The following is a 501,272-nucleotide window of genomic DNA, read 5'->3' on the forward strand; positions in this document are numbered from 1 at the left end:
ATTTGAAATGTATATTTTAAAATCCAGATTTCTGGTACATTTGGCAGCTCTGACAATGCTGGACCCTGGTCTCCTACATGGCAGCTGTGAGCCAGAAAGGGTTGATGCCCTGTACACATTTGAACTGTGACCCCCATTCAGGGAAAACTCACTTAGTTTACAGCTGTGGAAACTAAGGCCCAGAAGGGACTCAGGCCCTGTGCAGAGTACACAGCCCACTATGGCGAGCACTGATTTTAGATCCTGGCAGCCTGGCCTTGCAGAGCAGAGCTTTCTGCACTGCCAGTCATAAGAGTAAAAAGCCTCTTCTCCCATCTATAAAGCATCAGTGATAATTACCACTCCTCTCAGAGCTGTGTCAGGATAAAGTAGCCCCTGGCCCGGGCCTCAGTAATGATTCTTTTAAATCTGTACAAATCCTACATCTTGCCCGGAAAGTGTTGCTGGCAGCACCACATGCTTTCTCTGCCACCTTTCAGAAATGATTATTTTTCACACACTTGCCATTGCTCAGTGCTGAAGGTTTGTTGCAGTCTCATTCCCACAGCTTCACTGCCCAGCTGCAAGCAGATTTGCTCAAGGCTCTACCTCCCACCAGGCTGTGCTCCTGTGTGTGGTGGGGCGTGATCTGAAGGAAGTTCAAAGCCCTGGCCCTGGGCATTAGATCCAAACTAAAAGACCAGGAATAAATCATTCTGCTTCCCTGTGCCTCTGTTTACCCAGTTGTCAAATAGGGGTTTGTTCATTCATTCAGTAAGTATTTACTGAGCCCAACCATGTATTGAGCTTGCTACTGAGAAAGCACCATGATTATATGAGAGACTCAAGTTCCCCACCATCAGGGATCTGTATCAGATACTCAGGTTCCCTATCTGGTAGAGGAGAGAGACCAAAGACATGTGAGCTAATAAATGACCTGTGCTTGAATGAAACAAGGAGAGTCCTTAATGAAAGAATAACAGCTTTAGACGGGTGGTCAGGGAGGTCCTCACTGAAGACATGCCACTTGAGCTGAACCTAAAATAATAATGAGAAGGAGCAGACATGCCAACATGAGGGTGAAGTTCGTTTCAGACAGGGCATGGCAGGTCTAAAGACCCCACGTGGGAGCATACTTGGAGTGTTTGAGGAATAGCAAAAGGCTGGTGTGGCTGGAATGGAATGAGGGAGGGGTGGGTGGGCCAGTTCCTATTGTAGGCTGAGGCGAGCAATGTGGATTTTATTCTGCATGGAATGGGGAGCCTTTTTTTTTGAGATGGAGTTTCACTCTTGTTGCCCAGGCTGGAGTGTAGTGGCACAATCTCGGCTCACTGCACCCTCCACCTCCCAGGTTCAAGTGATTCACCTGTTTCAGCCCCTGAGTAGCTGGGATTACAGGCATGTGCCACTACACCCAGCTAATTTTTTGTATTTTTAATAGAGACAGGGTTTCACCATGTTGGCCAGGCTGGTCTCAAACTCCTGACCTCAGGTGATCCGCCTGCCTCAGCCTCCCGAAGTGCTGAGATTACAGGTGTGAGCCACCTCACCCGGCCTGGAATGGGGAGCCTTTGAAAAGCTTTAGAAAAGGGGAGAAGCAGTCCAGTTTGAGCTTTTAAAAACTGTCAGGGTTCCAAGAGTGATTGTGGGTAAGATGGGCCATAGAGAAAACAGGGAGGCAAAAGACCAGGCCTGTGGGGGCAAGGAGAAGCTGGACTCTGTTAGCTGTGTTTTTGTGGTAGAGGGGTGAGGCTTTGCAGATGGAGGAGGGTGGAAGGAGGGGATAACTGAGTGCTCAGGGCCCCTCTCTGGGAGAGCAAGGCTGATGTGGAGGAGGAGAGGATTCAGATTCATTCTGGACACTCTCAGCTTGAATGGCCTTGGCACTCCCTGGCAGAGCTGCCTAGTGCACTGGGACTCTCGAGATAGTAGGTGATACTCCCTCCTAACTGCTGTCAGTGTCTGTACACTGTAAAATCCTCTGCCCATGGGCCAGTCTGGAGGGACTTCATGAGAAATGGGATGTTATGGCAGGAAGAAGGTGCCTCTGTTCCCATTGCTGCTGAGAGCAGCCCCAGGAAGCTGACAGTCCTGAGAGGAGGCAGCCTTCCTTGGATCTCCTTGCCTCAATCCCTATCCTCCCTCCACCAGCTAAGGTACCTAAGTTAGACGTTTCGCCAAACCGTGCCCCTCTCAGCATCTGTCTTCCCATGCTTTGGGCTGTCCTGCCCTGTTCCTTTGCTCACAGAGGATCCCTTCACCAGAAAGCTCTGTATTTCCTTGCCACTCAGTGACTCTGGCCAAACATCTAGACGCAGGCAACCTCAGTGTCTTCCAGAAAGGCCCCCAGATTGCCTCCCAGGAGGCAATCACTTTCTCCTTAATCCAGAAACCGTGGTAACAAATTGGCATGGGCCCACCCCAAGATCCAAAAGTACCTCGTGCCTGTCAGCTCTTTGGCTCCTCCCCGGAGCACATTGAGTATCGCATCCTGTTTTTAGGGGTAAAACAACTGCCATGTAAAAGGTAGTTAGTGCAGCAGAGGGGCCATCAGGTAGTGGTCAGCCTTCAGGCACCCTGGTTTCAGGCTGCAGCCTGAGCACTGCCTAGCTGGGAGGTGAGTGGAGGCAAATCTCCACCTCTCTGTAAAATGGGGCATTTACATTTGGGAAATGGGAACCTCCCTCATACTGGTTTTGAGGATTCAGTCAGCTAAAGGATAGCTAAAGTAGATTCTCATTATTCACTGTAGGTCACAGAGTCATAGTGAATGCTAAACCATTGCTCTTCTGGGCAATACAGGGTCACTGCAAGCCTGTGGTCGTAACGTTTCTACCAACCAACCAGTCAGTCCGTAACCTTGTGTTATGTGTATCTCTGTTGAAAGTTTTTTTCTTTTTTTCTTTTTTTTTTTTTTTTTTTGAGACAGGGTCTCTTATTGCCTAGGCTAGAGTGTGCAGTGGTGCAATCTTGGCTCACTGTACCCTCTGCCTCCCAGGTTCAAGTGATTCTCCCACCTCAGCCTCCCAAATAGCTGGGACTACAGGCATCGACCACCATATCCAGCTAATTTTTGTATTTTCAGTAGAGACAGGGTTTTGCTACATTGGCCAGGCTGGTCTCCTGACCTCAAGTGATCCGCCCGCCTCAGCCTCCCAAAGTGCTGGGATGACAGGCGTGAGCCACCGCGCCCGGCCGAGAGATTCTTTACTTAATATACTGTTGATTCATTAACATTGAACTCATGACTAGCAGCACTATGACTCATGCATGGATGAAGCGTACCTAACACTTTTCTCCATAAGGGACATCACAGCCTTGTTGCACTGAGAACACTGGGCAGTGCTTCAGCACTATGTGGGGGCCATTCTAAACAGTGAAGTCACCAACAGAAAGCCCACAAATGGGAAAAGTATAGCACTAAATAGACCTGCGGAAGGATACTTGTTTACAGTATGAGAGCTGCAGTGAGAAGGTGGAGTGTCACCTTGTTCCACCTCAGCTGGGGATGTGTGCAGCGGGCACACGTCTGCGAGCCCCTTAAGTGTTGGTTTTGCAATTAAATTCAAGTGAGTAGGTAATTTTGCGCATATAGAATTAGTAAGTAGGATCAGCTGTATAGGAAGCACTGCTCAGGCCTGGCCATGGTCAGCACTCAGTAAGCTCAGCTGTTAGCATCAGAATCATTACCGATGGGAGTGCATCCTGGCTTCTGGACCAGGCACAAGGACAGAGCTAGCTCCCTGAGCTTTGTGGCTTTGTCTTCACCAGCCTGACACCTTTTTAACTTCTTGGCTTCTGTGGATGTTGGGGTCTGAGGTAGATGCGGATCCTGGAGGCCCTGAATGCCCCCACTGAAGGGTTGGTTTGTTCCAAGTCTACAAACTGTTGAATGGTTTCAAACAGTGACATGATTGGATTCCTCAAATGGCTGGGGTGGAAGGAGGGACAGGAGGTCGGAAGGCCAGAGGGCATCTGTGGTAGTCTCAGGGAAGCTGGCTCCAGATCAGGGGGAGAAGATAAGGATGGGAGGGGCCTGGCTGTGAGGGGCGGAGGAGGATCTCCAGAAGGACTTGGGGAGGATGCTGCTGTGAGAGGGGCTACCAGTCCCTCTTGCTGGAGTTTGAAAGTAAAGTTTGATGTTGCTAATTCTTTTTTTTTTTTTGAGATGGAGTCTTGCTCTGTCACCCAGGCTGGAGTGCAGTGGCGCAATCCTAGCTCACTGCAACCTTCGCCTCCTGGGTTCAAGCAATTCTCTTGCCTCAGCCTCCCTAGTAGCTGGAATTACAGGTCTGCACCACCATGCCTGACTGTTTTTTGTATTTTTAGTAGAGACGGGGTTACCCCATGTTGGCCAGGCTGGTCTCGACTTCCTGACCTCAGATGATCCACCCACCTCGGCCTTTCCAGACGCTGGGATTACAGGCATGAGCCCGTGCCCGGCCAGTGTTGCTAATTCTTAAGGCACAGTGAGGGAGGTGGCTCTCAGACTGAAACAGTGGGAAAGGAGAGGGTCACATGGACTGTCAACAGAGAAGTGACTTTGAGAAGGCAATCTGTCCCTGATCTGACCTAGCTGCTTGGAATTCTCTTCCCAGCTGCTTCTGCCTTGGGCTGAAGAAACAGAGGAAAGGAGGGAGGGATTTGAGGCTGGGTGGGTGGGAGTCTTTGAGCTCTGTTTTTATCGTAGCACACAGATGAGTTGCCCAATTTAGCTGTGTGGTTTGACAAGTTACTTGCTGGCTGGGAGAGGGAGTGGGATCTTACCAGCCCTCAGCCCTCCCACTAATGAGCCTTTTCCCTAGCTTGGCAGTACCAGCAAAGGGAGTTAAGGAAGTCTGCCTGTCTCTGGGGTCAGCTTCATCCATTCATGGGGGCCTTGAGCCTGGCCCCACTGCCTTCGCTGTAAAGCCTGAGCCATGGCTTCCAGGTTGTCTGTGGCCCCATGGCATCTGTTCCTCTTGAGGAGTTCAGACCACCTCTTCTTTGCCCCCTCATCACCTGGGAGCCAGCAGGCATGAGGCGTGTGTTAGGCCTCAGGACCAAGTTCAGCCTGGCCTCCAAAGACACATGCAGGGGACTAGCTTCTTGGGGTTGCTATGTCCTCCACATCCCTCAGGAAATGGAGTCACAGCCACTCCTGAGTATTTGGCCATCTTATAACCTTTACAATAAAAAACAAAATGCAGGCCGGGCACGGTGGCTCACGCCTGTAATCCCAGCACTTTGGGAGGCCAAGGCGGGTGGATCACGAGGTCAGAAGTTCAAGACCAGCCTGACCAATATGGTGAAACCCTGTCTCTACTAAAAAATACAAAAATTAGCCAGGCGTGATGGTGCACGCCTGTAATCCCAGCTACTCAGGAGGCTGAAGCAGGAGAATTGCTTAAACCTGGGAGGTGGAGGGTGCAGTGAGCCGAGATCGCGCCACTGTGCTCCAGCCTGGGTAACAGAACAAGACTCCGTCTCAAAAAAAAAATGCAGAAACAAATTCATTCTGACCTGGTAAATACAGTTTGGAGGATAAAATCTTGGAGTAGAAGACAGAAATAATGAGATAAGGAAGCTTCTCTAGAAAAAGCAGAAGACTTAGGTGCTGGGAGGCAGAGAGGCTGGACTAGATATCTGGGGCTGGGAGCAGGCTGCATAGAGGATGCATCGTACAACTGGCTTGTGTCTGGGCTGTGGCATGAGCGACCTGCATGGCTGAGAGGGGGTTGGGAGAGGCAAGCATGCAGCCCACGGGGATGGGTGGTTTCGTGTGCTGTGGTTTAGGGGTTGGCAGGATGACAGGAAGCATGGAGGACAGGGGAAGGGGGCTCCAGCAGAAACCGATGCCCATGTAAAGGCTTGGACACACGGAGGTGTGCTGTGTTTGGGAATGGTGCACTGTGCATTTGGTTGTCTGAAGCTGGAAGGGGGTGGTATGCTTAGGGGGTGGGAGGGGCATGAGATGAAGCTGCCGAGATGGATGGGCAGGGACCAAGCAGAAAGGGCTCAGGTTTGGGAGGGGCCCTAGAACCTTGGATACTAAAGTGTTGGGAGCCTTTGCTGTATGGCCAAATAATCTGGGTTTTTTGCAACTAAGAGTTTTTGCAGTGATAATGAGGTTTATTTTCTCTTTCAACAAATTATTGAGAGCCTTTGTGCTTGAGGCATAACCCCAGTCCTAGCATGTGGCATGATTTGGCAGGACAGAGTTCCCTCAATTGCCCCAGGCCTGTAGCTGTCAGGTGACTCCTCCAAGCCCATGGACTGATGTGGTCAGTGCTCTGATGGAGATTCCCAGGTGGAAAAAGAGAGGGCAGTCAGGGGAGGCTCTCAGAGGAAGAAATTCTGAAACTTGTGAGTAGCTGAGGGAAGCCTTCCAGGCAGAAGAATAGTATGTGTGAAGGCCCCAGCAGGGGAGGAAGTGGCCGGGGTGAGGTATTGGAAGAGGTGGGGGCGAGGTATTTCCTCACTATATTTCCTGCATTCACACACTTGAAATGAGAGCTCTCCTGTACAAGGTTAGGTCCCATCTCCCTGCTCCAGGGGGGTAATACTCAGAGCAGAGGGGTGCCTGCCCCCCAGGGAGCCCCTGAAGCCCCCAAATCTTGTATGCTAGTCAACACCACTTATCTTACTGTGGCCTCAGGAGACATAGGGGATCCAAGATAAGCTCACTTTCCTCTTATCGAATCAGGCCTGGACTTGCTTTCTGGCTGGGTCACCTTTCCCTCTGATAACTGGCTGCCTAGGCCAGAGCTCAGGGCTTCTGAGGGTGCTTAGTAGAACTGTGGGCCTAGCAGCTCTGAGAGTGAGGCTGGAGGGTTAATCCTTTGTCCAGACCCTGGCTGTGGGCAGTCCTGTTGTCTTCCATTGGGAAGAAGGTGTGCCTCTTCCCCACCAGACCCCCGTGAATGCTGCATGCACACTCTTCATGGACAGTGTCATCCCTACCCCACAGATGGGAACAAGGACTCTGGTGTCGCACAGCCTAAGCTAGGCTTAATGCCCAGTTCTTGCTCCCCCATACTAACTGCTGCCCTCCTAAGGGAGATATATACCCCTTTAAACATTTTGAGCAAATTGAGGTTGGCTTCAGTTTTCTGATCTAGGGCAAAAAAACCCATTTGTTTGGGACTTTAGGCCAAACAAATCCATTCCTTTCCTGAAATCCTCAATGAGTTAGTCTTTTCTCTGCTGGGCACTGGTGGCCGTAGATTTCAAGAACTGCTCTAAATGAACGTCCAGGTCTTAGGGGAAATTGTTCCTGGGCCAGTCAGAGAACCAGCCCAGACTCCCTGCCAGTGGCTGGGGAGCAGTAGAAATTTGGCTTGCCCCCGTCCCCACCCTGTCCACAGGCCCAGTTGCCTCTGTACCAGAAATGAGGAGTCATGCCAAGCCTAGGCCTGGCCCAGCCTTAGCTTCTGCAATGCAACCTACGTAATCATGCCCTTTTTACAAGGAGGAAACTGGGGCCATACAACAGGTCAGTGACAGAGCTGGGACCTGAACTCAGGCTAGTCTGGTTCCACACTGCCCCCTGGCTTCTGGACCCTTATCACCACCAAAATGATTCAAATTAGAGAATTTCAGGCATCCGTGGAGAGGGCATTCACAGAGGGGATCTTCCCTGCAGTCACAGTGATGGGAGGCTCCACACCTGTCCTTGAGGGAGAGGATGAATGGGACAGTGCTTTGAGTTTGTCAAGGGCTGTGTGAAGACAGTATGCTGTGACCCAGTGAGAATCCCTCCCACCCTGGCTTCTGGAACAGATGAGAGTACTGAGAAGTCCAGAGGGCAAGCAGGAGCCTGGAAGCCAGGCCTCAGCCTCAGTCAAGGCCCTTTCTACTCCCACAGTCAGATTTTGGTTTGGTGTACCCCTGCAGACTGGTCCCAGGGCCCAGCAGGATGCTGTAGGGGTATGGTGATGAGTGAAGGCGCCAAACACCTGCAGCCCAGCCCAGCGAGGAGGGGCCCAAGGCCTGGAGAGCAGAGTGAGGTGGCTGTGCCATGGAGCAGATGCGGCTGCTGCTTACTCCTGCAATCTGAGCAAGTTGTCCAACCTTCCTGAGCTTCACGCCCCACCTGCAAAGTGGGCATAATCATGATCTCTACCTCACAGGCACTGAGGCTTACATTACAAAGCCGCAAAGCTGCTGAGCACAGCTTAGTAAATGACCCAGCTTTTGGCCTGCAGCCTGTGCCTTGTGGCCAGCTGAACGCAGGCGCTCCTCTTCGCTGAGCAGGCCTGTCCCCCCTCTCGCAGGATGTTGTGTTAGAGGGCCATACTCCTTTTGACCTGAGCCCTACCTCCTGCCTCCCTGCTGCCTTTCTTCTGGCCCAGAGAGGTGGCTGTCCTTCTGCCTGCACACTGCTGTTTGGTTGGTAACCAGAGATGCAGGTGTCTGTCTGGGGGATCCCTGAGTTTTCTCAAGGCCTGAGCAGGACTGGGACATTTCGAACAGATGAGTAGGAAGTGAGTGCTCTTGGCTTGGAACTCAGAGCACTTTGTCCGCCTCTGGACTAGGTTGGGCACAAGGCACAGCATCCAGTTCCCTGGGCTTAACATCGTGGCATGTGTTACTTTCAAAGAACTCACTGCAGAGCTGTTTCTCTGCGGATGAGGGCTCCTGGCTTTCCTGGAATCCAGTACAAGGCCTTGGTTCCATAGATGTCTATTGGATGAACAGATGGATTATTTTAAATTAAATTTGTAGGCCGGGCGCCGTGGCTCAAGCCTGTAATCCCAGCACTTTGGGAGGCCGAGACGGGCGGATCATGAGATCAGGAGAGCGAGACCATCCTGGCTAACACGGTGAAACCCCGTCTCTACTAAAAAATACAAAAAACTAGCCGGGCGAGGTGGCGAGCGCCTGTAGTCCCAGCTACTCAGGAGGCTGAGGCAGGAGAATGGCATAAACCCAGGAGGCGGAGCTTGCAGTAAGCTGAGATCTGGTCACTGCACTCCAGCCTGGGTGGCAGAACGAGACTCCATCTCAAAAAAAAAAATTAAATTTTTAATTTTTAGACAATTGTAGATTCACATGCAGTTGTAAAAATAATACAAAGGGGTTCTTCGTACCCTTTACTCAATTTCCCTCAATAGTAAGATCTTGCAAAACTGTAATACATTCTCACATCCAGAATGTCAACAGATATAATCCACCCACCTTATTCAGATTTCCCCAGTTCCACTTGTGTTCACTTGTGTGTGTGTTAGTGCTGTGCAATTTTATCACATGCATGCATTCATGTAACCATCCCCACACTCGATACAGAACTATTCTATCACTTCATACAAGGGTCCCTCTTGTTACCCTTTTATAGCCACACCTACTTCCCTCCTGCCCTCCCCTTCACCCTCTCCCTAGTGACCTCCTCTGCCCTAGCCCCTGGCAACTACTAATCTGTTCTCGATAATTAGGTCACTTCAAGAATGTTATAGGCCAGGCACAGTGGCTCACACCTATAATCCCAGCATTTTGGGAGACTGAGGCAGGAGGATCCCTTGAGTCCAGGAATTTGAGACTAACCTGGGCAACATAGTGAGACCCCATCTCTACCAAAACTTTTTTTTTTTTGAGACGTAGTTTCGCTCTTATTGCCTAGGCTGGAGTACAATGGCATGATCTCGGCTCACTGCAACTTCTGCCTCAGTCTCCCGAGTAGCTGGGATTACAGGTGTGCACCACCATGCCTAGCTGCATGTTTAGTTTTATAAGAAAATGCCAATGTGTTTTCCATGACAGTAGTATCACTGTTTCTCCACATTCTCAATAACATTTGATGTTGTCACTTTTTAGCCATTCTGATAGGTTATGTGATAGTATCTCATAGTGGCAGATGGGTGGTTTCTGCAGTCCTCTGTCCACAGCTCCTATGATACTGGGCCTTGTTTTTTGAGTTTCTTCTGGGTTGTCACCATCACCGTGATTGTAGCCCCTTGACGGCAGGGCTTATCTGGCTCGTGGGCCCAGACCAGGGTAGGGGCTTGTTTCAGTTCTCACAGGGCAACAGGCAGCTGGAGTTAAGGTGCTGAGAAAGGCACTAGATCCAACCTCACTCTCCTAGCAGGTAGCTACTGTTGGAAAAGCAGTTTCTATTGCCAACAGAGTTCATCGTCTGAGAAGCAAGCAGTGGGCCTTTGGTGTTTTGGGCCCCTGCTGTGGGTCAGCCCCTGGCTGGAATCGGGGTGAGATTCAGAGATGGCTCAGGTTCCTACCCATGGCAGGGCCTGGCTCTGGGAATCTCAGTGGGGAACAGGGAGGCAGACCAGTGTACAGGGTTTCCCATAAGGAGGAAGAGGTGGGGCAGGAATGGCAAGATAGGGGAGGGGGTTAGCTGGACCCTGAAGGATGTGTGTGTGTGTGTGTGTGTGTGTGTGTGTGTGTGTGTGTGTGTGTGTTTTTTGAGATGGAGTTTCGCTCTTGTTCCCCAGGCTAGAGTGCAATGATGCAACCTCGGCTCACTGCAACCTTCACCTCCTGGGTTCGAGCAGTTCTCCTGCCTCAGCCTTCCGAGTAGCTGGAATTACAGGCATGTGCCACCACGCCCAGCTAATTTTCTATATTTAGTAGAGACGGGGTTTCTCCCTGCTGGTCAGGCTGGTCTCAAACTCCTGACCTCAGGTGATCTGCCCGCTTCGACCTCCCAAAGTGCTGGGATTACAGGCATGAGGCACCGTGCCCGGCCGAATGTGTTCATTTTTGACCGGATGGAGAGGGGCATCCAAGCAGAGGGAATAAGGGAGAGGGAAGGTGGTGTGGAAGGAAAAGACCAGGGGAGCACTGAGTCTCTCAGTGACCTTGAAGATAGCAAGGTTAACCATTCCTTAGCTGTTTTGACATCTCAGTTGTCACCACCTCCCCACGACACGGGTCAGGGTCTGTCAGAGCCTTGTGGCCCCACGCACTTCACCTAGCACATGCCCCTGCTGGATAATAAGGTTTGTGTGTGACTGACGTGGGGGATATCTTTGGCCAGTGGTGGCATCCCCTCAAGACTTTCTCTCGAATGAGGGTGGGTAGGGCCTGTGTGTGTCTGTCTTGGTCGTTGCTATCTTGACCCTCATTCTCCCTGCTCCAGAAATCCTTGTGGACAGAATGGCTAAGGCCAGAGCTAGGGCCAAGTCAGGCAGGGCTTCTGCACTGGAAGGGGCTTGAGAGGGTTGGGGGCTTCACCATCTCACCTCTCCCCCGCCCTTCTCTCATCCATCTGCAGGTTCATCATGCCTAGTGGCGTATAAGAAGACCCCGCCACCGGTCCCTCCACGCACCACTTCAAAGCCGTTCATCTCAGTCACAGTCCAGAGCAGTACTGAGTCTGCCCAGGACACCTACCTGGACAGCCAGGACCACAAGAGTGAGGTGACTAGCCAGTCGGGCCTGAGCAACTCATCAGACAGCCTGGACAGCAGTACCCGACCGCCCAGCGTGACACGCGGTGGAGTCGCCCCAGCCCCTGAAGCCCCAGAGCCACCCCCAAAACATGCATCTCTGAAAAGTGAACAAGGGACGCTGACCAGCTCTGAGTCCCACCCCGAGGCCGCCCCCAAAAGGAAACTGTCATCAATAGGAATACAAGTAGGGGCTCCTTTTGCACTGTGTGTCCTCAGCCCACTCCGTGCACCTGCCTGCGTGTAATTACATCTGGTGGAGGCCCACTAGGTCTCCTGGGAAAAGGTGGTTTGTCTCTCTATTTTGGGGGATCAGCCCCAAGTGGGCAAACCGAATTCCACCCATAGCCACGCCTCACTGGTGTCTGCCCACACGTGCCGCTGGTCAGCAGCCGCGGGCATGTGTTTCTGCTTCTCCAGTGGGTTGTCCCAGTGAATGTAGTTACACTCAGCCAGCCATCTCCTGTCCACTGTTTGTCCACTGTCTGTCTGTCCACTCCACCCTTTGCCCTGCCAGCTGGCCCGTGGGAGGCGGGACTGGCCTAACAGTTCTCTAATCCAAGGTCAGCTCGGGTGCGGAGGCCATAGCCCCGCTTGGCGGCAGGAGCAGCATGGAGCATAGACGCTGATGGGCCAGGGGCCCAGGACCCAGGGCCCTTGAGCCATGGGGGTTGCTCGAGGGGAACTTTGCCCAGAGCCCTCTCGGGCCTTGGGGACAGGTAGGTGGCTTGAGGGACCAGGCTCATGTCATTGAGAAAGGTGATACCGGTCTCAATGCCTCCCTCCATGGGATAGGGTCCAGGCGATGATTCCTCCAGGGCTAGGTGGCCAAAGTCAGCAGGCCCTCCATAGCCGTGGCACACCGCAGGGCAGGTGTGCCAGCTTCCCCTCCACTGCTTCATTGCACTCCTGCATGCACCCGATATCAATAATCTGTCTTGTTTGCTGAGCTGGGGAAACTTGGGCCTTGCCTCGTAGTTTTTAAGAGTTTGTCTAAATCCAGATTGAGTGGACTCTCCCTGCCCTGGCTGGACCTGCAGACCAAACTAGGGCACATTCAGAGCTGTGAGGAAGGGGCAGCTACAGTGGGTGAGGGTGAGCAGGGAGACAGGCCCCCTCCAAGCCCAGGGGGTGAGTCAGGGAGGACGAGGCGTTGTGTGTTGTGGCACAGGCTGCAGGGGACTCCTCCAGCCACCCCTGAGCAATTGGATGTGGCCCAGCTGATAACAAAGCACTGAAATGCAGGAGCGTGGGACACAAACTGGAGCTTGAATGGAACAGAGAAGGCTTACTGAGCAATTTCTTGCAGTTGCCTGGACTTGTTTCCTCCAAGAGGCAGCTCTAGGCTTCTGCTTCCCCACATACAAACAGGGAGAGAGTTGGCCAGGAGACTCTGCTGTCTGTTTTCTGGGCTTCTTAGGTGTCCAGACCCTGCCCTGCAGGTGGGATTCTCAGAAACACAGAGAGTAGCCTGATCTTTGACCCTTGGTCCTGACCACCCATATCTTTGGGCAGCCCCACCCTCTTTTTGGCCAAACCAGATGCTTTTATCTTCCCGGAAAGCCTAAGAGTTAGGACTACCCTTGATTCCTTTCACCCAGAAAATGGCACTGGGATAAGGACTCTCTTAGGCCTGTCCTGGGCATCCTTTCCCTGGATTCACCCCAGCCCCATTCTTGCTCTCACTGCAGCTCCTTGGAGATCCAGTGATGCTGCATTCCTTGAGCCGGCTTTTGCCGAGGGGAAATGTGGCTGCATCCCTGTCCCAGAAAGCTTCCCTGGCCCCTACTTCTCTCCACAAGGCCAAGAGACTGAAGAGTCCCCAGTTTCTGAGGATTCCCTGAACCCTTTGGTGCCTCATGCCCTAGGCTGAGTGTGGGTTCTCCCTCATTCTTGAGTGATGATAGGAAGGCTGGCCTGGCTGCCCTGTGGCCCAGCACCTTTGTCCCGGAGAAGAAAGGCAGGCGCGGGGCATCACTGTTGTCCTGTTCCTTCCACTTCACAGGAGTGGAGGGAGTGACAGCTTTCCACTTGGCCCTGACCCCAGTCCTTCCTGCTGCTCCGCAGGGCTACCCAGTGCTAAAGGTAACCTCAGCCAAGTATGAATAATGCCCAGGGACTTCAGTGGCTCCTGTCTGGGTGGCAGTTTCTGAATCTAGAACTGCTGTCCAGGGTTTGCCCTTAGTGCAGGCACCTCTGGCCTGCCCTCCAGGCTTCCACCACAGGGTTTGGGGAGTGATCTTTGCCTCAAGACAGCCGCCAGCTTCAACTACACCAGATAACGGCTGTGGCTTTGTGTGTGTGTGTGTTTTCTTTCTCTTTCGTCGTCCTTTTTTTTTCTCTCTGATGCGTGTGAAGGAGAGGACTAGAAGGAACGGTTCCCACCTCTCGGAGGACAACGGACCCAAAGCGATCGATGTGATGGCACCCTCCTCAGAGTAGGGAAAGCCAGTCATCTCCACCCCATCCCACCTCCCATCCACCTGCCCGCCCGCCTCCACGCGAATGAGCAGTGCCCGGCTTAACCTGGTCCGGCCTTGGGCCCACGTGCAGTGTCCGCATGCCTCGTGTCTGTCTGTCCACACGTCCGTTTGCGTCGTCCCACTAATGTGAATTTCAGCAGCAAGTGTGGTGTTTGTTTTTTATTTTTGTCTTTGTCTCCGTGCCGTTGCTGTCGTTGTCCTTCAATAAGGTTGACTGCATTCAGCCAGTGCCAAAAGAGGAGCCCAGTCCCGCTACCAAATTCCAGTCCATCGGGGTTCAGGTAGAGGACGACTGGCGGTAAGTCGGACAGAGGTGGCGGCTGCTTCTCCCCTCTCCTCTCCCTCCCTCCGCTCTCACCTCTCCTGCTCTCCCTAACCCACTTCTCCTTGCTGGATTTCTAATAACCAAGCTGGGTTTGGGTTGCGGGTGGTGGCCCAGGCATGGGAGGCTGGGCAGGGGCGGGCGGGTGGACAGATGAGCACTTGCTCTGTGAGACCAGTCACCCACGGGGGCCACGGCTGGGCCGGGACATGGCCTCAGCTGCCCTGATGCTGGTGGTCTTCCTGGCCCCACTGCAGTAAACAGGCAACCTTATGACCTTGTCCTCGTGTGTGTGTGCGTGTGGGCTTGGGCGGGATGGGGCAAGGGCTGAGCCAAGAATGAGATGGGGGCTGTGGGACCCGCTTCAGGCGCATGGTGAGCAGATGATGCATCCGTTTCTCTGTCTCCCGTGTGTCCGGGTCAAGGCGGCCTCTGGTCTCTGGCCCTCTTGGTGACTCACTCCTTCCTGTCCCCACCCCATCCACCCCCTACCCACAGAAGCAGCGTCCCCTCTCACAGTATGTCCTCCCGACGGGACACAGACTCGGATACCCAGGATGCCAATGACTCAAGCTGTAAGTCATCTGAGAGGAGCCTCCCGGACTGTACCCCTCACCCCAACTCCATCAGCATCGATGCCGGTCCCCGGCAGGCCCCCAAGATTGCCCAGATCAAGCGCAACCTCTCCTATGGAGACAACAGCGACCCTGCCCTAGAGGCGTCCTCGCTGCCCCCACCCGACCCCTGGCTTGAGACCTCCTCCAGCTCCCCAGCAGAGCCAGCACAGCCAGGGGCCTGCCGCCGAGACGGCTACTGGTTCCTAAAGCTACTGCAGGCAGAAACGGAGCGACTAGAAGGCTGGTGCTGCCAGATGGACAAGGAGACCAAAGAGAACAACCTCTCTGAAGAAGGTGGGTGCCACACGGATGGTCCTTGGGCAAGGGTAGAAGGTGTTCACAGCTGGTTCTCCAGCTGGTGGCCGGCAGCTTCCGAACTTCTGAGGGGGGAGGGTCTCTTAGGTTCTCTTCTTGGGCTAGTTTTTGAGCTCCTCCTTACTTTCTTCGCATTCTTCCGTCCATCCACCTATTGAACCAAACCTCTTTTCAGAAAGGGTTGCTGGTGATAGCTGCTTGTTGTGCAGGCTGTGAGGTCACCCACACCTGAGTTTGAATCCTAGCTCCTCCCTTAGTAGTGAAGTAACCTTGGTCAGGTTACTCTGAGCCCCCATTTCCTCATCTGTAAAATGGATTTAATCCTCTGCTCACTATGTGAGCATGTTGTAAGGGTTGAATGTGGTCGTGCATGTAAAGGGCCTGACACAGAGAAAAGTGGGAGCCTAATTATGACTTCAAGAACTTCCTTTTTTTTTTTTTGAAATGGAGTCTCGCTCTTGTCACCCAGGCTGGAGTGCAGTGCCACGATCTCAGCTCACTGCAACCTCTGCCTCCCAAGTTCAAGCAGTTCTTCTGCCTCAGCCTCCTTAGTAGCTGGGACTACAGGCACGTGCCACCACACCTGGCTGACTTGTATTTTTAGTAGAGACGGGGTTTCACCATGTTGGCCAGGCTGGTCTTGAACTCTTGATCTCAGGTGATCCACCCGCTTCTGCCTCCCAGAGTGCTGGGATTACAGGCGTGAGCCACCACACTCAGCCAACAGCTTCTTCCTGAGTGCTTCCTGTGTGCCAAGTACCAGGGATCCAACTGGGTCTCAACAGGGCGTGAAGAAGTTATGCTTTTATTTCCCACTTATGTTTCTACCTATATCATGCCAATTTCCAGAAATTCCTTTGAGAAGTTAGTTCAAGAAAGTGCTAGACATGTGTAGGGAACCTAGATTCAAAGGTGGTTGAAGGGGGATTGGGTGGTGGAAGGGAGGTCCTGGGCAGCTTCAGGCTGTTGACCTGCACCCACCTGGTTCACCCGAGGTTCTGGTTCCCATTGAGCTACTCCTCCACACTCAGGAAGGACAGGTCTTCAGAGTGTCCAAATGGTGTTGACCCACATCCCATACATGATGGAGGGGCCCTGAGGACAGCAGCCTTTGATGATGCAGAAGGCTCATCAGAGTCATTGTTTTCACTGTCCTCTAGGCCAATTCCCAGCTTTGATGTCACACCCACTAGTGCAGGGGAAGTGTTGTGAGGAAAGTACCTAGTAACTTTTTACAAGAAAATTATTTTAAAAAATCAAAACAGAGACAGGGATCAGAGAGCATTAAAAGTCTTCTAAGAGAAGGCCGGGCGCATTAGCTCACGCCTGTAATCCCAGCACTTTGGGAGGCTGAGGCAGGCGGATCACGAGGTCAGGAGGTCGGAGACCATCCTGGCTAACATGTGAAACCCCATCTCGACTAAAAATACAAAAAATTAACCGGGCGTGGTGGCGGGTGCCTGTAGTCCCAGCTACTTGGGAGGCTGAGGCAGGAGAATGGCGTGAACCCGAGTGGCAGAGTTTGCAGTGAGCCTAGATCGGACCACTGCACTCCAGCCTGGGCCACAGAGCGAGACTCTATCTCAAAAAAAAAAAAAAAAAAGTCTTCTAAGAGAAAATATCCAGCCCACCACCCTACCTTTAGTTTTTACTAGCTATATATTCTGGTATTTGCCTTCATGTATGTTTTTTAAAATGTGACTGATTACCTTATATTTCCTCTTTAAAATTAATCATTTCTATTAATTTCCTGTTACCATAGGCATAGATGAGTGTTTAGCTCTCACACAACCTCTATCTCCCTTTCCCCCACCCTCTGTATACATCACACTTTATGGTTAAATAGTAATCAGTGTTTCTGTTTACTGAGTGTGTAAAATTGTTTATTGCAGAACTTAACAGTATATTATTATTGCATTTTCTTCTTTTTACATTTTGTTTTTCCTAAAACAGTTTGTCCTGTTGCCACATTTTAAAAATACGCTCCATTTGCTAAATTAAAAAAAAATTTTAAGAGACATGGCCTCACTGTGTCATCCAGGTTGGAAGTACAGTGGCATAAGCATAGCTCACTGCAGCCTCAAACTCCTGGGCCGAAGTAATCCTCTCGCCTCAGCTTCCTGAGTAGCAAGGGTCTACCACAGAGTGCCACCATGCTCAGCTAATTTTTTAAATTTTTTTATAGGGACAAGGTCTCCCTGTGTTGCCTAGGCTGGTCTCAAACTCCTGGGCTCAGGTCATCCTCCTGGGTTGGCCTCCCACAGTGCTGGGATTATAGGCATGAGCCACTGCAGCCAGCCTACAAAACTTTTTTTTGTTTGTTTTTTGAGATGGAGTCTTGCTCTGTCGCCCAGGCTGGAGTGCAGTGGCATGATCTCTGCTCACTGCAAGCTCCACCCACTGGGTTCACGCCATTCTCTTGCCTCAGCCTCCTGAGTAGCGGGGCCTACAGGCACCCGCCACCGCGCCTGGCTAATTTTTTGTATTTTTAGTAGAGACAGGGTTTCACTGTGTTAGCCAGGATGGTCTCGATCTCCTGACCTTGTGATCCGCCCACCTCGGCCTCCCAAAGTGCTGGGATTACAGGCGTGAGCCACCGCGCCTGGCTAAAACTTTTTTTTTTTTAAAAGAAAAATTAGCTGGTCATGGTGGCACATGCCTGCAGTCCTCGCTAGTCTGGAGGCTAAGGCAGGAGGAACACTTGAGTCCGGGAGTTTGAGGCTGTGGTGAGCTATGATTGAGCCCTGCATTCCAGCCTGGGCAACAGAATGAGATCTTGTCTCAAAAAAAAAAAAAAAAGGTGCCGGGCATGGTGGCTCATGCCTGTAATCCCAGTGCTTTGAGAGGCTAAGGTGGGCAGATCACTTGAGCCCAGGAGTTTAAGAACAGCCTGGGAAGCATAGTGAGACCTTATATCTACAGAACATTTTTTAAAACTTAGCCAGGTGTGGTGGTGGCCACCTGCAGTCCCGGCTACTCAAGAGGCTGAGGTAGGAGGATTGCTTGAGCCCTGGAGGTTGAGGCTACAGTGAGCTGTGGCACCACTGCACTCCAGCTTGGGTGACAGAACGTGACCCTGTCTAAAAAAATAATAATATATTTATACGTAAATACAATTTGTATATTTCTATGCAAATATAAAAATGATATGAAGTTAAAAATAATTTTCCCTCAGAATCTTAAAGACTCCATCTTTTTTTATTATTTTTTTGAGACAGAGTCTCGCTCTGTTGCCCAGGCTGGAGTGCAGTAGCGTGATCTCGGCTCACTGCAACCTCCACCTCCTGGGTTCAAGTGATTCTCCTGCCTCAGCCTCCCGAGTAGCTGGGATTACAGGTGTGCACCACCATGCCTGGCTAATTTTTTGTATTTTTAGTAGAGATGGGGTTTCACCATGTTGGCCAGGCTGGTCTCGAACTCCTGACCTCAGATAATCCGCCTGGCTCAGCCTCCCAGAATGCTGAGATTACAGCTGTGAGCCACTGTGCCTGGCCACCTTGTATTAATTTTTAAAAGTAATTTTCTCACTTCTATTTGTTCTGTTGTCTGGCTCTGGAATTTCTGTCAGTCAGTTGCTGTACCTGCTGGGTGGATCCTCAGGCTCTCACCTTTTCTTCCTCATGTCTTTTTGTTGGACTTTCTGGAAGGTTTTCTTTTTCTTTTCTCTTTTTCTTCTGCCCTATAATGGCTTTACTGAGATATAATTCACATACCTCGGCCGGGCGCGGTGGCTCAAGCCTGTAATCCCAGTACTTTGGGAGGCCGAGATGGGCGGATCACGAGGTCAGGAGATCGAGACCATCCTGGCTAACACGGTGAAACCCCGTCTCTACTACAAAATACAAAAAAACTAGCCGGGCGAGGTGGCAGGCGCCTGTAGTCCCAGCTACTCGGGAGGCTGAGGCAGGAGAATGGCGTGAACCCGGCAGGCGGAGCTTGCAGTGAGCTGAGATCTGGCCACTGCACTCCAGCCTGGGCGACAGAGCAAGACTCCATCTCAAAAAAAAAAAAAAAAAATTCACATACCTCAAAATTCACCCTTTTAAAGTACACATTTAATAAACTCACAATGGCACTTAGTGTACTCACAGTGTGGTGCAACCATCACTACTGTTTAAGAACATGTTCATCGCCCCAAAAAGATGCTCTCTACTCATTAGGAGCCGCTCCTGCAGCCTTAGGCAATCTCTAATCTTTCTGTCTCTGTGGATTTGCCTATTCTGGACATTTTATATAAACAGAATAATACCATATATGGCCTTTTGTGTCTGGCTTTCACTTGGCATGTTGAGATTCATCCATGTTGTAGCATATGTAGTATTTCATTCTTTTTTGTTGCTGAATAATATTTCATTTCACACTACATTTTATTTGGCCATTCTTCTGTTGATGGACATTTGGGTTGTTTGTACTTTTTGGCTATTATGAATAATACTGCTAGAATATTCATGTACAAGTTTTTGTATGGATGTATATTCATTTCTTTTGGAGTAGAAATGCTAGGTCAAACTTCTATTTTTGTTTTCCTTTTTTGTTGTAAAACAACATATAAAATTTACCTTTTAACTGTTTTTAAGTGTGCAATTTAGTGGCATTAATTACATTCACAATATTGCTACCATCACAACCATCTATTTCCAAAACTTTTTCATCTGAAACATAAAATCTGCCCCTTAAACAGTAATTCCCCACTATCCTCTCTGGCTAGCCCCTGGTATCCTCTACTTGCTGTGTCTACAAATTTGCCTTGTCCTTTTGTGTTTAGCATGTTTTCAAGGTTCATCCATGTTATAGCATGTATCAGAACTTCCTTTTTGTGGCTGAGTAATATTCCATTATGTGTACAGTATATACCACATTTTGTTCATCTATTGCTGGGCACTTGGATTGTTTCCACCTTTTGGCTATTGTGAGTAATGCAGCTGTGAAGATGGGCATGTTTGAGTCCCTGTTTTTAATTCTTTGGGGAGTGCAATTGCTAAGTTATCTGGTAACTCTATGTTTAACTTTTTGAGGAACTGCTGAACTGTTTTCCATGGAAGCTATACCATTTTATATTCCTACCAGCAAAGCCCGAAGGTTCCAGTTTCTCCACATCTTCACGAAAACTTGTCTTCTGTCTTTTAAAAAAATTATAGCCATCCTAACGGCTATGAAGTAGATGAAGTAGTATCTCATTATGATTTTGATTTGTATTTCCCTTATGACATTGAGCATCTTTTCATGTGTCTGTTGGTCATTTGTATGTTTTCTTGGAAGAAGTGGCCAAGGCCTTTACCCATTTTTTAATTGGGTGATTTGTCTTTTTGTTATTGAGTTGTAAGTCCTTTATATATTCTGGGTGCTGGACCCTCATCATATATATGATTTGCAGATATTTTCTCCCATTCTTTTCACTTTCTTCCTGGTGACTTTTGATGCACAAAGGTTCTTTTTTTTTTTTTTGAGACAGAGTCTTGCTTTGTTGCCCAGACTGGAGTGCAGTGACGCCGTCTCGGCTAACTGCAGCTTCCACCTGCTGGATTCAGGCAATTCTGCCTCAGCCTCCTGAGTAGCTGGGATTACATGTACGTGCCACCATGCCTGGCTAATTTTTTGTATTATTAGTAGAGACGGGGTTTCACCATGCTGGCCAGGCTGGTCTCGAACTCCTGACCTCATGATCTGCCTGCCTTGGCCTCCCAAACTGCTGGGATTACAGGTGTGAGCCACCACGCCTGGCCGACGCACAAAGTTTCTTAGTTTTGATGAAATCCATTTTTTCCTTTTGTTGCTTGTCTCTCCACGTTTTTTTAAAAATTATGAGCATATATTAATATAAATTTAAGATAAACAGTTGAGGCACTGAGAAGCTGACTGGCAGTTTTGTGTGGGCAGAGCTTGTTTTAAGTAGGCTTTCTATGGAACCCATCTTAGAATAGTGGTTTTAGGCTGGGCGTGGTGGCTCAAGCCTGTAATCCCAGCACCCCAGCACTTTTCGAGGCCGAGGCGAGAGTATCTCTTGAGCCCAGTAGTTCAAGACCAGCCTGTTCAACATAGCAAGACCCCCATCTCTACCAAAAATATAAAAATTAGCCAGGCATGATGGCATGTGCCTGTTGTTCCAGCTATTCGGGAGGCTGACAAGCAGGGAGGATTGCTTGAGCCCAGGAGGTCGAGGCTGCAGTGAGCCAAGATTGGGCCACTACATTCCACCCTGGGTGACAGAGTGAGACCCTGTCTCAAAAGGAAAAAATCATAAGGAAGAGAAAATATATTTACTGTTCATTAAGTAGAAGCGCATCGTCATAAAGGTCTTCATCCTTGTCTTCACACTGAGTACACTGAGGAAGAGGAATGGGGAAGAGGAGGAATGTTGGTCCTGCTGTCTCAGGGGTGGCAGATGGGAAGAAAATTGATACATAAGTAGATTTGTGCAGCTCAAACCTGTGTTGTTCAAGGGTCACCTGTATTTCAGCATATATTCAATATAAAATTATTGCAATATTTTATATTCCTTTTCATAGTAGGTCTTTAAAATTTAGTGTATATTTTACTCTTACAGCACATCTTAATTCAGACAAACTACATTTCAGGTGCTTACTGACCACATGTGGTTAGTAGCTGCTGTATTGAATAGCACAGATTGAGACAGTAAGCCTGGGGCAGGGTGCACAGATTGCTTCATGCCAATAGGATGATTCTGTGGGTTTGATTCCCTTTAACTTTCCTTTACTATATTAATTATAGTTATTTCTAGAGCAAGAAGATGTTTACCTGCAAAGGAAATTATGTCATGCCAAACAATATTGGTATTACCTTCCTGTCTACCTGGGAGGGAAGGGGTCTTTCGTGATGTTTCTGGATAACCACACCACAACTCTTGCAGCTGAACACTCTAGAGGGAGCCCTTTCCATAGCCCTGTAGCACTTACTGCAGCTTACAGACAGATGGAGTCACATAGCTCATGTCCCTTATCTAAAATACGTATTCTGACTGCTCAGGGAACCCAGCAGTGCCCACCCACCCAGATGGCTGCCTGTCTTGATTGGATTTTGCATTGCCCTCTTGTCTAAACCTGAAGAACTTTAAACTTGACAATGTTCTTTTCAGACAATTTCTTTTTCTGAATTGTGGTTAAATATATGTATCATGAAAATTACCATTTCAACCAAGTGTACAGTCTGTGGCATTAATTAAATTCACATTGTTGTACAACCATCACCACCGTCCATCTCTAGAACTTGTTTTGTCTTCCCCAACTGAAATTCTGTGCCCATTAAACACTGACTCCCCATTCCCTCCTACCCCCCAGCCACTGGCAGCCACCACTCTACTTTGTCTCTGTGAGTTTGACTATTCTAGCTACTTCATGTAAGTGGAACCATGCAGCATTTGTTCTTTTGTGACTGGCATATTTCACTTTGCATAATGTCTTCAAGGTTCATCCATAGCATGTGTCACAATTCTCTCCCTTGTTAAGGCTGAGTAATATTCCATTGTATGTAGAGACCATATTTTATGTATCTATTAATTTGCCAATAGATGGGTGGATTGCATCTACCTTTTGGCTGTTGTGAATAATGTTTCCTGTCTCTTAAGAATGATATTCTTTATTAAAACAACAAGGCTCTCTGATTAAATTCTGTACATCCACTCAAGGTCCTGACTTGTGACCACAAGTTAATTTTTTGGTATTTTGTTTGTTTGTTATGTTTTTGTGAGACAGAGTCTCACTCTGTTGCCCAGACTGGAATGCAGTGGCGCGACTTCTTCGGCTCACCACAACCTCCGCCTCCTGGGTTCAAGTGATTCTCGTGCCTCAGCCTCCTGAGTAGCTGGGATTACAGGCACGTGCCAACACGCCCAGCTAATTTTTGTATTTTTAGTAGAGACGGGGTTTCACCATGTTGGCCAGGCTGGTCTCGAACTCCTGACCTCAAGTGATCTGCCCGCCTCGCCTTCCCAAAATGCTGGGATTACAGGTGTGAGCCACCACGCCCAGCCATGGCCACAAGTTTTAAGGTCACCCCTCTTACGTCTGTGAGGAACTCCACCAAGGAGATACCATTCGTAGCTGGGCCTCAGAGAGGATCTGCAGGCTCGGGGAGAGGAAAGGCATTCCAGATGGAGGGAGCAAAGGCACAGAAGCACGAAGGGCATAACAAGTCACCCCAAACCTAATGGCATGAAACCACCATTTTATTATGGTCATGGATTCTGTTATGTCAGCAGTTCAGAAGGAGCATGGCAGGAACATGTTGTTTCTTCTCCATAAAGCCTGGGGCTTCAGATGGGAAGGCTCAAGGGCTGGGGGTGACATGACACCTGAGGGATGGAATTACCTAAAGGTAGTTAAGGTGTGTGCCTGGCACTTAGACAAGGATGACTCAAAGGCCAGGACAGCCAGCCACAGCCCCTGTGTATGTCCCTCCACCTGCCTTTGCTCCCTCGCAGCATGACAGCCTTCCCGTGGTGGCTCCAGACCCAAGTATGTGTTGAACACTGAGGCTGCATCACCTTTTCTGACCTAGCTCTGGAAGTCACCTGGTAACTCCTTCACTGTATTTGATTGTGCTACAAGCAAGTCACAAGCCCAAGGCAGGGCTTCAGGTTGAAGGAGGGGAGTATTAGACCCTACCTATGATACTTCACAGGGAAGTATCAAGGTTCTAGAAGAGGAAGAGGGACAGGAGAGACTGTTGGGGCCTTCAGAAAACTGTTAAGCTGCAGTTAAAAGAACAATTTTATTTTGAACGCTATGTCTTGAACACTCTTGTCTACTTTGATACATAGAGATCTAGTTCATTTCTGTTAAATTCATACACATATACTACATTCTCTTTGACCATTTTCCTAATGGTGTTTCGGGGTGTTTTTTTTGTTTGTTTGTTTGTTTTTGAGACGGAGTTTAGCTCTTGTTACCCAGTCTGGAGTGCAATGGTGTGATCTAGGCTCACCGCAACCTCCCCCTCCCAGGTTCAAGCGATTCTCCTGCCTTAGCCTCCCAAGTAGCTGGAATTACAGACATGTGCCACCACACCCGGCTAATTTTTTGTATTTTTAGTAGAGATGGGGTTTCTCCATGTTGGTCAGGCTGGTCTCGAACTCCCAGCCTCCGGTGATCCGCCTGCCTGGGCCTCCCAAAGTGCTGGGATTACAGGCGTGAGCCACTGCGCCCAGGCCGTTTTGGTGTTTTCAGCGTTTCATCAACACTGGTGCGTATCTTTCTACCACGACATGGGAGAATTTCTCTGGAGTACTTATCTTGGACAGAATCACTGGATGGGAGGAAACACATATTTTAATAAATTCTGCCTGATTGCTCTCCAAAGAGGTTATATCAGTTTATCCTTACACCAAGTGTTTGAAAATTGCCATTTCCCTAGTATACTTACTGATAGTTGATCTTGTTGGACTTTAAATCACTTACTTGATAAGTGGAAAATTAAAACCAGTTGATATATTTCACATTTACTTGGTTACTAGAGAAGCTGTGCATATTTATATTGGCCATTCAAACTTTACTCCTGTGAATTACTTGTATACGCTATTCATTTTTCTGTTGGATTCTCAGTATTTTTCAAATCCTCTGGGCATGGTGGCTCATGCCTTTAATCCCAGCACTTCGGGAGGCTGATGTGGGAGGATTCCTTGAGTTCAGGAGTTCAAAACTAGCCTGGGCAACATAGCGAGACCTCATGTCTACTACAAATGAAAATTAAAAAATAAAAAAAATTGGCCAGGCACGGTGGCTCACGCTTAAAATCCCAGCACTTTGGGAGGCCGAGGCGGGTGGATCACCTGAGGTCAGGAGTTCAAGACCAGCCTGGCCAACACAGCGAAAATACAAAAATTAGCTGGGTGTGGTGGCAGGCACCTGTAATCCCAGCTGGCTGAGGCAAGAGAATCGCTTACACCCGGGAAGCAGAGGTTGCACTGAGCCAAGCGTATCACTGTACTCCAGCCTGGGTGACAAAGCTAGACTCCATCTCAAAAAAATAAATAATAAAAATAAATAAAAAATTAACTGAGCACTGTGGTGCACACCTGTAGTCCCAGTTACTCAGGAGACTAAGGTTAGAGGATTGCTTGAGTGCAGGAGAGTAAGGCTGTAGTGAGGTATGATTGTGCCAATGCACTCCAGCCTGGGCAACAGAGTGAGACCCTGTCTTTAAAAAAAAGTACTTTAAAAATCAATTTGTAGTTCTTTATATATATGGATAATTACACTATGCCTATTATAATATGACCAATATTTTCTGCCACATTATTGCTTGTCTTTTTTTTTTTGAGACAGAGTTTTGCTCTTGTTGCCCAGGCTGGAGTGCAATGGCGCGATCTTGGATCACCGCAACCTCTGCCTCCCAGGTTCAAGCGCTTCTCGTCTCAGCCTCCCAAGCAGTTGGGATTACAGGCATGCGCCACCACGCCCCGCTAATTTTGTATTTTTAGTAGAGATGGGGTTTCTCCATGTTGGTCAGGCTGGTCTCAAACTCGTGACCTCAAGTGATCCACCTGCCTCAGCCTCCCAAAGTGCTGAGATTACAGGCGTGAGCCACCACTCGCTGCCTGAAGTCTCTTTCTTTCCCCAGTGTTTAGTGATGCTGGCCAGTCATTATCTGTCAGATTCCATACTTATGCAGGGGTGTGTTTCTGGGCTCTGTTCTGTTCCTCTTTTGGCTGTTTCTGTGTTAATACAACTATTTTCATTTATTTGTTTATTTAATTTTTTTTGTTTGTTTGAGAGTCTCGCTCTGGCACCCCATCTGAAGTACAGTGGCATGATCTCGGCTTACTGCAACCTCTGCCTCCCAGGTTCAAGTGATTCTCCTGCCTCAGTCTCCCAAGTAGCTGGGACTACAGGTGCATGCAACTGCACCCCGCTAATTTTTTGTAATTTTAGTAGAAATGAGGTTTCGCCATGTTGGCCAGGCTGGTCTGAAACTCCTGACCTCAGCTGACCCACCTGCCTCGGCCTCCCAAAGTGCTGGGATTATAGGTGTGAGCCATTGCGCCCAGCTGACACCTGGCTAATTTTTTTATTTCTAGTAGAGATGGGGTTTCACCATGTTGGCCAGGCTGGTTTGGAATTCCTGACCTCAAGTGATCTGCCTGCCTCAGCTTCCCAAAGTGCTGGGATTACAGGAGTGAGCCACTGTGCCCAGCTGTGTTAATATAACTTTTAATTACCATGGCTTTATAGCATGCCTTGATATCTCATGGGGTGAATGCTCCTTTATCCTTTTTGTGCAAAAAGAAAAACTATTCTTGTATATTCATTCTTCCAATATAAATTATATAATTTGTATATCAAGTTCCTCAGAAAAATTCTGTTGGGATGAAAACTGGAAGTAAAGTGAGCTTATAGATTAATAGGGGAAGAATTGATAACTGTAAAACATTGAATCTTCTCAACTATAAATCAACTTTATCACTCCATTTATTCAAGAATCCTATCATATCCTTCTACCTAAGTTTGAGTAATTTCCCTATGAAGGTCTTTCATATTTTAATTTTCATTTAATTTAGTTTTTTGAGAAAAGGTCTCGCTCTGTCACCCAGGCTGGAGCACAATGGCATGATCTTGGCTTATTGCAGCCTCAGCCTCCTGGGCTCCGGTGATCCTCCTGCCTCAACCTTCCAAATAGCTGAGGCTACAGGTGTGTGCCACCATGCCCAGCTAACTTTGAGATTTTTTTGTAGAGATAGGGTCTCAGTATGTTGTCCAGGCTGGTCTTGAACTTCTGGGCTCAAGCAGTCCTCCTGCTTTAGCCTCCCAAAGTGCTGGGATTTCATGCATGAGCCACTGCATCTGGTCTCCTGCATATTTTTATTAGATTTATTCCTTGGTACTTTTTAGTAGTTTTTGTTGAGTTTTGTGAAATTGATCGTTTAAAAAATATTTGCGGCCAGGCGCAGTGGCTCAGGCCTGTAATCCCAGCACTTTGGAAGGCCGAGGCAGGCAGATCATTTGAGGTCAGGAGTTCGAGACCAGCCTGGCCAACATGGTGAGATCCCATCTCTACTAAAAATACAAAAATTAGCTGGGTGTCATGGCAGGCACCTTAATCCCAGCTACTTGGGAGGCTGAGGCAGGAGAATCACTTGAACCCAGGAGGTGGAGGTTGTGGTGAGCTGAGATCATGCCACCACATTCCAGCCTGGGCGACAGGGAGACCCTATCTCAAAAAAAAAAAGGAAAAAAAAAATTGCTTACTCTAATTAGTCACAGCTAGTAGGTAGAAATGTGTGATCCTTGTATGTTTATCTTGTGTCGGGCAACCAAGAGAATCCAACATGGTTCTCTTGGGTTTGCATCATAAATGATTATATTGTTTGCTAAGAACGCCAATTTTGTCTGTCTGTTCTTATTGATATCTTGTCCAACTGTATGGCAAGGTGCTTCAGGACAGTGTGGAATAATAGGTCCCTATCTCTACCTTGGTCCTGAACGTCATTCACTCAGTAAATATTTATTGAGTACCTGCCATATATGCCAGGTACTGTTGTAGCTTCTGGGGATGTAGCAGTGAACAAAACAAAATCTCTCCCCTCATGGGAAGAGATACAAATAACCAAATGTGGTAAGCAGTAACCAGGTAAGCAGTAACAAATAACCAGGAAGGGCAAGAGCAGTATAGTGTCTGCTGCACAGGCAGGGGCGGTGTTGCTGTTGCATTGAGGGTGGTCAGGGAGGGCATCCCTGGTCAGGTGACCTGTGAGCAGAAACCTGGAGAGAGGGAGGGAGGAAGTCTGTAGAGATCTGGGGAGAAGAGAACTTTCCAGGCAGAGGGAGCAGCACCTGACTTATGGACAAGTGCTTGACATGCTCAAGGCTGAGGGAAGCCACCAGCAGGCTGAAGCCATAAGCCAGAGGAGAGGGATGGGAGACGAAGTCAGAGTGGGAGTCAGAGTGGGGGCATCCCAGATCACAGGGGATCTCAGAAGCCCCTTTTTTTTTTTTTTTTTTTTTTTTTTTGAGATGGAGTCTCACGCTTTCACCCAGGCTGGAGTGCATTGGCACAGTTTTGACTGACCGTAACCTCCAAGTGCCAGGCCCAAGCAATCCTCCCACCTCAGCCTCCCAAGTAGCTGGGACCACAGGCCTGCCACCACACCTAGCTGGGAGTTTCACCACGATGCCCAGGCTGCTCTTGAACTCCTGAGCTCAAGTGATCCGCCCATCAGAGGCCATTATTAAAGGCTTGGTTTTACTCCAAGAAGAGCTCATCAGAGAGTTCTGAGTGCTGCAACTTGACATACTTTTTTAAAGGATTAATCTGGCTTCTCTATTCAGATGAGAACCTCCATGTACCTTTCATTGGCACACAAGTGGAAGCTGGGAGATGCATTAGGAGGATTTAACAATCTGGGTGAGAGAGACTTTAATGGAGGAATCAGATTGTGGATATGTTTTGAAGATAGAACAGGATCTCTTGACAGATTAGATATGGGGTAAGAGTAAGGGAGCCAAACATGGCTTGGAGTCTGAGCGAGGAAAAGGATGGCGTTGCCACTGAAATGGGGAAAACTATAGGAGGTGTCGATCTGGGGGAAAGTGAGGAGTTTGGAACATGTTAAATTTGATATGCTTTGTTAGACATCAGAATAGAGAAGTCAAGCAGGCAGTTGGATATATTAGTCTGAGGATAGGTCCAGTTTGAAGAGTCTATTTGGAAGTCACTAGAGTATAGATTAAGTGAATGAGATGAGAATGCCTAATATGTAGAGAAGACAAGCAGTCTAAGGACTGAGCCCAGAGACATGAACACTTAGCGGTGGGAAGGGAGGAATAAACAGCAAGATCAAAGGAAGAGCAATTGGAAGCCACCTGAACAATGTTCTCAAGGAGAGAACGTTGTCAGAGGCAGCTGATGGGCTCACCAAGCCAGATCTAGAAAGGCAGAGGTCATTAGATACAAAAAGGGCCATTTTGGTGGAATGGTGATGGCGGAAGCATGGGTAAGGCAGCCTGATAGGAGGAGGATTAAGAGAAGAGAAAACAGGAGAGTAATTGGAGACCACTTGCATGGATTTTCCTGCACAAGGAAGCAGAGAAAGGGAGGGATGTAGGGTCAAAGGAGAGAGCTGGTTTGTTGTTGTTGTTGTTTTGAGATAGGGTCTCAGTCTGTCACCCAGGCTGAAGTACAGTGGTGCGATCATGGCTCACTGCAGCCTTGAACTCCTGGACTCCACTGATCCTCCCACCCCAGCCTCCCAAGTAGCTGGGAACACAGGGGTGCACCACCACACCTGCCTAATTAAAAAATTTTTTTTTGTAGAGATGCAGTCTCGCTTTGCTGCCTAGGCTGATCTCAAACTCCTGGGCTTAAACAGTCCCCCAGTCTCGGCCTCCTAAAGTGTTAGGATTATAGGCATGAGCCACCATGCCTGGCCTTGTTTTGTTTTTTTAATGGAGCAATATAAGCATGTTTATATGTTGTTGAGAATGACCTTGTCAGAGAAAGGGAGCTTATGCTGGAGAGAAGGGGCAACTGTTGGGGTTATCCTTAGGTAAGAAGGAATCGAATTAGTGCCCAAGTAGAGAACAGATAGCTTCTCCACAGGGACAGGAGGAAGGCCATGTCTGAGGTGAGGTGAGGTGAGGCAGGCGGGAGCAGACTCAACACCTCAGGGCGAGGAGGTGGGGAGGACGCATAGGACGTCTCTGGAGAGCAGATTTGAAACTGGCGTCCAGGAGAGAGGAGGTTCACCAGTCACTCCAAGGCCCACTGAGATTAGATGTGAAGGCAGAACTGGAATGGGGAAGGGGTGTGTTCATCCAAAAGATGAGCTTGAGTTTACTGTTTAACATTCATTGTATGATGTCTATATCACACCACTTTCTATAAAATGGTTTGTCCATTTCTCCTTAAAATTCTGTCAATTTAAAAAAAAAAAAAAAAAAAAAAAAAAAAAATTCTGTCAATTTTTGCTTTATATATTTTTGAAGATACTGGATGGAACAAGTTTAGAATTGTAATATTCCTGGCAGATGTTCACTGATCCATTCTGTTTTTCAGAATCTATGTTTGTGTTTGCCTGAGAGTCATCTTATATGTATTATGACTATTGCAGTAGCAGCCTTCCTTTGATTAGTGTTTGTTTGGTATATCTCTTTCCATCCATTTACTTTTAACCTTTCACTGTCCTTATTAATCATGTCTCTTGTAGTCAGCATATACCTGGGTTTTATGTTTTATCTGGTTTCCTGGTTTTTATTTTAGAAATAGGTAATGTCCATTTTTATGAAGTGATTTTTATATATTTAGGTTTATTCTTACCATGTTATTTTGGGGGATTTGTACTTTTTAAATGTATTTTATTTATTTAAATAGAGACGGGCTGTCACTATGTTGCCCAGGCTGGTCTCAAACTTCTAGCCTTAAGCAATCCTCCCACCTGGGCCTCCCAAAGTGTTGGGATTACAGGTGTGAGCCACTGCGCCCAGCCTCCTTTTCTGAGGTGTCTTTTTTCCTCTTTCTTCCCTTTTTTTGGATTAACTCCTCTCCCTACTCCTCTTACAAACCCTACTAGTTTTGAGGTTATATTAATTGGGATTACGTTTGCCTACAAATAACACTAAAACATTTCTAAAAAGTGATTTAAACAAGACTGTTTATTTCATTCTCAAGAATGTCTGAGATGGTGATGGTGGAGCCACAGGCTTTTTTTTCCCTTGCGGTTTGATGCCATTAATTGGCTTTCATTGATAAGATCTCATCTGTCAGAGTGCTGCTGGATCCCAGCATCCTAAGTGCATTCCAGCCAGCAAAAGGAACCAATAGCAAAGGAGAACAAGCTGGCCCACCCACTGCTTCTGCTTCCACCCCTTTGGCCAGAATTTAGACATATAACTATGCATATCTTGCTGCAGGGGAGTCTAGGAAATGTTTGATTCTAGGCTATGTGCCCAGATAAAAATAAAAGGTCCACACAGATCACTTGTTTTCAGAAGCCTATGCTGTGCTTAGTAGACAGTGTGCACATTATAGAGAGCTGGCATAATGCTAACAACAGAAATCCGTATTCCAATCCTGATCCTAGTATAACTTGTAGGATTCTAGTACCTTGCATGCCATACCTCAGAGTTTTAATTTGACTGTACTGGCTGGGCATGGTGGCTCATGCCTGTAATCCCAGCACTTTGGGAGCCAAGGCGGAATGCCTGAGCTCAGGAGTTCGAGACCAGCCTGGGCAACGTGGTGAAACTCCATCTTTACTAAAATACAAAAAGTTAGCTGGGCGTGGCAGCGTGCGCCTGTAATCCCAGCTACTTGGAAGGCTAAGACAGGAGAATCGCTTGAACCTGGGAGGCAGAGGTTGCAGTGAGCCCAGATTGCGCCATTGCATTCCAGTCTGGGCAGCAGAGCTAGATTCCGTCTCAGGGAAAAAAAAAAAAAAAAAATTTGACAGTACTTTGTCCTGAGAAATTCACACTATGCCTAAAGGCTTGCTGTGTTTTCATTTCCTCTGAATAAAGTTGCTATTAGATATAAAGGAAAAAAAATCAAAAGTTCTGTGTATGGCTGGGTGCGGTGGCTTATGCCTATAGTCCCAACATTGTGGGAGGCTGAGGCAGGTGGATCACTGGATCCCAAAAGTTCGAGACCAGCCTGGTCAACACAGTGAACCCCCACGAAACACCATGTAAAACACCCCACGTGAAACAACATGCCTGGCTAATTTTGTATTTTGTATCTCTATAAAAAATACAAAAAAGTTATTCAGGCATGGTGGCGTGCGCTTGTAGTCCCCGCTCTTCAGGAGGCTAAGGTGGGAGTATTGCTTGAGCCTGGAGGTGGAGGTTGCAGTAAGCCAAGACTGTGCCACTGCACTCCAGCCTGGGCAACAGAGCAAGACCTTGTCTCAAAAATAAAAAGGTTCTATTTCTGAGGGGGAAGTAGAAAACAAATACTGAGGACGGCTAGCCTATCTGCCCCAGAAATCACTATTTGTATGCTTTCTACCCTTTAAAATTTTTATAATTTTTATTTTTTCCGATATAATCAATGTTGAAAGAAAAAAGGCTGGGTGTGGTGGTTCACACCTATAATCCCAGCACTTTGGGAAACTGAAAGCAGGAGGATTGCTTGAGGCCAGGAGTTCGTGACCAGCCTGGGCAACCTAAGGAGACCCCTATCTCTGAAAAATATATATATATTTTTTGAGACAGGGTCTCCCTTTGTCACCCAGTCTGGACGTGAACGCTGCTCACTGAAGCCTCAACCCCCTGTGTTCAAACAATGCTCCTGCCTTAGCCTCCCCAGTAACTGGGACGACAGACACACACCACCATACCCAGCTGTTTTTTTAATTTTCTGTAGACATGGGATTTCACCATATTGCTCAGGCTGGTCTCAAACTACTGGGCTCAAGTGATCCACCCGCCTCAGCCTTCCAAAGTTGCTGAGATTACAGGAGTGATCCGGTAGTGAGCCCTTCCTGGAAGTATTTAAATTTCATTTCCGATTGTTCATTGTTAGTGTAATAGAAATACAGTTGATTTTTGTATACTGATTTTGTATCTTGCAACCTTACTGCACTTATTTATTAGGTCTAATATTTCTTGTGGGCCAGGCTCGGTAGCTCACACCTGTAATCCCAGAACTTTGGGAGGCCAAGGTGGGTGGATCACGAGGTCAGGAGTTCAACCTGGCCAACATGGTGAAACCCCGTCTCTACTAAAAATACAAAAATTAGCTGGGCGTGGTGGCAGGCACCTGTAATCCCAGCTACTCAGGAGGCTAAGGCAGAAAATTGCTTGAACCCACGAGGCGGAGGTTGTAGTGAACCAAGATCACACCACTGTACTCCAGCCTGGGCAACAGAGTGAGACCCTGTCTCAAAATATATATATATTCATTTATATATATATTTATATATTTCTTGTGGATTCCTTAGGATTTTATTACAAGATGATGTCATCTGAGAATACAGATGATTTTACTTTGTTCTTTCCAATATGTATTGCTTTTATTTGGTATTTTGTCTAATGGCCCTGGCTTCAGGATAATGTTGAATAGAAGTGTAAGGACAAACATCCTTCTTTTTCTTATTCCTGCTCTTAGGGGGAAATAATTTGGTCTTTCACCATTAAGTAGGATGCCAGCTGTAGATTATTATGAACGTATTTTAACTATGTCTCATGGTTCACATATACAAGGGTTTTCTAAGGTATGTACTGGGATTGGAAATGCTTGTTATAGGATGTTTGTTCAGATTTATGAGAAATGCCAAATTGTTCTCCAAAATGATTATACCAAATACTACTCACTTCAGCACTGTGTGAAGGGACTGAATGTTCTATGTCTTTGATCACTCTTAGTCTATACTCTCCTGGTTAGAATTATTGAATGAAATAATCTTTTTTTACTATCCACTTAGTCGTATGTTTTTTCTTTCTTTCTTTTTTTTTTTTTTTTTTGAGACGGAGTCTTGCTCTGTGCCCCAGGCTGGAGTGCAGTGGCGCGATCTCGGCTCACTGCAAGCTCCACCCCACCCGGGTTCACGCCATTCTCCTGCCTCAGCCTCCTGAGTAGCTGGGACTACAGGTGCCCGCCACCTCGCCCGGCTAATTTTCATGTATTTTTAGTAGAGACGGGGTTTCACCGTGTTAGCCAGGATGGTCTCGATCTCCTGACCTCATGATCCGCCCGTCTCGGCCTCCCAAAGTGCTGGGATTACAGGCTTGAGCCACCGCGCCCGGCCTGTGTTTTTTCTTTTTTAATGTAAAATGTGGTGAATTTTATTAATAGATTTTGCTCCTTTCTTGCTTTCTTTTTGGATTAATCAAGTGTTTCCACTTTTCTCATGTGAACTTATGAAATTCTTTTAGTAGTCACTCTAGAGATGAGAACCTGCATCCTTGTCTTTGTAGACTAATTCAAACTAGTACTTTTATCACTTCCCAGATCAGGAAAGACGACCTTTGAACACTTTCATTCCCTTCGTTTCCCTTCATGACTTTTGCACTATTGCTGTACTATTTAAGATCTACATATATTCTAAATGCTGCAAGTCTTTTTTTTTTTTTTTTTTTTTTTGGGCCAGTCCTCACTCCTCGCCCAGGCTGGAGTGCAGTGGCGGATCTCCGCTTCCACTGCAAGCTCCAGCCCCTTCCTGGAGTTCACGCCATTCTCCTCAGCCTCCGAGGTAGCTGGGACTACAGAGCATCCCACAGCCTCCGCCTGGCTAGTTTTGTATTTTTAAGTGAGGCCAGGGGTTTCGCACTGGGTTATGGGGATGGTCTCGATCTCACAACCCTCGTGATCCAGCCTGTCTGGGCCTCCCAAGTGCTGGGATTACAGAAGCAGAGCCACACAGCACCCGGCCAGCAAGTCTGTTTATTTTATACAATCAATTTGCTTAATCTTTACCATGCATTTACCCATTTTATTTTTCCTTCTTTGTATATTTGTGTGCTTCTACCTACAATTGCTTTCATTCTGTCTAAAGAACTCCCTTTAGTATTATCTAATGCTATTTTATTTTATTTTATTTATTTATTTATTTATTTATTTATTTATTTATTTATTTTTTGAGACAGCTTTGCTCTGTTGCCCAGGCTGGAGTGCAGTGGCACAATCTCAGCTCACTGTAACCTCCACCTCCCAGGTTCATGCAATTCTCATGCCTCAGCCCTCCCGAGTAGCTGGGATTACAGGTGCCTTCACCATGCCTGGCTAGTTTTTGTATTTTAAGTAGAGATGGGGTTTCATCATGTTGGCCAGGCTGGTCTTGAACTCCTGGTGGCCTCAAGTGATCTGCCCACCTCGGCCTCCCAAAGTGCTGGGATTACAGGCGTGAAGCACCACGCCCAGCCTTTTCTTTCTTTTTTTAAGACACAGGATCTCGTTCTGTCTCCTAGGCTCCAGTGCAGTAGCGCAATCATACCTCACCACAGCCTCAATCTCCTAGGCTAAAGCAATCCTCCCACCTCAGCCTCCTGAGTAGCTAAACTACAGGCACACACCACCACACCTGATTTAACTGTTTTTTTTGTAGAGACGGGGTCTTGTGGCTGGGCACAGACCCTCTAGTTGGGCACTAATTCGATTCCTTCTCACCTAAGGACAACCCCAACAGTTGCCCCTTTTCTCTCCAGCATAATAAGCTCCCTTTCTCTAACAAAGTCATTCTCAACAACATATAAACATGCTTATATTGCTCTATTAAAAAAACCAAGTCAGGCGCAGTAGCTCATGCTTGTAATCCTACCACTTTGGGAGGCCAAGATGGGGGGACTGTTTAAACCCAGGAGTTTGAGACCAGCCAAGGCAACAAAGTGAGACTGGGTCTCTGCAAAAAAAATTTTTTTAAATAGCTGGGTGTGGTGGTGTACCCCTGTGATCTCAGACTCCTTGGCCGTAGGCGATCTTCCCACCTCAGCCTCTCAAAGTGCTGAGATTAGACCGTGCCAGGCCTAAATGTGTCTTTGATTGTCTTCTAATTTCCAGCCTTTTTATTGAAAAGTAAGCTGTCAGTCTTACTGCTGCTCTTCTGAAGATTAATTTTATCCCCTCTATCTGCTTTTAAGATTTTCTCCTTGTGTTTTAGTTGTACAAGTTTTACTATGAGATCTAGGTATGATCTTCCTTTTATTTTTCCTGCTTGATATTCACAGGGCTTCTTGAATCTTGAACTATAATATCTTTCATGAATTTCAGAGAAGTCCTGGCCATTCCTTACTCAAATTTCTGCTCCATTATATTTATTCTCTAATTGTGGACTCTAGTTACACATATGTTTGACCGACTGTCTTGTCTCTTTATTGTTTTGTTTATTTTTTACCTTTAGGCCTCAGTCTGGATATTTCCTACCAGATTATTTTATAGTTCAGCTATGACTAATCTGTTAAACCCATCTGTTGGCCGGGTGTGGTGGCTAAGCCTGTAATCCCAGCACTTTGGGAGGCTGAGGCAGGCAGATCCTGAGGTCAGGAGTTCGAGACCAGCCTGGCCAACAGGGTGAAACCCCGTCTCTACTAAAAATACAAAAATTAACCAGGCGTGGTGGTGGCCACTTGTAATCCTGTACTCAGGAGGCTGAGACATGTGGATCACCTGAGGTCAGGAGTTCGAGACCAGCCTGGCCAACGGTGAAGCCCCGTCTCTACTAAAAATACAAAAATTAGCCAGGCGTGGTGGCGGCCACCTGTAATCCCACCTACTCGGAGGGCTGAGGCAGAAGAATTGCTTGAACCTGGGATGCAGAGGTTATAGTGAGCTGAGAAAGTACCACTGCACTGCAGCCTGGGCAACAGAACAAGACTCCATCTCAAAAAAAAAAAAAGAATAATTTTTAAAAACCACCTGTTACATTCTTAACTTCAGTAATATACTTCTTCTAGACTTTTTGTTCGATACTTTTTTTTTTGTTCGATACTTTTTTGATAAATTCTGGTTCTCTGCTGATCTTCATCTGTTTTCTTGTATATGTATTTATTTACAGTTATTTTAAAGCCCTTGTCCAGTAACTCTGTAGGTCTCTGTAGGTCCAGACCCTGTAGGTCTCTTTCTTTTTTTATTTTTTCTCTTTTGGTGTATAATTACTTCATCATATCTCCTGGTGTGCCTGTTAATTTTTATTCAGTGTCAGAAGTTACATTTGAAAACTAGAGGTAATTTGAGGCTCAGGATGATTTTCTGCCCTTTGAGAACTTTCGCTTCTTACAGGTAATTAGTGTATGGTGAGATCAGTTTAATCAGAATGGTATTGAGGTGATTCAGAGCTGGGTGCTTGTGACAGCTCATCTATTTCTAGTTGGCAGCGTTCACATGTCAGGGGGTCACAGTGGTAGCCAGTGGTGTTTTCCAAGCCCCTCCTTCATGGCAGACTGAGCTGCAGTTTCCCTCTGTCTCATACCTCAAGACTACTGGAAGCTTTGCTCAGCCTAATGTACTTTCCAGGTGCTGTCTGCCTCGATAGCCCTGAATTCCAGATTTTGTCTCTGTTCCCATGAAATTGCCACAAGCTCTGCTCAGCTTCTTATAAATTGGGAGATGCCTTATGGGCCCCCAGCTCACAGATGATACATAATATCAGACTTGACTATATCTTATTTCTCATTGGGATCTTGACCTCTCAAATTCTGGTTGTGCTGGTAGTTTCTTTTTCTTTTCTTTTCTTTTTTTTTTTTGAGACAGTCTCGCTCTGTCACCCAGGCTGGAGTGCAGTGGCACAATCTTGGCTCACTGCGGCCTCCGCCTCCTGGATTCAAGCAGTTCTCCTGCCTCAGCCTCCCGAGTAGCTGGGACTGCAGGCGCCCACCACCATGCCTGGTTAATTTTTGTATTTTTAGTAGAGACAGGGTTTCAATGTGTTGGCCATGTTGGTCTCGAGCTCCTGACCTCAGGTGATCCGCCCACCTCAGCCTCCCGAAGCGCTGGCATTACAGGTGTGAGCCACCGTGCCCGGCCTGGTAGTTTCTTAATGTTTTGAAAATGAGGTTTGTTGTTACTGATTTTTTTTTAATTTGTTGGTGGTGGGAGAGGTCAGCTTGTCTGACACTCACTGGTTTGTCTTAGCCAGAATCAGAAGTGATCACAATTGTCAATGTTGAATCAGTCTTGCATTCCCATAATAAACCCAGCTGAATTTATGATATATTATCATTTTAGTACACTGCCAAGTTTGGTTTATTTTGTGATTTAATAATTTTGACTTTGTTCACGAGACATTGGCTTGTAATCTTTCGTTTCTATCCTTGTCCTGTTGTAGTATTAAGGTTCTCTAGCTTCATAAAATCAGTGTGGGACGTTTCCTCTTCTCATAGTCTCTGAAGGAACTTAACAGGATTTTGTCACGCGCAGTGGCCCACACCTGTAATCCCAGCACTTTGGGAGGCCGAGGTGGACAGATCACCTGAGGTCAGGAGTTCAAGACTAGCCTGGCCAACATGGTGAAACCCCATTTCTACAAAAATACAAAAATTAGCTGGGCATGATGGCGGGTGCTTGTAATCCCAGCTACTCTCAGGAGGCTGAGACGGCAGAATTGCTTGAACCCGGGAGGCAGAGGTTGCAGTGAGCTGAGATCTTGCCACTTCACTCCAGCCTGGGTGACACAACACGACTCGGTCTCAAAAAAAAAAAAAAAGAAAGGAAAAACAGGATTTTATTTCCTGGTTTGGTATAACTCTCGTTTTGAGTATCTTTTCTAGTATAGCTATATCACATGATCCTTTTTTCCGTCCTAATCATTATTTGCATCTGTCTTCTTTTTATCTTGATCAGTCTGACAGGGTTTAATTTTATTAACCCTCTATTATTTTGATTAATTTCTCATCCCTTTGGGTTAATTGTATTATTCCCTTACTAATGTCTTAAATTGGAAGCTAATTTATTTTTTCAGCCTGTCCAAATTTTATATAAGCTTTCAGCCTGTGCATTTCTCTTTACTACTTTAGCTGTATTTGACAAGATCTGCAACTTCCACTGTTATTTCTTTGACTACTGGGTTATTTAGACGTGTAAGTCTTTGTTTTATATTGGAGTTTATTAATGTTTTCATTACTGGTTTCTAGCCTATTTATATTAATGTCAAAAAACATGATCTGGTGGCTCATGCCCGCAATCCTAGCACTTTCGAAGGCTGAGGCAGGAGGATCAGTTCAGCCTAGAAGTTCAGGACCAGCCTGGGAAACACAGTGGGACCTCTTCTCTATTAAAAAAAAAAAAAAATTAGGCCAGGCACGGTGGCTCACACCTATAATCCCAACACTTTGGGAGGCCAAGGCAGGCGGATCACCAGGTCAGGAGTTCGAGACTAGCCTTGCCAACATAGTGAAATCCCGTCTCTACTAAAAATACAAAAATTAGCCGAGTGTGGTGGCGCATGCCTGTAGTCTCAGCTACTTGACTTAGGAGGCTGAGGCAGGAGAATCACTTGAACCCAGGAGGCAGAGGTTGCAGCAAGCCGAGATCGCTCCACTGCACACCAGCACGGGCAACAGTGCGAGACTCTGTCTCAAAAAAAAAAAAAAAAAATTAGCTGGGCATGGTGGCGCATACCTGTCCTAGCTACACGGGAAGCTAAGGCAGGAAGATTGCTCACGTGCAGAAGGTCAAGGCTGCAGTGAGCTATGATGGCACCGCTGCACTCCAGCCTGGGTGACAAGACGGAGACCCTATCTCAAAAACAAAACACATGATCTGCATGATACCCAGTTCTTTGAAATTTATTGTATATTTTATGGCCAAGACTGGTCATTTTTAGCAAATGTTCCATGTGTGAGAAGTACATTTTATATGGGGTTTAGAGTTTTCTCTGTGCATGTGTGTGCGTGCGTGCGTGTGTGTACACACAGATGTTTCTTAGTTGGGGTCTGTTCATCTATTGACAGACACTTGGGTTGTTTCCACCTTGTGGTTACTGTGAATCAAACTGCTATAAACATTGGCGTACAAATATCTGTTTAAGTCTGTTTTCAATTCTTTTGGGTTTATACCCAGAAGTGGAATTGGTTGATCATGTGGCAGATCTATGTCTCGCTTTCTGAGGAACCACTTAGCTATTTTTCACAGCAGCTGCATCATTTTATATTCCCACCAGTAATGCACAGGGTTCCAGTTTCTCCACATCTTTGCAACACTTGCTTCCACTTTTCTTGATAGCTTTTGGGTTTTTTTTTTTTTTTTTTTTGGAGACAGGGTTTCACTCTTGCCCAGGCTGTAGTACAATAGTGCCATCATAGCTCACTACAGCCTTGACCTTCTGGGCTCAAGCAATTCTCCCACCTCAGCCTCCTGTGTAGCTGGGACTACAGGTGTGCGCCACCATGCCCAGTTTTTTGTTTGTTTTTTGGTTTTTTTTTTTTTTGGTAGAGAAGAGGTCTCACTGTGTTGCCCAGTCTGGTCCTGAACTCCCAGGCTCAAGTGATACTCCACCTTGGCCTCCTAAAGTTCTGGGGATTACAGGCAGGAGCCTTGATAGCTATCTTAATGGGTATGAAGTATTATGGTTTTGATGTGCAGTTCCCTGATGACTAATGCTGTTGAGATGTTGAGCATATTTACTGAACATCTGTCTATCATTGGAGAGATGTCCTTGTATATTTGAAAACTGGGTTGTTTATCTTTTTGTTGTTCAGTTGTAGGGAATTCTTATATACATATATTCTTGATATTAAACCCTTATCAGATACATGATTTGCAGATATTTTCTTCCATTCTGTGGGTTGTCTTCATTTCTTCATACTGTCTTTTTTTCTGTGAGACAGAGTCTCGCTGTGTTACCCAGGCTGGAGTGCAGTGGCACAATCTCAGCTCACTGCAACCTCCACCTCCCAGGTTGAAGTGATTCTCCTGCCTCAGCACCCCCGAGTAGCTGGGACTAATAGGCATGAGTCACCAGCCCAGCTAATGTTTGTATTGTTAGTAGAGACAGGGTTTCACCATGTTGGCCAGGCTGGTCTCGAACTCCTGACCTCAAGTGATCCACCCGCCTCAGTCTCTAAAAGGGCTGGGATTACAAGTGTGAGCCACTGCGCCCAGCTTTTTTCTTCATAGTGTCCTTCAATCCATAAAAAGTTTTCCATTTTAATGAAGTCCAGTTTTTCTGCTTTTTTTTCCTTCCTTCCTTTGCTTATGCTTTTGGTGTCTTAAGAAACCATTGCAGCCGGGCGCGGTGGCTCACGCCTGTAATCCCAGCACTTTGGGAGGCCGAGGCGGGCGGATCACAAGGTCAGGAGATCGAGACCACGGTGAAACCCCGTCTCTACTAAAAATACAAAAAATTAGCCGGGCGCGGTTGTGGGCGCCTGTAGTCCCAGCTACTCGGGAGGCTGAGGCAGGAGAATGGCGTGAACCCGGGAGGCGGAGCTTGCAGTGAGCCGAGATCGCGCCACTGCACTCCAGCCTGGGCGACAGAGCGAGACTCTGTCTCAAAAAAAAAAAAAAAAAAAAAGAAACCATTGCAAAATCCAAAGTCATGAAGATTTGGTCTTATGCTTTCCTCTGAGAGTTTGTTTGTTTGAGACGGAGTCTCGCTCCATCACCCAAGCCAGAGTGCAGTAGTGCAATCTCGGCTCACTACAACCTCTGCCTCCCAGGTTCAAGCGATTCTCCTGCCTCAGACTCCCAATGCTGGGATTACAGGTGCCCGTCAACAAGCCCGGCTAATTTTTGTATTTTTAGTAGAGATGGGGTTTCGCCATGTTGACCAGGCTAGTCTCGAACTCCTAACCTCAGGTGATCCGCCTGCCATTTATCAAAGTGACCTCTCCCCATCACATTCTTTTTTTTTTTTTTTTTTTTAGACAGAGTCTTACTCTGTTGCAGTAGTGCAATCTTAGCTCACTGCAACCTCCACCACCTGGGTTCAAGTGATCCTCCTGCCTCAGCCTCCCCAGTAGCTGGGATTACAAGCATGTACAACTACACCCAGCTAATTTTTGCATTTTTAGTAGAGACAGGGTTTTGCCATGTTGGCCAGGCTGGTCTTGAACTCCTTACCTCAAGTGACCCACCTGCCTCAGCTTCCCAAAGTGCTAGGATTGCAGGCATGAGCCACTGTGCCTGGCATTTTTTTTTTTTTCTAACCTTCCACACTACACCAATGTATCCACATTCTTTTTCGTTTTTTTATTTTCTTGAGACAGGGTCTTGGCACAATCATAGCTCTCTGCCACCTCAAACTCCCAGTCTCGTGGGGTCCTCCTGCCTCAGCCTTCCAAGTAGCTGGTTCTACCCCTGCACGACCTGGCTATTTTAAAAAATATTTTTTAAGACATGAGGGTCTAGCTTTATTGCCCAGGCTTGCCTCCAATTCTTGGGCTTAAGCAGTCCTCCCTCTTTGACCTCCCAAAGTGTTGGGATGACAGGCATGGGCCACTGCACTCACCCCACATTCTTTTTGGGTTTTTTTTTTTTTTTTTTTAGATGGAGTTTTGTGCTTTTGTTGCCCAGGCTGGAGCACGGTGGCACGATCTTGGCTCACTGCAACCTCTGCTTCCCAGGTTCAAGCAATTCTGCCTCAGCCTCCCAAGTAGCTGGGATTACAGGTGACTACCACCACACTCGGCTAGTATTTGTATTTTTAGTAGAGATGAGATTTCACCATGTTGGCCAGGCTGGTCTCAAACTCGTGACCTCAGATGACCTGCCCACCTCGGCCTCCCAAAGTGCTGGGATTCCACATTCATTCTTGAATAATACTTTCTCTAATGTAGAAATGTAAATTATACCTTTATCTGAATACTTTGAATATATTGTTTTACTGTTTTCATCCATTATGGTTGAGAGTTTGCTGTTAAACTCATTCCTTTGGCAGCAATTTTTCCTCGCCCTTTATTTTTTAAAATAAAAATTAATATGTAGGCCAGGCGCTGTGGCTCACACCTGTAATTCCAGTCCTTTTGGAGGCCAAAGCAGGAGGATCACTTGAGCCCAGGAGTTTAAGACAGACCTGGCTAACATAGTGAGATTTCATTCCTATAAGAAATACAAAAAAATTAGGCCAGGCACTCGTGTGGCTCACACCTGTAATCCCAGGACTTTGGGAGGCCGAGGCAGGCAGATCACCTGAGGTCAGGAGTTTGAGACCAGCCTGGTCAACATGGTGAAATGCCATTTCTACTAAAAACACAAAAATTAGCTGGATGTGGTGGCACATGCCAGTAATCCCAGCTACTCGGGAGGCTGAGGCAGCAGAATCATTTGAACCCGGGAGGCAGAGGTTGCGTGAGCCAAGATGGTGCCACTGCACTCTAGCCTGGGCGACAGAGTAAGATTCCGTCTCAAAAAGAAAAAAAAAAAAATAGCTGGGTCTGATGGCATGTGCATCTATAGTCCCAGTTACTTGGGAGCCCAGGAGGTTGAGGTGGCAGTGAGCTATGATGGCACCACTGTACCCCAGCCTGGACAACAGAGCAAGAGATTTTCTCAAATAAAAAATTTAAAAAGTTAATATTTGCATTATAGGAAACTGAGAAACACAAGAAGAACAAAGTCATCCACAATCACAGCTGTTTACAGTTTGACATGTTCTTCTAGGTCCTGTATGTATTTAGACACAACATCCAGTTTTATGGGATTGAGATCATACTTTCCTCCCTCTTTCACTGCCTTTTAAGAGCTTTCTTTGTATTACTGTAAGTAAGTATGGATTTTGCTTAGGATTCATTTGACTTCCTGGCTCTGAGGGCTGGAGCAATTTCTGGGGGAAAAAAAAAAAAAAATTTTTTTTTTTTTTCTGAGACAGTCTCACTCTGTCACCCAGGCAGGAGTGCAGTGGCACCATCTCGGCTCACTGGAACCTCTGCCTTCCAGATTCAAATGATTTTCCTGCCTCAGCCTCCTGAGTAGCTGGGATTATAGTCATGTGCCACCACACCTGGCTATTTTTTGTATTTTTAACAGAGACAGAGTTTTACCATGTTGTCCAGGTTGCTCTTGAACTCCTGGCCTCGAGTATCTGCCTGCCTTGGCCTTTGCCTTTCAAAGTGCTGGGATTACAGGCCTGAGCCTCCACATTGATAACCATGATCCCTCTGATTTCTCCCATCTCTCTGTCCCCTTTTAGAACTCTGATAGATGCATGTTCTTTCTCTTCCATGTCTCTGAATCTCTTTTTAGTAGTTTGTCTTTTTAAATACTTAGTCCTTACTTCTGTTTGTAAAAAGATAAGGTACCGGCCGGGCGCGGTGGCTCAAGCCTGTAATCCCAGCACTTTGGGAGGCTGAGACGGGCGGATCACGAGGTCAGGAGATCGAGACCATCCTGGCTAACACGGTGAAACCCCGTCTCTACTAAAAAATACAAAAAACTAGCCGGGCAAGGTGGCGGGCGCCTGTAGTCCCAGCTACTCGGGAGGCTGAGGCAGGAGAATGGTGTGAACCTGGGAGGCGGAGCTTGTAGTGAGCTGAGATCTGGCCACTGCACTCCAGCCTGGGCGACAGAGCGAAACTCCGTCTCAAAAAAAAAAGATAAGGTACCCAGGTACGATCTTATAATTTTTTAGGAAAGACTCCCTTTTATTCCCACACTTTAAACTAAGCCAGGCACAGGTCCCCACTGTCTACCCTGGGGGGCTCATTTTATTCCCCCCAGCTTAACTATTCGTTTAAAATAAATGTTTTGTTCTGTTCATGGGGCAGCTGAAGCACTTTGTACCTGGAGCCCTTTCAGCCCTCCTCTCCCTGTAGGGCTCTGCTACTCAGGACAAGTCCTCAGCAGGGTTGAACCTCTGTGCGACCTCCAGTGTGGCCTTGTTTCTATGATGGCCTGATTTTCCTCCTGCTCTAGTTCCAGAGCCCCTGTTTTATCTCCTTCCATTGTCTTACTATCTCTGCTTTGACTTATTTATGGATAAATGTTACAATTTTCATCTATTCCCTGGCAACAATTTCTGGTAAGTATTCATGTGCCATTTGCTGATCCTGTAATATCTTTAACTCCTGTGTCAGTTCCCTTTTAATTAGTAATTTCTTAATGAGGCGAATTCTTCCTTGATGAGCTCTTGTAAGTAGATCATTGTGAGATCGGGGCCAGGACTGTGTCCCAGGCCAGCAGGAATCATATGTGGGAATAGGGTGGGAATGGGTGCCTGGGAGAGTTCTATCAGGCTTTTCTTTTTTTTTTTTGAGACGGAGTCTCGCTCTGTCACCCAGGCTGGAGTGCAGTGGCCGGATCTCAGCTCACTGCAAGCTCCGCCTCCCAGGTTCACGCCATTCTCCTGCCTCAGCCTCCTGAGTAGCTGGGACTACAGGCGCCTGCCACCTCGCCCGGCTAAGTTTTTGTATCTTTATGCCAGCACCTTTTTTGTGTCTGGTGGGGGCAAGGTCTCACTTTGTCACTCAGGCTGGAGTGCAATGCTGTCATCACAGCTCACTGCAGCCTCAATCTACCTGGTTCCAGTGATCCTCCCAAGTAGCTGGGGCTACAGGCACATGCTACCATGTCTGGCTAATTTTTGTATTTTCTCTAGAGATGGGCTTTTACCACGTGGCCTAGGCCTTTCAAAGTGCCCGGCTATGCCAGTACTTTGATTTTTTGAGGCAGGGGGCCTCACTCTGTCACCCAGGCTGGAGTACAGTGGCATGGTCCAAGCTCACCACAGCCTCTGCCTCCCAGGTGGCTGGGACCACAGATGCGCCCCAGCGCGCCCAGCTAATTTTTTCTGTTTTTGTCGGGGACCTCCTGCCTCCCTAAGTACTGGGATTACAGGCATGAGCCACTATGCCTGGCTGATGCCAGCACTTTAAAACTGGAAGTCACAAGACAAGATCAACCTTGTATTCCTGGGTTAAATACTTATCAATTAGGATGTTTATTTTTTTACAATTCTTCTGATAGATCCTATTTGTTTATACTTTAAGACTCCCACATTTATGTTAGTGAAAGTGGTCCATTCTTGGCATGTCTTATCTGCTGTCAGAGTTCCTAAAACAAGTTGCATCATTTTCCATGTTTAATCTCTGGAACAGAATATATAAAAAAGGGATTTCCTGTTTCTTGAAAGTTTTTAATACCTCAGCTGTAAAACTTAGACCTAGTTCCTTTTCTGAGAAGAGTTCTGCTTCAGTTTCTTAAAAATATTTGAGTCTAATCAAATTTTTTCTTTTTCTTTTTTTTTTTTTTTTAAAGACTGAGTCTCGCTCTGTCACCCAGGCTGGAGTGCAGTGGCACGATCTCGGCTCACTGTAACCTCCGCCCCCTGGGTTCAAATGATTCTCCTGCCTCAGCCTCCTGAGTAGCTGGGATTACAGGCACCTGCCATTATGCCCAGCTAATTTTTGTGTATTTGTAGAGACAGGGTTCCATCATGCTGCCCAGGCTGGTCTTTAACTCCCGACCTCAGGTGATCCGCCTCAGTCTCCCAAAGTGCTGGGATTACAAGCGTGAGCCACTGTACCCGGCCTCTATTTCTTAAGACCTTCTTATGTTTTTCTGGAAAATGTTTTACATTTATACTCAGTTTTCATATTTGTTGCCATAAAATATCCTCAGGAAATGGGATGGGGTTCACTTTATATTTGTGTTTTTCTCAATGAGAATGGACTAATGTGTAGGTAAAATGAAGACCACCACCATCATGAAATAATGAGTTCTACCCTAAGGGAGTGCAGGGGGAGATCAAAAGCATGATGCCGTCCCCACAAATGCTGTGCTGTGCTAAATCAGTCTTCCCACCCTCTGCTTCTCAGTCTTAGGAAAAGTCCTCAGTGCAGTGGGCAGTGCCCAGCTACTGATGTCCCAGAAATTCCAGCAGTTCCGGGGCCTCTGTGAGCAAAACTTGGTGAGTGTGATTCTTCTTCCTCCACAGCAGGGCTTCCAGCCTTTGGCTGCCCACTACACTCTGCCAGCCCCGCGAAGCCTCTGTGCCCTCCTCTGTAACACAAACAGTGCGGCCAGTGGCAATGTGTGTCAGTGTCTACGCAAGAAAGGGGGCAAGAGCGCATGCCTGTAATCCCAGCTACTTGGGAGGCTGAGGCAGGAGAATCGCTTGAACCCGGGAGGTGGAGGTTGTGGTGAGCTGAGATCGCGCCACTGCACTCCAGCCTGGGCAATGAGCAAAAACTCCATCTCAAAGATTATATATATATATGTATATTTTTTCTGTAAGAAGACATTCAAGGTAAGAACTAAAATACCACTGCTGGGATTGGTGGCTTGGCTTTCTCCTTCCCTCTTACCTGTTAGGAGGGCTGGCCCTGCTGGGGTCAAAAGCAAAGTCCTGGGCTGTTCTGCCTGTGGGAATCTGTGTGCTCCCAGCGGGACGCAGTGGAGAGTGTTTGTCTCCAAGACCTGCAGAGACCTGGGGGTTGCATTGTCATGGAACAGAGTGACACGAGGGAGACAACATGGATTCCGTGATCTTCCCCACCTGGGAGTGAATGGGGCAATCGGTGTCACTCACACCATGGCCAAAAACTTGTATTTCTTCCTTGCAAAACAACTGTCTGCTTGGCATACATTAGGGACAGGAGTGCTTTCCTCACCACAGCCCTATAGGCTGTCCCCAAGGATCTCCACCACTAAGGCTGGTGCTGACCAGAACTGGCTTAGATTCATTCATACAGATACTGACCTGGACAGTAGGCCTCAAGAGCCCCCTCGGGTGCTGGTGGGGCCAGAGGAAACATGCTTCAGCAGGGTGCGGGGCAGGGGAAGCAGAGACGGGGTCGGGGGAGCAGGACAAGCCTCTGCTGAGCCCGCCCCACTGATCCCCATCTGGCCCACAGAACCCTGATGCCAACCCACGCCCCACAGCCCAGGACCTGGCAGGGTTCTGGGACCTGCTACAGCTGTCCATCGAGGACATCAGCATGAAGTTCGATGAACTCTACCACCTCAAGGCCAACAGCTGGCAGCTGGTGGAGACCCCCGAGAAGAGGAAGGTGAGCATGGAGCAGTGCGGAGGGGAAGTCCAGGGACAAATTCCTGGTCGGCAATAACGCTGCCCACATCGGTCAGTGCTGCTTGGCTCCCTTCTCCGTGTGTCGTCTTTGAGCTGGGGGCTCACGTCCATCACTGCGTGGGGTCCATGCTTGGCACTTGTCTAGCATGCCGCTTGCTCCGTATAGTTGAGGCTGCCCCTGAAGCATGTGTCCTGCCCTGCATGTCCAGAAAAGGGGGTCCTGGGAGAGGCACGCCCACAGCCTCAATCACGTTATAACAGAGGAGGTAGCAAAGTGGTCCCTTGTCCTGGGGCCCTGCTGCTAGTCCTGGGGTCTGGAGCCAGTTCTGTGACCTCGTGGTAGCCAGCCTCTTCCCCGAGGCCTCCTTCTGCAAACCAACAGAACCAGTGACCCCTATTGAACCATGGCCCTGTCTGCTCCCCTAGAATAGCCTGTAATAAAATGGGACCCGAAGCCCTAAATTTAAGTCTCTGACTGTACTCGGGCTAGCTCCTGCCCGAGTCTCAAGCTCCTGGTGGTTCAACATGAGGGTGGACACGGGGATCTGCCCATCCTGCTGCTCAAGCACCTTCGGAGTCTAGGCTTGCTTTCCGTTCCTGTGCCTTGTGCTCTTCCCACTGTCATCGCTTCTCGTGGCTTCCTGATTCCAAGTGTGTGTTGCTTGTGCCCGATGCGGGGAAGCTGGGGTGGAGACTCCAGCTGCCAGCATATGGTGGGGGTAGCGCCACACAAAATGTGGCACCTTTATTTTATTTTTGTTCCCTCCTCACTGTCTCACTAAAGGAAGAGAAGAAACCACCCCCTCCGGTCCCGAAGAAGCCAGCCAAATCCAAGCCGGCAGTGAGCCGCGACAAGGCCTCAGACGCCAGCGACAAGCAGCGCCAGGAGGCCCGCAAGAGACTCCTGGCGGCGAAGCGGGCAGCTTCTGTGCGGCAGAACTCAGCCACCGAGAGCGCAGACAGCATCGAGATTTATGTCCCGGAGGCCCAGACCAGGCTCTGAGACCGTGCAGGAGGAAAGAAATGATTTTAAATCATTAAAACCACAAAAACTAAGTGCGAATGGAACAGAGTTTTCTCAACCTTTGCTATGATTATTCTGTTTAGAGACCCTGAGCCAACTTTCAAATTGACGCATACAAGGGCTCACATTTGGCTTTTTTGGGTCCCTCCCAGCTTTAGGTTATGAAAATTTTACTCACAAAAAAATCAACAAAAATCACGAAACTAGAAAACTTTTTTTCCTCTTGCTGGCCGTGGTGGACTAGATAGATGGACGTCGGCAACTCCCGGCCCAGCCTCCAGACTGCGGTCTTTTTACTCCTTCTATCTGACGAGAACTCACACTAGCTTGTTTACAAGATGACGACAGTCCAAGGGCAGCCTTGGGCACCTGCCATGTTCCCTCCTCCTTTCCCCGGCTACCCCCTGCTCTGACCTTGGATTTTCATTCTTATGTTTTTCTCTTTTCCCTTCAGAGCTCACACAGTGGTCACCATTGTGGCAAGCAGCTTTCTGGGTCTCAGCCCTCTCTGCGGTTTGAGGGCCCAGAGGACAGAGAGATGGACACGCGTCCCCTCCCTCCCCCGCCAAGTGCTCACACACAACCTCACACGCGCGCACACACACGCAGATGGAGGCGCCTCACTGGGAGGTGCCCCGCCAGCCCTGGGCAGTGTCAGGCAGGACTCACCACTGAGCAGATGAGGGAGGTTTTAGTCTTGGAGGGGGAAATGAGACGAAGCCACAGTTATCACACTCCAGACTCCCGCCTTTTTATTCTCTCCAGCCCCTTCTTCCTTCAGCAAAATCTAGGACTCAGAGTGGCTTCCAAGGGGCTGTCTGTCCTCAGCCGCGCCTGTGTCTGGTGCCCGAGGGGCGGGCGGCGGTGTCTGTATGTATGTGTACATATGCACATAGACCTTAGAGTGTATATTTAACAAACGCCCATCTGCTCACCCATGCCCACCCAGCGCCGCCGCCGCTGGCTCTCGGGGCACCTGGCAGGAGGCGGGTGTGTGAATAGCATATATTTTTACATGTACTATATCTAGGTGTGTGTACAAGTGTGTGTAAAAATACATACCTTGTGTGTAAGCAGCCCTCTTTTATTTTTGGTCTCCACCCCCTCCCCCCTACTCCCAAGGGCCCATCTGCCCACCCTCTGAGTTTTCTTTTTTTTTTTAACCCCAATTATCCTCCTCTCTCTCCTGCCCCCCAATCCCACTCCCAGGGTGTCACGAGCCCTGAGCTGCAATGGCCTGGGCCTGCAGGGCAGGGTGGGGGAGGGCAGGGGCTCAGCCCCGAAGCCAGCTCAGTACCCGAGGGGCTGCTCTACGCTGTGTATGCGCCTCTCTGGCATCCGAGACATCCTCTTGGCTGGCGCTTGCTGCAGGGGGGACTCCCCCAGGTGAACCAAGGGCCTGCTCCGGGGCCCATTTCCAGCTTGGCCGCCGTCTGTGACCTTGGGCAAGTCACTTGACCTCTGTGTGCCTCAACTTCCTCCTCTGTAAAACGGGGACAGTCCCTGCCCCTCCCTACCTCACAGGCATGTTGTGAGAATAAATGAGGTAACGTGTACCAAGGGCTTGTGGCATTATTGCAGGGGGATGAGCAGAGTGGGCCCAGGAAACTGAGCCAGACCCCCCCCAAAAGGCAAGCTCTGTGGAGACAGCCTGATGCGAGTGCCAGCCAGGATGCCAGCTGTCACATGCCAGCTCTGTGATCTGGGGCAGGAAGATGGGGCTGACAGTCCCCTCTCCCGAAAATGAGTGTGCACTTACCAGCTTCCTGTTTGAAATAAACCCTTGAAAGATAGACGCTATCACAGAAGCAAGGATAGGCTGATAAAGACCACCCTAGAGGACAGTTTACACTCCCCACAGATCCACAGTCTGCACATTCTCCAGGGCGGGGTACTCAGTATCCCCCTGCCTTGCAGCTGCTGCCACTCTGTCGGGTGCAAGCCCTGAGTGCATCTCCAGAGCACCTCTACAGGCCCAGTGCTGGGGCAGAGCTCACTCTGGTGAGGGAGACATACTGAACGTGACAGACAAGGTCAAGTCAATGACAGGTGGTGAAAAACAAGACGCAGCAGAATGAGGCTGCAGGACCCCGCAGGGCGACTGCCAAACCCAACCTGGGCAGGAGTGTTCTGGTAGAGACTGGAAGGATGAGTGGGTAGCCAGCTTTGGGGGAGGGAACGGCACGCAGTCCACACAGAAGCAGGAGGTGCCGAGCCCTGGTGGTAGGAACATGCCTTTTTTTTTTTTTTTTTTTTTGGGGCAGTCTTTGTCACCCAGGCTGGAGCACAGTGGTGCAATCTTGGTTCACTGCAACCCCCGCCTCCTGGGTTTCCAGGGTTCAAGCAATTCTCCTGCCTCAGCCTCCTGAGTAGCTGGGATTACAGGCGCCTGCCATCATGCCTGGCTAATTTTTGTATTTTTCGTAGAGATGGGGTTTCACCCTGTTGGCCAGGCTGGTCTTGAACTCCTGACCTCAGAATCAGCCCCCATTGGCCTCCCAAAGTGCTGGGATTACAGGCGTGAGCCACCGCACCCGGCCGGAACATGCCTTTTAGGAAGTTCTCTGGCCAGGCTCTGGAGCCACAGATTCCTGGTCTCCTCCCTTGGCCCAACGTAGCCAAGAAGCTCATGACCTCAGGCCCAGTGGATGAACAGACCCTGCCTTCCCAGCAGCTTTGTTCAGGCTGCCCGGCCCTCCCCAGAGAGGTCCCTGGGAGCCCATCCCAACTGTGGCCAGACCCCAATACACCTGTTAGTGGTGACGGAGCATCTGGTGACCACAGGTGGCTCAGATTAACTCCGGGGCTGGCACCTTCCCAGACCTACCTCTACCCTGAGACCCAGCTGGCGGTGACTTGAAGGGTAAGTGAAGAGGTTTCCGGTTGCATCAGGCATTGAAGCAGAAGCTCAGGGGTGCAGCCAGCAGCCGGCTCTCCCGGATGGGCCATGGGGACTGGGTATGGACCCTAAGCCTTTCAGAGCCTGCTTCTCCTGTGGCAGGGGAAGGGACTTGAGGGTTAGATTAGGGTCTCAGGAGGGATCCTGCACTCTCTATTAAGCACAAGATGGGGTAGGGGTGTCTGATGTACAGAATCTGGACCCCCATACCCAGCCCTCCTGGCACAGCAGAGAAGATGCCCCCTCCATTGAATGAACAGTATAATAATGAACACATATCCGGCGGCCAGAATCACCAATTACCGGTATTTCGCTCATATGGGCATTATCCCTCTCGGATACATACACACCGTTTTCCCCGCGAGCCATCTGAGAGTCAGTGGCATACACTGATATTTCACCGCAAAACACATCACGCAGCTCCCAGGCACAAGGACGTGCCTGCACAACCACAACACCATCACCGCCCTCCAACTTAAGAAAGGATGTTCCAGGGAGCCCCTCCTTTACCCAGGAGAGCACTCAGTGCACATATTAATATGGCCTAAAGCACAGTCCATACGCCAGGTGCCCTCACAACCTTGTCCCTTACACCTTTTCCCTTTTATCCATCCAGGATCCCATTAAGGATCAGTCACTGCTTTCAGTTACCATGTCTGTCTGGTTTTTTTTCTTTCTTTTTTAGACAGGGTCTCACTCTGCCGCCCAGGCCGAAGTGCAGTGAGTGGTGTGATCATGGCTCACTGCAGCCTCAACCAACTGGGCTCAATCAATCCTCCTGCCTCAGCTTCCCAAGTAGCTGGGACCACAGGTACATGCCACCATGCCCAGCTAATTTTAAAATTTTTTGTAGAGATGGAGTCTCAGTTTGTTGCCCAGGCTGGTCTCAAACTCCTGGGCTCAAGTGATTCTCCCGCCTTGGCCTCCCAAAGTGCTGGGATCACAGGTGTGAGCCAACGTGCCAGGCCACCATGTCCTTCTAGTCTTTCTAGTCTCTTTACAAATCAAAATTTCCCTACTTTGTTGGTTTTGTTTTTCGAGATGTTGATGGTGTTTTATTTATTTTTTTTTCATGGGTTTTTTTGGTTTATTTTTTTTGTTTTGAGACCGTCTCGCTGCGACACCCAGGCTGGAGTGTAGTGGCGTGATCTTGGCTCACAGCAACCTCTACCTCCTGGGTTCAAATGATTCTCCTGCCTCTGCCTCCCAAGTAGCTGGGATTACAGACATGAGCCACCTCGCCTGGCTAATTTTTGTATTTTTAGTAGAGACGGGGTTTCACCATATCGGCCAGGCTGGTTTCAAACTCCTGATCTCACGTGCTCCGCCCGCCTCAGCCTCCTGAAGTGCTGGGATTACAGGCGTGAGCCACCGCGCCAGGCTGAAATGTTGGTGTTTTTGAAGTATCCAAGCACACTCTATAGAATGGTGCACCATCTGGGTTTATGTTTTCTCATGGCCAGATTCAGATTAAATGGTTTTCACAAAAGTATGACTTAGATGATGTCCCATGTCCTTGTACCTTGTTCCATCAGGGACGCATTTGTCACTTCAGGGAAAGGCTGACAGCAACTTCCCAGAGATGCTGGGAATGAGTCCTCAGCTTGTGTTTCCAAAGCCTAGTCCTTGAGGAAACAGGCGACCAGGACAGGGACAGACAGGAAGTGCCCTCCTAAAGGCTGCAGGATATGACCACAGAAGTGGCAGAGGGGACAGGAGACTGTCAGCCACCTGTAGGTCCCTGAGAACCCTACACGGCCCAGGTTTCCCTTGTAGAACCCCAAGCTCCCCAGGGCTGCATGTTTCCATAGTCAGCACAGAGAAGGCTCAGCTACCACCGGGAACAGCACTGGGCCTTATAGACAGGACAGTAGGACAAAGCCACTGTCACCAGGAGCCTGATGGCCAAGTACCACGCGGAGCCTGCATGGGCAAATGCTGTGGAGGACAGACCCACTGAGATGAGATTTCTAGCACCAGCAGTGGAATGGGCTTTACGACAGAAATTCTAACAGTCTCCTGCCCATCTGAATCTGTGGCTGATCTGAAAGCTGGTGTGGTCTCTGCTACCGCCCCTGCCTACCATATGGTGGCCACGGGAATTTTTCTTTCTTTTTTTTTTTTTGAGACAAAGAGTCTCGCTCTCTTGCCCAGGCCGGAGTGCAGTGGCGTGATCTTGGCCCACTGCAAGCTCCGCTTCCTGGGTTCACGCCATTCTCCTGCCTCAGCCTCCCGAGTAGCTGGGACTACAGGCGCCCGCCACCACGCCCGGCTAATTTCCTTTCTTTTTTTTTTTTTTTTTTTGTATTTTTAGTAGAGACCGTGTTTCATCGTGTTAGCCAGGATGGTCTCGATCTCCTGACCTCGTGATCTGCCCACCTCAGCCTCCCCAAGTGCTGGGATTACAGGTGTGAGCCACCACACTCAGCCAAGGGGAATTTTCAAAATGCTGACTGGCTGCATCACCCTCTGCTTAAAACCCCTAAACCCAGGCAGAGGTTGCAGTGAGCTGAGATCCCACCACTGCATTCCAGTCTGGGCAACAGAGTGAAACTAGGTCTCAAAAGAAAAGAACCATTTGGCAACCATCATATTGTAATAATGGAATCATCCATGGATGTTAAAAGTACTGGTGGCTGGATGTGGTGGCTGACGCTTGTAATCCCAGCACTTTGGGAGGCCAAGGTAGGTGGATCACCTGAGGTCAGGAGTTCAAGACCAGCCTGGCCAACATGGTGAAACCCCATCTCTACTAAAAGTACAAAAATTAGCTGGGAGTGGTGGAATGCACCTGTAATCCCAGCTACATGGGAGGCTGAGGGAGAAGGGTTGCACTGGGATCGCCAATGAACTGTACTCCAGCTGGGCAACAAAGTGAGACTCTGTCTCAAAAAAAAAAAAAAGTATTGGTTGAAATTTTTATGAGGAACAGAATATTCACAGTCCCAAAGGAGCACACCACAAATTACTTATTTTCCAATGTTCATGGATTGGAAGACTTAGTATTGGTAAGATGGCAATGCTCCCCCAAATTAATCTACAGGTTTGACACAATCCTTATCAAAATCCCAGCTCCCTTTTCTGCAGAAATTGAGATGCTGACCCTAAAATTCATATGGAAATGTAAAATTTACTACAAAACTAATGTAATCAAGGCTGGGCACAGTGGCTCATGTCTATAATCCCAACACTTTTGGAGGCTGGGACAGGAGGGTCACTTGAGCCCAAGAGTTTCAGACCAGCTTAGGCAACACAGTGAGATTCCATCTGTATAAAAAATACAAAAATTAACCAGGTGTGGTGACATATGCCTATAATTCCAGCTCCTCAGGAGGCTGAGACAGAAGGATCCCTTGAGCCCAGGAGGTTGAGACTACAGTGAGCTGTGATCACACCACTGTAGTCCAGACTGGGTGACAGAGAAAGACCCTGTCTCAAAAAATAAATAAATAATCAAGATTATGTAGTACTGGCATAAGGGTAGACATATATATCAATGAAACAGAATTAAGAGTCTAAAATAAACCCATACATTAATGGACAACTGACTTTAGACAACAGTGCCAAGGTATTCAATGGGGAAAGAAGTATCAACAAATGGTGCTAGTGTATAACTGGATATCCAAATGCAAAAAAGAGGAAGCTGGACCCTTACTTGGCAACATATACAAAATTAACTCAATGTGGGTTAAAGACCTGAAAACTCCACCCTGGCTAACACAGTGAAACCCCATCTCTACTAAAAATACAAAAAATTAGCTGGGTGTGGTGGCAGGCGCCTGTAGTCCCAGCTACTCGGGAAGCTGAGGCAGAATGACGTGAACCCGGGAGGCAGAGCTTGCAGTGAGCCGAGATCGCGCCACTGCACTCTAGCCTGGGCAACAAAGCAAGATTGCGTCTCAAAAAAAAAAAAAAAAAACTGAAAGCTAAAACTATCAAACTCTTAAAACAGAAGTGGGCCAGGCGCAGTGGCGCACGCCTGTAATCCCAGCACTTTGGGAGGCCAAGGTGGGCAGATCACGAGGTCAGGAGATCAAGACCATCCTGGCTAACACAGTGAAACACTCTCTCTACTAAAAATGCAAAAAATTAGCTGGCTGTGGTGGCGGGCACCTGTAGTTGCAGCTACTCGGGAGGCTGAAGCAGGAGAATAGCATGAACCTGGAAGGCGGAGCTTGCAGTGAGCCGAGATCAGGCCACTGCATTCCAGCCTGGGTGACACAGTGAAACTCCATCTCAAAAAAAAAAAAAAAAGACCTGAAAGCTAAAACTATCAAACTCTTAAAAGAAAACAGAAGTGGCCGGGCGCGGTGGCTCAAGCCTGTAATCCCAGCACTTTGGGAGGCCGAGACGGGTGGATCACGAGGTCAGGAGATTGAGACCATCCTGGCTAGCACGGTGAAACCCCGTCTCTACTAAAAAATACAAAAAACTAGCCGGGCAAGGTGGCGGGCGCCTGTAGTCCCAGCTACTCAGGAGGCTGAGGCAGGAGAATGGCGTGAACCTGGGAGGGGGGGGCTGGCAGTGAGCTGAGACCCGGCCACTCCACCCCAGCCGGGGGAACAGAGGGAGAGGCTAAAAAAAAAAAAAAAAAGAAAACAGAAGTGTAAACATTTATAACCTTGGATTAGGCAATGATTTCTTGGGTATGACACCAAAGCACAAACAACCAAAGAAAACACAGATAAACTAAACTTCAAGGTTAAAAACACTTGTGCTTCAGCGGGGTACGGTGGTTCACGCCTGTAATCCCAGCACTTTGGGAGGCTGAAGCCAGTGAATCACGAGGTCAGGAGTTCAAGACCAGCCTGACCAAGATAGTGAAAGCCTGTCTCTACTAAAAATACAAAAATTAGCCAAGTCCCAGCTACTCGGGAGGCTGAGGCAGAAGAATCACTTGAACCTAGGTGGCAGAGGTTGTGGTGAGCCGAGATCGCACCACTGCCCTGCAGCCTGGGTGACAGACCAAGACTCTGTCTCCAAAAAAAAAAAAAAAAAAACTTGTGTTTCAAAGAACACTATGAAGAAAGTGAAAGGATAACCCATATAATATGAGAAAATATTTCCAACTCATGTATCTGATAAGGGTACAATAGCCGGGATATATAAAGAATTTCTATAGCTCAAAATCAAAAGACAAATTTTTAAATAGGTAAAGGATCTAAATCGACACTTTTTTTTTTTTTTTTTTTGAGACAGAGTCTCACTCTGTTGCCCAAGCTAGAGTGCAGTGGCAAGATCTTGGCTCACTGCAAACTCCGCCTCCCGAGTTCAAGCGATTCTTGTGCCTCAGCCTCCCGAGTAGCTGAGACTACAGGCACCCACCACCACCCCCAGCTAACTTTTGTAATTTTAGTAGAGACAGGGTTTTGCGCCATGTTTGCCAGGCTGGTCTCAAACTCCTGACCTCAGGTGATCTGCCCGCCTCAGCCTCCCAAAGTGCTGGGACTACAGGCGTGAGCCACCACGGCCAGCCTAAACAGACACTTCTCTGAAGAAGACACACAAATCTCCAATGATAAGCATGTGAAAAATGCTCAACATCTTCAGTCACTAGACAAATGCAAATCAAAACCACAATGAGATACCACTTCACACCTGATAGGATGACTAGAATTAAAAAGACAAGCAGGGCCCGGTAGCTGTAGTCCCAGCTACCTGGCAGGCTGAGGTGGAAGGATTGCCAAGCCCAGGAGTTCAAGTCCAGCCTGGGGTAACGTAGTGAGACCCTGGCTCTAATACAAAGACAGACGAGTATTAGTGAAGAAGTAGAGAAACTGGAACCATACACTGCCAGTGGGAATTCAAAATGGTACAACATTGTGCAAAATAGTTTGGAAGTTCCTTAAAAGGTTAAACATAGAGGCGTTACCATAAGACCCAGCAGTTCCACTCTTATATACCTGAGAAAGTGAAAACGTATATCCACACATAAACTTGCAGATTAATGTTCACGGCACCATATTCATAATGGGCAAAAAGTAGAAACAACCCAAATGTCTATTAACTGACAAATGCAAAAGCAAAATGTAGCATATAGCCATACAACAGAATACTATTTGGCAATGAAAAAGACTGAGGTACTGGGACATTCTACAACACGGATGAACCCTGAAAACATTATGCTAAGTGAAAGAAGCCAGACATTGTATGACTGCATTTGTTTGAGTTTCTAGAGGAAACAAGCTGGCCAGGTGCGGTGGTTCACGCCTGTAATTCCAGCACTCTGGGAGGCTGAGGCAGGCAGATCACTTGAGGTCAGGATTTCGAGACCAGCCTGGACAACATGGTGAAAACCCATCTCAACTAAAAATACAAAAATTAGCTGGGTGTGGTAGCGGGTGCCTGTAATCCCAGCTACTAGGGCGGCTGAGGCAGGAGAATCACTTGAACTCAAGAGGCGGAGGTTGCAGTGAGCCCCGTGCACTCCTATCTGGGTGACAGGGCAAGACTCCATCTCAAAACACAAAAACAGGTTTCTACAGTAAACAAGCTGATAGAGAGGGAAAGTAGATCCATAGTCTCCAGGGGCTGGGATGAGAGGAGAATGAGAAATGGCTGCTAACAGGTACAGAGTTTCTTTGGGCGATTACTTACTAAAATGTTCTGGAATTACACAGTAGTGCTGATTACATAGCTTTGTAGATACACTAAATCCATTGAACTGTACATTTCATAGGTGAATTCTATGGTTTATAAAAGATAAAAATTTAGGATTTTCTTTAAAATACAGAAAACCTGTAGAACAAGAAAAATATTTGCAAATCATATCAAGGGATTAATATCCAAAATATATTTTTAAAACACCTAGAATCTTAAAAAACAAAACAAAACAAACAAAAAAACAGCTCTTTTACATAGGCAAAGTTTTTTTTTTTTTTTTGAGACCGAGTCTCACTCTGTCCACCAGGCTGGAGTGCAGCGACACGATCTCGGCTCACTGCAACCTCTCTGCCTCCCGGGTTCAAGTGAGTCTCCTGCCTGAGCCTCCCGAGTAGGTGGGATTACAGGCATGTACAACCACACCTGGCTAATTTTGGTACTTTTTATAGAGAATGGGGTTTCACCATGCTAGCCAGGCTGGTCTCAAATTCCTGGTATCAAGTGATCCGCCCACCTAGGCCTCCCAAAGTGCTGGGATTACAGGCAAGAGCAACCACACCAAGCCCCTTGTACACTGTTGATGGGAATTGAAAATGGTACAGCCACTACAGAAAACAGTTATTGCAGTTCCTTGGGATGTTAAAAATAGAACCACCATTTGATCCAGCAATTCCATTTCTGGGCATATACCCAAAAGAATTGAAAACAGAGACTTATATGTTCACAATGTCAGGTTAAAAAAGCAACAGCAGGAACTTGAAGAGACCCACGTTCACAGAAGCATTATTCAGAATCGCCAAAAAGTGGAAGCAACCAGTGTCCATCCATGATGAATGGATAAACAAAATATGCATACAATGGAGTATTATTCAGCCTTAAAAAGGACGAGAGCCTGGGCAAGACATGGCAAGACCCCATTTCTACAAAAAGAATTTTTAAAAAATTAGCCGGGCCAAGCGCAGTGGCTCAGGCCTATAATCCTAGCACTTTGGGAGGTCCAGGTGGGAGGACTGCTGGAGGCTAGAGGTTTGAGACCGGGCTGGGCAACACAGGGAGACCCTGTTTCTACAAAAGTAGAAAACTTAGCTGGGTGTACTGGCGCATGCCTGCAGCCCTAGCTACTTGAGGGGGTCGAGGCAGGGGAACTGCTTGAGCCCAGGAGGTCAAGGCTGCAGTGAGCTATAATTGTGCCACTGCATGCCACCCAGGACAACAGAGTGAGGCCCTATCTCAACCCCCCACCCCCAAAAAGAAATTCTGATATATGCTAAACATGGATGAACCTGGAGCTTGAGAACATTATGCTGGGTGAAATAAGCCAGTGACAAAAGGTCAAATGCTATATGATCCCACTTATATGAGACTCCAATGAGTAGAGAAACTCACAGAAAACAGAGATGAGTGATGGCTGCCAGGGCCGGGAGAAGGGGGCAAGGTGGAGTTAGTGTTTAACTGGCAGGGAGTTTCGGCTGGGGAAGATGAAAGCGCTCTGGAGATGGATGGTGGTGATGGTTACACAACAAAGTGACTGCACTTAATGCCACCAAACTGTACACTTAAAAACACTGAAAACGGTAATTTTATGTTATGTATATTTTACCACAATCAAAAAATAAAATTTAAAACAGGGATACTAAAGAAACATGATGACAAATGATCTTACTTTGGCTCTTGGACCAGAAAAAATTCCTCTAAAGGACACTATTGCGATAACCAGCACGACCTGAATATGGACTGTGAATTAGATCATTAAATCAATGTGAAAACTGTCCTGACTTTTATCATTGTACTAGGCTTATTTAAGAGAATCTCCTTTTTAGGAAGTACTCACTGAAACACGTAGAGATAACAGGACATATGTATGGAAGAAACTCTCAAATGGTTGGGGGTGGGAATAAATAAATATAAATGTATGTATATGTATTATATATATGTATATGTATATGGAAAGCAAGAAGAAAATATGATAAAACCCAATGGTAACAAATGGAGAATCCAGATGAAGGTATACAGGGTTCTTTGCACAGTTCTTGTAACTTTATCTTAAGTCTGAAATCATTTCAAAATAAAGTTTTTTAAAATTAATTTGTCCAAAGTAGAGTTTCTTATCCCTAAACTGCTCCACACAGCAAACCCATCTTAGAAAACGGCAGCTCTATCTTTCTGGTCGCTCAGATCAAAACTCTCAGGGTCCACCCTGACCCTTCTCTTTCACACCCATTCCAATCCACCCGCATATCCTCCCGGCTGCACCTCGGAAACAGTTTCTGCACTCGTCCCTCGGCCTCCCCGCTAGTCCGGATCACCTTGATCCTTGCTGGGTCGCTCCTCACAGGTCCCCTGCTCCGGGACTCGGCCACCGCTGCGCTATATTCAACACATCACCCAAAAGGATTCCGTCAAAACCCAAGCCAGGTCGTCACTCCTTGCTCAGAACCCTCCGACACCCCACGTGGCCTATAGGGAGCCACCGAGGGGTCCCTGCTCCTTCTCAGCCCCTCCGGCTCCCGCTCCCATCCTCCTGGCCTCCTGCTGCTGGCGACCCTGAGCCCAGGAGCCCTCACCCCCGCACCTCCTGTCTGCCCAATGTCACTGCCCACAGCACCCTGCAGAACAGCCCACGCGCCCCCCAGGTCCCCACTCCTTCGAGGCCCTAGGCCGCTGAGCTACTTGTTCATGGTATTTCCCTCCACGAAACCAGTGCTTCCCGAGTGGGTCCTTCGGTCCCGCTCTGGTGGGCGGCCGCTGATGTGGACAGAGCGAGTCATCAGGCATCGGGGTCCCTGGGGACTCCCTCACCCACCGTCTCTGCCCTCCCCCCGCCGAGAGCCGTTCCCACGGCTGTGCTCCCACGGCTCCCACAGCCCACACAAGCGGGAGGCCTCTGGGGAAGCGGCGCTGGACGTTCCGCTTGCCTCGCTGGAAGGGAAGGGGCAGCCCAGAGCGAACCCCCACTCCCCTACTCCCATTGCCTGCTCACCCCATCACCTCCCCTCCCTACAAGGCCCTCTGTGCAGCCAGGGCTGGCACAGCAAGGAAGGGGGGCTCACCCTAGAGCGCCCCCGCCTGCCAGCCCGTGGGCCGAGGCCAAATAAGGCCGGACGGCAGCGGAGGGCCCCTCCACCCCGCCCCGCGGCCCCGCCCCGTGCACATTCTTCTGCCTTGTAAGGCCCGGCTGCCACGCCCCGCCCCCGCCTAGAGTCCCGACCCGACGGCCGGCCCAGTTCCACGCACCCAGCGAGCCCGAGCGCCTTCTCCGCACCAGGTGGGAGCCGGGGCCCAGGGGTCTTGAGAATGGGCCTGATTGCCCAGGGCTGGAGATGAAAGGTGGCCCGGGCCCAACCCGGCTGTCACGGGAGACAGAGGCGGGCCCCACGGACTGGGATGTGGTAGGGTCTATTGGGCACAGATCGCGGGGTGAGCTGGGGCAGCGAGTTTGTTAGGGGCCGACAGGGACTCTGGCCAGGGGCGGGGCAGCAGGAAGACTGCTCTGGCCTCTGGGAAGCAGTGGTCCTGCAGCAAGGGAAGGCCGTCGTCCAGTCCCTGCCCCTTTGCTGAGGAGCTGGAGACGCCAAGCCCAGAGCTGCGGGGGGGCCGGGAAGCCTGGGTGCAAGGCTGCCGGGGAGGGGGGTTGCCGTCGCCAGTACCCCAGACCCAGTAAAGGCATGTGTGTCACAGATGGAGAAACAGCCCTGTGGGACTCCATGCCCCCACAGCATCCGTGTCCCCTCCCCATCTCCCATCTCCACACCCTGGGCCAGGAGAGAGGGACGGAGACCAGGGCACAGCCAGTGATGTATGCAGGGACCCAGGCTTCCCCTCTCTGGGTCATCTCGCCTGTGGGTGGGGAAGGTCTGCCGAGGGCCCTGATGGACTCACCTCTAGGGGGCAGGACGAGGACTCGGGCCTGGGAGAACCCCATACCTGCTCTTCCCAACCCTCCAGCTGCTCTAAGGAGGAGCCTCAGATGAGGTGCACTTGAGAGGCAGGCATCTGGCCTGCCCAGCCCCAGGGGCTGGAGGTCATGGGGGCACTGCCCTATGCTGGCTTCAGCCTGGCCTTTTCTGTTATGCTGGGAATCTGGACACCAGGATGGGGGACATGGTATATAGTCACAGCCAGGCCAAGCATCATTGCTGATCCCTGGGGTCTAGGGCCCCTGAATGGGGAAGCGATGGCCCCAAAACTAAAGGCCCCACCCATGCCTGCCCCTCACCCCTCCACCAGCTCTAGAAGGTGCCTCTGGACACACAGAGCCCTTTCCTGCTCCGCTGCCCCAGGCCCACCTGAGGACCAGTGCTCCGTTTTGTTCAAGCCTCGAGGGTACCAGGAGCCAAGTTTGCTCCCCACAGACCCAAACCTAGCCCAGGAATCCTGGCTTCCAGGTGGCCCCTCCCCCTCTCATGGGCACTCCATTCCCCTTCTGGGGCCTGTTTTTCTAGCTGCACCATGGGGGGCACCCCTGCCTCTGCCCACCACTTCCCACGATTGCTGGGGTGGACATGGCGGCCTTGTGCAAGCTCGTAACCACAGTGCCCCCAGTCACACCATGGCAGAGAGTGCAGACCGGGTGGCCATGAAGGCAGACGGGCCCAGCTGGGCTCAGACCCAGCTGTGGATGGCCTGGCCATGCCTGCCCTGGAGCTTCATGGAGTGTGGTAGGGACAGTGATGGCCATCACAGCCTCTGTTGGGCACAGTGCACTGCCCCTCTGCATGCAGCCTTCTGTGGGCGCCAGGAGTCAAAGTTCCCGAGAACACTAGACTCAGGCAAGGAATAGGCCCCTCCAAACCATGGGAGAGGAGGGGGCCGGCATCTGGGTACAATGGCACTCCCATCCAGGTCATGGGCGAGAAGGACTTCTGTCTACCTTCCTGAACCATGCAAGAAACACTGAGGGTTGGGTGTGTTGGTCCCTGGGACACAGGCAGCTACTGTCTCATGACTACAGGCAGTGATGGCCCTGGGGACCAGCTGGGGCTGGCCAGGATCCCGGTCCAGGGTTGATGATCTCAAAGGCCAAGGACCGAGAATGACTGGAACAGAGTCATGGGAGGAAGGCCTGGAAACAGCTCAAGTTGCAACCACACAGCCTAGGGTGAACAACAGGCAGAGCAGGGTTCCTGGAGGCCCTGGGCCCGGGGGTTCGGGCAGAGGAAAGAGGGGCCACAGTCCTGGAACTTTAGCCAGGCCCACTGCCCCAGCCGAGGGAAAGAGGCACTGGCTCTTCAGGAACATATCCCCACAAGCTGTGACAAGCATTCAGGGAAAGAGTCCCAGGCCTGGCCTCAGTTTTCCCATCTGTACAGTGGAAGCAGCAAACTGGCCGTAGTTGCCTTCATATAGTCATTCGTCAAACAAGCATCTGTTAGCCCCACTATGGCCTGGGATTGGCGTAAACTGGGGGGGGATCTATGCTGGCCCACAAGGGAGGGAGATCTTTAACTGTTTACTGTGGAAGCAAGCGTGCAGGGAACAGCTCCCCAGGAGGTGGGGGTCTCAAGAACTGGGCTGGAGAAGAAAGAGCACAGGGGAGGAGGGACCACAGAGGAAAGCCTGGAGTGTCCAGTGAACCACAGAGGTCCAGAGGGCAGGATTGTGGGTCACAAGCGGGACTCACACAGGGCCTTGAATGCCAGGATGAGGGACCCAGACTTGCTCTGAGGGACGGCAGGAACCTTCGAGGGCTTCAGAGTGACAGGTGTAGGTCGGCGTCTGTACGGGACAGAAGAGGCCGGCTGGAGGCTAAGAAGCCAGGTCTAAGCAAGGGTGAAGAAGCTGGGGTTCTCAGCCCAAGCAAGCCTCACTCCCTGATAAGCACTGGGGAGTGAGAACAAGCAGTGGGACCCAGGATCAGGCTATGACCACTCCCCACTGCGGGGCTGGTCGAGCTCCCTGAGGTGGGCAGGCAGGGGTTTGACTGCCCAGAGCCTCCTAGAACGTCAGGCGGGCAGTGGAGGGATGGAGTGGGAGGGTAAGGAACGGCAGGAATGCAGGACTGCTGATCCAGCTCCTTCCTGCTGGCCCAGGGAGCCTGGATGGCAGCCCAGGAGAGCCCTCACTGACTCCCACGAGTGGACCCACCTTGTCACATAGAAAGAGAGACGGACAGTGTAAATGCTATTAAGGATTAAAGGAGATAAAGCATGGTAACGGTTGGCACCAAGCCCAATCCTAAGTGTTTTACCCAAACAGTCACAGCCAAAATAGCTGACTCCATGCCCGGCACTGTTCCAGGAACTCTCCGGCACTGGGTCAGTTAATCCCTACTGCTGGGCACTCCTCATGTCCCAAGTCCCAGATGAAGACTCTCAGGCTCAGAGAGGCAGAGGAAGTTGTTCAGAATCGCACAGCCCACACTTGTCTGCTTTTGTGAAGAACTGGCTGGTGGGAGCCCCAAATCCGTGGGTAGCCTTGAATGCCAGGCCCAAGTGCTAAAAGCCGGTCTGGAGGAGGCAGGAAGTTTCCCTGGCCCAGAGTCATAGGGCCACCCGACCCCCACCCCTTCCTGCAGGGAAGCCCCACCCACCAGAAGCCAAGATGTCCAGCAAGCGGGCCAAAGCCAAGACCACCAAGAAGCGGCCACAGCGGGCCACATCCAATGTCTTCGCAATGTTTGACCAGTCCCAGATCCAGGAGTTTAAGGAGGCTTTCAACATGATTGACCAGAACCGTGATGGCTTCATTGACAAGGAGGACCTGCACGACATGCTGGCCTCGCTGGGTGAGCTGGGACAGGGACGGGGTGAGATGGATGGGGCCAGGCAGGCTCTGCCAGTCATTTACAGGGCCCCTCCTGTGTAGTGAGACGCGTGGTGTCCACCTTAGACAATAGTTGCCATTACTTAGTCCGTTCAACAGGGAAACTGAAGCACAAAGCAGGTCCATCACTGTGTCTGAACGTAGAGAGGCTGACCCCACAGTGGGCCTGTCTTAGGCAGATTTGTGCACTGGGCTGCCAGGTATCATTTCATTGAAAGAAAGGGGTCAGCTGGCCAGGCGCGGTGGCTCACACCTGTAATGCCAGCACTTTGGGAGGCCGAGGCAGGCAGATCACGAGGTCAGAAGATCGAGATCATCCTGGCTAACATGGTGAAACCCCGTCTCTACTGAAAATACAAAAATTAGCCAGGCGTGGTGGTGGGTGCCAGCTACTCTGGAGGCTGAGGCAGGAGAATGGCGTGAACCCGGGAGGCGGAGCCTGCAGTGAGCCAAGATCGCGCCACTGCACTCCAGCCTGGGCGACAGAGCAAGACTCCCGTCTCAAAAAAAAAAAAAAGAAAGAAAGGGGTCAGCATCTAAATGAAAGAGCGAACTGCAGGCTGTCCACTGCACAGATGGGGAAACTGAGGCCTAGAGGGGAGGCCAGACCAGCTCCCCTCCTTCAGAGGTCACCCATCCCAGGCTCTCATAGCCTCGCTGGTCCCAGTGACTTCCTCAAGATCAGGACCTTAGAACTAAGGGTACAAAAATCAAGTTCAATTCTCTACTGCAGATGGGGAAATACAGGCCCAGAGGCAAGGCCTCCAGAGACCATGCCCCAACCCACAGGCCTGCCCCGACATCCCTCCCAAAGTGCTGGCCACAGCCAGCCACTCTCAGCCCAGTTCTCGCGCACCCCTCATGCTGGGTGACAGCATCCAGACCAGACACTGCCTGGGGGAGGGAGAGTCCAGGACCAGAGGACACAGCCCCGTGACAGTCAAGCCTCGAGCTTTGGGGCCAGAGAGTCAGTCCCTGGTACAGCCCTGTGCACATTCCTCTTCCTGTGAAATAAGGCCATGGCCCTGATGTTTACCCACGAGGCATTGAGCAGGAGAACCAGGCAACCCTGAGTGGGAGAACTGACAGCACACTGCCCCTCGCCCTGAGGACCAAACCTCTCCCAGCTTCAGGCCAGGCTCGCTTGAAGACTCCCTCTCCCAGGAGGTCACCTGGCAGGAAGTAAACTCCAGGGTTCTTTTTTTTTTTTTTTTTTTTTTTCCTGAGACGAAGTCTCACTCTGTTGTCCAGGCTGGAGTGCAATGGCACCATCTCGGCTCACTGCAACCTCCGCCTCACGGGTTCAAGAGATTCTCCTGCCTCAGCCTCCCCAGTAGTTGGGTTTTACAGGCAGGCGCCTGCCACCACGCCCAGCTAATTTTTGTACTTTTAGTAGAGACAGGGTTTCGCCATGTTGGCCAGGCTGGTCTCAAACTCCTGAGCTCACCCGTCTCAGCCTCCCTAACTACTGGGATTACAGGCGTCAGCCACCATGCCTCGCCAACTCCAGGGTTCTTATCTGGGGCCTTCCCAGCTTCATGGAAGGACTGAAGCCTGGTGAGAGAAGGGGCTGGGCTTAAGTACCCCACAGGAGTCCTGGTGTCACAGCTCCTCTTGGGCCTCAGCTGCCCTGGCCATCCCAGGGGGACACAGCGGGGTGTGTGAGACTCAGGGACATGAAAATTTCCTATTTCCAAGGCCACACCCTGCACCCAGGCCCCTGAACTCCTGAGACTTCATGACAGCCCTGGGTGTCTACCCAAAAAAACATGCATTGTGTCTGTAGCTTGTATCAGTGGGTCTGCAGATGAGCCACACCCTCATCTTCAAGTTAAAAACAAGAGCAGCAAATATAATCATCATCATCATCATAATAAGCCCTGCAGGTATTATCTTAAATCTCAAAGCAATCCTGTTGAACAGATGCAATTATCATTCCTTCTTTACAAACAAGGAAACTGAGGCTCAGAGAGGTTAAGTAATTTACCCAAGGTCACACAGCTACCAAGTAGTGGGGCTGCAATAGAAACCTAGCAGTTGATTCCAGAGTCCATAGGCCTGTGCCAGTCATTGTTATGAGCCTTTTGCAACTACTGTCTTATTGTCTTCACAATTCCTCTAAGAGATGGGGGAAACCAAGGTGCACAGCTGGGATCCAAACCCAGGCCTGTCTGACAGCAAAGCACTATGTCTGGACTTAGGAGTTAGGCTGCCTGGGTTCAAATGCCAGGTCTACTCAAGTCTCCTCCTTACTTGCTGTCTGACCCTGGACAAGTTGCCTGGTCTCTCTGTGCCTCAGCTTCCGTACCTGTGAAGTGGGTAAGAATGCTGATTTCACAGGGTGGTGAAAGTTAAATGCAATAAGGCACGTGGGCCACCAACCACAGTAAGCAGTCTGCAGAGGGTTGTTTTTATTATACTTTAGTGAGCACTGCCGACTGCTGACATCCAGGCCACAGGAGGAAACTGGTGGAAGCAGCCAGGGACTCCAGACGCCCACTGCTGTGGCTGCCCTAACGCCATGCTTTCCAGTTCACAAAACCCACTACCTCCCGTCTCACACAGAACCGTGAAGGGCAGGGGTGGGGGACGGGGGTGGAAGTTGCCCCAGCTGGGGACAGAGGGCCCAGGACCACAGGCTAGAACACCCCACCTGCCACAGGGAAGAACCCCACAGACGAATACCTGGAGGGCATGATGAGCGAGGCCCCGGGGCCCATCAACTTCACCATGTTCCTCACCATGTTTGGGGAGAAGCTGAACGGCACAGACCCCGAGGATGTGATTCGCAACGCTTTTGCCTGCTTCGACGAGGAAGCCTCAGGTCTGTGGCGCCCCTACCACCACCCTGCATGCAAGTGGGGCCAGGGCCGGCCCAGGCATTCAGTGCCTCTGCCCCTAAGGGCCAGAACAGACATCACCCATCTCCCAGGTTCTGTTACCAGAACTATAAAAGCCAGGCCACCTCCTTATTGTACCCGCAAAGGCTAGGCCAGAACAGCCCATGCCCCAAGGCTCCTGCCTTCTTGATCTCCCCCACTGGCCCAATGCACATTCTCCATCTGCTTTAGACCTTTCCGGAAATCAAACCATTTCATGCCTTTCTTGCCAAGAAGGTATAGAAACTGGCTCCCATCCTCAGATCTCCTAACGGACGTTTTGTCCCTCAGCTCATTTTTCCCAGGGACATGTCAGGGTAATGATGGCCATAGTAACATTGCTTGGGCCCGCACGGGCCTGACTCCCTTCACAGTCCCTCACCAGAATGGCAACATGTTCATCCCAGTTTTCTAGATTAAACAGGCACACGGAAGCTAAGGGCCTTGACTAAAGGCACACAGCTAGGGAGAATGCGAATCAGCATTTCAACTCAGGCAGCGGAACTCCAGAGTTCATGCTTAAAACAGGGCATACCCAGGGCCCCCTGTGTTCACAGCCTCAAGTTCCCCAAGTGACACCTTGGAGGCAGTCCCACTGCACAACTCCTCCCCACAGGACCCAGGCACCCCTTCACGTGGGATCCGACACCCCTTCACGTGCATCCCCACACCCCTCCTGCCTCGTCCTCATTCCTCAGACTGACCAGAGACTAAGATGGTATCTTCCCAGCCCCTCTAGGTCTGCAAGAGCTGCCAGGGGGCTGAGGGATGGGGCTGCTGTGTGTGTCTCAGCCCGAGTTCCTGCTCTCACCCACCCTGCCCCTGCCCCCAGGTTTCATCCATGAGGACCACCTCCGGGAGCTGCTCACCACCATGGGTGACCGCTTCACAGACGAGGAAGTGGATGAGATGTACCGGGAGGCGCCCATTGATAAGAAAGGAAACTTCAACTACGTGGAGTTCACCCGCATCCTCAAACATGGCGCCAAGGATAAAGACGACTAGGCCACCCCAGCCCCCCGACACTCCAGCCCCCGCCAGTCACCCCTCCCCGCACACACTCGTCCATACCAGCTCCCTGCCCATGACCTTTGCTCAGGGATCCCCCCTTTGAGGGATTAGGGTCCCAGCTCCCAGTGGAAGAAACAGGCCAGGAAAACTGTATGCCGAGCTGAGGCAGGTATTCCCATGGTGACCCCAGAGCCCTGGGCTGGAGTCTCTGACACCTCCAAGGAAAGACCACCTTCTGGGGACATGGGCTGGAGGGCAAGACCTAGAGGCACCGAGGGAAGACCCCATTCCCGGCCTGCTCCCCGAGGAGGAAAGAGCTCTGTGTGCCCCCAAGGAGGAAGAGGCCTTGGGTCCTGGGATCCTACACCCCTTCACGTGCATCCCCACACAAATGCAAGCTCACCAAGGTCCCCTCTCAGTCCCCTCCTCTACACCCTGACCAGCCACTGCCGCACACCCACCCAGAGCGCGCCACCTGCCACGAGAGTGTGCTCAGGAGTTGCGGGCAGCATGGACATCTGTCCCAGAGGAGGCAGAATCTCCAATAGAGGGCTGAGCACTGCTTCTGGTCTGTGTGTCTGTGGTTGGGGTGAAATAAGGGGACCCCGGACCTGAAATCCTCTCCCACCTTCTCCTGCCATCCCCAGTTACTGCCCTGCTCCTCCCACCCTGGCCCAGGGAAGGACTGGGTGTCCTCCAGCCATATGGGCCCTGAAGCCCCTAGGGACCAGAGTCCCTAGTAAGTGGGCTCTATGTTCAGCTGAGACCAGCAGGGGCAGGGGATGGAGGGAATGGGCCTGTTGGCCTTCTCGGGGCTTGTGGGAAAGGGAGGACCACGGGAATCACCACAGCTAATCCTGTTGAGGGTTCCAGGCCTCTTGCGGGGCAGAGGTCAGGCCACACAGCCCTCAGGACTAGAGCTCCGGTTCCAGAAGAACATGGAGCCTCCAGGAACAGCAATGAGGCAGGCATCCCAGCAGCTCAGGGTTGGTGGTGGGAACGAGGGGTTTCCCAGCCCCAGGCAGCCGGAGGGCGAGTTCAGCCCCAGGACCAGCAGCGCGGCGGCCACAGCTTTCCATGCCCCTGTGTACGTAGGGTGGGCACGGCCGGGACCGCTGCTACTAGTGGATGATGGGGACACTGATGGCAGTGCCTGGGGCCTAAGAGGGGCAGAAAGAGCACTGAATGACTGAGCAGAGAATCCAGAGGGGCAGGGACTGCCTGGGTCACCCAAAGGGCCTGGGGCAGAGTGAAGGCCGGACCCACCCCACCTGACCCGGGTGAGTGGACCCAGCTTGGTCCTGAGGCCTTCTTCAGAAGTCACCCAGCGCAGGCAGCTGAAGCACTCAGCAAAGGGGGACCTGGGCACCAGGGGACCCTGTGCCTGACCAGGAGGCCCTAACCTCCTGCAGGCCTCAACGCCAGGCCCTCCTCAGAGCCCGGCTAAAACTCCTCATCCTGGCTCCAAACGGAGCCCCAAAAGCCCCCGGTATCAACTCTAGAAGGGGCGAGACCCGAACAAGCTCCAAACCAGGCCCAAATAGTATCCCACACTCGGTCCCAACCACGTTCTCACCCCTGGCCACAGGCTGCAGTCCTCCAGCTACACACACGGCCCTGGGCGACCCTCAGCCTAGCCACCTATTCGATGCTGCCAGACCCAAGGGTGTGGGAGGGGGGTCTCAGGGTGTCCCAGGGTACAGACCACACATGCCCGACACCAGGGTCATAAGGTCCTCTCAGCAGAGCCACTGCAGCACCAAAGGCATTTCTGGAAGGAGGCAAGGACGTGTCATCTAGATGTCAAGCCCCAGTATGCAATTCTGTCACAGCCCACCCCACCTCCACCCTGAGACAGAAGAGCTTCGCATACAGGCGGGAAGAGGTCAGGACCAGTCCAGCCTCACTGGCTTCAGAACTGGCCTGGGGGCTACTGTGACCCACAGGAAGGGAAGAGGAAAGCACTCTGGGCAGGGCAGGGCAGGGCAGGGCCTGCAGCACCCGCAGGCCAGCAGTAAAAGACCCCCAGAACTTTCCAAGTCTAGCACAAAACCCAGAAGCCACAAAGGAAAAGACTGGCAGATTTAAATGCATGAAGTCAAAATTATTTTTATAGGGCTAAAGAAACCATAAGCAAAGTGAAAAGCCAAATGCATACTGGGAGGAAATATCTGCAGCATATTTAACTAAACAAGAGTTAACACTAATCTGTATAAAGCTTCAATAATTCAATCAGAAAAACACAACGCGGTAGGAAAAAAATGGTAACGTGAAAAGGAATCTCAGAAGAAATGCATACACTTCTTTTTTTTTTTTTTTTTTTTTTGAAACAGAGTCTCGCTCTTTCTCCCAGGCTGGAGTGCAGTGGCACAATCTTGGCTCACTGCAACCTCCGCCTCCCAGGTTCAAGCGATCCTCCTGCCTCAACCTCCTGAGTTGCTGAGACTACAGGTACACACCACCACGCCCAGCTAATTTTTGTATTTTTAGTAGAGACGGGATTTCACCACGTTTGCCAGGATGGTCTCGATCTCTTGACCTTGTGATCCGCCCGCCTCAGCCTCCCAAAGTGCTGGGATTACAGGGGTGGGCCACCGTGCCCGGCCAAAATACGTACGCTTAATAAGAACATTTTAAATACTCACCAAATACTTTTTTAAGTGCTCAACATCATTGTAAAACTGTAAATTTTTCTATTTCTTCCTAGTATTTGTCTAGCTTTTTGAGACTGGGTCTCTCTTGCTCAGGCTGGAGTGCAGTGGTGTGATCATAGTTCCTGCAGCCTAGAACTCCTGGGCTCAAGCAATTCTCCCACCTGAGCCTCCTGAGCAGCTGGTACTATAGACCTGTGCCACCACACCTGACTAATTTTTTTTTTTTTTTTTTAGAGATGGGGTCTTGCTATGTTGCCCAGGCTGGTGTCAAACTCCTGGGCTCAAGCAATCCTCCCACCTTGGCCTCCCAAAGCGGTGAGATTACAAGTGTGAGCCACCACGCCTGGCCTTAATTGTTAAATGTTTGTGTTTTTTCTTTTTTGAGACAGAGTTTCACTCTTGTTGCCCATGATGGAGTGCAATGGCATGATCTCAGCTCACGGCAAGCTCCACCTCCCAGGTTCAAGCAATTATCCTGCCTCAGCCTCCCAAGTAGCTGGGATTACAGACACCCACCACCACACCTGCATAATTTTTTGTATTTTTAGTAGAGACGGGGTTTCACTATGTTGGCCAGGCTGGTCTCAAACTCCTGACATCAGGTGATCTACCTGCCTTGGCCTCCCAAAGTGCTGGGATTATAGGCATGTGCCACCACACCTAGCCAATTTTTAAATTTTTGTTAGAGATGGGGTCTCACTTTGTTGCCCGGGCTGGCCTCAAACTCTTGGCCTCAAGTGATCCTCCTGAGTAGCTAAGACTACAAGCGCATACCACCACACCTGACAGGTTCCTATTTTATTCCTCCAAAGGCTAGAACTTTTAAAACATTAGAAATTCCATTTATTTTCTAAAAATTTTTGTGTTTCCTTATCTTTCTGGCAGCCTCATTAGACCCTATAAAAGAATCAAAATGAATCTTAAATTTTTTTTTTTTTTTGAGACGGAGTTTCACTCTGTCACCCAGAATGGAGTGCAGTGGCATGATCTCAGCTCACTGCAACCTCCCCGCCTCCCAAGTTCAAGTGATTCTCCTGCCTCAGCCTCCTAAGTAGCTGGGATTACAGGCACGCACCACCATGCTCAGCTAATTTTGTATTTTTAGTAGAGCTGGGGTTTCACCATGTTGGTCAGGCTGGCCTTGAACTCCTGGCCTCAGGTGATCCACCCACCTCGGCCTCCCAAAGTGCTAGGATTACAGGTGTGAGCCCCAGCGACTGGCCTAGATCTTAAAATTTAAGAGACATTATAATTTAATTTGATATACTATGGTGGTAGAAGACTATTTCAAACTCTTATAAACACAGAGATTTGAAGCTTCAGTTCTACAATCTCATTCATATACCAAGTTAAACCAAAAAAACACAAAAACTCACTGATCCACATCTCAATGGGCTTTCTCCTTTCAATGTTTCCTTAAGTGACATGAGATCACAAGCATACAAAATAATGACCAAAAAAAATCTAACAAATCAGGTTTCCTGTCATCTCTCTCTAGATAAAAAACAGACCGCCACCATCCTGATAAACAAAGAGATCATAAAACCATTGTTGCCAGCTATGAGAAACAGCTTGGTCAAGAGCCAAACACAAAACAGAGAATCAGGCCAGCCATGGTGGCTCACGCCTGTAATCCCAGCATTTTGGGAGGCCGAGGCAGGTGGATCACATGAGGTCAGGAGTTCGAGAGTAGCCTGGCCAACATGGTGAAACCTCATCTCCACTAAACATGCAAAAATTAGCCAGGTGTGGTGGTGCACACCTGTAGTCCCAGCTACTCAGGAGGCTGAGGCAGGAGAATCACTTGAACCCAGGAGGTGGAGGTGGCAGTGAGCTGAGATCACGCCACTGCACTCCAGCCTGGGCAACAGAGTGAGACTCCTTTTCAAAAAAGGAAAAGAGGCTGGGGTGGGAGGATCGCTGAAAACCAGAAGTTCAAGGCTATACTGAGCTATGATCGCGCCACTGCACACCAGCCTGGGTGACAGAGGGAGACTCTGTCTCTTAAAATATATAAATAAATAAATAAACAAAAAAGGAAAGATAGACAGGTGGGGGAAAACACCAGAGTCTATGAAAGTATTTTGTTGTTGTTGTTCTTTTTTGAGATGAAGTCTCGCTCTGTCACCCAGGCTGGAGTGCAGTGGGGCGATCTTGGTTCACTGCAATCTCCACCTCCTGGGTTCAAGGGATTCTCCTGCCTCAGCCTCCAGACTAGCTGGGATTACAGGCACACACCACCATGTCCAGCTAACTTTTATATTTTTAGTAGAGTCTGGGTTTCACCATGTTGGCCAGGCTGGTCTCGAACTCCTGACCTCAGGTGATCCACCCACCTTGGCCTCCCAAAGTGCTGAGATTACAGGTGTGAGCCACCATGCCCAGCCTTACTGTATTGTTTTTTGGTGGTATTGTTATTTTTATTGTTTTTTTCTTTTTTTGAGATGGAGTTTCGCCCTTGTTGCCCAGGCTAGAGTGCAATGGCGCGAACTCGGCTCACCACGACCTCCGCCTCCTAGATTCAAGCGATTCTCCTGCCTCAGCCTCCCGAGTAGCTGGGATTACAGGCATGCGCCACCATGCCTGGCTAATTTTGTATTTTTAGTAGAGACGGAGTTTCACCATGTTGATCAGACTGGTCTCAAACTCCCAACCTCAGGTGATCTGCCTGCCTCAGTCTCCCAAAGTGCTGGAATTACAGGCGTGAGCCACCACGCCACTTATTTTCTTTTTTTTTTTTTTCTGTAGAAGCAGTCTCCCTATGTTGCCCAGGCTGGTCTCAAATTCCTGGGCTCAAGTGATCCTCCTGCCTCATGATATTTTCTATCAGAAGTTGGTTGAATCCATGGATGCAGAACCTGCAGTATGAAGGGACAACTGCAGTCAGAAAGAAAAGCAAATTAAAGATAAGAAGCCATTTTATGCCCATCAGCTTGTCAAAATTTAGAGAGAGGGATAATACCATTGGAAAAGATGCAGAGAAGTCTAAGGCATGGGTGATGGGAGGACACACTGGCGCACCAGTGCAGGAGAGCAACCACGAAGCACCTATGAGCAAGCAAATCCCTTCTGATTCAGCAACTCCACACTTGGAAACGAATATGAGAATTGTCCCTAGGCCCAGAAGGGGCAAGAACATGTTCACTGAGGCAGCACTGACAGTAGCAGGGAATTGAAGGGAACCTACGTATCTATCAAGAGGAAAATCAGCAAGTGAAACGTGATGAATGCATACTGTGGATACCGTGCAGGACTCAATGTCCACATATCAACAAGGCTACATATCAAAAGCAATGTGAGGGAGAAAAGACAAGGGATGAGAATATCGCCCAAGAACTTCAGTGTAATTTTAAAACATGCAGACTTAACCACTGCAGAATTGCCCAAGGGACTCTTCATACATAGCCAAGGACCCATTCAAAACCCTCAAGAGTGGATTCCTAGGGTGGGGTGGGGCTTAGAGGTGGTGCCTGGGGACATAGTGATGACCTTGTGTCCTGAATGCAGTGTGTCATATGCAAGTGAGGAGGACAAGGAAAAGATGGAGCCACCCTTACTGGGAAGACAGAAAGAGTGAAGCTTATATAAGACAGTACCTGAAATTAACAGGGTCCTACCTGATGAATAAACCTCAGTAAGGACAAGCATGGATGGAGAAAGGACACAAAAACTGATGGAGGTTTATCTGCAATTCAGAAGGAACCTTGGTCATCACCCTTAACTGATGAAAAAACAAAGCCAATTGCCTGGGCGCGGTGGCTCACGCCTGTACTTCCACCACTTTGGGAGGCCAAGGCGGGCAGATTACCTGAGGTCGGGAGTTCGAGACCAGCCTGGCCAACATGGAGAAACACCATCTCTACTAAAAATACAAAATTAGCCGCCCATGGTGGCGCATGCCTGTAATCCCAGCTACTAAGGAGCCTGAGGCAGGAAAATCGCTTGATCCTGGGAGGCGGAGGTTGCAGTGAGCCAAGATCACGCCACTGCACTCCAGCCTGGGCAACAGAGTGAAACTCTATCTCAAAAAACGAATAAACAAAGCCAAAGTGAAGGAGGAACTCTGCCCGTGGTCTCAGGGCTAGAGATTGGGGCAAGGTAAGGAGAAGGATGTGGAGCCAGATGGAACGCAAATGCCTCTGTGAGATCTTTTTTTTTTTTTTTGAGACAGTCTATCTTTGTCGCCCAGAATGGAGTACAATGGTACGATCATGGCTCACTGCAGCCTTGACCCCCTGGGCTCAAGCAATCCTCCTGCCTCAGCCCCCACAAGCAACTGTGGCTCCATGTGTGTGCCACCACACCTAGCTAATTCTTGTATTTTTTGTAGACATGGGGTTTCACCATGTTGCCCAGGCTGGTATATATTATTTTTAATCATTCTGTGCACAATACAAAGTTTTGACTGTGACCCATCACACCTGGTGAATTGTGGAGTATTCCATGCGTGGCGCCATGTTGGTGCTCAAAACGTTTCAAATGTTGGAGCATTTCAGACTTCAGATTTTCAGATCAGGGATGTTCAACGTGTATATAGTAAGAAAACACACAGGATGTGCATTTATTGAATGAAGCCCCATTCAATAAATATAATGGTGTAAAAGCAAATACGAGAACTGCACCCAAGCAAATAACAGCAACTAAAAAGCAAGCCACAATGCAAAAAATATAATGAGGGAATTCCTACCCAGCACCTGCTGCAAAAGTCAACAAAATCTGGCACAAAGCCACAAAACCCGTTCCTGCCGGACACGATGTTGCCACACTTCACCACTAGGGGACGACGAAGGTCACACAGCGAATTTGGGCCGCAATGCTCAGAATTCCCAGACAGGCATGGCCTCTTCAGCACCAGTAAGGTCCTCCAAGCTGAAAGATGCTAGGAAGCAATCTCAAGGGACTAGCAGCCCCAGGCCTATTAAGCCCTCAAGAGTCTAAATCAGCCTGGGGTGCCCAAGGGCCCCACTTTGTGCCATTCTCTTCCATCCACAATATGGGCATGTTATAAGAAGGTAAGGAAGGCTGGGCGTGGTGGCTCACACCTGTAATCCCAGCACTTTGGGAGGCTGGGGCGGGTGCATCACTTGATGTCAGGAGTTCCAGACCAGCCTGGCCAACATGGTGAAATCCCGTCTCTAATAAAAATACAAAAATTAGCTGGGCATGGTGGCAGGCGCCTGTAAAACCCAGCTACTGAGGAGGCTGAGGCAGGAGAATCACTTGAACCCGGGAGGCAGAGGTTGCAGTGAGTGGAGTGCCTGGGCAACAGAGCAAGACTGTCTCAAAAAATAGGCCAGGCGCGGTGGTGCACGTCTGTAATCCCAGCACTTTGGGAAGCTGAAGGGGGTGGATCGCCTAAGGTCAGGAGTTCAAGACCAGCCTGACTAATATGGTGAAACCCCATCTCTACTAAATACAAAAAATTAGCCAGGTGTGGTGGCCTATGCCTGTAATCCCAGCTACTTGGGAGGCTGATGCAGGAGAATCGCTTGAACCTGGGAGGCAGAGGTTGCAGTGAACCGAGATCATGCCATTGCACTGGACAACGAAAGCAAAACTCTGTCTCAAAAAAAAGAAAAGACAGCAGGGAAGCTGCAGAACAGGCCAGGCACCGTGGCTCACAGCTGCAATGCCAGCAGTTTGGGAGGCCAAGGTAGGCGGATCACTTGAGCACAGGAGTTCAAGACCAGCCTGGGCAACATGGCAAGACCCCATATCTACAAAAAATATAAAAATTAATCAGACATGGAGGTGCATGCCTGGAGTCCCAGCTACTAAAGAGGCTAAAGTGGGAGGATCATCTGAGTCTGAGAGGTCCAGGCCGCAGTGAGCTGAGATTGTGCCACTGCAGTCCATCTTGAGTGACACAGCGAGACTGTGTCTCAAAAAAACAAACAACAACAAAAATCAAAATTAAAATTAAATTGCAGAAGGCATTTCTTAGAAAGGGGTAAAAGGGGTAAGTGAGTCATATGCCAGCAAACAGGATATCATCCCCACTTCAGAGATGAGGAAATAGAGGCTCAAAGAGGTAATGCAACCTATCCAGGCTCAATCATACCACTAGGGAACATCAGAACCAGACTCAAAGCCAGGTGGGTCAGACCCTTGTCACTGGGACACTGTACCCCCAGACATATCTGTGAGAAGAGATAAACAGTCAAGGAGAGTATCTGAGGGAGGGAGGGGATATGAAGAAATGACTTCCTCCCGCAGAGACCCTCCATGCCTTCCCCAAGTGGTCCAAGAAGGCCATCCCAATTCCCCGAGCCACAACACTTGAGGATGGGTGTCAGGCCTTCACTTGGCTCCCCTTCCTAGCAGGACCCCCAGAGCTACAGAGTCAGTTTGTTCATTCAGCAACGGCTCCTAAGTCTCACTCAGACATTTCCACCTTCAGTTCTTAAGTGTGACTTGATTTTCTCCCCATGTTGGCCCCTACCTTCACCCAATCCCTCTTCAAACTCTGGAAAGCTCTAAGCCAGAATCCTGCCCAAGTCACCAGACTTGTCATACTGTTCCCACTGGGCCCAGAACCCCTTTATCTGAGCTTTAAACTTTACAAGGACCACTGTGATTTTCAGTTTTTTGGTTTTTTCCTTAAATAAAGATGGAGTCTTGCCATATTACAGGGGCTGGTCTCAAACTCCTTACCTCAAGTGATCTTCCAAACTCAGCCTCCTGAGTTGCTGGGATTACAGGCAGCCACCACCATGCTCAGCTGTGATAGTCTTTTTTAAAAAACTTGAAGCATGGGCTGGGTGCGGTGGCTCACGCCTGTAATCCCAGCACTTTGGTAGGCTGAGGCAGGCGATCCCTTAAGCTCAGGAGTTCAAGACAAGCCTGGGCAATATGGCGAAACTCTGACTCTCCAAAAAAAACAAAAACAAAAACAAAACCTGAAGCATAATTCACGTATGGAAAAATGCATAAATGTCAAGCATGCAACTACACGACCTGCAATGGCCTCTTAACTGGCCTTCCTGACCCTCTCCTCTACCCTCCACAGGGCCATTTCAGGTTGCACTTTCCAAGTCTATCTGACCACATCACTACCCCAGCCAAAAACCTCCAATAGTTTCTCCTGCTCTAAGGATGGAGATCCTCAGAAACAGAATTATAAGCACTCATCTTTGAGAATGAAAAATGAGGCCAGGCGCAGTGGCTCACACTTGGGAGGCCAAGGCAGGCAGATCATTTGGGGTCAAGAGTTGGAGACCTGCCTAGCCAACACGGTGAAACCCCGTCTCTACTAAAAATACAAAAATTAGCCGAGTGTGCTGGCACGTACCTGTAGTCTCGGCTACTCAGGAGGCTGAGGCAGGAGAATTGCTTGAACCCGGGAGGTGGAGGTTGTAGTGAGCCAAGATTGTGTCCAGCCTGGGCAACAGAGAGAGAACAGAGAGAGATTCTGTCTCAAAAAAAAAAAAGGAAAATGGAAAAGTCAGATCTAAATCTGCCTTTAAGAAGGGAATCCACTGGCTGGGCACGGTGGCTCACACCTGTAATCCCAGAACTTTGGGAGGCTGAGGCAGGCGGATCACGAGGTCAGGAGTTCGAGACCAGCCTAGCCAACATAGTGAACTCCCGTCTCTACTAACAATACAAAAATTAGCTGGGTGTAGTGGCATGCACTTGTATTCCCAGCTACTGGGGAGGCTGAGGCAAGAGAATCGCTTGAACCCGGGAGGCGGAGGTTGCAGTGAGCCAAGATTGTGCCACTGCATTCCAGCCTGGGTGACATAGTAAGACTCTGTCTCCAAAAAAAAAAAGAAAGGAATCCACTTTAGTTAAAGGGGAACTATCAGGCACATAGTACTTTGCCTTTTTTTTTCCGTCTTTATTTTTTTTTAATTTTTTTCCCTTTATTTTTTTTCCTTCTTTCTTTTTGAGACAGGGCCTGTGTTGCTCAGACTGGAATGCAGGAGCATGATCACAGCTCACTGCAGCCTTGACCACCTGAGCTCACACTCTTCTCCCACCTCAGCCTCCTGAGTGGCTGAGACTACAGGCACGCACCACCACGCCTCGCTAATTTTTTTATTTTTTGTAAACACGGGGTATCGCCATCTTGCCCAGTCTGGTCTCAAACTCCTGGGCTCAAGCAATTCACCCACCTCAGCCTCCCAAAGTGCTAGAATAACACTTGTGAGCCATCGTGCCCGGCCTTGGTACTTGGTCCTTAAAGGACACTGTTTATTATTGAAATGCTGAGCTGCAAAATGTCTCCATCTGGGGTGATGAGAAAGTAGACTTACAACCCAGTGAACCAAGAGCGTAGCTTCACTGAGTATGGAAGCTGTTGGTCGACCTCAATTTGACGTCTGATTAAGTTTAACTATTTGCTATTGTTGCATTTCCTTTTCTTTCCTCTTGGTTTGTCCTTGTCCCATAGCTGTGTGGGGTTTTTAAAAACCATGTAATTTGGCCAGGCGCAGTGGATCATGCCTGTAATCCTAGCACTTTGGAAGGCTGAGGAGGAAAGAATGCTTGAGGCCCCAGGAGTTCAAGACCAGCCTGGCCAACATAGAAGTCCCCATCTCTATAAAACATTTAACAAATTAAGCTGGATGCAGTGGCTCACGCCTGTAATCCCAGCACTTTGGGAGGCCGAGGCAGGTGGATCACCTGAGGTCAGGAGTTCCAGACTAGCCTGGCCAACATGGTGAAACCCTGTCTCTACTAAAAATACAAAAATTAGCCGGGCGTGGTGGCATGTGCCTGTAATCCCAGCTACTTGAGAGGCTAAGGCAGGAGAATCACTTGATTCCGAGAGGTGGAGGTTGTAGTGAGCCAAGATCACGCCACTGCACTCCGGCCTGGATGACAGAGCGAGACTCTGTCTCAAAAAAAATTTTTTTATATATATATGGCTGGGTGTGGTCACTCAATCCTATAATCCCAGCACTTTGGGAGGCCAAGGCAGGTGGATCACCTGAGGTCAAGAGTTTGAGACCAGCCTGACCAACACGGTGAAAGCCCGTCTCTACTAAAAATACAAAAATTAGCCAGGTGGCCAGGCGTGGTGGCTCAAGCCTGTAATCCCAGCACTTTGGGAGATCGAGACAGGCGGATCACGAGGTCAGGAGATCGAGACCATCCTGGCTAACACGGTGCAACCCCGTCTCTACTAAAAAATACAAAAAATAGCCGGGCGAGGTGGCAGCGCCTGTAGTCCCAGCTACTCGGGAGGCTGAGGCCGGAGAATGGCGTGAACCCGGGAGGCGGAGCTTGCAGTGAGCTGAGATCCGGCCACTGCACTCCAGCCTGGGCTACAGAGCGAGACTCCGTCTCAAAAAAAAAAAAAAAAAAAAATTTGCCAGGTGTGGTGGTGGGTGCCTGTAATCCCAGCTACTCGAGAGGCTGAGGCAGGAGAATCACTTGAACCCCAGGAGCCTGAGGTGGCAGTGAGCCAAAATCGCACCATTGCACGCCAGCCTGGGAGACAGAGCAAGACTCTGTCCCAAAAAAAAAAAAAAAAAAAAAAAATCCTTGCATGTTAGTGCACACCTGTAGTCTCAGCTACTTGGAAGGCTGAGGCAGGAGAATCCCTTGAACCTGGGAGGTTGATGCCGCAATGAGCGCTGACTGAACCACTCAACTCCAGACTGGGCAACAGAGGCTGTGTCAAAAAAAATAATTTTTTTTTTTTTTTGCAGTGAGCCAAGATCGTGCCACTGCACTCCAGCTCTGACAGCACGGTAAGATTCCGTCTCAAAAAAAGAAAAAAAAAAAGAAAACCCATATAATGTGCCCACTCTATTGGCATAATAAAATTAGTTTTGGCAAATGTTCCTTTATACCCCTCTTTAAATCAAGCCCTTCTCCCACCCCTCACCCCAGGAAACCACTGATTTACTTTCCATAAATTTCTTTGGCTTTTCTAAAATTTTATATGAATGGGTTATACAATATTTATTATTTTGTGTCTGGCTTCTTTCACTTAGCATAATATTTGTGAGATTAGCCTATGTTATTGTGTGCAAATATAGTTTTGAATGCCGAGAAATATTCCACTGTATAGACAGAATACAACCAATTTACCCTTTTACCAGTCGATAAACATTTGGGTTGCTTATAGTTTGGGGCTATTATGAATAAGGTTATTACGAATATTCATATACAAATATTTTGCGTGGACATATGCTTTGTCCTCAACCAAAAAGGACAGATTTCTCTTTGGTGCTTCCTGCCATTCCACGTAAAACATAAATATTCTCTGTCAATTTGACTTACTACAGAAACTACTCTTTCTCATATGAAATACACACACACAGCCGGGCGCGGTGGCTCACACCTGTAATCCCAGCACTTTGGGAGGCCAAGGCGGGTGGATCACCTGAGGTCAGGAGTTCAAGACCAGCCTGGCCAACATAGTGAAACCCTGTCTCTACCAAAAATACAAAATTAGCTGGGTATGGTGGCGCATGCCTGTAATCCCAGCTACTTGGGAGGCTGAGGCAGGAGAATTGCTTGAACCCGGGAGGCAGAGGTTGTGGTGAGCCGAGATCACGCCATTGCACTCCAGCCTGGGCAACAAGTGTGAATCATTCACACACTTTTTTTTTTCGCTCTGCCATCCAAGCTGTAGTACAGTGGCGCAATCTCGGCTCACTGCAATCTCCACATCCCAGGCTCAAGTGATTCTCCTGCCTCAGCCTCCAAAGTAGCTAGGATTACAGGCACCCACCACGATGCCCAGCTACATACACACTGATTTGTGAAACACATCAGACCGACCAGGCGCGGTAGCTCATGCCTGTAATCCCAGCACTTTGGGAGGGTAAGGTGCGTAGGTTGCTTGAGCTCAGGAGTTTGAGACAATCCTGGGCAACATGGTGAAACCTCATCTCTACAAAAAATACAATTCGCCAGGCATGGTACAATGTGCTCGTCATCCCAGCTACTCAGGAAGTGGAGGCGGGAGACAGAAGTTGCAGTGAGCTGAGATTGAGTCACTGCGCTCCAGCCTAAGCAACAGAGTGAAACCCTGTCTCAAAAAATAAATTTTTAAAAAGAAACGCATCAGATAATTATAGAAGTCATCAAATGTGACTAGTGAAGGTGCTTTTTCTGTAACTTTCCCTACTGCTTGCCAAGCCATCGGCAGGGCATGGCAGGAGTATTTTGTTGCTTCTCTCTCATGACAGCCTCAGGAAGAGACAGTGCTGCCACCCAGATGGGAAATTAGGCTCAGGGAAGGTGGGGGAATGACCCAAGGTACACCCACCTCAGGGCTCGCCGAAGTCAAGATACATCCCAGGGCAGAGGCCTGAAGAATTGGCTCCACCACTGACTTACTGTGAGTTCTGCCTGGGCCTCAGTTTGATAATTCCCTCAGAATCACAAATCTCTCATATTCTTCTGGAAAAGTCCTGACTTCAAATATTCTGCTCCTGACAGGTGTGATGGCTCCTGCCTGTAATCCTAGCTCCTCAGGAGGCTGAGGCACGAGGATCACTTGAGCTCAGGAGTTCAAGACCAGCCTGGACAACATAGGAAGACTCATCTCAAAAAAAAAAAAAAAAAAATTATTCTCCCATCAATCATCAAAAAGTCCAGGAAATGCCAACAGTAGTCCCAGCTACTCATGAGGCTGAGGCGGAAGGATTGCTTGAGCCCAGGAGGTGAAGGTTGCAGTGAGCCTTGATTGCGCCACTGTACTCCAGCCTGGGTGACAGAGTCAGACCCTGTCTTTAAATAAATAAATAAATAAATAAATAAATAAAATATTTCACCCAACCACAGTAGTAAGTTGGAACAAGAAAGCCAGCATGAAATTAGCCGGGTGTGGTGGTACACACCTGTAATCCCAGCTACTTGGGAGGCTGAGGCGAAAATCTCTTAAACCAGGGAGATAGAGGTTGCAGTGAGCTGAGATCGCACCACTGCACTCCAGCCTGGGTGACACAGTGAGACCCTGTCTAAAAAAAAAAAGAAAAAGCCAGCATGGAAAGCCAGGTGGGAAGTTTTCTTATCTAACTGCCTCCATATCCCTCTTACTAAATTACTCTGGGCTTAACCAAGGAAGACAGTTAGAGCCTGACCCTTGAGGGGGCCAAATAAACAAAGACAACAAAAGCAGCCGTTAAATGGCTCTGCAGGAGGCAGAGGGAGAGAAGTGTTTTTGCTCCAGAGAGGAAAGGGGAGAGGGAAGGAGGGCTGGGAAATGCACAGAAGAGGAGACCAGAGTCAGGAGCTGGATAGTGACAGGAGGCTGCGTACTGGTGGGCCAAGTCAAACCCTGCAAAACCAGGGCCTAGAAGGTGCCCAAGGATGGAGAACATGGAAACTGATCTCTGTCTTTTTGTCAAGTGTGCCTTTCCTCTCATCCTCCAGCACTAAAGGGCTCAATTCCCTTGTGTCACCAAGGTTTGGTGACTGCAGAGTCTAAGGTGAGCCTGGCAGAGATGAAGGCGAAAGACTGAACTGTGGAAACTATCAACTTAGCCCATTTTGTGCTTCTATGACAGAATACCTGGGACTGGTAACTGATAATGAAGAGAAGTTTATTTGGCTCACAGTTCTGGAGGGTGAGAAGTCCAAGATCAAGGAACTACATCTGGTGAGGGCCTTCTTGCTGCCTCATCACATGGTGGAAGGCCTCTCACATGGTGAGAGAGTACACAGGAGAGAAGGCAAGAGAGTGCTGAATTCACATTTTACCAGGAATCCATTCCTGTGGTAACAGCATTAATCCATTCATGAGGGCAGAGCCTCTTAGAGGTCCCATCTCTCAACGCTATTGCATTGGGGATTAAGTTTACAACACATGAACTTCGCGCATGGGGCACATTCAAGCCACAGCAACTACACAGCACCAGGGTATGCTGCACGCAAGCAGGCCCCAGAGGCCAAGATGATGGAGAGTGGGAACTTCTAGAATCTACAGGCATCTGGGGAAAGCCTGAGGACTTCCTCAGAGTACGGAATAAAATTTCAGCTGGTCTTATCAAGATCCAGGGCAGGAAGACCAAGTTGACAAAGATCACTTAGATGAATCCAAAATGAATGAGGATACAGGAGGTAGAGAAATACCAGAAGTCACACCTTCAGGGACAGGGCAGTTGGGACGGGCATAAGAGCATGGGCTCGGGAGTCAAGATCGTCTGGGTCTAAGATAGTATTTCCTACTAAAGCAGGATATTTTATAATTTTAAAAAGGTCATTCCATCAAAAAGAGGTAACGTTTTAAACATATATGGAAACAGCAGAGCACCAAAATACAGGAAGCAAAGGCTGACAAATGAAGGGAGGAAACAACAGTCAGTTGGACTTCAACTCCCACTTTCAATAATGGATAGCACAAGTAGGCAGAAGATCAATAGGAAACAGAAGTCTTGAACACATGACAACACTACCAACCACCCAGACCTAACACGGATCTACAGAACACTGCACCCTACACCACCTAGACCTAACACCCATCTACAGAACACCGCACCCTACAACCACAGAATACAACACTACCCACCACCTAGACCTAATGCCCATCTACAGAACACCGCACCCTACAACCACAGAATACAGGTTCTTTTTTCTTTCTCCATTTTTTTGAGATGGGATCTTGCTCTGTCAACCAGGCTGGAGTGGAGAAGTGTGATCACAGTTCCCTGCAGCCTCAACTTCCCAGGTTCAGGTTATCTCCCACCTCAGCCTCCCAAGTAGCTTGGCGTATAGGCATGTCCCATCCCAGCTAATTTTTTTATTTTTTGTAGAGATGGGGTCTCACTATGTTGCCCAGGTTGGTCTCAAACTTCTGGGCTAAAGGGATCCTCCCACCTGAGGCTCCCAAAGTGCCGGGATTACACGCATAAGCCACCGTGCCAGGGTCAGATTATTCTTAAGTGAACATGGAACATTCTCCAGGAAAGACCATATGCTAGGTCATAAAACAAACCTCAATTAATTTAAAAGGACTCAAATAATACAAAGTGTGTTCTGTGAGGACACTATAATGAAATTAGAAATTTGGGAAACATGGGAAACTCACAAATACGTGAAATATGTGGAAATTAAACAACATACTCTAAATAATGAATGATTCAAAGAAGAAATCCAAAAGGGAATTAGAAAATATTATGACATGAATAAAAAGGCTTAAAATTTATGAAATGCAGCTAAAGCAGTGCTTGAAGGAAAATTCACAGCTATCAATGCCTTTTTATTCCTTTGAGACAGTGTCTTGCTTTATTGCCCACACTGGAGTACAGTCATGCAATTGCGGCTTACCGCAGCCTCACACCCCTGGGCTCAAAAAATCCTCCCACCTCAGCCTCTGGAACGGCTGAAACTACAGGCGCAACCCACCGCACCTGGCTTAATTTTTCTATTTTTTGTAGGGATGGGGTCTTGTTACATTGCCCAGGCCGGTCTCAAACCCCTGAGCTCAACTGATCCTCATCTCAGCCTCCCAAAGTGCTGGTATTACAGGATGACCCACTATGCCTGGCCATACGTGCCTTTTTTTTTTTTTTTTTTTTTTAATTTATTTTTGAGACGGAGTCTTGCTGTGTCACCCAGGCTGGAGTGCAATGGCACGACCTTGGCTCACTGCAACCTCTGCCTCTCAGGTTTAAGCCATTCTCCTGCCTCAGCCTCCCGAGTAGCTGGGATTACAGGCGCCCGCCACCACGCCTGGGTAATTTCCTATTTTTAGAAGCGGGGTTTTACCATGTTGGCCAGGCTGGTCTTCAACTCCGGACCTCAGGTGATCCGCCCACCTCGGCCTCCCAAAATGCTGGGATTACAGGCATGAGCCACCGCGCTCCGCCCATACGTGCCTATTTTTTTAAAAAAATGAAGATTGTAGGCCAGGCACAGTGGCTCACGCCTGTAATCCCAGCACTCTGGGAGGCCAAGGCGGGCAGATCACGAGGTCAGGTGACTGAGACCATCCTGGCTAACACGGTGAAACCTCATCTCTACTAAAAATACAAAAAATTAGCTGGGCGGCCGGGCGCGGTGGCTCACGCCTGTAATCCCAGCACTTTGGGAGGCCGAGACGGGCGGATCACGAGGTCAGGAGATCGAGACCATCCTGGCTAACACGGTGAAACCCCGTCTCTACTAAAAATACAAAAAAAAAATTAGCCGGGCATGGCGGCAGGCGCCTGTGGTCCCAGTTACTCAGGAGGCTGAGGCAGGAGAATGGCGTGAACCCAGCAGGCGGAGCTTGCAGTGAGCCAAGATCACGCCACTGCACTCCAGCCTGGGCGACAGAGCGAGACTCTGTCTCAAATAAATAAATAAATAAATATTGTAAATCAATAATCTAACCTTCCACTTTAAGATACCAGAAAAATTAGAAAAGAAGAGCAAACTAAATTTAAAGTAAGCAAAACACAAGAGGAAAAGCAACAAATGCTGGGGCAGAAATGAATGAAACAGACAACAGAAAACAACAGAGAAAATAAAACCAAAAGTTGGTTCTCTGAAAAAAGTCAAAACAACTGACGAACCTTCAGCTAGACTGACCAAGAAAAAAAGAATAAAGACTTGAAATTACTAGAGTCAGAAATGGAGAAGATAATATTACCATTAACCTTTCAGGAATAAAATCCTACCTCCTCCAATGACCAGTTTTATAACCTCAGGTGTTACTTAGCCCCTCTGTGCCTCCCTTTTCTCTAAATCTTTTTCTTTTTCTTTCTTTTTTTTTTTTTAGACAGAGTCTCACTCTGTCGCCCAGGCTGGAGTGTAGTGGTGCAATCTCGGCTCACTGCCACCACAACCTCCACTTCCCAGGTTGACACCATTCTCCTGCCTCAGCCTCCCAAAGTGGCTGGGACTACAGGCACCTGCCATCATGCCTGGCTAATTTTTTGTATTTTTAGTAGAGACAGGGTTTCACCGTGTTAGCCAGGATCATCTTGATCTCCTGACCTTGTGATCCACCCGCCTCGGCCTCCCAGAGTGCTGGGATTACAGGTGTGAGCAACCATGCCTGGCCCTTTTCTCTATTCTTTAATCCCAACACTTTGGGAGGCTAAGGCAGGTGGATCACTTGAGCACAGGAGTTCAAGAGCAGCCTGTGCAACACGGCAAAACCATGTCTCTACTAAAAATTCAAAAATTAGCTAGGTGTGGTGGCGGGCGCCTATAATCTCACCTACTTGGGAGGCTAAACCATGAGAATCGCAGGAACCTAGGAGGCGGATGTTGCAGTGAGCAGAGATCACGTCACAGTGAGACTCTGTGTCAAAGAAAAAGAAAAAAGAAAAAAAAGCAGTGTACTCCTAGATCCTACGAAGGCTGCAACCCAGACCCTGCCAAGAGATCAGAAATTTATTTTCCAAAGAATACAGAAGGTCCTGGACTGATGGACACCAGGCACAGGAGAGGGAGAAGACAGCAACAACAGAAGGTTTATACAGAAAGTAATATACTCAGTGTTGAGGATATCCAGACCCTTAGTCTTCTTCCACTCAGCTTGGGAACACCGTCAGCGAGGCACAGAGCTCACTCAGGCCTTCATGCCCCACTCAGCTCCCAGGGACCCAGACCTTCCAGTACAATGGAAAAATGAGACTATCAGGGCACAGCTCTCATCAAAGAAATTCCAGGCCAGGCACACTGGTTCATACCTGTAATCTCAACATTTTGGGAGGCCAAGGCAGGTCAGGAGTTTGAAATCAGGCTGGGCAACATGGTGGAACCCCATCTCTACTAAAAATACAAAAATTGGTCAGGTGCAGTGGCTCACACCTGTAATCCCAACACTTTGGAAGGCTGAGGTAGGTGGATCACCTGAGGTCAGGAGTTCAAGACCAGCCTTGACAACATGGTAAAACATTGTCTCTACTAAAAACTCTAAAAATTAGCGGGCATAGGCGGGCATCTATTGTCGCAGCTACTCAGGAGGCTGAGGCAGGAGAATCACTTGGACCTGGGAAGCAGAAGTTGCGGTGAGCCGAGATCGCGCCACTGCACTCCAGCCTGGGCAAGAGCAAAACTCTGTCTCAAAGAAACACACACACAAACAAAAAACAGCCTGGACAACATCATGAAACGCCAGCTCTACAAAAAATTTTAAACATTAGCCAGGTATAATGACGCACACCTATAGTCCCAGCTCCTCAGGAAGCTGAGGCAGAAGGATCCCTTGAGCCTGGGAGCTCAAGTTTACAATAAGCTATGACTGTGCCACTGAACTCTAGCCTGGGTGACAGAGCAAGAAGACTATTTCCAAAAAAAAAAAAATAAAGACCAGGCACAGGCACAGTGGCTTACACCTATAATCCCAGATCACTTGAAGCCAGGAGTTTGAGACCAGTCTGGGCAACACAGCAAGACCCCATTTTTATTAAAAATAAATAAAAAGAAAAAAATTTGGCCAGGCGTGGTGGCTCATGCCTGTAACCCTAGCACTTTGGGAGGCTGAGGCAGGCAGATCACCTGAGGTGGAGAGTTCAAGACCAGCCTGACCAACATGGAGAAACCCCATCTCTACTAAAAATACAAAATTAGCCGGGCACATGCCTGTAATCCCAGCCACTCAGAAGGCTGAGGCAGGAGAATCGCTTGAACCCGGGAGGCGGAGGTTGCGGTGAGCTGAGATCCTGCCACTGCACTCCAGCCTGGGCAACATGAGCAAAAACTCCAGTCGCCAAAAAAAAAAAAAAAAGAAAAGAAAAAAAATCATAGAGATAAAAAGGAGAAGAGGGGTTACCAGCAGCTTCAAGGAGGAGAGAATAGGGAGTCACTGCTTAATGGGTTCAGGGTTTCCATTTGAGAAGATGAAAAAGTACTGGAGATGGATGGCAGGTGGTTGTATAACATATGAATGTACTTAATGTCACCTGAAAATGGTTAAAATGACAAATTTAATGTTATGTCCATTTTACCATAACAAAAGAAAAATCTGAAAAACATTATTTCCAACCTAAACTTCTACCATACATTGCTGATGGGAATGCAAATGCTGAGAGTTTCTCCTACAGATAGCCTCATACTCATGTGAAATGATATATGTGCAAAGTTACTGCAGCACTGACAGTGATAACAATTCCGGCATCAAAATCCAAATGACAATTAACAAGAGAATCATCAGACGGAAGCGAGATAGCCACGTAAGGGCATAAGGACAACTGCTGAAAAAAATGAGGAAGCTCTTCATGTAGCGACAGAGAAAGGTCTCCAAGACATGCTGCTAAGTGAAAAAGTCAAGGTAAAGAACACAGTACATGAACTGCCCTTCACTTAATGATCCCTTTCCAAGTTTTATTTTAGGCTCAGCGCACCTGTAATCCCAACACTTTGGGAGGCCGAGGTGGGCGGATCACTTGAGATCAGGAGTTCGAGACCAGCCTGGCCAACAGGGTGAAACCACATCTCTACTAAAAATACAAAAATTAGCTGGAGGTGGTAGCCTGCACCTGTAATCCCAGCTACTCTGGAGGCTGAGGCAGGAGAATCGCTTAAACCGGGAGGCAGAGGCTGTGAGTCGAGATCATGCCACTACACTCCAGCCTGGGCAACAGAGCAAGACTTCGTCTCAAAAAAAAAAAGTAAGTTTTATTTTAGAAAAAAATAAATCAGAATAAAAGACAAGAAATCCCAATTTCCAAAGGGCCAGAAGAGACAAGTTATAACTAGATATTCTAAAAGGTTATGGCTTATCTTTGACAACATACTCATCCTAATGGTTGAAGACAGATCCAGGTTTCATGGGACCCGAACCTTCTATAATTTTTGGAGCCCCCTTTTAGAAAAAGAATGTAAAATTAAATATACAAAATCTGGCACAAATGTGAATGTTTATTCAAAATGAGAAAAGGAAAAGAAATTATAGCAGATTATAAATTTTTTTTTTTTTTTTTTTTTGAGGCGGAGTCTCGTTCTGTCACCCAGGCTGGAGTGCAATGGCCGGATCTCAGCTCACTGCAAGCTCCGCCTGCCGGGTTTACGCCATTCTCCTGCCTCAGCCTCCCGAGTAGCTGGGACTACAGGCGCCTGCCACCTCGCCCGGCTAGGTTTTTTTTGTATTTTTTAGTAGAGACGGGGTTTCACCGTGTTAACCAGGATGGTCTTGATCTCCTGACCTCGTGATCCGCCCGTCTCGGCCTCCCAAAGTGCTGGGATTACAGGCTTGAGCCACCGCGCCCGGCCTATAAATTTTTTAAAGTTGACAAATATCACATCACAAAATCCAGATAGATAACATAATATTTTAATTATTTGAATGCCTGGAACATTTCTCTTTTTCCTTTTTTATTTTTATTTTTTTTGAGACAGAGTCTTGCTCTGTCGCCCAGGCTGGCGTGCCAGTGGCGTGATCTCAGCTCACTGCAGCCTCCGCCTCCCAGGTTCAAGCAATTCTCATGCCTCAGCCTCCCAAGTAGCTGGGACTACAGGCGTGTGCCACCACGCTCAGCTAATTTTTGTATTTTTAGTAGAGATGGAGTTTTCCCATGTTGTGATCTGCCCGCCTCAGTCTCCCAAAGTGAGGTGTGAGCCACGATGCCTGGCCTTCCTACTTTTTGGGGAACATTTTTTATCGTCCTTCATATGACAGTGGTTTTACACTACCATTTTATATCGAGAAAATAAAGAAAACTCAGTGTTTCTTCTCAAGTACCTTCCTGGTAGAATAAAACTCCCTCCCCTTCTTTTTTGGAGACAGGGTTTTGCTCTGTTGCCCAGGCTTGAGTGTAGTGGCATAATCATGGTTCACTGCAGCCTTGATCTCTTGGGCTCAAACAATTCTCCCGCCATCACAAGGTCAGGAGATCGAGACCATCCTGGCCAACATGGTGAAACCCCGTCTCTACTAAAAGACAAAAAATTAGCCAGGTGTGGTGGAGCGCACCTGTAATCCAAGCTACTGAGGAAGCTGAGGCAGGGGAATCTCTTGAATCTGGGAGACGGAGGTTGCAGTGAGCTGAAATCGTGCCACTGCACTCTAGCTTCGTGACACAGCAAGACTCCGTCTCAAAAAAACAAAAACAAAAACAAAAACCAATTCTCCTGCCTCAGCCTCCTGAGTAGCTGGGACCACAGATGGGCACCATCATGCCTGGCTAATTTTTTTTTTTTTTTTTGAGATGGCATCTAGCTTTGTAGCCCAGGCTGGAATGCAGTGGCGCAATCTCAGTTCACTGCAAACTCTGCCTCCCGGATTCAAGTGATTCTCCTGCCTCAGCCTCCTAAGTAGCTGGGATTACAGGCGCCTGCCACCACGCCCGGCTAATTGCTGTATTTTTAGGGGGTTTCACTGTGTTGGCCAGGCTGGTCTCGAACTCCTGACCTCATGATCCGCCCGCCTCGGCCTCCCAAAGTGCTAGGATTACAAGAGTGAGCCACCATGCCTGACCTTTTTTTTTTTTTTTTTGAGACAGAGTTTTTGCTCTTGTCGCCCAGGCTAGAGTGCAATGGCGTGATCTCAGCTCACGGCAGCCTCCACCTCCCAGGTTCAAAGTGACTCTCCTGCCTCAGCCTCCCGAGTAGCTGGGAGTACAGGCACCCGCCACCACGCCCAGCTAATTTTTGTACTTTTAGTAGAGATGGAGTTTCACCATGTTGGCCAGGATGGTCTCGATCTCCTGACCTCGTGATCCACCTGCCTTGGCCTCCCAAAGTGCTGGGATTACAGGCGTAAGCCACCACGACTGGCCTATGCCTGGCTAATTTTTAAATTATTTTGTAGAGACGGGGTTTCACCATGTTGCCCAGGCTGATCAAAATCCAAACTCCTGGGCGCAAGTGATCTTCCTGCCTCAGACTTTTTTTGGATCTGGCCAAGGGTTGAGTTTGGAATACGTTTAATTTGGGTTTATCTATTTATGTGGTTTGCAGTCACTTCCATGGGCAGTTCAAATATAGATAACTGTCCTGATATAGGAAAGGCTGCCATGGCACAAAGTTGCAGGAGCAGAGGTGGGATCATGATATATAGGTGTCCTATAAGTCTGTACCAGAAGTACGTGAGTAAAGTAAGACAAACGAGGTTTAAAATGATCATAGTTGGAAGCTAGTCTATGGAAAATTCTTTCAATCATTAAAACTATAAAAATGGAAATGGAGGCCAGGCACTGTGGCTCATGCCTGTAATCCCAGCACTTTGGGAGGCTGAGGCGGACAGATCACCTGAGGTCAGGAGTTCAAGACCAGCCTGGCCAACACGGTGAAACCCTATCTTTACTAAAATTACAAAACTTAGCAGGGTGTGGTGGCACACGCCTGTAGTACCAGCTACTCGGGAGACTGAGGCAGGAGAACTGCTTGAACCTGGGAGGCAGAGACTGCAGTAAGCCAAGATTGTACCACTGCGCTCCAACCTGGGTAACAGAGCGAGACTCCATCTCAAAAAACAACAACAACAACAACAACAACAAAAAACGTTGCCTTAACTGATTATGATTACAATTAAAATTTCTGAATTTTGTAAATTTTATAAAAACATGACTCCTCCCAGGGCTTTGGAAGAGAATATGGGCAACTAGGATCCTTAAAGGGCACACTTCATTTGCTTCATGGGAGATATCCGTTTCCACTACAGAAATGTCGGGCTTCCCAAGCCAAAATCTGTCTTTTCATCCTCTAAAGTAGCAGTATCAAGGTAGCTCTCCTTGGGTTATACCATGAAAAATAACGTAAGAACTCAACACCTTGGAAAAGCCATGAAGAAGGGAAAGATAAGGCTGGGTGCAGTGGTCATGCCTGTAATCTCAGCACTTTGGGAGGCCGAGGTGGGTGGATCACTTGAAGTCAGGAGTTCAAGACCACCCTGGCCAACATGGTGAAACCCCGCATCTCTACTAAAAATACAAGAATGAGCTGGACATGGTGGCAGGCACCTGTAATCCCAACTACTTGGGCAGCTGAGGCAGGAGAATTGCTTGAACACAGGAGGCGGAGGCTGCAGTGAGCTGAGATTGTGCCACTGCACTCTAGCCTGGGTGACAGAGTGAGACTCCATCTCAAAAAGAAAAAGGAAAGATAAGAAATGGTGGCTGGGCGCAGTGGCTCACGCCTGTAATCCCAGCATTTTGGGAAGCCGAGGTGGGGGGATCACAAGGTCAGGAGTTGAATACCAACCTGGCCAAGATGGTGAAACCCCGTCTCTACTAAGATACAAAAAAAAAAAAAAAAAAAAGGAAAGAAAGAAATGGTGTGCAGTTCAGAAAATCAGACAAAAATAAAAAATAAAAAAACTGTAAGGATTCTTACTGCACATTGCAACCCAAAATACATTCCAGATGCAGCAAAGGGTTAAATGTTAAACAAGCCATTGAGAAACAAAATCAAAAAGAAAACATCAGATATTCTCTCTGAGACTCAATGCAATGGGTATCGTCACAAAGACTGACATTTGACCAAGTGAAAATTTTAAACCCCAAAATTAAAACACTTTAGAAAAATTTAAGGCAAACAATAATCTTAAACAAAAGGAAAACTACTTGGAGCAAATATGACAAACCAGGGTTGAGAATCCTTACCATAGCTCAGCACTGTGGCTCAGGCCTGTAATCCCAGCACTTTGGGAGGCTGAGGCAGGAGGCTCACTTGAGCCCAGGAGGTCAAGGCTGCAGTGACTGCATTCCATCCTGGGTGACAGAGCTCTTGCCCTGTCTCAAAAATGAAAAAAGAAACAAACAAACAAACAAAGAGAACCCTTACTAGTATAATAGAGCTTGTAAATCAGAAAGAAATCACTATGACTGCAAAAGATATGGAGATGATTCACAGTGACCAGTGTCCAATCATTCTGAAATTGTAAGGTGTTCAATCTCACTAATAAAAAATGCAGATTAAAAACCTAGACTACAGGCCGGGCGCGGTGGCTCAAGCTTGTAATCCCAGCACTTTGGGAGGCTGAGACGGGCGGATCACGAGGTCAGGCGATCGAGACCATCCTGGCTAACACGATGAAACCCCGTCTCTACTAAAAGATACAAAAAACTAGCCGGGCGTGGTGGCGGGCGCCTGTAGTCCCAGCTACTCCGGAGGCTGAGGCAGGAGAATGGCGTGAACCCGGGAGGCGGAGCTTGCAGTGAGCCGAGATCGGGCCACTGCAATCCAGCCTGGGCGACAGAGCGAGACTCCGTCTCAAAAAAAACAAACAAACAAAAAACCTAGACTACAGGAGAATGGTGTGAACCCAGGAGGCGGAGCTTGCAGTGAGCCGAGATAGCACCACTGCACTCCAGCCTGGGCGGAAGGGCTAGACTCCGTCTCAAAAAAAAAAAAAAAAAGAAAAAGAAAAAAAAAACCTAGGCTAGTCTTCACCCATCAAATGAGGAAAGATTAATTAACACAAAATTGCTAACACTTGCTGTGGCTGCGGACTGGGTAAGACAAGCTCACCAACACCACAATCGCCGGCACGTGAGCACTTTGGTAATCTGCTTTCACAATATCTACCCATGCTGTCGGTCCCAGTAATTCCACTTCAGAGAATCTATTTCAGGAAATTCTCACAACTGCAGAGATGTTTATGTAGAAAGTATTAAATACAGACCTATTGAAAACTGAGGCAAAAAAAAAGAGAGAGCAACAGGGAAGGCAGTATCTCTCAGGACCTGTGTGGACATCTACATGCACTTATCTGATGGTGGAAAAGAAAGAATATACACCTAATTGTCATCACTGCTAATGCTGAAGGGAGGGCTCAGGGAAGGGGTCTTCGCTTTTTCTTTGTGTGCCTCTCAAAGGTTTAACTTCCCATCCTGAACATGGTGTATTTGCTCTTGTAATTTAAACGATATTCCGAGAGGTAAGAAAATTCCCACATATAAAAAGGATGAAACCATGCAAATGAAATCTGATCCCCTTCCATTCTATAGCCCTGACCCTAGTAAAAAGAATGAAGAAAATATGCTCATTAAGCTCCCTGGCCACACAATGGCCAACTCAGACCTGCTGATTTCTACTGCTCTGATTGGGGATGCCATACCCAGCTGTTTCCGGGTCCGAGAGCAGACTCCCAGTCTTCCAATGAAGCCTAGGTGTCAATGAGTGGTAATATTTCATAAGGAATCTTTTCTGAACTGTAGGTCTCAAGAGTGGGACCTACAGTGGAACCTATATTCAGTACACTATGCTGTAAACAGATGTGCTGTTATCCAGGCTTTCTTGTTCCATTTCTAGAGCACAGGCAGAGTAATTTAGGATCTTTTCTTTTTTTTTTTTCCTGAGATGCAGTTTCACTCTTATTGCCCAGGCTAGAGTGCAATGGCACGATCTCGGCTCACTGCAACCTCCGCCTCCAAGGTTCAAACGATTCTCCTGCCTCAGACTCCTGAGTAGCTGGGATTACAGGCACGCGCCACCACGCCCAGCTAATTTTGTATTTTTAGTAGAGATGCGGTTTCTCCATGTTGGTCAGGCTGGTCTCGAACTCCCTACCTCAAGTGATCCGCCCACCTTGGCCTCCCAAAGTGCTAAGATTACAGGCATGAGCCACCACGCCTGGCCAATTTTTGAGACAGGGTCTCACTCTTTCACGCAGGCTGGAGCACAGTGGCACAATTATACCTCACTGCAGCCTCAAGCCTTCCTCCACCTCAGCCTCCCAAGTAGCTGGAACTACAGGTATTTGCCACCATGCCCAGCTGATTTTTTTTTTTTTTTTTGAGACGGAGTCTCGCTCTGTCGCCCAGGCTGGAGTGCAGTGGCCGGATCTCAGCTCACTGCAAGCTCCGCCTCCCGGGTTCACGCCATTCTCCGGCCTCAGCCTCCCGAGTAGCTGGGACTACAGGCGCCCGCCACCTCGCCCGGCTAGTTTTTTGTATTTCTTAGTAGAGACGGGGTTTCACCGTGTTAGCCAGGATGGTCTCGATCTCCTGACCTCGTGATCCACCCGTCTCGGCCTCCCAAAGTGCTGGGATTACAGGCTTGAGCCACTGCGCCCGGCCCCAGCTGATTATTTTTTGTTGAGACAGGGTCTTGCCATGTTGCTCAGGCTGGCCTCAAACTCCTGGGTTCAAGAGACCTTCCCGCCTCGGCCTCCTGAAGTGTTGGGATTACAGGCATGAGCCATCAGACCTAGCCAGATAGTTTTGGTTTGTTTTGAGACGGAGTCTTGCTGTCGCCCAGGCTGGAGTGTAGTGGTGTGATCTCAGTCCACTGCACCCTCTGCCTCCCAGGTTCAAGCAATTCTCCCGCCTCAGCCTCCCCAGTAGCTGGGATTAGAGGTGTGAGCCACTGCACCTGGCCAATAGTTCTTGAGTGAAATTAAAAGTGCTACTCCAGAGGCAGGGCATGGTGGCTCACACCTTTAATCCCAACACTTTGGGAGGCCAAGGCAGGAGGATCACTTGAGCCCAGGAGTTGGAGGCCAGCCTGGACAACACAGCGAGACCTCACCTCTACTAAAAACTAAAAAAAAACAAAAAAGGCCTATCTTGGCTTTCAACATGCCTTTCTCACCGAGCTTAATTATTTCTAGCTCTCGATGTGAAGTGAGAGATTTGCAACACATTCTTACACTTGAACACTTAGAGGCCACTGTAGGATTACTAATTGCAAACAGCTGGTTGGTGGAGCGGTCAGAACGCATACAATATTGATGGATTAAGTATGCTATCTTACACAGGCATCACTCATGACCCCCCAAAACAATTACAATAGTAACATCAAAGATTACTGATAGCAGATCACCATACTAGAAATAATAACAACAAAACTTTGAAATATTGCAAGAATTACCAAAATGTGGCACAGAGACACAGACTCAGCATCCTTTTGGAAAAATAATGCCGGTAGACTTTGCTCGACGCAGGGTTGCCAAAATCCTTCACTTTGTAAAAAATGCAGTACCTGCAAAGCGCAAAAAAGCAAGGCACAATAAAACAAAGGGTATGCCTGTTTTCTTTGACTCTCACCAAAGCCTTGTATTTCCACAACATGAGAAAAGGGAGGCTCAGAAGGTGTGGATGATTATCCTAAATCACCTGGCTAGCAACCAAGTCCCAGGGCCACAGCCTTCCCACCACAAGGCACTGTCGCCCAAAGCCTTCAGGACTAAGGTTGGCTGTAGGTTTTCCAGCTGTAGGCACACAGCCAGACACAGGCGGGCACTCAGGAATTAGTTACGTGAGTAAATACCCAACAACTAGGAGAGAGCTAGGCAAATTGTGGTTGACCAACAAGACACTACAAGACTTTTCAGGAGGAAGATGTGGAATTCCACTTACCAACATTAGATGAAAATGCAGAACCTAACATAACAGCCACAAATCTCCCTAGATCTCAGAGGCGGGTCTCCATCCGCCCAGCCTCAATTACCCAGAGCTGAGTCACCAACTATCCTCCCTCAGTCTCTCCCCAGCTCTCCACAGGAACCAGCTGGGGCCTTCTACTGCCCACACTGCCAAATCCAAATTCTTTATGCTGGCCTTCACGGCCCTTCCATCTCACCCAATCCAGTTGTTTCCTGAACACTTCCACTTTCCCTGGCCTTTGCTGGACTCTTCCCTCTACCCCACAGAACCCCATCTTCTCCTTTATCCTGAGACACGACTTGGCTCATGTGGATTCTCAGTAAATGCTGGTGCCTTTCCCCACTTCCATCAAAAATGGAGCGGTGGCCACGTGCAGTGGCTCACACCTGTAATCTCAGTACTCTGGGAGGCCGAGGCAGGCAGATCACCTGAGGTCAGGAGTTGAAAACCAGCCTGGCCAACATGGCGAAATTCCGTCTCTACTGAAAATACAAAATCAGCCGGGTGTGGTGGTTGCATGCCTGTAATCCCAGCTACTCAGGAGGCTGAGGCAGGAGAATCGCTTGAACCTGGGAAGCAGAGGTTGTAGTGAGCTGAGATCTTGCCACTGCACTCCAGCCTGGGCAACAAGAGCGAACTCCGTCTCAAAAAAAAAAAAAAAAAAAAAGGAAATGGCTCTCTTTTTTTAAGTGGATTTATTCATTTGAACCTACGTGATCACCCAGTTCACTAGAAACTGGCAGGATGAACCTGGAGCCTCATATCCCAGAGCCTCCGGTTTGGGTTTTTCTGGCACGGAGGCAGGGAACTGACTTAGATGACCTGGGCAGCCAGGCTGGTCTCGGCTTGGATGCCTTTCCACCTCTCCTTCCTCTCCTAGTCTATCCCCAGCTCCCTCCAGGGGTCAGGACCCCAAACTCGTATTAGGCAAGTCTCTTCTTCCCTTAGTGACCCAGTTTCTTCAAACACGGGGGAAAAAAGGTGGGGGGAGCTTCTTACCACAATATTTTTTAATTTAGAAAGAGGGGGAGAAGGCTGGGCTCACACCTGTAATCCCAACACTTTGGGAGGTTGAGGCGGTGGATCACTTCAGGTCAGTTCAAGATCAGCCTGGTCAACATGGCAAAACTCCGTCTCTACTAAAAACACAAAAATTAGCTAGGCATGGTGGTGGGCACCTTTAGGCTGAGGCAGGAGAATCGCTTGAACCCGGGAGGCAGAGGTTGCAGTGAGCTGAGATCGCCCCACTGCACTCCAGCCTGGGAGACAGAGCAAGACTCTGTCTCAAAAAAAAAAAGAAAAGAAAAAAGAAAGTGGGGGAGAGAAAAATGACAATAAAATAACTTATCACTTTGAAAAAGTTTTCCCACTAAAGTTCTCACCAAGTATGTCCAAAGTCCCTCCATGTTGGGACACTGTAAGCTGACAATAAACACACCTTGGCCATGCCCCTACATTAGCGTGCACCAACTTACCCCATTTTCAGAGCCTGCAGTAGAGAGGTCTCAGAGTTGCTATAATGGGCCAGCTCCTGGTGAGGGGTATTTAGCTGTTTGCAATCTTCCCGAATGAACAGTTCTGCAAAGAATAATCTTCTATAAGCATTTATCATTGTTGTACAGCTACTTCTAAACACAGATTCCTAGAAGTGGAATTACTGGCTTAGAGAATCCACACATTTTAAATTCTGATACTTACTAGTTGAGAAACTTTACACGGTAATTCTCAAACTCTCATTGCACTAAGGCTTTAACCTGTGAAGCTTGCTTACGTGCAAAATCTGATGGGCTACCAGCCTCCCTTCACCCCTACCCCGTCCTCCAGGAGGAAGGTCTTTGTTATGCGGCTCTCAGGTGGAGGAGGAGGCAGTCACTCCCTTCCATTTCCCCAACCTCATCTAGCACCAGACTTGGGAAGAACTGGTCTAAGGGGCTGCTGCAGGCACAATTTATGGTGCGGTCTCTGCCTCTAGCCCAGGCCCCCAGTGGCTTCCCCAGAAAGGGCAATGTGGCTCTTAGGCATACAGGAGAAAAATGCCTAGTGCAGAGTTCAAGCTCAGCAGCCACTACCGGAGCCCCCTCTCCAGGCTCACCTGATCGCACCCGTTTCCCCCTGGGGCTCCCCTCTTCTGAAGGTCCCTGTCCCATACATTTCCTAGAGGCCAAGGCCCATTGGTTTTACATTTCTTACCTAAGGCAACCCAGACGTGGCTTTTTCTTTCAGAGGGCTGTGGGGGAAGCACCATTTATTCGGCCAAGAAAATTGTTTCTGACCCACACTCTGGGCCTCAGTTTCCCTGTCTGTGAAATGGAGAGCAACGGGCAGTGCCACTGACATTTCACCCGCTGCTGTGAGGAGGTTTTTAACATTTGCAGGAAGTCTGGCTTCTATGGGGTGTCCAGGTGAAACCTTAACAATCTTTTAATCGGCGTTCTGATTGGCTTAAGGCTTGCTTGCGAAAAATTAAAGAGTATTGTTCCTAGAGTTCTCCCTTGCTAAAGGGCCATTAAGACCAAAAGCTGTTTTCAAGGCGATTTACAAGCTCAGGGGCCCTAGATATCTGGGCCCAGCCGTGCCCGGGTACAGGGCTGGGGGGCGTGGGGGTGCCCTAGGAGATTGGTTAACAGGTATTTCACAGTATGTGGTACCCACAGCAGACAGCGGGGGAAGAGTGTACTGACCCGGGGGGGGGGGGGGGGAGGCCAAGGAAAACCTTCTGGAGTAGGGTGTAACCGGCAGAAGAGGAAAAAGAAACCAGACAGGAACTCTGGGAGCTCCTGGACTGATGGTTTAACGCCGAGCACAACGGGTAAGGGATCAGGCTTCACTATCGACCGACCTGGGCTGAATGACACCGGTTGACTGTGTGACAAAAGCCAATCAAGAACCTCTCTGCGGCTCATGAACAAGCCAGAGACTTACAAAGGACAACACATACCCCATCACCCGAGGATGAGACGGGATGACACACGAAGTGCCCCGCACAGCGTCGCTGCAAAACACTGGCAGTTTTCACCTCTGGCTGCCCCCTGTGAGCCCGACCATGTGCTTTTTGGGCTTAGGTCGGAGGCGGCCTCCCAGACTCTATAGGCCCTTGAGGTCATAACAGGCGTCCCCATCAGAGCCCAGTCCTTTACCAGCTGAGGGTAAGTGCCCGGACTAACTGGCCTCAGTTTCCCCTCGAAGCAACGGGAGCAATCGCACCGCCGGCAGGACATCTTGTGGGGGGCGCGAAATGACAAAAGTTACGATTTACAGAAGTTCCCCCTCGGTAACGACCCCCACTCCGGCGAGGAGCACAGTAGGCACTCCGGAAACACCCTCCACGAGGAGGGCCGGGCCACTTCCTGCCCCCGAGCGGGCTCTCCCCGGCCGAGGCTCCCACCGCCGCTCTGGGGAGGCCATGCAGCATTCCTGAGGGCGGGGTGGGCGCAGGAAGAAGGTGCCTGCGGCCCCGCCCCCTCCGGGCGCGCTGGGCGGGGCGAAGCCCCTCGGCGCCTTCGGCCCGCCCCGCGGGGGGTGGGCGCAGCTTGTCGCGCTCCTCACAAAGTTTGTTTTCTCCCTCCGGGCGGGTGGGGGAGGGCGCGGAGGGCGCGGGGGGAGGAGAGGGGATCTGACGTCAGGCCGCGAGGTGCTTTCCAGCCGCGAGCTGTCAGGCCGAGTGTCAGGCCGGGCAGGTACGCTGCGCGCGCCCCCGGGGCCCCCCGCCCCCCGCCGGGACTCCCCGCGCCGAGCCTGAGGCCGCGTGGACCCGAAAGCCTCTCGGAAAAGTTAGTGCAGGGAGCAGGAGAGGGCCAGATGGGGGTGGGGGCGCGCGGACAACTTGGAAAGTTTCTTTTTCTCAGTCGGACGGGGGAGGGGGCGTCGTCCTGGCGCGTGCGGTTGGGGGTGTGTGAGCTCGGGGGTGTTTGTGAGTCCCGACGGCCCCCAGGGGGTGTTTGTGAGTCCCGAAGGCGCTGCGCTCCGGGGGCTGGTGGGGGGCTGTTCCAGCCCCCGGGAGGAAGCCTGCTCGGGGCCCTGGCGGGGGGACCAGCTTCATAGGATCCCACCCCAGGAGAGGGCCGATCCTGCGCCGGACCTGAGTGAGCGCGCGGGGGGGCGGATTTGTTTGGTTTCAAAAGTGCACGTTGCTAACCGCCGGCAGGGCCCCCCCCGCCGCCGAGCCGGGCAGGGGGCGGCCGAGAGTGACAGCTGGGAGTGGGGGCCGCGGTAAGGGCCCGGAGCGGGGGGGCTCTGGGGAGCCCGCGCGAGTTCCCCTTTCCTTTGGAACAAAGGAAAGTCTGTCTCTGAGGCATCTGTCACTCCCAGGCGGGCCAAGGAAGCGGGGCGCGTGAGGCCGGCGCCCCGGAGAAAGTTTGTTGGCGCCGGGACCCTCGGGCAGGCCGAGGGTGAGCCGAGCCTCCCGCAGGAGAAGCACGCAGCCTGCGGGGCAGGGGGCGGCCAACATGGAGTCTGGGCGCAGGGCTGTGGGGGGGCGGCGCGGAGGTGGGAGCCCAGCCCCCTCCCCTCCCTTCCCCTCCCCTCCCCCTCAGGGCCGAGTTCGGAGCACAAAGCCGAGCGCGCACGCTCCGCCGGCCCCGCGCCCCGAAGAGTCGGCCAGCCCCGAACTGCTGGGGAAGGGGGTGGGAACCAAACTTTTTCCTGCTCCAGGACAGACACGTGAGTTTTCTTTCTTCCAGAACCCCCGCCCCACCGGGATGGCGGGCCCGCCGGGGAGCTGGTGCGCGGAGTCGGCCAGGGGTGAGGGTACTGTGGGGTGCAGGCGCCCCAAGCGCCGGCCGATTCCTCGCCGACCGGGGAGCCATGTGCTCCGACTCGGTCTGGGCCGCGGGGGAGGTTGCGCGCTTTGTCTGCATTGCTGGGAATGCGGGCGTGAGTGCGCGGCCGGGGGGAGTGTCGGGGCCGAGCTAGGGGAGTTGTCAGAAAGTTGGTGCGGGAGTGGCTGCAGGTGGCGTCGTGGGAGTCTGTAGGAGGGTGCATGGGATGTTGTGTCGAGGGGGTGCTGCCACTGGTCACTGAGGGTAGAACTGATTGTTAGTGTGATGACGCCTGGAGTTTTCCCTGTCGGAGAAATTGGGGGTGGCCGGGTCGGTTGGAGTTCGTGGGTGGGCGGGTACAAAAGTTGGGTTAGTTGCGTGGGTCACTGTTGTTCGTGCTAGGCCTGGGTCTGTAATCTGTGCGTGTGCGTGCTGTATGTGTCGGTGATAAACCCTAGGGTTTGTAGGGCTTGAGCGATGGGTCCGGGCCAGTTATCCTAGCGCTGTTGGTTAATTGCCTGGCTTGAGTGTGTCTGGGTGCGGTGTAGGGTGCATATGTGGGAAACCTCCCAGCCTATAGATGGCCCTGGGTTGCAGAACACCGAGGTGGAGAAGTTTGTGTAGGCTGAGAGGTCGTTCCCCAGGGCCCACCCGGGGAACCCTGCAGACAGACTTGGCTGTCAGCCAGGGTGGAATTTGTACAGCTAACCTTGAGTAAACTTCTCACAGCCGGCCAGGGCTGCATCACTGAGCCCGGATCCCAGCTGCCCTGGCCATCTAGAAATGTCTGTCTGACCTCAGAAAGCGCCTGCTGTGGTGCTGTCTGAGGAGTGGCACCTCTAACCAGTGCCTGTCTCACCTCCAGGTGGCCTGGCTGAAAGGGTAGACCCTTCCCTCGAAAGCCTGGCCTAGCCAGCCCAGAGATCTGGGCGCAGGTCCAAGAAGAGGAAACAAAACCTGGGAGATGCCAGAGTCTGTTGGCTGGCCTGCTGGGGAGCTGTTAAAAGGCTGAGAAGGGAGGAGCCTTGAGATCCTGGCATCAGCCTGGCCTAGAACTTTTGCTTTTAAAATGAAAATCTGGCCGGATGCGGTGGCTCAGGCCTGTAATCCCAGCACTTTGGGAGGCCAAGGCCGGCAGATCACCTGAGGTCAGGAGTTTGAGACCAGCCTGGCCGACATGGCAAAACCCCATCTCTACTAACAACAACAAAAAAAAATTAGCTAGGTGTGGTGGCACACACCTGTAATCCCAGCTACTCGGGAGGCTGAGGCAGAATTGCTTGAACGCAGGAGACGGAGGTTGCAGTGAGCCGAGATTGCGCCACTGCACTCCAGCCTGGGCTACAGAGCAAGACTCCATCTCAAAAAAAAAAAAAGAAAATATTTTTTGCATTTGTGAAACAGAACTTTGTCGGGGGCTGAGCAGCTGATTTGGGTCATCTAGGGAAAATCCTTCCTTCATTTGACAGGTGAAGACAGGACTCAAGCCCAGAGAGGGGAGGATCCTTGCCCAGGATTACAGTGCCAAGTGGAGGGTGGGCCTTGCTCATTCATCTGGATTTTGAGTGGTTGAGTCTAGGACCAGGCCAAGGGGCCTGACAAAGGAGAATGTCCAAGAAGCAACCAGTAGAGAGATGACTCACCTCTCTCACTGCAAGGTACACAGTAGGTGCTCCTTAAATATCACATGGACTGCTGCAGGACCATGGTGATCTGTAGTTTCCAGAGTTCTCACTGGGCGTTGGGAGACCTAGGAGGCAGTACAGTATACAGCCCACAAGAGAAGGTGGGGAGAGGCCTGGTCCAAATCCAACTTTAGTATCCTAAGCTGGGGGTGGGATTTTTTTCCGTTACAGCTTTATTGAGATATAACTCACATACCATGCAATTCACCCATTTAAAGTATACTTATCAGCAGGTTTTGGTATGTTTGCAACTATCACTATAGTCAATTTTAGGACTTTTTTTGAGGGGGATGGGGGGACAGGGTCTTGCTCTGCCTCTCAGACTGGAGTACAGTGGTGTTATCTCATCTCATTGCAACCTCTGCCTCCAGGCTCAAGCGATTCTCCCACCTCAGCCCCCAGAGTAGCTAGGACCACAGACATGTGTTACCATGCTCAACTAATTTTTGTATTTTTTTTGCAGAGATGGGGTTTCACTGTGTTGCCCAGGCTGGTCTTGAACTACTGAGCTCAAGTGATCTACCTGCCTTGGCCTCCCAAAGTGCCAGGAGTATAGGTGTAAGCCACAGCATGTGGCTTTTTTTTTTTATTATTTTATTTTTAAAAATGGGGTCTTACTATATTGTCCAAGTTGACATGCACTGGTGCGATCATAGCTCACTACAGCCTTGAACTCCTGGGTTCAAGGGATCCTCTCACCTCAGCCTCTCGAGCAGCTGGGACTACTGGCACACCATACTGGGCTAATTTTTATTTTATTTTATTTTTTATTTTAATTTTTTTTTATTTTGTTAAGACAGAGAATCGCTCTGTCACCCAGGCTGGAGTGCAATGGCATGATCTCAGCTCACTGCAACCTCCACCTCCCAGGTTCAAGCAATTCTTCTGCTTCAGCCCTCCCCTGCATAGCTGGGATTACAGGTGCCCACCACCACACCCAGCTACTTTTTGTATTTTTAGTAGAGACGGGGGTTTCACCATGTTGGCCAGGCTGGTCTCAAACTCCTAACCTCAGGTAAGCCACCCGCCTCAGCCTCCTAAAGTGCTGGGATTTCGGGCGTGAGCCACCACGCCTGGCCCCAATTTTTATTTTTTGTAGAGCCAGGGTCTTCTTGTGTTGCCCAGGCTGCTATTGAACTCCTGGCCTCAGGGGATCCTCCCGCGTTGGCCTCCCAAAGCACTGGGATTACAGGCATGAGCCTGTACTACACCTGAGCCTGTATTACACCTGGCCCAGGATGTTTTTACCCCATCAGAAAGAAACTCCATACACTTTAGCTATCAGCATTCTGTCTCCGCAGCCCTAACTGCGGAGCTGTTAGTTAGCTAATCTACCCTGTCTCGATAGAGTTCATGATCAATGAAATCATATAACATGTAGTCTCTTATGACTGGCTTTTTTCCCTTAGCATAATGCTTTCAAGGCCTACTATATTGTAGCATATGTCAGGACTGGCTTATTTTTTTTTTTTTTTGAGACGGAGTTTCGCTCTTGTTGCCCAAGCTGGAGTGCAATGGCATAATCTCGGCTCACTGCAACCTCCATCTCCTGGGTTCTAGGAATTCTCCTACCTCAGCCTCCCGAGTAGCTGGGATTACAGGCGCGCACCACCACGCCCAGCTAATTTTTTTGTATTTTCAGTAGAGATGGGGTTTCACCATGTTGGCCAGGCTGGTCTTGAACTCCTGACCTCAAGTGATTCACCTGCTTCAGTCCCCCAAAATGCTGGGATTACAGGCATGAGCCACCGCTCCCGGCTATGAATTCCTTTTTTTAATAGGCGAATTAACCATTGAAAAGATAGACGACTTTTTTTTTTTTTGTAGAGATGAGGTCGCACTATGTTGCCGAAGCTGGTCTTGAACTTCTGGGTTCAGATATTCCTTCTACCTCAGCCTATACTGCTGTGAATATGTGTGTATGAGGTTTTATGTGGACACAAGTTTTCATTTCTCTTGGACTATCTAGGAGTGAAATTTCTGGGTTGCATAGTAACTCCGTTTGACCACCATAGTATCTTGGGCAGCTTTTTTTTTTTTTTTTTTTTTTTTTTTTTGAGATGGCGTCTCAATGTGTTGCCCAGGGTGGAGTGCAGTGGCATGATCTCGGCTCACTGCAACCTCTGCCTCCCAGGTTCAAGCGATTCTCCTGCCTCAGCCTCCTGAGTAACTGGGACTACAGGCGCTTGCCACCACAGCTGTCAAATTTTTGTATTTTTTGGTAGCAACAGGGTTTCACCATATTCGCCAGGCTGGTCTCAAACTCCTGACCTTGTAATCCGCCTGCCCCAGCTTCCCAAAGTGCTGGGATTACAGGTGTGAGCCACCGCGCCCGGCCTTTTGTTTGTTTGGTTTTGTTTTTGTTCAGATGGATTCTCGCTCTGTCACCAGCCTGGAGTGCAGTGGTGCCATCTCGGCTCACTGCAACCTCCGCCTCCCGGGTTTAAGCAATTCTCCTGCCTCAGCCTCCGGAATAGCTGGGACTACAGGCGCGCGCCACCACGTCCAGCTAATTTTTGATTTTTTAGTAGAAATGGGGTTTCATCATGTTGGCCAGGATGGTCTCGAGCTCTTGACCTCGTGATCTGCCTGCCTTGGCCTCCCAAAGTGCTAGGATTACAGGCATAAGCCACCGAGCTCAGCTTTTATTTTTTGAGACCTTTTTTATTTTATTGTTACCCAGGCTGAAGTGCAGTGGCACAAACACAGTTCACTGCAGCCTTGACCTCCTGGGCTCAAGCAATTCTGCCTCAGTCCCACAAGTAGGTGGGCCTACAGGTGCACACCATGACACCTGACTGATTTTTTTTTTTTTTTTTTGTGAGCCACTGCGCTGGCCTTGAGCAGCTGTCTTAATCTCTCTCTGTTACCTCAGCTATAAAATGATAATAATAGCTTCTCCCTTATTGAGGAATTGTAATTAAATGAGATAACGTGTAAAATGCTCAGTACAGGCCGGGCATGGTGGCTCACGCTTGTAATCCCAGCACTTTGGGAGGCTCAGGCTGCCAGATCGCTTGAGGCCAGGAGTTCAATACCAGCCTGGCCAATATGGTGAAACCCCGTGTCTACCAAAAAATACAGAAAATTAGCCAGATGCATGCCTGTAATCCCAGCTACTCGGAGGCTGAGGTGGGAGATCACTTGAACCCGGGAGACAGAGGTTGAAGTGAGCTAAGATGGTGCCACTGCACTCCAGCCTGGGCTACAGAGTGAGACCTGTCTCAAAAACAAAAAAAAAGAAAAGAAAAAAAACCAAATGCTCAGTACCGAACATGGAGAATAGTAGACCTCAGTGGAAACTGTAATTATTTCCAGTCCGAGTCCTGCTTGTGAATGAGCTGCCATTTGCTAGTCACCTACCTGTTCCATGAAGTGGAGGAACTTTGGACTCATACCTTCTAGCTTGCTTGGGCTGTGTTATGGCCTGAGACTCTGAATTGCAATTACCCCATTTCTGGTGTCCCAGGCTCAAGTAATGCTGAGCGTGTTTGGAGACTAGGAAAAGGCAGTACATACTAATGATGTTCCCATCCCCTGTGTCACTTGTCCCAGGTTTACCCAAGGTCCAGCCCCCTAGGCACCATGTCGGACAGTGATCTAGGCGAGGACGAAGGCCTCCTCTCTCTGACGGGCAAAAGGAAGCGCAGGGGGAACCTGCCCAAGGAGTCGGTGAAGATCCTCCGGGACTGGCTGTACTTGCACCGCTACAACGCCTACCCCTCAGAGCAGGAGAAGCTGAGCCTTTCTGGACAGACCAACCTGTCAGTGCTGCAGGTAAGGAGGGGATCTGGATAAGGGGGTGGTAAGAGGATCTGTGTTCTAGTCCTATTCCAGCCACGCCACTGACTCACTGTGGTCTTGGGCCAGTCACTTTCGCTGTCTGGGCTTCAGTTTCTTCTTGGGTTAGGGGAGAACACCTAACTCTCCCTGTCTCAAGGGAAGACAATGAAATAGGGTCGCTGTGGTCAATTTCAGACTTTAGATAGTCCTTTTTTTTGAGACGGAGTCTTGTGCTGTCACCCGGGCTGAAGTGCAGTGGTGCGATCTTGGCTCACTGCAACCTCCACCTCCCGGGTTCAAGCGATTCTCCTCCCTCAGCCTCCCGAGTAGCTGGGATTACAGGCGCCCGCCACCATGCCCAGCTAATTTTTTGTATTTTTAGTAGAGACAGGGTTTCACCATGTTGGCCAGGCTGGTCTTGAACTCCTGACCTTGTGATTCGCCTGCCTCAGCCTCCCAAAGTGCTGGGATTACAGGCGTGAGCCACCACGCCCGGCCCAGACTTTGGATAGTTCTGAAGAGGCAAGGAATGTAATGTTGTCAAAGTCTAGGTGTCATCATTAACTTTGGAGGCCAAGGGAAGATGAGAAGGCATCGAGCATCTAGGATTCGGCCCCCTGCCCCAACGCAGTATTGGACGGCGACTTGGTTGAAAGGGGCAGCTGTGATTTGCAGTGTGGTTAAGAGATGGGACAGAATCACAATCCAGGAAAGGACAGAAGTCAGAGGTTCTGTGTTCATAATCCAGTTCTGCCTCACGTCTTGATTTCCTCATCTGTAAAGGAGCAGGGGGTGCGCAGAATCCTCCCCTGCCTGGTGGAACTGTTGTGACAAATAGATTCAGAACTGGATGTGAAAGTGCTTTGCAAACCATGCACATGAACACACTCAAAAGAGATAGCCTTATCCCCTTTTAATCAGAGTGCAAAGTATTGTCGCCTTTGAATCGCACCTATTGCTGACCCGCAGGTGCCTTTGTTCTGCTTTCCTGGAGCAGAGGCGGGGGACCCCGGACCACCGTTGCTTTGCCTCCAGTTTGCTTCTCCCCTTCCTAGAGACACACAGTAGCCTGTTAGCCTAACACCAGAGGCCCAGCCCTGCCCTGCTGGCCCCCACTGCTCCCTTCCTGAGCCAGTCAAACCTCTCCCCCAAACTCTCCTTTTCTCTTTCCCCCTCTGTCCTTTCTTTTTTTTTTTTTTTTTTTTTTTTTTGAGGCAGTTTTGCTCTTGTTGCCCAGGCTGGAGGGCAATGGCATCATCTCAGCTCACCACAACCTCTGCCTCCCGGGTTCAAGCAATTCTCCTGCCTCAGCCTCTGAGTAGCTGGGATTACAGGCACCACGTCCGGCTAATTTTTTGTATTTTTAGTAGAGATGGGGTTTCTCCATGTTGGTCAGGCTGGTCTCAAACTCCTGACCTCAGGTCATCTGCCCACTTCGGCCTCCCAAAGTGCTGGGATTAAAGGCTTGAGTTACCACGCCTGGCCTCCCTCTCTGTCCTTTGATAGCTTGTTACTCCAACCTTTGGTGCTGTCTCTCCCTCCTTCCCTTATCCCTTCTGAACCTCCCACGTCTTCCCACTTCCTATCTTTCTTCCATGTAGAGACACGGTAAGTATTTCAGCCCTCAGAACTCCTGTCACCTGACTTTATACTCTGGGCAATGGTTAATCTAAGTATCTGTATGAGAAAAGCTCTAAAGTTACAGATCCTGACTCAGATTCCATCTTCTCCACAAGAGGAAGCCTGGACCTTGGCCAAGTCACTGCCTTCTCTCTGAGCCTCATTATTCCCTCATCTGAAAAAAGAGAGGTGATTGTAGCACTTTCATGAGTGTAGGGAGGAGGGGAAGAGGAGAATTCAAGGCTCACTCAGGCCCTCCTTGCACAGTGGCTCACGCCTGTAATCCCAGCACTTTGGGAGACCAAGGCAGGAGGATCACATGCGCCCAGGAGTTTGAGACCAGCCTGGGCAACATAGGGAGACCCCATCTGTACAAAACAAAAAAATTAGCTGGGCATGGTGGTACATACCTGTAGTCTCAGCTACTTGGGGAGCTAAAGTGGGAGGAAGGATTACTTGAGCCCTGGAGATGGAGGTTACAGTGAGCTGTGATTGCACCACTGCATTCCAGACTGGGCGACGGAGTGAGATGATGTCTCAAAAAAAAAAAAAAAAGACCAGGTGTGGTGGCTCATGCCTGTAATCCCAGCACTTTGGGAGGTCAAGGCAGGTGGATCTCCTGAGGTCGGGTGTTCAAGACCAGCCTGGCCAACATGTAGAAAATCCATCTCTACTAAAAATACAAAAAAGTAGCTGGGCGTGGTGGTGCATGCCTGTAATCCCAGCCACTCAGGAGGCTTAGGCAGGAGAATCCCTTGAACCCGGGAGACAGAGGTTGCGGTGAGCCGAGATGGCTGCATTGCACTGCAGCCTGGGCAACAAGAACGAGACTCCATCTCAAAAAAAAAAAAGGCTACTGGTCAGTGTTTGGCATACAGTGGGTGTTTCTACTGTTTTCAGCTTCATGTCTCTGCCTAAGGCACAAAGTCTTGGGCTGACCCTGGGTGCCCAGCAGTGCATGGCATCTCACAGTGTACCTCCTCAGCATGGGGCTATGCAGAGTTGGGATCCCAGAGAGGTTCCAGACACATTCTTACCCTCGAGGAGTGTGTAGACAGCCTCTTTGCGGGTCTCCCTGCCTTCAGCCTTGTTCATTTAATCTATTATTTTGAACAAAAAAGCCCAGATCTGATAGGGCCAGGCACTCCTAGACTCTACTGCCCTCAGGATAGAGTCCAGACTGATCCACAGCCTAGGTTTGGGGCTGCTGCTTATATTCCCAGTGCACCTCATCCTGTCCTGTCAAACCACTTGTCACATTCTATTGGAATTACTTTTTGTCAGGGACACTTTCTCAAACCTGAGAAATATACTCTTTTTTTTTTTTTTTTTTTTTGAGACGGAGTCTTGCTCTGTCGCCCAGGCTGGAGTGCAGTGGCCGGATCTCAGCTCACTGCAAGCTCCACCTCCCAGGTTCACGCCATTCTCCTGCCTCAGCCTCCCAAGTAGCTGGGACTACAGGCGCCCGCCACCACGCCCGGCTAATTTTTTATATTTTTGGTAGAGACGGGGTTTCACCGTGTTAGCCAGGATGGTCTCGATCTCCTGACCTCATGGTCTGCCTGCCTCGGCCTCCCAAAGTGCTGGGATTACAGGCATGAGCCACCACGCCCGACCTACTAACTCCTTTTATTTATTTATTTGTGTGTATGTGTGATGGAGTCTTGCTCTGTCACCCAGGCTGGAGGGCAGTGGTGCAATGTCAGCTCACTGCAACCTCTGCCTCCTGGGTTCAAGTGGTTCTCCTGCCTCAGCCTCCTGAGTAGCTGGGATTGCAGGCGCATGCCACTGCACCCCGCTAATTTTTGTATTTTAAGTAGAGACGGGGTTTCACTGTGCTGGCCAGGCTGGTCTTGTACTCCTGGCCTCAAGTAATCCATCCACCTCAACCTCCCAAAGTGCTGGGATTACAGGTGTGAGCCACCATGCCTGGCCCATCCTTTTAAAGAAAACATTTTTCAGCCAGGAATGGTGGCTCATGCCTGTAATCCCAATACTTTGGGAGGCCGAGGTGGGCGAATCACCTGAGGTCAGGAGTTCAAGACTGGCCTGACCAACATGGTGAAACCCTGTCTCTACTAAAAATACAAAATTAGCTGGGCGTGGTGCCGCATGCCTGTACTCCCAGCTACTCAGGAGGCTGGGGCAGGAGAACCACTTGAACCCGGGAGGTGGAGGTTGCAGTGAGCCAAGATCGCACCATTGCACTCTAGCCTGGGCAACAAGAGCAAAACTGTCTCAAAAAATAAAAAAATAAAATATTTTTCGTGGGCCCATCTCACCTCAAGATGTTAACTTGAATCATTTTTATCACATCACTTAGGTAAAACAAAACTGGGTACATTAAAAAACAAAAACCACCTGTAATCCCAGCACTTTGGGAGGCCGAGACGGGCGGATCACGAGGTCAGGAGATCGAGACCATCCTGGCCTACACGGTGAAACCCCGTCTCTACTAAAAAATACAAAAAACTAGCCGAGCGAGGTAGCGGGCGCCTGTAGTCCCAGCTACTCGGGAGGCTGAGGCAGGAGAATGGCGTGAACCTGGGAGGCGGAGCTTGCAGTGAGCTGAGATCCGGCCACTGCACTCCAACCTGGGCAACAGAGCAAGACTCCGTCTCAAAAAAAAAAAAAACCACTTCTTTTTGCTTTTGTTCTTATACCTAACCTTAAAATCAAACTGTTTCCAAAGTAGGTAAGTGTAAAACCCGTGACATTCCACCTGACTGTTAACTGAAGATGGCGGGTGGTGCTTTGCTGACTGCACTGCGGGATATGGTGTGACAAAGGCACAGACTCAGTAGAGTAGGTCTGGATGGCCTTAGGCCCCGATGCTCCTATTGGTGATGAAAATGGAAGCCCAAAGCCAAGCATCCTTCTAGAGAACTAGCGAACCCCTCAAGGTGACACATCCACAGATCTCACCTGGAGAAATGTGAGTCTAAGGAAAGGAGACTGGACATCCCCTGGAGGGAAGGGACCCATGGTGGCTACCTGCTCTAGAGTCATGCCAAGAGTTAAGGGCAGTGGGGACCACCCAGCCCTCCTTGATGGAAACTGACCATGAATCCCATGTCAGCCCCAGCTGCACACCTCTCTGGTAACTCCTCCCAGTTAGCTCATTCCCCTCAGCTCATTTGGTCAATTACCAGCTCCTGTACATATACCCCTTAAATATTTCAGGGTTTTGGCTTCTTTCTTACCCTTGTCTAAACCATCATTATCTGATCACGATCATTTATCACTCTCCAACTTAAAACCCTTCAGGCCAGGCATGGTGGTTTGTGCCTGTAATTCCAGCACTTTGGGAGGCTAAGGCAGGCGGTTCGCTTGAGGCCAGGCTGGGTGTTTGACAACAGCCTGGCTAACACAGTTAACCTCTTCAATGCTAAAAATACAAAAATAGCCAGGCATGGTGGCACATGCCTGTAACCCCTGCTACTCAGGAGGCTGAGGTACAGGAATCACTTCAACCAGGAGGAGGAGACTGCAGTGAGATCGCACCACTGCACTCCAGCCTAGGCAACAGCAAAACTCTGTCTCAAAAAAAAAAACTTCAGTGGGCTGGCAGGGTAACTCATGCCTGTAATCCCAGCACTTTGGGAGGCTAGGATGGGAGACTCTTGAGCCCAGGAGTTCAAGGCTGCAGTGAGCTATGATCATGCCACTGCCCTCCAGCCTAGGTGACAGAGTGAGACCCTATCTCTAAAACAAAAAAGGCTGGGCGCGGTGGCTTACATCTGTAATCCCAGCACTTTGGGAGGCCAAGGCGGGTGGATCACCTGAGGTCAGGAGTTGGGAGACCTACCTAGCCAACTTCGTGAAACCTTGTCCTACTAAAAATACAAAAATTAGGCCGAGCGCAGTGGCTCACGCCTGTAATCCCAGCATTTTGGGAGGCTGAGATGGGTGGATCACCTGAAGTCAGGAGTTTGAGACCAGCCTGGCCAACATGGCGAAACCCTGTCTCTACTAAAAATATAAAAATTAACCAGATGTGGTGCTGTGTGCCTGTAATCCCAGCTACTCGGGAGGCTGAGGCAGAAGAATCGCTTGAACCTGGGAGGCAGAAGTTGGAATGAGCCGAGACTGCGCCACCGCACTCCAGCCTGGGCAACAGACTAAGACTCTGTCTCAAAAAAACACAAAAATTAGCTGGGCATGGTGGCAGGTACCTGTAATCCCAGCTATTTGGGAGGTTGAGGCAAGAGAATTGCTTAAACTGGGGAGGCAGAGATTGTAGTGAGCTGAGATTGCACCATTGCACTCCACCCTGGGCAACAGAGCGAGAGTCCATCTCAAAAAAAAAGACAAAAAAACCTTCAATGGCTTTTGCCAACCTAATGACATCACCTGCCCGTGTCTACATCTTAAACCTCAACCCTGATCCCCCACATTCCTGCTACATTGATCCACCTCCCCAGACCATTTTCCTCCTATCCCTGACCAGGACGCTCCCATCCCCTAAAGGAGCTGTGTGCTCTCACAGCAGATAGAGGGGTCAGAGCACTGGGACACTAAACTGTAATTGCTTTTAGACTGCACCAAATTCTAGAGGTGTGGAGAGCACTGACCTAGTTTTGTTCATAGTTATAGCCCTAATATAGCTTAGTGCTTGGTATCTGGTAGGTAGGTGCTCAGTAAATAATGTTGAAGTAGCAGAAAAGGACTATAAAGTGTTGGAAGGGTCAACAGGCAGGACCTCAGAAGTAAGGAAATGTAATGGCTCCTAATCATGAAAAATTGCCTAAAGCCTGGGAGCATCATTTTTTCCTGTATTTATTATTTTTTTATTTTTTTTATTTATTTTTTTTTTTGGAGACAGAGTCACTCTGTCGCCCAGGCTGGAGTGCAGTGGCTCAATCTTAGCTCACTGCAACTTGTGCCGCTCGGGTTCAAGCAGTTCTCCTGCCCAGCCTCCCGAGTAGCTGGGATTACAGGTGCCTGCCACCAGGCCCAACTAATTTTTGCAGTTTCAGTAAAGACAGGGTTTCACCATCTTGGCCAGGCTGGTTTCGAACTCCTGACCTCAGGTGATTCGCTCGCTTCAGCCTCCCAAAGTGCTGGGATTACGGGCGTGAGCCACTGCGCCCAGCCTCCTGTATTTAATTTTTTTAAATTTCATTTTCCATTAAGGACATTTTAAGAATATCTATAAAAGCTGAGCGCAGTCTGGGCACGGTGGCTCACACCTATAATTCCAGCACTTTGGGAGGCTGAGGCGAGTGGATCACCTGAGGTCAGGAGTACAGGACCAGCCTAACCAACATGGAGAAACCCCATCTCTACTAAAAACTGCAAGATTAGCTGGGTGTGGTGGCACATGCTTGTAGTCCCAGCTACTCTGGAGGCTGAGACTGGAGAATCACTTGAACCCAGGAGATGGAGGTTGCGGTGAGCCGAGATCGCGCCATTGCACTCCAGCCTAGGCAACAAGAGTGAAACTCCATCTCAAAAAAAAAAAAAGAAAGAAAGAAAAAGAAAAACACTAGGCACAGTGTCTCACGCCTGTAATCCCAACACTTTGGGAGGCTGAAGCGGGTATATCACTTGAGGCCAGGAGTTGGAGACCAGTCTGGCCAACATGGTGAAACTCCGTCTCTACTAAAAATAGTCCCAACTACTCAGGAGGCTGAAGCAGGAGAATCACTTGAACCTGGGGGTGTTGGAGGTTGCGGGGAGCCAAGATCACACCACTGCACTCCAGCCTGGTCGACAGAGTGGGACTCTGTCTTTAAAAAAAAAAAAAACACAAAAGTAAGAGAATATAATAATCAACCACCAGCACCAGTCATTTGGCTTGAACAAGTATCAACATTTTCCTAGCTTGTTTTATCTCTCCCTGGGGGCATCTCTTTTGATTGTCTCCTTTAACCCCCGCCCCAGGAGCGATTCATTAGCAAGTCAATGAGTCAGTTAACTAACTGGTTTGCCGGTACTTGCCTGGGGCTAGGTAGTTGGGAGGGTTAGGGAAAAAGTCTTTTGTAAAGGATTTTCACGGGTCCCTCTGACATCCTCTAAGCCCAATTTATTGGTTGGACTAGATCTATGACTACCTGGCAGGATTCTGGGCCCCATTCCTTTACTGTAACAACGGTTGGGGATATACCACGTGCCCGGCCCGGGACTCTGTGCTGGGGTACACAGTAGTAAGATGGGTACCTTCCCATTACTTCCTGGCTGTCAGGACTGCTTTCATATGCAGCTTCCTGAGGGAAGTCTTCCCAAAGCCAACACCAGGGCAAGGCAGCCGTCCCCCTGGCAAGGGCTATTGGGTGAGAAAGAGGCCTGGTGCAGAGGCTGTAGTGGTCAGCTGTGGGGGAGGGGTGTCCTGGCCTACCCCCAGGGCAGCCAGGGATGTAGGAGCTGCTCTTTTCTGACTCCAAAGCTAGCTGCCCTCTGATTCCTCCCCCAAGCAACTTCTGTTTTTCCTCATGTCAAGGCCTTTCATCTGTCTGTATTTTTTTTTCAGCTTCTGTGTAAGCTTTTTGGCTTAAATAAAGGGCTTGGCCTGCAAGGACAAGTAACCAGTAGGCTAAACCATTGGTTCCTAAGCCTGGGTGGCCAGACTTTCTGGGTAGCTGGTCTGAAAACACATTCCCGACTCCACCCCTCACCCCCACTAGATCAATAAAGCCAGAGGGGAAATCACTATCTAACAGTTTTTAAAAATCTCCCCCAGGCAGGGCGTGGTGGCTCTCTCTGTAATCCCAGCACTTTGGGAGGCCAAAGGGGGCGGATCACTTGAGGTCAGGAGTTTGAAACCAGCCTGGCCAACATAGTGAAACCCTGTCTCTCTTAAAAATATGAAAATTAGTCAGGCATGTTGTCACATGCTTGTATTCCCAGCTACTTGGGAGACTGAGGCAGGAGAATTGCTTGAACCCGAGAGGCGGAGGTTGCAGTGAGCCAAGATCATACTGTTGCACTCCAGCCTGGGCGAAGAAGCGAGACTCTATCTCAAAAAAAAAAAAATCTCCCCTAAGGTGATTCTAATACAGAGAACTGCCTTCAAGAGCACCTGGATATGGCGGTCCCAGCATGAATGGTGGTACCATGACGTTTGGGAAAGGCGCCTCAGTGCCTTCACTTCCTTGACATGAAAATGAGAGGGTTTGTGCCTGCATCCATTAGCTGCTGCTCCTAGCATCACAGCCCTTGTCAGCCTCCTGGTGCTCCTCCTACCCCCATTTGCCACAGTGATTCCTCCCTTGTCCCTCAGCAGCCTTTCAGATACAGCCCTGTTTTATGGTAGAGACTGGCTTTCAGGCCCCCAGCCTATGTTACGCCACATACATCACAGAGTTCACTTTGACCTTCCTACCATCTCTCCATGACCTTGAGTGGGGACAAGTCACAGGTTCTTTTCCTGACTTAGGCACAGGCTAGGCAGCTGGAAGGGGCTGCAGAAAGGGCACTGGCAGCCACTCAGTTCCCCCGCCTTGCCTTGCCCAGCCCCTCAGCTGTGCATTTTTCTGGGCTAAGAAGACAAAACAAACAGATGCTAGGCTGCCAAGTGCTCTGGACAGGACAGTCTTGTGGGGGAGTGTGTGGAGGGGGTGTTTTTCTGTTCTCTGAATCCTCAGCCAAAATGGGAGGTACCTTTAGGGGCTAGGTGTCCACACAGATGCTGAGGAACGCCCAGGCTTCCTTCCCTGAGACTGCCTGCTCAACACCACTCCTTCTTAGTTTGCTTGACCCAGGTCACTGTGACCTGACCATTTTTCCCTTGCATCCAGGGCTGAGGTGGAGAGGGGCAGTGTACTCCTGCAGCACAGGTACGGGAGGAGGCAGCTGTGGGAGGGAGGGAAAGAAGGCCACAGGCACTGCTCTTGTGCAAGGAAGCCTCCCTCTCACTCTTCAGCTGGCAGTGGGTGGCTGCCCAGAACCAGGCTGTCTGGATCAAACCCAGCTTTTGCACTTGTGACCTTGAACAAGTTTCTGAACCTCTCTGATGTGTTTCTTCAATGGAGATAAGCATAACCTGTCTGATAGGCTGAGATTGAATGAATAATTAGATATGAAATGTGAATAGCACCTGAGACCAGACATGGTGGCTCACACCTGTAATCCCAACACTTCGGGAGGTTGAGGTGAGCAGAAACCTGAGTTCAGGAGTTCGAGACCAGCCTGACCAACATGGAGAAACCTCATCTCTATTAAAAAAAAAAAAAATGCCGGGCGCAGTGGCTCACGCCTGTAATCCCAGCACTTTGGGAGGCCAAGGTGGGTGGATCACAAGGTCAGGAGATGGAAACCATCCTGGCTAACATGGTGAAACCCCGTCTCTACTAAAAATACAAAGAAAAAAAATTAGCCAGGCATGGTGGCAGGCACCTGTAATCCCAGCTACTCGGGAGACTGAGGCAGGAGAATCACTTGAACCCAGGAGGCAGAGGTTGCAGTGAGCCACTGCTCTCCAGTCTGGGCAACAGAATGAGACTCTGTCTCAAAAAAAAAAAAAAAAATTAGCACCTGAGGGGTTTTGTGTTCGAATGTTTGCTATCAGGATTATGATGTTTATTACTCAGCTATCCCCTTTGTTCCTCTGGAAAGACACAGCAAAGCTGGCTGGGTGCTATGGCTCATACCTGTAATCCCAGCATTTTGGGAGGCTGAGGCAGGCAGATTGCTTGAATCCAGGAGTTCAAGACCAGCCTGGCCAATGTGGTGAAACCCCATCTCTACAAAAAAGAAAAAAAAAAAAACACTACCTGAGCGTGGTGGCACACGTCTGTGGTCCCAGCAACTCGGAAGGCTGAGGTGGGAGAATTACCTAAACCCAGGAGGTCAAGGCTGCAGTGAGCTGTGATTGCACCACTGCACTCCAGCCTGGGTGACAGAATGAGACCTTGTCTTTAAAAAAAAAAAAAAAAAAAAAAGACAGCACAGCAAAGCAGTGGAAGCCCTAAAGCCAGGAGGCCTCATTTTAAATCCCTGCTCTGCACTGGGAGGATGTGTGACTGCACAAGGGCTTTCTTCTCTTTGAGCTCAGTTCTCTCTAGTACTTTTGGGACATTGCCCTCTACTCTTCAGGTTGTATGCAGATTAAACATAATGCAGGTGTGGCTGGCATGATACTGCTGTCAAAGGTGTTTGAATAAGTTTGTCCCCTTCCTTCATCCCACCCAGCTGTTCAGTCCTTCCTTTTTTTTTTTTTTTTTTTTTTTTTTTGAGATAGAGTCTTGCTCTGTTGCGCAGGCTGGAGTGCAGTGTTGCGATTTCAGCTCACCGCAACCTCTGCCTCCTGGGTTCAGGCAGTTCTCTCAGCCTCCTGAGTAGCTGGGACTACAGGCACACACAGTGCTAAGCCCTTCCTCTCTTTAGGGTTTTCCCACAGCTCTAGCAGGATTTGGCTCAGCCAGCGTCACCGAAGCCTGCTGGTATGTGTGTGCATTGGAGCACCATAGTGGTGAAGAGGAGCAGTAAGAACCCCAGGGCCAGGGCCCCTCCTGGCTGGAATGGAATGGGAGAGAAGGGCCACAGAAGCCTCTGGCTCTGCCCTGCCTGTGAGCCTTCCAGCCTGACAGCCTGGTGCTGTCTTTGAGTCACCTGTAAAATAGATGCAGCTGCAGTTAGCTAGGGTAGGAAAAAAGACACAGGACCAGAAGAAGGACCTAGAGTGTGAAATTTCAGTCAAGCCACCGTTTAGACCATTTAATGGTTTTCCATGGTGCTCTGGCCTGGTTGTCAGCCCTGCCCACCTCTGAGCTCCTGAGCTACCATTCACCGGTTCCTTAAGCCAACCCTTTCCTGCCTCGGTTCAGCTGTTTTGGAGGACCATAGAGGTGAAGGAGGGCAGATGAGAACCCCACGGCCAGGGCCTTTCCTTGGAATTGTTTAGAACATTCTTAGCTTTCTATATGGCTGGCTCTTCCTTATCCTTACGTCTCAGCCTTCCAAAACCCTTAGCCATGGAAGTTTCTCTTATCTTTATAACCCCCCCACCTTTATTTCTGTTTCCTTTTTGGCACTTATTGGTGGTTATTCACCTAGTTGTTGTCAGTCTCCATGACTAGGTGTGCACTGTAAGCTCCACAGGTTGGCGTGCATGTCTGTTTAATTCACAAAGGCATCCCAGCACCAAGAACTGGGCCCAATATAGCAGGCACTCAAATGATAATTTAAATGAGCAAGAAGCCTTGAAGAGCAGCAGGAAGGTGAGAAGCTGTAACTTTTTTTTTTTTTTTTTTAAGATGGAGTCTCACTGTGTTACCCAGGCTGGAGCGCAATGGCATGTTCTCGGCTCACTGCAACCTCCGCCTCCTGGGTTCAAGCAATTCTGCCTTAGCCCCCACAAGTAGCTGGGACTGCAGGCACGCGCCACCACACCCGGCTTATTTTTGTATTTTTAGTAGAGACGGGGTTTCACTGTGTTGGCCAGGCTGGTCTCCTGACCTTGTGATCCGCCCACCTCAGCCTCCCAAAGTGCTGAGGTTACAGGCGTGAGCCACCGCACTTGACCGACATTTTTGCCTTTGAGACGAGGTCTCACGCTGTCACCCAGACTGGAGTACAGTGGCACAGTCACAGCTCACTGCAGCCTCAACCTCCTGGGCTCAATTGATCCTGTCACCACAGCCTTGCAAGTAGCTGGGACTACAGACACACACCACCATACCCAGCTAATTTTTGTACTTTTTGTAGACACAGGGTTTTGCCATGTTGACCAGGCTGGTCTGGAACTCCTGAGCGAAAGCCATCTGCCCACTTTGGCCTCCCAAAGTACTGGGACTGCAGGCGTGAGCTACAGCATCCAGCCTGACTCTCCAGGCTGGAGTACACAGGCATGATCATGGCTCACTGCAGCCTCGGCCTCCCTGACCTCAGCCTCCTGGGACTATAGGGCACGTGCCATCACAATAGCTAATTTTTTGTGTTTTTGTAGAGATGTGGTTTCACCATGTTGCCCAGGCTGGTCTCGAACCCCTGGGCTCAAGTGATCTGCCTGCTTCAGCCTCCCAAAGGCTGGAATTACAGGTGTGAGCTACCGTGCCCAGCCAGGGGAGGGTCTTCATGTCCAGGCTCTGGAGTCTGGACTTATCGTGTAGGCAGTAGGAGACAAATGGCAGTTTTCTAGAACAGGAATGACAGCCATGGCATTTTAGAAAGAACATGAAACCAGTAAAGAGGCTAGACTGAAGAGCTGTAAAGTTGGGGGCTATTCAAGAGCGTCCAGAGATAGGGGGCAGGGTGCTATAGGTGTCCCCCAAACCACATGCATATCACTTAATGGTGAGAAATTTTATACTTCTAAACAATCAACTAGATGGGAATGGGGTCAGAGTTAGTGGTAGCTTTCTCAACAGCATGTGGAAAAAAGTCAAGGATGTTGGTTGAGCGCATGTTCTGCTGAGGCTACTACTCCTGGTATTGCTGAGAAATAAGAATGACTTTCTTCCAGGCCAGGCACGGTGGCTCATGCCTGTAATCCCAGCACTTTGGGAGGCCGAGGCAGGTGGATCACTTGAGGTCAGGAGTTCGAGACCAGCCTGGCCAACATGCTAAAACCCCATCTCTACAAAAAAAAAAATAATAAGGAAAAAATAAAGAATAACCTTCCTGATAGCTCCCTTGTGCCTTTGTGGCTTTCTCCGGCCTGCAGTGAAACTCTGCACTACAAACTTGGGAATGAGTTGCCCTTAGCATCAATCCCTCTCTTCTTCTTCATCCACCCAGGCAGCAGGTCCTGCCATTCCAATATCCTAAACGCAGCAAACATTTGTCCTCTCGCCACCTCCCTTAATGTAACCTGAACTACTAGCAGTACCCCATCTCCCTGCTTCCAGTCTGTTCTCCACATCATACATTGCTCCTTACGTCAAACCCTTATATAGCTCCTCAGTACCCTTAACAATAAAGAAGCAAATCCTCCTGCTAAGAGGTAGCCTTCAGTTACCACTCTAAGCTCCAGCCACATGAAGTTTTTGTTTGTTTGCTTTTTTGAGACTGGCTGTGTCACTCAGGCTAGAGGGCAGTGATGTAATCTTGGTTCACTGCAACCTCGTCCTCCTGGGTTCAAGCAAGTCTCCTGCCTCAGCCTCCTAAGTAGCTGGGATTACAGGCGCCTGCCACCATGCCCAGCTAATTTTTCTATTTTTAGTAGAGACAGGGTTTCACCATGTTGGCCAGGCTGGTGTGTGTTCTTATTTAACTCTCTTTTCCTACTATTAACTGCTGTGTTTTCTGCTGTGTTCCCAGGTCCTAGGACATGCTTCATAGCTGTTTGTTTTGGTTTGTTTTGAAACAGGGTCTTGTTCTGTTGCCCAGGCTGGAATACAGTGGTACAATCATAGCTCACTGCAGCTTCCACCTGTTGGGCTCCAGCGATCTTCCAACCTCAGCCTCCCAGGTAGCTGGAACCACAGGGGCGCACCACTGCACCTGGCTAACTTCTTTTGTAGAAACAGGGTCTCCCTGTGTTGCCCAGGCTGGTCTTGAACTCCTGAGTTTAAGCAGTCCTCCCGCCTTGACCTCCCAAATTGTTGGGATTACAGGCGTGAGCCACTGCACCCAGCCCATAGCTGTTTTTGATTGAGCGAACTGATCGGTCTTGTATATTCATTCCAGATATGTAACTGGTTCATCAATGCCCGGCGGCGGCTTCTCCCAGACATGCTTCGGAAGGATGGCAAAGACCCTAATCAGTTTACCATTTCCCGCCGCGGGGGTAAGGCCTCAGATGTGGCCCTCCCCCGTGGCAGCAGCCCCTCTGTGCTGGCGGTGTCTGTCCCAGCCCCCACCAATGTGCTCTCCCTGTCTGTGTGCTCCATGCCACTTCACTCAGGCCAGGGGGAAAAGCCAGCAGCCCCTTTCCCACGTGGGGAGCTGGAGTCTCCCAAGCCCCTGGTGACCCCTGGTAGCACACTTACCCTGCTGACCAGGGCTGAGGCTGGAAGCCCCACAGGTGGACTCTTCAACACGCCACCACCCACACCCCCAGAGCAGGACAAAGAGGACTTCAGCAGCTTCCAGCTGCTGGTGGAGGTGGCACTACAGAGGGCTGCTGAGATGGAGCTTCAGAAGCAGCAGGACCCATCACTCTCATTACTACACACTCCCATCCCTTTAGTCTCTGAAAATCCCCAGTAGGCATCTGCCAACAAGGGTGCTCAAGGCTCAAGCCAGCTGTCCTGGGTTTCCGTTTTGGTTCCCTTTCATACAGAGGGTTTTCTATGGATCACTGCCAAACATTGGGATCATCTCCTCTGTCCAGAGGTCTTCAGCAGGAAGACGCCAGCTGGCACCACTGCACTGTGATGGGGGCCCTCTCCTCTGCTGACTCTGCCGTTTCTCCAGGCCTCCCCTCAGTGATGAGACCAAGAGATCGGAGACAAGCATGGTGCTGATGCTGCTGCTGCTTCTCCAGAAAATCCCTGGGACACCTTTGTTCCAGCCTGGTTTCCTGGGCTGGGCTCAGGAAAGCTGCCAAGTTCAGTCTTATGTTGGGTCCAAGCTGCCCCTGTGCTGTTTCTGTCAAGCCAGGTATGGACATTCCAAGTTCATATGCATGAACAAAAGAAAAGAGGAACCCAGTGGATGTAACAGAACCGACTCCAGTTGAATGTTTAGATTTTTGCTAAACTGTTTTCTTTTTCCCTTTTTTGCTGTGGTTTGCATTCACGGCAGTAGTTAGCCCAGGTGTGGGGAACGAGAGTGCACTGCATGATAGCGTTATGGTGAGCTGGGAAGGACCCACCACTGCCACTGGGGATTGTTTTGCAAGAAAGGAATATTTTTATTTTGGGGGCCAGCTAAGTCTCTGCAGTAGTGTGAAATTCCAAATGGTGGTTTTATCGTTGGTTTGGTTTACCCAAAAAAAGGCAGGAAAAAAAAAAAAACCCATATGAGCGCATTGACTTTTCTGCCACAGGCACAGAAGGGTAGAAAGCCACAGCAGGGGGCAGTCCAGCAGACTCTGACTCAACTTTCTAGGTACCTAGCAGAGAAGGATGGTAAGATCAAAAGGTGTTTGGTTTTTCTTTTCTTTTTTATTGTAGTTTTTTGGGGGGTGGGGGGAGTAAACTAGACTGAAGCGATGGATTTTTTTTTTTTCTTTAATGTTTTTCCCTTTGTTCTTGAACATTTTTGCCCTGCAGCCTGAGTTTTGAATTCTTTTAGGAACTTGGATTAGAGGGGCCCTATGTCAGAAGCTCCCAGCACCTCCTACTTGGGAGAGAAGTGAGCCATCTGCTGGTCAGGAAGTCCTCCAGAGAGGCAGCCTTTCCCACAATGGTGGCAGGAAACTATCTGGGGAAAGCAGCAATAGTGTCCACTGCTGCCAGGGAACTGCCTTCAGAGAAGGCTGGGGCTGGAAAAGGGTTAGAAGCCTGCTAGCTGGGATTGTCTTTGTTTCAGCTTCCTTTAAATTAGAGTTACAGGGGCCCCTGCCCAGTGAACAGATCACAATTGGTCTTATGCTCCTCCCTCTCCCCCATTTTTTCTTTTGCTGTTTTGTTTTTTGTGTTTTTGAGATAGAGTCTCACTCTGTCACCCAGGCTGGAGTGCAGTGGTGCGATCTTGGCTCACTGCAGCCGCAGCCTCACGAGTAGCTGGGATTATAGGCGCCTGCCACCATGCCCGGCTAATTTTTGTATTTTTAGTAGCGATGGGGTTTTACCATCTTGGCCAGGCTGGTCTTGAACTCCTGACCTCGTGAGCCACCGCGCCCAGCCTCTTTTGCTGTTTCATTGCTGACAGTGTTCAACAGCAATATGTCCCATCTTTATGTATCCTAAGAAACACTAATCCTAGGTTATTGCTAGCCAAAATATTTTTGTCCTGAATAACGTCACTGGGCCAAAAGATAGATCAGTACCGCAGCCTTTAGTTTCCTGAAATCACCAGGTCAGGCACAAGGAGAAGAGAGGTTCCTGGATACTGACTAACTTGGGTGGGCCTAGCCAGGAGAAAGACAGTAACATGTGTTCTGTACTTTCTTGGAAGATCCCTGAAGCCATCACAGAGGCTCCCCAACTTCTGAGTCGCCCATCTGTTGCTGGAGTGGGAATGGATTGCTGAAGGAGAGGGAGCTTTGCTCTCTCTAGGTGGGCAAGTTTCCTGGGCTCTCTGTGTTGCCTCCCTCTGGCTTCTTCCTCCCGTGCCCTCTCCCCGTGTGCCCCAGGGGGATCAGGGATCCTCACCCTCCTGAGGCCCAGTGGGGAAGAATGAACATGGCTGCGTCCAGGTTAACTGAAGCTGCCATTTGCCCAGCCTTTTCCATCCCAGCCCTGTCAGTGAGCCCTGGTCTGGTGCAACTGCTGCAGGATGCCTGTAGTAGGGAACTCTGGAAGTGTGTTGGTCTGAGGTGGGATTTTCCCTCCCCACAGTGCACTGAGCAACAGAGGGTGGTGAGGGGTGAGGGAGCCATGCTGCTGAATTCTGGTTGGCATTCCCCCATTATGTAAAGTGGGGTGTTGGGGTGGGGCAGACTCTGCTTGGGTTTGGTTGTAAGATAAACCTGGAGGAGAAGCACAGTTGTCCCATTGAATTATTTGAGCAAAAACTACTGTAAATAACTTTTTTGTCTTTTGTCAAATAAAATTGTTGTTTTGTTTTTTTAAGCAGAAACAGGGTTCTTGATGATTGATCCACCAGGGCTCAGGGCCCAGGCTTGAAGACAAGGCAGTTACTGGCTTCCTACTTTGCTTTACATCTTTTACTCTCTCTAGTAGCCCAGCTGTGAGTTCTGTGCACGCTGTACCCCCATTCCCTTTCACCAGCTCCATTCTGTATCCCATTCAACTCAGGGTAAAGGGGGCCTTTGCATCCCACATGGAGCCAGTCTTCCCTGGGATCAACAGTTAAGCTTTGGGGTTGCTAAGTGGTGAGGATATAACCTTGAGGAACTGGCAGTTTTGTCCTCCCCCTCTCTCGGTAAGAAATGAGCACAACTGCAGCCGGGCGCGGTGGCTCAAGCCTGTAATCCCAGCACTTTGGGAGGCCGAGACGGGCGGATCACGAGGTCAGGAGATCGAGACCATCACGGCTTCTTCGGAGTGAAACCCGTCTCTACCTAAAAAAACGGTGAAGGTGGCAGGCGCCTGTAGTCCCAGCTACTCGGGAGGCTGAGGCAGGAGAAATGGCGTGAGCAGGAGGCGGAGCTTGCAGTGAGCTGAGATCTGGCCACTGCACTCCCAGCCTGGGCGACAGGCATGAGACTCCGTCTCAAAAAAAAAAAAAAAAAAAAAAATTCTAAAAAAAAAAAAATAAAAAAGAAATGAGCACAACTGCAGCGTGAACCCAACACAGAGAGAAGCAGCTATGAGGTGGAAACTCCAGTCATGTCTGAAACCAGGACTACCTCTAGACTTCCCTATTACGTAAGCTAGTGAATTCCCCTTTTTGCTTAAATTAGCTGTTAATACATTTCTGCCATACTGAAATGACAATACACTAACTGCAGCCCAAACTACAAAAACCAGGGTCTGCAACAGTGGGAGACTGAGTTTGGCTGAGTGGGCCTGGGCCTGGGTCTGGGTCTGTGCTATGTTCGATCTCTTTTTTTTTGATACAGAGTCTCTCTATCGCCAGGCTGGAGTGCAGTGGCGCAATCTCGGCTCACTGTGACCTCCAACTCCCAGGTTCAAGCGATTCTCCTACCTCAGCCTCCCAAGTAGCTGGGACTACAGGCGTGCGCCACCACGCCCGGCTAATTTTTTGTATTTTTTAGTAGAAACGGGGTTTCACCGTGTTGGCCAGGATGATCTCCTGACCTCATGATCTGCCCACGTCGGCCTCCGAAAGTGCTGGGATTACAGGCGTGAGCCACTGTGCCCGGCCCCAGTTGCTTAATGTTTGTATACACACATGGAATTGAGATGCCCCAGGTAAAGAAACTGAGTGGGCTGTGGTTTGTGCCTACAGTCCCAGCTACTCCAAGGCTGAGGCTGGAGGATCACCTAAGCATGGGAGTTTGAGGGTGTGGTGAGCTGTGATTGGACCACTGCACTCCAGCCTGGGTGACTGAGACCCCTTTTTTTTTTTTTTTAAGAGAGTAATTGAGTAGGGATTTAAGATACTTGCCTGAACTCATATAGCCCATATAAATATGGAGCTAGAATTCAAATTCAATTATGTTTTCCTTCAGGGTCACTCAGGTCTGCCCAGAACCTATCTGAACTAATATAGTGGGCAGTTATATATAGTGACCACTAATGTAGTATCATCTAGCTGTCTAGAACACTGCTACGAGCTAAGCACAAGAAGTTTCTTCTCGTGAACGAAATCTTAATTTCTCCCCAGTACACCTGGATGGAGGATGTCTGGTCTTCTACAGGTCATTCTCTAGGAATTTCGAGAGACAGCCTCCCCACTCAAGTTTCCCAGATTAAAGAGCCTCAACTCCCTTAGCCATTCACCCAAGGTCCTGATTTTCCCCCACTTCTCTCTTAGTATCTCTCAAACTGCACACTTGGCTCTGGAGCTCAGCAGAATAGGCTCGTGCTGTTACGCCTTTTCAAAGTAAGTTTAATATATAATTCACATTGGCTGGGCGCAGTGGCTCGTGCTTGTAATTCCAACATTTTGGGAGGCTGAGGTGGGTACATCACTTTTGAGGTCAGGAGTTGGAGACCAGCCTGGCCAACATGGTGAAACCCTGTCTCTACTAAAAATACAAAAATTGGTGGGTTTGGTGACACACCCCTGTAATCCCAAATACTCAGGAGGCTGAGGCAAAGAGAATCGCTTGAACCACGGAGGTGGAGGTTGCAGTGAGCCGAGATCGCGCCACTGCACTCTAGCCTGAGCGACAGAGCGAGACTCTGTCTCAAAAAAAATAAAAGGAACTGAAACCAAAAGTGTCTTCTGCATCAAGCTTCAAACAAGCCCTGGAGTGAGCAAGCACTCTAGATAATGAAAGTGAACTGCGGGATAATGTGGCAAGGGCCCCTCCTCTGAAGTTGGGAACATGATCTAAGGACATCCACCTTTCTTATTATAGTCTCATTCAGGAAACAGCTTTTAAATGCATCTGCCCCGGTCGTGAATAGCTGCTGTCTCTTTGGACCTGGCTATGGATTGCCTGACCGCCTCTCTGTACCCTTGTTCTTTTCTTTTCTTTCTTTCTTTTTTTTTTTTTTTTTTTGAGATAGTCTCTTTATTAAAATAAAATAAAATAAAAGTAGTGGTAGTGATTGGTGGGAGGGTGTATGCCATCCTCTAGACCGGTGGTCAGGGAAGTCCTCTTCCATTCCACTGTTTTTGAATGGTAGTTTCTCCATGGCCCCCAGGCTTAGAACCTTTTTTTTTTTTTTTTTTTTTTGCATCGACTCAGCCCTATGAATAAGCATCTCTGGGGTAAGACTCAGGACTCTGGATTTTAAAAGTACAGTCTAGCTTGAAAGCTGCTACATGGACTAGGCACAGTGGCTCACGCCTGTAATCCCAACAATTTGGGAGGCCAAAGCGGGTAGATCACGAGGTCAGGAGTTCGAGACTGGCCTGGCCAAGATGGTAAAACTCCATCTCTAATAAAATACAAAAATTAGCCTGGCACGGTGGCGGGCACCTGCAATCCCAGCTACTCGGGCGGCTGAGGCAAGAGAATTGCTTGAACCCGGGAGGCAGAGGTTGGAGTGAGCCAAGATCGCACTGCTGAACTCCAGCCTGGGCAACAGAGCAAAACTCCATCTCAGAAAAAAAAAAAAAAAAAAAAAGGAACGCTGCTACATGAAAACTCCCATAAGGCAGAGGCCAGGTCTGCCTTGTATGGGTGTATCCTTGCTATGTTATGCGCTAGAGCTGCAGAGGATAAGGTGTGGCACTCAAGAAGGATGCAGAAATAACCATCACTGCTGTCAGAGTTACTGATTTCAAAGGCATTTCTGTATGACCCAAGCCTGGTGTCAAATTTTTGGTCTGTCACAGATTAGTTGTCGTGACCATAGACAAGACAGTTCACTACTCCAGACTTCAGTTTTCATCATCAATAAAGTGGGAACAGTAATATCTCTTGGGAGGATGAAATGGGATAATCTATATGTTACTATCTAACCTTGCGTAGCACACAGCTGAGGGAAAAACAACCTGTAAAATAACTTACCCCATACCACACAGCTTGTAAGTGGTGGAATTGGGCCTAATTACACAGAGAAGTGATTCTCAGGCCTAAATATCCATCAAGATCATCAGGAAAGCTTATAAAGATGCATATTCCCAGACCTCACGCCCAGAGAGTCTGGGCAGGAATCTGCATTCCTCACTGATGCCACAGGAGATTCTGATGATCTTGCTCCACAGACCTTGATCATTGTCAGGACACTCACCTATCCCCAGGAAACTGCTGGGCTGGGAAAGTAGAAACTTTGTCTTTCAAAGTTACAAGATGAGAGGAAGAAGGGTCTCTGAACCATCTGCCATCTTGGCACTCAGGAGGCTATGGTAACTTGAAGGTCAAGTGTAGCCCTACCATTTTAATTACCAAAGTAATCCACACTCAATGTAGAGAAATTGCAAGTAAAGGTATAAAAAGAGAAGAGTTTAGTATAATAGTTAAAAGCCCAGCCAGGTTTTGGATGAAAACAAATGTGGCCAGACGCAGCGGCTCATACCTGTAATCCCATCACTTTGGAAAGACAGGCAGGTGGATCACCCAAGGTCAGGAGCTCGAGACCAGCCTGGCAAACGTGGCAAAACCCCATCTCTACTAAAAATACAAAACTTAGCTGAGCATGGTGGCAGGTGCCTGTAGTCTCAGCTGCTCAGGAGGCTGAGGCGGGAGAATCGCTTGAACCCGGGAGGTGGAGGTTGCAGTGAGTCGAGACTGTCCCACTGCACTCCAGCCTGGGTGACAGAGTGATAACAAATGAATGTAAAACATTTAGTAAAGTGACTGGTAGCTAGTAAGGGTTCATTAAGTACTAGTATGACATTTATTGTAGGCCAAAAAAAAAAAGGCCCGGATGCGATCTCAGACCTCCATTCCAACAACGGGTGCTCTTTCCATGGCTGGTAGTTGCCCCCAGGATTTCTGATACTTGTGATCCATCAGTGCCTGTGAGGGGCCAGTCTTACCTCTCAGAACATACCTTCCTCTCCAAACCACACTCCAAGCAGCTGGCAGTGCCCTCGGGCATTCAGCTGGGAGGAAACAGCCCTAAGGCTGAGCTCGTGTTCAACTAGTGCTAAAAAGCTACAAACTCACAAAGACAAAATTTGTCCTACTTCCAAATCTGTCTCTCCCACTTCCAAATCTGACCCTTCATCAAGTTATTTTCCATCTCAGACCACCCAAGATGTTTATTTTAACCAGATGGATTCGCTGAGATTCAGCCAGATTCCCCGCTTCCTAAGATAAGGAAAGCCTTGTGTAAAAGCAAAAAGGGATCAAGTCTGAGTCCCAAAAATACCTTCTAGAGAAGGGCTTCCACTCTGTCTGCCAGCTTAGCTTTGTCTGATCCTAGAAAGGTAAGAGGAGGAACAGGGAGCAGGTTTCAGATGCCTGTTGAACTTCTAACTTCCCATATGACCTTGGGCTACACTGCAGGATTTGAGGACCTTTCTGACTAGAACTTTTGTGACCTCTCCCAATCCCATGCAAACATAGTGGCTCTTGGAGTTACAGTCAGAGCTTCACAATGTAATACAAACATGACCTAGAGCGGGACGCAGTGGCTCATGCCTGTAATACCAGCACTTTGGGAGGCTGAGGTGGGTGGATCACTTGAGGTCAGGAGTTTGAGACCAGCCTGGCCAACATGATGAAACCCTGTCTCTACTAAAAATACAAAAATTAGCTGGGCGTAGTGGTGGGCACCTGTAATCCTAGCTACTTGGGAGGCTGAGGAGAATCCCTTGAACCTGGGAGGTGGAGGTGGCAGTGAGCCGAGATTGCACCACTGCACTCCAACCTGGGTGACAGAGCGAGACTCTGTCTCAAAAAAAAAAAAAAAAAGAAAAGAAAAGCAAACGTGACATAAAAAGAAAAAAATACTGCCTAATGAGATGCTCAATCATTACTAATCACTAGGGAAGTGCAAATCAAAACCACAATGAAAATACTACTTTGCACCTAGTAGGATGATTATTAACAACAGAAAAAGGCTAAGCGCAGTGGCTCACGCCTGTAACCCAGGGAGGATTTTGGGCGGCCGAGGCAGGCGGATCATGAGGTCAGGAGTTCCAGACCAATCTGACCAACATGGCGAAACCCTGTCCCTACTAAAAATACAAAAATTAACCTGGCATAGTGGCGGACACCTGTAATCCCAACTACTTGGGAGGCTGAGGCAGAAGAATCACTTGAACCCAGGAGGCAGAGGTTGCAGTGAGCCGAGATTGCGCCATTGCCCTCCAGCCTGGGCGACAGAGCAAGACTCCTCAACAACAACAACAACAACAAAAATCATGTATCTCCGAACCCTTGTGCACTGCTGGTGGAAACGCGAAATGTTGCAGCTGCTGTGGAAAACAACAGTTCCTCAAAAAATTAAAAATGGAATTACAATATGATCTAGCAATTCCACTTCTGAGAATGTGCCCAAAATAACAAAGCAGGGACACGAACAGATATTTGTGCGCTCCAATACATAGCAGCATTATTCAGAATAGTCAAAGTGTAAGCAACCCAAGTGTCTATCAGTGGGTAAAAGCAAAATGTGGTATGCACATACAACAGCTTTAAAAGGAAGGAAATTTTAACACATGCTACAGTATGGGTAAACCTGGAGGACATAATGCTAACTGAAACCAGTCACAAAAGGACGAATACTGTACTCATATGAGATACCCATTAGAATAGTCAAATTCCTACAGAGAAAGTAGAATGGAACTGGTTTCCAGGGACTGGGGAAATGGGAGAATGAGGAGTTATTTTTAATGGGTACAGAGTTTCAATTTTATAAGATCACAAAGTTCTGAAAAATGGATGGTGGTGATGGCTGCAGAACAAAGTGAATGCACTTAATGCCACTGAACTATACACTTAAGTGTTGAAATGATAAACTTCGTTAGATATATTTTACTAAAATTTAAAAAACAATTTTTTTTTTTTTTTGAGACTGAGTCTCTCTGTCACCCAGGCTGGAGTGCAGTGGTGTGATGATCACAGTTCACTGCAGCCTCTACCTCCTGGGCTTAAGTGAGCCTCCCACCTCAGCCTTCAAATAGTTGGGACTACAGGCGTGTACCACCATGCCTGGCTAATTGTTTTTTTCTTTTCTTTTCTTTTTTGTAGAAATGGGGTCTCTCTGTGTAGCCCAGGCTAGTCTTGAGCTCCTGGGTTCAAGTGATCCTCCTGTCTTGGCCTCCCAAACTGCTGGGATTACAGGCATGAACCACCATGCCAGGCCCTTAAAAATATTTTTAATTTGGCTGGGTGTGGTGGCTCACACCTGTAATCCCAGCACTTTGGAAGGCTAAGGCAGGCAGATTGCCTGAGCTCAGTAGTTCAAGACCACCCTGGGCAACACGGTGAAACCCCATGTCTACTAAAATACAAAAAATTAGGCAGGTGTGGTGGCACACACCTGTAATCCCATCTACTCTCGGAGGCTGAGGCATGAGAATCACTTGAACCTGGGAGGCAGAGGCTACAGTGAACTGAGATGGTGCCACTGCACTCCAGCCTGGGCAACAGAGTGAAACTCTGTCTCCAAAATAAATACATAAATAAATAATATGTTTAATTTAAAAAAGAATGGGCTGGGCATGGTGGCTCATGCCTGTAATCCCAGGACTTTGGGGGGCTCAGGCGGGTGGATCACCTGAGGTCAGGGGTTCAAGACCAGCCTGGCCAAACATGGTGAAACCCCATCTCTACTAAAAATACAAAAAAAATTACCCAGACGTGGTGGTGGGCGCCTGTAATTCCAGCTACTCAGGAGGCTGAGTCAGGAGAATTGCTTGAACCTGGGAGGTGGAGGTTGCAGTGAGCCAAGATCATGCCACTGCACACCAGCTTGGGCAACAAGAATGAGACTCTTTCTCAAACAACAACAACAAAAAGAACTTTTGAATCCAGTTTTCTGCATCTTCAGTGCCCTCACCAACTCTCACCTAAATGACTTTAGTAGACTTTTAACTAGTCCCCCATTCATTCTGATCCAGTCCTCCAAATAGCAGCAAGCATGATCCTTCTAAGATGCAAACCTGATGGCTTCCCCTACCCCTGGGATAAGAAGCAAGCTCTTCAGCATGATTTTCCCCTGTGCTTCCCCTCTGGTGGCTTCATTCCTTACCATTAGCCCACACGGTTTCATTTTCCTGAATGTTCTCTCCCACCTTCACCTCCCTCTTTTCCTTCTAATCTCTTCCTTCAGAGTTTAGCCTTCCCTAATCCCCCCAGATCAGGTTCCCCATTATATATCTTCACCAGGAGGAGACCTGGCAGAGTGAAAACTTACCTTTAGGCCAAAGGTTAGTCATTCTTCCTTCGTTCCGTGACAGATTCATTAGTTTGTCTTCTGAACTACATGCTAGCAGGGAGTCTGTAAAAGAGGTATTGTAACAATGGTACACTTCCAAACAAGTCAGTTTGGAAGCTCTTGGCCCCCTGAAGTTTCCCTGAAAATCAGTAATACGAGGCAGATTGATTACCAGGAGAAAAGGCATACAATTTGATTTAACACGTATACACAGGAGTCTTCAGAATGAAGACCCAGCTCCCCAACTCCCCAGTAAGGTACAGAAGCTTCTTTTTTTTTTAGATGGAGTTTTGCTCTTGTTGCCCAAGTTGGAGTGCAATGGCATGATCTTGGCTCACTGCAACCTCCGTCTCCCAGGTTCAAGTGATTCTCCTGCCTCAGCCTCCTGAGTAGCTGGGATTACAGGTGCACGCCACCATGTTTGGCTAATTTTTTGTAAGTTTAGTAGAGATGGGGTTTCTCCATGTTGGTCAGGCTGGTCTCGAACTCCTAACCTCAGGTGATCCACCCGCCTCGGCCTCCCAAAGTGCTGGCATTACAGGTGTGAGCCACTGCACCCAGCCAGGTACAGAAGTTTCTGTACTATCTTGAGGTTACAGAAAGAATGGGGACTTGGATCCTGGTAGAACAGGTTATGGGAAGGGGGAGCACAGGAATTTTATTGAGGGACAACAAATGATTATTAGGAAGAATGGATGAGAAACAGAAGTTAAGTTGTAAACAGTTATCTTTGGAATTTAAATCATTTTTGGAGACAGTCACTACCTTGAAAAGGATCTGTTCAGGTGTGGTTACACTGTCTTATCTTCTGCAATAGAAAGTGATATAACAGGGAAAGGAACAAGAACTCTTCTCCTTGGTGGGTCAGTCATATCTTTATGTAGATAGGGGAAAAGTCTCTTCCAGCCCCCTGATCTCTAAAGGTTTTCAATTTCAGATATTCATTATGCTAGGCACAGTGGGTCATGCCTGTAATCCCAACACACTGGGAGGCTGAGATGGGAGGATTGCTTGAGCCCAGGAGTTCAAGACCAGCCTAGGCAACATAGTGAGACCCTGTCTCTACAGAAAATTAAAAAAAAAAAGAAAAAGAAAAAACATGGCAGGGCGTGGTGGCTAATGCCTGTAATCCCAGCCCTTTGGGAGGCCAAGGCAGGCAGATCACTTGAGGTCAGGAATTTGAGACCAGCCTGGACAAGATGGCAAAACCCCATCTCTACTGAAAAATACAAAAATTAGCCAGGTGTGGTGGCACGCACCTGTAATCCCAGCTTCTGGGGAGACTGAGTCAATAGAACTTGTTGAACCTGGGAGGCAGAGGTTGCAGTGAGCTGAGATCATGCCACTGCACTCCAGCTTGGGCAACAGAGTGAGACTCTGTCTCAAAAAATAATAATAATAATCAAAATAAATAAATAAATAAACTTAGCCAGGCGTGGTGGCATGTGCCTGTGCCTGTGGCTCCAGCTACTTGGGAAGTTGAGATGGGAAGATCATTTGAGCCCAGGAGATCAAAGGTGCAGTGAGCCCTGATCATGCCACTGCATTTGAGCATGGGCAACGGAGCGAGACCCTGTCTTAGAAACTAAACTAAAATAGTCATTATATGAGGGAGCCATATTTTGGGGCAAAATATTTTGATTTCCTTCAACTGGCTAAGCTTTACCATTTCATATGGGAGGGAAACTGGATCAGAAAAGAGGCAGGGCTGAAAAGAACAAGACCCATGGGGAAACTTAGGACAAAAGGTGTGCACCCATACAACGTATACGGCCCTTCCACCAGTTCCAGACAGTAATGTGATCGCAGTATGTTTCACCTTGGGGGTCCAGCCCCACTTAATCTACTGAAACAATGTCAGGGTAGGCTTGGGGTGGAAAACAGCAGCTATGGTATTCTGGAAAAGCTCTCTAGGAGGTTCTTTTGTTTGTTTTTTGTTGTTTTTGAGACCAAGTCTTGCTCTGTTGCCAAGGCTGGAGTACAATGGCGTGATCTTGGCTCACTGCAACCTCCGCCTCCAAGGTTCAAACAATTCTCATGCCTCGAGCCTCCTGAGAAGCTGGGATTACGGGTCCCCACCACCACGCCTGGCTAGTTTTTTTGTTTGTTTGTTTGTTTTTTTTTTGTATTTTTAGTACAGACGGGGTTTCAACCGTGTTGGCTAGGCTGGTCTCGAACTCCTGACCTGAAGTGATCCACCCACCTCGGCCTTCCAAAGTGCTGGGATTACAGGAGTGAGCCACTGCGCCTGGCCTCCCTACGAAGTTCTATTACTCACGAAAAGTGAAGAATTACAGGTGAATGTTGATAGGTATGCAAAAGATGTTCTGACCTCATTGATACTCTTTAAGCTTTAAAGTTTAACCGTTAAGAGCACAGATTTTGGAGTCAGACACACCCAGGTCCAGATACATTACTTGCCTCTATAAATCCACTGTCCAGAGGCCGGGTGAGGAGGCTCATGCCTGTAATCCTAGCACTTTGGGAGTCCAAGATGGGCGGATTGCCTGAGCTCAGGAGTTCGAGACCAGCCTGGGCAACATGGTGAAACCCCCCTCTCTACTAAAATACAAAACAAAATCAGTGGAGCGTGGTGGCGGGCGCCTATAATCCCAGCTACGTGGGACGCTGAGGCACGAGAATCGCTTGAACCTGGGAGGTGGATGTTGCAGTGAGCGGAGACCGTGCCATCTCAAAAAAAAAAAAAAAATCCACTGTCCAGAAGGGATGTGCCTTGGTCTCTGGACTTACCAACACAGTGCGCCTGGCATCACCTGGAGGGCTTGTTCAAACATCGGAAGGAGCCCCGTCCCCAGGGGTTCTGAGTCAGTAGGTATGGAATGGGGGCCGAGAACCTGCCACCCTATCCAGTTCCCAGGCGATGCGGCCGCTGCTGCTCTGGAAGCTCATTTTGTGAAGCACTGACGCAGCACATGGTGAGGACGCTGTATGTGAACACTCAGATATTCTGACACCTAACCCAATTCTTGTATTTGCCGCTCAGGAGTCCCCGGTTGAGTCCACCTTGCTATACGGCTTCAGAAACTCATTTCCTCTTTTGGGGTCTCAGGGCTCTCGTATGCCAAAAGAGTGTGCTGGGCAAGATGAGATGCTTAGTTATTACAGAAGAGTTAACATCTTGAACAAGGCCCCACAGAACTTGCAGGGTTAGGGGAGAAAATAAACCGGCTAAATCCTGCGGGGCAGCTTGGGGCTACCCTGGAGCGAGGTCTGGGCTCAGCCGGCGTGTAGGTCGCAAGGAAAGGTAGAGCCGCTCCTGCCCCACTAGCTGCTCGAGGGTCAGCTGTGGCCGACTGGGCGACGCTGACGTCCAGCCTCGGTGTTCCCTTACCTCCTCGGTCTCCACAGCGCCTCCTGGCGCCCATTTCACCGTTCTACCAAGATTGTCCCTTCCCTCACACCTTACCGCGAGCCTGGCAGAGGCTGACGTCATTTCCGCCACGAGTAGCACGCTTGCGCCAAGGTGATGGTTGCTCTTTCACTCGGACGGCTGCGCGGCTGCCGATTGGCTGCGTCAGCACGTCGGCGGGAGGTCGCACGACACTGTGCCGCCCCTCCCTCCGCGGCGCCTGCTCAGTAGAGCCAGCGGAGCCGGGTAGGTTGGCCAGGTGAGAGGAACTGCAGCGCGCCGCAGGACCGGACCGCTGAGCCTGAAGCCGACCCGCGCCGTGACCCGCGACCCTAGACCCCGACTCCCTTTGGCTCAGCCCGCGCGCCCCAGGCCCGGCCCGGGCGGCGCGACGGGAGGATGAGCGGCGGGCGGCGGAAGGAGGAGCCGCCTCAGCCGCAGCTGGCCAACGGGGCCCTCAAAGTCTCCGTCTGGAGCAAGGTGCTGCGGAGCGACGCGGCCTGGGAGGACAAGGTACGGTGGAGCCCGAACAGGGCGCGGACGCGAGGAGCCGGCTGGGACTCGGGGAACGGGAAGACTGGCCTGGGCCTGCCCTCGCCCCCGTTCCGGCGCTATCGAGTAGGGCAGTGGGGGCGGGTGGCCCAAGAGTATCAGAACAAACTTGGCGGGCACTGGGCGGACAGCTGGGCTTGGAGCTCCCCGAAGGGTGGCCTAAGGCCGAAGCCCCGTAGTTATGCGGAATTGACGAGGAGCGGGGAGAGGCTTTGTCATCCGCGGGCAGGGCTTGTGCCTGAACGGGGAAAGGGAGCTGAATTCGATTCGGCCTCCGCCTTTTATGTGCAGTAGGGTTTTGAGTAAGTTACTTGTCTCTTTCGAATTAACTAGTACAAACTAACACTAACAGACTTCTACTGAGAATGCTTTCTACGTGCCAGGTGCTCTCCTTGCGGAATCTAAGTCAGAATAGCTCTGAAGTGAGGGTACGGTGGTGGGTTAAAGCCTTTTGCACATAGTGAGGCTCGCTAATCTTGAGCTGTTGTTGCCTGTTGAATGAAAAGGACTGAATACTTTGATAAGCATGAGTCAAGAGGGGAGACTGAGACCACCCACTGGGTGAGTGTGAGGTATCGGGGTAGAGAAATGCCACCAAATACGTATTGGGACTTCAATACGTATTGGTTGGGACTTCAGGACGTTCTTACTCGTCCCATTCGGAGGATGCTTCGTAACTCTGCTCCGTGATCTGGAAGGGGTGATCACAAACCGCTTGATTCCAGGTAGTTTGGAAAGAGTATTATATTTGCAGTCATTTCTTTGGTTTTCTGGGCTGCCGAAGTGGGATTTTCCTTCCTGAAGTTCCTGTAAGGGGGGATGGGAGGCACTTCCTGAAGGTGCCCTTGTTCTGCCCCCAGCCCTGCCCAACTCTTGCAAAACCTGCAGTCTCTAATCTGCTGTGTCATTTCTTTCTTTTCTTGTATAAGGACTGGTTTCTGGAATCTAGGGCAGATCGGAAACCTGAGTTGTCTTCTGTGTTCTTCCATGAAACTTAAATATGCTGGCACCTGCCTCCAGCATTTTTGCTTCTAGTCCATATGTGCGGCCAGTAGCACGATTACTATCACAATCATTTCATTACAGGTCATATTATATATGCAGCTCTAGAATTTTGATTTAGAGCATAGATTCTGGAAGTGATCGCTTAATGATGTCTAAATGTATCATTTCTATCACATTTTAAGTAAGGTGAAACAGGAAGCACATACCGTTGCCTTTGGGGGAAACAAATTTTCTGGATGTGTTTAGCAGAAAGGTTTAATATTCCCCCCTCTGGCTGTACTATGGCACCCACCCCCAGATAATTCTTGCATTTTCTGTCTTTTCTACAGGATGAATTTTTAGATGTGATCTACTGGTTCCGACAGATCATTGCTGTGGTACTGGGTGTCATTTGGGGAGTTTTACCATTACGAGGTTTCTTGGGAATAGCAGGGTAAGTCTTGGGTATCTTACATTTTCATGGTATCATTTTTTTTTAAATAGAGGCTTTTTTTCCTGTTATAGGAAAGGCCATTGCTGCTCTGGAGCTGTGTGTGTGTGATGAATAGAGCAAAGCAGCGGCCCTACAATGGCACTCCTGGGTCTGGTGCACCACTCCTCAGGAGCATCTCAGGTCAGGCAGGTTACCTTCCTGCCTTCCTGAAGGCTGGGCAAGTCCATTCATTCATGGGTCTAAAGGGACCTCATGCAAGAGGCTATCACATTACTTGTTGGTGGCATGCCCTCTAGTTCTGCTGTGACCTTTGTTCCTGTGCAAGTTTGGGAAGTAGGAACTTCTGTATTTGACGACCATTTTCCCTTGTGCCTGGCACTATGCTTAGTGCCAGGTGCTAAACCTTGGCTTTAGCAGAAGTTATTTCAGGTACCTTCATTTTGTTTTTTTGTTTGTTTTTTTTTTTTTTTTTTTGAGACGGAGTCTCGCTCTGTCGCCCAGGCTGGAGTGCAGTGGCGCGATCTCGGCTCACTGCAAGCTCCACCTCCCGGGTTCACGCCATTCTCCTGCCTCAGCCTCCGAGTAGCTGGGACTACAGGCGCCCGCCACCACGCCCGGCTAGTTTTTTGTATTTTTAGTAGAGACGGGGTTTCACCATGTTAGCCAGGATGGTCTCGATCTCCTGACCTCGTGATCCACCCGCCTCGGCCTCCCAAAGTGCTGGGATTACAGGCTTGAGCCACCGCGCCCGGCCAATTTTGTTTTTTTGAGATAGGGCCCCACTTTGTCGCCCAGGTGGGAGCACAGTGGCACCATCACGGCTGACTGCAGCCTTGACCTCCTGGATTCAAATGATTTTCCTGCCTCAGCCTCCTAAGTAACTGGAACTACAGGCGTGAGCCACAATACTTGGCTGATTTTTAAAAATTTTGTAGAGACAGGGTTTCTCTACATTGCCCAGGCTAGCCTTGAACTCTTGGGCTCAAGTGATCCTCCTTCCTCGGCCTCTCAAAGTGTTGGGATTACAGGCATGAGTCAAAATGTCTGGCATAGGTCCCTCTTTTTTTTTTTTTTTTTTTTTGACACGGAGTCTTGCTCTGGCGCCCAGGCAGGAGTGCACTGGCATGATCTCGGCTCACTGCAACTTCCACCTCTCAGGTTCAAGCAATTCTCCTGCCTCAGACTTTCAAGTAGCTGGGACTACGGGTACCCACCAACATGCCCGGCTTATTTTTTTGTATTTTTAGTAGAGACAGTTTCGCCATGTTGGCTGGGCTGGTCCTGAACTCCTGACCTCAGGTGATCTGCCTACTTTGGCCTCCCAAAGTGCTGGGATTACAGGCATGAGCCACCGTGCCTGGCTCATTGCTGTTCCTAGCCCCGTAACTGATGGTGAGCTGAGGGCAGGAACAGTCATCTTCACATCTGCATCCTATAGCAGTAACAGACAGTGGATATCCAGAAATGGTCTCCCACTGGGAGTTGTACAGGGGGTATGCTGTTGCCTGCTCAACTAGGCTGTGAAGCAGCGGCTTCACGTGTGTTTCTCCCATAGCCTGCCTCTAGCTGGAGCTACCTGGAGGCCCATGTCAGGTCCTGTTTGGGACAGCTCAGCAGCCATTCTGTCTGTCTTCAAGGGGCTTTGGAGAACCATATAATACACATACACACACACACACACACACACACACACACACACACACACTATATACTTATATATGGAGTTTTGCTGTTGCCCAGGCTGGAGTGCGGTGGAATAATTTTGGCTCACTGCAGCCTCTCCGCCTCTGGGTTCAAGCAGTTCTCCTGCCTCAGGCTCCTGAACAGCTGGGATTACAGGTGCCCACCACAATGCCCTGCTAGTTTTTGTATTTTTAGTAGAGACAGGGTTTCATCCTGTTGGCCAGGCTGTTCTCGAACTCCTGACCACAAGTGATCCACCTACCTCAGCCTCCCAAAGTGCTGGGATAACAGGCGTGAGCCACCACGCCCGGCCCCAAGTTCTGAGTCTTCTAATCTTACAGTTTATGTTTGGTACTTGTTCTCTCTTGCTCCAGATTCTGCCTGATCAATGCAGGAGTCCTGTACCTCTACTTCAGCAATTACCTACAGATTGATGAGGAAGAATATGGCGGCACATGGGAGCTCACGAAAGAAGGGTTTATGACCTCTTTTGCCTTGTTCATGGTATGTGTAGCTGATAGTTTTATAACAGGTACTGTTCATTTCATGAGGTGTCACTTACAGGAGGGGACCCCACTGATTGAGTTACACTATGTGAACAGGGTGCTGTTTTTCTAAAGGCTTCTGAGGCTCAGGGCCATGGCCTGTGTTGAGCCACATCCTAGAAGATGTGGTCTGAAATACTGTACAGTCCCCTGTAATGTGTAAATCCAGGGCCCATCGTCAGCTTCTACATCTGATTCTCAACCCTGGCTACATATTAGAAACTAGGAGGGCCGAGCACGGTGGCTCAGGCCTGTAATCTCAGCAGTTTGGGAGGCCAAGGCAGGCAGATCACCTAAGGTCAGGAGTTCAAAATCAGCCTGGCCAACATGGTGAAATCCCATCTCTACTAAAAATACAAAAAATTAGTTGGGCGTGGTGGTGGGCACCTGTAATCGCAGCTACTTGGGAGGCCGAGGCATGAGAATCTCTTGAACCTGGGAGGCAGAGGTTGCAGTGAGCTGAAATCATGCCATCGCATTCCAGCCTGGGCAACAAGAGGGAAACTCCACCTCAAAAAAGAAACTAGGAAATATTTTTCATAATAGCTAAAAAGTACAAACAATCCAAATGACCATCACTTGATGAATGGATAGGATAATATATATCCATACAGTAGAATGTTATTTGGTCTTAAAAAGGAATGAAGTGGCCGGGCACGGTGGCTCACACCCGTAATCCCAGCACTTTGGGAGGCCGAAGCGGGCGGATCACAAGGTCAGGAGATCGAGACCATCGTGGCTAACAAGGTGAAACCCTGTCTCTACTAAAAAAATTAGCTGGGGTTGGTGGTGGGCGCCCGTAGTCCCAGCTACTGGGGAGGCTGAGACGAGAATGGTGTGAACCCAGGAGGCGGAGCTTGCAGTGAGCCAAGATTGCGCTACTGCACTCCAGCCTGGGAGACAGAGCAAGACTATCTCAAAAAAAAAAAAAAAAAAAAAAAAAAAGAATGAAGTACCGATACATGCTGTATAACATGGATGAACCTTGAAACATTATGCTAAGTGGAAGAATCCAGATATAAAAGACCATATATTGTGTGATTCTATATGCAGAATCTCCCAGTGAGCAAATCCATTGAGGCAAAAAGTATATTAGTGCTTGCCAGTGGCTGGGAGGAGGGGAGGGAGAGTAGCTGATAAAGGAAACAGGCTCTTTTTGGAGTAATGTTTTGAAATCAGTGGTGATGTTTGCACACCTGTGCCCATATAGAAAACTTCTGAACTGTATACTATTATTTTTTTTGACACAGGGTCTCACCCTTTCACCCAGGCTGGAGTGCAGTGGCATAATCTTGGCTTACTGCAGACTCCGCCTCCTGGGCTCAAGTGATCCTCCCACCTCAGTCTCCCCAGTAGTTGGGACTACAGGCGTGAGCCACCATGCCTGGATAGTTTTTGTATTTTTAGTAGAAATGGGGTTTCATCATGTTGGCCAGGCTGGTCTCAAACTCCTGACCTCAAGTGATCCGCCCACTTCCGCCTCCCAAAGTACTGGGATTACAGGTGTGAGCCACCGCGCCCAGCCCGTTTTTTTTTTGAGACGCAGTCTGTACTCCAGCCTGGGAGACAGAGCGAGACAGTCTCGCTCTGTCTCCCAGGCTGGAGTACAGTGGCCGGATCTCAGCTAGCTGCAAGCTCCGCCTCCCAGGTTTACGCCATTCTCCTGCCTCAGCCTCCTGAGTAGCTGGGACTACAGGCGCCCGCCACCTCGCCCGGCTAGTTTTTTGTATTTTTTTAATAGAGACGGGGTTTCACCGTTTTAGCCAGGATGGTCTTGATCTGACCTCGTGATCCACCCGTCTCGGCCTCCCAAAGTGCTGGGATTACAGCACTATAGGAGGCTGAGGCAGGCAGACTGCTTGACTCCAGGAGTTCAAGACCAGCCTGGGCAATATGGTGAAACCCATCTCTACAGGGGGAAAAAAAAATAGCCAGGAGTGGTGGTGTGTACCTGTTGAGTCCCAGCAGGATTAAAAAAAAAAAAACCTTATGTGTCCAGACTCTAATCCAAACCAATAAAATCTTCTGAGAGGTATTGCTGGGGCAGCTATATGTTTTTTAAAGAACCAGGAGATTACAATGGGTAGACAAGGTTTGAGAATCCCTGCTTTGATATGCACCTGACAAATTATAATGGTATTTTCACACTGGTAGTTGCAGCACCTGCTAGCAGTGTAGTATGCTTTACTTGAATCATTTCCACCTCTGTACCTCAATTCCCTGGGCCTGGGGTTGCCATTTGGTAGGGGAGGAACTTATCAGGAGTTGCTTTGCAAGCGCAGGTGGGCAGTCCTGGGCTCTGTTAGTGACAGTGTGATTTCAGTGAAATTTTAACTTAGACTCCCCAAGCCGATTGTGCAATGGATAGCCCCGGGAGAGTGCCCCGTGTTCACATTCTCATCTGGCATTTTTGTTTTGTGGAATCAGGGCCTGTGTTAACCCAGGTGACCTATGAACAGTGCTTGTCTCCTCACTAGGTCATCTGGATCATCTTTTACACTGCCATTCATTATGACTGATGGTGTACAGCTCCCAACTGCTCCCTATCCAGTCCAAAGGACCCTCTTGATTACAGCACAGGAACTTGATCGTTGGGGAACCCCAGCCCCTTGGAACTTGGAAGACCCATGTTTCCTGGACCGCGAATCAGTGTGTTGGGCATCAGTGTTTTCTGCAAGGGTTGTGACCTGAAACTTTTTAAAAACCACCCACCTTTGGAGAAGCATTTCTGAATTTATCCGTCACCAACCATTTCTTCTTGGATACCGTCAAGTAACAGCTGTTTGCCAAGTGGAGCTGTCATTTAATTTGATGCACCTCTGGATTCAGATGAAACATTAAATTGTCTTCCTCGATTCTCCATCAGGTGTACAGTTTTTAAACTATCAGTGGCATTTAAAGTCTTCTGAAACAGCATGACTGTATGTGTGTGGTCCATAGCACAGTACAGGCAGCATCTAATAACAGTTTCCATTGTAGAATGTTTTCAGATACTTGAATAAATCAAATCTTTAATTGAGAACCTGTTGATGATACCTGATAAAGCCTTTCCCACCCCACCTGTAGCTTGGGAACCCAGTAGGAACACTCGAGGTGGTACCTCCCACCCCATCCCTCTTTCTTCCTCTCCGTGCTCCCTTAGCAGATCCAGCAGACCTCTTTCTCTTTATGAGGGCAGCAGGGAAATTAAGCGCTGGATTTGGTGTAGGCTGTGGCCTCAGTCTTGGCATTGTGGAGAGAGGGCTTAGCACCTTCTGATACCCCTGCCCAGCACTGAGGTGCCTGGCCTCACTGCAGTGTGCTAGACCTAAGAGGTGTTATTTTGTATTTGGCCACAAGATGGCAAGGCCAGTGTGCTAGGGAATGGTAAGCCACAAAATGAAATAGAGATCTGAAAGCTAGGCTGGGTGCGGTCGCTTACACCTGTAATCCCAGCACTTTGAGAGGCCGAGGCGGGTGGATCACCTGAGGTCAGGAGTTCGAAACCAGCCTGGACAACATGGTGAAACCCCATCTCTATTAAAAATACAAAAAAATTAGCCAGGCATGGTGGTATGCACCTGTAATCCCAGCTACTCTGGTGGCTGAGGCAGGAGAATGTTTGAATCCAGGAGATGAAGGTTGCAGTGAGCTGAGATCGCGCCATTGCACTCCAGCCTGGGCAACAGAGCAAGACTCCGTTTCAGAAAAAAAGAGCTGGGGCTGTTGTCCTCAATGGGGGACATTTGAGGACTTAGACTGTCAGAAGTCTTTCTCATTGCTCTGGAGATCATGTAGAGGCTGGAGCACCTATGATCTGCTGCTACGGTAAGACATCATCTCCTCAGTTTTCCTTTCCCTTCTAGGCCACAGTCCTATCTTCTGAGGTACGGTGGTGGTCTCAACGAGACTTGTCAATTTCCCGAAAATGATTTTCTCACAGAAGCTAGGGGTTGTTTCTACCTTGTGGGTGGGGCCTGGTTAATGGGGGATGTAGAACGGGGCTCAGCAGGCAGGGCATCCAGATGGTACTGGAAACAAACTCAAGAAGTGACTAGGTCAGACCCACAGGAGGCTTACTCTCTTTTTGGAACCCTGGCCCTTGTCCCAACTTCTCTGCATTTGGACTAGAGGTCGCGGGTGGGGTCATGGCACTGGGAGGAGGTAGGTGACTTCTTAGGGCCAAGAGAGGAAAGAGCAAGGGTACAGGTGGGACCTTGGATGCACCTTTGTGTCCCAGCCCTCCCTCACTGAGTGCACAGCCTTGCCTCTGGGGTGCTCAGGTGGCTGGGCTGAATTGGGGTTCTAGGTGTGCAATCTTGATTTCCCTTTTGGCCTCTCTTTTGGGCCTAGGCATCATCCAAAGAGACAGCCTCCTCATTCAGGCTGATGTAGGAGCTGAGGGACTCCCGGAGACCCTCACTGAGAAGAGACTCCTCCCCTGTGGGAACTTCAGAAAACAGGAGGGAGCTGTGGACAAAGGAAGAGAATTGGGTCAAGGAGCCTATTCCTCCTCCCTGCACTCACTACACACAAAAATGCACTGTTCTCAAAACCCCTCACTCCTGATGAGGACCTCATGGGGCTCCCCTGTTCCCTATCAGATCAGCTTCCCAGCCCCACCTGCCGAGCCTGGGCTGTGCTCCAGGAGTTGAGTCAGTGTGCCCTGGCTCTAGCTGCCAGGTGTCCCTGAGTGTGACAGGTACATTCGGGTTGTGGTTCCCAGGGGTGGGTCCTTCTAACTCTTGGTCCTGCTTTCATGTTTCCAGGAGTCCCCGACTTTACCTGTCCAGCTCTTTCCAGTTGAGTGGTGTCCTCTGTACAGTCACAGGTAGGGGTATATCCTTGCTAGGGAGCGGGCCAGCCCTCTGCAGGACACAGGGCTCCTTGAGGAGGCAGCAGATGTCATCCGCCAGCTCTGAGGAAGAGACCTCCATCCCTGACATGGCCGACTCCACCCTACTTCTCCCCAACAGCCCTCATCCTGACAGCCCCCCACACTTGGCAGGAGGGGACATGGTTACAAAAGAGTGACAGGACATGAGCCCCAAGCTGTTGGTTTCATGGAGACAGATGCAGTCAAAGGTCTTTCTGGGCTAACTTTTGGGAGACAATCACTGTATGATTTAGGGTGAGTCCATGGACCTCCTGAGCTCAAGTTTCTGGTTAGGAAATTGCTTTGGGAAGAAGAAAGCTAAGGAATGCTCAGTCTACTTCTACTGTCTACTCCTGCATGGAGTGACCTGCAGAAAACCCCGGAGTTTTCTGAGAGGGCTCTTCCCTCTCTGCGCCCTGACGCTGTGCCCAGTGACTGCATCTTCCAGTGTCTGTTGAAGGACCGGCATCAGGAAGTACTAAGGAGAGTCAGGATTGAGTCCCACACAGCAGCAGCTCTGGGTCCGGTTCCTGTGGAGAGAACTCCACCTGCTGCCAGGGGCTTTGAATCAGAACCAGTGTGGTAGGCAAGGTACTGACCAGAGCCTACACAGGAGGTATGTGGCTTTTCTGCTAGGGCACGAGGTGAAGACAAGGCTTCCAGCCTGCATTTCTTGGCATGGGGACTGGTGTGAAAATAGGGGAGGCCTCTCTTCTGTCTGTCTGAATACTCCATAGCAGGTAAAATATCCGAGGACACCACTGCCTGCTCTTCCCCGCAGACTATCCCAGCCTACTCCTGGGGGCAGGGAAAGGCCATACCAGAGTAATGGTCCACCAGGGCCTGGAGTGAGGGGAAGGTGAGGCGCGGTGAGATATACAGCCAGCCATTGTCAAGGCGCTGGATCCTGTAGTGTCTGATTCGGTCCCAGGATGCAGGGCGGCTGAGGCGGACTGACAGGGAGTAAGAGCCTGAGGACAAAGGGGTCCAGGGGTGGCGCTGAGGCCCTGCTGGGACTCAGCCCCACCCAGGTTGGGAAACGAAGATACGCAACATGGCCATGGGGCCCCGGCAGAAGGGAAGTGTCTTGGGCAGAAGCAGGACAAAGACTTGCTCTCTCAATCATCAATAACATGTTCATATATATGGGGGTCTTGTGAGGGTGAAATCAAATCACACACAGAGCCCTCAGTACAGGGTCTGGCACCGTGTGAATGAACATTCAGCGTTGGCTGTTCTTACAAAGACTCAGGTGGCAGATGTGTTAGGATGCAAAAACACTGTCAAGAAGATGCTGGCAACGAAGTGGAGAAGTAGGACCTCCCACCCTGCTGGTGGAAGAGAAATTAGTACAAGCCACCTTGGAAATAGTTTGGCATTAACTAGATGAGCTGAACATGCACGTACCTTACAACCCAGCAGTTCTACCCAGGCACATTACCTCAGAAGCACACAGGCAAGAATATGCACAGCAGCATTGTTTGTAAAAGTCAAAAACGGGCCAGGTGTGGTGGCTCACGCCTGTAATCCCAGCACTTAGGGAGGCCGAGGCGGGTGGATCACAAGGTCAGGAGATTGAGACCATCCTGGCTAACACGGTGAAATCCCGTCTCTATGAAAAATACAAAAAATTAGCCAGGCGTGGTGGCGGGTGCCTGTAGTCCCAGCTACTCGGGAGGATGAAGCCGGAGAATGGCATGAACCCGGGAGGCGGAGCTTGCAGCAAGCCAAGATCGCACCACTGCACTCCAGCCTGGGTGACAGAGGGAGACTCCGTCTCAAAAAAAAAAAAAAAAAGTCAAAAACTGCAAACAACCCATTTATGCTCAAGAGTAGAACTGTGGATTATAGAGTGTAGTACTATACAGCAGTTAAAATTAATAACTGCTACATATATAGGCATAAGGAAATCTTGGAAATAAGCAGAAAAACATTACAGAGCATACATTCAGCCTGATTCCATTTAAAGTTCAAAGACAGCCAACTGACATTATACGTTGCACAGGCACACATGGCAAAGCTCTGAAGAAAAGCAACTGTATGATTAACACAGTGAAGCATGAGAGGGGGCTGCGAAGGGCTTGTTAGGTAATTTCAGCTGTCAAGTAGGCACATGGATGTCAGTTTTATTCCTGCTCCTCAACCTATATGTATACATTACATACACTGATGCATGTGACAGAGTTTTGCCAGTTTTGCATGTTTCATTTTTTCATTTTTTATTTTTGTGTGTGTGGAGACAAGAGTCTCATTCTGTCGCCCAGGCTGGAGTGCAGTGGCGCAATCTCGGCTCACTGCAACCTCTGCCTCCCAGGTTGAAGTGATTCTCCTGCCTCAGCCTCCCGAGTAGCTGGGACTACAGGTGCCCGCCACCATGCCCGGCTAATTTTTTGTATTTTTAGTAGTGACGGGGTTTCACCGTATTTGCCAGGCTGGTCTGGAACTCCTGACCTTGTGATCCACCTGCCTCGAGATTACAGGTGTGAGCCACTGCGCCCAGCCAGATTTTAATTTATTTTTAGAGCCATACTCTCGCTCTCTTGCCTGGATGGCGTGCAGTGGCATGATGACAGCTCCCGGGCTCAAACAATCCAACTGCCTCAGCCTCCTGAGTAGCTGGGATTACAGGCGTGAGCCACCGTGCCTGGCCATATAAGCACATTTAAAATATTGAAACAGGCTGGACACAGTGGCTCACCCCAGTAATCTCAGTTCAAGACCAGCCTGGCCAACGTGGTGAACCCCATCTCTACTAAAATACCAAAGATAGCTGGGTGTGGTGGCACACACCTGTAGTTCCAGCTACTCGGAAGGCTGAGGCAGGAGAATCACTTGAACCCAGGAGGTGGAGGTTGCAGTGAGCTGAGATTGTGCCACTGCACTCCAGCCTTGGCAACAGAGCAAGATTCCATCTCAAATAAATAAATAAATAAACAAACCAACCAAGGCCAGTGACAGGCATGGTGGCTGACGCCTGTAATCCCAACACTTTGGGAGGTCGAGGTGGGCAGATCACCTGAGGTCAGGAGTTTGAGAACAGCCTGGTCAACATGGTGAAACCATGTCTCTACTAAAAATACAAAAAAAAAAAAAAAATTAGCCAGGTGTGATGGCATGCACCTGTAGTCCCAGTTACTTGGGAGGCTGAGGCAGGAGAATTGCTTGAACCCGGGAGACAGAGGTTGCAGTGAGCCGAGATCGCACCACTGCACTCCAGCCTGGGCAACACAGCAAGACTCCCTCTCTCAATTAAAAAGGCCGGGTGCAGTGGCTCACACCTGTAATCCCAGCACTTTGGGAGGCTGAGGTGGAAGCGGATCACAAGGTCAGGAGGTCCCGAGACCATCCTGGCTAACAGGTGAAACCCGTCTCCACTAAAATTCAAAAATTAGCGGGGTGTGGTGGTGAAGCCTGTAGTCCCAGCTGCTGGGAGGTGAGGCAGGAGAATGGCGTGAGCAGGGTGAGGCACACAAGTGAGAGCCAGGATCATGCCACTGCACTCCAGCCTGGGTGAGAGAGCAAGACTCTGTCTCAAAATAAATAAATAAATAAAAATAATAAAATAAATAAAATAAAAACAAGGCCAGGCAGGCAGAGTGGCTCAAGCCTGTAGTCCCAGCTACTTAGAAGGCTGAGGCAGGGGGATCACTTGAGCCTAGGAGGCAAAGGTCGCGGTGAGCCAAGATTGTGTCATCCAGTCTGGATGACGGAGTGAGACCCTGTCTTAAAAAAAAAAAAAAAAAAAAAAAAAGGCCCAGCACTTTGGGAGGCCGAGATGGGAGGATCACAAGGTCAGGAGATCGAGACCATCCTGGCTAACACGGTGAAACCCCATCTCTACTAAAAAATACAAAAAAAACTAGCCGGGTGAGGTGGCGGGCGCCTGTAGTCCCAGCTACTCGGGAGGCTGAGGCAGGAGAATGGCGCAAACCTGGGGGGCGGAGCTTGCAGTGAGCTGAGATCCGGCCACTGCACTCCAGCCTGGGCGACAGAGCGAGACTCCGTCTCAGAAAAAAATAAATAAAAATAAAAATAAAAAATTAAAGGCTACATGTAAAAAGATGGAAAAAAATATCATTCAGACAACCATAAGTAAGCTAGAATGGCTTATTAATGGGAGAATATTAGTGGGATATTAATATCAGACAGAATTCAAAAACGAGAGTATTACCAGCAATAAAGGTACACATCAAGAAGACAAAAAGTCCTTAATTACAGAGTTTCAAAATAAATGAAACCTAACAATTGCCTAGAGAAATAGACATCCATGAATGGAGATTTTAATCCTCTTCAATAATAAGACAAAAACAATAGGGATATAGAAGACTTGAATAATGCAGTCAACAATTTGATTTGACATAAAACATGGCACCCAGAGACAGCAATACATATTTTCTTTCAAGCACACCTGGATTACTCTAGATGGATTAGTCTGGGTGGTAACAAAATTTTGTTTTTTGAGGCGGAGTCTCACTCTGATGCCCAGGCTGGAGTGCAGTGGCATGATCTCAGCTCACCACAACCTTCGCCTCCTGGGTTCAAGCGATTCTCCTGCCTCAGCCTCCCAAGTAACTGGGACTACAGGCGCATGCCACCATGCCCGACTTCTTTTTTCAGTAGAGACGAGGTTTCACTATGTTGGCCAGGTTGGCCTCGAACTCCTGACCTCGTGATCCACCCACCTCGGCCTCTCAAAGTGCTGGGATTACAGCTGTGAGCCACTGCGCCCGACCAACAATTTAAAAGGATTGAAATCATTAAAAATATGTTGTCTGGCCACAATTGAATTAAATTAGAAATTAATAATGAAAATGTATCTAGACAGGGCGTGGGGCTCAAGCCTGTAATTCCAGCACTTTGGGAGGCTGAAGCAGGTGGATCACCTGAGGTCAGGAGTTCAAGACCAGCCTGACCAACAAGGTAAAACCCCGTCTCTACTAAAAATATAAAATTAGCTGGGTATGGTGGCACATGCCTGTAAATCCCAGCTACTTGGGAGACTGAGGCAGGAGAATTGCTTGAACCTGGGAGGGGAGGGTTGCAGTGAGCCAAGATCATGCCACTGCACTCCAGTCTGGGAGACAGAGCGAGATTCCACTCAATAAAATAAATAAAACAGGCCGGGCCGTGGCCTGCCTGTAATCCCAGCACTTTGGGAGGCCGAGGCGGTGGGATCACGAGTCAGGAGATCGACCATCCTGGCTAACATGGTGAAAACCCCGCCTCTACTAAAATACAAAAAACTAGCCGGGCGTATGGCCTGTAGCCCCAGCTACTCGGGAGGCTGAGGCGGAGAATGGCGTGTGAACTCCGGAGGTGGAGCTTGCAGTGAGCTTCTGAGATCGCCACTGCACTCCAGCCTGCTGGGCGGCATAGAGCGAGACTCGGCCTCAAAATTAAATAAATAAATAAATAAATAAATAAATAAATAAAATAAATAAAACAAGGCTGGGCATGGTGGCTCATGCCTGTAATCCGAGTACTTTGGGAGGCTGAGGCGGGCAAGTCACGAGGTCAGGAGTTCAAGACCAGCCTGGCACATGAAACCCCGCCTCTACTAAAAATACAAAAATTAGCTGGGTGTGGTGGTGGGTTTGTAATCCCAGCTACTCAGGAAGCTGAGGCAGGAGAATCATTGGAACCTGGGAGGCAGAAGTTGCAGAGAGCCAAGATCTCACCACTGCACTCCAGCTTGGGCAACAGAGCGAGACTCCATCTCAAAAAATAACAAATAAAGAAGATACAGAAGAATAATTTGAGAGACCTTTGAAAAGTATGGCAAGATTAAAACCATAGAAATTATGGAAGACAGGCAGAGTGGAAAAAAGGATTTGCTTTTGTAACTTTGATAATCAAGATACAGTTGATAGGGCCGGGCACGGTGGCTCAAGCCTGTAATCCCAGCACTTTGGGAGGCCAAGACGGGCGGATCACGAGGTCAGGAGTTCGAGACCATCCTGGCTAACACGGTGAAACCCCTGCCTCTACTAAAAAATACAAAAACTAGGCCGGGCGCAGGTGGCGGGCGCCTGTAGTCCCAGCTACTCGGGAGGCTGAGGCAGAGAATGGCATAAACCCGAGGCGGAGCTTGCAGTGAGCTGCCCACACTGCATCTCTCCAGCCCGGCGAGATGGTGACTCCGCTCAAAAAAAAAAAAAAAAAAAAAAGATACAGCTGATAAAACTGTTCAGAAATATCACTTTTTTTTTTTTTTGAGACAGAGTCTCGGACTGTTGCCCAGGCTGGAGTGCAGTGGTGCAATCTAGGTTTACTGCACCCTCTGCCTCCCAGGTTCAAGGGATCTCCTGCCTCAGCCTCCCTGAGTAGCTGGGATTACAGGCTGCACCACCACGCCAGCTAATTTTTGCATTTTTAGTAGAGACGGGGTTTCACTGTGTTGGTCAGGCTGGTCTCGAATTTCTGACCTCATGATCCGCCCACCTAGGCCTCCCAAAATGCTGGGATTACAGTGCCATGTTTTATGTCAAATCAAATTGATTGATGCATTATTCAAGTCTTCTATATCCCTATTGTTTGAGCCACTGCACCCAGCCAGAAATACTACACTGGTAATTGGCATAATTGTGAAGTGAAAAAGGTCCTTACTAAACAAGAGATGTAGTCTGCTGTATGGCAAAGTGGTCATGGAGGTGGATCTGGCAATTTTATAGGTTACAGAAGAAACTTTGGAGGTGGTAGAGATAATTTTAACTGTGGTGGAAACTTTGGTGGAAGAGAAGGCTGTGGTGGTGGAGGTGGCAGCAGAGGTAGTTGTGGGGGAGGATGGGGTGGAGGTGGCGGCAGAGGTAGGGGTTGTGGAGGAGGATGGGTGGAGGGCGGGTAGAAGGAAGAGGTGGATGGGGTGGAGGTGGTGAGTGTAGTGAGGGGAGGTGGATGGTGGTGGAGGGGGAAAGAGAAATACGGATGATGACCAAAGTGGATGTGCCACGCCAAGATGCCAGCCCATGATGATGCGATCAGCGATGCTGCCACATTAAAACATGATGACATGACGGGGCGATGCTGCCGCCAAGATGCCCTATCACGATGATGACGGGGCGGATGCTACAAGATAGTCATGATGATGCGACAAAGCGATGTACGCCATGATGCGAAACATGATGATGCGACGGGGCGGATAAGTACGCGCGAGATGCTGGTCATGATGATGCGACGGGCGATAAAGTACTAAGATAAGCAGCCTCATGCGATGATGACGGGCGATGCTGCTGAAGATGCAGCCTGTGATGATGATTTGGGCGGGATAAAGTACAAGCTTACGCATCGGGTATTATTGACGCGATGCTACGTCAAGATGCGAAATCCATGATGTATGATTTAAAGCGGATGTGCACAAGCCGGTTAAGCGCAGTCGATGATGATACACGGCGGATAAGTACGCGATACAGTCATGATGATGCGACTTGGGGCGGATGCCACTAAGAGCGCAGTCATGATGACGCGACGGGGCCGGATGCTTAAGATGCAGTCATGATGATGACGGGGCGGATAGCAATAAGCCATGATAAGAACCGTGATGATGCGTGATCAGCGGATGCGCAATGTCATGATGGCAGCCGGTGATGATGCGACTTAAAGCGATATACAAGATGCGAAAAATCCTGATGATGTGCTGACGAAGTGGATGCAATAAGTTGCCATTACGCTATCACGATGATGATCAGCGATGCTACTAAGATGCTGTTCACCATGATGATGTGCGACTCCACGCCGGATGCAATGCAGCGTTCGCGAACATGATGACGCGACGGGGCGATGCGACGCCAGATGCTGTACCGTGATGATGGACGGGGCGATGTTTACCTTAAGATGCTAAAATGATGATGCGGACGGCGATAAAGTACTTCAGCAAGATATAGCCAATACGATGATGACGGGGCGGATAAGTGGCGTTAAGATGCGAAATCGCGTGATGATGATTTAGCGGATAAGCACGGCCATGATGCCAGCCATGATGACGCGACGGGGCGATGCGACGAAGTGGATGCATACAAGATGCAGCCACGTGATGATGCGATCAGCGGATGCGCGTTGCCAAGCGCGGTCATGATGATGACGCAAAGGGATAGCATTAAGATAGCCATGATGATGCGATCAGCGGAGGTACGCTAAGATAGCCATGATGATGCGACGGGGCGATGCGGCAGCGTTAAGATGCTGGGTCATGATGATGCGACGGGGCGGATAAGTATTGCTGCCAAGATAAACACACATGTGATAGTCATGACAAGCGGATGCTGCCAAGAGCCACACAGCGGATGATGACGGGCGATAAGCAAGAGCCAGCTTCATGATGATGCGACGGCCGCGATAAGTAATGCGATAGCCATGATGATGACGGGGCGGATAAGGCGTTGCTAAGAGCCAGTCATGATGATGCGACGGGGGCGAACCACCGTTAAGATAGCTGGCGGATGATGATCCGGGCGATGCGCGTTGGCGACATATAGTCACGGATGATGCGACGGGCGGATAGTGACGGCAGATAGCCTGTGATGATAAGTGATTTAGCGCCTGGCGGCCATTAAGATAGCCACGGATGATGACGGGCGGATAACGCTACCAGCCATGATGAAATGGGGCGAAGTGATAAGTAACTAAGATATAATACGGATGACGACAAAGCGGATGCGGCTGCCGTTAAGACAGCCTACGGATGATGCGATGGGGCGGATAAAGGCGTTGCCATGATGCGCAGCCATATATTTACGCGACGGGCGGAGGCGGCGGCAGTTACAAGAACACGATGTGGTCGACGCGGATAAACGCATGTTAAGATAAGTAGTCACGGCGCGATGCGACGGTGCAGCAATCAATCGAACGGCGGAGTTCCTCACTTCCATGTTGCTATGATAAATGCGGTGACGGTGACGATACGAAACCGGGCGGCGGTGGCTCATGGCGCACGCGTAATAAGATGACCCATGACGGTCCAATGAAGGAGGAAATTTTGACGCTGGTAACTATGGTGGTGGTGGTAACTATGATTTTAGCAATTATAGTGGACAACAGCAATCAAATTATGGACCTATGAAAGGGGGTAGTTTTGGTGGAAGCTCAGGCAGTCCCTATGGTGGTACTTACGGATCTGGTGGTGGAAGTGGTAAATATAGTAGCAGAAGGTTCTAAAAACAGCAGAAAAAGGCTACAGATCTCGGCTTACTGCAACCTCCTGGGTTCAAGGGATTCTCCTGCCTCAATCTCCCAAGTAGCTGGGACTACAGGGATGCGCCACCATGCCCAGCTAATTTTTAGTAGAGATGGGGTTTCAACATGTTGGCCAGGATGTTCTCGATCTCTTGACCTCATGATCCACCCACCTCGGCCTCCCAAAATGCTGGGATTACAGGTGTGAGCCACTGCAGCTGGCCAATTTTTTGTATTTTTAGTAGAGTTGGGGTTTCACCATGTTGGCCGGGCTGGTCTCCAACTCCTGACCTCAGGTAATCCACCCGTCTCGGCCTCCCAAAGTGCTGGGATTACAGGCCTGAGCCATCACGCCCAGCCAGGGCTACAGTTCTTAGCAGGAGAGAGAGAGCAAGGAGTTGTCAGGAAAGCTGCAGGTTACTTGGAGACAGTAGTTCCAAATGCGTTAGAGGAACTTTAAAAATCTGCCACAGAAGGAACGATGGTCCATCATCAGAAAAGTTACTGCAGCTTCAATAGGAAACCCTTCTTGTGCAGGACTGTCAGAGCCGCAGTTTGCAAAAAGTGCAGCGATTGATTAATATAATATAGTGTTGTAGCCTTTTCTTTACATCAGGTATATTGCCCTGTAAATTGTGGTAGTGGTACCAGGAATAAAAATTAAGGAATTTTTAACTTTTCAAATTAAGAAAAAGATAACATGATGACCAAACTGGCTTTTTCCCAGGAATGCAGAGTTGACTTAAAAACTGAACATCACAGCCGGGCGCGGTGGCTCACTCCTGTAATCCCAGCACTTTGGGAGGCCGAGGCAGGTGGATCACAAGGTCAGGAGTTTGAGACCAGCCTGGCCAAGATGGTGAAACCCCATCTCTACTAAAAATACAAAAATTAGCCGGGCATGGTGGCGGACACCTGTAATCACAGCTACTCGGGAGGCTAAGGCAGGAGAATCGCTTGAACCCGGGAGGCAGAGGTTGCAGTGAGCCGTGATTGCGCCACTGCGCTCCAGCCTGGGTGACAGGGCAGGACTCCATCTCAAAAAAAAAAAAAGGAAAAAAAAACACCACAAAAAACAAAAACTGAACATCACTTGCTTAACAATAAGGATAGGCCGGGCGCGGTGGCTCAAGCCTGTAATCCCAGCACTTTGGGAGGCCGAGACGGGCGGATCACGAGGTCAGGAGATCGAGACCATCCTGGCTAACACAGTGAAACCCCGTCTCTACTAAAAATACAAAAACTTAGCCGGGCGAGGTGGCAGGTGCCTGTAGTCCCAGCTACTCGGGAGGCTGAGGCCGGAGAATGGCGTAAACCCGGGAGGCGGAGCTTGCAGTGAGCTGAGATCCGGCCACTGCACTCCAGCCTGGGTGACAGAGCGAGACTCCATCTCAAAAAAAAAAAAAAAAAAAAAAAAACAATAAGGATAAATGTAAAATTAAAATTTATTTACAAAATAAGAACTGAACATTGGCCAGGGACAATGGCTAATGCCTGTAATCTAAGAACTTTGGGAGGCTGAGGTGGGAGAATCACTTAAGGCCAGCCAGGAATTTGAGACGAGCCTGGGTAACATGGTGAGAGTCTGTCTTTGCAAAAAATTTAAAAATTAGTCAGGCATGGTGGTGCATGCCTGTGGTCCCAGCTACCCCAGAGGCTGAGGCAGGAGAATTGTTTGAGCCTGTGACATTGAGGCTGCAGTGAGCCATGACTGTGCCACTACACTCCAGCCTAGCCAACAGAGCAAGACCCTGGCTCAATCAATCAATAACTGAACATTGGCCGGTGCGGTGGCTCACACCTGTAATCCCAGCACTTTGGGAGGCCGAGGCAGGCGGATCACCTGAGGCCAGGAGTTCAAGACCAGCCTGGCCAACATGGTGAAACCCCATCTCTACAAAAATAGAAAAATTAGCCGGGCATAATGGTGGGTGCCTGTAATCTCAGGTACTCCAGAGGCTGAGGCAGGAGCATTGTTTGAACCCAGGAGGCAGAGGTTGCAGTGAGCCAAGATCGGGCCACGGCACTCCAGCCTGGGTGACAGAGTGACATTACATCTCAAAAAAAAATAAATAAATAAAAATCTAAAACATACTTCATGGGATTATTTTCCATCTAAGATTGGGAACAAAGCAACAATGTTCTCACCAGGTCTACTCAGTGTTGCACCAAAGGCCCTAACAAGTGCAGTAAGACAAGAAAAAGAAATGTAAAGTATATGGATTGGAAAATAAAATAATACAGCTACGTTTACTTACAGATAACACAATCATATACAGATAATCCTAAGGAATCTGCCATAAAGCTACTAGAACTAAAAGTAGATTTAGCAACGTGACCCAGAGTCAATATGCTTTGAGAAGTGTAGTGACCCCAGTGGGGTCTCTGCTTCCTTTTCTTTGGTTTCTTTGCCTGACTGAGAGCTCTTTGACCTTTGTACCCTTAATTTTTTTTTCTTTTTATTTTTTAGAGACAGTTTCACTATGTTGCTCAGGCAGGCTTCAAACTCCTGGGCTCAAGTGATCCTGTTGCCTCAGCCTCCCAAGTAGCTGGGCCTCTAGGTGTGCACCACCACGCCCGGTTTGTATTCTGTACCTTTGAGAAGAGTCTCTTCTTGAGCTGTGCTGTAACCCTGAAAACATTCTGTGGTTGGGAATGGGCTAAATATTTGAAAATAGGCCCAGAAGGCCAACCAACCCAGCTGAACTAGTGACCAAGACCTTATATCTTTTGCATGGTTCTTGAACCACCCCACCCCAGCCACTGTCACCAGTTATTAGAATCAGAAAGGGTAGCTACACTTGGGATCTGGTCTCAGGGATAAAGAGGTCAGGGGTGATCCATCCCTGATTGCTTCCTCTCTCTCAGCCTCACATCCAGCCCAACAGAAAGCCCTACTGGGTGTGGTCAGAACACAGCTAAGAACCGACCACTTCTCACCTGGAGAGAGCCTGCTGCAGCTTCCTGCGTGGCTTCCTCTCTTCGCAGCAGGCAGGAGGAGTCAGGTCATCTCACTCCCCTGCTCAGAATCCTCCCTGTCACACTTAAAATCAATCCCAAGTCCTCGCCCTGGAAAGGCTGTGTGTGACCTGACTCCCAACTCCCCACTCCCCTCGACCTGTCTCCTGTGGCCGCCTGCTGAGGACGCACGCGCCTCCCTGAGGCCTGTGCTCACACTCACACCCTGGCACTCCATGTCCTCTGAACGCTGCTTTATTTCCTCTTGGCACTTACCACTCTCACATTCTTTTCTTATTTGTTTACTGTCCACCTTGCCAACTAGATTGTGGGCAGGAATCTTGCTTTTCATACTGCAGAATCTCTGGTTTTCTGAACAGTGCCTGGCACAGAGTCAGCACACAGTATCTGTTTGTTGAATGAATGACTGAGTCTCTGTGATAAACACTCGGATGGAGCCACGATGACAAGCAGTTTTAAAGGAGAGCTCCTCACCATTTGCACTCCTACTGTCTGTGGGCACAGATGGTGTTGGGAATGATTCTTGAAGGCCTATCATTGCACGATTTGCAGCAAACACATATTGAGCATTTACTAAGCCCTACTCTGCCCTGGGGACAGAAGGCCCACCCAGAGCCAGCCCTCAGCTGAAGACAGAGTGCTGTGGGGCACACAGGTCCAGGTGACTGATGGGGGAGCAGGTCACTAGGGGTAATGGGGAGGTGACTTTGGTTCTGTCTTTGGAACTGATGCTACAAATGGCCTGAATCTTCCTGTTTGAGGGCCAGTCTCCCCCAGCTCTTCATCCTCTCTCCCCCTCTCAACATGCATAGGTGTGCTGACCTGCTCATTCATTTATTCAGTAAACATCTGCTGAGCACCCACTACATGCTGGACACTCTGCTCTGGGCCCAGACACACGTATGAAATCATCACACTCGGGGGAAATAAGCGCTGTCTTGTCAGCACATCCACAGCTAGGATTTTCCTTAACGGTCCTCATTTCACGTATGTAGTTCCTGTATTATTCTCATCAGAGCATGTCCCCAGATTTTTTTTTTTTTTTTTTTTTTTGAGACGGAGTTTTGCTCTTGTTCCTCAGGCTGGAGTGCAATTGCATGATCTCAGCTCACTGCACCCTCCACCTCCTGCGTTGAAGCAATTCTCCTGCCTCAGCCTCCTGAGTAGCTGGGATTATAGGCACCTGCTACCATGCCTGACTAATTTTTTTGTATTTTTAATAGAGACGGGGTTTCACCATGTTAGCCAGGCTGGTCTTGAACTCCTGACCTCAGGTGATCCACCCACCTTGGCATCTCAAAGTGCTGGGATTACAGGCATGAGCCACCGTGCCTGGCCATGATTTTGTTTCAGGAAATAAATTTAGCCAGCTGTGGTGGCTCACACCTGTAATCCCAGCACTTGGGAAGTCTGAGTGGGAGGATCGCTTGAGCCCAGGAGTTCAAGACCAGCCTGGCAACATAGTGGGATCCTGTCTCTAAAAAAAATTTTAAAGTTAGGCATGGTGGTGCACCCCCCTGTAGTTCCAGCTACTCAAGAAGCTGAGGTGGGAGGATCACTTGAGCCCAGAAGTTCAAGACTGCAGTGAACCATGATTGTGCCACTGCACTCCAACCTGGGCAATAGAGTGAGATCCTGTCTCAAAAAAAAAAAAAAAAAGCTGGGTGTGGTGGCTCATGCCAGTAATCCCAGCACTTTGGGAGGCCAAGGTGGGTGATCTCCTGAGGTCAGGAGTTTGAGACCAGCCTGGGCAACGTAGCAGAACGCTGTTTCTATTCAAAATACAAAAATTACCTGGGCCAGGCATGGTGGCTCACGCCTGTAATCCTAGCACTTTGGGAGGCCAAGGTGGGTGAATCACTTGAGGTCAGGAGTTCAAGACCAGCCAAGGCAACATAGCAAAACCCCGTCTTTAAAAAAAAAATACAGGCCGGGCACGGTGGCTCATACCTGTAATCCCAGCACTTTGGGAGGCCAAGGCGGGCAGATCACAAGGTCAGGAAATCGGGATCATCCTGGCTAACACGGTGAAACCCCATCTCTACTGAAAATACAAAAAATTATCCAGGCGTGGTGGTGGGTGCCTGTAGTCCCAGCTACTAGGGAGGCTGAGGCAGGAGAATGGCGTGAACCCGGGAGGCAGAGCTTGCAGTGAGCTGAGATTGCGCCACTGCACTCCAGCCTGGGTGACAGAGGTTCCGTCTCAAAAAAAAAGAAAAAAAAATACAGCTGGGCACAGTGGCTCATGCCTGTAATCCCAGCACTTTGCGATGCCAAGGCGGGCGGATCACAAGGTCAAGAGATCAAGACCATCCTGGCCAACATAGTGAAACCCTGTCTCTACTAAAAATACAATAATTAGCTGGGTGTGGTGGCACGCGCCTGTAATCCTAGCTACTCGGGAGGCTGAGGCAGGATAATTGCTTGAACCCGGGAGGTGTAGGTTGCAGTGAGCCGAGATCGTGCCACTGCACTCCAGCCAGATGACAGAACAAGACTCTGTCTCAAAAAAAAACCCACAAAAATTAGCCAGGCATGGTAGCATATACCTGTAGTCCCAGCTACTCAGGAGGCTGAGGTGGGAGAATCGCTTGAGCCTGGGAGGTGGAGGTTGCAGTGAGCCAAGATAGTGCCACCGCACTCCAGCTTGGGTGACCCTGTCTTTAAAAAAAAAAGAGAAAAAGAAAAGAAATAAACCTATTATAGCTACAGAAGAGGTCTTTTCAAGATGCTATGGGAGTTGAGAACAAAGATTGACATAGTCTGGGAAGGCGATCATCTGGGAAGGCGATGGTCTGGGAAGGCAATGGTCTGGGAAGGCGATGGTCTGGGAAGGTCCCATTGGAACAAATGGCGAAGGATGAGTGTGAGTTTGCCGTGAGGAGAAGCAGAGGGCAGGCTTTCCAGATGGAGGGAGGGGTATGTGTAAGGATGCAGTGGTAGAAAGAACAAGGCATGTTTACAGAGTGGCTGGTGGGCAGAGGGTCCAGAGGGAACACTGGAAGCTGTGGCTGGATGCGGGGCCTAGAGGAGGACCCACCAGAAAGAAAGGCACAGTATAAGTTCCTGGTTTCAGAAAGCTCCGGCAGGCGTAGGCAACATCACCTCTAGGACCTCTGGGGTCAGGTGGTCCAGTGACAATGCTGGGAGGGGCTATGAGAGATCAGATCAGGAGCTGCGTGTGGGAAGTGGGCCTAGCAGGACCCTCCTGAACCTTCTCTGCTGAGGCCTCTGAGAAGCTTTGGGGATGCTGAATCTGGCAGCCTCCACTGTCTGCACCCTGAGGACAAAAGCCATGACTTAGCAGGCCTGACTCAGAGGAGATGCTCAGTAAGTGTTTCCCAACTGAAAGTGGGCAGAGGTGAGCCCCACGGGGGCAGGAACGACGTCTTGCTCATCAATCTCCCTTATAGTGCCTGATGCAGAACAGATATACAGGAGGACAGCCAGGTGGGGCTGCTGCTGGGGCCTGTCCCCAACCCTGTGCTGACCTCTGCACAATCCTGTGACCTCCACAGAGTCTTCCAGGCACCCTTCACCGACCAAGATTTGGGGCCTGAGTAGAGCCTGGCCATGGCTGTCCCGAGGCCTGTCATATAGCCAGGTATGCCAGAGGGACTTGGGAAGATGGGGTCTTCCCGTTCCAGACTCTGAGTAGTGTCCTAGTAGCTCAGGGCCCCAGGCCTTCCTCCTTGGTCCACACACAGGCTTGAAGCCCCTGTGGAATCAGTGCCTTTGGGCCAATGAAAAGCTGATCCTGGCATCGCTCACTCACTCACTGGGTCAATGGCTAATTCCCATTATATAAGACAAGAGCATACTGTAAAATACATTATCTCTCATTACTTCATTCTGGGTTCCCTAGATTGGAACTCTGTTTTCAAACTCAAGAGAACAGTAGAACCATCCAGAGAGCTTGTCCAAGAAGCAGATTTCTGACCTCTGCCCCCAAAAGTCTGATTCAGTTAGGTCTGCGGTGGGGCCCACGAGTCGACAGTGTCAACAAGTTCCCCTGATGATTTCTTTTTTTTTTTTTTTTTTTTTTTGAGACGGAGTCTCGCTGTGTCGCCCAGGCTGGAGTGCAGTGGTGCGATCTCGGCTCACTGCAAGCTCCGCCTCCTGGGTTCACGCCATTCTCCCGCCTCAGCCTCCGAGTAGCTGGGACTACAGGCGCCCACCACCTCGCCCGGCTATTTTTTTGTATTTTTAGTAGAGACGGGGTTTCACCATGTTAGCCAGGATGGTCTCGATCTCCTGACCTCGTGATCCACCCGCCTCGGCCTCCCAAAGTGCTGGGATTACAGGCTTGAGCCACCGCGCCCGGCTCCCCTGATGATTTCTGTACACTCAAGTCTGAGAACCACTGTTCTCTGAGGTCACTTGGGCCCTTAGAGTCACTGCGGTGTCAAACCACAGTACAGAAGTTTACACTGTGACCCAGGACACACCTTATAAAAAATCTGAAACAAAAGTTTTATGACGCAGTATTTACCCCAACCATGGTCATGTTCTCTGCTCAATTTCACTACAAACATGAACTGGTCCAGACCCACTAAATTAGTGGGTTCTGACCCTGGCTACCCATCAGAATCACCTGGGCAGCTTTTACAGTGTGCAGGCCACATCCCGGACCAGTGAGTCAGAAACCCTGGAGGTGGGGTACAGGCATCAGTAGTTGATTTATTGAATTTATTTATTTATGTATTTATTTTTTAGAGACAGGGTCTTGGTCTGTCACCCAGGCTGGAGTCCAGTGGTGTGATCATAGCTCACTGCAGCATCGACCTCTTGGGCTTAAGTAATTCTCCTGCCTCAGCTTCCCAAGTAGCTGAGACAACAGGCACATGCCGCCACACCCAGCTAACTTAAAAAAAAAATTTTTTTTTTTTTTTAAGAGATGGGGGTCTCCCTTTGTTGCCCAGGCTGGTTTTGAACTCCTGGGCTCAAGTGATCCTCCTGCCTTGGCCTCACAACATGCTGGGATTACAGGTGTGAGACACTGCACATGGCCCCTAAACTGATTCTTGTCCCACAAATTGACCATGACGTGCAGGAAAACTTTACCTTTCCTGAAAAATTGGCAAATTCTTTTTTTCTTTCCCTGTTCACGTTTTTCGTCTTCCTCTTTGATAAGAAGAGCTGCATATTGATCCATCCCCTTTTGGAGTTGACTATGGGGACCTGGATAATCATTCCCAGTAATTATGTGGATTTTTTTTTTTTTTTTGGAGACACAGTCTCACTCTGTCACACAGACTGGAGTGTAGTGGTGCCATCTTGGCTCACTGCAACCTCCACCTCCCAGGTTCAAGCAATTCTCCAGCCTCAGCCTCCTGAGTAGCTGGGATTACAGGCACCCGCCATCACGCCCGGCTAATTTTTTTGTATTTTTAGTAGAGATGAGGTTTCGCCATGTTGGCCAGGCTGGTCTCAAACTCCTGACCTCAGGTGATCCACCCACCTTGGCCTCTGAAAGTGCTGGGATTGCAGGCGTGAGCCACCGCGCCCGGCCTTATGTGGATCTTATGGATCTTTAAAGATCTTCCTGGATCCGGCCGAGCACGGCGGGCGGCTCATGCCTGCAATCCCAGCACTTCCGTCCCGTTAGAGGCTTCACCGTGCCTTCTCGTTGGAAGTCTGTATTTCTGGCCGGGCGCGGTGGCTCACGCCTGCAATCCCAGCACTTTGGGAGGCCAAGGTGGGCGGATCATCCGAGGTCAGGAGTTTGAGACCAGCCTGGCCAACATGGCAAAACCCCGTTTCTACTAAAAATACAAAAAAAAAAATAGCCCGATATGGTGCCTCATGCCTATAATCCCAGCACTTTGGGAGGCTGAGGCGGGTCAATCACCTGAGGTCAGGAGTTTGAGACCAGCCTGACCAACATGATAAAACCCTGTCTCTACTAAAAACACAAAAATTAGTTGGGCATGGTGGCACATGCCTGTCATCCCAGCTACTCAGGAGGTTGAGGCAGGAGACTCACTTGAACCCAGGAGGTAGAGGTTGCAGTGAGCCGAGATCGCGCCACTGCACTCCAGCCTGGGCAACAGAGACTCTGTCTCAAAAAAATAATAATTACCCCGGTGTGGTAGCACACCCCTGTAATCCCAGCTACCAGGGAGGCTGAGGAATGAGAATCACTTGAACCCAGGAGGCAGAGGCTGCACTGAGCCAAAATGTGCCACTTCACTCCAGCCTGGGTGACACAGTGAGACTCTGTCTCAAAAAAAAAAAAAAAAAAAAAAAAAAAAATTCATGGATCCATACGGCTTTCTCCTCTATCACTCACACGGTTTCCTCTTTGCGTCTGTACCTTCTTAGGTAAGGGGCAGAGTGGCCATAAGGGCCGGCCACTATATTCTTGGGGCTGAACCAGGCCAGAGAATGGGCCAGGGGTGGGGCAGCTGAGCACTGAGCACTTCCTGTGGCTTCTCAAGCTCCGGGGGACAGTCTGCAGTGGGGCCCTGCTCCACTCCGCACCGCTGCTGTGGTTTCCTGTTTGCAGCTGCTGTGCCGGGCTGGCCTCCCCAGCCCCTCCACCAGCATATGGATGTATGTGAGGTGGGGATGCTGATGCTGCCTAGAAAATAGCAGGAGGGGCCTCGGAGAGGTCAACCCAGGAGCGCCCAAGGACAAGGGAGGAGACATAAAGAAGCTGGAGAGGGTCCTGGGAAGGAGACTGAGGCAGAGAACAAAGGGTCCCGACAGCCTCTCACAGTTGGTTCATATCAAGGCGGGTGCCAGGAGGTCTGTCCGCTCCTGATACCTCCTTTCCTGGTCTGTCACTGTGCTTGCAGTGCCAACATTACTGCCCCATGTGGGCCTTTCTTGGGGGCCTGGAGTGAGAGGAGCTGTGGCTGAGTTTGAATCCTGGCTCTGCACTTACGAGCTGTATTTCCCCAGGCAAACTATTTCTCTTCTCTAAGCCTCAGTTTTTCCATCTGTAAAATGAAGACAATGGGAGTACAATCCCCACACATTGTTTTAAGTCACTTAAAGGGTTTAACACAAATGTGGGTGCTGCTGCTCCTTCAACGTCCCTCTTTGCCTCTGCCTTAAGGGACTCGGGCAGCAGCTCAGAGGGAGGCAGGGTCATCAAAGAGACTATCAATCAACTTTGTGTTTTCATTGCAAAAGGCCCTGCACCTGGGATGGGAGACGTCCCACATGAATGTGTGATGTGGCACGTCCCTACCCCTCTTTGGGCCTGTTTTTCAGTCTGTACGGTGGGGAGAGGAGGATCCATGAGGTGACTTCCAATGGGTTTCTAGCTCTGACTGGCTACTGACCCAAGAGATCCTGTCACTGTTTTAACGTTTTGCCAAGAGATCAGAATCATGTGGTGTTTTGGGGAGGGAGGAATCCCTCCTAGTCAGCGCAAGGAAATTCTGTGACTATACTCTATTAAAAATCCTAGTTGCCAATGTATTGGCTGAGCCTAGATCCCTACTGTGGGCCATTCACATTCACTTTTATTTTTTTAAGATGGAGTCTGGCTCTGTTGCCCAGGCTGGAGTGCAGTGATGCAGTCATGGCTCACTGCATCCTGGAACTCCTGGGCTCAAGCAATCCTCCTGCCTCAGCCTCCCAAGTAGCTCAGACTACAGGCAGGCACCACCATGCCTCACTACATTTTAAATTTTTTTGTAGAGAAGTTGTCTCATTATGTTGGCTAGGCTGGTCTCAAATTCCTGAGCACAAGTGATTCTCCCACCTCAGCCTCCCAAAGTGCTGGGATTACAGGTGTGAGCCCCAGTGCCCCGCCTGTATTCATTTTTAGAAATGCAGATTTTTGCTCTATTGCTGATAGGCTCTCATGGCAGCAACATGCCAGACAACAGCCAGACTGCTCGACACCAAGGCTAGGAACTCCAGCCCTTCACATCTGGCCTTCTGCCTGCCCCACCCTCAAGTCATATCATACTTGGCTCTCGGCATTGGAGGGGCAAGCCCTGGCATCACTGTGAATCTCAAATAGAGATTCTGTGCCATGGAACACTGGTTTCCAGTGACCTAGGAGCTCTCTGAGAGCAGGGACCATGTCCACCTCCCTCAGCAGAGATGCCTAAGGCCTGACACATACAGTAGGTCCTGTCCTTCCCTGAAGGCTCCCCACATCATGGGTGCTGGAGAAGCATTTGCTGAATGAACGAACGTAGAGTGAATATTACAGGTGCTGCATGATGAAACGCTCCTGACTTCAGAAACACTTGGGAAATGCCCAGTTAGGCAAGCGCGACGCCTTAAGAAGTCTTGTGTTAACACGGATTATGAACCTCTCAGAGAAGGATGATTTTCGGTGTCCCCTAAACTGACCCCCATCTCCTCTATTTCTAAGCAGGTGGCCCACAGAACACACTCAGAGAGTCCCTGTAATGAATCCTCTCGTCTCCCCCAAAGCCCACGCCCAGCACCGTGTCTCTGCTGAGGAGCAGTTCCACTGCCTTGGGAGAAAACCCGAGCTTCTCAGCCCGGCATCCAAGGCCTCTATGCTGGAGCCTTGCTCACTTCTAACCTCCTATTGTCCTGAGGTGCAGCCCCTGGCCCACCCCAGCACCAATGTGTCTTGTTGCCTGGGATCCTGTGGGAACATCCTTCAAGTTTCCACTCATGGCCCACTCCTCCATGAAGCCTCCCTTGATTGCTCGAAAGTTAGCTGCCTCTCCTCTGCTTTCATGGCCTGTCTCCATCTCCCCAAGCCTGGGCCCCCCATGGCTCATATGGGCAGGACATGGAGCTGGGGCTCAGGAAATCTTGGTTGACTGAGGAGTCAGGCAAAGCCTATTTTCTGGGCCGCACCTGCAGTCATATATCTGTGGGCTCTTTTCTTTTTTTTTTTTGAGACGGAGTCTCGCTCTGTTGCCCAGGCTGGAGTGCAATGGCTGGATCTCCACTCACTGCAAGCTCCGCCTCCCGGGTTTCCGCCATTCTCCTGCCTCAGCCTCCCGAGTAGCTGGGACTACAGGCGCCCACCACCTCGACCAGCTAGTTTTTTGTATTTTTTAGTAGAGACGGGGTTTCACCGTGTTAGCCAGGATGGTCTCAATCTCCTGACCTCGTGATACGCCCACCTCGGCCTCCCAAAGTGCTGGGATTACAGGCTTGAGCCACGGCACCTGGCCAGGGCTCCTTTCTGAGACCTCCACGCAGGGAGGGCCTGGGCTGGCGCTGAGCTTACCCACCTCTCCTGGTCTGGCTCTCCCGGATGAGGAAGGCCCCTCCAGGGTTCCCAGGTAACAACAGCAGTTCCTCAGCTTTCTCCCTGCTTAGGCCCTCATACAGCCACCTGGAGGAGTGAGAGAGAGGGACAAGGGACAGGGTCAGCCTGGAGGAAGAGGGAAGCCAAGATTTTACCACCACCTCTGAGTGACCCTCACAAGGCCCTCCCTCTCTGGGCCTCAAAGTTCTACCTGTTCCGCAAAGAGCTGGGCTCAGGGTCTCGGAGGCCCACGCCATCTTTGTCCTCCTAGTCCTGGCTCCAGGGCCCTGGCAGGACAAACTCATGGGGACAGCCTCAGCTTTCTCTGCCTGGAGACCTCATTCCCAAGTAACCTGGGTTGGTCCCAGCCTCTCTGCTATCCCTGCTCAGTGCCCCCAGCACCCTGATTCTATCTACTCACCTTTCTAAGCCCCACCTTCCCAAGAGCTGCCCCTCTGATTTTTTCTTTTTTAATTGAGACAGGCTCCTGCTGTGTGGCCTAGACTGGAGTGCAGTGGCACAATCACGGCTCACTGTAGCCTTGACCTTCCAGGCTTGGGCGATCATCCCACCTTAGCCTCCCTAGTAGCTGGGACCACAGGTGCGCACCACTGTGCCAGGCCCTCACAGGGCATGCTCCCATCTCCTATTTGGACTTTTCAGCATTTTCCACCATGAGATCCTGGCAACCTCCAAAGCCCAGAGCTCCACACCTCCTCTATGGGCCTTCCCAAGCCCCTCCCCTGGCTCCCACGTCTCACAAACCAACCTGTGCTAGGATGAGCTCTCTGCCCCTCTTGAGGGCAGGGCCTCGGTTCAATTCTCCTCCATCCTCAGCTTTGCTCAGCGCAGAGCCGTGCATAAAGGGGAGCTCTTGTGGGAAGAGAAAGTAGGAAGCTCCGCAAGGCGGGCCTGGGGTGGGAACTCACCCATGGGAGACTTTGGCCACGTGGACGCTGGGGATGTTGTATTCTCTGCCTGAGACTTCAGACAGCACCGTCCACCAGTCTCCATCCCTGGAGAGAGAAAAGAGTCGGGGTACCTTTTTCAGATGAGCCAAGGCCCCAAGAACTGCACATTCAGGGTTGGCAAGGAGCCTCTCAGGCTGGGTCCTGCAGCCACCTGTCCCACCTGTTTCCCAGGCTTCCCTGCATTAGCCTGTCCAGGTGGCTCCTGAGTCAGGGCTGGGGCCAGTGGTAAATGGCACGACTTCAGGCTCCCTGCTACAGGGCACTGCCCACCCACTGCCTCTCCCTGTGGGGGTGTCCAGCCGCCTGAAATCCCAGCACAGGGTTTCTGTGAGCACTTCAGCAAAGGCTCGTGCTTTTCTACCTGGGGAAGGGCCCTTCTCCCGGGACAGCATCTCTATTCCTTCCTTCCTTCATCTATTTTTATTTTTTTGAGATAGAGTTTTGCTCTTGTCGCCCAGGCTGGAGTGCAGTGGCGTGATCTCAGCTCACTGCAACCTCTGCCTCCCAGGTTCAAGCGATTCGCCTGCCTTGGCCTCCCGAGTAGCTGGGATTACAGGCACCTGCCACCAAACCTGGCTAATTTGTGCATTTTTAGTAGAGACAGGGTTTCACCATGTTGGCCAGGCTGGTCTCAAACTCCTGACCTCAGGTGATCTGCCTACCTCGGCCTCCCAAAGTGCTGGGATTACAGGTGTGAGCTAGCACACGTGGCCCATTCACTTATTTTTAAAGACAGAGTCTTGCTGTCACCCAAGCTGAAGTGCACTGGCTTGATCATAGCCCACTGCAGTCTTGAACTCTCGAGTTCAAGCGATTCTCCCACCTAAGCCTTCCAGACAGCTGGGACTACAGGCACACACCACCATGCCTGGCTCTATTAGTGACACCTGGGACTACAGGCAGGCACCACCATGCCTGGCTCTATTAGTGCATATTCAGGTACCCAGTGCCCATGGACTTACTCAGAGACGATGGTCAATGGCTCCCCGAGTCTCAGCGACAGCTCGGCTGGGCCACCTGCTGGGAAACTGCCCAGGGCCACGGCTGTGGCCTTGCTTCTCTCTAGATGGAGGGACAGAAATGGTCACCCACTTAGCTAGCCCTGCTCCATGCGTGACGTCTAGTGGAGTCTGGCCTGGGTCTGGCTCCCAGCATCAGCCCTCCACAAGCACCCTGATGGAGTCCCATCCACTTCCTAAGAGGGCCACCCTGGAATCAAGCTTTGCCAGCAGAGCTTTGCAGGGCCCTGAATAAGCGCCGCCAGCCGGCGCCGGGCGAAGGGCTGTAATGGAAGGAAGGAAGGAAGGAAGGGAGGGAGGGAGGTGGGGAGGAGGGAGGGTGGGGGAGGGGAGGTGGGGAGGGAGGGGGAGGGAGGGGGAGGGAGGGAGGAAAGGGGAAGAAAGGAGAGGAGAGGAGAGGAAAGGGAAGAATTTAAAATTGGTCGTGGCCCATCAGCACCACAGACGTGGAGCGGAGCAGGGGTGATCCTATCTCTAAAAATTAGGGCCTTAATGGTGCCTTGGACCTCCTGGGTACAACCCAGCCTTGAAGCCCTGGAGTGGCTGGGACTACAGGTGTGCACCACTACACCCAGCTAATTTAAAATCATTGTTTAGTAGAGATGAGGTCTCGCTATGTTGCCCAGGACATGATGGCCATGAGGCTCAGGATGTGGTAACCATAAGGCCCAATTTCAAGGCTGGGCCTCAGGCGGCAAGGGCACCCTCAGCACAGGATGCACGCCCTCACCCACCCCAGAGGGCAGCCTGCTCAGGCCAGCCAGACTCCCTGTGACTGCCGAGCCTTGTAGCCTGAAAATCCAGCTTTCAGCAGCTGCTGAAGGCCACCTCACTGCACCCTAGCGTCCCTCCCTTCTTTCCCCTGTCCTTTCTCTGTAAGGATTCCTGAGACACTTGTAGCACATAAACGCATTAAGTATGAGAAGCAGCCAGGGTCAGCAAGAAGGGTCCATCTGCATCCTAGACACCCTGTAGGAAGCAAGGTCTTAGAGGACTCTGGTCCTCTAAGATGGAGCTGGGACCCCAAGAAGTGGGGCAGGTGACGCAAACGAGCAGACAAGGATGTGGGGGTTGGGTGGGGGCACCGTGTGGGCTGAAGGGCCTGTGCTCCAGGTGGGCATGGGAAGAGTGAGGCTGATTCTGGAAATGGACTAGTTCCTCCACATCCTCCCAGACACATGTGGAGACCCCTGCAGTGAACCCAGCCTGGAGAGCTCCCCAGGGGTCTCTCCTCTGAGGTCTTTGCAGCATAAGGCCTGGCCATTCCACAGTGCAGGGAAATGTCTGATGCTTGGACAAATGATGCACATCTTGTGACAGGTGCTCTCTGATGAGAATGGGAAAATGTGGCCTAGGAGGGCCCCTTTCCCTCCTGGAAGCCCTGGCCTTGCACCCCTGGGGGCAGCCACCCAGCTGCATACACTACACTGTCCCCCTGAATGGCCTCACTCTGCCTGGCTGACTTACCTTCATCCATTTCCCAACCGAAACGTCCCTTCTTCCAGGAAGCCTTCCCTGACCAGCCACTTCTGCACACACTCTTGGTCAGAATCCCTTAAAACATACTGCCACCAAAATCTAAGTTCTAGTTGGTGATTGGTTTAGCACCTGTCCCTGGGGCTCAACTGTCCCTGAAGGCATGGACTGTGCCTGTCTTGTCTACTTCTGTGTCCCCAGGTCCTGTCACAAGGCCTGGCATGTGGTAGATTTAAAGTGGTTGCAAGAGGCCGGGCGCAGGGGCTCACGCCTGCAATCTCAGCACTTTGGGAGGCCGAGGCACGTGGATCACCTGAGGTTGGGAGTTTGAGCCCAGCATGACCAACATGGTAAAAGCTCATCTCTACTAAAAATACAAAATTAGCCGGTGTGGTGGCGCATGCCTGTAATCCCAGCTACTTGAGAGGCTGAGGCAGGAGAATCACTTGAACCTAGGAGACAGAGGTTGCAGTGAGCCGAGATCACACCATTGCACTCCAGCCTGGGCAACAAGAGCTAAACTCCATCTCAAAAAAAAAAAAAGGTTGCAAGACTGACCGGCCGTGGTGACTCACGCCTGTAATTCCAGCACTTTGGGAGGCCGAGGCGGGCAGATAGCCCGAGGTCGGAAGTTCCAGACCAGCCTGGCCCACATGGAGAAACCCCGTCTCTAATAAAAATACAAAAATTAGCCGGGCGTGGTGGCAGGCACCTGTAATCCCAGCTACTCAGGAGGCTGAGACAGGAGAGGCGGAGGTTGCGGTGAGCCAACATTGCGCCACTGCACTCTCAGCGGGCGACGAACAGGTTCAAATCTCAAAAAAGAAAAGAAAAATAATGCTTCAATCTGTTTTACTGCAGTGACAGATTAATAGCTTGCTTGGCAGAATTTACTCACAATTCTAAATGGTATTTCATGCAGGGAATTAAGTAAATCTCTTCAGATTAATGTGGCTCATCAGTGTTTGCTTGTCAGCATTTTCTGTAACTGAAATAGGATTGAGGTGACCCTTGTTCCATTAGTCAAGATCTACCTCTAAGGCATGTTTTTTTTTTTGTTTGGTTTTTTTTTTGGGGGCCAGTCTGCAGCACGCAATCAACGGTTCACTGCAACCTCCGCCTTCCAGGTTCAAGCGATTCTCCTACCTCAGCCTCCTGAGTAGCTGGGATTACAGGCACCCACCACCACACTTGGCTACTTTTTGTATTTTTAGTAGAGATGAGGGTTCACCATGTTAGTCAGGCTGGTCTCGAACTCCTGACCTCGTGATCTGCCCGCCTCAGTCTCCCAGAGTGCTGGGATTACAGAATTGAACCACTGTGCCCAGCCTACCTCTAAGGTTTTAATTTTTTTTTTTTTTTTTTTTTTTTTGGGAGGCGGAGTCTGGCTGTGTCACCAGGCTGGAGTACAGTGGCCGGATCTCAGCTCACTGCAAGCTCAGCCTCCGGGTTTCACATGCATTCTCCTGCCTCAGCCTCTCCCAGTAGCTGGGACTACAGGTGCCACGCCACCACGCCCGGCTATTTTTTTGTATTTTTAGTAGAGACAGGGTTTCACCATGTTAGCCAGGATGGTCTCGATCTCCTGACCTCGTGATCCACCCGTCTCGGCCTCCCAAAGTGCTGGGATTACAGGCTTGAGCCACCGCGCCCGGCCTTCCTCTAAGGTTTTAATCGTTTTGAACCCAGTACTCTTGTTTGAAATGTCCAGCTGTAAACTTTGCTACATATTTGTAGGCACAGTGATGTTATTTCTTCAATGTAGGCTCATAGTCTGTGAAGTTTGCTTTTCTTCTTTTGAGATAGTCCCACTCTGTCGCCGAGGCTGGAGTGCAGTGGCATGATCTAGGCTCACTGCAATCTTGACTTCCCAGGTTCAAGCGATTCTCCTCCCTCAGCCTCCTGAGTAGCTGGGATTACAGGCACATACCACCATGCCTGGCTAATTTTTTTTGTACTTTTAGTAGAGACAGGTTTCTCCATGTTGTCCAGGCTGGTCTCAAACTCTTGACCTCAGGTCTGCCTGCCTCGGCCTCTTTTTTTTTTTTTTTTTTGAGACAGAGTCTCACACTGTCACCCGGGCTGGACTGCAATGGCATGATCCTGGCTCACTGCAACCTCCACCTCCTGGGTTCAAGCGATTCTCCTGCCTCAGCCTCCCAAGTAGCTGAGATTACAGGTACCCACCACCACGCATAGCTAACTTTTTGTATTTTTAGTAGAGATGGAGTTTCACTATGTTGGCCAGGTTGGTCTCGAATTCCTGACCTCATGATCTGCCCTCCTTGGCCTCTTAAAGTGCTGGGATTACAGGCATGAGCCACCACACCTGGCCTGAAGTTTGCTTTTTTTAGTCAGCTCCATAAAACAGTGTGCTAAGATTTTCACATCTTTAATTATCATATGGTTGAGGAGAGTTCTACATTACAAATGAAAAACTTGAGATGGGGAATTTAGGCGATGTATTGTTTTGTTTTGTTTTGTTTTGTTTTGTTTTTGAGACAGAGTCTTGCTCTGTCCCCCAGGCTGGAGTGCAGTGGTGCGATCTCGGCTCACTGCAACCTCCGCCTCCCAGGTTTAAGAAATTCTCCTGTCTCAGCCTCCAGAGTAGCTGGGACTACAGGTACATGCCACCATGCTTGGCTAACTTTTGTATTTTTAGTAGAGACAGGGTTTTACCATATTGGTTGAGCTGGTCTCAAATTCCCGAGCTCAGGTGATCCACCTGCCTCAGCCTCCCTAAGTGCTGGGATTTACAGGCATGAGCCACCACCCCTAGCCAATTTAGGTGATTTAACTAAAGTCCCAGTAGCAAAACTTGCACAAAAGCCATATAAGGCACATGTCCCTAGGCTCTGTCCAGGGGAGCGAGGAAATACACCGTGAAGTAGCGTGATCTTGTTATCTGTGCTAGTTGATTTTATGTGTCATTGTGGCTAGGCCATACAACCCAGATATGTGGTCAAATACCAGTCTAGATGTTGCTGTGAATGAGATTGAGTTTATTTATTTTTTTGAGACGAAGTTTCGCTCTTGTTGCCCAGGCTGGAGTGCAGGTGCAGTGGTGCGATCTTGGCTCACTGCAACCTCTGCCTCCCAGGTTCAAGTGATTCTCCTGCCTCAGCCTCCCAAGTAGCTGGGATTACAGGTGTGCGCCACCATGCTTGGCTAATTTTGTATTTTTAGTAGAGATGGGGTTTCACCATGTTGGTCAGGCTGGTCTCAAACTCCCAACCTCAGGTGATCCACCCACCTCGGCCTCTCAAAGTGCTGGGATTACAGGCGTGAGCCACTGCGCTCAGCCGAGATTGAATTTAAGTCAGTAGACTGAGTAATGCAGATGACCCTCCATAATGTGAGTTGGCCTCATGCAATCAGCTGAAGGTCATAAAAGAACAAGACTGACATCCTTTGAGGAAGAGGGAATTCTGCCTCCAGACTGTGGTCGGACTCAGGACCACAGCATCAGCTCTTCCCTGGGTCTCCAGTCTGCCTTGCCGATTTCAGACTTATAGCCTCCACAATCATGTGAGTCAGCTCCTCAAAACAAAATCTCTCTACACACACACACACACACACACATCCCCCCACACACCACCTATTGGTTCTATTTCTCTGGAGAACCCTAACACCTTATTGAAATCCCAATCAAGGTGTGACTTGAGAAAGGATTTGTGGCCTGTTTGGGGGAACAAGAAATAGACCTGGGGCCATAGTTCCAACATCAAAATACCAGAATTGCTAGGATATTTTTATTGTTCAACTGTCCTAGAAACTGAGAGTTTTAGTCAAGACTATATTAGAAAATCATGGTTATGGACTCAGCATATGCATTGTCTATGCTATTTTTCTACCATTAAGACAGTCCTGGCAAGGGCCAGGCATGGTGGCTCATGCCTGAAATCTCAGCACTTTGGGAGGCCAAGGCAGGAGCATCACTTGACGCCAAGAGTTCAAGACCAGCCTGGGCAACATAGGGAGACTCCATCTCTACAAAAACATTTAAAATGGAGCCAGGCATGGTGGCATGTGCCCGTAGTCCCAGCTACTTGGGAGGCTGAGGTAGGAGGATCGCTTGAGCCTGAGAGGTTCGAGATGCAGTAAGCCATGATCACACCACTGCACTCCAGCCTGGGTGACAGAGCAAGATCATGCATTTAAAAAAGAAAAAAATAGCACAAAAATAAAAAAAGACAGCCCTAATGTCACTTCAGGTAATTTCACAGTACCTGTCACGTACACTAGAACAGTATAGCAGAACTTTCTACAGTAATAGAAATGTTCTGTAGTTCTGTGCTGTGTAACAAGGTGGTCGCTCGCTACATGTGCTATCAAGCAGTTACTTAAAATAAATGTGGCTGGGGTGATTTAAGACTTTTTTTTTTTTTTTTTTTGTTTTTTTTTTGGTGAGACAGATTCTCACTCTGTTGCCCAGGCTGGAGTGCAGTGGCATGATCTCGACTCACTGCAACCTCTGCCTCCCGGGTTCAAGTGATTCTCTTGCCTCAGCCTCCTAAGTAGCTGGGATTACAGGTGCCTGCCACCATGACCGGCTAATTTTTGTATTTTTAGTAGAGACAGGGTTTTACCATGTTGGCCAGGCTGGTCTTGAACTCCTGACCTCAGGTGATCTGCCTGCCTTGGCCTCCCAAAGTGCGGGATTACAGGCATGAACCACCGTGACCGACCCCGGCCTAAAATTTTAAATTTAAGCAGTTGCGTGTGGCTGGTGGCTACTGCAATGGACAGTGCAGCTCTAGGGGGCTGCAGAGGTGGGGCTGGCCAGCTCAGTGTTTGGATAAACAACTTGTTGGGAAGGAGGGAAGCCTTGGGAAATGCCTGGGGGTCTATCATGCCTCCTGGTTTAATATTCTGGTCAGTGCCTATTGCTTTCTCCTATTTTCTCATTTACCCCATTGTTTACTATTACTGCTAAGGTGGGCTCTATAGGAGCAGGGACCCTGCTGTATGGCTCAGTAGGCAGGGCCTGGTATGCAGCAGGACCTCAGTGGTGCTTATGCTGTGTTGGAGCTGCTGGCTAGGAAGGCCCACAGAGGCAGTGAAGTCTAGTACTGTGTGGGAAGGGCCTGGCTGTCACAGGCCCCGAGGCTTACCTGCTTCCGTGGTCACAGGTCCCTGGCCTTGGACAGAGGGACTCAAGCTTGGGCTTGGCAGGGATTTTCTTCTGCTGGGCAGACTTCCCATTGTTCCTCAGCAGAGCACTCAGAAGCACATCATCGACGGAAATCTGAAAGAGACACAGTGATGGGGACAGAGCTGAGGCTTCTGGCCCAATCTCAGATAACTCTCCCTCCCCAGATCGGCCCTGGCTGTCTCCTCACAGAGCATGTGAATGACCTCCCTCCTGTGGGGCCAGGCTCCAGCCCCTGAAGGCTTCCTGCACATTGGACGCTGTTTTCTCCACATCTCATCTTTTTTATGCCGCAACAGGCTCAACTTTTTCTTTCTGGGCCTCTGCTTAGGTCCCTCCCATGGGCAGTTATGCCTTCTCCTCTCCTTCAGTCCTGTTTGGATCCTATTCTTCCTTCCCCAGGAAGCCTTCCCAGCCCCTAGCCTTTGTTGATCACTCCTTTGACTTCCTACGGCTCACTTAGAACCCTTTCTCTGACCAGGGATCACACTCTGCTATGGGTGGGAGGGGACAATGACAGGACAGTGAGCTCCCTCCAGGCATACCAGGACCTGTGGCTTGGGTCAGAGGTCTGCAAGGAGGGCTGGGTGTGGTGGTTCATGCCTGTAATCCCAGCACTTTGGGAGGCTGAGGCAGGTGCATGACCTGAGGTCAGGAGTTCAAGACCAGCCTGACCAGTATGGTGAAACCTCATTTCTACTAAAAATACAAAGATTAGGTGGGCATGGTGGCATGCACCTGTAGTCCCAGCTACTCAGGAGGGAGGCTGAGATAGAATTGCTTGAACCTGGGAGACAGAGGTTGCAATGAGCCGAGATCAAGTCACTGCACTCCAGCCTAGGTGACAGAGCGAGACTCCCTCTCAAAAAAAAAAAAAAAAAAGAGGTCTGCAAGGGAGATCTGAGCAGGCGTGAGAGATGGTGTCACAGCAAGCCACGGTGACACGGATACACTTACTGGTGTCACAGGGCCAAGTAAGAGTACCTGTCTCAGCCTCCTGAGTTGCTGGGATTACAGGCGTGAGCCACCAGGCCCTGTACTTTAAGAGGCCGAGTACTTAATCCCAGCACTTTAAGAGGCTGAGGAGGGTAGATTGCTTGAGCTTAGGAGTTCCAGACCAGCCTGGCCAGCATGGTGAAATCTAGTCTCTATAAAAGAAACCACAAAAATTAGCCAGCTGTGGTGGTGCACACCTGTAATCCCAGCTATTCGGGAGGCTGAGGTGGGAGGGCAGGAGGATTGCTTGAGCTTGGGAGGTGGAGTTCACAGTGAGCCAAGATCATACTATTGCACTCCAGCCTGGGCAACAGAGTGAGATGCTGCCTCAAAAAAAAAAAAAAAAAAAAAAGTACCAGGGGTTGTATGATGCAGTGATGACTTGCAAGGCTTCGGGGGACTGACTGTTGAGCCACTTCCCCTCTCTGTGCCTCCTTTTCCTCATCTGAAAAATGGGGATAACAACACTCAACATACAGGTCCGAGAGATAATGCACATGAAAACCCTGGCCAGCCCCCTGTTTCCTTTACCACGTCCTGAATGTCACTTCATCAGAGGCCTCTCCTGGGAGCCTCCCCAGGAGGTCTCGCTCCGTCACCCAGGCTAGAGTGTAGTGGTGCAGTCCTAGCTCATTGCACCCTTGAACTCCTGGGTTCAGGGGATCCTCCCAGCTCAGCCTCCCAAGTAGCTGGGATCACAGGCATTAGCCACCACACCCAGCCTCTTTGCAAGTTTTTTTTTTTTTTTTTTTTTTTTTTTGACAGATTTTTATTCTTGTTGCCCAAGCTGGAGTGCAATAGCGCGATCTTGGCTCACCACAACCTCCGCCTCCTGGCTTCAAGTGATTCTCCTTCCTCAGCCTCCCGAGTAGCTGGGATTACAGGCATGCGCCACCACGTCTGGCCAATTTTGTATTTTTAGTAGAGACAGGGTTTCTCCATATTGGTCAGGGTGGTCTCGAACTCCCGACCTCAGGTGATCCGCCCACCTCGGCCTCCCACAGTGCTGGGATTACAGGCATGAGCCACTGCGCCCAGCCCTTTTTCTTTTTTTTAAGTTATGGGCTCTCGCCTTTTTGCCCAGGCTGTTCTTGAACTCCTGGGCTCCATCAATCCTCCCACCTCAGCTTCCCAAAGTCCTGGGATTACAGGTGTGAGCCATGGGACCCAGCCTCTTGGGAAGTTTTCGTCATTCATTTTAGAGTTCATTTCTTTAATCTGCCACTATCCTGTAACTGAATGAGGACAAGAACTTCTTTTGTTTGCCTATTACTCAGCATTTAGGGAAGCACTCAGCACACATTAACTAAATGAGACCGTTAGCTCTTCGGACAGGTGTCTTATCCTTAGAATAGTTTAAATCCCCAGATTTCCAGGGTAGTGCTGACTTTTCCAAACACTGTATTAAAGTGTTTGGGGAGTGGGAGGCAGAGCTTTGTATTTCTTTTCAGATGGTTTCATTCTTTTCAGTAGGGACAAGGCACAATTACACATTTGGCCCAGTTCAGCTGGTATTCATGGAGTTCCTGCTCTGTGTCAGGCACCTGCCAAGGGCTGGCAGTCCCTGGAGGGGAACCCATGCTCCTTGCTCTGGAGGAGCTCACTGAATGGGGTGGTGACAGAGTGGGCTCCTTCCTGGATGAGGACGGGTGTCCATCAACATCATGGAGTGATTTCTGTGGCCTCCTGGGCCAGTCCTGTCCGGGGAGTAAAGATCCTACCTTAGCGGATGGAACAGCCTCTCTGTTCTTCAGCTTCATGTCATTGACATGGGAATAACAATACCTGGGCCGGGTGCGGTGGCTCACTCCTGTAATCCCCAGCACTTTGGGAGGCTGAGGCGAGCAGATCACATGAGGTCAGGAGTTTGAGACCAGCCTGGCCAACATGGTGAAACCCTGTCTTTACTAAAAATACAAAAATGAGCCTGGTGTGGTGGTGGGTGCCTGTAATCCCAGCTACTTGAGAGGCTGAGGCAAAAGAATTGCTTGAACCTGGGAGGCAGGGGCTGCAGTGAGCCAAGATTGTGCCACTGCACTGCAGCCTGCGTGACAGAGCAAGACTCTGTACCCGCCCTGCTGCAAAACAAACAAACAAACAAACACCCAATACCTGCTTGCTGCTGCCTCCCTATGGGGTGTTCAGCATTCATCTGGAAGGGAGCTCTTGAACACAGAATGGGCATATGGCATGGAAATGAGTCCTGACAGCCACTTCCTGCTCAGAGTTTTAGGATCCTGCAGCCTGGGTACATTGAAATGGTGCTGCTGTTCTTGAGGAGGTTTTTTGGTTTTGTTTTACATTATTGGGGTCTTGCTGTGTTGCCCAGGCTGGTCTTGAACTCCTGGGCTCAAACGATCCTCCTGAGGAGGAATTTTACAAACCCAAGACCAGGAAACCCCAGGGAGAGAACCTCTGGCTTGGGTAGCGTGAGTGCCCACTTGAACCTGGTTGGAGCTGTGTGGCCTCAGGCAAAGCATGCAAGCTTCCTGCATCTCATCTGTGAATGAGGTGCACCACAGGCGCCACAGGGCTGTGGGGAGAGTCGCAGGAGTCCAGCACAGAGTGGGTGCTCAGTAAGGCTTAGTTTCCTTTCCCCTCCTTCAGGAAGACCACAGTCACCACCTGCAATAGACCGAGAGACTCCTTCCTGCCGCAGGTGGAGCTGGGGGCTGGGCCCAAAGGCAGACGGAGACCGGGGAGCTGTACTCAGGCTGGAAGCCTCCCCAAAGTCTCTGCAGCTCCCCTCACCTGGTCAAGGACTTGGTCAGGTCAAGGCCAATAAGCCCCTGGGAGCAAAATAAAGACCATGCGATAGGCCAGCCTAGGAGGAGGCAGTATTAGCCACAACTTTTATAAGACAGCATCTAATCATTAACTACACAAATTTTTGAAAATCTTACTATGTGCCAGGCACTTTCCGGAGGACATGAGGCATCGGGTGAAAGGAAAAAGTTAGTCAACGGCAGCCGAGATCAGCTCACTGCCCAGAATATTGGTTGTTTTTTTTTTTTTCAATGTCTCACTTGGGCCCCATTTCAGATACAGTGACCAACTCCCTGAGAGGACGACCTTGTGCTTCTGGTCACATAGCCCATTCGTGAAGGGCTGGGCCTGTTGTCATGTGTATTTTGCGCTTCTGAAGATCATTTTTCAGCGGTGGGTGTAAGAGTGATGGATTTGACCAGGCACGGTGGCTCATGCCTATAATCCCAGCAATTCAGGAGGCTGAGACAGGAGGATTGCTTGAGGCCAGGAGTTTGAGACCAGCCTGGGCAACACAGTGAGACCTCCCCCCGGCCCCGCCATCTCTACAAAAATATAACAAATTAGCTGGGTATGGTGGTACATGCCTGTAGTCTCAGCTACTTGGGAGGCTAAGGTGGGAGGATCCCCTGAACCCAGGAGTTCAAGGGTGCAATGAGCTAGGACTGCACCACTACACTTGAGCCCAGGGGTTCAAGTCTATAGTCATGATTACGCCGCCGCACTCCAGCCTGGGTGACAGAACGAGACCCCAACTCAACAAAAAATAATAATGAATTTGGATCGAGTTAAAGGGAGATCTCTCCCTTTCTTTCAACTGAGAAATATCACCCTTTTGAGAGTGAGATTTCACTGTAGGCTCTCCAGCTGAACTGTCTTGAGAGATGATAGCCCTCACATTCCTGCCTTTGGAGTCTCACTGCAGCGCAGAGAGGGGCCCAAAGTCACACAGCAAATGCGCAACTGAGATGGGACTAGGACGGGCGTGAAGACAAGCTGCAGGGAAGAGCGTAAGCTCCAAGAGGCAGTCAAAGGTGGAAAAGGTGGGTCTTGGTTCTTCTGGGACCCCCAGAAACCACCCCTCTTTACAGCCACTCTCCCTTCTCCTTGAGCTGTTTTTTTTCCCAATGGCAAATAAAGCCCAGACCCAGTCTGAGCCGGGGAGATCATTCTTCCTCACCTGGCTCTAAGCCATCCGAGAACAAAAGCAAGCATACTTACTGGTTTGTCATCAAAGGCTTGCTGAGACGCATGCTCTGGCTGGACAGGTTAGGGCTTTGGGGGCCTTCTGGAAGTCTGCCAGTGTCCTTGGTCCTGGGACACCCAGAACTCTCAGCCTGGGAGGATCTTCAGGGAGAGGCTAGGTGTCGGTTTGGGTAGCTCAGCATCCGTCTGCAGTCAGCAGTTTGTACAGCAGGGATGGATCAGCTGCCCCATGCTCCTGAGGGATTCTGGATTGGGGAACACTCCCAAGCACAGCCGAGCCAGGGAAGGAAGGCCCAGGGCCCTCTGAGCTCTGTCACAGAGACACAGGCGTGGGGTCCTTGGAGCTCTAGCTCCGACTGCAGACTCTGTGGTTCTCACAACCACCCGTTTCCTCTGACGGCATCACAGACCATGGAGGAGCCACCTTCCCCGAGTTCCTGTTTCTAGGGGAGCAGCTGCTGCCTTGTCATGATCCTGGAGCAAAAGGTTTTTCTCTGGCTTTGTGGCATGGTCTTGTCCAAGGAACACAGGACTGAGGAAAATGAGCAGGAGTTCCCCTGCTGGCCTGACCATAACACTCACTCAGCCGGGCTTAATTGTAGTAATTTCTGGGATCTCCCAAACCTTCTAAATCCAAGTCACCAGACAGGGAGCCCAGGAATCTAAATTTTAAACCAAGCGATTCCCTTGACTGCCGAGTTTGGGAAGCAGTGCCTTCTCAACCTTTAGTGTGCATAGGAATCACCTGCAGATCTTGTTAAACTGCAGGCTCTGATTCAGAAGGTCTGGGGCGGAGTTCAATATTTTGCATTTCTAATAAGCTCCCAGGTGACCCCATGTTGCCAGTCTGGGGACCACACTTTGAATAGCAGTATCTGGACAGTGGTCTCCAAGTGTGGTCCCTAGACCAGCAGCCTCAGCGGGAATTTGTTAGACATGCAAATTCTCAGGCTGCATCCCAGATCCACGGAATCCTACTCTGGGGGTAGGCCCGGCAAGCTGCTTTCATGCTTCCAGCTGATTCCAATGCACGCCCAGGCTTGATTTCTTTTTTAACAGGGTCTTGCTTTGTCACCCAGGATGGAATGCAGTGGCACAATCATAGCTCAGTGCAGCCTTGACCCAGGCTCAAGTAATCCTCCCTTCTCAGCCTTGAGTAGCTAGGACTACAGGTGGCTAATTTTAAAATTTTTTTTTTTTTTTTTTTTTTTGAGACGGAGTCTCACTGTGTCTCCCAGGCTGGAGTGCAGTGGCGCGATCTCGGCTCACTGCAAGCTCCGCCCCCCGGGTTCACGCCATTCTCCCGCCTCAGCCTCCCAAGTAGCTGGGACTACAGGCGCCCGCTACCGCGCCCGGCTAGTTTTTTGTATTTTTAGTAGAGACGGGGTTTCACCATGTTAGCCAGGATAGTCTCGATCTCCTGACCTTGTGATCCACCCGCCTCGGCCTCCCAAAGTGCTGGGATTACAGGCTTGAGCCACCGCGCCCGGCCTAAAATTTTTTTGTAGAGATGAGGTTTCACTGTGCTGCCCAGGCTGGTCTCAAACTCCCGGCCTCAATTGATCCTCCCGCCTCCGCCTCCCTAAGTGTTGGGATTACAAGCATGAGCCACGGTCCATGCCTAAGCTTGAGAGTCACTGGTCTAGGATAAAGAATCTGACTCCGGAGGGCTGAATTGTCTTTGATCAGTGTGTTACCTTCAGTCCCACCTTTCATTAAGATTTAACCACACCCTCTTGCTGCTTCCCCATTAGGGGGATTAGTACTCCTGGAGACAAAGGGCCCACTGCACTGAAATGACTCCTGACTCCAGCTCAGCCCATGCAGCCCTTTCTGGGGCCTTGCCAGCTAGAGCACTCCTGCTGAGGTTCTCCCTTGATCCTGGGGAAGGCTGGTTTGATTTTTATCTTTGTAGGCACTCGGCATAGCGAGCTGAAGGAGCCAGAGTGGAGGCACACTTCTGCACGAAAGTTCTAATCAGGATGTTAGAATGGGTGACATTCACTCAGGGACGTAGGCCTTGGCTTGAGCCCACCTTCCCACTCCTGCTGCCATACAACTCTAATGCCCATCTTCTTATGACAGGCAAATTTCCAAAACAAGCCTCAAGGTGCAGTTCATGAATGGGGCAGGAAGTAGGGAAACTCTGGTCTCTTCTTAAAAGAATCCCACCGCATAACTCTCCTTTTCTACTTAGGGAGGCACCTAAGAATTACAAAATTTAAAATCCTAGGTCTTCCACTAAGAAATATGCACTGGTGTTCCTCCCTGGCTCCTGGCCAGAGCTCTTAAAACCCTTCTAATTTTCTCGGTGACAGAAGTGTTTTCTGTTCTAATGAGGCAACACTTGGTGGGCTCCTGGATGCGGACTGGTCACTAGAAAGACAAAGCTATCATTATGAGCTTGGAGCTTTCAGTCCCACCCTCATCCTCTGGAGTAGGGAGAGGAGCTGGAGATTGAGTTAATGATTGATAATGCTTATGTAATGAAGCTTCTATAAAAATCCCTCAAGTATGAGGTTCAGAGAGCTTCCAGGTCTCTGAACACATCCAGCACACCAGAAGGATGGCACACTCCAACTCCCTGGGACCCCTCCAGACCTTGCTCTACATACTCTGTTTTTTTTTTTTTTTTTTTTAAGATAGAGTCTTGCTGTGTTGCCCAGACTGGAGTGCAGTGGCACAATTTAGGCTCACTATATCCTTTGCTTCCTGGGTTCAAGCGATCCTCTTGCCTCAGCCTCCCGAGTAGCGGGGATTACAGGTGCCCACCATCGTGCCCAGTTAATTTTTGTATTTTTAGTACAGAGGCAGTTTCATCGTGTTAGCCAGGCTGGTCTCGAACTCCTGACCTCAGGGGATCCACCCACGTTGGCTTCCTAAACTGCTGGGATTACAGGTTTGAGCCACTGTGTCCAGCCTCCTACATATATATCTTTTTTTTTTTTTTTGAGATGGAGTTTTGCTCTTGTTGCCCGGGCTGGAGTGCAATGGTGCAATCTTGGCAACTTCAGTCTCCCAGGTTTAAGCGATTCTCCTGCCTCAGCCTCCCAAGTAGCTAGGATTACAGGCATCTGCCACCATGCCCAGCTAATTTTTGTATTTTTAGTAGACGGGGTTTCACCATGTTGACCAGCCTCGAACTCTTGATCTTGTGATCCACCTGCCTTGGCCTCCCAAAGTGCTGGATTACAGGTGTGAGCCACCACACCCGGCCCTATATACTTCTTTTTCTGGCCATTTACCTGTTGTATCCTTTATCGTATGCTTTTTTTTTTTTTTTTTTTTTTGAGATGGAGTCTTGCTCTGTCACCCAGGTTGGAGTGCAGTGGCACGATCTTGGCTCACTGCAAGCTCCGCCTCCCGGGTTCACGCCATTCTCCTGCCTCAGCCTCCCGAGTAGCTGGGACTACAGGTGCCTGCCACCATGCCCAGCTAATTTTTTGTATTTTTAGTAGAAATGGGGTTTCACCATGTTAGCCAGGATGGTTTTGATCTCCTGACCTCATGATCACTATATTGCCCAGGCTGGTCTTGAACTCCTGGGTTCAAGTGATCCTCCTCCTCCCAAAGTGCTAGGATGACTAGTGTGAGCCACCGTATCCAGCCTCATATCGTTTTGAATAATAAACCAGTAAATTCAGTGTTTCCCTGAGTTCTGTGAGCCATCCTAGCAAACTATCAAACCTGAGGGAGGGGGTCCAATTTGTAGCCAGGGTGGACAGAAGTATGAATAACCTGGGGATCCACTGCTTGCAACTGGCATCTGAAGTAGGTCTTGTGGGCCTGAACCCTTAACCTGTAGGGTCTGTGCTAACTCCAGGAAGCTGGAGTCATAACTTAGGACACCTACTCCGTGTCTGGGGTGTTGGAGAATTGGTTGGTATGGGAAAAAAGCTCATACATTTGGTCACAGAAGTGTTGGAATTGTTGAGTGTAGTGGAGGAAACTGTTTCCCATACAGCCACTTACTAGTTTTGTGACCATTTACAAACTAGTTATCTCTGGACCCGTTTCTGCATCCATAAAATGGGAATAGCATGTATCTCACTGGATCAATAGAAGGAAATTTATAGGAAGGCATTAAGGGCCTGGCCTATATATAGATGCTCAATAAAGGGCTGATTCCTACACCTGTAATCCTAGCATTTTGGGAGGCTAAGGCAAGATCACTTGAGGTCAGGAGTTCAAGTCCAGCCTGGGCAACAAAGTGATACCCTGTCTCTACAAAAAATAAAAAATTTGGCCGGGCGCGGTGGCTCAAGCCTGTAATCCCAGCACTTTGGGAGGCCGAGACGGGCGGATCACGAGGTCAGGAGATCGAGACCATCCTGGCTAACACGGTGAAACCCCGTCTCTACTAAAAAATAAAAAAAAAACTAGCCGGGCGAAGTGGCGGTTGCCTGTAGTCCCAGCTACTCGGGAGGCTGAGGCAGGAGAATGGCGTGAACCCGAGAGGAGGAGCTTGCAGTGAGCTGAGATCCGGCCACTGCACTCCAGCCTGGGTGACAGAGCGAGACTCCGTCTCAAAAAAAAAAAAAAATAAAAATAAAAAATTAGCTAGGCATGGTGGTGCATGCCTGTAGTCTCTGTTACTCAAGAGGCTGAAGTGGGAGGATGGCTTGAGCCCAGGAGTTTGAGGCTGCAGTGAGCTATGATTACACCACTGCCATCCAGCTTGGGTGACAAAGCAAGACACTATTTAAAAAAAAAAAAAAGTCCCAGCGCAGTAGCTCATGCCTGTAATCTCAGCACTTTGGGAGGCTGAGGCGGGCAGATCACTAAAAGTCAGGAGTTCCAGACCAGCATGGTCAACATAGCGAAACCCCATCTCTACAAAAAATTAGCTGGGTGTGGTAGCACATGCCTGTAGTCCCAGGACTCGGGAGGCTGAGACAGGAGAATTGCTTGAACCTAGGAGGCGGAGGTTGCAGTGAGTGGATATCGTGCCACTGCAGTATAGCCTGGGCGACAGAGCGAGACTCCATGTCAAAACAAAACATAACAAAACAAAAAACAAAAAAAGGGCAACTGAGGCCATCAGATCAATTCCTTCCCATGTCAGCATTCTGTGGACCACTGGCCTGCATCGTAAGACTTCAGCTTGGTAATCTTTATCTGTTCACATACATTTGTTTCAATTCCTCTGCAAGAACGGGCAGGGTCCATGTCATTTTTTTTTTTTTTTTTTTTTTGAGACAGTCTCGCTCTGCTGCCCAGGCTGGAGTGCAGTGGTGCTATCTCTGCTGTCTGCAAGCTCTGCCACCTGGGTTCACACCATTCTCCTGCCTCAGCCTCCCAAGTAGCTGGGACTACAGGTGCCCGCCACCACGGCCGACTAATTTTTTGTATTTTTAGTAGAGATGGGGTTTCACTGTATTAGCCAGGATGGTCTCGATCTCCTGACCTCGTGATTTGCCCACCTCAGCCTCCCAAAGTGCTGGGATTACTGGTGTGAGCCACTGCACCCTGCAGTCCATGTCATTTTTTACGAGTGCCTCTCGCAGATGTAGCAATCCACATGCACTTTTGCTGGCACTTGCCCCTGGGTCACTGAAAACTCATCTGAGATGGTGGTCTCCTGAAATGATTATTATTATTTTTTTGAGACGGAGCCTCACTCTTGTTGCCCAGGCTGGAGTGCGATGGTGCAATCTTGGCTCACTGCAACCTCCACCTCCCAGGTTCAAGTGATTCTCCTGTCTCAGCCTCCCAAGTAGATGGGATTACAGGCACATGCCACCATGCTCGGCTAATTTTTTTTTTTTTGTACTTTTAGTAGAGATGGGGTTTCATCATATTGGTCAGGCTGGTCTTGAACTCCTGAACTCCGGTGATCCGCCTGCCTCGGCCTCCCAAAGTGCTGGGATTACAGGTGTGAGCCACCACACCTGGCTTTTTTTTTTTTTTTTTTTTTGAGACACAGTCTCACTCTGTAGCCCAAGCTAGAGTGCAGTGGTGTGATCTTAGCTCACGGCAACCTCCAGCTCCTGGGTTCAAGTGATTCTCCTGCCTCAGCCTTCCAAGTAGCTGGGATTACAGGCACACACCACCATGTCCGGCTAATTTTTGTATTTTTAGTAGAAACAGGGCTTCACCATGTTGGCCTGGCTGGTCTTTAACTCCTGTCCTCAGGTGATCCGCCCACCTCAGCCTCCCAGAGTGCTGGGATTACAGGTGTGAGCCGCCGCACCCGGTCTGAAATTATTCTTGATGGGTACAAATATAGCTATTTCTGGAGAAACACAGGCTGGTCTCTTAGAGGAACCCAGACAAGTGGTTGCAGATTATTAAATGAGAAGTGAGACTCAGCAATCCCACACAAGTGGTAGAGCTGTGACGTGGACCACCTTCTCAAGACCTCAGCTTCTCCATCACAAACAATACTGTCAGGCTTCTCACGATTTTTGGCTTCAGGGAAATATAGACACATCAGATAGAATTCTGCATAATTCCATAGGATTTGATCCTGGCTGGAGTTATTGGCTGTATGACTTTGGGCGAATGATTTATCATCAGGCTTCATTTCCTCCTATAAATGGACAGTGTCGCTTGGTGGATAAGCAATCACATGTGAAAATGCCAACACAGAACCAGCATACAGCAACTCGTCCCACCCTGAACCCCAGTGAATGGCTTGAAAGAAATACCACCAGCAATCAGGTAACAATGAGACATATACAGCTTTATTTAATAATCTGTAAAAAGTCATACTCTGGCAGAGTGATGCATTCCTTATCTCAGCAGAAAGCAAACAGTGTGTCTGAAAAGCCCCTTCCCAAGATTTGGAACTGTGTAACCCTGAGCTTACATCTCAACGTTCCCAAGAGCTGGGCTCTTGCTATGTGGCAGTTGGTCTCCACAGTTCTCTCACCCTCCAGCAATACTCTCTGTCTTGCTGTGACTTCCTCACTTAACAGTAGACAGGAGGCTGAAAACAACTTTACCTGGACAGGGCTGCCCCTACAGAGTGGCCCTTTCTCTCCTACAAAAGGGAGTTCATAGGATTAACAATCTTTCTGATGGCTGGGCAAAATGACTCATGCCTATAATCCCAGCACTCTGGGAGGCTGAGGCAGGCAGATCACCTGAGGTCAGGAGTTCCAGACCAGCCTGGCCAACATGGTGATATTCCATCTCTACTAAAAATACGTAACTTAGCTGGGCGTGGTGGCAGGTGCCTGTAGTCCTAGCTACTCGGGAGGCTGAGGCAGGAGAATCGCTTGAACCCAGGGGGCAGAGGGTGAGCCAAGTTTGTGCCATTGCACTCCAGCCTGGGTGACAGAACGAGACTCTGTCTCCAAAAAAAAAAAAAAAAAAAAAAGATTCTAAGAAATGGGTTCTGTATCAATTTAATTTGGCTTCCATTACATCTACTGAAATCAAGGCCATACTTATTAAACATGATACTATGTTAATGGTTGTTCCTCTCTCCCCACCCATTTCTCCACCATCTACATGCTTTTTAGGCCATACCTCTCCCCTCTCTGGTAACTGAGGAATGGAGACACTCTCTGTCATAGACCTAAGAGGCACTTCTTGTGGATATGTGGATGTCCAGTATCAGATACTGCAGCGACAGCAGTTTTGCTCTTCAGAGCAGAGGCCTGGCATTTTGTTTCCACCTTCCTGTGCTAAGAGAGTCCAGTAATTAAGCCACATTCACTCCTTGGAAAAAACTCTATGTTGTATCGGAACCTCACCGATGGTTCATGGGCTTCCAGCAGAATATATTCCTCCCTTTTATTTATAGAAGAGTATACAGAAATTCATTTGGACAGAAGGAGTCTCTCTATGTAATAGGCACCCTTCTACTATTGCTCACAATCAATCAATGGTCCAGATAGCAATTATGATTTTCCACATTCCTCAGAGCTGCTCTCTCCTGAAATCACTCTGCAAATTTTGTTGACCAATTTGCAAACAAAAGAGAATGCAGTGGCCTACCCAACCTAGAAATCTATTCTGCCTAATTCCCTTAAAAACACCATTGAGAATGCAAAATAAGTCCCTTTTTTGTTTTTTTGCAGAAGCACTACAAGAAAGCGTGTCTAAAACCACAGAACTATGCACACACAAACAGAGACACACGTGCTCGCACACACACAGAGTTGGGATCAAAGAATCTTATCCGATACATAGTTGGGGGAGCACGGGAAAAAGCTGGCAAGAGAGGATATGGAGAGATCTGATCAGCTAAAGATGTTGGAATGTTACAGTATGGCATGGAAGTGGTTCTTGGGCTATACAAAAAAGGGGGTGGGCAGGCAGAGAGAATGATAAATCCAGGCTACTAGAGAGAGGTTCAGTGGCCATGCATGAGTTAAAGATAGTAGAGGCCAGTTTACATGGATGAAATGTTATATTATGGAGTGGTCATTTGAAGAAGGATGGACTTGCAATGGTCCAGGGGAGGAGCATCTGCTTAGCAGGACACCTCCATGGTCTGGTGTCTGTCCAGGACATCAGGGGACTCACAGGATTCTTGAGTTCCATCTGACTGATTGCTGGTGACAGACCGGCTGAAGGGACTTTCTCCAGAGCCGAGGCTACTCGAGGTTGAGTGGGTTCGTGATCGGGCGAGCCGAGTCATGCTGGCAGATGGTACTGTAACAGAGAACCAAGGGGACTAGAAGATGAAGCCCTAGTTAAGCCCAACTAACCTAGGAGTCTCACCAAAGGCTTTATGTTTAGCTTTTCCGACTCATTTACAATGACACCCAGGACAAGATATAGCCATCCCCATTTGGTATTATTTGCTCTAGGTGAGTGGTGATATGTGAGGCCACTTTAATCCTTTAGATCTGGTTGGAATCTCAGCTGATTGTAGTCACCACAGAACAAGGGGAAACCCTAAGTCCAGAGTATGGCCTCTTAGCTATGCCCACACCATTCAGACAGTGACAGAATGGAGGCTTTGGGAACCCAAACAGGTAACCAAAACCTACAGTGCATGCAAGACTAAACCAAAAGAAAAGAAAGACAAACACACAAGTATGAAGGTGTTTCACAAACACAGTGCAAGCCCGATACAACGAGACTACCATCCGTGTCCACAGGCTACCTTGCTATCAGGGAGGAGATGTGTAGGACGGTGCAGGTGAAGGGCAGGGCAGGTTGGCTTGGAGCTGACCTCGACACAGGGATGAGGTACAGGTTGCCAGGGATGGAGGAGCTCTGGGGGTAGGTGTTAAACTCAGACTCCTGTTCTGCCACTGCTTGACTCCAAGGTCCTTCCAGCTTGGCTGGGACTGGGCCTTACCTGGCATATAGCCTCCCTGCCTATCCTCCTGGGCAGCAGCCACTGTATTTCAATGCTGGGGTCAGAAGGTGCTATCATCTGCAGAGTTCTCTGGGCACAGGCTCTGACCCTCCTATTTAGAGCCAAGGCTGTCCTTGGATTCCTATGTCTGGAGGTTAATTCAAGAATTAGTAGGTGGCAGTGGAAGATGTGCCCTGCCTATCAAGTTTCAGCTGCTGCTATGACCCTGGATTTAGGATGACAAGAGGAGGCCTGCCCCTTGCAACCAGATCCTTTCTTCCTCCTGGGAGACCAGGGCTGGACCTGTAGGCTAAACCTCTTGGGGCGTACTGAGCCACGTTCTATCGGGCTCTCACTGCACAGGAAGACCGCGGACATGCTGCAGGCAGCCAGTGCAGCCAGGAGAGACTGGAAGGCGGGGCGGGGCCAGCACAGAGGAAGGTACCTGACTCGGTGCTCAGGTGACTGAGCTGCACATACGGGACTGGAAGCAGGATGGACACAGGAAAAGGCAAGTTAGTGATCCGAGAGTGCCAAGTGGCAACCTCAGCTGCCTGGTAGACATGACAGAATACTCTAAGCCAGGGATAAAGTTTTATTTTAAGCTCCCAGAGAGGAGGTGAGGCTGACAGATACTTCAATAACATCTCAAATGTTACTTTCCCCCACCAGACAAAGGCAATTGTTTTCCCCTCGCCTATAAACAGTCATCTTGCTTTGGATCAGAAGTGGGCTGGAAGATCAGCTATTTCATAGGAAAAGGATAAGAATGGGATAGGAGAGGGGCTCCTGCTCCTCCCAGTGAGCCACAAGGCTGTGGGTGTGGGCTCGGTTGGTAGCAGCTCACAGGCAAGGATGACACAGCCACTTAAGACAAGACATACATGGTCTGCCTGGCAGGTACAGGGCTGCACCCAGGGCCCAGCTGCCCAGAGCAGCTGACCAGGCAGCTCTCCAATGACCATTATCCACACTAATACCAAAGACAGGAGAAAAATCACCCTACTGGGTAAGGAGCTCTGTACCTGGGTGAAAGAGTTTTCTTAAAACTCCAAGAAAGGAGCAAGTGTAGATAATTCTGTGACCATGAGAAAGCTCAGGGGTCTTACAACACAAAAGACCAAGACAATGGCATATGGTATGGACACACCCTTGGACTTGCTCTAAAACACTCTCCAAGTTCATCTCCTGGAGTGGAGGAGACTTTCCCAAGGATACTGCCCTTTTCTCCTACGTCTCCGTTTCATTTCTCTTGGTCAGGAGTTATTAACCAGCTGAGTTTAAATGCAAATCATAATTTCAGATTCACACCTAGGACAGCCTAAGCTGCAGGGGTTCAAAATTGGGCTTTGGAGTCAGACTGCCAGGGTTTGAATCATGGCCCTGCAGCTGAATTTTTACCCTTGGCAATGTGCTTAGTCTCTCTGAGCCTCAGTTTCTTCTTCTATAAAATGGCACTAATAACAGAATGACCTCTTAGATTAAGAATATATAGGCTGGGTGTGGTGGCTCACGCCTGTAATCCCAGCACTTTGGGAAGCCAAGGCAGGCAGATCACGAGGTCAAGAGATCAAGACCATCCTGGCCAACATGGTGAAACTCTGTCTCTCCTAAAAATACAAAAATTAGCCGGGCATGGTGGCATGTGCCTGTAGTCCCAGCTACTTGGGAGGCTGAGGCAGGAGAATCGCTTGAACCCAGGAGGCAGAGGCTGCAGTGAGCCGAGATCACACCACTGCACTCCAGCCTGGCGAGAGTGACACTCCATCTCAAAAAAAAAAAAAAAAACAGAAAACAAAAGAATATATAGTGCCTGAAAAAAGTAAGTGCTGAGTGTTAGCTTCTCATAAATATGGACAAATCAATGTTCCATAACCATTTCAGTTTCTACTTTGCTTAATGCTAGCTGCCACAGAGGTTATATCTCAGGAATTGTGGGCTCCCAGACGTGAAACTGGACCCCAATAAACCTAAATTGTTGCTAGATAGAAAGTTGTATACTACTCACTGTAGCCCATTCCCTGCAAAAAGTACTTGAAGGCCTCGGTGAGCTTCCCAGGCTGGGGGGATAAAACAAGAGGGCATTAATCTTCGCACAGACAGAGAGGCAAAATTAAATGGGTGTTTAAAAAAAAAATTTCCTTACCTGAACTACCTGGGGCAGTCCCCCACAGTCTGCCATCTAGAAAAGGAAAAATATGCAAGTCAGCTGGGACTTACCCTTAAGAGAATTGCTCTGAACACCCCAAGTCCTTTCAAACAGAACAAGATCGAATTCTAGGTTTTAATGTTTAACTGCAAGTTTACCTACATACAAACATTTATAACCTTGGATGAAAATCTGATATCATTATTACATACTTATTCCTCAATAAGACTGAAGCCCTGACTTTCAGGCCCACGGTGGGAATTTTCTGTTGAGGTGATAGTGAAGTTAACCACTGTTCTCAACCATGAAAAGCACCTGAAGAATGTTCCCTTCAGAGCCCTCGAACAGTGTGACCCTAACTTCTCTGTGCATCGTGCTTTCCAAGTCCCATTTCTTTTTTTTTTTTTTTTTTGAGACGGAGTCTTGCTCTGTTGCCCAGGCTGGAGTGCAGTGGCTAGATCTCAGCTCACTGCAAGCTCCGCCTCCCGGGTTTACGCCATTCTCCTGCCTCAGCCTCCCAAGTAGCTGGGACTACAGGCGCCCACCACCGCGCCCGGCTAGTTTTTTGTATGTTTTAGTAGAGACGGCGTTTCACCGTGTTAGCCAGGATGGTCTCGATCTCCTGACCTCGTGATCCGCCCGTCTCGGCCTCCCAAAGTGCTGGGATTACAGGGTTGAGCCACCGCGCCCGGCCCCAAGTCCCATTTCAACTCTACATTATCTTTCCTCCATGAGTAAGGACACTCAGCCATCAAGAGCTGATACTGATTCAGCCAGCTCGCTCAGTCAGTTACTTTCCTCTAATAGCTGGGTTTGGTAATGCTGCTTTTCACTTCATAAACATTTACAGCTGGTTATTCTCATGCGTGCAAGGATTTCTAGGATATGGCTTCATTAGTGTGTGCTGGAATTACTTGAAGGACTTGTTAAAACTCAGATTCTTGGATTCCTGTCCCAGAGATTCTGATTTGATAGGTTTGGGGTATGGTTCACGATCATGCATTTCTGGCCAGGCGCGGTGGCTCACATCTGTAATCCCAGCACTTCAGGAGGCCGAGGCGGGGGGATCACCTGAGGTCAGGAGTTCCAGACCAGACTGGCCAACATGGTAAAACTCCATCTCTACTAAAAACACAAAAATTGGCTGGGCGCGGTGGCTCACGCCTGTAATCCCAGCACTTTGGGAGGCCGAGGCGGGTGGATCACGAGGTCAGGAGATCGAGACCATCCTGGCTAACACAGTGAAACCCCGTCTCTACTATAAATACAAAAAATTAGCCGGGTGTGGTGGCAGGCACCTGTGGTCCCAGCTACTCGGGAGGCTGAGGCAGGAGAATGGCATGAATCCTGGAGGGGGAGCTTGCAGTGAGCCGAGATGGCGCCATTGCACTCTAGCCTGGGTGACAGAGCGAGACTCTGTCTCAAACAAACAAACAAACAAACAAACAAAAAATTAGCCAGGCATGGTGGCACACACCTGTAGTCTCAGCTACTCTAGAGGCTGACACAGAAGAATTGCTTGAACTTAGGAGGCGGAGGTTGCAGTGAGCCAAAATCATGCCACTGCACTCCAACCTGGGCAACAGAGAGTCCATCTCCAAAAAAAAAAAAAAAAAAGGAACTTACAGTTCTAATAAGTTCCCAGGTGATTTGAATCTACTATCCACAGTAAAGCATTTTTAGGGCATGCTGGCCCTAGGCCTGCTCTTTCTTCTAGCTGTTACGCACTCTGGGCTCAGATGATATCCTATTCAGGCTGACTGGCTTTTTTCAAAAAGGAACATGAACCCCATGGTTTCAATTCACTGGCATCAAAACTTATTATGAGGAGGGACTACAACTGAGGAGAATGCCACAGAAGACATAGAAGTTTGAGATTAACAAGGGAGAGGCCTCTGAAAATTCTAAGCATAAGATTATAAACAAACATTTAATCTAACAAATATACAAAAAACCAAACCAGCACAGGCTGTATTTTCATGAAGTTTAGGAGCTGAAACCTGATTGGAATATAGAACAGTTCCCATATGCAGAGAGAATACTGGAAGAAACTATTTCCAAGATGGGTACCTATCAAATGGTTTGAGAATCAGTTCGATCTGCCATAGGAGTTATCCACTCTATTCTATGGTGTTATAGATGGGCATTTTTGCCCAAAAATAACTATGTCTATGGTTATTGTAGGGTTTAGTTTTCTGCGTTTGAATATTGATTCAAACCTGAAGTGAGAAACTAGTTTGAAACTACAAACTTAAAAAAATTTTTTTTTTTTGAGATAAAGTCTCGCTCTTGTTGCCCAGGCTGGAGTGCAATGGCACAATCTCAGCTCACTGCAACCTCTGCCTCCCAGGTTCAAGTGATTCTCCTGCCTCAGTTTCCAGAGTAGCTGGGATTACAGGCGCCCGGCATCATGCCTGACTAATTTTTGTATTTTTAGTAGAGATGAGGTTTCATCACGTTGGGCAGGCTGGTCTTGAACTCCTGGCCTCAGCCTCCCAAAGTGTTGGGATTACAGGCATGAGCCACCATGCCCAGCCCCTCCCCCAAATTTTTAGACCAGCCCATCAATTGCCTGGAGGGCAGAACATTTTGAATGTGGTCACCTCAGAGCATTAACCTCACATTAGATTTCTAGGAACTTACAGGCTGTTTCTGGTAACAGCACTTCCCTTTCAAACACACTTCAAAGAGAAAAGGAAGATGGCAGAGGTCTTTCAGACTGAAAATGTAGCAGTAAGCAACATATGATCAGCACTGAAATCTACAGTAGTCCAAGTACAAACTAGAAGGTCAGCTACCTAAACACTTTAGTAGAGGCTCTAGGAAAAGCTAGGTTGAAACAATAACAGGTAGAAATTCTTGCCTCCTATATACTCAAAAGTGGGAGACACTTGATACTATCTCTAGATATTTAGCATAAGAGTTGGTCTGTATTTGCCCTAAGAGAAAGAAAATGCATACACTCTCATCATGAGAATTGTTACTGAAAGCTTCCTTACCAATACAGCAGCAGGACTTTGCATATAAAGAATTTACATCCATTATGTTAATTCTCACAACATTAAATAATATTGACAAATTTTTTTTTTTTTGAGACGGAGTCTCGCTGTGTTGCCCAGGCTGGAGTGCAGTGACCGGATCTCAGCTCACTGCAAGCTCCGTCTCCCAGGTTACGCCATTCTCCTGCCTCAGCCTCCGGAGTAGCTGGGACTACAGGTGCCTGCCACCTTGCCTGGCTAGTTTTTTTTGTATTTTTTAGTAGAGACGGGGTTTCACCGTGTTAGCCAGGATGGTCTCGATCTCCTGACCTTGTGATCCGCCCCTCTTGGCCTCCCAAAGTGCTGGGATTACAGGCTTGAGCCACCGCACCCGGCCTTTTTTTTTTTTTTTTGAAACAGGGTTTCACTCTGTCACCTAGGCTGAAGCGCAGCGTCAGGAGCACAAATCCTCAAATTCCTGGGCTCAAGGAATCCTCGTGCCTCAGCTTCCTGAGTAGCTGGGGCCACAGATGCGCACCACCAAGCCCAGCTAATTTTCTTACTGTTTTTGTAGAGACAGAGTCTCACTATTGTTGCCTAGACTGCTCTCAAACTCCTGGCCTCCCACCTCTGCCTTCCAAAGCGCTGGGATTATAAGTGTGAGCCACTGCGCCCAGCCAAAGTTTTTAGTTACATGGGAAAGGCTATGTCATAAAGTTGAGGAAAACATACAGGGTTGTAAATACTCTCTGACAGGGTATCACTCTGTCACCCAGGCTGGTCTCAAACTCCTGGACTCAAGCGATCCGCCCACCTCAGCATCCCAAAGTGTTGGGATTATAGGCATGAGCCACCATGCCCAGCCCCTCTTTAATTTTTTTTTTTTTTTTGAGACTGAGTCTGGCTCTGTCGCCCAGGCTGGAGTGCGGTGGCCGGATCTCAGCTCACTGCAAGCTCCGCCTCCCAGGTTTACGCCATTCTCCTGCCTCAGCCTCCCGAGTAGCTGGGACCACAGGCGCCCGCCACTTCGCCCGGCTAGTTTTTTGTATTTTTTAGTAGAGACGGGGTTTTACCGTGTTAGCCAGGATGGTCTCGATCTCCTGACCTCGTGATCCACCCGTCTCGGCCTCCCAAAGTGCTGGGATTACAGGCTTGAGCCACCGCGCCCGGCCTAATTTTAATGATGTAAAAATGTATAGGAAAAAGACAGCAATATTTTACCAGAGGTTTGGGTGGTAGGATTACAAATAATTTAAATTTATTTTATTCCATATCCTTTCCTCTTTTTTGCAATGTTTTACAATGAGAACATATTCAGGAAAAAAGCTTTATTTTATTTTATTTGTTTATTTATTTTTGAGATGGAGTCTTGCTCTGTCGCCCAGGCTAGAGTGCAGTGGTGTAATCTTGGCTCACTGCAACCTCTGCCTCCCGGGTTCAAGCGATTCTCCTGCCTCAGCCTCCCAGGTAGCTGGGACTACAGGTGTGTGCCACCATGCCCGGTTAATTTTTGTATTTTTAGTAGAGACGGGGTTTCACCATATTGGCTAGGCTGGTCTCAAACTCCTGACCTCATGATCCACCTGCCTCAGCCTCCCAAAGTGCTGAGATTACAGGTATGAGCCACTGCACCTGGCCAAAAGCATAATTTCAAAAAGAGAATGAAGGCTGGGCGTGGTGGCTCACACCTGTAATCTCAGCACTTTGGGAGGCCAAGGTGGATGGATCACAAGGTCAGGAGACTGAGACCATCCTGGCTAACATGGTGAAACCTCGTCTCTACTGAAAATACGAAAAATTAGCTGGGGGTGGTGGTGGGCGCCTGTATTCCCAGCTACTCAGGAGGCTGATGCAGGAGATTCGCTTGAACCCGGGAGGTGGAGGTTGCAGTGAGCCGAGATCGAGCCACTGCACTTCAGCCTGGGTGACAGAGCAAGAGTCTGTCTCGAAAAAAAAAAAGAAGAGAATGAGATAACCAAAGAGAGAGAAGCTTTGCTTCTTTCTGGGCAATTATTCCAATGATTAATCTGAAGCATATATAAGGGTTGGAAGTGAGGGAAGAAGACACATTACCTTTAGCAAAGTTGTATTTACAGGGTTCAGGCGGGAATTGCATTCGACCTAAAATTTAAAAAAAAGGAGAAAATAATGTTATGAGTTGCTAGGAAAAAAAATGAAATAGCTTGGCATGAGAATGATCTTGCAAGATCAACAGCTCAGTTTGCAGAAGGCTGAACCAGCCAAAGAGATTACCAAAATACATAATGGGAGATATATTTATATGATATACTTTGATATTTCTGAGCAGATCTAAAAATTTAACTTATCTAATTTTCTGAATCAGTTATGTGTCTTTAAAAAACTATAAGCTGAATCTAAGTCTTCCTACTGACTAGCTATATAACATGAAAGTAGGTTACCTTACTTCTTTGAAAAATGGACTGGACCGTGGGTCCTCTCCTGCTGGAATCTCTTTAATGGCTTCTGAGCACAACTGGTTCTAATGGCTAAGCCCTGGGCACCTCCCTTGCCTCACTTTTCACCTCTTTCCTTAGTGGGTTTGCCATTCTTTATATCCTCACTCTTTTCTATCTCAAGGTCTTTGGCTATCCAGTCCAAAGTTGAACTCTTCTCATTTTTCTCTCATGGAGTCATTTAATTAAGAATCGTGGGCCGGGCGCGGTGGCTCAAGCCTGTAATCCCAGCACTTTGGGAGGCCGAGGCGGGTGGATCACAAGGTCAGGAGATCGAGACTATCCTGGCTAACATGGTGAAACCCCGTCTCTACTAAAAATACAAAAAACTAGCCGGGCGCGGTAGCGGGCGCCTGTAGTCCCAGCTACTTGGGAGGCTGAGGCGGGAGAATGGCGTGAACCCGGGGGGCGGAGCTTGCAGTGAGCCGAGATCGCGCCACTGCACTCCAGCCTGGGAGACACAGTGAGACTCCGTCTCAAAAAAAAAAAAAAAAAAAAAAAAAAAAAAAGAATCGTGGCCCTGTGTATTCACATGTCTGATATCCTGCACCCTTGTGTTCATGAAGGCAGAGATCTCAAAGAAAATGTTCTGGGGAGACAATCTCTTGGTTCCGCATTGTTTTACAGCTATTTTGATCAACTGGATCTCTCCGTTTATATGTTTGCTAAGAACATACATGTAAAACCTGTGCTTAGAATCTGGATCCAGCAGGGTGAAATATGTAATACAAAGCAAAATGAAACCACTGCAAATGCTTCGCAACTGAGCTGAGTGAACACAGAAAGAAGTGGGATTTCTACAGGTAGATAAAGGGAAAGGGTGAGTGCTTGAGGGCTTCCAGAATTAAGGCGAAAGCATAAGCAAATCCCCAGGGGTGGGAACGGAACAGCTACCGAGGCAAGTGTGAGGTGAGGTAGACTGAAGGTGAGGCTGGGGCACAGGCTGGAGCTGACTGTGGAAGGCAGGATGCCACAGAAGGTGTCTGAAGTGACAGGATTTGAGTTGTTTTAGGAGAGCAGTGGCCTACATGATAGACTGCAGTAGCAGCAAGCAGTGGTTAAAATTACCTAAGCAAGACCCAGTAATCCAGATGAACTTTTACTCTGGGGATTGCGGGTGGGGGGTATACAAAACTTTTCTAAAATCAGGGAATATATAAAAGTCAGGATCACCAAATCGGAGTTTTGATTTGCTCTATACAAAGGACAATGCAGACAGTGACAAATGAATGTACCCGTTCACTACAGAATGTGCATTAACTCTAAAACGCAGAATTTAAAAACTGTATCCCTAACTGCTAGGTACAGTGCTTAGAATATAGTAGATAGACTATAAATATTTTCTGGAAGAATGAACTCTCAAATCTGGATTTAATATAATCAATCATGCTTTCCTTGGTTCACTACTTTGCAATTTCTACATTATATAAGAAGTCTTGATACCTAGTAGACCAACCACAATCACTGTGGGTTTTTGTTGTTGTTGTTGTTGTTTTGTTTTGTTTTCTTTGAGATGGAGTCTTGTTCTCTCACCCAGGCTGGGGTGCAGTGGCACGATCTCAGCTCCCTGAAACCTCCGCCTCCTGGGTTCAAGCAATTCTCCCACCAAGGAGCTGGGATTACAGGTGTGTGCCATCACGCCCAGCTCGTTTTTGTATTTTTAGTAGAGACAGGGTTTTGCCATGTTGGCCAGGCTGGTCTTGAACTCCTGACCTCAGGTGATCTGCCCATCTCGGCCTCCCAAAGTGCTGGGATTACAGGCATGAGCCACAACCACTGTTTTTTGACATCTACTCTCTCCCCAGCTGCCTGAATGCACTCAGTCTTACTCATTTTCATGTTCTTCATAGCAAAGTAAATAGGAGATGCTCAAAATATGATGTTGAATGAATAAGTAAGCAAGAATAGTTACTGACAATGACTAGAATTTGTAGTTTCTTTTTGCTCTTCAATGCATGGATATTCCTCTTAATCCCTACACACTTGTGGGATAAAATGCTCTGGCAGAGGAACTAGGTTTGACTGCGTATGAAAGAGCATCTACTTGTGGTATAGACAGGGCTGCAGAATTCTCATAAACACTGAAGGTGTGGAAATCAGAAAGAGGAAGAGCCCTTATCTATATGGCCAAATTAATATAGTCTTGAAAAATAACTGCAGAGGTTGCCTTAAGTCCACACAATTTTAAAAAGGCAAATAAGTAGATACAAGATGAACAGAAATATTTAGCATTTTAAGGAAATTCTGATTAAGGATATTTTCTAAAAATATTTTCCGGCCGGGCGCGGTGGCTCAAGCCTGTAATCCCAGCACTTTGGGAGGCCGAGATGGGCGGATCACGAGGTCAGGAGATCGAGACCATCCTGGCGAACACAGTGAAACCCCGTCTCTACTAAGAAATAAAAAAAATAGCCGGGCGAGATGGCGGGCGCCTGTAGTCCCAGCTACTCGGGAGGCTGAGGCCGGAGAAAGGCGTGAACCCGGGAGGCGGAGCTTGCAGTGAGCTGAGATCCGGCCACTGCACTCCAGCCTGGGCTACAGAGCGAGACTCCGTCTCAAAAAAAAAAAAAAAAAAAAAAAATATTTTCCTGTATTAAGTATATATGTTCATTTTAAAATGTTTTTGATAGTTTAGAAGCATGTATCTCCACCTTTTTAGCCAGCAAACAGTGACCTTTATAAAGTTCCTTCTTGATAAATTGGGGTCACCTCTATAACCTTTTTACCTCTGGGGAATGTTTTTTGAGGAAGGGGAACTGAGCGTTATTGGCCTCTATGGGAAGTCATGCCATGTATTTCACACCAGACACGGAGTGTTTTATAGGACAGTTCAGGGAGATGCGAATGTATCCTTTCACATCTGCATGTTCTCACCCTACAAACATTTCCCCACTCTACAAACCTTCTCAACTATGTCTACACCTCTGATTATTTGTTAGACTTCCTTTCCAAAAAGCTTTACTCCATAATGTTTTGCTCTATTTAGGGCAAAGAAATCAAGTAATTTCACAGAGATATTTAGTTAAGTTATATATGCTGTAGGAAACACATAATAAGACATATGAAAAACTATCAACTTCATTTGTAATCAAATAAATGCAAATTAAAACAGTGAGATACTATTTTTAACCTATCGAATTAACTACTAATAAAAAAAAGATTCGATGCTAGACAGTGTGCAGTGAAACAGGCATGCTTATACAGTGCTGGTGGCAATATACTGGTATATTCTTTCTGGAAAGGAACCTGGCAAAATGTATGAAAGACTTTGTAAAGATTTATAATTTTGGACACATTAATCCCACTTCTGGAAATCCATCCCAAGGAAATAATAAAAGATTCAAAGATTTTCTAAGGATGTCCAACAGTATCATTATTTTTATTTTTATTTATTTTTTTGAGACAGAGTGTCTCTCTGTCTCACCCAGGCTGGAGTGCAGTGGTGCGATCTTGGCTCACTGCAGCCTCTGACTCCCAGGTTTGAGCGATTCTCCTGTCTCAGCCTCCCAAGTAGCTGGGAATACAGGGGCATGCCACCACACCCAGCTAATTTTTTGTATTTTTAGTAGAGACGGGGTTTCACCATGTTGCCCAGGCTGGTCTTGAACTCCTGACCTCAGGTGATCCACCCACCTCGGCCTCCCAAAGTGCTGGGACTATAGGCGTGAGCCACCGCACCTGGCCAACAGTAACATTAATAGTGCAAAATTGGAATTAATCAACATGAGAACAAAGTTAAATAATGGTAAACCTACAGACATACTGATTCTGTAATGGAAAAATGCTATCAATAGTGTTAAGTCAGGCCCCCAAATCTTGTATATTTAATATAATCAGGTCTACGTAAGGCAAAAAATAATACTCTGTCTTTAGGTAATAGGATCATGATTTTCCCCTCATCCTTCTATTTTTAAATTTTTTTCATATTTTCTACAATGAGCATATATCATTTTTATCCATGTGCTATGTCCTTCAGAAGGAGGCAGAGGTAGCCTTCCAGCCTGCTGGATTTATGGTGGTAATCTATTCCAGATTAAAGGCTGAGGCTGTCAGAAATCTGAAAATAAGTAAACGGTGTTTAGTTGTACTACTTGCCACAAAGTGAACTACACAACACAAAGCAATCAAGAAAAAAACTGATCCCATCTAATGAAATCTAATGATGAATTAATTTTCCAAAATGTATGACAAAGAGCAAACCCTGATATGTGCAATCAGAAAGAACAAAAACTAGTATTTACTGACTGTTTCTAGTGTGTCAGCAGTGTGCTACATACTTTTTTTTTGAGACAGGGTCTCACTCTGTCACCCAGGCTGGAGTGCAGTGGCGCAATCATGGCTCACTGCAGCCTTGACCTCCTGAGCTCAAGCAAACCTCCTACCTCAGCCTCCAGAGTAGCTGGGACTACAGGCTGTCACCATGCCAGCTAATTTTTTTTTTTATTTTTTGAGATGGAGTCTCGCTCTGTTGCCCAGGCTGGAGTGCAGTGGCACGATCTTGGCTCACTGCAAGCTCTGCCTCCTGGGTTCACACCATTCTCCTGCCTTAGCCTCCCGAGTAGCTGGGACTATAGGTGCCTGCCACCATGCCCGGCTAATTTTTTTATTTTTAGTAGAGATGGGGTTTCACCGTGTTAACCAGGGTGGTCTCGATCTCCTGACCTCATGATCCGCCCACCTTGGCCTCCCAAAGTGCTGGGATTAGAGGCGTGAGCCACCGCGCCCAGCCACACCAGCTAATTTTTTAAAAAAAATTGTAGAGTTAGGGTCCCACTGTGTTGCCCAGGCTAATCTCAAACTCTTGGGCTCAAGTGATCTTCCTGCCTCAGCCTCCCAAAGTGTTGGGGATACAGGCGTGAGCCACTGCACCCGGCCTATACATCTTATTACATTTTGATCTCATTCATCTTCACAGCATGAGGACATACTTACCACAGCCTCAACTGCAGGCGAATTGTCCCCTACCACCAGTAAAGTAGAACACCTAGGTAGGCAAAGTAAGAGGTATCACTCAGCAAATAGATACATAAATTCCACTGAACACCAAATTAGTCTATGAAAGGCAAAGATATTTGGCAAGTCAGCTGAGGAAACCGAAGAACTTACTTTAATGTTTTTGATTTGTTATCATTTTGGCCCAGTATGGGTCTTTCGATCTCCAGGTCTCTGCGTCTAGAAAAACAAAGCAGAAGCAATGCCCTTTTTGGGTAAAGTCATAGCAACTCAGGTTTTCTGGTCATAAACACCAAAATTTATCAAGGAAGGTGAAACTATCTTTTCTTCACACCTGAGAAGGGAAGAGGCCTGTGACTTGGTTCTTGAGTCGCCACTTCAGTGGCATCTGGTACGGAGCAGGAAGGAGGCTCCTGGCTTAACCCTGAAGGACTCTTTGGGATGCTACAAGGAGACAGCCTCAACACTCAACAGCAACCCCACTGAAACTCTCAAGTCCTAAGTGTTTAATTAATTAATTTTTTTGAGACAGAGTCTCAGTCTGTCACCCAGGCTGGAGTGCAGTGGCGCGATCTCAGCTCACTGCAATCTCCGCCTCCCGGGTTCAAGTGACTCTCCTGCCTCAGCCTCCCAAGTAGGTGAGACTACAGGCGCCCACCACTATGCCTGGCTAATTTTTGTATTTTTGTAGAGATGGGGTTTCACTATGTTGGCCAGGCTGGTCTTGAACTCCTGACCTTGAGATCCGCCTGCCTTGGCCTCCCAAAGTGCTGGGATTATAGGCATGAGCCACCGCGCCCGGCCCTAAGTGTTTAATTTACAGGAATAAATTCCTTAAGAGAATGACTTACACTTTGAGGAGGAGGGAGGGGTGTTTTCCTCGTAACTGAGTTTAGCACAGGGCTTAATCTTTCTGATTTCAACTAAAAATAGGGAGGCTCTGTTATATAGAGGAAAGAGCTAGAGAGACAAGGTTCAAAATCTGGCTTCACTCCTTACTGGCTGTATAACTTTGGTTAAGTTACAGCTGATCCATTTCCTCAATCTTTGTCCATGTTTCTAGAAAGCCAGAAGGGGCTCACATTTTCACCTCAGAGAAGCTCGTCCCAATATTAGATACAGTCCTCTCTCCTTCTCCCGCCCTCCTCTTTTTAGAGCTGTTTACATTTAAGTGAAGAAATGGGAAAAAACTATACCCATTGTAGGAATTCAAGAAGAGCTGCAGGTTGTCTTGGTTGATGTCTTGGGCAATATGCATTCTGTAGGTTTGGATCAGGTCCAGGTTGGCCTGTAACTCTTCCTAGAACAATTTAAAGAAGACATGGGCAAGCTTTTGAGTTCCAGAATAAGTCCATCTTGTTTGGTTTGCATTTTCATTACCACGAGTCAAATCGTGCAGCTCATGATGGGAACTGGGGCAGAGCCTGGGGACTACTGATGTGCTCGTAGGCTGAATGGCTGATGATTTGCATCAGACTGGTTCAGTGCCATATTCTGTGTCAGATGAGGGCAGCAAAGGATTCAAGTACTAGTTGTGGAACTTAGGTCACCTCATCACTCTGAACCCTGATTTCTTTGTGTGTTTTTTTAATGTTCTGCCATTCTTCACAAAAATGGAGATACTATAAAATGAAGACAATAACCAGCTATCTGACAAGGCTGTTTTAAAGATTAAGTAAGAAAAGTTATAGAAACATATAAACCACAAAGTGTAAAACAAATGGAGCGTAACATTTCTTTTCTTTTTTTATGAGACAGAGTCTTGCTCAGTTACCCAGGCTGAGCAATGGTGCAGTCTCAGCTCACTGCAACCTCCACTTCCCGGGTTCCAGCGATTCTCCTGCCTCAGCCTCCTGAGTAGCTGGGATGAGGGTCATGCACCACCATGCTCAGCTAATTTTTTTGTATTTTTAGTAGAGACAGGGTCTCACCATGTTGGCCACACTGGTCTTGAACTCTTGACCTCAAGTGATCTGCTGCACCTGGCTGCATTTCTTCTAATAACCATAAATCTGTGCAATTAACTTATCTATATCTTCAATGATATAATCAGCGTATTACCTATCTATATGTACCACCATTTAATATTATACACTGTATAATTATATATTCCATTGCGTTTATGACACTTTATTGATTTAGTAATTCATTATTTATTTTAATCTTTTAAATTTTATTTCAGAGATGGGGACTCACTATGCTGCTCAGGCTGGAGTGCAGTGGCGATTCACAGGCACTATCATAAGGTACTGCAGCTTGGAACTCCTGGGCTCAAGCGATCCTCCTGCTTCAGCCTCCTGGGGAGCTGAGACAACAGGCACACTCAACTGTGCCTGGCTCATTTATTTTAATCTTATTACCAATACTTTTGAAGGTATAAAATACGAGAGAAACAAAATGGTCTATACAGTGAAAAGTCTCCCTCTCCACCACCCACTGTTTAATGGTCACTCTGTTGCTGGCCTTCTCAGATGTCATCAGAGCTAGTTGCCAGATTCTTGAGTACATAAACATACATGTAAATACGTGTGTGCATACACACATACATCATTAAGCAGTTTTAAGCAGAAAGGAAAATTCTTGCATTGGAGGAAAGAAATAATATCAGGGATAATTAAGAAATCTGTTAATCCAGGGCAATGTGTAAAGTTCACCAGTGACCAAGCCTTGTTAGAGAAATAGAGATATGGAAAAACTTTCTTCACATTTTCACAACCATGTGGATGAAATGAACCCAGAATACAGTTGGAAACTGACAAGAGTCTACCTGAAACTGAAGGGTATGTGAATCACTACTAGAAAACTTTGTGAGAGCCCCAGTCTCATTCTAAAGATATTATAAGAAAAGTTAATACCAAATGATAGGCCAGGTGTGGTGGCTCATGCCTGTAATCCCAGCACTTTAGGAGGCTGAGGCAGGAGGATCTCTTGAGGCCAGGAGTTTGAGACCAGCGTGGGTTAACGTAGCGAGACCCCCATCTCTACAAAAAATTTTAAAACTAGCTTAGTGTAGTGGTACATGCCTGTAATACTAGCTACTCAGGAGGCTGAAGGAGAAGGATGGCTTGAGCCTAGGAGGTCGAGGCTGTAGCAAACTAAGATGGCACCACTGCACTCCAGCCCGGACAACAGAGCAAGACCCTGTCTCAACAAACAAACAAACAGACTCCCATGTTTTTAAAAACACAAATTATAGTCCTCTAGACATTGTTCTACACTTGCTTTCCCTTGTAAAGTATGGTAAAGATCATTACTTATCCGGATATATAGAGCTATCTCATTTATTTACACTACCTGTCTTCCCACATCCTTGCTAGTACAAACGTATTTTTAATTTATTTCTCTTATTGGTGAATTGAACATTATTCATGTTTAAAAACCATGTTTGTTTCCATTTCAAAGTAATACAAGCATTAACTTGCTTACATGTTTTAAAATTTATTTTTAGGCTGGGCGCGGTGGCTCAAGCCTGTAATCCCAGCACTTTGGGAGGCCGAGACGGGCGGATCACGAGGTCAGGAGATCGAGACCATTCTGGCTAACACGGTGAAACCCTGTCTCTACTAAAAAATACAAAAAACTAGCTGGGCGAGGTGGCGGGCGCCTGTAGTCCCAGCTACACGGGAGGCTGAGGCAGGAGAATGGTGTAAACCTGGGAGGCGGAGCTTGCAGTGACCTGAGATCCGGCCACTGCATTCCAGCCCGGGCGACAGAGCATGACTCCGTCTCAAAAAAAAAAAAATAAAATAAAATAAAATAAAATTTATTTTTAATTTTTATTATCTTTTTGACTGGTCAAGAGCAGTAGTGAGAAAGGGGAAAGAGTAGAACAGGGAATTCAATCTGTAACTAACTGTGAACAATCAATTCAGATAATTCCCTACCTTCAGACCAGCCTGGATGCTTAAATTTTAATGAACTCTTCAGTCTTACGAAAATAAGACTTATGAAAATCCACTGTGACCTCATATGTTTTAAATTAAACATATATATGTTTAATTTATATATATGTTTTAAATTAAAAATATATATATTATATATATATTTCTCTCTCTCTCTCTATATATATATATATAAAACTCTCTATATATAGTGAGGATGTTCTTGCTTTTTGGAAATTATTATTATTATTTTTTTTGAGACGGAGTCTCGCTCTGTCACCCAGCCTGTAGTGCAGTGGCCGGATCTCAGCTCACTGCAAGCTCCGCCTCCCGGGTTCACGCCATTCTCCTGCCTCAGCCTCCCGAGTAGCTGGGACTACAGGCGCCGCCACCTCGCCCGGCTAGTTTTTTGTAGTTTTTAGTAGAGACGGGGTTTCACCGCGTTAGCCAGGATGGTCTCGATCTCCTGACCTCGTGATCCGCCCGTCTCGGCCTCCCAAAGTGCTGGGATTACAGGCTTGAGCCACCACGCCCGGCCTGGAAATTATTAAATACTGGCCTTAGCTTTCCCCTCAGAGGCCTATATGAAGTAGCATTTCTTTTTGCTATGTTGCCCAGGCCGGTCTCGAACTCTGGCCTCAAGTGATCCTCCCATCACAGCCTCCCAAGTAGCTGGGACCACAGGCATGTGCTACTAAGCCCGGCTGATTTTTGAAAAAAATTTTTTTTTTGAGACAGAGTTTTGCTCTTGTTGCTCAGGCTGGAGTGCAATGGCACGATCTTGGCTCAATGCAACCTTCGCCTCCTGGGTTCAAGCAATTCTCCTGCCTCAGCCTCCTGAGTAGCTGGGATTACAGGCATGTACCACCACACCGGGCTAATTTTTTGTTTGTTTGTTTGTTTTTCCCGAGATGGAGTCTTGCTCTGTCGCCCAGAGCTGGGGTGTAGTGGTGCAATCTCGGCTCACTGCAACCTCTGCCTCCTGGGTTCAAGCAATTCTCCTGCCTCAGCCTTCCGAGTAGCTGGTACTACAGGTGTGTGCCACCACAGCTGGCTAATTTTTTTGTATTTTTAGTAGAGGTAGGGTTTCACCATGTTGGCCAGGCTGGTCTTGAACTCCTGACCTTGTGATCCACCTGCCTGGGCCTCCCAAAGTGCTGGGATTACAGGTGTGAGCCACCGTGCCCAGCCTAATTTTGTATTTTTAGTAGAGGCAGGGTTTCTCCATGTTGGTCAGGCTGAACTCAAACTCCTGACCTCAGGTGATCCACCTGCCTTGGCCTCCCAAAATGCTGGGATTAGAGGTGTGAGCCATGGCACCCAGCCAATTTTTGAATTTTTATAAAGACAGGGTCCCACTATGGGGCACCTGCCTCAGCCTCCCAGGTAGCTGGCACTATAGGCATACGCCACCACGCCCTGCTAATTTTTGTATTTTAGTAGAGACAGAGTTTCACCATGTTGGCCAGGCTGGTCTCAAACACCTGACCTCAAGTGATCTGCCCACCTCGGCCTCCCAAAGTGCTGGATTACAGATGTGGAGCCACTGCGCCCGACCCCTAATTTGTAGTATATTAATACAATGAACTGCTGCTACACAGTAATAAAAAAGAATGAACTACTGACACATGGAATGACATGGATGAATCTCAAGATAGTATGTTGAGCAAAATAAGCTAGACTCAGAGAAGTAAACACTCTGTTATTCCATTTATACGAAGTTTAAGAACAGTCAAAATTAATCTATGGAGGTAACAGAATAGTGAAAACGTTGTTTGGGGTGGGGAATTATTGAGTGGGAAAGGATAATGAGTAAACCTTTGTGGGGTGATGAAAATGTTTTATTTGTGTTCTGGGTGGTAGTTACAAGAAACTATACATCAGTAAATGGTCACTGAGATGCACTTAGGATATGTGCATTACACTATGTATAAGAATTACCTCAATTAAAGAGAGGGCAAGATGGAGGCAAAGTCCAAAGGAGTCAGCTGGAAGAATTAAAGTGGTTGCCACTAAAAAGCAGAATATGGGGTAGGTGACAGATTCTTTGTAATAAGCCCTGTAGAACTTCTCTACTCTAAAATATATGTGAATTTGTAACTTTGATAAAAATATGATGAAATAAAAGACTATGGACTTCAGACTTAGCCTGACCTGGATTCAAATGTCAGCTCCACACTTACCATCTGGACAGTGGTGGCAAGTTATGTGGCCTCTCTGGTCTTTGGTTTCCCTATCTTAAAATCAGACTAATAGAACCATGTAAAAAGCAACTTGGTTTGCACATCTAAAGTACTTATAAATAATCAGTACTCAGAAAGGAAAAAAACTAGCAGTTTTCTTCCCATCTGCCATTTTCCTTCAGATAGTATTTTAAATTAAGCAGATTACAATTGAGCACCCACGCTCGTCTCCTCATTCCAGACACCTCACAGCTCTCTGACCTCACTGCTCATTTACTCCATCACTCCTTTGTCAGTCACCCAACTCACTTTTCCCTTTGAAGGGTCCCTCTCACCTACCAGTTAAGCTCCCTCCCCTACCCAGCAATTATGTACACGATAACTGCCACTTTCTGTGAAGACTTCGGTTTCCTCACCAGTTGAAAAACATGGGGCTTGAACAAGATAATCTCTAAGCTTCTTTCAGCACTATTATTTCACAGTTTTCCCCCCTGAAATTTCTATTTCTGTGAAGCCTTTCCCAGACCTCCTAATGGCTCTAAAGATGTCTGGGGAGGCACGTGATGTCAAACATTAACAGATGGCATGCTACTTACAGAAGCAGGTAGCAGGAGATGCTATCTTCTCTCATAGCTCCACATGTCAACAGTCATGTGGCAATGAGTTAAAGATTCACCTTTGCAGGGCCACATGCCTTTCAGACAACATTGGAACTGTTATTTACTAGGGTCAGGTAAATTCTTTTTTTTTTTTTTTTTTTTTGAGGCGGAGTCTTCACTCTGTCGCCCAGGCTGGAGTGCAGTGGCGCGATCTCGGCTCACTGCAAGCTCCGCCTCCCGGGTCCGCGCCATTCTCCTGCCTCAGCCTCCCAAGTAGCTGGGACTACAGGCGCCCGCCACCGCGCCCGGCTAATTTTTTTGTGTTTTAGTAGAGACAGGGTTTCACCGTGTTAGCCAGGATGGTCTCGATCTCCTGACCTCGTGATCCGCCCGCCTCGGCCTCCCAAAGTGCAGGGATTACAGGCGTGAGCCACCGCGCCCGGCCTGGTCAGGTAAATTCTAAGGTAACCCTTCTTTCCTGAGGTAAAATAAGAATTTGCATGTAAACCAATAAACACAGCTCTTCTGGGTGGAACAGGTACTTACCGGCCCAAAGTGATGAGCCAAAATAATGTCCACAACATTGGTTGTCAGGCCAGAGAGCTGAAAAGATAAAAACTCTGTGTTAAGAATGTAAGCATATGCAAAAATTTATCAAGCTACCCAATTAAAATGAATGCACTTTATTATATATGTTATCTCTTAAAAAACAAATGAAAAACCCTTGGCTGGGCACGGTGGCTCACACCTGTAATCCCAGCACTTTGGGAGGCTAAGATGGGCAGACCATGGTCAGGAGATCGAGACCATCCTGGCTAACATGGTGAAACCCCATCTCTACTAAAAATACAAAAAAGTTAGCTGGGCGTGGTGGCAGGTGCCTGTAGTTTCAGCTACTTTGGAGGCTGAAGCAGGAGAACGGCGTGAATCCGGGAGGCGGAGCTTGCAGTGAGCCGAGATTGTGCCACTGCACTCCAGCCTGGGCAACAGAGTGAGACTCCATCTCAAAAAAAAGAGAAAAACCCCACAATTCATTGTTATACATTTTCATGGTTTCAAAGAAACACAGAGATGAGAAACAAATCAGAAAAAACTGTCTCCTTTCCAGGGTGATAATAAAGCCTGCTGTGAAACAGGGGACTGGAAGAGACACTGAACATTCCTTCTTTGAAAGCCTGAGACCTAGACCTCATGGTTGTTTGATATTTTATTCCTGTCTGTATTTCCGTATTTACACTGGACTAATGGTTGATAAAGACTAACAATCACTCCCATGACTTCCAAGAGACAAAAACGATTTTTTTCTCTTTCTTCCCGTTTTTGCTATCTTCATTTCAGGAAGTAGGAGGAAATGAGTTGTTTACAGAATGTTCTTGAGTTTTAAACATTTTTCTCCTAATTTTTCCCATTTCAAAATGATGCATCTCACAGTCTAATAAATGCAGCAATCTGTGTAAATCCACATACTGTAGTCTATTTTCAGAAAAATTTCCAACTCAAATTATGTTGCTGATTCTTGTTAAGCCTTCTTCCTTGGTTTTATGCTGAACTCGTACTGCTGATCAGGGGTGAAGTACTGAATTGGGGGTAGGCATGGAGAAGAGGCGATGAGGGAGACAGACATGGCTATGCCTGGAGTAGGATCATATAGTCCCAGAAAGAAGTCCCGAAATCTTTGTATAGGTTATCAGTGATGCACACGTTATGAACTAGAAAATCAGGCCGGGCGTGGTGGCTCACACCTGTAATCCCAGCACTTTGGGAGGCCAAGGCCAGCAGATCACCTGAGGTTAGGAGTTTGAGACCAGGCTGACCAACATGGTGAAAGCCCGTCTCTACTAAAAATATACAAATTAGTCAGGCATGGTGGCACGCGCCTGTAGTCCCAGCTACTCGGAAGGCTAAGGCAGGAGAATCACTTGAACCCAGGAGGTGGAGGTTGCAGCAAGCTGAGATTGTGCCACTGCACTCCAGCCTGGGAACAGAGCAAGACTCCGTCTCAAAAAAAAAAAAATAAAATAAAATAAATTGTACCCACATAGTAAGAATTAGGACACGTTTGGTTGATTGACTGACAGGGTCTTGCTCTGTCACGCAGGCTGGAGTGCAGTGGCGCCATCATAGCTCACTGCAGCCTTGACCTCCCAGGCTCAAGTGTCTTCTGGCCTCAGCCACCAAGTAGCTGGGACTACAGGTGTGCACCACCACACCAGGCTAATTTTTAAATTTTTTATAGAGACAAGGTCTCACTATGTTGCCCAGGGTAGTCTTAAACTCCTGAGCTCAAGCAATCCTCCTGCCTCACCCTCCCAAAGTGCTGGGATTAGCAGTGTGAAACACTGCACCCAGCCAGGACAAATTTTAAATAAGCCAGGCTGTGAGAAGGAATTTCCACAGCATCTGGCAATAGCACTGTTAATGTGTTTCAGCTAAGAAATACCTCATTTCTCAAAAATGTAAACATAGGAAGAAATGGATATTTAGACTGCAGTTTGCTGGTGACTAGAATATTTTAACAGTTTTAATAAAAATATGCTTATCACAGAAAATTACGAAAAAACAATACAAAAGACATCATTTGTTTGTTTTCTTTTCTTTTTTTTTTTGAGACCGGGTCTTGTTCTCTGGTTCTGTCACCCAGGCTGGAGTGAAGTGGCGCAATCCAGGCTCACTGCAACCTTCACCTCCCAGGTTCAAGTGGCTCTCCAACCTCAGCTCCCGAGTAGCTGGGACCACAGGTGTGCACCAGCACACCTGGCTACGTTTCTGTATTTTTAGTAGAGATGGGCTTCACCATGTTGGCCAGGTGGCCAGGCTGGTCTTGAACTCCTGACCTCAAGTGATCCGCCCACTTTAATGAATGCTTTAAAGCATTAAAACAATGCTTTAATGAATATTCTGGGTCTGCAACCCCCTTACTAGCAATGTAATTTTAAGTAAATAATTTCTCTGTAGGATAGTAATAGTACCAATGGATTGTCCTGAGGATGAAAAGGTTAAGTATATCTAAAACATTTGGTTGGGCGCGGGGGCTCACGCCTGTAATCCCAGCACTTTGGGAGGCTGAGATGGGCAGATCATGAAGTCAGGAGTTAGAGACTAGCCTGACCAACATGGTGAAACCCCGTCTCTACTAAAAATACAAAAATTAGCTGGGCATGGTGGCATGCATCTGTAATCCTGGCTACGCAAGAGGCTGAGGCAGGAGAATCACTTGAACCCGGGAGACGGAGGGTACAGTGAGCTGAGATCATGCCATTGCACACTCCAGCCTGGGCAACAAGAACGAAACTCCGTCTCAAAATAACAAAAAACAAAAAACAAAAAAGACATTTAAGAATAGTACCTGGTACACAGTAAGCACTATATAGGTGTTACATTAAAAAAATATATATATTATCCATCTCTTTAAATCCTTTTGTTTGTTTGTTTGTTTTTTTGAGATGGAGTCTTGCTGTGTCACCCAGGCTAGATGGAGTGCAGTGGTACAATCTTGGCTCACTGCAACCTTGCCTCCTGGGTTCAAGTGATTTCTCCTGCCTCAGCCTCCCCAGTACCTGGGAATACAGGTGTGTGCTACCACGTCTGGCTAATTTTTGTATTTTTAGTAGAGATGGGGTTTCACCATGTGGGTCAGGCTGGTCTCGAACTCCTGACCTCAGGTGATCTGCCCACCTCGACCTCCCAAAGTGCTGGGATTACAGACGTGAGCCACCACGCTCTGCCCTCTTTAAATCTTTTTAAAGATCACTAACTGCCTTTCAAATAAGTTCCTACATATCGACTTATTGAATCTCATGGTTTGAGTATCAATAAAGCTTTTTTTTTTTTTTTTTTAGATAAGGTCTCTCTCTGTTGCCCAGGCAGGACTGCAGTAGCATGATCATGGCTCACTGCAGCCTTGAACATCTGGGTTCAAGAAATCCTTTCCCTTCAGCCTACCGAGTAGCTGGGACTACAAGCACGTACCACCTTTTACATTTTTGTAGAGACAAAGTCTTGTTCTGTTGACGAGGCTGGTCTTAAACTCCTGGACTCAAGCGATCCTCCTGCCTTGGCCTCCCAAAGTGCTATGACTACAGGTATGAGCCACCATGCCCAGCCAGATTCTTTTTTTTTCCGAGACAGGGTCTGTCTCTGTCACCCAGGCTGGGGTCCAGTGGCATGATCATGGCTCACTACAGCCTCGACCTGCTGGGTTCAAGCATTCTTCCCACCTCAGCTTACCGAGTAGCTGGAACCACAGACGTGTGCCACCACAACTAGCTTTTTTTTTTTTTTTTTTTTTTCTTTTGAGACAGTCTTGTCTGCTGCCCAGGCTTGGAGTACAGTGGCACGATCTTGACTCACTGCAACCTCCGCCTCCCAGGTTCAAGCGATTCTCCTGCCTCAGCCTCCCGAGTAGCTGGGATTACAGGCATGCACCACCGGCTAATTTTGTATTTTTAGTAGAGATGGGGTTTCTCCATGTTGGTCAGGCTGGTCTCGAACTCCTGACCTCAAGTGATCCGCCCGCCTCAGCCTCCCAAAGTGCTGGGATTACAGGCGTGAGCCACCGCGCCTGGCCCAAATTGTAATTTAGAACTACTGCTACACACAACTTGGATGAGTTTCACAAACACCGTGATGAATGAAAGAAACCAGACAGAGAATACATTTTCGGCCAGGCACAGTGACTCACGCCTGTAATCCCAGCACTTTGGGAGGCCAAGGTGGGCGAATCACGAGGTCAGGAGTTTGAGACCGGCCTGGCCAAAATGGTGAAACCCCATCTCTACTAAAAATACAAAAATTAGCTGGGCGTGGTGGCGCACACCTGTAGTCCCAGCTACTTGGGAGGATGAGGCAGAGAAATCGCTTGAACCAGGAGGTGGAGGTTGCAGTGAGCTGAGATCGCACCACTGCACTCCAGCCTGGGCGACAGAGTTAGACTCTGTCTCAAAAAAAAAAAAAAAAAAAAAAGGAATACATTTTCTACAATTCCAATTTAACAGATAAAACTGTTTAAAAACAGATAAAACTTATCTCTGGTGGCAATAGTCAGAACAGGTAATTTCTGGGAAGGAGAAGAAGTATCAATTAGGAAAAGATACAAAGGAATCCCCTAGTGAGCTGGGAACATTCTGAAGTATCTTGATTGGATGGTGATTTTATATGTAAACAGTCTTCAAGCTGTACACTTAACATTTTTACCCTTAACTGTATATATACCTCAATGAAAAATTGGTAAGCTGTTTTGAGATGGGCGAAGATGAGCCGATGGACACCTTCATGTGGTACTTACTTTGGAAGCTGCCCAGTCAATCCAGCCTTTTGCGCAAGGGTCAACATTAATGAGCACAAGGCCTTCCACAAGCTCTGGATGGTTGAGCTGAAAGATGAGACAAAGACGACAGTATGAAAGCTACACTCCCACAGTTCTTCTAAATAGTTGGAACATGACTGATCAATTCTTTCTTACATGCCTTAACGCCTCACATTTGAAAGTAAAACTACAAAGAAGGAGAACATGTGGAAAAATAGCTCTTGAAATCTGACTTAGCATCTGGAAACCAGTTTCTGGTTTTACTATCAAATTACTTATTTTACTATCAAATTATCTTGCCTTGCAAAGATCTATATGCAGTTGTTCAACTCATGGTGGATCTTTCTCATTGGGAAAGTGCCGTTGGCACAAGCGGCTGATCCACACTCATATATCTTTGTTCTCAACAGGGGCTTCTAAAATTTTTTTTTTTTTTCCCGAAACCACCTGAACAGTTTATATCATCCTCAGAAGACTCTCCTATCACCGAGGAGGTATTGAAAAAAATAATGATAATAATTTCTGGCCGGGCACAGTGGCTCGTGCCTGTAATCCCAGCACTTTGGGAGAGTGAGAGGGGAGGATCATGATGTCAGGAGTTACAGACCAGCCTGACCAACATGGTGAAACCCCATCTCTACTAAAAATACAAAAATTAGCCAGGAGTATTGGCGGGCACCTGTAATCCCAGCTACTTAGGAGGCTGAGGCAGGAGAATCACTTAAACCCAGGAGGCAGAGGTTGCAGAGAGCCAAGATTGTGCCATTGCACTCCAGGCTGGGTGACAGAGCAAGACTCCGGTCTCAAAAAAAAAAAAAAAATTTCTTTAAAACAAGTTTTAGCTCTCTAGCTTATTTAATTAATTAATTAATTAATTTTGAGACAAAGTTTCACTCTTGCTGCCCAGGCTGGTGCAGTGATGCAATCTCAGCTCACGACAACCTTGGCTTCCAGGATTCATGCAATTCTCCTGCCTCAGCCTCCCAAGTAGCTAAGATTACAGGATTACAGGCACACGTCACCATGCCTGGCTAATTTTTGTATTTTTAGTGGAGATGGGGTTTCACTATGTTGGCCAGGCTGGTCCGAACTGCCGACCTCAGGTGATCTGCCCACGTCAAACTCCCAAAGTGCTAGGATTACAAGCGTGGGCCACTGCGTCCAGCCCCTAGCCTACTTTTTTTCTCTTACTACAGTGATTACATTCACTGTAGAAAATTTGATAAGCAGAGAAATTATAAAAAGCAGAAAATAAAATTTCACATTATCTTACCACACATCATTCCATTAATATTTTTTGGTACATTTTCTTCCAGTCCTTTCCTACAGTTATGACAAACTTTACATTTTGTCATATTCTATTCTATTCTAACTTTTTTGTTAACATTATAATGTATGCAAACCATGTATCATTATAAAGCTTTTCGTAAACTTAATGTTAATGGCTGTACAAAATTCCATTATAAGCAGCATCTAGGAATGACTTTTTATTGATGACGTACTGTCCCCATTTGTGATTTTTCAAGTATTATAAGTACAAAGCAAGGCTTTATACAACCTGCATCTAAAGCTGACAGAAGTTACAGAAAAATTGACATAAGTCCCAGAATACTGCCTGGTCATTTAACACAGCATAATAGCTGTGACCCAGGCAGTGCCTCAAGCATGTTGAGGCTAATCCTCTATATACTTACTGCAAATCTGCTGAGGATGTAAGCTCCGGCTCCAACTCCAATTCCAATGACGCTTTTCAGGCTGTGAATGGGACATAATGACAAATGACAGAGTCAACTTCATTTGGAGGCAGCACTGCATAACTGAAAGCATACAACCTGGGTTGAAATCCTGGCTCTGATATTTATTAGATGTGAGAATTTGGGCAAGTGCTTTCTTCCTTTTCCCTAACTTTCTGAGCCTCAGTTCCTTCCCTATCTATAAAACAAGGATCCCAGCTGGGCGCAGTGGTTCATGCCTGTAATCCTCATGCCTGCAATCCCAGCACTTTGGGAGGCTGAGGCAGGTGGATCACGAGGTCGGAAGATCAAGACCATCCTGGCCAACATGGTGAAACCCCGTCTCTACTAAAATACAAAAAATTAGCCAGGCATGGTGGCGTGTGCCTGTAGTCCCAGCTAAACAGGAGGCTGAGGCAGGAGAATCGTTTGAACCCGGGAGGCGGAGGCTGCAGTGAGCCAAGAGCACGCCACTGCACTCCAACCTGGTGACAGAGTGAGACTCCGTCTCAAAAACAACAACAAGAAGGATCCCACCACCTACTTTCAAGCTGGTTTTAATGGTTAAATAAAATATAACTAAGGCTGGGGGCGGTGGTTCACGCCTATGATCCCAGGACTGAGAGGCCAAGGCGGGTGGATCACTGAAGGTCAGGAGTTCAAGACCAGCCTGGCCAACATGATGAAACCCTGTCTCTACTAAAAATACCAAAAAAATTAGCCAGGTATGGTGGCCTGCGCCTATAATCCCAGCTAAATGGGAGGCTGAGGCAGGAAAATCGTTTGAACCTGGGAGGCAGAGGTTGCAGTGAGCCAAGATCGCACCACTGCACTCCAGACTGGGCAACGGAATCAGACTCCATCTCAAAAAAAAAAAAAAAAAAGTAGTGTATATATATATACATATATATACACACATATATATACACACACACAGACATACACACACACACACACACACACACACACATATATAAAACTGAAACCTGGGAGTTATCCTTGGTAGCTTACTGTCAGTATCCAACCCATCAGCAAGTCAGTGGAGTCCACCTCCAGAATATATCCATCTACCTACTACTATCTACTTCAATCATCCCCAACAGCAGCATCCAGTACCATGCTTTCATTATCTCTTGCCTGGACTATTGTTAAGTTTAACTGTTCTCCCTGCTTTCTCTGATTCCTCTCCAAAGCATTCTCTTCATAGTGAGATGAACCCCTTAAAAAAAATTTAAATAGCTTTATTTTTATTTTTTAGATACAGGGTGTCACTGTTACTCAGGCTGGAGTGCAGGGGTGGGATCACAACTCACTGTAGCCTCAAACTCCTGTCGTTAAGTGATCTTCCCACCACTGGGCCCAGCTCAAGGTAGATTTCTAAATCTTCTAGGTCTCAGCGTATGTGCCACCTTCCTAGAGGAATTCCCTCACTAGCCTTACTAATGTAGATCCTGCCCTTATTCTCCATCACAACACCCCCACTGACTTATTTTGTAAAACTTTATTATTTGTTTGCTTACTTGTTACCCCACTAAGCTCTAGAAGGACAGTGACTATTGTTTTCCTAACCATCGTATCCTCTGAAACAGACACTAAAGAATTCGCCATAGAAAGTCAATAAAAACTACACGAAAGACTACAGAATGAACCTACCTTAGGTGGGTAAGAACAGGAGGCAGCATTTCGGCCAGCTCATCCATTGTGGGGTACTGATACCTGAAATCCAGAAGGATATCTCCTGAATTAGAAAGTACTCACAATTCCCAGTTACTAGAACAGCTGGAAAGGTACAGAAGTCTTAGATAAAAGGCTGGGCACAATGGCTCACACCTATAATCCCAGCACTTTGGGATACCGAGGTGGGCAGATCACCTGAGTTGGGAGTTCAAGACCAGCCTGACCAACATGGAGAAACCCCATCTCTACTAAAAATACAAAATTAGCCAGGCATGGTGGTGTGTGCCTGTAATCCCAGCTACTCAGGAGGCTGAGGCAGAAGAATCGCTTGAGCCTGGGAGGTGGAGGTTGCATTGAGCAGAAATCACGCTAATGCACTCCAGCCTGGGCAACAAGAGCGAAATTTCGCCCCCCTCCAAAAAAAAAAAAAAAAAAGAAGTCTTAGATAAAAGCATTTCCTTTTACCAAAGGCTCAAAGGAGGTGATGTGGCACCTGAAAATGATTGTGGCATATTGTGTAACTCTCTACAACTGCCATGCTAAGGAGAAAGTAAAAGAATCCACTGTTTCAGGCCGGGCGCGGTGGCTCAAGCCTGTAATCCTAGCACTTTGGGAGGCCGAGACGGGCGGATCACAAGGTCAGGAGATCGAGACCATCCTGGCTAACACGGTGAAACCCCGTCTCTACTAAAAAGTACAAAAAGCGGCCCGAGGCGGTGGCTCAAGCCTGTAATCCCAGCACTTTGGGAGGCCGAGGCGAGGCCCGAGGATCTAAGGTCAGGAGTCGAGACCACAGTGAAGCCCGTCTCTACTAAAATACAAAAAAATTAGCGAGTAGTGGTGGAAGCCTGTGGTCCCAGCTTCTCAGGAGGCTGAGGCAGGAGAATGCGTGAACCGGGGCCGGGCTTGCAGTGAGCCAGGCTCGGCGCTCCACTGCACTCCAGCCTGGGCCCACAGCCAGCCGAACTCGTCTCAAAAAGAAAAAAAAAAAAAAGTACAAAAACTAGCAGGCGAGGTGGTGGCGCCCTGTAGTCCCAGCTTCTTTCGGGAGGCTGAGGCAGGAGAATAAGCGTAAGCCGGGGCCCGGGCTTGCAGTGAGCAGAGATCCGGCCACTGCCTCCAGCCTGGGGTGACAGAAGCCGAGACTCCGTCTCAAAAAAAAAAAAAAAAAAAAAAAAAAAAAAAAAAAAAAGAATCCACTGTTTCTATATCCTAACGAGCAGCCCTTGGGACCAGAGGGTGCCACATGAAAAATTAGTAACACAGTTCTCTCTTAGGGTATTTCCAAACCTCTAACAATCACTTCAGTTGGAGTCCAGGCTCAGTAAACCTCTGGCAGTTAAGAGTCAACTCAGTAAGTGGGTCTTGGTCTACCGCTATATTTAGACAACTAAATGCAAAAATAAACAAAGGTTTTCTAGTTATGGGCACACAGTTACAAACTCTTAGCATGAATGCTTATTTGTTTCACTTAGGCATAGAATAACATAGTTATTTTTTAAAATTTATTATTAAATTTTTAAGAGACATGGTCTCACTCTGTCACCCAGGCTGGAGTGCAGTGGTGAAATCATAGCTCACTATGACCTTGAACTCCGGGGCTCAAGCTATCCTCCTGCCTCAGTCTCCTGTGTAGCTGGGACTACAGGCGCGTGCCACCATGCCTGGCTAATTTTTCAATTTTTTGTAGAGATGGAGTCGCGCTATGTTGTCAGGGCTGGTCTTGAATTCCCGGCCTCAGGTGATCCTCCTACCTCGGCCTAACAAAGTGCTAGAACTACAGGTGTGAGCCACTGTGTCTGGCATGGTTATTTTACTGTTTTTGAATTTGGTTCATAGTATGACCCATCTGATCCTAAGATGTTCGAGCAAGCCCAGGAACAGACCCAGACCAGAATTCTTAGAAAAGCAGTAAGCATCTGACTGGGAGCCTTGGCTCACGCCTGTAATCCCAACACTTTGGGAGGCCGAGGAGGGCGGATCACGAGGTCAGGAGATCAAGACCATCCTGGCTAACATGGTGAAACCCCATCTCTACTAAAAACACAAAAAATTAGCCGGGAGTGGTGGCAGGTGCCTGTAGTCCCAGCTACCTGGGAGGCTGAGGCAGGAGAATGGTGTGAACCCGGGATGTGGAGCTTGCAATGAGCGGAGATCTCGCCACTGCACTCCAGTCTGGGTGACAGAGTGGGACTCCGTCTCAAAAAAAAAAAAAGAAAATACAAAAACTAGCCGGACGTGTTGAAAATACAAAACTTAGCCGGGCGTGTTGGTGCACACTTGTAGTCCCAGCTAGTAGGGAGGCTGAGATGAGAGGATCACTTGAGCCCAGGAGGTTGAGGCTGCAGTGAGCCACGATCACGCCACTGTACTCCAGCCTGGGAAACAAAGCAATATCCTATCTCAAAAAAAAAAAAAAAAAAAAAAAAGCGATTACAGAATTGAAGATGGAGTTGATCCTAAGATGACCACTTATATATGAGGCAGTATCTGTTCTACATCTGACAGGGAAGTCAGCCTGCCTCTGCCTGAACACTTAAGGGATGGTGTGCTATGGAACCATTTGTGCACAAAATAGAAAAAAGGAACTGGATCCAAATCTTGCTGGATATAAACTGACCACTGGCCAATTTGCATTATAGAGTCAGAACAGCACAGATTCTGGCACCAGACTGTCTGGGTTCAAATCTTAGTTCTGCCACTTATTTGCTATGTAATGTTAGCCATGTTACTTAATTTTTCTGGGCCTCAGTTTCCTCACTTATAAAATGGGAATAATAGTAAACTTATCCCATAAGGTTATGAGGAGTAAATGAGTTAACAAATGTAAAGCATTTAAAGCAGTGTCTGGAACATGGTTTGAGTACTATTTAAGTATTAGCTATTATTTGTCTGCAATTGTCTATTTCCCAGCAGTCACTGGCCAAAGGCAGCTCTGGAGATGAGTGAAAGGAGAGGAGAAGAATTAGCATTCCACAATGTGTACGCTCACTCCTCCTAAGGTCTTCTTGATAAGCACACCGTCCAGGGAACAAACAGGTAGGGAGCCTGTAACTCTGCCCTGCAAAGCAGACGTAGGAGGAAGTTGAGAGTGCCAAAGCCAATCAATCGGCCCACACCTCTATCTGCCAGGACAGACTCTCAGAATAAATAGTTACACAGATAGTCAAATTTCCATTATCAGGATGGGGAGATGCTCCCAGGAAAGCTCAGGAGGACCTGAATTTGGGCCTAGGTAGTTGGGAGTTTCGAGGAAGGACACAAAAATGAAAGTTTTGTTTTGTTTTGTTTTGTTTCTGGGGACAGGGTTTTGTTCAGTCACCCAGGCACTGCAGCCTCAATCTTCCGGGCTCAAGTGATCCTCCCACCACAGCCTCCCAAGCAGATGGGAACACAGGTGAACGACACCATGCCTGGCTGGCTAATTTTTAAATTTTTTGTAGAGACAAGGTCTTCCTATGTTATCCAGGCTGGTCTTTTTTTTTCTTTTTTTTTTTTTGAGACGGAGTCTCTTGCTCCATTACCCAGGCTGGAGTGCAGTGGCTCGATCTTGGCTCACTGCAAGCTCTGCCTCCCGGGTTCAAGCCATTCTCCTGCCTCAGCCTCCCGAGTAGCTGGGACTACAGGCGCCCACCACCACACCCAGCTAATTTTTTGTACTTTTAGTAGAGATGGGGTTTCACCATGTTAGCCAGAATGTTCTTGATCTCCTGACCTCATGATCTGCCTGCCTTGGCCTCCCAAAGTGCTGGGATTATAGGCACGAGCCACCGCACCCAGCCCACTATCCAGGCTGGTCTTGAACTCCGGGGCTCAAGCAATCCTCCTGCCTTGGCCTCCCAAAGTGCTGGGATTATAGGTGTGAGTCACCACGTCTGGCTAAAAAATGACAGCTTTCAAATAGATAAGGAAGGGAAAGATAAAGACAGTGAGAAGTAGGTGTTCCAGACACTTATGCCTTGAGATTACAGGAAAGCAGGCACCTGCTATGGAGAGCCATTCCTGGATATGGGAAAACATACAGTTTCCCCCAAAAAACTGTAAATACCAGTCCTCTCAGCCCAAGGAGAGAAAATATGAGGATGGATGGTCAATAAGTATAACCTATAGATTGTAATAAAATCAAAGGGAAGCACAAACCACTTCTCCCATTGGAGCTCAGCCAGTTGCTCTGAGTGCTTATCTCCCAGATGATCTTTTTGTGGCCTTACCCTGTTGGGAAAGAGGGTGCACCTTCCTGCTGGCCTGGGGCATCCACATGACAGACAGCAAAGTGCTGGGTGATCTCGTGCATATCCTCAAAGTTAAAGAATGCATTGAAACAGGATTTATCTATAAGAATAAAAGTACCCATAAGTCACAGGCTCTCCGTATCTCCTCAATTTTCCTCCACTCAGTCAATGCCTATCATCACCTCCTTTCACTGCTTTTTAACCACCAATCCACCAAAGTGAGGTGTCTGAACAATCTGTCTGATTCAAGCTGCCCTAAAGGCTGAATATAAGACATCTCATATTGAGATACATATTGAAAATAATTCTCAATTCTAAATAATGTCTGTAAAGTAGAAATTACTTTGTTAATGTTTGGTGGCTTCCGATTATTGCACAAAATAATCTTACACCCATAATGCTGTCATTTCTCATGGACATTATTCCTCTATCTCACAAAGAGACACTGATTATATCCCAAGAGCACAGGTGGAGTGAATGTCCTGAGCTGCTCACATTCACCTCATGGGAGTTTGCCTCTCGGCAAAATTGCCAGGGTGCAGGGAGGGGCTGCTGCTTCCACTTCTACCCTCTTTGTACACCTGCTTAAATCACTTCTCATGCCAAGGCGGCTACAAAAGCTTTAACACTCAACTGTAGCCTCAAATGCAGGGCATTTATGAAAGCCAGAGCAGCGTGAAAGAAAACACATGTATGCAGACTCTGTGTGTCCATGGTTGGGGCCAGAATCTTACACTACCATCTAGAAAAGTCCACTTAAAGTCACTGGTGACAGACTCTAGCAAGAACTCTTTTACTAATTCATTGAAGAGCTCACAACAAAGTTAAGTTCCAACTCCGAATTTTCTAACCTGAAACAAACAAACAAACAACAACAACAACAAAAAAACAAAGTACAGGCTTGAAAACATGGATTTCAGTTCTACTTTCTTAAGCAATTCATTGTATAATCTTCAATCCTTTAGCAGACATGAAGGTGAGATATGATTCCAGTATCCCCAAAATATATTCCCCTGCACACTTCCCAGGAACTTTATACCATTAACAAATGTGGGAACAAGGAGGGAAGGTTACCACAGAGAGGGGAAAACCTCTGCTCTATTAGAATATTATTGTTGTTTGGTTTTTAAGATACAAAGATCAAGTACGATAAGAAGGGAAGGTGTAAAATCAAATACATACGGTTGAGGCCAATGTCATGATACGTTAGTATAACTGGTCTGTTTCCTTTGGGTAAGCCTCTTATAGTGACGTGGACCACACCATGAGTTGTTTCTATGTCATGTTCCTGTAACAAGATAATATAAGGTCTCAGAAAAAGCAGAATGAACTTCCCAGGTTGCCAAAGTTTTACAATACCTGCTTTACCGCCATTTCCCACTAGCTGGGGCAGGACACATTAATAAACTACATGTTTATGCAGTGGCTCATGCCTGTAATCCCAGCACTTTGGGAGGCTGAGGTGGGTGGATCACTTAAGGTCAGGACTTTGAGATCAGCCTGGACAACATGATGAAACCCTGTCTTTACTAAAAATACAAAAATCAGCTGGCTGTGGTGGCACACACATGTAATCCCAGCTACTTGGGAGGCTGAGGCTGGAGAATCACTTGAACCCGGGAGGCAGAGGGTGCAGTGAGATCGTGCTACTGCACTCTAGCCTGATGATAGAGCGAGACTTCATCTCAAAAAATAAAATAAAATAAAAGGAAATGGAAGATATGAAGAAGTTGCTGGGTAGCAAGTGAGAGGTTTCAGAGCTTCTGAACACATGTTCAGAAAATTTATAATTAATTTCAGTAGATAATTTCACTAGACACCTATGTGTGTATCTGCCTAGGATCTCTTCTTTCCTGGGAGCTGCCCTTCTGTGTCATCCACACGTTACAGGGGTGGGTCTTGGCTACCATGTCTGTGGAACATAACCTTATGCCACAGCTTACTGGAGTCAGGGAGGCATCTGGCCCATGCTGAGTCAGTATCTTTCCCTAGGTATTTGTAATTGGAACTAAAAGATTCTAACTTCAGCTTGGCTCTTCTCTTGAAAAGAGGAATCAACTTGGGAGCTTTTAGTAGGCATTTCCACTATTCTACTTTCTGGTGCTAGTTGTGTGTACTTGTAAGTTCTAAGACATCCCTGGATTGCCTCTGGTGTAAGCTATATTGGGTGAGTTTGTACCCTCTACTCCTAAAAGATCTTAACCAAGCCAATAAGTTAAAGATGTAGCCACAGCAAAGCTCAGGAACTGAATAAAGCAGACAAAGGATGCACCGAGCTGCTGAGAGTAGATGCCGCACTAAGAGTGGTTGGGTGGAAAAAAAAAAAAAGGGACTACAGAAAAGTTAACTGAGATTTATTCTAGTCATGACCAAGTTTTACATTTCTCAAAAATAAAAAAAAAATTACCATCCTAGCCTAGTGAATTTCTGTTGATGAAGCCTGTAACTATCTCAGAAAGTCTTACATTAGGCAAGACAAGATTCACTCTGTCAATGAGAATCCCAAAAAAGGCAAAGCGCTTCCAGTTTAATTTCCTGTCTAATAATGAACCTCATCAGAGCTTTGGTTTCTCTGATGTGGGCCACAGAATATAATCTCAAGCTAATTGGGCATCAATATATCTCAAATTACAGACCGTAGGCTGGAGCTGATAGCCATCCCTATCAAATGAAACCATGCGTGACTCAATATTTCTGTTATTTTCTATTACTACTACCTCTTAGTCAAGTATATTCAAAGCCTTGAAAAATGAACATAAGAAATGAAGACTAGAATAAGGTACTGTGTACTGGCTATGAAATAAAGTACAGGCCAGGCACGGTGGCTCACACCTGTAATCCCAGCACTTTGGGAGGCTGAGGAGGGCAGATCACCTGGGGTCAGGAGTTCAAGACTAGCCTGGCCAAAATGGTAAAACTCTGTCTCTACAAATATACAAAAATTAGCTGGGCATGATGGCAGGTGCCTGTAATCCCAGCTACTTGGGAGGCTGAGGCACAAGAATTGCTTGAACCCAAGAGGTGAAGGTTGCAGTGAGCCAAGATTGTGACACTACTGCACTCCAGCCTGGGCGATAGACTGAGACTCCGTCTCAAAAAATAAATAAATAAACAAAGTATAAGGTTTGGATAGGGGGAAGATAAAGAAATAACTTCCTATTTCTGTATTTCTCTTACAGTAATGTTAGACTTATTAAAGGACTCACTTCCCGACCCTGGTTCATTCATTAAACATCTATTTATTGAATGCCACTCCATGCCAGACCCTAGACTGAGCTGTGGGGATAAAACAGTAAACCTGAGAAACGTGATCCCAGCCTTCACAAAGATTATGTTCTAGATAGGGAGGCACACAATAAACACAGAAACAAACCCACCCATAATAATAGCTTGTGATAGGTGCTATAAAAGAAACAAATAGAGTGCTATGATAAGAAGACATTGGCCGGGCGCGGTGGCTCAAGCCTGTAATCCCAGCACTTTGGGAGGCCGAGGCGGGTGGATCACAAGGTCAGGAGATCGAGACTATCCTGGCTAACATGGTGAAACCCCGTCTCTACTAAAAATACAAAAAACTAGCCGGGCGCGGTAGCGGGCGCCTTTAGTCCCAGCTACTTGGGAGGCTGAGGCGGGAGAATGGCGTGAACCCGGGGGGCGGAGCTTGCAGTGAGCCGAGATCGCGCCACTGCACTCTAGCCTGGGAGACACAGTGAGACTCCGTCTCAAAAAAAAAAAATAAATAAAAAAAATAAGAAGACATTACCTTCACTAAACAGACAGGAAAATGGAAATTAAATTCAATAAAATACTATTTCATACATACCACAATGGCAAAAACTTAAAGTTAGATAATGCCAAGTAGTGGCCAGGATGCAGAGAAATAAATAAGAACCAACATATACTGTTTTTTTGTTGTGTTTTCTTTTGTTTTTGAGACGGAGTCTTACTCTATTGCCCGCCCAGGCTGGAGTGCAGTGGCATGATCTCAGCTCACTTCAACCTCCACTTCCCAGGTTAAAGCAATTCTCCTGCCCATCTCCTGAGTAGCTGGGACTACAGGTACCACCACCATGCCCCACTAATTTTTGTATTTTTAGTAGAGATGGGATTTCACCATGTTGTCCAGGCTGGTCTCGAACTCCTGACCTCAAGTGATCCACCTGCCTCGGCCTCCCAAAGTGTTGGAATTACAGGCGTGAGCCACCGTGCCCCACAAGAATCAACATATATTGTTGGTAAGGCATATAAACTGGAACAACTACTGGGAGAATAATTTGGTAATTTCTAGTAAAGTTAAGAGGTGTCTACCCTACGGCAATTTCACATATAGATATAATCTAAGGCTGGGGCCTTAGTTTCTGGTGCTAGCTGTATGTATTTGTAAGTTCTGAGACATCCCTGGATTGCCTCTGGTTTAAGCTGTATTGGGTGGGTTTGTACCCTATACCCCTAAAGGATCTTAACCAAGGCAATGGTGGTGGCTCACGCCAGTAATCCCAACACTTTGGGAGGTTGAGGTGAGAGGATCATTTGAACTCAGTTCGAGACCAGCCCTGGCAACATAGCGAGACCACGTATCTACACACACACAAAAAAACATTAGCCAGGTGTGGTGGCATGTGCCTATAATCCCAACTATTTGAGAGGCTGAGGCAGGAGAATGGCTTGAGCCCAGGAGGTGGAGGCTGCAATGAGCTATGATCACAATACTGTACTCCAGCCTGGGTGACAGAGCAAGACCCTGTCTCAAACAACAACAACAACGACAACATATAATCTAAATGAACTATCAAACATGGTCACATACACAAAAGGACACGTGCAGAGATGTACGGGTGACCCTCAAACACAAGGGTTAGTAATGCCAACCCTGCCAACCCACTGTGTAGTCAAAAATCCGCATATAACTTTTGATGCCCCCACAACTTAACTACTAATAACCTACTATTGACCAGAAGCCTTATTGATAACACAAACAGCTAACTAACACGTATTTTGTATGTTATATTATATACTGCAGGGGTCCCCAACACCTGGGCCACAGACTGGTATCGGTCTGTGCCCTCTTAGGAACCGGGCCGCATAGAAGGTGAGTGGCAGGTAAGAGCAAAGCTTCATCTGTCTTAAGAGCTGCTGCCCATTGCACTGCCTGAGCTCCACCTCCTGTCAGATCAGCAGTGACCTTAGATTTTCATAGGAGCACGAACCCTATTGTGAACTAAGCATGCAAGGGATCTAGGTTGTGCACTCCTTATGAGAATCTAATGCCTGATGATCTATCACTGTCTCCCATCACCCCACATGGGACCATCTAGTTGCAGGAAAACAAGCTCAGGCCTCGCATTGATTCTACATTATGGTGAGTTGCATAATTATTTCATTATCTATTACAATGTAATAATAGAAAGTGCACAATAAATGCAATGTGTTTGAATCATCCTCAAACCATCTCCTACCCTCCAAGGATGTGGAAAAATTGTCTTCCACAAAACCGATCCCTGGTGCCAGAAAGGTTAAGGACCACTGATATACTGTATTCTTAATAAAGTCAGCTAAAGAAAAGGAAATGTTAAGAAAATCATAAGGCAGAGAAAATACATTTACTATTCATTAAGTGGAAGTGGATCATCACAAAGATCTTCATCCTTGTTATCTTGTTGAGTAGGCTGAGGACGAGGAGGAACAGGAGGGGTTGGTCTTGCCATCTCAAGGGTGGCAAAGAAGGAAGAGGTAGAGGTGGTGAAAGGGGAGGCAGGCACTCTTAACGTAACTTTACAGAAACACATGGTAATTTGTCTGACTTTTTATGTCTCATTTTTCTAAAAATGTTTCTATACGGTACCAATCCTTCTTCCACTGTTTACTTTAGTTAAAGTGTGCGTATCACAGAATAGTTCCTGACATAAAAGAAGTGAAAAGCAGTCTTGAATAACTGGAACCCTTCTGCCAGGCTGTCTAATGTCAATTTGTTTTCTGGCACTGCTACTTCTACATAGTCCTCATTGCCTGGCACTGGTTCAGAAGCATTCATCTCCATCAAGTTGTCTTCTGCTAATTACTCTGGTGTGGTGTCTACTAGCTCTTAAATTTCTCCAAAATCCATACCTTGAAACTCTTCATCCTATGACCCACTTTTTTTTGGTCATATTCATAATCTTTTTAATGATACTTGATTGGCTCTGTTGTAAATCCTGTGAAGTCATATACAACATCTATACACAGTTTTCTTTGGCAGAAATTTATTGTTTTTGGCTTCATGGCTTTCAAGGCTTATTTTATATTTTATTTTATTTTATTTTTATTTTTTTTTTGAGACAGGGTCTCATTCTGTCACCCAAGCTGGAGTACAGTAGCGTGATCTTGGCTCACTGCATTCCCCACCTCTTGGGCTCAAGCGATTCTCCCACCTCAGCCTCTTAAGTAGCTGGGACCATAGATTCATGCCACCATGCTCGGCTAATTTTTGCACTGTTTGTAGAGTTGAGGTTTCGCCATATTGCCCAGGCTGGCCTTTAACTTTTTTTTTTTGAGATGGAGTTTCACTCTTGTTGCCCAGGTTGGAATGCAATGGTGTGATCTTGGCTCACTGCAACCTCTGCATCCCCAGTTCAAGCGATTCTCCTGCCTCAGCCTCCCAAGTAGCTGCGATTACAGGCGTGCATCCCCACGCTTGGCTAATTTTGTATTTTTAATAGAGATGGGGTTTCACCATGTTGGTCAGGCTGGTCTCAAACTCTGACCTCAGGTGATCCACCCACCTTGGCCTCCCAAAGTGCTGGGATTACAGGTTTGAGCCACTGTGCCTGGCTGGCCTTGAACTTCTAAGCTCAAGCAATCTGCCTGCCTTGGCCTCCCAAAGTGCTGGGACTGCAGGTGTGAGCCACCGCATATGGCCTCTGGCTTTTTCTTTTTCTTTTTTTGAGACGGAGTCTTGTTTTGTCGCCAGGCTGGAGTGCAGTGGCACAATCTTGGCTCACTGAAACCTCTGCCTCCCAGGTTCGAGTGATTCTCCTGCCTCAGCCTCCCAAGTAGCTGGGACTACAGGCGCGCACCTGCCTTAAAGTCTGGTACCCATTTCTCATACCCATACCACATCATTGAAGATGCCATTGTTGTTATAGAAAAGGCCAGAGGTGTTTTCTATAACCCAGGAGGTGGAGGTTGCTGTGGGCCAAGACCGCGCCATTGCACTCCAGTCTGGGCAACAAAAGCGAAATTCTGTCTCAAAAAAAAAAAAGACTTAATACTGCATCTTTACATTTGTTTACATTTCTCTCAACCATGAATGGCGCCATGTATGATCTATAAGTGTGTGCATAAGTTTTAACTTTTTGTAACAGATTTGTGTATATTTTGTTAGTAAATGATAAAATAGACTAATGTCTACATATAGTTTATACAATCATGACATACCTAACTTTTTCTTAATGTTTTCAATAGCTTTAGGTTACACAGTTTGCGAGTTTTTTCTTTTTTTTTTTTTTTGAGACAGAGTCTTGCTCTGTCACCCAGGCTGGAGTGCAGTGGCCCGATCTCGACTTACTGCAACTTCCACCTCCCGGGTTCAAGCGATTTTCCTGCCTTGACCTCCTGAGTAGCTGGGACTACAGGCACGTTCCACCACACCTGGCTGATTTTTTGTTTTTTTAGTAGAGATACAGTTTCAACATGTTGGCCAGGCTGGTATCAAACTCCTGACCTCAAGTGATCCAGCTGCCTCGGCCTCCCAAAGTGCTGGGATTACAGACACAAGCCATCCCGCCCCGCTGTGGGTTTTTTCAAATTGCTATAAATCTCCAAAAGCTTTCTGACTGTGTGTGATAGTGCCTATAATCCTGGCACTTTGGGAGGCTGAGACAGGAGGACTGCTCGAGCCCAGGAGTTTGAGACCAGCCTTGGCAACATGGTGAGACCCTGTCTCTACAAAAAATTTTTCACAAATACCCAGGCCTGGTGGTGCACGCCTGTGGTCCCAGTTACTCAGAGGCTGAGGTAGGAAAGTCACTTGAGCTACAGTGAGCCGTGTTCCTGCCACTGCACTCCAGCCTGGGTGACAGAGCAAGACTCTTTCTGAAAAAAAAAAAAAAAATCCAATATATGTATTGAAAAAAAGCTATGTATAAGTGGACCTACACAGTTCAAACCTGTGTTGTTCAAGGGTGTAAACATCACAACCTTCTCTATAATGTCAAAAAAATTGGAAACAGCCCAAATATTCAATAGGGAAATAAATGAATTATGATTTATTCATATGACATACAGATAAAAATGAACTAGAATTATTAGCATTAATATACACAGAAAATCTTGAAAAAAATGTAAAAAAGCAAGATGCAAAAGGATATATATTAAAAATATACCACTTATGACAATTTTTAAAAAAGCAACACTATAGATTCTGTTTATTTATACATATGTGTACGCACATATACATACACATATATATTTAGAGATAGGATCTCATTCTAGTGCCCAGGCTAGAGTGCAGTGATGTGATCATAGCTCACTGCAGCATAGAACTCCTGGGCTCAAGCAATTCTCTCACCTCAGCCTCCCAAGTAGCTAGGACTACAGGTGCACACCCCTACACCTGGCTAACTTTTATTTTTTAGATTTCTTGGAGAGACGGGGTCTCCATATTTGCTCAGGCTGGTCTTGAATTCCTGGCCTCAACTGATTGTCCCAAATCGGCCATCCAAAGCACTATTACAGGCATGAGCCAGCACAGCCAGCCTATAACTAAAGTATAAAAACTTGGAGGAGAAACAAGGTACACTAACTTTAGAACTTTGTTTCCTTCTGGGAGTGGATAAATTATTAACGAGAACTAAAGGAGGTTTCAGTATCTCTCATGTTTTGTTTCTTGAGAGAAATAAAGAATAAAGCAGGGGAAGGAGTAAGAAAAAGGGAGAGAAGGAGAAAGTGTCTGCCATATGAAGTGACACTACAGGCAAATCCAAGTTAAAGAGAGTGTCCAACAACTTGTCACCTTGACAATCTGGTTGCTGGAACCTGTCTTCTGGAACCTGTCTTCTGTCAAACTCAAACCTTCAGTAGGGTCCTGCTTAAAGATTCCAGTTTGGCCACTACTGAGAATCGAGGGAAACACCAGTTTATACTCTGACTCTAAGCATAGCAGGACCTCGCCAAGGCCCGGTAACTGATGGTAACTAGTGGTGGTGGTGGTGGTGGTGGTGGGTGTGTGTGTGTGTGTATACACACAGGAGGTGGACGGGGATGAGACAGTGAACTGCCAGGGAAGGTCAGGAGAAGGATGGTAAAAAGGGAGATATAAAAGGTGGGGTAAAACACAATACTTTAAAAGTAGATGAGGGAGGCTGGGCACGGTGGCTCACACCTGTAAAATCCCAGCACTTTAGGAGGCTGAGGCAGGTGGATCACGAGGTCAGGAATTCAAGACCAGCCTGACCAACATGGTGAAACCCGTCTCTACTAAGAATGCACAAATTAGCCAGGCGTGGAGGCACGCACCTGTAATTCCAGTTACTCAGGAGACTGAGGCAGTAGAATTGCTTGAACCCAGGAGGCAGAGGTTGCAGTGAGCCGAGATCGTGCCACTGTACTCCAGCCTGGGCAACAGAGTGAGATTCCATCTCAAAAAAAAAAAAAAAAAAAAGTAGATGAAGGAATAGGGCAAAGTTACTACTTTGTTGCCATTTCATAATCTGGATGATATTCAAAAGTAAAATTGGCTCCTTACAAAATTTCAACTTTTTAGGGACATCTCAGCCCCTACCATGCCATAATATGCCCTCAAGTCATGTAACAACCAAAGTATCAACGGCCAAGAGTCCTAGGCCCTGTTCATTGCCCTACTTGGAGCAGCCTCAAGTTGTCAATGTCTCAAAGTTCTTCATTTTCAAAGTATGTGAATGTAAATATGCTTAGAAGAATAAAAAACGAAAAGAAAGGAAGCACTCACCTCCATGGTGATGGGCATGCACATTTTTCGAGGCCTTGTGAATGAACAGCTTGAAAAAAACTCCATCTGAAGATGAATGTGCAGAGACCCTGGCTAAGGAGCTGATTCAATTGTCAGGCCACTGCAGGGAGTGACTTGCTGTTGCTACCTTTTTGTCTTAGTCAACTATCATCTGTTTTACTGGCTCTTCATCCAGTTATCTCATCTCCCACCCCAACATTCTAGAGTGTGACTACACAATGAGCCTGTGCTCAAAGAGCACAGCCTAAGGGAGCATCTGGTCATAGATCTCTCCCCTCTCTCCCAGCAGTTTCTTTGCTTTTCCTTTTCTTTCTTCTTCTTCATTTATTTATTTTTTTTTTGAGACAGGGTCTCGTCGTTGTCACTCAGGCTGGAGTCCAGTGGTGTGATCACAGCTCACTGTAACCTCGAATTCCTGGGCTCAAATGATCCTCCTGCCTCAGCCTCCCAGGTAGCTTGGAGCACACATGCTTGCCACTATACCCAACTACTTTTTAAATTTTTTGCAGAGATGAAGTCTCCCTATATTGCCCAAGCTGATCTCAAACTCCTGGGCTCAAGTGATCTTCCTGCCACAGCCTCCCAAAGTGCTGGGAATACAGGCATGAGCCACCATTCTCCGGCTCTCCCAGTACTTTTTGATTATTTATCATCTCCAAGGCTATGCACTTCTTGAACATAATCCCTTTATTCTCCATGTTTATAAAACAATCTGAAATCATAAAGGTCCTTGACATAATTCTCTATTCTGGACTGTCTCTCCCACCTAATGAAAGATGTAGTCTTAAACAGAAGGTCTTTTTAAGGTCAGGCAGGATGGCTCCTGTCTGTAATCCTAGCACTCTGGGAAGCCAAAGTGAGAGTATCACTTGAGGCCAGGAGTTCAAGACCAGTCTGAGCAACATAGCAAGACCCCATCTCTATGAAAAATATATATATTTTCTAATTAGCCAGGCACAATGGCATGTGCCTGTAGTCCTAGCTACTCAGGAGGCTGAAGCAGTTGCTTCAGCCCAGGAGTTCAAGGTTACTGTGAGCTATAATCGCGTCACTGAACCCCAGCCTAGGTGACAAAGTAAGACTCTGTATCTTTTTTTTTTTTTTTTTTTTTTGAGATGGAGTTTCACTCTTTTTGCCCAGGCTGGAGTGCAATGGTGCAATCTTGGCCTACCACAATGTCCGCCTCCTGGGTTCAAGTGATTCTCCTGCCTCAGCCTCCTGAGTAGCTGGGATTACAAGCATGTGCTATCATGCCTGGCTAATTTTGTATTTTTTAGTAGAGGCAGGGTTTCTCCATGTTGGCCAGGCTGGTTTCAAACTCCCAACCTCAGGTGATCCGCCCGCCTCGGCCTCCCAAAGTGCTGGGATTACAGGCGTGAGCCACCGCGTCCAGCCTAGACCCTGTATCTTTAAAAAAAAAAAAAACAAAAAGCCTTTTAAGAATGTAAGAGTTTAAGATGTTACCATTATGTGATAACCAACTTTCACTTTTTTCTTGAGTCCTCCGACTTCAATAAATGTGTTGACACCAGAATGACACGATCTGACTTGTCCCATATTTCTAAACTTAACTAAATCATGATCATTTCATACCTGTTACTATTTCTTCCTCTCCCTGGCCAGTCTGAACTAGTTTTGTTATATTTGCATGACAACATACTCTAGAAAATGTCAACTTTTTTTTTTTTTGAGACAAGAGTCTCACTCTGTGGCTCAGGCTGGAGTGCAGTGGCGCAATCTCGGCTCACTGCAACCTGCACCCCCCGGGTTGATGCCATTCTCCTGCCTTAGTCTCCCGAGTAGGCGGGACTACAGGCACCCACCACCACGCCTGGCTAACTTTTTTGTACTTTTACTAGAGACGGGGTTTCACTGTGTTAGCCAGGATGGTCTCGATCTCCTGACCCCATGATCCGCCTGCCTCGGTCTCCCAAAGTCCTGGGATTCCAGGTGTGAGACACTGCGCCAGCCCCTATATTTTTATTAGTATGAACTGTTATTGTTTCCAATAAGCAGGCTACTGTATGAGACTTGGGTATAGTTTTTGTTATACAAGATTTTTTGTTTGTTTGTTTTTGAGACAGAGTTTCACTCTTGTCACCCAGGCTGCAGTGCAAAGGCTCAATCTCAGCTCACTGCAACCTCTGCCTCCCGGGTTCAAGGCATTCTCCTGTCTCAGCCTCCCAAGTAGCTGGGATTATAGGCACCTGCCACCATGCCCAGCTAAGATGGTGAGACCCCCATTTTGAGACGGAGTTTCGCTCTTGTTGACCAGGCTGGAGTGCAATGGTGTGATCTCGGCTCACTGCAACCTCCGCCTCTCAGGTTCAAGCGATTCTCCTGTCTTAGCTTCTCGAGTAGCTGGGATTACAGGCATGCGCCACCACGCCCGGCTAATTTTGTATTTTCAGGAAAGACGGGGTTTCTCCATGTTGGTCAGGCTAGTCTTGAACTCCCGACCTCAGGTGATCTGCCCACCTCAGCCTCCCAAAGTGCTAGGATGACAGGCGTGAGCCACCACACCTGTCCTAATTTTTGTATTTTCAGTAGAGACAGGGTTTCACCATGTTGGCCAGGCTGGTCTCGAACTCCTGATCTCAGGTGATCTACCCGCAGAAGTATAAGCAATCTTTATTTTTATGCTTTTCTAAGTTTTCTAAATTTGTTTCTGATTATACACAAAATAAGTGTTATTTATCTAAAGCAATATATCATATACACATATAAACTACAGCATCTATGCCAACACTCTCTCTCTCTAATATACATATATGCATACTACATGTGTATATATGTATATCATATATATGTATATTAGAAAGTGTTGCGACAGATGCTATAGTTATCTGTAATATATCTATATAGTTTACATATATGTGTGTGTGTGGGTATATATATAATATACCCACACACATAAATATATACTGAACATAGTGAGACCCTCGTCTCTAAATATATATATGTAATATTCCATCTCTAAATATATATATATTACATATATAGAGAGAAAGACTGGGGTCTCACTATGTTGCCTAGGCTGGTCTCAAACAACTGGGCTCAAGCAATCCACTCGCCTCAGCCTCCCAAAGTGCTGGGACTACAGGCGTATGACATCATGCCCAGCTAATTTTTTATTTTTTAATTCTTTGTAGAGAAGGGGGTCTCCTTATGTTGCTCAGGCTGGTCTCAAACTCCTGGGCTCAAGTGATTCTCCTGCATCAGCCTCCCAAAGCTCTGGGATTACAGGCATGAGCCACAGCACCCAGACTTTCTATTTGTATCAGAACTGAACTAAAAGTTCTATTTCACAAGGCCAGAACATGTTACTATTTTAAAGCTTTACCCAAAGTATCAAGAATTTTTGCCAGACTATTTTTAAGCCTTAATATTACAAAGTGATTCATAATTATATTTCTAAAACTCAATTTCATATCTACAATTATATATATGTATGGAAAAAAATCTCAAATGACATATGCCAAAATATTAACAATATTAACACTGGTGAAATAACAGGTGATTTTTATTTACTTTTTGGTGTTTTCTCATTTATTTTGCAACAAGTATGTAATCTATTATATTCTAATTTTCTTTTCTCTTTTATTCCTTTTTTTCGTTGAGACAGAGTCTCGCTCTGTTGCCCAGGCTGGAGTGCAGTGGCAGGATCTCGGCTCACTGCAGCGGCAGGATCTCGGCTCACTGCAGCATCTGCCTTCCAGGTTCAAGCAATTCTCCTTCCTCAGCCTCCTGAGTAGCTGGGATTACAGATGCCCACCACCATGCCTGGCTAATTTTTGTATTTTTAGTAGAGGCGGGGTTTCACTATGTTGGCCAGGCTGGTCTCGATCTCCTGACCTCATGAATTCCTGACCTCAGCCTCCCAAAGTGCTAGGATTACAGGTGTGAGCCACCGCACCTGGCTATATTCTAATTTTCTTACTTCAGGGGAGGTGCTGAATTTGAAGAAAATTAATACTTCTACACTTTGGGGCAGGAGTTCACGTGTATACATATACTATTTCTGGAGTTCTTCACCTTGAATTTTACTGTTACCCTCTCTCTAATGTTTTCCTTCTAGGTAAATTATGTCAAATATTAACAGTAATCAAGCTCTACTGGTTCAACCTAGGATCCAAACCATAACTGAAGTTAGATCAAATTAAAAACAATCAAACCCAAACTTCATTGTCACTATTTATTAAAAAATAATGTAACTTACTGTTTTAGAGGAAAGGAACCATTGCCTACAGTGAATGACTGTAACAGCACTAGGCTGATTATGTTGTATATACAAAGTACCAAATAGTTATTACAAGAGGTGTTTGCAACTGAGATTCAGAAATCTATAACTATACTATGAGCCTGACCCTTCCAAGGTGAGTCTCATCTGTTCTGCCAAGGAACCTCAGCTTTAAGAACAACTAGTTTCTTACATTTCAGCTCCGGATACGTCCAGGTTGGGAAAGAATGGGCAACAGATTCAGGAAGAATGGGGTTTTTCAATCCCAACCACTCAATGGCAAGTTATAAAACTTAATTCTTAATTTTCTGACTATAAAACAGAAATAAGAAAAACCATCTTGGCCAGGTGTGGTGGCTCATGCCTGTAATCCCAGCACTTTGGGAGGCTGAGGTGGGTGAATCATTTGAGGTCAGGGGTTCGAGACCAGTCTGACCAACATGGTGAAACCCCATCTCTACTAAAAGTTCAAAAGATTTAGCTGAGCGTGGTGGTGGGCGCCTGTAATCCCAGCTACTTGGAGGCTGAGGCAGGAGAATCGCTTGAATCCAGGAGGCGGAGGTTGCAGTGAGCCGATATCATGCCACTGCACTCCAGCCTGGGCGACTGAGCGAGACTCTGTCTCCAAAAAAAAAAAAAAAAAAAAGAAAAGAAAAAGAAAAGAAAAAAAGAAACCATCTTGTAATATTGCTCTAAGTATTGAAGATACTATATGTTTATTAGGTACCCTACAGTAGGCATTCAAATTATTATAACTGTTTTGCTTATAAATAGTCCTTTGTTCTGATGCTAATGCTTAGAGATTCCACTGTACTTAACATAAAATGCATATTTGAAAATAACTATTTGCTGGTGGGTATACAGGTTGGCTGAATACTGGAAGCAAGGATGTTGCCAGCACCTTCCTTTCCTGCTAATACCCTTTGGGTCTACTTCATGTCACTTCTGTTACTGCTATGGCATCTATCCCAAAAGTGGGAGGGTCAGGATGCCCAGTTTATAAGGTTTCCATTTCCCTGTACTTATTTCTTACTCCTATGTTTTCTTTTTTCTTATTTATTTCTTATTTATTTATTCATTTATTGAGACAGAGAGTCCCACTCTGTTACCCAGGCTGAAGTGCGGTGGTGTTATCTCAGCTCACCGCAACTTTTGCCTCCCAGGATCAAGAAATTCTCCCACCTCAGCCTCCTGAGTAGCTGGGATTACAGGCACACACCACCATGTCCAGCTAATTTTTGTATTTTTAGTAGAGATGGGATTTCACCACGCTGGCCAGGCTGGTCTCAGACTCTTGACCTCAAGTGATCTGCCTGCCTCAGCCTCCCAAAGTGCTGGGATTATAGGTGTGAGCCACTGTGCCCGGCCCTTAGTCCCATTTCTTTCAGGACCAGTTAACAGATAAAAGAGGTAGATGAACTGCTGGTTCATTTTACCGATTTCCAAACTGGCAACAGAGGTGATGCAAAAGCAGACCAGGAAGAACAGTTTCATTTAGGAAAACACTAATGAGTCAAGTTGAATTTTGCATTTCCAAACATAAACCCAAGAGAAATCTGCACATGGTATTCATAACAATTTAGGGAAAGATTTCTTTTAGGGAAAGATTTTACTGTCAAGAAATCTCTCCTCCATCTGCCCCTCTCCTATCTTCTCTGCGGTAAGGTAGCAACCGTCCATTTGTCACCTATGACAAATGAGGTTTCCAATATCATGTGAGGAAAAGAACTCTTAATCACAAAGAGACAGCTCTATTCAGTAACCTACAATCATAAAACAGGTACCTGGCAGGCAATTTCTGAACATGACAGCAAATCAGTTGTTGTTTTTTTTGTTTATTTTGTTTTGTTTTGAGATGGAGTCTTACTCTGTCACCCAGGCTGGAGTGCAGTGGCACGATCTTGGCTCACTGCAACTTCCGTCTCCCGAGTTGAAGTGATTCTCCTGCCTCAGCCTCCTGAGTAGATGGGATTATAAGCATGCACCACTACACTTGGCTAATTTTTGTATTTTTAGTAGGGATGAGGTTTCACCATGTTGGCCGGTCTGGTCTCAAACTCCTGACCTCAAGTGATCTGTCTGCCTCAGCCTCTCAAAGTGCTGGAATTACAGGTATGAGCCACCGTGCCAATGGCCAACAATTGCAAATCGTTTTAAGTGAACTTGATCCAATGACCAAACGAACATTAAGGACTCATTATTAGCTGTAAGGAGAGACCCACTTCTACAAGACCACCACTACAGCAAAGGAAACACTGCAGAGATCCTGTACAGAGCCTCCTGGTTGCTTGTACAGTCCTTACCTGACAGTCAAAGTCCTGGAAGTTTCGTGTACCATTCTGTCAACAGAAGACACAAAACACAGTCAGTTTCCCCACATGGTTTCCCCACATGTGCAGCAAATTCAGTTCACAGTGAAAGCAGTGCATGTGCAGCCTTTTGGTTGCCATAAAACTGAAATGGTTCTCATCAGAAGGTTTCAGAGGCAGGGAGGGTTATGAACATGTGTTAATAAAGGCTAAATCTTCAGAGGTGAGATTATGCTTTAGCGGGCTCATGAGAAGATAAAGGGAAGGGGCCTAGTTTTCTAGCAAGCTTATAACTTCTTGCCTTCCTACCTAAGGAGAGCAGTGGGAATTTGGAGGAAGAGGGTAAAACATGGATCATAGTCTGGAAGCATACCTTGAACATGCAAGGGAAGCACCTGGGAGGAAAGGAGTTAAGAGGCCAAAGCTGAGAAGGGTGAAGGAGAACAGGTGCAGAACCAGGAATTAAAGAAAGGATCAGGAAGAGGACAAAGATATGGATGGATCAGAAATGGAAGCCTTGAAATCTAACAGAGAAGAAAGGCAGTGTTACTGAAGGAGGGAAAGAAAGACAAAACAAGGTTCTTAACACACTGGCCTGTCTGTTGCATCCTATGAAATCACCGATAGGGAAAAAGGACAAGTCATGGAATCATTTAAAAAGTAAAACATAGGCCGGGTGCGGTGGCTCAAGCCTGTAATCCCAGCACTTTGGGAGGCTGAGACGGGCGGATCACGAGGTCAGGAGATCGAGACCATCCTGGCTAACACGGTGAAACCCCGTCTCTACTAAAAAATATTTAAAAAAAAAAAAAAAAAGTAAAACATAGTCAAAAAATCTAAGGAGAATTCACCAAGCTTCTAAAAAGGGATAATAATAATGACGATTGAGAAAAAAAAAATCAATGGCAATAATTCAGAAGCATTTTTCCAGCATTCCAGATGCCAGTATTGCAAGTCATAAGAGTATAAAAAAGGGGCCGAGTGCGGTGGCTCACGCCTGTAATCCCAGTATTTTGGGAGGCTGAGGCGGGCAGATCACCTGAGGTCAGGAGTTTGTGGGCAGCCTGACCAACACGGTGAAACCCAGTCTCTACTAAAAATACAAAAATTAGCCAATGTTGTGGTGTGTGCCTGTAATCCCAGCTACTTGGGAGGCCAAGGCAGGAGAATCGCTTGAACCCGGGAGCAGAGGTTGCAGTGCGCCGGGATCCTGCCACTGCACTCCAGCCTGGGCAACAGAGTGAGACTCTCTCCCCCGACCAAAAAAAAAAAAAAAAGTGTAAAAAAGGTGGCCAGGCGCGGTGGCTCAAGCCTGTAATCCCAACACTTTGGGCAGAGATGGTGGGATCGCGAGGTCCAGGAATCCAGACCATCCTGGCTAACAGGTGAAAACCCGTCTCTACTAAAAAATACAAAAAAAAAAAAAAACAGCCAGGTGAGGTGGTGAGGCCTGTAGTCCCAGCTACTCAGGAGGCTGAGGCAGGAGAATGGTGTAAACCCAGGAGAGCGAGGAGCTTGCAGTGAGCTGAGATCCGGCCACTGCCTCCAGCAGGCGACAGAGTGAGACTCGATCTCAAAAAAAAAAAGAGTAACAAGTGGGCCAGAAGTGTGATGGCTCACGCAATCAAAGACCTTTGGGAGGCCAAGGAAGGTGGATCCGCGAGGTCAGGAGTTCAAGACCAGCCTGACCAACATGGTGAAACCCCATCTCTACTAAAAACATAAAAATTAGCCGGGCGTGGTGGTGGGCGCCTATAGTCCCAGCTACTCAGGAGGCTGAGGCAGGAGAATTGCTTGAAACCGGGAGGGGCGGAGGTTGCAGTGAGCCAAGATCGCACCACTGCACTCCAGCCTAGGCAACAGAGTGAGACTCCGTTTCAAAAAAAAGGAAAAAAAAAAAAATGGTAACAAGTGATGTATTTGGGAATAAAAGAAAACTTCTACTTGAATTTTCACAAAGTGTAACCCCTTTCCTGAAAAAAGTCTCCCATTATGTAGAAACTGATTTATCACGACTATTTATTCTGTCTCTACAATGACTTTCAGAAAGTTCCTAACAGCTTCCCAAAAGCTACCCCTCCAGAGATACTATAGCTATCCGATCCCCAAAAATACTAAGTAATCTCATCTCCCTTCAAGATGATCCTTCTAGAAATAGTTCTTTGGGTCCAGGCATGGTGGCTTATGCCTGTAATTCCAGCACTTTGGGAGGCTGAAGCAAGTGGATTACCCAAGTTCAGGAGTTCGAGACCAGCCTGGCCAACATGGTGAAACTTCATCTCTACTAAAAAAATTACAAAAATTAGCCGGGCGCGGAGGTGCCTATAATCTCAGCTACTTGAGAGGCTGAGGCAAGAGAATCACTTGAATCCAGGAGGTAGAGGTTGCGGTGAGCCGATATTGACCCATTGCGTGTCAGCCTGGATGACAGAGTGAGACTCCATCTCAAAAAAAAAAGAAAAAAAAAAGCAATAGTTCTTTGGGATCCCACCAACTACACTGCTGGCTGGACAAAAGAGAGGTTAAAAAGCACAGCCCAGGCTGGGCGGTGGCTCATGCCTATAATCCCAGCACTGCACTTTGGGAGGCCAAGGTGGGCAGATCACCTGAGGTCAGGAGTTTGAGACCAGCCTGACCAACATGGAGAAACCCCATCTCTACTAAAAATACAAAATTAGCCAGGTGTGGTGGCACGTGCCTGTAATCCCAGCTATTCGGGAGGCTGAGGCAGGAGAATTGCTTGAACCAGGGAGGCAGAGGTTGTGGTGAGCTGAGATCACGCCATTGCACTCCAGCATGGGCAACAAGAGTAAAACTCTGTCTCAAAAAAAAAAAAATCACAGCCCAGTGTGGTATAAACACCCAAATAAACAAACTATCCACTCCATAAGAGGGACTATCTAGAGCTGCACTATCCAGTATGGTAACCATTAGCCATATGTACACTTTAAATTTAAATTCAATAAAATAAAATCTCAGTTTCTCAGTTACATTAGCCATATCTCAAGTGTTCATACTCTTGGGCAGTACAGACACAGAACATTTCCATGACTACAGAAACTTCTACTGGATAACAGTGATCTAGAAGCCAAAAGCTTCTGAAGGAATAAGGTTATGAAAGAGTAGCCCTTGACTTTCTAAAAGCGGCAGTAAACTCACAACAGACTACCAGTTATAGAGAGACTATAGATGCCACTGAGAACAGGCAAGAGAATGGTAGAGACAGTAAAGTATTATTCGTAACACGAAACTGAATTCACAAAAAGTCTGCTACAGTCACAGTATGGAAAGACAACTAAGATACTGTGCAGATGGGACTGGGCAGCACATTTCCAAGGAATGTTGCTATTGATTAAAAGGAGCATAGTGTTCCATGGCTCCCACTAGCCCTAAGAAATGTCTGAGGACTTCTTCTGAGAAATCATTGTGCTTAATTTACAGATAGACTATGAGAAGCAAAAGGAAGGGCCCTTTCATGGATTAGGATAGATGGTTTTTGTAGGATATAAATGGTCAGCCAGTGAGTTTCTGGTTCCTGATTCAACTTGTACCTTCCGCCAAATATAGCACAGGGCCTGGTATAAATCAGGTGATTGATAATACAGATTCATAAAACAAATAAGCCAATATTAAAAAATTAAATGTTGAGGAAATTCTGTTAAAATTTTGGGTTTGGCCGGGCACGGTGGCTCAAGCCTGTAATCCCAGCACTTTGGGAGGCCGAGACGGGCAGATCACGAGGTCAGGAGATCGAGACCATCCTGGCTAACACAGTGAAACCCCGTCTCTACTAAAAATACAAAAAATTAGCCGGGCGTGGTGGCGGCGCCTGTAGTCCCAGCTACTCGGGAGGCTGAGGCAGGAGAATGGCGTAAACCCGGGAGGCGGAGCTTGCAGTGAGCCGAGATCGCGCCACTGCACTCCAGCCTGGGCGACAGAGCGAGACTCCGCCTCAAAAAAAATAATAAAATAAAATAAAATAAAATAAAATTTTGGGTTTTAAAAAAAACTTCTGCTGCATTCCAGCTTAAGATATGTATGGTTAGTAAGAGGGAAAAGAAAGTAGGATACAAAATAGTCTTTACAGTTTGACCTTGGCTACACTAAAAATATGTATTTAAAAAGACTAAAAGGCCGGGCACAGTGGCTCATGCCTATAATCCTATCACTTTGGGAGGCTGAGGTAGGCAGATCACTTCAGGTCAGGAGTTCAAGACCAGCATAGGCAATATGGCGAAATCCCATCTCTACAAAAAAAATGCAAAAATAATTAGCCAGGCGTGGTAGTGCATGCTTATAGTCCCATCTACTTGAGGGGCTGAGGTGGGAGGATCACTTGAGCCTGGGAGGTCGAGGTTGCAGTGAGCTGAGATCGCACCACTGCACTCCAGCCTGGGTGCAAAGTGAGATCCTGTCTCATAAATAAATAAACAAACAAAAGACAAAAAATTAACAACAGCAGCTGCTTCTGCAGAGAGAGTTTACGGGTGATTATAATTTTCTTCATATTATGTACAATGAGCATGTACTTCCCTTTCTGAAATTAGAAAACTAGAAAAAAAGGGTCTAGCAAACCCTAGAAAAAATACCAAATTTAGTATTTTGTAACATAAGATTTAAAGGGCCGGGCACGGTGGCTCACGCCTGTAATTCCAACACTTTGGGAGGTCGAGGTGGGCAGATCACAAGGTCAGGAGTTCAAGACCAGATTGGCCAATATGGTGAAACTCCAACTCTACTAAAAATACAAAAATTAGGCCGGGTGCGTTGGCTCATGCCTGTAATCCCAGCACTTTGGGAAGCCAAGGCAGACAGATCATGAGGTCAGAAGTTCAAGTCCCGTCTGGCCAACATGGTGAAACTCTGTTTCTACTAAAAATACAAAAATTAGCTGGGCATGACGGCACGTGCCTGTAATTGCAGCTACTTGGCAGGCTGAGGCAGGAGAATTGCTTGAACCGGGACCCAGGAGGCGGAGGTTGCAGTGAGCTGAGATCGCGCCACTGCACTCCAGCCTGGGCTACAGAGCGAGACTCCGTCTCGAAAAAAAAAAAAATTAGCCAGGCATGGTGGAGCATGCCTGTAGTCCCATCTACTCGGGAGGCTGAGGCAGGAGAATCACTTGAACCTGGGAGGCGGAGGTTGCAGTGAGCCCAGACAGCGCCACTGCACTCCAGCTTGGGCAACATAGCAGACTCCATCTCAAATAAATAAATAAATAAGGACTGGTGCAGTGGCTCATGCCTGTAATCCCAGCACTTTGGGAGGCTGAGGCGGGCGGATCACGAGGTCAGGAGATGAAGACTACCCTGGCTAACACACTGAAACCCCGTCTCTACTAAAAATACAAAAAAATTAGCTGGGTTTGGTGGCGGGCACCTGTAGTCCCAGCTACTTGGGAGGCTGAGGCAGGAGAATGGTGTGAACCCTGGAGGCAGAGCTTGCAGTAAGCAGAGATCATGCCACTGCACTCCAGCCTGGGCGACAGACCGAGACTCCATCTCAAAAAAATAATAATAAATAAATAGATTTAAAGATTGATCTCACCTTTTGAGGAATGATTTATAATGATGTCTAAACAGACCATATTAGGACTTCAATCTAACAGAAGTCCCAGAGGTTCCTTTAGCGATTATTTAGAAAGATTAGAAAAAATCACTCTAGATTGAATTAAAATCTCAGTCATAGAATATAGAGCCACAAATTCTGATTAGCTCTTTGGGAAGCAGCTGTCATTGTATCCATGAATTCTCCTTTCTTACAATGATGTGACCACGACCATGAGGCATTCTGTAAAGCCCTCAGTTCCTGACATGAGCACAAAGGAGCATGCCAAAAGCAGAAAGGCAATGCCCTCAATAACCTCAAGCTATGTCTTATTTGTTGAGTACCTAGCAAAAAACAACTCTGTGTTCTCAATCCCATCTTCAGAGCTATACTCCCAGATAAAAGGTACCAATAACTGAGGGAAGACTATTTAGCACTTGTTTTCCTGGCTTTTTATTTATTTATTTATTTTGAGATGGAGTCTCGCTCCGTCGCCCAGGCAGGAGTGCAGTGGTGCCATCTCGGTTCACTGCAACCTCCACCTCCTGGGTTCATGCCATTCTCCTGCCGCAGCCTCCTGAGTAGCTGGGACTACAGGTGCCCGCCACCACACCCGGCTAATTTTTTTTGTAGTTTTAGTAGAGATGGGGTTTCACCGTGTTAGCCAGGATGGTCTCGATCTCCTGACCTCGTGATCTGCCTGTCTCAGTCTCCCAAAGTGCCGGGATTACAGGCGTGAGCCATCGCACCCAGCCTTTTTTTTTTTTTGAGACAGATCCCAGACCCTCTTGGAGAAAGGCTTCCAGTTTCATGAGTAATCACCCTGGAAAATGGGAATGACTAGGTCTATGTGACAGTAATTGGCTCCAGAGTTTCTGAATGGGGATCGTTAGCCGGTCCTTGATTCAACTGTGGTTAACTGAGGCCATATTATTTATTCTCGGTACTCATTAAAAGTTCAATACTAGTCATTGGGGGCATTCTAAAAGGCTGAATACCTTCTGGGGCCCTTCCCTAGAGACTTCTTTTTCTCTTTTTTTTTTTTTCCTGAGATAGGGTCTTGCTCTGTCAGCCGGCCTGGAATGCAGTCACATGATCACAACTCACTGCAGCATTGATCTCCCAGGCTCAGGCAATCCTCCTGCTTCAGCCACTTGAGTAGCTGGGACTACGGGCATGTGCTGCCCTGCTTGGCTAATTGTTTTTATTTTTGAGACTGAGTCTTGATCTGCTGCCCAGGCTGGAGTGCAGTGTCGCAATCTCCACTCACTGCAACCTCCGCCTGCCGGGTTCCATCGATTCTCCTGCCTCAGCCTCCAGAGTAGCTGGGATTACAGATACGTGCCACCACAACTGGCTAATTTTTGTATTTTTAACAGGGACAGGGTTTCACCATGTTGCCCAGGTGGCCTCCAACTTCTGGCCTCAAGCAATCTGCCTACCTTGGCCTCCCAAAGTGTTGGGATTACAGGCATGAGCCACTGCACCTATCCTGTTTCTTTTTCTTTTTGAGACAGAGTTTTGCTTTGTCACCCAAGCTGAAGTTGCAGTGGCATGATCATAGCTCAGTGTGGCCTTGACCTCTGGGCTCAAGCAATTCTCCTGCCTCAGTTTGTTTGTTTCTGATGTTCACAGTATATGGTTCCATTCTAACAAAACTTCTAGAAATTTCAGGCTATGGGTACTTTCTTTTTTCTGTCCATTTTGAAGATGCCATTAATTCCATATTCTGAGAAATTCTTACACGAAGCAGACTTAAGCAGCAGAAAGGGATTCAAGGAAAAAATTAAAACAACAGAATAATTTGAAGAGGAAAAAAGTCAAGGAAGGCCATTAATTATTAATGAAAGTTGCAGTCAAAGTAGAAGCCAGCTAACAGGAGTGTTTTCTGATGGAGCCTAGTGGCCATATGTAGAAGGTAAATAAAGTAACCCAAAAGGTAAATTACAGCAAGTAAGCCTCACAGTTACATGCTTAGAGAATTAGCAAAAATAAACTAGAATGGGTCAATGATTAAAGTGAATTATGAAAAAAAGAAAGGGGGGTGTGAAAGGGAGAAATGTTTCAAAAACAAATCATTCCTAGGGAGAAGAGACATGTCGTTTCCTAACATGAGATCTGGTCAACAGGCATAGTTTCAAAAGACAGAAGCAACAGACATAATGTAAAGAAAGACGAGATAGATAAGACCTTAGACCAACTATCAATAGGAAGAGATTTTGGGTGAATTTACCTGTTCTGTGAATGTAAAGGAAAGGTCTGTGTCTGATTCACCGCTCTATTCCTGGTCCTGACACTTAATGAGTGTAACAAATATCATTTTGTAGAGGTTTTGAACATCTCAAAATAGAGATACTTGATTTGAGGAAGAAACGAATACCAAAGAGGAAAGGTTATATGTAATTGACATGCTAGGGACTAAAGTGGAGAAAGTGAGTTGTTGCAATAGTAAAAGGTTTCAGAAATAAGCTGATTCAAAAAACAAAACAAAACAAAACAAAACTGTTAAAGAGAATAAAATATGACTGTTTGTATTAAAAAGCCATACACAAAAAAGATAATCCTTCCCAACAAAAAGTGGAAACAAAGATGGGGGATTGTACAAGCAAAGAGTTAGATAAGCTCAGAAAATACTCCGTTTTTCTTTAATAATAAAGATTAATATAATCAATTAGTATAATAAATCAGTGTATTAAAATCATCAGCAGGGCCATGCGCGGTGGCTCACGCCTGTAATCCTAGCACTTTGAGGGGCTGAGGCAGGTGGATCACAAGATCAGGAGTTCGAGACCAGCCTGGTCAAGAGACCAGCCTGGCCAATATGGTGAAACGTCATCTCTACCTAAAAATACAAAAATTAGCAGGGTGTGGTGGCAGGCGCCTATAATCTCAACTACTCGGGAGGCTGAGGCAGAAGAATGCTTGAACCTGGGATGCAGAGGTTGCAGTGAACTGAGATCGCATCATTGCACTCCAGCCTGGGTGACAGAGCGAGACTCCAACTCAAAAAAAAATCATCAGCAAATCATTTTCTTCCTTTTTTTTTTTTTAGACGGAGTTTTGCTCTTCTTGCCCAGGCTGGAGTGCAATAGCACGATCTCGGCTCACAGCAACCTCCACCTCCTGGGTTCAAGCCACTCTCCTGCCTCAGCCTCTGGAGTAGCTGAGGTGGCATGCGCCACCAGGCCCGGCTAATTTTATATTTTTAGTAGAGACAGGGTTTCTCCATGTTGGTCAGGATGGTCTCAAACTCCCGACCTCACGTGATCCGCCCGCCTCGGCCTCCCAAAGTGCTGGGATTACAGGCATGAGCCACCGCGCCTGGCCCAGCAAATCACTTTCAAGTAGAAATCAGTTCAAACTGATAATCCAGGGACAAGAATGAAAATTCTATATATACGTGCATATATACATATATATAAAGTATCTATAGCAATCATTACCTTCAAAATATACTAAGAAACAGACTTCATAAAGAAATTTATAAAGAGGTTGGATACTTAGATAAAACTATCTATAATCAGATAATCCCCTGTAGATTGCTGAAAAAGTAGAATTTCCACTCTAAAAATCCCATGGGCACTCTGCTAAGGTGTGGCTAAGACGTGGATCACCTATTGCCTCCTGTAACTGGTTAAGGGTCATCTGGTCTATAATGGTGGCATGGCAACTTGTTTGGGAACCCATTTCCTGCTGCAGTCCCATCTACAGCAACAGATGACAACAGATGTAACACTCATGTCTTAGTACATTAAGGGACACCCACTCTCTAGTCCACACTAGATGTAGCACTTCATGAATATTCTTTGATGAAAATGTCAATAAATCTATTTTTAATTACAGCTGCTTTTTCTTTTCTCTCTCTCCCCTTCGTTTTTTCTTTCTTTTTTTTTTTTTTTTTTTTTTAAACAACCTTGGAGCTGGGTGCAGTGGCTCATGCCTATAATAGCAGCACTTTGGGAGGCTGAGGCAGGAGGATTGCTTGAGCCCAGGAGTTTGAGACCAGCCTGGGCAACATAATGAGACCTCTTCTCTACAAATAATTTAAAAATTGGCCAGGCATGGTGGCGCACACCTGTGGTCCCACCTACTTAGGAGGCTAAGGTGGGAAAATTGCTTGAACCCAGGTGGTAGAGACTGCAGCAAGCCATGGCCATGCCACTGTACTCTAACCTGGACGACAGAGACCCTGTCTCAAAAAAAAAAAAAAAGAAAAAAAAGGCAGTGGTTCATGCCTGTAATCCTAGCACTTTGGGAGGCCAAGATGGGTGGATGGCTTGAGCCCAGGAGTTTCAACATGGCAAAGGTTGGTCTCTAAAAAAATACAAAACTTAGCCAGGCATGGTGGCAAGAGCTACTCAGGAGGCAGAGGCAGGAGGATCGCTTGAGCCCGGGAGGCTGCAATAAGCCATGATTGTGCCACTGCACTCCAGCCTGGGCAACAGAGCAAGCCCTGAGCACAAATGCTTTGGCTATCTCTGTTGTCCTGGAGGTTACAAAATGTTGTTCCCAGGGTTCTCCCTCCTCTAGTTCTAACACCCTTCTCCCTCCTCTGTTTACATGTTGAGATTAGTAGAAAAGGAAAACTTAAATTGCAGTAAAATTTACCCCACTTTCAGGTGGGTGCGGTGGCTCATGCCTGTAATCCCAGCACTTTCGGAGGCCAAGGCGGGCGGATCACTTGAGGTCAGGAGTTCAAGACCAGCCTGGCCAAAATGGCGAAACCCCATCTCTACTAAAAATACAAAAACTAGCTGGACATGGTGGCAGGTATCTATAATCCCAGCTACTTGGGAGGCTGAGGCAGGAGAATCACTTGAATCCAGGAGGCGGAGGTTGCAGTGAGCCGAGATCATGCCACTCAACCTGGGCAACCGAGCGAGACTCCATCTCAAAAAACAAAACAAAACAAAAAAAGAGGGCCGGGCGCGGTGGCTCAAGCCTGTAATCCCAGCACTTTGGGAGGCCGAGACGGGCGGATCACAAGGTCAGGAGATCGAGACCATCCTGGCGAACCCGGTGAAACCCCGTCTCTACTAAAAAAAATACAAAAAACTAGCCGGGCGAGGTGGCGGGCGCCTGTAGTCCCAGCTACTCGGGAGGCTGAGGCAGGAGAATGGCGTGAACCCGGGAGGCGGAGCTTGCAGTGAGCTGAGATCCGGCCACTGCACTCCAGCCTGGGTGACAGAGCGAGACCCCGTCTCAAAAAAAAAAAAAAAAAAAAAGATTTACCTCACTTTCTACTGTAACAACCAAAACAAAGTACATAACTTATTTCTGTTCTCTCTACTAAACATTTATTCCCCTTTCTGCTATTTCCTCAATTCTTCAGAAGCTAAGTGTGGCCTTCTACTTGTTTTCTCAAGCCTCACCTTTTGCTTTCACAGGGTTCGGTAGTATCTGAACCAATAGTAGGTAGAGGAAGGCAGGGAAAATGAAGCAAAACAGTATACTCTCCTGTTTATTACAAGGTGTTTTGGGTGAGGAGAGTGGAGCAACCAGGTACAAGAGGCAGTAGATGGTGGGAAGAACCCTAGACCCCCAGGTCCAGGTCAAAGTCAAAAGACGTAGCTTCTATCCTGGCTTCACCAACTTAACAGACACTAGCTCTGAACAAGTCACATAACCTCTCAGTGTCATCTGTAAAATGGAGTTAAAATATCTTCAACTACTTACAAGAGACTGGAAGATTAAAATAAGATATTATTTGTGAAAGTGCTCTGAAAATAGTTAAATGCTATTTTAAAAATCATTTCATATGCCCATGGAATTTCTGCCCCGCAAAACAAAGTACTGGTGGTTGCTTCTTTTCATCACTGGAGCCAAAACAAGTATGGCAAAATTATCCACTTCTTGACAATTCTGAGCCATAGACAAAATTACAGGCATACTAAAATAAAATGGGAAAAGTACCAACAAATGACGTGAGACAAGTTAACATAAGCCTTGCTCAAAGCTATATTGAGAATGCCTCCTTACAGTCATCTCAGGACAAATTTCACGGTAAAACGTTGGTTCTAGTCTTCCTTTAGCTTCCTGAAGCCTGGAGGATGCAGCAATGTCTTTAGCAAAAAGTATATTTATAAGGATAATGGACAGAAGGATAAGGTGAAATACTGCACATTTTTAGGCTTCTCCTTAAAAGAGAGGGCAAGCCACAAAGGTGATGCCAAAACATCTATAGGATTAACACAGTGGAAACGGCTCAGGTTTTAAGAGTAGGAAAGACTTTGGTTTCCGTCTGGCTTTGCCACTTCTTTACTAGGCAAACCAGCATTTCATTCGGATTTTTAATCTGTGAAGTAGGAATACTACTATCTATCTCAAAGAGATATTCTGAGAATTAGAGAGAATGTATGTAAAGCACTTGGCACATAAAAGATAAATAAATCACAGCAGGACAGGCAAAAACAACAACAAAACCCTCAAGCCATCTACTTCTATGCAAATCTGGAGGTTTTTCCTCTACACCAGTGGTTCTCAACCGAGGCAATTTTGCCTCCCAGGGACATCTGGCAATGTCTGGAGACATTTTTAGTTGTCCACTGGGGAGTACTATTAGCATCTAGTGGGTAGAGGCCAAAGATGCTGCTAAACATTCTACAATGCACAGAGCAGTGTTCCACAACAAACAATGATCCAATCCAAAACATCAACAGTGAGAAATCCTGCCATACAGCAGGCATTCTTTGATACTCAATAGGAGTAAGCTACTTCACCTTTTCCAGCCTTTGTTCACTCACTAGCAATGTGGGAATAAATTTATCTGTGTTCTCTTCCTCATCAAGCTATTGGGAGGTTCAAATGAAGTAATGGATGAGAGGCATTATTATCATTATACCGTTTACCACATACACAAAACCACCCACCTGCTGGGCAGACAGAAGCATTCACGTACTGGGGAGGGGGAGAGGGAGGCTAATGGGACAGAAGTCTTTGTTTGGAAGTGCCATGATCTAAAGAGGGCCTCTTGCCTATCTACCTGCTTGGCAAGAGCCGAGAGAGTCCTCATGAATAGTGATGGCACAGGAGCACTTACATCTCAGGGAGAGAGAGGAGTAAGGTGGAATGTGGGAGGTGGGTAGGAACAGCATAGGCCTATCAAAGAGGAGCGGATAGATGTTAGGAAGTGAGACACTGCTTCGTGTCTTAGTCTACTCGGGCTGTCATAACAAAATCACATAGACTTGGTGGCTTAAAAGAACAGAAATTTATTTTCTCACGGTTCTGAAGGCTGCAAAGTTCAAGATTAAGGTTCTAGAAGGGTTCAGTTTCTCATGACGAATCTCTTCCTGGTTTGTGACAGCTGCCTTCTTGCTGTGTCCCCATATGGCAGGGGAAGGGAGAGAGAAAGAGAGCCTCTTTCTCTATTTATTTATTTTTTGAGACAGGGTCTTACTCTGTTGCCCGGGCTGGAGTGCAGTGGCACAATCACAGCTCACTGCAGCCTCAACCTCCCAGGCTCAAGTGATCCTCGCAGCTCAGCCGCCCAAGTAGCTGGGACTACAGGCATCTGCTACCATACCTGGATAATTTTTTTAATTTTTTGGTAGACAGGATCTCCCTTTGTTGCCCAGGCTGGTCTTGAACTTCTGGCTTCAGGTGATCCTCCCGCATCAGCCTCCCAAAGTGCTGGAATTATAGGTGTGAGCCCGGTTATAGGTGTGTGCCTGGCTCAGATTTTATTTCCTTCCTCCTCTCCTAGGCACAACATTTTTGGAACAGCCCTCACATATACACATACACAAATAGTACTTAAAGGAGAGAGTTTTCTGGAAATATGAGGGGAAGCAGCAGGAGAAACCAAATGGAGGTTAAAAAAGCATGCAGTGGCCGGGCGCAGAGGCTCACACCTGTAATCCCAGCACTTTTGGAGGCTGAGGCGGGCAGATCAAGAGGTCAAGAGATCGAGACCATCTTGCCCAACACGGTGAAACCCCATCTCTAGTCAAAATACAAAAATTAGCTGGGTGTGGTGGTGCGCACCTGTAGTCCCAGCTACTTGGGAGGCTGAGGCAGGAGAATTGCTTGAACCCAGGAGGCAGAGGTTGCAGTGAGCCAAGATCACGCCATTGCACTCCAGCCTGGTGACAGAGCAAGACTTCGTCTCAAAAAAAAAAAAAAAAAAAAAAAGCCTGCAGCTTGCCAAGGGAGAGAGAAGTCTGGTGAAAGATAAAAGAAGGGGTGGGAGTGGGAATGGAGAGGTCACAGGGATGAAAATGGGGTGGCAGGATTCCAAAGCAAACTAGCAAACACATAAGACGTCAGCAGCTCCAGAGGCTGCAGGTGAAGGGCCTTGCCTTGGGCAGATAAAAATAATAAGCAACAGATTATCTCCCGGTGTCACCTGCACATCCCCTCCCCGTCCCCCCCGTCCATCCATCTTTATCCTCATACTCCATCAACACTCCCTCAGGAAAGGATGGCATGACCTCACTCACACAGAGCTACAAGAGTACTTCAATAGAGACAATGAAAATAAACCAAAACAATAGAGTGGAAAGGAAGGAATTTCAAGCAGCTGGGCACGGTGGCTCATGCCTGTAATCCCAGCACTTTAGGAGGACAAGGCGGGTGGATCACAAGGTCAGTTTTGTAAAAATACAAAAATTAGCCAGGTGCATGCCTGTAATCCCAGCCACTCAGGAGGCTGAGGCAGGAGAATCACTTGAAACCGGGAGGTAGAGCTTGTAGTGAGCGAAGATTGTACCATTGCACTCCAGCCTGGGTGACAGAGTAAGACTCCGTCTCAAAAAAAAAGAAGGAATTTCAGGCACATTTACTGAACACTAAGGAACAAGAGAGAAAACAAAACTTTCTTTTTTCTGAGGCAGAGTCTTGCTTTGTCACCCAGGCTGGAGTGCAGGTGCATGATCTCAGCTCACTGCAACCTCTGCCTTCTGGGTTCAAGTGATTCTCCTGCCTCAGCCTCCCAAGTAGCTGGGACTATAGGCCTGCACTACCACGCCCAGCTAATTTTTGTATTTTTAGTAGAGATGGAATTTCACCATGTTGGCGAGGCTGGTCTCAAACTCCTGACCTCTAGTGATCCGTCAGCCTTGGCCTCCCAAAGTGCTGGGATTACAGGCGTCAGCCACTGCACCCGGCCAAAACCTTTCTTTTGGTAAATCATATCACACCAGTGTCTAGTGGTCATCAACTGTGCTGCTCATCTGCTCCTTGTGTAGTTCTCTGACACTAACATAAAAATGTGGTATATGACTGACATCCAGTCCTCCCTGATAAAAACTGTGATACTGACAGAAAGATCACATCATAGACTTGGCAAACTTTAGGGAGAACACTGTAGCCCACATACATCACCAGTCATGGATGGTAAATTTTCCTTATTGAAACTGAAAGTCAAGACACTTGGATTCTGAGTCAAACTCCACCCTCATACTTTCTTTTTCTTTCTTTTTTTTTTTTTTTGAGACGGAGTCTCACTGAGTCACCCAGACTGGGGTGCAGTGGTGCGATCTTGGCTTACTGCAACCTCCGCCTCCTGGGTTCTAGCAATTCTCCTGCCTCAGCCTCCCAAGTAGCTGGGATTACAGGTGCGTGCCACCACACCTAGCTAATTTTTCCATTTATAGTAGAGACAAGGTTTCACCTTGTTGTCCAGGCTGGTCTCAAACTCCTGACCTCAAGTGATCCACCTGCCTTGGCCTCCCAAAGTGCTGGGATTACCGGTGTGAGCCACTGCGCCCAGACCCACCCTCATACTTTCTGCTTAACATTGCCACATTATTTTTTCCCTTAACATCTCTATCTGTAAAATACAAAAATCTCAAAGATAACTTGATTGAATGTGACTCATGGAAACAAAAGTAGGAAGAAAGAAAAGATGGGGAAACATCAAAAAGATGCTTAAGAAATAGATTTTTTTGGCCTGGCATGGTGGCTCACACCTGTAATCCCAGCACTTTGGGAGGCCGTGGCGGGTGGATCACGAGGTCAGGAGATCAAGACCATCCTGGTCAACATGATGAAACCCTGTCTCTACTAAAAATACAAAAATTAGCTGGGCATGGTGACGTGTGCCTGTAATCCCAGCTACTCAGGAGGCTGAGGCAAGAGAATCGCTTGAACCAGGGAGTCGAAGGTTGCAGTGAGCCGAGATTGCACCACTGCACTCCAGTCTGGGGACAGAGTGAGACACCATCTCAAAAAAAAAAAAAGAAATAGATTGTTTAAAGTATTCCTTTCATTGAAAATCAAGCCACATATGTTTTAAGTTACTATTTAGATGATACGGAAAATGAAATACTATCAGAAGAAGAGGCTTGTCCATATTTTAGTGAAAACAGAGAAGTCTTTACCTTATCATTTAGAAGTGGTTTGATCTCTGTGAGCTGAACATCCTGAAGTTCATCCATGAGGTCAGATGACGAGAGTAGAGGAGTCTCAAGAATAAATTGGTAACTCTGAAACAGAAAAGAAAGAAGTGAAGAAAAAGGCTTAAGCCAGAAGTTGGAAACATAATAGTCACAGTACACCCATTCATTCAAATATGAGACTTACTCTGTGCCATGCCCTGCTCAGGGTGCTAAAGACGCATAGTCACTGCAGACAGACACTAACGTGGTCTGCAGGATTCTTGCCTCCTGGTATTCACACCTTTGCATAATCCCCCCAGTGAGTGTGGGTAGGGCCTGTGGCTTGCTTTTAACCATTAGAATATGGCAAAAGTGATGGAATGTATATGAGTGACTTTACATGATTACATTATATAGTATTTTCACATCTGTCTTGCTGAGGGACACTCTCTCCTGCTAGGTCTGAAGAGGCAAGCTGATGTGCTGTGAGAGGGCCATGTAACAAGGAACTGAGAGCAGCCTCCGGCAGAAAGACAGCAAGAAACTGAAACCTTCAGTTCAACAATCTGCAAGGAACTGAATGCTGCCAACAACAGGAGCCTGGAAGCAGATCCTTCCCCAGCTGAGTGTCAGATAAGAAGCTGCCCGACACCTTGATCGCCATGTTGCAGAGGACCTACACAACCCACACCAGACTCCTGAACCACAGAAATTGTGAGACAATAAATATGTGTTGTTTTAGGCTACTACATTTGTGGTAATATTTTTATGCAGCAACAGATTAATACAATTAATACAATAGTCTTTGCTCTCATGGAGCACACATTTTAATTACTGAAGATGGATAAAGAAACAACATACTCAAAGCTATGCTTGGAACAGACTGAAAGACGGATTAAGCGGGGACAAAAATTGAAGGTTATTACTGCAGGATGAGGCCTTGAATTAGGAATGGCAGTGGGAATGAAGGAGGAGGGAACTAAGGCTAAGCTTACTAATCCTCACTTGGGGAATCACAGCAGTGGATGAAAGGTATGGTAGTCAGCTCCAAGATGGCCTTCAACGAGCCCAGTGATCCCTGACTCCTGATATTCATTCACACATATGTATAATCCCCCACCCAAATAAATCAGGGATGGCTTGTGTAACTAATGGAATATGGAGGAAGCAACAATAGGTGACTTCTGAAGCTACATCATAAAACACATTACAGTTTCTGCTTCAAGACACTATAAACTGCTAGTTCTGGGGGAAGCTAGCCACCGTATCATCAGGACACTCAAACAGCCCTCTAGAGAGGCCCATGTGGAGAGGAAGCAACTTGCCAGTGCCAACCTGCTAGCCATATGCATGATTTACCTTGCAAATGAATCCTCCAGCCCCAGTCAAGAGTTTGGATGGCTACAGTCCCAGGGACATCTCACTGCAACCACATGAGAGACTCTAAGCCAGAACCACCCTAGCAAGCCTGCTCCCAAGTTTCTGACCCACAGAAACCATGAGAGATAATAATTTTGTTTTTAGAGTGATCTATAGCAATAGAGAACTAATACAGAGGGAGAGCAGAATGGGGAGTTCAGAGAGAAGAGGCAAGTTGGAGAGAGATAGGCAGGGTAATGAATTATAGATTCTTCTTCTATCCCACCATGCAAGAAGCCATGGAGATAGGCTGCAAATACTCAATATTGCAGGAAAGTGATTCCCACCTAGACTTCACAGCTTCAGGCATCATCCTTTTCGTCTTGGCCCTAAACCTATCAAGTCAGGAAAAATGTTAATTCAGAGTTGGGGATTTACACTTAATAACCATTTATTGAGTACCCATTGCACTGTGGAAGATACAAAAAGGGTCCCTGCCTCTAAAGAGTAGAGATGACATTGATCTATAAATTGACAAATAAAAAGAAGGGCCATAGGAATTCAAAGGAGAAGCAATTATGTCTGATTGGTGGGAATCAAGAAAGCCTTCCAAAGATATCAGTCTAATATATACGTGTGTGTGTGTGTGTGTGTGTGTGTGTGTGTGTGTGTGTGTATATATATATATATATTTTTTTTTTTTGAGACCTAGTCTTGCTCTGTCGCCCAGGCTGGAGTGCAGTGGCACAGGCACAATCGTGGTTCACTGGAACCTCCACCTCCTGGGCTCAAGCGATTCTCGTGCCTCAGCCTCCTGAGAAGCTGGGATTATGGGCACCTGCTACCATGCCCAGCTAATTTTTGTATTTTTAGTAGAGAGAGGGTTTCACCATATTAGCCAGGCTGGTCTTGAACTCCTGCCCTCAAGTGATCCACCCACCTCAGCCTCCCAAAGTGTTGGGATCACAGGCATGAGCCACTGCGCCCAGCCTAGTGTACTATATTAATCCACTGTTCTGTTTACCTTCTAGAGATAGAATGACATGATTTTGATTTAATTACCTATGGAGAGGGTATGTGTCCCAGGTTACCTTTTAGCTATTATTTGCCAACTCACTGAAATAAATCCTGCTCCCAGCTACGCCTATGTTAGAACAGACTAACAAAAAAGCCCTCTTATCATTTATTCAAGAGACCCAGGGGATGTCTACTGAGAACACTCCTCAGGCTATGAACCCGACATGCTAACTGTGAATATTCTAAAAGTATGAACCACCTAGAGACCACAAGCTTGATGATGTTTGACCTCCCTATAGGACAGTGGTTCTTTTGTCAGATCCCAAGCACCCATATACTTGAATGAGCTACTTAATGCCCAGAAGTTGAATTTTTTTTGTTTATTTTTTATTTTTTATTTTTTTTTTTTTGAGACGGAGTCTCGCTGTGTCGCCCAGGCTGGAGTGCGGTGGCGCAATTCGGCTCACTGCAAGCTCCGCCTCCCGGGTTCACGCCATTCTCCCGCCTCAGCCTCCGAGTAGCTGGGACTACAGGCGCCCGCCACCTCGCCCGGCTAGTTTTTTGTATTTTTTAGTAGAGACGGGGTTTCACCATGTTAGCCAGGATGGTCTCGATCTCCTGACCTCGTGATCCACCCGCCTCGGCCTCCCAAAGTGCTGGGATTACAGGCTTGAGCCACCGCGCCCGGCCTTTTTTTTTGTTTATTTTTATACCAGTCACATTTCAAAAGGGGATGAGGTGGTTTGACTCTTACACAGTGAGTTTCAGCCAGCACCTACATTCTCTCTTTCACAGTCCCCACTTAACTCTCAAAATACTGGCCTAACTGGAATCTACTCCTTGCTTATTTATTAATAACACTATAAACTGTGGCTACTTTTTATTTGAACTTTACTATTTATCAGTTATTTAAAATGGCAACTTACAACCTTTTCCCGGCCGGGCATGGTGGCTCATGCCTGTAATCCCAACACTTTGGGAGGCTGAGGCTCGATCACCTGAGGTCAGGAGTTCGAGACCAGCCTGGTCAATGTGGTGAAACACCATCTCTACTAAAAGTACAAAAATTAGCTGGATGTGGTGGCACAAACCTGTAATTCCAGCTACTCCAGCAGGCTGAGGCATGAGAATCACTTGAACCCAGGAGACAGAGGTTGCAGTGAGCCACGATCTGGCAACTGCACTCCAGCCTAGGCAACAGAACAAGACTCTGTCTCAAAAATTTAAAAACAAAACAAAACAAAACCAGCTTTTTCTCTTTTATAAAAGCAATATGTGCTCACTTTAGAAAATATGGAAATCGGCCGGGCACAGTAGCTCACACCTATAATCCAGCATTTTGGGAGGCCGAGGTAGGTGGATCATTTGAGGTCAGGTGTTCAAGACCAGCCTGGCCAACATGGAGAAACCCCATCTCTACTAAAAATAAAAATATTAGACAAGTGTGGTGGTGCACGCCTGTAATCCCAGCTACACGGGAGGCTGAGGCAGGAGAATCGCTTGATCCTGGGAGGCGGAGGTTGCAGTGAGCCAAGATCACGCAACTGCACTCCAGCCTGGGAGACAGAGTGAGACCCTGTCTCAAAAAACAAAAAAGAAGAAAATACGGAAATCAGCTGGGAACGGTGGCTTACACCTGTAATCCCAGCATACTGGGAGGCCGAGGTGGGAGGATCACCTCAGGTCCAGAGTTCGAGACCAGACTGGACAACATGGTGAAACCCTGTCTCTACTAACAGTACAAAAATTAGCTGGGTGTGGTGGCAGGTGCTGTAATTCCAGCTACTCAGGAGGCTGAGGCAGGAGAATCACTTGAGTCCGGGAGGTAGAGGTTGCAGTGAGCCAAGATCATGCCACTGCATTCCAGCCTGGGTGACAGAACGAGACTCTGTCTCAAAAAAAAAAAAAAAAAAAGAAAAAACAGAAATCACAGAATAATGAACAGATAATTTACTCATAGTCCTTCCATCTAAAGAAAGCCATTTTAGCCTATTTCCACTTGTTCTTTTTTCCCAGTTAAATGGTGATTTCCTGAAATTGTTTTTTCAACTAACCCACTTTATTCCCTACTTTAATTCACTCACTAGAAAGCAATGCACTTCAAGATGGGAATTATTCAAATATGACTCCACATGGGTGGGCCTGTCAAAGGGTCAGAGAAAGGCCTAAGGCGCCCTCAAGTCCAAAGTGACAGGCGTTCACCTAGTGTTCCTTTTTTTTTTTTTTTTTGAGATGGGGTCTTACTCTTTCACCTAGGCTGTAATGCAGTGGCACAATCATGGCTCTCAACCTCCCAGGCTCAAGCAATTCTCCCACCCCAGCCTCTCACGTAGCTGGGACAACGGGCATGTGGCACCATGCCTTGCTAATTAAAAAAAATTTTTTTTTAGAGACAGGGGTTTCACTATGTTGTCCAGACTGGTCTTGAACTCCTAGACTCAAGCAATCCCTCTGCCTTGGCTTCCCAAAGTGCTGGGATTACAGGTGTGAGCCACCACACCCAGCCCTATGTAATTTTTTTAAAGATGAAGAAAAATGCAATTTTTACACCAACAAACGAACGAAGACACAAATTAAATGAGAAGGCTGTCCCTATCAGCTAGGCCCAATGCAGGCTCGGGCAATAATGCTGTGCAGGACAGTAAGCTGCTCCAGGGTGACTCAGGATTTGGCATCACGGCAGTAGACATTCACCTTCCACGTGTTAGGGGATCTAATGCATTCTTCTGGAGACTCCATTTTTGCTCCACTTTCAATGTCTCAAGCCCTTGCCAGTGAGCAGTTGTATAACATATACAAGAAAACTAAGATTCTGGTAGAAAACTCCATCTCCAGATCCCTCAGCTACACAGACAGGTTCCCTCCTGGGGATCTAAGGCCTGCAGTTCCAGCATCTGCACAAATGGTAGGGTTGCCAGATCCCATACTGGTACTAAAAGCTATTAATATTTTCAAAAGGCTAGTAGGGATTTTATAAATTGCAGTAAATAATTTTTGCCTCTTTCCTAGTCATATGAGTAGGAGGGAGGATTGACAAGGAAAAACTAGCCATCTTCAAATTAAGGAAATGAGTCTGATACCAAATGGCTAGAAAGGGAAAGGAGAAAAGGTGGCCATCTACTCTGTCAGGAATTATAATCTCGGCACTTTATGTTTAATCCTCATAACAATCCTCTCTGGTAGATATCTTTCTTTTTTTTTTTTTTTGAGACAAGAGTCTTGCTCTGCTGCCCAGGCTGGAGCGCAGTGGTGCAATCTCAGCTCACTGCAACTTCCGTCTCCCAGGTTCAAGTGATTCTCCTGCCTCAGCCTCCTGAGTAGCTGGGACTATTAGGCACATGCCTCCACGCCCAGCTAATTTTTGTATTTTTCAGTAAAGACAGGGCTTCCCTGTCAGCCAGGCTGGTCTCAAACTCCTGCCCTCAAGTAATCTGCCAGCTTCAGCCTCTCAAAGTGCTGGGATTACAAGTGTGAGCCACCCTGCCTGGCCTAGATATCTTTATTTATTTATTTTTTTCTTTGAGACAGAATTTTACTCATCACATAGGTTAGAGTGCAGTGGCGCAATCTCAGCTCACTGCAACCTCCACCTCTTGGGTTCAAGCGATTCTCCTGTCTCAGCCTCCAAAGTAGCTGGGATTACAGGCGCCCGCCACCAGGACTGGCTAATTTTTATATTTTTAGTAGAGATGGGGTTTCACCATGTTGGCCATGCTGGTCTCGAACTCTTGACCTCAGGTGATCCGCCTGCTTTGGTCTCCCAAAGTGGTGGGATTACAGGTGTGAGCCACCGCACCCAGCCTTTATTTCTTTATAGATGAGAAATTTAGGCTCAGAGAAGTTAAGTAACTATTCTAAAATCCCCACATCTAATAAAGAGCCAGGAGTGGTGGCATGCAACTATAGTCCCACCTACTTGAGAGGCTAATGCAGGAGGACTGCTTGAGCCCAAGAGTTTGAGTCCAGCCTGGGCAACACAGCAAGACCCTGCCTCTAAATAAGTGAATAATAGGGAAAGGATTTTAAAACTTTTGCTTTCCCATTACAGGTTGAGCATCCCAAATTCAAAAATCTGAAATCCAAAATGCTCCAATGGGCTCCTGGAAGAAGTGACAAAGGACAGATGGATGGATAGATGGATGGATGGGTCGATGGATACATGGACACATACATACATAAACAAGCTCCAATGGGTATCTCCCTTGAACATCAAGTCCATGTTCAAAAAGATTGGGGTTTTGGAGCATTTCAGATTTCATATTTTCAGATTTGGGATGCTTAAACAGCAAGTATAATGCAAATATTGCAAAATCAGAAAAAATCCAAAATCTGAAACACTTTTGGTTCAAGGCATTTTTTTTGTTTTTTTTGGGGGGGTTTTTTGAGACACAGTCTCACTCTGTCACCCAGGCTGGAGTGCAGTGGCTTGATCTTGGCTCACTGCAACCTCCGCCTCCTGGGCTCAAGCAATTCTCCTGCCTCCATCTCCCGAGTAGCTGGGACTATAGGCATGTACCACCATGCCCGGCTAATTTTTGTATTTTCAGTAGAGACAAGGTTTCACCATGTTGACCAGGCTGGTCTCAAACTCCTGACCTCAGGTGATCCACTGACCTCAGCCTCCCAAAGTGCTGGGATTATAGGCGTGAGCTACCACACCTAGGCTGTTCAAGGCATTTTGGATAAGGGATACTCAACTCACGTACCATAATGTCTGTGCCAGGCCCCATCTACTGATTGTAGGACCCTGAGCAAGTTTTTTTTTCTCTTTACCCACCCTGTGGCACCTCCTTGAGGTAAGAGAAGCCTAAAGCAATCCTATACATACCAACAATGACTCAGATACCTTAGAAATGAAGCTCTGAGTCATCACACCAGGACAAGAGCCCTCACTATCTCAGTAGTTATAACACTAAGGGCATAGAGGATGTGGAATGAGTAGAGAAAAGACAAATGAAGTTCTAGCTATTACTTGGCAACCAGTTTCAGAGGCAAGGGCTATTTCTTGCTTGTTAGAACAGTGAGCCTCAAAATCTATCACCTGAGAATCTTGTTTAGGATCTCAGATATAATCAGTTTTAAGTGATGAAAATCTAACATGTGCCCTCATCACTGAGGAGAGGTGGAGATAATCTGAGGTGAGGAGATGAACTGAAAGGCTTATTATTAGCAACAATCTTTTTTTCCTTTTGAGACAGAGTTTGGTTCTGTCACCCAGACTAGAGTGCATTGGCATGATCTTGGCTACCTGCAACCTCTGTCTTCCAGGCTCAAGCCACTCTCCCACTTCACCCTTCCAAGCAGCTGGGACCACAGGAACACACGACCACGCCTGGCTAATTTTTGTACGTTTTGTAGTGTCAGGGTTTCACTTTGTTGCTCAGGCTGGTCTCCTGAGCTGAGGCGATCCACCCACCTCAGCCTCCCAAAGTGCTAGGATTACAGGCGTGAGCCACCATGCCCAGCCAATTAGCAACAATCTTCAATAGAGATCAGTGAGGATGGGGTAAAGAAAGACTCCATTGATTTTGTCCTGCCTTATTCCAAAATTTCAGTAAACTAGATGGAACTTTTATTTTTTATTTTTAAATTTGGGGGCCGAGTATGGTGGCTCACATCTGTAATCCCAGCACTTTCGGAGGCCAAGGCGGGCGGATCATCTGAGGTCAGGAGTTTGAGACCAGCCTGGCCAACGTGGTGAAACTGGTGTCTACCAAAAGTACAAAGATTAGCCAGGCATGATGGCGCGTGCCTGTAATCCCAGCTACTCAGGAGGCAGAGGCAGGAGAATCGCTTGAACCTGGGAGGCGGAAGTTGCAGAGAACTGAGATTGTGCCACTGCACTCCAGCTCGGGCGACAGAGCGAGACTCTGTCTCAAAAAAAAAAAAAAAAAAAAAAATTGTTTTTTGTTTTTCTTTTTTTTTGAGATGGAGTCTCACTCTGGTCCCCCAGGCTGGAGTGCAATGGCACGATCTTGGCTCACCGCAACCTCTGCCTCCTGGGTTCAAGCGATTCTCCTGCCTTAGCCTCCTAAGTAGCTGGGATTACAGGCGCCTGCCACCACGCCTGGCTAATTTTTGTATTTGTAGTAGAGATGGGGTTTCACCATGTTGGCCAGGCTGGTCTCGAACTCCTAACCTCAGGCGATCCGCCCGCCTCGGCCTCCCAAAGTGCTGGGATTACAGGCTTGAGCCACCACGCCCGGCCAAAAAATTGGTTTTTTTTGGAGACAGGGTCTTGCTCTGTCACTCAGGCTGGAGTGCAGTGGCACCATCTTACCTCACTGTAACCTTGAACTCCTAGGGTCAAGCAATCCTCCCACCTCAGCCTCCCAAGGAGCTAGGACTACAGACATATACCACTACGCCTGGCTAATTTTTGTTTTTTGGTAGAAACAGGTCTTACTAGGTTGCCCAGGCTGAGATGCGATTGTTTAAAGACTCAACAGGTCTGATCAACTAAAATGTGAATATACTGGAGAAACAAAATAGTTTGCAGAAACCTTGCTGAAAGGTAACAAGGGGCTGTTAGACTCCTGAAATTACAAAATGTCAAAAAAAAAAAAAAAAAGAGAGAGAGAGAGAGTGGGAGCTCTGGGATAAAAAGTTTGTAAAAATAGCACAAGGTTGGCCAGGGCACAGTGGCTCATGCCTATAATCCTAACACTGTGGGAGGCCAAGATGGGAGGATTATTTAAGGCCAGGAGTTCGAGACCAACCTGGCCAATATGGTAAAACTCTGTCACTATTAACCATATAAAAATTAGCCAGGCGTGGTGGTAATTCCAACTACGTGGGAGGCTGAGGCATGAGAATCGCTTAAAACTGGGAGAAGGAGGTTGCAGTGAGCCAAGATCGCACCACTGCACTCCAGTCTGGGCAACAGAGGGAGATGCTGTCTCGACAAAAAAAAAAAAAGTAGAAAATAGAACAAGGTCAGAGAAGAGTTAGATTTTGCCAAAGTTTTCAGTTAGGGAGATAAAAGAATTATGGCACAATGAATGAAAATGAGTGAGCTGAGAAAAAGTAACAGAGAAACTGATTTGTTAAAAAGAAAATCAATTTCAGTCAGGAATCCAAGAGAGACCCAAGGACAACTGGGAGTGAGAATGAGTGAGGTAAGCCTCCAAATGATCACCAAACCAGAGATAAGGAGGTCTGTAGGCCTGGGCTCTTCTGAAGGACAACTCAGTGATGGAAAAGAAAGAACCAGTAAGAGACAAAGAAAAAATATTCAGAGATGCTAAAAGGCAGAAATACAATGTCAAAGAATTCAAAGGAGAAGAGAGATTTACACAAAAGTGGAGGAAAACTGTCAAATGCTGAAGAAAAAAGGAGGAGGATGAAGACTATGAAAGGGCCATTAACTATGGACAATAAAAGTCAGTGGTGTCAAAATCTAGGAAAAATGAAGTTCAGTTCTCCATGCTGAAAAGTCCATGACTATGTAGACCACTTTTTAGAAATATAGAAATTAGGCCAGGTGCAGTGGCTCACATCTGTAATCCCAGCACTCTGGGAGGCCGAGGTGGGTGGATGACGAGGTCAGGAGATTGAGACCATCCTGGCTAACATGGTAAAACCCCGTCTCTACTAAAAATACAAAAAAAATTAGCCGGGTGTGGTGGTGGGTGCCTGTAGTCCCAGCTACTCGGGAGGCTGAGGCAGGAGAATGGCGTGAACCCAGGAGGCGAAGCTTGCAGTGAGCCGAGATCGCACCACTGCGCTCCGGCCTGGGCGACAGAGCGAGACTCCATCTCAAAGAAAAGAAAAGAAAATAGTTGGCACAGTGGATTAAATCTGTAATCCCAGCACTTTGGGAGGACGAAGTGGGAGGATCACTTGAGTCCAGGAATTCAAGACCAGCCTGAGCAACACAGTGAGACCACATCTCTACCAAAAATTAAACAATTAGCAGGGCGTGATGGTACATGCCTGTAGCATCAGCCACTCAGGAGGCTGAGGTGGGAGGATCGCCTGAACCCAGGAGGTTGAGGCTGCAGCGAGCCACAACTGCACTGCTGCAGTCCAGCCTGGACAACAGAGTGAGACCCTGTCTCAAAATAAATAAATAAATAATAGAAATACAGAAACTAACATTTCTGAATTGAAATGCAAGCAAAAATCTCACCAGGAATCCAGGAGAGACACATACTGGGAGGGGCTTTAAAAGATCAACAAGATCAGTGACTTTCAAGTTTTACAGCAAAACTCTGAAATAGAAAACAGAAAACATGTAGAAGCTGTGCTTGAAGTGGTGGTGAGACCACTAGGGCTCTGCAGAACACAGTTTAAAGCCTGATAATACAGAGTGCAATCTTTGTTCACTCAGAAAAAAGACAAGACACGCAGAGACACATGGATTCTTCCAGTAATGGAAAGAGCCTGTAAGCACATCAGATGTGGATTCTAAACCTAGATGGGCACCTACATAGCTCAATGGCGCTAAGCAAAGTATTTTCCCTTTCTGGGCCTCAGTTACCCCAACTGTCAAGGGAAGAGATTGGGCAGGATGACCTTTTTGAGTCCCTGACAGGGTTGGCATTCTGTGATCCTGAAGCTCCCTGTAAAACTAGTACTTCACATTATGAGCCTTACTACATCCTAAGCATTTCCCCAGGTATTAGCCTAGTGAGGGTCAACCCAAGAGTTTGAGACCAGCCCGGGAAACATGGCAAGACCCTGTCTCTATAAAAAATACAAAAATTAGCCGGGTGTGATGACGTGTGCCTGTAGTCCCAGCTAGTCAGGAGGCTGAGGTGGGAAGACTGCTTGAGCCCAAAAGGTGAAGGCTGCCGTGAGCTGAGATTGAACCACTGCACTCCAGCCTGGGTGACAGAACATGACTCTGTCACACACACACACACAAAAATATATATATACACACACACACACATATATATATATAAAAAATAGATTTCTTTGTTAGTTTAATAAACACAACAAGAACAATAAGAAAGTTACTGGCTTTTGAAACTGCAAGTTGTCTTGTTTTATAGCTTTTTCCCATGACCATGTTTGGCCTATGTCAGGCCTTGCCAGGATGTGCTGACACCAGGCCACTAGCTAGTATTCTAGGGGCAGAGTCGATCACTTTTGATTTTGGCAAGATTGCAGACAGATAACCAAAACAGAATGAAGGCAACAAACAAAGGAGGCACACTGGAGAGAATAACCTGGAAGGGGTCAGCTGGAGTTGATGCTGAAGCAGTTATGGTTAGAAAGCCACAGGAAGTGGCCAGGGGACTAGCTGGGAAGGTAGTCAGCAGAGCTCCTAAGCAAACAGATTCACATCCTCTCTCTTTATACCTTTGAACAGTGGATATATGAGTAATCATTACAGCACTTTCCAATTTACAGAGCACCTTCACATTTAACATCTCACTGGAATATCATGATGGTACCATGAGCTAAAACACTGAGGCACTCGCATCATGGCTATTACAGACATGAAGAAACTAAGGCTTAAAGAGGTGACATGGCCAGGCGCAGTGGCTCATGCCTGTAATCCCAGCACTTTGGGAGGCCAAGGTGGGCGGATCACCTTTGCAGTGGGTCGAGATCGTGCCATTGTACTCCAGCCGGGGTGACAGAGCGAGACTCTGTCTAAAAGAAAAAAAAAGAAGAGGTGACATGGATTGACCAAAATACCACAACTAATAAATGGCACAGCTGGAATTGAAACCCAGGTATTCTTATCCCAAATGCTCACTTTATGCCCTAAATCACACTTTCTCCCAGGTCATCACAGATGAAAAGACAGAGAGTGAAAAGAAGAGAAATTCAGAATTGAGAAGACTGCCTCACCACACCCACTCCACACTGAACATGTCTTTATCTCTGCTTAAGCAGTTAGGATTAGGCCACAGGCTCTAGGATTAAGCCCTGATATGTAGTGAATAACAAGAAAGCACAGATGGAGGACTGGAATTAGTCTTCACCCATTAATTCAATTAAGTAGGGGAGATAAGGTCTATAAACAAATTGTTACAGTTCAAGGCAGTATACATACAAGCTTACGAACTGGACAAACTCAAAGGCAATTTCTCAACCTTGGCACAACTGACATTTTAGGCCAGATAATTCTTTGTTGTGGGAGGTCTGTCCTGTGCACTGTAGAATGTGTAGCAGCATCCCTGGCCTACAATACTAGATGACAGTGGCACACTCTCCCAACAGCTGTGACAACCAAAAATGTCTCCAGATAATGCCAATGTCCTCTTTGGGGCAAAATCACTCCCAATTGAGAACCACTGCTCTAAGGGTTACAGAGGTTTACGGCATAATTGAGGCAATGCAGCTTGTGGGTGCTGGGAAGAAGTTTCATGGAGGAGGTAATATCTGAACTGCACCTTGAGAAACAGAGAAAATTTCTGTAGATGAGAATAAGAATAAAAGAAGAAATTCCAGAAAGGGAGGACAACTTAAAGGCAAGGAGATGAGAAGGCACAAGGTCTGCTGGAAATAGGAAATAAGGATAAAAATGACAGCTGGAGGCTGGTCATGGATAGCTATCCATCAACTAATATTTACAAGATATACATACATAATGAAATAGCCAACAATACACCATATCACACGTTTAACAGTATACAAGTCACCCCAGTGGCACATATTGAGCCTCTCCAATCTGAAAATCCAAAATCCAAAATGCTTCAAAATCTAAACCTTTTTGAGCACTGACATGATCCTCAAACTAAATGCTCATTGGAGCACTCGGATTTCAGATTTTCAGATTAGGGATGCTCGACTGGTAAGTATAATTCAAATATTCCAAAATTGGAAAAAATCCAAAACCTGAAACACTTCTGGTCCCAAGCATTTTGGATAAAGGATACTCAATCTATATTTACATGTGTCCCACTTTCTGAAGAATTGAATGTTGCTTGAGTTATCATGTTTACATTGCAGTTAGTGTTTGGAACATACACTCAGAGCTAATGAAGCTCAAAACCTATGCAGAGGCAGGAGAAATAACTAGGGACTAGGATTGTCAGGAGTTTCCCAAGGGAGGGGAGAATGATGGGCCCTGAAGGGATATGTTTTGAAAAGGGGAAGGGAAAAGAGACATTACAGGTGAGGACATCAGGTTTGGGAAAGAATTAAAGACAATACATTCAGGCAGGGCACCTGTAATTCCAGCACTTTGGGAGGCTAAGGCGGGAGGATCACTTGAGGTCAGAAGTTCAAGATCAGCCTGGCCAACATGGTGATACAACATGGTGAAAAATTATCACCAAAATTAATACAAATTTTGTAATAATACAAAAATTAGCTGAGCATGATGGTGCATGCCTTAATCCCAGCTCGGAATGTTGAGGCTTGAACCCAGAGGGTTGAGGTTGCAGTGAGCCAAGATCGCGCCATTGCACTCCAGCCTGGGCAGCAGAGCCAGGCTCTGTCTCAAAAAAAAAAAAAAAAAAAAAGGACAATACATTCAGGAGACACCAAGAACAATGTAGCTGGGAAAGAAGACAAGCTGCAGAAGTAGGCTGGGTCAGAACGCAGAGCACCTGAGCTGGACTTTACCACACAGACAACCCCTGAAGGTTTCTGAGGAGCATAATGACACAGAAGCTTAACTTTTTTTTTTTTAAAACTTGGTCACGTTATGCACATAGTTATCTTAGCTACACTTAAACCTGGGAAGCAGAGAAGATTATCAACGACTCAGCCTCAACCTTAAAGATCCAATTTAATTGGGCTAATGTAGGGCCTGAGTATTGTTTTTAAAGCTTCACAGGTAATTCTTACATGCAGCCAGGGCTAAGAACCACTGGTTTACAGTAATGCCCTCATTCTCCAGTAATGCCCTCATTCTCCAGTGAGAAAAGAGGCCCAGAAAATTGAAGTGATTTCTGAATTCACGCAGCCAGCTAGGTGTGGAGCTGGAACTAGCATGTGGATTCCTAGCTCAGCTCTGAAAGAGATCCCAGAGTACTGGGCTAAATTCCATACTTCAGTCTAGAAGATGCACAATTATCTGAAGACTTGGCTCTTAAGTTTCCTCAGGGTTAAAGCCTGAATTAATCTAATCATAAAACTATTGACTTAAACATCCCCTCAAGTGTCTACGGTAACGGTAACGGATGTTGGTTCTATTGCTGTCTCCTGGGGGCCCTTAGGAAAGCAAAGGATCTCAGGGGACTCCCCCAGGAAGCCAGATAAACAAGCCAAACCACCCAGCTCCATGGAACACTTTTAAAAATACAGTTCACTGAGATTTTTCACTGCATAAAGGAAAGTCTGGGTACCTCTTCGCCAGAAGAAATACTCTCAGAGACACTATCCCCCCGATCTCCATAAGCTAAGGGGTGGGAAGGATCAAAGACAGCTACTTAAGTAGCCCATATGCTCACAGATCCTCACTGTAACAGGAAGTACCCCTGCTCATCCTCAGGCCTAGATAAGAGCCATTCACGCCCCTCATAGTTTCCTGAAAGGAAAAGGGCAGCAATCCCTGCAATAGGCCCACCTTCCTGTTGTGTCACTCCTGGGTTCTGGCAGAAGGTGGTAAATGAGAGGTTTGTAGAGACTGCCAAGCTGGGAATCTGAGTCTGTCCTATATATTAATTCTATCCATCTCAGGGTACTGGTATAAATAACTGCTAGAACAAAGCAAGATCCGTCTAGAAGCCTTCTGGTTAATCCCAGACACCCATCGGCCAGCAGAAGTTTTAACACAGGAGTCATACTAAGGTAACTCTAAAAGCAGAAGCACAACCCCCTGCCTTCCACTCCTGAAGAAGGCCACTCAGGACACAAGGAAAGCTACCACCAGCAAAGCCCTTGGGCGTGCTCTTAGATGGCTCCAGGTTCCTGCCAGCTGTAAGGCGGAATCCCTGAAAACAATTTGTACTTTAAGGCGGCCTGAGTGAGGTAAAGGACAAACAAGAGCCCTAAAATGCAGTATATAATACTCATACTAGCCAAATTTATTGAGCGCTTACATTATGCCAGGTACCGTGATAAGCACTTTATCGACTCATGATTTCATTTTGCTTCCCAACATATTTAGCTAGGTACTGTAATCCACCCCATTTTACAGATGAAATTTGTTGTAATTTGCCAAAGGTCACACAGCTAGCAAGCAGCAGAGCAAGGATATGAACCTGAGCAATCTGTATCCTGACCTCTATAACCAATTTTCCCCACTTGATGCCATCTGATCATTAATCCTTCTAATGCATACTCTCAGGTTAGGTTACTGGAGCTTACCAGGATGTTACTATAAAATAATTCTGAAAATTGGCTGGGCGCAGTGGTTCACGCCTGTAACACCAGCACTTTGAGAGGCTGAGGTGGGCGGAGTTTGAGACCAGCCTGGCCAACATGGCGAAACCCCGTCTCCACTAAAAATACAAAAAATTAGCTGGGCGTGGTGGCGGTCACCTGTAGTCTCAGCTACTCAGGAGGCTGAGGCATGAGAATTGCTTGAACCTAGTGGGTGGAGGTTGCAGTGAGCTGAGACTGTGCCACTGCACTCCAGCCTGGTGACAGAGCAAGACTCTGTCTCAAAAAAAAAAAAAAAAAAAAATTCTGAACGTTGAAAAGCCCCATACAAAATTTAGGTACTGTTATTATCATTACTACTTTAATATGAGACTTGTACCTATCTGGGGGTATTGGAAATGCAATACACCCTGTGGACTAATCATCCAAAGTTATATTTTAGTGAACACCCTGGTTAAAACCATCTGAACAAAATGACTTAAAAGCAACACTTTCTCCCAGCACTTTGGGAGGTTGAGGCAGGAGTTCGAGACCAGCCTGGCCAACATGGCGAAACCCCGTCTCTACTAAAAATACAAAAAGTAGCCAGGCGTGGTGCTGCATGTCTGTAATCCCAGCTACTTGGGAGCCTGAGGCAGGCAAATCACTTGAACCCAGGAGGCGGAGGTTGCAGTGAGCCAAGATCGTGCCATTGCACACCAGCCTGGGCAACAAAAGCGAAACTCTGTCTCAAAAAAAACAAAAAAAATAAAACCAACAACAACAACAAAAAAATATATATATGTATATATATTTGTAGAAGCACCATCATGCAAAACAGTAGAAATCTCAACACATTCACACCTGGTTCTAGTTACCCAGTAGTATTACTTGTGTGCAATTAAACAGATGTGATCAAAAACTCTGTTTTAAGGTGTTTATTGTAGTGGAGTAATGTGTTTGCAGTAATAAGTCATACTTTTCCACTGAAAGGGAGGGCTTCGGAATCCCCGAGACTAGCTAAAGTTAAGTTGTTGGAAATATTCCTTAATTGAAAATTTTACCTTTGTGTTTTGTTGCTCTGTTTCCTGAAAATAACTTGGGGATGCTCCTGGTTTGTCCATCTACTGCTTTGATTCCTTGGATCCCACCCATTTTTTCGCTTTAAGAAAAAACAAATAATTGTTCCAGAAGTCTCCGTATTTTGCAGCTGCCTTTTTGTAAGAAGCACCTTCCCTGACCCCCCCCAATATATAAATATATATATATGGAAGCACTGTAAGGATAAAACTGTCATTTTAAATAACCATATTTGTTTTGAAAGTACACATTTCTGGAAAGATTACCACATGATGATTACAAATTAAAGGAAAAGCAGACATGATTTCTAACCTTTTTTGAGCAGGAGTCTCACTATGCTGCCCAGGCTGGTCTCAAACTTCTGGGCTCCAGTGATCTTCTCACCTCAGCCTGTAAGTAGCTGGGACTACAGAGACTGGCCTGATTTCTGATCTTAAATTATTACTAGAAATGGGAAGGCCAGGCATGGTGGTTCACACCTGTAATCCCAGCACTGTGGGAGGCCGAGGTGGGCAGATCACAAGGTCAAGAGATCAAGACCATCCTGGCCAACGCAGTGAAACCCCGTCTCTACTAAAAGTACAAAGATTAGCTGGGCGTGGTGGTGTGCGCCTGTAGTCCCAGCTATTTGGGAGGCTGAGGCAGAAGAATAGCTTGAGCCTGGGAAGCAGAGGTTGCAGTGAGCCAAGATCATGCCAGTGCACCTCCAGCCTGGCAACTGAGCGATACTTCATCTCAAAAAAAAAAAAAAAAAAGGAAATGGGAAGCAATTTCATGTTATCTTTATGAGCTACATATAATTTTTCTTACTCTGATTTATTGGGTTTATGATTTTCTTAGGCCATCACACTAGCGGTACCCCCAAAATGACAGCTATTGCCCTAAAACTAAAAACAGTAGCATCTTTTGAAAAAACACTGCAGGCCAGGCATGGTGGCTCACACCTGTAATCCCAGCACTTTGGGAGGCCAAGGCGGGTGGATCATGAGGTAAAGAGATTGAGACCACGGTGAAACCCCATCTCTACTAAAAATACAAAAACTTAGCCAGGCGTGGTGGCGGACACCTGTAGTCCCAGCTACTCAGGAGGCTAAGGCAGGAGAATGGCGTGAACTAGGGAGGCGGAGCTTGCAGTGAGCTGAGATTGCACCACTGCACTCCAGCCTTGGTGACAGAGCGAGAATCTATCTAAAAAAAAAACAAAAAAACAAAAAACACTGCAAGACTTACAATAGAAAAACGTAATAAGTAATAAAATTAAGTATAAAGATTGGCTATATCCAGAATTTTACTTGATCAATTGAAAACCCCAGACTGTAGACCATGGGTACTTTTAGGTAATAAGGGGATTATTGTCAAATGCTATAGCTAAAGCCTGGTGGAAACCACCATTGTACTTAGAAAATTAATCTTCATTTACTATATTAAATCTCTAGGGAAGATAAAAAGTGGCACCTTCACACAAAAAGACTCCATATAACACATTGTTTCCAAATCCAGGGAGGACATCAGCTCCCTATCAATAACATTAATTAATGTTTGCCATTGTAATTAGTGTTTATACAGAATTAAATTCAGAAGGCAAAGAAGCTGGATTCCTCCAAAGTGCACCCTATTGGGCCAACAACAATTTTTTTTTTTTTTTTTTTTTAAGACGGAGTCTCACTCTGTCACCCAAGCTGGAGTGTAATGGTGTGATCTTGGCTCACCACAACCTCTGCCTCCCAGGTTCAAGCGATTCTCCTGCCTCAGCCTCCTGAGTAGCTGGGACTACAGACGCGTGCCACCATACCCAGCTAATTTTTGTATTTTTAGTAGAGACATTTTGCCATGTTGGCCAGGCTGGTCTTGAACTCCTGACCTCCTGATCCACTTGCCTCAGCCTCCCAAAGTGCTGGAATTACAGGCATGAGCCACCACACCTGGGCAACAAATTTTTGTTTATGACTGATAAAATGTCAAATTCTGTCAGTTACTATGAGACATATCACAGAACTTTGAGTGGACTACTAGCCCTTTCACTGAAGAGATAAAATCAAAAGACATAATACTACCCACTTTTGTATAACATTTAAAACATCCTTCATATATCAGTTAATTTCACATGAATGAGAGAACAATTAATTGTAGGTAAATATTATACATTAGTTTTATAGAATTAGCACTGTGATTTTTAAAAATTCATTTACCAAAGAAAGCTCTGAAACCTGGTAAACATCCATAATCAAGCTAGCTAAGTTTTTGTGTGCTATTTTCAAGCGCTATTAAAAAAGAAATGTGGGGGGGGGGGGATCTTTTAGAAGAAACAATTTGACATCCAGTTCTGCAGTAAACCCAAAATGTTATCAATCTTTGTACTTGAAAGTACTTTTTGATGCACCCCTTCCTTTCACCATTCCTATCCAGGCTTGCCTGTTTTCTTCCAGAATCTCCCATTTGGCCTTTTTTTCTTTCCTTCTGTCTTCAATTCTTACCTGGATTTGCTCATTCATTCATCATTTACTAAGTGCCTATTATCAGCCAAGCACAGAGCTAGACCCTGGTCCCTGCTCCTAGGAAGCTCACATGATACTAACTAAAGCTGTTATCTGCCCATCTCAATCACCATCACCAGCCTGCAAGCTTTAGCAAAGGCTTTGCATTTCCAGAAGCTAGCAGCATCTGGCACATAGCAGACACTCTAAAAATGTTTGTTGGATGACACCAGATTACTTTAGCAAGGTCTTTTTTTAATCCATAAATATTTTACTATATATCTTCAAAAAAGATTCTTATTTTTCTTTCATTTTTAAAACACAAAAGCTTTATGTGCACAATACAAAAATAATACAGAAAGGTAAAAAAGTAAATTCCCCAAGTCTCTAAATCCCACTCCCAGAAGTGAGGACCATTAGAGCTTGGTATGTATCTTTCCAGAACTCTCCCATGTCAGTATACCCTCACATCTGACACACATGCACTTTTTTGGAACAAGTTATTTGACAGTTTCTGATTCTAGCTTCTCAACCTTCTAATCAAGTGGTTCTCAAAGTGTGATCCTTAGACTAGCAGCATCAGCATCATCTGGGAACTTGTTAGAACTGCAAATTCTCGGGTTCCACTCCAGAGCTAATGAATCAGAAACTCTGAAGGTCAAGCCCAGGAATATGGGTTTTTTTTTGTTTTTTTTTTTTTTGTTTTTTTTTTTTGAGACGGAGTCTTGCTCTGTCGCCCAGGCTGGAGTGCAGTGGCCGGATCTCAGCTCACTGCAAGCTCCGCCTCCCGGGTTCCCGCCATTCTCCTGCCTCAGGCTCCCGAGTAGCCGGGACTACAGGCGCCCGCCACCTCGCCCGGCTAGTTTTTTTTTGTATTTTTTAGTAGAGACGGGGTTTCACCATGTTAGCCAGGATGGTCTCGATCTCCTGACCTCGTGATCCACCTGTCTTGGCCTCCCAAAGTGCTGGGATTACAGGCTTGAGCCACCGCGCCCGGCCGAATATGGGTTTTAATAAGCTCTCCAGGTGATGCTGGTGCACATTAAAGGCTGAGAACCACTGCTCTAAGCCAGTCAAGCCAATTTTTTTACTGTCCGTTAAACATGGTAGGCACTGCTATCTGGTCTGTTTTATCAGCCCCTGATTCAAAATGTTTTGCTGTCCTTTTGATTAATGCTGACCCTATCCACCTGTCAAAGCCCAGAAAGTCAAAACCCGAAGTGCTCTCACCACCACATCTCATACTGATCCTTCTTGCCCCGCTTTCCCCAGCTCCCATGATATAACTAGTCCCTCTACCATACAATTTAACAATTACATATATGCTGACTTCAACATTAGAGAACAGTGCTTTACTCTTCCCCAACAGACCATAACTTCCTTGAAGACATGGATCATGTTTCTGTATGTCTTCTCCTACCCCTGTTCTAAGCACATAAATGGAATCTTAATAGAGTTGCTTTTTTTTTTTTTTTTTTTTGAGACAGAGTCTGGCTCTGTTGTTGGCATGAGCTGGAGTGCAGTGGCGGATCTCAGCTCACTGCAAGCTCAGCCTCCCAGCTTCGCCATTCTCCTGCCTCCCAGCCTCCGGTGGCTGGGACTACAGATCACACCACCTGCAGCCGGCCTAGTTTTTTGTATTTTAGTAGAGGCGGGGTTTCACCGTATTAGCCAGGATGGTCACGTCTGACCTCGTGATCAGCCCGTCTGCGGCCTCCCAAAAGTGCTGGGATTACAGGCTTGGGCAGTGCCGGCCTGGTTAATGTCTTTAGGATGAATTCACTGAGAAAAATACTGATAAACCTTTAGTGGCTAAAAAGTCTGGAATTTCAAGTCGTAGCCCCAGTTCTGTGACCGTGGACAAGTTCAATTCTCAGGATGATGCCCCCCGCCACCTTTCTTTCTTAACAGCGGCTTGAAAATAGCACACAAAAACTTAGTTAGGTTGATTATGGATATTTACCAGGTTTCAGGGCTTTCTTTGGTAAATTAATTTTTTTAAATCACAGTGCTAAGTGAGAAGGTCACTTAATGGGCCGGGCGCGGTGGCTCAAGCCTGTAATCCCTGCACTTTGAGAGGCGAGGCGAAAGGCGGATCGAGGAGTCAGGAGGTCGAGACCATCCTGGCTAACATGGTGACCCGTCTCTACTAAAAATACAAAAACTAGCGGGCCTTGGCAGTGGTGGGGCCTGTAGTCGGCTACTCGGGAGGCTGAGGCAGAAGAGGGCCCGCTTGAACCCGGGGAGGGCTTGCAGTGAGCGAGATCTGTGCCACTGCACTCGGCCTGGAAGCTGACAGAAGACTCTGTCTCAAAAAAAAAAAAAAAAAAAAAAAGGCAGGCTGGCGGTGGCTCAAGCCACAAATCCCAGCACTTTGGGAGGCGAGGCGGGTGAAATCACGAGGTCAGGAGATGAGACTATCCTGGCTAACATGGTGAAACCCGTCTCTACTAGAAAATACAAAACTGTGAGCGTGGTGGCGCCTGTAGTCTCAGTACTTGGGAGGCTGGCGGAGAATGGCGTGAGCCGGGAGAAGTGAGGCTTTGATGAGCGAGATCAGGCCACTCCAGCCTGGGAGCACAGCGAGACTCACGTCTCAAAAAAAAAAAAAAAAAGAAAGGTCCCTTGAGCTCAATGCTCCTTTTCAGCCTGAATAACATACAATTTTATGAAACACCCCATGTAGGAATATCTTATTCCATTATAGTCTAATATTGCTTTGTTTGTAACATTAATATGAGAATGTTTAGACTTGATTTTAGTACAGTTAGATACAATGTTTCCCAATTAGGTAGTAGCTCTCTCAACAAGACCCTGTTTGATTCAACTGCGAATCTTCCACCATATCAGGCGCCACACATCCATGCCTTACTCATAGTTAATATATTTATAGAAAATTATTTGGAAAAACTTTTAGAAGCTTCATTTAAATAGAGAATCTATGCACATATCTGCTGCCTCCCAAAGGACTCTTTTGAATATTTGTTATTATAAATTCCATGTAATGATATACAGTAAAAATTGTGATTACTTTGATACAACCAGGGGCAATCAGCCACAGAAGGTAAAAGAATGTAAAAATGGATCTCTCTTTAAGCAAATTCAAAATATATAAGAATTATGATTTTAAAATAGAAAAAAAAAAATGGATCTCTCAAGCATTTAGGGACAGACTAAAGGAGTATAAGCCTCAGGCTATCCTACTGCAACATGCAAATGAAAACTGACCTGTACATCGAAACAGCATATACCAACTCCACTGTTGAGGATAAACAGGCATTTTTCCCTGCTCAAAAGTAACAATTTAGAATAAAACAAAAGCAGCCGGGCTCGGTGGCTCATGCCTCTAATCCCACCACTTTGGGAGGCGGAGGCAGGTGGATCACCTGAGGTCAGGAATTCCAAGACCAGCTTGGTCAACATGGTGAAAATCCATCTCTATTAAAAATGCAAAAATAGCTAGGCATGGTGGTGACCTGTAATAATTCCAGCACCCAGGAGAGAACTGAGGCAGGAAAGTGCTTGAACCTGGGAGGGAGGAGTTTACAGTGAGGAGGCCAAGATGCGCCGTGCATAAGCCTAGGCAACAAGAGCAAACTCTGTCTCAAAAAAAAAAATAATAATAATAATAATAACAACAAAACAAAAGCAGCTTCGGCGGGTCTGGTGGCTCCGCGCCTGTAATCCCAGCACTATGGGAGGCGAGGTGGGTGAATCAAGGTCAGGAGTCGGCTTACCATCCTGGCTAACACAGGTAGAACCCGTCTCTACTAAAAAAACACAAAAAATTAGCGAGTGGTGGCCGGGCGCCCGTAGTCCCTGTGGCTGCAGCGGGAGGCTGAGGCAGGAGGAATAGAAGTGAACCTGGGGCTGGAATTTGCAGGTAGGCGAGGGTCGGCCCTGCCAGCCTGGGTGACAGGCGAGACTCCGTCTCAACAGAGCACAAACAAACAAGAGAAAAACCAAAAGCAGCTCAGCTACTTGAGTGCACGTTGGTAGCATAAACAGGCTTTTTTTTTTTTTTTTTTTTTTTGAGGGCAGACCTCCTCTGCAGCCCAGGCTGAATGCATGTGATCTCCCTCACGATTCACGCCATTCCTCAACCTCAGGCCTTTAGGACTGCAGAGTGCCCTGCCATGCCCGGCTAATTCCCTACTGTATTTTAGTAGAGGCGAGGTTCACAATGTCAGGATGGTGCCAAGTCCCTCACAGCCCCTCATGTCACTCCTTTCGGCCTCCCAGTGCACTAGGATGAGCGTGAACCACCGCGCCCTTTCCAGAAACAGGCTTTTTGATGCAAGGCTCTTATCTGCAAGTTTTCAAAAACGACAGGGTGGATGGAGGCCTTTGAGTGGTAAATGGTGATGACAAGTTGAATCTAAAGGAAGGGACAAGCAAAGAGAAACTGAAGGGCAGGAAGGAGGAACAGAAGGGCAGAACACCACCCTTTGAGTAATGAAAAGGGGCAGTGGAAATTCACTGAGTCCTTACCAAGGATCTACTGTGAGCCAGGCATCTGGAGCTGCAAAGATGGACCATGCCCTCAAGGGGCTAGAAGTCCGCAGGGTAAGACTGAGGCTAAGACCCTGTTTTGTGAAAGTGTAATTCTAACTGGGAAAATCAAGCAGGGAAGGCTTCACAGAGAAGGTGGTGATTTAGTTGAGCCTTTGAAATGTGGAGGAGGATTTGCTAAGGGAGAAAAACGACAGTTTGAGCTAGTTATTTTGGGGGAAGAAACATTCACATATTTTTATAGCTGTTCATTTGGAACTTTAAATCATGGGAGACTTCTTAAATTCAGCACCACTCTATCAATGTTCTCTTTCTCTTCTTACTTTATCTTAAATACTGAAATATTCAAGCCTAACCTTAGGGCAGAACCAGAAAGCCCCGGAATGAGGTGAGTGCTAGCCAAATCTGCTCTGTCACCTCCAAATCCAGCCTGCCCAGCTACCCCAGTCAGCCCAGTCCTGCTGTCTGGGCAGCCGAGAAAGGACGGCTAATAATATCCCCTGAGGGCCAGGGTAAGGGAGGGGGGCGCGGGGCGGGGGGGGGGGGGGGGGGGGGGGGGGCTGGGGGCCCGGGGGGGGGGGGCACTCTTGTTCTGTCAGTAAGCCACCAAAGGAGAGCTTCCCTGCCTCCTAAACCATGGGGCTCCTACCTGTGATAGGGAGGCCAGCTCTGCAGGAAAAAAAAAAAAAAAAAAAAAAAAGGGCTTCATGACAAGGAAGGGGGCAGCATTTGGATTGGGACATGCAGAGGTGGTTATGCGAGGTTATCTTAATAAAATGCTTAGCAAGATCTCTGGCACACAGCAAGCGTTGGAAGAACGTTAGCTCTTATATTAATAACACTATTACTATTACAATAACACCTCAATTGTACTCCGACAACAAGAAAATCTTCTTTGTGCAGCCTACTTTTATGACGTTCGAGAGTAACTTCAGAGATGACAAGTGATTTCAAAATTTTTTCAAAGGTACGAGATCAAATTCCAACCGCACTGGCCTGAGAGCCCGAGACCCTGAGTTGAGAGCTGACCCTGCCACTTGTCAGCTGCGTGACCTTAGGCATGGCACTTCACCTTTCCGTGCCTCAGTTTCCTCGGGTGTTAAGTGGGGCTAAGAAGCCTCTCCCCGGTATGGCAGTAGTAGGGTCCCGTTAGAGGATGCCCTCTGCTGCTTTGGGGCCGGACGGGTGCAACGGCTGCTCACGGTCCCTCTTCCAAGCATCTGGGCTCTTGGAGCGGGCGAGGTAGATGGATGAACAACCCCAAGGCCCACCGAGCTCTGCTGCCTGCAGAGCCGGAGCGAGAGAAGGGTTCGCGCCTGCGGGGGGCGTCCCTGTGACCTAGGGCGTTGAGCCCGGAGAGAAGCTCTCTTGCTGCCCGCACGCTGTCGCCGGCGGGCTGGGCTCGGGGAGCCGCCGAAGAAAGCCGGGCTGACCTGGGTCCGGCGGGCGGGGCGGGGCAGAGGGCCCCGGGGGTAAGGGGGAGGCAGGCAGCACGGGCCCCCAGGGCCTCGCTGTGCCACGGAGATGATACCGGGAAGGAGCAGGGCAAAGGAACGACGCCCCCGCATGCGGCGCCGCGCGCCCCCCGCGGGCCGGGCGGAGGCGCTCACTCACCTGAGGCGCGGGCACCCGCCGTGAGTGCAGCAGCAGCGGCGGCGGCGGCGGCGGCGGCGGCGGCGGCGGCGGCGAGGGGGCGGGGGAGGTGCTCCGGACGCGCAGGCGCGCCGAGGACGCCAGGGCCGCTCATGCGTGCTGTGCCCGTCCACCTCGGGAACTACCGAGAAGATGGTGGCTGAGCCGGGAGAGGCCGGCGGCGCCATCTTTGATGTAGTTTTTCTTGCTGCGGAGTTTCCTCAGGGTAGAATCTCAGATTTTGGAGGCGCTGGGCGGGAGGGCCGTTGACCGCTGCATCTGGAGCGCTTCCCTCCGTTCTCTGAGTCGCATCCTTATGAAATCCCTAAAAGCTCTTGCAGGGTATGGCATTCTCCTTTTAAGGTGCCCTAGAGCCATACCCAAGGTCACAGGGCGCCTAGCACAGTGCTGGGCACGTGGAAAGAACTTAGTAAATTTTTGGTGAATGAACATAGTAATTTAAGAACTAGAGTCCAAGACTCTGGGCTCCGAATTATCAGTCCTCCATTGTATCACCCCTATTACAACTGTCAGCCAAATCATCTACTTTCTTGAATACAACATTAGAGATGGAATTTTTTTTTCCCGGAATGATTGCAGATATTAAACTTAATGACCCAACAATTTAAACAACACCAAAATGTATAGGACACACTCTCTTCCTCTATTATCTATTATTTCTTTCGCATTAAGTACTACTGACTAAAAGTTGTTTTTGTTTTTTGTTTTTGTTTTTTTTTGAGACGGAGTCTCGCTCTGTCACCAGGCTGGAGTGCACTAGCGCGATCTCGGCTCACTGCAACCTCTGCCTCCTGGGTTCAAGCGATTCTCCTGCCTCAGCCTCTCGAGTAGCTGGGACCACAGGCGTGTGCCACCAGGCCTGGCTAATTTTTCTATTATTAGTAGAGACAGATTTTCACCGTGTTGGCCAGGATGGTCTCCATCTCTTGACCTAGTGATCTGCCCGCCTCGGCTTCCCAAAGTGCTGGGATTACAGGTGTAAGCCACTGCGCCCAGCCCCTCCCCACTCTCCCCGCCCCTTTTTTTTTTAAACCAGAGCCAGTGGCAGCATCTCGGTTCACTGCAACTCTGCCTCCCGGATTCAACCGATTCTCCTGCCTCAGCCTCCCAAGTAGCTGGGACTACAGGCGCAGGCCACCATGTCCGGGTAATGTTTGTATTTTTTTTTTTTTTTTATAGTAGAGATGGGGTTTCACCATGTTGTCCAAGCTGGTCTCAAACTGCTGACCTCAAGTGATCTGCCCTCTTCAGCCTCCCAAAGTGCTGGGATTACAGGCTTGAGCCACCGTGCCCGAAGTATATTCTTTTAATTAAGGCAAACTGAACAAATAAATATTACCGAACATCTCAGAGGGCAACAATAATATTGTTATTCATCAAGCACAATTCCTGAACCAAATTTAGTTGGAGGGAAAACTAACATTAATTGATCACAGCCATTTATTATATGGTTTATGTTTGTTAACATTTACTGAATTCAAATTAGTTCTAGTTTACCATCCACTATGTATCCATATGTCCTTGGTTAGATGATTAAGTCTCTCCATGCCTCTCCATGCCCCAGTTCCTCATCTATAGTCACACACCCAGAAATAGAAGTTACAAGGTTGTGGCAAAGACTGAATGATAATGTGCATGTAAAATGCTTAGAGTTCAGTAAGTATTATTTTTCTTTATTCTCTCCTGTTTTGCTGTTGTTGAAGATACAAAACATACTTCTTGAGTTTGAACAAATCCTCATAAGCAAAAAATGCAATACAATGTAATAAATAAAATGAGGGAGGGTATAATCATCTTTAGAGAGATAATCTATCCCCATTTTACAGATGAGGAGATTGAGGATAAAATGAAAATTCACAGCCAGGCGCGGTGGCTCACACTTGCAATTCCAGCAGGCCGAAGTGGGTGGATCACGAGGTCAGGAGCTCGAGACCATCCTGGCTAACAAGGTGAAACCCTATGTCTACTAAAAATACAAAAATTAGCCAGGCATGGTGGCAAGCACCTTTAGTCCCAGCTACTCGGGAGGCTGAGGCAGGAGAATGGCATGAACCCGGGAAGCGGAGCTTGCAGTGAGCTGAGATTGTGCCACTGCACTCCAGCCTGGGCAACAGAGCAAGACTCCGTCTCAAAAAAAAAAAAGAAAAAAGAAAATTCACTCCAACTCTCTCCATTATACTACTTTGTTTATGAAACAATAGGCAATTAAGAGCATTTCTCTGATTCTTGAGATACAGATAAATAGAGATAGATATAGATGAGGGTCTCACCATGTTGCCCAGGCTGGTCTAGAACTCTTTGACTCAAGCAATCCTCAAGCAAGCTTAGGCCTCCCAAAGTTCTGGGATTACAGGCATGAGCCATTGTGTCCTGCCCTCCTCTGATTCTTTTTTTTTTTTTTTTTTGAGACGGAGTCTCGCTCTGTCACCCAGGCTGGAGTGCAGTGGCCGGATCTCAGCTCACTGCAAGCTCCGCCTCCTGGGTTCACGCCATTCTCCGGCCTCAGCCTCCCGAGTAGCTGGGACTACAGGCGCCCGCCACCTCGCCCGGCTAGTTTTTTGTATTTCTTAATAGAGACGGGGTTTCACCGTGTTACCAGGATGGTCTCGATCTCCTGACCTCATGATCCGCCCATCTCGGCCTCCCAAAGTGCTGGGATTACAGGCTTGAGCCACCGCGCCCGGCCTCCTCTGATTCTTAAATGTTGGATTTCCATGAGACCATCCAAACTTTCCCTTCTTGCTCTACTGTGGACTATATCATTCATTCTCAAGTCATCAATAACTAGACATCAACAACTCTCAAATGTTATTTCCAGTACAGATTTCTCCACCCAGTTCTCCACCTGTGTTATTTGACAGACCAGTTGATTTCTCCATTTGGTATCCCGAATAGAACTAGTTTTCCCATCTCTAACTGCTCCATCATCTATCCACTGTTCAAGCTTCACTTTCTGCAGCATACTGATACCACTAAACTTTTATATTATTTAATCCTTATAGCATCCTTGTGATACAGGTTCTATAATTCTCTCAACCTTCGAGATAAGAGATTAAATAAATTTCTCAGTTACAGTTAATAAATGGCAGAAGGGCCGGGCGCAGTGGCTCACGCCTGTGATCCCAGCACTTTGGGAGGCTGAGGTGGGTGGATCACGAGGTCAGGAGTTCCAGACCGGCCTGGCCAACATGGTGAAAACCCTGTCTCTACTAAAATGCAAAATTTAGCTGGACGTGGTGGTGTATGCCTGTAATCCCAGCTACTGGGGAGGCTGAGGCAGGAAAATGGCTTGAACCCAGGAGGTGGAGGTTGCAGTGAGCCAATTGTGCCACTGCACTCCAGCCTGGGTGACAGAACAAGACTCCATCTCATAAATAAATGGCAGAGTTAGGTGCTTTTTTTTTTTTTTTTTTTTTTTGAGACAGAGTCTTGCTCTGTTGCCCAGGTTGGAGTGCAATGGCGCGATCTCAGCTCACTGCAACCTCCGCCTCCCGGGTTCAAGCGATTCTCCCACCTCAGCCTCCCGAGTAGCTGGGATTACAGACGCCCACCACCACGTCCAGCTAATTTTTTTTTTTTTTGTATTTTTAGCAGAGACGGGGTTTCACCATGTTGGCCAGGCTGGTCTGGAACTCCTAACCTCGTGAGCCCGCCTCAGCTTCCCAAAGTGCTGGGATTACAGGCGTGAGCCACCGCGCCCGGCCGAGTTAGGGTTTTTTTTTGAAGCAGAGTCTTGCTCTGTGGCCCAGACTAGAGTGCAGTGGCACAATCTTGGCTCACTACAACCTTCGCCCCCTCCCGGGTTCAAGCGATTCTCCCACCTCAGCCTCCTAAGTAGCTGGGATTACAGGCACCTGCCATCATGCTAGGCTAATTTTTGTATTTTTGAGGAGATGGGGTTTCACCATGTTGCCCAGGCTGGTCTTGAACTCCTGACCTCAGGTGATCCACCTGCCTCAGCCTCCCAAAGTGCTGGGATTACAGGTGTGAGCCACCATACCCGGCTAGAGTAAGGTTTTTAATACCTAGGTTCCATGTCTATGTTCCAGACACTGTGGGCAACAGAAGCAGTCTCACCCCACTCGTCCACTGCAAACACCCAGCACAAGCTGTCATTTCTGTCCTTGACGCCTGCAATAACCTAACTGGTCTCTCACACCCACACCTTGCTTGCTTCTGTCTTTTCCCCACACCGCAACTAGAGTAATCTTTTTTTTTTTTTTTTTTTGAGATGGCGTTTCACTCTTGTGGCCCAGGCTGGTGTGCAGTGGCACGATCTCCGGTCTTCCTGTTTCAAGCGAGTCTCCTGCCTCAGCCTCTTGAGTAGCTGGGACTACAGGCACGCGACACCACGTCCAGCTAATTTTTTGTATTTTTAGTAGAGACGGGGTTTCACCATGTTGGCCAGGATGGTCTTGATCTCTTGACCTCGTGATCCACCCACCTCGGCCTACCAAAGTGCTGGGATTACAGGTGTGAGCCACTGCGCTCGGCCGAGTAATCTTTTAAAAATAAAGTTCTGTCCTCTTGCCCTTTCTTGAAACCTTCTAATAACTTTCAATTATACTTGTTTCAGGCCAGTCTTCTGCTGGTGCCCAGCACTCCTGCTTTATTCTTTTTTTTTTTTTTTTTTTTTTTTTTTTGAGACGGAGTCTCGCTCTGTAGCCCAGGCTGGAGTGCAGTGGTGGGATCTCGGCTCACTGCAAGCTCCGCCTCCCGGGTTCACGCCATTTTCCTGCCTCAGCCTCCCCAGTAGCTGGGACTACAGGCGCCCGCCACCACACCCAGCTAATTTTTCTTTTTATTTTTTAGTAGAGACGGGGTTTCACCGTGTTAGTCAGGATGACCTCGATCTCCTGACCTTGTGATCTGCCCGCCTCAGCCTCCCAAAGTGCTGGGATTACAGGCGTGAGCCACCGCGCCCGGCCTTTTTTTTTTTTTTTTTTTAAGTATCCTAGCATGCTCCACTCTGCTCCTCAAGCCTTTGAAAATTGCATCTCCTTTTGCCTGAAATGTCCCATTTAACTCCTTCATCTTTCTCAAGTCAACTGAAATATCTCTTCTGCAGTGTTTTCTCTTGGTCCTTGTGTCGTCAGGAAACTGAGCATCTTGAGAAAGAACCCATGTGTTTTTGCTCTTTGCTTGCCCCTCCAATCCTAGAACTGTGTGTGGCATATGGCAGGTCCTCAGTAAATATATAAAGGAATAAAGAACAAATGTAGGTCAAAGCAAGGAGATGTCATCTCTTATTAACTGGCACTTGCGCCAAGGTTTAAGACTTAAGATTAAGACTGGGTGTTTAACTGAAATGGGATTTGTCCCTTTAGTGGGATCAGAGAATAAGAAACATTTTATTTTGGCTGAGTACAGTGGCTCACACTTGTAATCTCAGCATTTTGGGAGGCTGAGGTGGGTGGATATCTTGAGTCCAGTTTGAGACCAGCCTGGGCAACATGGAGAAACCCCATTCCAACGACAATACAACAGTTAGGTCAGGGCCAGGCGTGGTGGCTCACGTGCTGTAATCCCAGCACTTTGGGAGGCCGAGGCGGGCAGATCACGAAGTCAGGAGATCGAGACCATCCTGGCTAAAACGGTGAAACCCTGTCTCTACTAAAAATACAAAAAAAATTATCCAGGCATGGTGGCGGGCGCCTGTAGTCCCAGCTACTTGGGAGGCTGAGGCAGGAGACTGGCGTGAACCCGGGAGGCGGAGCTTGCAGTGAGCCGAGATCGCGCCACTGCACTCCAGCCTGGGTGACAGAGCAAGACTCCGTCTAAAAAAAGGTTAGGTCAGGTGCAGTGGCTCATACCTGTAATCCCAGCACTTTGGGAGGCTAAGACGGGTGGCTCACCTAAGGTCAGAAGTTCAAGACCAGCCTGGACAACATGGTGAAACCCCATCTCTACTAAATATGCAAAAATTAGCTGGGTGTGGTGGTGCGTGTGTGTAATCCCATGCACTCAGGAGGCTGAGGCAGGAGAATCACTTAAAGCCAGGAGGCAGATGTTGGAGTGAGCCGAGATGGCACTGCTGCACTCCAGCCTGGGCAACAGAGGGAGACTCCTCTCAGACAAAACAAAAATTAGTCAGATGTGGTGGTGCACACCTGTAGTCCCAGCTGTTTGGAAGGCTGAGGTGGAAGAATTGATTGAGCTCAGGAGGTTGAGGGTCCAGTGAGCCATAAGCGTGCCATGGCACCTACTGCCTGGATTTATTTATTTATTTAGTTAGTTAGTTAGTTAGTTAGCTTTTGAGCCAGGGTCTTGCTGTTGTCCAGGCTGGAGTGCAGTGGCACAATCATAGCTCGCTGCAGCCTTGAACTCCTGAGCTCAAGGGATCTTCCTGCCCCAGCCTCCTGAGTAGCTGGGACTACAGGCATGAGCACTATAGGCACACACCATCAAGCCTGGCTAATTTTTAAAATTTTTGAAGGGATGGGGGTCTCACCATCTTGCCTAGGCTGATCTCGAACTCCTAGTTTCAAGTGATCTCTACTTCAGCTTCTCAAAATGCTGGATTACAGGTGTGAGCCACCATGCCTGGCCAGAATAAGAAACATAAGTAATAAATTAGATGGTGGGTTTTTGTGTGTGTGTGTGGCTTTTTAATTTAATTTATTTAATTAATTTATTGTTTTGAGATGGAGTCTCACTCTGTTGCCGAGGCTGGAGTGCCGTGGCGTGATCTTGGCTCACTGCAAGCTCTGCCTCCTGAGTTGACACCGTTCTCCTGCCTTAGCCTCCCACGTAGCTGGGACTACAGGCACCTGCCACCATGCCTGGATAATTTTTTGTGTTTTTAGTAGAGATGGGGTTTTACCATGTCAGCCAGGATGGTCTTGATCTCCTGACTTCATGATCCACCCGCCTTGGCCTCCCAACGTGCTGGGATTACAGGTGTGGGCCACCGCGCCCGGCCCTTTTTTATTTTTATTTTTATTTATTTTTAATTTTTTAAATTTTGAGATAGGGTCTCACTTTGTTGCCCAGGCTGGAATGCAGTACTACGATCATGTCTTGCTGCAGCCTTGGCCTTCCAGGCTCAATTGATCCTCTCACTTCAGCCTCCCAAGTAGCTGGAAATACAGGTATGCACCACCACTCTCAGCCAATTTTTGTATTTTTTGTAGACTGAGTTTCGGCATGCTGCTCATGGCTGGCCTCAAACTCCTGGGCTCAAGCGACCACTCACCTCAGCCTCCCAAAGTGCCTGGCCTAGTTGGTGTTCTACTGGTAACTAATGCAGAGGTATAGCTCAACACTACTGTTCACTTCAGCATCTTGGCAAAGAATCCTATTTTCTGTTAAACCCTCCTACTCTTTTTTGTTTGTTTGTTTTGTTTTTTGAGACAGAGTCTTGCCTTTTCGCCCAGGATAAAGCACTGCCCATGAGTGCAGTGGCACAAGCTCTGCCTCCTGGGTTCAAGTGATTCTCCTGCCTCAGCCTCCCAAGTAGCTGGGATTACAGGTATGTGCCACCATATCTGGCTATTTTTTTTGTATTTTTTGTAGATATGGGAATTCAGCATGTTGGCCAGGGTGGTCTCGGACTCCTGACCTCAAGTGATCCACCTGCCTCGGCCTCCCAAAGTGCTGGGATTACAGGTGTGAGCCACCATGCCCAGCCCTCCCTTTTTTTTTGAGATAGAGTCTCACTCTGTCGCCCAGGTGGGAGTGCAATGGCATGATCTCAGCTCACTGCAACCTCCACCTCCCAAGTTCAAGCAATTCTGCCTCAGCCTCCCAAGTAGCTGGGATTACAGGTGTGCACCAACACAGCCGGCTAATTTTTTTTTTTGAGACGGAGTCTCGCTCTGTCGCCCAGGCTGGAGTGCAGTGGCACAATCTCGGCTCACTGCAAGCTCCGCCCCCCAGGTTCATGCCATTCTCCTGCCTCAGCCTCCCGAGTAGCTGAGACTACAGGCGCCTGCCACCACGCCCGGCTAATTTTTTTTTTGTATTTTTAGTAGAGATGGGGTTTCACCGTGTTAGCCAGGATGGTCTCGATCTCCTGACCTCATGATCTGCCCATCTCGGCCTCCCAAAGTAATTCTTGTATTTTTAATAGAGACGGTGTTTCACTATGTTGGGCAGTCTGGTCTTGAACTCCTGACCTCGTGATCTGCCCACCTTGGCCTCCCAAAGTGCTGGGGTTACAGGTGTGAACCACTGGGCCCTGCCCTCCCTTTTTTTTGAGATGGAGTCTCGCTCTTTTGCCCAGGCTGGAGTGCAGTGGTGTGATCTTGGCTCACTGCAACCTCCGCCTCCCGGGTTCAATCAATTCTCCTGCCTCAGCCCCCTGAGTAGCTGGAACTACTTACTGGTGCATGCCACCATGCCCAGCTAATTTTTTTTTTTTTTTTTTAGTAGAGACAGAGTTTCACTATGTTGCCCAGGCTGGTCGTGAACTCCTGAGCTCAGGCAATCTGCCCGCCTAGGCCTCCCAAAGTGCTGGGATTATAGGCATGAGCCACCGTGCCCAGTACTCCCTTTTTGTTTATACACTCAAAACACAGACAAAGACAAGGGAAAGCTTTTAATTATGTGCAAGTTTACAATACAGATTATAAACAAATAGAACAATGAATAGTAGTACTTAGTCTTTCTTGTCATGAATCTAGGATTTAGGAGGTCAACTCAATATTAAAAACAGAAGCACACTACAGACAACAGGATATAGAGAATGAGTGGTATTTCCTTCAAATTGAACATCTTGTGAAGTGACATATGTATCCCAATGATGCAAACAATGCTCAAAACTTTTCCTTTTTTTTTTAACAATTTTTAATTTTTTTTTAAGACACTGTCTCACTCTGTTGCTCAGGCTGGAGTGCACTGGCGCAATCAGAGCTCACTGCAGCCTCAACCTCCTGGGCTCAAGCAATCCTCCCACTTCAGCTTTCTGAGTAGCTGGCACTACAGGCGCATGCCACCACACCCAGCTAACTTCTTGTATTTTTTGTAGACAGGGTTTCACCTTATTTCTCAGGCTGGTCTTGAACCTCTGGGCTCTAGCAATCCACCCGCCTCAGTCTCCCAAAGTGCTAGGATTACAGGCGTGAGCCACTATGCCCAGCCTCAAAACTCTTCTACCTAAAATCACCTTCAGAGCCATGCTAGAAAATTAGTATCATTCCTTTACAACCAGAATCCAAGATGGCCACTAAAATGTTTCCTTAGACTTGGTCCTAAATGATTTTTGGATTGTTTCAAAACCTGAAAAACATCTTCATAGGATAAAGATAAAAGAATGGGCCACTGGATCTGAAGAGCCTTTCAAAAAAGAAGTTTGAACTTTCAAGAATTTTGTACATTCCTGGGAAAAACGTCTATACAATATTCATTTGACGTACAAATTGCATCACTTTTTGAAAAAAGTCAAAGTGCTCTATAGTCAGTCCAGCCAGTTATCTTGAAAGGCAACAGAGCAGAAATCACGCAGTCTCCACGTGCTGGGGCACTCTTCCCATTCTTCTCCTCTTGGGCAACTTGTGGCAGGAAAGCTCATAAGGTCACTGACAAGATCCAGATCCACGTGTGGCAGGTGGGTTCTGCAGCTGAAGCTTCAACAGTTTTCGAGCTGGTGAGGGATCTAATTGTTGCAAGCTTCTCTTCCCTGCAGAGAAAAGAGGCCAAAAAAATAAATTTCAATTGAAATAACATAACATTTATTGAAAACTTAATGTAGGCCGGGCGCGGTGGCTCAAGCCTGTAATCCCAGCACTTTGGGAGGCCGAGACGGGCGGATCACGAGGTCAGGAGATCGAGACCATCCTGGCTAACACAGTGAAACCCCGTCTCTACTAAAAATATAAAAAAAATAGACGGGCGTAGTGGCGGCGCCTGTGGTCCCAGCTACTCGGGAGGCTGAGGCAGGAGAATGGCGTAAACCCGGGAGGCGGAGCTTGCAGTGAGCCGAGATCGCGCCACTGCACTCCAGCCTGGGGGCGACAGAGCCAGACTCCGCCTCAAAAAAAAAAAAAAAAAAAGAAAACTTAATGTATGGACATTGTGCCAGACATGGAAGGGCATTACAAAGACAAATAAGAGAGTCTCTGGCCTCAAGGAGATGACAATTTGGTAAGAATTGTCATCTTACCACAGCTGGGCAAGGTGGCTCACGCCTGTAATCCCAGCACTTTGGGAAACCAAGGCGGGAGGACTGTTTGAAGTTTGAGACTAGCCTGGGCAACACAGTAAGACCTTGTCTCTACAAAAAAAAAAAAAAAAAAAAATTAGCCTAGCATGGTCCTAGCATGATCCTCCAGCTACGTGGGAGGCAAGAGAATCAGCTGGGAGCCCAGAAAGTTGAGGCTGTAATGAGTCATGACTGCACTCCTGTATTCCAGCCTGGGCGACAGAGCAAGACCCTATCTTAAAAAAAAAAAAAAAAAAAAAAAAAAAGGGTGGTTCATGTCTGTAATCCCAACACTTTGGAAAGCCAAAGTGGGTGGATCACTTGCGGCCAGAAGTTCAAGATCAGCCTGACCAATGTGGTGAAAACCTATCTCTACTAAAAATACAAAAATTAGCCAGGTATGGTGGCACATGCCTGTAATCCCAGCTACTCAGGAGAATGAGGTGGGAGAGTATCTTGAACTCAGGAGGCGGAGGTTGCAGGGAGCCAAGATCATGGCACTGCACTCTAGCCTGGGCAACAGAGCGAGACTCTGTCTGGAAAAAAAAAGCCAGCTACCACTACAATCACAATACAACATGATCAGTAAGCAGATGGAGGCCGGGCGCAGTGGCTCAAGCCTGTAATCCCAGCACTTTGGGAGGCCGAAGGTGGATCACCTGAAGTCAGGAGTTTGAGACCAGCTTGACCAACATGGAGAAACCCCGTCTCTACTAAAAATACAAAATTAGCCGGGCGTGGTGGAGCATGCCTATAATCCCAGCTACTCGGGAGGCTGAGGTAGGAGAATCACTTGAACCCAGGAAGCAGAGGTTGCAGTGAGCCGAGATCTCGCCATTGCACTCTACCCTGGGCAACAAGAGCGAAACTCCTTCTCAAAACAAATAAACAAACAAACAAAATGATGGTCAGGCGCAGTGGCTCACACTTGTAATCCCAGCACTCTGGGGGGCCAAAGCAGGAGGATCACTTGAGCCCAGGAGCTGAAGACCATCCTGGACAACACAGCCTGGACCACCTCTACAAAAAAATTAAAAATTTAGCTGGGTGTGGTGGTGCACGCTTTTAGTCCCAGCTACTCTGGGAGCCTGAGGTGAAAGGACTGCTTGAGCCTATCAGGTTTAGGCTGCAGTGAGCTGTGCAGTCATTGCACCACTGCACTCCAACCTGGATGAGAGCAAGAGTGAGACTTTGCCTCAAAAAAAAAAAAAAAAAAAAAAAAAAGAAAGAAAATGAAGGTACATATAGCAAATAATTAAGGGCTGAGAGGAGGTCAGGAAAAGCTAGGGAGGAGTAATGTCAGTGTCACTTAGTGAATTCTTGAGAAATGAGGAGGGAAAAAGCAATGGGTGGGTATTTCTTAAGTCTTGGATTTACCAGAACAACAACATATTTCATGGGGATTTAATTTTCAGTCTACTGTGCTTCTGTAGAATTTACATCTAGAAATTTCCTATCAAATAGTATGTATCAATAACATACTATTTATTGTGGGGAGAAAAACAAATCACCTCATATAGGTCTTACCCTCTTGGACCATAGGCTTTGAAGGGCAGTTTGTATCCCAAAAGCTATCAGATGGAAAACAGCCCAAACTCTGGTCCCCTCAAGAGACAAGCTTACCAAGCTGTACTGACACCTTCTGGAAGCACTGGGTACTTTCCTCCATAAAGGCCTGCAGCTGTTTCACTGACCCTTGCAGCTCATCCATCTGCAGGAAAAAAGACAGCCGTGAGCTGTAAAGGTCCATGGCTTCTTGGATGTTCCTCAAACCCGACAAGCAAGCTCTTGTTCAGGAGCTTTGGGCTTGCTGTTCTTTCAGCCTGGAATGCTTATGCCAGATACTCTATTTGTTCCTCCAAAGTCACACCACATTCTTCTCCAGGTTGCTCTATGCTCCAGGAGGCTGACCCGTGTAACCTCTACCAACAGGATGCCTAAGTGGGAAGGAGCTGAACGAGTCATCTTGAGTTCGCTCTCTCAAATCAGCTAACTATGTGACTTTCTCCCATTAGGTGCCACAGTAACTGCTACTCCCTCCTCCCTTTCAGGCCTAGGGGGAGTAAGAGCTCTGCCGCCTGTAAGCCCCAGGTTACTCTACTAACCCTTGTGGTTCTCCAATACCCATATCTATTTAGCTTTTTTGAAAATAAACTCTCATTGAATTGTCCTTTCAAATACCATCTGCTTGCTGTTAATACCTGGATTGACACAATACTATTCCCTCAAATGTCCTCATGGTTCATTTCCTTCAAGTCTGTTAAAATGGCACCTCAAAGGGGCCTTCAATAACCTTGCTATATAAAATAGCAACCCATCGCCGGGCGCGGTGGCTCAAGCCTGTAATCCCAGCACTTTGGGAGGCCGAGGCGGGTGGATCACGAGGTCAGGAGATCGAGACCATCCTGGCTAACATGGTGAAACCCCGTCTCTACTAAAAATACAAAAAACTAGCCGGGCGTGGTGGTGGGCGCCTGTAGTCCCAGCTACTCGGAGGCTGAGGCAGGAGAATGGCATGAACCTGGAAGGCGGAGCTTGCAGTGAGCCGAGATCGCGCCACTGCACTCCAGCCTGGGTGACACAGCGCGAGACTCCGTCTCAAAAAAAAAAAAATAAAAAAAAATAAATAAATAAATAAATAAATAAAATAGCAACCCATCAACCTCCCTATAATGTCCTTCCCTCTTACCTGCTTCATCAGCATTTACCACTATATATTCATTTTTTTATTTTTTTATTTTTTATTTTTTTTGAGATGGAGTCTTGCTCTCACCCAGGCTGGAGTGTAGTGGCGCGATCTCAGCTCACTGCAACCTCTGCCTCCTGGGTTCACGCCATTCTCCTGCCTCAGCCTCCTGAGTAGCTGGGACCACAGGCGCCCGCCACCACGCCCGGCTAATTTTTTGTATTTTTAGTAGAGATGGGGTTTCACCATGTTGGCCAGGCTGGTCTCGAACTCCTGACCTCGTGATCCGCCCACCTCGGCCTCCCAAAGTGCTGGGATTACAGGTGTGAGTCACTGCACCCGGCCTGTTTATTATTTTTTAATTGTCTCTCCATGTTTTCCCAAGGTAGAGCTGAATATACTTATTCAACTTACACTTATACATATTCTCCAGGTCTTTTAATTTCCAAGGATTACAAGGTGGCAAGCTGGATAACTCAACCAAATAAACATGAGCCCACTTACCACCAACTCCATACAATCAAAGACTTTGCTCTGGTTCTGTAATATTTTCTGGTAGTCAGGCTTTGTATTAAGAACTTCATTCTGAGAAGACCCACGATATGTCATAGGTTCCACTTTGACCTCAGTAATTTTGGCCTCAGCTGATCCTCTAAAAACAAAACAAAAGTGCTTTCAAGGGATTTTGTAATTATTTTCTGGAAGAGATACCAAAGATTATCCTATAAAGCTGAATCAGTATTCCTCAACTCTACACTACGTATAGGCTCTCTTAACAGGAAGTTTTTTTTTTGAGACTGAGTCTCACTCTGTTGCCTAGGCTGGAATGAAGTGGCGTGGTCTCGGCTCACTGAAACCTCTGCCTCCCGGGTTCAAGCGATTTTCCTGTCTCAGCCTCCCGAGTAGCTGGGATTTCAGGCGCCTGCCACCATGCCCAGCTAATTTTTTGTATTTTTAGTAGAGATGGGGTTTCACTATGTTGGCCAGGCTGGTCTCGAACTCCTGAACTTGTGATCCACCTGCCTCGGCCTCCCAAAGTGCTAGAATTACAGGCATGAGCCACCGCGCCTGGCCTTAACAAGAAGTTCTGAAACAACTGTCTAGTATTCATGTCTTTATACCTCTGGACTCCAGGAAATGCTAGAAGCTTCCAATCAGTTGAATCCACTTAATAGTAAGGTCCATATACCAGAAAGACTATACTTGGGAGAGAGTGAAGCCAAAGCTTGCTATCCTAAAGTCAGGGCCTATGATTGTTTACCAAAACACGCTGGCCTACCTCAATTATCTAAAATAACTGAACAGGACTGAGAGTTCATGAAAACTGATGAACAACAACTTTAATAACAACAACTACTACAATTTACTGAGTGCTAAGTAGGTGCCAGACACTACTGGGTACTTTACATTTAACCTAATTTGACACTTACAATAACCCAATGAGGAAGGTACTAATATCATCCCCATTTTCAAATGAGGAACCTCAGGCTCATTCAAGACTAAGTGATTTGCCCAAGGTCACAAAACTAAGGAACAGTTAGAGTCTGAACAGACAGTCTGCTTCTAGAACCATTCCTTTTAACCTATAAGCTTTGCCACAAAAGTTTTTATATGAAACTGGCATCTTACACATTCTCTTTCTTCATAAACAGAGTATGTAAGTGGTGAAAAGTAACTGATAACCATCATTACCTGGACTGGGAAAGTTTTTCAAACCATGGTCCTCAGAGACCCTCTCTACTGAGAGGCCACTTCTGCAATTAGGGTTTTGACTAACATTTTGTCGTTGGGATTCTAGCTGAGATTTTATTTTGGAAAAAAAAAAAAAAAAAAAAAAAAAAAACTTAAAACCATGGCTTAAATGTTCATCTAAGTAAAAATCTAGCATTTTCTGGCCAGGTGCCGTGGCTTACACCTGTAATCTCAACACTTTGGGAGGCCAAGATAGGCAGATCACTTGAGGCCAGGAGTTCATGACCAGCCTGGCCAACATGGCAAAACCATGGTGTGGTGGAACATGCCTGCAATCCCAGCTACTCAGGAGGCTGAGGCAGGAGAATTGCTTGAACCTGGGAGGTGGAGGCTGCAGTGAGCTGAGATCGTGCCACTGCACTCCAGCCTGGGCAACAGAGCAAAAAAACAAACAAAAAAAACAACAAAAAACACCCAGCCCAGCCTGGCCAACATGGTGAAATCCTGTCTCTACTAAAAATACAAAAATTAGCCAGGCATCATGGCACACACCTGTAGTCCCAGCTACTCAGGAGGCTGAGGCAGGAGAATTGCTTGAACACGGGAGGTAGAGTGAGTTGAGATAGCACCATGCACTCCAGCCTGGGCAACAGAGCGAGAGTCTGTCTCCAAAACAAAACAAAACAAACAAACAAACAAACAAAACACCTAGCACTTTCCTACTTTTCCTCTACCTTCAAGACCCAAAGATCCTCTTTTTCCTCACATCCTCCTCATCACCCACTTTCATGTCTTTCTGTTTCCAAGAAGGCCCTGGCCAAGGGCATCCCCCAAACATGCAGCTCATAGGCCATGTGCTCACTGAAGCCCCTTGATTACTGTTCTTGGCCCAGCCCCAGGCTGCCAGGTACAAGGTAGAGATGTGCCTGTCTCCCCCAGGATATGAAATGGTAGCCAAGGACACAGAACAGAAGCAATTGTGTTTTGGACCGAAAATAGTGACACCAACCCTTCCTTCCTCTCACTCACCTCCCGTTTATGGTCAGAGAGTGCTAATACACACTACAGAATTTGATTAGCTTACTGGCCTGTGAGAAAGGATTCATCTTTCAATTTGTACTAACAGAACTGAAATAAACCCCAATCAAACTCCATAAGGTTTTTAAAGACAGTTTTTACAGTTCATAGAGCTAACCTGGACAATATCTCTTCAGCCTCCTGCTGGTAGTGCAACAAGAGCTGATCCCAAATCTGACGTTCTAAAGAAAACCTGTAAGAATGAGGAAAAAAAATTCAGTTAATTTTTATAATCTTATTCTGAATCACTCACAGTAACAATAAGTATGTTAGGTGTACAATCTAGATGTAAAATGTGAGTTGAAGGTCATTACAGGATTAGAAAGCCTGACCAATTCAGAGGATATTTAATCATACCAAACCTCAGTTCTTCAAGTCAAATTAATATTTGTGTTCTCTAGATTCCATTCTGTGAAACTGATCATTAGTAGAGTCCATAAAAATCTCAATACGAGCCTTCTAACTTCTAGTATTGGTGCACTAATGCTGACTCTCCAAATACAATGCTTACTATTCATTTTTTCCAAGTTAGTTAATTTCCCCAGATAGGAGAATGAATTTAGATTTTCTAACAAAGGTTAACTTACTTTGTTATGTATTCCTTCATCTCAGCCACAGATGCTTCCAGAGAAAAATCTGATGCTTTTCTGGAAAACAGATAGGATTACGACATAAATCTTTCAAGAAATATTTGCTTTAATATAATCGCTTATAAATTATTTATTTGATACAAAGTTTCGCTCTTGTTGCCCAGGCTGGAGTGCAATGGCACAATCTCGGCTCACTGAAACTTCTGCCTCCCTGGTTCAACAGATTCTCTTACCTCAGCCTCCAGAGTAACTGGGATCACAGGCATGCACCACCACACCCGGCTACTTTTGTATTTTTAGTAGAGATGGGGTTTCTCCATGTTGGTCAGGTTGGTCTCAAACTCCCGACCTCGGGTGATCCGCCTGCCTCAGCCTCCCAAAGTGCTGGGATTATAGGCGTGAGAAACAGCGCCCGGCTATTTATTTATTTTTGAGACGGAGTCTGGCTCTGTCACCCAGGTGGGAGTACAGTGGCTCAATCTCAGCTTGCTGCAACCTCCGCCTCCCGGGTTCAAGTGATTTTCCTGCCTCAGCCTCCAGAGTAGCTGGGATGACAGGCGCCCACCACCACACCCAGCTAATTTTTGTATTTTTGGTAGAGATGGGGCTTCACTATGTTGGCCAGGCTGGTCTCGAACTCCTGACCTCATGATCGACCCACCTCAGCCTCCCAAAGTGCTGGGATTACAGGTGTGAGCCACCGCACCCAGTCTTTTATTTATTTTTAGTAGAGATGCAGTCTCTTCCTGTTGCCCAGGTCTCAAACTCCTGGGCTCAAGTGATCCTCCCACCTCAGTTACAGGTGGGAGCCACCATGCCCAGACTCCCTTACATAATTTTTGTCTTTCAAAAAATACTTAATGTTGGACTCTATTTCACTTTTCCACTAGGTAATAGCTTTCTTTTTTTTTTTTTTTCCTGAGATGAAGTCTCGCTCTGTCACCCAGGCTGGAGTGCAGTGACGCTATCTTGGCTCACTGCAAGCTTCGCCTCCCAGGTTCACGCCATTCTCCTGCCTCAGCCTCAGGCGCCCACCAACATGCCCAGCTAATTTTCTGTATTTTCAGTAGAGACAGGGTTTCACCGTATTAGCCAGGATGGTCTCGATCTCCTGACCTTGTGATCCGCCTGCCTCGGCCTCCCAAACAGATGGGATTACAGGTATGAGCAACCGTGCCCAGCTTGCACTAGGTAATAGCTTTCTAAGCTATAGGTAATAGCTAGGTAATAGCTTTCTAAGTGGTCTCTTTATATTCTGTTTCACTTATCAATTCCAATTCACATCATGGCCAGATTAACCTTTCTTAAAATATTTCTCTAATTTTTTTTCCTTGCTTAAAAACTCCATGTCTCTTGGCTGGGCGTGGTGGCTCACGCCTGTAATCCCAGCACTTTGGGAGGCTCAAACGGGTGGATCACCTGGGGTCAGGAGTTCCAGATCAGCCTGGCTAACATGGTGAAACCTCATTTCTATAAAAATACAAAAAATAAGTCGAGCATGGTGGGGCACACCTGTAATCCCAGCAACTCGGGAGGCTGAGGCAGGAGAATAGATTGAGCCGGGGAGGCGGAAGTTACAGTGAGCCAAGATCGCGCCATTGCACTCCAGCCTGGGCAACAGAGCAAGACTGTCTCAAAAAACAAAAATTAAAAAAAATAAATAAATAAGCCGGGTGCAGTGGCTCATGTCTGTAATCCCAGCACTTTGGGAGGCCGAGGCAGGTGGAATACTTGAGGTCAGGAGCTCGAGACCAGCCTGGCCAATATGGTGAAACCCTGTCTCTACTAAAAAAAAAAATACAAAAATTAGCCAGGTGTGGTGGTGGGCACCTGTAATACCAGCTGCTCGGGAGGCTGAGGCAGGAGAATTGCTTAAACCCGGGAGACAGAGGTTAGTCAGCCACGATTGCGCCATTGCACTCCAGCCTGGGCAACAGAGCAAGACTCTGTCTCAGAAAACAAAAATTATAAAAAAAAAAACAAGTTGGGCATGGTGGCTCACGTCTGTAATCCCAGCACTTTGGGAGGCTGAGGTGGGTGGATTACTTGAGGTCAGGAGTTTGAGACCAGCCTGGTCAGCATGGTGAAACCCCATCTCTACTAAAAATACAAAAAAATTAGCCAGGCATGGTGGTGCATGCCTGTAGTCCCAGCTACCTGAGAGGCTGAGGCAGAAGAATGGTTTGAACTCGGGAGATGGAGGTTACAGTGAGCCAAGATAACACCATTGCACTCCAACCTGGGGGACAGAACAAGGTTCCGAACCAAAAAATAAATAAATAAATAAATAAAAAAGAGAAGATGCTGAATAAATGTTTGTTGGTAAATGAACAACTATCTAATTATAACAAAAGTCCTAATTCTTTTTTTTTTTTTTTTTTTTTTTGAGACGGAGTCTCTCTGTCTCCCAGGCTGGAGTGCAGCGGCCCAATCTCGGCTCACTGCAAGCTCCGCCTCCTGGGTTCATGCCATACTCCTGCCTCAGCCTCCCGAGTAGCTTGGACTACAGGTGCCTGCCACCACGCCTGGCTAATTTTTTTTTTTTTTTTGTATTTTTAGTAGAGACGGGGTTTCACCATGTTAGCCAAGATGGTCTTGATCTTCTGACCTTGTGATCTGCCCACCTCGGCTTCCCAAAGTGTTGGGATTACAGGCGTTAGCCACAGCGCCCGGCCAAAAGTCTTAATTCAATCATAATTTAGGACAGAAGGGGAACTGCTCTTACCCATTTGAATGTTCGAAACATTTTTGTAGAGTTCCATCAGTTTCTAGTCCGTCTGCAAAATGTTTCAATTCTTCAGAAAGAGAAGATGCTAGACAGAACAAATTTACGTGTCATAAAATAAAGAAAATATACATTTTCACAGTGAGATGCTGACAAAGGTATATTAAGGTAGTCTCAGCTCTAGGGTCTGCTGTTACATGTTGGTCCTCAAGCCCACCCAAAAGTGTGGAGTTAAGTATGTAGAAAGACTGTATCTTTTTTTTCTGGTAGGTATAGATAAAATGAAAGACAACTCATTTTTATCTATTTATTTAGACAGACTCTCGCTTTGTCACCTAGGCTGAAGTGCAGTGGTGTGATCTCAGCTCACTGCAACCTCCACCTTCTGGGCTCAAGCAATATAACCCCCGCCTCAGCCTCCCTATTTGCTGGGAATACAGGCAGCACCACCATGCCCAGCTAATTTTTGTATTTTCTGTAGAAATGGGGTTTTACCATGTTGCCTAGGCTGGTCTCCAGCCCCTGGGCTCAAGTGATTCACCTGCCTCAGCCTCCCAAAGTCCTGGGATTATAGGCGTAAGTAAGCACTGTGCCGAGCCTTTATGACATTTATGATGTTTCTATAAATGACCTGTGAAAAAGCAGTTTAAAAGGTGTATCTGAAGCTGGGCACAGTGGCTCACACCTGTAATCCCAGCACTTTTGGAGGCCACGGCAGGCGGACCACTTGAGGTCAGGAGTTCGAGACCAGCCAGGCCAACATGATGAAACCCTGTCTCCACTAAAAATACAAAAATTAGCTGGGTGTGGTGGTGCACGCCTGTAATCCCAGCTACTCGGGAGGCTGAGGCAGGGGAATTGCTTGAACCTGGGAGGCAGAGGTTGCAGTGAGCTGAGATGGTGCCACTGCACACCAGCCTGGGCTAGAATGAGACTCTATCTCAAACAACAACAACAACAACAACAAAAAACAACAAAAAAAACTCAGGCAATAGGCAAGAGAGTAATAAGAAACAAGGAGGCAAATAAAAAATTACGGGCATAGCCAGGCATAGTGCTTGTAGTCCCAGCTACTTAGGAGGCTAAGGCAGGAGGATTGCTTGAGCCCAGCACAGCCTGAGCAACATAGTGAACCCCCATCTCTTTATTAGAAAAAGAAAACCAGGCTGGGCGCCGTGGCTCATGCTTATTATCCCAGCACTTTGGGAGGCCAAGGCGGGCAGATCACGAGGTCAAGAGATCAAGACCATCCTGGCCAACATGGTGAAACCCAGTCTCTACTAAAAACATAAAACTTAGCTGAGAATGGTGGCGCGTGCCTGTAGTCCCAGCTACTCGGGAGACTGAGGCAGGAGAATCGCTTGAACCTGGGAGGTAAAGGTTACAGTGAGCCAAGATTGCACCACTGCACTCCAGTTTGGCAACAGAGCAAGACTCCGCCTTAAAAAAAAAAAAAAAAAAAAGGAAAGGAAAGGAAAGGGAGGAGAAGGGAGGGGAGGGGAGGGAAGGGGAAGGAAGGGAAACCAAAAAGGCCAGGCACAGTGCCTCACTGCTATAATCCCAGAACTTTGGGATGCTGAGGTGGGTGAATTGCCTGAGGTCAGGAGTTCGAGACCAGCCTGGCCAACATGGCAAAACCCTGTCTCTACTAGAAATACTGGGTGACAGAGTGCAACTCCATCTCAAAAAAAAGAAAAAGAAAGCAATAAATATTTCTGCAAGGATACACAAGAAACTGGTGACCATTGTTACATTTGGGGAGAGGAACTGAGACTGGGGGTCAGAGTGGAAGGGAAGATTATTTTCCACTTTCATACCATCTGAGCTTCATAAGCATATATTCTTGCAAGTTAAAAAAAGTGGGGGGCTGGACACAGTGGCTCACGCCTGTAATCCCAGCACGTTGGGAGGCCAAGGTGGGCAGATCACTTGAGGTAAGGAGTTCAAGACCAGCCTGGCCAACATGGTGAAACCTCTTCTCTACTAAAAATACAAAAATTAGCCAGGCATGGTGGCTTCCAGCTACTCGGGGGGCTCAGGCAGGAGAACTGCTTGAACCCAGGAGGCAGAGGCTGCAGTGAGCCAAGATCACCCCACTGCACTCCAGTCTGGGCAACAGAATGAGACTCTGTCTTTAAAAAAAAAAAAAGGGGCCGGGCGTGGTGGCTCAAGCCTGTAATCCCAGCACTTTGGGAGGCCGAGGCAGGTGGATCACGAGGTCAGGAGATCGAGACCATCCTGGCTAACACACTGAAACCCTGTCTCTACCAAAAATACAAAAAATTAGCCGGCAGTGGCAGTGGGCGCCTGTAGTCCCAGCTACTCGGGAGGCTGAGGCAGGAGAATGGCGTGAATCTGGGAGGCAGAGCTTGCAGTGAGCAGAGATCGTGCCACTGTACTCCAGCCTGGGCGACAGAGCAAGACTCCATCTCAAAAAAAAAAAAAAAAAAGGTGGGGGAGCTAGTTTTATAAGGCAGCAGCTTCTGTAAATGGGGATGCTGTGAGCAAAGCTTTGACTGCCCAGGGTCAAAGCTCACTTATCTGTTAGCAACTTACCTTTGGCTCTAAAACTTTCAAGACTGAAGCCCTTAGTGTCCCTTAGGAAAGGTTCAAGTTTCTGAATAGAGAACTAAATAAAGAAAAGCATTTTTAGTACAACCACCAAAAATTTCCAGGCCAGTCCTAAATTTATGTCACTTTATGATGTTTAATAAATATGAAACTAAATACTAAATATGATTTAATTTTTACACATAAGACTTTTCACAGAAACAAATAAATAGATAAGAAAAAAAAAAAAAAAAACCTCTTTGTAATCCCAGCACTTTGGGAGGCTGAGGCAGGCGGATCATAAGGTCAGGAGATGGAGACCATCCTGGCCAACATGGTGAAACCCCGTCTCTACTAAAAATACAAAAAAAATTAGCTGGGCATGGTGGCGCATGCCTGTAGTCCCAGCTACTCGGGAGGGTGAGGCAGGAGAACTTCTTGAACCTGGGAGGCGGAGGTTGCAGTGAGCCAAGATTGTGCCACTGCACTCCAGGCTGGTGATAGAGCGAGACTCCATCTCAAAAAAACAAAAAACAAACAAACAAAAAAATCCTTTGTTGCTTGGACTATAGATTTTGACTTTCCATTAGGAAAAAAAAAAAAGGTTATTTAATTCATACAAATTACCTGCTTATCTAAACTGATGTAAGTACCTGGTAGCCACATAATACACAATACAACTTAAAAAAAGTCTGGGCGCAGTGGCTCACACCTGTAATCCTAGCACTTTGGGAGGCCGAGGTGGGTGGACTGCCTGAGCTCAGGTGTTCAAGACCAGCCTGGGCAACACGGTGAAACCTCATCTTTACTAAAATACAAAAAATTAAGGGCTGGATACGGTGGCTCATGCCTGAAATCCCAGCACTTTAGGAGGCCGAGGCGGGCGGATCAGGAGGTCAGGAGATCGAGACCATTCTGGCCAACACAGTGAAATCCCATCTCTACTAAAAGTACAAAAATTAGCTGGGCATGGTGGCACGTGCCTGTAGTCCCAGCTACTCGGGAGGCTGAGGCAGGAGAATCACTTGAACCTGGGAAGTGGAGGTTGCAGTGAGTCAAGATCATACCACTGCACTCCAGCCTGGGCGACAGAATCAGAATCCATCTTAAAAAAAAAAGATCATCACAATAGCAGTTAACAAACACAAAAACATTTCCCAGCTACAAGAACCTCACCTGGAAACTGGAAAGCAGGAGACAGCCAAGCCGTTTGCTTTCTGCTAAATCGACACTGATAGACCGGCTGAGCTCTAACATAAAACATAGCCACATTTAAGGAGATGGATAGTTAGCAACTAACAAAACTAAAAAGTGTCCTCCCTCTTGATAAATCCAACTTAAGGCAAGAATAGCCTTCTTTAGTTAAAGACAGAATTCTAATTTTTGCAGGATCACTAAGGAATGAAGTTTACCCATTTGTGCACCCAAACTTAAAAAAAAAAAGTTATAGGAATCTTTGTATTGGCTGGGTACGGTGGCTCACGCCTATAGTCCCAACACTCTGGGGCCAAGGCATGGGATCACTTGAGACCACGAGCTGGAGACCAGCCTGGACAACATGGTGAAATCCTGTCTCTACTAACAACAGAAAAATCAGCCAGGAGTGGTGGCATGCGCCTGTAATCCTAGCTACTCCAGAGGCTGAGGCACGAGAATCAAAAGGGCCCAGGAGGCAGAGGCTGCAGTGAGCTGAGAGGTTGCAGTAGCTGGGACTACAAGCATGCACCACCAAACCCAGGCAATTTTTTATATTTTTAGTAGAGACAGGGCTTCCCCATGTTGGCCAGGCTGGTCTTGAACTCCTGGCCTCAGGTGATCTGCCCGCCTTGGCCTTCCAAAGTGCTGGGATTATAGGTGTGAGCCACCGTGCCTGGCCACATTTGAGCATTTTTAAAAGACAGGCACTGCAATGTGCTTTAAACACTTTGTACTGTAAGAGTACTATTATAAAGTTCCATTTTACAAATGGGAAAACTGTAGCTCTGAGGGGAAATGACTTGTTTGAGGCCAGAAACTGGAAATTGGTGGAGCCAGAATTCAAACCCAAGTCTGTCACTAATATCTGTGTTTTTCCCACTATTACCACACTGCCTCTCTATAATGACCTAATAATAGCATTAATAGCTAACATTTTTTGAACACTTGCTATATAAAAAGGATTTTATGAAATGCTATATACATATTTCATTAAACCTTGAGGCAAGTATCCTATGAATTCCATTCAGATGACAGATAATGACACAGGCACAAAGTAAAAGGTAACTTGCCCAAGGTCATACAGTGAGTTATCAGACTGAACTGGGTGAGCATTTTACATAATTATGCAACTGAATCCCTAACCAATCGCAAGATGTAGATACCGTTTTTTAAAATTATGTCCATTTGAAAACAATTATTACATAGCAAAGGAATTTTGCCTTGTGAATTATGAGAGCTACAGGTCTTTTTGCCCTCTAGGTTCAGCTGGTTGTGTTTTTAAAGTTCTTGTCTCTTAATTGTCACTGCTGTTAGTCAAGAAAAACAGGATACTTTCTGCCTATAACCAAGGAAACCTGGCAAGTTGCCAGAAATAACCAGGCAATAACCAGTCTTATTACATTGGTGCTTTTCTGTTTAAGTCTAAATGCTCTGGCATAGAGCTAAAGGTAGGGCTAATCTTGGGATGCACTGATGTTTTCTCAGCACATCTAAGGACTAAAGTACATGGGCCTTGTGGCAGCAATTTTCTGATGTGCTAAGTGGCTATCTTTACCCAGATTTCCTTCTGTGCATCAGACCACTTGGAAATGGGATGATACCTTAAAACTAATCACAATAGCTTAACATTTCAGGGCTTACTATCTGCCAAATACTGTGTTATATAAGATAGGTACTATTTCACCTCTAAGCTGCTGATGAGGACCTTAAGGCAAAGAAGGTTAAGTAATTTACTCAACACCACAGAGCTAGTATAGTCTTCCTGAAATATGCAAGCCTTTCCACGTTATATTCTGTACTTTGATGCTTACTAAGATATAGTTACTATTGTAAATTCACACAAAATGACACAAATCACATTCTGTATAGCATCCCTAAAAACTAAGTTTTTCACTCTAGATACACACACACACACACATACACACACAGACAGAGAGAGAGAGAGAGAGAGAAAGTGAGGCGGGGTGGGGGGTGCAGCAAGGGAGGAGGGAAGAGAGAGGGGGTAGGGAAAAAGAGACAAAGTTTTTTAGAGACAGGGGTCTTACTTTGTCACCCAGCATAGATTGAGTGACACAATCATAGCTCACTGCTGCCTTGAATTCCTGGGCCCAAGTGATCCTCTTGCCTCAGCCTCTCTCCAGTAGCTGGGACTACAGGTACGTGCCACCATACCCTGCTATTTTTTTAAAAACTTTTTGTAGAGATGGGGTCTTGCCATTTTGCCTAGGTTGTCCTCAAACTCCTGGACTCAAGCAATCCTCCTGCCTCCCAAAGTGCTAGGATTACAGGCATGGCCCACTCTAGATATTTGTATGTGCATCTTCCCTGAGATATTTTCAGTTATAAAGGCTAAAATCAGGTATCAACCCAACTATCTTCCGCTCCACTTTAGGGTATGAGATAGAAAACCACAGAAAGAAATCTTTAATGTCTCTCATCCTAGCAGGTGAATATTGAATAATTAGAAATTTATTTGTGGCAGCTAATAACATAAGTAGTAAACCAGGTGCAGTGGCTCACGCCTGTAGTCCCAGCTACTTGGGAGGCGGAACTGGGACGACTGCTTGAGCCCAGAAGTTCAAGTCCAGCCTAGACAGCACAGCAACATCCTGTCTCTTAAACAGAAATAGCAGTAATACTGAACATTTACTAGGTGTTCGACATCAGTATTTATAAAGTAGCAAGTCATGTCTATTCTCCTACACTTTCTGCCATACCTCACTGCCTCTTATCTGAGCTGGAACCTGTCTCTTATCTGAGCTGGAACCTCACTGCCTTGTGTACACAGCACCCCACCTGTGATGCCCTGGTGAATGGGATGCAGCGACTTCCGCCGGTTCGTTTCTTTCATACTTGATCGCCGCCAGGATTGCCTCCTGTCTTGATAACTGGCAGATTGTTCTTGAGGGGACAAATGAAGGGACTTCGACTGAAGTCTTTCCTGGTGGCTGAGATCACAATTTTCCCCTTTTTTAGGGCTAGAGCCAAGGTGAATTCTTTCCTCTGAAACGCCTTGATGCATCTCCAGGGAGGCAGATGTTTTAGTAAACACTTCCACAGGACTGAGACTTGATTCCAATTGATGATCATGAGTCTTAGACATCACTGGTCCTTTTTCTAGCATTTGTTATAAAAAAGTCAAAATACAAAATCAAACCCGCCACAACTCTTTGTGCAAAAAAGTGGAAAAAGTCAATGTATGCCCCTAGATCGTGGAAACATAAATAAAGCATCTCTGCAAATGAGTATGTGATTCCAAATCCACCAGGAGCCAGGAAAGATTTGGGTATAGCTCAGAAGCCTGAACCCAAGGTAAGAGGTACTGAATTTCACTATAGTACTTACCATCTATGATCTCTGATCTAGTCACTGAAGTCATCCTAGGTGGGAAACTCTGAAAATAGGAAAATGAAGTGATCTGTTCTTCACATTTCAGCTGCAGTCTTAGGCCGTGTGCTTTCCTGCCTCTCCGAGCTACCCTTGTCCACCTTCCTGACAGAGAATATCAGCAGGGGCCATCACCTCCTCTTCTGAATTTCTATACACTTTATTGCTAGAAATATTCAAATCTCCCTGAACACACACGCTACCTTACTTCCCAGTTACTTTGTGTTTAACTAGTCCCTAATTCCATTGATGACATTATGGTCTACCGGGTCTTCCAAACTAGAAAAACCACATCATCCATTACTTCTCATTCTTAGTTCTCCAGATCCAAAGTCCTAACTGTTCTATAAACAGTCTCTAAATCTTTTCTCCATTCTCACTGTTACTGGTTTATTTATTATTTTGAGACACGGTCTTGCTCTGTTGCCCAGGCTGGAGTGCAGTGGCGCAATCTTGGCTCACTGAAACCTCCTCTTCCCCAGTTCAGGTGATTCTCCTGCCTCAGCCTCCTGAGTAGCTGGGATTACAGGCGTGCACCACCATGCCTGGCTAATTTGTGCATTTTTAGTAGAGACAGGGTTTCCCCATGTTGGCCAGTCTGGTCTCAAACTCCTGGCCTCAAGTGACCAACCAGCCTAGGCCTCCCAAAGTCCTGGGATTACAGGCGTGAGCCACCACGCCCAGTCTCATTGTTACTAGTTTAGTTCAGGTCTCATAATTTCTGGTCCCTCCCACTATCTAACAGTCTCTCCACTAGTTTGTCTACCTCCAGCTGCCCCTCTCCAGTCTATTCTTTGTTTTTGTTTTTTTTTGAGGTGGAGTCTCACTCTGTCGCCGAGGCTGGAGTGCAGTGGCACAGTCTCGGCTCACTGCAACTTCCACCTCCCAGGTTCAAGCAATTATCCTGCCTCAGTTTCCTGAGTAGCTGGGATTACAGGTGCCCGCCACCACACTCAGCTAATTTTTGTATTTTTAGTAGAGATGGGGTTTCCCCATATTGGCCAGGCTGGTCTCGAACGCTTGACCTCAGGTGATCCGCCCGACTCGGCCTCCCAAAGTGCTGGGATTATAGGCCTGAGCCACCATGCCCGGCCCAGTCTATTCCTTAGACAGCTGCCGGGACTTTTCCAAAGGGTACTCAACACCTTAGGTAAACTAGCCCCAATTTACCCATTCCTGCTCTCTCCTCCCACTCCTATTCCCTGTATTACTTCTGAATCTTTGCACATATCTGTCCTTCTACCTGTTAAACTTATTCATCCTTCCCAACCTAGCTCAAATATGAAGCTTTCACATCACTTCTCTTTGGCAGAGTTGGTGGCTACGCCCCTTGGCCTTCGTAGCATTGGCTATAAAATTTGTTTACATATCTGTCTCCCCAGCTAGGCTGTATTTGTATTCCTAGTGCCTGTCATGAACAACTGACTGGAAGAATGCAGGGATGTGACCTAGGCATCTCTTCATCGTCCCCTCCCTCCCAGCAGAAATCCGTCTGTGGGTGATGCTAAGTAAAAAGAGATGAATACATGCAGAGGGACAAAAAGGAAAAGATAACAAGGAGGGGTCGGTCAAGGATCTGAATCCTCCACAGTCCTTATGATCGTATCACACAGATCCAGACTTGGATAATAACGACTGTATCACACAGATCCAAGCTTAGAAAAGCAACAACTGTCAACTGTTAAATGCTTATTCTGTGCTAGAATCTGTGCTACGTAAGCGCTTTACCTGCGTCGTTATTCCACTTAATCCTTTCCACAACTCCGTAAGCACCATTAACTCCACTTCGCAGACAGGGGAACTGAGGTTCAGAGGGGCAAAAAGCCTGGCCCAAGCTTGTGACACAGCCAGCCTGGGGGTAGAAGGGAAATTCAAACCCAGGCCTGTCACCCCAGGCCTCTGCCTAGTCCTCACCCCTGTTTCTGGAGCCTAGACCCCTGGCTCGGCAGATAAGTCTCTAATGGGGTTGGTAAGGGGGACTGCCCTCGGGTTTCACTTCACCTGGGAGGGGGTCGCAGCGCCCCCGGGGCCTCCCAGTGTCCACGGTCGGGGCCGGGGGTGCGGCGGGTAGAGCTGGGTCGAGGAGTACGACGCCAAAGAGATTAGTGCGGCGGCGGGCGGGGACCCATCAGAGAACAAGCCTGTGACTTCCTGCCCTCAGGGCGACGCCCGTCCAGTCCGGAGCCTCCGTACCTGAAACACAAGGCCACGGGTCCCTCTCCACAGCCCCAGGTCACTCCTGGACGCCTTGCGCCCCTGCAGCAGACCCTCCCTGGTCGGGGTCAAGCGGTCTCCGCCTTCTACGTCACTGTCACCGCCTCCGAAACTCCCGCCAACCAAGAGCGCATGCGCGACCGTCAGCTTCTCGGGCACGCGCGCGCAGAACGCCTGCGTCTGAGGATGCGCATGCGTACACCGCCGTCCTACGCTCCTGCTACCTCCGTTCCTCTTGTCTAACTCCTTTGGGTCCTGTCCGGCTACGTCACCACCTCCCTCCAACACCCCGCCCGGGGAGTCCCTTTCCGGGACCCGCCACACTATCGTGTCCTTTTGCGCCCGACGGCCCCAGAGCCCATCTAAGATGGGGGAAACAGAGGCCCGGAGAGATTCTTGCCAGAGGAATGCAGCGCCTCAAAAGGCATCTGATGGCCTGTCCCCGTTGCTAGGCTCTGGTTCCCACTCCCTTTATCTTCTTAACTCCCAAAATGTGGACCGTGACTCTCCCCAGGGGGGACTGGAGCTGTGAGCTCAGTTTGCCTCAGTCTATCCCACTGCTGCTCTAGGACTTTTTCTCTCTCATTTCCAGGCCACCCCCTCAAACGGCTTGCTTTACTTGCTTGGTGGAGGGGGGGCCTGCCCTCGGGTTTCATTTCACCCGGGAGGAGGTCGCAGTGCCCCCTCGTGGTTGCAGTGTCCACGGTCGGGGCCCGTGGGTGCGGCGGGTCGGGCTGGGCCTAGGGGCACGACGGGGACAGGGCATCAGGTGCCCTTTGAGGCGCTGTATTCCCAGGCGCTCTTCCCTCTGCCTGGGAAGGCTTTCCCTGCTTTTCATGGCGACATCCTCTAATTTTTTTGTATTTTGAGACGGAGTCTCGCTCTGTCGCCCAGGCTGGAGTGCAGTGGCGCGATCTTGGCTCCCTGCAACCTCCACCTCCCGGGTTCGGGTTCAAGCGATTCTCTCGCCTCAGCCTCCCGAGTAGCTGGGATTACAGGCGCCCACCACCATGCCTGGCTAATTTTTGTATTTTTAGTAGAAACGGGGTTTTGCCATGTTGGCCAGGCTGGTCGCAAACTCCTGACCTCACGTGATCCACCCACCTCGGCCTCCCAAAGTGCTGGGATTACAGGCATGAGCCACCGCGCCCGGCCACATCCTCCAATTTTAAGCCTCAGCTAAGGAATGATTGATTTCTCTCCAAGCCTTCTTTCTGGCCTTAGGCTGAAAACCAGCTGTCCTTTCTGTGCTCCCAGGAGCCCAACCTGTGCCTGCTCCACTATCCCATGCTGGCCTAGGAGGCTCCAGAGAGCGGGCTGCTTCCTCAGCACTCAGCATGATGCAACCAAAATGTCCCCTTGGATGTGCACAGTCCTTTCTTTCACAAGGAAACTTCCAAATATTGAATTGTAAGTAGCCCACGAAGTCCAAAAGAGGGGTTGGAGAGAGGCAACTGGAGCTGACTGTGGTCATCCTTCCATAGCAGTTGTGGTCCTTGGAAAAGTTTCCTGGTGGGAGACAAAAATCTGCCTGCCTGAAATTTCCACCCTGTGGTTCCAGCCTGCTGGCTGCAGCAGCCATTCTGAAAGCAGAGATTTGCCCTTGGCTCCCTGAATATCACTTTCTGGGGTTGAGAGGTACCCAGTTCCTTTTATGTTTGCCTGCCTCTTAAACAACTCTCTGTCAATGTCCCAGGAAGAGAACTCAGTGTTCCTTCCCAGCTAGCGCTGGCCATCCTGGGGTACCGTGAGAAAATGATTTCATGGAATCCAGACCCAATACATCTTCTACATCATTTCCCTGCTTTGAGTTGTTGCATGGCTCCCTCCTGTCCACAGCAGGCACACATTTTTTTTTTGTTTTCTCCTATAAGGCACTGTGTCATTAGGCTGGGTGTGGTGGCTGACGCCTCTAATCCCAGCAGTTTGGGAGGCCAAGGCCTGCAGATCACTTGAGATCAGGAGTTAGAGAGCAGCCTGGCCAACATAGCAAAACCCCATCTCTACTAAAAACACAAAAATTAGCTGGGCGTGGTGGTATGCACCGTAATCCCCATTACTTGAGAGGCCGAAGTAGGGGAATCACTTGAACCTGGGAGGCCGGGGTTGCAGTGAGCTGAGATCATGCCACTGTACTCCAGTCTGGGCAACAGAGCAAGACTCCAGCTCAAAAAAAATAAGGAAAAAGAAAAAAGGCACTGTGTGATCTGACCCAGCCTCTTCTTTCAGTTCCCCAGTTCTGCTCTGCTCTCTTTCTACGAGGCTTTCACACATGCTATTCCCTCTCCCTGGAACCACTTCCCCTCAGTCTCCTGCCTACAACACACCACCATGGCCTTCATCTGGTCAACATCTCAATTTTAGGTGTCATTCAGATGTCCTTTCCTCTGTGAAGCCTTTCTTGTTTCCTCTGGGCTGGCTGAGCACCCTGGGCTCCCCCTGCCATTGACATTTGATTTCACATCTTCCAGGCCCACTCATTGTATCCTCAATACCCAGCACATGCCTGGCTGTTATTAGCCCCTCATAAAAGAGATACATGAAAGTATCATGTAGCCAGCTTCTAAGATGGCCCCCAATGATCCCTGCTTCCTGGTGTTCATGCCATTGTGTAGTCCCCTCCCATGCTGAAGAATGCTGGTCTATATAACCAATTAGATACTGCAGACATTATAGTCTGTGACTTTTTTTTTTTTTTTGAGATGGAGTTTTGCTCTTGTTGCCCAGGCTAGAGTACAATGGTGCGATCTTGGTTCATAGCAACCTCTGCCTCCCGGGTTCAAGAGATTATCCTGCCTCAGCCTCCCAAGTAGCTGGGATTATAGGCATGCACCACCACAGCCAGCTAATTTTGTATTTTTAGTAGAGACGGGGTTTCTCCATGTCAGTCAGGCTGGTCTCGAACTCCCGACCTCAGGTGATCCGCCCGCCTCGGCCTCCCAAAGTGCTGGGATTACAGGCGTGAGCCACTGCGCCCGGCCTAGTCTGTGACTTTCAAGGGTTAGCTATAAAAGACATCATGACTTCCTCCCTGCTCTCTCACAGATGACATGCTGTGGGGGAAGCTAGCCGCCATGTTGTGAAGGCACGCAAGCAGTCCTACAGAGGTCCACATGGTGAGGAACTGAGGCCTCCTGCAAACAGCCAGCACTGTCTTGCCAGCCATGAGAAGTAGCTACTTTGCAAATGGATCTTCCATCAGTCCATCAGGCATTCAAATGACTGTAGCCTGACTGACAACTGACTGCAACCTCCTGAGACCTTGAATCAGAACTACCCAGCTCCCAAATTCCTGACCCATAGCATCTGTGGGGTATAAGAAATGTTTCGGAATAATTAATTACATTTCAATAGACAATTGACACACATCTAAAAGTATCTTTTTTTTGCATAAAATTGTTAAAGTCCTTTGTGGTTCAATTCTATTTTTCTTCTTTTTGAAGACTGCATTTGTTTCTCAGTGTTCACATCACACTGTGTGGGAAACGCTGAAGTATCAGCAGGCAGCAGCCAGAACACCTGGCGGCCCCTCCCACGTGACTTCAAAGCAGCCAGCTGACTGTGGCACTCCCTGGGCTCCCCACTTCCCAGGCAGCTGGGAGTGGGGAAAAGTTCGGTTTCAAATCTGCTGGGGCCCCCACCCACCTCATTAGAAAAATCAGAGAGCAGGCCAAGTCCACGGCAACTGTTCATATGACATACTTTATTTCCAATCTACAACCATTAAAAACGCTTTATAAGTTTACACTGTACAGTTATTCTCATGTCTGAAATAAGACACAGGGGCAGGGAGAGCTGGTGGATTGGACTGCAGTTGTCCTAGCACCCGATCCATCCTGGGAAGGAGCCTTTTGAAGACAGAAGTGGAAAGGAGAGAACAGTGGACAAGAGAGGTGGACAGTTGGCCCAAGGATGCCCTTGGTCCCTTCCCTCCCATGGGCCTTGCCCTGGGGGTCCCCCAGGGCCCACGACTGCAGGACCCTCACCAGGAAACCAGGCTGAGTGGGAAGGGGGTTCACAGTATTGGCGGGGGCTGGGGAGGGGCCAGGATGAGGAGGAAGGGCAGCTTCTGGCTCTCTTCCCAGCTGCTGGGGGTTGGAGCTGTTTTTTGGCACTGTCTACAAGGTATCCCTGGGGTTGGGAGGAGGAGGAACTGGGGATTTCGGATTCTTTCCTTGTGGAGTTAAGATTTCTTTCCATTTGAAGAGGGGCTATCTGGCCTATGGTGAGGTTCCCAAGGGATAAACAGTCAGGGTCTTCTGCCTCCTGCCTCCCCAGGACTCCCACACCCTCCCTGGCTGGCACCATCCACACAGCCTTTTGTAAAACCGAGACAAGTGCAGAAGCAGGGAAAGAAACGATGTATGCTTTCTCCAGGCCCTCCAACTTCTCTTCCTCTTCCGAGAGGAGCGACTATAGGGTTGGTTTTTGTTGGCGGTGATTCCCAATCTCAGGAGTCCAGATGAGGCTGGTGTTTTCCACCTGTTCTTGGCCTAGCCAGTCCCAGTCCCTCCCCAGGCTATACTAATGGCTAGCCCAGATCAGCAGTTGGCATATTCTTATGCATGTCAGAATCATCTGGAGGGCTCCTTAAAATCCCAGCTTGTAAGGCCCCACTCCATAAGCTCTAATTCAGTGAGTCTTGGGTGGGGCCAATAATTTGCACTTCTATCAAGTTCCCAGGTGATATCCCTGCTGCTGGAATGCAATACAAGAACCACTGGCTGAGAATGGTGCCCTCAGTCACCTCATTCTCAGCAACCTGGTGCCTCCTGGGCAGCACTAAGGAGCTGGGTCACAGCTGGCAAAGCCCAGCCTTGGGGCATGACATCACCTGGGAAGCTGCTGGAAATGGTCTTGGGGTGAGTCCCCCATGCAGAGAAGTAAACTAAGGCACAGAGATCAGCGGCAGAGCTGAGAGGAGCCAGGATACCAGGGCCCAGGAGAGAATGGATGGGCTGCAAGACCCTACAGCAGGAGGGGTGCTCTAGGGCCCACAGGACCATCCTGGTGCTCATCACAGGATCACAAGACTGGGAGGGTAGGAGAAGTGAAGACACCTGCCCAGACCTGGGCCAGGTTTCCAGATTGCCAGCTGAGGCCCCTCTTCTTGGGAATGGTTTGAGTAGCTTCCAAATAAAGAGTGACAAGGCAGCTGGCCCTGACTGCTTCAGCCCTTCAAAGATGTTTAGAGAAAACTAAAGGTCCCTTCCTCAGGGCATGGTGTCCAGAAAGCTGGTGAAGGGCAAGAAAGGAGGGGAGCAGGGCCATTGGGATAGACAAGCAGCAGAGGAGGCTCCAAGGAGGGTGAGGAAGGAGCGGCAGGGCTGGCGGTGGAGAGAAGCCCTGAGCAGGAGACATGGGCCCAGCATCATGTCCTCACTCCCCTTAGGACCTTGGGTCTGTGGATTTTGCAAACTGCAAATACTGTTGGGTTGGGAGGGGTAAGGGGTAGAGTCGGGGTGAACTGTAGATTCTGCCAGGACAAGCAGCTCTGAGAGTGGTGAGGTCCAGAGGAGAATGGAGAGGATGGTTGGATACTGAATGGACAAAGAGATGGATCGATGACCAGGGACAGGGAGAGAAGAACCTGTCAGCAGCACCTGCTTTACAACCAAGGCCATCTGGGACTGGGCAGGGCAGAGGAGGAAAAAGGAGGGATCCAAGCCCCCCACCCACCACCACACACACGCCCACTGCAAAGTGCTGGGGCTGCTGCTGGCAGGCTGCTTACAGAGAAGACAGCATGGCTCAAGGGTGGGACTCAGGGGTTGCTGGGGAGGGGTGAGCCCAATGAGAAGGCCTGGCAGGGCTGGTGCCTCCTGATGCATTGGAGGAAGAGGCTTTTTTTTTTTTTTTTTTTTTTTGGTGTGAGAAAACACAAAATAAATAAACACAGAACCAGGACACCACCACATTTGAGAGCAAATATCAGAGCTGGGAAACCACAGACGCGACAGGAAGGCTTCCCTGGTAGGAAGCAGGGGGATGGGAAGCGAGTTACTGAGGTTACAGGAAAATCCGCAGGAGGGAGCAGTGCTGGGAAGAACATCCTGGGAGGACTGAGGGCTGAATTCTACAGTGAGCCCCAGACCCAGAAGAAGAAAATCTGGCATGGGCCAGGGCCACTCCATCTGCTGGTAGGAACCAGCCAAGGAGAAAAGGAGGCAGGAGGACAAGAGACTTTGGAGGGAGATGATAAAGAAAGAATGGGTGAGTGGTAGGAAACAGACTGAGCCCAGAGAGAGGAAGGGGCTAAACCAAGATTACAGAAAGTCGAAGCAGTGTCTCATTCACTACTGGGGATGCAAGACCTGTTGGGAGTCAGGAAACCTGGGTTCTGGTCTTGGCTCTGCCTGTGGTTTGCTGTGTGACCTTGGGTGAGCCACTGCCTTCTCTGGACCTGATTCCTTATCTCAAAAAATGAGGGCGCTGGACACAAAAGGACAAATACTGTATGATTCTACTTAAAAGAGATACCTAGAATAGGCTAATCCACAGAGGAAAAAAAAAAAAGTAGAATAGAGGTTACCAGGGGCTGGGGACAGGGGGAATGGGGAGTTATTGTTTAGTGGGTACAGAGTTTCAGTTTGGGGTGATGAAAAAGTTCTGGAGGTGGCGGTTACACGTTGTGAATGTACTTCAAGCCACTTAGAAATCTTTAAAATGGAAAATTTAATGTTATGCATATTTTGCCATAATTTTTTTAAAAAGGAAGGGGTTTAGACCAAATTATGTTATGGCCTCCTTGCTATTCATGAAGACTAGTGAATGGGGTAAGGAGGGTATCGTCCCCCATCCCAGGGCCAGGGCACTGAAAGGCTGGGCTGGGGACACTGAGTGTGGTCAGACCACTCTCCATTTGTGTAGAACCTTACACTTTTCCAAGGGGACTCGCAGGCACAGTGTTGCAGTTGGTCCTCACCACAGTTACATGGGGTGGGACGTTATCCTCACTTTATAGACGGGGAAACTGAGGTATAGACTAGCCACATGATCTTGCCAAGGTCATTCACGTCGGTGGATTTTTTACTTTTTAAATAGTCACCTGGAAAACATCGTTGCATCTTAGGTTCACCCGTTGACTCACCAACTGGCTCAGTGGCCCTAGATGAAAGGATACATGCTATAAATTAGTAGAAGAGTTCATCTCCTGGGGCAAACATGCTTGCTTCCCATAATTGGATGATGAAAATTATAAATCCTGATGTGTTTCTCTTTTTACCATGGCTGCCAGGAAACTCAAGAGTAAAATTTAATTGCATGATTATGGGAATTACACCAGTTAGATTTAGATAATAATTTGTCTTTTTTTTTACTTCCTATTTTTATTTTATTGAACCCCTCTGACTAACATTGTAAATAGCCTCCGATCCTTTTTGAAAATCCTTTTTGAGTAATAAAATCAGTTTGGTTGGGGACTCGATCCCTTAAGTCCCTGCTCAGGGCTTAGTGCTCTTTTTAAGATACGGCATCATGTTTCTTGGTTAAAAGAAAGATAAGGCTGGACGTGGTGGCTCATGCCTGTAATCCCAGTACTTTGGGAGGCCAAGGTGAGTGGATCACCTGAGGTCAGGAGTTCAAGACCAGCCTGGCCAACATGGTGAAACCCTGTCTCTACTAAAAGTACAAAAATTAGTCAGGCATGGTGGCACGCACCTGTAATACCAGTTACTTGGGAGGCTGAGGCAGGAGAATTGCTTGAACCAGGGAGGTGGAGGCTGCAGTGAGCCGAGATGGTGCCACTGTACTCCAGCCTGAGCGACAGAGCAAGACTCTGTCTCAAAAAAAAAAAGAAAAAGGAAGATGGCCTGGCACGGTGGCTGATGCCTGGAACCCCAGCACTTTGGGAGGCTAAGAAGGGCAGATCACTTGAGCCCAGGAGTTTGAAACCAGCCTGGGCAACATAGGGAGACCCCCTGTCTCTAAAATAATAATAATAGTAATAATAAATAATAAATAAATAAATAAAATAAAAACTAAATTTAAAAAAACTTAAAAAAGAAAGATAGCCTAATGATCAGGGCCAAGAACACCAATGGTGTGGCCAATAGTGCCCAGGATCCCCCTGGGAGGGCGGTTTTTGTTTTGTTTTGTTTTTTGAGACAAGACTCGTTCTGTTGCCCAGGCTAGAATGCATTGGCACAATCTCGGCTCACTGTAACCTCTGCTCCCCCCGGGGTTCGAGTGATTCTCCTGCCTCAGTCTCCTGAATAGCTGGGATTACAGGCATGTGCTACCACACTTGGCTAATTTTTGTAGTTTTAGTAGAGACTGGGTTTCACCAGGTTGGCCAGGCTGGTCTCAAACTCCTGAGCTCAAGTGATCACCCGCCTCGGCCTCCGAAAGTGCTGGGATTACAGGTGTGACCGCTGCGCCCACCCCCCAACCCCAGGAGAGTTTGTTAAGCATGCAGATTCAAGGTGGGGTCCAGGAATCTGCATTCTGAACATGCCCTCAGAGAATTCTGCTGAATGGGGACCTCAGATCACCCTCTGGCATACACAGGCTCAGTGATCTGGAATGGACTTGTTTTATGCCTGGGTTGGCCAGCAGCATATTCTGGGTATTCTGGACCCACAAAAAGCGCCCAGTAGGGCAGTGGATTTGCACAGCAAACAGGACAGAGTTGACTCAAGTTCTCATCTAAACTCAGTGTGACTTCTTGTGCTCTGGGATGAGAACTGTGCCTCAGTTTCCTCATCTGCAAAATGGGTGCACTAACCCATGTCCTACCAAGGCTGCCTCCACGAGTTGTCCCTGAGAGGTCTGAAGGAGATGTGGGGTGGGAAACGATTTCTTTTTTGAGACAGGGTCTCACTCTGTCGTCTAGGCTAGAGTGCAGTGGCACGATCTCTGCTCCCACAACCTCTGTCTCCTGGACTCAAGCGATTCTCCCACCTCAGCCTCCCAAGTAACTGGGATTACAGGTGTGCACCACCACACTCAGCTCATTTTTTGTATTTTTAGTAGAGACAGGGTTTCAACACGTTGGCCAGGCTGGCCTTGAACTCCTGACCTCAAGTGATCCGCCTACTTCAGTCTCCCAAAGAGCTGGGATTACAGGAGTGAGCCACCGTGCCCAGCCAGGGGACACGTTTTCTAAATAGTAAAGTGCTTTAGGTGGGATGTGTAGGGGATGATGATGACAATTATTATTACTATTATTAAGGAAGAAGTAGTGGGAGCTTGGGGGGTCTGGTGAGGCTAGAAGCAGGGGACATTCTAGATAGGAGGGGAGAGGGAGAAAGAGCCTGGACGCTGGGTGGGCCACAGGAGAAGAGGCTGGGTGATGAAACCATAAAAGTGCATGTGGGTGGACGTGATGGAACCATGTCAGCACAGGGTGTAAGAGGGTCAGGTCTTTGAGCCTTTGGCCTTGTCACATCGGAAGCCAACTTGTAGAACAGTGGCCCTGGGGATGCCTACAGGTGGGCTCCATCTTGAGTTCATAGAAAGCAAGACCTCTTAAGGTCAGCCTTTGGTGGGAAATAAACTGGGGGAAAGGGCTGGCACAGGGTCAGGGAATTGGATTCTGATGTCTCGTGCATGCAGGTATAAGAGCCACTGATGCACCGAAATGACTTGATTTGCATTCCAATGAAGTCATCATTCCGAAAGGGGCTGATTTGGCTCTGGAAAGAGGTCAGACATATGAAACATGAGGTTTCCCAGTTTAGGGCCAATCATGCCAACTGGTGCCCCATTTCCCCCAACCAACTGGTGCCAACCCCATGGACCCAAGCCAAGTGGTCTATGGGGGATTGGGACCCGAGGGTTCCTTGGGACTTTGGTTGAAGAGAGAGTGGAGATGGGGAAAGGAGAAAGAAGGATAAAGGAGGAGAAGGAAGGGGCTAGCAGTGAAAGGCAGAGAGGCAGGAGGAGGGGGAGGAAGGGTGCGAGAAGGGTAGCATTCCTTCTTGGGACCCCGATTCTCCAGGGAATCCCCACTGCTGGTCAGGCAGTTTTCTGCTTTGGGAATGTTACCAAGACTTAAAAGGCATTTGAAGAAAGAAACAAACTTAGAAATTACATTCCAAAAGAGTAGAGAGTTTTTACAAACCAATCCCCCCACCCCAAAAAAGAAAACACAACCAGTTACCAAGTAAAATGCTAAAAACCGAACCAAACCAATATTTACATGTAACGTTTTCAACCCCATCCAGCCCCACGTCCGGAGGCTTCTGCAGGAACAGTGATGAGTGGCCTTGCACAGTGGCATGCAGGAAGTAGAAACGGGGGCTTTACGGAAAACCAAGGTCTGGCTGAGACAACGAAGATGGCAAGGACAATCTTGGATAGTATGATGGTAAGGCTGAGTGGTCCGTAGGTCTTGGGGCTCATGTCCCACGGGGATTTCTCCCCGAGGCTGGGTACGCAGCCTCCCTGGCTCTCTGTCGCTCTGGGAGGTGGCAGAAGGCCTCTGGTGACATGTGGCCTGATGTGAATCCCCTCACCTGGAGATAACCTTGGCGGGCCCCCCTGACCTCATGGGTGAGAGCAGCAGCATCCCAGAGTGGAACTGGCCCACAGCTCCACTGGCTGCCTGCTCTGCCCACACAAGTCACTGGGGCATGGAGGAAGTGGCTGGCAGGACTGGCATGACCCTGGTGTTCAGCCTGCAGGGAAGGGAGATGCAGGACTTGGGGTAACTGGTCCAGGTGATCCCGAATGGATGGGTCTGGGAACTGGCAGGTGGAGGTGGGAGTGCATGGGCGCCTCCAGAATCCTGGGGGCAAATCAGCAAAGCTACTGGCTTTTGGTCTTCCTGATGGGCAATTCTCCAGACAAGCTGATCCATCCTGGTGTTTCCACTCTGGGTCCCCAGTCAGTTACAGGAAGGCTGCATGTCTATGTGTGTCGGGGGAGCATGTGTGCAACCAAAAGGGGTTCACCGGCACCAAGGGGAGGCCATGGGAGGCACTCCCCCACATGCTGCAATGAGCCACGTTGAAATCCAACCAATAGCTCAGGCAGCTCACGAAGGACGTGAGAAAGGGCAGGCAGCAGAGCTGGGGCAGGGAGAAGAGCCGTGAAAGGCCATAAGGCTAAGGAGAGAGGCTGGTGAAAAGGCTGGCAGGCTGGTGAGAACCGAGGCAGGCTGGGAGACACTCAGGTTTATGTGCAAAGCTGCGATAAACAACATTATCAAAGTTCAGTCCTGTTTTCCTGCGAGTTCTCATTTGGGAAACTTGGAAGGATCTCCACGCTCTTGATAGAGCCTTAGTAATCCACATTCAACTCATGAAGAAAGGTGTCAGAGGGAGGGAGGGAAATGAGACAGACAAGGAGAATGTCTGGGGAGTGGTGATGGCTGTTCAGCCCTCCACCTTGTCAGTGAGTATTTACAGACTGACAGCTGGGGTTGGCCAAGTACCAGGCATTGAGTAATAAGTAGTGTTCTGAGGCCACATGGCCAGCAGTGTTGGGGTACAGGGCTCCAGCTCTGTTGAGGGGCCCTCCAAAACTGACCAGGAGACCAGGTCTCCAAACCTGGCTGCCAAGCTGCCTTGTCCACCCGGGGGACCCCGTGGCTATCCATGCCATTAGAAGCCCCATGTTGTCCCAGTGGCAAGAATGCATGTTTCAACCTCCAATAAATTACCTTAAGGACTTTGGGGTAAATTAAATTATTAAAATAAAGTAAATCACCTTAAATATTTATAGTATGAAAAATTCAAATAAACTATCTAGGCAAGATATGTGTTTCCAGGCCCCAGTCTATTGCTGTGTCCTGGGCTCTGGCCTCTCGGTGTTCTCCTGGGCCTGACCTGGCCAACCAAGAGTCTCTTACTGGGAATATCTTTGCCCCCCTACCAGCTGCAGGATGTAAACACAGTGGAGATGTAGTGCCTCCCCCTTCTTAGGGTGCCAGGGAGAGGCCTCTGAGATCGAGATCAAGGCAGTGTATTCAGGCATTTATCTATGCACCAGGTCTTGAGACTGACTCTACCTATTTCTATCCTCAAAGGGTCTGCTGGGAACACTGGGGTCCCAAGTCACTTTGGCAAGGAAGGCAATTGCAATCACTCCCCAACCCTGAGCCCTGCAGATTTCCACTTTGCCTCCCAGCTCTTGCTGCATCCAGGCTATGGGCAGGGAGATCCAGGGCTCCAGGACTCCAAGCAGATACTTGGCCCTGGCTACTGCCCTATCATGCCCCCTAGTGTCCCAGCAATCTAGAGCAGTGGGCCTGGGAGGAGGAGGTGGTGGAGAGAAGGAGGTGATGGTGATGATGCCCAGCAGTGCTCCACCAGGAACCCAACATGGAGCCCTAGAGCAAAGCCTGTTCTTCTCAGCAGTGTCTCCTCCTGAATGAAGGGGTGGATGGTCAGCAGGAAACATCTCTCTGACTCCTTTTCCCCAAAGGCATGGCCAGACATGTATCCTTCTTGGGCTCTTCCAAGAGGGAGGCATGGGCAGAACCAGGCAAGGCTCTCTCTTAGAACCCAGGGATCGGCTCTTGACGGATCTCTCAGTGGATGCTTGGGAAGCCCAGTTTTGGTCTCTCTCCCACTCACTGCCTTCCCCTGGGAAGTCGGAGCTAACCACCCAGGGGCCAGCAGGAGACCCGGCTTTACCTTGATGTGAAAGCTGCATTCTGGCAGTGGCATCGCTGCTGTCCCTCCAGGGCCAGGCAATGCTGAGGACACAGCCCCTCGCCTCACCTCGTCTCGTCTCCGCTGGTTCCCTTCTGCTATCCAGGGGCTTGGCTGGTTGAGGCGGGGAATTTGGCTGCTCGGTCACTCGCTGGGGGGGAGTGCCCTCTCCTCCCCACCCCAGCTGGACTCTGAAGGGTGCAGCCTGCACTTGGAAGGAGAGTGGCGGATGGCAGAGCGGGACGAACGGGCGAAGCAGGAGGTGAGAGACTGGGTGCTACAGTCACAAACAGCATCCTAGAAGAGGGAGGCAGGAAGTCAAGAGGAGCCAGGAGATATGGGCCACCGTGCGCTGGGTGATGAGCCAGGCAAGGAACTGAGACTCAGCCATAAACCAGTTCCCAAGGGCTGAAGCTCCTCACTGGACCAATTTTTTCTTTCTATTGTTCTTCTCCCATTAGAGCAGTAATGGATATTCATTGGAATATATTCTAGGCTATACAGAGAGGACAGTGGACACTGTCCATGGTCCTGTACACCAAAGAGATTCTCAACATACGTTTACCAAAATGACAACTTATTTTGCAACTGTAAAACATGAACACTTTTCTGTCACTAGGTATGTCTAGATTTCCTTCCTTTTTATCACTTTTTTTCCGTTTGAGACAGGGTCTCACTATGTTGCTCAGGCTGGTCTTGAACTCCTGGGCTCAAACGATCCTCCTGCCTCAGCCTCCCAAACTGCTGGAATTAGCACCTTTGGGTGCTCATGCCTCCCAAAGGCATGAGCCACCATGCCTGTCCGATCTCCTTCTTTTTTAGTGTCTCTATACCATTTCACCAGATAGAAATAACTGATTTATGTACCCAATTCACTTTTTAAATTTTTTTATTTTTTGGACAGAATCTTGCTCTGTTGCCCAGGCTGGAATGCAGTGGCACAATCTTGACTCACTACAACCTCCACCTCCCGGGTTCAAGTGATTCTTGCACCTCAGCCTCCCAAGTAGCTAAGATTACAAGTGTGTGCCACCACGTCTAGCTAATTTTTGTATTTTTAGTAGAGATGGGACTTCAGCATGTTGGTCAGGCTGGTCTCAAACCCCTAACCTCTAGTGATCTGCCCCCTCAGCCTCCCAAAGTGGTGGGATTGCAGGCGTGAGCCACTGTGCCTGGCCCAAATTCACTTTTGATGTACATTTGGGTAGTTTCTAATTTTTTACTATTACCAATAAACAGAAATAATGATCAAAAGTGCTGCTGCTGGGCGTGGTGGCTCACGCCTGTAATCCCAGCACTTTGGGAGGCTGAGGCGGGTAGATCACGAGATCAGGAGATCGAGACCATCCTGGCCAACACGGTGAAACCCCATCTCTACTAAAAATTAGCTGGGCGTGGTGGCGTGAACCTATAGTCCCAGCTACTCAGGAGGCTGAGGCAGGAGAATCGCTTGAACCCAGGAGGGGTGGAGACTGCAGTGAGCTGAGATTGCACCACTGTACTCCAGCCTGGGTGAAACAGAGAGACTCCATCTCAAAAAAAAAACCAAAAAAACAACAAAAAAAAGTGCTGCTGGGCAGCTGGTTATGGTGGCTCACACCTGTAATGCCAGCACTTTGGGAGGCTAAGGCAGGAGGATCAACTGAGGTCAAGAGTTTGAGACCAGGCTGGCAAACATTGTGAAACCCCATCTCAACTCAAAATACAAAAATTAGCTGGGCATGGTGGCACGCACCTATAGTCCCAGCTACTCAAAGACTGAGGCAGGAGAATTGCTTGAACCCAGGAGGTGGAGGTTGCAGTGAGCTGAGATCCACATCACTGCATTCCAGCCTGGGGCACAGAGTGGGACTCCATCTCAAAAAAAAAAAAAAAAAAGTGCTGCTGGGCTAGGCCATGTGGGAGGCTGAGACAGGAGGATCCTTTGAGCCCAGGAGGTCAAGGCAGCAGTGAGCTATGATTGTGCCACTGGACTCTGGCTTGGGCAACAGAGTGACACCCCATCTTTTCAAAAAATAAAAAGGCCGGGGCGTGGTGGCTCACGCCTGTAATCCCAGCATTTTGGGAGGCCAAGGCAGGCAGATCACGAGGTCAGGAGATTGAGACCAGCCTGGCTAACACAGTGAAACCCCGTCTCTACTAAAAATACAAAAAATTAGCCGGACGTGGTGGTGGGCGCCTGTAGTCCCAGCTACTCGGGAGGCTGAGGCAGGAGAATGGCGTGAACCCAGGAGGCAGAGCTTGCAGTGAGCCGAGATCATGCCACTGCACTCCAGCCTGGGCAACAGAGTGAGACTCTATCTCAAAAATAAATAAATAAATACAAAATAAATCACATAAAAGTGCTGCGATAGAGCCAAGCTGCTTGGTTAAAATCCCAGCTTTGCCAATTACTAGCTGTGTGACCTTGGCAGAGTTACTTAACCTCTCTTGAGCTTTGATTTCCTCCCCTCTCTCTCTTTTTATTTTTCTATTTATTTATTTATTTATTTTTGAGATGGAGTTTCGTTCTTGTTGCCCAGGCTGGAGTGCAATGGCACAATCTCAGCTCATCGCAACCTCCGCCTCCCGGGTTTAAGTGATTCTCCTGCCTCAGCCTCCCAAGTAGCTGGGATTACAGGCATGCGCCACCATGCCCGGCTAATTTTGTATTTTTAGTAGAAATGGGGTTTCTCGGTGTTGGTCAGGCTGGTCTCAAACTCCCAACCTCAGGTGATCTGCCTGCCTTGGCCTCCTAAAGCCTTGGGATTACAGGCGTGAGCCCAGCCTCTTTTTATTTTTCTTTATCCATGTCTGTGAATATTTCCACAGGCTACATTCCTAAAAGAACTACTGGGTCAATGGGTAGCACGCACATTTTACATACTGGACAATATTTGGATCAACTTTAAAATCAACATTCAAAATCCAGCCAGCTTTGTGCTGTTGTTTCTTGATGTGGTACTGGTTATATGGAAGTGATGGTTACTTTTATATATCAACATGACTGGGTGCTGAGATATTAGGTAAAACATTGTTCTGGGTGTTTCTGTGAGTGTTTTGAGATGAGATTAACATCGAAATTCTCAGTCAGGCGCAGTGGCTCACCTCTGTAATCCCACCACTTTGGGAGGCTGAGGTGGGCGGATCACTTGAGATCAGGAGTTTAAGACCAGCCTGGCCAACATGGTAAAACCCTATCTCTACTAAAAATAAAAAATTAGCCAGGCATGGTGGTGTGTGCCTGTAATCCCAGCTACTTGGGAGCCTGAGGTACGAGAATCGCTTGAGCCTGGGAGGCAGAGGTTGCAGTGAGCCAAGATCACGCCACTGCATTCCAACCTGGATGACAGAGTGAGGTTCCGTCTCAAAAAAAAGTAAATTCTCCTTAACATGAACCCCATCCAGTCAGTTAAAGGCTTGAACGGAACAAGAGGGCTTACTCTCCCTCAAGTAAGAGAATTCTTCCTGCCCGACAGCCTTCAGACTGAGACACTTGCTTTTTTCCTGCCTTCAGACTTTATTATTTATTTATTTGAGACAGAGTCTCACTCTCTTGCTTAGGCTGGAGTGCAGTGGTGCGATATTGGCTCACTGCCTCCTGGATTCAAGCAATTCTCATGCCTCAATCTCCCAAGTGGCTGGGACTATAAGCACGCACCACCATGCCCAGCTAATTTTTGTATTTTTTTAGTAGAGACAGGGTTTTGCTATGTTGGCAAGGCTGGTATCAAACTCCTGGCCTCAAGCAATCCACCTCTTTCGGCCTTCCAAAGTGCTGGGATTATAGGTGTGAGCCACTGCGAGGCCCTGCCTTCAGACTTGAAGTGAAACATCTGCTCTTTCTAGGTCACTGGGCTGTTGGCCTTTGGAGTGAAACTAAACGACCAGCTTTCTTGGTTCCAGGTCTTTGGACTAAACCATTGGCTCTCTTGGGTCTCCACTTGCTGATTCACCCTGAAATCTTGGGACTTGCCAGACTCCAGAATCACATGAGCCATTTCATTATAATCAATCAATCTCTCTCTTTCTCTCTCTCCTTGCCCTCTACTCTCTCTCTATCCTCTTGGTTCTGTTTCTCTAGAGAACCCAGACTATTGTAGTGGCTGTGTTCAGTTTATGAGAATTCAGTGAGCTATACTCTTACAGTATGCTAAGTATAAATATTAAACTTAATAGTTTTGGGAGTTTTCTTTTGGAGATGGAGTTTTGCCCTGTTGCCCAGGTTGGGGTACAGTGGTGCGATCTTGGCTCACTGCAACTTCTGCCTCCTAGGTTCAAGAGATTCTCGTGCCTCAGCCTCCCAAGTAGCTGGGATTACAGGCGCCTGCCACCATGCTTGGCTATTTTTTTTATTTTTAGTAGAGATGGGGTTTCACCAAGGTGGCCAGGCTGGTCTCAAACTCCTGACCTCAGGTGGTCCACCCGCCTCAGCCTCCCAAAGTGATGGGATCACAGGCGTGAGCTACTGCGCCAGGCCAAACTTAACAGTTTTTCAAAAGTTACAAAAATAGGCCAGGCACAGTGGCTCATGCTTGTAATCCCATCACTTTGGGAGGCTGAGGCGGGTGGATCACCTGAGGTCAGGAGTTTGAGACCAGCCTGGCCAACATGGTGAAACCCCATCTCTACAAAAACCACAAAACTTAGCCGGGCGCGGTGGCTCAGGCTTTCAGTTCCAGCTACTTGGGAGGCTGAAGCAGGATAATCGCTTGAACCCAGGAGGTGGAGGTTGCTCGTACCACTGCACTCTAGCCTGGGTAACAGAATGTGTGAGACTCTGTCTCAAAAAAAAAAAAAAAAAAAAAAAAATTACAAAAAAATAAATAAATATATTTTTTCTTTTTGGAGACAGGGTCTCTTGCTCTGTTGCCCTGGCTGGAGTGCAGCGGCACAATCATGGCTTACTGCAGCCTCAACCTCAGGGCTTTAGGGATCTTCCCTCCTCAGTCTCCCAAGCAGCTGGGACCACAGGCACGCAGCACCACCATGCCTGGCTTTTTTTTTTTTTTTTTTTCAGATGGAGTTTCGCTCTGCTGCCCAGGCTGGAGTATAATGGCATGGCCTTGGCTCACCGCAACCTCCACCTCCCGGGTTCAAGCAATTATCCTGCCTCAGCCTCCCAAGTAGCTGGGATTACAGGCGCTCATCACCACATTCGGATAATTTTTGTATTTTAAGTAGACACGGGGTTTCACCATGTTGGCCAGGCTGGTCTCAAACTCCTGACCTCAAGTCATCCACCGGCCTTGGCCTCCCAAAGTTCTGGGATTACAGGTGTGAGCCACCATGCCTGGCCTTTTTTTAAAAAAAAAAAAAAAAAAAAGATGGGAGTCTTGCTCTGTCACCCAGGCTGGAGTGCCGTGGCGCATTCTCAGCTCATTGCAACCTCCGCCTCCCAGCTTCAAGCAATTCTCCTGCCTCAGCCTCCCGAGTAGCTGGGACTATAGGTATATGCTGCCACGCCCGGCTAATTTTTTGTATTTTTTAGTAGAGCTGGGGTTTCACTTTGCTGCCCAGGCTGGTCTCGAACTCCTGAGCTCAACCAATCCACCTGCCTTGGCCTCCTGAAGTGGTAGGATTACAGGCGTAAGCCACCGTGCCTGGCCGCTTTTTTTTTTTTTTTAATGTAGAGATGAGATCTCACCATGTTGCTCAGACTGGTCTTGAACTCCTAGCTCAAGTGATCTGCCCACCTCAGTCTCCCAAAGTGCTGGGATTAGAGACATGAGCCATTGTGCCTGGCCAAAAAAGGAATAAATATTTAAGAGATGTTTTAAAATGTCAGCCAGCTGACTGAGAGTATACAAAAGTAACGCACTCGCCACACACTGCTGGAGGCTGTAGAAATGGCACACTTTTGAAAAACAATTTGGCAGTATTTAACAAATAACTTTAAAACATTTATATTCTTTTTTTGTGGAGACCGAGTCTCACCTGTCACCCAGGCTGGAGCACAGTGGTGCCATCTCGGCTCACTGCAGCCTCTGCCTCCTGGGTTCAAGCGATTCTCCTGCCTCAGCCTCCTGAGTAGCTGGGACTACAGGCGACCGCCACCACACCCATCTAATTTTTGTAGAGAGAGGGTTTCACCGTATTGGCCAGGCTGATCTCGAACTCCTGACCTTGGAGCTGCCCAACTCCGCCTCCCAAAGTGCTGGGATTACAGGCATGAGCCACTGCGCCTGGCCACATTTATAGTCTTTCATCCTTTAATCTCATTTCTGCAACTTACACCTAAGGAAATAGTCTGAAATGTAAAAAAATGATTTTGTACCAAGATGTTCACCACAGCATTATTATTATTATTATTATTATTATTATTTTTGACATGTAGTCTCGCTCTATTGCCCAGGCTGGAGTGCAGTGGCGCGATCTCAGCTCACTGCAACCTCTGCCTCCCGGGTTCACGCCATTCTCCTGCCTCAGCCTCCCGAGTAGCTGGGACTACAGGCACCCGCCACCTTGCCCGGCTAATTTTTTTTTTTTGTATTTTTAGTAGAGTCGGGGTTTCACCATGTTAGGCAGGATGGTCTCAATCTCCTGACCTCATGATCCGCCTGCCTCAGCCTTCCAAAATGCTGGGATTACAGGCGTGAGCCACTGCCCTCGGCCTACAACGCAGCATTATTTACAACAGGGAAAAACTAGAAACCACTTAAATGTACAATAATAGAAAAGTAGAATGTTTAAGTCCATCACAGCCCATTCCACACATAGCCCTTATGTCTCTGTGCCCCCACTGAGTCCACAGCAGACCACATGGTACCACTCCCAGCCACAGCTGACTGGACCAACGGGTACACTTGCCTCTAGCTACACCAATCAGAGTTTCCTTCTTTCAGAAATGTGGAATTGGGAGAGGGATTTGTGTCAGTGTCTCCTAGGGGCTTGAACTGGAAAATGTTATAAAGCCAGAGCTGGGACAGCCCACCCTGTCCTTGTGCAAATGCAACAGAGAGAGAAAGACAGAAAAAGGGGGAATATGATATCAGAGAGGGTGAAGCTTAAGAGAGAGGAGAGGAAGACAGGAAGAAGCTGCTGAGGTCATTAGGATCCTACTCTTGGGTTTTATAAAATATGCTATCCTTCAAATACATTTCCTTCCCTTTCTGCAAAGTTAACTTATGCACATTCTAACATTCAAATAATGCTCACTAACATTTAAGTAAGGTTTACTAACTAACTTATAAGAAATTGATAGCAGCAGTGGGGTATGCAGCAAAAGGTTCTCAGAGGAAATATGAGCACTTAGGTGTGAATTCTTGATGGGGGTGGGGGTATGTCCGCTAATGTTTAACAATTAGTTTTCCAGGAGTGACAGGAGGAGCCCTGATTCGTAGTGTTTACTAATTTTTATGCTGTAAATCCTCCCACTGCGGCCAATCTCAAGGTCCCAAGGTCATGTTAAACACAGAGATGCGGTTGGGCGCGGTGGCTCACGCCTGTAATCCCTGCACTTTGGGAGGCCAAGGTGGGCGGATCACCTGAGGTCGGGAGTTCAAGACCAGCCTGACCAACATGGAAAAACCCCATCTCTACTAAAAATACAAAATTAGCCAGGCGTGGTGGCACATGCCTGTAATCACAGCTACCTGGGCGACTGAAGCAGGAGAATCACTTGAACCCAGGAGGCAGAGGTTGCGGTGAGCCGAGATCACACCATTGCACTCCAGCCTGGGAAACAAGAGCAAAACTCCATCTCAAAAAACAAAAAACAAAAAACAAGGAACCACAGTGATGCTGACAATTGGCTCCCACAAGCCAAACAAGCTGGCTCCAACACACCACCGGGTTGCGGGAGAGCAGTAACGCCCCCTCCCTGGAGGGGATGCTGGCAGTCTCCGATGGGTGGTGCAAAAGCTGCTAGTTAAGCCATGCTCACTAGTCTCTTGGAATTCAGACCATGTGACCATCAAGTGTGTGTTGTTCCAGGTCTGGGACCTTCCAACTCTATCCTCAGACCAGCATAAGAACTTCCTGGGACACATGGCCATATCCCTGAATTTTTATTTTATTTATATATATATAAAGATATATAAATAGATATAAACATATAGATATATTTATATTATTTATATCTATTTATAAATAAATACGTAAAAGTATATATTTATATTTATATTATACGTATTTATATATTATATGTATTTTATATATTATATATTTATATATTATATATTTATAAAAATATATTTATATTATATATTTATATATTTTTATATCTATATATGTATATCTAAACATCTATATACATATATAGATATAAAAATATATAAAAAAATATATCTATTTTTTGAGACGGAGTCTTACTCTGTCACCCAGGCTGGAGTGCAGTGGCACAATCTCAGCTCACTGCCGCCTCCGCCTACTGTGTTTAAGTAATTCTCCTGCCTCAACCTCCAGAGTAGCTGGGATGACAGATGCACGCCACCACGCCCGGCCAATTTTTGTATTTTTAGTAGAGATGGGGTTTTCACCATGTTGGCCAGACTGGTCTCAAATGCCTGATCTCAGGTGATCCGCCCGCCTCAGCCCATACTTCTGAACTTAAAAACCCAAAGAGCTTGGACCTTATATACTAACTCCACCTACCAAGAAAAAGGACAGATCCCACCCACCTACCTCACTGGGAAGGACCACGGCTCCATCTCCGTCCCGGAGGACACCATCCTTCCCCACCTGGGGGAGCATGGTGAGTCTGGCCTCCTCGCTGCTGACCGACTTGGCTGCCTTCTTGTTCAGGATCCTGGCCACACCCTCCGGCTGATGGTAGCTGGCTGGGGAGAGGGGTTCTGGCTTCTTGGTGCCCTCCTCTCCTGCTGCCGAGGTGGGGCTTGGTGCCCGGCCACACACATTACGGAAGAACTCCTGCACAATGCCATACTTGGGAGGCTCGGGCTTGGCCCGCGTCTCAGACATGCCCAGTTTCCAGACAGACTCCGTGCTCCCTGAGTGCTCCACCACACTGAAGAGGCTGGAGAGTCCATCATTGATGTTTCTCAATACAGGGCTGTCCCGCGTGGTGGTGGAGCGGGCCCAGGCTGAGCCGTTCTGCTTGCCCTGGTGCAGGTTCCACAGGCTGCGGTCCTTGCTGCTATCCAGCTTGGACACAGACCGCCTCTGGAGCTTTGGCGAGCCATACTTGGGGGAGCAGCAGGGCCGCTCGATGCGTGAATGGACCTTGTCCAGGGAGGAGGAGATCTGCTTGCTGCGCACAGACACGAGTGAAGAGCTTCGGGGTGACCAGGCCTTGCCGTGGAGGCTGCTGCGGGGTGGGTCGGTCTGCAGGCCCACGCTGACCGTGCGGATGGTCTGTGTGCCCACACTGGCCAGGCCCACCGTCTGGCTGGACGTGCTCTTCACTTTCCTCTCCAGCGAGCCGGAGCGCATGGCCTGGCGCACGCAGTTGGTGATCTCCTTCATGTCATCACTCATGTTGCCTGACATCTCGAAGTCATGCAGGGCCGCTGGGAAGCTAGGCCCGGCTGCTGAGGGGCTGCTGGCTGAGCCTCCGTCCAGGCGCTGCCGTGAGAAGTTGCAGAGCCACCGACCATAGGAGCTCTCAGCCAGCCCATCAGCCTCGGCCGACTCTTTGGGCTTGGCTGTGGTGAAGAGGAAGCCGGGCTCGATAATGATCTTGCCCTCTTTGTCATGAACCACAGGGACTCCCAGGCGCCGGGCCACCGGGGGGCTATAGTAGACTCGGATGCCCGTCTTGTCGGGAGCTGTGTAGCTGCGCTGCATCTGCCTCCCTGGGGGGTCCTGGCAGGCCAGGGCACCCACGTGGTTGCAGTCCCTCGATGAGAGCCCAGGCTTCTCCTTGGTGTCTTTCTCTGGATCCCCAGGCTCAGAACTCACAAAGCCAAAGGCAGGGTTGTTAGGCAGCTTCTTGCCTCGGGCGTCTCCGCCAGCAAGGTAAGGGGAACAGTCGAGCAAACTTTCAAACTCAGACATGGAGGAAACAGATTTGGTTCTGCAAAGGGCAAGAGGAAACGTGGTTATTAGTGGAAGTAACACTGAGGACACACTCTGGTCTACCACCCTGGTCTGTGTGCTGCGCGAGGGCAGAGACCAGGACTGTCTTGTTCACCTCTGGTAGAAGATGTTGTTGGTGCCCAGCCCCACATTCTGTCTGCATTTTCTTTCTTTCTTTTCTTTCTTTTTTTTTTTTTTTCCCAAACAGGTCTTGAAATGTCACCCAGGCTGGAATGCAGTGGTGATATCACAGCTCACTGCAGCCTTAAACTCCTGGGCCCGAGTGATCCTCCCATTTCAGCCTCCGGAGCAGCTGGGACTACAGGGGCACACCACCATATCTGGCTAATTTTGTGTGTGTGTGTGTTGTTTTTTTTTTTTTTTTTTGAGACAGAGTCTCGTTCTGTCACCCAGGCTGGAGTGCAATGGCATGATCTCTGCTCACTACAACTTCCACCCTCTGGGTTCAAGCGATTCTCCTGTCTCCGACTCTGGAGCAGATGAAATTACAGGCGTGCACTACCACGTCTGGCTAATTTTTATATTTTTAGTAGAGGCGGGGTTTCTCGATGTTGGCCAGGCTGGTCTGGAACTCCTGACGTCAGGTGATCTACCCGCCTCAGCCTCCCAAAGTACTGGGATTACAGACATGAGCCACCGCGCCCAGCCTAATGCCTGGCTAATTTTTTTAAAAATTTTTGTAGAGATGGGGGTCTCCCTATGTTGCCCAGGCTGGTCTCAAACTCCTGGCCTCAAGCAGTCTTCCTGCCTCTGCCTCTCAAAATGCTGGGATTATAGGCATGAGCCACTGCACCTGGCCTCTCTCTGTACTTTCACCTATACACCTAAAACTGCATACTCTGAACTGCATACTCCACCATTCTCTACCTGATGGCTTTTTTTCTGCCTGTGGGATCATACTTGGCTGTCCTCCACATAGAAGAAGCTAGACCCAGCACTTTGGGATGCTGAGGCAGGCAGATCACCTGAGGTCAGGAATTTGAGACCAGCCTGACCAAGATGGTGAAACCCTGTCTCTTACTAAAAATACAAAAATTAGCCGAGCGTGGTGGTGTGCGCCTGTAACCCCAGCTACTCAGGAGGCTGAGGCAGGAGAATCACTTGAACCTGGGAGGCAGAGGTTGCAGCGAACTAAGATCGTGCCATTGTACTCCACCCTGGGAGACAGAGCAAAACTCCATTTCAAAAAAAAAAAAAACAACAACCCAAACCGAAGCTAGAAATAGCACAGAGTTAATGAGTTAATGCCCCTAAACACAGCCCTTGACAAACAATAGGTGGGATATGGTGAACAAGTGCCCCAGCCTCCTTGTTTCTCAGGCGGGATGACTCTAAGCTGCACGTTCTACTCTGGCTCCCTGAGTTCCTCCGACAGCCTGAATTCCAGTTGCCCGTGGGATAACCTGGTTGAAGCTCCTTTTCTTGGCTGCCTTCCCTTCCCTGTCTCACTTCCAAGTGTTTCCTGAAATTCTGTCCCAAATAAACCATTTGCACTTAAATCCTTGTCTCAGAGTTTGCTTATGGGGGAACCCAAACTAAGACGCCATGAAGCTCCTGGCACACATATTGCCTGAATCACTGAACATGCCAGGCACATGGAAATGCATGTGTCAGACCACTCTGATGACCTCCAAGAGGCAGCTCATATCATCCCCACTCGACAGAGATGGGAAGTACTGCTCAAGGTCAAGGTCATAGAGCTAGAACTGGCAGGGTTGGCATTCAAACCTGGCCCTCTGGCTGCAGCCTGTCCTGCCTGCCTTGCTTCTGGGCTGGTCTGATGGCAGCTGGGGGTTCTGTTTCCCTGACTCCTTTCATGGGTTTCCTAACAGTGGAGACGTGGTCCTTACAGTCTTGGGGTGGGGGTCTCCTTGGCCACAGCACAGGGCTGGGCCCAAAGGATGCTGCTCAATAATCCCAGGAATGGAGGTCCATCTCAACTCTCCTCACTCCAGAGACAGGAGGAAAGAATCCCAAGAGGAGCTAAATGGTTTGCTTCCACCTGTGTTCCATTCCCAGACTCAAACAACATGCAGCAGCCTGGAATTCCCACTGCCCCAAGCGTTCCAGCTCCTGCGTGGTTCAGGTTCCAGAGAAACCATATCCTGATGCTCTCCCAACTCAGATGCGGGGAGGGTGGCAGCAGGAAGAGGGCGAAGGGGCGGGGCAGGGCTGCAGCAAAAGCAGGCAGAGTGGGTGCAGGGCCCAGCAGGGAGCGAAGAGGGGTGAGGCTGTGGGGCGGGACAGAGAGGCAGAGCGGGGGACCAGGATGCAAGCACCTCTTTAACCCGTTTCCTCCAAGCTCAACTTCGGAAACAGCTTCCTTGTCGTGGATCTTCTCACTGCGTGTCTGTCAAGGAGGAGAGACAGGAAGGGTCAGTTCCGGCCACGAGAGCACTAAGGGCATGGAACGCGAGACCAGCCCGGACCTCAATGCCTGAATCTCCTCATCTGGAGAGCAGGAACGATGTCATCATTCTAGCATGGTCAGTTTCTGGCTGCATTGCATCTAATTCCTCCACCAAATGTGATCCAGGCTGGGCCAATCAGAGCTCCAAAAGTGACCCACCCAAGGAAAGGGACCACTTAGAATTTAATCCAAATGTGGTGACTGCAACAAAGCATCCAGTGGCCCCTACTCAGCTGGCAGTGGGCTTGTCTTCTCCCTCCTCAACCCTACTCCCTCACTTAGCCCAGTCCCTGGGTGTTCTTTGTCTTTTTTTTTTTTTTTGAGGCAGGAACCATGAGACACAGACTCTAAGGCTGAGGGGCCCAAGGTGCAAGGGTGTGACCTGTGAGACAGGGTTAGCAACTTCTGTCATGTCTCCCACGTGCAGGGACTTTTATGGTATAGCCAGGGGCCAAGATAACATGGCAGCAGCCGCCCCACTCACCTCCTTCCAGCTGTTGTCCTGCTTCTCCAGCTCCGAGTGCTTCAGGACCCAGGGGTCGGCAGCCTTCTGCAGCTGGGCAAGGGCAGAGAGGGTGGGTCGGTAATGGGCAAAGCTATTAAGCAGAACCCCGCTCTAAGCAAAGCCACTCCCCAGACTCTACTCTGCAGCCCACATAACCTACATCATGGACCAGGGGCCACCTTCTCAGTGGGTAGCAGCTCAGAGCGCGCCCCTCCGCCTGGTGGATTTGGAAAATGATAATAAAAGCAACTACTTGCAGACATCCTTCTAGATGTCATTATACCTAATATAGTAACAGCCATTACTATGTGAATTCATTGTACAATTCACAGAACAGCTAGACCAGCTAAGCAGCAGCTACGTCCAATCAGAGTGGCAAATGTAAGATCTAGGCACCCCCACTGCTCCATCCACAGTGGCCATCGTTCACAGATCCCAGCACTCTTTCCCGCTAGGCCTTGAGGGGCCTCTGCTTCCCTCCCTTCTTGGAGGTCCATCACCTCCAGGTGGCTTGTGATGGAACCAATCTCTTATGCAAACATTAGTTAATTTTTTTTTTTTTTTTTTTTTTTTTTGAGACAGAGTCTTACTCTGTTGCCCAGACTGGAGTGCCGTGGTACGATCTCAGCTCACTGCAACCTCTGCCTCCCGGGTTCAAGCGATTCTCCTGCCTCAGCCTCCAGAGTAGCTGGCATTACAGGGATGCACCACCTTGCCTGGCTAATTTTTGTATTTTTAGTAGAGACGGGGTGTCACCATGTTGGCCAGGTTGGTCTTGAACTCCTGGCTCAGGTGATCCACCCGCCTCAACCTCCCAAAGTGCTGGGATTACAGGCATGAACCACTGCGTCCGGCTGCATTAGTTAATTTAATTCTCACAGAAACTGTGTATGGTAGGTGTTCCTGTGGTTATTTCCATTTGGCAGATGAGAGGATCAAGACTGAGAGAAGAGGTCGGGCAGCTGACTGAGTGAATGATCGTAACAACAGTGTAGCACTTCCCATTGCTGGTGACTCCATCTGTACCATCTGGCACTACAACCTTCTCTGGAGGACTGCCTTGGGTAACCAGGACCCAATCACTGCCAATGACGGACAAAGACAGGGGTCCAGAAGACTGGCCCTAAAGGTGGACCCCTTGCCTTAAGGTGGACCAAACTGTGGGGTGATTTACTGTTTATACTCCTGGGCACATCATGGGGTCAGGCCGAGGGCAGATTTCATCTGAAAGCGTATCTTACATGGTTTCTTCCCCTTCCCCATCCTGACTCCATCCATTAACAAATCACTTGCACACAGGGTAACCAACTCATCTTGGTTTGCCCAGGACTTTCTCAGTGTTTGTACTGAAAGTCCCATGTCCCAGAACCCTCAGTTCTAAAAAAAACTAGGAGGCTACGGCTAGGACTATTCTAGTTTTAAAAGTCACAGTCTCGGGAATGCCCTCAGTCCCAGGCAAGCCGGCATGGGTTGGTCACCTTACTTGTACTTGAATCCATGTCTAGAGCTTTGCTTCTTAGAAACCCAACATGAGACAAACAGGGCAACAATGAAAATAACACTAGGCCAGGTGTGGCAGCTCGCAACTGTAATCCCAGCACTTCCAGAGGCTGAGGTGGGAGGATCACTTGAGCCTAGCAGTTTAAGATCAGCCTGGGCAACACAGGGAAACCCCATGTCTAAAAAAAAAAAACCACAAAAGTTGCCGGGCATGGTGGCTCACGCCTGTAATCCCAGCACTTTGAGAGGTCGAGGCAGGTGGATCACCTGAAGTTGGGAGTTCAAGACCAGCCTGACCAACATGGAGAAACCCTGTCTCTACTAAAAATACAAAAAATTAGCCGGGTGTGGTGGCGCATGCCTGTAATCCCAGCTACCCGGGAAGCTGAGGCAGGAGAATCGCTTGAACCCATGAGGCGGAGGTTGCGGTAAGCCAAGATCGTGCCATTGCACTTCAGCCTGGGAAATAAGAGCGAAACTCCATCTCAAAAATAAATAAGTAAATAAATATACAAAAGTTATCCAGGCGTGTTAGAGTGTGCTCCCAGCTACATGAGAGGCTGAGGTGGGAGGATCACTTGTGCCTGGGAGGCAGAGCTTGCAGTGAGCTGAGATGGTGCCACTGCACTCCAGCCTGGGTGACGGAGCAAGACCTTGTCTCAAAATAAGAAAAGAAAGAAACTAAGAAAGGAAGAAGAAGGGAGGGAGGGAGGGAAGGGAAGGGAGGGGGGAAATAACACTAACATCAGTGAACAGCAATGACAGATGAAGACCACAGAATCAAACCAAGCCCCAGACAAGGGTGGGCTTAGGAAGCACTTTGATTCTTGTGGTTATCTCACTTTATTTCCATAGCTGCCCTGAAAAATGAGAATGTCAAGTATGGTCATCCTTATTTTACAGATGAGGCCCAGAGATCAGAGGTGACTTGACTGGGGTTGTACCTGGTGGAGCCAGGTAAGGACTGGGGACTCCTGGTCAGAAGCTCTTTCCCACCAGCCACTCTGCTACTTTCACCAGTCTGGCTTAATCGTCAGTCCAGTGTACAGAATGCTGCTTTGGGGGATTTGGTTTAAAGTGCAGGAGGAAGAGGAATGTCAGAGAGACACAAGAGGCTAGAGGGCCGGCAAGTCCCTGATGTGAAAACAACAGCAGGACATGGAATCTGTGCCCTGATGAGCTGACAAGACATGCCTGTGGGCTGATATGTCCCCCAGGGATGACACGAAGCTTGTTTCATAATTTCAAAATCATTTTAGAAATTTAGAATATTTAGAAATTTAGAAATATTTTGTTGTTAATAAAATAAGAAGGAATTATTCTTTTACAAACAGGAATTTGGCTTGATGGTGCAAACAGATGCAAGCATCTGACCTGCTTTCCACGTGGTACCTGGATTGTTCTGGAACTTGTTAGTCATCCTGCCATCCTGCACTCCCCAAGCACAGGCTCCTAGCAGGTGTGAACCTCACAGGAGCTCTGTCCCTGCAGGAGAGTGGGCATGGCCCAGGACCAGGAACTTTCCAGATTTGGGAGTTCTGCCAGATTCTGGTCCTCTCTCTTACTCACTTTATGACCTTGGGCCAATCACTTTGCCTCTGTATCCTCATCTGAAAAAGGGGTTTCATGAACGTGACCTTGCAGGGCTGTTGAAGTACTGAAGAGAACATTAGGAAGAGGAAATACCTAAGATCAATAAACTCATGCAAAATGCTCACCTTCAGTAAGTCAGAGAAATGCAAAGTAAAGCAATGAGATAGCATTTCACACCCTAATTTGGGCAGACGTTTCAAAGACTGGTAATCACAGCAACTGGCAAAGATGAAGCAAAAAGGGCCTTCTCGTCCTTCTAACTGTGCAGCTGGTGGGAGGGTACAAGGGCAAAGCTTTTCTAGAAGGCAGCCTGGCAGTTACCATCAACTATAAATGCTTATGCCCTTGGATTTAGCAATTTAACCTCTAGGAATCTATCCTACTGAAATATTTATGCGTGTGCAGAAATATATGTGTGGAGATGTTCACTGAGGCACAACTTGAACTTTTTTTTCTTTTTTTAGATACCTTTGTATCTAAAAAAAAGTCTCACTCTGTTGCCCAGGCTGGAGGGCAGTGGCACAATCACGGCTCACTGTCTTGATCTCCCGAGTTCAAGCAATCCTCCCACCTCGGCCTCCCATGTAGCTGAGACTACAGGCGCACACTGCCACATCCAGCTTCAGGTCACAACTTTCAATAGTGAAAAACTGGAAACAATCTAGATTTAATCACTGTAGATAACAAATCATAGTATCTCCACACTGGGAACACCAGGCACCAGGCACACTGAATGAGGAAGGCCTCCGTACTCTTTTGTGAACAGCTCTCCAGGAAAGAGGCAAAGTATAAATAAATGGACATTACAACTTGATTAATGATTTTAAAACAAACGAACAAAACCCTGTAAATATAAATTTAAATAGCAAGAAAGGCCCAGCTACCTGGGACGCTGAGGTGGGAGGATGGCTTGAGACCAGGAGCTCAAGCCCAGCCTGGGCCATACAGTAAGACCCCATTTCTTACTGTAAGCCACTGCACCTGGCCTAAAAAATTTTTTTTAATTAACAAAAAATGACAAGAAATGGAGGGAGTAGGTTGAAATATGCCTTTGTAATATTTGGACCTTATATAAAGATGAAGTCCTGGTTTATGTGATTAAAACTAAAAGTAAGGCCAGGCGCGGTGGCTCACGCCTGTAATCCCAGCACTTTGGAAGGCCGAGGTGGGCGGATCATCTGAGGTCAGGAGTTCGAGACCAGCCTGGCCAACATGGTGAAACCCCATCTCTACTAAAAATAAAAAATTAGCCGGGTGGGGTGGCAAGCGCCTGTAGTCCCAGCTACTCGGGAGGCTGAGGCAGGAGAACTGCTTGAACCCGGGAGGCAGAGGTTGCAGTGAGCCGAGATCGCACCTCTGCATTCCAGTCTGGGTGACAGAGTGAGACTGTCTCAAAGAAAAAATAAATTAATTTAAAAAAATAAAATAAAAGTAAGGCCGGGCATGGTGGCTCACGCCTGTAATCATAGCCCTTTGGGGGGCTGAGGCGGGAGGATCACTTGAGGCCAGGAGTTCGAGACCAGCCTGGCCAACATGATGAAACCCTATCTCTACTAAAAACGTAAAAATTAGCCAGCCGTGGTAGCACACGCCTGTAATGCCAGCTACTGAGGAGGCTGAGGCGCATGAATCACTTGAACCTGGGAGGCGGAGGCTGCAGTGAGCCAAGCATGCACACTGCACTCTAATAAATAAGTAAATAAAAATATAAGTGAAAGGAAGGGAAAAGTCAAAATCAAGAGTGGAGCAGAGCAGCATATGGTAGGTGGCGGCTGGCTGCATGAAGTGAACTATAATGGGGAGTGAGGGTCAATGATTGCTTTTCCTTTCCTCCTTCTTTTGATTGAAGGTCTCCCAATTTTCCCATGGGAACCACTCTTAGTTCCTCCCTCTTGGTTCCTGAGTTTGGGTAGGCTCCAGGGATGGGCACATGACCCATATCTGGCCAATCCACTGTACTTGCTAAGCTGTAAGATATGAGCATGAAACTAACGGTGGCCATATTTGGGAACGGCTTGTTTAAGAGTAAAGCTAACACAGAGGAAAGCAGGCCTGACAGGCAGAGGCAGAAAGGAAGATCTAGTTCCCACTGCATTCTCTAAGTGCCTGGATCCAGCTATACCCGAAGGAGATGCTGTGCCAGACCTCACTGGACGAGCACCTAGATCCAGCTATACCTGAAGGAGTTCCTGCTTCTGAATCATTTCTGTAGCAACTCTCCCTTGCGGGTGGAAGTAGCTTGGCAGGGATGGGCCTCACCTGGCTTAGGCGGTTCTGCAGCTCCTTCACCTGCTGCTCCACCTGCTGCTTCTCACCCTGCAGCCGCTCCACCAGCTGCAGCTTCTCCTGGCTCCAGTTGCGCTCGCTGATCTGCAGCTGCCGCGTCAGCTCCATGACAGCGCTGTAGGACTCAGCCAGGAGGTGCTGCTGCTCCTCACGCTCCCTCTGTAGCGCTGCCTTCCAGTCGGGCCCTGCCCGCTCCCCAGCCCCCTTCCCCGCCTTCAGCTCCATCTGCGGAAAGAAGCAGACTGAGCAGCTGGCAGCAGGAGGCCACTCCTCTCGGCCCTCCTCTCTCCTTCCCTCCCAGGTGCCAGCAGGGGAAAAGGGGAGAGGTCCCTCAGAAGACCCCTCACCAGGGACTAACCCAGCTTAGTCCTCCCCACTCACAACTAACCCCTAACCCCTCCACACAATAAGGGTTTGAAGAGTTCTTTCTATAAGCCAAGCTCTGCTGTGGGCTTTTCAGGTATGATGTCAGTATCCTCATGAAAACTCTGCAAGATTACTAGTGGTCACGCCGGCAAGATGGTTTTCTTGGCCTCAGACCTCAGGGTGGCAGGAAGGGGAATGTGCAACCTTTAGACTCAGTGCCCCCCATTAACCCCCATGGGCTGGTCAGGTTCTTGGTGGGAGGAGCACCTGAAATGCCCAGGTCTTTAGGGGCAGCAGGTATGGTGGACAGTGCAGATGGAGGGAGCTGTGAGAGCTGCAGAGAGGGTTAGGAGGGGAGAGTAGTGGCCCCAGGAAGCAGCCAGGAGACTGTGAGCAGTGGGAAGAAGGTGGAATTGGGGCTGGGCATGGTGGGTCACGCCTGTACTCCCAGAATTTTGGGAGGCCGAGGCGGGCAGATCACTTGAGATCAGAAGTTCAAGACTAGCCTGGCCAACATGGCGAAACCCTATCTCTACTAAAAATACAAAAATTAGCTGGGTGTGGTGGTATGCCATCTATAATCCCAGTTACTTTGGAGGCTGAGGCAGGAGAATCACTTGAACCCGGGTGGTAGAGGTTGCAGTGATCCAAGATTGCACCACTGCACTCCAGCCTGAGTGACACAGTGAGATTCCGTCTCAAAAAAAATAAACAAACAAAAAAGGAGGTGGAATTGGGGTCACAGGGAGCCAGGGGTTAGAGGTTTGGGGGAGCAAGGGCCAGTCTGCCACTTATTAGCCGGGTGACCTTGGGAGATAAATTTAACTCATCTGTGCCAGTTTTGTCACCTGTCCAGCAGAGACCATCGGAGTGCCTGCCTCCCAGAGGCTGCTGCTGCCGGGGAAGACAGTTTGCGGCAGGGGCAGGCTGGATGGAAGAGGCTGGAGCCCGAGCTGTGGGGTCAGAGCATTCTCTCCAAGTGGGAGGAAGCCTACCCTCTCACTCTTCAGGCCAAAGGAGGCGGCAAGTCAGCCTCAGGCGCACAGCAGACCCCAAACCCAAATCCCCAGGGCTCCTGGTTAAAGCTCCTTTGGGCATGCTGGGGAGTTGCGGGGGGCCCCCAATTTGAGTGGAGGGAGCAAAACAGAGCCAGGCAGTGGGGGCTGAAGGACTGCTTATGAGGAAAGGAAGGAGCAAATGAGGACAGCAGGCAGTGGGGGTGCGCGCCAGCCTCACCTGTGAGCCCAGGGTGCAATCCCTCACCTTCCTTCCCTTCCCCCGTGACTCCCATTCCCCACCGTTTCTGATACCCTTGCTGTGTGACTTTAGGCAAGTCTCTTGCCCTCTCTGGGCCACAGGTGAAGCAAAGGGGTTCTTATTCCTCTAGGAGCATGGCCTTGGCATCCTACTCCGATCTGACAGCTAAAGGCTTGGGTGAGAGGGGAGAGGCCTCTGACAGGTGGGGGGCTCACCTGGGTGGTATGGCCCTTGAGCTCTGCCCGCTCTGTCTCCCAGGTAGCCTTGGCCTTAGCAAATTGTTGCTGAAGCTCCGTCAGACCACGGCGTTCATCCCGGAGCAGCCAGCACAGCTCCTTCAGCGTCACCTTCATGTCAGCCAGTGTCTTGATGTACTCATTGGGCTGCAGACAGAAGGCAAAACCTGAGTCAAGAGCCTTGGCGGGTAGGGAGGGGAATCTGGGCTCAGAGAACTCACCTAGGAGTCCAGCTTGGGACTCCACGAGACCTCAGGCAAGTCCCACGGCCTCTCTAGGTCATCTCACCCATAATATGGGAATGACAAGCCCAGCCCTGGCTACCTCCTAGGCTGACATGAGTCCCAAATCTGACACCAAGAAAAAAAACCCTGCAGTTACAATAATAATTATTCAGCCTAACTCTGAGCTGAATCATCTGGCTTCTTCAAGGCTCTGTAGCGTCTGGGCCGTGGGTCTTTCTCCTCACTCAGGATCCTCTCTGACACACGCAGGCCAGTGTGGGGTCAAATTCATGCAGACTCCCTCAGTTTGCCTGACTTGGTCCCTGGGCCCATGCCCTCATTTCCCATCCCTACCCCAGCTTACTGTGTGTGACCCTGGGATCCGGACCCCACTGTTCTCTCTGACTTATGGCTTGATTTGAAGGTTCCTGACCCTAGACCACAAGGCCCCTCTTCAGATGCTTCTAGCCTGATGTCCTTACCCTCACCATGTACCTCCCAAGCCATACTCAATACCAAAACACCTTGCCACACCTTACTCAATACGAAAACACCTTGCCACACCTTAGCACACACAGTTCTCTTGGTCCAAAATAGTCTTTCCCCCATTCTCTATTAGGTAAACTCCTATACATCCTTCAAAACCCATCATCTATGACCTGTGATGCTGTCCCCTATACTGCAAAGATAATTACTTGCTGTCTTGCCTATGACCTCACAGTCCATCATCTGGATTCTGTTACTGCCCTGGGCTGACCAGGCAATAACCTTCTGTAACTCCAGTGTCCAGGAATGGGGTCAGAGAAAGCAGTAGGAATTGATCACTGAGCAGACAAAGGAATGAATGGACACAACAGGACCGCGAAGGGGCTGGAAACACACCGTGTTCTGGGTCCAGCTGTCCCCCGTGCAGGCCTTGTTATCAGAATGCTGAGCGTTTATCTCCTCTTCCTCCATCAGCAGGTACAGCTCCTTCATGCTGTTCACCTGTTTTTTAAAAACCATGCTTAACTGCAGGTGGGAAGTTTTCCCAAATTTTAATTCCAACCTTGGGCACCATGTAGGTCGAGGAGCATGACCGGACAATCAGGCCCTCCTAGTCTCCCACGACATCTGTTCTGCCCCAAAGACCAGGAAGCATCCCTGAGAGTCACTCTGAAATAACCATGTTGACAGGCTGGGTCAAGGCAGGCACTGTGGTTGAAATGAAAAGGCCACGTGCACTCCCACAATGCTACATAAGGGTGACCAAAGGTTTGGGTGGACAGAAGTGATCTTGCTGGGGGCTTGGATTTATTGCTGATGGATTCTGGGCAAGAGTCCAGGGCCAGCCAAGGAGATCAGGGACCTAGTTTAGGATGGAAATAAGGCAAAAGGGAATGAGTCATCTTCTGTGCTCAAGCAATCCTCCTGCCTCAGCCTCCCAAAATGCGGGGATTATAGGTGCGAGCCACTGTGCCTAGCATGATTATGTCTATATCTTATTAATTATGCCTATTTTGGTAAATGTACATATTTCTTATTTAGAGGCATATATGTTATGTAATTTTCTGTGTCTCTTTATTTTTTTTGAGATGGAGTCTCACTGTGTCACCCAGGCTGGAGTGCAATGGCATGATCTTGGCTCACTGCAACCTCTGCCTTGCAGGTTCAAGAGATTCTCCTGCTTCAGGCTCCCAAGCAGCTGGAACTACCAGTGTGCGCCACCGTTCCCAGCTAATTTTTGTATTTTTAGTAGAGATGGGGTTTCACCATGTTGGCCAGGCTGGTCTCTAACTCCTGACCTCAAGTGATCTGCCCACCTTAGCCTCTCGAAGTGCTGAGATTACAGGCGTGAGCCACTGCACCTGGCCAATTTTCTGTTTATACTCTATTTTTTCCTTTCCTAAAGTAAGTTTCTCTCTCTTTTACTCTAGGATATGGAAATGGCTAGAAAGGTTTTCACCAAATGTGGAGGGTTCAAGTCAGACAAACTGACTTAAAATACAGACTGTGTGGCCTGCAGGTCATTCCCTTAAACTGGGCTTCGTCCAGAGGACCGTGAGACTTCCAAACAGGTGAGAGGGCTCCTATGTTTCCAAACGTCACAGAAGAGAGAGCTTCAGACAAGAGGCTCGAGGCTGATGCTCCCAGGGCGGCCCTGTGTCAGGCACTGCAGGGTCAGGGCAGCAGGGTGTGGGCCCATGGAATGGCGGCAGGGACTCTCCCATGAGGCCCTGGGGAGGAGCTAGTGGCCTTCGAGAATGATGAGCTCCACTGAGATAGGGTGATGCAGGGTCTTGCTATACACTCAGGTCTAACTGTCATGCCTGGCTCCTAGGGCATCTGGGAGAGTACCCTAGGAGCGTACATGGCAACTTGAGGCATGCCAATGCTCCCTATTTGATCTGGAAAGGGGCCTACAGACAGTAGCCGGGACGAGGAGGGCCAAGCCTGGGCTAGATTCGAGGTACCTGAACCCAAAAGGACAAGGCCAAAGTGAGCAGTGTCAACTAAGATGAGTGTGACCAAGGTCTGACATCCTTGTAAGTCCCCTTCTCCTCCCTGCTGCTGTGCTGATGACAGGAGACAGGGGCTTTGAGCAGCAGAGGGTCCTGCACAGACTGGGGCACGAATGGGCCAGGTGGGTCCTTTCTAAGCTTCACACATTCCCAAAGCTCTGCCCCCACACATTTCCTGCCACACCCTAATACCACCTGTACTATCACCAGTGTTTTTTTTTTTTTTTTTTTTTTTGAGACGGAGTCTCGCTCTGTCACCCAGGCTGGAGTGCAGTGGCCGGATCTCAGCTCACTGCAAGCTCCGCCTCCCGGGTTCACACCATTCTCCTGTCTCAGCCTCCCGAGTAGCTGGGACTACAGGCGCCCGCCACCTCGCCCGGCTAGTTTTTTGTATTTCTTAATAGAGACAGGGTTTCACCGTGTTAGCCAGGATGGTCTCGATCTCCTGACCTCGTGATCCGCCCGTCTCGGCCTCCCAAAGTGCTGGGATTACAGGCTTGAGCCACCGCGCCCAGCCCTATCACCAGTGTTTTTAAGCCAGCCTACTCCCTCTTGTTAAATAAACATATCTTTCGGCCGGGCATGGTGGCTCATGCCTGTAATCCCAGCACTTTGGGAGACCAAGGGGGATGGATTACTTGAGGTCAGGAGTTCAAGAGACCAGCCTGGCCAACATGGAGAAAACCTGTCTTTACTAAAAATACAAAAATTAGCTGGGTATGGTGCCACGTGCCTGTAATCCCAGCTACTCAGGAGGCTGAGGCAGAATTCCTTGAACCCGGGAGGTGGAGATTGCAGTGAGCCAAGATCGTGGCACTGCACTCCAGCCTGGGTAACAGAGTGAGACTCTGTCTCAAAAAAAAAAAAAATTCTGGGAAGGGGCCCAGGGGAGCCTCCCAGGGCACTGAATAAAAATGTATACCTGTACCTGATGCTACTACAAAACTAGATTCCTACATTCACCTCAATACTGCTGCCTCTGAGGACTTTATGTTAAAGACCTGCCAGCCCCAAGGATCCTTTCTGCTATTGAGGCCGGGACCAAGCGTGTCATCTTCCTCATGGTACCCCCAGCAAGCACCCTACACATGCCCAGTAAAGAGCAATGATGGCCAGGTGCGGTGGCTAACACCCGTAATCCCAGCACTTTGGGAGGCTGAGGCGGGCGGATCACATGGTCAGGAGTTCGAGACCAGCCTGGTCAACATGGTGAAACCCCATCTCTACAAAAATTAGCAGGGCATGGTGGCAGGCGCCTGCAGTCCCAGCTACTCGGGAGGCTGAGGCAAGAGAATTGCTTGAACCCGGGAGACGGACGGAGATTGCAGGGAGCCGAGACTATGCCACTTCACTCAGGCCTGGGCGACAGAGAGACTCCATCTCAAAAAAAAAAAAAAAAAAAGAGCAACGAATGCAGGGAAGGAAGCCTGCATGCTGATGGCAGGTATGCGAGCCTAGGAGCTGTGTCAAATCCAGCTGGGCGTCCCTTCCCTGTCCCTCTCTCCCCAGACCACACTCCCAGTGCCAGGCCCAGGCCCAATCTTACCTCGAGGAAGTCATCCCCCTCGCTGGGCAAAACTTTGCCCTGCCGCCAGCGCTTGAGGAACCACCTGAGCTTCATGAAGAGCAGCAAGAAGTTGTGCTTGAACTGCTGGGACTCCTGCACCAGCATGTTCTTCTCCTGGCTCCAGAATTTCTGCTCCAGCCTCCGCTGGAGGCTCAGACTCTGCAGCTCAAACTCCCGCCTCAGGAGCGCCCTCTGCTGGTCCTCCTTCAGCTGCCGGGGGACAAGAGCTTGAGCAATCCCAGGGCTCTTTCCTCTCCCCCACCCCTTTCCGGGCCCCTGGACTGGGGCAGGGAGGAAAGTCTGGGTGGTGCCTGTGAGTGATCCCTGCGTGGCGCAGTCTATTCAGATGAGCACTGCCCTCTGCTACTGCAGCCACAGTGACACATCACTGAAGGAGCTGGGATTTGACCCTGGCTCTGACTAAAAAACCATGACATCATGTACTGAGCACCTCCTGGGAACCAAATGTCTCACGTGGACTCTCATGTTCAGTGAGGAACCTGCGAGGGTGAGCGATGATAGCAGGGAGGGGTGACGTGTAGAGAGCAAAGGGCGTGCCAGGGTTGAGGATGGCTGATGACTAGGCAACACCCTAGGAAAAAATGCAGAGTCACGGCTAACAGAGGGACCTGGATTAGAGGCCCAGCTCTGCTGCGCTCTGGATGTGCAACCCTGGGCAGAGCACTCTGGCTCTCTGGGCATCAGTTTCCCCATCTGCAAAATGGTGATAAGGGAGGGCACAAGAATTAAAAGACATAATGGGTGGAAAGTGCATTGGACAGGCCCAGCATACAGAAAGGGCTTAACAAATGTTATTCCAGAACTATTATCTTGATTAGAAGCCAGGTCTGATGAGGGCACCATTCATAAATGGGAAACTGAGGTCCTGAGAGAAAACAGGACTGGCCCCAGGTCCCACAGGCAGCCAATGATAGTCCTGTTACACAGCTAATGCACAATGGCATGTGCAATAACATCCCAGCAGGGCAAAGGGGCTGAAGACTCAGGTTTCCCTTAATTCTTTCATTCCTTTTTTTTTTTTTTTGAGATCACTCTGTCGCCCAGGCTAGACTGCAGTGGGACGATCTTGGCTCACTGTAACCTCTGCCTCCTGGGTTCAAGCGATTCTCTTGCCTCAGCCTCCCGAGTAGCTGGGATTACAGGCATGCACAAGCATGCCTGGCTAATTTTTGTATTTTTAGTAGAGGTGGGGTTTCACCATGTTGGCCAGGTTGGTCTCAAACTCCTGGCCTCAAGTGATCTGCCTGCCTCGACCTCCCAAAGTGCTGGGATTACAGGGGTGAGCTACCACGCCCAGCCTCCCCTGACATTCTTGACTTCAGAGGGCCCATAGATCCTCAAGGCCTCTGCTTCCAGCTCAAAGAGGCTGTAGGAATAGCTGCCTGGAAAGCGATGGGCACCACGCACCTGGACCATTTTCTGGTTGAAATTGTCGGCCTCCTCCTTTCGCAGCTGCCGCTCCTGGGAGAGCTGCTCTTGCAAGCCCCGGAGGCTGTCGTGGGCCTCAGCCAGCACCAGCTGCAGCTCCTTGATCTGTGGTGTGGACAGGGGACACAGATAATGAGGAGGGAGAGAGGGGAAGAAGTGGATAGAAATTGTGATCTCAGGATGACAGTGGTAGGGGAACAATGGGAAGTTGGACCCAAGCTGTCCAAATACAAATCAGGCAGAATGACTGTCCCCACCTTAGAGGGTCGTCATGATGATTAAATGAAACAGTACATACCAAATCTGGCTTTTGTTACCATTGGAACTTGATCTTTTCTCTTTGAAATTTATCTTAATAAGGTACTGGGGAAACTAAGTTTGATTCACAAAGATGTTCATTGCTTCATTGTTTATAATTGCAATATTTTAGAAACAACTTAGATACGAAATGATGGGACTTAAAAGACATTTAATGGATCTATACATATGTAACAATCCATTCAGGGGTACCCTTAAAGACAGTGTCCTTATTTTATGTGTGTTATTATGTTATACTTCAACAGAAAGTAGAAAAACAAAACCAAAAAAGCTATAGACCTCCATAGAAAAACATATAAAGGACATGGACACACACTAAATGTAACCAGTGGGAGCTGTGTGAAGACCTTCTGACCTCCGACCTTCACCGTCCCTCTGCTCCCTCCCTCCCTTCCTTCCTTCCTTCCCTTCCCTCCCTCCCTCTCTCTCTCTCTCTCTCTCTCTCTCTCTCTCTCTCAATGGAGTTTTGCCAGACTAGAGCACGATCTTGGCTCACTGCAACCTCTGCCTCCCAGGTTCAAGCAATTCTCCTGCCTCAGCCTCTCAAGTAACTGGGATTACAGACGCCCGCCATCACACCTGGCTAATTTTTATATATTTTTGGTAGAGACAGGATTTTGCCATGTTGCCCAGGCTCATCTTGAACTTCTAGGCTTAAGCAATCTGCCCACCTGGGTCTTCCAAAGTGCTGAAATTACAGGTGTGAGTTACAGTGCCTGGCCCCAGAACTCCTACATAAAACATTCCTAGGTACGGCAAATGTCCCTCTGTGAAAGTAAACATTCATTATATGGTCAATAATATGATGATTTGGCAGTGGAAGGCACAGTGACTTGAGGTATATCTTCTGTATCTGTTTTGCATTAAAATGTTTTGCAGGGCTACATACCGTCTGCTCCCTGGTATCCTCCTTGAACTCAGTGTTCAACAGCACTGGGCAATTGTCACTACTCAGTAAAGAGTAACTGAATGAAACAAATAATTGAATGTGTGCAGGAAATTATTTTTTCTACAGGTAAGCCTATAGAATAGGCCTACTTCCTGGCAGGGCACGGTGGTTCACGCCTGTAATACCAGCACTCTGGGAGGCCGGGACGGGAGGATCACTTGAGCCCCAGAGTTTGAGACCAGCTTCCTGGGCAACATGACAAAACCCTGTCCCTACTAAAAATATGAAAATTAGCTGGGCATGGTGGCACACGCCTATAGTACCACCTAATCAGGAGGGCTGAGGCATAAGATTCATTTGAACTCAGAAAATGGAGGTTACAGTGAGCCAAGATCGTACCACTGCACTCCAGACTGGACGACAGAGCAAGACTCAGTCTAAAAAAAAAAAAAAAAAAAGAATAGGCCTATTTCCTTTTCTCAGAAAATGAGAACTAAGTTATCTCAGTTTTTTCTCTTTTTGCCATGGCTTCCAGGAGGCTCACTTAGAGAGTCTGATCCATCAGCTTCAAGTGAGCTTCTCCTTCCTACATAGTCATGGGCTGGCCTTCCTGGGACCACAGAGTTATCTTCCAAGAGATGCTCAGAAAGGTACTCAGGCTGGAAAATACACAGGACTCTGCAAGGTTCAGGGTTTCAGAGATACTCCACCCAGTCCATAGGAGCCTTTTCCTGCTTCAGGCTCATTATGAAGAGCAAGGAGAAGCTCAGTAGGCTTAGAAGGGGCTCAGAACTACCCAGAATTCCCTGAGGATCAAAGAATCCTAGCAATTCGATAGCCACCATTCACTCCAACCCTCCCATGTTACCAACAGGGAAGCTGTGGCCAGAAGGTAGAAACCTGTCCACGGTCACACAGGAACACTGGCAGAACTGAGACTTGAAGTCAGGTCAAGTCTGAATCCCACAGATGTGTCATTATTATCATAATCATCATCCTCCTCCTCATCCTCACCCAATGTGGGCCAGGCCTTAAGCTATGGCTTTTCATGTATTTAATCCTTTCAACAACCCTGTGAGGCACCTTCATTTTACAGGTGAGAAAACTGAGAATCAGAGAGGTAAGATGACTTATCCAAGATCTCACAGCCAGTAAAGAGTGGATCCACAATTGAAACTCAAACTGCCTGACTATAGAGACTGCTGCCTTCCTGCTACATAAATAAGTAGTTCCATTAAATTACATAAATTGTACTTTGGGAGGCCGAGGCAGGCGGATCACAAGGTCAGTAGATTGAGACCACTGTGAAACTCCGTCTCTACTAAAATTACAAAAAATTAGCCGGGCGCGTTGGCGGGTGCCTGTAGTCCCAGCTACTCAGGAGGCTGAGGCAGGAGAATGGCATGATCCCGGGAAGCGGAGCTTGCAGTGAGCCAAGATCGCGCCACTGCACTCCAGTCAGGGGGACAGAGCGAGTCTCCGCCTCAAAAACAAACAAACAAAAAATTACATAAATTCTTAAATTCCCAGTGGAATTTAATACAGAAAAAAAAATAATTTATGAAGATGAGTTTATAAGTTTCCTTGGAACAGGCCATGAGAATGTCCCAAACTTCCTTATTTCCCCAAACCCATATCCTCACCAGCTAAGTGATATATGCACCACTCTGCTTTTGACAGGCCTCAGTCACTTTCCTCCTACCCAATCCCCTGCTTGCTCAGGCCTAGACCCACCTCAGAGGCATAGGAATCATTGTCTTCAGCTCGGTAAGGCCTGAAGCTCCGGCTGAGGTCGGGCTTAGAGTCCAAGTCACCAGTGCGGAAGGCCTCTCGGATCCTGGGTTCCCATTCCGGCAGGTCCCTGAAGTCAGGTGGCTGCACCCAGAGGCACAGGCAGAACAAACCAAATATCACCATGGGGAGGGGCCCGAGGGGTGCCAGAAACGCCCACCCCAGGCCTCTGCGCTCCCTAAGAGGCTTGAACCACCCATCGGAGGGCTAGGACCCTGGTAGATTCACCTCTGCAACCCAGACCCAGCCCTGGCTGGAGCACTGCTGCCATTCAGTGAATGCTTGCAGAAAGGATGAATGACTAGGTCAGTGGGAAGTGATTTTGTGAATGTGTCTTGTGCACAAACCTTCTGAGTCAGCCCCAACTATCCTATCACATGTGTGACCTCTGTTCATCCCTCTTTCAAGAAGAACCAAGAGGGAGATAACAGAGCAATCTATGGGCACATGCCTATAATTCCATCTACAATTTGAGGCTGCAGCAAGCTGTGATCATACCATTGCCCTCCAGCCTGGGCAACAGAGCAGGACTGTTTCTTAAAAAAAAAAAAAAAAAGGCAGTGTGCTTGCTTAAACAAGTAAGATGAAACTGGATCAACAGGTCTTGAGTTAAAGAAATTATGGCACATATCCACTGTATAGTTGTTAAAAAGAAAGTGCTAAATCTCGGAAGGGCGCGATGGCTCACACCTATAATCCCAGCACTTTGGGAGGCCGAGGCGGGTGGATCACCTGAGGTCAGGAGTTCAAGACCAGCCTGGCCAACATCACGAAACCCCGTCTCTACTAAAAACACAAAAATTAGCCAGGTGTGGTGGGACATGCCTGTAATCCCAGCTACTTGGGAGGCTGAGGCAGGAGAATCACTTGAACCTGAGAGGTGGAGGTAGCAGTGAACTGAGATCGTGCCACTGCACTCCAGCCTGGGTGACAGAGTGAGACTCCGTCTCAAAAAAAAAAAGAAGAAAAGAAAGAAAAAAAGAAAAAAAGAAAGCGCTAAGTCACTCTCTTTCCCTGGAAATGAAAAATTCCCTGCCATTGCTCTGAGGATGAAGATCAAATCTCCCCCATGCTCAGTGCAGTCCAGCTTCACGTTGTCTCTTCACTCAGCGCCCTGGACACACCACGCTCCTTCCGCCTCTGATCTGAGCTGTGCCTTTGTACAGGCTATTTCCTCTGCTGAAAACCCTGTTCCCCCAGCCATTCATCCCTCTGACCTCTGGTCAGATCAGAGGCCCTCCCTCAGCACAGGGTCTAGGTCAAGTTCCTTGTTCATAAAACCATGTACCTTTCCTTCAGATTCCTCTCTCAGTGTCTAATTGCACATTCACTGACATGATATTTTGGGTGACTCTGCCCCACTAGATGATAAGGGCAATGAGAGGGGGAATCATATCTGTTTTTGCTAATCATGACACCTTCAGCAGTGAGCACAAAAAGTGTGTGAACAACAGACAAGCATCATAAATGAACAAACTGATACACTGCGTAAAAAATATAAGGTGTATAGTAACAACAGATATAAAACAATCTGGGTGGAAAAACAAATATATGATATATATGTAGACAATGATTTAGAAGGGCAAGTTGCCAAGGATGAAGTATTTTAGATCCACTCCACTAGACACACAAAAATACTCACCATTTAAAATGTGACTATCAGGCCACACACAGTGGCTCACACCTATAGTCCTAGCACATTGGGAGGCTGAGGCTGGTGGATCACTTGAGCTCAGGAGTTCAAGACCAGCCTGGGCAATATGGCGAGATCCCATCTCTACAAAAAAATTTAAAAATTATGGCCAGGCACAGTGGCTCACGCCTGTAATCCCAGAACTTTGGGAGGCAAAGGTGGGCCGATCACTTGAGGTCAGGAGTTCGAGACCAGCCTGGCCAACATGGTGAAACCCCATCTCTACCAAAAATACAAAAATTAGCCAGGTGTGATAGAGGGCGCCTGTAATCGCGGCTACTTGGGAGGCTAAGGGAGTAGAATCGCTTGAACCTGGGAGTTGAAGGTTACAGTGAGCCGAAATTGCACCACTGCATTCCAGCCTGGCTGACAGAGCAAGACTCCGTCTCAAAAAATAAAAAATAAAAATTAGCTGGGTGTGGTGGTGCTCACTTGTAGTCCCAGGTACTCAGGAGGGTGAGGGGTGAGAATGGCACTGAGACTGCACCACTGCACTTCAGCCTGGCTGGCAGGGAGAGACCCTCTCTCAAGAAAAACAAAACAAAACAAAGGAAAAAAATAAATAATAGGATTTGTGCATGAGACACCTTACCTGAAAGTCTGAGCCAAGGTCTTTTGCCAGAAGAATCTCCTTGGAGAGCCCCTGGGAGCCCAAGGGGGGCAGTGATGAGAAGGACTCCTGCTGCTCCTTGACAGAGTCCCCGAGGACTGCGTCTGCCTTCCGCGTGAAGGCGTTCAGCTCCTGCTGCAGCACGCTCAGGCGCACCAGGATGGCATGGATGAGCTTGGTGTCCCTGGGGCCCTCGCTGTTGTCCGGGGCCTCGTGCAGCCGGAAGTCAGCACACTCATTGTCCAGACACAGTCGGAGGCTAGCTGAGAAGCCATTGGCATCAGCCACCAGGACATCGATGGCCTTACTGACCAGGGCGGCCTGCTCCCTCAGCCCAGGCAGCGCCTCGGCCTCCCTGGCTCTGCAGAGGCGGGCCGCATGGGACTCGTGTGTCTCGCCCAGGGGAGCGGGCACACACTGGGCAGAGTCCCCGGCCTCGGCGTCCGTCTCCAGCATGGGCCGCGTACTCTGGCAGGAGGCGAGGTCACAGCGCTGGAGGTTGGAGAGGAGCACGCGGTTCTCGTACTGCAGCTTCTTGACCTTGCCGCTGAGCTCGCCGATCTGCAGCTTGGCGGCCGCCAGCTCCTCCTGCGAAGGTTCGCTGAGCACGGAGCAACTGTCCTCCGACAGCGCCACGTCCAGCTCGTGCTCCGAGCGGAACTTGGCCAGCTCGTTCAGCAGCAGCTTGTTCTGGTCCTCAAGCTCGGCAGAAGAGCGCCGCAGCAGCTCAGCCTCCTCTTCCACGAACTGCAGGTGTCGCCGCAGCTCTGCCAAGCTCTCCCCGCACTCGCCGCCACCCAGCGCGGAGAAGGCCAGGCGTGCCTCAGGCCCCCCACAGCCACCTCCGTGATCCTTCATGTCGTCCATCTCAGCCCGCAGGCCTCGGTTCTCCACCTCCAGCTCCACGATGCGGCGGCTCAGCAGATTGGCTTCCTCCTCCACCAGCTTCAGGTGCACCTTCAGCTCGGTCTCCCGCGAGTGGGGGGCATCCGCCAGCTCCTCGGCTGACAGCGCACTGTCCAGGTCCCCATAGAGCGAACGGTACTTCAGCAGCTCCTCCTTCATGCTGTCGTTCTCCTTGGCAAGCTTAGTGAGCTTCTTGCACATGAGGGCCGACTCCTCCTTTGCAAAGTGCAGCTGGCACTTCAGGTCTGCACTGTCCTCCTGGGGCCACGGAGACAGACACAACCCAGGAAGGTTTGTGCTGGGAGGCTCAGTACCAGCCATGGCATTTTGGGGAGCACTAACTATATGCTGGGAACACAGGGGTGAATCAGACACAGCCAGACCCTCAAGGAAGTAAGGGTCCGGGGGAGATGCAGAGGGGTAGACGTTGAAATGACAGCAAGGATGGGGCACCACACATAGCCTGGGAGTCCAGGAGCAGGTGACATATTGATGAGCAACTGCTGCTACTACAGCTTCATCAGTAAAATGCGGCAGTAACATTACCTCCCTCCCAGAGCCACAGAGGGGATTAAATGAGCTAAGGATGAAAAGGGCCTGGCATTCTGACAATCCCAGACCACTAGGAGCTAACGGTATGTGGCCTTTGCTGCATATAGTAGTACTTTATCCAATTCTTCCAATGAACCCCAAGACAGGGACAGATAGGGAGTGGAGCCCAGAAACTCAAAATGACTCACCCCAATCACATGGCAGTCAAGTGGCAGAGCCAAGATTCAAGCCTCGGTCTCCAACTCTAGACCTTTGGATTTGACTGTAGTGCTGCTTGCTAAGTTCCTGGCTGGGGTGGGGAGTGAGTATCTAAGCATCTAAGAACCATGGGCTCAGGATGTGGTTTTGGGAAATAAAGTGGGCAGTGAAACTAAGAAAATGAGCAAGGGGGCCGGGCGCAGTGGCTCACAACTGTAATCCCAGCACTTTGGGAGGCCGAGGCAGGTACATTGCTTGAGGCCAGGAGTTCAAGACCAGCCTGGCCAGCATGGTGAAACCCTATCTCTACTAAAAATACAAAAATTAGCCAGGTGTGGTGGTGCACACCTGTAGTCCCAGCTACTTGGGAGGCTGAGGCATGAAAATCGCTTGAACCTGGGAGGTAGAGGTTGCAGTGAGCCAAGATTGTGCCACTGCACTGCAGCCTGGGCAAGAGAGTGAGACTCTGTCTCAAAAAAAAAAAAAAAAAAAGAGAAAGAAAAAAAGAAAAGAAAATGAGCAAGGGGAGGACAGGGCAGAATCTGGGATCCCCAGGCCACTTAAGAGTCAGGCTCAGGTCTTCAGAATAAAACCTTCCTACGGGGGCTGCTGGGAATTACCTGCACCGAAGGCTTCTTATCGGCCTTCCCCAGGGAGCGGGTTCCTCTTTTCTTCAAGGAATGCTGAAGGGAGAATTAAAAAAAAAAAAAAGTCAGGACTGAAAGCTCACAGGGTGATGCACATGCAGACAGCTGTCACAGTGCCCAGGGTCCAGGGAGGGCCCCAGTCCCCAGGCCACCCCACCCTGACGGCATTGACTGTTGAGTAAGAGGAGCCCTCCAGATCACCCAGTGAGCAGCAATGGGAGACAGGCCAGAAGCACTGGAGATGATTCTGAAAACACCTGCTCAGGGCTCCTCCCCTATAGCCCACTCCGATGTGTGGCCCAGCTGGTCTCGGCTAAGACTTGGAAAGCTGTGGTTCTGTTCTTGCTTGTCTTTCATCAAAGGATTTCCTGAGCACCTATCATGCGCCAGGTAGGTAGGTGTACAGAACACAGCAGTGAACCACGGAGGATGTTGTGGTGCTTTGCCCAGATTCCCCTTCGGAACTGAGACACTCATTCTCAGAGCTGAGACCTCAAAGCTGAGTACCCCTCCCAGCGGCAGCCATTGGTTGAGGGGAACCACCTTGTCCAAGGGCAGGTGCCATCCATGGATGGAGCCCACATCCAGGGACGGGTCCATAACCTCTTGCCTCAGCTCTACAGGGAGGGCCATCCTAGTTCCGGAGCTCCCCATGGGATCTACTGGGATCACTGGCGTAATTCAGCTTCCAGCTCTGCCTCACTCCCTGTGGTGTTGTTCCCCAAGAGACTCTTCCATAAAGCTCAGTAGGCAAATCTCCACCTCAGAGAAAATCCTGTCCTCATGAAACTGACATCTAGTGGGAACTTTAATTTAGAATGAATACTAATGGATAAAATGAAAATGAGGGCTGGATGTGGTAGCTCATGCCTGTAATCCAACACTTTGGGAGGCCAAGACAGGAGGATTGCCTGAGGCCAAGAGTTCGAGACCAGCCTGGGCAACATAGCAAGACCCTGTCTCAAAAAACAAATCCAGAAGCTAGCCAGGCATAGTGACTCATGCCTGTAATCCTAGTACTTTGGGAGGCTGAGGTGAGAGGACTGCTTGCGTTGAGGAGTTTGAGACCAGCCTGGGCAACACAGCAGGACTCTGCCTCAAAAAAATAAGATGTTTAAAATCCAGAAGCAATAGAGGAAAATATAGATACATTTGATTACACAAGCAAATTCTGCATGGAAATAAAAACACCCTAAGAAAAGTAAAAATATAAATGACAAACTCTGAAAAAATATCTGTAATGTATAACACCAACAAAGGGTTGATATCCTAAATATGGAAAGAGTTTCACAAACAGAGCATTAAAAAGGTCACCAGACCTGTAGGAAAATAGGCTAGAGATATGAAAAAACAGTTCTCAGGAAAAGAAAGGCAAATGGATCATGGCACATGAAGATATCAAGGCACAAGAAGATATTCAACCCCGCTCCTCTTAGATAAATGCAAATTAAAATTACACTGAGATACCGTTTCTCACCTATCAGATTGGCAAAAATCCAAATATCTGACGACATAGTCTATTGGTGAAGCTATGGAGAAACAAAAAGGTTCATAAATTGCTGGCAAGAATGCCAAATGGCACAAGCCCTACAGAGGGAATTGGAGGAAATGTTACAATAACAATTACTGAAGTTTCTCAATGTTTAAAGAAGTCATTCAATTAGATGCACGATTCCATTGAGCGCTTCCTCCCAAGAGAGGAGGGGTGATTCATGGTGGCGGTGTATGTATAAAACCATGCTTACAGGTTGTTTTGACTTTTCAAGGTGGGCTGGTATATTTCTGAAAATGACCCCAGGTGATTTGGATACATGCTTGCTCCCATCCCCGCCTCTCACACCCCATCCCTGAAAGTGACAGCCACTGATCTAATCCGAGTCCTATTTTTCTGAAACCAAGAGAGAGGGGCAGGGACTTGTCCAAGGTCTCACAGCACACCCACAGCTCACCTGGGACCAGTTCTTGACATAGCTCTTAATCAAATTCCAAAGAGTTGGTAGGAAAAAATGTGCCTTCGCTGATGAGGGCCAGAGTGTAGCTAGCACAGTGGTTCTCAACCTGGTACACATGAGAATTACTTAAAAAAAAAAAAAATACTGGTGGTCTGGGGTAGGTCTAAGACATCAGTATTTTTTAAATGCTTTCAGGTGATTCTGAAACGCAGGTCGGATCCACTGTGCCAGGCAAGGAGAGCTCCAGATGGACCCTTGAGTACAGAGTATCTGAGAACCCAATCAAATCCTAGAGAGACCTTTTGAAATGCAAATGAGGCAGGAAGGCAGAGGCTGATATTTCAGACGCTGGGTGCCAAGAGCCAGGAGCCAGTATTTGAGAAGTGCTGACCTGGAAGCTTTCAAAAGCTGGAAGGGAAGGGGAGGAAACAGGGCTATGGGTCAGAAAAGGAGTCCTTCCACAAGAGCCAGGAGGCAGCAGACAAGTGCAGCCAGTGGGGACCTGGACAGGGCACACAGAAGCAGACCCTGTGCTGAGTGCAAGGTGGGGGCTCTGGGCTCAGACCATCAGGCTATGGAAGGATCTGGGCCGGCCTATTACAAGCTGAGTGGGAAGGGCTGTGGCCTCAGCTGGGAGTTGAACCCTGGGGCCCTTGCGACGCTGAGTTTATGATCCCTGGGTGAACCCCTTTCCTCTCCCTGAAATTCCATTTTCTCATTTATAACATTGGACCATGGATTAGGTGACCAGAGCCATCCCAAGGACTGCAGGCTCCCTGGAGGAAGGAAGTGAAGCGACAGAGAGGAGAACCAGGGGTCTCCACAGGTACCAAGGGGTCAGGCATCACATGTGAATGAATGAGATCACCTAAAAGCCATTCAAAGGACTGAGCGATCATGAGATTCACTGACATGGGAAAGTCTCCCAGACACTCTGTTAAGGGAAAGAAGTAACCAGCAAAACAAAACCTATAACCCAAATATGTCCACTAACTTTAGAATGGATAAAAAAAAATGTGGTCTATCCACACAACAGAATATTTACTCAGCCATAGAAAGAAGAAAGAGGCTGGGTGCGGTGGCTCACACCTGTAATCCTAGCACTTTAGGAGGCTGAGGCGGGCGGATCACCTGATATCAGGAGTTTGAGACTAGCAACATGGAGAAACCCCGTCTCTACGAAAAATACAAAATCAGCCAGGTGTGGTGGTGCATGCCTGTAATCGCAGCTACTTGGGAGGTGGAGGTTGCAGTGAGCCGAGAGCGTGCCACTGCACTCCAGCCTGGGCAACAAGAATGAAACTCCGTTGCAAAAAAAAAAAAAAAAAAAGAGGCCGGGCGCGGTGGCTCAAGCCTGTAATCCCAGCACTTTGGGAGGCCGAGACGGGTGGATCACGAGGTCAGGAGATCAAGACCATCCGGGCTAACACCGTGAAACCCCGTCTCTACTAAAAATACAAAAAATTAGCCGGGCGTGGTGGTGGGCGCCTGTAGTCCCAGCTACTCGGGAGGCTGAGGCAGGAGAATGGCGTAAACCCGGGAGGCGGAGCTTGCAGTGAGCTGAGATCCGGCCACTGTACTCCAGCCTGGGTGACAGAGCGAGACTCCGTCTCAAAAAAAAAAAAAAAAAAAAAAAAAGAAAGAAAGAAATGGCTGGGTGTGGTGGCTCACGCCTGTAATTCCAGCACTTGCGAAGGCCAATGCGGGTGGATCACCTGAGGCCAGGAGTTTGAGATCAGCCTGGCCAACATAGTGAAAATGCGTCTCTACTAAAAATACAAAAAATTAGCTGGGAGTGGTGGCAGGCGCCTGTAATCCCAGTTACTAGGGAAACTGAGGCAGGAGACTTGGTTGAACCCGTGAGGCAGTGGTTGCAGTGAGCTGAGAGCACACCACTGCACTCCAGTCTGGGCAACAGAGCAAGACTCTGTCTCAAAAAAAAAAAAAAAAAAAGTTTCAAAATCTATAGAACTCTGCATTGAATGAGACTAGAGAAAGGCCTGGAAAGATACAAAGCAAACTGCTGATGCTGGGTCCGGCTGAGGAGTCAAACTGAAGGCTTTCTTCTTTAATGTACGGGTTTTATTATTTCTATTATTTTTGAATAGATAACAAAGTCACATGGTTCAACATTCAAAAAGTACATAAAAGAATACAGTGAACCCAGTCACCCAGTTATCCCGCCCAAGGCAACCAACGTAACCAGAGCGCTGCAGCTTGTCCTTAGAGGTATGCTAGGTATGCATCTGTGTGCTTTTCTAATGATATTTTTGCTTCACTGAGTTTGTATTACTTTTTTAGATTAAAAAAATGCATATTCTGGCCAGACGCGGTGGCTCACGCCTATAATCCCAGCACTTTGGGAGGCCGAGGCGGGTGGATCACCTGAAGTTGGGAGTTCAAGACCAGCCTAACCAACATGGAGAAACCCTGTCTCTACTAAAAATACAAAAAAAAAATTAGCCAGGCATGGTGGTGCATGCCTGTAATCCCAGCCACCTGGGAGGCTGAGGCAGGAGAATCGCTTGAACCCAGGAGGCAGAGGTGGCAGTGAGCTGAGATTGCACCATTGCACTCTAGCCTGGGCAACAAGAGCGAAACTCTGTCTCAAAAACAAAAATAAAAACAAAAACAAAACAAACAAAATGCATATTCTTAGCTGGGTGTTGTGGCACGTGCCTGTAGTCCTAGCTACTCGGGAGGCTGAGGTGGAAGGATCACTTGAGTCTGGGAGGCAGAGGTTACACTGAGCTAAGATCACATCCCTGCACTCCAGCCTGGGCAATAGAGCCAGACCTTGTCTCCAAAAAAGAAAAAAAGCATATTCACATTTACATTTAAATACACATATATGTATACATAGAAAAACTTATTGGAAGTATATGCACCTCCCCATCCACACACAAATTCCCTATGGCTTATTTGAATCTTCTAATCTTTTTCTGCTTGCTAAGTATGTACTACTACCTATTGTGGGGAAGGGAAAAGTCATTATAAAAGGTTTTTAAAATATACTTTCCCCAAGAAGTCACTGCACACCTTTCCAGCAGGCAGAGAAAAGGTGTGAATGAGCTGAGTGGCTTGAATCTCACTAGAAAGCAGGGCAGTGGGCAGAGGAGACGAGTTCCACCCTTGGTGGGACCTGACACTTCCCCCACCTTACCTAAGCCATGTGGGTTCCCATACAGCCCTGCCATTCTGGAGGGAACACAAGGCTGGCTCAGAGTGCACAAAGACCTTCCTCCCCTCTGCAGGGCAGTAGCTGGCCAGGCGGCTGGGGGGCTGCCACCCCTCAAGAAAGCCAGGGCCTGTCAGAGCCCCTTTGTGGAGCCCCCAGGGATGAAGTCAGTCTCTGCCCAAGAGGCAGATGTTCTGGCTCTGGGCCTTGAGAGGGTGGGACAGGGCAGGGTGGTGCCTGGACACCAGCAGGAATGCAGTTGCAAGGCCTGGGGACGTGCCCAGCCCTGAGGACAAACTGTGGCCTGGCATGCAACAGGGGCTTCCCCACTCGCCAGCAACTCACAAGGCTGTCTTTGAGCAGCCAGGGTGGTGCCTCCAAGCATCCCTGGTCTACAGGCTTCTAGGAGAAGCCTGAGCTATGTTCTCCCTTGTCTTTCCTTCAGCCCAGGAGAGAGCTCCTGAGCACAGCTCTGGAGGGGCCTCTGCACTCAAACACCTTCCTGCGCCACTTCAGCCAAGAAACAAAGGCCAACCTTCCAAGGAACAAAATGAACCTTCTGCCAAAACAGCGAGGCAGATTTTCACCAAATCTGGAGGAGGAGATATTTGGAAAGGTCTCACTGAAAGCACCGACTGTGCTTCAGGTACAAAATTTACTCTTGATTCTTTTTTTTTTTTTTTGAGACAGGGTCTCACTCTGTCGCCCAGGCTGGAGTACCATGGCATGATCTCGGCTCACTGCAACCTCTGCCTCCCAGGTTCAAGCAATTGTCATGCCTCAGCCTCCTGACCAGCTGAGACTACAGGCGTGCACCACCACATCTGGCTACTTTTTTGTAGTTTTTGTAGGAATTGGATGTTACCATGTTGCCCAGGCTGGTCTCAAACCCCTGAACCCAAGTGATCCACCCGCCTCAACCTCCCAAAGCGTTGGGATTACAGATGTAAGCCACTGTGCCTGGCCTACTCTAGATTCTAGAAGGAAACCAGGGTTGGGGGTGCACCTCAAAGATTTAGGCTCATTCTTCCTCCAGAATGGCTGAAATGGCCACAGAGAGAGGCCATGTGACTCTTGGTTAGGGAGAGATCATTTGGGGAAGAAAACAAAGAGTGGTTTAAACATTGGCCCCAAATCAAATGTCACAAGGACAGATGGAGCCAACTGCACGTGAAGATTGGCAACATAGCTGCTCCTTTCCCGGGCAACTGGCAGCTCTAGACAGAGAGCTCCTTGCCAGAGGCAGCAGAAATGTATTTATTCAACTAAGGCAAATGCTTCTCCAGACCCGCAGCCCTCACGGTGGTTGTGGCAGTAACGAAAATAGTAAGTCCTTAGTCTGTGTTAAGCACTTTACTTGCTTGTCTTGTTTAATTTTCACAAGCACCTCTGAGAAGTAGGGATAATATTCCAATTTTATAAATAAACAAACTGGGCTGGGTAGGATGGCTCATGCCATCTGTAATCCCAGAACTTTGGAAGCTGAGGCGGGCAGATCACTTGAGTCCAGGAGTTTGAGACCAGCCTGGGCAACATAGCGAGAGATGCTATCTCTTTAAAAATTATAAAATTAGCCAGGTGTGGTGGTGTGCGCCTATAGTCCCAGCAACTTGGGATGGTGAGGCAGGAGGATCTCTTGAGCCCGGAAGTTTGAGGCTGCAACAAGCCATGATCATGCCACTACACTCTAGCCTGAGTGACACAGCAAGACTCTTGTCTCCCCCAATAATAATAATAAAATAAATAAACAAACTAAGCACTAGAGCAGTTGTATCACTTCCCCAAAGGTTACAGTCACTTGCGAGTAAGTGCCAAAGCCGGAAAAAAGGTAGAACCAGGCTTTGAACTATCAGCCCCTTCCTAGCCCACCAGGTAGGAAATCTGGATGAGAAGGCTGTGCCAGGGAGGGAAGCAGTCACTGGAGTAGGCAGCCTCTTCCAGGATTCTGAAGACACCTGAGGGTCCTAGGAAAGCAAGCGTGGGGCAAGGAGTGTAGGGGCAACACCAGAAAAGTCAGTGTGAGTTTGGGAGATGTGGAGTCCTGGGTTTGAATCCCATCTTTGTCTTTCCCCAGTTGAGTCTACATCCTGTGGTTCTACTCCCTGGATCTACACAAGAGAACACACACAGAATCTCAGAAACGTGCACATGAGTGTTCCCAGCAGCATTATTCATAGTAGTCAAAACAACCCAGATAAATGGACAAATCTAATGTGGCTATATACCCACACAATGGATGATTACTCAGCCATAAAGAGGAATGAGGTCCTGCTACATTCTTCAACATGGATGGATAAACCTTGAAAACCTGATGCTAAGTAAAAGAAGCCAGTCACCAAAGACTCCATTTGGATGAAGCATCCAGAACAGGCAAATCCAGAGACACAAAGCGGACGAGTGGTTGCTGGGGGCAAGAGGGAAAGGGGGAGTGGGGAGTGACTGTTCACAGGCATAAGGTTACTTTTTGGGGTCATGGAAATGTTCTGGAATTAGATAATGGTGACACTACACAACATCATGAATATAATAAAAATCACTGAATTATACACTGTTTTGTTGTTTTTATTTTTATTATTATTTTTTCAGACAGGGTCTCGCGCTGTCACCCAGACTGGAGTACACTGGCATGATCTCGGCTCACTGAAACCTCCGTTTCCCAAGCTCAAGTAATTCTCCCACCTCAGCCTCTTGAGTAGCTGGAACCATAGGCTTGTGCCATCATGCCAGCTAATTTTTAAAATGTTTGTAGAGATGGGAGTCTTACTATATTGCCCAGGCTGGTCTCAAACTCCTGGGCTCAAGCAATCATCGTGCCTCGGCCTCCCAAAGTGCTATGCCTGGTCTGAATTGCACGCTTTTTTTTTGTTTTTTTTGAGACAGAGTCTCGCTCTGTTGCCCAGGCTGGAGTGCAATGATGGGATGTCGGCTCACTGCAACCTCCAGCTCCCGGGTTCAAGCAATTCTTCTCCTATCTCAACCTCCCAGGTAGCTGGGATTACAGGCGCCCACCACCACACCCATCTAATTTTTGTATTTTTAGTACAGATGGGGTTTCATCATGTTGGTCAGGCTGGTCTCGAACTCCTGACCTCAGGTGATCTGCCCACCTCGGCCTCCCAAAGTGCTGGGATTACAGTTGTGAGCCACTGCGCCCAGCCTGAACTGAGTACTTTTAAATGGTGAATTGTATGATATGGGAATTAAATCATGATTTTAAAATTGCCAACAAACACTGGCACCTATAAAATAAGACAACCACACCATGTCCGTGGGAAGGCGGTGGGAGGGTTAAATGTGCTGGTGTGGTCAAGGCTTGTGTGGTGCCTGGCACAGAGTGAGGGCTCAGACACAGCAGCTATACCATAATAAATCACGTCAACACTCGTATTGGCTTTCTGCCTAAAACACAAGGAGGGGTGTGACACTGGAAGAGGGGTAGCTGGGCAACAGTGCCACCGCAGTCCTCTGCCGGGGCCTGCCACCTCCCTTCTCTCTAGCAGAGAGCTGTCTCCATGGCAACCACATCAGCTCAGGCCAGGGGCTCCTGTTCCCAGCCGGGTGACAGCACCGCCTCGGCAGCCTGTCAGGATGGCAACGGCAGATCGTGATGATGGGACTGAGGCTCTGGCAGAAGAATTGCTCAGGGACCCTCGTCTCCATAGAAACCATGTCAGGAAAGAGAGGGAGGAGGGAGAGGATAAACAGCAAATAATAAACATAGGCTCCCGCCTTCTGCGCACAAGCCTGAGACACCACAGGGCACGTGAGGAGAGCTAGACCAGCCTCACTGACAGCAGCCGCAGAGGGATGTGAACCAGTGTTTCTTGAGCACCTGCTCTGTACTGGGCACCACAAAGAGCTCTTTACAAGTCTGACCACCTCTTTTAAAATTTCACAAATAAATTCCAAATACTTTCTTTTCTTTTTTTGAGATGGAGTCTCGCTCCGTCGCCCACACTGGAGTGCAGGGGCGCAATCTAGGCTCACTGCAAGCTCCGCCTCCCGGGTTCACACCATTCTCCTGCCTCAGCCTCCTGAGTAGCTGGGACTACAGGCGCCCGCCACCATGTCTAACTAATTTTTTCGTATTTTTAGTAGAGACGGGGTTTCACCGTGTTAGCCAGGATAGTCTTGATCTCCTGATCTCATGATCCGCCGGCGTTGGCCTCCCAAAGTGCTGGTCTTTTCTGTTCCGTTCTGTTTTCCTCCCTCTCCCTCTCCCTCTCGATGCAGGGTCTCACTCTATAGCCCAGGCCAGAGTCCAGGGGTGCCACCATAGCTCACTGAAGCCTCAACCTCTTGGGCTCAAGCAATCCTCCCACCTCAACCTCCCTAGTAGCTGGGACTACAGGCATGCACCACCATGCCTGGCTAAATTTTGTATTTTTTATAGAGATGGGGTTTTGCCATGTTGCTCAGGTTGGTCTTGAACTCCTGGTCCCAACCAATCTGCCCACCTCTGCCTCCCAGAAGGCTGGGATTACAGCATGAGCCATCATGCCCAGCTTCATTCCTTTGTAAGGTTGAAGAGCTTTCCATTACACATGTACACTACACTATGTTCATCCATTCATCCGCTGATGAACATTTGGGTTGCTCCTATCTTCTGGCTATTATGAGTTATGCTCCTCTGAACATGGATGTGTAAATATCTCTTTGAGTCTCTGCTTTCAATTCTTTTGGGGATATACCTAGAAGTGAGAATGCTGGATCATACGATTGTTCTGTTTAATTTTTGAGGAACTGCCATACTATCTTATTCTTCTTAATTTCTTCATAGTATTCCATGGTTACATAATCTTATTCATGATCCTAAACAACCTCATAGGCTGCGTACAGTTATCACCCTGTTTATTTATTTATTTATTTATTTGAGACGGAGTTTCGCTTTTGTCACCCAGGCTGGAGTGAGTGCAATGGCGTGATCTCGGCTCACTGCAACCACCACCTCCCGGGTTCAAGAGATTCTCCTACCTCAGCCTCCCAAGTACCTGGGATTACAGGTGCCCACCACCACGCCCAGGTAAATTTTTTTTTTTTGTATTTTTAGTAGACACAGGATTTCGCCATGTTGGCTAGGCTGGTCTCGAACTCCTGACCTCAGGTGATCCACCCGCCTCGGCCTCCTAAAGTGCTGGGATTACAGGCGTGAGCCACTGTGCCTGGACCCCTTTTATCTTTTTTTTTGAGACAGGGTCTCACTCTATCTCCCAGGCTGGAGTGCAGTGGTACAATCTCACCTCACTACAGCCTCCACCTCCTAAGTAGCTGGGACTACAGGCAGGCACCCCCAAGCCTGGCTAATTTTTGCATTCTTTATAGAGACAGGGTTTTGCTATGTTGCCCAGGCTGGTCTTGAACTCTTAGGCTCAAGAGATCTGCCTACCTTGGCCTTCCAAAGTGCTGGGATTATAGGTGTGAACCACCATGCAGGCTTTGCTTGTTTGCTTATCCTGATGTCACAGATAAAGAAACTGAGACTTAGAGAAGGGAAGTGGCTTCAGGGTTCCAGCCACATCTCTGCTAAGTACAGGCTAGGTGAACTCAGGCAAGTTGTTCCTCCCGGAGCCTCAGTTTCATCACTTGTACTGTGACCTTAAGATGCTTTCAGAAATTGTCTCCCCTTTTCACTATCAAGGGTAGCAGCAGCAAGACGGTGTGAAGAGGGTGCTCTGTGTTATGGGCCAGGCCGTGGGAGCGGGCAGCTGAATGAAGGGAGGGGGCTAGCCACCCTTAGCAGCAAACGCCTCCTCTCCCTGCACACTGAGAGGGCATTGGCACATCACACCAACACGCCCAGTGGGAAGGATGGCTGGAGGAATGTTCTGGCCTCGGGCTGTGGTGTCTCAGTCCAGGGACACTGGCAGCCTCGCCCTCGGGGGAGGAAGGCAGGCAGCGCCTGCAGCGAGGAGTGTGCCCTGGAAGAATGCATGATCCTCATACCTCATCAGCAGGCAGACAGCTAAGGCCTGGCTCTGCCTCTAGGGCCAGAGGCCACCCCAGACCATCTGGAACACAGACCCCTGGAATGGGGGGATTCCAGCCTTTAAGGGACACCTAGGTTGATGGTTTCTAGTTGGCATTCTGCAGAACCCCCTCAGCCCTGCATAACCTTGAGGTCATCCCTCCCTCTTTCAAGGGCTGTTTGCTCATCCATAAAATGGGCATGATTGCAACCTTGTTAGCATGAAAATGTTTGAGATAAACTGTCAAGCAGGGCGCATAACACACTGTATACCCAACACACAACAGGAGGAGGAGGTCTGCCGGGGGGAGGAACTGGCATGAACAAAGACAGACAGGATTGTGTCTCAGGGTCACATTGAGGAAGCACCAGTACCCCAGCGACACCGGCCTGAGACCCAGCCCCCGCACTGACTTCACGCCAAATGGCAGACCTGGCAGTCTCTTGCAGCCACTCCACACGTGCGTTATTCCTGTTGGTCCTCACAATGACTCAGGGCACCACTGCCCCATTTTACAGGTAAGGAAACTGAGGCACAGAGGGCTGAGCCCCATGCCTGACATTGTTGCATGTTTTCTCAGTGAATCCTCCCACAGCGGCTGTGGTTCTTTGATGAATGACTCCCTCTCGTTACCCTGTGAGCTCCCTGAGGACAGGAACTGGGTGTATTTTGTTCACCATAGTAACCTTAGTGTCCAGCACACAGTTTACACAGTAGGTGCTCAGGAAATGCATGTTGGAGGAATGAATGAATAAACGACCTTGCCAGGGAGGCATAAGCTGCCCATTTCCCACAAGTGGGGGCTCGCAGAGACACTGGCTTGTGGGGGCTTGCATACGCCCGCCTGCCCTAGGCTGGCCCTGCTGGATGCGCGAAGTCCTCACCTCTCTCGGTCGCTCCAGCTCCGTCTGTAGCACTTGCTTAGCCAGCTCAGTCTCGATGAGCCGCTGACGAAGTTCTTCGTTCTCCTCCTCCAGCCGCGCCCGTTTCTTCTCCACCACCTCGAGTTCCTTATGCAGCCGCATGGAGATGTCCTTAGAGACCTGTGCAGGGGTGGAAGAGAGAAGGGTGTGAGGAGGCTGAGGAGAGCCCCCACTGCAAGTCCCATTGACCACCCGACGTTCACAGCAGGGCAACCCCAGAGACAGGCAGGTTCCTATCGCATCACTGCCACGCTGCAGATGAGCAAACTGAGGCACAAAGAGACCAAGAATCTCATGAAGGAAGCAGCAGAACCAAAACCCAAACCTAGGTACCACAAGCTCCCGGTGTCTGTATCACAGCACAGCCCCAGAAAGCTGGGAAGACCCTATTCTCAGAAATGCCTTTTCATTTACCTGGGGCTTTTTTTTTTTTTTTTTTTTGAGACAGGGTCTCACTATATCTTCCAGATTGGAGTGTAGTGGTGCAATGATGTCTCACTGCAGGCTTGAACTCCAGGGCTCAAGCAATCCTCTCACCTCAGCCTCCGGAATAGCTAGGACTACAGGTATGCATAACCACACCTGGTTAATTTTTGCATTTTTTTGTAGAAACAGGGTCTCAGCTGGGCATGGTGGCTCACACCTGTAATCCCAGCACTTTGGGAGGTCGAGGCAGGTGGATCACCTGAGGTCAGGAGTTCGAGGTCAGACTGGCCAACATGGTGAAACCCCATCTCTACGAAAAATACAAAAAATTAGCCGGGCATGGTGGCAGGTGCCTGTAATCCCAGCACTTTGGGAGGCTGAAGCAGGAGAATTGCTTGAACCAGGGAGGCAGAGGCTACAGTGAGCTGAAATCATGCTACTGCACTCCAGCCTGGGCAACAAGAGTAAAACTCTGTCTCTAAATAAATAAATAAAAAGAGACGGGGTCTCACTATGTGGTCCAGGAGAATCTTGAACTTCTGGCCTCAAGGGATTTCCTGCCTCAGCCTCCTGAGTAGCTGAGATTATAGGCATGAGCCACTGTGCCCGGCTACCTGGGCTCCTCACACTTCCAAAGCCTCTCCCAGCCACCTCTTACCCAGTCCTCACAAAAGCCTGTAGGAGGGCCAGAAGCTTTTCTTAAAGGGAGAAGACTGAGGAGCTGGGTACAGTAGCTCACACCTGTAATCCCAACACTTTGAGGGGCTGGACACGGTAGCTCACACCTGTAATCCCAGACTTTGAAAGGCTTGAGGCAGGAGGATCGCTTGAGCCCAGGAATTCGAGATCTGCCTGGGGAACATAGCAAGACCCCACCTCTATAAAGAAACCAAAAAAGTTAGCTTGGCATGGTGGCACACACCTACAGGCCAGGCTACTCAGGAAGCCAAGATGGAAGATCACTTGGGCCCTGGAGTTCAAGGTTGCAGTGAGCTATGATTGTGCCACTGCATTCTAGCCTGGGCAACAGAGCGAGACCCTATCTCCTAAACACAAAAAAAAACAAAACAGAGAGGGAATTAAGCTGCAGCGGAAACCCAGAGCAAGATGGGCCCCAGACCACTGAATCCCATCTCTGCCAGTGACCAGCCTGTAGTCCTGGGCAAGTCAATTTCCCTCTCTGCATCTCAGTCTCCTCAACTATAAAGTGAACACAGTAATAACAGGATCAAACTTACAAGCCTGACAGGATAATTGAACCAGCTATTGCACAAAAGCCTTGGCCTGGGCCCTGCACAGTGAGTTCTGGGTGACTGGTGCCTGCTGCTCCAAGGAGCTGAAGCCCAGAGAAGGGCATGATGGCTGGAGGTCACAGTGTGACCCTGAGACCTGTATCTAGTTGTCTGGGATGTAGAACAGGCCCGATATGACAAAGGGTGGACAGATGTCCAAGTCATCCCTACAGAAAGACGATAGAGGTGCTGCAATCTCTGATCCTGGTCCAGGACTCTGTAGCAATAGCACCCCATTCCTGGCAGACACCCTCTGTTCTGTTCCCTGCTGGCTGGTTGAGGGAGGCCAGGAAAGGAGGCCTGCAGGGATGAGGATGGAAGGCTCTTCTGAGCTGGGAAATTGCAACCAGACTCCATCACTGTGTAGGCTGGGAACTACTGTTTGGTGAAGACTTACTGCATGCCAAACTCACCCATCTTCACCCCAATCCTACTCCCATTTTACAAGGAAACTGGAGCTCAGAGCAGAAGTGACTCGCTCAGTGTCATGCAAAGCCAGTGTGGGCTGAGCCGGGCTGGAAGCCCCAGGGGTTTGGCTGAGGGGCCGGTATAGCCCAGGGTCTCCCAGAAGTGCCCAGGTTTCGCTAGCAGGAACTCCATGTGGGGCAGAGAGCCCAGCGCCCCGTGCCTGCTGGTCTCGGAAATGACTGTGGTGCCTCCTCCCTGCCGGAAGGGAAGAGGGCCCTCCCTGGCTCTGTCCTCTGCCTGGGCCCAAGCCCAGCTCGGCACAGACCCCTTGGCAGTGTATGAGGCAGGCCAGGAAAAACAACGACCAAAAGGAAACCAGGCACAGCCTCTCCCTCCCTCCACTGCCACTGCCTCTTTCTGCCCCTGAGGATCTCATAGGACAGCCAGGAGCGGGACCATGAGGCTCCTCCCACAGCCTCTCTGGGCACCAGACCTTCCTCATCCATAAGTGGGGAGAACAACCCCTCAGTATCAGAACAAGGGCTTTGCAAATGGGAAAACTAGATTCAAGCCCAGTTCTAGCATTTACTGGCTATGTGACCCAGTACAAGTTATTTAAACATGGTCCCTGGTTTGGGGCTGGTTAGGTCACCCAGTAAGCCCCTGTCCTGATCAACTCTCCATTCACTTACTCACTCCTCACTCACTCATCCTGCTTAAGCACTTGAGGCAGGAGTGGTGGGGTACAGAGATCAAGGCCGCAGACGTACTTGGCCTCATTCACATCTATGTGTCCCAGCAGCGGCACAGCGTCAGGCACACACTAAGTGCCTAATAAATGCTTGTTGGATGAACAAATAAATCCAAGGGTCCAACAAGTGAAAAGGGAGGGAGATGAATGAGTGAATGACTGAATATACATGGGGAGTGGCACCTGCCCTCGCAGGGCTGAAGAGGCTGCCCTCAAATGCCAACTCCACCCACTGTCCGGGAAGGGCTGCACTCCTGGCTGGAGGGCTCCCCTCTCAAAGGAGCTCCCATCTGGGCCAGCTCCTCTCCACCTGCGGGGATGCTGCATCTCCACCATGTCCTCCACCTGGGGAGGCTACCAGTTCCCATCAAGAAGTCACAATCCATGTGGATTTGGATCCTCTGGGGTTCATGAACAACTCTATGAATTTTATCCCCTCCCATCCCCTCCATGATTCCCCAGTTCTCTTCTGCCCCATTCTCCGTGGAATCCCTTCCCTATTTACTCTCTTCCCCTGATGGCTGCTATATCAAAAGAAAGCACAGGCCGGGCACGGTGGCTCATGCCTATAATCCCAACACTTTGGGAGGCTGAGACGGGTGGATCACTTGAGGTCACGAGTTCAGGACCAGCCTGGGCAACATGGTAAAATCCCGTCTTTACTGTCTCTACTTAAATACAAAAATTAGCCAGGCGTGGTGGCACATGCCTGTAATCCCAGCTACTCGGAAAGCTGAGGCAGGAGAATTGCTCAAACCCAGGAGACGGAGGTTGCAGTGAGCTGAGATGGCGCCACTGCACTCCAGCCTGGGCAACAGAGCAAGACTTTGTCTCAGAGAAAAAAAAAAAAACAAAAAAAAAACACAACTCCAGGCAGCCAGACTAGGAGGCAGGAGCGCTGTGGCCTGGCCTCGTCCCTGCTCCTCAGTGAGCCTCAGTGGTCCTGGGCCCCCTCGGCCCTCACAATTGATTTACAGAATCAGCTAGCACATTCCCCGGGGGGGCGGGTCACCACGTGCTTTTTATCCCATTGGGAAGCACTTTGATTATTATCCTCATTCTGAGGCTCAGAAAGGAAAAGTCACTTCCCAAGGTCACACAGCTAGGAAGGCTGTAGAACCAAGGTTTGAAATCGAGTGGATCAACTCTAAAGTCTCACTCTCAGTCTGATCCTGCCATATAGGCCCAATGCGTGAAAACACATTACATTAACATCAACAATAAAAGTTATTAATAATAAACCCCAACAGTGGGCTTACTGTGTCAGGCACTTGAAGGGCCCCACGTGTCTGTCTCATTTGATCCTCCCAGCTACCCTCAAGGTAGGGGGGTTGAGATGCTAAGGGAGGCGCGGCAGCTGTGGCTTCCGGAAACCAGGGCAAATCCCCAAAGCACAAACAAATGCACTCAGCCATGAAGTCACTGTTTACAGCACTAGGGCCTGGCTTCTGCCAAGTACAACTAGCAGCCTCCAGTCCCTGCTCCCCAGGCATCAGGCCCCTCGGCTCATAGGCCTCTGTCATCCTGATCCTCAGGGAGAGGGATGGGAGCTCTCACAAAAGAGCAGCCCCTGGCCGGGCATGGTGGCTGATGCCTGTAATTCCAATACTTTGGGAGGTCAAGTTAGGAGGACTGTTTGAAGCCAGGAGTTCAAGATCAGACTGAGCAAAACAGGGAGACTCCCATCTCTATAAACATTTTTTAAATTAGCAGGGCATGGTGGTGTGTGCCTGTAGTATCAGCCACTTGGGAGGCTGAGGCAGGAGGATCCCTTGAGAGCCCAGGAGGTCAAGGCTGCCATGAGCTGTGATAGGCCACTGCACTGCAGCCTGGGTGACAAAGCGATACTATGTTTCAAGAAAGAAAGAAAGAAACAAAGAAACAAGGCCAGGGGTGTGGTGGCTCATGCGTGTAATTCTGGCCCTTTGGGAGGCCGAGGCCAGCGGATCACTTGAGGTCAGGAGTTCGAGACCAGACTGGCCAACACGGTGAAACCCCGTCTCTACTAAAAAAATACAAAAATTAGCTGGGTATGGTGGCGTGCCTATAATCCCAGCTACTTGGAAGGCTGAGGCAGGAGAATTGCCTGAACCCGGGAGCTGGAAGTTGCAGTGAGTCGAGATCACGCTACTGCACTCCAGCCTGGGTAACAGAGCAAGGCTTTGTCTCAAAAAAAAGAAAAAAAGCAAGAGCATGCCCTGGCCAGGCAGTATTCTGGACTCCGTGTGGCTGAATCCTCCTACAAACCCCAGGAGGGTTGGAATGTCACCCCCACTCTACAGATGAGGAAACTGAGGCTCAAAGAAGGGAGGTAACCTGCACTGGTCACCTAGGAATTAAACCCAAAGCCAGAACATTTTCTCCAACAACATCTGTATCTGAGGAAGGGGGTGTGCTCCTGGTGCGTCCTTGGCTTCCTACAGGAGTCGTCTCCTGGTGTGTCCTTGGCTTCCTACAGGAGTCACTTTAGATAAGAATTTAGATCCCAGATTCCCTGGACCTGAACTCCTCGTATCTAGTCTCAGCTCCTGAGAGGTCCTGGGAATCTGCATTGTTAACAAGCTCTCCTGGTTATTTTTATCCATCCAGGGAGGCTGAGATCCTGGCCTACCCTTGCCCCCAGACTACTAGTCTACTACTACTACCAACCAGTCCTACTAGTCTACTACTACTGCTAGTCCTCCTGATGTAAGTATACACAGTAAGTATAAGTTCTTCTGAGCAATAAGAAAACCACAACCAGACCAGGCGCGGTGGCTCACACCTGTAATCCCAGCACTTTGGGAGGCCGACGTGGGTAGATCACCTGAGGTCAGGAGTTAGAGACCAGCCTGGCCAACATAGGGAAACCTCATCTCTACTAAAAATACAAAAATTAGCTGGACATGGTGGCACATGCCTGTAAACCCAGCTACTTGGGAGGCTAAGGTAGGAGAATTGCTGGAACCCAGGAGGCAGAGGTTGCAGTGAGCCGAGATCACACCACTGCACTCCAGCCTGGGTGACAGTGAGACCCTGTCTCAAAAAAAAAAAAAGAAAGAAAAAGAAAACCATAACCAATATATGTTTATTTCCAGACCTAGTGTTCATTACTCTCTTCACTTGACTTATTTCATCCTCACAAAAACCTCTAGAGGGAGGGACTCATTTTATTTCCATTTTCCACACGAGGAAACAAGCTCAGATATGTGAAGGAACTTACCCAAGGCCACACAGCAAACAAGCGGCACAGCGGCTCTCCACCCCGTGACCTCACCCTCCTCATGCTGGGCAAAGGCCCCACCGAGGTTCTGTAGGTCCTGTCAATGGTGAGGACCAGCACAGAGGGAGAGCCTGGGGGTTGAGGGGGGGCACTGAGGCCTGTGGTTTTATTCATGACCCCCCACCCCCACCCCACCAATACCCCTCTGCTCCATAAAACCACTGGAGCTCAAAAGCCCTGAAGATTCAGCTGGTCAAAAGCCACATTTAACAGAAGGGGAAAATGAGGCACCAAGCTGTAGGGGCCAGTCAGGACATGGGCCAAGGAGCGGGCAGAGCAAGTCGGGGGAGTCCCCCAAGCAAGAGGGAAGGCAACATTCCGATAACTTCCCAAAACCCCCAGAACGACCCCAGCACATGGGGCTCAGGGTGGTGACCAGAGGAGTCCATCCAGCTCAGGTCCCAGGCCGGCAGATGAGCTCAGCGCTCCAGCTGCAGGGTGGGGAGGGGAGGGAGGGAAGGGGCAAGAGGGATGCTGATTGGCTAATTCAAATCCCAACAGAAAGGGCCCCTCCTCTCCGCCCAGACTCCCGAGAGCCACACACTCGCTCCCTACACCAGCTCCCCACACCCTCCTCCCCGCCGCTGCTCTGGCCCCACCCACGGAGGCACCGCAGCCCCGCAGCTCCTTCCAGGTCCCAGCCTCTCCTCCGCCCCTTCCTCATCTTTCTGAAGTCTGACATTTTTTTTGTGTCCCTCCCATGAATCCTCCACTATATAGGCCCAAACGCAGATTCCTCTGAGCTTCTCCAGCTATTCCCTCCCCCTCCCCACCTCCTCCCTCCTGCTTTCCCTCACCACCCCCCACCCCTCCCAACCCAGTGATTGGAATCTGAATATGCCCGGGAGCTGCCCTGTCAAGTAGAAGTACGCTTTGAACTTGGAAACTAACTCATTCTTTTTTTTTCTTTTAGAGAGAGACAAGGTTTCGCTCTGTCTCCCAGTCTGGAGTACAGTGGTGCAATCATAGCTCACTGCAACCCTTAACTCCAGGACTCAAGCAATCCTCTGGCCTTGGCCTCGCGAATAGCCGGGACTATAGGCACTTACCACCACACCCTGCTAATTTTTTTTTTTTTTTTTTTGAGACAGAGTTTTACTCTGTCACCCAGGCTGGATTGCAATAGTGTGATCTCAGCTCACTGCAACTTCGGCCTCCCAGGTTCAAGCGATTCATCTGCCTCAGTCTCCTGAGTAGCGGGGAGTACAGACCTGTACCACCACACCCGGCTCATTTTGTATTTTTAGTAGAGCTGGGGTTTCACCATGTTGGCCAGGCTGGTCTTAAACTCCTGGCTTCAGGTGATCCATCCGCCTTGGCCTGCCAAAGTGCTGGGATTACAGGTGTGAGCCACCACCCCCAGCCTCTGCTAGTTTTTTTTATTTTTTGTAGAGACAGGGTCTTGCTATGTTGCCCAGCCTGATTTCCAACTATTGGCCTCTAGCGATCTTCCCACTTCAGCCTCCCAAAGCGCTGGGATTCTGGGATTACAGGCATGAGCCTCCACCTCTGGCGGAGACATATCCATTGGTTGTCTCATGTGTAGAATAGCACTACAATCCCACTGTGCACCAACAAGACTACAGGAGGCGCCAGCGGCTTCCTGGAGCAGGCACTCCTGTTTACTTCCCCTGGCCCTGCTGGCCTCTGAAATCCTGGCTCTCCCTGGTCCCTTAATGAGGGTTTTTCTTTTATATTCCACTGGAAAGGCTCTAGGGCTTGAGTTTGCCAGTGTCTTCCAACAGAAGGGACTTCTCCCCAGGTAAGTGTGTGACTGACTCCCATCCTGCCGCTCCCCTGGGTCCTCACAGGGGCCATCTTCTGCCACCTTCCTCTCTACCCCTTCCTGGCTCAGGCCCACTTCTCCCTTGGACCTTCGCTCACAAGTCACCCCTGCAGGAAGCCTCCCTAGGACTCCATCCCAGTTCCTCCTGTCACTGGATCACACTGGGCTGAGTTCCGAGGGCAGGGGGCCCCGGAGTTCTCACCACCAGACCAGAGCTTCCGAAGACAGGCAGGGGGACACCCCACCTGCCAATGTCCCACCCACCCTTCCCCTGCTTCCTGAAGCAGACAGCAGTGAGGCCAAGCTGGAAGCTTGGGAGGCTGATGAGCCTGGGCTCTGCCACCAACACGCTGAGCGCTCCTTGACCTTGGGCAGGTATTGCCTTTCTCTGAACCTCAGATTCCTCATCAAGAAAATGGAAATAATAATAATAGCTAACATTTTTGAGTCCTTATGCTGGCATTTTACCCACATTATTTCTTTTTTCTTTTTTTTTTTCGGGAGACAGAGTCTCACTCTGTCACCTAGGCTGGAGTGCAGTGGTGCGATATCAGCTCACTGAAACCTCCGCCTCACAGGTTCAAGTGATTCTCCTGTCTCAGCCCGAGTAGCTGGGATTACAGGCGGGAACCACCACACTCAGCTAATCTGTGTATTTTTAGTAGAGATGGGGTTTCACCATGTTGGCCAGGCTGGTCTCGGACTCCTGATCTCAGGTGATCTGCCCACCTCAGCCTCCCAAACTGCTGGGATTACAGGCATGAGCCACTGTGCCCAGCCCACATTATTTCATTGAATCTTCATAGAACCCTGTGACATAGAGATTGCTGCAAACCCATTTTACGGATGAGGACACTGAAACAGGTGACTTTGCTCAAAATAATAAAGTTCAGATATATTGGAGCCAAGATTTAAACCAGGCTTGACCAACTCTAGGCCTTCACTACTTTCTTTTTTTTTTGTTTTGTTTTGTTTTTTTTGAGACCGAGTCTCACTCTGTCGCCCAGGCTGGAGTGCAGTGACACGATCTTGGCTCAGTGACACGATCTTGGCTCACTGCAAGCTCTGCCTCCCAGGTTCACACCATTCTCCTGCCTCAGCCTCCTGAGTAGCTGGGACTACATGTGCCTGCCACCATGCCCGGCTAATTTTTTGTATTTTTAGTAGAGACGGGGTTTCACTGTGTTAGCCAGGATGGTCTTGAGGCCTTCACTACTTTTCATTAACATAATTAAGGAACCTCTGCCTGGCACCATGGCTCATCCTTGTAATCCCAGCACTTTGGGAGGCCAAGGCAGGAGGATCACTTGAGCCCAGGAGTTTGAGACCAGTCTGGGCAACATAATGAGACCCCATCTCTACAACATATAGAAAAATTAGCCAGGTGCGGTGGTGTGTGCCTGTAGTCCCAGCTACTCAGGAGGCTGAGGTGGGGGGATCCCTTGAGCCCAGGAGGTGGAGGCTACAGTGAGCTATGATCACATCACTGCCTGATGCCTAGGCAACAGAGCAAGACCTTGTCTCTAAAAAAACAAACAAGGAAAAGAAACCTCCATGGAACTGTGCAGGGACAAATTGGAGCCTAACACCAGGTGTGTGGTTGATAATAAATAGTAGCTTCTCAGCCGGGCGCGGTGGCTCATTCCTGTAATCCCAGCACTTTGGGAGGCCAAGGCGGGCGGATCACCTGAGGTCAGGAGTTGGAGACCAGGCTGGCCAACATGGTGAAACCCTGTCTCTACCTAAAAATACAAAAATTAGCTGGGTGTGGTGGCCGGCGCCTGTAATCCTAGCTACTCGGGAGGCTGAGGCAAGAGAATCGCTTGAACCCGGGAGGCGGAAGTTGCAGTGAGCCAAGATCGCACCATTGCATTCCAGCCAGGGCAACAAGAGAAACTCTGTCTCAAAGAAAAAACAAAAACAAAAACAGTAGCTGCTGCTAGTAGGAAGGATTCATGTTATAATATCATTTTGGGGCACCCTTGATAGAAGCCCTGTGGATTCACCAGGAATTCCTACTTAGATGAGGAAACTGAGGCCCAGAGAGGTAGTAGAACTTGGCCACGGACACACGGAAGTGACATGCAAGGCCAACCTGGGCCTCACTTAGACTTGTGGTCTCATCCAGTAACAAGGGCACCCGGGCCCACGCTGACCTTGACATCCTGCTCCAGACCACGGATAAGCTCGCCGTCCACCTGGCCAGTCTGGGCAGCACGGAGACTGCGGCGCTCGGCTTTGCGCAGCCGGTATTGCAGGATGCGGCAGGTCTTGCTGGCCTGGTCCAACTGCTGTCGCAGCTCCTGCAGCTGATACACGTCCTCCTCCATATAGACGTCTCGCATCTCCAACATCTCGGCCCGCAGCTCCTCAATCTCGTCCTGTGGAGGGAAGGAAGGGTCAGGTTACTGGGCCCACAGTCAGCTAGGAGGCCTGAGTGCTGACCACACCCAGTGCTGAACGAAGCACAGTGGGGGACCTGGATGTGGCAGGCTGAATGACAGACCTCCAAAGATGTCCATGTCCACATTCCCAGAATCTGTGAATGTTACCTTACGTGGCAAAAGGGACTTTGCAAATATGAGTAAATTAAGGATCCCAAGACAGGGAAACAGAAGCAGAGGCTGGAGTGAGATGCTTTGATGCTGAAGAAAGGGGCTGTGATGATGGAGGAAGGGGGTGCCTCTAGAATGCAAGGAAAAGGATTTTGCCCTGGAGTCTTCCCCAAAAATGCAATCCTGCCCAAACCTTGACACCTCCAGGATCAGAGGATAATAATCTGGTGTTCTTTTTCTTTGAGACAGAGTCTCACTCTGTTGCCCAGGCTGGAGTGTAATAGCGCGATCTCAGCTCACTGCAACCTCCTCCTCCCTACTTCAAGCGATTCTCCCTGCCTCAGCCTCCCAAGTAGTTAGGATTACAATTGCCCACCACCATACCCAGCTGACTTTTTATATTTTTAGTGGAGATGGGGTTTCGCCATGTTGGCCAGGCTGGTCTTGAACTCCTGACCTCAAGCGATCTGCCTGCCTTGGCCTCCCAAAGTGCTGGGATTCATTACAGGTGTGAGCCACCGCACCCAACCTGGTGGTCTTTTAAGCCACTAAATTTGTAGTGATTTGTTACAGAAGCAACAGGAACACACTGGGGAAGCAGGAGATGCCATTTAAGAAACATGGATGAAGCCGGGCACGGTGGCTCATGCCTGTAATCCCAGCACTTTGGGAGGCCGAGGCAGGCAGATCACAGATTGCGAGGTCAGGAGATCGAGACCATCCCGACTAACACGATGAAACCCCATCTCTACTAAAAATACAAAACAATTGCCGGGCCTGGTGGTGGGCCCCTGTAATCCCAGCTACTCAGGAGGCTAAAGCAGGAGAATGGCATGAATGCAGGAGGCGGAGCTTGCAGTGAGCCGAGATCGCCACTGCACCCCAGCCTGGGTGACAGAGCAAGACTCCATCTCAAAAAAAAAAAAAGAAAAAAATATGGATGAGCATCAGCTATGTAAGTACTAGGCCCTGTGCTAAGTGCAGCGGTAGGGAGGGACAGTGGGTCCAACCCCTTCTATATATTCTGTATGGAGCCCCAAGTTTCACCAGAAAGATACACAGTAAACCAGCAAATAATAATAATAACAAAAAACACCTGGCTGGGCTCAGTGGCTCACACCTGTAATCTCAGCACTTTGGGAGGCCAAGGCGGGTGGATCATTTGAGGTCAGGAGTTTGAGACCAGCCTGGCCAACATGGTGAAACCCTGTCTCTACTAAAAACACCAAAAAAAAAAAAAAAAAAGAGCCAAGCATGGTGGTGTGTGTCTGTAATCCTAGTTACTCGGGAGGTTGAGGCATGAGAATCACTTGAACCCAGGAGGCAGAGGTTGCAGTGAGCCGAGATTGTACCATTGCACTCCAGCCTGGGCGACAGAGTGAGACCCTATCTCCAAGAAAGAAATAAAAATAAAAAAACCTCAGATGCTCTTAAGTGCTATAAAGACAGGCTCAAGCCACCCTCCCACCTTAGTCTCCCAAGTAGTTGGGACCAAAGGCACACAACCCCACATCCCGCTAGAGAGAGAGAGAGAGAGAGAGAGTGTGTGTGTGTGTGTGTGTGTGTGTGTGTGTGTGTAGAGACAGGGTTTTGCCATGTTGCCCAGGCTGGTCATGAATTCCTGAGCTCAAGCAATCTGCCCAGCTCAGCATCCCAAAGTGCTGGGATTACAGGCATGAGCCACCATGCCTGGCCTGGGTTTGCATTTTAAGCAGAGAGGGTAACAGTATGACCTCACTTCCTCAAGGCAGCTTCTGCTACCGCTGTCATCAGCTTCCAGCTGTTCCTCACTTCTCCTTTATAATCATTATTAGCAAATCTGCAATTCTATGTTTAATAGTTTGTCTCCCAGCCAAACCATGAGTGCCTGGAGGCCATCCCATTTGGCCTAGCAGGCAGTAGGCTCCCAACAAATATTAACTGAATGAGTGCATGCATGTTTAGTTAGGTAAAAAACAACAAAAAGACATACCAATGTGCAACAATCATTAGATACTAAGTGTAAAGGGGGAGGGAAGAAGAATTACTCAGAAGAAATGCATAATTATTATGTCTCATACAAATGTGCAAACCCAGTCACAAATGGGAATAATACTTACCCTTAGTGTGACCAAATAATTTAAATAAGATTGTATACTAAGAAGGGAAACTGGCCAGGTGCAGTGGCTCACGCCTCTAATCCCGGCACTTTGGGAGGCCAAGGCAGTCAGATCGCCTGAGGCCAGGAATTCAAGACCAGCCTGGCCAACATGGTGAAACCCTGTCTCTACTAAAAATACAAAAATTAGCCGGGCGTGGTGGTGGGCGCCTGTAGTCCCAGCTACTCGGGAGGCTGAGGCAGGAGAATCGTTGGAACCTGGGAGGCAGAGGTGGCAGTGAGACAAGATCATACCACTGCACTCCAGCCTGGGCAGCAGAGCCAGACTCTGTCTCAAAAAATAAAAAAAGAGAAACAGAGTCACCAGGGATGAATGAACTGCTAAAGGCATCCCTGAGGAGCCAGGGGAAGCACCGAGGATGGCAGTGATGGAAGCAGGGGTTGGGAGGTCCAAGGGGCAAAAAGGCCTCTGTGGGTCCTAGAGAGGGCAGATCTGGAGAGCCGGATTCCTCAGCCCTCCCTACCTGCCTTTCCCCAAAGGAAACGGAAAGGAAGGGACTGGGAAGTGGGGTCTTGTAGTCCTCCCTCCTCATGCTGCCACTGGGAGGAGGGAGCATCCACTCTGCTCCCATCAGAGGGACACCTCTGGCTTCTGTCCGAGCACCCCTCACTATACCCCCGCTGGGGCTGGGAGGAAGGGGGGATCTGACCTTGCGCCTGGGAAAGGAACAAACATGGGGGTCTCTCTCTTCACTCCTGCCTGCCCAGAGGGCAAGGACAGCTCTGCTCTTCCAATGGTCAGCCTGGTAAGATGGCTCCCTGTGAGGAAGGGGGTATGGCTGGGGTTGCCTCCGCCCCCTAAGGCTAGATGGATTCAATTCAGGGTCGGGGTTAGGGAGCCCTACCCTCCAGGCTAGTTCTCAGAAGCTTGGGAGGTTTTCCTGCCCATCGGTTTGACTCCTGGGGCTGCAGAGGAACAGTCACTCGGCCAGGCACCCCCCACCCCCATCCTCATAGACACACAGACTCACCACCCCACCAGCACACCATGTGGACAGAACAGAGTGGAAAGGAGGAAGTGGAACAGTAAATGATCACACCAGTTAAAAAATGAGGAAGTGAAGGATCCACGCGCTGTTTCAGGCAGCTGATGAAGGAAGCATGAAGGAAAGAGAACTCAGGAAGTGCAAGCCAGTCGGCTAAATCCAGACTAGGCCAGCCTCCAGATGGATCTGTGTTCAAATCCTAGCCATGCCGATCACCAGCACCTCACTTATTCTCTCTAGAAAGTTAAAATGACAGGATATGGTGATGGAAAGAATAGGAGGGTCTAAGTGGACCTCAAGCTCAGGCTGAACCAAGGGGAAATGCACACAACCTTATGATGCTGGGCTACCATTAACAGATGCACGACATTCAGATCATGGGAGGTGACGTCTCTCACATAAGATGACACCCACAGCGCTAGAGTCATTTTTGGAATCACTTTTTTAATCTTTTAAATAACTGATTTTCTTATTTATAAAACAGGGCAGGCTGGAGGCGATGGCTCACGCCTGTAATCCCAGCACTTTGGGATGCCAAGACCGGCAGATCACGAGGTCAGAAGTTTGAGACCAGCCTGGCCAACATGGTGAACCCCCATCTCTACTAAAAATACAAAAATTATCTGGTTGTGGTGGTGCACGCCTGTAATCCTAGCTACTCAGGAGGCTGAGGCAGGAGAACTGCTTGAACCCGGGAGGCGGAGGTTGCAGTGAGCTGAGATCATGCAACTGCACTCCAGCCTGAGCAACAGAGCGAGACTCTGTCTTGGAAAAAAAGCAAAGTAAAATAAAATAAAATAAAGCATTGGCAGGGCACAATGGCTCACCCCTGTAACCCCAGCACTCTGAGAAGCTGAGGCAGGAGGATCACTTGAGCCCAGGAGTTCAAGATCAGCCTGGGTAACATAGTGAGACCTCATCTCTACAAAAAATAACAACAACAACAATAGTAATATATTACATCCAAACAGGCCGTGACTTTAAAAATGGCTATCACTGGCCAGGTGCAGTGGCTCACGCCTGTAATCCCAGCACTTTGGGAGGCTGAGGCGAATGGATTACCTGGCCTGGTAGTACACCTGTGGCCCCAGCTATTTGGGAGGCTGGGGTGGGAGGATTGTTTGAGCCCAGGAGGTTGGGGTTACGCTGAACTATGATTGTACCACTGCACTCCAGCCTGGGCAACAGAGCAAGAACCTGTCTCTAAAAAAACAAAAAAAGTAAAACATGATCATAGAGACAGTTGTGAAAATAGAGAAAACAGGCCAGGTGCAGTGGCTCACGCCTGTAATCCCAGCACTTTGGGGAGGCCAAGGCGGGCGGACCATTTGAGGTCAGGAGTTTGAGACCAGCCTGGGCAACTTGGTGAAACCCTGTCTCTACTAAAAATACAAAATTAGCCAGGCGTGGTGGCAGGTGCCTGTAATCCCAGCTATTGAGGCAGGAGAATTGCTTGAACCCAGGAGACGGAGGTTGCAGTGAGCTGAGATCATACCACTGTACTCCACTCTAGGCGACAGAGCGAGATTCTGTCTCAGAAAAAAAAAAAAAAAAGAAAGAAAAGAGAAAGAAAATATAATCCGTGCATAATTCCAATACCTGAATCACAGTGGCTCTCAAAGTACAGTTCCTGGACCAGTAGCATCAGCATCACTGGTAAATTTGTGAGAAATTCTCATGTCCCAACCCAGACTTGCTGAATCAGAAACTCCTAGGGTGAGCCCCCCAAGGGATTCTAATGAAGGGCATTTCCTTCTAGCCTTTTTTCCCCCCCTGCTAAAAGGGCAAGAGTCAGATCTCTGAGGACAAGTCCCCAAGCCAGGGCCTGACACAGAGCAGGATCTCAAAGCATCCTTTGAATAAGTGAATGAATGAATGATAGTTCTCACATGAGCAGCTGTCTCCCCAGGGCCTGCCCTTCACCACAGTCAATTTGTGACAGCGCAAGATGTTGCATTCACGCCAGTTCCATCTCTCCAGGGGGGCCTAGGCCTCTCGGGGGGCTAGTCCCAGCTGCAGGCAGAATGCCCGTCAGCCCCTGCTGGCACGGCCCCACGTGAGAGGGTGAGCTGACAAAGGCAGGCTTGTGGCCCCAGGCTGGGTCTGCAGGGACGTGGGCGGGAGAGGCTGGCGAATGCAGGACTTAGGCAGGGGCGCTGAGCTTTCGAGGCCCCAGGTGGGGCTAGGAGAGAGGCTGCTGGAGCTTGGGGAGGGGACCCAGAGGGCGGGCCCTTGTTCTGCTCCAGAGGTTCACAGTCCTCAGGGAGCCTAAGAATGCTCTGGGGCTCTGCGGTCACGCAGTCTGGGCCCCCATCCCAGGAGAGCTCTCCAGTGACAGATCAACTGAAGGAGCTGGGGGTGGGAGGCCCTGGGAGGTGGGGGTGAGGAGCACAGGCTTCCCAGCTCCTTCACAGACAGCTCAGTGGTTCTGAAGAGCCTCTCCCAGCTCCCAGACCCCCTAACTGTGTGGAAATGGGGAGGGAGAGGCCCAGCTCCACTGGACTCAGTAGGCCTTGTGGCTATAGAACAAGGTTGTAGACATGGTGAAACCTTGTCTCTACTAAAAATACAAAACTTAGCCAGGTGGGGTGGCTCACGCCTGTAATCCCAGCTGTTTGGGAGGCTGAGGCAAGAGAATTGCTTGAACCTGGGAGGCAGAGGTTGCAGTGAGCCGAGATCACGCCATTGCACTCCGGCCTGGGCAACAGAGCGAGACTCTGTCTCAAAAAAAAAAAAAAATCCCCTCAACACCACCCGGGAAACCCCAAGCCTCATCCTCTGCCAGACAACAAAAGGACACAGTGCCTGGCAGTGCCCACCTCAGAGCCCTGGGACCCCTGACCCTCAGCCCCACCACGGCCTGGCCACCTCCTTCAAGTTGACCTCTTCACCTTAAAGGCTACTCTTGAAGCTAACCCAGACTTTTTAGCTGGACTGGAAACGGGGAATAGGAGCATGGAGGAGGATGGGAGACCAGGGCACCCACACTGCTGCCAGGATAGGCAGTGCTTCCCTTTCTAGAGAATGCTTTTTTGCTCTGATTACACAGTTAATAGCTGTTTTTGGAGAAATCTGAAGAAGGTAGACGGCTTTCTATCTCTTCCACCAGTTCTCACCAGCTTCTGCTTCAGGTCCAAGTCCCCTTACTGGGCCCTGAGCCAGCCCCTGGTCTCCTCCCTACTCCTGCCTTACCCCGGCCCTCCAGCATCCAAATAGGCTGTGACTTTAAAAATGGCTACCACTGGCCGGGCACGGCAGCTCATGCCTGTAATCCCAGCAATTTGGGAGGCCGAGGTGGATGGATTACCTAAGTTCAGGAGTTCGAGACTAGCCTGACCAACATGGTGAAACCCCATCTCTACAAAAAAACACAAAAAAATTAGCCAGGTGTGGTGGCGGGTGCCTGTAATCCCAGCTACTCGGGAGACTGAGGCAGGAGAATCGCTTGAACCCCAGAGGCAGAGGTTGCAGTGAGCTGAGATCGCACCACTACACTTGAGCCTGGGCGACAGAGACAGACTGTTTCAACAAACGAAACATGGCTACCACCTATTAGGAGGCTCACTAATTACCAGGCCCCAGCACAGGCAGTACGTGTATTATCGGTTGACAGTTTAATCCTCTTACCAACCCTGTGAGGTAGGTGCTGAAAATGTTCCTATTTTGCAGATGAGAAGACGAGGCTCAGAAGCTTCGCAGAGCTGCTTGAGCAAGGGACCTGCGGTGCTGGATTCCATACCAGCCACGTGGCCCTGGGTCAGTGCGTCATAACTGTGCTCTTCCAGACTGTTCAGCTATTCCCTCTGATAGAACGGCCTTTGCCAGGCTGACTCCCGACTACCTCATCCTTCCAGAACATTTCCTCCCCGCAATCTGATTCAAACCCTACACTCTGAAATCTATGGTCCGTTGTGCTGGTAGTTTTAGGTTGTATTTGTCTGTTTTCATGTCAGTCTTCCCCAAGAGCTAGGGAGAAGGGCTGGGGCTGGTTTGTGTCTAGTCCCCAGCATCACCCAGGGCAGGCCGTGGTACAGAGCAGGTACCGTCACTGTCTATGGGTAGATGTAGGAATTAAAGAATGAGTATGGGGCCAGGCGTGGTGGCTCACGCGTGTAATTGCAACACTTTGGGGGGCCAAAGAGGGAGGATCCCTTGAGCTCAGGAGTTCAAGACCAGCCTGGACAACATAGCGAGACCCCATCTCTACAAAAAAATTTAAAAATTAGCCAGGCATGGTGGTGCGCACCTGTAGCCTCAGATACTCAGGAGCCTGCAACAGGAGGATCACTTGAGTTTGGGAGGTTGAGGCTGCAATAAGTAAGGATTGCGCCACTACACTCCAGCCTGAGTGACACAGAGAGAGTCTGACCCCCCCAAAAAAAAAATTGAATATAGCTTCTGTCCTGCCCAGTCCACAACTCCAGGTCAGCTGCAGAGAGTTAGGAAGACAGAAGTTCAAGACCAGCCTTGGCAACGCAGTGAGTCTCCGTCTCTACAAAAAAATAAAAAATTTTAAAAATGTAGCTGGGCATGTGCCTGTAATCCCCAGGACTCAGGAGGCTGAGGCAGGAGGATCACTTGAGCCCAGGAGTTCCAGGCTGCTGTGAGCCATGACTGCACCACTGCACTCCAGGCTGGGTGACAGAGTGAGACCCCTGTCTCTAAAAATAAAAGAGGGAGAGCCTGGGCAGATCAGAACTAGTCTCAGATCTCTATGCCACCCAAGGAGGGTAGGCAGGGTCTGTCTGCACAGGGAACCTCCTGCTCACCCACCCACTCCCTGCCCACAAAGTGCATCTCTGTCCACCCCCTGCCAAACCACGAGCTCAGCCTGCAGGAAGCAGCCTCTCAGAGGCAAACCTGCTCCCCTCGATGGACTGATTCCCAAGAATCCTGGGAGAATTGTCCAGGAAGAGCCTCTTGGTCCCGGCTGGGCCAGACGGCCAAACATGAGCTCACACTACTGCTAATAATAGCAAGATCTTGCACAGCAGCAGAGGGCTTCACCGTTTACAAAGACATTCCAGCTGAATCATCCCACAGATCCTCACTGAAACCCCCCCAGTGAGGAGAGACAGGAACCATCATCCATGTTCTACAGATGAAGAACTTCAGAGAAGCACTGGGAAGGTGGGTCATGCCCAAGCACATGCAAACGGGCAGGGGGAGGGGGTGAGACCTCCAATCAGCACTCAAACTCCAACCACTGACTTCAAGATCTTTCTTTGGGCCGGGCGCGGTGGCTCAAGCCTGGAGTGCAGTGGCGATCTCAGCTCACTGCCTGGCTCCGCCCCAGTTCCGCATGTCCTGCCTCAGCCTCTCCCTACCTTTAGCTGGGACTACAAGCCGCCACCTAGCCGGCTAATTTTTCTTTGTATTTTAGTGAGAACAGGGCTCACCGTGTTAGCTGGATGGTCTCGATCTCTGACCTCGTGATCGCCCGTCTCGGCCTCCCAAAGTGCTGGGATTACAGGGCTTGAGCCACAGCCGGCCTCAAAGATCTTTCTTTGGGCGGCGAGGCTGGCGGTATCAAGCCAGTAACACCTGAGCCGTGGCGGATCACAGATCAAAGATCAGACCATCTAATAACACGGTAAAGCCCGTCTCTATAAAAATACAAAAACTTAACAGCAGCCCGAGGCAGTGGGCGGCGTAGCCTGTAGTCCCAGCTACTTTTCGGGAGGCTGAGGCAGGAGAATGGCGGGAACCGGAGGCTGAGGAGTTTGTAGTGAGCTGAGATCAAGCCTACACACTCAGCCTGAAGCTGACGACAAACAGACTCCGTCTCAAAAAGATCTTTCTTTGGAACCAGAACTCAGGGAGTCCATGAACGATCTCTCCCTCTTTCTTTTGGTGACCTCTCTAAAGTAAATGTAGCATTTATTCATTCTGGGCCTATAAACAAACCATCATTATATGATAGCCTGACTTTTACAAAAATCACAATTTTTGAGGTGGAGTCTCACTCATCGCCCGGGCTGGAGTGCAGTGGCGGATCTCAGCTGCAAGCTCACGCTATCCTGGAGTTCCGCATGCCATTCTCGGCCTCAGCCTCCCAGTAGCTGGGACTACAGGCACACGCACCGCCACTAACCCAGCCAGTTTTGTATTTTTGTAGAGGCGGGTTTCACTGTGTTAGCCAGGGTGGTCTCGATCTCTCCTGACCTCATTGATCATGTCGGCCTCTAAAGTGCTGAGATTACAGGCTTGAGCCACCGCCCCCGGCCAATATTTTCATATCATATAACAGTTGCTGCAAAAATGTCAAAATATTATTTACATTCATCAGTAGTTTGAAATTATGCTAGTTAGATCTGTCATCAGAATTTATGAGTTAATAAGCACATATATTACTATGTTGTAATTTAAAAATACTTTAATAACTGTATTTCAATAGAGTTGGTTTCCTTTTTTTTTTTTTTTTTGAGTTTCGCTCTCGTTGCCCAGGCTGGGGTCCAGTGGCGCGATCTCAGCTCACCACAATCTCTGCCTCTGGAGTTCAAGCGATTCTCCTACCTCAGCCTCCTAAGTAGCTGGGATTACAGACATGCGCCACCAAGCTCAGCTAATTTTTGTATTTTTAGTAGAGACGGGGTTTTGCCATGTTATCCAGTCTGGTCTTGAACTCCTGACCTCAGGTGATCCACCCGCCTCGGCCTCCCAAAGTGCTGGGATTACAGGCGTGAGCCATCGCACCCAGCCAAAATAAGATATAACTTTAAATGTTTAAAATGAAATATAGGCAGGAGAAGCAGAGCTCCGCTTTCAAATCACACTTTTTACTTATTTATTTTATTTTTTGAGACGGGGTCTCACTGTGTCACCCAGGCTGGAGCACAGTGACTTGATCACAGCTCACTGCAGCCTTGACCTCTTGGGCTAAAGTCATCCTCTTACTTCAGCCTCCTGAGCAGTTGGGACTACAGGTACACACCACCATGCCTGGCTGAATTTTGTATTTTCTGTAAAGAGGGGGTCTTGCTTTATTGCCCAGGCTGGTAAATCACATATATGTTCTAAGAAAGATTATTTTCTATGAGAAACCCACGCAGATATAAAATGATTTCACCTTTGTACACTGAGGACAGTAGGGGGAAGTTTAGATTTGGGGCCCCTGGAACCTTCGCACACGGCTCCAGATGCACGGCTATGATGGAATTGGCCTGCAGCAGCTGGGGAGCTGTGGGGCTGGAGATGAAAGTGACCAAACACCTGGACCCTCTGCAGAAACACAGCAAGTGGCAGCGTGTGGTCTGAACCCAGCAGCAGCTCCCAGCTGGGAGGACGGGGAGAACCAAGGGGACATGAGGTTCCTGAAGGCAGGAGCAGGTTGCCTCTTGCCAGCCACCAAGGAAGAGACTTCCAGAGCGGAAGTCCCTCAGCTACCTCCCACCCAAGAGTCAGCCCCTGGTGTCCCTGGGGAACTCTGATATGACCCCTACAGACCACATTCTAGAAACCCTAGATATGCCAAGGCTGGCTCAGGGGCGGGAAGCTGCAATCTGAGCCCACCTAGCTGCCATGGGACTCTGTACTGCCTGGGCCTCCTACTCCACACCTGTTTCCCACCTCAAAAGCCACCTCCAGCAGAGTGCGGTGGCTCACACCTGTAATCCCGGCACTTTGGGAGGCCAAGACGGGCAGATTACTTGAGGTCAGGACTTCAAGACCAGCCTGGCCAACACGGTGAAACCCTGTCTCTACAAAAATACAAAAAATTAGCCGGGGGTGGTGGTGCACACCTGTAATCCCAGCTGCTCAGGAGGCTGAGGCAGGAGAATCACTTGAACCCAGGAGGTGGAGGTTGCAGTGAGCCGAGATGGCACCATTATACTCCAGCCAGGACAACAGAATGAGACTGTATCTGACAAAAAAAAAAAAGAAAAGAAAAAAGCCACCTCCACCAAGAAGCCTCCCTGACTGCCCCAGGGCAGAGCCCTTTTGTTTGAACAATTACTGAGTACCTATGGTGGGCCAGACCCATCACCTAATTATTGGATTTAATCCTTATGATGGGCACTCTGCTCCCAACTAATTTGTACAGTGAGTGATTTTTTCTAAAACCATGTTTAAAATGTGGTTAAAACTGTTTAAAATTCTCCAGTGATCACCAAAACCTGGGAACCACCCAAATGTCCCTCAGCTGGTGAACGATAAACTGTGGTACGTCCACGCAATAGAATACTACTCAGCGATGAAAAGGAAAGAACTGCTGACACCTGCAACATGGAGGAAGCTCACATGCAGGAAGCTTAGGGAAGGAAGCCAGACTGAGTATGCTACACACTGTATGAGTCTATTTTTGACACTCTGGAAAAGGCAAGGCTATAGAGACAGAAAATAGTCCCAGTGGTAGTCAGGGTCTGAAACCGAAAGAGGAACTGACCTCACAGGGCGAAATTTGGGGTGTGAAGGAACTGTTCTATATCTTGGTTGTGGTGGTGGCTACAGAACTGGATGCATTTGCCAAAATTCATTTTATTGTATATATTTGTACAACTGTATATATTGTATATATATGCCCAGTGCACCTGACCTAAAACCCCAAAAAGCAAAAAGCAAAGCAAAACAAAACCTCCAGTGACTTTTTATCACACACAAAAGAAAACCCAAATCCCATCATAGGGCATACAGGTGCTGTCTGGCCTGAGTCCTGTTCACTTCTCCATCTTCATCTCCCTCGACTCCTCCTCTCACTGGCAACACAGCAGCCACTTGGGTCTTAGGCAACCAGCAACTGCCTCACCTGTCCCACCCCAAAGCCTTTGGCCTTGCAGTTTCCTCTGCCTGGATTTCCCTGCCCCCATCTCTGCACTGCTGGCTTGCCTTCTGCCTCATGCTCCTCTAGTCCCATTACGTCCATCTTAACCCCTTGTTTCTTTCTTGGCATGTATCACAGGTTTATTTGTGATATTCATCGTTTTGTCTGTTTGCCTGCAGAATGTCAGTCTCTACCACTAGGATGTGATGTCAGGAGGACAGAGCCCAGCACAGTGCCTGGGACACACAGAACAGCTCAATAAAGAGGTGCTGAATGAATACACAGGCCCTCAGAGGGGAGGAGAATCCCCCTGTTCTACTCCCCTACAGAAAACCACTTCTAGTCCGCGCTCCTGTGTCTGAATCTAATTCCTTGATTCTGTGAAGCTAATGCCCACGGGTGCTTCGGACCCCAGTGGCAGGGCTCAAATCCCAGCCCAGCAACACCCAGGCCACAGCCCTGCCAGATTCCAAACCTTACCCAAATGTACCACCTCCTCCCCGGGTTCCAGGGGCCCAACAAGCCCTCCGATGGGCAGACCAACCCAAAAGAATGACAGAGCTGAGCTGAGAGGCCCAGAACCCTCACTCTGCGCGGCAGCAACCACGCTATAGAGGAACAGAAGCCTCCGCCTGGCCCGCCTGCTCCCACATTGCCCTGGCCACCATGGTCCCTCCCTCAGGCCGAGGCCTGGGCTGCCTCCCATCTGCCACCCTGGCTCTGGGCCACTCGTCTCCTGCCCGGGCCCAGGCCACTCACCCCAGCCCCGGAAGGGCTGCTTTGCGGAGTGGGCCGGCAGTGGCCACAGGGGCGGCATGCCAGCCCCACCCAAGAGGCCGGGGCAGCCATCTGCCATCCCTTCTGCCAGTCCCCCAGGAGTCTGTCAAGGCTCCAGATGAGATCATCGCACTTGGACCCCAAAAAAGGGTATGCAAAAAACTCCACAGAGCTCCACTTCTCAGCTCAAATGCAAACACTCTGGGCACAGCAGCAGGGGAGGAAACCCAAAGACTCCATCCCTTCATACCCAGGGACACAGAGGCCTTGAGAAGGACAGGGGACAATCCCACAGTCCCTGGAGGGGATAGCACTGAGCGGGCGGGCGGGCTCTGGGCACCTTTCTCCCATCCCAGAGCTCAATCTAGCTTAGCATCCTTGGAAAGAAGCTGGAGTCCAGTTTTTGGGGAGTTGCATCAAAGGTCCTGATGAGGCTGGGCGCGGTGGCTCACACCTGTAATCCCAGCACTTAGGGAGACTGAGGCGGGTGGATCACCTGAGGTCAGAAGTTCAAGACCAGCCTGGCCAACATGGTGAAACCCCATCTCTACTAAAAATGCAAAAATTAGCCGGGCGTGGCAGCACATACCTGTAATCCCAGCTACTTGGGAGGCTGAGGCAGGAGAATCACTTGAACCCAGGAGACAGAGGTTGCAGTGAGCCGAGATCACACCACTGCACTCCAGCCTGGGCGACAGAGTGAGACTTCGTCTCTGGAAAAAAAAAAAAGGTCCCAGGGAAAGAAGGCCAGTACACCCAGCCCAGCATTGCTGTGCCACACAACTTCCCCACTCCAGCCGACACGGACACTGCTTGGCCCTGGAGACCCACCGCATCCTGCTTCTCTGGTTAGCAATAATGAGGGAAGACTGGGGCCTGGACCCGCCTCTCCACTGCCAAGAAATAAGAGGAGATGCTCCCTGGGCACTCCCCCTCCCCGCCAGGCAGTGCACATTCTCTCACTGCAGTCCGAGCAATCCCCGATGGGAGAGGAACCTCAGAGAGGTCAAGTATGTTGCCCAAGGCCACACACAGTTAAGTGGCACAGCCAGGATTCAGGTCCAGTTGGAGCTCCTGTAAGCTGGACCAGACAGTCTTATAATGAACAATGGTGACGATAACAATAGCTAACATTGACAAGTGTTTAATGTGTTCCAGATACCGGACTGAGACAGAAAGGCCATTATCTCTTGCTCAGTGATGAACCTTAGAGGCAGGCGCTATGATTATCTTATCCCCATTTCACAGGTGAGCAAACGGAGGCCCAGGAAGATGAGGTCTATGCAGTCAATCAGGAGTGAGCCTCCCAGATCCGTCTGGTACAGCTCTGCATAGGAGACTACAGATGCTCTATCAGGGAGGGGGATGTGTGTGTGTGTGGTGGTTGTTGTTGGTAAGGAGATGCCCAGAGACCACTGCCCACCAAGGCCACATCTGGCTTGTCATTGTTGTCACTGTCCCATTCAAGGCCTTACCTGGCAGAACAGAGACATATCCACAGGCCCTACGGCCTCTGGGGCATTCATGTCAGGAAGCGCCTGACAGTTTCCTCCCATCCTTTCCATGTGAACAGGAAGGAAGGCAGCATTTGGACCTGGATGTGTTTAAAACATCCCCCAAACACCCTCTGGGTTGCAGCGAAATCTCTAACTCAGAGCAGGGGTCTGAGGTCTTTAGGGATAGAAGGCAAAGCTCCAAAGATAGTGGCCTAAGGCCACACAGCCTGAAGCTCCAGGACACCCCAGCACTTTACACCCCTGCCATTCCCCCTGCCTGGCATCCTGGAGAGAAGCACAAGACCCCAGTCTTGCCTCTTGCCACTTACAGGCTGCATGACTAGCCCCCTAACCTCTCTGGGCCTCAGTTTCTCCCTTTGTAAAAGGAAGGAGCTAAATACCCTGGAAGGTCCCTGCCCTCATGCAGGGCAAGGTGGGGTGGTGGTGGCATGAAACCTGTCATTACCCCATTAATAATCTAATCACCATCACGGTAAATGCTCCAAAGGAAGCTCCAGGGAACTCCAAGGTGTCCGACACAGGAGCCTGGCCTGGGGAGTTGCTGCTGGGGCTGAGTGCTCTAAGGTGGAGGAAGAAACTAAGGGAAAGAGCCAGGAACTGCAAGCACAAAGGCCAGGTGGGAAGAGCACGGGACAGAGGCTGGGGTGTGTCCCGCACCCGTAGAGCTTGGGCTGGGCAGGGGTGGGCGAGGCTGCAGGAGGCAGGACCACACAGGCTGCTCCACCGTGAGGCAGGGTCAAGGAGAGGCTGGAAGAGAGGCTGGTGCAACCGACTCAAGCCCAGAAGATCCAAAGCAGGCCTGGGCCCCAACCAGAGTAAAGATGTTCAGCTGACCCAGCCTAGCTAGGGAACCCCAGACTTTTTTCCATAGAGGCTGAGCTTTTCCTTGTGGCTCAGGCGATGAGAGATGATTCACCTCCATTTGAGAATGAGGGGCCCCCAAAGGTGTCCTTCCATTAGCAAATGTGTATCACCAGTTACTAAGCTGGTGGCACTAGCCTGGGTCATTCAGGGAAGAGTGACACAATGCCGTGGGGGAGGGGAGGGGGGACACAGACAGGGAGATATGTTTGGGGGTACCCAAAATGCAGTGCAGCTCTGTGCATACCACTGAGACTGATGCCCCAAGCCAACACCCACGGAGGGACACCCAGAGCCAAGCACAGCCCCTGCTGTCAAGGACCCAGCTTAACCTGGGGTCACCGGGGTCACACCAGGGCCAGATAGAACAGGCAAGCGCTTGGCTGTTGGGTCCTTCCAAGGAGCCAGACCTCGCTAATGGGACCCGTACATGCACTCTTTCTCTTATGGAACCCTCACGGCAACATGCGCAGCAAGGACATCCACATCCCCATTCTACAGATGAGGAGACTGAGGCTCAGAAAGGGAAAGCTCAGAAAGGAAAAGGCAGAGCTGGGATTCGAGCCCAGTCAGCTTGGCTCCAGATCACAGTGCTCTCTCCCAACCACCCTGGACCTCAGAGAAGGAAGGGCTGGCCTGCTGCTCCCACCCGCTCCGACCCCCTGCTGCGCCCCACTGCCGCAAAGCAGGCAGATGCAGTGCTGACTGAGGCCTCCAGTGATGCCAGGGTCAGCCTGGCATGGAGCACCCCAGCTCCAAGTTCCTTCCGGCACCAAGGGGAGTGAACGTGACCATGGATGAGGTCATGCACGTGGGGACTAGGGGAATGACCTCAGTGAAAAACTTGGCTGCTGGGCAGGCCCTTGCCTTGAACTTAGCTGTGCCCCTCCCCTGGGGGACTCTCTCTGTCCGGAGGCTATGCAGGACATGGGGCCTCCTCTCCTCCTCTGTGCCAGGATGGTGCTAGGTGCACAGAACACCTGAGCTCTCAACCTCCCAAGCGCCCCACTAGAAAGGATCACATCCCATTGTACAGGAGGAACACGGAGGCTTGAGGAGGGACTCATGCAGGGACAGCATGCACAGGGAGAAGGTGACACAGTGAAGTTTGGCTCCAGACTTGACTCCAGAGGTGGAGTTTGCCTCTGAGACCACACAGTCTTGCTCTCCTCCCTCCCCAGGCCTCTCTGGCAGGGCAGGCCTCAGGCCCAGGGTTGCAGACACATAAAAGGAGGTGGCTGCAGGTTTGCTGCCACAAGACCCCTCCCAGCAAGGTGCTCACATGGCTTCGGCCTGGCATTCAGTGCCCATCCCAAGCTGGCCCAACTCCCCTTCCCAGACTCTCCTCAACCCTGCCAGCTCCCACCACTCCCTCCAGCTTTTCTGTTTCAAGCCTGTGGTCCACCTCCAGGCCCTGCCTACTGCCTTTCACTTAATTGCACACATATTTATTGAGCTCCTACAACGTGGCAGGCACTGTTCTAAGAGCTGGGCACAGAGACAGCCACTTGAGGCTAACTCCCCAGTTCCAAGGACACCTCCTTCTCCAGGAAGCCTGCCAAGCCCCTTCTCTGAGCTCCCATACCTCCTCTAGCCACCTCTACCCTGGCCTCCATCATTCCCCAGCCAGAACTGGGCACCCTTTACAGATGGGAGTGGCATGGCCCTCCGCAGCCCCCAGCAAGGGAACAGGGGGAGATAGGGCCAGCAGGAAATTCCAAGGAGATTAGAAGGGAGTTGCCCCCGGGCAGTGTTTCTTCTGTGGGCAGCCTGACAATCAGTCCACTTCACTCGGCCCCACTGGCCCTGGGCATCAGGGACCTGGGGGACTTCAGTGCAGCTTCTTCTGACTTCAAGACCTACTAGCCCCCAACCACCCACCACCCAGGATCCCAGGACCCCCAGCTCCAGAAGGTTACAAAGTCAAGCCCCTGGCCACGCTCCTCAGTGTTCCCAGCAGCCTTGTGGAAGGAAGCCTAGTGAGCCACTAAAAACAGTTTAGTTTGTACACATTAGCTCCAGGGAGACACAGACCAGGATTTCCTGTTTCTGTGTGTGGATGAAATGTCACAGCCCGCGCGCGTGTGTGTGTGTGTGTGTGTGTGTGTGTGTGTGTGTGTGTCTAGGTTCCCTGGTTTGAGAGCCTCTGGCTCCTGTTGGCAAATGCTACATGCCTAATGTTTGCATGCCAGACTGTGCCGTGTCCCTGCTGATGTGCATGTGACTGTGTGTGCTATCTGTGTGTAAATGTCTGCGTGGGAGTCCCCTTGGTGGGTGTCTGTAAGCCTCGGGTAAGTGTGCAAGTCTCTGCTGCTCTCTTTGTGGAAGAGGCAGGGGAGGTACCTGGGTGGTGAGCTTGTGCCTGGGCCAGCCTGGCAAGCGTAGATGTGTCGACTTCCGTGGATGCTAGTGTGTGTGTATAATGTCTGCGTGGGTTTGTATCCCCGCCTTCATGTGTACTTCTGATGAGTCTGAGTGTGTCTGCAGGATGTCAGTCTCTGGGGCATATCCGGGTGTGTCTGGGGGTGTAAGATGTATATATGAGGATGTGTTTCTGACCTGGGGGTTGCAACAGGGTCTCAGCCTCCATTGTGTCTGTGTGGTGATGCGTGGGTGTGATGGAACGGGAGTTGTGTAGCTGCTTGGGTGTGTGCACTTCTCTGAGTGAGCATCCTCTCTAATATGTCTGGTAGCGTGATTCCGAAAGCATCCAACACCAGCGAGTCACTGGATGCGTCTGTGAGACATGTGCCAGTGGTTGTGTGTCTCTGAGCTTGAGCTGTGAATACATATATGTGCATTTGTATATACAAGAGAGAGTGTGCCCAGGGACACAGGCTCGGCCCCTGGGAGGCTGAGGCTGGGCCTCAGGATAGGGAGCAGCCAAGAGTTTTGCTGACTGTGGTAACCTCGTCTCCTCCACCCAGTGACAGACTGGAGTCCTCCCCTGTAGCTCCTGGGAGCCGAGAAGAGAAGAGCTACATGCAGAAGCCTACTACGTGGTCACTGAGTCCAGACACCCAGCACAGGGCCTGGTACCCCGGACCCACTGGGGAAATATGTGTTGAATGAATGAATGAATGCCTGGAGAAACAGACAAGGGAACGGCAATGACTGGGAAGGACGCTAACATTCACTGTGCACTCTATCTGCATCCTCACACTGAAAAGGGTCCTCACGGCCCCGGGTGGGCATGCTTGTCCCCGGTGTTACAGAAGAAGGAACAATCTCACACGTGTGCACACACAAACGTCCTCCACTAACCCCCACCTCCCCCAGGCTCCGGGTCCCCAGCATGCCTTAGCCTAGAGCCTGGCCCATGACAGGATTCCTCTCACCAACCTGTGTCCCAGCCTAGACACGCTAGTTAGCAACCAAAAGCTCACTGCTCTGGTCACACTGCAGAAAGAACAGGCCCAGAGTTAGACCAACCTGGTTGGAATCCTGGTTATGTAACTTAAAGCCTCCATTTACTGATCTGTAAAATGGCAAGCAGGGATGGATTAGGTGCTTCCTCCAGGCCCTTCTGAGCTGACACCTAGACTGGCTGCACTTCAAACACTCACATCTAGAATCACCCAGGAGGGAGCCCACACACACGGCAGGGAAGGTGATCACACCTTCCCATCCTCCCTGGGGCAGCTACTGATGTATCAACATTCTAAAACTAAGGAAATCCACCCTCCTGCATTCTCCCAGTTCCTCCAAGAATGCAGACACAGACCTTCTGTCTGCCCATTGGCTATGAATAACAACAATTCCTCAGGTGACTTGGGATTTCACTGCTAGCAAAATGTTTTCTTGTCTATTCCTACTTCCCTGATTCCTGATGACAATCATATGAGATTGTCCAGGCAGGTTCCATCACCTTTACTTATTTTTTTTTTAAGACAGAGTTTCACTCTGTTTCCCAGGCTACAGTGCAGTGGCGCGATCTCAGCTCACTGCAACCTCCGCCTCCCAGGGTCAAGTGATTCTCCTGCCTCAGCCTCCTGAGTAGCTGGGATTACAGGCGCGTGCCACCACGCCTGGGTAATTGTTGTATTTTTAGTAGAGATGGGGTTTCACCATGTTGGCCAGCCTGGTTTTGAGCTCCTGACCTCAGATGATCCGCTCGCCTCGGCCTCCCAAAATGCTGGCATTACAGGCATGAGTCACCGCGCCAGGCCCCATCACCTTTATTATATAGATGAGAAAAAAAGCAGCTCAGAGAAGCCAGGTAACTTGCCCATGGCCACACAGTAAATGGGAGAGTCAGGTTTCAAAGTCAGGTCTTCAGGCTCCAACTCTCAGACTCCTCCATCCACACCCAGTGGGTTCCTACATGTCCTGGTCACATGGTACATGCTTAACGGTTAGTGGTGATGAAAGGCTGGAAGACCTCAGATCACCGGGTCTTTGAAGGTCACAGGTGACGTGTCTGCTCTGCAGCTAAAGCTGCATCTTAGCATCCTGGAACCTCAGTAGTTAATAACCTTCAGACTTCCTTGGCTAGAAGGGACCCAAGGTCAGGCAGCTCAGCTGCAGCCACCACATCAATCTCCCTCTGAACCCTCCTCAAGCAATCATTCCACAAACCCTCTGTCTTTATCCAAGCATGAAAGGTCATCTGGCCTCTTTCTGAATAATTAAAGTGACAGTAAGCTCACTACCTTCTCTGTAGAAGCTCCTTCTATCTTCTCACGGGGAGACAGCTGCCCAATGTATGCTTTCCTCACTTGGGCCCCAGAGCAGGCCACACCAGACTGGAGATCACCCAAGAGTCCTTCCCAGTAGACAGTTCCCAGTGACCCCTACAAGGGGGAGGTAAGCCTGAGCAGGGCCATCCACCAGATGTGGTGGGACCTCCTTCAACTCTGCTCCTGCAGGGGACATTCTGGGGATTTGGAGTCCTTTCCCTTGTACTCAGTTTCCGCATCTTAGAGGCAAAGTAGTCCAGAAAGGCAGAAAACACATCGAGTCTAACAAGCCTGTAATCCCAGCACTTTGGGAGGCCGAGACGGGAGGATCACGAGGTCAGGAGATCGAGACCATCCTGGCTAACACGGTGAAACCCCGTCTCTACTGAAAAATACAAAAAACTAGCCGGGCGAGGTGGCGGGCGCCTGTAGTCCCAGCTACTCGGGAGGCTGAGGCCGGAGAATGGTGTAAACCCGGGAGGCGGAGCTTGCGGTGAGCAGAGATCCGGCCACTGCACTCCAGCCTGGGCGACAGAGACTCCGTCTCAAAAAAAAACAAACAAGTCTAACACATGCTGCCGGGCGCGGTGGCTCACGCCTGTAATCCCAGCACTTTGGGAGGCCGAGGCAGGTAGATCACCTGAGGTCCGGAGTTCAAGATCAGCCTGACCAACATGGAAAAACCCCATCTCTACTAAAAATACAAAATTAGCCAGGCGTGGTGGCACGTGCCTGTAATCCCAGCTACTCCGGAGGCTGAGGCAGGAGAAAGGCTTAAACCCAAGAGGCAGAGGTTGCTGTGAGCCAAGAGTGCGCCATTGCACTCTAGCCTGGGCAACAAGAGTGAAATTCCGTCTCAAAAAAAAAAAAAGAGTCTAACACACGCTTACTCCAAGCCCTGGCAGCCTAGATTCCCGGCTCTGGGACCCAGAGCAAGTCTCTTCCCCACTCTGGCCACAGTTTTCCCATCTGTGGAATAAACAAAACAACACCTCCAGTAATAACCCCTCTGTGGTCCACGTTCAATCTCTGGATTTTGACCCTGCCTCTGTGAGGCTGGCGGCTGGGATAAACAGATATCCAGACAAGTTAAGGGGCTAACCCAAATGTATACACAGTGAGAAGTGGCATGGGCTGGCCTTGCTCTCCTCTCTCACCCACACTCCTTCCCCTCTCTGGCCTCAGCGCTGTTCTTGAACTCAACAAGCTCTTTCCAATTTCCCTCAGCCTGAAATCTTCTTACCTCAGCCCCCACCTTTGTGTGCTCCTGGCAAACTGTCCCCTTCACCCTCATTATGATCTGTGTTGTGATTTCTTGTATGACTATTGTTTAATTCCGGTCTCCCCCAAAGCTCTACGAAAACAGACACCTCACCCTCTCTCGTCCACGGCTGTATCCCAGATCTGTGCTGGCACAAATAAACAGCGGGCGAATGAACCAAGGAGGGGCCGGGAGAAAGAGCCCAGCCTGCCTTAGGCGATGAAGAGGATCTATTCTGCCCTCACAGAACCCACAAGAGAACAGGCTGGGTGCACATGGAAACGTGTCCCATGCCACTGACAAGAGCAGTGATCGGAGGCTTACTACATACCAGGTGCTCTAATGGCGTTTGCAGGCATCAGCTCATTTAACCCTTGAGGTTGGAAAGCGTGTTACTGTCCCATTTTTACAAATGAGAAATCTAAGGTCCAGGGCCGTTAAGTAACTTGCCAAAGATCAGGCAGTCAGGAAGCGACAGACCCCAGACCCAACAGCAGCACGAAGCCTGAGCCACTGAATGAACAGTGGAAATTACGGCTCCATGCTGGCCCAGATGTGGGATGTCCCCAGCTGGGCCCTGGCCCCTGTGAGATCCCGGGCTCAACCCCCAGCCTCCTGGGATTGTTTTCCCCTTTAAACAGTCATGGGTGCCTCAAATGGACTTTGGGTCGGAGCCTGATGACTTCCTGGGACGGAGAGGAGCCCATGGGGATGGGTGCCTAGGAGCCCTGAAGCAAAGCTCTGCAACCCATCCCCCCCTCACCAGAGTGAGTAGCAGGAACTGGGAGGCAGGGGTGAGGAGCTCAGAGTTTCGGTTAAGGCCAATTCAGGCAGCACTCACTGGAAGCAGCTCAGAGCACCAAGAGGGCAGGAGCAAAAGACCCTTGTCCTGGCTGATCGCCTCCCTCTTCCTCCTCACCTTCCACCTGCCCTCTCCTTACCACCAGCTTCTGAAGACTCTAAGAGCCGACTGAACTCCCAGTTGCCAACACCGAACCGGGCCCTTGGGAAGACATCCTCCCATTTAACAGATGAGGAGACTGAGGCCTGGCTTGGGGAAAGGTGTCTCTTGATTCAGATAGACCTTGTCCTTCCACACTACAAGCATTTACAGAACTCAAGCTGGAGAGCAGATCCCAGGGAAAATGGGGAGACAGAGACACAGTTGAGCAAGACACCAACACTCTAATGAGGGAGAAGCCCATTTGGCCAGAATAGCCACAAGGAAAAGTTAAAAGCTAAGTGCTGCAGGGCAGACATAAATCAGCAGCATGCTGTGAGCTCCACGGCCAGGGTCACTCTGGGTGTTGTGCCAGGCCATTCACTGTCAAGAGTCGGCAACATTTCAGCCTCCTCCAAAACCGTGCCCAGCCAGCGGCAGGAGAGCTCAGGAAGCTTCTAGCCTCCCAGGGAGAGGTCAACACGTGCAAGCTGGGCTGTCCCTGAAGTTGCCACAGCACCAGGAAGCGCGCAGATGGAGCCTGGCCGGCACCCAGTAGGTGCTCACATCCACTGAAAAAGCAAAGGCAATGCCTGCTGTCCGGGGGAAGCCCTGGGGTCCCCACATGGCCACAGGGAAGGCCCCTTCCAGGTGGGCAGCTGCCCTCCTCTCACTGGGAACATGGAAAGGCGCTGGCCACGAGGGGCCAGTGGAGCTGCTGTGTGCACAAGGTCTGCCCCAGGGAGGGCAAAACACAGCCCTGGGATTTAGGAAGCTGCCTCTGAACCGGTTCTCCCACGACATCATCCTCCAGGCTGTGGGACCGTTAGGCTGGGCGGAAGTGGACTCCAGCCAAGGGGATGTTCCCAGATGTCATGCTTTCAAACTGGACCCGCCCAGAAAGGCAGGCAGAGACAGGCCTGCGCCTGGGAAAGCCCTGGGTAACGACTCAGGGTGGCATTCAGGCCTCTCCTGGGCAGGGGATGGCCACAGGTTTCCCTGGCGGCGGTGCCCACCAATCTTGTCCCAGGAAGGAGAGCCTGGGCGTGGAGGTTCTGGGCAGCTGAAGGCAGAGATCCATCCCTTCCCTGCCTACCCACCCCCAGCCCAGCAACGCCCCCCAGATCGCTCCAAAGCTGTTTTCTCAAGTCCCCGCTCCCAGGTTAGGGCCCTGTGGCCAGTTCCAAGGTCTTTTTCAGGAGCATGCTTCCCAAATAAAGTTGAGGCGGTGGGGAATGAGGGAGCCCCAGATCCACCTCAGAGTGGTCCCCAGAGGGCTTGGGCCTCTTTCTCCGGATTCTTCAGTGGGAAGGAGGGCCGGCTGGTGCCTCAGGCCCGCGGGACTGTGACAGCCGGTGCCCCCCGCGGTCCCCCTTTCCCCCGGGCGCCCCCACCTTGAGATAGTCGTTCTCCGAGCGCAGCTCCTCCAGCTCCCGCACCAAACTGCCGGGCCCGCAGTCCAGCATCTCCTCGGTGAGGTCGGAGAAGGCGAGCGAGGCGCTGAGCGGCAGGCGGCTGCTGCCCACCGACGACGCAGCCACCGACGGCTCGTCCGGGGAGGCGGGCGGCCGCGGGGGTTGCTGCGCCGAAGGCGCCGGCTGGGCCGGCTGCCCTGTGCGGACCCCCGCCGGGCCCCCGGCCGCGGACTCGGCGTCGCTGCTCAGCGCCAGCTCCAGGCCCAGCAGGCGCGCTTCCTCCGACGCGCAGTCCGACACCTCCGAGCTGCTATCCGTGAGGCTGGGAGGTGGCGGTGGCGGTCGCGGCCCCGCACCCGGCCGCGGACGGCCCTTGGCACGGACCCCGGTGCGGACCCCAGCCACCCGCGCCCCCGCGCCCCGTGCCCCGGGCGCCACCGCGCGCCCCTTCTTGTCCGGCCGTGCGGAGGACGCGGCGCTGCAGGCGACGGCTGCGCCCGGGCCTGGGCCGCGGCGGCCCTTAGCCAGCGACCAGCCGGCCACGTCTTTGGGCCGGGCCGGCGACGGCGCGCGGTGGCTCTTTTTCCTCTCCGGGGCGGGCGCGGGTGCGGGCGCGGGCTGGGGACCGCAGCCCCGGACCGGGGGCTCGGTTGCCGGCGCCTCCATCGCGGCCTCCCTCGGCCTCAGCGAGCTGCGCGCATGGCCCAGGCCCGCCCGGCCTCGACGTCCCTGGGGAGGGACCCGGCGCGGCTCCGGCCGCTCGGGCTGCGGCTGCTCTGGGCCCACCTCGGCCCCGACACCGCGTCTCCGCCCCAAGCCCCGCCGCGCGGTCTCTCCGCTGCTTTGGGCTCGGAGAGTGCGGCCCGACCGCCTCCAGGCGCCCCGGCTCCGGCTGCGGCTCCGCCCGGCGCCCGCCCCCTCGGCCTCGCCGCGCCCCCGGAGCGCGCCCGGGCCCCCGCCGCCCGCACGCCGATCGCTCCCTCGGGCTCCGAGTCCGGCTGCGGCCCGGGCCCCGGCTCCGCCCGGCGCGGCCCGCCCCCCGCGCAGCCCCGCCAGCTCCCCGCCCCGCCGCCTCGGCTCGGGGGCGCGCGGTTCCGCGAACAAAAGGCGGACGCGGCGAGAGCGGCAGGGAGGGACGCAAGCAGGGAGCGAGGGAGGGATCTGCGAGGCAACAGCGACCCCCTCGAGGGTCAGGCGGGCGCGGGCAGCCGCTGCCCGGGCTCCCTCCTCCTCCGCTCCGCCGCCTCCTTCCCTGCCCGCCCGGGGAACGCACCCGGCGGAGGCGCCCCTGCGCCCGGCGTCCGGGCAGGGCCCGCGAGAGCGGCGGGAGCCGGGACTCCCGGGCCGAGGCCGCGCGGACCTCAGTTCGCAGGAGCCCGCATCCATGCACACCCAGCGCGCCTCGCCCCTCGCCCGGTGCAGAGCGTGCGCGAACTCCGCCCTCTCAGCCAGCACCGCCGGAGCAGCGATCCCATCGCACAGATGCGTAAACTGAAGCCCGGGGTGCACGCGCCAAGCTCACGGTCTAGACGGTGCCGATGGGACCCAAAGCTCACACCTCCCGGGTGCGCTCGGGCTCCCCCTGCCTCAGCTTGCCTCCCCTGGGGTAGGGACCGTGGAGCCCTGCGTACATGTCTGGCTCGCGCACCTTGACCGGCGAAGATTACTCCCCATGCGCCCCCGACCCGGGTTTCAGGCTATGTAAGGCTAAAATGGAAGCGACCTGTGGCCGGGCGCGGTGGCTCATGCCTGTAATCCCAGCACTTTGGGAGGCCGAGGCGGGCGGATCACGAGGTCAGTAGTTCGAGACCAGCCTGACCAACATGGTGAAACCCCGTCTCTACTAAAAATACAAAATTAGCCGGGCGTGGTGGGGATGCCTGTAATCCCAGGTACTCGGGAGGCTGAGGCAGGAGAATCGCTTGAACCTGCGAGGCAGAGGTTGCATGAGCCGAGATCGCGCCATTGCACTCCAGGCTGTATGATAGAGCTAGACTCCATCTCAAATAAATAAATAAATAAATAAATACAAAAATAAAATGGAGGCGACCCATTACGAGATGTCAGCCTAGCGGATGCTTTGGAAGGCGGTTTTGGCCCCGGTGGGGGCTGGCATGGGCTGGGACGGTTGCCCTGACCCCACACGTCCCCACCATCGCAGGAGGACTTGAGCTCTGGTGGGTGTGTTTTCTTTCCTCCCGGGCGTCTGGGCGTCTCCTTGGCTCCTGGCTGTGTTGATTTTCCCGTGTCTCTCACACCTTCCCCAGCCCCCACGCCACCTGGCTGCTGTGCCCCATCCCTGAGCCACCGCAGGGCAGAGCTGGATTGAGTCCTTTGCCCCACAGATGGACCCTCGGCCTCAGGACGCCCCACACCCCTTGCCACCAGGAGGGCAGGACTGTTTTTGCCCCTCTGCAGCCTCTTCCTCCTCCTGTTCTCTTCTCCCCCTCCCATTTATCCCCTGCTCTATTTTCCTCCTTCTTCTCCCACCTTTCCCCTTCCTTCCCCCCTCCTTTTCCAAGTCTTCCTTTTCCTCCTCTTTCCCCTCTTCTTCCTCCTGCCCATTTTCTCCTTCTTCCTCCCCCAATCCCCTTCCTTCACCTCTGCACCTGCCTGTGACACAGCAGGCACCAGGTCCACTTCTTTGTCTCTGTCCCACCTCCCCCACACGCAGTGAATACACTCCTGGGGCATCCCCTCTCTCCAGAGACGTGACTCCATCTGGATCCAGGCGTGTGACTGCTCCTCCACCCCAACGCTAAGTGCCCTCCACGCAGCCAAGTGAGGAGCGGGCACTCAGCAGGCTCTTGGCAAATACTTCCGCAGGGGCATCCCCACCCTTCCTGGCAAGACACCAACTCCCCTCACCCCCCACTGACTGTCCACAAACCCTGTTTGCACAGGCGCCAGGTACACTGAGGGACGCAGTGGTGGGCATGTCAGTGCCTGACCTCGTGGAGCACACAGTGTGTGTGGGGGACCACAAAAGACTCAACACAAACAGGGTGGCATGGCACGGCATGGGGGGCAGGAGTGTTGGAGAAGGATGTGGGAGCCGCAGGCTAGTGACCCAGGGCAGGCCTTCCCACATTCCCGGCCTCAGAGTCCCCAGCTGCTCTGGTCTAATGCAACAGATGACGGGATCCGTCCAGCTCAGATGCCCCTGGCTCTAGTAGGCTGCATCTAGTCTGGCACAGAAAGGTGCTGTGAAGCTCTTGGAAAGCGTGTCCTCTCTCTATGCTTCAGTTTCTTCCACTATGCAGAACATGGACTTGGAGGTGTTGGGTGGTGTGAATGCAGGGACATAGCAGACCAGGCTGGCTCAGCCACTCCTGACACATCCTTGGTCACATCAGTGGTCCTGAGATTAAAGTGGCCTGCATCTCTCTACTAGGGCGGGGATCTGAGTCCTGGCTCTACCATGTATCCTCTCTGGGCCCAACACTCATGGCTGGCCAGGAAGGGGCCTGTGACTGCCACCTGCTGTGATGTTCTTTGGATTTGGGGAGTCAAGAATCTATATTGCAGACCCAGGGAAGCCTTGAGAACAACAGGGCCCTGGTGGGGAGGGTTTAGGTGGGGCTGATGTAGGGACTCTGGACTCAGGGTCAGTTCAGACCAGGGATACCACAAAGGAGATGAGACTTATTGAGAGTCCAGAACTGGCTACATTGTAGACAGGGTGACCGTCCTTGCTGCCAGCACATCCTGCAGCTGTGTGACATGTGGCCTCTCTCTTCGTGCCGGGCTCTATGCTCCACATTTCAGTAAAGGATCTCCAAAAGGTGAAGATACTTCTTGTAGCTGATTAATATTTTCCAAAGGGTGTATCTCATCCCGGTTGCTTTTCTTACAATGTGTCACTGATGCTCCTCTGATTGAGCAGCACAGTCTGTGTGCCCCCACCTTGAATCTCAGCAGATCTTGTGACTGCCTCAACCAAAAGAGTATGGCAGAAGTGTTCATCTGTGACTTCCAACGTTAGGTCATAAAAAGCAACATGATTCCACCCAGCTTGTTTCTCTCTCTCTTTCTCTCTCTCCCTCTCTCTCTGGCCACTCACCCACCATGATGGGAGGAAGCCCAGGCCTCATGTGGAGACCGCACGAAGGTGATCTAGCCAACAACTCCAGCTCTGGTCCCCACTAACCACCAGACATGTGAGAGAGTGAGCCTGTAGATGATTCAGCCCCCAGGCTTGGAGCCACCCCAGTGGACAAGTAGAACAGAAATGAACTGTTTCACCAACCCCGCCCAAACTGCAAAATAAATATTGTTGTTTCAGCCACTAAGTTTTGGGGTCATTTGTTACGTAGCACTGGGTAGCAGGAATGCATGACCAATACTTATACAGCTCGGAAGTAGAAGGGCCGGGATTGACTTGAACCCAGGACTGCCTGATTCCAGAGCCTGTTGTGGTACCCAATTGGGCTGCGAAGTGCCCAGTGCAGGCACATAGTGTGTGCTGCAGAAAGCTCTACTCAAAAAAGACTGAAGCATTACATTGTAAGAATTATACAACATAAGAAGTGAAGATGCTGATTACCCAAGTGGAAAAAAGGTTTCATTTCTCCCATTCAAGCTGCTAAATTGACCAACGTGATGAAAACTGAATGGAGACTCACTCCTGGAAAGCTTCCAAGAGGAGGTGTGTTTTTTTCTTTTAGACAAAAGTTGTTTTGTTTTCTTTGTTTTCTTTTTTTTTTTTTTTCACTATACAAATGAAAGAAACAAGCAACTCTGGCTATGGGAGAATTAGAGGAACTGGTCAGGAAACCTCTTTAAACAGGGGAGTCAGGAAGGCCTCTTGGAGGAGGCAGCCTTTTTTTTTTGAGATGGAGTCTAGTTCTGTTGCCAGGCTGGAGGGCAGTGGCGCAATCTCAGCTCACTGCAACCTCTGCCTCCTGGGTTCAAGCGATTCTCCTGCCTCAGCCTCCCTAGTAGCTGGGATTACAGGCATGAGCCGCCACACCCAGCTAATTTTTGTATTTTTAGTAGAGATGGGGTTTCACCATGTTGGTCAGGATGGTCTGGATATCCTGACCTCGTGATCAGCCCACCTCGGCCTCCCAAAGTGCTGGGATTACAGGTGTGAGCCACTGCACCCAGCTGAGGAGGCAGCCTTTAAACTGAATTATTCTTTTTTTTTTTTTTTTTTTTTTTTTGAGACAGAGTCTCGCTCTGTCGCCCACGCTAGAGTACAGTGGTGCAATCTTGGCTCACTGTAAACTCTGCCTCCCAGGTTCACGCCATTCTCCTGCCTCAGCCTCCCAAGTAGCTGGGATTACAGGTGCCCGCCACCAAGCCCAGCCAATTTAGAGACGGGATTTCACCGTGTTAGCCAGGATGGTCTTGATCTCCTGACGTTGTGATCCGCCTGCCTCTGCCTCCCAAAGTGCTGGGATTACAGGCCTGAGCCACCGTGCCTGTCCTAAACTGAGTTATTCAAGGAGTCACTGAATAGTTAGGGCCTTGCTTTTTTTTTTTTTTTTTTTTTTTGACGGGGGGTTTCTCCGGCGAGAGTGCCGTGGTGTGATCTTGGCTCACTGCAACCTCCACCTCCCGGGTTCAAGCTATTCTCCTGTCTCAGCCTCCCGAGTAGCTGGGATTACAGGCACCCACCACCACACCTGGATAATTTTTTTGTATTTTTCGTAGAGACAGAGTTTGACTATGATGGCCAGGCTGGTCTCGAACTCCTAACCTCAAGATCTGCCCGCCTTGGCCTCCCAAAGTCCTGGGATTACAGGTGTGAACCACAGCGCCCAGCTGCTGCTTTGTTTGTTTGTTTGAGACAGAGTCTCACTCTGTTGCCCAGGCTGGAGTGCAGTTGCACGATCTCAGCTCACTGCAACCTCCGCCTCCCAAGCTCAAGTGATTCTCCTGCCTTAGCCTCCCGAGTAGCTGGGATTACAGGCGCCCACCACCATGCCTAGCTAATTTTTTTTTTTTTAGATGCAGTCTCGCTTTGCCACCCAGGCTGGAGTGCAGTGGCACCATCTCAGTTCACTGCAACCTCCGCCTCCCAGGTTCAAGTAATTCTCCTGCCTCAGCCTCCCAAGTAACTGGGACTACAGGTGCCTGCCATCATGCCTGGCTAACTTTTGTATTTTTAGTAGAGACAGGGTTTCACCGTGTTGGGCAGGCTCAAACTCCTGACCTCAAGTGATCCACCCACCTCGACCTCCCAAAGTGCTGGGATTACAGTTATGAGCCACAGTGCCTGGCCCACTTCTGTTTTCTCAATGAAGAATGAATGCAGTTGCCAGCCATTCAAGAGTAAGGGAAAGAAGAGATCTCAGAGAGTGAAAATCAAAACTTCCAGCACATGTCAGAGAGTGTCTGGTCATCTTATACTGACCTGAGGTTTAAAGGGGAGCCAGTCAGCCCAGTGAAGACTGGGTGTATTCCCTTTTAATCATTTTCTCTTTGCTAATTTCAAGTTTGATTTGCATAGCTGAAATCTTACTGCCTATGCAATTTTGTGTACTGCTTTTTCACTTAATAGGGTAGCAGAAGCATATCCCCACACATTTATAACACATTTATAATCTCTTTGCAAACATCACTTTCATACTGAGAAATAATCCACTGGGCCGCGCGCGGTGGCTCACACCTGTAATCCCAGCACTTTGGGAGGCTGAGGCGGGCGGATCACGAGGTCAGGAGATCAAGACCATCCTGGCTAATACGATGAAACCCCATCTCTACTAAAAATACAAAAAAATTAGCCGGGCGTGGTGGTGCGTATACCTGTAATCCCAGCTACTCAGGAGGCTGAGGCAGGAGAATGGCTTGAACCCGGGAGGTGGAGGTTGTGGTGAGCCAAGATCATGCCATTGCACTCTAGCCTGGGCAACAAGAGGAAAACTCTGTCAAAACACACACACACACACACACACACAGAAATAATCCATTGAATTGATGATGTTCCATGAATCACCTCACCTTTCCCCCTTTTACTGGACACTTAAATTGTTTCCTGGATGACTATTGCAGTTCTGCAACAGGCAGCATGAGGTCTGGCCAAGAAGGCAAATTGCTGGTCACAGTGGCAGCGCATATAGTCCCAGCTACTGGAGACGCTGAGGCAAGACAATGGCTTGAGCCCTGGAGTTCTGGGCTAGAGTGCACTATGTTGATTTAGTGTCTGCACTAAGTTCAGCATTAGCATGGTGACCTCCCCGGAACAGGGACCACTAGGTTGCCCAAGGAGGAGTAAACTGACCCAGGTGAGAAATAGCAGATCAAAACTCCCATGCTGGACTAGGTGCGGTGGCTCATGCCTGTAATCCCAGTACTTTGGGAGGCCAAGGCAGGTGCATTGCTTGAGGTCAGGAGTTTGAGACCAGCCTGGCCAACATGGTGAAACCCTGTCTCTACTAAAAAATGCAAATTAGCTGGGCATGGTGGCACATACCTGTAGTCCCAGCTATTTGGGAGGCTGAGGCAGGAGAATTGCTTGAACCCAGGAGGGAGTGGTTGCTATGAGCCAAGATCATGCCATTCCACTGGATGACAGAAGGAGACTCCGTCAAAAAAAGAAAGAAAGAAAGAAAGAAAGAAAGAAAGAAAGAAAGAAAGAAAGAAAGAAAGAAAGAAAAAATTTAAAATAGGCTGAGTGCAGTGGCTCACACCTGTAATGTCAACAGTGGAGGCTGAGGTGGGAGGCTCACTTGAGACCAGGAGTTCAAGACCAGCCTTGGCAACATAGTGAGACCCTGTCTCGACAAAAATAAATAAACAAAAGAAATTAGCAGGGCATGATGGCGCATGCCTGTAGTCCTAGCTACTCAGGAGGCTGAGGGAGGAGGATTGTGTGAGCCCAGGAGACTGGCTGCACTGAGCTGTGATCATGTTATTACACTCCAGGCTGAGTAACAGAGCAAGAACCCGTCTCAAAAATAAAGTAAGATAGATAAATAAATAAATAAATAAATATATAAATATATAAACATATAAAAAGAAGGTAAACTTCAAGGCCTCAGCGTCCAGACATCTGTCAGGCCCTCTGGTATCTGGAATTCCATCATAGAAGTTTTTGTTGCTGTTGTTGTTGTTGTTGTTTTGAGACAGAGTCTTGCTCTGTCGCCCAGGCTGGAGTGCAGTGGTGTGATCTCAGCTCACTGCAACCTTTGCCTCCTGGGTTCAAGCGAGTATCCTGCCTCAGCCTCCCAAGTACATGGGACTACAGGCGTGTGCCCCCACAACCAGCTATGGGTTTTTTTTTTATTTTTAGTAGAGATGGGATTTTGCCACGTTGGCCAGGATGGTCTTGAACTCCTGACCTCAAGCAATCCACCTGCCTCGGCCTCCCAAAAATATTAGGATTACAGGTGTGAGCCAATGCGCCCAGCCTTTTCTTTTTTTTTCTTTTTTTTTTTTTTTTTTTTGAGTCAAAGAGTCTCACTCTGTCTCTCAGGATGGAGTGCAGTGGCGTAATGTCGGCTCACTGCAACCCCCGCCTCCTGGGTTCAGGCGATTCTCCTGCCTCAACCTCCCAAGGAGCTGGGACTACAGGCATGCGCCACCACACTCAGCTAAATTTTTTTTGTATTTTTAGTAGAAATGGGGTTTCGCCATGTTGGCCAGGCTGGTCTTGAACTCCTGACCTCAGGTGATCTGCCCCTGTTGGCCTCCCAATGTGCTGGGATTACAGGCATGAGCCACCGTGCCCAGCCTCCATCATGGAAGCTTTCTAGCATCTGGTTATGTGGCAGTTGATGTTGTTGCCAGATCACACGCTGAGTTTTCCTGACCATGAGGACAAATAATGGGACAGCAAGGCAAACCCCACTGGCTTCTCAAAGCGCTCAGCGGTTCAGGTGTTGAGCTTGGAGGAGGGGTGGCTAGAAGTGCTAGGCATGCGATCCCCAAGCCGTTTATAGCTTAAACACACATTGCAACAGCCATGTTTGAGGTGGCAACAGGGCCCTTTGCTTACTTGTTTTCCCCATAATACATGTCCTTTTGGCATCCCACACTTACCGGAGGGAACATTGCCCCAGGACACCCGGCCATGAGCAGGGCATCTGGGGACCCAGGTCCTCTCCACCAAGTCCAGCAGAACAGGGTCTCTTCCAGCTGTGGGAAGATGGCACAAGCCATCTGTGAAATGGTGGGCTCACCCACCTAACAGGCCTGTGACCTGGGCGCATTCCCCAGGGATTCCCACCCCAGGGGCAGGCTACTGAAGCCCCTTTGAGCTTTGAAGTTCTGTGAGTCAACAGCAGAGCAGTCATGGAGAGCTTACTGTGAGCTGGGGACGGAGAAGTAGTCCCCTCTTCAATGGAGCGTCTACTGCATGCTCAACATGGCTTCCTGTGTGTAACCTTACCTAATGTCACCACGGTCCAGTGAGAAACGTCCTCATCTCATCTGAGAGGGAACCAGCAGGGGCCGAGCCTACCAGGCCTGGAGCACAGGGTGACTGACGGAGAACCCCACAACCTCACCCTTTCCTGTAGTGTTTGTAGACCACAGATTTTATTTTCTTTTATTTTTGAGACAGGGTCTCACCTTGTTGCTCAGGCTGGAGTGCAGTGATGTGATTTCAGCTCACTGCAGCCTCGACTTTCCCAGGCTCAGGTGATCCTCCCATCTCAGCCTCCCAAGTAGATGGGACTACAGGCATGTGCCACCACACCCGGCTAATTTTTAAAAATTTTTTTTTGTAGAGATGGAGTTGCGTTGTGCCATGTTGTCCAGGCTGTTCTCAAATTCTTGGGCTCAAGCGATCCTCCCACCTGAGACTCCCCAAATCCTAGGATTACAGGTATGAGCCACCATGTCCAGTCATATCGCAGATTTTAACCTCAAGGGAATGGTCTTCAGTGGTGGGCATCAAGCTCCAGGACCTAGCGTCTGGCAGCTGTGGTGAGAGGCTTCAGGAGAGCCAAGATGCCTGGTATCCCCACCCCTTCGGGCTGTTGGGGGCAGGGCTGGGGGCCAGGGGGATGGCAAGGTCTTGTTTGTGTGTGCTTGTGGGATTTAAGTTTCTGATGTGTCGTAATCACTGCCAGGCCTTCCCAGTTGGAACCAGAGTGGGCACAGGGCCAAGGCTTGCTGCCCTCTGGGCAGATATAAGAGCTAGGGAGGAGAGCCTGGAGCCAGAGCCGGGGCAGAGGGCCAGCCACCTACCCGGGGACCAGGGATCGGAGCTAAACCGGCTGCACACAGACCACCAGGTGGGCAGGGTCAGTGCCATGTGTGGCTCCCTCTCTGGGGATCAGGGAGATACGCTAAAGCCTGGGTGAGTACATCCTTCCACGGCTCCCCTATTTCCCTTCTCCCTCTGAGTTCCTCACCCTGCAACTGACCAAGTGACTGCCTGTCCCAGAGGCACCCAGGTGGAGGCTGAGGGGCCACTTGTCAGGGATTCGAACCTTAGACTCTCAAAGAGTCAGTGTAGGGAGATTGTAATAAGTATTGCCACTCACCCAGCACCCACAAACAACATAAGGTACTGTTATCTCACCAAACCGAGGTCAGTAGGTTGGATGCCTGGCTTAGCACCCTAGCTCTCTAGGATTTAACTTCATTTACTCTTACAAGCAGCCCTGATGTAAGTGTATATATTAATATTTACAGGTGAGGTGACTGAAGCACAGAGATGTAAAGTAATTTTCCCAAGGCCACACAGCAAAGTAAGTGACAAAACCAGGATTTGAACTCCCTGACTCCAGAGCTTGTCCTCTTAACTGACGTACTACAATGTCAAGTGACTGATGAGTTCCTTCTCTTTTCTGAATGGCAGTTTCCTTATCTCTAGTCCGAGGGTTTTAAGGTTTGATGACCAGAAAGATACTACCTTGAGCTTCCCTAAAAGTACTCAGACATGGGTCAACTTTAAGCACCTGGGTAACTTTGTTGGAAACACTTATCAAGAACTATGTGTATGGCCTTTGATCCAGCATTCAACTTTTGAAATTTATCATAAAGGGTGCAATCAGTTTTATGAACAACGTTCATTGCAGTTTTGCTAATAATTAGAGAAAATTAGAAGTAAACAAAATGTCCAACAGCAGGGGGAACAAATGCTGAATGTCCCGTGATTAAATACTGCGCAGCCGCTCAAGGAATCACGCACTCCAAGAGCATGGGGCGCCTAGGAGAATTCTTGATTGTTGTTAGTAGAAAAAGTACTTTATAAAACTGTGTGGTTGGACGGGCGCAGTGGCTCATGCCTGCAATCCCAGCACTTTGGGAGGCTGAGGAGGGCAGATCACCTGAGGTCAGGAGTTCGAGACCAGCCTGACCAACATGGAGAAACCTCGTCTCTACTAAAAATACAAAAATTAGCTGGGTGTGTTGGTGCACGCCTCTAATCCCAGCTATTTGGGAGGCTGAGAGAGGAGAATCTCTTGAACCCGGGAGGCAGAGGTTGCAGTGAGCTGAGATCATGTCACTGCACTCCAGCCTGAGCGACAGAGCAAGATTCTGTCTCAAAAACAAAAACAAAACAAAAACAAAAAAAACTGTGTGGTCAATATGGTATGAACACATGGTGTGATCCCTTTGCAAATGTGTATACATGTGTCTATGTGAAATAAATATAAAAGACTGGAACATACACCCTTGGGGGTTAAGAGTTTATTTGTGACAGATAGAATTGTGAACATTTTTATATTCTTATTCTTTTCTGGTTTCTCAAATCTTCTACAATATCTAAATATCACTTTTTAATTAGAAAAAAAAAAAAGCTTTGGCCGGGCAAGGTGGCTCATGCCTGTAATCCCAGCACTTTGGGAGGGTGAGGCAGGCGGATCACCTGATGTCAGGAGTTCGAGACCAGCCTGACCAATATGGAGAAACCCCATCTCTATTAAAAATATAAAATTAGCTGGGTGGAGGCTGAGGCAAAAGAATTGCTTGAACCCGGGAGGTGGAGGTTGCGGTGAGCCCAGATGGCGCCACTGCACTCCAGCCTGGGCAACAAGAGTGAAACTCCATCTCAAAAATAAATAAATAAATAAATAAATAAATAAATAATTTACAAAATCTTTTAAAATAATCTATTCTTTTCTTTTTTTTTTTTACTGAACATTAACAAAAGTTTATTTATGTTTCAATTTAGAATTGCATCTGTTCCCCCCACCCCCATCTGAAACTAAATATGGAAAAAGAAACAAAGACTTAGTAAAGAAACTTCCTGTTAAATGACAAGCAAAGCAATGATGAAAGCCTAAAATACATCTATGTTTGTTTAGGATGCAAAGTAAAAATAGCTTTTTTTTTTTTTTTTTTTTTTTTGAGACAGGGCCTCACTCTGTCGCCCAGGCTGGAGTGCAGTGGCGCAATCTCGGCTCCCTGCAGCCTCCTCCCCTCAGGCTCAGGTGATCCTCCCACCTCAGTCTTCCGAGGAGCTGGGATTAAGGCACATGACACCACGGCCAGTTAATTTTTGTTTTGTTTTTTTTGTAGAGACAGGGTTTCACCATGTTGCCCAGGCTGGTCTCAAATTCCTGGACTCAAGTTATCCACCTCCCTCAGCCTACCGGCATGAGTCACCACACACAGCCAGATTATTCTTTTGGTCTAGGCATGCCCTCTTCTAGCTTCCGTTCTAATGCACTCATCGGCGTGGAGAGGGAAGTGAATGGCAGCCTGTCAGTCCCGCAAAGGCTTCTGAGATTATCTGGTTCAACATGTTACGTGTGGTAAAACTGAGGCTCAGGAGTTCAAATGGGCTTATGCAAGGTCATACGGGGAACTAGAGGCCCCAGACCTCCAGCCTGGGCCTTAGTCATCTGGCCAATGGCCCACAGTCCCCAGGCCAGGCTGCCAGAAGGGCAAGGAGGTGAAAAGGAATTGCAACTAGAATTTATGGTGTATATACATGTTAGATGCTAACTGCAATGAGGCCTTGAATGCCGAGTTGCTCACAGACCCACCCAGCAGCAGCTCGGCCTGGGAGTGACAGGTGAGAGGGAGCAAAGGGCAGCTGGGGTGGGCATGGAGCTGGCTGGGTGTGTCCCAGGCCTCTCCCTCTCATCTCTAGGCCTCACCTATCAGCGCTTCCTTCCTGGGCAGGGCTGAGGATTCACTCACTGCCCACGGCCGGCCCGGCAGGGACAGGAGAATGAGAGGCCTCCGCTGGCGTTACACTCGGCTGGTAAGGGTTCCAGCTCCGGCTGTGGTGCAGGTTAGGAGGTGGAAGGAGGCGAGGTCTCTGGCAGGCTGGGGCCTGGGCTAGGGTTGGATGCGGGTGGTGACTTGTTCCCCTCTCCAGTCCCTCCCTGGCAGGCGTGTGGTTTGGAGCAAGGACTGACTCAGGAACGTGGGGTCTTAACCCCCCTGCTCCAAGGTCCTCAAGGAGGACAGACCGATGTCTCTGTCCCTTCCTCCCTGGAGTGGGTGCTGGATGGAGCTCTGTTCAGAGCCACACACAGCTAGCCCCTGCCTCAGGCCTGAGCCTGGAGAACAGAGCGGGGCAGGAGAGGGGGTCCTGTCCATCTCTCAGCCCCTGAGAAGTCTCTTCTTCCTGGGAAAAGCCTGCAAGGTCATTGTGTGGAGGCACGTGCACACATACATATACACACTCACACACATACACATGCAAACACACACAAACACACTCAAATGCACTCACACAGACACACACATGCACTCAAATACACACATACACACTCAAATGCACTCACACTCAAACACACATACAGACATACACACATTCAAACACACACACTAAACACGCACACACTCACAAACACTCTGGTACAGAGTGGAAGCTCAATTGAATGAATGAGTGAGTGAATAATGATGCCCCTGATGGATGTACATATTTACACCATCCCAACTCACACAAACACATTGATATATAAATACACACATTTACACTCAGTACCTCCTCACACTGATGTGCCTACACAACTCTATTCCAAGCCAACACACAATTCACATAGACAAACACATTTTACACGAACTTACACATATGATCTCACATATGACTGTGTGCATCATTTCACGGGCTTCATAGGGAAACCTTTGGGCTTCATTTTCTTCCTTTGGAAAATGCTGATAAATAAGCCGGGGGTGGTGGCTCACGCCTGTAATCCCAGCACTTTGGGAGGCCGAGCCAGGCGGATTGCCTGAGGTCAGGAGTTCGAGACCAGCCTGGCCAACATGAGGAAACAGGCATGCTGGTGGGCATCTGTAGTCCCGGCTACTTGGGAGGCTGAGACAAGAAAATTGTTTGAACCTGGGAGCTGGAGGTCACAGTGAGCCAAGATTGCACCACTGAACTCCAGCCTGGGTGACAGAGCAAGATCCTGTCTCAAAAAAAAAAAAAAAAAAAAAAAAAGATGAAGAAGAAGAAATACACAGAGATCACAGACAGCGTCTGAATACACTGAACACTGAATACACTGAACACACTGAACACAGGCCTGGGTGAGGATGGGCTTTTTGTTGTTTTCATTATTTAATGTACAAACACACACAACTGAAGCTCCCAGGGCTGGGCCACCATCTGCCTTCTCCTCTGCTCCCAAGCTTAGAACTTGATCCCTGACACCCACCCAGGATCCAGGGCAAACAGGCCGACAAACTGCAGGGCCCATGGCCCCATCTGAGCCTTGTGGGGTGCTGGCGGGGGTCGGGGGACTGTGCTGCAGCCCTGAGCCGGCAGGGACCAGGGAGGAAGCAGGCTGGCAGCAGGGGCAGCATCCTGTCTGTCGTGGAAACCCCCAAATACTCTGGGCTGGGCTGGGGGTTACAGGCACATGGGCAGGGAGTGATGAGGGGGCCCGAGGAGGCTCCTGGGCTCAGGAGATGGTAGAAGTTGGGACCTCCTGTCCCTTGACCCACTAGGCCTCTTTGTGTTTTCACAGCCCACCCAGGTGGAGGACACCCTGTCTGGGGAGGAGGGTAACGAGGAGGAAGAGGAGGAGGAGGCAGCTCCAGACCCAGCTGCTGCTCCTGAGGATCCCATGGTGCCCCAGCTGACAGAAGCCAGCCAAGTTTTGAGTGCCTCAGATATTAGGCAGGTCTGGACACTGCCCATGGCACAAGAATTTCAGCCCTAAACCTGAGTCTCACCCTCCTGCCCTATACCAGCCACACCCAGGGGCACCTAGAGTCATCCTTGCTCTGTTCTCATCATGCATTACTTCTGGCATATTGCTTCTTCTCTCGGGCTTTGCTTCCTTTCTTGTAAAATCATCCAGTGTTGCTAGCACCTCCCTCTACACTGGGCCAGGAGGTTAAGGAGGTAAAGAAAGAGGCTAGGACAGGCGCGGTGGCTCATGCCTGTAATCCCAGCACTTTGGAAGGCCAAGGCAGGGGGATTGCTTGAGGCCAGGAGTTGGAGACCAGCCTGGCCAACATGGCAAAATCCTGTCTCTACTAAAAATACAAAAATTAGCCTGGCGTGGTGGTGCGCACCTGTAGTTTCAGCTACTCGGGAGGCTGAGGCACGAGATTTGCTTGGACCCAGGAGGCGAAGGTTGCAGTGAGCTGAGATTGTGTCGCTCTACTCCAGCCTGGGTGACAGAGTGAGACTCTGTCTCAAAGGAAAAAAAGGAAAGAGACTAATTCCTACATAGAACCAGCCCTTGGGAACTGAGGCCAAAGTCGGAGAGGGGGGAGCGGATGAGACGATGGATCAGGAGGAGGGGTTCAGCATCTTTCCTATTCTCTGGCCTCTGGGGGCCGGGGTGACTGAGCAGAAACAGTCCTGAGAGTCCTGACCTGGGTTCAAATCCTGGCTCTGCCATTCACTACCCATGTGAGCTTTGGGCTAGTTGTTCCACCTCCCTGAGCCTCAGTTTCCTCATCTGTAACACGGGAATAACAACCCTTATCTCCGAGGGCTATTGCTAATGGCATGAAAGTCCCTAGAATCAGCAAACTGCTCTATCGTCTATAAAGCACTGGGCTGGATGCACGGTGGCTGTCCAAGCCCATCCCCAGGATATGGCAGGAGGGAGCAAGAACTCCTCCATTCACCTCCAGCCCTGTCCCCAGCTCAGCTTTCACTTCCCACCAAGAGTCACCGGCCATCCCTGGAGTCTGGTCTTCTGCACGTCGAGGGACGGTTTCAGCCTGCAGAGCCTGTACCGGCGGATGGAGGGCTGCAGCGGGCCAGTGCTGCTGGTGCTCAGGGACCAGGACGGGCAGGTGAGCTGGGCAGGGGTGCCACCCGAGGCTCTGGGGGCACCCCACCAGGTACCCGTGGGCCCTGACCCAGGGCAGCTCAGGGACAAGCAGACAGAGTGAAAGACTAAGTCACCTATAATGGACACTGATGATGGCAATGGGACCTGCCCACTCAGAGCCATTCCCCCATTTATGCATTCAACACATCTACATGGGGCGCCTTCTGTGTGCCAGGTGAGAGGTGGGATAGAGCAGAATCAACCCAGAAGCAGCCCCAGCTCTCTTGGAGCTAATGGTCTAATAGGGGAAGGGTCAGACAATTAAGCAAATAATCATTTGACTGTAAAACTGCATCTTCATCCTCAGAAGTAGAAGAAAGTGTGGGGGTTGCCGGGCATGGTGGCTCACACCTGTAATCCCAGCACTTTGGGAGGCTGAAGCAGGAGAATTGCTTCAGTCCAGGAGTTCAAGACCAGCCTGGACAACATAGCCAGACCCTGTCTCTAAAAAAAAACCAAAACCAAAAACAAACAACAACAACAAAATTAGCCAGGTGTGGTGGTGTTTGCCTATAGTCCCAGCAACTGCAGCTGGGGGCATTGTAGGGGGGTTGAGGCTGCAGTGAGCCATGATCACACCACTGCACTCCAGCCTGGGTGACAGAGTGAGACCCTGTCTGAAGAAAAAAAAAAAAAAATATATATATATATATATATATATACACACACACACACACACACTGGCATTAAACTGATGTCAGAACGAAATATACCAAAACATTAAGAGTGATTATCTTGGGGAAGAATGAGGGGGATTGGGAGATGGCTTTACTTTTTTTATTTTGCTTCTCTATAACTGCTACTTTTTTCCACGATTACTTGCATAGAATGAATATATATACACATATATATACACACACACACATATATATATATAATTTTTTTTTTAAGATGGAGTCTCGCTCTGTCACCCAGACTGGAGTGTAGTGGCGTGATCTCGACTCACTGCAACCTCCACCTCCTGGGTTCAAGTGATTCTCCTAACTCAGCCTCCCAAGTAGCTGGGATTACAAGCGCCCACCACCACACCTGGCTAATTTTTGTATGTTTAGTAGAGACAGGATTTCGCTATGTTGGCCAGGCTGGTCTCGAACTCCTGACCTCAGGTGATCAGCCCACCCTAGTCTCCCCAAAGTGTTGGGATTACAGGCGTGAGCCATTGCACTCGGCCTAGAGTAAGGATATTTAAGAAAAAGGAGGGCCCTGACCGCCCAGAGGAGGAAGCCAGCAGGACCTCTTCCTTGGGGAGCATTAAGGGAAAGGATGCATGAGGATTCCTGCTCTTGGGTGTGGAGCCCCCATGCCCCAGCTCTGCCCCAGCTTCCCAGGTGCCCTCTAGGATGAGCCTGTATTACTAAACCCGAAGAATGAGGGTCGTCAGGGGACCCCCAGCTCCCCTCCAGCTGCAGACTGCAACTTCCGCTTTCCAGATATTCGGAGCCTTCTCCTCCTCGGCTATCCAACTCAGCAAAGGCTTCTATGGTACTGGCGAGACGTTCCTCTTCTCCTTCTCACCACAGCTGAAGGTGATGTTCCCAACCTTCCGTGGGGGGAGTGGGGCGTGTGGCGAGACAAAGCTCCTGGGGTTCCAGTGGCCCCCAGCTCCATCCTCCACGGTGGGCTGCCTGGTGTGCCACTATCTTTCCACAGGGGTAATGAGCAGGGCAGTGGTGGGCAGAGCATCCCCCTTGACCTGTCTGTCCTGCATTTAAAACATACTTGGTGGGTTTGGCTGGGCGCAGTGGCTCACGCCTGTAATCCCAGCACTTTGGGAGGCTGAGGCGGGTGGATCACTTGGTCAGGAGATTGAGACCATTCTGGCTAACATGGTGAAATCCTGTCTCTACTAAAAATACAAAAAATTAGCCGGGCGTGGTGGCAGGCGCCTATAGTCCCAGCTACTCGGGAGGCTGAGGCAGGAGAATGGCATGAACCCGGGAGGCGGAGCTTGCAGTGAGCCAAGATAGAGCCACTGCACTCCAGCCTGGGCCACAGAGCAAGACTCCGTCTCAAAAACAAAACAAAACAAAACAAAACAAAACAAAACAAAACAAAACATACTTGGTGGGTCTCTGGCAACCGCTGACTGGCTGAGAGGAGGGAGGACCATTCTTTCCAGGCACAGGCTGGGAAGACAAGATAGACCTGAGGGCGTGGTGGCAGGACGACCAAGGACACAGCCAGTGGCTTCTCAGGAAGCATGGGGGCCAGGCACCGTGGCTCATGCCTGTAATCCTACTTTGGGAGGCCAACGAAGGTGGACTGCTTGAGTCCAGGATTTCAAGACCTGCCTGGGCAACACAGCGAGACCCCATCTCTACAAAAAATACAAAAATTAGCCAGACACGGTAGAGCACACCTGTAGTCCCAGCTACTTGAGAGGCTGATGCAGGAGGATCGCTTAAGCCTGGTAGGTTGAGGCTGTAGTGAGCTGTGATCGCACCACTGCATTCCAGCCTGGGCAACAGAGCAAGACCCTGTCTCTAAAAAAAAAAAAAAAAAAGAAATACAGGGTGAGGTCATTGCTGGAGGAAGGTGAAGGATCGGGTATCGCAGTCATCACAGGTGTGGGAAGGGAGGGAAGCCTGCTGGAGAACACCGGAGCAGCAGAAGTGCCGCTGGGCCGTGCGAGTGGCGGCTTGGGTTGTGAGGTTAGGGCGCCGCCACTTCTGTGCCTGCTTCTTCAGCAGCATCGGCTGCTTGGCGCAGGCCTGCAGAGAGGGGACACCAGAGAGTGGACTGCAGAGAGCGGGCAGCCAGGGTTAGGCGTTTTGCCCAACTGGTTTAACAGCGGCAGAGAGGGAAAGGAAGTTGAAGGGAGTGACAATACAACATGGACCACAGAACCTAGACTGGAGAAGGAGGGGAGGGAAGCAGGGGGCACTGCAGGACACCAAGGCAAAGGTGGGCTCGGCCTGAGAGGTCTCCCTGACGTCAAAGGCTTGGAGCAGTGACAGCAGTTGGACAATGTGTTGGAAGACAGGATACAGCGCACAGAGAGAGGGACATTTGAAATAGGCTGTGGAAGAGCCACCTGCCATCCTTGCTGAGGACAAATTCTCAGATGTGACCATGGAAGACAGCAGCAGAAACCCATTCTAGGGCAGGGCCTGGACAGGTCCGCGTGGATAGTGAAGTTTACCAGAGAGCTGTGAAGGGTTGGGGGTGGTGAGTCAGAGCTCAAGTTTCTAATTAATGACGAGTGGGAGAGTGAAAGGCACAAGATGACTGGTATAGTCGGGTGACTCGACCTGCCCAGGAGCTGGGTGAGAATAATAGTCCCAAACGCCTTCCATCCAAAGATTTCCTGCCTCTGGGTTATTTATCCACTAAAGCTACTGAGCAGTACCTGCTTGGCATAGAGCAGACTATTTTTACTACTAGTAAAAATGGCCAGGCCAAGCGCTGTGACTCATGCCTATAATCCCAGCACTCTTAGGGAGGCAGAGGCAGGAGGATCGCTTGAGCCCAGGAGTTCAAGACCAGCCTGGGCAACAGAGCAAGATGCTATTTTCCACAAAAAGGGAAAAACAAAAACAAAACAAAAAATGACCAGGTGCGGTGGCTGGCTCACACCTGTAATCCCAGCATTTTGCGGGACTGAGGTGGGAGGATTGCTTGAGCTCAGGAGTTCAAGACCAGCCTGGGCAACAGAGTGAGATGCTGTCTCTTAAAAAAAATTTTTTTTTAATTGTTCAATGGATGAAGTCGTTCCAGGTATTTTGCTATTAGAGATCTCTCCAATGCACAGACTAAGATTCCTTCAGACACATCCAATCACACAGTCATCTGGTCTCATGACAGGGAGTTCACAAGGAGCTATGGACTGCTTTGCTAAAGGCAAAATATACCATATCTATTGCATTGCTGCCATCAGCTGGAGGGGCTCCATCAAGCTTCCCAGGATCCAGGAAAGGGTGAGGGAGGCATGGTGAGCCAGTGCTGGTTCTACTCATCACCACTTGCCTTCCTGAAGTCTTAGTTCTAAAGGTCTAGAATTTTCCTTCCATTGCACTGACAGCTCCTAGTAGAATCTTTTGCTGGTTCCTCCTCATCTCCCCAGTCTTTCAACATCAGAGCTCAGGTGTTGGTTCTTGTATCTTCTCTAGCAGCCCTCATTTATTCTGTGGTCTCATCCATTCCCACAGCTCTTCAGGCTGCCTGCATGCTAATGGCCTCTTCCCTGACTCCAAACTCACATATATCCAACAACTGCCCATCATCTCTCTCTGCATCTCAAACATGGCATTTCTTTTCTCTTTTTTTTCTGAGACAGAGTCTCACTCTGTCACCCAGGCTGGAGTACAGTGGCGCCATCTCAGCTCACCGCAGCCTCCACCTCCTGGATTCAACTGATCCTCCTGCCTCAGCCTCCCAAGTAGCTGGGACTACAGGCACATGCCACCATGCCTGGCTAATTTTTGTATTTTTTGTAGAGATGGGGTTTCACCATGTTGCCCAGGTTGGTTTTGAATTCCTGAGCTCAAGTGATCTGCCTGCTTCCACCTTCCAGTGCTGGTGGCTACAGTAGAGAGCGCTGCATCTGCCCATGCATTTCAGCTTTCTATCATGTCCCAACAGACCTTCCTGTTTTCTCTGTGTGCCTCCTCCTCCTCTACAAGGCTCCCCCATCAAATGAATGGCATCTCCCTCTCCTGCTGCTGAGATAGAAAGTCTTTTTTTTTTTTTTTTGAGAGGGGAGTTCAGCCTGCTTGCTGAGGCAGGTGTGGCCGGATTCTCAGTTTCACTGTAGCCTGGCCCCTGGAGCTGAGTGCTATTTTCTGCTCAGCCTCCATAGCTGGACAAGCCCACTACTCGCCAAGTTGTTTTGTATTTTTTTAGTAGAGAAGGGGTTTCACCGTTAGCCAGGATTTTGTCTTGATCTCCTGACCTGCGATCTGCCCGCCTCGCCTCCCAGTGCTGGGATCACAGGCTGAGCACTCAAGGCCTGCCAAGATAAGTAGAAAGTCTTAGGGAGTCCTCCTTAACTGTCTTTCATAATTCCCTACATCTGAACTGTCAGCGAATCCTGACAGCTCTGCCTTCTCTCTATATTCAGGATCCACCACTGCCATGTCCTTTGCTGGCATCTTGGTTCAAGCCACCATCATTACTTGTGTGTCCCTGCTATTGCCTCCTAAAAGGTCTCTCACTGCCTCCACTTCAGTCAGCACAGTAGCTGGAGCGATCCTTTCAAAAGGGAAGCCAGGGTAGGGCGTGGTGGCTCATGCCTGTAATCCCAGCACTTTGGGAGGCCGAGGTGGGTGGATCACTTGAGGTCAGGAGTTTGAGACCCATCTGGCCAACATGGTGAAACCCCAGCTCTACTAAAAACACAAAAATTAGCCAGGCATGGTAGTATGCGCCTGTAATCCCAGCTACTCGGTAGGCTGAGGCATGAGAATCTCTTGAACCTGGAGGAGGTGGAGGTTGCAGTGAGTTGAGATCGTGCCACTGCACTCCAGCCAGGGTGACAGAGTGAGACTCTGTCTTAACACAAATTAAAAAAAAAAGGTGGGGGGAAGCTAGAACTCACAGCATGTCACTCCTTGGCTTCCTCTTTCACTTGGGGAAGAGCCAAAGTGTGTCCAATGATCTACATCCCTACGCCTTCTGGCCTCTCTCTGAATGGCATTTCTTGCTACTTTTCCTTTCTCTCACTCTGCTCCAACCACACTGGCCTCTGAGCTGGTCCACAAACATGGAACTTCACGTCTTTAATATAAATAAAGAGAAATAAAACAGGGTCTAGGAGGAAGGGCCACTTCAGATAGGGTGGTCCAGGAAATTTCTCTGAGATGACATTTGGGCTGAAGGATGAGAGGTGGGCCCTCTGAGGATCTGGGGGAAGAGCATTCTGGGCAGAGGGATTCTAGGGCAGGAATGGGAATGGGCTTTGGGTGTTCCAGGGATGGAAGGACTGGTGTAGCTAATGTGTAGTCAATAAGGGGGAGAAGGGGCCAGAGAGAAAATCAGGGGTTAGAGCTGGCTGCACTTTTAAGTTTTGATAGTTTTTTTTGTTGTTGTTTTTTAGAGTTGGGGTCTTGCTCTGTTACCCACGCCAGAGGGCAGTGGTGCAATCATAGCTCACCGTAGCCTCCACTCCTGGGCTGAAGTGATCCTTCCACCTTAGCCTCCCTAATAGCTGGGACTATAGGTGCACACCACCATGACCAGCTAGGTTTAAAAAAATTTTTTTAGGGCCAGGCACAGTGACTCACGCCTGTAATCCCAGCTCTTTGGGAGGCTGAGGCAGGCAGATCATGAGGTCAGTAGGTTGAGACCAGCCTGGGCAACATGGTGAAACCCGTCTCTACTAAAAGCTGGGCGTGGTGGCGCGTGCCTGTAGTCCCAGCTACTCGGGAGGCTGAGGCAGGGGAATCGTTTGAACTCTGGAGGCGGAGGTTGCAGTGAGCCGAGATTGCGCCACTACACTCCAGCCTGGTGACAGAGCGAGACTCCGTGTCAAAAGAGAGAAAGAGAAAAAAAAATTTTTAGAGATAAGGGAGGGTCTTACTTTGTTGCCCTGGTTGGTCTAGAACTCCTGACCTCGAGGAAACTCCTAGCCTCAAGCGATCCTTCTGCCTCAGCCTACTGAGTAGCTGGGATTACAGGTGCACACCATCACACCTGGCTAGTTAAAAAATTGCTGGGATTACAGGCATGAGCCACTGCACCAGGCCCAGGCTGCACTTCTGGCCATTGTTAAGTTGAATTTTATCCCCACTGCAATGGGAAGCCATTGGAGGACTTAGGCAGAGGAAACATCTGATTTGGACGTCGAACAGATCAGGCAGATTGCAGTGTGGGTATGGCTGTAGGTACAGACAGGGGAGGCAGAGGGACCAGCTGGGAGGCTGTGATCCAGGCAGAGGACGGGATAGAAATGGCGGCAGGCAGGCTATGTCTAGAGCTGCGAGGCTTGTGGATGAGCTGGATGTGAGGCAGCGCTGAAGTGCAGGCGGGCTGGTGTTGTCCGGGTGAGAGGCGACGATGAGTTACTTAATGGCAGTATCAGTCCCCACTCCTGGCCTGGATTGCTCCCCTCCTTCCTGCAGCTTTGGAAGCAGGAAGCCTCAGAGGTTGTTGTCCTATTCTAGAACAAAGTGGCTTCTAGGCTGTAGGAATTCAAACTAAAGGGCATGTGGCGGTGACTCCAAGGAGACTGAGAAGAGAAACTCCAAGATCCCTGAACCCAGAGTCCCACCTGCGGCTCGGCTGCGGCCTGGATGCTGTTCCCGCCACAACATTGCCACCCAGTGGTTCGGGGTCAAACTGCAAGGGCGGGACTCGCTCCCGTAGTAACCTGAGCCTTTCCCTATCACCCAGGTCTTTAAGTGGACTGGAAGCAACTCTTTCTTTGTGAAGGGAGACTTGGATTCACTGATGATGGGCAGTGGCAGGTGAGTGTCTCAGTCCTCCTGAGTCTTGGGGTGGTCTGTGTTCTGGTCCCTTTCCCTCTGCTGAACTGCTGGGCGAGGCTGCCCTTGATGCAATGGGGAGGGTGGTGGGAACTCTCAGGCTGTTCCCTTCATTGCTCAGCCTCCCAGCCAACCCCCTCACCCTCACACTAAGCCAGTCTTAAGCAGAAAGGATGTATGAGTGCCCCCACCGAAGTGTTACAGCTGGTGACAGTTTAGTCTGAATGTATGCAACTTTTGGAATTCCACATGGTTGGATGAGGCTAGCGTCAAGAGATGAGTGTGCCTCGTTTTTCCATCAGCCCAGGAATTGCAGGGGACATAACTCATTGCAGGAGCCTCCCTCGGTGAGGACAGGGGGTAGAGAGAGGTAGGAAAAAAAAGTTGATCTCATCCTGGTGTGACCTTCACATTCAGGGGGCATGCATCTTATCCTGAGGGCAGGGATGACAGCATTGCTTGATTAGTACCAGGCAAATTCTTTGCTCTCCCAACTGCCTGAAAAGCCTCCACTGAGGGGCAGCTTGGCAGAGAACACATCAGCCATTGCTGATCTGCAGGAATTCACTTCCTAGCTCTGGCTGAGGTTTTCTATCAAATAAGGGGATTAGAATGGATGCTCTGAAGTATTTGGGCTCTCAGAGTTTGCACCCCGAGATGTACTAGCTTTGGTTAAAGAATTGCCATTTTTAATTTTTATTTTTTTATTTTTTTTGAGACAGAGTCTCGCTCTGTCGCCCAGGCTGGAGTGCAGTGGCGTGATCTCAGCTCACTGTAACTTCCCCCTCCCAGGTTCAAGTGATTCTCCTGCCTCAGCCTCTGGAGTAGCTGGGACTACAGGTGCCCACCACCATGCTTGACTAATTTTTGTATTAAGAACTGCCATCTTGGGCCAGGATCATGCCTGTAATCCCAGCACTTTGGGAGGCCAAGGTGGGCAGATCATGAGGTCGGGAGATCAAGGCCATCCTGGCTAACACGGTGAAACCCTGTCTCTACTAAAAATACAAAAAATTAGCCGGGCGTGGTGGCTGGCGCCTGTAGTCCCAGCTACTTGGGAGGCTGAGGCAGGAGAATGGCATGAACCCAGGAGGCGGAGCTTGCAGTGAGCCGAGATTGCACCGCTGCACTTCAGCCTGGGCAACAGAGCGAGACTCCTACTGAAAGAAAAAAAATTGCCATCTTGGCCGGGTGCGGTGGCTCATGCCTGTAATTCCAGCACTTTGGCATGAGACGGGCAGATCACTTGAGGTCAGGAGTTCGAGAGCAGTCTGGCCAATGTGGTGAAACCCCGTCTCTACTAAAAAATACAAAAATTAGCTGAGCATGGTGGCAGGCATCTGTAGTCCCAGCTACTCGGGAGGCTGAGGTGGGAGAATTGCTTCAACCTGGAAGGCGGAGGTTGCAGTGAGCTGAGATCACACATTGCACTCCTGGGCGACAGAGCGAGACTCCGTCTCAAAAAAAAAAAAAAAAAAAAAAAAGAATTGCCACCTTAAAAATGCTCCAAATGTTCTAAAACTGGGCTGTGGTGACAGTTGCGCCACTGTATATACTTATTAAAATACTGAACTGTTCAAAAAATACTCTTAGTCAGGTGTGGTGGCTCACGCCTGTAATCCCAGCACTTTGGGAGGCCAAGGCAGGCAGATCGCTTGAGGTCAGGAGTTCAAGACCAGCCTGGCCAACACAGCAAAACCCCATCTCTACTAAACGTACAAAAATTAACCAGGTATAGTGGTGGGTGGCCTGTAATCCCAGTTACTCGGGAGGCCGAGGTAGGAGAATTGCTTGAACCCGGGAGGTAGAGGTTGTGGTGAGCCAAGGTTGTGCCACTGCACTCCAGCCTGGGTAACAAAGCAAGACTCTGTCTCAATAAATAAATAAACAAACAAATAAACAAATACTCTCAACCCCATGGGGAACAATGTGCTGAGTCCCTAGTAATTCAGTATAAATTGCTTTAAGGGGAGGTAAGACAGGTGAAACTGGGCTGCCGTCCTGGCATGGCCAAGAGTTGATTGGCATGGCCAATCTGTGGCAGAGCCTGAGGGTTTCAGCACACAGGAGTAAGCTGCACCAAGACTGTCCTCTTCTCTAGTGGCCGGTTTGGGCTGTGGTTGGATGGAGACTTGTTTCACGGGGGAAGCTCCCCTTGCGCAACCTTTAACAACGAGGTGCTGGCCCGGCGGGAGCAGTTCTGCGTCCAGGAGCTGGAGGCCTGGCTTCTCAGCTGATGGCCCTGCGGCAACAGGTACTCAGCCCTGCTCACGATGCCACCCAGGCCTTCCTGACACACGGCAGCCTGTGCTGTTCGAAACACAGATGCTGAAGGGCCCTAGAGTTGGCTGAGGCTGCTGGCCAGCCTCCTTGTGGCCTGGGGACCCAAGATACAGGTGGGGGCAGGCACTGCTGTTTTGCAGAGGTGACTCTGAAGGATTAAAAGATGCTTACACCTTACCCAAGCAGCACGGAGACCCTCAGCTAACAGGGCCTTAGAAAACTAAGAAAAATCCGCATCCCTTCCCATGCTAGTGCCTGCCTCCTGGCAAAGGGAAGGTTTTTCACTATGCTGTTCCCCGCCAGCTACTGAACGAGGAAAACCAACCTCATGAACATTATCATTTTAGAGGTTCTACAACGAATTCATGTTTATAGTAGAAAAACCAGAAGACATTAAAAAAAATGAAAATTGCCTAAAATTCAACCCCCCCCAACTCTAACATTTTCATGTATATCCTTCCAGACAATGTTCCATGAATATGTGTGTGTGTGTGTATTCTTACAGAAACGGGATTCTACTCTGTATGTGTGGGAATGATTTTAACTTACAGAATATTGTCAAACCTTAGAAACCCGGGCTTGAGCACTGGAACTAATAAAGACTCTAGCAGCATCATTCCTCCTCTGGCCTGCTGCAGAACGTTGAGGCCCTTTTGTCTGCCACCAGTGCCAGGTTCTTGTGAATCTGCTATTTAATTTCATGAGGAAGGTATGAAAGGAGCAAATGAGTAATATGCATATTCAGACAAGGAGGTCGAAAGCTTTGTGGAACACAACTTTCAAGATGGAGATACATTCACGAAGCTTTATTGCAGCTGTTTCCCTTACCCAGTTGAAGTGGCCAGTCATTTTAATTTGCAGTTCTATTTACATTCCCAGGGTAACCACGTTCAGTAACTCTCTAGAGGCTAAGCTGTTAAAATTTCCATTTTTATTCAAATAGCGAAGATGTTTCTTTCCTTCTTTTTTTTTTTTTTTTGTTTGAGACAGAGTTTCGTTCTTGACTCCCAGGTTGGAGTGCAGTAGCGATCTTGGCTCACCGCACACTCCACCTCCCCGGTTCAAGTGATTCTCCTGCCTCGGCCTCCCGAGTAGCTGGGATTACAAGCACACACCACCACAATTTCGCCTGGCTAATTTCTGTATTTTTAGCAGAGACTAGGTTTCGCCATGTTGGCCAGGCTGGTCTCGAACTCTTTACCTCAAGTGATCCGCCCACCTCGGCCTCCCAACGTGCTGGGATTACAGGTGTGAGCCACTTCGCCTGGCCAAGATGTTTCTTAAGGAAAATGTAACCTTGTAAATAGCGCAGAGTTATCATAATGAAAACAGTTGCAAAGAACATAAAGTACAGCTGCCTTACATGTAACAAAAGATGCAAACAAAATCCATTCAAGTTGTTTCACAGACAGCACAGTGACACAGTATTAGGACTACAGAATCTCAGAGTAAATCACAATGATTTAAAGGTAAGATACACAGAAATAAAATGATTTTAACACAATATGACATTCCTGAGGCACCTTGGCTAAAATGGGAATGACTTAGTGCCATGGCTGACCTCACTTGTGCGTTGCTGAGCCCATATGTGAACAGATCGCCCCAATACCATGGTAGGCATGAGAGGAGAAGGGTTTTAACTATTCTCTTATGAATTGTAACCAACCCCTATTATCTACTGATGGATGGAGTGGAGGGGGGCGGTGGGGGGATGGGGTGATCATACAGGATGGCAGACATTCCAAGTACTCTTCACCCCAGTGTGGACGGAACAGAATCTGGCTACACGGTGGCCAGTGACAGACTACTGGGAAATCTACTGGCCTGTGGTCTGAGTTCCCCTACACGCTCAGGCTGCCCCTCACTCCCAGTGTGCCAGGAAGGCTTAGTCCGGGGAGCACCAGAGCGGAAGACATTCGGGGCTCATGGCTCCTATCCCCACTAGCCTGCATCTTCAGCACCCTCTGGCCACCACCAGCTTTGGCTCTAACTGCAGACTTTTTTTTTTTTTTTTGAGACGGAGTCTCGCTCTGTCACCCAGGCTGGAGTGCAGTGGCTCTATCTCGGCTCACTGCAAGCTCCGCCTCCCGGGTTCATGCCATTCTCCTGCCTCAGGAGACTACCACGCCTGGCTAATTTTTTGTAGTTTTAGTAGAGATGGGGTTTCACCATGTTAGCCAGAATGGTCTTTATCTCCTGACCTTGTGATCCGCCCGCGCCGGCCTCCCAAAGTGCTGGGATTATAGACATGAGCCACCGCGCCTGGCCCTGCAGACTTTGTTCTTGGTGAATTGCTATAGAACTGGGAATAAGGTGTGCCCTGGGCACAGGGACACTGCCCCACCAAGGTGGTGCCCCCTCCACTGCTGGGAAAACGAAGTTACCTAGGGGAGCCTGGAACCCACTGGGCAGTCACTAATTTCCCCACAGGCAGTGCAGTGTTTGCACTTTTTTTTTTTTTTCTTTTTTTTTGGAGATGGAGTCTCACTCTGTCACCCAGGCTGGAGTGCAATGGCGTGATCTTGGCTCACTGCAACCTCCGCTTCCCAGTTTCAAGCGATTCTCCTGCCTCAGCCTCCCAAGTAGCTGGGACTACAGGCGCACGCCGCCACGCCCGGCTAGTGTTTGCTCTTAAATACACAAAATGCACCGAACCAGCAAAAACAAAGTCCCAGGTCTGAGGAGCTCTGAGGACGGTGCCTGTGACAGCCTCTAGCCAGCTCTCCAGGATACTCAGAGAGCAGCTGGTCAGGGGAGGCTCTCTCCAGGCGGGGCAGTGGGAAGGCCCTCTGGACCGGGGGAGTGAGTATTCAGGAGACAAAGGCACTGCCCAGGTCTGGAACCGCCACGGAGCCAGGGCACAGCCTAGTTTGGGGCATTCCTCTGTCACTGGGGGTAGGGATGTCCCAACAAGAGGAGGCTTTAGGCTCCACTCATGAGGAGGCCTGAGCTCTCAGATCTTCCCCAAAACCTAATCAGGCCTCTCACCAGTGTGTTGGAGGCCACTCCTGGCCATCATTTCCAACTGTTTACCTCAACTTGGCACCTTGTAGGGGGCTAAAAGGGTGAGGGGAGGTGTTTTTCGCCTATGCTTGAAGAGGACTGTCCTCAAACTTGAAGTGATAGGGAACTCTTCACCGGGGTAGGATTTGATGTTTTGTTTTTAGCCATGTTTGTCTATGACAAGGTCAACTTCTAATTCCAATTTGTACCCTTGTCTCATTTCTACATTAAAAACAAAAAACAATCATCCGTCATAAAAGTTCAGAGTAAGCTGGGTGTGGTGGCACGTGCCTATAGTCCCAGCTACTTGGGAAGCTAAGGCAGGAGGGTCACTTGAGCCCAGGAAAGTGCAAGTCCAGCCTGGGCAACAGAGCAAAACCTTGTCTTTTAAAAAAGAAAAAAAAGAGAGTTCAGAGTAGATAAAAGAGTTGTTATTCTAAGAAAATAGACTACCGAAAGAGAAAGACTTTAATAATATTAAAAATAGGCAAGGTAATACTTTTCATAGTATAGTAAGATTTGCCTAATACCATCTTATTTCTTTGATTAAAAATTACTTAGCTTTAGCATGCGTGTACATTCAAACTACAAAATTAAAGCATGAGTTATCGTAATTTTGCAGAATTCTATGAGCGAAGCCCCTAAATGAATTGTGCAGGGGAGGGAGTTTGTAAATAGCCGACTACAGACATTCACCTTGGGTCATCTTTAAAAAGCTGGAGTCTGCTTTTGGAGGCTTCTCGGAGGCGAGTTGGACTTTGGACTGAAGTCCTATAGTTCCATTCCTTTTTCTGAGGTGTTATGAGTGGGGCTATAACATCGCCATCCTATTAGAAGGAGAGAGAAAAACAGAGAACAGAGAAAAGCCAGTTTCCATCATCTTATTTGTGAGTGAAAGTCTCAGGTGCGCACATCCTCATCTTGCATATAGATTGCTTCTAGATGTCCTCACTCCAGGGAAACTCCAAATTACCTATGCCCTGTGGTTGGGACCAATTAGAAACACTACAGTCTTATGCAGGAAGAGCCTTCATGAAAACAGACACTGGCCTCTGCAGAGATGACGGGAAGCAGCATACCACTGTCCACCTCTATGGCCTCCTTCACACACCTTCATGGAGCACAAACCCTGTCCTGTTTGCCCAGGAGAAAGACAGGATGCACTGAACCCTTAGGTTCTCTCTCGCCTGGTCCCCTCTGTAATAAATGGCCCAGGTCTACAAGATGGCAAAGAAGGGGAGAAAAGACAGTATGTACCTGCAGAATTAAAATTTTTCTCTGTATCAAAGCTCTAACGTTGGCCCCATCAGCATAGGCTCCAGCCAAAGGACCTCCTCCACCCAAAATAAGGGAGAGATCCAAAGGGAGGTGATACAATGACCTGAAACCACAGAGGTAAGAAGAAGCAAGGCCTCCTAATACTCGACTCTATGCTAACTGTTCTGAACTTGTGTGTAGATCCTCTTTGGTTACGAGAGGATGCAGGATCTTGGAGAGCTTCTGTTGTATCAGGAATACAATGCTGGTAGGAGGATTCGTGCTCCTCATCTGCCTGTTTGCTCTCAGATCCATTCTTCACTCCTCCTCTCCCTACTCTGTTTCACTGGAGCCACTCCGGTAAATTACATCTCTCAGCTCCCATGCCTGCTGATTTCCAGTTAGGTTTGGTCTCTCTGGTGGGAGACGAGGTGAGAAGAGGGCAGAGAAATCAGGTTATTTCTCTCCCTACCTCCTCTGGCATGAGCGGCAGTGGCAGTGACTCTTTTGTGGTTCTAGCTTCTGCAGGTGGCCCCAGCTCCGGGACTCCCACCTGCTCCCTTGGTCTCTCCTATCCTAGAGGTGGTAGCAGCTTCCTGCTTTTGAATCACCATCCTCTGTACTCATTTAGCTCTGCCAGAACTTTTGTATCTCATCCCCCATGTTAAATTTCTTCTGTTGAACCACACTGGATCTGACTTGATAGAACCATTAAAAACAGTATTTTAAAAATTTATCATTATTATGTTTTTGAGATGGAATCTTGCTCTGTCACCCATGCTGGAGTGCAGTGGCACGATTTCAGCTCACTGCAACCTCCACCTCCAGGGTTCAAGCGATTCTCCCGCCTCAGCCTCCCAAGTAGCTGGGATTACAGGTGTGCACCACCATGGCTAATTTTTGTATTTTTAGTAAATATGGGGTTTCACTATGTTGGCCAGGATGGTCTCGAACTCCTGATCTCAGTAAAGGCAATCATTTAGGCCAGGCGTGGTGGCTCACGCCTGTAATCCTAGCACTTTGGGAGGCCAAGGCAGGTGGATCATTTGAGGTTGGGAGTTCAAGACCAGCCTGGGCAACACGGTGAGACCCTGTCTCTACTAAAAATACAAAAATCAGCTGGGCATGGTGGTGCATGCCTGTAGTCCCAGCTACTCAGGAGGCTGAGGCAGGAGAATCACTTCAACCCAGGAGGCGGAGCTTGCAGTGAGTTGAGACCATACCACTGCACTCCAGCCTGGGCAACAAAGTGAGACTCCGTCTCAAAAAAAAAGTCATTCTATTGCTGTGATACTTGTTCTTAAAGGTCTATTTCAAAATCGACAGTTTTTATTTGTCTTTAAACTCATCTCTATTTCTTTTTTTTACTGAGATGGAGTCTTGCTCTGTCGCCCAGACTGGAGTGCTGTGGCGCAATCTCGGCTCACTGCAAGCTCTGGTTCCCGGGTTCACGCCATTCTCCTGCCTCAGCCTCCCAAGAAGCTGGGACTACAGGCGCCCGCCACCACACCTGGCTAATTTGTATTTTTTAGTAGACACAGGGTTTCACCATGTTAGCCAGGATGGCCTCGATCTCCTGACCTCATGATCCACCCACCGCGGCCTCCCAAAGTGCTGGGATTACAGGCGTGAGCCCCCGCACCCAGCCTCATCTCTATTCCCTCCCTCCCTCCCTTCCTCCCTCTCTTCCTTCCTTCCTTCCTTCCCTCCCTCCCTCCCTTCTTTTCTTTTCTTTTCTTTTCTTTTCTTTTCTTTTCTTTTCTTTTCTTTTCTTTCTTTTCTTTCTTTCTTTGAGACAGCATCTTGCTCTGTCAACCAGGCTGGAGTGTAGTGGTGTGATCATAGCTCACTGCAGCCTCAGACTCCTAGGCTCAAACAATCCTCCCACCTCAGCCTCCCAAAGTGCTAGGATTATAGATGTGAGCCACCATGCCTAGCATATAGCCAACTTTTTTATTTCCACTCATTCTAATTTCAATTCTAGTGAATTTTATAAATGTAAACAAATATGTCACTTTCTTGCTTAAAACCCTTCAGTGCTGATGCTCCCTACTGCTCTTGGCTGACAGGACTGTGCATAAAGCCCCAGACACCTCCACACTCTATGCTCCTTCCTGAAATACACCATATTCTTTCTCATCTTCCGAATTCATCCTGTGGTGTCTATGCCTCAACCCCTCCCCTACTGCCACCTCCTGCTGCCAGCCCTTAACCCAGACGACTCCTCACTCAACCTTCAGGTCTCAGTTTATAAGCCCTTCTTTAAATCAGCTTTTCCTGACCAACTAAGACCAGCTAAATCCTCCTTGTTTTTCCTCCTCTAAGACTGTGTACTCACCCTACACCCAAAGTACTTACCATGCTCCTATAATTATTAATTTATGGAGTAAAATTAATAATTATTATTATCCCCAACTAGATTGTTATCCCCAACCTGAATGGGATCCATGGGTTATTAGGAACTCTCTATCTTACGTACTATTCCAGGCACCTAACAAGGGCATGGCAAAATACTCACTCAGTGAGTAAATGTACCAAATTTATAGTAGTTACCATGACACAGCCAAACTTTAATAGCCTCTCTTGACTCTCTGTTTCCAGCCTCTCCAAGTTCCAGTCTACCTGCAACTAGAGTTCTCAGTGATTTAGTTTCAGTGATTTAATTGCACAGTACCTAGGAGAGACATACAGCTGACCCTCTGCATCCATGGGCAGATTCAACCAACTGTAGATAGAAAATGTGAGGGGGGAGAAATGGATGCCTGTGTCTATACTAAGCATGTACAGAGTTTCTTCTTGTCATGATTCCCTAAACAATACAGTATTAACAACTATTTACATAGGATTTACATTGTAGTAGGTTTTATAAGTAATCTAGAGATATTTAAAGTATAAAAGAGGATATGCATAGGTCATATGCAATCACTACACCATTTTATATAAGGGACTTGAGCCTCCATGGATTTTTCTATCTGTGGGGTCTGTGGGGGTCCTGGAGCCAGTTCCCCACAGATGCCAAGGGACAATTCTACTCTTATTCCCTCGGGTTTCACTCTAGTTGGAGCAGACACACATTCAGGCAGATCCTACAGAGCATGGCAACTCTTGAATATGCTCAGTGATCCCCTCCCCACTGTACGGAGAAAAGAATCTCCCAGCCAATTATCCAAGGTTCTCCATAATCCAGTCTACTCTTCCCATTTAACCTCTCCACACTTAACAGTAAGAATTTTCTGGCTGGGCATGGCGGTTTCCACCTGTAATCCCAGCACTTTGGGGGACCGAGGTGGGTGGATCACAAGGTCAGGAGATCGAGACCATCCTGGCTAACATAATGAAACCCTGTCTCTACTAAAATTAAAAAATTTAGCCAGGCATTGTGGCACGTGCCTACTTGGGAGGCTGAGGCAGGGGAATCGCTTGAACCCGGGAGGCAGAGGTTGCAGTAAGTGCAGTTGTCACTGCAGCCTGGGTGACAAAGCAAGACTCCATCCCAAAAAAGTGAATGAATGAATGAATTAAAAAAAAATAATTTTCTACCCTGGACAGGCAGGTCTCCTCATGGTCCCCTAAATACTCTCAGCTCATTCCAGCTTCATGCCTTTGTTTATGCTCCTCCCATTGCCAAATATACCCTTCATTCTCCCTGCTGCTCATCCAAAAAACCCTGCCTTCTAGATCAGATCCCGCCCCTTCACCAGGCTTCTCCCAGAGATCTCCCAACTCTCTGAATCCTCAGAGATCTTGCCTGGGTCATGCCGTGTGGCACTTGATAAAGCACCGACATCCTGAGCTATGCTTTCATGTCTCACCCTATACTTTGTTCCCTTTAGCACCTGACACACAGGGAGGTGTGAGGGAGAGTTCCAGACTAGGCAGTAAAGCACTGTTTCCCTGCTTGCCAATTATATTCATTCATTCAGTCAATAAATGCCAACTGGCCACATTGTCTGCGCAGACACCTACTATGTGTAGGTCAGTAAGAGACAATTTTAACAACATTCTCTACAGGGTTGGCAACTGTGGCTTGGTTCCTCTTCCCTCTACTCTCATTCTTGATCATTTAAATAGTTAACTAATATACAGAAGTAACCAGGTTTAGAAACATGAAGTCTATTATCAATTGTATGTTAAACAAGTTAACTACTCAGCTTTGGTAACCTCTGAAAGATGGAGACACTGAACAACTTTCCAGGGCCACTGGTGAACAACATTAGAAAGCATTATTTACATGTTCACATTTTTATCTTTTATTATTAGGACAATAATGCTAAACAGTATCCATTCCCAACTCCTGTAGGAAGAAATCACTGGCTGATGTTGGTGCATTCAGATATTTCAGCTTGTTAGGTGGAGATCTTTTTCTTTTGAGACGGAGTCTCAGCCTGGCTTCCAGGCTGGAGGCAGTGGCCGGATCTCAGCCGGCCGTGGCTCACTGGTTCCTGCCACTCCTGCCTCAGCCCCGGCAGCTGGGACTACAGGCCACACTCAGCCTTAGTTTTTTGTATTTTAGTAGAGACGTATTTCACCGTGTTAGCCAGGGGATATCTCCCCATCTCCCGACCTGATCCGCCTCGGCTCCCGCCTCCCAGCATTACAGGCTTATTGTCACCGCCAAGACCTTTTTTGAGACGGAGTCTCGCCTCTGCAGCCCAGGCACGGTGGCTGATCTCTGCTCACTGTGCCCGGCCTGGTTCACGCCTGCCTCAGCCTCCCGAGTAGCTGACTCATAGGCCACATCAGCCTCGCTATTTTTAGGCTTTAGTAGAGACTGTTTCACCCTGTTAGCTTGGTGGGATGGTCTCGACCTCCCTGGATCTCGGATCCGCTTCATCTCGCCTCCCAGTGTTGGGATTATTATATTTTAGCCAATCGCTACCGCCTAAGACCTTCTTTTCAAAACCATAACCAAGTGACTACAACTTAAATGGGAACTTTTCAGCAGATAGAATTATTTTTGGTTTTTACTTAAAAATAAAAAATTGTGCAAAGTTTGTGAGTAACAGGCCACCTACCTGAGGCTTGGTGAAATTTCTGTCTGCGCACCACTGAACAAAATGTTGTTTTGCGGCATACAAACTCTTTCTGTCCATCTTCTTACAATATACTCGAATCAGCTGCTCTGCAAATTTCTCTGGCAGAAGTCGTGAAACCTTTTTAAAATGAAGAGATTTCACTATCACCTTGAATTCACACATTGGAGATACCAGCTGGTCCCTAGGCTCCTAACTATTTCTTTTTTTTCGAGACAAGGTCTCCCTGTCATCCAGGCTGGAGTGCAGTGGCACAATCACAGCTCACCGAGGCCTTGACCTCCCAGGCTGAAGCGATCCTCCCACCTCAGCCTCCTAAGTAGCTGGAACTACAGGCATTAGCTACCATGCCTAAGTTTTTTATTTTTTTTATTTATTTTTTTATTTTTATTTATTTTTTTTTTTTCAAACTAGTAACATCTTTATTTTGTCAAGATATTTAACAATATTAAAAAGTTCAGATTTCTTCATGGTCATGTCTTTTCCCAGCTTTTCAAAGATTCACTCAGTAGTAGAAACAGCCAAATGCTGCTACAACGCAGAACAAACTGTCATTCATGAAAACATCATGAGTATAGTTGTCAGTGTCAGCATCCCAGAAACAGCGAGAAGCCATGAACACTCCTTCACCTCTTTGTTCTCCAATCACTACTTGCACCACCATTTTGTATCGGTCAAATCCCATTTCTTTTAATTTATCTTTAATGTTTTCTGATAAATGTTTTGTGAGCTGAGGCATTTCTTCTGGAGAATATTGAGCATTTGCCAGTTCCTCCTTGAGCACAGCATGGATACAGTCTTTCACCACAGAGGGCCTGAACCCGCCTCTGCTGGAAAACAGGCCGCAGAATATAGGTGTTCTCCGGCTCCGAGTTCTTCTCAGCCTCGGGCACCCCGTCGCCCACCAAGAAGGACACCCCGGTGGACGTGGCCATGGCCGGGACTTCTCGGTCCGGGCGTGGCTCGCGACGAAGGCCAGTTTTTTATTTTTTATAGAGATGGGGTCTCGCTTTGTTGGCCAGGCTGATCTTAAGCTCTCGGTCTCAAGTGATCCTCCCACTTCAGCCTCCCAAAGCACTGGGATTACAGGTATGAGCTACTGTGCCAGGCCCACTTTAATTGCAAAGATACGCCTTAAAACCTAATTTGCATATAAAATGCTAATTTACCATAAAGATTTGCTACATGCCATTACAGTATATTTGTTTTGCCTAAGTAGTTACCTGGTTTTTCGTAATCCTGATTGGTCTGTTGGGGTCAGTCTTACAATAGAAGCTAACATGATCAATTGGATTATTTTCTTGCATTCCATAATCCATGTTGATAACCTAAATAAACGCAATACATAAGTAATCATATAGCAACCAGGAGAACTGAATTCAGGGCTGTAGGAGCATAACAAGAAATGGAACAGAGACTGGGCACGGTGGCTCAGGCCTGTAATCCCAGCATTTTGGGAGGGCAAGGCAGGTAAATCATGAGGTCAGGAGTTCAAGACCAGCCTGGCCAACATACTGAAACCCCCGTCTCTACTAAAAATACAAAAATTAACTGGGCATGGTGGTATGCGCCTGTAACCCCAGTTACTCGGGAGACTGAGGCAGGAGAATTGCTTGAACCTGGGAGGTGGAGGTTGCAGTGAGCTGAGATCGCACCACTGCACTCCAGCCTGGCAACAGAGTGAGACTGTGTCCCCCCCCCCCCCCCCCAAAAAAAAGAAAAGAAAAAGAAATAGACCAGAGTCTTCTGGGGATTCGGAAGTAAGAATGTTGATAAGGTGACTCATGATGGAATAAAAATAACTGGTTCATGACCACTCTTAGGGATTTGGTATTGAAATCTGGGGAAGAATGGGAAATGTACTTGTGTGTTCAATCTAAGTATGGTGTAAACTCAATCCCTGCTATGTGACAGATACAGGTAGACACTAGAGGTACAACAAGGACACTTTAAAATAAAATCCCAGACCGAACGCAGTAGCTCACTTGAGACCAGGAGTTCGAGACTACCCTGGTCAACATGGTGAAACACTGTCTCTACCAAAAATACAAAACAAAACAAAACAAAACAAAATTAGCCAGATATGGTGTTATGTACCTGTGGTCCAAGCTACTTGGGAGGCTGAGGCACAAGAATTGCTTGAACCTGGCAGGCGGAGGTTGCAGTGAGTTGAGATTGCGCCACTGCACTCCAGCCTAGGCAACAAAGCGAGATTCTGCCTCCAAAAATAAATCAGTAAAGAAAATTCTAGCCCCCACAAACCAGGCAGCCCTAGATTAAAGTTCAACAAATAATTATAAAAGTATGCAACCACAGTTGAAAAGCAAAAAGTGCTTTGAAATATTCTAACAGGGTACCTGATGTGGCCTAGGGTGCCCGGACAATGACTGAAAACATTTTCCTGGGAAAGTGACTTTACTAAGTGAGCAAGAAACAAACAGGCTTAGGTGGGAAGAAAAAGAATTGCAGGCAGAAGAAAAAGAATTGCAGGCAGAAGAAACAGCTCAGAGGCAGAGAGTACTGAAACTATCTCCTGGATTTAGCAACTCTGAAGTCACTGGAGATCCTGGAGAGAGTATAGTGATGGCAACAGAGAAAAAGATTCCAGAGAAAATGAGAAACGGAAATGTAAGAGGCGTGATGGCTCATGCCTGTAATCCCAGCACTTTGGGAGGTCGACGCGAGCGGATCACAAGGTCAGGAGATCAAGACCAGCCTGGCCAATATCGTGAAACCCCATCTCAACTAAAAATACAAAAATTAGCTGGATGTGGTGGCAGGCACCTGTAGTCCTGGCTACTCAGGAGGCTGAGGCAGGAGAATTGCTTGAACCCAGGAGGTGGAGGTTGTAGTGAGCCAAGATCGGGCCACTGCACTCCAGCCTGGGCGACACAGTGAGACTCTGCCTCAAAAAAAAAAAAAAAAAAAAAAGTAAGAGAAGGCAACTCTTAGAAGTTTGGCTGTTCAGAGGAGGCAAGACGTTAAAGAAAACAAAATTACAGCTAGATAGGAGGAGTAAGTTCTAGGGTTCTATAGTTCTGTAGGATGACTACGACTATAGTTAACAGTAATTTCCTTTGTTTTGACATAGAGCCTTGCTCTGTTGCTCTGACTGGACTGCAGTGGCACAATCTCGGCACACTGCAACCTCCGCCTCCTGGGTTCAAGTGATTCTCCTGCCTCAGCCTCCTAAGTAGCTGGGATTACAGGCATGCACCACCACACCCAGCTAAGTTTTGTATTTTTAGTAGAGATGGGGTTTCACCATGTTGACCAGGCTGGTCTCAAACTCCTGGCCTCAAGTGATTCACCCGCCTCGGCCTCCCAAAGTGCTGTGATTACAGGCATGAGCCACCATGGCCGGCCTAGTTAACAGTAATCTATTACACAGTTTTTTTGTTATCTTTGATATGGAGTCTCTCTGTCGCCAGGTTGGAATGCAGTGGCTCGATCTCGGCTCACTGCAACCTCCGCCTCCCAGGTTCAAGCAATTTTCCTGCCTCAGCCTCCCAAGTAGCTGGGACAACAGGCGCATGCCATCACACCTGGCTAATTTATTTTATTTTATTTTAGTAGAGACAGGGTTCCACCATGTTGGCCAGGATGGTCTCGATCTCCTGACCTCATGATCCACCTGCCTCGGCCTCCCAAAGTGCTGGGATTACAGGCATGAGCCACCGTGCCCGGCTTATTACATAGTTTTAAATAGCTTGAAGGAAAATATTAAATGTCCCCAACACAGAGAAATGATAAATGTTTTAGATGATGCATATGCTAACTGCCCTGATCTGATCATCAGACATTTATATACACTATGTACCCCATAAAAATGGGACAGTTATCATTTGTCAGTTTAAAAAATACATAAAATAAAAACATAAAGGAAAAAAAAGACAGCAAGAAAGAAGTACCTGGAGAGGAATTTGGTACCTTAGAAAGGTAAGGGAAGATGAGTCTGACCCTGAAAAAGAGGAGAGGGGTGAAGAGCAGTGTGGTGTTCATGATTTTCTTGAGACAGGCTCTTGCTATGTCGCCTAGGCTAGAGTGCAGTGGTGCGATATCAGCTCACTGCAACCTCCACCTCCTGGGCTCAAGCGATCTTCCCACCTTGGCCTCCTGAGTAGCTGGGACTATAGGCGTGCACCACCACACCTGGATAATTTTTGTGGTTTTGGTACAGATGGGGTTTTGCTGCAGCAAGCCATGATCATGCCACTGCACTTCAGCCTGGGACACAGACAGAGACCCTGTCTCAAAATAAACAAAAGTTTAAACTAACATTGGTTGGGTGCAGTGGCTCATGCCTGTAATCCCAGCACTTTAGGAGGCTAAGGCAGCAAGATTGCTTGAGGCCAGGAGTTTGAGACCAGCCTGGGCAACAGAGTGAGACCCTATCTATACAAAAAATTTAAAAATTAGCTGGGCATGGTGGCATGTGTCTGTTGTCCTAGCTACTCAGGAGGCTGAGGTGGGAGGATCGCTCGAGCCCAGGAGTTTGAGGTTATAATGAGCTGTGACTACATCACTGCACTCCAGCCTGGGCAACAGAGCAAGACCCTGTCTCTAAAAAATAAACAAATAACACTAAATACAATAAAAAATGAAGTTATTCAGTTACAGCAACCACATTTCAGGTACTCAACACCCGCATGCAGCTAGTGGCTATGAAAAGGGACAGCACTGACCAAGAATATCTCTGTCACTGCAGAAAGTTCTATGGGACAACGCTTCTCTAGAACACAAGTAGAATTACCCTAAGCCCTTGACAAGAACAAAGCTGTTTCCCCAGTATACAAATGGGAATACTGAATACAGTTGCAGATGGAGGCAGGCTTGTTTCTTTGGTGAGAAAGGTGTAAGGAGTTGCTACCTAATGGCCTATAGTTTATCTTGGAAATAAGAGTCAAAGGTTGGGTTATTCATGAGGGTGAATATAGCTGGAGGTGAGAAGCATGGTTGGAGTTCTGAGAGGAGGGAGGACAGTTTGAAATGATGATGATTATTATTAGTAGTATTACTTTTTGAGATGGGGGTCTTGCTCTATTGCCCAGGCTGGAGTGCAGTGGCAGGATCTTGGCAGGATCACTGCAACCTCCGCCTCCCAGGTTCAAGTGATTCTCCTGCCTCAGCCTCCTTGAGTAGCTGAGATTATAGGCACCCACCACCATCCCTGGCTAATTTTTGTATTTTTAGTAGAGATGGGGTTTTGCCATGTTGGCCAGGCTGGTCTCGAACTCCTGACCTCAGGTGATCTGCCCGCCTCAGCCTCCCAAAGTGCTGGGATTGCAGGCGTGAGCCACCGTGCCTGGCCTGAAATGATTATTAGAGACTGGGAGAATCACACTAAGCCTGCCAGAAGGCCCAGCTTAGTTTCGTGACTGGGAATTTATAGATATGCCTGTACGGTGATGGTATCCAGGAGCATTTATGTGTCCAGGTATAGGTGTGGAGATGTTTAGATTGGATTCATCTAGGTTGTATGGTCTTCTGCTAGGTAGATGCAAAGAAGGAAAAGAGAGTTGAGGGTAACTGCAGAAAAATGAGTGAATTACTGTATCACAATATCCAAGATGGAGTCTCACTCTGTCGCCCAGGCTGGAGTGCAGTGGTGTGATCTCAGCTCACTGCAACCTCTGCCTCCTGGGTTCAAGCGATTCTCCTGCCTCAGCTTCTCAAGTAACTGGGATTACAGGCATGGGCCACCACGCCTGGCTAATTTTTTGTATTTTTAGTAGAGATGGGGTTTCGCCGTGTTGGCCAGGCTGGTCTCGAACTCCTGACTTCAAGTGATTCACCCTCCTTGGCCTCCCAAGGTGCTGGGATTATAGGCGTGAGCCATTGCACCCGGCCTACATGTGGAGAGAAATGAAGATAGAAGGCCACTGACAAGCTCGAAGAAAGTGAGGACACAATAAACTGGAGGGCCCGATGAGCTAGGAAAACGTGGATGAGGAGGAAAGGGGTTTGTGGACAGAGAAAAGTATGTTTAAACTAGTGATTTTACAGGGAGGGCAGTTTTGAATGATGATAAGGTCCAGGGTGTAATCTGCTGAGACTATTGGCCTGAGGTGCAGTGCTGTCTAGCTCTGTCACCCAGGCTGGAGTGCAGTGGCGCGGTATCGGCTCACTGCAACCTCCGCCTCCCAGGTTCAAGTGATTCTCCTGCCTCAGCCTCCTGAGTAGCTGGGACTACAGACACATACCACCACACCCAGCTAATTTTTGTATTTTTAGTAGCAATGGGGGTTTCACCATGTTGGCCAGGATGGTCTCAATCTCCTGACTTTGTGATCAACCTGCCTCAGCTTCCCGAAGTGCTAGGATTACAGTCATGAGCCACTGTGCCCAGCTCTTTTTTTTTTTCTTTTTCTTTTTCTTTTTCTTTTGGAGACAGAGTCTTACTCTGCTGCTCAGGCTGGAGTGCAGTGGCGTGATCTCGGCTTGCTGCAATCTCTGCCTCCCAGGTTCAAGCAATCCTCCTGCCTCAGCCTCCCGAGTAGCTGGGACAATAGGCACGAGCCACCAAACCCGGCTAATTTTTTTGTATTTTCACTAGAAATGGGGTTTTGCCTTGTTGGCCAGGCTGGTTTCGAACTCCTGACTCAGGTGATCCACCCACCTTGGCCTCCCAAAGTGCTGGGATTATAGGCGTGAGCCACAGTGCCTGGCCCTACAACTTTTTCCTCTGTGTTTGTATGCAGGCAACAACAACAAAAAATTAAAATGTGTTACTTGTGTAATTAAAAAATTTTAATATAGACAATGTAATCACATGACCACAATTATATTAAAAATAATGGCAAAATATCATAAATAAAATTTTTTTGTGGTTAATAATATTGGTTCTCTTTGTAAGGGCACAGATGACTTCCTTTTATCTTTCTGCATTTTTCTAAGTAATTATAATGAACACGTACTACTTTTATAATGGTGAGTGCTTTATCTTTAAAAAATTATTCACTCAGTTTATTACTGGACTAATTACTTACATCCACTATAAAATCTTCAGCCTCCAGTTTTACTTCCAGCAATTCTCTGGGTTTAGCAGCGGCAACCTCTTTTGGAAGAGATTCATAGTCCTCCTAGAAAACACAAGACTCCCCACGTTGGAATCCATTTTTCCTCATTAAGCCTTTATGCCACAAACAGGTTCTCTTTAAGAAAATGGCACCTAACTAAGAAAAATGATTGGAGATATCCTTAACAAATATAGCTCCTACCAATGTCACCCGTTAAACAAATAGAGCAATTTTTATAAAAAATTGTAAAAAGTGGCCAGGCATAGTGGCTCACACCTATAATGCAAGCACTTTGGGAGGCTGAGGTGGGCAGATCATGAGGTCAGGAGTTCAAGACCAGCCTGACCAACATGGTGGAACCCCCGTCTCTACTAAAAATACAAAAATTAGCTGGGCGTGGTGGCGGGTGCCTATAATCCCAGCTACTCGGGAGGCTGAGGCAGGAGAATTGCTTGAACCCAGGAGGTGGAGGGTACAGTGAGCTGAGATCACGCCACTGCACTCTAGCCTGGGTGACAAAGTGAGACTGTCAAAAAAAAAAAAAAAAAAATTCACATTTTGAAAAAAAAAAAAAAAAAGTGGCATTAACCTATTAGTACAACAAGAGGAAGTACAACCCAAGAAATTATTGAGGTAGGATGTGGTTATAAGTATGACTTGTGTTATAGCTTTCTGGCAAAGAGAAAACTCTTCAACAAGTAGGAGGTGAAAATAGATATTTGAGTTAAAGAAGACAGGTGTGTGCCATCTGGGAGATGATATCCTGTGAAGGAACCAAGTCATTACAACAGGTCACCACAGCCTCAATGAAGCCCATGCAGGCACTTTCTTTGGAGGTCCCTTTCCCTTATATTCATTTTCCCATGCTTGAATCTAGCCAAAATTAGAGACCCACTCTCACTTCCTGGATGAGAGCAAAGATTTGGAGTTAAGTTAGACCTGGCTTTTGAATCCTGGCTAAATATGCTTTCATGAGCAAGTTATTTAATCTCAGTGAAGCCTCAGTTTCTCTATCTGTAAAACAGGCCTAAGACCCCTGCACTGCTGTAAAGATTAAATGAGAGTAAATGTAAAGCACTTAGTACAGAGTCATAGTATCATGATAGGTTAGTGGTTTCCTCTTGGAGGACAGAGGTAACTTTTCACTAATGGAAAGATGCCTGATAACTCACCTTTTTAATCTTTTCTTGTTCCGTTGGCTGGGTCTCACCCACATACTTGAATAGATTACGGTATTCAATTTGTTTTAAAATCTCTCGTGCGTCTTTCAATTTGGGATCAGTAGAGTATAAAATCTCCAGAAAAATGTTATCTGCCAATTTGATGACATTTCAGTTACATTAAAATAAAAACACAGAGTTAAAGAATTACATAGTGCTATTCTACTGAAATGATCTTAACAGGCAGGTACATTATTATTTTGGCAATATGAGAAAAATTTTTAAAATATTTAAGTGAAAAAACCTTTTAAAACTGTTCCAGTTGACCAGTCACAGTGGCTCATGCCTGCAATCCCAGCACTTTGAGAGGCCGAGGTGGGCAGATCACTTGAGGTCAGGAGTTCGAGACCAGCCTGTCCAACATGGTGAAACCCCGTCTCTACTAACAATACAAAAAAAATTAGCTGGGTGTGGTGGCGGGCACCTGTAATCCTAGCTACTCAGGAGGCTGAGGCAGGAGAATTGCTTGAGCCTGGAAAGTGGAGGTTGCAGTGAGCCAAGATTGCGCCATTGTACTCAAGCGTGGGCAACAAGAGTGAGACTCTCTCAAAAATAAAAGTTCCTGTCAATGACTTGGATTTAATTCCAGGTAATCCGGAGAGTGGGGAAGGATAGAGAGAAATAAGACTGCATTGGAGTTGATGACTGCTGAGCTGGGTGATGGGTACATAAAGGTGTATGGATTTATTGTTGACATGTTTTATTTTGTCTTTAAAAGAGAATGGCGGCTAGGCACTGTGGCTCACATCTGTGATCCCAGCAATTTGGGAGGCCAAGGCAGGTGGATCACCTGAGGTCAGGAGCTCGAGACCAGCCTGGCCAACATGGCAAAACCCTGCCTCTACCAAAAATGCAAAAATTAGCTGGGCATGGCGGCGCATGCCTGTGGTCCCAACTACTCAGGAGGCAGAGGCAGGAGAATTGCTTGAACCCTGGGGGTGGAGGTTGCAGTGAGCCGAGATGGCACCACTGCACTCCCACCTGGGTGACAGAGTGACACTATCTCAAAAAAAAAAAAAAAAAAAAAGAGAGAACAGTCCTGAAATATTTACAAGCAAAATTATGTCTAGGATCTGCTTCAAAATAGTCCAGTGTTTGACATGAGTGGGTAGATGAGGAGATGAGGCAAAACTGCCATGTGTTGATAACGGTTGAAGCTAAGTGACAGGTACATGGCTTTGTTAATTTCTATAATAATAAAACAATGATTTTTTAAGTGTCCCATTTGATGATGAGAGTAGAAGAAATGTTTTTCCTTTCTTTCATTTTCTCCCAATTTTTATTTTGAAAAATTTCAAAATAAAATATCCTTCACTTAAATTCAACAATTGTTAATGTTTTTCTGCATGCACTTTCTCCATATATATATCCCTGTGCAATTTTTTTTTTTTTTTTTTTGAGACAGAGTCTTGCTTTGTCACCTAGGCTGGCATGCAGTGGTGTGATCTTGGCTCACTGCAACCTCTGCCTCCCAGGTTCAAGTGATTCTCTTGCCTCAGCCTCCTGAGTAGCTGGGACTACAGGTGTGTGCCACCATGCCCAGCTAATTTCTGTATTTTCAGTAGAGATTGGGTTTTGCCACGTTGGTCATACTGGTCTCAAACTCCTGGCCTCAAGTGATCCACCCGCCTCAGCCTCCCAAAGTGCTGGGATTCCAGGTGTGAGCCACTTCACCTGACCTTTTTCTTTGTTTTTTTTTCTTCTTTTTAAGGTCAGGTTCTGTGGCCTAGGCTGAAGTGCAGTGGTGTGATCATAGTTCACTGCAGCATCAAAGTCCTGTGCTCAAGGCATCCTCCTGCCTTAGCCCTTGAGTAGCTGGGACTACAGATGTGTACCACCATGCCTGGCTAGATTTTTTTTTTTTTTTTTTTTGAGACAGGGTCTCGCTGTGTCATCAGGCTGGAGTGAAGTGGCATATGATTATGGCTCACTGCATCCTTGACCTCCTGGGCTCAGGCAATCCTCCTGCCTCAGCCTCCTGAGTAACTGGGACTACAGGCACATGCCACCATGCCCAGCTAAATCAAAAGCTAGTTTAAATGTAAATATAATTTGAAAAAATTAATCTTCCTGCCTCAGTCTCCTGAACAGCTGGGACTAAAGACACATGCCACTACACCTGGATAAAGATGATTTTTTTTTTTTTTTTTGAGACAGAATCTCACCCTGTTGCCCAGGCTGGAGTGCAATGGTGCGATCTCGGCTCACTGCAACCTCTGCCCCCTGGGTTCAAATGATTCTCCTGTCTCAGCCTCCGGAGTAGCTGGGATTACAGGCACCAGGCTGGTCTCGAACTCCTGACCTCATATTCGCCCGCTTCGGCCTCCCAAAGTGCCGGGATTACAGGCGTGAGCCACCGTGCCCGGCTGACTTTTTAAAATGTGGCATCACTTGCATTATTATGAATGAAAATTAAAAGTATCCTCAACTTGTTCAATTTTTTTTTTCTTTTTACTTTTATGTTATTTATTTATTTATTTATTTATTTCATGTTTGAGATGGAATCTCGCTCTGTCATCCAGGCTGGAATGCAGTGGTGCGACCTTGGCTTACTGTAACCTCTGCCTCCTGGGTTCAAGTGATTCTCGTGCCTCAGTCTCTGAGTAGCTGCGACTATAGGCACCCGCCACCACGCCAAGCTAATACTTTGTATTTTTAGTAGAGACAGGGTTTCACCATGTTGGAAAGGCTGGTCTTGAACTCCTGACCTCAAGTGATCCGCCTGCTTCAGCCTCCCAAAGTGTTGGGATTATAGGCATGAGTCACCCTGCCTAGCCTTACATATATATTTTTAAAGAACAATGTATATAGTTCTTGTAAGTTAATTTTTTATTTTTTTCTCTATTATTATTATTATTATTTGATACAGGGTCTTGCTCTGTTACCCAGGCTGGACTGCAGTGATGCAGTCTTGGCTCACTGCAACCCCCACCTCCTGGGCTCCAATGATTCTCCAACCTCAGCATCCTGAGTAGCTGGGACTACAGGCATGTACCATCATGGCTAATTTTTAAATTTTTTATAGAAACAAGGTTTCAGCATGTTGCCCAGGCTGATCTCAAACTCCTGGGCTCAAGCGATCCATCTGCCTTGGTCTCCTAGAGTGCTGGGATTATAGGCATGAGCCACCTTGTCTGGCCTATTATGTATCTTTTGATTGAATTTACTGAAAGGTAATGTGAAGTCTGTCAAGTTGAATAATAAAAACTTGGGCTTGTATTTTACGTGCCTTTTCCCCCCATTTCATTTTTCTAGTAATTCATTTTTATCATACTTTACAGAAATAACAATCTGCATGGGGTTGGTAATTTAAAAAACTGGTTCTTCAAAGACAGTTTAGGTTTCATTTTGTCAGTGTGCAGCAAATAGAATCCAGCTGCCATAGAAGTAGCACTCTAGGCAGGAAGCTATGGTAGAGTGATTTGGCTGTGTCTTAGGTCACTTAGCTTCTGTTGTTTTTCTCCATTTTCAGAGCCTCCAACCTTTCCACGGATTCTGTAAGCTATGTGATTGCTTTCCAATTTTATTTTTATTTTTTGTTTATTTATTTATTTATTTTTGAGACAGAGTCTTGCTCTGTTGCCCAGGCTGGAGTGCAGTGGTGCGATCTCAGCTCACTACAACCTCTGCCTCCTGGGTTCAAGCGATTCTCCTGCCTCAGCCTCCTGAGTAGCTGAGATTACAGGTATGCGCCACCATGCCTGGCTAATCTTTGTATTTGTAGTAGAGACAGGGTTTTACAATTTTGGACAGGATGGTCTCGAACTCCTGACCTCAGGTAATCTGCCCTCCTTGGCCTCCCAAAGTGCTGGGATTACAGGCATGAGCCACCACGCCTGGCCCAATTTTATTTTTAGTCAAACAGTTTCATAATTTGTAACTAAGAACTCTGACTGGTGTATACTTTTCATTTCACTTCTTTTGCTTTATCTCAGTCAATACTTTCCCACATTAAAGAACTAGCTGTGGCTGGGTGCAGTGGCTCACACCTGTAATCCCAGCACTTTGGGAGGCCGAGGCAGGTGGATCATCTGAGGTCAGGAGTTCCAGACCAGCCTGGCTGACATGGTGAAACCCCGTCTCTACTAAACATACAAAAAAAAAAAATTAGCTGGGTGTGGTGGTAGGCACCTGTAATCCCAGCTACTCGGGAGGCTGAGGAAGGAGAATCGCTTGTACCCGGGAGGTGGAGGCTGCAGTGAGCCGACATCATGCCATTGCATTCCCGACTGGGCTACAAGAGCAAAACTCTGTCCCACACTAAAAAAAAAAAAAAAGAACCTTTCCACACTAAGCTGCAGATTTTGTTTTTGCAGAAGTGTGGATAGATGTTCCTGGCATCTTGTGTTTTTGTAATGAAAATAATGTTAAATGGTCAAGTCGGTTTTTTGGTGTTCAATAGTAGTCCAGGTATGAGTTAAACAATGACAAGTCTGGGCAACATAGTGGGACCCTGTCTCTACAAAAATTGAAAAAATTACCCAGGTGTGGTAGCACATGCCTATAGTCCCAGCTACTTGGCTGAGGCTGAGGCTGAGGCAAGAGGATCACTTGAGCCCGGGAGGTTGAGGCTGCAATAAGCTATGATGGCACCACTGCACTCCAGCCTGGATGACAGAATAAAATCCTGTCTCAAAATAAAAAAAAAAAAAAAAATTAAATTAAAAAGTTAAATAATGGGCCAGGCTTGGTGGCTCACACCTGTAATCCCAGCACTCTGAGAGATCGAGGCAGATGAATCACATGAGGTCAGGAGTTCGAGACCAGCCTGGCCAATATGGTGAAACCCCGTCTCTACTGAAAATACAAAAATTAGCTGGGCATGGTGGGGCATGCCTGTAATCCCAGCTACCCAGGAAACTGAGGCAGAAGAATTGCTGAAACCCAAGAGGTGGAGGTTGCAGTGAGCCAAGATTGCACCAGTGCACTCCAGCCTAGGTGACAGAGCGAGACTCCATCTGCAGGAAAAAAAAAAAAAAAAAAGTTAAATAATGTATATTGAGTACTTATGTGTCAACTCTATACTAGGTGCTATGCCTCATTTAAATATCACAACAAAACTATATACTAGGTATCATTACCCTCATTTTACAGATGAAAGATTCAGATAGGTCAAATCCCTTTATCAAGGTCACTTTATCGGTACAAGACAGAAATAAAACTCAAATTCAAAAGGAGATAATTACTTGGGAAGCTAAAATCCTTCCACCGGCTGTGTACAGTGGGTCACACCTGTAATCCTGGCACTTTGGGAGGTCAAGGCAGGAAGATCGCTTGAGCCCAGGAGTTTGAGAGATGCCTGGGCAATATAGTGAGACCCTTTCTTTCTTTTTTTCCAATTAAATAGTTATTTTGAAAAATGAAAAATAAAAGAAAGAAAAATAACTCACTGGCAATCCAAGGACATCTTATAGTTTATCTGAGATGGACCATCTATGTTACCTGTTACTTCTTACCTGTCAGTTTAGTATAGGCTTCCATGTCATCAATTGCTGTAGAAATGCGATACTTTTTTCCTCCAGCACCTGTAATCTCTATATAGTTGTCTGCTTTAAGGAAAGCATCTGTAATCCTAAAAATCATTTTGCAAAAATTTATGCTTATGAGAAATTTTGAATATTTGCCTTATGTCTTACTTAAGGAAATCTTTCTACTTTAGGGAAATAAAATAACGAGGCACAATGTTCTAAAGACAACTGTGTCTCCACCATACCAAATTTGTGCTTGGTGACCTGTGAGCTACCGTGCTTACTGTGTTCCAGGCACTGTGGCAGGGCTTTACATTCACCATCTTATTTAATCTTCCCAACAATAAGGTAGGTGTATTCAGCCCTCATTTTATAGATGCAGAAATGAAGTAAATTTTGATTTAACCAAGTTAGGAAGAAACAGGGCCAGGCTTTGAACCTAGATCTCTCTGAATTACAAAACAACAACAACAACAAAAACTCTTACCAAAGTATTAACATACAAATAGGAGAATGTACTCCAAGTAATCTGCTCATGACAAAGGATAGGTAAAAATAGGAATGAAGCTAAACTTCCTCAACACAACTGTGAAAACGAACATGAAAAGTTAATTAATTTAAGGCTATTTTAGAGACATGGAAGAAGTAACTTGACTCACACCCAGTGTTTGATAACTCCTCATGGAATCTTTGAGTCACGGGGAGACCTGGCTGTACAGTTTTCTGCTATGGTTCTGACTGGGTTAGGAAGAGGTAAAATTGCTATTGGTTTTACCACTTGGTACTAATTTTGATAAATATTTGACAGGATACAAATAGACATTAATCTTAATCCTTAAAGTTAATTTTTGTCATTAATCTCAGAATTCAAATATTCACGTCCTACCTCCCATTCTGCTGATGACTAATATCTGGTACGTAAGTGACTAGCTGTGCCGAGGTCCTGGGTGATCTCAGCACTGCCGCTTCACGTCTGGCCTAAGTCCCTTTATCCACTTCTCTCTCCTTTTCCTCCAACTAAATTAACTCTATGCTAGATTTTTTTCTTTAAGGAAACCACTTTAAATTTAATCACTTAATATTTACTTGAACTTATCTAGAAATGTCTAGTTGAGCCTAGTATGATACTCTACTACTTTCCAAGTATCAAGGAAAATTTTATAGGGAAATGACAATCAAGTTTCTTACATTGTATCAATAATGTTGCCAACTTTGTGTTGATAAGCTCTACGGTGTAAAGAGTTGCGAGTGTGGAACATGTCATACAGGTTTCCAACTTCCTGCAGGAAAACATGAAGTAAATATTAATAGGATCAGATTATGTTAACCTTATTAGAGACAAGTATACAGGACAAGGAAAAGGGATTGTGGCAGACAAGAGGGCTTTGAACAGGGACTTCTTCATTAACACCTTTGACCCCACTACAAAATGAGGAGGCAGATTAGTAAAGCCATTTATTGGCTTGCAACTTTCATTCTTTTTTATTTTTATTTTTTATTTTTTTAAAGACAAAGTCTTGCTATGTTACTCAGGCTGGTCTTAAGTGATCTTCCCACCTCAACCTTGCTGGGATAACATGCATCAGCCACTGTGCCCAGCTAACTTTCATTCTTTGTTTTTTTGTTTTTTTGTTTTTTTTAAGACGGAGTCTTGCTCTGTTGGCCAGGCTGTAGTACAAGTCTTTCATTGCAAGAACTTTCATTCTTTTTCTTTTCTTTTCTTTTCTTTTTTTTTGAGATGGAGTCTCGCTCTGTTGCCCAGGCTGGAGTGCAGTGGCTTGATCTCGGCTCACTGCAAGCTCTGCTTCCTGGGTTCACGCCGTTCTCCCGCCTCAGCCTCCTGAGTAGCTGGGACTACAGGCACCTGCCACCACGCCCGGTTAATTTTTTTGTATGTTTTTTAGTAGAGACGGGGTTTCACCGTGTTAGCCAGGATGGTCTCAATCTCCTGACCTTGTGATCCACCCGTCTCGGCCTCCCAAAGTGCTGGGATTACAGGCTTGAGCCACCGCGCCGGGCCAGAACTTTCATTCTTAATAAACTAGGCCAGGCACGATGGCTCATACCTGTAACCCTAGCACTTTGGGAGGCCGAGGTGGGCAGATCACCTGAGGTCAGGAGTTCAAGATCAGCTTGGCCAACATGGTGAAACCCTGTCTCTACAAAAATACAAAAATTAGCCAGGCATGATGACAGGTGCCTGTAATCCCAGGTAATAGGGAGGCTGAGGTGGGAGAATCGCTTGAACCCAGGAGGCAGAGGTTGCAGTGAGCTGAGACCACGCCATTGTACTCCAGCCTGGGCCACAGAGCAAGACTCCATCTCAAAAAAAAAATAAAACGTGGCTGGGCGCGGTGACTCACGCCTGTAATTATATATATATATAAAATATATATATATATTCAGGCATATATATATGCATATATATGTATATAAATATATATTTTAATCCTCCCAATAACTGTAGGAAATAGGTATCACTATTCTTATGTTCTTCATTCTTGACTTTTTCTTTTTTTTTTTTTTTTAGACAGCCTCGCTCTGTCACCCAGGTTGGAATGCAATGGCACACAATCTTGGCTCACTGCAACCTCCACTTCCCAGGTTGAAGTGATTCTCGTACCTCAGCCTCCTGAGTAGCTGGGATTACAGGTGTATGCTACCACACCTGGCTAATTTTTGTATTTGCAGTAGAGACAGGGTTTCACCATGTTGGCCACGCTGGTCTCAAACTTATAAGCTTAAGCGATCTGCCCACCTCGGCCTCACGAAGTAGTGGGATTATGGGATTACAGGTATGAGTCACCACACCTAGCCGTACTTGACTTTCTATAGTATAGTACTATACTACTTTTTGATTACATGACTGCCATCTAACAGGGACCTAGTGATTTCACTTGTTTAACTACAGTTGACCTTTAACAACACATGTTTGAACTGTAAGAGTTCATTTATACAGATTTTCTTGCCCCGCTGCCACCCCTGAGACAGTAAGACCAACCCCTCCTCTTTCTGAGTCTATTTAATGTGAAGACGATGAGGATGAAGACCTTTATGATCATCCACTTCCACTTAATGAATAGTAAATATACTTTCTCTGCCTTATGTTTTTTTTTTTTTTTTTTTTGAGAGGAGTCTTGCTCTGTCACACAGGCTGGAGTGCAGTGGCGCAATCTCGGCTCACCACAACCTCTGCCTCCCAGGTTCAAGTAATTTTTCTGCCTCAGCCTCCCAAGTAGCTGGGATTACAGGTGCTCACCACTGCACCCAGCTAATTTTTGTATTTTGAGTAGAGACAGGGTTTCACCATGTTGCCCAGGTTGGGCAGGCTGGTCTTGAACTCTTAATCTCAGGTGATTCACCCACCTTGGCCTCCTAAAGTGCTGGGATTACAGGCGTGAGCCACTGCGCCTGGCCTTGCCTTATGATTTTCTTAATAACATTTTCTTTTCTTTAGCTTACTTTATTGTAAGAATACAGTAGACGGGGCATGGTGGCTCCAACATGTAATACCAGCACTTTGGGAGGCTAAGGAGGGCAAATCGCTTCAGGTCAGGAGTTCGAGACCAGTCTGGGGAACATAGCAAAACCCTCTCTCTACAAAAAAAATAGAAAAATTAGCCCGGTATAGTGGCATGTGCCTGTGGTTGCAGCTACTTGGGAAGCTGAAGTGGGAGATTTGCTTGAGCTGGAAAGGTGGAGGTTGCCGTGATTGGAGATTGCACCACTATACTCCAATCTGGGTGACAGAGTAAGATCCTGTATCAAAATAATAATAATAATAATAATATAGTATATGATGCATGTAACATTCAAAATAGGCTGGGTACAGTGGCTCATACCTATAATCATAGCACTTTAGGAGGCTGAGGTGGGTGGGTTGCTTGATCCCAGGAGTTTGAGACCAGCCTGGGCAACACAGTGAAATCCCACCTCTATAAAATAAATTCCAAAATTAGCCAAGCATAGGCCTGTAGTCCCAGCTACTCAAGAGGCAGAGGAGGAAGGATCAGTTGAGCCCAGGAAGTCAAGGCTACGTGCACTATGATAGTGTCACTGTACTCCAGCCTGAGTGATAGAGCAAGACCCTGTCAGGAAACAAAACAAAAACCAAAAAAACATACAAAATGTGTGTAACTGACCATTAAAGTTATCAATAAGGCTTCTGGTCAAGAGGAGGCTATTAGTAGTTAAGTTTTTGGGAAGTCAGAAGTTGTATGCAGGCCGCAGGCCAGGCACAGTGGCTCACACCTATAATCCCAGCACTTTGGGAGGCCAAAGTGGGTGGATCACTTGAGGTCAGGAGTTCGAGACCAGCCTGGCCAACATGGTGAAACCCCGTTGTCTAATAAAAATACAAAATTTAGCTGGGCGTGGTGGCATGTACCTGTAAACCTAGCTAGTCATGAGGCTGAGGCAGAAGAATCACTTGAACCCAGGAGGCAGAGCTTGCAGTGAGCCAAGATCGTGCCACTGCACCCCAGCCTAGGCAACAGAAGGAGACTCTGACACCAAAAAAAAAAAAAAAAAAAAAGAAAAGTTATATATAGATTTTCAACTAGGAGAGGGGGTAGCACCCCTAAACACGATTTTGTTCAGGTGTTAACTGTATAAAATTTTTCAACACTAATATAGTGATTAAAAATGAGACTCTGGGCCGGGCACGGTGGCTCATGCCTATAATCACAGCACTTTGGGAGGCTGAGGCAGCCGGATCACAAGGTCAGGAGATTGAGATCATCCTGGCTAACATGGTGAAACCCCATCTCTACTAAAAATACAAAAAAAAAAAAACTAGCCGGGCGAGGTGGCGGGCGCCTGTAGTCCCAGCTACCAGGGAGGCTGAGGCAGGAGAATGGCGTGAACCCGGGAGGCGGAGCTTGCAGTGAGCCGAGAAGGCGCCACTGCACTTTGGGTGGTGGAGTGAGACTCCATCTCAAAAAAAAAAAAAAAGAGAGACTCTGGAAACAAATTTTTTGGGTTGAGATTCCAACTCTACTACTTGTTTTTTTTTTTTTTTTTTTTTTTGAGAGGGAGTCTCGCTCTGTCACCCAGGCTGGAGTGCAGTGGCCGGATCTCAGCTCACTGCAAGCTCCGCCTCCCGGGTTCACGCCATTCTCCTGCCTCAGCCTCCCGAGTAGCTGGGACTACAGGCGCCTGCGACCTCGCCCCGCTAAGTTTTTGTATTTTTAGTAGAGACGAGGTTTCACTGTGTTAGCCAGGATGGTCTCGATCTCCTGACCTCGTGATCCGCCGATCTCGGCCTCCCAAAGTGCTGGGATTACAGGCTTGAGCCACCGCGCCCGGCCTCTACTACTTGTTAATTATATGCCTTCTCTGTGCCTTAATTTGCTCGCCTGTTGAATGGAATAATAGTATCTATCTCACAGGGTTATATGGAATAAGTTGATCCGTCCAAAGCACTTAAAATAATGCCTCATACAAGCCAGGCATGATAATGTGCACTCCCAGCCACTTGGGAGGCTGAGGAGGGAGGATCACTTGAGCTCAGGAGTTCAAGACTAGCCTGGGGAACACAGTGAGATCCTATTTCAAAAAAAATGCAACCAACCAAACAGAAAAACCCCAAAACCAGTGTCTGACTCAAAACTTAATAAATGTCCATTTTAATTTTATTATTATTTAATAATGCAGTAGGAGGGAAGAGACTAAAGATATTTACAAATCCTAGGAATTAAGTAAAGAGATTGTCGATTTACCAATTATTCCAAATTGTCAAATGTTTATTTCCAAATTTCAGACCAGGAACAACACTCTTCTTATTATCTCCTCTGGCAGAGCTTACCTTATCTCTAGCACAAATACGCAACTCATTGTCTACTTCACAGACACGGGCAAACTTAATGAAGCGCTTGTAATCAAAATTATTTTGGATTCCAAGATGATGGCAGTCCCTAGAAGGATTCCAAAGCAGAGATATGAAATTTTTCAACAAGGAAGCTGTACCTTAAATAGTAATACTAAATTTATATAAATATTTTAGTCAACTTTTCAGAAGTGTTCAGTGCATACCTGGCAAAATAATCCCATTTGTCCACATCAATGCCATTTCTTTTATTAGACACTATCTCATAAAGGAAGCTTTTCCTTTCAGGACGCCCTTTATATGGCCACTGGAAGGCAAGAAAACCCACTGGAAGTTTTAGGACAGGCACCAAATCTATTTATAATCAAAGCAAAGCAATTTTATTAATCTGTAAATTATAAACAGATACCTGACTGGGAATATAAGATAAACTAGAAGGTTCTATTCCTTCTTCCACTTCATTTCAAAACTAGTAGAAAGGGAAAAGAAATGCTAAGGTATATGATACCTTATTGTTACCACATTTTCTTTTCTTGTGCCACTGAAAAGATCTTAACTGTATTACATTTCCCAAAACCAACAACAACTGTGTTTTCTTGGTTTATAAACCAAGTTTTTGAAAAATATAAAGTCTAGGCCAGGCGCAGTGGCTCATGCCTGTAATCCCATCACTTTGGGAGGCCGAGGAGGGCAGATAACAAGGTCAGGAGTTCAAGACCAGCCTGGCCAAGATGCTGAAACCTCGTCTCTACTAAAAATACAAAAATTAGCCAGGCTAGGTAGCAAATGCCTGTAATCCCAGCTACTCGGGAGGCTGAGGTAGGAGAATCACCTGAACTCAGGAGGTGGAGGTTGCAGTGAGCTGAGGTTACACTACTGCCCTCTAGCCTGGGTAACACAGCAAGACTCCGTCTCAAAAATAAAAAAATAAATAAATAATATAAAATCTAATAATAAACTAATGATGCTTGAATTCATGCATTAAAATAGTACTATCTTTCAAAGTAGCTACACGCCTAGTCTAAATAATATGCATTGTTGAATGTATTCTTTGAGCTCAATTGTTTTGGAAATAGGATATTTGCTACAAAACCCATCTCTTTATCTTGTAAGTACACTTGTATATATTTGAGGAAACAACCCTAAAAGTCTCAGGGGGAAATTATTTTCCAACTTTATTTTTAATTTAAAAAATACAGGCCGGGCGTGGTGGCTCAAGCCTGTAATCCCAGCACTTTGGGAGGCCGAGACGGGCGGATCACGAGGTCAGGAGATTGAGACCATCCTGGCTAACACAGTGAAACCCCGTCTCTATTAAGAAATACAAAAAACTAGCCGGGCGAGGTGGCGGGCGCCTGTAGTCCCAGCTACTCGGGAGGCTGAGGCAGGAGAATGGCGTGAACCCGGGAGGCGGAGCTTGCAGTGAGCTGAGATCCAGCCACTGCACTCCAGCCTGGGCGACAGAGTGAGACTCCGTCTCAAAAAAAAAAAAAAAACAAAATATCAAAAAGGAAACAAAACAGATTTTCCATTGAACCAGTTCAACTTTTTTGTAGATCTTCATATATTTAAATATTTCAAATGTGATTTTTTTTTTTTTTTTATTTGGAGACAGGGTATAGCTCTGTTGCCCAGGCTGGAGTGCAGTTGCACAATCACAGATCACTGCAGGCTGCCTCAGCCTCCCAAGCATCTGAGACAACAGGCATGAGACAGGGTTTCAGTATGTTACCCAGGCTGATCTCAAACTCCAGGACTCAAGTGATCCTCTCATCATGGCCTCCCAAAGTGCTGGGATTACAGGCATGAGCCACTGAGCCTGGCCAAATATGTTCATTTTAATGGCTAGATGAAACATACACATTAACATTCCAAACAAAATTACTTTAGGCTTCTACATAAAATACTGCAGGCCAGGTATGGTGGCTCACGCCTGTAATCCCAGCACTTTGGGAGGTCAAAGTGGGAGAATCACTTGAGCCCAGGAATTCAAAACCAGCTTAGGCAACACACTGAGACCACATCTCTAAAAAAAATTTTTTTAAATGAATAAAATACTGCATATATATTCACTAAAAAATAATTTATGGCCGGGCACAGTGGCTCACGCCTGTAATCCCAGCACTTTGGGAAGCCGAGGTGGGTGGATCACCTGAGGTCAGGAGTTTGAGACCAGCCTGGGCAACATGGTGAAACCTCATCTCTACTAAAAATCCAAAGATTAGCCAGGCGTGGTGGCACACACCTGTAATCCCAGCTACATGGGAGGCTGAGGCAGGAGAATTGCTTGGGCCTGGGAGACGGAGGTTGCACTGAACTGAGATGGTGCCACTGCACTCCAGCCTCGCAAGACTCTGTCTAAAAAAAAAGAAAGAAAGAGGCCGGGCGCGGTGGCTCAAGCCTGTAATCCCAGCACTTTGGGAGGCCGAGACGGGCGAATCACTAGGTCAGGAGATCGAGACCATCCTGGCTAACACGGTGAAACCCTGTCTCTACTAAAAAATACAAAAAAATAGCCGGGCGAGGTGGCGGGTGCCTGTAGTCCCAGCTACTCGGGAGGCTGAGGCAGGAGAATGGCGTAAACCTGGGAGGCGGAGCTTGCAGTGAGCTGAGATCTGGCCACTGCACTCCAGCCTGGGCGACAGAGCCAGACTCTGTCTCAAAAAAAAAAGAAAGAAAGAAAGAAAGAAAAGAAAAGAATTTATGCCAAGCACAGTGGCTCACACCTGTAATCCCAGCACTTTCAGAGGCAGAGCTGGGCAGATCACTTGTGCTCAGGATTTCAAGACTAGCCTGGGCAATGTGACAAAACCCTATCTCTACAAAAAATACAAAAATTAACTGGGCACGGTAGTGCACATTTGTGGTCCCAGCTACTCAGGAGGCTGAGGTGGGAGGATCGCTTGAGCCTGGGAGGTGGAAGTTGCAGTGAGCTGAGATTGCACCACTGCACTCCAGTCTGTGTGACAGAGTAAGACCCTGTCTCAAAAAAAAAAAAAAAAAAAAAAGAATTTCTGTATATATAGTTTTGGGAAGTAAGTTCTAAATAATTCAGTTGAGAGGTAGAAAAAAATATAAGCCTTTTATTTTTTGCATTAAACAGTAGAAACATAGAACTCATATTTTTTACTATTTTAGAGGCTAAATTTACCATTTAGCCTCTAAAATAGCCAAATGTATAACTCAGAAGGGATCATGAAAAGGCTAGATGAAAAGCACCAGTCAGTTAAAATTAAGTTGTACATAAACTTACCAAAACACCTTTGACAGGTGATTCAAGTGGTCCTACAATTTGTTCCTTGATAAAGCAAATATCTTCTTCAGGGATGAGACCATAGTGTTCCATGACAGGCTTGATTCCATTAGAATTAATAAGGTGCTCAAACATCATAACTGAGCCTTGTTCATGCTAGGAAAAGTAAGCACAATATGATGTGTTAAAGATTCTAGCCCACTGGAAGTCCTGATTAACAAAATTATCCTCAATTCCAAGTAATTCTGAGATAAGGGTCTATTGCATATTAATTCTCTAGTTTCTAGCCACAATCTTAGGAACATTTTTAAAAACCTGTCAGATTTTTCATGATTTTACTAGTCTACAAAACTTTTACAAAACTTATTATTTCATAAACATATTTAACGCATTTTATGATATAATCACTTACAGTACCTAAGTGAATATTACAAGATCATGTAGATAGAATTACATTTAATAAATATCATCATAAAATTGAATTTTATTTTTTCATCAGCCTTTGAACATGTGCAGTTATAAGCTCTGTTAGGCACTACCATCTAGTGGTGAAAAGGGGTAACTGCAAACTTGCCAGTAAAAACAAAGCTCTCCCTTGAAATCTCAAATTGGCCTGTTTGCTCATCTCTGCTCACTGATTCACAATCAATGTAATGGATCAAATGAACTCCTGAAGACATCTGCCCTTTCCTAGTTCCTACCATAAACTAACTCAAGATGAAAAACAAAACCTGAATTGTCCTGTAACTTTTTTTTTTTTTTTTAAAGAGACAGGGAATCGCTCTGTTGCCCTGGCTAGAGTCCAGTGGTATGATCATGGGGGTCACTGTAGCCTTGAACTCCTGGGCTCAAGTGATCCTCCCATTTCAGCCTCCTGAGTAGGTGAAACCACAGGTGCGCACCACCCTACCCAGCTAATTTTTAAATTTTTTTGTAGAGGCAGGGTCTTGATTTGTTGACCAGGTTGGTCTTGAACTCCTAGGCCCAAGTAATCCTCCTGTCTCAGCCTCCCAAAGTGGTGGGATTACAAGCACCTTGCCCTGTAACTATTCTTCCCCCCTGCCCAGAAACAATTCTTGCTCCAGAAATTATTCTTTTTTTTTTTTTTGAGATGGAGTCTCACTCTGTCACCCAAGCTGGAGTGCAGTGCCGCCATCTTGGCTCACTGCAAGCTCCACCTCCCAGGTTCACGCCATTCTCCTGCCTCAGCCTCCTGAGTAGCTAGGACTACAGGCACGTGCCACCACGCCCGGATAATTTTTTTGTATTTTTAGTAGAGACGGGGTTTCACTATGTTAGCCAGTATGGCCTTGATCTCCTGACTTCGTGATCCGCCCGCCTCGGCCTCCCAAAGTGCTGGGATTACAGACGTGAGCCACCGTGCCCAGCTGAAACTATTCTTAAAAACAGAATCAGGGCTGGGTGCTGTGGCTCACACCTGTAATCCCAGCATTTTGGGAGGCTGAGGTGGGTGGATCACTTGAGGTCAGGAGTCCAAGTTTGGCCAACATGGCAAAACCCTGTGTCTACTAAAAAATACAAAATTAGCCAGGCACGTAGTGCGCACCTATAATCCCAGCTACTTGGGGGACTGAGGCAGATGAATCACTTGAACCCCGAGGGTGGAGGTTGCAGTGAGCCGAGATCGCCCTGCCTGGGTGGGAGACAGAGTGAGACTCTGTCTCAAAAACAAACAACAACAACAACAAAAACCCCACAAAAACAGAATCAGGCTGGGTGCAGTGGCTCACATTTATAATTCCAGCATTTTTTTGAGAGGCAAAGGTGGAAGGATTGCTTGAGCCCAGGAGGTCGAGACCAGCCTGGGCAACAAAGCAAGACCCTGTTTCTACAAAAAGATAAAAAAATTGGCTGGGTATAGTGGCATGCACCTGTGGTCCCAGCTACTTGGGAGACTAATGCGGGAGGATTGCTTGAGCCCAGGTGGTTGAGGCTGCAGTTAGCTGTGTTCATGCCTGCACTCCAACCTAGGCAACAGAGAAAGACCTTGTCTCCAAAAAACAACAACAACAACAAACAAATTGGCCGGGAGCAGTAGCTCACGCATGTAATCCCAGCACTTTGGGAGGCAGAGGTGGGCGGATCACGAGGTCAGGAGATCGAGATCATCCTGCCCAACATGGTGACACCCTATCTCTACTAAAAATACAAAAATTAGCTGGGCGTGGTGGCACGCGCCTATAGTCCCAGCTACTCAGGAGGCTGAGGCAGGAGAAATGCTTGAACCCGGGAGGTGGAGGTTGTGGTGAGCTGAGATTGTGCCACTGCACTACAGGCTGGGCGACAGAGCGAGACTCCGTCTCAAAAAAACAAAACAAAGCAAAACAAAACAAAGACCAAATTGAATCAAGATATATGTAATTACAAAGAGGAAAAATAGTAACTTCATAGTGGAGAAATTTGACAGACAATGCCTTAATCAAGTAATCAGAATTAATATCACTGGTATTGGCTCAACTAGGTTTTATGTGCCTCCTGAGATACACTATCAAGGACGTATCACTTTTTTTTTGGAGACAGAGTCTAGCTCTGTCGCCCAGGCTGGAGTGCAGTGGCGTGATCTCGGCTTACTGCAATCTCCGCCTCCTGGGCTCAAGCAATTCTCCTTCCTCAGCCTCCCAAGTAGGCATGTGCCACCACACCCAGCTAATTTTTTGTGGGGTTTTTTTTTTTTTTTTTCGCTCTCGTTTCCCAGGCTGGAGTAAAATGGTGTGATCTTGGCTCACGGCAACCTCCACCTCCTGGGTTCAGGTGATTCTCCTGCCTCAGCCTCCTCAGTAGCTGGGATTACAGGTGACCATCACCATGCCCAGATAATTTTTATATTTTTAGTAGAGACAGGGTTTCGCCATGTTGGGCAGGCTGGTCTCGAACTCCTGACCTCAGGTGACCAACGCACCTCGGCCACCTAAAGTGCTGGAATTACAGACGTGAGCCACCGCATCCGACCTGGACACATCACTTTTGTGGCATTCTACCAAAAATGCATGGCTTGAATCTATGAGGAAACATCACACTGAAACTCAAATTGATGAATATTCCACAAAATAGCTCACTTGCTCTTTAAAAAAAATGACAAAGTCACTAACGATAAAGACTGAAGAATTGTTCTAGATCAAAAGAAATTAGAAAAATGGCAACCAAATGCAATACGTATTTCTGGACCAGGGAAAAAAAGTTTTTTTCCTCTTTTTCTATATGAACAATTGGTAAAATTTGAAAGTCTGAATTAGATAAGAGTACTGTATCAACATTAATTTACTGATTTTGACAATTATACTATGGTTATATAAGAAAATGTTGTTTTTAGGAAATACCCACTGAAGTATTTAGAAATAAAATATTTCAACAATTTACATTCTTTGAGAGACAGGGCTCTTGCTCTATCACCCAGGCTGGAGCTCAGTGGCGTATTCATAGCTCAGTGTATCCTTGAACTCCTGGATTCAAGCAATCCTCCCATCTCAGCCTTCTCAGTAGCTAGGACTACAGGTGTGCACCACCATGACCAGCTGATGTTTTCATAATTTTGTAGAAACAGGGTTTCACTATGTTGCCCAGGCTGGTCTTGAACTCCTGGCCTCAAAGCTATCCTCCTGCCTCAGCCTCCCAAACTGTTGGGATTACAGGTGTGAGCCACTGTGTTCAGTCTAAAAACGAACTTTCTATCTTTGAGACAGGTTCTCACTCTATTACCTACTTTGGAGTGCAGTAGCACTATCACAGCTCATTGCAGCCTTGACCTCCCAGGCTCAAGCAATCCTGCCACCCCACCATGCCTGGCTAATTTTTAAATTTTTTTGTAGAGACGGGGTTTCACCATGTTGTCCAGGCTGGTCTTGAACTCCTGGGCTCAAGCGATCTGCCCACCTTAGCCTCCCAAAATGTTGGTATTACAACCATAAGCCACTGTGCCTGGTCAAAACTTACTTTCTAATGATTCAGAAAAAAAATTTATATATGAAGAGAGAGTATTTTAAAAAATAAAAATGAGGTGGATCACTTGAACCTGGGAGGTGGAGGTTGCAGTGAGCTTAGATGACATCACTGAGCTCCTGCCCGCGTGACAAGGCAAGACCCTGTCTCAAAAACAATAAAATAAAAATAAATAAATAAATAAATAAATAAAATAAGTAAGGGATTTTCAAAAGAGTAGTTTTAAATATATCAATGCCAACTGTGAATATAATGGCAAACAGAAAAAAATAAGTTTCATAAAGCTAGCACAGACCATAATAACAATAATAACTAAAATTATAAGGAACTTAGGAGTAAGTATAACAAAGATGTATGACTTTCGTGGCCAGCCTAGGCAACATAGTAAGACTCCATCTCTACAAATAAAAACCCAGGTGTGATGGTGCAGGCCTGTGGTCTCAGCTACTTGGGAGGCTGAGGTGCAAGGATTGCATGAGTCTGGAGGTCAAGACCAGCCTGGGCAACATAGTAAGACTGTTCTCCACAGAAAAGAAAAAATAAAAACATAAATCTTATTATAAAGTATGTCAACCTAAAAGGAAGGAGCTGAGGAATATTTAATATAGAGAGTTTATTTGGGCCAAGGTTGAGGACACATTTACAAATTGCCTTGGGGAATGCTTGGGGAGAACAAAAGAGAGGCTCAAGTTATTAAAGAAAAAAGGACTGGCCAGGTGTGGTGGCTTAGGCCTGTAATCTCAGCACTTTAGGAGGCCAAGGTGGGCAGATAGCTTGAGCTCGGCAGTTGAGACCAGCTTGGGCAACAGAGTGAGACCCGCCTCTACACAAAATACAAAAAATTAGCTGGGCATGGTAGTGTGTGCTTGTAGTCCCAGCTACTTGGGAGGATGAAGTGGGAGAATTGCTTGAGCCTTGGAAGTTGAGGTTGCAGTAAGCTGTGTTTGCACCACTGCACCCCACTCTGGGTGACAAAGCAAGATCCTGTCGAGGGGAGGTGAGAGGAGGGAAGGGGAGGGGAAGGGGAGGGGGAGGGGAAGGGGAGGGGGAGGGGAGGGGAAGGGGGAAAGAAAAGGAAGGGAAAGAAGGGAAGGAAGGGAAGGAAAGGAAGGTAGGAAGGGAAAAAGAAAGAGAGAGAGAGAAAGAGTGAGAAAGAGAGAAAGTGAGGAAGAGAGAGAGAGAAAGACAGAAAGAAAGGAGAGAAAGAAAAGAAAAAGAAAAGAGCACAAATCAGGAGGAGGAGGAGATCAAAAAGAGGAAGTGATCACGAAAGCTGTTAGGAGTGTTCACTGGCTTACAGAAGTAATGTTAGTTAGTGATTGGCTACATCTTATGAAGTACAGGGTGTATGGCATTATATGGTTACCTGGCATTCCACACAGCAGCTGACTTCAAGAGGTAATAGTTATTTAGCTCCAGGGGGTGTGACATGATTGCTGTTCTATTTCAAGGCCTCTCTGGGCCTGATCATGTAAAGGGGCTCATATTTTTCAGATACAAATTTCTTTTCTTCTTTTTTTTTTCCTCCCCAAGTAACAAGTGTGGAAACAGAACAGAATGCAGAATGATTCATTATATATGGGAAGTTAATAAATGTTGGGGTTGGTATTACGGTCAGTGGGGATAGGATGAACTATTTTTTTTTTTTTTTTTGAGACGGAGTCTCGCGCTGTGTCACCCAGGCTGGAGTGCAGTGGCGCGATCTCGGCTCACTGCAAGCTCCGCCTCCCAGGTTCAGGCCATTCTCCTGCCTCAGCCTCCGAGTAGCTGGGACTACAGGCGCCCGCCACCACGCCCGGCTAGTTTTTTGTATTTTTAGTAGAGACGGGGTTTCACCATGTTAGCCAGGATGGTCTCGATCTCCTGACCTCGTGATCCGCCCGCCTCGGCCTCCCAAAGTGCTGGGATTACAGGCTTGAGCCACCGCGCCCGGCCAGGATGAACTATTTAAAAATTAGATTTCTTGGTCAGGCACAGTGGCTCACGTCTGTAATCCCAGCACTTTAGGAGACCTAGGCAGGTGGATCATGAAATCAGGAGTTCGAGACCAGCCTAACCAACATGGTGAAACCCCATCTCTACTAAAAATACAAAAGTTAGCCGGGTGTGGTAGCACACGCCTGTGTTACCAGGTACTCAGGAGGCTGAGGCAGGAGAATTGCTTGAACCCGGGAGGCGGAGGTTGTAGTGAGCAAAGATTGCACCACTGTACTCCAGCCTGGGTGATAGAGTAAGACTCCATCTCAAAAAAAAGAAAAAAAGATTTCTCCCATTTACTTACACAAAAATAAATTGTACATGAGCTAAGGATTTAAACATGAAAGGCAAAATACTTAAAGGAAAATACTTGGTAATGATTGAGTAGATCCTATTAGATCAACTGCAGGATAAAACAACTATAAGCTCTGGACAACTCCCTGAAGGTCCTGGAGAGAGACCAAAACCAAGCAGATGTTAGACCTCAATACTTAGAAGGGAGACGTACTAGGTGACATTCCGGTTTTATGGTCTTGAACCTCAGGGCAGGCCCCAAGACAGAAAAAGTGGTAAGAAACTACCCATTTTACTGGCTTGAAGAACCAGAGTACTTCATCAAAATTGAAAATGTCTGTTTTTCAAAAGGCACCATGAAAAAATGAATTGGCCAAGCCAGACACTGGGGAAAAATATTCACAATACATATACCTAACCATACATATATAAAGAATTCCACAACTCAATAATCAAAGAGCAAGCAATCAAACTTTTTAAATGAGTAAAATGCTAAGAGTTCTTTGCAGAAGAAGATATGTCAATAACAAAGTACAAAGTACAGGAAATAGTATTCAACATACATTAGAAAATCGAACCATGAAATACCATTTGACACTCATTGTAAGGGCTAATCTGAAAGGCCAAATGTTGGTGAGGCTATAAAACAATTGGAACTCCAATACGTTGCGGATGGGAGTGTAAAATGGTACAGCCACATTGGAAAACCCTGGTAGTTTCTTACAGAATTAAATACACATCTACCATATGACCCAGCAATTCTAACTCCTCGGTATTTACCTAAGCGAAGTGAAAATGTGTTTCTTTATTTTATCTATTTTTATGTTTATAAAATAAAATAATACATTTCTGCTGAACATATTTCTTGTTTTAAAAACGTAATTAACTTTCCACACTACAACACAGAAAATGTATTTCTACCAAAATCTTGTACGATAATGTGCACAACAACCTTATTTATAACAGTCAAAACCTGAAAACAATCCAAATGCCAACAAAACAAGAAAGGGTAAACAAATTGTGACTTATTCGCACAATGTCACATCACATAGGTGATAAAAAAAAGGATCAACTACTGAGGCACATAACATGAACAAATCTCAAAACCATTATGTGGAGTAAATAAAGCAAGGCATAAAATAGAACCTCCTATATGATTCAGCTTAATCAAGTCTAAGAACAACAAAATTCATTTATGTTTGTGAAAATCAGAAGGTGATGGTGGGGTGAGGGGGAGTGGGAATTGACTGGGAAAAAGAACATGGGAATTTTTCAGGAAGATGAAAATGTTCTGTATCCTGACTGGGTAATAGTCATATGGATGCATACACCTGTCAAAACTCACTGAACTTAAGATCTGGACAACTTATTGTGTGTGAACTATACCTCAAAAAAAGAGAGAGAAAGAGATAAAAAAGTGGTTGACATGTAAGAAGTTTTCAATATATATTAATATCATTTTCTATTCCCGTTCCAGAAATACAGTGTAGTAAAAACCAACCTAATTTTACTTCTCAAAAATTGATCCCAAAATATGAGACAGCCACCTGCAAATGCCTAATTTTAAAATGATTCACTTGATATATATGACTTGGCTGGTAACAGTTAGTTCATGGTCATACCAAATGTGTCAGAATTGGAGTTGGCCTTTTAACATACAGTAGTACAATGGAGCAGAAGGAGCATTAAACTGGCAACCGGTTTTGTATTCTGATTCCAATAGTTAACAGCTTTGTGATTTTTGACGCATCAATACACATCCAAGAGTTTCCAGTTCCTTTATTTGTAAAAAGGGAGATAATGATAACTTCCTTACAGACTACTGTGAGGACCAAACAAAAACATATATACATATGTGAATGAAAGCACCCTGGACACTGTAATGGGGAAGTATTTTATAACACAGTAGTGGAACCAAACAGATAAATTAACTGAATAACCTGCTTAAATAATCTTTCTTTTTATTGACTATTGAATGTGTGAATACATACCGTCCATTTCACCTCCGGGCGAGCAAGTGGAATAAATCGTCCATCAAACATGTGAGAAAATGGCCCATGACCTTAAAAACAAAATTAGCCTTAGAACAAGAGAAACATCTGTAAAATAACATAAACTTTTTTCTTTTTTTTTTTGAGACGGAGTTTTGCTCGTTGCCCAGGCTGGAGTGTAGTGGTACGATCTTGGCTCAACACAACCTCCACTCCCCAGGTTCAAGCAATTCTCGTGCCTCAGGCTCCCGAGTAGCTGAGATTACAGGCGCGTGCCACCACACCCAGCTAATTTTGCAGTTTTAGTAGAGATGGGGTTTCTCCATGTTGGTCAGGCTGGTCTCGAACTCCTGACCTCAGGTGATCCGCCCATCTCAGCCTTCCAAAGTGCTGGGATTATAGGCGTGAGCCACCACACTTGGCCAAACTGAATTCTTTAATCTTTTTAGTTTAACTTGAATAGCAACAGAAATTAATAATCTAAAAATACAATCACAAAAAGGGACAAACCCTTCCTTCCTATTTCTAAAACAGGAGAACAGGAAGCAGAAACATGGAAAAGTAAGCTCTCCATCAAGCGGTCTCCAGTCACCAGGGCTTACATAAATCTGATAAAAGGGCAGTTTTTGTTGTTTTATGAAGAGACAGAATCTTGCTATGTTGTTCAGGCTGGAGTGCAGTGGCTATTCACAAGCATGATCATTATGCACTGTAGCCTTGGACTCCTGACCTCAAGTCATCCTCCTACCTCAGCCACCTGAATAGCTGGGACTACAGGCATGCACCACCACGCAGGGCTTGATAAATGGACAATTCCATGTAACTGAAAAGAATGTTAATGCCAAAAACTTTTTGAAATCTTCAGATTGAAAATATCTGGATTAAAATAGCAGTTTCAGGAAAATCACTGGGGCCAGGTGTGGTGGCTCATGCCTGTAATCTCAGCACTTTGGGAGGCTGAGGCAGGTGGATCACTTCAAGTCAGGAGTTCGAGACCAGCCTGGCCAACATGGTAAAAACCCTGTCTCTACTAAAAATACAAAAAATTGGCCGGGCTTGGTGGCAGGCGCCTGTAGTCCCAGCTACTGAGGAAGCTGAGGCAGGAGAATGGCGTGAACCCAAGAGGCGGAGCTTGCAGTGAGCCGAGATCACACCACTGAACCCCAGCCTGGGCGACAGAGCAAGACTCCATATCAAAATTTTTAAAAAAGGGGCTTGGCACAGTGGCTCATGCCTGTAATCCCAGCACTTTGGGAGGCCAAAGCAGGTGGATCATGAGGTCAGGAGTTCGAGACAAGCCTGGCCAAGATGGTGAAACCCCGTCTCTACTAAAAATACAAAAATTAGCCGAGTGTGGTGGCAGGCACCTGTAATCCTACCTACTCAGGAGGCTGAGGTAGGAGAATCGCTTAAACCAGGGAGGCGGAGGTTGCAGTGAGCTGAGATTGTGCCACTGTACTCCAACCTGGGCAACAGAGTGAGATTCTGTCTTGGGGAAAAAAAAAAGAAAGAAAATCCACTGGGGTGCAGAAGAAAAAATTAGAATTTATCTTATTACTCCCAAGCTTAAAAAAATCTATCTTTGGCCGGGTGTGGTGGCTCATGCCTGTAATCCCAGCACTTTGGGAGGCTGAGGCACATGGATCACCTGAGGTCTAGAGTTTGAGACCAGCCTGACCAATATGGTGAAACCCTGTCTCTACTAAAATTATAATAATTAGCTGGGCATAGTGGCGTGTGCCTGTAGTCCCAACTACTCAGGAGGCTGAGGCAGGAGAATTGCTTGAACCCAGGAGGCGAGGTTGTGGTAAGCTAAGATCGCACAATTGCACTCCAGCCTGGGCAACAGAGTGAGACTGCATCTGAAAAAAAAAAAAAAAGAAAAGAAGTGAGCCACTTAACTGGAGAGGGAAGTCTACCTAGACTAGCCCTGGCCCTTCTCTGCAAGTCATAGGCTACACATAAAGGCTGGCTAATGCAGTGCTCAGGCTCCTGGGGACTGGTAAAGGTTTCCCAATGATTCTCTCTCAAAATACCAAGAATCTATCAAATTTATCATTTAGGGGCTGGTATTGGTTCTTTGGAAGTTTCCAGGGGGACATAAAAAGAGAGCCTACTCGCTTTAAGTATCTAGCTATCTAAACAGGGGCACCTCCCTTCCCCTGCCCTGAGGGTACACACAAACTCTCAGGGTCCCTGAATAAGTAGGAATAAACTATAAGGATAGAGGTAAAAACCCCCATGATTTAAAAGGGACAGTCCCGGCCCAACGTGGTGACTCATGCCTGTATTCCCAACACTTTGGGAGGCCGAAGGAGGTGAATTACTTGAGATCAGGAGTTCGAGACCAGTTTCAACAACATGATGAAACTACATCTCTACTAAAAATACAAAAAAATGAGCCAGGCGCTACTTGGGAAGCTGAGGCAGGAGAGTCACTTGAATCCAGGAGGTGAGATTGCAGTGAGCCGAGATTGTGCCAACTGCACTCCAGTCTGTGTGACAGAGCAAGACTCAAATAAATAAATAAATAAATAAATAAATAAATAAATAAATAAATGGGACAGTCCCCTTTCTCTCTGTCACAGGAAAAGGATGATACTCTTTTGCTTGGATTAAAGTGGCCCAAGTTAATCCACTTGGGCAGATTAGAGATTATAAATATGAAAAAAAAATGGATTTGACCAAATAACTGTAGGAAAAATGGTGATTTTATTTAAAAAGGAGGATAAAAGAAAAGTAAAATTCACACACCATCCTAAAAACAGTAGTAAGAAAAACTCATTATCAAAACGCCCTTTCATATAACCTGTAATAAAGATGATGGCCGGGCACGGTGGCTCCTGCCTGTAATCCCAGCGCTTTGGGATTTGGGAGGCTGAGGCTGGTGGATCACCTGAGTTCAGGAGTTCGAGACCAGCCTGGCCAACATGGTGAAACTCTGTCTCTGCTAAAAATACAAAAATTAGCTGGATATGATGGTGCATGCCTGTAATCCCAGCTACTCGGGAGGCTGAAGCACGAGAATTGCTTGAAACCAGGAAGCAGAGGTTACAGTGAACCGATAATGAGCCGTTACACTCCAGCCTGGGCAACAGAGCAAGACTCCATCTCAAAACAAAACAAAACAAACAAACAAAAAAACACTTTTAGCAAAGATGTCTAACATGAGAAATTCACTGAAAGATGCCAAGAATATAAAATAGCAATGTTTTCTACTTATGAATCATTCTAGGAAGAAGCAACAGTACATTTATACTAATGTCAACTGAAGAATTAAAATACAACTTCCATATTCTCTTGGTTGATCTGATTTTTTAATGTCAAAGAGAGGTAACATATGTTATGATTTTACATAACAACTTTGTCTCTTTGTACGGCTTACCGAGATCATGACAAAGTCCAGCAATCTGAACACAGAGAATATCTCGTTCACTTATCTGCAGCTCTGGTTGTTTTTCACCCAGGGCGCGAACTAGACATCCTGCTAGATACCCCACCCTGCAGAGCAAAAACACAAAAAGTCACTCTTCCGTTTGCAAGAGGAGTGATGGTTCTGGTCCTCAAGAACTTCCTCAAATATTCTAACGTATCTTCAGGGCAACTTTACTCAACAGTCTATTTCAGAACGAGGCAGGTACACACACAAACGGAATCCCAAAAGCAGGACCTCTGGCTCAGTATCACCAATCATTAGAGGAATGCAAATCAAAACCACAGTGAGATACCACTTCACACCCCTTAGGATAGCTACTGTTAAAAAAAGAAAACCAGAAAATAACAAGTGTTGGACATGATGTGGAGAAATTGGAACCCTGTGCACTGTTAGTGGGGATGTATTATGGTGTAGTTGCCATGGAACTCAGTATGGGTGCTCCACAAAAATTAAAAATGGAATTACCACAGTGATTTAGCAATTTCACTTCTGGGTATACACCCACAATAACAAAGCAGGGTCTTGGAAAGATTGGCTGGGCTCGGTGGCTCACGCCTGTAATACCAGCACTTTGGGAGGCTGAGGCGGGCAGATCACTTGAGGTCAGGGGTTTGAGACCAGCCTGGCCAACATGTTGAAGCCCTATCACTACTAAAAAATACAAAAATTAGCTGAGCGTCATGGCAGGTACCTGTAATTTCAGCTACTTGGGAGGGTGAGGCAGGAGAATTGTTTGAACCCAGGAGGCACAGGTTGCAGTGAGCCGAGATCGCACCATTGCACTCCAGCCTGGGCAACAGAGCAAGACTCCGTACCGCACCCCCCCCCCAAAAAAAGAAAGAAAATATATTTGTACCAACATGTTCATAGCAGCACTACTCAAAATAGCCAAGAGGTAAAAGCAACAGGTATCCATCAACAAATGAATAAACAAAATGTGGTGTATACATATGATAAATATTATTCAACCTTAAAAAGGAAAGAAATAAAAAATTAATTAATTAAAAAACTAATAAAAAAGAAGGAAATACTGACACATGCTACAACATGGATGAACTTTGAGGAAATTATGCTAAGTGAAATATGCCAGTGACAAAAAGACAAATATTGTATGATTTCATTAAGATGAGGTACCTAGAGTAGTCAAATACATAAACAGAAAGAAGAGGGTCAGGCGTGGTGGCTCATGCCTGTAATCTCAACACTTTGGGAGGCTGAGGCAGGCGGATCACCTGAGGTCGGGAGTTCGAGACCGGCCTGGCCAACATGATGAAACTCTATCTCCACTAAAAATACAAAATTAGCCGGGAGTGGTGGTGTGTGCCACCATGCCTAGCCTAAGATAACTATTTCATGAGACAGAGGAAATACCTAAAAACTGCAAGTTCCCCACCCCATTCCCTTCTTACCCTAGACTATGCTCAAATCGATTGTGTGAAGCTCCTGGAAAAACATAGTAACCACCTCCCAGCTGTTTGATGTATCGAAGACGTTGAAATTGAGGTGTGTCAATGATTCGGACGAGGAGAGGGTGGAGCTCAATGTGGCCATGGATAGGATCATTAATAACCTGGAAAATTATGTTTAATTAATATGAGTAATAACATGTAAGTCCACCTGAAATTTGTGTGCAGCCATTCCTAATTATAGTGCAAAGTCAAAGCTATTTGATTTTTCAAGTAAAAATACTAAGGAAAATGACAAGATGTTAACATCATTACCTTATTTAGGTATCACTATCAGACACATCAAAGTATATTGGATCTGAGTATATTTTACTTCTTCTTAATGGATGCGAATAACAGAAAAATAAGGATTTTGATTTTTTAATTATGTATATGACAATTAGTCTTTAATAATTTTGTCTTGTATTCAAGTTAAATATACATATTCATTTCGATTTAAACACATTCATTCACATCATGTAAGCCATATCACTATAGGTATTATGTCTAAATTTTTTTTTTTTTTTGACACGGAGTCTCACTGTGTCACCCAGGCTGGAGTGCAGTGGCACAATCTCGGCTCACTGCAACCTCTGCCTCCCAAGTTCAAGTTATTCTCCTGCCTCAGCCTCCCGAGTAGCTGGGACTACTGGGGTGTGCCACCACACTCAGCTAATTTTTGTATTTTGAGTAGAGACAGGGTTTCTCTGTGTTGGCCAGGCTGACCTCAAACTCCTGACCTAAAGTGATCCGCCCACCTTGGCCTCCCAAAGTGTTGGGATTACAGGCGTGAGCCACAGCACCCAGCCTAAATTTTTTTTTTTTTTTTTTTTTGAGACGGAGTCTCGCTCTGTCGCCGAGACTGGAGTGCAGTGGCTGGATCTCGGCTCACTGCAAGCTCCGCCTCCCGGGTTTACACCATTCTCCTGCCTCAGCCTCCGGAGTAGCTGGGACTACAGACGCTCGCCACCTCGTCCGGCTATTTTTTTGTATTTTTTTACTAGAGACGGGGTTTCACCGGGTTAGCCAGGATGGTCTTGATCTCCTGACCTCGTGATCCGCCCGTCTCGGCCTCCCAAAGTGCTGGGATTACAGGCTTGTAATCCGGCCCAATTTTTTTTTTCTAAATGTGTCTATACAGTACTCATCATTAAAACAGAAAGGAAAGAAGGGAGGTGAGGGAAAGAAAGAAAGATGGAAATTCTTCTACCATATAGATAAGAAATCATGCAGGTCGGAGTGCAGGGGCTCACATCTGTAATTCCAGCACTTTGGGAGGCCAAGAGTTTGAGACTAGTCTGGGCAACATAGTGAGACCTCATCTCTTAAAAAAAAAACAAAAGGGCCGGGCGCGGTGGCTCAAGCCTGTAATCCCAGCACTTTGGGAGGCCGAGGCGGGCGGATCACGAGGTCAGGAGATCAAGACCATCCTGGTTAACACGGTGAAACCCCGTCTCTACTAAAAATACAAAGAAATTAGCCAGGCGTGGTGGCGGGAGCCTGTGGTTCCAGCTACTCGGGAGGCTGAGGCAGGAGAATGGAGTGAACCTGGGAGGCAGAGCTCGCAGTGAGCCGAGATTGTGCCACTGCACTCCAGAATGGACGACAGAGCGAGACTCCATCTCAAAAAAAAAAAAAAAAAAAAAAATGCAGTGGCACACATCTGTAGTCCCAGGTACTCTAGAGGCTGAGGTAGGAAGATCCCTTGAGTCCCAGGGCATCAAGGCTGCAGTAACCTACTATTGTGCCACAACACTTCAGCCTGGGCGACAGAGAGAAACTGTGTCTCAAAAAAAGAAGATAAAAAGAAAGAAAATAATTTTGTACAGCTGAACGATGTATTTGTGTGTGTGTGTTGTTTTTGTTAGAGACAGGGTCTCGTTTTCTCACCAGGCTGCAGTGCGTTGGCTATTCACAGGCACAACCATAGCTTACTGTAGCCTCAAACTCCGAGGCCCAAGGGATCCTCCCGCCTCAGCCTCCCAAATAGCTGGGACTGCAGGCATGTACCACCATGCCTAGCTAATTTATTTTTATTCTTTGTGGAGACAAGGTCTTGCTATATTGCCCAGGCTGGTCTCCAACTCCTGGCCTCAAGCAATCATTGCACCTTTGGCCTCCTAAAGGGTTTACAAAAAAAATAATAATAATTTTTACCATAGTTTGACTGCCTTTTCTAAGTTTAGATATACAAATATGGCCAGGCATGGTGGCTCATGTCTGTAATCCCAGCACTTTGGGAGGCCGAGGTGAATGGATCACAATGTTAGGAGATAGAGACCACAGCACCCAGCTATTTCTTTATTTTTGAGACAGAGTCTCACTCTGTCACCTAGGCTGGAGTTCAGTGGTGCAGTCTTGGCTCACTGCAACCTCCGCCTCCTGGGTTCAAGCGATTCTCCTGCCTCAGCCTCCTAAGTAGCTGGGACTACCGGCGTGCACCACCATGCCCAGCTAATTTTTTTTTTGTATTTTTAGTTGAGACGGGGTTTCACCATATTGGCCAAACTGGTCTCGAACTCCTGACCTCATGATCCGCCCGCCTCAGCCTCCCAAAGTGCTGGAATTATAGGCACGAGTCACAGCGCGTGGCTAAAATCTACTTTTAAACCATTTAAGGACCTAAAAGCCTTCACTGTAAATTTTTCAGGTTGTAATAACTGTCTTGTTTTTGTTTTTGTTTTTTTCGAGACAGAGTCTAGCTCTATCACATAGGCTGGAGTACAGTGGTACAATCATGGCTCACTGCAACCTCTGCCTCCCAAGTTCAAGCGATCCTCCCACCTCAGCTTCCCAAGTAGCTGGAACTATACCATGCCTGCCTAATTTTTCTTTTTTTGGTAGAGATAGGGTTTCTGGCAGGGCATGGTGGCTCACGCCTGTAATGCCAGCACTTTGGATTACCTGAGGTCAGGAGTTCGCGACCAGCCTGACCAACATGACAAAATCCCATCTCTACTAAAAATACAAAAATTAGCCAGGAGTGATGGTGGGCGCCTGTTATCCCAGCTACTCAGGAGGCTGAGGCAGGAAAATCACTTGAACCTGGGAGGCGAAGGTTGCAGTGAGCTGAGATTGTGCCACTGCACTCCAGCTTGGGCAACAGAGCAAGACTCTGTCTCAAAAAAAAAAAAAGATTCATTGATACATTTAAAAAATTAGTCCTCATTATGTCAAACACTGCACTCCCTCTTCACCATTACACAATCTAAGCTTCAGAGGCCAACTGAACTAAATTTAGCATAAAGAACACTGTGACAAGAACAAACCATGGTGACCTTGGGTTCGGCAATGGCTTCTTAAATATGACACTAGAAGTACAAGACACAAATGAACAAAAAAATATAAATTGGATTACATAAAAACTTAAAACTTTTATGATCCAAAGACCACCACCAAAAAAGTAAAAAGACAACCCACAGACTAGGAAAAATTATTTGTGTATCATATCTCCCATAAGGATTTACATCCAGAACATGTAAAAAACACTTACAACTCAAATAAAATTGTGTATGATTGAACAACACTGTGAACTTTCTAAAAAGCACTGTCTTGCACACTAAAAATGAGTGAATCATACAACTTGTGAATTATATCTCAATAAAGCTATTTATGTTTTAAGTATCAAGTTAGGTAGGTATCAGATTAGGGAAGAAATCCTCGAGGGCTGCAACTGAGTAGCAAACTAGGTGAATTCTTTGCTGAACTGCACTGCTGATGAAGTTAAATTCATTTAAGGTATTGATTTCATTACTAGGCAGTGATTCGGTAGTTTGAAAATCTGTTTCCAACAACTATCATTTATAATTTATAAATGAGGTTAAACAATGTTGGTGGTTTTTTTTTTTTGAGACAGGGTCTCACTCTGTTGCCCAGGCTGGAGTACAGTGGTGTGATCACGGCTCACTGAAGCCTCGACCTCCGTGGGTTCAGGTGATTTTCCTAAATCAGCCTCCCAAGTAGCTGGGAATACAGGTGTGCACCACCACACCCAGCTAATTTTTCTATTGTTTGTAGATGGAGTTTCACCATGTTGCCCAGGCTGGTCTTGAACTTAGGGGCTCAAGTGATCCACCCACCTTAGCCTCCCAAAGTGCTGGGATTACTGTGTGAGCCACCATGCCTGGTCAACAAAAAGAAAAAAACTATTTTTCTTTTTAAAGAAAAATAGAAAAAAGAATAAAAGTGGGCAATTGAAACCACTGACTGCCTTAAATATTACTTCAAAAATATATTATTGGCCGGGCACAGTGGCTCATGCCTGTAATCCCAACACTTTGGAAGGCCAAGGCAGGCAGATCATGAGGTCAGGAGTTTGAGGTCAGCCTGGCCAACATGTAACTTGCAAAAGCAAAATTAACGTATGTATTTGAGTTATTTCAGATCCTGCTCTATAAGATCGTGCCACTGCACTCCAGCCTGGGCAACAGAGCAGACTCCGTATCAAAAAAAAAAAAAAAATACAAAAATTAGCCAGGTGTGGTGGCGTGCACCCATAGTTCAAGCTACTGGGGTGGCTGAGATGGAAGGATCACTTGAGCCAGGGAGACGGAGGTTGGAGTGAGCTGAGATTGCGCCACTGTACTCCAGCCTGGATGACAGAGCAAGACCCAATTTCATTAAAAAATAAAAATAAAAATAAAAAATAAAAAAGAATGTACAAAGGAGGTCTTCAATAATTTCTAATATTTTGCTCTAAAAATAACAGACTTGAAGCAAATTAGGCAAAATATGAAGATTGGACAAGTTGGGTAGTGGTCTACTTATGCTTTTCTGTATGCTTAACATATTTTAGTTCTTCTTCTGATTTAAATACTCTGTGCTCATTTTAGAAAGTGCAGAAAGTTTAGAAAAGATCCACTACTCGCCAGGCGCGGTGGCTCACGCCTGTAATCCCAGAACTTTGGGAGGCCAAGGCGGGTGGATCAGGAGGTCAGGAGATCGAGACCATCCTGGCTAACACAGTGAAACCCCATCTCTACTAAAAATACAAAAAATTAGCTGGGCATGGTGGCGGGAGCTTGTAGTCCCAGCTACTCGGGAGGCTGAAGCAGGAGAATGGCGTGAACCCGGGAGGCGGAGCTTGCAGTGAGCCGAGATTGCGCCACTGCACTCCAGAATGGGCAACAGAGTGAGACTCCATCTCAAAAAAAAAAAGAAAAGAAAAGATCTACTACTCGCAGTTCCATCACTGATAAGCAGATTTCCTCCTATTCTCTTCAAAATGAATTTTACATAATTGAGTTATATCACTTTACATTCAAAAAACATAACAAACTCAGATCCTCTTACCTTCATTGTATCAACGTGGATTTGACCCAATCGCTGGATATAACTAAGCAGCTTCTTCCTCTCCCCCAAGGAACTAAAATTACAACAGGATAAGCAAGTCTATCATTATTTGCTTAATAATAATCCCTGCAGTATATAGTAGACATAATCAACTTTAGATAACCTACAGTAACATTGAAGTTAGATTGGAAGGAATAATCAATAATTCAAACATACTCCTCCTAGAAACTGTCTCCTTCCTTTGCTGCTAAGATAGGGAACTCTCCTGCTGAATCAATGCAGGCCTCCCCCAGGCTTCTGTCCTTGACCCTCTTCTCTCTTGATAAACTTACGACTTGAAAAAGTCCACATCTTGGCCGGGCGCGGTGGCTCAAGCCTGTAATGCCAGCACTTTGGGAGGCCGAGACGGGCGGATCACGAGGTCAGGAGATCGAGACCATCCTGGCTAACACGGTGAAACCCCGTCTCTACTAAAAAAACAAACAAAACAAAACAAAACAAAACTAGCCGGGCAAAGTGGCGGGCGCCTGTAGTCCCAGCTACTCAGGAGGCTGAGGCAGGAGAATGTCGTAAACCCGGGAGGCGGAGCTTGCAGTGAGCTGAGATCCGGCCACTGTACTCGAGCCTGGGCGGCAGAGCAAGACTCTGTCTCAAAAAAAAAAAAAAAAAAAGAAAAAGAAAAAGTCCATATCTGCTTCATGTCTACTCAATGCTCATGCTGTACTTCATTTTAACCAGACTGAAGTCAACATCTACCCTCATAATCCTGGATTGATTTATGAGTACCAGGTATGACTCAAGCATGAATGAAATACATATGAAGGCCTTAACTTTATTTATATTCATTTTCCATTGTCAGTAATCCCTCATTAATGCTCCAGTTTCAAGAAAATACATAATGGGAATTAAATTTGAACAGCTCAAAGTCCTGTGATTCATCATCCTGCTTCATCTACAATTACTAGTTGGACTCAGCATATCCTCCTCCCTGCTGGCTGGGTGTCAACAGAGAGTGCAGGCGAAGGGTTTACTGATCTACTAGCTAAGCAGATTGAAAAAAAGTATCTTTCTATAAGTCATACACAGACTGGGAGTCAGAGGCTCTACACTGGCCTCTATTGGTGTACCCTGAGACCCACGGTAATAAGAACACTTAAGAATGATTTCTTGGGATACACAGAAGCATCATTACAACTGATAAATTAAAAAGCAGCATATTTTGTGTTTTCCCATTCCCCTATCCTCCTCATCAGTTTGACATAACAAGCACAGTGCAAAGCTAGGCTTTCAGAAGTACTTATAGGTGGACTCAGGTTAAGGGGAGTCACATAGTTGAGCATAACCAGAGTCACAGCATGAAGTATCAAACCTAAACTAACCCCATGGCCACCTACTGTTTTCCTAAACTGACACTCAGTATTCATCACTTAAAACCCAAAAATCAGCCAGGCACAGCACAGTGGCTTACACCTGTAATCCCAGCACTTTGGGACACCAAGGTGGGCGGATCACCTGAGGTCGGGAGTTCGAGACAAGCCTGACCAACATGGAGAAATCCCATCTCTACTGAAAATACAAAATTAGCCAGGCGTGGTGGTGGCGCGTGCCTATAATCCCAGCTACTCGGGAGGCTGAGGCAGGAGAATTGCTTGAACCCAGGAGGCAGAGGTTGCGGTAAGCCGAGATCGCGCCATTGCACCCCAGCCTGGGCAACAAGAGCAAAACTCTGTCTCAAAAACAAAACAAAACAAAACCAAAATCACTAATTAGAGTATATAGAAATAACCACCCAAAACCAGGGGGTTGTTTTGTTTTGTTTAGCAAAGGACATGGCGTTAAATAAACATTTAAAGAAGTCTTGGGCCAGGATATTTAGACTACAAAATAATTTTATTCCTGTGTTCCAACATTTCTGAAATTTAATGCTTCTTACAACTGACATGTATATTTAATGTGACAATGTTTCTTACCTCTCTTTTTTTTTTGAAATGGAGTCTTACTCTGTCACCCAGGCTGGAGTGCAGTGACACAATTTTGGCTCACTGCAAGCTCCACCTCCCGGGTTCACGCCATTCTCCCACCTCAGCCTCCGAGTAGGTGGGACTACAGCCGCCTGTCACCACGCCCAGCTAATTTTTTTTTGTTTTTGTATTTTTAGTAGAGACAGGGTTTCACTGTGTTAGCCAGGATGGTCTCGATCTCCTGACCTTGTGATCTGCCCGCCTTGGCCTCCCAAAGTGCTGGGATTACAGGCCTGAGCCACCACGCCTGGCCTGTTTCTTACTTCTTAAAAAAACCTTTATAAATCAATGGTTGTTCATAAAATTGACAGGTTACTAGGAGTGCTTGTCTAAGCTGGATTCTCCCTAGAAAGCAGGGTCCAGGATAAGAGTTTGCAAGTAATTAATCTTGGGGTGTGAACTCTGGGCACAGGGATTGGGGGGTCTAGGGAGGGTAAAGTAGGAAATTAGATAAAAATAGTACAAAGGTCCATTAACCAGTCAATTGCATTGGTATTAACTGTGAGCAACTGGATGGAGCGGTGGGTAGGGCTAATCCCACTGGCAACCTGTAAGGCAGCACTGTCCAGTAGAACTTTCTGCGATGATGGAAATGTTCTATATCTGCTCTGTCCAACACAGTAGCCGCTAGCCATGGTGACTACTGAGTACTTGAAATATGACTAGTGTAACTGAGGAATTTTTTATTTAATTTACTTCTAATTAATTTAAACATGAAGCTAGTTGTTACGATACAGAACAATACAGCTCTAAGGAGTCCTACAGAATTTGAGTTATGAGGTAGGGCACAGAGACGTGCAATATAGTGTTCCTTCTAGAATTTTGTCTGTTTTGTTCACTCATGTGCCCCAAGTTCATGGAAGAATGTCTAGTACATAGCTTTCCAAAAATATTCACTGAATGAATCAATAGCACTTGGGTCCACAAAGACACACATGGCTCCCTTGAAAAGAAAGACTGTATTGGAACAAATTCCATTCAGGCCCAATAGTAAGCAACTATTATACACAAGAAATAAGTAATAAGGGGGGCTTTGAGAGGACTGAGAGAGCTGAAATGTGGTTACGAAAGAGGCATGCCAGGCACAGTGACTCACGCCCTTAATCCCAGCACTTTGGGAGGCTGAGGTGGGCGGATCACAAGGTCAGGAGTTCAAGACCACCCTGGCCAACATAGTGAAACCCTGTCTCTACTAAAAATACGAAAATTAGCCGGGCATGGTGGTGCACACCTGTAGTCCCAGCTACTTGCGAGGCTGAGGTGGTAGAATCACTTGAACCTGGGAGGTGGAGGGTGCAGTGAGCCAAGATCACGCCACTGCACTCCAGCCTGAGTGACAGAGCAAGACTCCATCTCAAAATAAAACAAAACAAAACAAAAAAAACAAACTTTGGGAGGCCGAGGCGGGCAGATCACAAGGTCGGGAGATTGAGACCATCCTGGCTAACACGGTGAAACCCCATCTCTACTAAACATACAAAAAATTAGCTGAGTGTGGTGGCACACGCCAGTAGTCCCAGTTACTTAGGAGGCTGAGTCAGGAGAATCGCTTGAACCCAGGAGGCGGAGGTTGCAATGAGCCGAGATTGCACTACTGAACTCGAACTCCAGCCTGGGCAACAGAAAGAGACTTCGTCTCAAAAAAAAAAAAAAAAAAAAAAGCGAGCCAAGTTGAGGTCCCTGGAGATTCTGATCCAAAGGATATTTACTGGAAGTCAGTTAAGTGTTCTGCAGTGATCTTGCTTCACGATCTACTTCTGTTATCAATTACTAAGCAACAGTGCAGGAAGTAATTCAGTATAATCCTTTGTTTTTATTCTTTGGTTACTGTTACCACAAACAACATGTAACTAAGTAAAATTTCAGAAGAGAAGGCCAATTCTCTAATAGAAACAAAATTTTCATTTTAAGAAGTATTTAAGGCTGGCGCAGTGGCTCACATCTGTAATCCCAGAACTTTTGGGAGGCAGAGGTGGATGGATCACCCGAGGTCAGGAGTTCGAGACCAGCCTGACCAACATAGAGAAACACCGTCTCTACTAAAAATACAAAATTAACTGGGCGTGGTGGCACATGCCTGTAATCCCAGCTACTTGGGAGGCTGAGGCAAGAGAATCGCTTGAACCTGGGAGGTGGAGGTTACGGTGAGCCGATATTGTACCATTGCACTCCAGCCTGGGCAACAAGAGCGAAACTCCGTCTCAAAAAAAAAAAAAAAAAAGAAGTATTTAAACACCAGATCCTCAACTGAGATCTTTAAAGGAGCCCCACTCTAATCTAGACACTAGAACCTACAGCCATACACAGAGATGGATCCATGGAACTATGTATGTATGTATGTATGTATGTATGTATCTATCTCTCTACCTACCTACCTACCTACCTATCTACCTACCTGTCTGAGATAGGGTCTTATTCTGCTGCTCAGGCTGGAGTCCAGGAGCTTATCATAGATCACTACAACCTTGAACTCCTGGGCTCAAGGGATCTTCCTGCTTCAGCCTCCTGAGTAGGTGGGACTACAGGTGCATGCACAGTGCCCGGCTAATTTTTTAATTTTCTGTAGAGATGGGGTCTTGCTTTATCACTATCTATAAAATTTACTAAGGGTTAATCATATGCTTCATCACTTTATGTACATCATCTCGTTATTGCTATCCATTTTACAGGTACAGAAATTGAAGGGTTAAATGACTTCTCCCAAATTATACAACTAAAAAGTGCCTGTTTCGCATAGAGTCTTTTAATCTAATACGAGGGCATATTTCAATCTTTAGGAAAACCTAGAAATATGCTCAAGATAGGGATGTAGCCTTGATTTTCTTACTAACATTTTTTCCCTGTTGGTTCTTATGTATTTCCCAGTGTGTATAATTCAATTATTCTGAACTTAAGAGTAAAAAGTTGGTCATTACAAACTTGATGAAGGTTTGTCTGCAAAATTATTTGAAATAGGAATAAGGCCGGACAAGGTGGCTTACACCTGTAATCCCAGCACTTTGGGAGGCCAAGGCGGGCAGATCACCTGAGGTCAGGAGTTTGAGACCAGCCTGGCCAACATGGTGAAACCCCGTCTTTACTAAAAATACAAAACTTAGCCAGGCATGGTGGTGTGTGCCTGTAATCCCAGCTACTCAGGAAGCTGAGGCAAGAGAATGGTTTGAATCCGGGGGGTTCAGTGAGCTGAGATCACACCATTGCACTCCAATCTGGGTGACAGAGTGAGACTCTGTCTCAAAAAATAAATAAATAAATAAAATTAAAAATAAACTAAAATAGGAATAAACAGTAATAGCAAACATAGGATTTGCACAGCGAAAACAAACAGCAGGTGGCCAGGTGCGGTGGCTCACACCTGTAATCCCAGCACTTTGGGAGGCAGAGGAGGGTGGATCACTTGAGGCCAGGAGTTCAAGACAAGTCTGGCCAACATGGTGAAACCCCATCTCTACTAAAAGTACAAAAATTAGTGGGGCAGCCTAGCATGGTAATCCCAGCACTTTGGGAGGCCGAGGCAGGCGGATCACGAGGTCAGGAGATAGAGACCATTCTGGCTAACATGGTGAAACCCTGTCTCTACTAAAAACACAAAAAATTAGCCAGGCGTGGTGGTGGGCGCCTGTAGTCCCAGCTACTCGGGAGGCTGAGGCAGGAGAATGGCGTGAACCCGGGGGGCAGAGCTTGCAGTGAGCCAAGATCACGCCACTGCACTCCAGCCTGGGCGACAGAGCAAGACTCCATCTCAAAAAACAAAAACAAAAACAAAAACAAACAACAACAACAAAAAATTAGTGGGGCATGGTGGTGGGCACCTGTAATCCTAGCTACTCAGGAGGCTGAGGCAGGAGAATAACTTGAAGCCAAGAGGCGGAGGTTGTAGTGAGCCGAGATACTCCAGCCTGGGTGAACAAGAGACTGTCTCAAAAAAACAAACGAACAAACAAAACCAGCAGGCAAGGGATTCTGCTGTTTTAAAGCACTTCATAGATTTAAAATGAGGACAGTTTATATCAGAGATTTTGGGCGTTGTCCCTGAAAGATGGATAAAGTGTGTTTGGTTATAATGTGAATTTATTTCTTCATTCTTACCTTACTCCAAGATTTTCAAAATGAGACTCATCAAGACAGGGCAGTAATGCGCCTGTGATTTTGTTTTCTATGGAAGAAAAAAGACAAATTCAATGTATACAACATATGCTTTTCATTTTCTTTCAATTTGGATCCACCAACATTTACCCAGATCCACATAATAGAGTACCCACTACAGGCAATGGACTGTGCCAAGTACCACTTTTTTGATCTGCTACTTGTAAAGACTTAATTTTAATTAAATAACTAAACCAAGAAGCATTTTTTGATAAATCACGTGAAAATTTCAAAATTATTTGTGTAAATTAGTTCCAAGAAAAACCAGTTGCAAAAAGGAAAGTGAAACCTGACTACCTGTTGGGGTTTTGTCAGGTCAGCAGTTTCCTTTTAAACAGGAAAGGTTTGAGTTGGGGAGGGAAGGAAATGTAAGTCTATTGTTCTTAGAATTAACAAGTTAAAACCACGGATTCAAGAGTGCTTAAAGTGTTGATTTTTCTCAAACCTCCTGGGAAAGCACTCAATACTCCATGATTTGAGAGAGTCCTATCCCCTCTCTCTCTCTCTCTATGTGTGTATGTGTGTGTATAGTTGGGTTTTTTCCTTTCTCTTTCTATACAATTAATTCTAATCTTTCCTGACCTCAAATTCCAGAACTCTGGGCTATTTTCTTTTATTTTATTTTCATTGAGACAGGGTTTTGCTTTGTTGCCCAGGTTGGAGTGCAGTGGTGCAATCACAGCTCACTGCAGCCTTGACCTCCTGGGCTCAAGCGATCCTCCTGCCTCAGCCTCCTGAGTAGCTGGGACCACAGGTGTGTACCACTGCACCTAGCTAATTTTTTATTTATTATATTTTTTGTAAAGTTGAGGTCTCCTGATGTTGCCCAGGCTGGTCTTGAACTCCTGGGCTCAAGTGATCTTCCCACATTGGCCTCCCAAAGTGCTGAGATTATAAGTGTGAGCTACTGGGCCAGGCCTCCAGTGGTTTTTGATGAGAACGCTTGTTAAGGTATAGATCATATGAGTTCTGGAGTCCAAAGACCTAACCTTAAAAAATCTAGCTCTTGGGCGAGGTGGCGGGCGCCTGTAGTCCCAGCTACTTGGGAGGCTGAGGCAGGAGAATGGCGTGAACCCGGGAGGCGGAGCTTGCAGTGAGCTGAGATCCGGCCACTGCACTCCAGCCCGGGCGACAGAGCGAGACTCCGTCTCAAAAAAAAAAAAAAAAAAATCTAGCTCTTTTTTGTAGTGGTGTGATCTTTGAAAAGTTACTTTACATCTTTGGACCTCGCATACGTCATTGGTAAAATGTGTTGAGTATAGCAACTTATTTCAGACTTCTTGTGAGGCTGTATTCCATAATGAGAAAAGGGACACTGTACCTTGTGCTTGGCTTGTCAAAAAAAAAAAAAAAAAAAAATTGGACTTAGATAAAGAGAGACTTTTTTTTTTTTGAGATGGAGTCTCACTCTGTTGTCCAGGCTGGAGTGCAGTGGTGCGATCTTGGCTCACTGCAACCTCCCCCTCCTGGGTTCAAGTGATTCTCCTGCCTCAGCTTCCCAAGTAGCTGGGACTACAGGCACATACCACCATGCCCGGCTAAATTATGTATTTTTAGTAGAGACGGGGTTTCACCATGTTGGCCAGGCTGGGCTTGAATTCCTGATCTCAGGTGATCTGCCTGCCTCGGCCTCCCAAAGTGCTAGGATTACAGGTGTGAGCCACCACTCCCAGCCAAGGGAAACTATTAGAAAGAAAGACGGGGCCGGGCGCGGTGGCTCACGCCTGTAATCCCAGCACTTTGGGAGGCCGAGGCGGGCGGATCACAAGGTCAGGAGATCGAGACCACGGTGAAACCCCGTCTCTACTAAAAATACAAAAAATTAGCTGGGCGCGGTGGCGGGCGCCTGTAGTCCCAGCTACTTAGGAGGCTGAGGCAAGAGAATGGCATGATCCCGGGAGGCGGAGCTTGCAGTGAGCCAAGATCGCCCCACTGCAGTCCCGCCAGGGGGACAGAGCGAGACTCCGTCTCAAAAAAAAAAAAAAAAAAAAAAAAGACGAAATATTTCTGGTCGGGCGCAGTGGCTCACACCTGTAATCCCAGCACTTTGGGAGACCAAGGCAGGTGGATCATCCAGTCAAGAGATTAAGACCATCCTGGCCAACATGGTGAAACCCCATTTCCACTAAAAATACAAAAATTAGCCGGGCATGGTGGTGGGCACATGTAGTCCCAATTATTCAGGAGATTGAGGCAGAAGAATTGCTTGAACCCAGGAGGCAGAGATTGCAGTGAGCCGAGATCACGCCACTGCATTCCAGCCCGGCTATAGAGCGAGACTGTCTAAAAAAAAAAAAAAAAGGCCGAGTGCGGTGGCTCAAGCCTGTAATCCCAGCACTTTGGGAGGCAGAGGTGGATGGATCACTTGAGGTCAGGAGTTCAAGACCAGCCTGGCCAACATGGTGAAACCCTATCTCTACTAAAATTACAAAATTAGTTGAGTGTGGTGGCGTGCACCTGTAAACCCAGCTATTCGGGAGACTGAGGCAGGAGAACTGCCTTGAACCCAGGAAGCAGAGGTTGCAGTGAGCCAAGATTGTGCCAATGCACTCTAGCCTGGGTGACAGAGCAAGACTCCGTCTCAGAAAAAAAAAAAAAGAAAAGAAACTTAAAAAAAGAATCAGAGGCCCAAGCATCAAACGGAGGCTGGGCGCAGTGGCACACACTTGTAATCCCATCACTTTGGGAGGCCGAGGCAGGCGGATGATCACTTGAGGCCAAGAGTTTGAGACCAGCCAGGCCAACATGGCAAAACCCTGTCTCTAATTAAAAAAAAAAAAAAACAAAAAAAAAAAACAGGCCAGGTGCAGTGGCTCACGCCTGTAATCCCGGCACTTTGGGAGGCTGAGGCAGGCGGATCAGGAGGTCAGGAGATGGAGACCATCCTGGGCAACATGGTGAAACCCCATCTCTACTAAAAATACAAAAAAAATTAGCTGGGCATGGTGGTGCATGCCTGTAATCCCAGCTACTTGGGAGGCTGAGGCAGGAGAATCGCTTGAACCAGGCAGTTAGAGGTTGCACTGGGCCCAGATGACGCCACTGCACTCCAGCCTGGCAACAGAGCAAGACTCCGTCTCAAAAAAAAAAAAAAAAAAAGAATCTAAGAGAAAAATGGTCTTCTTTTATAATGGTAAAGGATGGGCAAGCAGAAGTAAGCAGAATCTTTGGAAGGGAACCTGGATGAGCAAGGGAAAATGAGCAGTGTAGCCCAACAGGACAGCATCCTACTGTGGTCAGTCAGTTCTCAAAAGAAACTGACCAGAGGGACGCATATTGCACTGCTTTAGGGCCTGCCTGCTCAGATCTGGGGGTAAGCAAGAGTTGAGGGGCTCATAAGGGAAGACAGAAGTCCGAATAAAGTTTGGTCAAGACAAAGCAGAAGGTAAGACATGAGCAATTGGGAACAGTTGGTCAGTTTTTACCAAATGAAAACACATAGTGTCTTTGATAGCACTGGGTTGTGGGTTCAAGAGAACACACATCATTCTGGAGGGTAACAAGTTAATCTACAGACCACTGAAACAGAGAGCCAACCACATTCTGAGACAGAAAATTTGGAACTACTTCACTCCACTTGTTGCTAGTCAAAGAAAATAAAGCAATAATCCATCCCAGCAGTGAAGGGAAACGAAAGGGCAAAAGGGGGAAAAAAAAGAAAAAAGGAGAAATGCAATTTCCCATACCCATTCAAGCTATCTTTGGGTCCTGAACCACTAATGTTCCTCCTACCCCAGTTTCCAACCTAGCCAAACAGGGCTCCACCTAACAAATGCAAAAATTTACTAAATTTGCAAATCCCAACCACCAAAGAACCACCTTCCTATTGAACACCTAGAGGATATAAGGCAGGAGTCAAATCTCACACCCACCTTAAAAAGTTGAGCAGACTTCACAAGGATGGATGCTTGGACACGAATCAGTAAAATGTGCTTAAAACTCAACCTAAACACTTCTCCAGGTGATGTGGCCAAATTGTGGCATGCTGGGAATTAAGGGGTTAACTGAACAACTCCAGGGTTCAGATTTTGGAGGGGAACCTGCTTTTAAAGAGCAAAACACGATCCTTACTATGTTCTGCAAGTGCAGTCAACACACGCCCATCGGGCGCTACTGGGATGCCAAGGAAGGTGACGGGAATTCAGAGATTAACCAAGCCAGTTCCTTCCTCTTCAGGAAAAGCCTCAATTCAGGGAGGAAACAGAAACCTAAAAGCCCCAGAACATCCTCTGATGTGGCAAGTGTTCAAGGAGCTGCGGTTAGCGCGGAGGGGTCCCGCGAGCCTGGATGACAGCAAGCCGCCCACCAAGGTCTGGGGAAAAATCTCCTTCTAACTAAAAAAAAAGAGGGACCCGAGTCTCGCCTGTCCGGCGCCGGGGTGGCAAGTTAGTGAAGAAACCCACCAGAGTGAGATCCCAATCTATTACTGCCCCTCCCAGGTCCTCAATCCTGGCAGCCTGCTCCCATCCTACGGATCGCCTACCCCAGGCGACCCCATGTCTTCTTCCTCAGCCTCGGGGAGTCAGTCCCGGGCGCCCCATGCCGCAGGCCCTCCTGGGAACCCCCGCCGCAGGGCTCCCTTCCCCGCCTCGGGTCTTCCCTCCCTCCGCGCCCCCAGCGCAGGTCCGCCCTCCCGGGCGCCTCCCGCCGCAGGGCTCGCTCCCCGGCCTGGGTCCTCTCGTGGGGCCCCCTCCCTTAGGGCGCCTGGCCCGTGCCCCAGGTCGCCGCCCCTCGCCCCTCAGCCCCTCCGGAGCCGCTACCTCGGATGTTCTTCAGCAGCGCCGGCTCTCCAAAGCCACCGCGCCTGAGGAAGAAGCACACCTGCTCCGGACCCCATGTCTTGTAGTCGAGATGGAGTTCCAGGCCCGGGGACCAGTCTGCCTCTGCGGAAGGGGTGCTTGAGGGGGTTCTTGGGCTGTCATCGAAACGGGGCCGCTTGGAGGGCTGGTCGGAGTCGGCTTGCTGCATGGCTACACCCGGCGTCCAGCACAGCAAAGTCAAGAACCTCGGCGCCTGGCCCGCGCGCAGGCGCACTGACAGCAGGGCCCTGGCGGGGAGTCCAAGCAGTATTGGCAGCCTATTAGCCTCCTGCGCAGGCTCACTGACAGTTGAGCCCTTCGGGCAGGGCAGCCTAGCGTCTCTAGCCTTGGGCTCCTTGCGCAGGCGTAATGGCAGTCCAGTCGTCCTCAATCAATCCTGCCGGGACGCTGGACGTGAACGCGAAAGGGCGTGGCTAGAAGCAGAACTGAGGGTAGTGCTGTTGGAAGGGGGGACGAAAGAGCGCCCGGCCCCGCACCCACAATTAGGGGCTCGTCTGGTGAATTGGGGGTATTCTTCGAATGAGGTACACTACCCGCCGCACCTTAGCCGGGTTTCAGATGCTCCAAACTTAAAAGAAACCTAAAAGGCCGTTAGGCTGCCAGGACCTTCCCAGTGAAGAGAAAAACAGCCAAGGTGCTGAACTGGAAGAACCCGGAATGATTTCAAATGTGACTTGAGGGTGTCTTCATTCCACAGTATTGCTGGGCAACGAGAGGGCCCTGGGATACCTGTTGTCTGGTGTCCACACAGGAGGGGACTTAGGATTTCTTTCCAGCTGGAGACAGAGCCCTCCATCCCAACTGCATTCCCAGGGGAAGGGAAGTGGCCAGTCTGATTACTTAAAATTTAACTTCTGAGGACTTTTACTGCCTGGTTGTAACAGCATGTGAAAATGGCAGGCATTTTCCTATCATTTAACCCCTCTGCGGCAGGGCTCAAACTTCCCTATAAATACTGGTCCATGCAATTGCCTGGTAAAAGGACATATCACTATTACTGCTAATAAAGTCAACGCACCTTCCTAGCAACCAAGCCATAGACCTGTTTAGGGGGTCAAGGATGAATGAGGCGGATTAGCTTATCATCAAGTAGTATGAACTAGTGGTCTACTGGTGAGCCAAAATATTATTTGCAAATAGAGCTTTACTGTGTGCCAGGCACGGTTCTTAAGGGCTTTACAAATATAAAATAATTTTATATTTATACATAATACTTAATGAATTAAATACATTCATTAAATTATTTAAATATTAAATAATTTTTATAACTTCTAAGGGTTTTACAAATATTGTAAAGTTCTAAGGGCTTTACACATATTACTTCATTTAATTATCACAATTACCTTAGGATGTAGGAAAAAGTAATTTGCCACAGGTCATTTTTTTTTTTTTTTTGAGACGGAGTCTTGCTCTGTTTCCCAAGCTGGAATGCAGTGGCGGGATCTCAGCTCACTGCAACCTCCGCCTCCTGGGTTCAAGTGATTCTCATGCCTCAGACTCCCAAGTAGCTGGGACTACAGGCGCCCGCCACCACACCTAGCTAATTTTTGTATTTTTAGTAGAGACAGGATTTCACCATGTTGGCCAGGCTTGTCTTGAACTCCTGACCTCAGGTGATTCCCACACCTCAGCCTCCCAAAGTGCTGGGATTACACAGCCATGCCCGGCTGCCCAAGGTCTTACAGCTAGGAGATGATGAAGCCTATATTCAAACCCAGGAGATGTAACCTGGCTCCAAAATCCATGGTCATGATAACTTGCCAACCACTGCTTGTTAAAGGGGGTTTGGGGCTGGGTGCAGTGGCTCATGCCTGTAATCCCAGCACTTTGGGAGGCCAAGGTGGGTGGATCACCTGAGGTCAGGAGTTTGAGACCAACCTGGCCAACATGGCAAAACCCCGTCTCTACTAAAATTACAAAAATTAGCCAGGTGTGGCTGGGCACATAGCTCACGCCTATAATCCCAGCACTCTGGGAGGCCGAGGCGGGTGGATCAGAAGGTCAGAAGTTCCAGACCAGTCTGGCCAACATGATGAAACCCTGTCTCTACTAAAAATACAAAAAAATTAGCCAGGCTTCATAGCAGGCCCCTGTAATCCCAGCTACTCGAGAGGCTGAGGCAGAGAATTGCTTGAACCCAGGAGGTGCAGGTTGCAGTGAGCTTAGATTGTGCCACTGCACTCTAGCCTGGGCAACAGAGCAAGACTCCGTCTCAAAAAAAAAAAAATTAGCCGGGTGTGATGGCAGCCGCCTGTAATCCCAGCTACTTAGGAGGCTGAGGCAGGAGAATCGCTTGAACCTGGGAGGCGGAGGTTGCAGTGAGCCATAGCCTGGGAGACAAAAGCAAAACTCCATCTCAAAAAAAAAAAAAAAAAAAAAGAGGTGTTTTCCATCTGCACAGAAGGCCAGGCCCCCAAAAAACATGCCTTCAAACACTAGAGAACTTTGTGAAAAGACCTGACAGTTGCCAAGACTTGTGAAACTAAAACAAGGGTGTAAGAAAACAAATACCATATGTATGAAAGACTTAATCTCAAGTCAGAAATGGCTGATTTTAAAACTTGTGTTTATAAGACTTGTGGGGAAACCTGCCCTGACAGCAAGGTTTCCTGGACAATAGAAGGTGTTATAGCAGGGTTTTTAGTTTAATCAACTGTGTTTGTTCAAAGCAGTTGCTTTTAAGAACTTTCATTTTTTTAAAATTTCATTTTATGGTTTTTTTAAATTTTAATTTTAATTTTTTTTGAGACAGAGTCTTGCTCTGTGGCCCAGGGTGAAGTGCAGTGGGGCAGTCTGGGCTCACTGCAGACCTCTGCCACCCGGGTTCAAGCGATTCTCCTGCCTCAGCCTCCTGAGTAGCTGGGATTATAGGCATCTGCCACGACGCCCAGCTAATTTTTTTGTATTTTTAGTAGAGACGGGGTTTCACCATGTTGGCCAGACTGGCTTCGAACTCCTGACCTCAAGTGATCAGCCTGCCTTGGCCTCCCAAACAGAAAACTTTTATTTTCTGTTTTTGTTTGTGAAAGTATAATTTATTGCCATACTTACTATATTTTCCCTAATTCACTACTTTCAAGGGGCCTTTGATCTTGCGCTAGGTGGTTAGTTACTTGTTCAGGGTCAACATGGCTGGTAAGGGACAGAGAGAAGATTCAAAAGCAGTGCTCCCTCACTCCAAAGTATAGGCTCTTTCCAGTTTGCCACTTCATTAACTCCTGTTACAGTCCTAGCAATCATTTTCCATCATCATTCCGTAGCCTGGGAACCAACACCCACTAGACACAGGCCCTGGACCCTGGCCATAGTGAGAGAAATGACTGCTCAAGCTGTCCTCTTCTAAAATCAATCTCAGTATGGTTAGGACTAGAAAAAACAATAAGATCAATTAATTTAAGGCCCACTGCCCAATGACCTCGAGTAACCCCAGCAAACCTTTCCTGACCTTCTCTATCTACCTTACACCCAGCTAGCCAAGCTGGGCAATTTTATTTCGGGCTGCATTCACCTGTGGTTTTTACAGCTCTTCACAGCTTCCTTTTCAACCAGTGTTGCTGGTTCTCAATGCCCGCTGCCACCACTCTCTGCATCTCTGTTTTACTGTCTTTTCCACTTACTGAACTTAGCCTCCTCAAGACTTTTTTTCCCATCTGCCCAAATTGCAAAGTTGGGCCAAAAAAAATTTTTTTTAAGTATTGATTTTCTTACCTGTTAAAAATAATGCTCAAGTGGGCCAGGCGCAGTGGCTCACGCCTGTAATCTCAACACTTTGGGAGGCCAAGGCGGGCAGATGACCTGAGGTCAGGAGTTCAAAACCAGCCTGGCCAAAATGGTGAAATCCCGTCTCTACTAAAAATACAAAAATTAGCCAGGTGCATGTCTGTAATCCCAGCTACTCAGGAGACTGAGGCAGGAGAATCACTTGAACCTGGAAGGCGGAGGGGTTGCAGTGAGCCGAGATCGCACCACTGTACTCTAGCCTGGGCACCAAAGCGAGACTCCATCTCAGAAAATAAAATAAAATAATAAAATAAAATAATTAATGCTCAAGAAAGAAAACTTGAACTGGGTGTGGTGGCTCTTGCCTGTAATCCTAGCACCTTGGGAGGACGTGGTGGGTGTGTCCCTTGAGCTCAGGAGTTTGAGACCAGCCTGGACAATGTGACAAAACTCTGTCTCTATTAAAAATATAATACAAAAAAAAATTACCTGTGTGTGGTGGCTCGTGCCTGTAATCCCAGCCACTAGGGAAGCTGAGGTGGGAAGAGCATGTGAGCTTGGGAAGTTGAGGCCGCAATGAGCCGAGATCAAGCCACTGCACTCTAGCCTGGGCAAAGGAAGTAAGACCCTACCTCAAAGGAAAAAAAAAGAAAAAGAAAGAAAGAACACTAGGCCAGGTGTGGTGGCACATGCCTATAATCCCAGCACTTTGGAAGGCTGAAGTAAGAGGGTTGCATGAGACCAGGAGTTGGAGAGCAGCCTGGACAACATAGCAAAACCCTGCCTCTATAAAAAATAAAAATAAAAAAATAAAAAAGTCTGGGCACGGTAGCTCATGCCTGTAATACCAGCACTTTGGGAGGCCAAGGTGGGCAGATCACTTGAGCTCAGGAGTTTGAGACCAACCTGAGCAACATAGTCAGAACCTGTCTCTACAAAAAAATACAAAAATTAGCCTGGCATGGTGACGTATGCCTGTAGTCCCAACTACTCAGGAGGCTGAGGTGGGAGGATCACCTGAGTTTGGAGAGGTTGAGGCTACAGTGAGCCACGATTATGCCACTACACTCCAGCCTGAGCGACAGGGTGAGATCCTGTCTCAAAATAATAATAATAATAATAATAATAATAATAATAAAATTAGAAAGAGAGAGAAAGAAAGGAAACTTAGAGTCAGGCATGGTGACTAGCTCCTGTAATCCCAGCTACTCAGGAGGCTGAAGCAGCAGAATCACTTGAGTGCAGAAGGTCAAGGCTGCCATGAGCTATGGTTGTGCCACAGCACTCCAGCGTGGGTGAAAGAGTAAGACCTGCCGGGCGCGGTGGCTCAAGCCTGTAATCCCAGCACTTTGGGAGGCCGAGACGGGCGGATCACGAGGTCAGGAGATCGAGACCATCCTGGCTAACATGGTGAAACCCCGTCTCTACTAAAAAATACAAAAAAAAAACTAGCCGGGCGAGGTGGCGGGCGCCTGTAGTCCCAGCTACTCAGGAGGCTGAGGCAGGAGAATGGCGTGAACCCAGGAGGCGGAGCTTGCAGTGAGCTGAGATCCGGCCACTGCACTCCAGCCTGGGTGACAGAGCAAGACTCCGTCTCAAAAAAAAAAAAAAAAAAAAGAAAGAGTAAGACCTTATCTCAAAAAAATAAAAAATAAATTAAAAAGGAAAGAAACCATAGAAAACAAATAGACAAAATATATACACACATACAGAGCCAAAGGTCGCCTTTGAGTATGTTCACTATCAGTCCTTTTGTGTTCATAGATGTAGAAACATACATTCTAGTTGAGATAGGTAGGAGACTGGCAATGAGTAATAATAATATAAATAACAATAATGAACTTAGATTATATGGTAGAAGTTAGTGCTATGGAAAATAAAAACAGAGCAAGGTAAGAGATTAGGAGTAGAGGAGTGGGTGGGCACAGTGGCTCACGCCTGTAATCCCAGCACTTAGTGAGGTCAAGGTGGGAGGATCATTTGAGTCCAGGAGTTTGAGACTAGCCTGGGCAACTTGGCGAAACCTCGTCTCCACAAAAAATACAAAAATTAGCTTAGCCGGGCGTAGTGGTGCCTGCTTCTAGTCCCAGCTACTCCAGAGGCTGAGGTAGGAGAATCATCTGAGCCCAGGAGGCAGAGGTTGCAGTGAGCCCAGATTGCACCACTGCACTCCAGCCTGGGCGACAGAGTGAGAGCCTGTCTCAAAAAAAAGAAAGAAAAAAGAAAGAAAGGGGCCCGGTGCAGTGGCTCACGTCTGTAATCCTAGCACTTGAGTAGGCGGAAGCAGGGCGGATCACGAGGTCAGGAGATAGAGACCATCCTGGCTAACATGGTGAAACCCGGTCTCTACTAAAAAAATAAAGAATTAGCTGGGCGTGGTGGCATGCACCTGTAGTCCCAGCTACTTGGGAGGCTTGAGGCAGGACAATCACTCGAACCCGGGAGGCAGAGGTTGCAGTGAGCCAAGATCATGCCACTGCACTCCAGCCTGGGCGACAGAGCGAGACTCCGTCGAAAGAAAAGAAAAGAGAGAAAAAAAAAGAAAAGAGGAATAGAGAGGAGGATAGGGTCACCGTCACCATTTTAGATAGAGTATTCAGGATAGGTCTTTGAGAAGGTGACATCTGAGCAGAGAGTTGAAGGAAACGAAAGAATCAGCTTTGCAGATGTCTGGAAGAAAAGCATTGCAGAAAAGGGAAAGAGGAAGTCCAAAGGTCCTGAAGCAGAAGCATGCCCGGATTTGAGCAATACCAAGCCGGCCACTGTGGATGGGGTAGAGTGAGTAAAATGTGAAGTAGTAAGAGATGAGCTCAAACGATGGGGCCAAATAGCTCTCAAATCCCATCCTTAGGGCTCCACATCTAGAGGGGAGAGAAAGCTTCCGCTTCTCCAGTTCCAACGGAAAAATTGCAAGGGAATAACGTCAACAAGTTCAGTTCAGCATCCACTGCTGGACCAGTCACTGTGGACAAGGTCATAAAATGATTGACCAAATCAGGTCACATGTTTACCCTTCGGGTCACAGGGAAAAGACTACTCCTAGGAGGAAAGGAATTGGTTTCGGACAAAGTTCCCAGGTGTTTTTATACCCATTTAACAGACAAAGAAATGAAGCTCAGAGAGGTAAAATGACTCGTCCAGGGTTACACACATGTATTAATATTAAGTTCTCGGGCTTGCACCAATATCTGCCTTGAAAACTATTGCTCACCCTGGACGTGGTGGCTTGTGCCAGTAATCCCAGCACTTTGGGAGGCTGAGGTGGGCAGATCATCTGAGGTCAGGAGTTCGAGACCAGCCTGGCCAACATGGTGAAACCCCGTCTCTACTAAAAATACAAAAATTAGCCAGGCATGGTGGCACAGGCTTGTAATCCCAGCTACTCAGAAGGTTGAGGCAGGAGAATTGCTTGAACCTGGGAGGCAAAGTTGCAGTGAGCTGAGATTGTGCCACTGCACTCTGCCCTTGGTGACAGAGTGAGACTCCTTCTCAGTAAAACAAAACAAAAGAAAGGAAACAAAAAAACCACTATTTCTCTTTTCTGCAACTCAAGCTGAGTACAAGGTCTGTTGCTTTTAAATTATTTCAGGGAGAGAAGCCATCTCATCCTATAGAGCGTAGTGTGACTCCCTGCGAGTGGCTCAGTGCTTGGGGTGGGAGTGACTGTGTCATTTGGAGTTTGGGATGCTCAAACATACAAGGGAGTGGCCTGACTTCCCTTAGGAGCCTAGGGTATCCTTGGGTAAATAAGTCATGGATCTTTCAATTAATTAATTAATTAATTTATTTGAGACAGGATCTCAGTCTTGCCCCGACTGGAGTGCAGTGGTATATGGCAGCTCACTGCAACCTCAACCTCCCAAGGCGCAAGTGATCCACCTACCTTGGTCTCCCGAGTAGCTGAGACCAAAGGCACACACCACCTCACCCAGCTAACTTTTACAAATATTTTGTAGAGACAGCGTCTCACTTTGTTGCCCAGGCTGGTCTTAAACTCCCAAACTAAAGCAATCCTCCTGCTTCAGCCTCTCAAAGTGCTGGAATTATAAGCATAAGCCACCATGCTTGGCCTAGATCCTTTTAAAAGACATTGCTAAGAGTCATTTACAACTCATATTTCAAACATAGCGCTGATTCCTAAACTCAAATGGTAATTGCATCAGCGAGTCTTTTTTTTTGTTTTGTTTTGTTTTGTTTTGAGACAGAGTCTTGCTCTGTTGCCCAGGCTGGAGTGCAGTGATATGATCTCAGCTCACTGCAACCTCCCCTTCCCGGGTTCAAGCAATTCTCCTGCTTCAGCCTCCCAGGTAGCTGGGATTACAGATGCATGCCACCATGCTAATTTTTGTACTTTTAGTAGAGACAGAGTTTCACTATGTTGGCCAGGTTGGTCTCGAACTCCTGACCTCAGGTGATCTGCCTACCTCGGTCTCCTAAAGTGCTGGGATTACAGGCGTGACCCATCACGCCTGGCCTGAGCCACCGTGCCCAGCCAGCAAGTCTTAATCCCACATAAATTTGCTTGAGATCCCCTGTGTTACAACAAAAGGGGAATTTGCCATCCTAAAACCATTAGAAGAGGTTTATGAAGAAGCAATCGCTATGGAAAGACTTTAGGCCTTTGATGAGAATATTCAGCCATTTGCTCAACCAACCAAAAAGTCCACCCTATTTTTGTACTTCTGTGGCAGGAAAATGCGGTCTGGAGTCAGGGAACATAAGGCCGATTCACACTTCAGCTATGACAGGAAATATCCTCTCCATACAGCGTATGCTGAGTCGTACGTCAAGTACATGACTTTGTAACTTTCATCCTCTTCGTTTACGTAGGGCGTACACCAAGTGACCAGTGGAAATCCCTAGAGGGTATTTGAACCCCCATAAATTCTTTTTTTTTTTTTGAGACAAAATCTCGCTCTTGTTCCCTAGCCTGGAGTGTGCAATGGCGCGATCTCGGCTCACTGCAACCTCTGGTTCCCGGGTTCAAGGGATTCTCCTGCCTCAGCCTCCCAAATAGCTGGGATTACAGGCGCGCGCAACCACACCTGGCTAATTTTTTGTATTTTTAGTAGAGACAGGGTTTCACCATGTTGGCCAGGCTGGTCTCAAACTCCTGACCTCAGGTGATCCGCCCACCTCAGCCTCCCAAAGTGCTGGGATTATAGGCGTGAGCCACTGCACCCGGCCGAAACCCCCACACATTCTGTAATGGGGCCTTTCATCCCCTAAGCCCGGGCCACTCCCATACTGTGTTGTGTACTTTCATTTTCAGTAAATCTCTTCATTCCTTCCTCGCTTTGTTTGTGTGTTTTGTCCAATTCTCTGTTTAAGACGCCAAGAGCCTGGACACTCTCTACCAGTAACACTTCCCACTACATGAGCCAGTAAAATTTCCTTCATTCTGAAGCCAGCATTATTTGAACTTTCTCTTGCTTGTGTGTATGTTGAATTTTTATATATTTTTTTCTCCTTCGTAACTGACAGCATCCCTGAAACACTTTGCAACTCCAACATCTGACACTCAGCTCCAGGTACCCAGTGTTATCTAGCTGGTTTTCCCCTTGTAGTGACACTTGTGTGCAGTCCAGTCTACCCCAATTCCTCATCATCTCATGTCCTACTGTCTCTAGGGAATAGCACTGTCCATCAGTCAAGCTCACAAAGATCCTTTCCTCTGAGAAATTCCTGGTTTCTCCCTGAGTGAACCCACAGCATTATGGACTGAATTGTGACCTCCCCGTCCCCTGCATTCATATGCTGAAGCCCCAAACCTCAGTGTCACTATATTTGGAGACAGGGCCTGTAAGGAGGTAATTAAGGTTAAACGAGACCAATAGGGTAGGATTCTGGTAGGAGCAGTGTCCTTATAAGATGAACAGGCACCAGAGATCTTTCTTTTCCTGCTCACATACCAAAGGGAGGCCATGGGAGGATACGGCAAGAAGGCAGCCTTCTGCAAATCAGGAAGAGTGACCTCACCAGGAACCAGCCCTGCTGGCCCCTGGTCTTGTAATTCCAGCCTCCAGAACTGTGAGAAAATACATTCCTCTTGTTTGAGCTGGTATCAACCACAGATTCTTCGACTCTCGTGTGATAGAAATTGATGGGAGGCAGAGCAAGTTTCCCAGACAAGGTGTTTATTAGGCGCTTATTTTCTTTTTCTTTTTTTTTCCCCGAGAAGGAATTTCATTCTTGTTGCCAGGCTGGAGTGCAATGGTGTGATCTCAGCTCACTGTAACTTCTGCCTCCTGGGTTCAAGTGATTCTCCTTCCGCTGTCTCCCAAGTAGCTGGGATTATAGGCATGTGCCAGGCTGCTCTCAAACTCCCAACCTCAGGTGGTCCACCCACCTCGGCCTCCCAAAGTGCTGGGATTAGAGGCATGAGCCACTGTGCGCAGCCTAGGGGCTTATTTTCGAACACAGAGAAGACAGCACAAGAGAGAGAATTATCTGACTGGTTCCCCAAAGAGAGTCAGAAGAGTACTTTTTTGTTGTTGTTTTTTGAGATGGAGTCTTGCTCTGTTGCCCAAGCTGGAGGGCAGTGGTGACATCTCAGCTCACTGCAGCCTCTGTCTCCCAGGTTCAAGCGATTCTCCTGCCTCAGCCTCCGGAGTAGCTGGGACTACAAGTGCCCACCACATCCCACTAATTTTTGTTATTTTTAGTAGAGAGGAGGTTTCACCATATTGGTTAGGCTGGTCACAAAATCCTGACATCAAGTGATCTGTCTGCCTCGGCCACCCAAAGTGCTGGGATTACATGTATCAGCCACCATGCCCAGCTAGGAGAGTAATTGTAAAGTGGCAAAAAGCAGGAAGGGAGTGACATTTACACATGTAGAGGCAGAGAACTACTGGCACCTAAGCAGTATTGGGAACAGGTCCCCCAAAATCTGGCCATAAACTGGCCCCCAAACTGGCCATAAACAAAATCTCTGCAGCACTGTGACATGTTCGTGATGGCCATGACACCCACACTGGAAGGTTGTGGGTTTACTGGAATGAGGGCAAGGAACACCTGGCCCACCCAGGGTAGAAACCCGCTTAAAAGTGTTCTTAAACCACAAACAGGCCGGGCGCGGTGGCTCAAGCCTGTAATCCCAGCACTTTGGGAGGCCGAGATGGGCGGATCACGAGGTCAGGAGATCGAGACCATGCTGGCTAACACGGTGAAACCCCATCTCTACTAAAAAATACAAAAAATTAGCCGGGCGAGGTGGCGGGCGCCTGTGGTCCCAGCTACTCAGGAGGCTGAGGCGGGAGAATGGCGTGAACCCGGGAGGCGGAGCTTGCAGTGAGCTGAGATCCGGCCACTGCACTCCAGCCTGGGCGACAGAGCGAGACTCCGTCTCAAAAAAAAAAAAAAAAAAAACCACAAACAATAGCATGAGTGGTCTGTGCCTTAAGGACATGCTCCTGCTGCAGATAACCAGCCAAACCCATCCCTTTATTTCCCATAAGGAATACTTTTAGTTAGTCTATAATCTATAGAAACAAGGCTTATCACTGGCTTGCTGTCAGAAAATACATAGGTAAATCTCTGTTCGAGGCTCTCAGCTCTGAAGGTTGTGAGACCCCTGATTTCCCACTCCACACCTCTGTATTTCTGTGTGTGTCTTTAGTTCCTCTAGCGCTGCTGGGTTAGGGTCTCCACCACCAAGCTGGTCTCGGCAAAGCGGTTCGGTTACATGCTTCTTCCTGCATTGCATGTCTCATTAGCATGTTAAATCTTCACCCCTGGGTGTGATTTTTCCTATTATCATCTTGCTAGGATTAAGGATCGGTCATTCTCCAGGCCTTGTGTGCATGCGGGTGGTGGGGTTCGTTTTCTTGAGCAGGATTTATGGTGGAATGCTTCTTATCTTGGTTTCTTCAGATAGCTTGCAGCAGCTGCAAGATTTTGACCACAGGTAAGGTGCCAGGGTGGTGGTGGTACAAGGTCTGGTAGTTAGGAGGTATGTCTAGAGGAATGCAGAAATGCATTAGTTGGGGCAGCACTATAGGAGACACACCGAGGGCAGTCCCTACCCCATCTCAGAACCACCCAATCTGTGACATTTTGTTATGGTGGTCCTAACAGACGAATAATATGTATACTAACATGTGTGTACTATGCAATGTCCACTCCTGAGTTGATGCTCTAAAGTTGGACATTTTGACTCAGTGGTTCCCAAACTTTGGGCCCCAGGCTTCTGAGGCATTATGGAGCTCATTATTATCAGGAACCCCTGTATCTTTAAGGATCTGATGCAGGTTGGGTACAGTGGCTGAAACCTGCAACCCCAGCACTTCGGGAGCCCAAGCCAGGTGGATTGCTAGGAGCCCGAGGCAGGTGGATTGCCAGGAGTTTGAGACCAGCCTCGCCAACATGGTGAAACCGTGTCTCCACTAAAAATATAAAGATTAGTTGGACATGGTGGTGCGCGCTTGTAATCCCAGCTATTCCGGAGGCTGAGGCACAAGACTCGCTTAAACCCAGGAGGCAGAGATTGCAGTGAGCCAAGATCTCATCACTGCACTCCAGACTGGTGACAGAACCAGACGCTGTCATTAAAAAAAAAAAAAAAAAAAAAAAAGATATGAAAAAGATATGATCCAAAATAAAGTCCCACACATACTTATCTATTTCTTTATAGTAAGTGTGCTACGATTATTAACAAAATATACATTGATTAAAGTGTTAAGGAAGGCTTTGATCACTTTTTAACATTCCTTTCTGAAAGATAAATATGTTGCTTGCATGGTGATCCTTACCTTGGCGCCTGTCCCAAGACCTGAAGTCATTCCTTGCTTGGGACCTGGTTATCACTGTGATTCAGAAGCAAAGGAACAGTAGCTTCAGAATTTCTCTAATTCTAGCTCTGATCCTTATTTAGAGAGAGAACTAAAGAATGTCTTCAATTCCTTAAAACTAGTAACCTACGTGGGACTGGGAGAGTGACGTTTGAAGCTGCATTTGTGTAACATGCATATTGTGTTTACCTATATTGTGACTTCGAGTAGACCAATAAACATAGTAATGTTTAAGATGATCTTATTCACAGTTTTTACAAGACTGAGAACACCTTGGTTATTATTCACATTAAAGAGGAGTAGGCCAGGCGCAGTGGCTCACACCTGTAATCCTGGCACTTTGGGAGGCTGAGGTGGGAGGATCACGAGGTCAGGAGTTCGAGACCAGCCTGGCCAACGTGGTGAAACCCCATCTCTACTAAAAATACAGAAATTAGCCGGACATGGTGGTATGCGCCTGTGGTCCCAGCTACTCAGGAGGCTGAGGCAGGAGAATCGCTTGAACCTGGGAGGCAGAGGTTGCAGTGAGCCAAGATCGCGCCATTCCACTCCAGCCTGGCCGAGAGAGCAAGACCCTGTCTGGAAAAATAAAAAGAGGAGTATTATTTTCAGTCTGGGTGGCTGCAGGGAAGTGAGGTTTCCCCTCGCAAGCATGCTCCGAGTGTCAGGGAGGAAACTGGCACTAGATTCTGAGGGAGAGAGCAGCTCTTCCTTAGGGGAAATACCCTTTTCCTTGGGCAAGAGGTTAAGGTGGCACTGAGCCTTCGGGGTGTGGGTAGAAGCTGGTGCTAAGCTTCGGAGGTGGAAAGCTTAGAGAGGTCACAGTAAAGGTGAGGAGTTGGGGATTCCCAGAAGACAATCAGGGAGAGAAGGTGTGGAAGACAAGGAACAGTAAGGAGAGAGCCAGAAGATTGTGTAAAGGGAGAAGATTCATTGGAACACATTCTCCATCCCTAGAAAGGTTTGTTGTGATAAAAATCTTTCAACAAGCTGAGTTTCTTCTGTGTGTGATAGGGGTGAGAAGGAAGATTTACTCCAAAATAGAGATAACAAATGAGGATGTTTTCCAGGGCAAAGGAAGACAAGCTTGAGAAACAAAGAAGACAGCCTAGGAATTCCTAAAATATGGGGGATACTTATAGAAATCTGAGTCAGCCCAAGACTGTTATCAAAAGACACAGTGTAGGCCGTGTGCAATGGTTCACGCCTGTAATCCCAGCACATTGGGACTCCGAGGTAGAAGAATTCCTTGGCTCCAGGAGTTTCAAGACCAGCCCAGGCTACATAAGGAGACCCTGTCTCTACAAAAAATAAAATTAGACAGGCGTGGTGGTGCATGCCTGTGGTCCCAGCTACTCAGGAGGCTGAGGTGGGAGGATCACTTGAGCCCAGGAGGTTGAGGCTGTAGTGAGCTATGATTACACTACTGCATACCAACGTGAGTGCCAGAGTGAAATGCTGTCTCAAAAAAAAAAAAAGTGGGCCTGTGGAACCACAGTGCTTGGTTTTGAATCCTAATGTGAACTTGGGCAAGTTACTTAAAAACTCTTGAGCTTTATTTATTTATTTATTTATTTATTTATTTATTTATTTGAGACGGAGTCTCACTGTGTCGCCCAGGCTGGAATGCAGTGGGATGATCTGGGATCACTGCAGCCTCCGCTTCCCGAGTTCACGCCATTCTCCTGCCTTGGCCTCCCAAGTAGCTGGGACTACAGGTGCCTGCCACCATGCCTGGTTAATTTTTTTTTGTATTTTTAGTAGAGACGGAGTTTCACCATGTTACCCAGGATGGTCTCGATCTCCTGACCTCGTGATCCCTCCCAAAGTGCTGGGATTACAGGCGTGAGCCACCACGCCTGGCTAACTCTTGAGCTTTAATTTCTTCGTTTGTAAAATAGAAGTAATGGCTTTATTATAGAGTGTTATGAGAATTGAGCCTGGCCCATAGAACATGCTGAATACATGTGAGATACAGTTATTATAAAAAGTATGCTTGCGGCCAGGCGTGGTGGCTCACGCCTGTAATCCCAGCACTTTGAAAGGCCGAGGTGGGTGGATCACTTGAAGTCAGGAGTTCCAGACCAGCCTGGCCAACATGGTGAAACCC

General features: G+C 48.2%; 11 protein-coding genes and 1 long non-coding RNA gene across 58 annotated transcripts in view; 6 read left to right on the forward strand and 6 right to left on the reverse strand.

Moving 5' to 3' along the window:
• DLGAP4 (DLG associated protein 4) overlaps positions 1-50,024 on the forward strand; it is a 228,625-nt gene extending 178,601 nt beyond the window's left edge. For 6 of the 16 annotated variants that reach the window (XM_021921085.2, XM_021921086.2, XM_009216184.2 and 3 more), the window contains 6 exons: positions 11,189-11,550; positions 14,056-14,144; positions 14,667-15,079; positions 46,231-46,322; positions 47,269-47,424; positions 48,229-50,024. In XM_021921085.2, coding sequence (XP_021776777.1) covers positions 11,189-11,550; positions 14,056-14,144; positions 14,667-15,079; positions 46,231-46,322; positions 47,269-47,424; positions 48,229-48,447 — 1,331 coding nt within the window. In that variant the 3' untranslated portion in view covers positions 48,448-50,024. Of the gene's footprint in view, positions 1-11,188; positions 11,551-13,721; positions 13,802-14,055; positions 14,145-14,666; positions 15,080-46,230; positions 46,323-47,268; positions 47,496-48,217 lie in introns of all 16 variants that reach the window. The other 10 variants (XM_031656729.1, XM_031656731.1, XM_021921091.2 and 7 more) reach the window with 5 other exon arrangements.
• An 11,107-nt stretch (positions 50,025-61,131) lies between these two features.
• Positions 61,132-69,186, forward strand: MYL9 (myosin light chain 9). 2 transcript variants are annotated; one of them, XM_003904790.4, is made up of 4 exons: positions 61,132-61,235; positions 64,485-64,694; positions 67,395-67,556; positions 68,444-69,186. In XM_003904790.4, the coding sequence occupies exons 2-4, from the start codon at positions 64,511-64,513 to the stop codon at positions 68,614-68,616; spliced, it is 519 nt and encodes a 172-aa protein (XP_003904839.1). In that variant the 5' UTR covers positions 61,132-61,235; positions 64,485-64,510; the 3' UTR covers positions 68,617-69,186. The 2 variants fall into 2 exon arrangements, with proteins under 2 accessions (XP_003904839.1, XP_009214444.1); XM_009216180.4 differs by lacking the exon at positions 67,395-67,556.
• Positions 69,187-100,997: 31,811 nt separating this feature from the next.
• TGIF2 (TGFB induced factor homeobox 2) lies at positions 100,998-124,856 on the forward strand. 5 transcript variants are annotated; one of them, XR_004179061.1, is made up of 4 exons: positions 101,029-101,211; positions 107,439-107,660; positions 121,857-122,771; positions 124,233-124,856. XR_004179061.1 is itself a non-coding variant. In XM_009216175.4 (3 exons), exons 2-3 carry the CDS (start codon positions 107,469-107,471, stop codon positions 122,376-122,378), a joined length of 714 nt encoding a protein of 237 aa, XP_009214439.1. In that variant the 5' UTR covers positions 100,998-101,118; positions 107,439-107,468; the 3' UTR covers positions 122,379-123,170. The 5 variants fall into 5 exon arrangements, 4 of the variants coding, with proteins under 4 accessions (XP_009214439.1, XP_003904838.1, XP_009214440.1 ...); XM_009216175.4 differs by lacking the exon at positions 124,233-124,856 and having other exon boundaries at positions 100,998-101,118; positions 121,857-123,170; XM_003904789.5 differs by lacking the exon at positions 124,233-124,856 and having other exon boundaries at positions 121,857-123,170.
• An 11,279-nt stretch (positions 124,857-136,135) lies between these two features.
• RAB5IF (RAB5 interacting factor) lies at positions 136,136-143,262 on the forward strand. Of its 3 annotated transcripts, none has more exons than XM_021921084.2 (4): positions 136,136-136,535; positions 137,909-138,012; positions 140,070-140,199; positions 142,700-143,262. In XM_021921084.2, exons 1-4 carry the CDS (start codon positions 136,422-136,424, stop codon positions 142,715-142,717), a joined length of 366 nt encoding a protein of 121 aa, XP_021776776.1. In that variant the 5' UTR covers positions 136,136-136,421; the 3' UTR covers positions 142,718-143,262. The 3 variants fall into 3 exon arrangements, with proteins under 3 accessions (XP_021776776.1, XP_009214436.1, XP_009214437.1); XM_009216172.2 differs by having other exon boundaries at positions 142,718-143,262; XM_009216173.2 differs by lacking the exon at positions 140,070-140,199 and having other exon boundaries at positions 142,718-143,262.
• On the reverse strand, positions 143,023-181,119 carry SLA2 (Src like adaptor 2). Of its 2 annotated transcripts, XM_021921083.2 has the most exons (9): positions 180,046-181,119; positions 176,415-176,503; positions 175,025-175,158; positions 168,378-168,477; positions 167,374-167,460; positions 166,428-166,531; positions 145,917-146,066; positions 145,005-145,137; positions 143,023-144,689 (listed from the first exon to the last, which is right to left on the reverse strand). In XM_021921083.2, the coding sequence occupies exons 3-9, from the start codon at positions 175,113-175,115 to the stop codon at positions 144,569-144,571; spliced, it is 786 nt and encodes a 261-aa protein (XP_021776775.1). In that variant the 5' UTR covers positions 175,116-175,158; positions 176,415-176,503; positions 180,046-181,119; the 3' UTR covers positions 143,023-144,568. The 2 variants fall into 2 exon arrangements, with proteins under 2 accessions (XP_021776775.1, XP_003904836.1); XM_003904787.5 differs by lacking the exon at positions 176,415-176,503 and having other exon boundaries at positions 180,046-181,118.
• Positions 181,120-186,689: 5,570 nt separating this feature from the next.
• On the reverse strand, positions 186,690-279,187 carry NDRG3 (NDRG family member 3). 9 transcript variants are annotated; one of them, XM_031656740.1, is made up of 17 exons: positions 279,104-279,182; positions 253,839-253,943; positions 237,964-237,999; positions 222,639-222,744; positions 221,436-221,556; positions 217,201-217,263; positions 215,509-215,569; positions 213,794-213,880; positions 209,056-209,112; positions 203,043-203,146; positions 202,000-202,065; positions 201,826-201,877; positions 196,493-196,540; positions 191,439-191,474; positions 191,301-191,352; positions 189,738-189,776; positions 186,690-188,637 (listed from the first exon to the last, which is right to left on the reverse strand). In XM_031656740.1, exons 2-17 carry the CDS (start codon positions 253,893-253,895, stop codon positions 188,456-188,458), a joined length of 1,167 nt encoding a protein of 388 aa, XP_031512600.1. In that variant the 5' UTR covers positions 253,896-253,943; positions 279,104-279,182; the 3' UTR covers positions 186,690-188,455. The 9 variants fall into 9 exon arrangements, with proteins under 9 accessions (XP_031512600.1, XP_031512596.1, XP_031512602.1 ...); XM_031656736.1 differs by lacking the exon at positions 279,104-279,182 and adding an exon at positions 270,488-270,575; XM_031656742.1 differs by lacking the exon at positions 237,964-237,999 and having other exon boundaries at positions 279,104-279,187.
• An 8,477-nt stretch (positions 279,188-287,664) lies between these two features.
• On the reverse strand, positions 287,665-307,531 carry DSN1 (DSN1 component of MIS12 kinetochore complex). 10 transcript variants are annotated; one of them, XM_017944836.3, is made up of 12 exons: positions 307,381-307,498; positions 306,916-307,039; positions 305,146-305,194; positions 304,597-304,917; positions 301,780-301,853; positions 300,610-300,682; positions 298,054-298,141; positions 295,326-295,385; positions 294,857-294,931; positions 292,474-292,621; positions 290,907-290,994; positions 287,665-288,761 (listed from the first exon to the last, which is right to left on the reverse strand). In XM_017944836.3, the coding sequence occupies exons 2-12, from the start codon at positions 306,961-306,963 to the stop codon at positions 288,658-288,660; spliced, it is 1,128 nt and encodes a 375-aa protein (XP_017800325.1). In that variant the 5' UTR covers positions 306,964-307,039; positions 307,381-307,498; the 3' UTR covers positions 287,665-288,657. The 10 variants fall into 10 exon arrangements, with proteins under 10 accessions (XP_017800325.1, XP_017800329.1, XP_017800327.1 ...); XM_017944837.3 differs by lacking the exon at positions 307,381-307,498 and adding an exon at positions 307,189-307,374 and having other exon boundaries at positions 287,668-288,761; XM_017944840.3 differs by lacking the exon at positions 305,146-305,194 and having other exon boundaries at positions 307,381-307,529.
• Positions 307,532-308,467: 936 nt separating this feature from the next.
• LOC116270804 lies at positions 308,468-310,763 on the forward strand. The gene is made up of 2 exons (XR_004179062.1): positions 308,468-308,811; positions 310,447-310,763. It is a non-coding gene; the product is annotated as an uncharacterized LOC116270804 (long non-coding RNA).
• A 323-nt stretch (positions 310,764-311,086) lies between these two features.
• Positions 311,087-400,209, reverse strand: SOGA1 (suppressor of glucose, autophagy associated 1). Of its 4 annotated transcripts, none has more exons than XR_001891901.3 (16): positions 399,310-400,208; positions 375,577-375,801; positions 365,457-365,615; positions 353,450-353,512; positions 351,156-352,337; positions 348,814-348,954; positions 345,852-345,977; positions 344,403-344,633; positions 341,238-341,342; positions 340,111-340,278; positions 338,246-338,497; positions 332,873-332,944; positions 332,258-332,328; positions 328,605-329,955; positions 320,070-320,297; positions 311,087-314,508 (listed from the first exon to the last, which is right to left on the reverse strand). XR_001891901.3 is itself a non-coding variant. In XM_021921079.2 (15 exons), exons 1-15 carry the CDS (start codon positions 399,994-399,996, stop codon positions 314,500-314,502), a joined length of 4,842 nt encoding a protein of 1,613 aa, XP_021776771.2. In that variant the 5' UTR covers positions 399,997-400,209; the 3' UTR covers positions 311,087-314,499. The 4 variants fall into 4 exon arrangements, 2 of the variants coding, with proteins under 2 accessions (XP_021776771.2, XP_003904831.4); XR_001891900.3 differs by having other exon boundaries at positions 319,983-320,297; XM_021921079.2 differs by lacking the exon at positions 320,070-320,297 and having other exon boundaries at positions 399,310-400,209.
• A 9,140-nt stretch (positions 400,210-409,349) lies between these two features.
• On the forward strand, positions 409,350-427,235 carry TLDC2 (TBC/LysM-associated domain containing 2). Of its 2 annotated transcripts, none has more exons than XM_021921076.2 (8): positions 409,350-409,582; positions 409,921-409,976; positions 412,331-412,444; positions 414,162-414,317; positions 415,297-415,449; positions 416,918-417,013; positions 422,817-422,890; positions 425,010-427,235. In XM_021921076.2, exons 3-8 carry the CDS (start codon positions 412,412-412,414, stop codon positions 425,143-425,145), a joined length of 648 nt encoding a protein of 215 aa, XP_021776768.1. In that variant the 5' UTR covers positions 409,350-409,582; positions 409,921-409,976; positions 412,331-412,411; the 3' UTR covers positions 425,146-427,235. The 2 variants fall into 2 exon arrangements, with proteins under 2 accessions (XP_021776768.1, XP_021776767.1); XM_021921075.2 differs by having other exon boundaries at positions 412,363-412,444.
• Positions 427,236-428,639: 1,404 nt separating this feature from the next.
• SAMHD1 (SAM and HD domain containing deoxynucleoside triphosphate triphosphohydrolase 1) lies at positions 428,640-487,052 on the reverse strand. 3 transcript variants are annotated; one of them, NM_001279525.1, is given in 16 exon segments: positions 428,887-429,021; positions 434,467-434,604; positions 435,708-435,812; positions 441,474-441,566; positions 442,676-442,815; positions 448,180-448,295; positions 449,380-449,471; positions 453,998-454,106; positions 454,225-454,325; positions 457,272-457,427; positions 465,491-465,561; positions 468,876-468,991; positions 470,336-470,496; positions 475,664-475,736; positions 481,774-481,840; positions 486,591-486,798. In NM_001279525.1, coding segments are annotated over 16 exon segments (1,881 nt in total).
• LOC110740597 (tctex1 domain-containing protein 2-like) lies at positions 434,895-435,701 on the reverse strand. Its single transcript, XM_031656745.1, is given in 2 exon segments — positions 434,895-435,304; positions 435,306-435,701. Coding segments are annotated over 2 exon segments (429 nt in total). The 5' UTR covers positions 435,420-435,701; the 3' UTR covers positions 434,895-434,989.
• Positions 487,053-501,272: the final 14,220 nt, after the last annotated feature.

The sequence above is a fragment of the Papio anubis genome, chromosome 16 (assembly GCF_008728515.1).
Source record: "Papio anubis isolate 15944 chromosome 16, Panubis1.0, whole genome shotgun sequence".
Taxonomy (NCBI): Eukaryota; Metazoa; Chordata; class Mammalia; order Primates; family Cercopithecidae; genus Papio; species Papio anubis.

What these genes read in the sequence shown, in the direction of transcription:
- MYL9 (XM_003904790.4), top strand. Translation starts at nt 64,511, where the DNA reads ATGTCCAGCAAGCGGGCCAAAGCCAAGACCACCAAGAAGCGGCCACAG. An exon ending in CGACATGCTGGCCTCGCTGG is followed by an intron (nt 64,695 to 67,394) that starts GTGAGCTGGGAC and finishes CACCTGCCACAG; the next exon opens with GGAAGAACCCCACAGACGAA. An exon ending in CTTCGACGAGGAAGCCTCAG is followed by an intron (nt 67,557 to 68,443) that starts GTCTGTGGCGCC and finishes CCCTGCCCCCAG; the next exon opens with GTTTCATCCATGAGGACCAC.
- TGIF2 (XM_009216175.4), top strand. Translation starts at nt 107,469, where the DNA reads ATGTCGGACAGTGATCTAGGCGAGGACGAAGGCCTCCTCTCTCTGACG. An exon ending in CCAACCTGTCAGTGCTGCAG is followed by an intron (nt 107,661 to 121,856) that starts GTAAGGAGGGGA and finishes TATTCATTCCAG; the next exon opens with ATATGTAACTGGTTCATCAA.
- RAB5IF (XM_009216173.2), top strand. Translation starts at nt 136,422, where the DNA reads ATGAGCGGCGGGCGGCGGAAGGAGGAGCCGCCTCAGCCGCAGCTGGCC. An exon ending in ACGCGGCCTGGGAGGACAAG is followed by an intron (nt 136,536 to 137,908) that starts GTACGGTGGAGC and finishes TCTTTTCTACAG; the next exon opens with GATGAATTTTTAGATGTGAT. An exon ending in GGTTTCTTGGGAATAGCAGG is followed by an intron (nt 138,013 to 142,717) that starts GTAAGTCTTGGG and finishes TCTCCTCACTAG; the next exon opens with GTCATCTGGATCATCTTTTA.
- SLA2 (XM_021921083.2), bottom strand. Translation starts at nt 175,115, where the DNA reads ATGGGAAGTCTGCCCAGCAGAAGAAAATCCCTGCCAAGCCCAAGCTTG. An exon ending in ACCTGTGACCACGGAAGCAG is followed by an intron (nt 168,478 to 175,024) that starts GTAAGCCTCGGG and finishes CCCTCCATCTAG; the next exon opens with AGAGAAGCAAGGCCACAGCC. An exon ending in CCTGGTGGACCATTACTCTG is followed by an intron (nt 145,138 to 145,916) that starts GTATGGCCTTTC and finishes TCTCTTCCTCAG; the next exon opens with AGCTGGCGGATGACATCTGC.
- NDRG3 (XM_031656736.1), bottom strand. Translation starts at nt 270,547, where the DNA reads ATGGACAAACCAGGAGCATCCCCAAGTTATTTTCAGGAAACAGAGCAA. An exon ending in CAGAGCAACAAAACACAAAG is followed by an intron (nt 253,944 to 270,487) that starts GTAAAATTTTCA and finishes TTTCTGTTTCAG; the next exon opens with AGTTACCAATTTATTCTTGA. An exon ending in AACCACTTCTAAATGATAAG is followed by an intron (nt 238,000 to 253,838) that starts GTAAAGACTTCT and finishes TTCTGTTGACAG; the next exon opens with AATGGTACACGAAACTTCCA.
- DSN1 (XM_017944836.3), bottom strand. Translation starts at nt 306,963, where the DNA reads ATGGTGCTTACGGAGTTGTGGAAAGGATTAAGTGGAATAACGACGCAG. An exon ending in GCTGAAGAGATATTGTCCAG is followed by an intron (nt 292,622 to 294,856) that starts GTTAGCTCTATG and finishes TTTTGTTTTTAG; the next exon opens with AGGATCAGCTGAGGCCAAAA. An exon ending in TTGATTGTATGGAGTTGGTG is followed by an intron (nt 290,995 to 292,473) that starts GTAAGTGGGCTC and finishes TTTTTCCTGCAG; the next exon opens with ATGGATGAGCTGCAAGGGTC.
- SOGA1 (XM_003904782.5), bottom strand. Translation starts at nt 399,996, where the DNA reads ATGGAGGCGCCGGCAACCGAGCCCCCGGTCCGGGGCTGCGGTCCCCAG. An exon ending in TCAAGGGCCATACCACCCAG is followed by an intron (nt 338,498 to 340,110) that starts GTGAGCCCCCCA and finishes TTCTTTCCGCAG; the next exon opens with ATGGAGCTGAAGGCGGGGAA. An exon ending in AGGACAACAGCTGGAAGGAG is followed by an intron (nt 332,329 to 332,872) that starts GTGAGTGGGGCG and finishes CCTCCTTGACAG; the next exon opens with ACACGCAGTGAGAAGATCCA.
- TLDC2 (XM_021921076.2), top strand. Translation starts at nt 412,412, where the DNA reads ATGAGAGGCCTCCGCTGGCGTTACACTCGGCTG. An exon ending in GCTGGCGTTACACTCGGCTG is followed by an intron (nt 412,445 to 414,161) that starts GTAAGGGTTCCA and finishes GTGTTTTCACAG; the next exon opens with CCCACCCAGGTGGAGGACAC. An exon ending in CCTTCTCACCACAGCTGAAG is followed by an intron (nt 417,014 to 422,816) that starts GTGATGTTCCCA and finishes CCTATCACCCAG; the next exon opens with GTCTTTAAGTGGACTGGAAG.
- SAMHD1 (XM_021944145.1), bottom strand. Translation starts at nt 486,798, where the DNA reads ATGCAGCAAGCCGACTCCGACCAGCCCTCCAAGCGGCCCCGTTTCGAT. An exon ending in GCTGCTGAAGAACATCCGAG is followed by an intron (nt 481,841 to 486,590) that starts GTAGCGGCTCCG and finishes TTTCTTCCATAG; the next exon opens with AAAACAAAATCACAGGCGCA. An exon ending in GTATTTGTGCTAGAGATAAG is followed by an intron (nt 449,472 to 453,997) that starts GTAAGCTCTGCC and finishes GTTTTCCTGCAG; the next exon opens with GAAGTTGGAAACCTGTATGA.